At 38.8% G+C, this 481,628-nt stretch overlaps 1 protein-coding gene across 3 annotated transcripts; it reads right to left on the bottom strand.

The window, feature by feature from the left end:
* Positions 1-15,975: 15,975 nt before the first annotated feature.
* jus (julius seizure) lies at positions 15,976-438,323 on the bottom strand. Of its 3 annotated transcripts, none has more exons than XM_071588239.1 (6): positions 438,105-438,323; positions 189,516-189,662; positions 37,298-37,438; positions 25,365-25,479; positions 24,474-24,730; positions 15,976-18,547 (listed from the first exon to the last, which is right to left on the bottom strand). In XM_071588239.1, the coding sequence occupies exons 1-6, from the start codon at positions 438,283-438,285 to the stop codon at positions 18,363-18,365; spliced, it is 1,026 nt and encodes a 341-aa protein (XP_071444340.1). In that variant the 5' UTR covers positions 438,286-438,323; the 3' UTR covers positions 15,976-18,362. The 3 variants fall into 3 exon arrangements, with proteins under 3 accessions (XP_071444340.1, XP_071444341.1, XP_071444342.1); XM_071588240.1 differs by having other exon boundaries at positions 24,532-24,730; XM_071588241.1 differs by having other exon boundaries at positions 24,537-24,730.
* Between the last annotated feature and the right edge of the window lie 43,305 nt (positions 438,324-481,628).

Here is a 481,628-nt window from a genome sequence, read left to right as displayed (position 1 = left end):
TATAATCACTATTTGAATAAACTCTAAGCATAATACTTTTTATTCAAATGTGTTTATTGAAATCATGAGCTTGACTATAATCTCCATGACAAAATCTACCTACTCGCATAATAAAAAGAAAATGAATTTATTAAAGGGCATGTCAAAATAAAAAATATTTTTGAACAATTATGAAAAGTTTTGAAGTGAAAGTTAATCTTCTGAAAGATTTATAATTTAGTCAGTTTTATAATTTTGTTTAGTTTTATACGGAGTCTAGTTACTTCAGTATCCCCTTTTCATTTGTCCCCATGGTAAATTTAATAGTCATCATTAATGATTGCTGAAATTATTGCATCATCATTAATTTCTCCACCACCAATTTTCTTCTGAGCTTTATTAAATGTCATTTGGGTCCTTACATTTAGGCCTGTACCGAAGAGTTGCAATCTTTGGTCAACTTTGCCATTGTTTACCATGAACTACAACTGATGGAATCACCATGTACATCAATGCTATAAAACTTGGCTCTTATCAGATTCAATTGCCTGTTTCTGATGTGCCCAAAAGTATGGTTATTGCTGGCTAATTATTGAAAACATCATCATTGAAGAAACCTTTTATTTTATAAATTAACTTTAAATCACAAATAAATTTCTGTAACTTAATAAAGTAAGACAGTTGTTGACTTACAGCCAAAGTAGTAGTACATGGTAAGCTGAGTAGGGAAGTAGTCGTTGAATGAAGGAAGAATGATACCATTCAGTGTAAAGTAGTCATTTTTTTTAGGTTGGAAAGATGGGTTTAAAAACGTGGTCAGCAAATGTTTAATGTAGGGAATGTGTAATTTATTTGTTCCATGGCGATGACCCTAATGTTCTCAACTATTTAAGTCTGTTATGCACAACCTTCATGCATCAATGGGTTTTACATCCTTTCCTGATCTTGATAGTTGTGGCTGGTAAATTTGACTAAATACTACCTTGATCAAAAATTTCCCGGAATTTATTCAGAAAATTAAAAATACAAGTTTATTCATCTAAATCTATGTTGTCCCCTTCAAAGTAATCCCCATCGACTGCAACACACTTATGCCAGCGCTTGATCCAATCCTCGAAACATTTTTTATATTCGGTTTTCGGTATGTCCATCAGTGCTTCCTGGGATTTTTCCATTACTTCCTCTCGGCTGCTAAAACGCGTTCCCCGTAATGGTTTTTTAACTCGATTGAACAGAAAGAAGTCACAGGGAGCCAAATCAGGTGAATTCGGTGGCTGTTGGATGGTATTTGTTGCATTTTTCGTCAAAAAATTACGAATAATGATAGCACTGTGCGACGGTGCGTTATCATGGTGCAAAATCCACGAGTTTTCTGCCCACATTTCTGGTCTCTTTCGGCGAATTGCTTCACGCAAACGTCTCATAACGCCCAAATAATACTCTTTGTTTACTGTCTGGCCTTCTGGCAAAAATTCATGATGCACTACACAGTTGTAATCCATGAAAACCGTCAGCATTGCCTTCTTTTTTGACTGAAAACGACGTGGTTTTTTTGGTCTCGGCTCATTTGGTGAACGCCATTCACTTGCCTGATGTCTGGATTGCGTGTCGTACTCATAAACCCACGTCTCGTCTCCAGTAATGATCCTTTTGATGAATGTGGGATCGGATTCAGCCTCGCAAATCATGTCTTTTGCGACGTCAACGCGGTCTCTTTTTTGCATGAAATTGAGGTCTTTTGGAACCAACTTTGCTGCTACACGACGGAAACCCAAATCATTAACCACAATGTCTTGGGCGGATCCATAGGCAATGTTCAAGTCCTCCGCTATTTCTCTGATGGTTAATTTGCGGTTATTGACCAACATTTCTTTTACTTTATCAATTTTTTCACCGACTTTCGATGTCGATGGTCTGCCACTGCGTTCATCATCTTCGATTGACTCACGACCACTTCTGAACCGCTCGTGCCACTGGTAAACGACCGTTTTTTTTAGAGAATCGTTGCCGAAACACTTTTCCAACATTTCCAACGTCCGTGCGCCACTAAATCCGTTTTTTACGCAAAATTTAATACAAGTTCGTTGTTGCAAATTTAAATCCATTTCTGCAATTGTAAAAAATCGCCAACACACACAGAGATAGATGTACTCTTGGCTACGTAACTTTGGCAAATGTCAAGTTATGACACTAAGATTTAAAGGGAATATCAACACAGAAGCCTATTTTGAGGACCATCCAAAATCCTAAGTTTTGGCTTAAAAATTTGGCGAACCCCTGGTAAAATTGTATCAAGCTAAAAGGAGGTTTTTGAAAAATAAAAAAAGCTACCAAAATAAGTTGTTTCACTATATTTTCATAAGGACTTATTGGGTGATCCACATATTGAAAGTAAAGCCATTAACTTTTAAAAGAGTAGCTAAAGAACCTTATAAACCATTACAATTAAAAATTATAAAACAAATATTAAATATCAGTAACTTACATTAAGAATAATATATAGAAAACAACACATAATTGTCCATACATTGCAACTTGACTTCCTTGATGATCTAGTAAAAAGATTAAGATGCAAGTGCAGCAAAAATATAATAAACAGGAAAGAGCCTTTTGATTAAAGGTGTAAGATTTCCAGAATAAAGATTGAGCTGGGAAATGCCTCACCAATGAATGTAAACCCTTGATAATATTTTCACACATTATTTTTTTGAACTGTTCCTGAAGTCTTTCTTTTTGAATTCCAACATGTTTGACTGATGTACACTGCATCAATTAAATCAGAAGTGCCCAACCATTGACTATAATGACAGAGTCACACAGCAGTATTTACGGCCAATTGTTGGTTTTTTCAATTAAATAATATTAGAAATCCTACATTGTAATCTTATTTGGCATCATATGGACAAAAAATTTTGCCATTTGAATTCAACTACGATTTGTTTCTTAGATTTCTGTAACCATGTATGTACATAATAATGAAATAAAATAATTGAAATTCATTCAGCAAGTCCAATGAGTTCTCATATACTACCTTGATCAAAAAGTTCCCGGAATAACCACCGTGTGGCGCTCCCATCGTTCCGATTTGAGTTCTGTTTTTTTTGTTAAATTGGTACATCTGTTGTTGATATTCCCTTTAAATCTTAGTGTCATAACTTGACATTTGCCAAAGTTACGTAGCCAAGAGTACATCTATCTCTGTGTGTGTTGGCGATTTTTTACAATTGCAGAAATGGATTTAAATTTGCAACAACGAACTTGTATTAAATTTTGCGTAAAAAACGGATTTAGTGGCGCACGGACGTTGGAAATGTTGGAAAAGTGTTTCGGCAACGATTCTCTAAAAAAAACGGTCGTTTACCAGTGGCACGAGCGGTTCAGAAGTGGTCGTGAGTCAATCGAAGATGATGAACGCAGTGGCAGACCATCGACATCGAAAGTCGGTGAAAAAATTGATAAAGTAAAAGAAATGTTGGTCAATAACCGCAAATTAACCATCAGAGAAATAGCGGAGGACTTGAACATTGCCTATGGATCCGCCCAAGACATTGTGGTTAATGATTTGGGTTTCCGTCGTGTAGCAGCAAAGTTGGTTCCAAAAGACCTCAATTTCATGCAAAAAAGAGACCGCGTTGACGTCGCAAAAGACATGATTTGCGAGGCTGAATCCGATCCCACATTCATCAAAAGGATCATTACTGGAGACGAGACGTGGGTTTATGAGTACGACACGCAATCCAGACATCAGGCAAGTGAATGGCGTTCACCAAATGAGCCGAGACCAAAAAAACCACGTCGTTTTCAGTCAAAAAAGAAGGCAATGCTGACGGTTTTCATGGATTACAACTGTGTAGTGCATCATGAATTTTTGCCAGAAGGCCAGACAGTAAACAAAGAGTATTATTTGGGCGTTATGAGACGTTTGCGTGAAGCAATTCGCCGAAAGAGACCAGAAATGTGGGCAGAAAACTCGTGGATTTTGCACCATGATAACGCACCGTCGCACAGTGCTATCATTATTCGTAATTTTTTGACGAAAAATGCAACAAATACCATCCAACAGCCACCGAATTCACCTGATTTGGCTCCCTGTGACTTCTTTCTGTTCAATCGAGTTAAAAAACCATTACGGGGAACGCGTTTTAGCAGCCGAGAGGAAGTAATGGAAAAATCCCAGGAAGCACTGATGGACATACCGAAAACCGAATATAAAAAATGTTTCGAGGATTGGATCAAGCGCTGGCATAAGTGTGTTGCAGTCGATGGGGATTACTTTGAAGGGGACAACATAGATTTAGATGAATAAACTTGTATTTTTAATTTTCTGAATAAATTCCGGGAAATTTTTGATCAAGGTAGTATTTAGTCAAATTTACCAGCCACAACTATCAAGATCAGGAAAGGATGTAAAACCCATTGATGCATGAAGGTTGTGCATAACAGACTTAAATAGTTGAGAACATTAGGGTCATCGCCATGGAACAAATAAATTACACATTCCCTACATTAAACATTTGCTGACCACGTTTTTAAACCCATCTTTCCAACCTAAAAAAAATGACTACTTTACACTGAATGGTATCATTCTTCCTTCATTCAACGACTACTTCCCTACTCAGCTTACCATGTACTACTACTTTGGCTGTAAGTCAACAACTGTCTTACTTTATTAAGTTACAGAAATTTATTTGTGATTTAAAGTTAATTTATAAAATAAAAGGTTTCTTCAATGATGATGTTTTCAATAATTAGCCAGCAATAACCATACTTTTGGGCACATCAGAAACAGGCAATTGAATCTGATAAGAGCCAAGTTTTATAGCATTGATGTACATGGTGATTCCATCAGTTGTAGTTCATGGTAAACAATGGCAAAGTTGACCAAAGATTGCAACTCTTCGGTACAGGCCTAAATGTAAGGACCCTTGTTCATCTTCAGCTCGTCTTTCGTACTACTTAGTGCCCATTCCTCGATTAGACAATGGAAAAGGCGAGCGACGTGTAGCGTAGAACAAACGTCTTTCGACTAATTTGAATCTTCTTGTGGCACTTAGACTCACAGTACTTACAAAAACGTGCTTGCCAAAGTAGATCTTTATTATGTGAGCATTTTGATAGGGTCGGTTGGTTGTCAACACGCGTTTTTTTTGCAGAAACTCGATGAAGAAAAATAAGCTTCTTAGGCACCGGGCATACTAAAATTGTCCATCCCGAATACTACATATATAATGTTATACTTATCGAACAACATAGACAATTATATTTATTATAATCCTTAAGCGATTTTCCTCTGTATTAAACATCAATAACATACTAAATAGCAAAAAATACTGGACTTGAGTCCCGATAACAGGAAAATATTATAGTATACAGTGAATTCAATGCTCAACATTATTTTTTAATAAAACAACGATTAGGTTGTTTGGCAATGTTTAGTGAATTAATGGACCTCAATAATCAGTTTTGTTGAGTTCTTAAATATGCCTCTACTAGCCGACATGCCCGACTCTGAATGGATAAGATTAACTGTCTCTTTGATTTAAAAAATTGACCATGAAAACCTGGGACCTCATTAGTTGAGGTGGCGATTGCCATTGTGAGCAGTGGAATTCAAATTCTAGCCTTTGGACTTTTTATGTTGAAAAAGTACCTCTTCAGGTAACAAAAACATTTCGTTCCGAAGTTATTTTATAAAGGTGAACAATTTAATTAATTGAAAATACTTAATAATAGCGTGAAAAACTTAACAAATTGGAAAATTGACAAATTCATTCCTGCTCATGTAGTGTCAATAGTTATCTCGTAGTTTGTTGATGAACTTCATCAGAAGAAATCCAGTCTTCATGAAATTTTAATAGATCATTGACAAAGATTATATTTTTTTAATAAGTAATCTACCAGTTGAGGCATGTTTTGGATGGACACAACTACCAAATGAATATGTTGTGACTCCTAACAAGACACAATCCAGCATCCTACTCTATATCAGGTCCCTCTTCATCTCTGTGTACTTCCTTCCTCCCTTCATATCGTCCAAAATCCCTATCCTGTTCCTACCCTTTCCTCGTCTACCTAACATTCTCCCCTCAATCACAGCCTACAACATCCCACTGCCAGTCAATACGCCTTTCATCCATTTTTCCTGCCTCCATATGATTTCTCCCGATAAACCCCTCTCTTCGCCCACCATACCATGTACTTCCTCTGGTTTTTTTCTCGTTCCATTTCACCTTCTCCATTCTTCTCCACACCCACATTTCAAAAGCCTCTAGTCTCCAAGAGTTTTTCCCATTCCCCTCTATCAAACGCCTTTTTGAAATCTACATAATAGGCAAATACGTCCTGATTGTATTCTATGTATATTCCTCTCAATTAGTGATATCATTACTGTAATGGCATCACGCATGCTTCTACCCTTCCCAAAACCAAACTGATCATCCCCTAAGTAATCATTTGCCCCACTGTCTATCATTTTGTTGATGATCCTGAGAACAATTTTAGCTGCGTGGGATATCAAACGTATTGTCCTGTAGTCCTCACATGAGGTATTCTTTACCTTTTTCGGAATAGGAGGTAACACTGATATCACTAAGTCTTCCGTCCAGATTCCTTCCTCATAGAGACTACGGATCAGTCCATATTGAGTCTTTCTCCCACATTTTCCTAAACCTTTTAGTAGTTCCGCAGGAATATTGTGTACCCCAACGGCCTTATTTGATTTCATCTCCCTTAATGCCCTTTCTATCTCTTCGTCGAGTATGACTGAACCAATGCTATCTTCCTCTACGTCATGTTGTTTTTCTATGTCTACCCTTGTTAACCTAAGTTCTTTATCATACAGTGCTTCTATATATTCCTTCCATCTCTCTTGTATCTTTTCTGTGTCATCTATTATCTTACCCGGCTTATCTCTAACTGTTAGCACAGATCTTCTCTTCTTACTTACTGATAGTGACTTAACCTTGCTGTACAGCGCATAAATTTCACCTTTCCTCTGCAAACGTTCTATATCCTCTCGCTGCGTCTTTCACCATGCTTCTTTTACTTTATTTGTTGTCCGTCTCAAATTATTATTAAACTCTTTGTGCTTCCTTTTGGCCAACTCTTCCTGTGTTTAAATTCTTCCATTTTCTTCTCTCACCTAAATTGGTCATCATCTCATCCGTGATCTATGGTTTCCTCGTCCTTTTCCCCCATAACGCTACCTATAGTTTCTTTTGCGGCTTCCGATATCCCTTTCTTGATACATTCCCATCTTTCGTCGATAGTACTCAGCTCTTTACCGTCCTCCATGATTTTCTATACAGCCTGATGGTACTCCTTCCTTGTCAATCCATTTAATGCTTCTTCATTCCATTTTCTAATCCGCCGCCCTTGTCTTATCTTTTTGAAACGGACGCTACATTTCATAACAACTAAATTGTGGTCAGAGCCCGCATCCGCTTCCGGGAAGCTGTGCGAATATATCATACTGTTCCTAAACCTGTGTCTAACCAGAATATAATCTAGCTGATACCTTTCTGAGTCACCTAGCATTTCCCATGTATGCCTGCGTCTTTTGTGGTTTCTAAACCAAGTTTTGGTGATTACTAATCCCTGTCTCTTGCAGAACTCAATTGATTTCTCCACGCGGTCATTCCTCGTACCTAAACTGTAGTCCCCCACCTCATCATCATCTCATCCTTCGCCTTTCGTCGCATTCCAATCCCCCATCACCATCAAATATTTCCCTGCTGGAACACACGCAATAATGCCCTCTAGCTGATCATACAGGGTCCGTACAATAAGTATCGTAGCTGGTGCGCTGTAGCCTCAGCGGAGCGGTGGATCGGGGTCCGACCGGTCGGATCGGTAGAGGGGTCCCCCACCACGCAGGTGCACTTAAGTTCAGTCGCCTCCGGGCATGCGTTGATACAGGAAGTGGATTTTGTGACGTGTGATTGTTTGTGGTGTCATCGCACCAGCATGGAGCGCACCGTCGAGCAACGCTACGCTGTGAAGTTTTGCGTTTTCCTCGGGAAATCCGCGTCGGAGACCCTTGAACTCATTATACACACTTATGGGGATGACGCCTTAAGCCGCACAAGAGTTTTTGAGGGGCACAAAATGTTAAAGGAAGGCCGGGAGCTCGTCGAAGACGAGCACCGCGTCGGACGCCCGAAGACTGCTCGAACCGTCGCTCAGCTGGCCAACGTGAAAAATGTTTTGGTCTCTGACAGGCGTTTAGCCATCGTCCTTATCAGTGAGGAGGCCTGCCTTTCAGTCGGAACCGTCCACACCATTGTAAGATAGGATCTTAAGATGAGGCACGTGTAAGCGAAGCTGGTGCCGAAAGTCTTGAGCGAGGAACAAAAACTATCGTGGGTGGAAATTTCGCAAGAAATTTAGGACTGGTTCCAGGAAGATGAATATTTTCTCGACAAAGATATTACCTCAAAGGATAGCTCAAAAGAAGCTCAAAGGATATCGGTTCGACTCCATCGAGGCGGTCCAAGCGGCGACGACAAAGGCTCTCAACATTTTTCCGGAAACCCACTTCCTGCGGGCTTTTAATGGGTAGCAGACGCGCCGAACTAAGTGTATCGATGCATGAGAAATGTATTTTGAAGAATATTAAGTCATTTTAATGATAACTACAATTAATTTTGATTTTTGGAACCAGTCCCGATACCTATTGTACGGACCCTGTATATCCTACCGACTTCTTCCTCCTTATGATCGCTTGGTGGCATGCATACCTGAACAATGACCAAGTTCGTCGGTTCTGCTTTTATCTCTACTAGTAATATTCTATCCATTGCTTGTTCTATGTTCACTAGGCTTCTTCCTACCTCTTCATTTAATACTATGGCAACCCCTCGTTGGCTCTCATCCCTGCCGCTGTATATTATTTTATAAATATCATTCCAGTAATCCCCGCTATCCTTCCATTTCACTTTTCATAAACCTAAAATATCTGCATATGTTTCCTCTTTCCATTTCTAGCTTAATATTCCCTAATTTTCCTGTCGTCAACATTGCCCTAACATTCCAAGTTCCAATTCTAACTAAATTGGTCTTCTTCTTCCGCGTCCTCTGTTCTGCTGCTGTCGGTTTTCTTTTGCAAGAGTTTCGTGAGATGACCGCGGAAGCCTCGCCTCTCCCGCTGCCGGGAACGACACACGGTCGAATGGGCCGAGTCCCGTAGTTGCCAGGGCTCATATTCTCTACTTTGTCCATCATTGTATTCTTTGGAATAATAATTGTGGTGATTTCCTGTTGCCTTCCTCAACAATGTTTTTAACGTGACACCATCACTCAATGACCGCCCTCTGGGGTCAGACACCTTTGCAGCAGCCTCACTGAGGAACATATGCTATGTGAACTACCTTTCATTTGGCTCCTAACCTTCGAACAATCGGGCATGGGTGACCCAACCAGGAGCAATTATCATTGCTCCCGCCAGCACAGCTCTAGGGGTAATCGGAACGCACAAGCCCTTCCACCATGTCAAGGTTTTAGTCCATTGGCGGGACAAAGAATATATGCGACCAAATCCTATAAGGTATTCAACTGGCGCATATAAAATGAACAGTCATAAAATTCGCCAGCCCCAGTCGTTGATGTGTTCAAATGAATGTCCTTGGATATGTTGACAAGTCGTCGAGAGCGGAGTATAAGTTGAAAATGAGAAGTCTGTTGTTTGTTATGGTTGTTTACAAAGATAAAGGCATCATTGAAAGGCTCCCGATTCGAGTATGGGGAAGAGATAATGAAGAACGCGATGGCAGAGCGGCAGGCCATTCCAAATCATGCCATACAGAGAGGAATGACCAAAGAGGGCCGTGTGAGGAGGCGCAAGGGGTTTACGTTGAAGAAGACTCTGAACTCTGTCAGGCACGTAATATTTTTTCCAGGCCGAAGGCCGGATTCTCTTCAGATGAACCTCGTATTTACCCTTTTCAGTGTATTACTATTGTGAGTACCAAGGCGGTACCTATGCAGTCACTGACCGTCAGTATTTTGTGGTATTATTCTCTGTAGGGTGTCAAGGTACCTGAGAAAGTCGGAAAAATTGATAATTTGGTCGTTCTGGAAAAATCAGTGAATTTGAGGACTTTTGGGTAAAAACCTGGAAAAATGATATTTAGGCCGATGTGTTTGGGCTTGATGAAAAACACTGACGAGACCTCTGTGGTTAGTTTGCGTACTATTCATGACGCGATTATCAATATCTTTTGGTGGGAATTCAGTTCTGGGGGAACGGGGAGAGGGGAGAGGGACTCCGTCGGGAAAATTGGAAAAAAATCTGGAAAAACGCTCGGCTTATGGAGATCATTTGGGAATAATTCGTACAAATCGAAAATGGCCCGAGGGAGAACTATTTTGCGTTTTGATAGCAGTTTTTTGTGAAGACTTTTATAATGTCATCTCATTGTAATAAAAAGCCAAAAAAGTACAATATTTTTAACCCAATACTCGGAGACCATTTGACGGACCATTATCTTGCCGTGATTATCCAGGCCGTAAATTTCCTGAGGAACCCACTCTCACCTTCCCACCAATGACGCAATTCAAGACTCCTAGAGTCAGAATTCCGTATTTTCACCTCTCTGTGTTTCAGGCCGTGTAACACATGAAGCATTGGTGTAAGTATTTGGTTCAATACCGTCTAAGGCAGAGATAAGCAACCTTGTTATATCAAGAGCCGAACGATCAATTTCTGAATTGTTGCCGGACTACAAAACTAATAAGTTATCCTTCCAATGTCATGTCCTTTACTTTAACTCCAAAAACAAATGAAATCGTCCAGCATCCTGCAGAAATAATAACTCTTGGGGAGCGGATTAGATTGACGATCACTACTACTTTAAGGTGTAGTTATTTTACGCTTCCAACAATATTTTATCAAATTTAATGAAGTTTTTTATCCGGTTTATCTTGTTGGACAATTTCAGCATAGATTGACTTAGGATTGAACGGGAAATGGGGCACAAGACAATTCACTTTCCAATTGACCAAGCCTAGTGAATTGCTCCTTGCATGTCGGCAACACGCATATTATAGTGTACATGGTTCCGAGGGAATGCCGAAGCTCACGGGGGCAGATTTTACTTCGCGCTGAATTGCATCTTTTCAAAGCAGACCGTGTATCTTAATTCATAATACGCGAGAAGCCACGGAAGATAATCTCAGGGAAATTGATGTAGGTATAGATAAAGATATTAAAGATATACAGAGAGAAATTCTAAGGAGATCGAGTTTTTTAAACAACCCACTCCACTGAAATCATCGTTAAAGTTGGCAGCGAAACAAAATCCAGCTGGACTCTCTTGCTAGGAGTCTTCGATGGCCATCTCCGCAGTCAATACGTTGTCTTCATGGTCCCTTATTTTTTTAATCATATTATGGAATTAATGGACAGAGAATAAAACAAGTGAGGAAGTACTTGGTATGGTGGGCGAAGAGAGGGGTTTGTTGGGAGAAATCCTATGGAGGCAGGAAAAGTGGATGAAGGGGGTATTGACCGGCAGTGGGATGTTGAAGACTGTAATAGAGGGGAGAATGTTAGGCAAAAGAGGAAAGGGAAGGAACAGGTTAGTGATGTTAGCCGGGTTGAAGGGAGGAAGAAAGTACTCAGAGATGAAGAGGGACCTGATATAGAGTAGAATGCTGGATTTTGTGTTTTGTTAGGAGCCACAAAATATTTATTTAGCAACTGTATCCATCCAAAAAACCTACCTTAACCGGTATATTACCTTATAATAATAATAATTATGAAATTATTGTGCTCACCGGGATCGAACCTGGTTACATACACTGTCCCGATCTCACCGTTTTCCTGCCAGTTTCATTTATATTTATCAAATCGTTTCATTGATGCAAAGGTACTTAAAAGAAAGTCATTTTTTAAGCGCCGTAACTATAGTTTGTGTGCAGTAATTATTTTATATTAATTGTTGCTTAGCAATAATTCAGAGAAATAAATACCGCAATTTTCCGATTGTAATACTCTTCTGTGTTTTTAGGAGCGTGACGACGTGAGAAAAGTTTTATCGTCATGTAAAATACGCATCCCGTTTTCAACCCCTCCGTTACCACGATCTTAAAATCTCCTACTTTACAGAGGTTTGCGGTTGAGGAAACTTTTTCATCTTCCCATTCAAAAATTTCTGTAAATATGTTGTTTGCATCCGATTGAATCATTGCATGATTGGTACCAAGAAAGTGCACCTGTAATCCGCTATTCATACCTTTCGTCGGCGTTACTTTAGAGAGCATATGAGCAGTTCTTGGATAGAGAGTAGATATCTATATATATGGGTATACATTATTTTTTTGTCTGTTCAATTGTCCCCTTGTTTATGCTGTATACACCCAAGCGACATCTCACATGTTTCCATAAAAAGATTGGTTCTGCTAGGAAGGAAATTGATATTCTTGTATTTCTACACGATAGAAAGGATCGAGGGATAAATAGGTGAAGGCCCAATTTGACTAGCAACGCTTCTATTTGCTATTGCTAGTCCTAAAAATGCCTCCGCGTTTTTCTTTTCATCCGCTTATAAATATACTTAAATTCAGCGGGTGGTCTCACCTACTCTGAGGTCGGCCATGACTGAACGTCCGCACTAAGCCCGGCATCAACATGGGTACCTTGGAAGAGTCTGGGGTGGCTAGGTTGTGTGAGGAGAGGCGTATCGGGCCAGGGGGGTAACCCAGCAGCCAAAAGTCTACGTGGCGGGCAGTAGTGGGATCGCGTCCGGGAGTGGGAGCTCAGCGTGGTCAAAATAATCAGACCTCTATACCAAGCCTCCAAGTAGCTGGATTACAGGAGCACGCCACAACTCCCGGCATGTCTGTCTGCCTACCCTATTCTTAACCTCTCGCCTCCCCCTCCTTTTCGCTAACAAGAACGATACCTGGGTAGCCAACCTGAAAAATTGCTGCCACCTGCGGTCTTCTAATAAGAGAAGTTATTCAGGGGATGCATTTGCATACGAGTCTTCGAAACGCATGAAGAAATATGACATCGGGGACACTAATCGCCGGGCAAATTTAACCTTAGGTTGTTCGCGCATGTAGCTAACACACTTATCCCCTGTTTTTAGTTGAATTACTCCTTAGCAGGTTAAACTATGGTCTAATGCCTCACGGAGGTCATTCGTCGTATCTCTCTTAATTCAACCTTCAAGTTTGAGCTAGTTGAGAACATGCTCCTGAAAAAGAAGGTTCTTTGCGTTGCTACTCCAAACTGGGCCTGACAGGCTCAGCGCAACTCAGTAATTTACAATTTTTTTCATGTTGCTTACTCGCACGAATAAAATATAATGCGCCCTATTTTCAACATTTTTTCCTTGAGCCCATATCTTGTAAAAGGTATTTTTTGCATGAATAGTGTGTGGAAGATATTTGATTTTCAACAAGGAAGAGAGACATTGTGATTGCATTGTCTTCTTTGTAATGATGAGCAATGTGATACTCTGCCTATTTGAAGATAAAAATTTGCATGAAGTGTACTCTGGGTCAGAAAACAACATCAACACAATGTCTATAGGTTCAGATAGGTATCACGAAATGTGTGACGAGGAAAGTAAACAGAGACCTGGAGAAACTGGTGAAAGTTATTTTGCTGGTAAGTAAATACATGGGTGTCTAAACATACTTGAGCTTAGGTGTGATTGAGGGAATTTGAGTAATTTGAAAGGAATCCTATTTATTCATCTATATCAATGTTATTCTCTATGAAGTAGTCCCAATTAGATATTATACAATTATGTCAGCAGCTTTTTCCAATCATTGAAAAACTTCAGGGATTATCTTTGGTATAGCATTTACCTCTCAACGATGAGTTTTTAATATCACCTATGCTTGTAAAATGATGGCGCTGTAAGGTTTTCTTTATTTTTGGGAACAGAAAAAAGTGACACAGGGCCCAGGATGGTGAATATGGAGGCTGGGACATCATCGCTATAGGTGCTATTTTTGGCCAAAAATTCACAAACTAGCAGTGAAATGTGATCAGGTGCAATGGCTGTGGATTATTTCGCTAAAAATATGGGCATTTTTTTGTATTGCTTCCCGCAAACGGCATTGAACTTGTAGGAAGCACTCTTTATTGATTGTTTGACCTTGTGGCAAGAACTCATGGTGCACTATTACAAAATTGCCGTCACTTTTTGAGCACACCTCAATGATACGAATGTTGGCATAATGCTTTTAAAATAATTTTGGGTGCTTTTACGTGGCCAAAGAGGGAAACTTGTGGATGAAGTCACTTAAGGAAAATAGCAGAGCCATTTTCTCATAATATAATTTTGAAATTAAGTGATATAATAGGGGCTATTAATGAAGCCAAAACTGATTATGACTTCTGGAAATTCTTAGTGATGATACACTTGATTTGATTGATAAAAACACATTTATATATCTATGCTGCAGAAACAATTTAACCTGATAGAGTTTGCAGGCTGACCAATACAGCTGAAATGAGGGCTTCTTATGGTTATTCCATTTAGCAGGACTTTTTCGAGATGTTCATGATAACACATGACTTTTGGACAGTCTGGTAATTGGTATAGTAATGCAATAGATGTAGTAATTGGATGAGTAATATGTGAAGGAGGAAAATATGTGTTTTAGCAGGAACAAGTTTGATGAACAAAGCAAATACTCTTAGTGGATAAAAATTTAATAACTTTCATAAGCAATGTATTCTATAGTTAAGTAAAAATAAATTTTCAATGATAGACAGTTTTAATTACTGTGCAATTATTTTTATTCTGAAAATTAGAAAAAGGTTATGTAATTATTTTTCTCTAGGTCTTGAAAAAATTAGAAAAATATCTCAAATCATTTACGTGAGCCTACCAGAACCAGTGAGGCTAACACCATCCTAAATTTCCATGTGACTGATGGAGGGTTGACCAATTCTTGCTCCTCTGCCTCTGGGGACTGCTTCAGTGAACCTATGCATCACTTTGATAGTCCGTATTCGTAATTCTTCTCAACTATCAAAGGAACTTATTTTAGAATGTAGAATTCCATTTCTTGGTTTCAATTCAGTCAAACTTAGCATGCACTTGCAAATTCTGCTATTATATGAGTATTTTCAATAGATAAGATTGAGGAATTAATGATTCTATAAAAATAATATAAATTATGAAATTACAATGAAAACTACATTGTCTTTATGCCTGGGGTTCTACAGAATTACTGAGGTTCTAGAGTTTGCCATTGTAATCTTACCAGCTGATCTTCATGATAGCTGTTATGGTGAACATATTTGAGGCACTAGGAATTTTAAGGGAAATGGCTAGTGTACCAAAAGTTTCAAATACTTATTTTGAAAAATTTAAAGGTAAATATGTGCTTATGAGCGACAGGATAATGCCATTGCTTAAAAACAGTATTTTATATATTTAAATTGATACTAAAAATGTGTAATATAATATGCCTGTGGATGGAGACCATTTGAAGAATATTTATTTATTTATTTATTCAGTATTAGTCCGAAAACAGCACATTTTGGCCTTTGCATCAAACTATTAACAACGATAACAATGGTCACATTTACAAACACCCAAGCCCTAGATGGAGGGAAAGTGACCCAGGCGGGAATCGAACCCACGACCCTTGGAATGGCAGACGAGGACATTACCCCACCGCCACCAGGGTCGGCCAATATGCCGAGAATTGTTTATAATTCAGTGAGTTTAAGAAGCAATGCCACATTTTTAATCATTACAGTAATCATTTTTATACATTATAAAAATTTCTAATAAAGGTAAGTTCAATAAAACGACAGGTATGAGTTTAGAGGCTAAAATGTATATCAAGTATCTATTACTACCCTTAGAATACACAATGTGTTTTTTAATGCATACAAGATACATTCTAACTCTTGAAAAATCTTTGTATAAATCATACGTATCATTTTCGAAATATTGAACTTGGTGGGCTTTATTAATGATTTAAGAAAAAGTTGAAATATATGGTAGTTAAGAAAAATTCATATTTGTAATCAGTAATGCAAGTTTTATTAAAAGTAAGTTGAATTGTATGCATCAGAAATAGTACAACATGCAGTTATGAATCCATAATTTCTGAAATGCACAGCAGTTGAATGAGGAAGGACTTAAAAGTGATACAATTTTTGTATGAATTTATCTTCACTCTGTTTTACATGGTTCACAAGAATTGCTATATAAAAAGATTGATCAACTAATGAAAAATAATCAACATTAAATAAGGTATAACTCTTCCCTCCAAATCCTTGTGATCCAGAACAGAGATTTCTCATCGTATTCCACTTGGAAGTCCTTCATATTTTTCATTGACAACTGTGCCTTATAAAAAGAAAGCAAGCACAAGTACATGTACAAAGGGAATGCCATATTTGGCTTCCAAATATAGATTGATAATTGATACTCTAATAAAATGTGAGATAGAAAATGCTACTCACATTCTAGTTTTGTTAGTAATAGATATAATTTTTTTCAAGTTTGTATTTCTAGTAGAAAAAGTTGTGTTGCATCAAAATGTACACCCTCTCACATTTGATAAAGAGCCATAAAAGGCAAGAAAAGTGAAGGCCCTGAAAATTGGCCAATATCATCTGGTATTATAAGAAAACCCCAGACAAAGCCTTCTCTTTGCTTAAAAAAGAATCAGTGGAACTTGGATCTCTTCCCCTTGGATTCAAGTTCCGCTTCTCTTTTTTCTATCATTATGAAATTGCATGATAAATACATAACAGACAAACATTTTACTTCTCTATGCAATGATTAATCCTAGTAAATGTAGCATTATTATTTGTTGAGCGATATAGCAATGTAGAGTAATGAGTTATGACATTAATGTAAACCTGTTATTAAATCACAACATCGATTTTTATACAGGGACTAATTCAATATATGACAATAATTTTCATAGTGAAATTTTATTTGAAAATTTAAATATTTCATATTTGGGCTCATAGCCATTTAAGGCTCTGTTAAGTTAAATTTAATGATATTTTATGTGCAGTACTGATAAAAATGTGCTTTCTTCTGAAATACTTTAATTAGCTGTTGATTATATTTGTCAAGTAATTAGGAATATGGTTTCTTGTACATTACAATGCTTCCTATGTTCATATAATCTAAGTTCTACATACTCATATCTATTATAATAATCTGATATTTGTTTGGATTGAAAAAGAACTAGACAATGTTATCTCTAAAAGCAATTTTTGTTTACTAATTGAGAGCTAATTGTTTTCTTAAAAAGTATTTTCAAAGAGGCACCAATGAGTTAACATTATGCATATTTCATGTAAATTATTAACAGTTCATGTGCAGCTTATATGAAAGGTATGAAATGCTTTAATGTGTCAGCATGTTATTATCAAGTGTTGTTTATGAAAGTTAAAACTAATGATGTTTGTTTTAGATGAAATGAGAGATGAAACCGTTGGGAAGGTCAATTTGCCTCCATAACCTTCGGTGGATGTTAATAGGGATTCTGGAATAGCCTCCAAAGGTGTTTTATTTTGCAAATTTATATTTTTCATGTACTTTTTTCCAGGTCTCAACTTCTACAAGCCAGAAGCTGATTTTCTTCAATATAGAATATGTAAAATATAATAGAATATTAACTTATAAATACATTGACTTTTTGATTTTGAAAGCTACATCTATAAGGTTATCTTTAATGAAATTTTTATTTTACATTATCAAGAAGTGGCATTAAAATTTTATTTAAGCCATTTCTGTTACATGATATGGCACGAGTTAGTAGTTCCTTTTACCCCATGCCTAAGTATAAGAATAAACTTTGAACAAGGAGTTTATGCCTCTATATGTTCACTTGGCTTTACATATTTGTTGTCATAAAATAGCATAGAATAATGTATTCTCAAGCCCAAAGTTTAGTTGGGAAAGCAGTCTGACTTTGCAAAGTGATTTTATTTCTTTTGGAATGTGTTAAGTTCCATCAATCTGTGAGATAGAAAGCATTGTAGAATTTTATTTCCATTGTTTTACAATACTAAATCTACTGCATGTAGATGAAATTCAATAAATTTGAGTAATTCAGGCCTGCCTAATTCAGCTCGCTCGCTCAAATACTTGCTGGTCCCAGTTGATCACACTAATATTTTACCTGAATCTATATCAGGGTTGTTTTTATCATTTTTTTGGAGGGACTTCTGACCATTTCAAGTACAATATATATATATGTATATAGAAGTTTTTGAAATGTGTTTTTTTGTTTGTTGTCAAGTGTAGCATAAACCAAGAGAGAGTATATGTCATGTGATACAGAGAAGGGATAGGTTAATATGGGAAATGAAATGCATAGAAAAGGGGTCAAGTTGCACAATTATACAGTTCGATGACTTCATGCATTGTTTTTGTCAACTGCTACACATTAGGGTCCCTGACTTCAACAATGGTGTTCCCTGAGCCAGTGGCACCTCCATGGGCTCCGGTTCCTGTGCCCCCCTGGCCTGAACTTGCTGGTGGGGGGGATGAGGCAGGAGAGGTTGGTGACTTAGGTGAGGTTGCTGAACCGTTGCTTGTCTTGCTACCTCTTCGAGATCCACCTCCTGGTTTGTTGCAACAAAAAAGTGAAATGGTGTGTATTTTCATGCACTCTTTACATTGTTATAATTATTACATCAAGCAATGGAAACTCTTCCATTTCATTTGATGAATAATATTTCATTATTTCATGGTGTGTGTAAATATATATATATATATATATATATATATATATATATATATATATATATATATATATATATATATATATATATATATATATAATTATATAAATATAATTTTTATATATTTTATTATATTTTTATCACATTTAACATGGAAATAGATCTAAGAAAAAGGGATAGGAACACATATAAAGGATAAACATAGGATAGGTAGGGAAGGCTGAATCAAGCAGATCACAAGTGCAAAAATATTTCCTTGACTGGGACTTGAACATCGGATCTTTTGACATGCTGGGCTGATGCTCTTACCTCTTAAAGTATCGCGGAAATGTAATTTACACTGAGATCTGCAGAGGCTCTATGCAACCAAGTGCCCTGATTCTCTAGCCGAGAGATGGCTAGGGAGCTATTCCACCTTCCAAAGGAGAAATAGACGACAGACAAGAGGAATGTAAAGTAGGTAAGCAATCATACAACATCATAAAGATAAGATATCCATTTCCATGAGAATGAAAATTTGTTCGCCATATGGTGGAATTTTGTGTTTGAATGTGTGTGTACATACATACACACACACACACACACACACACACACACACACACACACACACACACACACACACACACACACATATATATATATATATATATATATATATATATATATATATATATATATATATATATCACGAAATCCCGCCAAATGGCAAACAAATTTCTCCTGTGGTGGGTGAAACAGCTCCCTAACGCCATCTCTTGGCCAAAGAATCGGGACACTTGGTTGCATAAAGCATCGCAGATTTCAGTGTAAATTACGTTTCCTGGGTAGCTCAAGTGGTTGAGAGCATCCACCCGGCAAGTGGAAAGATCTGGAGTTCGTCCTGGTCTAGGAAATATTTTTACACTCGTGATTTTCCTGATTCCGCCTTCCCCACTTCTACTGTGTTCGTCCTTCATATGTGTTCCTATCCTTTTTCCTTATATCTATTTCTATGTGAATGAGTATATATATATATGATGGAATATATATTTAAACTTTATTCACTCAACTTTTACTTGGATATTTTCCACATCCTATAGTGAAAATAATAATTTGCCATTCAAATAAAATCAATGAGATTGTATCCTGGATATAGGATAGAGGTTAAATTATCAGCTCAATGATGGAATTATGAGTAAATCATTCTGAGCGAATCTGAGAAGAATCATTCGAATTAAAATGCTATGCCATTTTGGTGCTGAAGCTTGTACCTGCTCATTTATCTTGTGAAACAAATTTAGGGAACATTAAATTTTGTTATACATATCTTGTTTTCTATACATAATCAATTATGCCATATTGGACTTACTTTATTGGATGATGTCATCATATAAATTATGATTTGGCAACACATTAATAAAAAAGCATACATTATTAGACCTTATAATAAAGCTGACATTATTGCTGATAATTAATTCGATTGAACTTGCACAGCATCAGATCAAATGCTACATGGACACACCATATATCAAGGATATTTTATGTCTCCTTCTCCTCTGTTATGGAGATGTGTGTCGATAGTTCTGATGAAGGGTTGATGGCAAAAAATCAGAGAGGGGAATCAATTTTTGCTTCTGTTTAAAAGATTTTGTGGTTTATTACTCAATATTTTCAATTTTCATGTAACCTTTATGGTGAAATAAAGGTTACACGAATGTGAATTCCTGACCAAATTTTACTAAGTTCAATAATTTTTAAGACTTGCTAAAGTAATTTTTTTCTCATGGCGGATCCATATTGAAGCAAGGAGGAGAATACTGAATGCTCATTCAATGGATTGCGATAAAATGTTTTACAATAGGAATTGGACATGTTTTAGTAATAGTTGGTGAGATTAAAAAATTAAAGTGCAAATGCTATTATAACAATTTTTTCCCAAATAATTTCAACTAATGATGGATTGATTTGACTATTTTCAATTCCTTGCTGGTTCAGTTTTTAGGTTCTGTTCTCAGCTTTGGTTTCTATAGTAGCAGGAAGTGGCTATGGTTCTGGATGGTAGCAACAAAATAAGCTCGATTGCCTTAGTAAAAATGATCATATAATTAAAAGATATAATGATGCATCAATAGTACATTAATGATATTGCACAGTTTTGAATACAAATTTTAAAATTTTTTGTTTCATAATTAAAAGATTATTATAAAAAAATCAGACATACATATGTTCTGTATGATAAATTTGTCATATTATTTCTTTTATAAACAGTTTCCCACAATTTTTACAGCATTATTGTCACGAAAGGCACTTGATTAAATAAATAAATGGTTATTTCCAATATTTTAGATGCAAAGCAAATTGTTTCAAGATATTGCTTTTGCAAAATAAAATGGGAGAGAAACCATTAATGTCAGTTTTTCCTACTTCTATAAAATAAAAGAATGAGTTTTATAAATTGTGGATTCGATTAAATTTTAAATTAGAGATGTAGAGACATAGACAAAAAGTTATCAAGCTTACACTATTACTTTCATCCGTGCCTAACAGCTCTTAAGCAGAATGTAATCATATTTTAAGAAGCCACCAATGCAGCTATGACATAAGCAAGAGCAGAATTATATTTTACTAAATTTGTAAAAATATTTGATAAAAATTGAACTCTCATAGGTTTTTAATAACCATGAAAAATTGCATAGCATATATAAAAAAGAATTTTTTTGACAGCGAGACATAGGTGGAGTATATAACTGATTCTCAATTTGCTGGGATGAAAGAGTAATAGTTATCCCAGGTGGTGTTAATTCCCATTTTCAAGATAAAAACAAGCTATCCATCCCAGTTAAGTGCATATGTGAAGTAACATTCACTACTACTAATGCTGTGATGATCAATGAACCAGAATACAGAAGAATATTCTAAGTATGTCATTACGGTTGGCTTTTGAGCACCATTTTCACCAGCTTCCTTCTATGATTGTAAATTATTTACTATTTAACAAACTATAAGATGTTTTTCATCAAACACATACAGCATTAACATTTATCTTCTTTAAATACAGGGTAAATAAAACTATTCATGCACATTTGGATTTGGTGAATCAGTATTCAGGGACATATTATGATTTTAAATTATTATATATGCTTACAAAATAAGCATTTATGGGGAAGTTAATCAAGAGCCAACTGTATGTTTAATGGGCAACATGGTATAATAATAGCATACTTTCTTAAAGATTTAGAATATTAACATATAAAGGATAATAATATATTTTCATGTATCTAAAATCTTTTCATGGGATCATTGATATTCTGCAATGGATATATCATATGAGGACACATGAAGACAACCTAAATTAGTGGAACTGGGGACCAAAGAACCAAACCAATCCATCAGTAATTACTATAATATACATATGTGTTTGAGCTGCTTTGGAGAAATTAGGGAGCAGTGAGATATACCATAAGTTTCTGAAATGGACTCCCGTGGATCTGCCTTTGTGTTACAAATAAAGTAAACATCAAGCCATAAAATAAATTTAGTAAAGTCTGTAAATAATAAAATATGCATATAGAAAAATATAATAAATATATTTGATATATTAAAATGGTATATGTATTATATAATTAAAATAAAATATATGTTAGTATAATTGATAAAATGGAGGGGGTTGGGTTAGGTGAAAAATATGGCCCCATAAACATGCCTCCATGTATTTTTCATTGCGCAGAAGCAAAAGCAGAAGCAGGAGCAGCTGAAATAAATAAGCTTAAGAAGCTTAGAAAAAATAAGCATGAGCAAATCTTTAAGCAAAGATACCCTTGAAATCATCTAACGCTAATATCGTTTGCCTCTCTTGTGATGAAGTCAATATCCTTTACCTCTCATTTTTTGAGAAATGTATGTATGTTGATTCTCTTTGAAATACTATAATTTACTTTGATAATAGGCGTACGATTGGATGTCTATTACCAATGCATTTAGAGTATCCTTTGGAAGAAAATAATCTAAAAACTTGGTAACAGGTGAGGGTAATAGAGAATTTTAATTACAGCAGCCATGGCTGTGTTAGGTCTTTTCTTGTGAAATTAGTGTATTGATTTATTACAAGATATTCTGATTTTCTAAATGGTATCCTTTTGAAATAGGTCTCTAATTTGTAAAGCTGTTGCAAATAGAATGGTGGCAGAGGAAAATAGATTTGTCTCCAGCCCTGAGTAGACTATCACATGTATGGAGACATAGTTTGGGGTGAGCTCTGCTGATGCAAATCAAAACCAACTTTTTGGTTCTTTACAATGATGCGATGTATTAATTCATGTGACACTGAGCATACTTAGTTTCATATTTTTCTAGTGTGTGGTGGTTGGTTTTAAACATTAAAATTTACCTTGAGAAATTGTTTACTTTCCTTCCCAACACTTCCCACTGGTTGTACCAATAGACATAAGAGCATCACATAACATAGAAAAAATCTGAGACAATTACTTTACATGCATATGAAGCATGTCTATTATGATTAATAAGGTTTTAATTGAGAGCTAAAAATGAATTGTTTAATTATTTTCAGTATTGGAGGTTTTTCATCTCTATTAGAATTTTAGGAATTGTCTTTAGTCGATATTGAGGAGTTTATTCACAAGAATCAAGACAAATAAAGTCATTTTAAATGAATAAAAGCCTTCTTCACCAAACCCTTGGACACACTGGATTTCTATAGCTCTGCCTGAATCTTTGCTTTTTGATTGCTCATACTTTTGCCACAATAAATTACATTTGAATAGGAGCTGATCTGAGTGGGTTTCTTATTTACTTATTGTTCAAGGACATCTGTGAAATAATCACGAACTCAATAATGTGCAGCTAATTTGATGTACAGAACATATGCAAGTATATAATAGTATGATCTAATAGAAGACAGCATCTTTCACCAAAGTAATGATTGTGGAAAGTTGTAAAATATTATTTTACTATTTTTCATTGAATTTGGCCACTCAAGCTTTATTTTGGCTTTGTTCAGCTCATAAATTCATGCTGCTTGATGTAAATAAATGGAATTATGTCATGAATAATTTTAAATTGTTTTGTTAGACGTTTTGTAAAACTAATTTTTCAGACTTGTATTTTCTCTTATAAAAGGTGAGAACTGCCACTAACTCTTATGCTAAAAAGTGCCTATAAAGAAAAAGCCGGACTTCTTTCGTGATCTATTTCTGTTTTTTATTTGAATTCAGAAATATGTACTATCTATGCTTCTGGAACAATATATAATGATGCAATGTCATTTCGTGGCTTCAAAACTTGATCATTTAGGCTGAACATATTAAATGAACTTAAATGCAATATTTATATATTATTTTGATATTATTCATTATGTTGTTTAAAAGCAAATTTTGTTTGGATTATCATAACGCCCCCTCTATTTATTATGTATTTTTTACAAGTTTGAACTCATGACATCCTGAAATCTTCATCATCCAACAAATTACATTCTGCTATCTTCAATTAATGTTCAGGATGGATGGGAACTCTATTACTTCCTTTCCGTAGAATGAATGGAAGGTTTGGCCTTGTTCATCATCCTGCAAGTTATTCAGATTCGAAGTTGGTTAACTTGATTTCAAAAAGGTATCCATTCCACAGGGCTCACTCGGTCAAGGTGTTAATTCAACCCAATTTGAGCGCCTTTGCCTGACAGAATGAAGATGAAACCCACTCGGCTCAGCAGCCAACACCTGCTTTCGGGGGATTTAGCTTTGTTCGAGGGGCTTGGTTTTGGGGAGTGTGTGATGCGAGGTGGTGGTGGTGGTGCTAGGAGGAGGGCATTACCGGCCCATTGCGTGCGAAGTGGCAGCCTTGTGGCGAGCGGGGTTCGGCGGGGGCCCACCTTACCGGCCAGCGAGGCTGCTGGCGACTGCGGCCGAAGGGACGCCATGCTGGGCTGACGACTCGGCGCTCGGATGCTGCCTCGGCTGGCCCGTCTCTCTCCGGCCCCGTGCAGCAGTTTGCTGTCCCGCAGCAGTGAAACGTTCATTAGGCGAGGGTTGGGCGTGTTGAAGATGGTCCTATTCTCCCGCCACCTCGCCCTGCGAAATTTTCGAGGGCATTATGAGGACGTGATCACCAACGGATTGACTTGGATTTATCTGGTGGCGAAAGGCGAGTTAATGGAGAAATATCACTAATGCATAAATTATTTTCTACACTTAATTTTTGATCCCGATCCAGACAGTTTGGCGCTATTTTAAAGAAACGAGTGTAATACATCAACGAGTGTACTAATGCATAAATATAAATAAATAAATAAATAAGTAAATACCTGTAAATAAATAAATAAATAAATAAATATATATATAAATAAATATATAAATATATATATATATATTAGGGATTATGAGTCCACAGGACCTTCCGCTTAGCACGTCTCAACGGCAAGGGAAATCGGATATATATATATATATATATATATATATATATATATATATATATATATATATATATATCCCATTTCCCTTGCCGTTGAAACGTGCTAAGAGGAAGGTCCTGTGGATTCAAAATCCCTTTCCAACCGTCCCCCAACCTGTTTAAATCTGGTTCATATTTCTTTTGGAGATATGGATTTACCCACCGCCGCACGACTTACTAGACAGTGATATACATGGATGTATTAGAGTTTTTTAGGAAAAGTACATTTATACAGTATTCCATGAAAGCACTTACTTGCTGAAAAGCCGGAGTACCACGCAAAGAATTACGAACATGAGCGCTAGGCCGACCAATACTCCAATCATTGCTGGGTCCACAGGCGGAAGAGAAGGTTTTTGTTCTTTGATTGCTAAAGAGGGAAGAGACGAAGAAAGAAACAAATAATTTTGTATTCTTAGATCTCTTGCTACAAGATTTATTTCTTTTCGTGCACAAACAATGAAAAAATAAGAAACATCTCAATAATCAATACCTCACAAAAGTAGTGTATCACCTTCACAAAAAAGGCTAAAAAAAATAAATTACAAAAAAATAGATTGCATGCTTTTACCATGTAAATACACGCCTAAAAAGAAGCAGAAGTAGTCTATAAAATACATTTTTGAATAACATATCAATTAAAACCCCTTATGTCTTTGTCTGAATATTTATAATCATAAGGTGTGAATATTTTCTCCGTGAATGCAGGGATTAATGTTAATTTTTTTGGCGAAAGTGAGTGATAGTCATTTATTACGGCAAAGTTGTGTTGTTTGCTTTCATCTTGTTGTGTAGCTTTCACACTGAATAAGAAATATTAACATCAGTTTTATGTGGTGTATGAGGAGTTAGTAAATTCAGTAATAACCATTTTGCAACATGTTCACGCAACGATCCAAGAACTATCAACAAAAAAATTGAATAGTAGCCATTAAATACTTTAGATTATTTTGCTTTACTTATCTTTTTGAATTGGAATTCCTATTCAAATCGGAAGCAAGCTGAAATCCCGATTACATTTTCATTCTGCTCGTAGTGATACACTCGTGTTCTTTATTTGTTCTTTTTTTTACCCTGCTTTTTTGTTTTGTCATCTCAAGCGGTAGGAGTTTGAATAATTATTTTTAGAAATATCACGCTTCTCATTACTCCGCATGTGTTCTCCAATTCAATTTCAGTAACTTAATAATATGTATACTCTGTAAAAATGATTGTTACAATGTGCATGTATCTTTCCTCTAATTAATAGGGTTTTCGCAGGTTTTTCACACCCCCATTCTCTTCGTGGGTGTTTTTCCTGCGTGGGTTTTTACTAGTTGAGCAATGCCACGCTCTCCCTAGCTTTTCCCACAAACCTCATTCTTTGCTTAGACTTTCCTCATTTAATTGTACTCTATCTTCACTGTCATTTAATTTGAGTATATGTAGGTGTATTCTTAATTTATATGTGTATATGTATGTATGTATGTATGGGTGTGTATGTGCGTACTTATGTATGTATTTATGTATGTTTAGGGTTTATTATTTATTATTTACACAATTACGTTGCAATTAGGCAAATTTCCTGGTGGCAACGGTCAGGTTAGGTCAAAGATAACTACTAACAACGAAAATTACATACGAACACATAAAAACAGATAAGAGACAAAATATTTTTACATAATGACACTTCCACATCACATACAAACAAACTTCCACATCACATACAAAATTTGAAAATGTATCCCCTAATTTTACTTTTTGAGTTCTGCCTCTGAGAAAATTTTTTATCCATTGTTTTACCCTTAAGTCCAATGGTAACGAATCCAACTTCAACAATAATTTATCGTGAGGCACTCGGTCAAAAGCTGCCGAAAAATCAACAATTACTGCATCCACTTCCTTTCCTTCGTCTATTGCGTCGCCGATGTATTGACTTAATCCCAAAAGCTGCGTTTTACACGAGTATCCCGTTCTAAACCCATGTTGGTTGTGAATGTATGTGTATGAATGCATGTATGTATGTTTATGTGTGTATATGTATGTGTGTGTGGATATGTATGTATATGTGTAGGTATGTGTATGAATATAGGTATGTATGTGTGTGTATGTGTATGTATGTGTATGTGTGTGTCTATATATATGTATATACTTTTTTCTTTTCGATGTGCAAATCTGTGTTAATGAATTGATGTCTGTCTATATGTATTTATGTGTACATATTAATGTAACTATAAGTTTGATGGCTAATATAATATGTATACGACGATGGGTTAAATGGAAGAAGGGACCATTTGGTCTCAATTTCGCCCAAATAAAGACCACTATCTATCTATCTATATGGTAACCCTTCAAACATGCTTACGGAAAGATTCGACGTTAGAAATTGAAGTTCCCGTTACCCCGAGTACTTGTATAATTAGAAATTTTAAGGTTTTTAAACATTTTAGGAAGTCAATTTTGATTGAATCATAGTGATATCGCTATCACCAAAAAGGAAAATTTTCGAAATGTTAACTAATACGGCACGTATAACATTTCTTTAAAAAATAACACGAGATTTTTCATTGTATCGTAGCTTTTCTTGGCCGATGGATGTAAGCACTGCTACTGTCTTAACGGATACGTGGATTCGCAATTTTTCGTATATGAGAAGTATGCAGCCACTAAACGTTTATCATTTAGTACTTAAAATCGGGCGTTTTATTTTGGCAAAAAAATAACCTAAGCCATAGCTTCCGCCTAGAAAAATAGAGCTCCTTCTGAGTTATGCTTTTTGAGGATGCGCCGAGATTAGGTCATTTTTATTTTTCACGAGCTTAAATTTACTCTTCCTAAAAATGGACCCACTTTGATAAATGGTACATGCTTTCCAGTGAATCGCCACGTCAGCATCGTAAGATCATTGCTACGGTAAATGCAAGTTCACACGTCTTTAGGGGCGTGTGCGGTATTTTTATCAGGCACTCTATTTTTTACACATGTATTAATGAAAAAGGCTAGCTAAATCTTGCTTCTCAAATGTTGCTGAGAATTTATGTTTCGATGCACATTCCTGTATCTTCTGTGAAAGCGATTACTTTAAAATGCAACATAATGCAAGGAAGATAACATATCTGAGATTTTTCTTGAAAATTTACTGATATTCGTGAATACAAACGATATAAAATTATTACCCAAGTATCTTAATATGAATAACATGATTTATACTTTACCTCTTGTCGCGAATATTTCGCGACGTAATTACAAGAGAGGTTGAGTGTATTTGGTAATGTTACTCGATTGCGATTCATGAAGAAGTAAAATGCTTCCTGAATTTGAAAAACTTTTTTCTGCCTATGTTTATCTTCATAGTGGTGTAGTTACTGATAAACAACAGATAAAAATATTCAAAATAATGCGTAGCTATTCATGTATGATTAAATGAGGATGTAAATTATGACAGTACATCAATAAATCTTTTCTTAAATCAGGTGTTTGGCTGAAAAAGACAAGCTATATCGTGTGGTACTATAGTTTTATATTATTTTGACTATTTTAATTGAATATATTCAACCTCCTATCCTTTTTTCTGTTAATCACGGCTAGTGAATAATAAGTTCATCTATTTTGATGAATTTTCAATTGGATACTCAGTAGTTTAATTGTACACCTGCATAAAATAGACTGGCAAGTCAAAATGGACGCTGAAGGATTTTAAAAATTAAGAAGGATTAAAAATTTCCCAGGAGATCATTTATCGAACGTCGAAAATTAAATTCATTTCGACTTATATATACTTGGTATGTGGTATTTAATTTAACCCTCCAGCTGGCTTCTGGGTCAGTTGTTTTTATAGTACTTGGTGGTTATTCAAGATGATAAATTTAAATAACTGGTGGGGATGCAATATCGATCTTATGTGACTGACTGAACCTGTTTGAAAGTCTCTAAGGTCAAGAGAACAAGACAATCAATTATTTCCACCGTAGGAATGAGGTCCCGTAATGCAACCATTCTCAAGTCAAGTGATTAACCGTCGAGAAAAAGCAAGTGCAGTGTTCAGTCTGTAATTGAATGTGCTGATATGGAGATGTTATGCTATAATTATAGAAGTTTTGGTAATTTTTCAAATAATTAAAAAAAAAAATTTTGACCGTGGTTTAAAAATTGTCTGGATTAACTGTAGGCACCTTTTATTGTTGAAATTTATTTATTTCTGACCTTCATATATCAATCACATGTAATAATATGTATTGAATTAAACATTTCGATTTGGAGAAAAAACTATTTCGAAAGAATAAATTAAGCCATCACTTCATAAATGAGTCCCGTATTTTATCTGTGTGCTAGGCTTGATGCTGGGCTTTATCCAACCGTCTGCAAAGGTTTTATCAAACCGTAATGCCATAAAAGTTTGGTGCCTTTTTATATAATTTAACAAAAACTTTTATCGTCGTCAATACTCCTATGATGTACTGTATCTTTAATTTATTTTTTCATCTTGATTGAATCAAAAATATCAATTATTGACAATCAATTAAGTGGTCTGCGACTGTGAAATACTTCGGTGGGATGGGCGATATTCACAGGTATCGTAAATCCTTGAGGGTGCGGAATAGTCTTTATACGTGTATCCTACGGTTATTAATACTGCATCCGTGGAAAAGTCAGTTCCTATGTTTTCAGCCCTCTCTAATTAGTTTGAAATCGGATGATAAATCCTCCCCGCGAAGTTTCATGCTTTTCATGCGCGACGATCGGATCTTACGAATGGCGTCGTATTGGTAAATTCACTAGCATAAACCGAGCGGGAGAGTTATTTCGGATACCGCCGCCGAATGTTATCGCGTGTCACGCACGCGGGAGTATTCCTGAGCATCGACCCAATATTCCGATTTGTGATGCAGTGCCGATCCAGGTTTGCCGCAGGAATGTCTGACGGGAAAGAAAGGAAGAAAGAGGGGAGGGAGAGGATGTGGTGCGGGAGGAAGGGGGCGAAGGCGACGCGGACCCCGAAACACGCGATCTCCACATCCTCACGAATCCACCTCTCTCCTCCCTCCGACCCGAAGGAATGTCTCCGGCGAGAGGCAGAGAAAGGGGTGGGAATCGCTGAGTGGGAGGTAGAGAGGGGAGTGGGCCAGGGAGGAATTGCCCCTTTCCCGTCCTCTTCGCCAACGGCCATCGGCCAAGCAGCGCTGAATCGCGTCCCTCTGGATGGGTGCTCTCGCTCTTTCCCTGGCCTTGACGATTCACACGGGTTTCGTCACCGAAGACGTCCGAGACATGGTCACGGGCAGAGAGAAAAAAAATGAGCATCGCTTTTGCCACCTGCATTCGGAGCGAAGATTTCCTTATGGTAGGGTAAAAGTTTGTAGCACCAAGGTCCTGTGCATTCATTTTCTCCCTCGGCCCTTGATCTATATAGCTTTCACCCTTTCTCTTCCCGCCCAGTAAAAATTCTCGGTGGACAAGTCTCACCTACCCTGACTGCCCACTTCTGACGCTGCTGGCTACTTATTCTGGTTTCGAAGAAAGTGTTTTTCTAGCGATGAATTTTTTCGTATTAAACTCGCAACTGCTCTGGTTGATAGAAATATAAAAAAAATCAGCAAAAAAGCAACAATCATTTCCGTCGCGTTATGCGACTGTCCCCAAATACGAGTATTTGGGTACATGCATTCCGTCACTGTGATTTGTTATGTGGTGAACTATTAGGTGACAGACGGTGTGAATGGAATTAGGTTTAGAAACCTACCCGAATAAATTGTCTCGGAAGTTTGGATTTAATTTTAACATGCATATGAACGTCATTGAATTTTTGTCATAACGCGGCACTGGGCGGGGGAGGCGGCGGTGTTGAATATTTTTCAGAGGTATCTCGATCCCTACTTAAGGTGCTTTTTGGAGGGCACTTTGTGTGAGTACGCCGTCCGTCGGGTGGTACGTTAAGCTGCGGACCCCTTGGCGCCTTTCGTTAAGAGTAGGCTAATGCAGACGCCGGGTTTCTCTCCACCCTTCATCCTTTCCTGTCCGTCCCCTATGGCGCAAATGACCTCAGCCGTCGGTCGCCTCCCCTACTACTACCGCTACGGTCCTGGGTCCGATAGGATTGAGAAACATTGGTATTGAAGAGCTTCGCGTGACTCATTCAACCTGCTAAAAATTATATAAATGAAACGGTTTCTCTCTTTTTTCAATCTTTTTGTGTTTTTGATAGGTCGTTTTTTCTCAACATATTTATAATAATGGTATTAACTTTAAGTGCTCACGTTTTACGCTTGATACCCAGTTTTTCAATGCATTTTTAGATGGCCAGTGCAAAAAATACCATGTTTCGCAAGTCTCTGTGGGGGCTTCTAGGATAATATACTCGTACGAATTAAGCTGGAGATTACCATTTGCACGCCTATCATTTCGTAAATACTCTATGAAAAGATGATAAAAGTACAGTCGAACACACAAATTTGTTTGCTGTAATTTTTAAGTACTTAATACTAAAATAGTCCTCTCGTTTTGAGTAATTGCAATATTCCATTCCCATCACGTCCGTCTGGAATTAATTATTTAAAGTGGACTGAATTCTTACGTTATACCATGAGAATATGCCCGGCGCTTCGTCCTTTTTTTAAGCGATTTCACAGATGCGCGCTAGCGTCAAATAAAATAAGTTCTCAATTGAATGGGATGAGGTTTGAAACCGCAGGGGTGTGGGCTATAAAAATTTCGATTTACACATGAACCGTGTCAGAAAGGGAATTCGATATACGCGGTCACTTCACAGAAAATAATACAGTTGAGTTGTGGACGAATCTGAATTAAAGCATTTAATTTTCGTTGCCAAGTAAATAATTTCGACACTTAATTAATCCATTTCTTCTCCCAACGTTTGCATTAATTCAACATCAAGTACGGAATTACATTGAATACTGTAACTTATGCTGTTGAATATTTCTGGGGCCATGCACTACCGAAGTGCAATTGAAATTACACGAAGTGCCGGTTGTATCATTGCAGGGACAATTTTAGTGCTTGAACATATAATTATTATTGATTCAATATTTAGGCTTTTAACATTGACAAGCTGATTATTTTGATGAAATTAATCCATATTAAGGGTAACTGATAGCTCGTGTCATAGCCATAATGTCGTGTATAAGATATCAACGGACAAAATGACTAGTACTTTGTGTCAAAAACTTCAACAAAGCGATTTTAATGTGACTTGGATCTTTATCACTTGACAGCATTTAGGATTACGCCCAATCTATTTTTGAAATACTTTTTGACAGACTCTTCACATCTGTCAAAGGAACAGTTACTCGATAGAGGCTTTTTTTGATTCCGTTGGTCAATTCCTTACGAGAAAATAGCCGCTGCCTCTTCTCCCAGGCTTAAGCATGCATCCACCTCTCAAAAGGACTTAGTTCGTGGGAATGATCCTTTAATGACATCCGGGAAGGTGGGAGGGCAATGAGGCGTTGTGGATGGTTCCAGTGCCAAGGAGACTTTGGCCCGTGGGCGGTCCCGGTTCGAGAGTTGGCTCCCGTGACACATGGGCAGTCTCCCTAGAATTGATCTGCGGGAAGTTGGTCGGGGCTCGGACGGCCACCGGGGGCGCGGAGTAGGACGAGGGTGGGGGGAAGAATCCCATTTCATTCGGCGCGAATTATCCGAATCGCCGATCGACTCCCATCTTTCTCCCCTCCTCCCTCCCGGTCGGCCCCACGGCTCGGCGACGCAAGGCGTCCTCCATGGGAATTCAGGCTGTTCGCTGACCGGGAAAACTTGGCGAATTCGGGTCCTTTGGAAATATTGGAATTTCGCCCGGGAATTTTACACGGGGAGCACTCTGGAGAAATCATCTCCCGAAACATTATGGGCAGAAAATTCCCCTCCCCCATGTCCTTTTGAGCCTCACTAATAGTCCTTCAGATGGTTAATATTTACTCTGTCAGCCTCATTGTATTATTTGTCATACATTAACGGTTTTATTTTCTGTTTATATTGATTATGCTACCCGAGTCTTTATGACGAGGAAGTGAATAGTTTTGTACCTAGCTTTTTCTGCAGCTTGGAAGCGATTTTAGGTTTTCAATTGATTGATTCGAGTCAATCGTGCTATTTTTGTCTCGACAGTAGTGTTTAGATATCCTGGACCATTGAAGTCATCCATGGGAACGACCTGGAAAAATCGGGATACTTGTCGGCAGTTGGATAGGGGACATTCTCGAAGTCCGTAAAAGGTGAAGTACGATTTAGAGAAAATGTGCCATTTCCATGCGATATTACACATCGATGTTGAGGATCCGGGCCATTGAGATATGGAATATACGATATTCCATTTCAAAGTAAACCTTAGACATGAAAACATTGAGCTGGTAAAGGGACAGCAGATCGATATTCAACGAACAATATTGATTACATTATCCATGTCGAGCGTAATTTTAAAAGGAGATATGGATATTGTGTAGGAAGACACGAGGTGTGGCGGGGAGAGTCAGATGGCACAGTTTGTATTGTAATTCCTATATCGCAAAAATTGCTTTGTTGAGAAATGGAATTTAGTCCATTTAAACTGCGATCTTAATGAATCGACTTGCATGAGATATTTGATTTTTTACGATCTGTGACACTCGAGGACACTTTGGTGACCGTATGCACGTATCCTAATCGCGAACCTAAGGGCCGCCCGGCATGCACTGAGTAGAGCTCAGTGCATGTGGAATGACATGGTCATCTCTCCACTTGTCTCCACTGATTGATATTTTTAAACATCTGCAAACATGGTACACATTTGGGAAACATTATAAATGACCCTCAATGGACGAGGTGCGATCATTAGTAACGTAATCAGTAGCAATTAGTAGTATCACAAAATAGGGCTGCAGCTGCATTTCCCACTGCCAGATTTGTAATTATAGTTTGTAAATGTTAAAACGAGGAAGACTATTGACCGACGCCCAAGGTGGATGCAATGCTAATACATGAACTTTAAATTGACATGGGTCGCTCTAGAATTTTATATGATTTCATGCAGCAGGCCAACCGTCGGGGCGCTAAGTTATTCATGTACGCACGCGCTTCTCATTTTCAAGGGTAATTATTTATTGGGTATTCTACAGACAACTCGCGACTTGAATATTACTTCACTTTGAGTGTGATGTATCCCAACTTTCTTTTTATGAGCTCGTTAATGTTTTTCTGATGAAATAACAACGAAGTGAACGAAACTCCAAAACAGACTTTTTCGGGCTCGTCTTAATGCTTTATTTTATTTATTTTTTAGCACCCTGCAAGCCACCGTTAGAGTGTCTGGCAGGCGGTGAATACACGGCAGTATAATTTTGACCCTAATATCTTTACCCCTACCGCATTCAGACAACGTTATTCTGATCCCTTATCGTTCATGGAAATAATGGACTCTTACATCTTTCTGTTCTACACTTAATCTTGGTATAATATTTAAATGATCTCTCCTACCATGGTACAATAGGCATAATGATACATCTTCAACATCATTGCTAAAGAGACGTCCTTACCATTTATGCAAGAGATTGAATCAACCTAACCTTTGCTCCTTGAGTAATTCCCAACCAAGCTCCTCTAACAATTTTGTTACGCTACTCAGTCTGTCATAGCGTTTTACTAGTCTAGCTCCTCTACGCTGCACACGATCCTATTTGGCAATCAATCCAACTTCATGAGGATCCCATATACTACCAGCATATTCTAAATGAGGTCTAAAGTAAAAGACAACATTTATCCTAAACCTTTAAATCACATATCCCCTATACTCTAATAAATTCTATTTATTGCTAGCTTGTACACATATTCCCTGTATATATTTCATCCAGGAGAGGTCATGAGTGAAGGTAACGCCTAAGTATTTAATCGGGTCAATACATTCCATTTCAGTGTTCCCGATGCAGTAGGCATTCGGGAGGGGATTGCTATTTTTCCAAAAATTCATCACTAAGCACTCTTTTAATTTTAATTCAAACTGCCAAGTGTCGCATCATCGTGGTACAATTTTAAAATATTTAATTCCGGTCGAAGGAATTTCCTGGATAGCAACATTGTATGTCTCCCTCGATGTTTAGCCTACTTTGCGCCGTTCGATATTTCTCTTATTCAGTCGGTAAGTGACCGACGGTCATTGGAGAGTCGCAATATTCACAGAGAGGTGGAGTCTTATCTTCAATGAAGAGGTAAGAGCGTGTCAGAGTACAGTGCTCTATTCTCAATCGCGTGATGGTGACCTTCTCCCTCCGTGTACTTATGGCAGAAGATGACCACGCTGTGTAGTGAGAGCTGTAATGCCTCTCTAAAACCTTGTCCTCTCATGAAATCAAACTCCCATGCTCAGCTTGGTAAGTGACGTAACTACATCGCCTTAATTCTACCTCTTCGATGATCCTAGAGATTTGAAGCTCGTGCTTTCCTTCCTTTCGACATTTTTGAGCTTCGCGGTGGACAGAAAGAACACGCTCATCACTTACAAAACCGCCCGGGCGATTAGTTATTAATCCTTTCAGAGCACCAGCCGAGGACGATTCCCACGAGGTCGCCACATTAGCTCCTCTCTCTCCATCATCCGGGAGCGCAAATTCATTAAACCGTGATGCCTGCCCCCCCATACTAAGGCTAGAGGGGAAGCTTCTTTGTAGCCTTAAACCCCGCTCTGTGACCTACTTGCCACACCTCATCTTACATCATTATGCATGCAAGCGGTCGGCTATGCCTACCCAAAAAAAATACGATGCATTTCTACGTCAGTGATTTTCGACCTTTGACTGATGTACGCGTACTGCGGTGGTGCTCTTTATTTTTAAAGGGTTGTCAGAATTTTGTGTGTGCGTGAGTATACAAATACGCACTTCCTGGGAGTGTGATTGTATCACACACTCATTACTGCATTGGTATTGGGCGTGCCCCTACACCTTCTGAACCTAAACTGATCACTACTGTTTTTGTAAGCAATCATTTGCTCCCTTTCCCATCCTTCAGTTGATCATTCAAAGCTTCGCGCCTTAGCTGAAATCAAACTCATGGTCCTGAAGTCCCCGAAAACTGCTGCTTTTCTCTTTTTGTAACCTGATATAACTGCCCTCAGGTCAATTTCTTCCCACAGAAATTCTGTAAATGATCACATCAAAACGCTATCTACATACATTCCCAAACTCTTGAGTAGTTCTGCATGGATGTTATCTGCATTATCTTGTACATTTTTAAAAAATGGTAACGTATTCTCTATTTTGGTATCAGGTACGTTGTTAGCATTACAGCAACCACCGATCGAGCCGTGCACTGACCCCGGTAGTAGTAGTTTTTAGGGTAGGCGACCGACAACTGAGGTCATTTGCGCTATAGGGGATGGACAGGAAAGGATGAAGGGTGGAGAGAAACCCAGCGTCGGCATTAGCCTACTCTTTACGAAAGGCGCCAAGGGGTCTGCAGTTTAACGTCCCATCCGACGGACGGCGTACTTACTCAAAGTGCCCTCCACGAAGCACCTCAAGTAGGGATCGAGATACCTCTGAAAAATATCCAACACCGCCGGGATTTGAACCCGCGCCCTCTGGGTGGGAAGCCAGTACGATAGCTACCGCACCATCTCAATCCCCTGACCCAGGTGGCAGAGAATTTATGTCGAGTGCAAACTGATCTCGTGTACCATCGGTTCAAAGATTTTGGGTCCTCGACGGATTTATTGTATTACTCTGGAAACTCACGATCGTAAATAAGCCACCAGAGACTCGTTTATCAAAACCAAAGTAAAGCTATTGATACCTTTAAAAACATCTTTAATAAGGTAAAGACTTCCTAAATCAAATCATGTTGTATTAGTTTCAGGTGATTTATAATTGTATCTAGAAAGCTTCGTGAGAGAAAATTTCAAAGACATCAGTTGAATTTCCAATCGAGACCAGCAGCCGCCTGATTTCCATGAATAATTCCCCTTCCTCCTCGCTCAACCTTTTTGGGTCCAGAAATGAGCAAACGCAAGCGAGAAAGTGCAACATCGAAGTCGTTCGATGTTTCGATCTCACCTCCATCGATACTATCGACAGAGATCGATGTATATCGACCTCTTGTACAACATTAGATTTTTGTGCACTTTCCTGAAGTTTAAATATCTCCCGTCTTCAAACAAATCACTATCCTCACTTTAGACGAAAGTTATTGCTTAGAGGGAGGGGAATATCAATGTGGGGCGTACTTACCGATGCACGTGATGGTGCCGTCGCTGTTGGTGGAGGGCAATCTGTCGAAGCGGCAAGCGCACCTCCCATCGCGGCATTCCGTCTGCACGTTCTCACTCTCACACTGGTCGTGGAAGAAGCAAGACTCGTTGACCATCGCCTCTGCGGAGAGGAAGAAAAAGGCAGGTGAGCAAAACTGTCTCGCACGGAGTTGTGGGGGATGACGGAGGAGGATCGAAAGAGATCACGCTCACACCTGCGAACAAGCGTTTCACAAGCAGGAGCACATTCTTCTCACATGTCTCATTTTGGTAATTTTTGGTGTGGGCCGTCAACTCCCCATTACGCCATCCAGAGGTTAACCCACACCATTTTCTAGCTCCGATGTTGGACGGGCCACTCCACTGATTCGTGTGAGGGGTTTGAAGGTTTAAATCTGTAAAATCCGCCATAAACCTCCGCAACTTCTTGTTTTCGGACTTGAACGTCAGGGCAAAAGCCATTTTGCACATAAATATGAATATGCATTTGGAAATATGGAGAAGAACACATATACTTAAACTCATACATGACTAGTTACATCTTGTAATAACGGGTGTGTTCGACTGAAGCTTTTAATTCAAAATTTTGAATTAAAAATATAAGACTGTTAATATTTGATTTGGTTATGTTTGTGTATCATGCGCGGGAGGAGCGAGTACTGGAATCTGACAATGGTTGTTTGTCTTTAATAATACGAGTATCACGGTGGTGCAATCCGTCAATGAAATGTCAGGGCATAATAATTCCCTTGGTGTAACAAGCAAACTCTAGGTGTTTGTACCTTTCTCAAATTCTTAGTCCTTCGTGAATCAAGAGGCTCTCATCCTAATTCTCTCGGCATGCCCGTCACTTTTACTCTTTCTTTTTCGCGGAAATATGAAAAAATACGATCACATAACATAGGCTCTTGTATGGGTCAGTCGAAGGGTATAGATTCGAATCCCAATTGGACGATGGATAACTCGTCAAGGATCAATAAATACGTGACAAGTTAGGCCCAAAATACCATCAATTACGGGAGGACTAAAATAGCCCCGCGCCACGCTTTAAGTTCCAATAAAATCCAAATTTTATGTCAGAACAAATACTGATATGTTTTCGTTCTGTGTCGAGGCGAGTAATTGGGAAAATGTGGCCTGGTTCGTTTCCATCCGATTGTATTAATGGCATTAAATGGCATTTTCATGCGTTTAATATTCGTGATAACATCCCGGATTCATCCGGAATGATCAACATGATTCAATTCTTTCGTTATTTTGCATGTTTTTGGATGGCGAAGCTGTAGTTGTGTAATGTCCTGCAATAGTGACTCGTTTTTCCCTCGGAAGGTATTGAACGTTCCTGGGAAACGATTTATTCTAGTACTCGAGGAAGAAAATAACGGAATAAATCTTTGAAGCAGTTAACTCTAAAATAAATTGCTTTTAAAACGTCAAGTTCAAAAACTTTTGCCTAGATATTCATTGAAGTTTCTTGCGGAACTTCTTGAACATCACGAAGCTCGCCTCGTTTCATGATAGCTTTTGAATTCCGAGTCCCTCATCTTCGACTTGAAGACGCCGAATACAACTTCGGTGAAACTGTTGTCTGAATCAAACAACGACGCGGTGAAACCCGACAATGCAGAATACTTCATCATGTACGATATTGTTGGATTTGGAGAGAAGCTGCAGTGATGTCAAATGTCATTCCATCTTCTAGTCTGAAGCTTATACGAACGATTTTGTCCATTTGGTCGAGTTAGCTGAAGAATGGAGCGTCTTATTTTATTTCGAATACGTTGACAAATATGTAACACAAATGTTTTCTTTGGTCATTGAAGTGACTAACTCGCAACTTTTGAAAATGAGAAATTGGCATTCATTTCAATAAATGAACGTAAAAGAAGTGAATACTTCTTGACGTTTATACTCTTTCTCGATAGGAGTTAACTAGTCCCTCAGATTATATGATACTATCGACATATCGTTGAGTTCAAACATGTACATTACACCAATAAGTATGTTAGAATAACAATTTTTAAATCATACCTCATCTATTCTCAATGAAACCCCGATGGAAGAACTATTATATAGTATATTTCATCTCAATTAAATTCATTCTGAATTTTTGAAGCATTGCCGAATCAAGAACAGTACTTCTTTTCAATTGACATTACTTTATGCTCTTGAAAATGCTCTTTCTGAATGGTCAATACAGATTTATTTTGTCCTTTCAAAAAAAATTAATTTATAAAATCACAGGGATCAACCTCAAGGTAAACTTGATAGGTGAGAATAGAGCTAACTTAATATGGGGTGTGACATTCTTGCATTAGGATATGGTGACCAGTTCTATTCCCTCGGGTACCTTTGGTTTTCCAGGAAGATCTGGTATAACTGGAAGATCTGTTATACTACATATAACCACATAGAGCTTTTGTGGAGCTGTGGGTGGCCAGAGGCATTCCTCGGGACCTTGAATGGTCAGTTCCCCAGCGCTCTACCAACTGGAATCCTCACCTTTAATTTGTAAGAACTTTTGGAAACCCCGAAGGCGTTCAAATTAAACTTGTTCATCGCTTCGAAACTGAGAACTACACATACACGTCGGTACTTCCGATCCTCTCAAATAGAGGCGGAATGACAAGCATTTTTACAAGCCCTCGTGCATCAATGTAAAGGTGTGAGTAGCTCCCTGGAACCATTCGAAATAGAATTTAATGCAATGAATGCGTTATATTAGTATCAATGAGGAATACTTTAATTAATGCATGTTCGGTTTTGCTCTCGGCAACTCAATAGCCTCAAATTACGAATTGAATAGTGGTAACTCATTCCAATCAGAGGTCTTGAAAATGTTCCCCAAACGGACAACGCGCTCATTACGATTTCACTTAGCTATCCGAAAACAACGAGCACCCAATTGGGGGTTATATACCGGAAAGAGATTTCGCATCCTGTCAGAATGAGCGTGAAAATCCTTCCGTTTGGTGGAAATCCATCGACTCCTTTGGGGTTTGAACTAGTGTCTGTCATGAGGGAATCAAATCGAGGAGAATGGAGTAATTGCGGTGTGGAAGTGGAATCAATCCAGAGGAAATGATATCGCTTCCCTCGTTAATTGATCAAATTCTCAATAATGAGAACATGGTCCCTATTTGGAAAGTTATTTATTCTGATTCTCTCTTGTGATCTCAGCCATAGCCATGCCTGGTGTCACGATTGGAGTCTTTGGTTGGATCTGGATAGGCGCGCAGTCATGCATTTCTGGGAAAAGAATTACTCTGAAGCCATTGCACCTCGTGACTCGGGGGCGTATACATAACGCAGCGGACCAAGTAAAATACTTGGGGAGCCTTGACCTAACATGAGGAAGACACGTCAGAAGTATCTGCGCGTTAGCATTCGTGGAAATGGCGTTCATAAACGGAATAGTGGGGAAATATCAGAATGAAAAATCTAAGGAAAAGTGTCCTTGAATATTGCTTGGATCTATTCCTGAATACGCGTCGGGTATTTGGGATCCTGCGTAGAAGAATCTAATTTATTAATGAAACAAGATACGCAGTAAAGCTGCCCGTTTCATGAATAAGAGTGATGAACGAACCGGAAGCTATGTCGGTAGCCACTGAAATGAGGAAGATTGCACAAAAGCATTAAACAATGTGATAAATAAAAATCCTATCAGCTTAAAATCAGCTATCAGAAATCAGCTAGTTGATAGCTAGCTGATTTCTGATAGCTAATTCAATGCTGGAATATAGGGGATAATTATTGATTTGCATTACATGGGTAAGCCACAAAGATTTGAAAAATTAGCGGGCGGACAGAGGGATTTGAAGAATTATTTTTCCTTTGCTACAGTAGTATCAATTAACAAATGTGAAAATATGAACTGCCCGAAAACGAAATAAAGCCGGGTGTCAATATTTATTCACCAATCAAACTAATGGCTACTAAACTAACACCCCATTCCACACACCTTCGCGGCTGCAGGTTAGGATATAGTGGTGAGCCTCGCAAGGAAAGAGAACACCGAACCCTGAAAATTGCTCTAACCCCGTCAGGGATTATTTACCAGCCTCGTTGTTCTTGTTTATTCGTATCCTCTCTCTCTCCCTCTCTCGCGAACGCATAAATGCACTAATTGCCGTGAGCTCAGACTGTGTTGGCGGGAGGGCCGGTTGCTCCAAGGGGTACGGCCGCCGCCCCGGGGTTGAAAGTGGCTAGCAGACGACGGATCGCGATCCCTAGGGGATGTCTTTTAAGTTGTAGTTGTAGTTTTGAGGGGAGGCGACCGACAGCTAAGGTCATTTGCGCCATAGGGGAAGGACAGGAAAGGATGAAGGGTGGAGAGAAACCCGGCGTCGGCATTAGCCTTCTCTTTACGAAAGGCGCCAAGGGGTCCGCGGCTTAACGTCCCATCCGACGGACGGCGTACTCACTCAAAGTGCCCTCCACAAAGCACCTCAAGTAGGGATCGAGATACCTCTGAAAAATATTCAACACCGCCGGGATTTGAACCCGCGCCCTCAGGGTGGGAAGCCAGTACGTTAGCCCCCGCACCATCTCGATCCCCGATGTCTTTTAATCCTCTTCGCGTGTCGCAGTTGCCACTATATCGGCTCAAGTGTGCCCCTAGGGTAGAATTCGACTCCCTGAGCATTGACGAGATTGCGATCCGCTGAAGAGACCCTAGTCTTTGGGGGAATAAGTCACACGATTTTCCACTCAAGCCATTCGTCCTCCCTTCTAATTAAAGATGGATTGCGAAGGATTCTTGGGATGCCGACACTTTTGCCCACAATGGCGAAGAAGCCTTTGGGACACCTTTGGCTCGAGAATAATTTAACTCATGCGCATTACCGATGGACTGATGGACCTTAACACGAAGCGTATTCATTTAATTGGTAGTTAAACAGACATTTAAATGAATAATTCACTGAAGTACTTGCTTATGTAATTGAAGAATGAAGGAAACACATTAAACCGAACCTCTTTGTACATGATTTTTCTAATAATTACGACGTAGTACTGGCAAAATACTCGGTGAATGAGAGGCCACTGAACCAACAGAGACGCATTGGTCAATTACATATGTTGAACGGAAACGTGTTTGATATCGTGAACGTCAGCAAAGATTAAAATATTTTTGGACGACGTCAAACGGGTACTTGAAGTGACCTGCTAGTCGTCCATGTAGTATATACTTCTATCTTTTTCTCATATGTACTGTAACGATCGTGGACTTAAATCTTACTTGGACAGGGGGGAATTTATCTATTTTGTTAGTTGAACAATACAACTTCTACATCATTTTGCAGTAATAGCCAAGCAAAATTATCTGGGATACTCTATTACTCTTTTGTTCAGCTGATGTGCTCGTTACCTTTAAAATAATTTAACATTAAAAAAAATCCGGCGATCGCAGAGTTATTTTGAGATCATGCAGAGGACTCGTAACAATGTCGGGAAAAATATTGACAGAAATTTAGTTGACGAATATTAGTATTGATTTCTAGAGGTGGTGATTTAAATGGCGTGAGCGAAGGAACTAAATTGGTGAAAGACTCCGGAGATAATTGCCTTGAAAAATTGGAACGCGAGCTCCGCTTCAGCTATGAATAACCAATTACCATTCAATGCGCAAAGGAATTTATAGGGGGATCGAGATGGTGCGGGGGCTAATGTCCTGGCTTCCCACCCAGAAGGCGCGGGTTCAAATCCCGGCGGCGTTGAATATTTTTCAGAGGTATCTCGATCCCTACTTGAGGTCCTTTGTGAAGGGCACTTTGAGTGAGTACGCCGTCCGTCGGATGGGACGTTAAGCCGCGGACCCCTTGGCGCCTTTCGTAAAGAGTAGGCTAATGCCGACCCCTTGGCGCTTCGTAAAGAGTAGGCTAATGCCGACGCCGGGTTTCTCTCCACCATTCATCCTTTCCTGTCCATCCCCTATAGCGCAAATGACCTCAGCAGTCGGTCGCCTCCCCTAAAAACCACTACTACTAGGAATTTATAAACGGGACTGAAAGGCAGCAAGACTAGCGGGAAAATGGGTAAAAGATAAGGCCGTGATGTCGACTAATTCTTCAAAAACCTGTTTCTCGGTAACACATTTTTTTTAAATTCCCCACGGAAATATCAAAAGCAAAGTCGAAAGATGTGTCATTATACGAAAGTTCATATGAATACATGAAAATCGAGGAAGCTTCTTAAGAATTGGATTTAGTATTTGGATTTGAAATGGACAGCTGAAGGAAAATTTTATTTCTGCCCTAATTTTGCATTATATCCTTTCGGATACATAAAATGCAATAGCATTTTGATAGATACATTGGAGATTAATTGAAAGTGAAAAACCAAATATATATGAAAAACAAATACTGCGAACGTATACGAATACTGCAAATGCGTATACGCTGAAAAAATCCGAAGCAAAATCGAGTACGGGTAGCTTGATGGCTTTGATAAAGTTAAGAAAATATTTTAAAAACTACTATGATTGAGAAAGGTTATTTAATTATTGTTTCCCGTAAATGGAAGAACTACATTGTGCTGAAGAACGGAAGAAACTTTCAATAGGTCGGACAAGAATATCCGGGAAGAAAATCGGTCTATATTTATCAAACCAAGTGCCCTTCGGATCGAAATGCACTGTCCCTTATTCCTCTATGTCAGGCTCTTCCCAAGTACCAACATCATTTTCAAATGCATACTACACATTTGCTTCTCGGCCGCCTCATAAGTGCGATGGGTCAGACTTTGTGATTGGTTTTCCTCCCATTGAAAACGGAAACACACCTGGGACGAACCTTCCCACTCCTCAGCGAAGGCCACGGGGGTGAATGCGGGGCACAGTCTCCCACCGCCTTCAATCGCGTGTCACTCCCGATCATTCCTAACCGACGTCACCCTACCATCTTAACTCCTTCCGATTTGACCTCCGGGAAGTTATCTCATTGCTCCAGTTCCTTGACCGGAATTCCAAAAAGTTGGCACAACAGGAGCATCGAAACTCGGCTGTTGGGGGTATTCGCGGAAACTGAATGTCTCTCTTTCCCATTAAATGAATCCCGCCGATACTGTCGGGAAGGGGGGGGGGTGCAGGGAGAGGTGCGGTTGGTGGTGGTCGGGTTTTTTTTAAATTGCTTAAACTAATTCATAATGAGCAACTTAGGAGGCTTGGAGCCGTAGGAATCACTATTTGAATTATTATAATCTCACATGACATTGACCGATAGGAGCACAAGGATAAAATTACAAAATAGATACCAGGAAAGATTCTTTCAAGTACCTCTTCCGCCCTTCACGGTACACAACCATAACAAAACGAAATCACTCCTGCTATCTTAACTCAAAGGGAAATTTCGAAACTTTATAACTTTATTCAAATACACTCATTATTTCATGATGTAGATGGAGTATGTATGTGTTCATATTCTATGTATATATATATATATATACATATATATATATATATATATATATATATATATATATATATATATATATATATATATATATATACGCAGTAGTACTGACTGCTGGAATAGGGGAGGTGAGGGATGCGAGAGAAAGAGAAGGGGGCCAGAGGAAGGGGAGAACGGGAGGCGGGGGAGGGGGGGTGAGAGGAATGGTTGGGGGAGAGGAAAGGGAGAGGAGTGGCTAGAGGGGAGTGGAGATAGGGAAGGAGTGAGAGGGAGGAGGTGGAATTAACACATAATCGGAAAAGAAAACAATTTGCTTACCCACACATATTGTAACGTCCAAGACCCAGGTTTCAACGTGCAAAGTCGTAATCAAGACCCTGCAAGTCGAAACACAAGCAACGTACACCAACATTCATGCGGAAGAACAAAGTATTCTCCTTCCCGATATGAATCGCTTCCACTTAGTGACAATTCGGATGCTGATAGGCCATGCAAGGCCAAATGAATGCCATTTCTAGAGTCTTTAATTCTCTAGGGTAATCGCATGGGGGAAGGGACTCTAGAACGGAAACATTGTAGCACTGGTTGAAGGGGGTGTTATGACGGGAAGAATGTTTAATACCTGTACACACACACACATGTAAATAAGTGACAAATACTTCATGTAAATAAATGAATACATATGTATAAAAGATTGGCGTTCTAACTTCCATCTCCATGCACCCTTTCCACGGCTTTCAGGGCAATGTAGAGCTGTAAACGTACTTGTATCAGGCACGTATTAAAGTTACGAACGTTTTTATTGTAGCCATTTGAACCTTCAAGAGTAATAAAATAGGAGCTTCGGGGTAGCTCGTGAAGTCCTGGATGCAAAATCCGTTTCACTACTCATTAAACTTCTTTTTCTCAGTACCAAACGTTTTGTATTAGTTTAAATATTATATTTCCCTTTTTTTGCTTTCCAAATTTTAACAACCAACAACGCCAGCGAGAGATACGCGCTATCGCGAGTGATCGAAACCTTAAAAATGGAGAAATTTAGTCCAAGGCCAGGCCATTTCAGCTAAAGGCAGACGGCGCCGTCTCTGACTATTTCATATTGCGGAAAAAAAGCCTTTTTCTCTCCGAGTTTGATGTGACTCGTAACATATATGTTTCTATTTATTCTATCACTTCCAAACACAAACCTTCAGTAGACAAAACAAGATATTTAGGAATTCCTCGAATTTGAAGGCAATTAAGACGCGTGGCATATATAGGAGTAGTGTGGTCATACTCTGGACGAGAGAACTTGTAGGGAAAATAACTGAAGACCGATGAATCATTTCAGGGAAGCGCGGGGGTGACGATAAAAGAGTGATGGGGTTGCCAGTCTATTTTTAAACGCTCACGCGGTCATATATTTTCCCAACCCCGCAAAAAACGCGTTATTTTAACGTGCCGTCATAATGTTTCCATCGGCGATTTTTACACAAACTGCAAGCGTGCAATTTTCGTCAGGAATGAATGGCTAGGAGAGCGGGGAGCAAGCTCAGCGGCAATATTTTCGCAGAGGTGGCTTGTCATGCTGTCTCCTCCGCATCGATTTATTCCGCCGCTCCCGCCGACCGGGAAGAAATGAGTCGCGATGGATGGCGAATACTTCCTCCTCCTCGGCGACCGTGGACCGAACTGAGACCATTTTCGGGAAGATAGAGCACTTTCAAGCTCCACCTGCTCGTTTGTTGACTTTCATTTAATTTTTATTTTGAAAGTGTGATCATACAATGCGTCGTGACTCTAATCAAAACTTACGAGGGTCATCCGGAAAGTAGTACCCGTTCGTGAAATAAAGACACAAAAGTAAATATTAACAAACATAAAAAATTTTATTTGAAAGAGGATACTTTAAACTACTTCTCAACATAATCTCCAAGCAAATTAAGGCATTTGTCATAACGTGTGACAAGTTTCTGTATTCCTGCTGCATAGTCCTTCGCCGCCAGCTCATTGAGATACGCGAGGGACCCATCTTGCACAAATTTTTGCATAATGCAGATGGTGTTTAACAATTTCATGAACAATTGTTCGAGAAACATTGGGAAAATGCTCACAGATGTCATCAATTGTGACGCGCCGATCGTTCCTCACGAATTCGTCAACTGAGCTCACCAGTTGGTCTGTAATGACAGACGGTCTCCCCGAACGCTCATCGTCGTGTGTGTTCCCCCTCCCCATGTTGAAGTTGCGACACCACCGCCGAACAGACGACTCGTCCATTACATTGTCTCCATACACCTCCTTTAATTGGCGATGAATATCACATGGGCGAACGTTTCTTGCATTGAGGAATTTAATCACTGCCCTCACTTCACAACTGGCGGCGTTCTCAATTTTTTTAAACATTGTAAACAATCACAGAAACAACACAGGCAATGCTAGCATCACGCAACTTGGCTCAGAGAAGGCAGACAAGCCACTGAAGCTATCTGACCTCGTCCAGCGGCTACTCGCGTCGTCAGCACTTCATGCGGCACGAACGGGTACTACTTTCCGGATGACCCTCGTACATCTCAGTCTGTTTGCGAAGGGTTTTATAGTAAATCCAGGGCTGAGGGGCTACGCACCAACCAGCAACACTTCCCAATCTGAGAACCCGGGTTTGAATCCCAGAGGTCGCCGGACTTTTTTTTTACTGGTATCCCGATCCCTGTTTTGGGGCACCATTAGAAGACCATTTGTAGCAGAGTACGTGGTCCGTCTTTTTTGATCTATCTTGGACAATCCATGAGCAATCTTGGAAACAACTGTGCACAAACACATCCCATTGGTAATTATTTTGTTACCAATGTGTGGATCTCACACAATGAAAATGTCAATATTTCTGATAATGATATTAACACTATTTGATGAGAATCTCTCACGATGTCAGCAGCGCTGTTAAACTTCTTACTTCTTCTTCTTACTTCCGTAAGAGCAGTGACTGGATTTCTGGGCCCACCTTCCTTTTGAACTTCTTATGTATCCCTTCTGTAAGAATTTTCAACCGTCTTCTAACTGTGCCATAGGGAATAACAAATAGGCTTTCAATAAATCTTCTACAGCATTACGGCTGACGATTTGTTCAAGCAAATGCAAAATTTCAATGCAGAATCTGTGGTGTCTTAGCCGTTACAGTAGGCGAGCTAAACATATTTCAACTTGCCCTTGCTACCACCGACGCAATACTGGAGTCGAATCAATGAAATTTCAGCCGATATAAATTAAATGAACAATATAACGTCCATTTTAATGCTCGCAATTTAATTATGGGAATAAAAACTTATGATTGGTCTTTATTGAACTGATCTCGTATTCAATAAGTGTTATTCAATTTTAATGGGGTAAAATATTGTTTATGATTTTCCGATTCCTCTAACGAACAAACGCTACTTATGTTTTTTGTAATCTCATGAGAATGCCTCATTCCATCGCGTTTCAGCGAGCGCGTCCGCATCCTACGGCTCAACAAGGCATGAGTCTACCAGAAAAAAGATTCTCTTCCCCTTAATGCCACTCTGACCCTTCTCGTTCCCTTCCATCTCTTGAGTCGAGGGCCTTAGGAAAGTTTCCCATCCCCTTTACCTTTCTTCATCTCTCTCTCTCTTATTTTACTATCCTCTTTGTTCCAATTCTTTCAACATTATTCTGATCTTATCTCCCTGCAGGAGTCGGTTTTACATTCCTCTTGAGCCTAAAATGACGATTTTATCTTAACTTCCATTTTTTTAACCATACTTAAGTAATCTCCTTTTTTCGGAATACTCAACATTTTTCCTTTTTCTCTTCTGGTTTAGAAGAGGAAGGATAGATCAGCTCAGTGAAGGGAGGTATTTTGGATGAACAGGGCCCCGAGTTCGAACCTGGATATCAAGAAGATATCCTCAGTTAAACCTAAAACTTAGGAATTTCCTTGGTACCAGGAATGATAAAGGGAGTCAAAGAGAAGCAATAGGAAAGGAACTAGCTTACCAGCCCTATATTTGTGAGTTTCTCATCTCATAATAAACCTGCCTACGGGTTGATGATTGTGACTTTGTTTAGGCAGTGAATAAGAGCAGGTGGGCAAGCGAACGAGATCATTCATTTTTACAGGAGTACTCTCTTTTAGCTTTATGAGAAATTCAGGCCGAAGAATGCGACGACGCTTTACCGAGTGCACGCAGCGCATTGAAACCTTCATCTTGAGCACAAAACCTTCAGGTATACAAGTAAAAAAGTTGATCTGTTCGCTCATTCAACATCGATTTTGATCCTATCGTGAATAAATGAGGATTTGAATGTTTGATGAAACGACCTTCGGTCTGGCCTTTGTTTGCCATTGGGTCCGTGATTCGCGAACAATTTAGACACATTTTTGGCAGATGGTGTTCTTTCGTTTGGTCTGCGTGGTGTTTGGTGCTTTTGTATTCACGCGAAACTCATGCTTTACGGCTGGAATTCAGACAGGATGCTCAATTTCGCTTCCGGCAGGGTAACGGAAACCTAGCCCACACTGGGGTGAATATTATTTTCTCTCTATTCAAATGGTGATAAATCTTTCCGAAAAGTAGGAATAAGTTATGCTGGTAGTAATAAAAGAAATAAAGAGGACGAAAAATACCTGTATCTACTCGAGTCATGTGTTTTCCTCTAGACAAGAAATATTTATTCGTGTCACTGCATTGGTATAAAATGATCTTTTCCTTTTCATCATATCCTTGCATTCGATGAGTTTGTATTTGACCTTTTTAGCGAGCAATATAAAAAATCATTAATTCAGGAAAAGAAAATATATCAAAAGTAGATTTTCAAGATAGTTATCTTTAAGTGACTGAAAATTAACTTGAAATAAATTAAAAATTGGAGGAGGGTTTTATTTTCAGTATCCACTAACTATTGAAGTCTGAAATTAAAGTGCACCCGTAAGTTTGGGATGGTCCATGGTAGGCTGTGAAAACCAATGAATAAATAACGAACTCTTATCTTCCGAATTACTGACTTTGAGTATTCACACCCTTCGACCCTTCTACCCTCCTTTTAGGCCAAAATACCCACCCTCTTCATCAATTTTGCCTTCTATCAAACTACCTTAATTAGCTGTGTAATTATAAAACTGTCCTCGATGCACCTCTTCTCATTTCTTCCATTTTCTCAACAGTATTCCTTCAACCTCATCTCTCAAACATCTTCATTTACCTTTATATGTAGCCAAAAGTTTATGATTTGAAAACTGAAAGGTATAAAAAATCTCTTAGTCATAAAAAAACAGTAATCAACTCGAAGGTCGATTCGATAGGTGAGGGTAGAGCTCACCTAGTACTAAGCGCAATGACGTGTGGGTTGACACATCAGGCAAGATCAATTCCTTTCCCTGTGCTGTCTATAGTTTACTAAGAAGATCTGGAACCCAAGCCATCACTAAGCTTAGGTGATGCTGAAGGGGATCCCTGGGAATCGAATCTGATCCCTCAGGTGTGTAACCCAGCGCTCTACCCATTCCTCAACATACTGATTAACCTCGCCCCACTCTTCGTCTAATGTACACAAATATTTTTAAACAGGATTGCGAATTACTCTTATGGGTTTCGAATTACTCTGCTTTAGCCCATCTTGTGAGAGTGAAAAGGGAAGTGAATGTAAACCATTTGATTTTGAAAGTGAAATTTTTCCGGGATATAGTCCATATCAGTCACCGCGCTTGGAGACGTATTAATTAGAAAATAATGTAATGCTTTGCAGTCAGCGAGGGGGAAAATATTTCTAATCGTTCCCTTGGCCTTTCTCAGAAAATCACCTCGAGTGAAGATCGATTGGAATTTAAATATCCCCGCCCCAAGAGAAGGGCAGGCCGCAAGATTCCCGCTTGCACGCGGGCTCTTCATGAACGGCCCCCTAAGTGGCAGTTCCCTCACACAGCCATCGCCCCTTGAGACACGGGTGAGGAGAGTGGTTGCCATCTCCGTCATCTTCGACGCCCTCTCTCCTCTCCTCACGACATCTCCTCCTCTCCGACTCGTCCCTCTCTCACTCGCGGTTTGGTTTCGACTCCGTCCTCTCGTGGATCGCGGTTTTCCTCCCGGCTCCGTTGCGCGCATTAATCCCCTCCTTTCCTCCCATCCCGCTGCCCGCAAACTGCGACGCTTCGTGTGCCCCACCCTCCCTCCCCAACCATGGAGCATACCCTTCCCCGCTAAACCCGTTCCCGCGATGCCCGAAGGATTCCGCCGTCGTCTCCGTCTGATCGCGCCCAGGCGCTCGGCTGATATGCGCAATACGACAAAATGCGTGCCTCAACTCGTGGGTCGAAAGTTCGAATCCATATTCCACGTCGAGGGGCACGGACGTAGCAAATACTACGCCCAGTTTACGGGCGAGCGGAGGGTGAGAAAACTCCCACGCCTATGGGATAATGACGTCGCAAGGAATTCTATTGTGTGGTCGAATGCTTCTTCCATTGTCACCGGTCCCCACGGGATGCCATACGAGGTGATGCCACAAACTCCTCGAAATCGGTGCTATAAACACAAGAACAGGACGTCGTAAGGACAACAAGGCTCGATGCATGTTATCTTTTCATCTATGTGACGTTGCTCGTCCGTGTAGTTGTTCTGTACATATGTACCAACGACATCATATGTATGCTTTTTTGGGAAACATTGTGGTTTGAATAATACCGTTGAATAATGTTGAAATGATATAATTAATTAGTTTTCATCCAGTTTTGTATTAAACTCGCCAAGACTGCGCTGAACACTCATTGTATACCGAAAAACAATTTTTTTGGTTGTTACAGTTATTATTAGTTCAAGGGGGATATTTGGTGCGTGCAATTTCCGGTAATAACCAACGCCGACGAACTACATGTACTTAAAACCTCTCAGGTGCCACTTCGTGGGAGTTGATATTCTTTTTCGAAATAAAAACCGACGAACTGGTCGTTCTTGTATCTATCAGGATAGGCAACCGACAGTCAAGGTCATTTGCGCTATTAAGGATAGTTGGGTCATTCAGTAGCGGGATGTTATTCAGGTAATAGGGGCAGGGTGGAGGTAGAGCCTGCATTGGTATTAATTAGCCCACTGACTAACGATAGGTGCCAAACGGTTCCGCAGTTGAACGTCCCATCCGACGGACGGCACTTGAAGTACTCTCCACACAGCTACCCAAATAGGGGTCGGGATACCCCTGAAAAATCCTGCCACCTCCGGAATTCGAACCTGAGCTTTCAGGGTGGGGTGGGAAGCTAGTAAACATGCATTAGTCACTATCGGTCTTCAAGCAGTACAACTCCAACTTTGAAATATTGGGCGCGACCATCCTTGAAACCCTCAGGAAGACGGTATTTGTGCCAACTCAGGATTAACTTGCGGATCCTGGCAGCGCCTTTTATCTGGCGCCCATGACATGCGTCGTGTCACTTCCGAGTTTACGCAGAGGCTTCATGGCAATAACATCGACAGGGAAACTGCATGGGACTCTAAAAGTTTGCCATCAATAAACTAGTTGTCCCCCTAATGATCCCCATTACTGGTGATGAAGTTTTTGTTTTCGGTTACGATGCGGAGAAAATGCAACAGTCGTCCGAAGGGAAGGGCCTAAATTCACCTCGAAAGAGGAAATGTCGTTCCGCATCACGTCTTGGAATTTATTATTGATTGAATCTATGGAAGTAACTTTGTATTCCTCAAAACATTCTCTGATGCACACTTATCATTCTACTTCATTGCCTCCCGACGTCATTACACGAGAAACACATGATAGGCCATATTATGTCAACACATTTTGACAAATCTTATTAAAGCCCTCATCGATGTCTGTTCGTGCTCGTAGATATTGTTTCGCGTATCTGCAGTTTTTGGAGGGAAGTTTTAGCGATAGCTAAGGAATTTAATGCGCTATAAAAAGAATGAAAAATCATGACATTTTCACTGCCAACTTCTTAAACACTTAATTCATCCTACCATCCTTATTTACCAACAATGCCTGTCTCTCCCCCAGCCTTGAATTTTTTAAGTTTCCATAAAGATCCACTGTCAACTTTTTTCTTCCACCAGCTTCTCTGCCGCCCCTTCATTTTTTTCCTTTTTTGCCTAATAACCAGTCCATCCATCTTGAACTCAAGTCTATACATGTAGGTATGTCTTTTTGTAATATAGCGCGCACTCCCTTCCTCAAACACGACAGGTTTCCGAGACTTATACCTCTACGCACCAAATTTAAGATGTCACTACCCATCTCTTTAACTCTTTGCCTAATGTCCTCGTGCTCTCTTTGCTTCCCTTGTTATGTCAATGCTGCCAGGGGAAAGGGGATGTGAAGTAAAGAGACAGGGTAGCTCCAGCTCTATCTTGTCTCTTTTTTCACAGAGATTTCCTCAGAATATGTAATTCTCTTTATCATATGTTTTCTGTTCATTTCCCTCCAAGGCACTACCCGATTAAGTGCGTTTTCAAAGGCATCAAGTTTTCCTAAAACTGAGATGTTTAACTTTATTTCTCTATTTATTTACATTAGCCATGCCTTAATCTATTCGCGGTATTTCATCATGGTTTTAATTAATCCACCCATCAGTAGCCGCAATCACTTATCTGAATAATTAGGCAAAGCTTGATCACCCGCAAACCTGACTAAGTCGTTCGGAGAGCTTGGTGTCTAATCCCATTCAGGGCCGTCTTATCTCTAGCCCATCCTTTCTCATCCAGCTAGCTCCCATCCTCTCTTGATAATCCCTTCCATAGCCGCTACAATACATTCTGACGAAGTCGTCTATTCAAGCCATCTTGCCTTATCCCTACTCCTTCCTCTCTCCACATTTCTCTCCGCCGACTTCCACCTTGCCTCATCATCCCTTCCACTTTAGCACTGGCAGAGGGATCTCCGGAGTCTGTATATTGGGACAATGGGTTTACAGTCACTGGGCCTTTGCTTTGTCTTCTCTTCCGATGGAAGTTTTTATCTCTAGTTCCAGGTCTGCCCAGGTTCCTATCAACCCAGAACGGATCATCAAGTTTAGAACATCTTATTAAATTTGGCCTGTTCAGTGATTAATTTTTTTGGAGTAAAATGTATTGGAATGTTTTATAGATTTAAATCCTCCTAAGTTAATCTGGTGGTTACATTAATGATACTCTCTAGAGCAAGCCGGTCAGTTTTTAACACAGGTTTTCTCAGCGTTAATGAATGATTTGCGGCGATTTTATTAGCCCATGAGTTGTCATTTGGGAAGCTTTTGCCGATATGCGAAATTCATTACAGAGCGAATCGTCAGGAATACTGAATTGCCTACTTCTCAGCCGCTTATTTGTTGATATGAATAGCCAACGACCCATTTAGTGTTGTAGCCATCGAATAGCCTCTAAGTCATGGGTTTGCACCTTGCCTCTAGCTCGAATGTTGCGGGTCATGCGATAGATTCCATTCACTTAGTTAAGAACTGTATTTTTGTAGGATATAAATACTGAGCATACCTTCGTCCAGTCGCGCCTTCTACTTTTAAAAGTAGCTTTTAAGCAAAGGGTAATGAGTATGATTTTTTAACCCATAATTTTACAGTAGTTTCAGTGGCGATAGTTCGATTCCGTGTCAAAAGTCAGGTTATTTTGAATCAATTAAAGTACTTTCGAGAAATGCTCGACCGAATTAGTTAACGGGTCAAGGATTAGAAACATCATGAGCGTAATATTTATTGATATTTGGTTAATAATGGTAAAATTTCTTTATTCTTCGTGGCCGCTTCATACATAAATTTTGGTCGCAGTTACGACGACGTGAACCTGTTTCGCCTCCTTCTCTTCCTTCCCTTTGCTATGTCTCCACTTTTCTTCAGACTTCCCCGCGCCGTCCTCCTCGAAAGCATTATCTCAGTCCGTCCACTTCCTTGGAAACTTCAAGTGTCTTTAAGAGGGGTCCACGAGAGTAGAAGCAGCCCATTCTGCCTCGAATTTCTTGCCTCAAGTGGAACGTGCCCCCACTCCTGCAGTAATCGTGTTTCTCGGGCCATTCATATTTCAAATCCGCTTTTTGCACCCTCCTCCAAGAACCTTGGATGATGAGGTTTTTTTGTATCGACTGAGACAAAAGAGATTATTTATCAAGGGGAGGGGAATTATTATTAAAGTTGCGATGCCATAGTTTTCGTTCAAAATGCCAGGGAGGATGTCGAATTCGGCGAACTTTTCCTTGAATTCCTAAAATATCGTCTAAAAGCAGGAAGACGCCAACTTATGACTTGAGAGTTCAACGCGGCTCATGTAAGTCTACCAGGAAAAAGTGTAGATACTCGTAACCTTTTATTGCTAGGCGCTCCCTTTATATTTAATGCAAACCTGATTAACCAGAAACTTCCACGAAAACGGAGGGTATACATAAATTAAAAGAAAGGAAATATTTTTCAAGTGAAGATCGTGTTGAAATACGAATACGATCCGCTGCTATTCTTTAAAGAGACCTCATCTATGATGAAAGCAAACGTATACACAAGGAATGTCACTTGAGAGATTTTGAGAAATTAATATCTCACTTACTTTATTAATTTTAATATTGATCATAACAAAATTGCATGAAAACGAATCATTGAGTAGTCACTTTAACAGTTGAACTATGTAAAATATGTATGGTTCCCGAGAAAAGTTTTATGATCTCCACAGTCAATTAGACAGTAGGCTATTATTTAACTTCCAAGAACTGCATAGGTATATTATCAAAACTGAAACTAAATTAAACGAGTTTTAGTAACTCCAACTATATTAGTTCTATCAACTTCTAACTGTTTCGAACTCTCATGCCAGGCTCCATATTTTACTTATGGACCCGTATGCTTATGAATATTGTATGGAAAGCCTTTGACTTGTAACAAGTAACAAAGAACTCTGCGTTCAGAATTATGACCGATTGCTCCTTTAATGTTTCCTCGCTCTTCAAAGCTTTATCAGAAACAATTTACGCACATCGAAAAGAAGGGAAAGAAAAAGATGAAACAAAATAACTGCGGAGAGGATTTGCTGCATTACAAGGTATGTACTTTGCTTGTGATATTTAGGCTTTTTATCGTAATCAAATCACTACTTATATTGTTAATACATCTTATTTTGTTTAAATAAGAATTATTTGTTGTTTTACGAACACTTTTGGTAGGAGTCATTTCTAATGAGACCCGGATAAACTTACTTCAATCTGTCTTTGCCTTGGGAATTGCTGAATTAAACACAAAACCCATATTGAAACGAGTCTCAAGACTTGGGCACTTGATATGCTCTTATTATTGTCGATACGTTACCCACTTGACCAAACGATAGACAACATTAATATTACTCTTTAGTTGTATTCATTAATCAACCTCTTCTTGTGATTTATATGTATTATAGTACTAAATAATTCCTGCCAAGCTTTAGTGTGTCAGTCAGCCAAGGGGTTGCAAGCATTGCTGAATGAATTGAAAATTCAGTGCGATAGATGTGGGGCTAGATAAATATAAATAAAATAAAGGTTTTACGGTTTTCTAGAAAGAGAAAGGCTAAGTTAAACGTTAAAATATGAGGGAAAAAACTATAGCAGGTGGAAAAGTTTACGTCTCTCGGAAGTGTTTTGGAACAAAATGGTCAAAGTAGTAGGGAAATTAGAGATAAATATTGCATTAGGCAAAGAATCTTTCGCAAGGAGGAGAGAATTGATGGTAGGGACGTTGAGTAAGGCTGTTAATAAAAGGCTCGATAAAACTTTGATAATGAGCGTAGATATGTGCGCCGCGGAAACATGGTGTTTTAGGCAAGATGATAGGCGGACATAGGAGGCTTTTGAAATGTAAAAATAATTGTTCTTGACGGCTTGTATGCGTTATCCATTGAAGTAGGACTTCTCCTTAATAATTTTCTTTTTTTTATTTTTGTCCGCAATTTCACTTCAAATATGATCGCTGTGCGATCAATATCTGTAACGTGATAAAATTGAATTTCAGATATATGACTTTTATGCAATATGGGTAAGAGATCAAAATCCTTTATCATGTTAATTTTTGTCACATGGAAACGTTTCCAGAAGGTTCATTCAAATCTAAATTTATATTCAGTTCTTCCTTCATTTTCTGTTACCATGATAAACGTACGTTTTTTCCCGATGTATGCCCTTCAATTGGCTGTGGCGATTGAGTTTCAATCGTAATATCCAATGTTTTACAGTATTTTAGATACATTCAAACAAGCTCGTGAAATTTTATTAGTTAATTTGGCGAAATTAATGTTCGGTAAATGATACTAAATATCGAAGGATATTCCTCAAAAAGTATATGAAAAAGGGATATAGATTTATTGCAATTCCAATGACGTATTCAGAAAGGAATTTTTGCAGAAATATTTGCATTAGTAAATTCCTGGATCCGTATCTATTCAAAATCAGCGCTGACGCGATCTAAATTCTACTTAAGCGTTTGAATAAAAAATGATGGAAACGGGATTAATGATAAATGCTCTTCTGTCCGATACCACCGATTCTGAAATCAACATAGGTAACAAAGAATGAGCGTGCTTTAATACGGCGAATCATTCTCCTAGCAAGCGGATTAGGACTTCCGTTCCGCAAGCGAGGGCGTTTTTTTCAGGCATGATAGTATTTGCGATGGTAATTTATAAGCGGCTGGAATAATCTTTTGATAAAACGTACAACAACGTGCTTTCAAAAGCGTCTATTTGGCTATGGATAACTGCATGTTCCAAAGAGAAAAGACATATTTTTTAAATTTCGTGCCCATGATACCAATAGCCTAAAAAGGATACAAGTAATATTAAAACGTAATTTTTTCGTTTAGAAGTGTTGCCGTTTAAGTAATTTGAAGCAAAAATCTTCAATCACCCAATTGCTATATTTTCCCTTGTAACAATAATAATTTTTTTCGACATATTATTTAGTAGTATGGGAACATCAGAAATTTAAACACTGCTACCTGGTGCAACTAGTAGAATAACGCCTTCCATTTTACGTAAGGAAAAAATGGTTTCATTTATCGTTAATTAGTCGGTACGTTCCTTGAGGTATCGTGCATAAATATAAGCTAAATTAATTTGGGTTTCTGTGGTTTTAGGCAACAAAATTAATCGAAGCCGACGCCTTCACGAGAGCCTCTTGGTCCCGTGGCGTCCCCTGGTGTGAGAAGTGGTGCCGTGATCTGCCCGGAATAGCCCCCCCATTCGTCCCCTCAATGCCCAGTGAATTATGGGGGCGGGTGAATGTATGTGACCCTAACCCATTTATATACATGTTATCCCTAACTAGTTGTCCCCTAAATGAGACACCCGTGCTCGTGGTCTAATTCCAAGGGTCTCGATTTGCCTCGCGTACTCAGAAATTTCGTAGGAGAATTCCTTGAGTTAAAATTTTTGACTGTGGTCTAATTGAGGTTGATTAGAATCGACACTCGAATGAAAACGATTTGAAAACGAGCTTCACATGGAATGCGACCAGTGGCGGGTATCCTCACCCTCCGTTGCGGGATACTTTTATCTTTGGTTAAAATTCAAAATTAATATTAGGTACTCATATGTCCGACTCTGCTATTGAGTACTTACTCTTCCAAGAGTATACAATTATCCGCTGCAGAGTGCGTTGAGGTCTCTAAATTAGTGCGATAAATTTTCAAATAACTCGATTTTTTAACTTTATTTTCAGAAATGCAGTTTTTAAAATGATTTTTGTTCGCATGAGAAAATGTTCACTGCCAGTTTTGTGAGGTTTTTATTGATCCACCGCAAAATACGGTAATGATCCTTATGAAAATTCTTACTTCACGAATAGATTTCACGCATGCCTACGTGATTACTAGTAATCCCTCTCCCACTCGTACAATATCTATTTTCCCACCGTGGGTCGTTGGGTCATCTTCCATCTTCATTCCCGTCGCTTGTATCGTTTTCATCTTTCCCGCCCGGAACTCTTCGCCGACGTCCCCCACAACACGGCGTCCGTCATCCGCGGTCATCTGGTGGTCGGTGAAGTGAGTATGATGGGGAGGAGGGGTCAAAGGGGTTAAAGGGACGCATGATTAGCTTCTCGAAGAGGCATTTGCCGCTCCGATGACCCGCAAGAGCTGTCTTCATGCTGGGGAGAGCGATATTTACAGAGGGTTTATTGAGACACGACGCTCTCCAGGACGCATTCCGTAGTTTTCCCCCGATTCCTTATAAATGGAGAATTCCCCTCGAATAATCTCCACAGTTGGTGGTCAATGCTTCTCAAAAAGCTCCTCTTTCTCCAAAATTTGAAGATAGGATGTAAGTTCATAAAGCTGTTTGGTGCGCTGTCATCCACTGATGTTCATCGAAATGTGGGGATTCCAAATCGTAAAGATAATTCGTGTTGACCGTGATTGAAAACCAACGGCGTAAGGGAACACTTTGATAGGTTTACTGACCACACCATTTTGTTGAATATCGAGGGGTCTTGGTTCGTATCCCTGGGTTAGAGCGAATGGTTTTTAAACTTCCCGAATTTAAAATTGGAGTTGCTATGTTAAAATGAGAAAATTGAAAATTATTAGTAGGATTAAAGATCTTTGGTATATTCCATGTATTCAGGCTTAACTTTGTGGAAATACATTGTCACTGAAGCAAAAATAGAAAACAATGCATCTTTCCACCAAATTTTTTATTAGGTACGGCAAGTTTCAACGCATCGGCGCATCCTCAGGCACAAAGACTTTGCACCTGAGGATGACGCCGATGCGTTGAGACTAGGCGCATCGAATAAAAAATTTGGTGGAAAGATACATTGTTTTGTTTTTTTACTTCACTGAATTATAGGATTGGAATACGATCAATAATTTAGTCAGAGATCAAAGATATAAATAAATTCTGCGCTGAAAAGAGTTGTTCAGAAGATTATCTTTACTTACCTACTCCTATTATATTACCCTAAATGCTTTCCTCTTGGTGACCTAAACTTGCTGTGTAGATCGGATTAAGGAACACTTAAACCGGAATGCCGCGCGTTAATTCATTCTTTGTTGTTGTTGAATTTCATTCAGAGCTTAGGAGCTTGGCCCTTTGTTTAAAAAAATAATATTCAACCTCATTTTAACGTATTTAAGGGCGCTATGCCGAGAAGAATATTTAAGGCCGCGGATAGAGAACTCTCCTAATGTTCACGTGACCGCCACTACACTACCGGCTGTATTATGATTAATTTCATTTGACTAATCCGTGCATTTTCAATGGTTCAGACTCGTCATTACTTAGAGCCATTGGGAAGGCCATGAAATATATTTGATGTCACGTAGGTCCAATTTGAACACAACAGGTGTGTCTACATACGTCATGTAATTATCGTGCCGAGAAGGAAATGGCAACCACACCCTGTACTGAATTAAATGGTACATTTAATTATCACTTATACTACTGAGTCCTTAATATACTTTACCTTTATAATGCATAATTAATATGCCGGCACAAGTTACCCATGATTGTAAATAAAAGTATTTCAATGCACCACCAAAACATCTGAAGATCCATCATTCCTTTTACAAAAAAAAGAATCATACACGTATGCATATGCATACATGTATACCTGTATGAGTAGCTATTTACACTCTGCCCAATCCTCGTTTCTTTATTCAATACCACTACCCAGTGATTCAAGATGTTTACGTAAAATTATTGCGGTTCTTACCTGAAAATTCGGCATTCTTTGGGTATCCAATGTCTCATAAATTCATCAATTTTTCTATGCATATATATTTCTTATTTCCTACTTGAGGAAATCTGCTTTATTTATACAGGTGGTCAGCAGTGGTATGGGGCAGAAAACAGAACTGTAATAATCCGCTCTTAGTTGTCACTATAGTGAAACAACTAATAATATTATTACTAGAACTTAGAGCCACGAAAATAGATAGAAAAACAGTCTACGATAAAACTCTTGAGTGCGGAAGTCAGGTCGTGGGAACCGAAATGAGGTTAAACTCAATGTTTTAGGTGTTGCGGGAATTTTATTTTCTCTGAACTTTCTGATATGATGATTTACGATAGGGTCTCGTTTTTAAACCAATATTTTTGCCGACGCCTGAATTACTGCGACCGTTTTGTTGTAGACTATTTTCTTTACAAAAGGATCAACAAATTGGTAAACGCCGTCAGGTATTCTTAAGACGATTGTGTACTCTAACCGTCTAGGCAATGATTCCTGATGTGATTAAAAATAATGGATAAGGCTTGAATGCATGATATTTTTATTTTATGCGTATTTGTATATTTTTCTTATCTCAAAACTGAGTTACTTGATGATCGAAGAAAACAATGATGAGTTTTGATTCAATTTATGCTTAGAAACGAAATTATTTCACATGCAGGGTTTGCTGAAATCGATTGAAAGGGAGCATCCATGAATGGTTTAGGGTCTCCCAGGAGTGATAAAACTGCATAATTAAAGTTGTGTTCCCAAATTGTAACCTACTAGAACGGATGATATGCCCCGCAAAGATTTTTTTACTGGCCCAAAGGAGAAATATATTTCAATAATGGACATTGGATATTTTCATTCCACGGCGCGTTATTCTATTAAACATGCAAGTATATTGTACATTTTTTCATGTAGATGCATTATCTTGCAATGGACGGCGAGTTTTAGCATGTAAAATGCTATGTAATCTGGCCTCATTAATATATAACTGTAATATGAGGGAAAATATGAGCGAAAGGCGTCAACATAATGAATTAATGTAATCGGACCTCAATGATGCAGACAAAATATTGAATCCCTTGATTTCTCAGGTTTTGATTGGAGAAATCGAAATCTTGGGTTCAATGAAATTAAGAAAAACAATATTAGCATTCGATATTCACGAACAGATTAATTGTGGTAACGTTTTGATAGTCTCGGTTGTGGCGGCGATTTTCCAAGTGTTCCGTTCAACTCATGAATACTATCGAGTAAATTTATTCACCCCGAATGAATACATTTATTTGAAGATTTTTGAGAGCGAGAGTCGATAAATTTCAGAAGTCGGATCCTTTCGTTCTTCTTCCTCTCCCGAAAACATCCCCCCTCATCCCTCAACCCACTCGGGGAGGAGGGAGAATAGGGTGGATAGGAGAGGGTTTGGAGTGGTAGTAGAAGTGAGTGAGTCTCCTTGCTTTCTCCCATCTGGTAGACTATCCGCCCCCTTACCCCAAACTCACCCCCTAACCCGCTTCCCACTCCCCAACACCCCGAAAAGTTCGCACTTAAAGACGAAACTTTTTTTCAATTACCCTCGGGGAATCGACTCCAAATTAGCGCTAATCGCTAGGAAAGTCGAGGGAAGCATTGCTCTCTCTGATTCCCTCATTATTGTTCACTACCCCTATGCACCCTTTCCTTCGCTACTCATTCCGCGCATGTGTTTTCTGTGACTCCAGTTTATCGCCTGAAAATTTAAGAAGCGATTGCAATGAACTTAATTTATGAGAGCATAAGGTTCATCAGCCACATATTGCGGAGTTTCTTTTTATACCACAGCTAGCTAGCCAATCCTTTTTGCCACACGACGACGACTGGAATCGGAATCCAGGACATGCGCGTTACGAATGCTACAATTTAGGAAATATAGTATGGCGGCAATACGGTGACTCAGGATCAGTCAAATGCCCAATGGCAGGCCGTTCATACGATAAATATGACTTAATATAATTCATTCTCTTTTTTCACTTCATTGATTTCGGTCCAAACGGATAATTAAAAAAGATTTCTTCAACAACTCCGAATCCCTTCGCTGAATTCAAATGATTACCAATCTTTTCAATTATCATGCCAAAGCGTCTTTTTAATTTCCTTTCCTGTGACAAAGTTTCGAAATACCTATATATCTTCTCATTTAAACAAACCAGAAGTACCTCTTATTCCTAAAAACAGGAGACATACAGACATATCTATATTGTTCTGGATTTATCCCTCACCATCAAAATCAAGGGTATTCAAAGTGTGTGGTTCAAATTTAATGCATTAATTGGGATAGCACTCTCTTCATTTGAAAAATACTTTCAACATTGTGCAAAATTTAATTTAAGTTTAAGTTGTCAATTTAATATTTAGGGTTCTTTTTTTTCAGAGAGATAAGTGATTTTCATAATTTTATTCCTAAACAACTCTTGGTTTTACAATTAAATCCCAATGTCCAACGTATCAGCATTTTCGAAAAGAGCGTAAATCTAATAGACGGATTATTTATGTATTTGCAATAAATATTAAATTAGTTATATAATAGAAAGGTGAAGTGCAGCGTATGCATCAATGGCTACGCATCGCTTGAGTAATTTCCTGGGGTAAATTGCATTTTCGTTGAAGATGTATTTCTTGAGTACCAAGCCTTTCACCCAAAAATTATCGCGATTTATTTACTTAATGGAAACATATTTTTTAGTCTTTTTACGGGTAAAATGAACTTCCTTGAAATTTTATGCTGATGAATCCTCCATTTTGTCCATCCAGGTGATAAGCACGGGTTCTGGAAAAAAATTCCCCCTAATGATGATTAAACTAGATATGATTGGCCAGTTGATTATGTCCTTTGTCGCGGACGGCGCGGCTGGTTCCCGTCAGACAAGAGCAATTTTAAACCTCTTTTTGCAAGGTGTGTGCGCAAGTGAGAGGCTTAAAAGGGTCGGCGATAATAAGGCCGGCGTCCCATGTCCCGGACACCGCCCTAATTGCCCCCTGCGGCCTATTATTTCCTCTTTAACGAGGGGACTGGGAACCCGTCGGTGGCGGCATAACTCGGCGTTATCTCCCACCACCTTTCCCGCCTGCATGGCGATGAAGTCGCCGACCTCTTTATTCTTTCTCATGCACAAGGATTCTCGCCCATCTCATTTTGTTCCCCCCCCTACCATGGTGATGGATTTTTGTATCCCTAATGATCTTGGCTCGCTACAATGGAGCCATCTTGTCGTCATCATGTGATGACACCAAGCGCTAAACGAGATGCGATGGTGCTCAAGCGGTGTGATTTCGTGCGTAATTAGGGGGAATACCGACCATTATTGTCTGTAGTGGCTTCATCTCGTGGTAGAAAAAATACAGGAGTATTGGTGAATTGAAATTACGCGAAGAGATAGCTGCGAATATTGCATCCATCCCTTGAAATAGTGCTTCTGCAGTTCATATTGTTTAGGCTGGAAACGTCGCGCATTGTTTCATTCATTTTTCTACAGTAAAATACTACGGTTCATTCACTTGTTGCTCAGTGCTCATTGTTTCCCTCTTTTCTCTCTCAATTGACAGAATTTAGCAGTGGTAGATTGCCATAAAAGTTAATGTCATACATTGCTTTTGACTTAATGGTAATCATTGTTTAGTATTATTTTAAATGATATTAGGAACTTTGAATCCGATACTGATATCCAATTTATCCAAGCTCCAAGTGGACCGTTTGGCGAAGTATTGTTTTCGGATATGACTTTATTTATTTTAAGAAATTTCAATCGACGCCATATCAGATCTGTGAGTTGACCGCTTCCCAGCTGGTTGTATCTTAGGTCCAAATCAATTCAGGACGATGCATATGTGTAGGGGATAGGGAAGGAGTGATGGCTAACGTACCGGTCTACCACCTAGGGGGCCCGGGTTCGAATCCTTGCGACGACAGATATTTTTCAGTGGTGCCCCGATCCCTACTTGAGGTGTTTTGTGGAGGGCATTTTGAGTGAGTACACCGTCTATCGGATGAGGCATTGAGCTGACCCTTAGCACCTTTCGCTAAGAGCAGGCTAATGCCGACGCCGTGTTTCTCTCCTCCTTTCATCATTTCCTGTCCATCCCTACGGCGCAAATGCCCTGAGTTGTCGGTCGCCTCCGATAAATACTACGACTACGATGCATGTATATAGTAGTCCATATTGAAACACTGGCTTTGTGACTTCGGGTGGGATCACATTTAAACCAGAAAGCATAGGCGATACAAAGCAAATCCGCACCCCTTTCGGTGAATGCACGATTTTAACACATCTTTGGGCTAACCACCAGTCTCCGAAGTAAACCGAAATTCTTGCTAAAAGGCTTAAAAGCCAGGGGATTCCTTTCGTGCCTTCGGAACTTTCGTATTGACCATTCACACGATTTTATTTTTATTAGAGTATTGTTGGTTCAATATCTCATTTTTTGCCTAAGAATATTCATTCTATTGATTACTTTATTTTATTTTTCACAATCAGAAGTAACAAGTGAGCCGTTTATCTTTTCTACCGACGAACTAAGCTTTCCCATAGTTTCACAAACTCAATTTGCTTGAAGTGGTGGACATATACGAGGGCTGTTCGAAAAGTAAGGTCTCCAATTTTTTTCATAAAAAATTAAATTTATTCTCAACTTTGCGTACATCGTTGGAAAGGTTGAGCATTTAGCTATTTTTCTACATAGTTGCCTTGACGATCAATCACTTTTTCCATCCTTGTAACCAGCTTTTTAATACCGGCGTCCTACCTTTCTCCCGCCGCGTCACGAAGCCAACTGACGACTGCTTCTTGCATTTCATCGTCTGACTTTAATTTCTGTCACGTGAATAAAAATCGTATTAAGGACGACTATAAAAAGAGACATTTCAGGCGTGATATTGTGGAATATCATAATTAATTAAAAATTGGCAATTTTTTCCTCAAAATAAAATTTATTAATGCGACCGGTTTCAATGTAACTACATCATCGTCAGATCAATGTAACTACGTCATCATCACCTGACGATGATGTAATTACATTGAAACCGGTCGCATTAACAAATTTTATTTTGAGGAAAAAATTGCCAATTTTTAATTTAGAACAACTAGTTCTCCCAATAATGTTAAAGTGGAATTACTATCGTATACATTCAAAGTAGTAAAATTTAATTCTTGCACTAATAATGGTATGGACAATGACATGAGTTGATGCTTTCCAAACGCTTTATACTTCATCATTCTACTTATGGGATACCTCAGCGTTGTTTAACCGTGGAATTTCGATGTCATCGAATAATGATGACAGTCGTGATGAAAAGCTTTCCGATGGATTGAACTGCATACTGATACTGTGGAAAAAAGTGTGATCGAGAGCTCACAATAATCGCGAGTGCATTCACATCCATCAGACTTTGAAAGCGTTATTACCGAGACCTTTTTTTTAGAGTTACGATGCGATGGCAAAAAAAACATTTCTTTTTTTCGACGGCCAAGAGACAAAATTTCATACCACCGAACGTTTTGGGTGGTCGATTGAGACCGATTGTCATGCTCATCAACCGAAGAGTCACTCAATTTGCAAGTGTTCGTTTAATGTCCTTTTTACCCATGGGAGGCGATCCAATGACCCTTTCCGCCTACACGGACCTACTACACCTATTATTTATGGAATGAGGTGGATATTGAATGAACTCTCTGTTAAAATGGAATTCGCCTACTCCGATCCCTGATTTCCATGATCGAATCGGGGGTGAGCCTTGATGGGAGCGTTTGTTTCACGGAGGAGGATATATGAGCGGAAGGGTTTTAAAGATCTTCCTCTACTCCGCTTACATAAAGTTCTCCCTTCTATCATGGCATTCAACATCCCAATACCTTTCAATCTTTCGTCCATCCACTTTCCCAGCCTTTTTCGAATTTTTCTTTGTAATTTGCTTACTGCACTCATCTTATTCAAAACCTAAGTGTTTGTCTTCCCCTCTGCCCAAATCATTTTCCCCATTCTCCACCAAAACCATATCTCAAAAATCTCCAATCTACTCGTATGCTTGTCCTTTTGTGTCAAAGAACAGGCCTTACACTCAAAAAGCACTGAACTCCCCACTAAAGCCCTTTCCATTATTTTCTTTAAATTTTTACTTTGTGTACCTGCCATTAATTTTCTTCTTCATGCAAATGCCTCTTTTACTAACGCAATTATTTTCTTGGTGTCCCCACTACTATACCCTTTTACCTCTAAAATTCTGCCGAAATGCATAAACTGCTCCACCTGATCTAGTTTATTTATTCTCTCCTGCTTTGATTTTTATATTAGCTTTCCTACCTCTCAAGAAATCATTACTTTTGTTTGTCTTGTGGTTAATACTAATCCAATACCTCTATCATTATTCCTGTATAGCACTGAATTATAACCGCTGATTCAATATTGATTGATTGTTATCGGTAAAACTGGCTGACTTAATCATCTCGCCACCCACTTAATTTCCCACCTCCAGCCCTTCCCACGCTACCCCTGATAACAGGACACCGTGCCTCACTCCTCTGCAGATCACTGCCCCCGATTTTCCCTCTGTTACCCTTACCTGTGGCATCTGATTCATGCACACGTTTCGAATTAGTCACTAATTTCACTAACTCCTGTATCCTGCAATAACCCTATAAACTTTGGTCTCGCTATGTGCTTAAACGCGTTCTCAAATCTACGAAACACACAAATATATTATAATTACGATGTTTCTTTCTATTAATGCTCTCATCACTTCAATGACGTCACTCGTTTCTCTCTCCTTTATGAAGCCAAACTGATCTACCCATAGGTAGTTGTTTGAATGATTATGTAACCTTCTATTGACGATTCGTATAAATAACTTTCCTGCATGTGGCATTAAACTTACTGTTCCATTTGCCTCACATACTGCTGATTTACGCTCTTCCTTGATCGGGATCAAAATTGATCGAACGAAATCTTCTAGCCATGTACCTTCCTCTTCAATGCAAGCGCATAAGTTCAAAGAATTCCTTCCGTCCATTTGTTCCTAAACTTTTCAGTAAATGATAAGGTGTTATCTATTCCTGCTGCCTTGTTCAACTTCATCATCTTTAATGCTTTGCGTTTTGCAATATAATGTTCTTGGACTCAGACAATCCTAGTCTCCGTCTGATTCTGTTTCTATTTTAAACTATCTTTGCCATTTAGCTCTTGTACCTTTCATTCCCACCTTCATTGATTCTCTTCTGGCTCCTAACTTAGCAAATACTTGTATGTTCATCTTAATTCTTTTACAGTTTTTACACCTAAAAAATCTTACTTTCATGAGTTCCACACATATTTCAGAGACAATACGCAGCCAGCTTTGAAGTATTCAACATGTTCAGTGAGAAAGTGAGTATTTTTCTCCATTTACATATCATAACTGAATGCGGACTGAGGCGCGAACTCATTCTTTACATCGCCCTCCATAATTCCAGCACTTTTCACCAATTGATATAATTTTATTGAAGGTATTCGTCAGTAACATTCTTGGTACGACCCAAGCTGCTGTCTCACCTTCACTGATTTTACAAATTTAAAACTTCGCTTCGATATTTAAGCACGAATTCTGTGGCGAAGACTGCCGCTGGCAAGGCATCGACCGTTGATGGTATAGTGCCGATAGGTCGGTCGGAAGGGTTTCGTTCAAGGACATTGCTGCCGCCCTGCATGGAATGGCAAAAGTTGGCCGTGGAGACCACCGGTGGGTGACGCAGAGGAAATTAGACTGGGAGGGAAAGCGATACCGACGCCATCCATATCGCGGACTGGTGGTGTGCGGATGGCTTCCCAATCACCCCTCCTCCCCTTCCTTCAATTTTCCTGCACGGGGAGAGAAGTTCCGGGGGATGAAGCCGCGTGCAGTCCACCTCTGGTGTTCGAAGGCGCATTTAGAGCGGCGATTGTTCCGTCACCTCCACAGTCGACCCAATGTTCCGCGACTCCCGCGGCCCTAGTTTCCGCCGATTTCCCCTAAACTCGGCACACTCACATCACTGCGTGCTGTGTGGCCCTCCATGCGCCGTGGGTGACTTTTAACGCGAATTGTCAATGCGTATATAAAAATTGTCCACTTGCATTACTCGAATCACAAAAAATCCTCGAGAACAGGTCGAAAGTGCTTTGGTCATGAGTCATGAGTTTTGAATCGGAGAATCCCTTCCGAAATAAAGGCTCAAAATATATAGTCCTGCGATTCTAACTACATTTGGATATCATCCACTTCCCATCACCAACCCCTGCATCCGCTAACGTTCCGTTGTGCGGGACTATAAAGGAAGTTATACAGGGACTCTGGAAATGCCAGATTCAGATATACTTTGGGTATATTTTGAAGATAAACTTACGGGAACAAGTAAGATCTGGTACTTTCCCGGTGTGTTACTTGTAAAAAAACAATACTCACCATCGAAACGAGGTTGAAGGAATATAAGCGACATTTGCGGTTGAGAAAACTCGAAAAATCAGATGCTGCTGGACACTACGTTATAGCGATCATTTCAATCAGTTTTCTCCTCTCTTCCGTTCTTCCCCATTATTCCTGTGCCCGCAAGCCGCTTTATAACAGCCCGCCGCAAAAACGTTAGTAGACTTCCAGTGGTCTGAAGATCGTTCGTGGATTTTTGTGCTTTGCATTATTTAAATTCATCACAAATGGTATTTACTAGCATACAGCATGGGTTCTGTCAGTGCAGTGGCACGTGGTGAGACACCTTGGTGTGCGAGAAACTTTCCACTCCAGTGCATTCCGCAGCGATTTCGTTTTACGCTACCCAAATACGATTCGTAACAACAGCAACTCGCGCAGATGAAGCGAATTTTGCAGGGGGTAACGGAATAGAAGGCTGAGTGGAAGGGCAAAGGTGGATAGAGGGGAAAATGAGGGAGGGAGAAAGGGGTGGGTGTTTAACAATATTTAGTGCAAGGTTGGGAAATAAGCTGTACCATAGAATTATTTTAAAACCTGCATGAAATTTGGAAGAAGCGCCTATTTGCTGTCCATTTCTAAATACCCAAGTTAAACCTTGGGGAAACATATTTAAAAAACCAAATCAATAAAATTAAGTAAGTTCTTTTTTACTGAGCTAAGTTGAAAGGAGACCTATTGTAAAAACTAGCTTTAATAAGTCAGTTTAAAGTCGGAATTAATGTAGAGTTCAGTTGAGAGTTAATTTGAGAAATCAATACCCCATATTACCAATAAAACAACAATCCCATGTATATTATCCTATATATCCCATGTATTCGCCTAACTCTCCCGATTTCCATGGATACAAGTAGTCGAGGACGAAGCAGATCCAATAGGCCTTATTGTCAGCCTGCAGAATGCGGAGATAGCACATCGCTGCTTTGACGATCGCCTTTTGCGAGGTAATCTCACTGTGGCACCGTGTGTGCTCCCCTATCCCTGCATAAGCCATGTTGGAGAGGAGAATTATTAGCAGCACTCGAGAGGAATTTAGATATGTCGACTAAGGGTTCTCAAACTCCAGTACAATGTGAGAAATGAGGACAGGACTTGGTGTGCGGCATTTCACTATGTCCTATTGTTGAGGAACTAGGAGGAAGGAGAAATTCCGACGGTCTAAGGGCTCAAAACGCTTCCAATTTTCCCTCTCTCGCTTTTCCTGCTCCAAAGCCATATATGTCCCGTGACCAATACGACATGCGAGGTCGGTGCATGAAAGCTCCACCGGTACCGGTTGTACAACAACTCTTTAAAACTATTCAAGTAGTTGTAGTATTTGGGGGAGGTGACCGAGAGCTGAGGTCATTTGCGCCATTAGGGATAGACAGAAAAAGAATGAAGGGTGGAGAGAAACCTGGCGTCGGTATTAGCCTACTTATAAAGAAAGGGGTCCTCAGCTTAACGTCCCATCAGACGGACGGCATACTCACTCAAAGTGCCCTCCACAAAGCACCTGGGGAATCCAGTAGGGATCGAGATACCGGGTTTCTACGCCGCTGGGATTCGAACCCGGGCCCTATGGGTGGGAAGCCAGCACAATATCCACCGCACCATCTCGATCCCAAAAACTATTGAAATTAAACCATGGTTGGAGCTTGTTGCTCCACATACTTTCCATCAACACAGCAGAACAAAGATCTAATAATCTTATCTCATGTACGATTTGAATGGGTAGTTTCGTAAGCGGCAGAGTATGGAAAATTGTTGATTTTAATTGGCATATAAAAACGGGGTCACTATTATGTCTCTTAGAGGCGGAAAAACTCTAGGACTACTCTTATCTCATTACTTGTAATACCCGTATGTAACATACGTTGCCATACGATTTGAATTATTTTCCAGCTGCGTCGTAAATGTTTAATACGTTATTTTTTGTTATTTAATTGAAAAGCGAATGTTCTCAATAATTAAAGTAAGCTATTATAAAGAGATTAAAATTATTATGCAATTTTTCTCTCCACAGGTGTCTACAATAAAAATTTAGCGTTACTAATTGCGTGTGATAACAATTATGCCGCGTAAAAATATTTCGTAATCGGCGAGTAATTATTTTATACCCAAGGCTGTTGTTTCATATGCGAACCATTTGTTTTCCTGAAAGAAGATGCAGTCATACTAAAAACATTATTCCGAAATATTAAAAGAAAAGTATAAATGTTTACAAAACAAAACATTTTTCAATTTTTTAATTGAGAAGAAATTCCAAACAAAGGGTAATATTGGAAAATTTCCCTGATTATGTTTTGTTTGAACAAGTAAAAGAAATGGTCGTTATGTATCGTACACAAACTATCTTCACGTATTTCAATCGATAGAAAATTTAAATGGGTATTCACTCTTTAGTTCTAACGTGTCGTTTTTGTGTCTTTCGTGAAATAAACTAATTTTAATGCATCCTTTCAAACGAACGTCGTATCTATGTGTGTCGATAGAAAGGAACAGGAATAATTAATGATGTATATGGGTTGGGCATGGTTTTAGCTTAAATAAATAAAATGATATTCTTTTTGTTAGCCGCCTTTTCTCAAATATTGACCATATTTCTCTCAAAGCTACTATCACAACAGTGTGTAGCCCTTCCATCTGGAAACTTAAGGTAAATGTTTAACAGAGAAAGCAATGGAGTTTCTACATATACATGAAATAATCTCCCGACTTTACGTGAAAAAGAGAAACATTCCTATTCCCAACTCAGTTTGGTGTCAAAGCTTTTAAACTTGGGTCATCCCCTGTCCACTAAAACTGGCGGTCAAATGGCCACCAGCGGAGAATTTCATCCCTCTTCTTTGGACTGCTCCGAATCCTCTTGAATTTCGTATTGATTCGTACTTCATATCTCGCATCGCTACGAAAAATGCGTCATTTACAAACATAGTTAGCGCTTTGAAATGCCAAACGACATTGACAGCCATCCAAGAAATACATTTTTGGAATCCAATATCGACGTCTCACAATGATTGTGAATCGGCAATGATTCATCCCAGCTCAGCCTCCAGCCCTCCCTCCACGAATTTCCAACCCCGAGTTTGGAAACCACCGCTGCTGCTGCTCCATGCTGGGATAGTCTCTTTTTTTTAATCCTCCAATTGAATGCATGACGGTGAGGATCCGCCATCCCAAAGTCCAGCTTTCATTTTTATTCCACAGAAAACGTACGTCAGGACATCCTCCAGGGTTGGATTTTTGTGTTTATATATTCTTTAATCTTGGGTGAAACTGTGAACTTGTCTCTACTCCCCTCCGTTCACGTGCGTATATACCTGTATATGCATATTTGTGTATGTATTTACATATAATGCATTTTCGTCGGGAAGCATTCGACCGGAGCAAGACTCCCCCCATCATTCTGCCGAACCCTCCCCTCATCCCTCAAAACCTCCCATTCGCCTATTCGTACTCAGAAATCCTCGCACGTGACGAGCGTATTTGAGTGGGCTTGTCATTTCCAATGCAAGTCAAGTGGGGTTGTTCTACCCTGTCGCAGTGCCCCGCACGCGAGCATGCCGCGGCTACCCTCATCTCCAGATCCTTGCTCCTTTTCTCCCAGCCCCCGCCCATCCCCTTGGGCTTGTGAATCCACACAATCAGGGCGCGGGCTACTTGCCGAAGCCACCACCTCTCCCTCCACTCCCACGTGAGCTCCATTGTCGATTTAACCTCGTATCGCCACCTAGTGCACGCCACCTATGCTGCCGCCATCGTCCCGGGGTGCTTTTTCAAATAGTGATCTGGCGTTTCATTGACCATTCCGACTCGGTGGTCCGGTTGAACAAAGGTTGGGGGAGGGGATAGTCGTGCGTTGGCGGGAGCGGAAGGGTGAGTGGAATGCTCCTGGTGGGGGCTGACAAGGTGTTCGTGATCAGCCAACGAAGGGGAATTAGGGTGGACGAGAGGGAGGTGGGTATACTGGACTTAAAGAAGGAATTGACACCGCGGAAATTGGTTTTTGCGAGAGTGAATATAGATGCCATTGAAAAAAGATTTTACTTGACGCATGCCATTCAAAGATACAGATTTTTGGGATATAAATCCCATTTTTGAAACAAAATTGATGACGAATGTTTTTTTATTTCTACCATTTTACTCATGGCTTACCTTGTAGATTAAGTTATATGTGCGTATTTGCTGTTGAGTTTTGATCATTTTAAAATTTTGGGAAGTAAAATATTGTAAAAATTGAGATTTGATACTCGGTGTTCATTTAAACTCCATGAAAATTTAAACGCCAGTTCCGTTTTTGGGTCAAATTCTATTTTAAGAGAATGTTTATTTGTTAAATCGAAGGGGAATCCCTGAAGGGCAATGGATTTATAGCATCTTAAGATCCAAAAGTAGTTAATTCAAGGAATGGAAGCAAGAAAAGGAGAAAGGAAAAAAAGCAGCTCAAGGTTGGATAAATCAAGAAGAAAGGAGTTTACTCTTAAATAGGAAATAAATGATTATAAGCGAACACATTTGAAAAGAGAAAGAATTTGAGGAACGTGACTGGAAAGCTTGAGGTTTAAAGCATATGATGGCATTTTGAACCAATATTAAATATTTCAGTGTGAAAATGGTTTTTATATTCAATTTAATATAAATAGATGAGTGATTAAGTTTATTATTGAAGTAACAAGGGGATCGAGATGGTGCGGGGGCTAGCGCACTGGCTTCCCACCCAGAGGGCCCGGGTTCAAATCCCGGCGGTGTTGAATATTTTTCAGAGGTATCTCGATCCCTCCTTGAGGTGCTTTGTGGAGGGCACTTTGAGTGAGTACGCCGTCCGTCGGATGGGACGTTAAACTGCGGACCCCTTGGCGCCTTTCGTAAAGAGAAGGCTAATGCCGACGCCGGGTTTCTCTCCACCCTTCATCCTTTCCTATCCATCCCCTATGGCGCAAATGACCTCAGCTGTCGGTCGCCTCCCCTCAAAACTACTACTACTTGAAGTAACAATCGAGTTGTTGAGCTCCGAAGATCGAGGCCATTCTGCGCCGAAAAATCAATATAAATGGGGCATTAAAGGATAGCATAGCACCACAAAAATGAGGGATTCGAATCTGCGCCCTTTTTGGCGTACCAGCAAGCAAGCTGCGCACCAAAATATCCAGGTCAGCGCCGTAATGTAATCATCTATTCATCAATTCTCGTCTTGATTAGTTATCATATTCATTATCGCGTAGCAGGTATCTGCACAATTTTATTGCAATTCAATGTTTAGTCTCGATTGCTAGCTCGGTGACTGGGCGCAATAGGCATCGCATTTTATGTGTGTATTAATTTAAGTTATAATTGATGCTGAAGGTTTACCGATGACTGGACAATCATTTGGTATGGCGCAGTGTGTGAGGATGGAACACCGTCGGAATGCAAGGGAATTTTGCAAGGATACCTTTGCGGAAAGGAATGGAGATTTGGGTTGGATGGGATTTGAAGAGTCTGGATCGCGTCCGCTCACTTCTTGCTTCATGGATCCATATATCTAATTCGTTGATCATAGATTGAGAGAATCGTTATACGAAGGAACATGAAATTTCGATAGGAGACAAGTTAGGCACATACATCTATATTCTCGATTTCTATCCAATTTAACCTCGAAACTGTATCATTGTCAATATTAAAGCAAATTGTCACGGGGCGTCTTCTTTTTTTTGGAATTTTACCCTCATTTGAAAAATCAATTACCTTCGTCGATATCACAGAAGTTTAAAAAGTCTCTTGCAGCATATTTGGAGATTCATGAGACAAAAACTTTGACCCAACGTTAGCAAAGTAATATCGGGCTAGGTTAGTTGTGGCAAGTTAAGGCTACGTTTCAAGCTTAAGAATTGTAAGTTGAGGACATTTTTTAAATAGATGATGATTCCGTTTCGGTTCTTTGAATGATGGAAGTTAATTGAAAATTAATAGTCGATCGGCTGGGATTTTGGATAGTTCTCGCGCATTCCTGTAGATGTGTTTTCGATAATTTCACTATGCTGAGTAGGGCTGATTGAAGCCATCATCAAATGGTATATGATTGAATAGTGAAATTCTTTTCTGAACAAACAATTACACACCGGACGCGTTGGAAAGGAGGTAATTTTTAATTGGCAACGGTAGTAGATGTGGCAAGTGAAAACGTTCTGTAATATTCCTTGGTGCGAAATTAGTTATTTACAATTACATATTTTTTGTCAATTAAGTTTTTAGTCTTTTCGGAAAACGAGCATTCAACCATTTGTGGGAATCGACGAGCCCCAACTTACACGTATCAAGGGAAATAATCAAACTCAGCAGCAAGTTCAAACATGAGTTTATTGGATTGAAATAAGAGTAATCCACTCCAAAATTGATAAAATGAAAAAAAATCACTTTCATAGCAAGCCCAATTTATGGCCACAACAAAAACAGCGTTGTTTACGTAAAAGCAGCGATATCTGCTGAAATATTTACATACATATATTCGGTTTTTATCGTCCTTTATTCCTTTCGAATATTCAATAAAATTAGTTATTACCATTTAAAAATTGCGCAAACAATGGCTGGTGTCCTAAAACCGCGTGCTCTGGTGGCGGCTGAATGAGACCGATAGAAATCTGCAAAATGAGCGAAATTATGGACGCCCAATATTTAATACACGTGAAAGCAATTTATGAGACTGGAAAAGAGATTCAAATTCAAACGAATAGCAATGAAATAAAACTTTTAAAGAAAAAGAATTGCTGATGGAGTTTTGCCGGTGCTGTTTAGAAGATTTAATTCTGCAAATCACAGCAGCATCCAACCGAAAACAATTTATTTTCGTTTTCATTTTTATTCTTTTATAATATGAAAATGCTGATCAATATGCGCATTTAAGGTTGCGGCAAAATCATTCCGCCAGTCATGGTAAAATGCCTGTTGTGACAGCATATGCAAGATTCAATATCGGCAAACTTCTCCTCACTCTCCACTTAATTACTTACGTACCACTTCATGTTCACTATGTACATGTGTGTGTGTGTATCAATTTTATCTTTTGTATTATTTTAATATACTGTTTAGTGTTGACTTGAAATAAAATATTTTTTAATCACAAAGAACCCCTCTTTTATCTTCTTATTAAATCAGGTAACTTTATCAGACAGCTTATTTTTTCCCCATGATTTTTCTGTACGATCCAGCAGAATAAAGGATGCCAATAACTGAGATGCCCCCACTGACTGAGAGTAATGAAGTTTATGTTTATTGACTTGAGGAAAGCAAATTATAATTTAGTTCATATGTTTGCGATCATTCTCTCTCATTTAGAGATGACATTCAGCCACATTTATGAAACCATAATCTCGGATTACTAGTTATGACGGTATCGGTGACATTTAATATTAATAGTAAAACTTATGTCCATAGTTATTGCCCATTTTCAAGTGAATGCGCTGGTGTTGTCAGTGAAAACAGGTTTATAGTGCTACTAAGCTAATTATTGTGCCAGGAAGAAAAGGCTCCGTTATTTGGAAGAATATTTCAATTAGAGGTAGTCATAACTTGGGAAGCGAGTGTCCTTTTCAAAATTCACCGGCAGTTCTAAAGGAAGTTTATTTACTTGGAACGTTAGGATTTACTATCGAGCTGAAGTTATTTTGTGTCTATGTCATTTTAATTTCCTTCTTTCGAATTGAATACAAGCATAATCGATATTGTTCATCTATATTGAAATTTTATTCTATTTTTTTGAAAAAAGTGCCCACGGGCACTAAAATATCCCCCGCCATCTCCCATCCCTACTGTACCTTCTTTACGGCCGCTGTCCGTTGCGTAAAATTTTTTGTCCTTTTCCTATACATGCCCGGCGCTCCTACCCCTTCCCCCACCAAGCCCAAGCGCCCTTGGCCCTTATCTGGCATTCCCATCCGTCCCTTTTCCTCATCCCTCTTCCCTATCTCTTCCTTTCTCCTCTCCATCCTCCCAACAAACCCATCTCCTGCCATTCCGCTAGCCTTTTCATGTCGTTCTCCTCCGCCTAAAACACACATCTTGCCAGGTCAAAATATTCTGCCTTCGGCAGACTTCCTCTCCTCTCCACAATGCAGAGGTCTGTGGGGGAGGAGTGGGTGTGGCTAGGAATGGAGGGGACTTGTGCGGTGAAGAGGGCACACTGCGGTGTTGCTTTAAGGTTTTTTCCAAATTCCCTTCTCCCAACTATCCGTGTGCTTTTGTATGTAATATTTTGTCACTTTAAACTACAGAAGGATTTTTTTTTAACATTCGGGATGTCTTTCGCTGTCTGTCAACGTTTCCTGAATGCCTGTTTACTTCTTTCAAGTGATGAGGTTATATTTCGAGCACTTATTTATTGGTTTTAACTATTACAAAGACCCAAAGAAAAAACTCAACTCACAACCTGGGTTTCCATGAAAGATCTTCAGGTCTGAAGGTACACCTAAGGACGATGATGTTTACTCACTGAACCCCGGGTCGTGTTGTGTTGTTATGCTAGTTGTGTTTCCTTTTTTTGGTGGCATTGTAATAGCTCATGCCAAAACATTATTGACAGGACTACCGCAAAGCTGCCCAAGGACGAATTTTATTTTTACGAGCGCTGATGATGTCATTCTCTCAGTATAATGGACTTAATTTTGTATCCGAAGCGATTCATTCCCAGGTCATTTTATAACAAAGCATTAGTTTTCCCACAAAAGTGATGGAGAAGGGTGTTTACGCCACAGTTTTTATTTATTGGAGTTTATAAAAATCACGTTTTCTATAAACAGTTGATTTACATTTACAACATGTCAAATGAAATTTTATAATATTGATAAGGCCTTAGCGTATGTTTTGAAACTAAAACTCTGCATTTAATTTTATACTGTGGAAGTTTTCATTTCATCCCAAACATTTCTCTTACAACCTCAAAAAGATTCCTGGAGCAGTTGAAAATTTACATAAGACGTCGAAGAAATGGACTAAAATTTAATTTTGTTTTAATACTGTAATTCGTTTTGACCTTTCAGTTGGCTAGGTGCCACTTAATCATTTAAACTTACCTAGGATATAATGTAGTGCACTGCTATGCTGTAATAAGCTCACATGTGAGTAGAAGTATTGGGAACGAGGGAGGTGAGGTGAGGCGTAGGAAGCTGATTTTACAAGTTTAAAATATTGCCCCTGACCATGACAAAGCAATGGTGATTATATATATATATATATATATATATATATATATATATATATATATACGCTATATGTATGTATATATACGCTAGCGCCATTCTGAAGACGACAGCCGAGTTGTCGAAACGTCAAATAACATATTGTGAGTGTCCTTTCTTTGTGTCTCTATATTCTAAAAATCTACATGTGTTTATATATATATATATATATATATATATATATATATATATATATATATATATATATATATATACATATACATATAATGGTTTAATTGTCTCGTCGAAGTATGCAGAGGAATCTCCTGTATCCCGCGAAAAAAAAGTCTTCCATGATCGGCACTGCTAAAAAAAAGGAATTGGTAGAAAATATTCAATAAAATAATCGACCTCGCGGTTCGAAAGCATAAACTTTAATCTGTAATACTTAATTATACCTCCAAATTGCGTGCGTTCTCAACGAAATGCCTCACGACTGCGTTCATTGGAGTTTCCATAAATTAAAAACACACAGACTTTAAATTACCGAGTTAACGTATCCAGGGAGATTTAAGCTACTTCGCAATTCGCACAATTCTGATAACTGGAATTTGGTAATTCGAATCATATAATCTAATGGCTCTTTCAAATATTTTGACACTATAAATTGCTTTTTCATTCTTAATCAAGGTATATGAATTACTTTTCTCGCTTTTTCAGTCTTCGACTGATGTTCGAGCTTGTAGTTCGATAAATTAAAAAAAACCTTCAACGGAAGTTTATAGAAAGAACACCAGTTATGACGGTAGATGTACCATACTTCAAGTTTTGTCCAGTTATTACTCAACAGTTGACACAGAAATCCGATCGAAAATTCCTCTCCCCAATAATGAAACCTTTTTTTTTGGGAATAGAATGGAGAAAATTATTCAATCATATCCATTTCGTTCTCTGACATTTCCAGATCCTTCGGGTCTGGGATGATAGAATCAGCAGTCAAGAAAATCAGTCGACTGGAATATTTCTTCTCCCCTTTAAAAGTAATTTGCATTTTAAATTACCTGACACGTATTAATTATGTAAAGGAGTAATCCAATGATGTGACGTTGATTTATCTTTATTCAGCTTTAACCCTTAGCAAATACGTTTAATACATTCTAAAAAAATATAAATTGGAGGACTTTTGGCATGTTAGGATAAGGTAAGTCAGACTCTTTAATACGCTTTCCATTCCAGAGGTTTAAACAATGTTTACTAAGCAATTAGAAATTTTTGCATCGTTAAGTCATATCCATGGTCCATTACACGCATCATATCCATGATGCGTGTAATTAAATATAAATACCTGAAATTTGAATATGGATTTCCATCCGTTTCGATGAAACCCCGTAAAAAAACGAGAAAGAGAGCGACAGGAAGTATTACAGAATTAAATTAACCTTGGGGTGGTGTTGGCAGCTTTGTTGTCAACAGAATTAATTACGGTTTACGAACTGATTAAGTTATCTTGACTTTATTTCCAGTGTCTCTTCTGTATGAATGAACATTGACGGGTCGATTCTACACCAATTTGATTCCTTTTCATCCTCCACTCTCTTCTCTGCCATGCCAAATTACTCTGCCACAATTCCACGCGACTGCAATGTGAAACGGTGGCTTAATAATAAGCAAACTAGCAGTGAGGATGTTTTATTTTCTTCTTTAATTTGCGTGCTCTAATCTAATGTGGGGTCCTAATAATTCCCTCGGAGTAACTAGCAAAATGAGGTGCCCTCTTAGAAGAGCCTTAATTCAAATCCTAGGCATGCTCTCATCTTGACTATCGGAGCTACGACATGAAAAATAGTTAAAATACGTCGAATATGGCTAGCTAAAAACTCTTAGCGTCATCAAGGCGGCGGACGAAAGGCCAGCCGAATGATTTCATTATAATAAAAGCACAACTTACATCACTGTGTGTGGCTCGAGACTCATTACAGGTTGGGCACAGTTGTCCTTTCATCTTGTTCAAGGTTGGAGGAACCATAACAAGTTTAATGAATCATTTTTTGTTTCGCCTTGACGTAGTGACTTAGTTTTTTGCGTTTTAATCTTTTATAAAAGCATACGATTGGCCGCCCTGACCACACAGAGCAGGATTAACCAGGGATCACGCCAGTCATCATCTCTCGAAGGAGATCGCGGTCGACATCAATGATGCCGTGGGACCACTTTTTATTCAAAAGTTCACTTTGCCAATTTAACTTTGACCACTCTGAACGAGCTCAAAACTGGTAAAGAATGAGTCAGGGCAACTGCGCTGATGGTTTATCTCCGAGTAGTATTGGTTCCAAACTGTCCGTCCAATGAACAGTGATTTTTTTCCGAGCGCAATATACCGACCTTGGCAAAGCCTCTTGAACTCCCGGCTTCCCAGAGAGGGCCCTATACACTGCTCACCTCCACATTGCTTCTCTCGTCAGTCCAACTCTGAGGTGCAGGGGCATAACTTCTCACGAAAGCAGAGGAGTGCGGACGCTGTGCACAAAATACGTTCGTGCTCCTTGGAGTTAAAGTTAATTTACTGGTGTGTGTTTGTGTGCGTGTTGGTGTGTGTTTGAATTTTTGGTTGTGTGTGTAAAAAAGTGAGACTTCTTCAGTACTTTTTTGTTGCCAGTGCCTTTTTACATCGAGTGCGACTGAAATTTATGGACACATTCAGGATTATTGTGAATACATCGCATGGTGAATTGTGTTGAAGGTGTTTGAAAGCTAGCTCACAGCTAGAGGATTTAGCCCACCAAGGGTGTTCGTGAGAGAGTAAAAAGACAAAAGAATATGAAAAAGATCCAGGAAATCGGTAAATGGGGTGAACAGTCGCTTTGGAAGGCATCCTTCACCTGCTTTGAGGCACTCACCCGGGAGTGGCGCTATATTTAGTCCGAGATAGAGGAGAGACACGGCATTATTTGATTGCGAATTCGGAAAAGCCGTAAGTTACTGCCTTCTATTTTTCTTGTAACTCTTCATCTACATATTTCTGAAGAGCATCGCAAATTTTAGAATGTTTTTTTTATCTTCCAAAATCGCAAATATTCCTGTTCGTAGTTTTCATCGGTCAGCGTTGAAAGACATGAAAATATCAAGAGTATGAACAATGTTTTATTAAACATTTAGGTTACTTCTGTAATATTTCCATCCGTAGAGTAGACTGCATGGAGACGCAAGTTCGTTATTTTTTCCGATTGAACCGTGGTCAGAATAAAACGACAGTGTCGATTTCAGCGAGTGGCGCATGCGTTTATTGTACCGTTACTCTCTCGGACCTATGCACTTATAATGTGGGGAACACCTCCATTCTGATTCTCGTATATCCGGATAATAGGAGTGCCAAATACTGTACGTTCCAATTGGGGCATGAGATAGGTCCTCGTTCAAATCTGAAAGTGTGTACATTTGTTAATTGCTAGCTCGTAGCCTGTAATAATCGGTTCGTGGCATTTTTTGAACGGCGTTGATAAGCCTGATGTTCGATACAGCGTTGTGAAACGGGAACACACAGGTGGGTGTTGGGGTTGATTGCAAGTCTGCTTGGTTGCAGTTCTCTGGGTAGAAAAAGTGCGATGCTATTCCTTGCGGCCGGATAGACGGCGAAATAGCCTGTAGGCAAAATCACGGAATGGCTGCCGTGACGAGAAATGGGTGAGGAGCGGGCAGATGCCAGGACAACTGCGACGCTGTGATGCAACAAACACGTTGGCCACGTCCGTGATGGTCGAACTTGCCCGTCATTGAAATTTATTCATCACAATGATCAAAAACTAACTTAGAAAAATGTTCAACATATTAAATTTCAATAGTAATGCATGTTCCAATATCTGCAGCCAATATCTATCATAGATGAATAGAGTAGATAACATATCGAATACACTACTGAAACTGCATATGCATGTGTCGTTCAATAAATCTTTGGGAAAAGTATAAAAATAAATTATTCCTTGTTAATTGTTTCATTTTGAAACATATTCTAATTTTAACTCGATACTATTTTCCCAGCGATTTCAACTTTTTTAAGCCGTCCAAAAGGTAGAATATCGGAAGAATCTCAAAATAGGCATCTGTGTTGGTGATGACGACCTCCTTCGACGTGAATCGTTTTCCACCGAGCCATTTTTTCAAGCTTGTAAGCAAAGAAGTCTCTGGGGGCCAAATGTGTGAATATAGTGGATGTTTTAATGATAGAAAATTTAATTTCATAAGTTTTGCCATCGAAACTGTGCACCCGTGCATTCTTAATGGAAGAAATTTTTTAAATATGCCAAATGAGGACGTTTTTTCTTGATTTATTCGCTCAACCGGTGCCATAAAGACGCATAATGTTCTCCATTTATTGCTTTTTCTTTTTAAAAGTAATCGAATTTTGCACAAAGAAGTACAAAATAAAATATAGGCACATTTGCTTATTTGAATATATGTAATAAAAGATAAAAAGACACAACTAAAGAAGCTCCTGCAACACAGCATGAATAATCACAGGAAAAGAAAATAATAATAATAAATGAGTAAAAAAATAGCTAATTAGTAAAAATATTCCGAGAAAATTAGTGCATTTCATATCATAAGGCGGATTAGTATAGGTTTTAATAGCCTGATTACAAATGGATTTAATAATCTTGCTTAGAGTAAAGTGCCAACATATATGTTATTGAAACTTCTTGTACCATGGACATATATATGAAAAATTAGAATAAGTTATGTATATGAGCGCATCAGGCTATGTTTTAATTTAAAGATATTTGCCATCTAGGAGTGGTTATGTTTTACACTTGTTTTGATACGATGAAATCAGCCTCTAGATGGACTTGCAATGATTGTTTTAGGATATTTAAAATGCAGAATCTTGAGGAATCTTGCTTAGTGTACTGCTAGAACATTAAATAAATCATTAATGCGAGAATCTTTAATGTTTATCACGCAGCGTAAGTGGCTGTCAATTAGTGCAGAATAAATACTATCAACAAATTGCCTCAACAAAGTTAAATGTACTAAATGAAGTTCCTCTAAGTGTCAAGGGGGTCGTTACACTAAGTTTGTGAGTTGATTTATGAAAAAAAATCGAACTTTACAATTATTAATTGTCATTTATTAGTTATGAACCAGTAGTCATCCAAGATATCCATATAACGTTGCATGCTGTGGTTAAATTTACACTTTTTCCGTTAAACTGACACGGAAAATGTTTGTATCGTCAGCAAAAGGGACGTCATCCCTAATAGTGGCACATGACCTTCCTTGGTATTCACTTGTTACTACCCTGAAAACTGAGTTATCTCACGAATTAAGGGGAGAGAGCAGCTTTTGACATGTTTAGAGTAGAAATAATTCGAAATAGTTAACTGACAAACCATTTTAAAGGTACATTTCTGATTTTAGCTCTTCTAAGTTATACAAGAACAAAAAATGATCTGTTTTATATGATGAAAAATTCAGGAGTTGATCGCCCTAATTCAAGAGAATTTTGAAGACAAATAATAATGTCAAAAGCATAGAAAATTGTGCTAGAATTTTCAATGAAGGCATGCTGATGTTTAAAAAAGTGGTCATATTTGTTGAGAAAGTTTTGAAAGCCTTATACTCTTTGTCAAGAATAAGTTTGTCATAGAGGATATTATAGATATAGGCCGGTAATTACTTAATTCAAACCTAATACCACCTTTAAACAGTGGAGTGAACTCTGGCCTTCTTAAGTTAGCTGGAAAAACACCATTTTTGAATGACAAATTTACGAGCAGTGTAATAACAGTGCTAAGATTTAGTAGATGCTCTGCCTTTTTTCCTAAACATCTTTATTGCTCTTATGTTTTAGGAAAAGGAAATACTTCCTTAGTATTACTTGGATGTAAAGCTAAAGAGTTGTTGGATTTGATCATTGTAACTGTTTTCATGGTTGTGTGAGTGATAAAAAAGGACTAGTTTTGAACCCACTTTTACATAACTCCCATTTAGTTGCTGATTAATTGCCTATCATTTACTTCCAAATCACAAACATTAAGTTGATTTATTGTATTATCACTCCTCATCGAGGAGCCATTTCGTGGTTTTCCATTGAAAATATGTATATTGCTGATATCATTCGGTGCATGTAATTTTTCAGTAAAATAGTTATTTGTTATCCATCTATCTAAACAGGATGCTGCATGGCGAAAACTGAAATATTGCTTTCTTACATAATCATATATAGATGATGAAAAATAGAGTAAAGAATTACCTTTAGCATTTTAAGTTTTGTTTCCTCTTAATTAAATCCAAATACAGGTATTTACTACTTGCCCAGGTGTGCTTACGCTCATTCCCCTTATTCTTTGATACCCTTGTTATAGCATATTAAATACCAGATTTGATACATTCTACAAGGCTCTGAAATCTTTTATCAGTACCAGCATGGTTGGAATCGTACTAGTTTTTAAAAAATATGCTTAATTTTTCAAAGTAATTTAAAGTCAACATTTTCAATTTAAGGATAAAAAATATGGCCACAATTTGGTCCCCGAATTTGACGACGCTGTGAAATGTAGCAAAATCGTGCTTCCGCCTTTCAGTTTCTTATTGCAGCAAAAATAAGACATCGATGAGAAGGATTGCATAGTACCTACCTGACCCCAGAGAGGGACCGGGCGGGGTGGCCTCCACGCGACATGCACTTCCAGCCCCGCCCGAGTCATTTTGTACGACCTACAGACCCCTTCAAACCACACAACCCTGAATTATTTTGAGTACTTGGAAAGGCCGGAATACCCCCCAATAAATCAAAATCGGACGAAAAAAAAATTCGAAACACTATAGTCCCCTGAGCGCGACTCCGGACTTAGCGCGGAAGTGGCGAGCGAAGAGAGAGAGGGAAAGTCTTCAGGAGCTGGGTGTGGGGATTGGGGAGTTGGGCGCATGTGTTTGTGTGTGTCGATGAGAGCTCCTAAGGGTAGCAGGGGTCAGGGGGAGAGCGCGGGAGTTTTTTCATGGGGTGAAGACAGAGGACTGTTCCGCCAAACCGGCGGCGAGCTAGGTAGGGGTTGGGGTAGCGTGTGAAATGGCAGCTGCTCTCGCCGCCCGCCCATCCCCCTCTGCTTCTCTGGGGGACTTCGAAGAGACTCATCGGGGGAGTCTCCACCCACTCCCGCAACCCTTCGTATTCCGCCCCGTCCCGTTCTTTTTGTTCCCTCTCGGCCTGCTCAATTTAATTCCCTCTCGTTTCTGGCATCACCGAGTCGTCATTTCCCCTGGACGACCCTCGACTTGGCTTTCCGATCCATGGCCGCCGCCGAAAGAATGGCGTAGAACGGTGAAATAAAATTTTCCCGACCTGTGTCCAACGCTTTGCGGGAATCTCTCATGGCGGGATCATGCTCTCTCTTTCGCCCGTGCAGATGAGAACCTGACCCCCCGCCCCGAAGGCGGCGGGATTTTTCACTCATTTTTGTTTGATTGTGTTTTAGTTGATGTTTTAGCTGGATTTTTCTCCACTTCAGTCACCACATAGCTCATGAATATTTGTGATCGCCTTAATGATAATTTCTATGCATATCACTGTTATTGATTTGAAGATTATCTCAGTGAAATATATCCATTATTATTTTCATTATGGTCGTATTAATTATGGTACCCATTGGATATCTTTCTCCAGCAATTTTCAATTTCTGGCATTAATTTGTCAATTTCTAGCATCTTACCTTAGAAAAGTCTTGTACGAAATAAAGCAAATCTTCTGAGTCATCTAGTGCTAGTTTTTGGAAATGTTTATCTTGCTATTAGGGGTTTTTAGATACCAACAATTGTTTTATCTCCATATTAGATACAGTTAGTAACCACTTCACATTGATAGATAGTCTGATGCTCGGATATTGGGTTTAGGTAAAGTGGTGAATAATTTATAAGCATCTTTTTAGGATGATGACGGCCGTCGTGACGGATCCCATGAAATCTAAGTTTTAATCGGTTGACATCGCGTGATATGTCATTAGCCAGAGGAAAAAAACTTTGCTGGTTATTATTCCCCATAATCACCTTAGAAAAATATTTATTTCTAATCTTATCTTGGTGTGTGTCCGTGGCGGCAATGATGACGGTAGTTTGTTTATATGTTTAAATCATTATTTTTTCAGATAGGGTAGTTCGTTGTCAAAATCTGTTATGCAAAATCATTTCTGCGTGTACAAGTTAAATACGTACTTGTATTTTGAAGTTCAAGAATTAGAGCTCCTCCTGATAAATGGTAGATAGTGCATCCAACTTCACTTGTTATGACGAAATAAATACTATATATCAGATAATGGGATAGAGTATGGAGACTTTCGTCTCTCATGTGCTATAGCATTTATAACGAAGCGATTCGCTTGGGGCTCTTATTTTACGACATCTGAATTACACCGATTTTTTCATCAATTGTTTCAGGCGTAGATTTTCGGTGGCTCAGTTATTTATATGTGATACTTGAGGAAGGTAATATTGATTGTTGCTTACATTTTTCATTTAGGAGAGGCTACTTAATGCTTCTAGATTCACAATTTTGATGTCAAACATGTACCTACCATTATAAAAGGTTCGTTAAATTTTAGTTGAGGTTGGTAAAGAAATTTCAGATTATTTCTACTTCATTGTACATACTATAACTCTGGGATTAAAATATTTCATATGGGTCTTTGCTGTAATTGTGGGTCATTCATTGTACTTTAGAATCGTACATTTTATGGAGGTTATGGGTCCCGTATCCAGAAATCTTTATTTTCCTTTCCTAAAGTGATTCTATAATGGTTATTTCTCTTGGCGAATGCATATTTACAATTTGTTTGTTGTACTTCAATGAGGTGACTTTTTAATAGCCTTCTATGAAATTATCGCAACAGTTTGCCATCAATTATGCATATTGTACACAACCCCGTATTACACCATGGTGTAAAATAGTATTTTCTTTTCCAAAATTTTATTCGTACAGTTGCCAAAAGGTTCTTAATTTCTTGAAAATACGAAGGATATACCCGAATAAAGAATTTTGGATTCCAAAAGGGGTCCCTGAATAAAAAGAAATAGATTGGAAAGCTTTTCTGATATTCTCCAAGTAGAAACGAACTATGCGCTTTGAGTTGCTTCAATTCTTATTTTTCCTAAATTGTCTTTGCAATGTAATATCTTTGAAAAATGTAATTCAATCTTTCCTCTAATTTTTATCTCATTAAATGATTTCATTTCTCTATTAAATATTGATTATGGAGCTATTAGGACGACGACGCGCAGGATATTTCCATTTCGCTGGTAAAAGGTTTGAGATAACCGAATATTTCATTTTTTCTCGAGGATACTGGACTTCAATAATAATTTTTCAAATTAAATTTCCGAGTGTAGAACTTTAAAGGCTTTGACTAAAAGCCTAAATTAAGGGACACGCCTGGATGAGATTGCAGAGTTACGTTTTGATCTGATATTTGAATTGGCGTCGCAACTTTAATATAGAATGGAGCCGTTGGCGTTTGCCGGTGTGTTTTCGTTGTAATCAGGTCGTCTCATTTGACACCACCACCGATGATGCCATAATTTAATTTCAATTCGGAGACTATTGAGGAAATATCTCTAAAATGCCATTCTATTTGCTGATCCTTCAAAGATTTTTTAGCGTGATATCCTGTGATTCTTCTGTATTTGTATCGAATATAATTGTTTTGGGGTCCCTTTTATGATTTATTATTGATCTTATCGTATTTCATCCTTGAATTTTGCTTCTTAAGTTTTCCACTCCCCAGAAGATTTCGATGACAAAAATTCTTTAGATGTTTCTTTTCATTTAATGCTCTTTCTAAGAGCTAATGCATTGTATTATTTTATTAGTGGTTTTAAAGGAAGTATGTGATGATGTGGTAGATGTAAATAATAACTTGATAATTAGATAATTAAAACAGTCTATTAATAACATTCAGAGAAGTCGGGGAAATGAAAATTGCAAACGCGTTAATTGCTATAATAGCATCATCATTTGCTTTAATGTGAATTATATCAAGATTAACTTAGTACAGTAATGGTTCAAATTGCTGTGAATCAAATAAATGGACAAATCAATAAATGTTATCCAGAAGATTCCTATTGGCAGAGCGAATAATTTTAGACCAACGATGATTTCGAATCGAGTAACGAAAGTTCTTATTCGTATTCCCAATGCCGATGCTCTGTGCGCGAAAGTGTACCCAGGTTTTAACCCTACTCTTTGCTATGCTATTTTTATATCCTTGCGTTAGCTCCCAATTTCCAACCGCTTCCGGCGGCCTCTTAACTCTCCCATTTTCCATGCAGCACGGATTTCCAGCCCGCGTACATGTTTACTTCCACCCGAAGGGGCTTTCCATTGGCTTTCCTTTCCCGATAACCGCCAGGAATGGAACGGAGTGAGAGAGGGCTCACAAGGGACCCCCGGCGGCCCATTTCCCGATGCGGTGCTCCCATGAAAGCCCTGCGTCGGACTCCCCAGCAATGCTGCCAACCCAAATACGGGTTCAAATTTATTTCATTCCACTCTGAAGCCACAAGGTAAGGAGTGCACATTATGGATGGAATATGTCTGCATTTGGCACTATTTTCCCTTTATTCTTCGTGCATTTTAAAATTTTTGAGGGATGAGATCGAACTAGGAAGGTATTTATCTTTTATTTTCAATTTGCATTACGTTGTCCAAATGGTGAGGCAGGGAGGGGGGGAGTCCTCGGTTCCTGAGTTAACAATTTAAATCAGGCAGACAAACTTAACTAAGCCCAATGTTAAAGGGTTTTTTATCGCACCGATTATCTGGGATAAATGTAGTCCAAAGAAACTGCGAGAGACGCCGCAACAGTAACTTTTAACGGAGTCATCCGCTAATGTGCATTTCAATGCAACAATTTCAGTGTAAAAATCATCTTGTTCCTTTAAAAGCCGCCAAAATGTCAGGGTTTAAGAGGACGCCTCGATAGCTTAACTGGCTAAAGCACTCGACCGGATATTGAGGGATCCGGGTTTGGATCCCGGTCAAGGCTAATGATTTTTACATTCTGAAATTGTTGCATATAAAAGTCGTCTTTTATCCGGCACAGAATCTCACATATTATTTCACGACGGAAGCTTCAACATGTGCCTGTACTCTATCATAGCGTTGTGGATGGCTTCGGTCCTAATGCGTAATGACTGTTACCTAACCATAATGAAGTAGCATTAGGGGATCACATCGGTGCGGCGACTAGTGCAGGTGGTTTCCCAACCCCGAGAAATCGGCCCGATTACTGTAAGCAGCTGGATTTTTCAGTGGCGTATCGAACCATTACTAGAGTACCTTATGGAGAACAATCTTCCCTGAGGAAATACCGATGGCCTAAAGCAATATCCGTACACTCTTCACAACACGCAAATACATCTGAAATTTTTCTCCGCTTTTCCCCACCCATCGGTGTATCCACTCTGTACCCCTTAATCACCTGTGTCTTGTGGTGACGCGACTCCTACTACCAACGATCCCGATTCCTATTCATTTAGCACATTACTCGTTAAATTGCTCCTTCACCTTTATCTCAAAAAGTTTCAGATAAGGGTACTAAACATGGCAAATGGGAATGAATCGATCTTTTGACTCGTTCCGCCGATTTCAGAATACAAACGAAATAACTGCGGAGATGTAGAAGAACACCAAGAGTCATAGGGAAGTATAGAGAGACCGGAAGGAGGCGTAAAACCTTTATACATCCCCAACATCCCCGTTCCCAATGAGTGCCGAAGAATTCACCCGAGAGAAGGAATGGCAATGCGGGTGAATTAGCGCCGAGGGAACACGGGGATGAAAGAAATGGGGAGGTACGTAACAGAGTTTGGAGGGTCGGAGGTGAAGTTGGAAGGACGGATGGGGAGGAAATGAGCGAAGCAAGTTGAAAACGATAGTCTGAATCCATTGAATCTCGTAATTTCCTTCTTGCTGTTCCACCCCACTCCCCATTCACTCCATCGTCGTAAAATACTAGCGCATAGTGGAAGAAGGGCTCCACGGCTCTTTTGCGGTTGGCCCGTCAGATAATTCGGGAGTTAGGGTAATTAGGGGAGGAGAGGGAAGAGAAGGGTTTGTGAGAAAGGGAATCGCAGTGTGGGCGCTTACCTACTCCCTAAGAAAGACGTCGAGACGTCTCCTTAGGCCCGTCCGACTGACGACGGCCCGTTTTTCGACTTTTGTATTACAAACAGGATGGCATGGTGATCAGAATAACATATAAAACATCCTTTTATTCCTCGGATTATATAGAGATACCTACATACATCAACCAACCTAATTGGCAAGGCAGGCCTCAAGCGAAGTTCTCTCAAAACTCTAGGGTCTATTTGTCAAGTGAATATCATCCCCATCGCTATTTCCGGACAATGGTGGTAGGTTTTGTCTAATAAGAGCGTGCGTACTACTTCTATTGCCTCCTATTATGGAATCAAAGTTTAGGAAGAATAGAGTAATGACAGCGGCGGTGGATACATTGAAGATCTTCCTACACAAAACAATTCGTCCTGAATATATGTATGTCCACTAGGATGCACTGAGGACGTTTTTACGGAAAGACGTGATCGCCCACGTTTTCCAATATTTAGTGGCCAGAAGGGATAGCAGCCTTCCTGTTTAAGGTTCTGATCCGAACTGAAGTGAATGCATCCAAACTTTGGTTTCTCTCACACTGATTCTGTTATGGCTGCATAGGTGTGTCGAATCTCTTTGTTTTTTTGCAGTAAAATAACCTTTAAAAAAATCCATTTCTCATTAACTCAAGAGTGCCTGGGTGAAAAATTCATCATTTTTCTGTTTTTTTTAACATGATACCGAGAGAAAAGGGATATAATTGCTAATAATTTCGTTACCGGAAAATTAGTGCTCTACCGGTGGCTGAAAATCTTTATGTTGGTTCATATATAATGGTAAATCAAAAATTACGAAAGTTATCTTCGAGTTTTAGTTAGTATCCTACTCTCCAATTGTGAAATAATGTTTCGGGAAATGCATTTCAAGTTGTTAAATTTGTTTTCATTCTAGATTCATTTTCATTCAAAGTCATCAAGTACTCGAATAAGAGGCTACATTTTATTTCCCTCTTACTTCGGTCGTATTTAAGTAATACGATTTTACCGTGACTCAGCATAATTAAAAATACGTGCTTTTGGTGTATGCCGTAACGAATTATTTATAATTATTTTACCTATGAAGCGGTAATCTCCGAGGAACGGTGGTGGAAAAGGTTTACAATTGAAACAGTATCTGAAGGGAGGATTGGTAATTTCTTACGCTTCGTTACAAAGTAGGATTGGTTTTATACCCAATTACAACGAAGAATTAAAAATTGAAATAAAACCGCCTCGTGCTTAGGCGACTTGGGGACGTTGAATGGGAGCGTGAGGTCGGGTTGAAATGAGCCGAGAAGGCAGGTTGAAAAGAAGGAACTTAACAAGGTGCCTTGGGAGTAAAGGCTGATGCTAAAACGGAGAGTAACACAGGAAACTCAAAAAGGGAGAATAAATAGTTGCTAATGGAAATTTAATTGTTTCACATGAAGTCATTATTTTTCGCGAGAAACGACTCCTGAGCGATAAGTTTGCGACACCAGTTTTTGAGCTTATTTTAACTTTATTTAAACTTTTGAGTCATTAGTTATAATACCTCGATCAGAACCTATACGGTAACTTTAACATTCCTATCCCATTCTTTTGTTTTTTTTAGAACCCACGAGATGTGGGTTCCTCATCATATTTAAACAGATCAATTTTTAAACTTATACTCATTCTCGTAATAGAGTAAGAATTATTGTGAAACAATCCATGAGGATTTAAAATCATTACTGCAAAGGAGATAATTGAGCTCGATTAGATTCAACCAGGGCCTTGGAAAGTCGGAGTGATTTGTTCGGCAGTAAATTCCCTCCAAAGCTTCTGGATTCTTGTACCCAATAATTGAAGTGGTTATTCCTTTGGCTCAAGTACACCTTGAAATTTTCGTGTGAAGAAAATCGTCGTTAGCATTCCGACCATGGTACTGGTCGTAAAACGGTATGTCCGCACTTTAACTGTCGTTTGCCATGAACCACCTGCGCTTGGTTACCTTTTATCTGACTCAATGTAGATTGGTTTCTATACAAACTGTCACATAATCCATGGGGAAAAATGAAAACGTTTGGACTTCTATTTACTTTGAGTTTCCGGTTCGTGTACTTTGCCCTAGTTTACTCTGCTCAGCAGTTTTCCTCTCCTATTGTAATCTCTCTCGACTATCAGAAGCTTCCACTGCGACTGTCGAGGGAAATCTCTGTCTCTCTCTCTCTTGTCTCGCTGGAGTTTTCCGTGCTCAGAGGCCTTATTCAATGAAGTGTATCACGAGTCAACCACATCGGGGAAACAAGGAGTCAGTTGACTTCTTGACATTTACCACCGTTGCAACTCTCCTCTTCCGTTTCATATCGATTGCGGAACGCAGTCAGAAACCTACTTCGGTGGTGTTTTTTTTTAATGACGAAGTACGAAATTAAAGACGAAGCCGCCAGAATTTATAATTGAGGAATAATTTCCTGATATTGAACAACATTTTTCTCTTTTAAGTGCAATTCACCCTCGCTCATATCTCGCGTCCTATTGTTTAAATGTTGGATCACCAGAATCTGCCGTTTTTTCATGGTTTTACGTCCAAGGGGTGCTCGGAAAACGTTTCCCACTTTTCTCTTTGCATATTTTTCGGAGATTGTTTTTTAATACGACCCAGCTAAAGTGGAAGTACTTTTGGGCTGCGTATGCTTTTTCCCTTGCATAGTTTTAATATTTTTTCTTTTAAATGGTTCCCTGCGTGCATTGCGCACCGTAGTTGTTTCCAAATTTGTTTGACAATTTTTTTAGTTGTGATCAGGCTAAGTGTGACTTGATACGATAGGGGGCTAAGAGAGAAGGAAAACTGAACTTTAATTGCCACTTGGTCGTCGTACAAAGCCCAATAATGCCTTATTTTTATCTTCGACCATTCCATCCTGAACTGTTTGACCTTATGGAGGTTATCAATGAATCAAGAAGCCATGAAGTCGTATGGAGCCTGGGAATGACCAAACATCAACAATAGAAAATGAGCAGTGAGTGATTTCCTTGGCATTTAAGAATGCATGCTTCGCGTACATTCTCACTCAAAATAATCCTCCGGGCACAACTTCCGCACCTCCTCTCGATGATTAATGTTCCATACGGTACGCACTCCACGTTCGGATACTCGCACCGTCTGCCTCCGATATTCGATCAAATTATGAATGCAATCCAAAGATCTCCCGCGATCATTGCTCTTTCGGTTTCACCGAATTCAAAGCACTGCAGCGACTCCCCTCGGCTCTCCGAAAACTCGTCCAGTTCGATTTTTAAAGGGATGATGTAATCATCTCCTCCGCTACCCCCTCCCTCTGCGCTAACCCGCCCAGCTCTAAAATCTCGGGCAGGCCCGCCCCAGTTCACTGCTCGCGGCTGCCCGGGGAGAGGGGATTTTCCGGGGGTTCAGGACCGGAGATTGGTCAGATGAGGAAAGGAAAGGAAGGGGCTGCAAGCGAGCGACATGGATAACCTCCAGGCGTGACCAGGGTAGCGATGTTTTCCCGTGGCTGACCATAGGAGGGAAGGGGTTTCGGAGGATTGCGAGGATTTTTCGGGGGTGGAGCAGTGCTTTTTCCTCCGTGAGGCAATTGCACGCTCAGAACTTTCTCGAGGGAATTGGAATTATGAAAATAATGCACTTCAGAAGTGCGGTATGATTCCGTAGTTACCTCTTTTTTGTTTTCTCACTGGAGAAAGCTAAATTAATTTCGGTGAAACAACGAAAATTCCAATGCAGGAATCGTTATCATTTTCAAGCCGTTCAAACCGTGGCCATTATTGAAGAACTTGGGACCATTGTGAAGTTTGGGTCCGATTAGGAAATCGAGTGAAAAAATTGTTCCGTCGTAATCACAATCCGAGGATTAGTAACTTGCAACTTTGTACAAATTTCTCCCACCCGATGAACTCTTTCTAGATAGATACTTCCGTAATCTTCCATTACCTATACACAATATTTCATTGCCTACCGCAAAGCTTTCTTTTATTTGATTATTTGTTTGCGCTATTTTGTTAAATATACCTCTTAAATTTACTTCATTCCTAATTTACCTTCGTCGGAGAAAAGAATTTTTTTCTCTTAAATATTTTTCGATATTATATTTACAAATTAATTTCACCTCTTCTTTAACCGTAGACTATTTTTTAGTATTATCGTTATTTGGTTTTCGAATGTTACTTGAAAATTTTGAGACATGAACTTTGAAGTCTACAATGTTATAATATTTTCACGTTGGCGTCCAATGAATGGATTTTCTTGGTATATGTTTTATGTTATGACATTAGGCATTTAAGGGCATGATATTTGGCAGATTGACATCCCTGTTATTGAGATTAGTTTATTGTTTCACCAAGGATAGCGATAAGTAAAATTGAATAAATACTCGTTTTCTCAAGTGTGATCCAATCGCCGTTCATCTTCGCTGGGGTGGAGTTTCAGAGATTCGCTTCGGGTGGTGCTCCGTTGCACTCCAGCACTTTTGAGTGTCGACGATTAGTGAACTCCTGTTGGTGAATTTTGGAGACGAGGGGATTCTCTTATGGTTTACTGGACCTTATTTACGTTTGGCGTTGAATGTATTGTTCTGAGAAACGGCGCATTTTAGGGTGGCGATGAAAAAAATTGCCAACGATGGAATCCACGATATTCGTGACGAAGAGGTAGGGCGGAGGGGAGATTCTCTCCCTATGACGCATAGTTATGTTGCTAATATAGAAATGGAGAAGATATACTGACGAGTGAAATGTGTACTTTCCATGACATTCGAAAATATTTGCTAATGTTTTAGATCAGCGCCAGGTTTTACTAGATTATTGGCGATATTGCACTCTCCTCGAATCCAAGGGATGCACATATTGCATGAGGAATATCAAGGATACGATGATATCGTGTACCCTTACTTCGCGATTAACTTATTATTAATCGAATTTAGCAATAAATATTTTAATAATTTAAATAGTTTAAGGAATGAAAATCAGTCGCAGTTTAAATACCAAAATATTGTAATAAGGCATCGGAAAACAGTTTATTTTGAAAGTAATTTAAAAAGAAAATGTCTTTTTACGACATGTGCTGTTACTTCTCAATATTTCTTGCAAGAAAAAATTATATCCTTGAGATTTATAAATATGGTTTCTTCTAAGCTAGTTCCGCTCAAAAGAAGGATGGTGCGGATAGGCAGAAATATGCGACCGAGTGTGTCACTCTGTTGATAAGAAACGTGACATTTGCACAAAGAAATGAAAAACAAAAACCAGAAGCTTGGAAAACACGGTAATACTAACGGCTCATGTGGAATAACATGTCGAGAAATAGGGAGAAATGCAGAAAAGTAGCAAGGATTGTGACAAGTCAGAATAAAAACAGAAGAAACTGTTTTAACACGACATGAAAAACAACGAAAAATAAATGCGGGGAAAAATGGAATGGGAAAAAACAAGACAAGATATACATACGTATCCTGAAAGCCATGAGTATCATGTATATGTGACGGCGGAAAAGAGTTGGAATCGAGATGGATGTGCTTGAATTTTGATTGGGAGCTTATTGATTTTTCCTATCTGCTATTGCTTATCTAAAAGGGAAGTCACCAAATCAGATTTGTCTAATGAATTCTTTAATATTTATATTACATTACCTGTAGATAAATGAGACAAGCCACATTTATCTTCTTGGAATTGGTAGGTATTGCCAAGATGAATTATTTCCTTCATCCATTTTGCTATGTTTTAACCAGGCCAATCGGAAAATGTAATTATAACTATCGAGAGTTATTTTTACATTTATTGTAGAAATATAATCGGTAGTTTTTAAACATTCAAATTTCGTGCAGCCTATAAATAAATAGAAATGTAAATAAATAAAGGTTTATATAACGTATATATGTGTATATACATAAATTTATCCATATATATATACTACCTTGATCAAATATTTCCCGGAATTTATTCAGAAAATTAAAAATACAACTTTATTCATCTAAATCTATATTGTCCCCTTCAAAGTAATCCCCATCGACTGCAACACACTTATGCCAGCGCTTGATCCAATCCTCGAAACATTTTTTATATTCGGTTTTCGGTATGTCCATCAGTGCTTCCTGGGATTTTTCCATTACTTCCTCTCGGCTGCTAAAACGCGTTCCCCGTAATGGTTTTTTAACTCGATTGAACAGAAAGAAGTCACAGGGAGCCAAATCAGGTGAATTCGGTGGCTGTTGGATGGTATTTGTTGCATTTTTCGTCAAAAAATTACGAATAATGATAGCACTGTGCGACGGTGCGTTATCATGGTGCAAAATCCACGAGTTTTCTGCCCACATTTCTGGTCTCTTTCGGCGAATTGCTTCACGCAAACGTCTCATAACGCCCAAATAATACTCTTTGTTTACTGTCTGGCCTTCTGGCAAAAATTCATGATGCACTACACCGTTGTAATCCATGAAAACCGTCAGCATTGCCTTCTTTTTTGACTGAAAACGACGTGGTTTTTTTGGTCTCGGCTCATTTGGTGAACGCCATTCACTTGCCTGATGTCTGGATTGCGTGTCGTACTCATAAACCCACGTCTCGTCTCCAGTAATGATCCTTTTGATGAATGTGGGATCGGATTCAGCCTCGCAAATCATGTCTTTTGCGACGTCAACACGGTCTCTTTTTTGCATGAAATTGAGGTCTTTTGGCACCAACTTTGCTGCTACACGACGGAAACCCAAATCATTAACCACAATGTCTTGGGCGGATCCATAGGCAATGTTCAAGTCCTCCGCTATTTCTCTGATGGTTAATTTGCGGTTATTGACCAACATTTCTTTTACTTTATCAATTTTTTCACCGACTTTCGATGTCGATGGTCTGCCACTGCGTTCATCATCTTCGATTGACTCACGACCACTTCTGAACCGCTCGTGCCACTGGTAAACGACCGTTTTTTTTAGAGAATCGTTGCCGAAACACTTTTCCAACATTTCCAACGTCCGTAGTAGTTTTGCCACTAAATCCGTTTTTTACGCAAAATTTAATACAAGTTCGTTGTGGCAAATTTAAATCCATTTCTGCAATTGTAAAAAATCGCCAACACACACAGAGATAGATGTACTCTTGGCTACGTAACTTTGGCAAATGTCAAGTTATGACACTAAGATTTAAAGGGAATATCAACAACAGATGTACCAATTTAACAAAAAAAACAGAACTCAAATCGGAACGATGGGAGCGCCACACGGTGGTTATTCCGGGAACTTTTTGATCAAGGTAGTATATGAGAACTCATTGGACTTGCTGAATGAATTTCAATTATTTTATTTCATTATTATGTACATACATGGTTACAGAAATCTAAGAAACAAATCGTAGTTGAATTCAAATGGCAAAATTTTTTGTCCATATGATGCCAAATAAGATTACAATGTAGGATTTCTAATATTATTTAATTGAAAAAACCAACAATTGGCCGTAAATACTGCTGTGTGACTCTGTGTCATTATAGTCAATGGTTGGGCACTTCTGATTTAATTGATGCAGTGTACATCAGTCAAACATGTTGGAATTCAAAAAGCAAGACTTCAGGAACAGTTCAAAAAAATAATGTGTGAAAATATTATCAAGGGTTTACATTCATTGGTGAGGCATTTCCCAGCTCAATCTTTATTCTGGAAATCTTACACCTTTAATCAAAAGGCTCTTTCCTGTTTATTATATTTTTGCTGCACTTGCATCTTAATCTTTTTACTAGATCATCAAGGAAGTCAAGTTGCAATGTATGGACAATTATGTGTTGTTTTCTATATATTATTCTTAATGTAAGTTACTGATATTTAATATTTGTTTTATAATTTTTAATTGTAATGGTTTATAAGGTTCTTTAGCTACTCTTTTAAAAGTTAATGGCTTTACTTTCAATATGTGGATCACCCAATAAGTCCTTATGAAAATATAGTGAAACAACTTATTTTGGTAGCTTTTTTTATTTTTCAAAAACCTCCTTTTAGCTTGATACAATTTTACCAGGGGTTCGCCAAATTTTTAAGCCAAAACTCAGGCAAACAGGCCGAAAGCTCAAACAATCTACAATAGAGTGTCCTTTTAAGTATTACTATTTTATTTGTGTTCTATTGTGCCGTCTAAATATTAGACGGCTCGTGTGAGTGCTTATATATATATTATATATATATATATATCTATATATATATATATATATATATATATATATACATATACTGATCTAGATTTTCAAAAACAAAAGTCCCAATGAAGGTCTGTCATCCAAAGAAATATCCATTCTTTCTCCACCTAATCCTGAGACCCCTCCATTTCTATTTGCTATTCTAAATCCACAAAACCAATAACCCCGGACGCCCCATTGTCTCCAGTATCAACTCACCCACTGAACGAATCTCCGCATTAATAGGCCACCACCTTCAGCCCATAGTTACTTAACTCCCTTCTTACAACAAAGATTCGTACCACTTTCTGGAAAGTTTACACTCAATCTCAATTCCTCATAACTCGACCATTCTCATGGCCACAATAGACGTCACATCCCTCTACACCTCCATTCCCTACAAAGAAGGCCTAGAATCCCTGAAATATTACCTCTCCCTGCGAGCGACACCACACACCCCGTCCACAGATTTCCTCATCTAACTGAACCAACTCGTCCTCACCCAAAAAACTTTCAAATTTAACGATAAAATCTATTAACAGACAAAAGGAACTACACTGGGCACGCGTATGGATCCTGCTAACACCGATATTTTTATGGGGAAATTTGAACATTCCTTTCTCCATCAACAAACCCTTAAACTACTTTTTTGAGCCTGCTACATTGACGACATTTTCCCCATTGGGTCCCACGGGCGCGAAACTTTATCCTCTTCGTTTCCTCTCTCAACTCCTCCTCAGTATCTTTCACTCAATTTATATCCGATTCGAATATTTCGTATGATCCTTGAACTCTTCCCAATTATTAATAAAAATCAGTCCAAATCACTTTTATTCTCACATCATTCCTCCGTTTCGTTCAAACGCCCGTCGAAGTTGCGAGACATATTCAAGTCAACAATACCACCTCCGGGCACTCCTGTCTTTTCTCCGACCTTGTCCGCAATATGAAACCACCCACGCTGCAAATGCTGCGACCTTCTAAGACCCACCACCTTTCTTACCACCAATCCCAAATTCGACTGTACCTCAAAAAACATTATATACCGCCTTTCCTGTAACTTCTACCCTGCCTTCTACGTGGGTGAATGCACCACCACCCTTTCCCTTCGCATGAATAACCACCGCTATTTCACCGAATCTCCCATCTTCCTTAATTATCCCATCCCTACTGACACTGCCTCCCATGACTTATCTTTCGATGACTGATTCTCTGTTTCGGTGATTGAAACCTTTCCCAAATCTGCAAGTAGCATAGTGGTGAGACCCCGCGAGATGGCGCATATCTGGGTGTTCCAGTCATTTAAACCTCCCGGACTGAATCAAGCCCTGTGAATCCATCCTATAGCCGCCTACATATCCCCTTCCACCCCCTTACCCGTTTCCTATTCGTTCCTTACCTCTCCTCCCCTCACCCTTCCCCCACACATATCCTCTCCGTTCTTCCCCGAGAACGATATTCTGATGATGACAGCCGTGCCGTCGAAACATCAAAACTACATATGTGAGTGTCCTTTCTTTGTGTTTTTATGTTTTTAAAAATCTATATCAGTGTTTTTATATATTCGTGTGTCGCCGAAGAGCGTTCTATTTCGAAGATATATACACTCAAACCCAAAAACTTTGACGTTTTATGATTGTTTTTCAAACTATTTTTCCTCTTGTGTCGTCCATTTCTCCTTTGGTGGGTGAAACAGCTCCCTACCGCCATATCCTAGCGAAAGAATTTGGGCACTTGGTTGCATAAACCACCCACAGATTTCACTGGAAATCAACTTTTCTCGATAGCTCAAGTAGTTAGAGTATCGGCCCGGCAAGTCGAAAGATCCGTTGTTCTAATCCCGGCCAAGGAAATATTTTTGCACTTATGATCTACTCGATTCCGCCTTCCCCACCTATCTTGTGTTCATCTTTTGTTAATGTTCCTATCCCTTTTCCTTATATCTAATTCCATGTTGGGTGGCGAAAATCTGGTCATTGGGAGGTGAAGAAATTAGCATGAAATATGAAATGCAGTGAATATTTAGATTTTCAGGATTAGGATGAAAAATTGACGACGTCGGTCTCGAGAACCTGATACACGCAATAAGCATCCCTTTTCTCCTTTATTTTCTCTTAATAAGCATTCTCTCGAGCCAAACTTTCGAGATGAATGAAGTCCTTCCTTGCAAAGGAGAATGCAGGAGGGGTGGGGGTGACAGTGGCGACCTGAAGATGGATGGGGAACGTGCGACTAGGTGGAGCTCGTGGACCTCGGGCGCGTTTTGCGCGTGGGACTCGCGCGGGGCTCTTACATCCGAGCGAGCAAGTGGGACGACGGGAGGGACGGTGAGATTGGAGTCGGAGGGAGGGAGACGCCCCGCTAAGACTTCTTTCCCTTCCCCCTTCAGTCGGATGCGGGATTTATGTATAGCTCTTGCGACACTCCTACCATCCGCAGTGCCGGATGGCTTAGCAGCATCCGTAATATTTACGTGATTTGCGACCCGTTCTCCTGGCGCCATCTCGACCCAGGGTGTCGTAGACGTGAGGGGCCCGCGCCGTATCGACGCGGTTATCAACTCATTTGTTATGCCCCGTCTCGATGCTGACGAAAGGACTTCCATCATTAATCTGCGATGTTTACGGGAGTTGGCCGAATGTTGCTCGTAGTAAAGTGCCCATTTTTGTGGCACGGCCGAGCGTTTGATGCATTCTTGACGTTCAAGGTGCCGCGGCGATGGTTTCGCGTCCTCGTGGCTTTCATTTTACTGCTCTCGCCCATTTTCGCCGCGTCCTATCCCATTATACCCGTCCATCAATCTTTTTAATGGATATTTTAATGAAATAGCCACTTGAATAGTGTGCATAGAATGGTGGAGACAAATACTGCAAAGCTATGGAACGGCTCTTGGCCCGGCGATGCAACCAGATCCATAAACTCATTCATGTCTAAAATTTGTCCATACGCTCAAGATACGAACTTTTTATGAACCCTGAAGGCATTGAAAGTTATGGAAATATTTTAATTTATTTCTGTAGGATAATTATCAAATGTTGATGGTGGCTCAGGCGTAGCATAATGTTGTATCAAAGCACTAAGTTACCATAATAGACCCAATCTTGAAATCACAGTCACGTTGTGGTCCTTTGTAGTTGGCTATTTGGCTTTATTTTCCGCACTAATTTCCTTATATTTATCGTTTTTGAGTTCAATAAATTAAACAAAAACATAATTTTTATGAAAATACGTATTCCTATAATGTATTTCTATAATCCGATATTAAAGGTGAACATTGTTAGATTGATTTGAATTTGTTCAAAGGTTTGGTTTATTCAAAAGGATATAAGATCGTAGGATGCACTTTCTTTAATACGTAATTAATTTATTTCAATCCATAAATCAACACGTGCAAATTAATGTATGTATATATATTATATATAAATATATATGTATATATTGTAGATATTATATATATGCATACATATGTTTAATGCATATATACACACACACATAATACATATATATATATTTTTTAAATATATATAATGTGTAGAAGAGATATTTTTAAGATGTCATTTTTTCCACGAGCATAAAGGGATCAAAATAACATTGTCTGACCGCGATAGGGGTCAAAATTAGTCTGGTGTGTATTCAACCCCTGCCACACACTCTTGCAGTGGCTTGCAGGGTACTGAAATATCTATAGCCAATAAAAACACATACGAATGGCCCTCACACGTATGCCAAATTTTCGGTGGCCAAACCACCTTCCTTTGGGGAAAGAAAGAACTGTGGGTACTTAAAACATTAGGCATATCCCAATTCCTTTTCTTCTTACAAAAATTTTGGGTTTGCTTTAGAGAACGTTTAAAATGTATTGCTATTCTAAAAACGAATTATTCTGAGACTATTACATTATGCGAAAAAATCTGGATCTTCATATATACATACGTTAACGTATATTTAAAAAAATCGTCGAAATGGCTGTAGGCCTTGAAGAAAAAAGAATTACAGTTAATTTAGCCGATATAATTTCTTATGCCCCCATTGTATTCCGTATATCAATGGTTAAAGAGTTATTACAAAGTCAAGTTATAAAAAAAATCTAAAGGAGGTGTCAGTATGGATTAGGATGATTATATTCCCAAACCTTCCCCGATACTTTTTAAAACCTTTTTCCTCTTTACGTCTATTTTCGGTATTCGTGCGACATTTCAATTTCATCGCTCGCCAACGGGCAAACACTTTTTACATTTTTTCCTTAATTTCCCTTCCTTAAATAATCTCCCCAATTGTCTTTGAGCCGTGTTCATAAATCAACTCCTTCCGTCACCCTGGGGCTTCAGATGTGAACTTGTGCGGTGGAAACACGCAAACATACTAGTAGTTCATTAAATGACTCAGGCTAAACCCTTCCTTACGCATATTATTCCTGCAATTCGATGCAGTCGATCCCGAACCCCTCCCTAGTATTTCCACCTTTTCCGCTCTTAATCACAAGTAACCCAGCGCGATTATAATTAATTTGTGTTCGCAACCCGCCAAATACCTTGAACCTTTCCTGTCTTGCGGAAATTATTCCGCCTCAATCATTATCCTCGTGAACCCAGGGATTGCCGTATAGTTTCCAATCATTAATCTCAATTAGGTATAGATGCCCGGTACACGTGGCGTCATCCAGCATAAGTGAGAGGAATGGAAACAGTAACTCGGTTTAACCACCTTGTTGAATTTCTCGCTCGAAGGTAATTCTGTAGTATTGGAAACGTGATGGCGAAAATTTGGGAGATTTCACAGTGGTATTTTCCCAGAATGATTTTTAATGGTTCCGAAAACAGACGCAACAAGGGGTGGGAGGGAGAGAGAGTGGAGGACGAGGAATTGGCTGGGTGCCACTCCTCCCCCCTTCACGCGGAGTCCTGCGGCGGGTAGGAGTGACGCTTACCGGCCTACCCCTCGCTGATCCCATCATTTACCTGTCCCAGGTATCGAGATAAGGGTGGATTAGAGGTTGGACACGTCCAACGAGGGAGTTCTTCCCGGTCAAGTGCGATCATTCTCGACGGGGAAATATTACCCGGATTAAGACCCATGTTTGCCGACCACGAAATAGCAAAGGCCACGCGATCAGGGGAATTTGTGAATCCTTGAAAACCGGATAAAACCGTTAATGAATGAAAAATGTGTGAAAATTCTGGGAAAGATATGGACTGGACTGATGTACCTAGAATTAAGGAGATGTGCTAACGGATAGTAAATAGATTTTCAATTTTTGCTGCTTCAGTATCTTCTGGGAATCGTCCTGCAGTGACTCATAACTCGAATTTATTCGATTCTTAGACACAACACTCGTGGGTTATAAAATTTACAACTATCAATTTTTTTCCTATCTCACGGAATTAACTTTAATGAAGAAAAGTTATTAAGTGAAGATTCATTCAAACATCCTGTCTGTGAAAGGACTTTTAATCTTTTAGAAACGGTTTTTAGTTATTGAAAACTTAAGACTCAGAAAGTATTTCATCTTTTGGCCACCCTGACTAATTTTTTCAAGAGATTTCAGTTCTGTTTTCAAGACTTCATCATAGTTATTTTTCTCTGTTCTCTCTCCTGTTCCAAGTTAGCACCCAGGTACTGGGGGGTTCATGCAATTACATCGCTCATTGGGGCACCGAATATTGCAAGAGATTTAACATTATTAAACTAAAAAGTCGCCTGGTGTGAATTTAATTTTTGATGACATTTTTAATAATTGTGATTACTCAATACAAAAACCGATGTTGATTAATTTATCAACTACACGCTAGGATGAATCTCTCTTGGAAAATTAAAAAAAAATCGAATACTCTGCTTATTGATCGATAAAAACTTTCAAATATTAAGTTTTAATTGCACTCTAATGACCAGATTTTTTACCCAGATATTAATTCTCGTCACCATGCCCAGGGTGCCTTAAGGGTCTATCCTGTCAAAATTTCCCACGTCATTTTTGACGAGAAAGACTCGTGAGGGACTCCCAGCGCTGGCATATTAGAGGGAAATATGGACATATGAGACCCCTTAGAGACCATCGAAATTTAGAGAAGATTATTAATACGGGCTTTCGGCCCGAAATTACGATTTATGATTAAGCTTATGGGTCAAAGGCCCGTAGTGATGCCTTTAAACCTTCCTACACTACATCATCATTTATTATGTTGGCCATAAAAAATATGGCCAAAACTAAATATGTTTACAGTAGGGAAGAATTTTAAATAAATAAATATATGTATATGTGTGTGTAGTTAAAAATGTGACAAAATTATCATAATATTTTCCTTTTTCACTGAGCCTAAAAAAGTAAATAACATTTGTATTTCCATTATTTGTGTTGATTACGGTTCTTATTAAAATGACAAGATACACAATGCAACAAGGAACGCGCACGGTAAAGGAAAGGCTGTGCATTGATAGAGAGAGGTCATTGTTAAAACTTTAGCTCGGGTATTGGGAAGCAGTACGGCAGACATGTTCGCTCGCATGTACATGGAGAGGGGCAAACCATTCACGCGTGACAAACGGGGCTAAATCTTAAAGTTAATATATTAATGATTACATCGTTCAGTGCTTAAAAATCAAGGGATAATATGTGGTACCTGTGGAACAAAAGAATGGCGGCGAGAGCTGGTGAAATAAAAAAAATATAGAGGCTTTCGTGCGTGAATAGTAACAATTTTAGGGCCTCAGACCGACGATCCCATTTTATTTCGTAACCACAATTCAATCAAGCGCATGACATCGGAAAACAGAACACACCCGCGGCCGGAACAGGAATCGCCTCAGCAGCACTCCCGGCACCAAGGGCCGACTGCCGGAGCAACTGGGTCGACGCAGTGAACTCATCAATGCTGCAATACCCCGCGAGACCATGAGAATTATCATGAACAAGCATTGATGATTGCCTGCGTTATCAAAATAAGGGAGGGAAAAAAAGAGAGGGCAATAGTCGCGGAAGTCAGAGAAATGGAGTGGAATAACTTCAATTGGCGTCGATGAACACGAATGGGAAAATTCGAGGGGCATGAATTGCGGGTGGCCACCACAAGTCCCTGACTCGGAGAAAAATTTTCCAAACGCCGATCGTTTTCGAAGAAATAAAGTGAGCAGGAGGGCAAACATCTACATCTGTGTCGGAGCGTGCGATCGAACACGTTGGAACCGGGTGCGGAGGGCGGCCGCATCTGATCATTAATCAACTGGGTGAGGAGAGGAGAGATTTGATTGATCGTCACTCAGATGTGTGATGGGGGGATGTGGGAAAAAGTTTCGGGGCTCGAAACAAACACATTATCCTGCCGATAACATTTAGAATGTCGGGCGACGCTGGTTGGCATCCGCGCTGCTTCGTCTGGTGGGGGGGGGAAGAGGAAGGGGGGGAGAGAGGAGATGAGGATCGCGGAAAAACGGGTGGGAACGGACGGAAGGGGGAAGAGGAAGATCATTCGCAACATTTTAACGGGCGTGGGGGAAGCGCTAATCATTGATTTATGGTAGCTAACAATACGCGCGGTGTCATCCATGCGATTCCCATCTCCACTCCATACCATCAGACGTGGAGGGAGATGTTCGTGGAGCGGTTGAGAGGGGGACAGGAAAGAGGGGTTGTTGGAAGGGGATCCGACGGGACGGAGCCGCTGGGGGAGAGAGGAGGGAAGAAAAGTTGACCGCATCGCGTGCGACATTATGTCTCCATTAAGTATCGCCCTGGCGTTCCAAGTACTTAGCGAAAGGACGGAATCAATGCGGAAATCGGGGTTCGAAAGCGTGACCTCAAGTGGTGGAGATGTGGAACACGGAAAGATGTGGGAGAGCCGTCGTAGGGCGAATGAGGATAATGCGGTGATATCTTTAATGGAGGTGATGCGACACTGAATATCAATTTTTTCCAGCCCTTTGTTAGGTCAACGGTTGTCATAAGGTTAAGACACGTTATGTTTTTTGGAATTTCGATAGTTTACCGTCGAATGAAAATGACTATGGCAGAAAATTGTACCATTACTTTCAATAATATTTCTTCTACTATTTTGGAGGAAGGAATGTGCCGTTATATTGGGTGAGTATTCCTTGCCTAAATTGAAATAATACGTTAACAGCATCGCAGGTCGGTGTAAACCTAAGACGAACATCGATTTCCAATTATAATCTTTTCCGCTGGTCGTCTTTCTACTAATCAATAGTATCCACTTATAATCACGACGAATTGGATGCCTTTTTGGGCTAAAGAACATTTTTTTCGTTTTTAATCAGATGTTTTGAATTCATATTCAATAGAAGAACATTTACCTTCGATTAGTACATTGTTTTGTAATTAAAAAACAGAGCAATTACACGACCCTCACGGATTTTGTATGCGATGGCCATATCCGGGCTGCGGTGATGAAATTTAATCCTCTTATTCAACTATTAATGTGGATTAATATTGAGCTTAAAGCTTAAATTGAATTGCCGGTATCTATACGGGGGAAAGGTAACTTAATTTTCGTATTTTCCTCACAAAGCTTGCTTTATTTATCGTGTAAAAGAAAGCTCATTAGATACGGATGACCTCCTATTTCCAGTATATCATCACTCTCATCCTATTTGATGGACATTTAGAGCCTAATTATTCGAATTTGATGCGTAGTAATATGTTTCGCACAGTTGATTTAGGTTGAGCCTTTTATAATTCGATCAAAAATGAGCGCAAATAATTCTGTATCTCTTGTGATATTGTCATTCACTCTGTAATGATTGCTGTAGATTATGGAGAGACTGTGCTATAAATTATTGTAAAGTGAAATGTAAAACACCTACGGATACAACGCTGTGCTATTGGTAAGATTCGTATTCAAGAGATTTTGCGTAAGTCGGCATACTATGCTATCCAAATCATCTGTTTAAAATATTTTAGTTAAGAAGAAACTTACAAAGAAGTCGAATTTTAGCGTCATATCAATCATGGTGTAACAAAATTGTCCAGACTGATCACAGCCGTTTCACCAAATTTAAACTTTAATTTCTTGTATATCTGATTCATTCATTTTCATATTTCAACTCCACGACTAACGTCGTGACAAATTACAATTTTGATTAAAATAAGCGGCACGCTTCAGCCATTTGTTTATTTATGACGTAAGCAGGGGGCAAGTGATACATTCTCCGCGCGATGGAGGAATCTTCATGGCGAAGGCATTATTCAAAAAGGAGCCGTCACAGCCCCGCTTCCTTCAAATTTTTGAAAAGAGAGTGAGGAAGAGGGAGTCTCTTGGAAGGAGTACTGATGAGTGGGGTGGTGAAGGGAGGAAGGACAACGACCAGAAGAAGAAAAACTGGCTAGCAGCGTATTCGGCATTCACATTCTTAACTTATTTCCCTTTGGGTCCGAGCGGCGTCGCCTCCTCCTCTTCCGCAATGCGATTCTCATCTGTTGGGATCTCTCTTGGCCCGGTCCCGTTTATTTTATTTCTTTTTTCCATCGGAGCAACTCCTTCTGGGAGTGTGGCCCGCGAGGGCGAGTTGAATTCCATGGCCAACGATTGGCCCTCAACTCTCTCCCCACCGCCGGTCACCACCTTTCTTCATCCCATCGCCTTCCTCCCGCGTTGCAAGACGATGATACCCCCTTGGCTCATCGCCCCCGAAAACTATTGCTCCCCTTCACTCCCATCTCCATCTACCCCACTCAAAACTCCTCTTTAAACCGTCGTCGGCGTCGCTCCATACGCGCTGGTGTTTTTTTTGTGCGACAGGCGGTGTTCGGCGGGGAGAGGGAGAAAGTGAAATGTCAGCGGGCAACGGTAGAGTGGTGGTTGGTGTAGGGGGAGTTATTGGAGACGTGTGCCTTGTGTCGTTTTTGTGTTGACGCCGCGGATCCGGGGGTGCTAATGTCGCACGGAGGAGCGGAAGGTCATTGAGGGACGGGGTTCAGGAAAGAACAGAGATTGGTCTGGGATTTGGACAAAATTTAGATTTGGACAACTAATTCCATATGATCGATCGGGGGAGTTGGAAGGAAAGTTAAACGAAACTGGGGAATAGGTCAGTGGAATGCAGAATGATAAGAGCATTGCAATAGTTTATATACTATATACATGTGACTTTGTGTGTGTGTGTATATGGTTGTGCTGAAAAGTTTCCGACTGTGGAAATTTCAGAAAAAATGTCTTTTATCTTTGTTAGGTTTACGACCTAACAAAGATACAAGACATTTTTTTCTGAAATTTTCATAGTCGGAAACGTTTCAGACCACCCATGTTTATGTACACACACCTAAACATACATAAATATATACGCACTCATATATTATACAATACATATTTTAACATAAATAAATAAATAAATAAATAAATAAATATATATATATATATATATATATATATACAGGGTTCGTCCGGAAAATAAGTGTACTGATTTTTTCCCGCCGCTCCAGGCGCGCCCAGCACCGCTCTGACGGGCTGCGATTGGAGGGGGGTATGTTGGCAAGCGACGCTGAAAAAGGCAGTCGGCTCTGAGCTGTGGTGTAGTGAGGAGCTCTGTTAACGCGAACCTCCACGCTCGACCCACGTCACGGAACGCGATGCCGAAGCTTTTGGAGCAGCGTTATTCCATCAAATTTGCGGTAAAGCTTGGGAAATCGTCTACCGAAACTGTCGGTATGATTAACCAGGCTTACGGGGAGTCAGCCATGTCCAGAAACATGATCTTTCGGTGGCACAAGATGTTCGTGGAGGGCAGAGAAGAGGTCGACGACGAACCATGGCCTGGACGCCCATCAACGACACTCACCGACGAAAATGTGCGAAAAGTTCGCGATGTACTGAACTCTGATCGTCGTCTTAGTGTTCGGATGATAGCAGAGCAGTGTAATGTGCCAAAAACAATAGTGCACGAGATTATTAGGGAGCCATTACAGATGCGAAAAATTTGTGTAACGTTGGTGCCGAAAGTGCTCAGTGATGATCAAAGACTCAATCGTTTGGAAGTCGCGACACAACTTGCGGATCACTGCAAAAATGATCCACATTTTTTAGAGGACGTTGTTTTTCTCGAAGATAAAGAGGAGTTTGAAAGGAACGCGATACGGGACTTTGACGCCGTCAAAGAGGCCGTGACGACGTGTCTTCGAGGGGTTCCCGATGATGCCTTCGCGGGAGCGTTCCAGGAATGGGAACGCCGCTGGAACAAGTGTATCGACTCACAAGGGTCCTATTTTGAGGAATATTAGCTTAAGATATGTAAAAGTGTAATAATTTTTTTTTCCTGAGCTCAGTACACTTATTTTCCGGACGAACCCTATATATATATATATATATATATATATATATATATATATATATATATATATATATATATATATATATATAATGGGCTGACACAACATAACACAAATAGAAAAGAATAGACACATATAAAAGAACACTTACACGGTAAATTGTTCGAGCTTTCGGCCCTCTCAGGGGCCTTCTTCAAGAGAGACTGAAAATATGCTATGGATCAGGAGAGGGGAAAGAGTTATGGGCGTGGAGGGGAGGTGTGGAGGGAATGCTGGGAGGGAAATTAAATATGGCGGTTAAGGGTGGGAATTTTAAAGGAACGGAAGGATAGTATGTAGGCGGATTCACGAGTTCTCACCTCTATGTTGGGGATGCTGAGGGAAAAACACTGGTCGAATGAAAGGTTGTGGGAATTGGCGTATGAAGGGATAGGAAGAGAAGAGAGTGAGGCAGAATTACAGGAGTATAAAAAATTTTATTTGAAAGAGGATACTTTAAACTACTTCTCAACATAATCTCCAAGCAAATTAAGGCATTTGTCATAACGTGTGACAAGTTTCTGTATTCCTGCTGCATAGTCCTTCGCCGCCAGCTCATTGAGATACGCGAGGGACCCATCTTGCACAAATTTTTGCATAATGCAGATGGTGTTTAACAATTTCATGAACAATTGTTCGAGAAACATTGGGAAAATGCTCACAGATGTCATCAATTGTGACGCGCCGATCGTTCCTCACGAATTCGTCAACTGAGCTCACCAGTTGGTCTGTAATGACAGACGGTCTCTCCGAACGCTCATCGTCGTGTGTGTTCCCCCTCCCCATGTTGAAGTTGCGACACCACCGCCGAACAGACGACTCGTCCATTACATTGTCTCCATACACCTCCTTTAATTGGCGATGAATATCACATGGGCGAACGTTTCTTGCATTGAGGAATTTAATCACTGCCCTCACTTCACAACTGGCGGCGTTCTCAATTTTTTTAAACATTGTAAACAATCACAGAAACAACACAGGCAATGCTAGCGTCACGCAACTTGGCTCAGAGAAGGCAGACAAGCCACTGAAGCTATCTGACCTCGTCCAGCGGCTACTCGCGTCGTCAGCACTTCATGCGGCACGAACGGGTACTACTTTCCGGATGACCCTCGTGTGTGTGTGTGTGTGTGTGTGTGTGTGTATATATATATATATATATATATATATATATATATATATACACACACACACATACATACATATACACATGTGTGTGTACACTCACTAGTTAGGTGGAATAAAAAAACGGGAGTTAGTGCCCCAATTATACAGTGTAAGGGAAAATGCATAGCAAAGGGAAATATGACATGTAGTCCACTGATCATTGAAATTAGTTTTTGAAATGCGTGTTGAATGATTTTGTCAAGGGAAAATGACATAATTAAATGTAATTATTACAAAATGCTGTTAACACATGTCTCTCCTAACAAGATTAATTTTATTATTCTTGGAAATATTCTAAAAAACGTAACCACATAATTTTCCATGCTGAAAATTTAAAATTATTACATCGCTTAATGTCATCTAAAGATTTCATTCATCCATTGCAGTAATTTCATAGGTCTTATTACAAGTATGCATTATATGTGTTGCCAGATAAAGGTTCATGAAATAAAAATACATTGGTGCCACCAATAATACAAAGTAAAAGTATATTAGTGGGCTTCAGATATTTTATTATTACCATTAAAAGTTTAAATTCTGAAAATGTTTGTGTGTACAGTCTAGAAGACTCTTGAAATATCCTTTAAAGCCATAGTGTTTTAGCAATTCAAAATATTAGATATTATTCTCTTTAATGTGGTGGGTCTCATCTTTTATTTTTATTTCCACATCTTCCACGGTTCTATTTACAAATCAGAAACTTTTGTCAGCTAAAACATCTAGATATTTTTCATCATGGAAGAAATGAGGAAATCAACACAACTATACCACTTTAACCCTCAATTATTAATGACATTTTCTTATCCACTTATCAAGTAAAGTAAATGGCCATTGATATTGCACGTAAAAGTGTATTTTCTGTGTTTATTCACCTTCTTACTCAAATAAATATTACTCCTGCAATACGAAATCGCAATCTCATGATCAGCTCTGCAAAGTGTGACAAAAATTTGGGGTCAAGAAATATTTTAACGACTTACTTTTTCATTTAACCAGTTCATAAATTTTGTTATACACAGGTTAAAGAATCCAAGAAATGAAAAACAGAAAATTTGTGCTTATATTTTTCGTCAATATTTTCCACTTTTTTTAAAACATTTCCTTTAACTTTGATCGTCTTAGAACCATACTGAGTATTATCCCTAGGAGTATTATAAATCTTAGAATGTTTATTGGGTGCCATCTACACTTTTTCCAGATAATATGGTAGTAACTTACAGTTTCTTTTAAGTAATTCCTTAATGAAAGGCATATTTGTGATAAGTATATCATCTTCAAACTTAATATACCTACACTAAACCTTTCAAGTATACATAATAAAAGCAGCATAGTTCAAAACAGGAAGACTATATGAAGTACATAAAAATGCAAGGTATACCTGAAAAATCCCAAGTAGTGAAGAGATAAGGGTTTTACATTTTTGGTGAGGATAAAGGATATTTATACTTATATCGGACTTGCAATAGCCGCTGATTAGAGAGAAGAAGGGGAAAATCAGTACGTGGTGAGTGGAGGGAAGGATGAATAAAAACGGAGGAAAGAAAGGTTTTATTCTCAGCGATAGTGTACATGGGCTTAATTGGGAGCCCTGGGAACCAACCCACCAGGGAGTGCGGAAACAAAGTGGGGGGAACGAGTGAAAGGGGCGGGCGCGAGTAGCAAAGGGGGAAGTGGGCGGTAGGAGGGGATTGGAATGGAACACATCATGGAAGGGGCAAGGGGCGGGACGCAGAGGGGGATAGAGATGGGTATTGGTGGAAGGCTCTCGGGAATCTTGCCGTGAATTGTCCGTGGGTTTCTGGGTGCGAGGCGAACAATGGTGGACACCAGTAGTGCTTTGGCTCCCGTTGGGACCCGGATGATTGGACCCCAAAGCCGTCCCCCGCTCTGTAGCTAGACAGTTGGTCGGGAAGGGCACTCGTAAAAATGAATACTGTGGCAGTTCAAAAGAAAGGGGAAAAAGGGTTCTTTGGGACTGGGCACCTTATTTGCTCCCATCCAGTTGGCGTTTTGACTCCACCCCTAAAATTCATTTCCGGGTTAACTCAGGTTTTCCTCTGCAAGTCATCATGGAAAATACAATTTTACCAGGATTGTGGTCTCAACTTATGAAATATTCAACGAAAATCTGTTGTAAAGTTTACAAGGTGTGATCAAAAGAAGACCGGACTGATTTTATTCTCTGTAGATCGTTCAACGGATCGAAACGAGACACATTGCTTCTCTCTAGCGACACATCTGACGACTAAAACGAGAGGTGTTGCGTTTGTTTACGTCGAGTCCTTACGCAGCAGCAGCGGTATGTGTCTTACCCCGTTCGTCGCCGCGTGAAACGGCAGCGATGAAGGAGCTAGAGGAATAGCGTGTGTGCGTGAAATTTTGTTTCAAACTTGGCAAAAGTGCTAGGGAGACATTTGGAATGATTTAGCAAGCCTTTGTTAATGAAGCTATGAGTCGAAGCCAGTTTTTTGAGTGGTACAGCCGTTGTAAATCGGACAGAACCTCGACAGATGAAGATTCGCGAACGGGGCGGCCTTCCACTTCGAAAGGCCCCAAACATGCCAAATTGGTGAACGATTTGGTGCAGGAAAATCGCCCTTAAACTGTTAGGGAGATGGCCGAGGTAGTGAAAATTAGTTTTGGATCCTGTCAGACAATTTTGACAGACATTTTGGGCATGACGCGCGCCGCATCAAAATTCGTCTCGCGGGAGCTGACTGATGAACAGAGACAAACACGTGTGGACGTTTTTTTAGAAACTCCTGGATCAAGCCAATGCCGACCCAGAGTTTCTTAAAACCTTATTTTTGTTTCCAGAGTTAAAATCAACCTTGAGAGGGCGCCGATTCGACTCTATTGTGGACATTAAAATTAATTATACGGCGGACCTGAAGAAGACCACTAAGGCGGTTTACCAGGCAGGGTTCGAGAACTGGAAGAAACATTGGCAAAGGTGTGTCGTCAGCCAAGGCATGTACTTTGAGGGCGACAAGTTCGATTAAGCTGTATTCGTCGAAATATACAAGTTATAGAATCAGTCTTGTCTTTTTTTGATCACACCTTGTAATTGATACAATTTCCTGATTTTCAGCTAATACTGATTGCGTTTGGTGAAATTTTAGCAGACAAATGATATTTTGTTGAATCAATAAAAAAATAAGATACGTTTCTGAATTTAGATGACGGTTTGAATGCTTCCGAAAAAAGCGATTGCATGGACCGAGTTCCCTAATGGTTTATTTTTACAGAAAGGTTCGCGCTGTAGTGCACGTTCCATTATTCTTAAGCGTTTCCGTTTCATCCAGAGGCATGAATCTAATAAGGAAACGATGTTCATTTGAAAGCTGACCACTGAATAATTTGCTCATTTTTAGTCAACGATTCATGTGTACAAATGTCAATTTTCTTTCATTTTCTACACTGCTTTCACCAATAATTTTAATTTTTCGTTGCTATATCTTCGGTTCACTTCCATTGTGACGGTTAAGCGGAAATGAATGGCGATGGCGCCATTAACGTCGGCGCCTGTCTCTTTCATTTTTATCCATCGTTCACATCTCCGTAGAGGGTACCATAAATAAGTCTACAGTTGCTCGTATTTTATTTTTATTCCCACCGATCGAATGTGGGGCTATTTTTTTGATAGACATATTTTTTCTGTAAGATTATACGTACTTATTTGGAATAAAAAATAATCCTAGGACGCAGTGGGAACCGATTGAAATGTCGTAGCACTTGTGTGAAGACTACCAAATCTTAAGTTAAGCTTGGCGGCATCTCTCATAACCAAGCGAATAAATATTGGTACCCCTACATATTGGAGGCGTGCCCGATTACTTAGTCTGAATTCAAAATTAATTAACAATCTATTTTCCTAGCAATTTGAGAGAATTTCACGTGGTCACTAGCAGTTTAAAAAATATATTTTAGTTTAAATTATTATAATTTCGCCTTAAATTGCATTAATGTATTACCATAAGGTTAGCATTTCTGAGCGTACATTAAAAAAGTCAAAAGCTGGCCGTGTGATACTATTCAGAAATTAACATGCCCCATATCAAATGTCGAGAAATTACCATGCCCTATATTAAACGCTTTATGGTCCTATATTAAACGCTTTCTCCATAGCTCACGATCATTAAAGTCGAAATAACACACTTTCGCTCTTCATCGATGCATAAAATTTATATTATCAGGTATCGCTTTCTGAATAAATACAAATACAATTTATAAATAACTAAGAATGTAAACTAGAATTTTTTAAACATTTCACACTTTGAGTTCATTTAAAATTCCTCATAAATCCGTCGTAAAAATATAATTTTTATGTATTTTAATTTTTGTCAAATAGCAATGAATTCTAAATTACATCACTTCTTGATTCAATAAGCACTTAAAACACTGCAAGCATGGAATTATGCGTAAAACACTGTGATTTACGTATAATTCTCTATCGTATAGACACTTATGTATCAGAGAGCCTTAGCGATCTACATTTTACCTTTCTGAGCTTAAATCATTCATTACCACTAAAATTGTACGAGAATTTATTATGAATGCAGTCCTTCGAAACGTACTTTTTTAAGTTATATAAATAGATTTTTAAGTTGCGCCAAAATGTCTTTACCTGCTACGTGAAATTGATATGAACTCTTATCTCGGCCATCGGGTATTTGGCCTTAACCGATCGAAAACTCTTCTACGGTAGAAATCACGGACGTATGATGATTATGCTATTCTGTGCCCCAAGTATCGCTTTAAGAGATTCTTCTTATAATTACTAACGTTCTGTTATAAATTCCCATTCAATAGTAAATATACGTGATATTTTAGTGAGGTAAGATCACATTTCAGAAAGAGAGGATATGGATGGCTAGCCGAACTACGAAAAGAATTATTTTTCTCTCAAAATTAGAAAACATTAGACGACCATCAACACGATATTTTTGTTTTATCTATTTGGGAAAATGTAACTTTACATTTCCTTCTTCTCCTATTTTTAGATCCGCAGAATAGTTTTTTCCCAAAAAATATAACCTAAATATTTTAAAACCCAAAACGGTATGAAATGATTGCTTACATATTTTTGCTATCAGCTTTTTGTTTTTTATCTTGTTCATCCTAATCCATTTTATTTATGTTTCATTATTGTTTTTATTAAAAGCGTGGTATTCTGATGCGTAGAACCCTCCTATATTGACTTTGAGCACACTGGTATTCAAATGCTGTTTTATATAAGGGTCGTTTTATTCTGAGGGGTTGAGCGTTTGACTGCCGACTGGACGAATCTGGTTCAAATCGGGTTGACAATCGAGACTCTCTTATACTAAAATCAAAAGGTGGTTTTTTCGGTCACTAGATATTCCTGGGAAACTCAAATGGCATAGTAAAAAGAACTGCACCCTTCTAATCTGACGTGAAAATTTCGCAAAACATATGACTTGGTTCGAGACGAGCTCTTCACTACCATTTAAATTCAATCTGTACTTTGAATATTTTAATTTTGAACAATGTTTTTATAATGTTAATTTAAATGAAATTGTTTAAACGCTTAATAATCATAATAATTAATGGCCATAATGAAAGTAAAATTTGAATGTTGATCGTTGCGTTAGGACTTAGTTTACCACTGATAAATACATTTTCTCGACCGCCAGCGCACACTTCTATACTACTTTGCAAATTTACATTGGCGTGTAGTTGTGTACAACATTTTACTGTGGTATTCCTTCAGAGGTGGTCGTATGATTTCATGCTTGGCTCCAAACCCCATCGTTGTCTTCAGAAGAGAGGAAAGTTGCTTTCATGGCAGCCAGTTTTCCGACTGCAGGAAGGAGCTGGGACAAGTGTCCCAGGAGTTTTTAGCTTGAATACGATTCGATTCATGGGGTGAAGGCTCGAATACCAATACAAAGAAGTGAGAAAGTGGAGGACATGACGATGACAGAGCAAAGAGGCGTGATAGACAAATGTAGTCAAGAAGAAATAAAGGGTGACGTTTTCAACGGAGGGAGTCGGGAGGATGGGGGAACGACCCATATTCCCTGGCCCACAGTTTTCCTCCTCTTTCGCTTTACATTCTTTTCCCGTCTTCATCAAATGATCGGAGAGGCCCCTATCTTCCATCCACGCCTTTCCAAATACTATATGTCATAGGGTAGTGATACCGCGTCACGGTTTCATTCTCCCTCTTTATTGCTTTCTTTCCCCCTTCTATCTGCATCTCATATCTCTGATGGAAATTCCTTGTTATCAAGCGTTATTATATTATGTATAATACGAAAAAAAAGAGGCGGAGAAGTTTTATCTTTTATCGCCAGGGTGGCGGGAAATCGCTCCGGGAGTCATGCGGAGTATTTTATGTGCGTGGCTCCTTCCTCGCTGTGCTTGCTCGTTATTCTTCACTTGTTTTTCTGCTCTCGTGGATAAAAATTTTTCTTGTTGTACGTGCCTTCACGAGCGGATGTTTGCAGTCCATGCGAGGTCATTCATCTGCTCTTGTCCAAGTTCTCCTTCTTTGATTCTCCTTTCGGTTTTTATGATTTACCTCTCATTCGTGGTTTTGGTGGTTTCAAATGATAACACAAGAAGAAAGCAAAATTGATGCATGCTGGGATATACAGCAATACTTTCAATATATATATATATATATATATATATATATATATATATATACATACATATTTTTTTTTGATGATTTCGTCGAAGTATCACGGAAGTGTTGAATAAGAAGCTTTGACAGCAACAAACAATATAGACACACAAAAAGATCACTCACACGTTATTTCTTGATCATTTCGACGGAATTCTGCTCCGTCTTCATCAGAAGATATAGATTACTTGTATATCTTCCGATGAAGACGAAGCAGAATTCCGTCGAAATGATCAAGAAATAACGCGTGAGTGATCTTTTTACAGGGTTCGTCCGGAAAATAAGTGTACTGAGCTCAGGAAAAAAAAATTATTATACTTTTACATATCTTGAGCTAATATTCCTCAAAATAGGACCCTTGTTAGTCGATACACTTGTTCCAGCGGCGTTCCCATTCCTGGAACGCTCCCACGAAGGCATCATCGGGAACCTCTCGAAGACTCGTCGTCAACCTCTTCTCTGCCCTCCACGAACATCTTGTGCCACCGAAAGATCATGTTTCTGGACATGGCTGACTCCCCGTAAGCCTGGTTAATCATACCGACAGTTTCGGTAGACGATTTCCCAAGCTTTACCGCAAATTTGATGGAATAACGCTGCTCCAAAAGCTTAGGCATCGCGTTCCGTGACGTGGGTCGAGCGTGGAGGTTCGCGTTAACAGAGCTCCTCACTACACCACAGCTCAGAGCCGACTGCCTTTTTCAGCGTCGCTTGCCAATATACCCCCCTCCAATTGCAGCCCGTCAGAGCGGTGCTGGGCGCGCCTGGAGCGGCGCGCATAGCCCAGGAGTCAGTACACTTATTTTCCGGACGAACCTGTATATGTCTATAGCTCATTTAAATTTACCTTACGTTCTGCTCCTTCGCCTCAATATTTTGATCGTTATCTTTTCTCATCTCTGCCTTCCGTTCCTCATCACAGTCCTCCCACAGTCAAAATTGTTAGAATCTCTAGAATTTTGAATTCCACCTTTCAAACCTTTGTGGAAATGTTGAAATCACAGCTGGTTTGTCTAACGAATTGCACGAGATATTAAAAGGGACGTGAAATTGAAGAGAAATAGACGATCGATCAGTTGAGTGGGGCGGATGAGAGGGTTTGTGCGGGTGCCTACGCGTTAGCTCCGGCGTGAGTCTGCGTTTTGGGAGAAGGGTTTGGGAAGAGAAGACGGGGAAGGAGACAGAAGGAGAGAAAGGGAGAGGATGTAGAGAAAGGGGTGAGAGGGAGTTGAGAAGTAGATGACAAGTGAATGAGGGTGTGAGTTCGGAAAGGAGATCGGCCTGGCGATATGAGTCGGAGGAGGATCCGATGTTTGGCGATGAGGAGGAAAGACTGGGATTGGCAGTGGGTATGGGAGAGGCGAAGGGATTGTGTGCCGATGGACCCTTTCTTAGGGAAGTTTTCTTATGATTGAAGAGGGAATTGAATTCTAGGGAAATTGAATATTGAAATACAAAAAAGGGAAAGAATGAGAGAAAAGAGCGGGAGAAATATGGAGAGGGGAGTGCGAATCAAGTTCTTGTCTTGATTGAAAAGTCATAGTAGTCTAAGTAAACTTTAACAGACGCACCTACTTCATTTAAATTCCGACCAATAATCTATTGGTCGAAATTTATGATTAAAAATAACTGAATGCTTACTTCCAAAACATTTTATTATTTGCGGGATAAGATGTTCTTAAGCAAGTAGTTTCAGCGGATTTTCTGGACTGTCAAAGCATAAGCAAATGTTTCAGTAGTATTTGTTCAATATGTGAATGGGTGCCTTTGTGAAATAATCTATTGCTTGCCAATAATAAACTATTTAGGTTTGTTCTAGCAAATTCAACGCAATCGATTCCTTAGTAGTCGAGATCTAATTAAAATCTATTGATTTAAGCGAAGACAATTTGTTGTGAGACACCGTCACACTCATGGTATCAAACTCGAGTTTGAAACTGAAGAGCTAATTCTGAATTTAATTGATTTAATTCCAAACGAACTAAAATAGAAATGAAACAGTCTTTTATCGGGAGAGGTGACCTACTCTGCTCATTTTTCGAAGTAATCATTCCTTATACGAGGGTCATCCGGAAAGTAGTACCCGTTCGTGAAATAAAGACACAAAAGTAAATATTAACAAACATAAAAAATTTTATTTGAAAGAGGATACTTTAAACTACTTCTCAACATAATCTCCAAGCAAATTAAGGCATTTGTCATAACGTGTGACAAGTTTCTGTATTCCTGCTGCATAGTCCTTCGCCGCCAGCTCATTGAGATACGCGAGGGACCCATCTTGCACAAATTTTTGCATAATGCAGATGGTGTTTAACAATTTCATGAACAATTGTTCGAGAAACATTGGGAAAATGCTCACAGATGTCATCAATTGTGACGCGACGATCGTTCCTCACGAATTCGTCAACTGAGCTCACCAGTTGGTCTGTAATGACAGACGGTCTCTCCGAACGCTCATCGTCGTGTGTGTTCCCCCTCCCCATGTTGAAGTTGCGACACCACCGCCGAACAGACGACTCGTCCATTACATTGTCTCCATACACCTCCTTTAATTGGCGATGAATATCACATGGGCGAACGTTTCTTGCATTGAGGAATTTAATCACTGCCCTCACTTCACAACTGGCGGCGTTCTCAATTTTTTTAAACATTGTAAACAATCACAGAAACAACACAGGCAATGCTAGCGTCACGCAACTTGGCTCAGAGAAGGCAGACAAGCCACTGAAGCTATCTGACCTCGTCCAGCGGCTACTCGCGTCGTCAGCACTTCATGCGGCACGAACGGGTACTACTTTCCGGATGACCCTCGTATCATTCATTTTTGTGTGTGTGTGTGTGTGTATATATATATATACACACACACACACACACACACACACACACACACACACACACACACACACACACACACACACACACACACACACACACACACACACACACACACACACACACACACACACACACACACACACACACACACACACAAATGAATGATATAAGGAATGATTTCTTCGAAAAATGAGCAGAGTAGGCCACCTCTCCCGATAAGACTGTTTCATTTCTATTTTTTAGCTCGTTTGGAATAAGATCAATTAAATTCAGAATTAGCTCTTCAGTTTATATATAATATATAACATAATATATTATAATATAATTATATATATATAAAATATATTATAATATTATAATATAATTATATATATATATATATATATATATATATATATATATATATATATATATATATATATATATATATATATATATATATATATATATATATGCACAAATATACGAGGTGGGGCCCAAAAGTAATAGAAATTGGGCTGCAGTGGGGAGCGAGAGTGGGGGAAGCCTTTGTTCGGCCGGTCGTACGTCAGGCTCACGCCACCTGCGTCAGTTTGCGCAGCGCCGTCGCTGAGGAGGAATCGGTCCGTCCGTGAGAGCTGTTTCAGGGAAAAAAACTTTTTCATTTCGGTGAAAAAGGTGATGGCGGATTATCAGCGGCAACGCGCTGCAGTGGAATTTTGTTCCCTGTTAGGGAAATCGGCCGCGGAAACTGATGTAATGCTCAAGACTGCTTATGAGGAAGGAGCCCTAAGCAAATCCAGAGTCCACAAGTGGTTTACACGTTTAAAAATGGTGAAATGTCAATTGAAGACGAACCCTGTTCAGACTGCCCTTCAACTTAAAGAACTGACGAAAACGTTGACAAAATCAATGCCCTCCTTCGTGAAGATCGTCGCAGAACCATTAGTCAACTCTGTGAGATATCTGGAGTGTCATAGAGTTCAATTCAGAGGATTCTATCTGAGGATTTGCAAATAAAAAGGGTTACAGCCAAATTATTCCCTCGCCATCATAAATGCACTTACACCCAATAATATAGGATTAGGAAGCGAATAAGGAACACATAAACGGGTGAGCATATATACAGAGGGGTAAGTTAGAAGAAAGGCGTTTCCTATCAGAAAAAGGTCCTAAATCGGGAAATTAACCACGGAATCGCCTGCGGTTTACCAGAGAAATGAGCTTACATGTATTACTGCACCAACCAGGCCCTTACTCCATATTATATGTACCCTATCCATTTCCTAATCCTTCATCATTAAGAATAGTTTTTTGCGATTGAGTCATTTTCGTGTATAAATGAGTGTATATGTATTTCTTGAGTTGCCTATTAATTTCTGGGGTTAGCATTTTATCATTTTAATGAAGCAAGGTTCCATTTTTTAAGGGCTTATATTTAACCGACGAGCCAATTGTGGGGTTGTCAGTTGCACTATATTTATATGTTAAAGAATAATAGCCTGGCCAATATTAAGTAGAGATTGGCTGAAAATATATTACTTTGATAGTAGCAACACGTTTTTACAAAATTAAATCTCCTTAAATTGTTACCTTATTTAAGGAAAATAGTCGTCCCCTGAAAATGGTCGCACGTGTAAAAATAATAAATTATTTTAGATCATTTCACATATAATTTAACGATTTCCAAAAAACTGAAGTGATAGCATAAAGTAACAGAGGCAAATAAATAACAAATCTTTTTTTATGTACCTTAATACCTTTTTAATTCCTTTTTATGTACCTTTTGAAAAAAAAACTTTGATTTAATTTATTACCACGTGCAGTAGTGACGTTTTGTTCAACACTTGCCCTTGGCTTTTAAAAATTATCTACCACGAGAGACGTTTTGGAGAAAGTAATTAGATATAGCGCGCACGAATCTCACTGTCAGATAGCATATTTAGTAGGATGTCCGTATCTTATAAGATTGTAGGTGGATATTACCCGAGTTCAGTGGCGTTTATCATTTTTCCACATTAAATGAATATTCGGAATTTGAATCTTTATATCTATAGCGTAATGCCTTGATGTTTTATTATGTGCAATAAAACATGATAGCTTTTTAAGAAGACATTTCCGTAAGCAGTTTGTTTGGAGGTTCTCAGAAGGTTCGACCGATTTTTACACAAAACCCTGAAGGCATTAAAACGCTGAAGTTTCATTCAAAGGCTGTTAAGTCTCTTCCGTTTATTGAATAACTAAATCCTAAAATGAATAGCTGCATTGTTATTTTATGAGAATACTCGACTGGAAGAAGATCGTATTTTTTTGGGGAATAGACAGGAATGAGATGGAGCCCGGAGATGGAAAGAGGTCAATGGTGGATGACCCTTCTTAAAAGAGGCAAAAGGAATTCAAATGGAGAAGTATAATGGGCCAAAAAAGCTGAAAGAGATGGGTGATAATGAAACTGGGGAATTTCTTGAAGGGGTCCATGTATTGAGCCTCCTTGACTGCGAGTATGCGAGTTCCGGTTGTGAGGCAGTTATACGGGCTGAAGAGATGTTTTTATAGTAATGCGGATGATAGAGATCACTCGCTTCCATTAAACAGGCGGGAAAAAAATATTATTAGTTGCAAGTGAAAACCAAGTGATCTAAGGAATAAAATGTATATCCCAACTTATAATTGAAATTTCACTGTCAATGGGTCAATAATTTCGTTATGACAACTATTCTTTTTTTATCGTTTTTATACTCTACGCTTCGGCATTTTATCTCTTTTATTAGTTTCTTCCTCGTTTAGTTATGTAGATAAAAAAAATTGAATCTTCTTTTTACAACGCAAATTTTAGTCGTGGAAGTATCAGCGTAAGATGAGAATAATATATAATCGCAGTATGGTCGAGAATTTCTGATTAGATTTGTTTCCAATAATATGCTTTCGTTTCTATTATATCAAATTCGTCATTCGGGCTTATTCTGCCATGGATTTAGGGTGGTAAACACGAATAATTAAAAATCGGTGACTACAGAGTTTTTTGGAAATCAACAGAGATTTTATTATTTTATTGTTTCTTATTGTTTGTTTTTAATTATAAAATATTCATTTTAACAAAATTTTTCGAGCAAATAACTCATACTGCTGAGTGCACAGTTTTACAGGAGCAACCCGAATATCCTCTCAATTCCGAGTTTCAGGAACAAAATAGAGCACTTTATTTCCCGATAATAAACATTCATTCACTCCTTTTCACTCCGTAGATTACATTTATTTAAGTCAAGAACGCTACGCATATCAATTAGTTAGCTCCCGAGACCATTTTGCATGATGGAATGTTAGAATTTTCGTTTGAGCTGAACCTCTCTGGTACAACCAGGTACGAATATATGCTTAATAATAAATGGATGGATGCATGACAAGGGACTAAATGACTTCACCGAATTCATTCAAGGAGATTCTTTTTTTTTAAACCGCTGAGATAATTTCCCATCATTCTGAATTTTAAGCATGGCACTTAATCATTGATGATAAAACGACAGCTGCGAAAGCTTCAATAGATTCATCATTCTTAATGCATTTTTTAATTTTTCATCGATGACCTTCATTTATGTCCCATCCAGTCTTTCTGTTTGCGTATTTCCCGAGATCTTTTGAAGTTTTCTTTTATTAAGTGAACCAGCTTTACAATTATAAAATATATATTTATACGAGGTGTGTCCGAAAACTATCCGACCTGTGTTCATATCTCCGCATTGGTGCTAAAATTCGTCAGCCGAGCCGTGACATCCATCGAAACAGCCCCCATTTGATTGAAATACACGCTCCCATGCGGTATTTCCACATATTAAAGCAGTCCTCGAAGGCAGATTTTGGAATGACCTTCGGGTCGCGTGTCGCATTACTCTATGTCGTCGAACCGCATTCCTCTGAGCGCCATTTTCAATTTTGAGAACATCCAAAAGTCGCAGGGCGCTATGTTGGGACTGTACGGAGGCTGGCGAAGCTGTGAATACTTGTGTTTTGCCAAAAATTGCTGCACAAAGTTCGATGAATGCCCTGGCACGTTATCGTGGTGAAGAAGCCAGTAACCACTTGACCAGATACACGGTCGTTTGCGTCTCATGGCATCACACAATCTTTTCAGAACTTCAACGTAATATTCTTTGTCGATCGTCTGGCCTCTTGGAGCAAATTCGTTGGGCACAACACCTTCACATTAAAAAAAATTATTTAAAACACAGGTTGGATACTTTACGGACACATCTCGTGTGTGTGTGTGTATTTATTTATTTGCATTCATGTTAATATTTTTAAGGGTAATCTACCGGTTAAAGTAACATTTAGATGGACAACACTACAAAATAATTTTTTTTCTCCTGGCAAAACACGAGTCAATATCCAGCTCTACAGCAGGACCCTCTTTATCACCACAGATTTCCTTCCTCCCTTCATTCCGTCCAATATCCCTATCATATTCCTGCCCTTTCCTCGTTTTCCTATTTTCTATTCTCCCCTCTGTTACAACCCTCAATATCCCATCCTGCTTCAATTACCAAGTTTCTGCCTCGTACATAATAACGCTTAATTTCAAAGCTTTTGTGAGCCCTTTTAAATATCTTACTCAACATCCCTATGATCACTTTCCTCCTCATTCTGAAAGCTTCTTTGCCTACCGCTCTTCTTCGTTTCATGCCCCTACTACTTTGATCATTTTGGTCGAAGACACTTCCAAGATACGTAAACTCTTCCACCTGCACTAATTTTTTCCCTCTTATTTTAATGTTAAGTATAGCCTTTTTCTTTCTGAAAAACGGTATAACCTTTGTTTTATTTAAATTGATAGTCATCCTATATCTGTCGCACTAAATCTCTAATTCGCTAAGAAATGCTTGTAACCCTTTGGCTGACTGACAAACTAAAGCTTGCTCATCAGCAAACTTAACTGATGTTACGAATTCCTTTCTGACTTCCATTCCTAGATACAATTCTTCCCATGCCTCTTTAATCATTTCCTCCACATATGCGTTGAACAGCACTGATGACAATGGACAACCCTGCCTTATACCTCTTTCTTACACTGCCTATCCGGACTCCTTATCCCCCATTCGCACCTGACCAGTCTGAGACAAGGGATCGAATTAGCCTCATGTCCCTCCAATCTTTTCCTATTTTCTGCAAGATTCTCATTTTTGCTCCGAAAACCGTCGCTTTGGACGTTTTCTATCAGAAGATGCCGGCGAGGGTAGCTACGTAGAGGGAGGAGGACAGGGCACTGCGCCGTTACTCTCGCGTATCTCTTAACGAAAGAGAATTTTTTACCGTGGTGTGAGGTGCTCGATTTCCTTCTAACTGTTTACCACTTTTTGATAATATGTAAAAACTACGAGGCAGTACGCGAATCGCTTGGGGACACATTAAATTCATCCTTGGTGATGACCCAGAAGCCATATCAAGGGTGATTTTGTTTTTAAAAAAGGCCCACCTATTCCGGCTTGTTTAATACTTTTTACCGTGTATTTATTTGTAAAATATTAACATGCGAGCGCAAGTACGTAATACGAACGAACGTAAAATATAACGTACTCGTATACTAGACACCATTAAAGAGATCAGTATGATATACACTTTTTCATTTCCTTTATTTTTCTTAATATAAGTGGGATCATTAAGGTGCAAATAACCTTTTTCATTGTGGTATCTAAAAATGAAATGACTATTACGATTTTAAAAAAAATTCTTTGATCTTGTATTTGAAAATTTCAATCCTGGTCTTTGCTGGATGGACTTATTTTAGGTGCTCCTTGATAAAGTTCTTTCCCTATCGATGGGTTAATGTAAATTACATACCTGGATATCATTACTTTTCACAGTATTATCTCATAATTAGAACTAACTTTTATTTTAATTGTCACGTGGAATTGTATGCATAATATATGAACATCAGTAGCATTGTTACGGTAATGATGTACGTCTGGTAATAACAGTCAATATATCTCATAATTATTTCAAACTAATTTTGTTTGTAATGCAGAAGAGAGTGTATCACTTCACATTTTCACTCTATGATATTTTTATTTGCCATTGACAACGTCTAATGATTCAATCAGCAAAATTAATTTCTTGCTGATTCAATAACCTAGCGTATTATTAACCTAGCCTATAGAATTTCTTTCTAGATGAATATGAATCATGGTTTAACCTTTTGAAGTTGGTAGACGTAGTAAAAGTGGCAGTATCTACAATTACATCCTTTGACACAGTCCATGGGAGAGTTAGTCATGAAACTTATGGAAAAATTAGGCATTGTGATATTGGAAGGATATAATAATTCTACTTGATTTCTGCCTCCTAAACTCACTCCATTTTCTTACAAATAAAAAAAGGTTGTTTCGAAATCTAAATTGATCAAGTGTTAAAGTGATTCTTTCTGTAGAAAAATCGTCGGTAGTATGATTGAGCATAGTTGACAAAAAAAAGTAGCGATGGAAATGTGAAAGCAAGGATTTTATATTAAATTACGGACGAAACATTGTTAACTATACGAATTATAATAGGACAACAATTAGAAGTGATTCTTGCACTCATCGACTTTTTACAATAATGTTAAGTTTAAAAGAGAAGTCATCACAAAATATCATTAATTTAAATTCTAAATTTTAGCGGATTGTTAATGTGATGGGCAATTGTTGCTTCGAAATGCAGCAATTGCAGAGTGTAAAAATTATTCACCCCGACCGACACTTGAACGATTGCCTTGAGCACTCGGTCAGACATATAGGGGTTCAGGCTCAAGTCCAGGTCAAGGCGGACGATTTTTACACTCTGAAATTGTCGACACTGAAGAATACAAGCAATTCTAGGCAACTTTAAAATCTTTTAAGAAATACAGTGCAAATCTGGTATTTAACTAATGGATTGATAGATTGCTCATTCTGGTATGAGTTCGTGGACTATCGGATATTTAAAACTTCATAAATGAATATTTGGGCAATTTTGTTTGAAAATATAAAAAATAAAAAAAATTAACAACAAGAAAAGTTACGTTTCCGAGGTGATATTATTTCATACTGAGGCCGGAAGATGATATGCGATGACAAAACCAAAGTAGAGATAACTTCTGAAGGATACATTTTCCAATAACCGCAGGGGAAGATAGAGAGAGAGAGTTAGAGAGGGAGAGAAGCGGCAGGTGAATGACAATGGGCACGCGCATCTTCCTCCCGACGAGACTCCGTGGAGCGTCTTGGGAGATTGCGAGAGGTGCACTTTGGCGCCAATGTCCTTCTAAATTTGGCTACATCCGACAGTGAGGTCGGCTCCGGGAAAGGATGGGGTGAAGGTAATGATACCCCTCTTCACTGAGCGGCAATTAGAGCGCACCGCCACTCATGAGACGGCCACAAGCACTCTTCTCCCGACCATATCGTTCTCCTCTCTCATACGCCCGCATTTCTTATAACCTGGAGTGAAAATTCGGGAGGGGTCCGTGGTTGGGAAGTAAGGACACATTGTCCGTTGAAGAAATGAGAGAAGAGGAATTCGCGCGGCGGGATGGTGGGAGGGGTAGCGTTTGCCTTCCTACTCGAACGTCTCATAGGGAATTCATGCCCTCCCCTTTTGATGGTTCCCGGGGGAGAGCGTGGCGTATACGCGGATCGACGTTTCTCTACAATTAAGTACATGGTGCATGGTTGAGTGTCGAGCTCCAGCGATGGTGTCTGCTGAGAACATTTCCTTTGTCTCAAGGGTAAGTGGCAACATTTCCTAGGTCGGCGTCGAATTAAAGGCGTGCATGAAAACTAACATAATTAAATTTTAATGGTGTGGTCCATTATATTTTCGGCGATTATTTTATTCAAGATATCATGGCTAAGCAGTTAATTACAGCTATTTTTCGCTTGAAGGAAGCGCGATGAAAATTGGCAGATTAAAACATAACGAATGAAATAAACTCCACCCTAAGTGCTGTACAATGGAGTTCATTTACTACCAATGACTTATTCAAAATGCGTTTATTGAGGTAGGGAAACATATGTTAATTTATGTTAATTTTATATTAGAAATTCCCGTTTAATACATTCAATTTAGCTCTGATGATGCGTATTTTAACACAAATTTTCGCATGTAGTAGTACCAAGTAACTTTCACTATAAGTATAATATGACTTTGAGTATACTTAGGGTTATTAGTTGAATACATAGTAGCTTTAGATATTAGTATTTAGTGAATTATAATAAATTCAATTTAAACTTTAAATGTAATGAAATTTTTTATAAGAGATTCAAAGTACTCCTTCAAACATTTTGTTTTATATAATTATTGAATGATATGAGGGGAAATTCTTGGCTTGAAATAAAATTTCTCATTGCATATTAGTTCTAAAAATATTGCTTCCTATATTTCAGTTTTTTCACTTTATTTTAAAAGAAATTAAACGATGCGGAAAATTACATAAATCAATCAGGTAGTTAACAACAAATCAAATTTTTATGTACTCAAGTATGAAATGAAATTTTGAAATGTCAAAAAATGCTATTTGTGTGCTTCTTTTACTGAGAAATTCACGTATGAAATATTTGGAGTTTTCTAATACTTAAATTTTTTTAGTGTTGGTTTTGCCATGATAATATTCACTATCCTAATTTATTCCAAAATTTAGCCTATTTTTTTATGAATTTTAGGGCATTTTTAGAATTTTCAATAATTTAAACTATAAATAGTGTGCAGTAAGAATTTCATATATGTTATCTGTAGTTGATAGATTAAGTATTGTTGTTTCCGTATGGTTTTCTTATCAATTGGCTAATGCTTTACTCCACACCTGACTGAATTAGAGAAAAATTATCTGAAACAGAAATCAGGTTTTTACAGCTTTCCAAAATTTTAAAGCTATATTTTTTATATTTTGACTAAATGGAAGATCCCTTTTGATTTGGAGTTTCTTGGATTACCTTATAGTTTTAGGACTTTATAAAATTCAGGGAAATAAATAAGCTTCCACAGTATTACTTTAACAAATTTGGCATTATTTTTTGATAAAAAATGTATACTATAAAACACGGAAGGAAAATAAATTTTTTCTAATTGGATTCATTAAAACATTAACGGATCAAAGCTTGTTCTAATTTATAGGCGTCAGGTATCGTCATTCTTCATAGATAAATCCATCCACAAACTATTTGAATATTTAATAACAAGGAGTATATTTGCTTTTCTTAAGGTCTTCATAATTTTTATTTAACTAATTTATTACGTACACTAAAATGTGTGAAGCTGATAAAAATAAATAAGTTCCGTCAATCCATGCGACCACCCGAGTATCCTGTAGTATAGTATACAAAACGTGCACATCTGACACGCGCATATGTATATGCTACAGGATGTAACTAGCGGTTTAGTCTTTATTAGATGTCGAGTATTAGGTTATTTTCCCTCCGATGGGTTTCACTGCTTGAAAGCCTAAACCGATACCCCCGAGGAAGAAATTTGTGTCTTTTCATATCACTTCTGTTCGATAGTATCCCTTGTTTGGAAACAGACAGCGTTGGCATTCAATATTCAAACGGTGTCAGAAAGGTAGAAATTCTAATGAATAATAAACTAACTTGGAATGGATAAATACTCCTAATCTTGAACAGGATCAATGAAATATTTTATCATTGTAAAACCCAGAAATATATTTTGTCAGTCTAGAAATGGAAATTGCAATCTACCTAACTAGGTTTCACTCATATAGATTACTGCTTTGATGAAATGACCAAACAAACGATGTACTGAAAAAAGTTTCGGAATTCGTGCCTTATTTTCATTTTCAGCCTCCAGCGAGATAAACATATTTCACCCTTAACGGGAAAAACTTCAGGGTCAGATATTAAGAGTATTCTTGATATGTCTCTTTCTTTAGGCTTTTTCCTCAGTTTCAGAGCCAAAATATCCCGGCGATTTCCTAAGTAATCTATCCTCATATCGAGTTTTGAACTAGAAGTTATTAATTCCACCTCTATTGCCTCACCCATTAAACCAAAAAAATTTCACAGCTATTTTGTAGTTTGAGCCGCAGCGTTGTGGAATATTCTCCCGAAGGTTCTATAAAACCTTCAAAGCGTACCGTCATATAAAAAGCAACTCTGTAATGATTTCCGAAAAGCATAAATTAGTCCATTTCCTGGAACTCATAAGTAGTTGGAGATAAAAGCCATTGATAATTCGTCAAGTATTCTCAGTGTAGGGAAAATGATATTAAAGGAACCGTTTGCGGCATAGCAAGAACATTTGAAAGACGGTTGGATAAGACAGTACGTTTGAACTGTCAAGTGTGTGTCACTCACGTTTAAACGTTGAATTTGTTTGTAAATTCTATTTATTAAGTAAAGGACCGTATTATGTTTTTATTCATTTGTATTATTATTCAACACCAAGAAATGTTTTTGGCGGTTGAGATAGTAATTAACTTCGGGTTTTGTTATCATATAATTCTGAAGTATTCGACTGTATACTGACTGTCGTGGGAATGAAAACCAAAGTTAATATAAAGAAATCATAATAATCAGTGCGAAGATTGTTTTAATAGGCACGAGTTTAGCTCACCTATTACCAAGCCCAACGGTGTGTGAAATACACACATTGCAGGGTATGGATGCCAGTTCAATAATCTGTGCCACCTATGGCTTCCCAGGAAGATCTGGTACCCAAAAAATCATACATCTTGAGTCAGGCCGAGGGTAGTGAACAGCGACTCTGGAAATGGAACCAAGGCTCACTTCACCAATCTAAAGCCACTGGATTACCACGTCCTCTTGTGGGAATGATTCTTATGAAAAATTTTCCCTCGTCTAAAACAACAATATTTTAAATCGATAAACTTCAAACTTGATCAAAAATTGCAAAAATTAAACGCATGAGTATGAGTGAGCACAGATTAAAAGGGCAAATAAATTTACAACGTGGGTGGGAAAACAAAGTGTCTTCTTTCATCGTAAACAAATTTCACCATGCTACGCGTGAAACTGTGTCATTTATTCAGCATATTAATTTGTTCATGTGTTGAATACGCCTGAAAATATTTTTGCTTCGCCATTACGTAAGGCTTTGTCCTTCTGGCGGACCTATATTTTCCTCATCCTTTGTTTAAGCTATAAGAGGATTCTCTGTATCCATAAATAGGTGTGGCCTTCACCCTCACCAAACGCCCTGGTTCGGTCGAACTGGATGAAACCTTGGGCATATCGTGAGGAGAAGGGATTGCATTAAATAGCGATATAAAAGAAATCATGAAGGCTGCTTGCTTCCTTCAAGCTGCTCCCTTGAGACAGCGGTGAAAGGGTAGCACCAAAATCGTAGTTTAAGCTGGAAGTTGAATATTCATGGGAGTCTTGGCGCAAAAAAGGATGCACATGGAGGCAAGTGGAAAAAAGGGAAGCGGAGGGAGAGAGGAGAAGGGAGACGATAGGTCGAGGCGCGCACATGTATGCATGCAGATGGGAGCGATACAGACGGCGTCGTTTCTCCTCCTTTTTGTCAGTGCGATCGACGGACAGTCGCGGAACTCGTCTAAGGAGCGTTAATGACAAACGCCCCGACTAGACCAGTGTTGAAGGAGGAGATGCATGGCAAGAGGAGAGAGGAACTGTGAACCCAAGCGCGGAGAGGAGATTAGGGAGGGATGGAGGAGGATGGATCAAGAGGGGGGAGATTAAGCGGAGCGGAAAAGATTGGAACCGGTCCGGGAGACGGCGCAAAAGATAATCATGGAGAGGAGCGAAGGGATGATTCAAGGAGATAGCTGAGAAGAGTGCCAAGAGAGCACATTTGATATGCAGAGGGGAGGAAGTGTGGTGGGCACGGGGCTCAAAGGGGGTCCAAAGGGGCCGAGGCGAGGATTTTGTCGATCCTTGGAGGTGGAATGCGAACTTGGGAGAGCGGACGAGAGGAGGAAGGGGATGAAGATGAGGCTGGGCTAGATTATCTTGGCTGCCGGCTGAATTTGAACGGGAGCAGTTGTGTGCGTGCACTTACATCGGGGCGAGAGGGGGCTCTACTGGGAGAGTGTAGAAGGGGTGACCGAAAGAGTTGAACGCCGTGGAGTCGAAAGGGAGAAGGTATGAGGCAAAACAGGAGATTGGGGGAGTGGTGGGGGCGAGGAGCGGATTGAGTTGAGGGAGATCTTTAAAGATATCCTACCATTAAAAAATGAGGACCGAGTTGCACATAAATGTTAAGGGCGTAATTATATCCATTAAAAGCTTTGGCTAAGTTGGATTACATTATTTCTAAGGTAATGAGAAGAAGCATTACGAGGATGCCCAAGAGGTAGAACTGGGTGATGTTGAGGATGTGTTTAGAGCTTGTGAAATATTTGTGGCTTCAAAAGAGAGGAAAGAACGAAAAATGGAAGAATTACTTTTTTACATAATTTAATAGCAAATAAATATGCTAACGAGGTAATGAATTTGGAGGAAAGGTTTAGAGGAGAAGGAAAAAGTGATGTAATTGGGATTGGGGTAACGGAATTGATTATCGTTTGGAAGCTGATGGAAAACTCGGCGAAGAGAGAAGTGGACCTGAGCCATCACTGGACGGATTGGTGGAAGCATACTGCAATAAAAAGTGAGACAGACAAAATGAAATATAAATTTAGACGTGGGAAAATTATGATAACATAACGGAAAGAAAAAAAAGAGCTATATTTGGGTGCTCTGCAGTAAGAAATATTGCTGACTGCTTTGAAGGAGACGGTGGGTTAGAGAGTAAAAGAATCGCAAGGGAAGAATGGAAATAAATAGCATAGCGATCAATGTTGGTAATATATTTTTAGCGTTCATATTGTTACAGTTTATGGAGTGGTGGAGGGAAAGTAAGTGAGTATCTGGCATGTCCACATAAACTGCGTTTATTCAGGAGAAAAACTTAACTATGTATACCGTTTTAGTCATGTATTCAGCATCCTTCTTTAGATCAAATGGGGAAATAATTTACTTATTAATGTTGCTGGTTTGATCCTAATTTGATGACAGTACTATATATGGCAACGCAACAGTAATGTTTCAAGTCTTCTTAAAAGACCTTGTTCTTGTCAAAACATTTCAAATAGTTTACCTTTGGCTCAATGCACATCAAGGATATGGACGTAATAAAGTTCGAATTAGCGATTACGTTTGGACAAGAGATTATTTTCTGTTTTTCTGATGTTTCATCCTACTCTTTCACAACAGTTTTTTAGAAAGAATTTCCACGAGCAGTCTTTCTCCCATGATTATCATCACAGATATTTTTCTTCAGAGTCATCCATCTCCGTTTATATCAAATCCTCTCCATCTCTTTCCAAATGCTTCCGAAGCTCTTTTGCCCTTGATTGAATTTCGTCAAATTTAATATCGTACTTCCTTTCATCTATTTTGCAGGACGGCTCCATTTTCAAATCTGCTCTTTAGAGAACTTCCATTTTATTCACTTCCCAGTGAATTCTCTGAAAATTACGAACTGCTGTCATTCTCTTTTTCATTGAAGTTATTCCTCTTTTTGTTGTATTTTCCCATTTCTTTAAGTTCCTCCTCCACTCTCAGAGAAATCTCAACCCTCCCCCGTCGTTTGAATCACTTTAAAAGTTCCTCAATGGTTACATTACCCTTTTCTAGCTTCACTGATCATCTTCTATCTGTATTTATTCTGTCGTAGTAGAATTCACTTTAGACTACACAAAGCTCACATTTTGGAAAGCGGAGAATTAATTTAGCGTTTATCTTTGAAAAAGTTATGGAAACTAAATTTCAGTGAGACAGAACGCTATTTTAGGGATAAGGAATAAGAAGAATAAAGGAAATAATTTTAAATCACTAAAATAAGGCAACTGAGGTAATACCTCTCCTTTTCCGGGCTAAGGTTTCTTTCCTTTTTTTTCTCGTTGGGTCACTCCTTCCTTTCTGACTGGGTCGGAAATGAACAAACTAGGTTTATTTACGATAAATGTGAGGCTTTTGCGCGCCTCTTTTGCCTTAAAGAGGGAATCGGAGGAAGAAAAGGGAAGCATAGGGAACAAGATAGAGAGAGATATGCTCCCGAAAGAAGATGTATGAAAAAGTGTGATTCCAAAATTTTCCCTGAGAGGGCTTCAAATGACGCTTCGACACCGTTTGGATGAAAAAATCGTGTTTTGAAATAATTGCGAACAATCAGGCATGATACGATGGAATTGGAGTATAATACTTCCTGATATTTTAGCATTTGTCCCACCAAGAAGTTTTTATCTCAACCTATCTTCGAAAGTTATCTCTATCTTTCAAAATAACATCATGATGGAGCAATTATTCCAAAATCTATGACAAAATAAATACTTATTTGATGAAAAATTGCGATTTTATTTCACTACTCTGAGCTTTGATGTCAGACTCCCTTGTACTTTTCTACTAAATTGATTTTTTTGGTAACTTTATGTAGGCTCATAGAAATATTTTATAGAAAGTGTCATAATGGAGGAAACTTCACAATCCCGCCGGGGAAATAGAAGATAATATTACTTCCTACTGTCAGCAATCCATTCAGGTACGGACTCGTTACTCACCGTAATAATACCTCCTGTTTGTTTACGTTTGTCTATCGCAGGGCTTTGTTGCAAGAACAATTCAAGACGCGGGCATGGAGTGAACACTTCAAAAGGGCTAACATAATTCATTAACGAAAATTGAACAATATGGTTTCCGGCACAGGTAAATAACGGAGCATTCCCGTGCCCTCGAGGTGAGCGAATCATGCAGACAGTCTGGGGATCACAATTTGGATAGATGGGGGTTGGTGTGGAGGGAAGTGGAGAGTGGGAGAAACCTCGGATGAGGGGGGTCAATAGGGGAGGTGGAACCAGGAAGTTGAGTTTCTGGGAGGAGAGTGAGAGGGGGCGGCGGTTCCGAGTCGTGGAATGGAGGTCCCCCTTTCACTTCAGTCCCACCTCTCTTCTCTCACTCCCCATGTTTCTCTCCCCAATCATCTCTCCTTCTCTTATCTTCCCTTCTTCCTCTTACTCTCTTCTCCCTCCCTCCCTCCCACCACACGGACACACGCGAGTGCCCAGCCCCGAAGGGAGTCTGCTGGACTCGGTGGGGGAGGACGGAGAGAAGCGAAGGAGGGGAGAGGTGGAGGGGAGGAGAAGGGAGTGGCGGTGATATGGAAGGGTGATTTGGGTGTGTGTGTGTTTGGGTGTGTGAATTCACGTTAGTGAGTGTGAGTGCGCTCTTGCTCCGAGCACAATCGATTCCCTCCGAGAGGGGAGAAAGAGAGAGCAAGAGGGGAGGTTCCCCTCCCATCTACCACCCCCTTCCGCCTCCCTCTCCGTTCCGGCGCCAGCCTGCCTCTGAACACACGCTGCTACTGCACTTGCGGTCTTTTGCCGCACCTACTTTCCCTCTCTCTCTTTCTCTCTCTCTCTCTCTCCTCTTCTGCTCTCGTCACAACCGCCGTCACCGCCGTGTGGACTGTATGGAGAAAAAGGTGACCATAGGTCCGGAATATTTTTAAAAAGGCCGTAATTCTTAATTTTGAATGGCTACTTTCCGATGATTGATACATATGGAAGAGGTAATACTAGTGATTTCCTATTATTATCAAGATATAATAACTAAATCTTTTTCATAATTGAAAAAATGATTCTCACTTTCAAATATCTTCAAAAATTCTTGCTCAGTGGAATCCGTTGGAGAAAATCTGTAAAATGGTGATTTATGTCTTCTCGGCCGTCTAATTTGCCTTTTCGTCGATGTAATTAATTCACAGTTTAGTTTTATTTTAAAAATGACAGTCGATAATTTTGGCATCCTTATGTCGAAGGAGGGATTGGATCAGTGTCGAAGCGGTGAAAAGTAGTATAAATTGAAGACTCAGGGTGAACCTCTCAGAAAGTGAGTTTTAAGATAACATTTGCGACCATTTGTGAGACTGGAATCAAATCTGACTGATCAACACGGCGAAAACTAGGAATGAGGTTAGGGATTGACTATAATGATACATGATGTACTCATAAATATAATAAAGGTGCTACTCAAGTTTAATAAACTAAAACGGAAATCCGTGGCATATATTCGCAGGAAATTAAGGGGACATTGTTTCCTAGTAATTTAATCGTGTTTCCGTGAGCACGGAGTTAGAGCGTATTTATTTGATTAATGCTAAAATGACACACTAATATTTAGTACTTTTCTTTACCTTCCGGTAAGTTATATATAGCTTTCGTATGCACCATGCACATACTACTCCAAAAACAGCAGCCTAAACCTATTGTTCTTTAACCAATCCAAAATTACTTTTGCTCCAGAAATATCTTACAATGGCTAGAACATCTGGTTGACTTTCAGAAAAACGTGAAAGCATGCGTTCTTTGAGAAATTCAACCTAATTTATATTTGAAATGTGTGAGATCTAGGCTAGCGATACCATAGATCAGAATCGTTAAGGAGTAAGAATGAATTTATTTAGTTGAAAATCCGAAGATAAACAGTCCGTAACATTATATTCTTCCATAGTCAATACTAACTCTCTCAGGTACTGGGAGATTTTCTCTTTCAGATATCTTTTTATTTAATAACCGCACTAATGCCTTGTATGTATCGTAAAATCTAGTCCTCTTCTTTACCTATTCATATGACGGTGAAAATTCCATTGTTTTCACATGCACATATTTTATCTTATTCTCATTTTTTTCTATGATGTTCTATATGAACCTTTCTCTTATCCACTATTATTTGTTTTTCATTCTTTAGTATATAATCTTCAGTCTTCACAATTAGTGTCATGATTGAAAATATTTCATTTTTCTCTGGTTTAATTTGCAAGTCTCCATATTTTTAACCCACGATGTATCGTATTCTTCATGAATGTTTGCAATCATTTGTTTCCTGTGCAGAGGCGCATATACTGTTAACGCGGCCGTTTTCTGTTCATCAAGAATGTGTTTGAAATATTCTTTGCTTCATGTCCGTTGGGTGTCTTCGTCCCGTGCTGTGATGCATTCGGGGTCGGTATGAAGTGTAACTCGTTCCCCTTCTCCTCTTGGTGCTACGTCTGTCCTTCACGTCTCTGTTCTGCATGGCAAGATTTTTTTTTCTTGATTATGGTGCTATACTCTTAAAGTGGGAAGGTGGTGGCCTTGAACATATGCTTAAGTATTTCTCTCATAAATTAAAGTTCATACGTATATACTGATGAATACTTTAGTCAACTTAAAGTAAAATAATTTCACCATTCTTACATTTGTTGTTAATATCTGATTTGTAGCATTTCATTTTCTTTCTGATTGAGCGATAGATTAGAAACAATTAAATCGCATATGTTTCATTAAAAAAATATGCATATATGTACCTATGATTTTAATTCAACGTGGAATGGATTACTTAGAGTTAATTTAGTTCCATATGTTAATAATTATCCAGAGCTAATCATAAAATATTGATGAGAATAACATTTATGTTTCGAAACTTAGTTATTTGTTACGCTTCTTTCTATGCATATAAATATATGCATAGAAAGATATAACAGGTATAAAATTAAGATATTAACAGGTATAAAATCCCTGTTAATCCTGTAATATGGTCATGAGAATGTAACATACATTAAATATACATATACACATTATACGTGTGCACAGGTATTTCTCCTCATGAATGGATGGACCTGAGTCACCTATTCTTTGAAATGAATGAGCACGTTATTCCTCAGATCGAGGAGCAAGCAAAAAGCCATGATTGCTAAATGATGAAGATTTTGGAGTAGCATTTAATATCAAAATTAGTAAAAACGGTATTGGGTTAACCATTCCTAAAGAATATTTTTGTAAAGTTAGTGAAGAAATCTCGTTTTCCTGGCTTTAACTCAAGTTAGTTTCATCTGTCAACGGTTTTAGCGAATAGGGACCGAGTGATACGCAAACAATGCCGTATTTAGAGTGTTTTATACTTATTCAAACATAGTTTCGTGGCCGCGCACTCAGTTTTTACCCAAAAGATGCGATCCGTCTCCCCTTTGGCTTCATGCTTAATGCACTGGGGCTTGCAGGGATTTGTATTCAGGCTAACTTCGAGGATTATGAGTACGGATTCCAGTAAACGAGAATTGCTTTCATTCTCATTTCCGGCCCAAAATTTCATATGTGCACATGTAGTTGCTTGATATCGAAGGCCATTGCACATGAAAGGCACCGCCCGGAGTCGAATTGTGAGACCGATGCGCAAATTCCACCACCTCTCAATTTATACGATTTGAAAGATATATTTATCGTAAATTTTTACATTCTGTTGCCCATCCTCTTAGTTTTGTGCGATATTTATTCAATTAACATGTGTATAACTTCCGCTACGTAATCAAATTTAATTTTACCGAGGGGTTCGGTGGAAGAAATGACCATTTCAGTCTATCTCAGATGAAATAAGAACAAATTATTATAAATTATAATAATTTAAAAAATATTAAAAATCATATAATAATTAAAAAAATCGAATTATTTTACGTTATTGTATGGAGTCTCAGGTTCAGTTCTGGTGTACAAATGATGGTCCCATATAATTTTTTAAATTTCCAACATCTTCCAACGGTTTTTAAGAATTGGTTAGAAAGAAAAAATTAAGTAGTTCCTCATTTTTTAAGACACAGTTTAAGCATATTTCTTCGTAGCAGTGGGGATAATTTGTTCTTAAACACTTAAGAGTTTTCGATCTTTTAATGAAGTGACCTGAGGATGTAGCCTTGCGGCGAAACCATGATTGTGAAAAATAAAAATTCTGGTGGAATTAGCAAACTTAGTCTTCCTTCATTTACCAAAATTTTTATAATTGATTTTGGTCTATAAATAGTGGTTAAAACTACAATAGGTATCGTTGGGACAATGTATTTTCACAATTATTCTTTTCGTATGAAAGTCCTGTGTATTTATATAATTTCTATTCATGTGTGCAGGATGTTTATATTGAACTGCATCACGTTTGATAGACGTGCTATTATGATTGTTTTATCTTGCTATCTATATATTTCCGTTTTTTTTATCGGTTTTGTGTTCCCTCAAGCTCTTGAACTGCGAATATGGTGAGTGATTTGCCACACCTTTCCCTCCAAACCAGTCCTTTTACAGCTCTGACTCCATTCAAGATTCTTGTATTTAGGTGATGAGGAATCACACAACGGAGTGGAGAGATAACCTATAATGTTTCTTGCAGAGTTGCGGCGGGAGCTTCGTCTTTTCAATATTAATTTTCCTATGAAGGAAAAGAATCTCAACGGAATTGGGGAAACATATTGTATTCCTTAAAGGGTTATAGTAAGATAAACCCTTTAAAATAATTTAATGCTCACTTGACTTAGAAGATTGAATACACTATTAGGACAATATTTCCATAAATGACTTAACAATTTATTTTTCAATTTCGCTCCCAATTTTATAACGCTTTTAAAATATGAGACTCATGCAATTGGTACTTTAAAGGTAGTACTTTTTCATAAAAGGAAGGGATGACTCAAATGGGAACTCCTGTTATAAACTCCTTAATGTGTTAAATATATCTTTTCCTCGGTCGTTTAATGGAAGTGAACAGAAGACGAGGGGAAAATGCGTAGTTAGAAATCTATAGAGATTTCGTAATGATTAGCTCTCGAACGAATCAAATTTTGTCATCTTCCACTTCTCTGTAAGTTAAGGTTAAAATGCCTCTGAAAAAAGGAGTAAGGTTTGCATAAGCCGTGTTCTAGCCTTCCATGGTGAACTTTCCAGCGTGTCTTGAGGCGAAAAGTAGTTTCAATGCAACACTTACGTTTGTTCCTCCCCGAATGGGTGGGTAGGCTTGCAGTATTATCCTCATCCCTTTTATTTCGACCCAACTTACATTGTTCTGTTCCTCAATCTCGGTGCAAAACTTTTTCATCCACCTATCCACTCATAAATGCTGTTTCATAGGGGAAAATGGTAATATTATGAACCTAAATGCTCAACTCTTGTTAAAAGCCCAAGTTTTTGTCATCATATGTATTATCTGCATTGCAGTACCTAAAAAACTTATCAGCGCCGTTCTATTTTTCTGCATTAGTTTTCGGCTGCACTGGATTTGACTTATCTGTCTGATGCAAAAGTGGAGTTCCTAAACTTGAACGCGACTCAATGGGTTTTGAATTCGAGTATTATGCTATCACTGTGTAATTTCTTCCTCTTGTTTCATGAAACGCGATTTTTTGGGCTGTAATTTCATGTTGGGAAAGTGGAAACTTTATTTTTTGCATCAGATAGACATGTAAGGTGAAATATTATTCCGAGAAAAAACTCAACAAATTAACAAAAAATTGTTATAACTCAACTATGCTAATAATAAAATTGAAATAATACAGGAGGAAATATTGATAATAAATCCGTATTGAGAAATCTTAAAAAATCTTGATAAGTCTACGTCTTGCAAGAAATATTTTGCTTTATTTTTCTGACCTGAATTAAAAACCTGTATTCTTGACAATTTCCAAGTAACTGCGGGAGATGCCGCGACTTTTAACGGAGTCATTTGCTAAATTTTGATTTCAGTGCAACAATTTTAGAAGGTTAAAATCATGCCATTTATATGCTAAAAACTGCTCACAATGAAAATGGAGTGCTAGTGCCATGTAGGATTTGGGTGCCTCGAAAATATTTTTCATTAATATGTCTGGGTAATTACGATAATAAATTTCAATAATTTTACTTTCAAAGTATTTCTATTTCTTCATGAGTACTCAGTCATAAGTTTTTATTTTTATTAATTCCGTATGAAAGAAACAACCCGAAAATTTAATGTAATGCCATCTTGGAAAGATTAAACCATTGTAAAAGAGACACAGTTAGTTGAGAGAGGCTATTTAGAGAATGAGTCATTAATTTATTGTTGATTCTGAGAGGAGAAATAAGCACATTAGAGAAATTAGTAGAGAAATTATATCAGAAATAGATATAATCAAATTCAAAATTAATTGATGAAAAATATTGTGCGGAGAAAGGTTATAAATGACTAATGTAGGCCATTTATTAGCAATTTGCCGATTTGTTTTTTCTTTTTTCCAAAATATTAGGTGTTAGGCATAGGCTAGAGTGCGTTCTGAGTATATTTTGTACCAGATCCTCTGGGCTAGTAAATGTAAAATCTAGTGAATATGACTGAATTAACTTTCCACTTTAAGATTATTAAAAAAAACAGATGTAAAATATTTTTAGTTCAGGACGGTTTCTTTAATTATTATTAAAATTGTCATGTAAAAACAAACGGTATAATTGCGGTTGCCTAACGCCAACAAATAAGACCGACACTTTCTTTTCTACGGGTGGTTACTATTACCATTATATGGGTTTGGTTTCCACCAAGTTTGTAGCTAGCGGCTACCCCACTCGGGTAAACCACTAACTGAAAGTTAATTAAGTGTATGTGAGAATTGGGTAAGATAGTCCCTTCCGGAAGACCTATTAGTGTCAACCTCTTTATCAAGTTCCAAAATAACCTTGTTACGGGGTCCACTCACTATTAGGTAAAGTGCTTGAGTTCTAAGGGAGTCTTGGTTAGGAAATCGTGTATTTCCGTAAACATCCGCACAATGTGAGTGTAGAGTATTTGTTTGCTTGCTTGCGTACTATGTTAGATTATGGCTCGGCGTGGGACTGACTTTCAGCACAATCAAGTAATTACGTACGTGCTTGCAGGATTTCGACGATTTGTCTGTTTTTATTTCACCGCGCTGGCGGTATCTTACCAATCAACTACCAGAGATTTTCAACCTTTGCTCCACGTTTTTAAGAGCATTAGATATTTGGTTGGCATAGCTGGTTTTAGATAGATAGTTATTTAATCTCGTTGGTGACTTGATAATAATTGTTGCCCCTGATTCGATTCCCGGTAACTTTGAACACTCCCTCCTTCACAATAAATGTCCCATTTTTTTGGTATTTGATCTTCGTGAGAAATCACTGGCAGTACTGGGAAAGGAAATAACTCTCTTTCCCTGATGTCTAAGTTTCACACGCCATGGGGTTTAGTGCAAGGTGTACTAGATCATCACCTATCAAGCAAGACCTTTGATAACTAGTTGATTGCTGTGGTGCAAACATCAGAATTTTCTTAGTCTCCAAGTTTTTATAGTAATATAAAAACTAACTAAACACAAATGATATTTCATTTTTTTAATTTTATAGTGTTCATCAAAATATGCAACCTAAGCATCATAATTAAGCATCAAGTAATTTGTATTGAATATAAAAAAAATGGAAATTGGAAATTACGTAATCATTTTATATTTGATAGTAAAAAACGTTGGTGATAGTCAACGCTACGCTACTATTTTATTATTATTCTTATATTTAAGTCTGTTGAGGTAGTTGACCAAATATTGAAATATTCTATTATGTCACCATTTTCTTAGAAATTGATATTTTCTGAGATATATATTCGAGCATTTGTTTGATCAATTCTCATAAATCACCTAAAGTAATTCCAACTATATTCAATACCGTAAACTTTCTGCGCACCTCCCACTTAAATACAGGACAATTCCTCTTTTGTAGTTGGCAACCCCAAATGCGTTGGCTTTCCTCCCTAGTCAAGGCAAGTTTCTGAGTTAGCCGGCGGTCACCTTAAAGCATCCAGCGACCGTAATCACTCTTGCTCCCTCAGAATGCGTTCCTTTGATTCACATTGAAATTCTTGCCTCAAACCCATTCTAGCATCCTCATGTTTCCCTTTGGCAGCATCTCAAATGCGTGAAAAACCGTGTTAATGATCCGAAAATGAATGTTCTGCATTTGCATATGACCTAAATGGTCAACCGAGTTACTTCAAGTTATTTAATTCTGGAAAAAAATTATGAAACCTTCAGAATAATAACAGAGTGCCAAAAACGGATGATACATGCAAAATTTCCATTCGATGTACTCATAGATCAAGTACGTTTCCTTTTTTTGCAGATTTTTCATCAATATGCACTGAAAGAAAAAAAACCGCTACCGATGATGAAACACGATTAAACTCTTGCCGTAAATATCACGGGTAAGTTTCAATTAAAAATTGCATTCATAGAAATAAATGAACGTAAGACGTTTTAAGTATTTTCAGTGAGGGGAAATTATCCTCTGTTCAAAATTATCGAAAACACTTGAATACCTAGTCCTAAAATCCTTGAAATATTTAAAAAGAATACAATAAATTTAAAAGACACGAAAACTGTCAACATATATGATAAAACCCAGGGAAAGGAACTGGCCCCCAACCCTGATGTGTGAATTTCACACGCCGTCGGGCTTTGGGTGAACTCTACCATCACCTACCAAACCGACCTTCGGTGTGTCGATTACTGTGTTCATGTTTTATATATATATATATATATATATATATATATATATATATATATATATATATATATGCACTGGGCGCGGCAACATAACTTCGTTTTTGATTGCGTTTTGTGCTTGAAAAAAGGAAGTTATATTGCCGCACCCTATATATATACATACATATATATATATATATATATATATATATGTATGTATATATATGTATGTATATATATGTATGTATATATATGTATGTATATATACGAGGGTCATCCGGAAAGTAGTACCCGTTCGTGCCGCATGAAGTGCTGACGACGCGAGTAGCCGCTGGACGAGGTCAGATAGCTTCAGTGGCTTTTCTGCCTTCTTTGAGCCAAGTTGTGTGACGCTAGCATTGCCTGTGTTGTTTCTGTGATTGTTTACAATGTTTAAAAAAATTGAGAACGCCGCCAGTTGTGAAGTGAGGGCAGTGATTAAATTCCTCAATGCAAGAAACGTTCGCCCATGTGATATTCATCGCCAATTAAAGGAGGTGTATGGAGACAATGTAATGGACGAGTCGTCTGTTCGGCGGTGGTGTCGCAACTTCAACATGGGGAGGGGGAACACACACGACGATGAGCGTTCGGAGAGACCGTCTGTCATTACAGACCAACTGGTGAGCTCAGTTGACGAATTCGTGAGGAACGATCGGCGCGTCACAATTGATGACATCTGTGAGCATTTTCCCAATGTTTCTCGAACAATTGTTCATGAAATTGTTAAACACCATCTGCATTATGCAAAAATTTGTGCAAGATGGGTCCCTCGCGTATCTCAATGAGCTGGCGGCGAAGGACTATGCAGCAGGAATACAGAAACTTGTCACACGTTATGACAAATGCCTTAATTTGCTTGGAGATTATGTTGAGAAGTAGTTTAAAGTATCCTCTTTCAAATAAAATTTTTTATGTTTGTTAATATTTACTTTTGTGTCTTTATTTCACGAACGGGTACTACTTTCCGGATGACCCTCGTATGTATGTATATATATGTATGTATATATATGTATGTATATATATGTATGTATATATATATGTATATACTATATATGTATATACTATATATGTATATATATATGTATATATATATGTATATATATATGTATATATATATGTATATATATGTATATATATATATATATGTATATATATATATATGTATATATATATATGTATATATGTATATGTATATATGTATATATATATGTATATATATATGTATATATATGTATATATATATATGTATATATATATGTATATATATATATGTATATATATGTATATATATGTATATATATATGTATATATATATATGTATATATATGTATATATATGTATGTGTATATATATATGTATGTATGTATATATATGTATGTATATATATATATATATATACATATATTTATGTATATATAACTCTCTGCATAAGATTCTAGAGTGGTTTGGTAAAGTAGGGGGAGATCGGGATTGGTGCCGTGGCTATCGTTCTGGCTTCCCACCCGGGCACGGAGGCTCGGGTTCAAATCCCGGCGGTGTTGAGAATTTTTCAGAGGTATCTCGATTCCTACTTGAGGTGCTTTGTGGAGGGCACTTTGAGTGAGTACGAAGTCCGTCGGATGGAACGTTAAGCTGCGGACCCCTTGGCGCTTTTCGTAAAGTGTAGGCTAATGCCAACGCCGGGTGTCTCTCCACCCTTCATCGTTTCCTGTCCATCCCCTATGGCGCTAATGACCTCAGCAGTCGGTCGCCTCTCCTAAGTACTACTACTTGGTATAGTAGTCGAGCGATTATAATTTCCTTTATCTTGTTCATAAAAGGTTGGATCTCTGTTTTCACAGGCTTTACAAAGATAATATAGCCAATATAACCAATATAATCTTTATCCTAATGAGTGAATACTATTTACACAATACCTTTATACTTTTGATCAATATGAATTGAATTACTGAGTTAATTTTTTCAAGGAAAAACCTCCACTTCCACGGGTTGAGTGTAGAGATGTGGGAAATGGGAATCTCGAGGGATCCTGTAATGGAAGGGAACCCATACTCATCCACGCCGGAATTTCCGAGGAATTATTGAGGCCTTTTTTAAACGCTGTGCCCCAAGTGTTGGAGTGACACCCACTCGCCATTTTCTTTCTGTGTAAACGGCACGGGAAAGGGCGCCGATGTGGAGGGTCGGGACTGGATGAAGACGGCCCCTAATTCGCTTAATGGAGATTCGTCTATCAATCACACCCTCCCATTACGCAGCCTCGACCCATCCCCTCCCCGCCATCTTTCCGCACTCACCAACCTCCTCCTCTCCGGCACGCTTCCTTCCCCTCCCGTCCCTTCTCCTTTCCCGAACCACCACTTCCGGAAGTCCAATTCCATCCCGCTCCACCTTAATTCCCTCCCTCCACGCCCTACATTTCTAAAACCATTACCATGGAAACTGGACGCCTGCTTTAGGATATTCCTGTCCGGGGGGGGGGGGAGGAAGAAGAGCAAACTGGAATGGGAAATGGAATATATGTCGTAATATGGTTTCACATGGGTTACTTTAATGAACCGAGCTGCAAACAAATGAGTGTCGTAAGAGATATGACTCTCGTGAGTCAGTGCTAGAGAGCACACACGTGCTATGGAGCGTTCTTAATTTTCAATTCATGTCAGTACTACGGAAAAAAGCTATAATGTCAGAGGAGATGGTCCCTTTGAGATGAGTGATGAGATTGATCCAACAGGCAGACCATCTCTCGTGAAAAGCACTTGGTGGGTGAAATCGTGCTTTTAGTATGTTAGCGGGGTTATTCTTTTTGGCCGCTTGCGATGTTTGACACTCTCCAAATTGCACGGTTTATTCTTGTAATTAAATAAGTGCTACCGGTCAGAGCTACAAGAATTTACCTCTGGGATCAATCCACGCGACATATTTTCACACGTTAGGCGTCTACCCCTTCTAATTATGTGAAGATGTTCTTGCCGCCCAATTCATTATGATGATATGGAGTCTATCAGATCTCCTTTTCCATTTATAATACCGCGAGTAAATTTTAAAAAGTTATTTGTAAGAGAGAATAATTTAAAATGATGAATAATATGTCAATATTGATAATAAATCTCATCGTATCATGAATCTTAATGTGATAGCATAATGAATTCATAACCTTTGCAAAAGTTATCTTACTATTGAGAAGGGAGATAGAAAAATACGTGAGTGATATTTGTTGATAAATACGAGTAATATGAATCTAGTAAGTATTCATGTTACAGTTATTGACCGAAAAGTTATAAATAGAAAGATGTAACCATGTGGAAAAGGCACATGAATCAAGATATCAAGATTCTGCGAATGGATAAAGAGTCTGAGAAAAAATTTTATTTTTTTAATGAATATTAATTCTTTTCATGTTTTGCTGTTAAGGAAGACCACTATATTTTCATAGATACTTTGAGCGCTGCATTTCTTTCTTTCGAAAAAATTTCAGAATTTGTTCTATCCACGATCACCGATAGGAATAACCAGGAAGATCTCTTGTTAATCTCCATTTATTTGCTTAGTGATATGTACACAGTGCTCATATAGTTGAAGGTTGAAGGAAATGCGAAGTGCGGCCAAGGGAGGAAACCTTCGGAGGCATCACATAGGAGGTGTGGTGGAGGTAGAGAGAAATACAGAAAGGAAGATGAAAGGAATATCAGAAGCAGGGAATGGGATGGAAAAGAGAGAGATAGACAATGAAACAAGTGGAAGTGGAGAGGCAGAATACTCGAAAAGACTATGGAAATTGGAAAATATATACTTTTAAAGACTAAAGCAATGCTTTGCCTCCTTCTAGAATTTTTGCCGCCTTTAAACATGAGCATCCATGTAACGTATTTTAACATATAAGAAAATGCATATTAATTTTAGGTGAAGTGAATGTAAGAAGAGCTGGGAATGTAGGTCCAAAGGAAAACTAGTCAGCTAAAATAAATACTTAAAAGGAGGTATAAACTAGTTAAAGGAAGAAAAACAAATAAAATATAGCTTTAGAAGGGATAATTTGATAATAATCTCATTTTAAAGGACGTACAATTTGAAAATAGTATTTGGATAATCTTAATCAAAATGTATAAATGGTACTTAAGTCTCGAACTTCCTGAGACAGGACATTGAACGACCATGAAGAAAGCTTTTTGGGGTTGTTGGGGAGGGGTCAGAGTAGGGGATCGGTGGAGGGGAAAAATTTCCGGATAATCCCGCGCTCCTCTCTTGTTCTCCCCCAGCCTCTCTCCGAACCCCCTTTGGTCTTCCGCCCCCGGCACTCTTTTCTCCGCTCCTCTGTCCCTCATTCCTCCCACGCTGCCCATCTCCCACATCGCCCCCATCTCTCTGCATCCGTCTGATCCCCTATGACACAAACCGCCCTTCTCTGGCTCTCCTTCCCAAAGAGTCGACTTACGTTTTCATCGCCGTCGTGGAGCTACGAGGAGAAGAGGTGACCGTCGCCCTATATTGATCTGAAGAGAGAGGGCCGAGGCGACAGAAATGGTCCGATGCGGAGGGGTATCCAGGGTACACCTTTTTTAAGTGTGGCGTCAGTACCGGAGCAAGATCGGGGCCTCGCGGAGTGGAGATTATGAGTTGGAATTCTCACTGACAAATAAATAGGTAACAAAAAGAAAACCATCGTCAAGGGTATGATTTTGCGCTCGTAATATATGATATACTTTTGGGACTGCGTTGGAATATGAAGTCATTTTTCCTAAATATATAATTATTAAACTAGCTTCACTCTATGTTTGGGGGGTATTCATGTCATTTTCATGTATTTCTCGTCAATGTTGATATGAAGAGGTAATGGATTCATGAATTTTTCATAAAATTAGATTCATAAATAACTCTTTAAAAGAGATGGGTGCAAAGAAGATGCCGTTGGGAGATTGATGCGGAATGAAAGAAGAAAGGAATTGGAGTGGGTGTGTACTGCAAGGACAGACGGGCAGATTCGGGTGCGTATTTAGGATTGGAAAAATAAATATATTCTATCACTCGTGTACAAGATGCTGTTAAGTTTTAAAGTGACCAGCCTCCGCACAAATATACCATCTTCATTTACTAACCATCGGCACTCCCATTGACGTGTTGGGATATGAACCAAGGAAAGAGGCAGAAAAACGAAAACAGTATGGATAAATATTCTGTAATAAGTTACGTATTATTTATATTGTGTTTAAAAATTCTCAAAATTAGAGCAATTTAGTTGAAATAAGAATTTTTATTTTCTGATCAAAAACTATCATGAAATAAGGTGACTTACTTTATCGAAATACGTACTTTGATTTATTATTGATCAATGGCTATCATCATTCGCCATTATCATTCTTCACTAAAACTTAACGCACAGTGATAACGTGGAGACTTTACACACTGTCATCTTACGCAGGCTTTTGAAATGTAAAAATTAAAATAAGTTTCTTTTAAAGATTCCTTTAAGGGAAATTCTATGGGAAAGAACATATTAGAAAATTTTATCACAGCGTCTTAAATGATATTTCGTAAAAAATAAAGACCAGAATATTAGCAAAGTTGTTGCAAATCCATGAGACCCACGCGAAACATTTTTTTAGGGTAAAATACTCTTCAGTTAAGGTGAAAGAAAATATTCTCGGACAATAGTTTCACCAGTTCAGAGAAAAAAGATATTCGGTGCCCCTTTTTTTGAGGATCTATGGTAAAACAAAGGTTATATTCAGTTCACGACATGATGTCAGTCAAGCGCAATGATACCGCGAAGATACACCCTTAATGCAGCCGGGGTTGACTAGGGTCTCGGGAAAAGGAGAATAGGGTGACACCGTCATCGAAATCCACGGAAGAGTCATGGTGGCTTAGGTGGACCCTTAGGCGAAGCGAGGGGAGGTGGTGGGATGAAGATGGCCGTGGCATCGTTACGGCGTTAGTGGAGGTGAAACTGAGGTGTGGCTTAATCGGAGAGGCATGGCCTGCCGCAGCTCGCCTCTTCCCAGCGGGCACGACGCAAGGGGTTTGCGATGCGTATCGGCTCGGGGGTGATGGGACGTGACGAGGGAGGGAGAGGAGTGAACTTTTTCGGGTGAGGAAGCCACCAGAATACGTGACTTCCTCCTCCGAAACACCCCCCCCTCTCCCACATCAACCCAAAATCGGGGGGGGGGGGGGGTTACTTCCACCCCATCTCACGCCGGGGTTAGAGGAGGACGTTTAAGCTGGCTTATGAATAGGGAACAACCTGTCTCATCGCTTCTGTCTCTCTTGTCCCCTCCCCATCCTCCTTTCATAGCGGATCCTATTCAAGCCGACAGGAAAATGAGCCACTTGCTTAGTATTCAGGATGTCTCGACCAATTATTCATCACATCACGAATTTCTGGAACCGTGTTATAAATATTTCTCCGTGGGACTTTCATTTGGAAGTTTTTGGACAAATCAATGGAATTAATTAAAATGTCACTAGGAGGCGTATTGAATTGATCCTAGTCTACATCTTTCATAAGAAGTCTTGGTAGAGTTTTGAGAAAATAATGGAAAGGTTATAAGGTTATGGCTTTTTTGGAGTTTCCAGGTTTCTAGATAGCTTTAAAGTAATTATTTAGGAATAGGGTTTCATATGGCAATGTATTCCATTTGTTTTCAGCGCATCAACTAAATCTTGTTAACGAAAAACCTTCTTTTTGAGTTTAACGTATTTTTTGGAGGCTTGAATATTTAAATAACTGTGTATTCATACTGAATATTTCCTCATGTGAACTTAAAGAACAACTAATATTACAGCTGAATTTAATTTATCGGTAATCCCATTGGTCGAGAGACTTCTTCACACATGGCACACATGACAGCTGAACTTGACATTTTGGACGTTCTCATATTTATTTAATAATTTATTAATTCTTGTGTTTGGCATAGTTTTCTTTGTTTAAGCTAAGATTTGAGGAAGATACTTAGCATTTTCCGTAATGGTCACAGATTATGTGCCGCAAATATATTTGAAATGGAGCATTGTCAACACGATTGCGAGAAATTACTCGCAATTCTTTTGCCAAACATCTACGTCAGTTAAGACTTTCTGGGGTGAAATTTCCGTTTCATGGAAAGCAATCTCAATAATGCGTTTTCTTATACATAGAACCTACAATAATTAACACGTAGATTTGTTTCATAATTTAGTTTGGATTTTTCTAGTAGTATGTCCTATAAAGTATAAAATGCACACGTTAGGGGTCCAGCTCCTTTCCCTATGCCATCTGTGGATCCAAAATAAGACTTCATACTCCGGAAATCACGCAGTTTGAGATTAGCTGGAAGAGCCGAGAAGCAATCACTTTGATTTGAACCTGGTGCCCTCTGATCCATGGTAGGATGCTTTACCGACCACCCACCATACTGATATCGGTTCTTTTATTTTTTGCTTCTTCTCTATTCTATGGTATGCCATCTTTTTCTATATGTGGAATGATGAAATAGTAACCATAATCACTAGCTCTGAAGATTATTTTGATTAATGGGTCAAGTATTGTATAAATTACAATTTTATTGTACGTTTTGCCATTCACTGAATTCTGAATCCATAAAAACATTACCTGGTATATTACCGCTATGTGACGATAGCGAAAGTTTTATCAATAGTTGATAATGTTGATTCGGGCAATTATAACGACCTACGTCAGTGTCTTTTCCGAAATTAAGAAAATCGTTCAGTTTCTGTTGCTTTTATCTCTTAATCAATGTTTACTTCATTTCATATAAAACTATTTTTTTTTTCTGAAGTTTATCGTTCTATCAATTTGTTCTAGATAGTGTTCAAATAATGTAAGAGTAAAAATGTTGGGAATGAACGAGTGAAAGCAAAAGTTTTAAACTAATATGGAATTACAAATGGACATATTAATCAAGTTCCGTGAACCAGCACTTCTGAAATGGGACAGGAAAAGCTACACACATATTTCCTCATGAATATACCATAATTAGTATGTTGATGATAAAAAATGCACAAAAAATATAGAGCTACTTGGCAAGGAATAACTATGGTATATAATAGTTCCTTTCTCAATTAAACATTCAAACTATGCCAAATAATTCATGTCACATCTTTTTATCGAGTTTTTCGTGCATGCAGTTGGCATAGAATACTTAATAAAAATATGGAAAAAAATTGCACATTCATGTATGAGTTATTACCCATTTATTGCGGCAGTCTTTTTCTCCATACATGGACGTACCAAATTGTCATGAAGAACAAATTAAGCAGTGCGGAAAAATAACATTAATTTTTCTTTCTTTGAAGCAGACGGAAATAGAACTCGACTCCACTCTCATGGCCTCAATTTGAACAGGAAACTGAACGACTTGGAGCCGGAGGCCTTTTTTTTTGTATATTTGCCCCTATCAGGTTCCACTTTTTACCTAACGAGTCTCTACTTCCAACGTTCTGTCTCCATGTAAACGGAGTAAACCTAAAGAGGAGATCAGTTCTTCAATCGATAGTTTATTAAATAATTTAGTCTGCATTGACGCTGTTTGTATTTTGTGTTTTCATAAATTCAGTATTCGTTGAATACCAAAAAACATTAGCAGAGGTAAACCGCATATTACATATTAATACTCACTAACACAGATTAAGTGGAGTTCCTAAATTATACTGGCGATGTTTGTTTTAAAATATTTATAATGCACGCATAAAGCTTTGGATTTTACATCCTTAACTTTTGGATAAATATAATTTAAGCCATATCAAGGGAAATGAAGAAGAAATATAGGGAGTAGGAAACAAGCAATTTGATTTGCGCTTAATATTCATGCGAAACGTGTTTGGCCGTTAATATTAAACAAAGAATTAATGAATTCCTTTTCCGATAGAAATGTGACAGTACATTACCCTAAATATTTTTTTATGAGCAAAACAATATTGGTAAATTTTAACCTTTACGATTAACTACTAATACTTTTATTTTTTAAATAACCATTCGATTATGTTATATGTTCTAAATTTCAAGCACAAGGGGAGTTGTTTCCTGAAGCCAATCATTCCATTTTCCATCTGATGAGTCTACGTAGTGGTATAATAAAAATAATATGAGTTTTAGTTTGGCGCATTCCAAACCTTTGGAATTTACATATACGCGGGTAGAGGACCAATGCTCTTTTATTTATAATATCGGCACTTTCCAGACGTTAACTCGATCAAGGGTTTGATTATTTATAGAAAGTTTAGGGCTATCCCAATATTGGCCAAGATTATCCATACTCAGAGTGAGAAGTACGACTCTGGTGGGATTTCGGTAAAGATTAGAGGGGCCTCATTATCTACACGACTTTCAGTGAATGGTTTCGTTTGTAGTGCGAAGGCGTAATTGGGATGTTTTTGTGTACTATTTCAAAACCAACCGCCGAATAAATGCGGATGAGTTCCAGGGGTCTAGAATTTGGGTCTGAAGTTATGCTAAACTTGTGAACTGAACCGTTTTCTAAACGTTTTGGGTGCAAAGTGTGTTCACTGAGGGCATTTTCCCAGTCCTTGTGAAGTTTCGCCGTCGGTTTCACACACCATTTAGAGCAAAACACCCTCACCCTCCCCCAACATTGATTTTTTAAAGCCCCGCCGAAGGGGAAGAAACCGTTCGCTTTCTTTCATGGGGTAACCTTTCCATCACCGCCCTCGTCTCTCCCCCGTGACTTCTCTTCCCCCCCCCCCCATCACCCAAGCCTTCCTCTTCCTTCCTCCCACTCGCCCACCCTCCAAATGTACTCTACAGGGAGGAGGGACTTAAGAGGTGGTTGAGGTGACCCGCACGGTCCCGAGTGGTTTACGTAAGTGGCACGACACTCTCACCGTGGGGATACTCGGGGTGGGGGGTGGGGAATGACAGAGAGAGAGAGAGGAGGGGGGCTCCATGGTGCAGGTGGAGAGCGGGGTCGTGGTGGAGATTTCTCGGAATACAGATGAGAGTTCTGAATAGAAGATAAGGGTCGGGTTGAAACCTACGAGAGAGGAAGCAGATATTAGATAACTGGAAGGGAAGGGGTTGGGTCTAAAGGTGCATTCTAATGGTGACGGTATTGATTTATGGCGAAATTGGTATTGTATCGTTTAACTATGGCCTCTTATGATAACCTCTGACAAAAAATGCCTGTAAAAATGAATATTTTTACATTTCATAGCACATAGTTGTGGAGACAACTATGTACTGTGCTGTGTAACAACAGGATATAATTAAATTTGGCGTCACAGCCTCTTTTTACCCTAGAGAACTAATTGTAAATTAAGTTGTAAAGTTTCAAGAAAGTAATATGGTGTCATATTAATTTTCTGATAAAAAATGTCCGGTACTAAGTGTGCGTCGAGGTTTATTACGATTGCGACGAGTGAGGAGCGCCAGAAGAAATTTTGAAGGATCTAAATAAATATACTTGTATGCTCACATTATGGTGAGAAGATGAGAGCAATTATGTTTCAGTGCTTTAGAGGTGTTCATGACAAAATTAATAATTCATGTGTGGTATATTTATCTGCAATGCAGCATGTGTGTAGAAAAATATTTAAACTATGTGACTTATCCATTATTAATTCAGTTGTCCTCCTTTTATGGCAGATACATGGGATCCATTCAGGTACTGTATACGCTTGAGCTTTTTACAGATAAAGTACCCGAGTAATGGTTTTTTTTTATCAGCTGAAGGATATTATCTCCAAAAGAGGTCAACATTGTTACGCTGGTAATATTTAACGAGGATTGACTTTGCAGGCTGCACTCATTGCTAAATCATAACCTCTTGTCAAAACGTCCAAGCTCTGGCCGATTTCAGTGCCGACGCTCTCTCTCTCTCCCCCTTGTTCGTCGTGTGTCCTTATCCTATCCCGCCTCCAGCTATGTTCATTCTGTCCCGGTTCGCACTTCTTTCTCTTCCCTTCTTATATATCCAAAATTTTCCGCTCACCTTCACCGTCCCCCATCCCCCTCTCTTCCTGCCCGCTCTCTCTCTCTCTCTCACGAACGCCAAATGCCCAAGGACTTCGTTGCGGAGGTGACGAAGCAGGGAATTCGGAAGGGACCGCCAGATACTGCCGTGATTGTGCGCGCATGAATGAGTACATTAGAGATGTACTGTGTGGAGTAGGTGACCGTTTATAAAGAAGTGGTGAAGGGATGACTCGGATAGTACTTGAATAGTTATCTTTTTCTGTGATGATTACATATCACGTATACCACGTCCAATCAATTTTTTTCGTGAGGAAAATGGATATACCAAAATACTATGCATGCAATGAGCTTCATCGTCAAGAATTTTCCTTTTGGTGGACGTTTTAAAATATCGCAAACACAGAGAAAAAGAAAAAGCGCTTGCCTTTGACGTACATCGTCCATCTGAAAAAATATTATGAATATAATCCACGTTTAATGCAGACGATGGAAAAGATTTTATAGTTAATAGAGCTGAAATGAACAAGAGGACCACTTTCTTAACGCTTCCCCATTCAAAAGGTAAGAGATGAACAAGTGGATCAAATTTACTAAGTTAGAATAGGCCTATTCGGCAAATTCTCGAAGTTGAAAGAAGCACCAGACGCTGCCTGAAATATAAAAGAGATAGCAGGATTCGAAGTGGATGGAACTAAAAGTGAAAAATTCGTCGTTTTTCTGACACCAGAGAGGCAGTAGAATCAGTCATCCTATTTACCTGTGGAAAGTGAAAATGGATGATATAAGTTGTGTAATGACCCTTAAAAAAGGAGAAGCTCGTACATGTATTTTGCGTTTTTTTACTCTTTACTGGAGCGAATTCGTGATACTGAAATACTAAATATTTCCTGTCAGCTATTTTTTAGAGATTACTAGATTATTCTTTTTCTTCTCATTGAGGTACAATTTCATTGAGTAACCTCTTGGAGAGTGAATATATCTCGGTAGTAAAACCGCCCCCAAATGAACACGCTCTTGACTTCTGTATTAATGCACATGGCACCTACTACATTGATGTAGATCGAGAAAGCCCAATTATTCATGTGTGTTGGCCTCATTCAAGCCAGAAGAGAAATACGGCTCCAAACGATAAACCTATGGAGAGGGAGAAAATGATCCAATATGTTGATAAACCATTGAGCAAATGATGAGTGGTTAGAGAACGAAAGCTTTCATGCGAATAGAAAAGTCCTCGAGGTTATATGTATATCCAAGTGACATTGGAGTAGTCGCATCAAAAGACTTCTGATTTGAGCATACCGCTGGGACGTTGCATTGCTGGCCAACAAATTCGGGGACAGCGTTGGCAACGCCTGTTTTCCTCTCTGGCTCTTGTCCTTTAAAATCCTTTCTGTCTCGTTACGTCTCGCCATTCTTCTTACATCTTTCCCGAGGTTTTAATGGATGAACTGTTTCGCCCTCTTCTCTTAACCTGTTTTTTTTCTTTCCACCCTCCACCGTTTTGCCCTTCTTTTCAGGTTTTAACACCACCACCACAGCCCCCATCTTTTATGATATGCCCCACTTTGCCCCCACGTTATTTACACTATGGCTCACGTGTGATGCGCTGCTATGCAAACGACCACTTTCTTTATGCCAGGACGCTCTGATCGCAGAAGCGGGGACGTGTTTGCCCTCACGTCATATTTTTCCCCTTCCGAGTGAACAACATTTCCGCTTCACGTATCGACCCAAGGTCAAATGGAGCCTCGTTATGTTTATGTGTGGAATAAAGAGGAAATGGGGGGGAGGTGGTGGTAAGATGTGAAAGGCTGTTATGATGCCTTATCGAGCGTCTCTCTCTGCCCCTTTCTCCATCTCTTTCCGGCGGATTTCGGTTCCCGGTGCGGTTATAGTCTTCCGAATCGATTTGGCCCTCGAAAAGATCTTTGGGGGCGTAAAATCCCACGGCTCTCAATATTTCAACCTCAACCACGCGGACTCAAAACTTGTCCCGCCCTCATCCTCCTGGTGGCCTCGATCTGTCCTTGCGAGAAGACTATAGTCCTTGGTCGCGTGAGGGAGTCGTTGAGGAGGTCTTGAATTAGGGAACCGCGGCTTGTCTTCTTCCCCTTCCGGCGCGACGGCAGTGAACGTGGATTTGATTTCCCACTTCCGCCAGCTTATCCACTACCGGAATTTCCCGGGAAGTTTTAATGAAAAGAGGAGAATGCAAGCTCCAACACCGGGGTGGCCATAAAATTTTGCGGAAGGAACTCTTTTTAAACTCTTGTTTAGAATGGGTATTTCTTCGCTGGCGGTCTATTTTTGATTCTGCACGACTTATTTAACTTTGGCTTCCTTCAGCATCCCTTTGTGACCCTGGAACTCCGGATTTGAGGGCATATCTCACTCCGTGAATAGCTGTAATACCTTGACCAGGATATATGAGGATGATTCCCCGTTTTCCATGAAAAAAATGTTTTCTGGAGATTTATCGGTCTTGTTTGCTCCAGTTGTTTTTCATGCTTTTAAATATCCAAACAGGCGTGATTTTATGAATTTATTTTTGGTTCAACGATGTTACAGCGTCAATATGTACATTTAAAAGACGAATTATTAATTATAATTTTCTAGATATGTTATTTTATCTGTGACTAATGACAGGTTTTTATTATGGTGCTGTATGTCGTTAATGCATATTAAAGTAAAATTAATCAAGTTCTTGCAAGAAAAGGAAAGGCCATCGGTTTGAAATTGTAACAATTATTCAAGATTTTTTCTGTTCCCAAACTCTCATTGTTGGGCTGTTCACGACAGGTATAACATGGATTAATAATAATTAATTTATCTCCTCACGGACATAGACCCCGGGATATGCCGAGTGAGGGAGTTATGATAATTTATTGATTGACGACTTTTCGTTCTAATTGATTGACTCAAACTTATTTTTAAGAATGTAAGTAAGGCTTAATGTCCTAGCCAGTGTTAATGAAGTCTTTTTAAAATCTGGTGTGGGACAGAAGGTACACAATTTTGAATATAATAGGACTTTAACACGCCAGAGCGAAATTTAATTGCCTTGCTAAAGCTTAGGTATTGCATTGCGGATGAGTGATGGCAGGGGAAAATATGGGATGATATCAATTTCAATTTAGGAAAAGGATGCCATCTTTTGGTAGGTTGCACTTTTGTTAGAGGTGCGATGAGATTGAGGAAAAACATTATAATTGACAGAATAATTAGAAATTTGAGAGGAAGAATAACTTTCAGAACCGAAGAGAGCGTAGGAAATGCAAGAGTTCCGTACTCCAAACAATTTTCGGGTTGAAAGTGAATCAAATTGTACAAATTTTCTAAGGATTTTTAAAATGTTGAGTTTCGTAACATACAGGAAATGACAATATTATCTCCAAGAATGGAATATCCAAAGTATCTTTAATCAATTTTAAGAGCATTCACCGTCAAGCAATATCAATTACAAGTAAAAAATCGAGTACTTTTCCAGATGGTGACAAAAAGAGTAACTCTTTAAATTGATATCCAAATAAGACATGCATTTTAATTTTAATTCAGGCACGTACTCTATTAATTTGTTCGCATATTATTTTGGAAATATATTTTTTACCTCATACGAAATAACACATTCTCAGTTGCCATAAAACTCTGTGTTGGTCCGAAACGTGACTTGAATGACCGACTACTGAGAAAGAAATGCGGCGTAAACAGGTGGCGTTTACCGACAACGAATGCACGTAATTATTAACTTTCATATTAAAAAGAAGCTTTTATCTCAATCATATAGTCATAGTTAAAATTAAGGGCATAAATTTTATTGATTCATCGATGGACTTATTATCCAAGGAGTAATTGAGAAGACGACCTCTTTTGTGACTACATTGAAATTTAATTTTTCCATTCCAAAAACCTTTCCGTGAATATAAGTCATTAAGTGATTATGTACGTAGGGTGTATGTCGTATCTCTGAGTTTTCCATTGAAGTGACAATAACCGAGCGTTCTGGAATTCATTATTCAAGCCGGACTCCTAGCGGTATCGGGGTAATAACCCTCTTTTACGGCTTACTCCTGTACTACATTGAGAATCGAAATCGTGAATTCTAAAAATACAAATTCCAAAGTCCTACCTTGAGAAAATCAAGAGTTGGAGACCATTTTGTAGTACTGTCAGGTACTAACAAACCCTCGCTACTCTAATACCTCAGTTATTTAATTGCATGCTTGAAGATAGAGAAAGAAGAATTTGTTAGGAGTTAAACCTCTTTCGTATCATCAAAAATGGTTATGGAAAGAGAACAGTCCACATTTTTGTGAAGTTTATGTAACCATTTTTATGAAGTCTATGTAAATATTTGTATGCCACAAAGTGTGCTAAATATTGCGTATTTTGGTATACGGTAACGATAATAGCTTTCATGATTTAAAGAGAAGGATTTTTACGGATTTAGAGTATACTGTATCAGATGTTGTACATTTGCAAAAAATAAAATAGGTTAATCTTTGCAAAAGGTTATAACTTTCTGAACCTATGAATTATATTTCTATCAAACATAAATGGAACTGTTGTAAACATTGTATTTCTTGCAAAACGTCGAGGGATGTTTGATGAAGAGTGATCATAACATTTTTATTCGCCTAATTTATTCTACAATTTCACATTATTTTCTTACCCCAATGCGCAATAATAATGTGCTACAAGTTCCATTTTTTAATTCAGTGCTGCATCTAAGGTCGCTCCTGGTCAGGTCGGTCAGGCGTAAGGTCAGTCGCTGCAAGTTGAAACATTGTTACACGTAACGTGTTGCCTCCAACGCTGCTGTAGGTGAACTAAATGTTTCAAATCGCAACGGCTGCATCCGACGCAATACTGGAGTCAAATTAATGAAACCCGAACCGCATGCATGTATACGTTGCACATTATTTTAACAGGTTATATGAAGTTAAATTTTTGAACGATAAATTATGCAAATAAAAATTGTGATGATATTTAATGAAAAGTCCTACTATGTATGCTTCTACGTATTTTTGGTATTGGTAGAACATCGGCCCGTCATGTAGAAAGTCCGCGGTTCAAGTCTCGATTAAGAAAATTTTTTCTGCTTGTAAAATACATCCTTTTACCTGTATATATATGATCAGCGTATGCATAAAGTATTTTAAAATGGGTTGCTTGCCGTAATATCTATTATTACATAGGGATGAGGGGGGAGAGTGGTTTCTGTGGATATTAAGCGGGGTAGTATGCGGAGTAGTGCAAAGTAAGTATGCGGAGTAGGAAGGCGTGGAAGAAGGCGATTGAGGAGAGTGTGTGCATGCGGGGCCACCCGAGGTGTCGCCCCCGGCACTTCCTGGGTTGTGTACCGCCGTTCGCCAGCCGACCACCGATCTCTCACTCAAGTGCTGGCGGTCACCAACCACCTACCCCTCGCCCCCTCCCCTGCCCTTGCAGTCTCTGACCCTAACATGTTCGCACAGCTAGGGAAATCCCTTGGCACCCCTACTCGACCACTTCCTCCCTCGTCATTTGCTCATAATGCCATCTCTCCGTCTCCCTGGTCAACTCTCACTCCTTCCTACCTTCATTTAACTTATGTACGCCATTCGCCCTCGCAAATGAAAAGAGAATTCTTTCGTTAGTGAGAGGGTGTAGGACCGAACTTCGGCCGGGGTCCGTTCTTGTGTCTCTTGCGGCGACATTTTTACAAGATTTAGAAACGATTTCTCCGTTTAAGTCAGTATGGAAAACCATACGGACATGCGATAGGCCTTTCCGTAGTAGTGGCAATTTAGTTAATAGGTGCCTCGACGATTGGATCATAGAAAAAATATTATTTTCTCCATTTCCATATCCATGAGTTTGTGTAATCTGATTCAATCCGCATAACAGACTACGAAATAAGAGTTGAGATAGAGAGTGTTTTTTTCCAGTTTGAGCCCTTGTTTTTAATTTTCACCTCCTCGCGAAAAAGACCCAGGGCTGGCAACTGGAAGCGGGTCGCTGTGGCAAGAGCGATAAATACGGGCTTCTCAACTGGTAGTTCTCCACTCTTCAACAGATCCCACCTATTTTTATTTTCTCTACAGCTGTTTAATGAAAATGGTTTTGCCTAGTAATTCACAGGAACGAGAATTCCAAACGTGCCTTCGTCGTCCACAATCCCTTTCCAAATCTAACTGAAATATTAGAGGAGAAATCCTTTGGTAGGTCTCCATAGATCTAACTGGTTCAATTTGTTTGGAAAAAATAATTCCCAAATTAGCAATACTAAATTACGTTGTTGATCTTTAACGATATTTCACAACAAAGGGTGCTCCTTCTCGACTGTCATTAGGCGGGCAATTCTGCCCTAATGGTGGGTCACGAACGTGAAGAAGAAACTTCATTACACCCATATATGGTGGCTGATAGAGTTTCTCACGTATTATACGAGGTCTGTTCAAAAGGTTCCCTAACTCATTTATTACAAAGTATTATAAAAATACTTCAATAACAAATTATTGGTCAGGGTCCCCTTCAAATTAGTCTCCTTCTCAACGTATTAACTTATTACACTGGTGTTTCCAAGATTTAAAACAATCCTAGAACGCTTCTTCCGGAATGCTCATAAGCTCCTTCATCGAATGTTTCTATATCTCTGGAATAGTGGCATATATTTTTCCTTTGAGAGGGAATTTTAGTTTGGGGAACAGGTAAAAACTACATGGGACCAGGTCTGGTGAGTGGGGTAAGTGGGGAAGCACAGCGATCTTGTTTTTGGCTAAAAACTCACGAGTTCAGGAAGACGAATGAGATGGTGTGTTGTCGTGGTGAAAAAACAACCCGCCGCTCCTTCAAAGTTCGGACCGTTTTCACCTAATTCTCTCTCTTAGACGTTTTATAACCTCCAGAAAGTACTTAGTTGACTGTCTGGCCTTAAAGTAGGTATTCGTGTGGCACAACCTCCTTTGCATTGGAAAAAAGGTCAACATCAGCTTGACATTCGAGCAAACTTGTCGAGCTTTATTTGGGTGGGGTAATGTTTCACCAATCCATTGCGAAGATTAAACTTTTGTTTCGATGTCATATCCAGGACTCATCACCTGTTATGGTCCTGGACAAGAAGGTGTCATCCTCTTCAGCTCGATCCAGCACTGCCTGACAGAAATCTCCATGCTGCATGCTGCTTCCGGAAATCAGCGTCGCGTATGTGTGTTGATGGACAACTGTTTCGCCCCTCAGGCCCGGAGGCGTCTTCAGGTCGAAGTGATCTGCGTCGTCAAGTCAAATAGTGTTTCTTTTTCCAAGTAGTTGTACAAATATTAACAGTTACAAATATATAAAAATAACAATAGTAGCAAGATAACCGTACAACTAACTAGGAAGCCCTGTCATAGTTAACATGTCTCTTCACAGTATAGGGGCCGCTTTGGAAGTTTGACTAGTAAGCGTTCGCAAAAAGATGTGAGTCGCGATTTGGCCGCTATATATAGGAGGCGCTAACTGCCCGGAGCTCTCTGATTGGCTATTCCTCGACAGCGAATAGGAATTACCATTTACTATGTGGAAGTCGGGGTGTAGCCTTCCCTACGGTTTACATTGTAGGGATTCTTTATTAATTCTACCGCTTCTCTTATGAGTATCGGAAAATAATGCCTCTCTCTTGCCATCACATTAGTTTGGTTGAACTTAATCGTTTTTCCGGGTTCCAACCACGCATATTCGATGATTTCCGAGAGCCTGAACTGTTTTTTGTCTATGGCCCTTTGGTGCTCCTTTGTTCTGCATCTGATGGACTTTCCTGTTTGGACGATATAGGACTTCCCACATGTGCACGTATTCTCATGTACGCCATCGCGCATGAAATCGGGGATTCGGTCCTTCGGCTTAGAGATGATGTTGCTAATGATTTTTCTTGCTGTGGAGAACCTAGTTGTTACATTGTGTTTCCGTAGGAACATACTCATCTTTTCAACCGTTCCGGTGACGTACAGCATGGTAACATATGTCGTCGGTTTTTTTCTTTTCTAGGCTTTTCCCCGCTCTGTTTCTTGGCCAGAATCCCATATTCCGTCAACTCCAAGGAGCACCAAAGGGCCACAGACAGAAATCGGTAATCAACTTAAAAGTTTCCGTGAAGGATATGCTGAGTTTTACGTATAATTTAACAGAAGAATTCTGCTCCTTCAAAGGACTCTACCTCGGATCCGATTTTCCTCCGCACCCCACGAACATAAACGGCCGTAACTAATCAACGAAGAGGTTAAAGGCAGTTATTTAGGAAGTTTCCGTGGACGCTAAGTCTTCAAGCGCTTAAAAAAATAATCAACTTGAGGCGTGCTATTAAAAAAGTTGGGGAACCTTTTAAACAGACCTCGTAGCATTCCATTCTTACGTGCTATTTAGATGACGCAAGTTTCCACCATCAGATAGGTATATTCGTACTTGCATCTTATGGATTACAATTGCAGTATCTTAGCAGACGCATGAAATTATGACAAAGCCGGTGAACAAATAGCAAAGTGCCTGAGGTCACATGGAGTTAAATGGAATATCTTCTTTTTAAACGCAATATCCCCTTCTCAAATTCTAATTTTACAACTGTTGGCATCTGTCCAGCGACTACTCGGAATTCCCTCGTTGCATCCTTTGCAACGCATCAGGATTCTCCTCGAACCCTGAATTCTCTTACAGTGCTCTTTTGGGGATACATCGTCAAGGAGTTAAAGAGGACATCAAAGTTGAGATGTATGGCGTAATAAAGCTAATGCCGGCGCGCGAATCAATCCAAGAAGAAGCTCCCAGGTGGGCTCGGAGAGGAGTGTTGGTGGAATTTTCTAGGAAAACGATTAAATCGAGTCAAATATCACGGAAATGAAGGAAAATGATGGCGACCTTAAGTAGGGGAAGATGTGGAGGGGTTTGCCTTCTGGTTTTGGGGGACGTCGAAGGAAGCTAAAACTATCGCCAGGTGGAGAAAGGAGGAACGAGGAGTCGGTAATAATGATTGTTGGATGCTGGACGTCTGGGGCAGTGAATGGAGTGTCATTTTTTTCTTGAGGCCAATCGTTGCTGAGTGCTCCTCTCCATCAAATAAGAGGTACTACTTTAGGCGGGAGGGAGGAGCGTCGGGCGGAGAGGGGGGGGGGGTGGAAGGGCACCGAGAGCCATATGGCGTCATTCAGCGAGAGGTCATCCTCCAAATCCTTTCATGACAAAACTTGTACTTGCGTATAATTTATTTCGGTAACGGTGGAGCTCAAGTGTCTTATCTCCATATTATCTAACCCTCAGGGAAAGGAGGAGGCCCTCAGTACGCCTTCTCATTCGCTCTCCAAGGCACCCTCTTCCGTCTCAAATCTCTTGGGGCTCAATCACAAGAGCTCTCAAACAGACAAGTTTTCATCTCCGTGACATTTTTCTTCGACGGTTCTTTCCTTTTCCCTACCCACCACCCCCTATCGCCTCCTCTTCCACTCCAGTGCCTGCTTTCTCCTCACCATTTTTTTCTCCTTTCACACGGATTAACCTCATGTTTCTCCTGTATTGTCTCAATTCTGCAGGAGTTATTTGGATGGTTACAAGGAGTTCCTTGACGACCTCTCCGAAGAGAACGTTCAAATTGCAAACTACGTAGCTTTTGATCAACATCGATTTCGGTAAATCAGAATTCCTTGCCATCCTCTCCCTCGATTGAAATATGCGAATAGTGTTTTTGGGTAATAATAAAGGAAACTGTAGTTATTCTTCGATTCTCTTTTGTACATGTCTAACGCTAAGCTCAATTCTTTCTTAAATAAGAGGAATCCTAAACTTAAATAAAATAAAATATATATGTATGTTTCCTTTTACCCTCAATTTCGGTACCATCCTGCAATATTTCCAGAATGGTAGGCGTTCATTGCAATAAGTTTATCACTATCATAGTTTTTAGCTGCTTTGAATTCTTTTGTACATGGTCATACCTGAAACTGAATACTTAAGTTTACTTTTGATCATTTGCAGAATTACACAGGCAATGCTTCCAATAGTAATCATCTTTTGGGGTAATTTCATCGGGGTTCATCTATTTCTGTTTTATCTCTACCCCTTCTTCCAGCTCAATCTCTTTTATTTCTCTTCCTCGAAGAAATTCCATTGCAGGGAGCTGAATTGCTGTAGGCATTTCAAAAACCTTGATGGTGTCTCGCTTCGGTCGAGCATACTATTGGAATAACTTCCCCTTCCAAGGAAACCGCGGCCTCTCATTTAAATTCTTCCGCACTCCCAACCTCCATCCCTCATCTCTACCCGTTAACTTTCTTTACTTTCTTTCTTTTCTTTTCTTGGTTCAGCGCGAAAGTTTGTGTATTGTTTTATTATTGAATCTGGAACATAATTTGATATTCCTTCCTCACACTCTTTCACGACTCACGCTCCCACAATGCATTTCTTCTTCCGCTGACCCTCCTTTCTGTTTCATCCAGATATACCACTTATCCCAGCACATAATCATCACGACGTCCGAGGATTTCCCCTTGCAACCTCTTCCTCCTTTACCTCGCTTCATTTCTCTCCTTGTGCTCTCTTTCTTTCACCCTATTCATCTGGTTCCAATCCTCGTGTTTCTCCAAAATTCTAGACATGGGCGGTGGGGTTGGTGGGCGCGGGGAGACGGCTAGTCGGCCTTCAACTCACTACATCCCTGCACGCCTACGGTGGGAATCTTGTCCGGAATGGCCATGCCTCATGATGGGGTAAGGCCGAAAGAATGTTCGCATTTTTCCGCATGCCGGTGCCATCATATGAAATGGGCTGTCATTTTCGTGGCGCGTTTCTTTCTCCGAGTTCTTTCAAATCGAAGGACCCGCTCAAGTTAATTACGGCGACGACGACAGAGACCTTAAATTCTTCATTGCTCGGGTTGGAAAGTGGAATTCGCCTGAGTAAAGGCCCTCATATCTCTAAAAATTATCTCCCCAAAATTGGGACGTAAATCCGCATCCTTCTAAACTCGCATTAATTATATCAACGATACATAGCATTGAATTGACAGCTAATATTACATATCATTATTGGTCATTCAGTTGTTTTACACATTTGACCACTTTTTTCCCTTGAGAGAGAGCCATTAAAATTTTTTCCTGGTTTATTTTGGTAAATAATAGTAATGCTAATTCCCTGTCGACGATCAACTTGGATTTTTGAATTGGATCAACCATAGGTTCAATTTATTTCCTCCTTTCCTCATATATACACTCAGGAGGCTACGTGTACCAAATACTTGGTAAATTTTACGTGTATAAATTTCATCGTATTTTATTTACTTATATAAAAGTGAGAGAAATGATGAAACCGCTATTTTTTCTCCTACTTTTGATTTAGCATGGGAACACGCTTTATACTTGTTTTGGTATTTCTCAGTAGAGATCTTCCATACGGGAGGAATGAACCAATTGCTAACTTTCTGTGAACATCACGAAAAACTTTGTGTTTTGAAATTTTAATACATATTCTCAATGTTTCTTACTACCCGCTAACCGTAGAGTTTTGCTATATTTTGTGATTTGAATTACTTTCGATTAGAGAGCTTTAATTTAACCAAAGTACAGCATTGAATTAATTCCTAAACTTAATGCAACTCGAAACTAACAATGTAGGAGAGCTTGGTGTGATGGTTGCCGGAATGGAAAAGAAGTTCCAATAATTGAGTGATGTTAGGCGTAGAGTGAAATATTCGATAATTAGCGGTATTCGCTGTGAGAAGATAATTTTGGGACAGGGGCAAGGTAGATCTTTTCATTGATAATAACCACCGTGTTTCCTCATTGGTGCATTACATGTTTCCGTAAAAGTTAGGCGGATATTTTCTATTAACTCTTCAAAAACATGCCTTTATTTTTTTCACGTGACATTTATAATTCTACTTTAAAATGATTCAACAAACAATAGTGAAGTGATGTAAAACTATGACTGTCTTCAACACTTGGATAATTTTGTGATGTCATGTCTTTTCGAAATTGCCATGTGCGTCAAAGTTAAAAAAAAATACTCTCTAGGTAACAGCACGGAAAATGAACGATGTGTGAATTAGTATCATTCAAAAAAATAAAAATGATTCTTGGAAAAGAAATTATGCCTCCATTATTGAATTTACTTCGTTTACGCGTCACAGTGCTGCTTTCACTGAAAGAATAATGATTCGCAACAAACGATGGATTTCACTCGGATGAGGTTAATTTTCGAAACCACTCATTGGTTTGCGATGACCAGTATATTTGGTGCTAATGTGCAGCTTGGACATTATAAATGCAAAAACCTGCTCACCGATGGATATCGGTTGGATAGGGAAAAGCCCGCGCTAGACATCCATCAACTCGGATTCGCATTTCGTTGCCCGTGCTCGGATCCGCTGCAACCGCCTTCCCCCTTCTTCCTCCCCTTCCCCCCCGATATCGATCGCCTTTTCCTCGATCCATTCGCCATCATAGCCGCAATTGGAACCTGAACCAGCTCGTTAATAAATGGATTTATTTCCCCCCCGGTGGCAGAATTTTATTCGTGGAAATGTTGAAACTCGTTGATATGGATTCGTTTCCATCATCGCGCTCCTCAGCGCTTGTTTGTGATCGAGCTGTCGGGATTTCTATCTTCGCGGGAAGGGGCGCATTTCATCGACACCGTGGCCAATACGTGTGTACACATCTCCCTCGTCATTCACCTTGCCCCACCCACAACCTTCCCCCCCCCCCCCCACAAGCTCAACTCCCTCCGTAGTCGAATCATTACGCGCCTGTTGTGTGGCGCCAGAGACATGGTTGCTTGGGCGATTCAGATGTCGCCCACCGACGACTCGCATGGACGGGTGAATGAAGTTATGCCGATCGCCCTAATTGCCCTACGTGAGATCAACGCGCGGTGAGCACTGCATTCAATCTTACGACGCGGGCTTATAGTGTCGAGATTTTCATTTTCGCAGGAGTTGCCTGATTCGTCTCTCCTCTACTTTGTGACGATGTTAATTGCAGCCTTAGAGGAAGGAAGAACATGTGTCGATTTATCAAAAGGATTACAGATAATATTAAGCCAAACTTTAAAGAGGCTACTAGAGATTATTTTCGTTGATACTTTCCAAAAATTTTGTTTCTTTAAAAGTTAAGTATGCGGAAGTATTTATTTACATCTCTACACCTACATAATACCCCGCTAGCCGCCGCAAGGGCGTGTGGCGGGGGGTGTTATGTCACAACCCTTTCTTAAGTTAACTTAAAGACCTCTGCCCAAACAAGTCGCCAGATACATCACGAACACAATCATGATCACCTCGGCTTTGAACATCTTAACCAATAAAATTCCCAGATGTTCAAGTACCGTAAGAATATAAGAAAGGCATATTGCGCAGGCAATGAGTGATCTCATCAATTGAAAACGTTGCAGTGAAGATGCTGGAATTAGTGCCCTCATATTTGTAAAGTGGTCCTGTGGTGCGTAAGTGTCTCTTATATACGAGGCAGGTAGAAGGACGGGTGGCGAGGGGTGTTAGGATATCAGCTGATTATGTTTACATTGTTTTATTATCTGGTGATCTGCGGTTTAAGGTAGGTTTTGGATGGACACGCTATTGACATCCCTACATTTCTTATCAGCTCCTAAAAAACAGCTTAACACGCCAGACTATAATAAACCCTTCTTCAATTCCGCATACCATCTACCTCCTGCCATTCCGTCCAACGTGCTTATAATATTTCTACCCCTTCATCGCTTGACTAACGTTTTCCCTTGTCACAGTTTTCACAATCCCATCGTCAGTCAAAATGCTCTGTATTCGCCATTCCTACCTCCATTTGATTTCTCCCCACAATCCCCTCTTCTCCCTGACCGTGCCTAGCACTACCTCATTTGCTTTCCTTTCCCTCGATTCCACCTTTGCCATCCTTCTTCAATCTAACCTCTTGAAAGACTTCAAATTTATTCAACCAAGTTTCCTGGTCGGGCAAAACCACTCTCCATGCCGCTGTACTTACGCATAAATAAAAATAATTTGCATAAAATATAAAAACACCTGGACTAACGCACATATATCTACATCATGTAATAAAGGGTGCATCCGAGTGCGATTTTGACGATAAATGTTCGGTTTAAAAGCTTAGGATTGGTGCGTTTGACTTTATCATGATTATGTATTGCGGAAGGGAATACCGCGTAACATTTACGGAGGCCAGAAAAAAAAGAGATGGGCACAGAGTAAGTAACGACATATTTTCGGTATCGCTAAAGTATGCAAGAGCCGTGCGTATTCATCTGGCGTCATAGAACTCATCCCCCTTCCATATCCCTCTGAGGGCAGCTCCCCTACCTACGGGACCGAATGGCGACGCGGGGGAGGGTGGAGATTGAGAAGACTACCGCAGGGTAGAAGGGTGAGTGAGGGGCAGAAGGAGCACCGACGTCTTTTGTGCTCGCCGGCAGGTGACACATCACACGCACGCTCGAAGGATGTCGAGAGCCCTTACTCGACTTAAGCGTCGTGCCCCTCACGCAGGCGCCCGCGTTCCTTCACCCCTACCCGACCCTTTGTGCGTCCCTCTTGTGCCGCGGTCTTTCTCGTCTCGTTCCTCCCTGCGGGGGTGTATGAGGGGTGGGGCGGGGAAGGACGCTATTGAAATGAGCAATGGAGCTCCTGCTGCCAGCGCGATAGAGACGTGTCCATTAGGAAACGTGGGGGAGGGGAGTTTGATCCCTCACACTCATTTTATGGAGACATGTGTGTTAAGATCGCCTCACATCAATTACCTCACGCGTGGGATCTTGATGACGAGAATAATGAATCACCCCCGAGGAACAGACCTGCTCTCGTCTAGTGAGCGGCAGTGCAAGTGCTGTAATTTACGGATGCAAATTGGAATGACCGCGAGTGGAAGGTCGTTGATGCAACCGGGTCGACTATTACGGTGCTTTCCTTTTAATAACCACGGCTCCAGTGTGAAATAGTGTCCATCGCCGTCATTTTTCTCAGTGAACGCTTATCTACTCATCGACATTCTGTAACGATGGGAGTCGTTTCGCTCGAAATCTATAGACGTTTGCAGAAGATATTCAAGTCTATTTTATTGATACTTTTATGCTGCTAATGGAAACAAATGCGAATACTTGAAATGCGAATTAATCTATGATCTCATATTAAGTATCTTATCTGGCCGTTATATAATTTAATTAATGTCAAGACATTCTAGTAAAGGTTTTGCTAGCACTATTCACACACATAAGTATGGAAAATCACCTAGATTGTATTACGTAACTATTGGTCATTATTTGTGTTGCAGTTCTATCCAAAAGTTACGCATCGTGTATCGTGTTGTTCAAAATTAAGTCCTAATCGCTGAATACCATTCAGTATAAAATGGATTAGGGAAATGCTCGTTAAAGCTTCCGAGCAAGATATTAGAAGCTGAGCTGTCGACGTGGGTATTATTTAGATGGGGTCCTGATCATAACGTCATTTTAATAAACTCTTAATAGTGTTTGTTACACGAGAAGTTTGACCATAGTAAGGCTTTTAAGGAGGACAGTGAAGGGGTTGATATTTTTAACCGTGTTCTTCATCCATTAAACTCTGAGCTTTCCAGTACGGCAATTGCCGTTAATGTGACTTCTGTCGGCCGCTACCGACCCACCAGGGGTTTCACTCAGGCCCGCATTATTTGACTCTTCGAATCGTTTTACAAGCTCGACCGAAATCGCCTCGAACCTGAGTCACCCGAATGTTTCTTTTCGCGGCTTGCGAAACTTATCTACTCCCCTGACAGACCGAAAGGATCGGACCCGTTTAGACACGACGTGACTGCTTCAAGTAAGGCGTCGCTCGCCAGATAGACCAGCGTCGTATGGAGCGTCTGGCCGCTCATCTGTAGGATTATACCTGAGCGTCTGATTTAGGATCGATGGCTGGATGGTCCGTTGCCGTTGGTCGACAGGAAATATCTGTTTTTTGAAAAATCTTTTTTTAAGCGCCATCGTGCTGTATTACATTATATCATTTAAATATAAGCAAGAGGCAGTAAAGATTCAATAAATCTTCGGTCTACCACGAAATATTTATGTTTTCTTTATCATTACCTACGTAAATTTAGTCAAAACAATGTTTCCAAAGTGTTTGATGAAAATAACTCTAAATTACTGAGTAATGTAAACTGAAATAGGTAAAATACTCATCAGAATTTCAGTGCCATTGTTAAATAATCCGATGCTGGGTTGTCGCATTCATTGCCTAATCGTGCTATTAAAATTTTGTCTTAGAATACGAAGATATGACAATATTTCAAATGATTAGGCTGCATAAATTTATCGAATGATCATGTAATTTCGGTGATGAAAAAAATGTGTAGTCATTGAAAATATAAAAAGTACGTACGTTACACAATAAAACTGATAAATATGTTGTTAAATGTATAAATGTGTCTTTGCTTTATGTCTTTCCAAATCGTTGATCGTATCTTTTACCATCTTATATAATTGCAAATCAGCCAGCCACTCAAAAGGTTCGGGGGTTAAAAAAAGTATACAAAGATAAAATAATCGTACCTTTCATTTTCCATTTAATGCGAGAAACTCATTAAGCAAATGCGATGCGGCAAAAAGGGGGAAGAGAAGGTTATAAAGGGACGCGATTAACACGCCTAATTAAACACGATCTTATCCTACCATGCATAAGAAATATCGATGCTATTTTCAGATTCAAAGGCAGGCTTTGAAGGTAAAATCGGCATATTGGCAACTGGCAGCCCTGGATGATAGGAAAAGTTCACTCAATCCTGCCAATTTTACCCTCCAATTGTGATTGCTCATGTGCTACTGGATATAGGCAAACTCAAGGCAAGGGGCTGAATGATGTGTGAAAAAAACTCAGCTACAGTTACTAATAAATTGCAGCTTTAGATGAGCTACGTTACAACTACATCTATGAGATTTTCACCAGAGATCTACGGAGAACGTTCATTAGCTGTAGATGTTTTCAATGAAATAGGGCGTATCTAATACGTAACTGAAGGCTAAACACTTACAACGGAAATCATACTTTGGCATCTCGTCACTCGTCATTGCACGTAACTTAAAACTTTTTACGGACTTATGTTTTCTGCCAACAATTCGAAACTTGACAGGTTATCTTTCTAAAGGATGGCAACAGTTACCGATTCTCCCTCTATATACGACATTTAGGCTAATGCATTATTTTACGGCATCTTAAAAAAGTATTCCGTCTGATATGGTTAATTGGGGTTATTGGAGAAAAAAAGCAGTAAAAATTGCTGCATCTATATTTGGAGTCCATAAAGTAGTTACATTTTTTTTTAAAGCTGAGGGTTGCAAATACTCTATTAAAAGTAGCACTAGTGGGTGGATTTATGAAAGAATTACTCATCAGGGATTATAAAATGGAGTAATATAAGATATTTACAGTTTCTGAAACCTCCAACTTAACATAAAGAATATTTTCGTTGTTATAACATTATAAGAGTCATTATTTAAAGGGACCGTGAAAGGGAAGAGGTACAGTCTTTGACTAAAGACACATCAAATATGCAGAGATAGCTCAATGGTATATTAAAAAATAGAACGAAGATAAACTTCGAAACAATCGCCTTCGAATATAATCAAATGCTTCTCCTTTCAGCAAAACAATATGAACTCACAATTAAACCCTTATTTATTGTAATGATGACAGTATATCGTGGAGATATGCTCGTAGTATATCGTATAGTTAGTATATCGTGGAGATCGTGCGATATATCGTGGAGAACAGTGTGAAAATGTTGCTGTGTTTTACCAAAGGTATTAATTTGGTCTCATAAAGACGTTTAATGGTTGCTAGGTACATAGTAAATGTCATTTCATCAATTATTTTATTATTAGACTTAAATCATTATTTAAAACCAGCGGAAGCTGAAATAGATACTAAATTCAATATTTGTACACCCTTATACGCCATTATCATAAGAAGATGCTCTGGAAAATGGCGAAGTTGGTGTAAAATTCTCATGACATTCGGTCAAGGCGACAGTTGGCCAGATCAAAATGGCAGTTCCAGTGGGTTGGCGAGATGATAAAGGGACTTTGTGAATTGAACGATGATTAATGGAGCACTGCGAGGGAAGGGTGGGCCCCCAAGTTGCGCCTGGGACGAGACGGAATTTTGCGCCGGGTGACATCTCACCTTCTTCGCCAGTGGAAATAAGGTGTAATCTTATTTTAAAAAATAACGTACTCTGGAGATGAGAACTTGTCCTTTCGAAAAAACCTAAGGCATTAACGATTTTCGTCTGGATGGGCGAACGTGTATGATTAATGCAGCTGACCCAGTCGACCAAACGGTAAGTCGAAACCTTGGAATCGCATTGAAATTTCACGTTGAATTGCCTCGAACAGCCCCTTTTGAAGGTTCATGCTCTTGAAATTAATCGATTAACATTTGGCTATACGGCGGGCCTGGTGATGGTGAGTTTGGGAATTGGCCAAGCGCGGAATTTGAGCCGCGTCGACGTGAATTGAGAAGGGGATGGGTGAGGAGGGGAAGGCGGTTACGGGGTAGAAGATGGGAGAGACTGGCCTGGGTAAGGGGAAGAGGGGGAATAGGGAGGGGAAATTGTGGGGAGGGCATATTCAGGGATAACCTGCAACGTGGGGGGATGGGAGAGGATGAAGAAGAAAAGGGAGGGGCTTGGGAAGGATGGGACGGGTATTCGAGGGTTCAGGTCGAGGTCCAGGTCGTTAGTCTTTTTTGCTGCCTTGGTCATTGATGAATGCTGGTCATTAAGGGGAGTTTAGGATGACCCTCGGGGGGGATATTTGAAGCCGTCCTCCCGCTTGCAAAGGATAGGGTAAGCACGAAAATAACGCCTTATGCTGGCCACAGGAGCGCTTTCAGGGATTAGAGTAATTTCGATTATCTTGCCGGCGGCACGGAAAACTTCTGGGCCTCGCAAAATAATAAGTTGTACCCGGCACTTAACGGTGGAATATATTGTCTACCGCGTGGAACTTAAATGCCGAAGGACTTTTTATTATCATGACGTCCAGTATTTTATTTTCCTGTAAGTGTACCACGTCATATGATATGTCTCGTGAAAGGGTTTGTTACTTCTAGCAGTTTTTGCATGACGTAGCGTTGATATTAGCGGAATCTGGAAAACATTCTGCGAGCTTTTAATGTTTCGTCTCCGAATTATTTTTCTCTGAGAGAAAATTGAGAAATTTCTTTAAGAGAAATGCTCCTTCAAAAGTTTGTACGTGACTTTGGACCCTCTTTTAATTTTCCCGGCAGATGTGTGATGTAAAATCTAGATAATGATTTCACAAGTGATATGTGGATTTATAGACCAGAAGATGTATACTACTTCTTTTTACATTAATATCGGTCATTGTGAGGATGATAATGATTTCGCGTAAGCAGAAAGTGACAGTTCGAATGTATTTCAACCTTGGGAGGCTCTTATTTTATGTTCCTTGATAGGATCTCCATTCATTTTATTGATGTTTTTCTTAACTGCGTCCCTATCCTATCCTCCTTTACGTCCTCGCTCGCTTTTTCCGAAATCGTTTACGTCGATTTAATTGCATTTTTATGAGACGCTGTGCCCATCTTTTTCGATCATTTAGAAATTAATCTCCTCGGGTCGTTCGCGAAGAAACGTCGTCAAGTTAATCCCTCGAGGTGGAAAAGAGAGCGCATGGTCTTCCTGAAACTTCTACACAACTCTGGGATGTTCCTTGTTTTTATTAAAACAAAAGCTTTCTCGTAATCCAGTTCCGCTTTGACTCATTCCTTCCCGCTAGCGAAAGAAATTTCGTCGTCCTTTCAGTCAGAAGATAGGAGATGTGAAAAACTCATTTCGATGTCCCACTTTCTCTCTCTCTTCCCGCCATGTTGTTGTTCTTCCACATCGCCTCCTCCGTTTCTCTCTTTCCACTTTCCCCTCCCCTTTTCGCAGCTCCACCTGCTTTGTGGGAGTAAGGGTGGGAGGGGCGGATGAGCATGAAGAGGATGAAGAGAAAGGAAGCTTTTATGTCCCACCCCTTAATGATTTTCGGCGCCGTGAAAGGATGGCCAAATGGACTGTTTAAAGTGTTCACATTTTTTCCTCTTCTGCATTGTTTATTTCCCTTTACTAATGTACTTCCATGCTCTATAAAATGTACCCGAAATTTTTTACTGCCCGTGTCTTCCTTTCTCTTTCACACCTCTTCCGTTTGTCTATGCGTTTAATGGTGGACCGAAGACCATTTGATCCAGTCAAAGGATCTCTTGTTCCATCTAGAATAGTGTGGAAGAGAACTTGTCCCTTTCATAGGTATCGGCGATCCATTCAAGGGGCTAGAAATTTAATCTCATTTTCGTATAAAAATAGGGCGTTACATGGATGTAAAGATCATCGTTGGTATTCTGGAAATGTGGTGCAATGTATATTTCGCAGAAGTACCGAAAATAGAATTCGTTGATCATTCTTATAACTCAAGGTCAAGATACGTTTGGTTTTCACGTGGACAGGTGGCACGCTGAATGGGTAAAATATATTTAAGATTCTATATTCTAATGGTTTTGAGTTTAGAATCCAAAAATAATATTTTCATTTGCTACTCAGTCTTTCAGAAAGCCTGTGATGGTCGGCTATTCTCCTTGGAGTTCGGAATCAATTTAGAATGGAGTGGGCACATTCACATTTGATTCGAAACATGTAAAACGGGGGAGATTTTAAATAGCAAAAGGTGAGTCGGGTTAGCCAGCTTGCTTAAAAGAAAATCATTGAAGCGGACAGCTCAATTTGAAACACTCTTTCATGCGTCAATCGTTGAAAATCTTTGATTGATTGATAAATATAAGTTAATTCTCGCAATGTATAGATATTTTTGAGGTCCCTACCCTATTATATCCTAACCTCTCTCAAGTTCATCGGAGAACCCAGCTATCTACATCTACATAATACTTAGCAAGCCGCCGCAATGGTGGGTGGTAGGGGGGAGGGCATTCCCATTCTAGACAACGAATTCCTAGGTAGACGAACCCAATAACAATGCCGCCCTCTACTGATCAGCACTGGGAATATATTGCGGTCATCTATGCCTTTCACTTTAATCAGTTGAGATTTCTCCGCAGCAAAACCCTATTCGTAAATATAATTAAATACACAAAATCTGGCGACATTTTTAGCCGTTAAATAATGAGAAAGATAAGTAATATCTCAGTGAAGACAGGAAGGACATGGAGTAATATACGGAAGAATAAATGCTTAAAGAGACGATAGTCGTATTATATACAACAGAGTAGTTTTTGGATTATGAGTAGTTTGTCGAGTGCATGAACAAACTAATATTTGTGTATAGGTGACATCATTTGGTTTTGCATGTGGTTTTATTCTAGTTTACGGGTGGTGACCCAGTACCCCCGCAACACGCCCTTGCGACGGCTTGCGAGGTAGTGTGTATATGTAGATGGATAGAATAGGCGGCTTAAGTCACGTGAAGGAGTCTAGAAAATATGTATAATGGGCTGAAAGTGTCGGTATTTCAGCAAAAAGAGTTGATAATTGCAGATTGATGTTTAATGAATAATTCGCATGTATAAAAACTGATTTAAGATAATTTACAGAAAATATGAATACAGTGAGATACGAAATAATTGTTTTATCAGAGGAGGAGGATAAAATTGAAAGGTCAGCAATAAGGGTTCAAAGTTTCCTAGCCTTCAAGCATCGCGGAATATATTTCTTTAGAAGAGCTACATGCTGTGATTACTTGTGAAGGAAAATGGCAGTGCAGCAAATACGTGATGTTAAACCCGTCGAGCGTCGAGTTAATAGTGCATGCTCATGTCCACGTCAAATTTATCACCGGAGTGTTTTGCTTTCGTGGTTTTCTACCAACACTAATCAAGCAAAATTTTGGAATAGCATGATATAAGGTTGGAAATGAGAGTTTATGGAAGATATTTACGTATAATATAGTGTAGGATTGTGCGTTTATCAACTTTTTAATGTCAAATCGTGACTAAGAGAAACGATTAGGAACAAATGTCGTCTTAGACTTTTGGTTTTGTCTCTATGTAGAGATTTTAGCTGAAGTTAATGGCGATTCCTATTGCCATCAGCACTGAATTTTCCATTGAAGTGTAAACAAAAAAGGAATTTTTCAAGTGGAGGGTTCTAAGTTTTGAGACAACGGTGTCATATTCATTTTGTTTTTAAACCGTAAGCAATTAAATAAGCTCTGTTGTAGCAATACCGACATTACATTACAAATGTTAAATGTATAGTGTGGTAGCTACTAATCACCTGTGAATAAAAGACTTCACTTTAGCCATTCTGAATCTTCCCTTTTCATTTATGAACAATATTAATCTAATTTACTTAAGCACTTATTCTGTGGAGTAAATACGAATGCAATCATTTTTTGACTCATATATTGAGTACATTTTTCTTAGGTGCCATTAATTCACTGTGATTCAAAACTTACTGCTTATTTTTATTGCTGCACTTGGACCGCAGTAAGCAGTCGGTGGAATATAGTAAAAACTTTAACCTGATTAATACATTTCCCCGATATTTCAATTTCATTTATTTTAAACTGAAGAAATAATGCGACTCCGAATTTTTTTTACTTATTTCTATATGGATTTACACTTCGTCAGTACTTACATTAAAGCACGTTATATTTTTGCCCTGAATAAATCATTAAAAAATTTTATTCAAAATCTTAATTTTGATTTGAAGTGGTTTTAATTGTTAGAGCAAATTTAAAACTTGATTTTTAGCGAATAAATACTATGGCTACTTTCTGATGAATTGTGGATACCCATGAATCTCCAAAAAAAGTATTCCAATTTCGATTCTATTTAATAGTAACTAAACTTCGCGCACCGTTGAACACTCCCGGATGTGGAAACGTTTCGCACGTCAACTATTTATGCAAAAAAGGACGATACTAGCGTACGAATGATGCAAAAATGTAGAGTCTACACAGAAAAGAATATATATTCCTCAGTTGCGAAAAATATTTTATATTCGTCCGGCGAAACGATGCGAGTTTAAATTTTACAGCGGAACGGGATACCCTTATGAATTGTAACATAGGAACGGAATGCATGACTGCTCCAAATTTCACAGCGCGTGGGAGTGATACCCAAACGAGCGAAATATCGTACCCACCGCCCACCGAAAAATTGTGATCCAATTCACGAAACGTGAACGGGACACACTTTCGTTCGAATGGCGGATCGAGATTTGTGGAAATTTCCCCTACGCACACCCAAACTCTCACGCCCCGTCGCACCTCTCCACTCGCCTATAGGTGGGGGACGGAGCGGGAAGGGAATGAGGAGGGACCCGGCTCCTACCTCACGCCAACTAGTTTCAATATCCCGCGGATTGAGCATCGCATTTAGAAGCGTGCCACGTCCGAAGTATCAACGTTCATTCTTTTTGTTCGAGTGCCACCGCTCGCGCCGTTACCCACCAAAGGGAAAGTGGAGGAAGGAAAAATTAAACTCTGTCGGGGAGAGGCGGCGATGGGAAATAAAATATAAAAGAATTCGCGCGATTCAGAGTGCTCTCCGTGGGATGGGTGGGGGATCGCTGCATAGCGATCGCGGCTCGTTAATGACATTGGATATTCATCGTCTGGCGTTTCATTCTTCCTGTCCCCCGGAGTTTCTCCCCTCCCCATACCGCCGCCTTTCTATCTGTTCTCTCCCAGGACCGACATCCCGAGGCTCTCTCCCACTAATTCACGGGGAGCTTGTTTCGGAACAAAAGGCCTTATCACTTGCTCCTTTTTACTGTGCAAATCGGATTCGCGCATATCGGAGTCGCCGTCGGCGGAGGGCGGTTCACACGTGCGTAATTGCCGCGGCGCCCTTGAGGCAATACCCACCGAAGAATACGAGGGGGTGCGTGAAAATTCGGGTCGGGTGGGGGATATTGTCGGCGCCACGTGGGTGCGTCACGATGTGGAGGATTATGTGGACGAGGGGGTTCCCAAAAGATGGACAGGGAGGTGGACTAAAAGATTGGAGGTAATGGGTGTCTAAGTGAAATGTAAGTGCGGTTGCAGACGAGTGGTTGTTGCGCTATGGCGTGGCGAAGGCGTATGTCTACGTTACTAACAGTGGTAATCAATGTTGTTTCGGATTTCATCAGTTGATTGCTAGCAATCAATATTTTAGGGAGAGGATTTTGGAAAGGTTATGGATCTAATTTGCTTACATCCCTCATCAGCGCTAGTTTTAGTATTTTTGGGTGGCCTCATTTTTAGTGGACTGAAAGTTTCAAATTAAACTTTATTTTGTACGTATTTTTCAGTGCATTAATGAACTCATGGAATGGGAACTTACCACTGACTTTAACACAACAAAATGACATCCTGGATTTACAAATATTACATTTACCGAGTGCGGGTGATGAATTGTGTATTTCCAAGATTTTCTAATATTTACATTTCACCCAGTTATTTAATCGTTTTGGTTTTTTCGATGTTTTGTCACCGTATTGCCATGTCGTGAAGCAAAATACGTTAGTTATATGGCGCCATTCACACTCGCGACGTTACGACTCGCTCATAATATATTTTTCGCTACAGTTCAGTGCTCAAAAGGTTGAAACTGCAAGGAATACCGATTGTGTAATATGCACAACAATACGAAAATAAACTAGCAATAGCAATAAGACAATATAGCTAAGGAAGCGTAGCTCGAAAGGATGAAACTTTGTCAATGTATGTATGTCAACCTTAGGGGGATGCTCATTTATCACTCGCTACCCTCATCTGGGGACTAAGGAGAATTATAACTTGTATTTTGAAGAGCCTTGGACCCATAACTCATTCCTCATTTTCTTATGCCGATCAGATAATATGAATCCAAGGACTCATTAAAACATTACATAATAAACTTATGGTTGTCTATCATAAATAAAAATTTACTTGATTATTTTCTTTCGAATTGAAAAATATCAACATACGAGTATATCTGCTAATCGTTGTCCGAATTTATTTTATGCAACTAATGCAGAAATCTTTGTCGTACTAAATGATTGAATTTCATGATAAATTGCATTTTCTTCATCCTATGTTAGTGCGTAATTGAACATCTGTTCGGCGCACGATGTACGATGTATCACCTCGGGAAAATCTAAATTCACCATATGTATCACCACGTTAAACTAGGGCAATGAAATTATTTTTGTGCTCGCTGTAACATTTTATTTGCTCTAGATGATTAATTTGATGGAGCAGATAATTCTAAGGGACTAAAAAGAATATCTGTTGTAGAAATATATGCTGAAAACGCATGGGATATTTAATAAACTATTCTTGGCCTTCGATGAAAAGGTCCACTCTCTAAACTATCCTTTTTGCTTATTTTTCAAAAGCACTAGTTTCAATCTAAAAAAACGGCAACAAAATAGCTTGCAAGACAGCGCTTTCTGAGTAATTTGTCTTCCTAAATGCAAGGATGAAGTAATGTAAATGGCCAGAGTATTCGAATCATATTCAGTGAACAAGTGAGCATTATAGTGGGCATTTCGAATCCAGCTTAACCAATATCTTTTTTCACTCCGACACGGAGCAAAATGGTCTTTCAGTGAAAACTTAAAAGAGGCAGCAGGAGACATTATATATTAAGTCATATAAATCCATGAAAAGGGTCATATATGAATATCGAATAGCAGCGGAAAGGTTGTGAATATATTATGAACAAGCAAGCGTAAGAAAAAATTATCCGACCCAAAGACGGCGATAAGGAAATGGGCTTCATTTCCGTTTACTCTTTCAATAGGACGACTCTCCCGTTTCATCTACATAATACCCGGTTTATGGTCATCCTCCTCCTGGAAACTCATTCAAACTCAAAAAAGAACCTTATGACCCATGCTATTGCTTCACCGATCCAGTTGGTTCAAATTCTCTTCAAATTTCTTCAGTTGAGTGTTCGTACAGTTTTTTTTCCTCACATTACAGGCATGTTGGGCGTTTAAAATGTCTTTGGGAAATGTTATAATTTTACTTAGAAAATTTGTGATGTATTTACTCTTAATAGAAAGATTCATTATACAGAAAGATAAATCAGAACTCACTGTGAGTAAAAAAGACCACCTGATAACTAAATTAGTTCGTCTTATAAATTATCTTTCCATGCTGGATAAAGACTTCTGAAGTTTTACTGATCGTTGTCACTTTGGCTGGTCGAATCCATGCATTAACACGAGTTCGATTATGAGTTCGATCAGCCAAAATCGAGTGAATGTTCGTTAACTAGTCTTCGGATATTTTGTATTAGCTATGAATAGTAGTTCTGATGTCCACTGGCTCAGGTAATGGACATCGACGGTCAGAAGTGGGCGCTGCAGATGTCACCACACTGAAATTTTTCCTCCTTATTTTACTATTCCTGAAGTAAGTTTCGCTGGCTGAGTCGTTTTTCTGCATACAAACAGCTTTCAGATTTTTGCTACATATTGAAGGTAGAGAAGTTAGTTGCACCCGTACTTTTACAAATATTTCACCTCCTTTATTAGAGTAATGTCGACTTGTACTAAGAGAATGTCAACAGAATTGTTGGAAAGGGGTAAATTAATGGAGAAAAATCAAAATGAAAATAAAAAGGAATTTGTTTTGTTTTGAAGGTTTTTTATTAGAAACTGAAAATAAACAGGAAGTAGGCTTATCAAAGATTAAGCTTGATAAAATCGGAATTCACTGACATTTTTGAAGGAAAAAACTTCACATTAGGCGCTAATAATGAATAGTAACGGGGTTGAAAACTGACCAGAAGAGAGATGGCACCCAAAAGAAGCTGGGTAATTAGCCTAATCACCCTTCGTTTGTGCACTGGAATATTTTCCCTTTCCTTCGATTCAAACGAACGCCATTTCTGCCCAGTCAGGCGAACACTTGTCCCAGGAGCGGACGCTACGATTTGAATGCTCGATGAATATTCATGAGATGGCCGGGAGCTTTCGAGATCGGGCGCGCGAATTTTCTGTTCCGGAGAAAGCTTGACGGGACACCGGCAGAAGAGTCCAACTTGGTCAAATGAAATGATGGAGCATGAAACGGCCAAAAGGGGCCCGAGGATAAAAGGATGCATTGGCCGCCTGGACGCGCGGGCAGTGCGGGGTAGGGGTGTGGGATGAGAGATGCCGAGTGCATTCCGGACTCGGCCGATGGAGAGCAGGATCTCAGCTGCACGGAGAATGCAGTGAAAAAACACCTGCCCCCTTCCATGATCATCTTATCCCTACCCCCCACTTACCCCGAAAAGGCTCCGAACGAGGGCAGGCTCGCTCTCACTTCATTGTCTGATAGGCGAACCTGGTGAGGGGAAGGGGTCGACCAACGCCGCAACTCACTTGAGGCGACTCTGAGGGGGTTCAGAAGATGAAGATCATCCGCATCGTCCCTCGAATGTGATGAGGGAACGACTCTTTCTAGCTAAGGGTGTGCAGAAGGCGGGGCACGTGTACTTGGGGATGTCGCTTACTATCCATGAAACGGGAGAGGACTCGTGTGCCCGTTTTCGCTTCAAGATGACACTTTCACAGAAGTTACCTCGACCAGAAGTTACCTCGACGTTATCTTCGGCCGCATTCTTCATACGACTGTTCTCCGTTGGCCCCGAGCACATTCCAGGGACACGTCATGGCCTACAACATTCTCTTTCTCCGACGAAGAAGTCCTCAAAGAGAGGCTTTATGTAAAGAGTTAATATGATTTCGCACTAGCAGAATAGGAGAGAAAAAATAAGGAATAGAAGTCCAGGAAATTTGATGATATATAGAACATTCCGTGATAACCTCACTTTCACCTGGCGGCGAAGAGCGGGGGATGGAACAAAATATAGCATGTGTGTGTGTTTAGAATTTTAGACAAGGCAGAAATAGGTAGTAGATTTTTACGAATGTTTTTTATAAAAAAACAGGAACCATGGGGGTCTTTCTACATCCATTTTTTCGACACTTATTCCTTACAACTCAACGGACGTCCTGTCATCAATGCGGTTTAGCCTGAATTTGGTGGCTGGAACTCGTTTTAAATTCATTAATACGTTAAGAGGAGAAATTAGATTTCAAAGGTTGGCCAATTATGCTGATTGGGATGACCGTTATGGTAATTGCGTGTGGCGGAGCAGTAAAATCACAGCAACGCTCCAGTTTAAAATTTATATTTCCTGAAAGCTGTGGTCTCAGGACTTGCCGAACACATTTGACAGCATTGAAGCTGTCTTTAGAGTTTGCTTTTGTTTATATGTAATCCCTAAACGCTTTCGTAGTTGCTTTTGAGGAAGGAGTATCTTCTGCGATCTAATACACTGCATAAAATCAATGTCGTCAAATATGTATTAAAACCAAGAGGAGAAAGCGCGCGAGGCACATAATGTGTTTCTGTAAAAGAAAATTTTCAAATGGCGAACATAATTGGGGTTTATTAGCTCCGGAAGACCTTTCTTTTCAGAAAATTTAATAAATTAAGAAGATAAGATATCATAGATGTACTCCTGATATCCATTTATTATTGTTTTACAAGACTTCGCCATTACATTCGATAGTCTTTTACCATCAATCTACTCCCAGGTCTGCTGTTTCTTCTCCCTCCTCCTTAGTCATGTTTTCTCACTTTTTCCGCTATCCCTTGTACCAAAAGCGTAGCCTGACGCAGTATCTAAGTTTTGAATTGCCAATGATTTTTATGTCTTTTGTATTGCTTAAATCAATCAACAGCAGAGTCAACTAGAACAAATTCATAGAAATACATTTTTGTAATGGGATGCTGCGCAATAACACATTGCAATTGGAAAGTTTTAACACGAGAGGCTGGCGTATCATAAAGCGCATTGGGGTGTTTTTTACCCTATCCACGGCCACTCTACAGTAACAGAAACGTGACATGGCAATGGGAAGGGGTGGTCAAAAATGAGAGGCCGGAGCGAGAGCAGGTAGCGATGGGATAGAAAAACTGAGTGCGGGAGGGCGTGCAGCAGCGTGGATGTTAAATTCAACGCTGGGGAGGAAACAGCGTCAGAATGACGTATAGTATAGATGCTAGGAAATGAGATACGGACTTCCAGTTGCGATTCATTTTTTTATACTTCTACTGAAAGACATCGTCATGATAAAGGAATTCTAAAACCCCATTAACAGTAACTTATTTAATTAATTATTAGATCAAAGTACGCAGCACCCTATGAAATTTGACTTTCCCGAGGAGCACGCTAAATCAAATTAACCAGTCCTATATCGCAGCCATTGTGAAAGCGCTCTAAATGGCATCCTATAAAGGGGCACTAAAATGCTTGTAAACATATCTAGAGACATTTTGATTCCGTTCAAAACGTTTTCTGCACCTTATTGGAAAAACAAAGGATTATTTGGGGGCGCCTCGTCGTCGAATAACGTGAATTGAAGAGGGAACGATTTTCTCTGAAACACGATACGATCCGACTTCCCCAGTGAGACTTTAAGTAAGATAGTGCCCATTTGAAATCTCTCTGCTGGTGATTTTTCGTATCAAACCGAAGGTCGGCGGATCGAGTTACGGTCGGTAACACAAATGCAGTGCGCAACGCGCCGAAACAACTAACCGAGAGTGAAGGGAGGTTGCAGTAAGGGGTTGAATAAAGGATAAGGGATGCAAGAACCAACTTGCCCCTTGCCCTGCTCAGAACAGAGAGACAGAAGGAATTCACGGAGGGAGAAAGGAATAGAAAAATGGGCGCGTGGAGGGTTTTCGAAGAGTCGCCGTGGAGCGAGCATCGAGGTTGTACTCGAAAAAGCCGTCCGTCAGATTTAATATGCAGGTTAGTCAGATGGCTTCATGTCCCTGTCGTGCACCCCACCACACCACTACTTCCACTATTTCTTCCCTTTGAAGCTTCTTCTTCCTCCCACCCTTGTTGAATTCCTCCCTTCGCCCTTTCTGCTGAATTCCCGGCTTTGCCCGACGGCTTGGCGCGGTGGATTTTCGTCGAGGAAACGAGTAGAGCGGTGTCGCGGTGGAAATGGGACGGCCCTGGGAGAAGGGCGTGGCGGTGGATCTAGGGATAACGGGGGGGGAGGAGAGAGGAAGGGTCGAAGTGGAAGGAGGGGAGGGGTCCGGGAGCGCGAGTCCGCTGTGGAGGTGCCAGGGGGGGGGTGGGGAGGATTTCGTGGCAGCAAATATAAACGCCGGGGAGTGTTGTCGCCGCAGGCCGCTGCCCGTCAATTCCAGAGCGGGGAAAGTGAGTCGGGAGAGTGAGTGAGAATGTCTGGGGAGGAGGTGGTGGGGATGGGGAGTGAAGGGGGGAGTTTTCAACACCGTTTGAAAAAGCTTTCGCCTGCGTAATAAATGGTGATTACCCTCGTGACCCCACTCCCTCCCCTCCCATCGCGTTCCTTTTAAATACATTGCGATTCTGGGAAAGAGATTCGCGGTTAAATCCCAGACTGCTTTGAAGGTGGCAGTGAAAGTAATCCACGTTATCGGAGAAAGATCTTAAATTTTTTGAAGATTTCCGAAAGAAAAGCCTCCTTGGCTCTGATTGCGGTCTACGTAAATTTCTACCTAGGAAAATCTATAATGAGAATTAAAATATTTCCATTGGGCGTGGATGTAATTTTTTTCGCTCGAAGTCTTATTTGATATTTTAGCACCCTGCAACGTGGCGTTAGGGTTTTGTGACAGGGGTTGGATAAACACCAGACTAATGTTGACCCTAACGTTGTCGGATAATGTTATTCTGATCCCTTATTATTGTTCTTGGGAAAAATTGACATCTTAAATCTATCTTTTCTACGCTTAACAAGTTTTGGGTCAAGTGGCCATTATTACAGGCACCGGTTTTCTATGGTAGATCTGATCACCAACGTAAAATAAGCGAGATTTATTGTAGAACGGATAGATTTAAAATATCGTTGTTTCCTCGTAACTTACGAGATCAAAATAGATACAACAGCAATCGCGTAGGAGATAATTACAATTGTTAGTGTATATATTTGTCGATATCATGCATTTTATTCTTTTAATTTAATAGACCCATCTTTTTAACAGTTCTACAACATTATTTGAACAAATGTATCCTGTTATTGAATAGTGCTGCTGTACTTTCTTTCATGTGATTAAAATTTAATGCTCAAACTAATATTTGTGCAAATAGTTAAACATGATTGCGATTGTGAAAGTATGGCTGGTGACCTAACACCCCCCGCCAAACGCCCTTGTGCCGACTCACGGGGTACTTAGTAGATGTAGACGAGTGGTGCTAGGAGTGAGGGGAAACTTTAATCCATTAATTTAATTTCATTCAACCTCGTGAAAGTGCTGCATTTGATGGAATTTTTTAACCATACGTTGACCATAAAAGCCGCACCAAATAGTTGAAATGCGGTATTAGGCAAAACATTAAGGGAAAATAACATTTGTTGATGAAGTTAAGGACAAAATTACATACTAATGAGTTTTTGATTAGATATATCGAATACTTTTATCTGTCGTTTCCAACTGATGTGATTGCGAATAATGGGTAAATTCAAGGGAGTCTAAATGGTGTTATAAAATCATTCCAATTAATATCGCGGGGACATATATCATTTTAGGTCCATCTAACGATGTAATATTGGTGATGTTTATTCTTTGTGTTAATAAATGGTTTTGTCAGTAGCAAAGAAAAATAATTTTATAATGTCTCGTTCAGCAAAAATAGTTGAAAATTAGGTTAATTAGAAACTCATCTCATTTATTGAAGACCAAAATGCATAAAAAAATAGATATTAAATGCTTTGGGGATTTACATTAAAAATATCAGTGAATATTTCTTGGGCTTTAAGGATTATATCAGGAAAGGGAAAAATCCCTTTTTTCATACTTCAGTTTGGGCAGTTTGAAATTCGTTTACGAGGTAATAAAATCAAGTGATTAATCTTTAGATATGAATAACAATTATCATTTGAATACCTTTAAAGCGTTTCATTACATAAGTCTTGTGTGATTGTGGTACGTTCCGACTGTCGAAAGTAACCTTGCAGAAGGGATCGTATCTCGCCCAGAACTACCTCAGCTTTTCCAACGGATAATAGTGGCTGGATGAAAGGCTCCTCCAGGAAGTTGGCATGGCTGAGCACCGGAAAGAAAGTTAATTATTTATTTACGGCAAGCTTTATCTTCCGCAAATACAGTTTTGGTGAAGTTCTGTTGAACTTGCGGCGTCCGTCATCGTATGAAATAAGTGATTCATTGCCTACAACGGCTACTCACGGTTCGTTTGAAATTTTAATGGATACGGATAAACTTGAAAAAAAATACGAGCAAATTTGAACTTTGTAGTGTAGAGTACATGTAGAAAAAATAATCAATTTTGACGGTTCAACAGTCATGTATATTAAATATTTGTATTTTTATTTAAACTAGTTACTCCTGTCATTCACCTTATTGAATATTTTCACGTGCTGTTACATGTAGAGACATTTTAAGCTCCAAATATTCGGACGGTGGAAGTTTGATCATTTTGGTCAAGTATACTTCACGGGATTGCTCTAGGGGCTATAGTCTATGCTAAAGTCTTAAAAGAGAGACCTGTGGAAACCTAACCTTTATCAGTAGGATGGTTCGAGGCGTTACTTTTTGGAAGCGATTCATATTGGATAAGAAAAACTCGTACTTTGTTCTTCCACATACATTGTATCATGCACGACCTAGGTTTCGAGTTACAGAGTCATCATCATCATCTGATGATGACTTTGTAAGTCGAAACCTGGGCCGTGCATAATAAAATGTATGTGAAGGAACAAAGTATTTTCTTTTCCCCTACAATTCATTATTGCGGTGATTATAGAGTTATTCTGTATTTCAACCAGAAAGTAATCAACAGGAGAAAGTATACGTATTTTTTGTAGCATAAAACCTAAAATGTCTTTATATTTTACTATAAAAAATTTTTTACACGAAAGAAAGGATTTCTATTCTAAAACAGTAGTTCTTTGTCATATAGCTTTTACAGGTGGGAATTTGTCTTACTGTTAAATTTATTGTCGCTGGTGTTAAATCTGAGATATCCAGGTAGTAGATTAATATAAGTTAAATTTTTCTAGTTTAACTTATTTTTAAATATTTCTTGGAGAATCATTACGTACGTTGTTCTGGATAATCATGATAAAAATAAATTTCCAGGTCCTGGGTATGAGCTTCATTCCGTCCGGCAGTTATGTATTACTTATTTTTGTTGAGGTATGTCGAAGGTTGCTTATTCTTTTAACGCCATCGAAACTTTGAGAATGGAAGCTTCGTTTAAAAAAAAGCCATTTCACCACTATGTAGATAAATTACCTCTAAAAAAAACTGTTTATTTGCTTAAAATTATTTTGAAAATTTAAAATTTCTGTAGATTTTTATGTTCATAGAAGAAATAATACATTACACAGAGTATCCAGGAGCATAACACGTTCGTTATTTTGTGAATAATTTGTTATGTCAATGTAACAAAACGCGATAGAGTTTCATATAATACGTTTTACAGTAAAATAATTATGAAGACATATTTGCCCTTACTGAGTCCTTAGTCTAATGTGAAATTACAAAAGTCTTTCAACTACGCGGAATGAAGTGAACTCAAATTTTTTTATCCTTATATACTAAAAAATCCGTAATAACTAATTTTCCTCACTTTTTAATGATATAATTTTATTTATTTGTTAATTTCAGTATTATTAGTAATAATGGCCACTTGTTTTCAATCAGTACCTCTACCAATAACCAATAGATACATTAATTTGTAATAATTTAAATACATGCAGTATATATATTTTAGGTTGATTAAGAATTTTGATAATCCATGACGACCCCTGATAGCTGGCGAGTAAAATCAACATCTGAGTGTAAATGAATTAGTGTAGGTAATCAGGAGATGAAATGCGAGCGATGAAACGCATCCCCAACACGCCGCCCTTATCACAGAGATCTCCTGATAGTCCAGATGGTCCTCAAAGTTTACAGATCGTTTACATGAAGCGTTACCACCTTCATATTCCTCTTCGCGTGAATATTGACGATGAACAAACGAAGGCCATTGTTGTCCTTTCTTCCTAGTCCATCTGAAATCGATGACTCTGATGAGATGGGTTCCCAAGCAGACGTTAATCAATACGAGGTTTCAGATTATTAAATGAGAACATTCAAACAACTGTGAAATAAAACATTTAAAAAAATAACAGTAACTTAAACCGTAACTGCTTCCTTCGTTGATCGCAAAACCGTTCAAAGAACTGCGGGAGATGCCGCAACAGAAATTTCAACGGAGTCATCAGTTAATATACATTGAAATTCAACACTTTTAAAGAGTAAAAAAATTCGCCTTAACCGGATTTCTTACCCGAATCCCTCGGTGTCCGGGTATCGAAGTATCTGGGTTTGAATTCCGGTCAGGTTGAAGCATTTTAACATTTTGAAATGGTTCAATGTCATCGAAAACCGTATTGATGACAGGACGTCCGTTGAGTTGCAAGGAAAACGTGACGAAGATATGAATATGGGAACACCCCCATAATTACAATTTTTTTGATAAAAACAACCGTCAAAATCTACAATCTATTTCTGCCTTGTCTAAAATTTGCTGCGGCATCAAACCTAACATTTATAGTTTCAGCAGTTTAAGTTGATGTGACTAACTACCCTTTTTCGGATAAAAATGGAATACTGAAAATTATAGTGCAGTCATAATAGTAAAATCTAATCAAGCTGGTCTCCTCGAACTATAAAAAGTCACTTAAAGTTCCCATTAATAATGATCGAGGCAGTTTCCTTTGCAGTGTACTTCTCAGCGTCCGCAGCGTTGGATAAATCACCGGCTCCTTCTAAACCCTTCGCTTACGAACTTCCCATCGCCACTCGAAATGCGGTTTGTTCGACTGACAGATCATCTGATTTGGTGGCCGTGGGCTTGTATTCGTGCGGCAAACGAAAGCAAATGGGGTCTGAGCGTTTGTTCAAGTGACGGCCGGTGAGAAAAACGTGTCCTCCGGTATTCTCTCCGGCGGACCGCAGAGAGTGTGTGTGCGTGCGTGGGCACGCGCCGTGTGTATACTCACTCTTGCCGCACTTGTCGATGTGATTGGTGACACTCAGCCCGGGGAGGCATTGGCACACACGCTTCTCGCTGTCACACGTCCCGCCCTCCACGCCGCACTCGCTGCTGTCGCTGCAATCGTCGCCGTACTTCTTCTTCCCCATCTCCTCTGCGGAGGGAAAGAGGAAACGGAAAGAAGGTGTCAATCAGGTTATACACACATTTCAATTTCATACACAATTTTAACCATTACCGAGAAAATAAGTCACCTTTTTTAGGTACCAAGTTTATAAATATATATCGATGATATTGCTGTACCATAAGCATGGATCCAATGAATCAAAAGAAGCTGTACTTAATTTAATGAATTATATGATTTAAGTTATTTACCTGAGGTCAAGATAAGATTAAAATTGTACGCATTAAAAAGTGATAACTTATCATCAATCCGAAGTAAAATAGTCTCTACTATTTTGTATTTACATGCTAAAGGTACTCTTTTATTTCTGTCTGCACATAATTAAGGATTATCAGTTTTAATTTAAATGTGATAAAGATCGATAAACCGATATGTGATATAAATCGATATCATGAGAAATAATTAATACTGGTATTTTCTGTGAAGGGAAGTACCATAATGCTATATTATATAACATGGGGTGAAACTCATTTATATTTCATATGAATTATAATATAACGTTTTCTTACGGTTTCATTTCTTGTTCCGGTTTCGTCGTGTGTTCCAGAAAATAGGTCACCGGAGTGGGAAAATGAAGGTAGTTTGGAGGGAGGGTCAAAAGCTACTTTGCTCTTTCCCATACCCTCTCCCTTCTTCCGCGTCATAAGCCAACGTGGCGGCTTTCGAAGTACCATAGAGAGTCTGAATGTAGTTTTTCATGCGTTTCGCATCATAAAATACTTATCTCATCATTCAAAGGCGTGCTAGACTAGTGGAGAGATAGAGGTCGGCCACTGAACCCTTGGAAAGAGCTCGTTTTAGAGTGCTTCTGTCACCCGTAGCTTTACCGTGTCAATGCGATTTTTCGATCACCCGATCTTCCTGGAAAATTTAAAGTGGAACAAGGAAAGAAACTGACTCCCACTGTGCTGAAGGTGTAAATTCCTCACACTATAGCGTTTATCAAGAGGTAAACAACGTATTCTCATTAATCACACCAACTTTAGGGTATGCTTTCAGTTTTCTCCTCATTTGGAAACCTTTCCCAGCCATTCCAAGAGCGAAATTGAACACTCTCCGGACCCTTCAAGTGAAAATGTTTTAATCGACCGATTGAATTAACATGGTTAGCAGCGATGTAGTCCGCTAACCCAAAATTCGCGGGATCGAGTCCCGCTTCTGGAACGCCTTTTGCAGAGTACTTTTTCGCCCTGTGGGAAATATAGAGACAATCCAATCGCTGAATATGGACATTCTTGCTGGCTAATGTTCCTCCAGAAGTGTTCGGCAGGCACGATCAAAATTATTATCGACACTATCGAGCAATCGTTTATCGTTCTGAGGTTTCTGAGACACGCAGTCGCGGCTGGGGAGAAAGAATTCCGTTTTTGGGTTCGCCCCTCTAGTGCTGACTGAGAGATAAGAAAGTACACCGTTCAAATTGTGTGCAGCGGCAATCTTATCGAGACGGCACGCAAGTAGGAACTGGTGCCTGACCAGATTGAAAGTTCATTCTTCTTGTGCTCGCGGTCACAAAAAAACAAGGAACTCCCCTTCAATAAAAGTGAACACAATGGAAGCTTTCTTACGCCTTCCTTTTCCTATACTTCATAGTCTTACTGCATATTTTTTCTATTGCATTCCTGATTCTGCCGAACTCAAATTTAAAGTATGCTAAGAAATTGGGCAGACTTAAAAAAATATTTATCGCGATGACCTAGAATGAAGTTTTTTCTCTCAAATTGAAATCACTCATAACTCAGTTTCGTGACAGCTCAGATCTTAGAGTTAGCCTCATACCATTTTGAACTACACCGTTTGAGAACTATTTTTCGAGTGAAAATATTAAAACTACGCGTAATAAAAATAAATAAACATTTTCACGCCAGTCTAAATTCTAAAAAATCCATTTTTGAATCATGATAGTTTGTCTCTTTTTTTCATTTTCATCTAGGCCATGCACAAAGCATATTTTGATGGAAAATGTAACGTAGGTCAAATTAAATGTGCAAACTCAATGTTAAGCGCTAATTAGCCTCATGCTAGTATCCTTCTTTGTCATTGATGCATTTACCTCATTAGTTTAAAAGTTAGTTTAAAGAGGAAAAGTTGTCCTTAATACATTCTACACTTTCGAGAGCAATGAAAACAGTATCTCCAAGTGACGCAGAGGCGTGACTTTTGACGCATTTACGGAAAACTCCAAACGCAACCATTAACGCTATGAAATATTCCACGTGAAAAATGGCCCATACAAGTGCCATTTGATTACCTCGCCTTAAGTGCGCCACGCAGTTTCTTCCCTCATCCCTACACAGAGGTTGGGACCCTTTTTAGTTTCGTGGTTGATGTTTAATTCGCCACTAAATCGACGAATATATCACCTTGGCGTCAAATAAATAATTTTTTCGGAAAGGAAAATACCTGTATATTTTGAATGGGTTCAAGAAATGTTGGTGTAATAGAAAATTGCACAAGTAGCTTTCAAAAGTACTCGTTTCCTTACCAGCGACTAACCGCGAATGGAGTATTAAATTTCTCTTTTTAATTTTGATGCCCGAGGCTGAAAGATTACGATTCATAAATTAATGATTCTAATCGTTTCCTTTTCACATTTAAGATTTCATTTTCGGTTTCATTCATGATTGAAGTTCTTACGTCTATTTTGTGGTATTTTTGTCCATATTTAAGAAACAGGGATATAAAAACTTTGACGTGAATTTAGTATTGTTCGCCCAATCCGATCATGGAGTAAATTAGCCGGAATCACTCCAGATGCTGCCGGGAGTAACGATCTTTTACACGCCAGATGACTCAATTCCCTCAGCAGCTGTGAAGCTGGGAAATTCTGAAACACTCACCAGTTTTCCTTCATTGATACGTGCCCGGAATATAAATGTCTTATTTCCCGGTTGAGGTGAATTACTGCTTGCGGAGCCTAAAATTCTAATCAAGAAAAATATGTAGGCGCTACATATTTTGTAATTAACTCAATGGCTAAATTAGCCGAGAAAATGGAAAACTTTGGCCATATTTTTGTCCATAAATAATTTTTAACGGGCATTTCAGTAAAATTTAAAAATTTTAGGGGGCAGGTATACATATGTAATATATTATTTGTTTTAACAATACATTTTCAAAGAATCAGATTACTTAAATACTTTATTACGGCCATAATATTTTCAACGTTTTTATCGCCCATCAAAATACTCGTGAAATGTATAACTTATATAACCGTGTAACGTAAAACGTATAAATTATCACAAACTATTCACAGAGATCTATTGATAAAGATTCTTGCGTGTTCTACGGACGCTCCATAAACTGACTATCATAGACAAATTTTTGGTTAAATCTATCCATGGAAATAGAAATGCAAAGGTTTTCACCAACCTCCACCTACCCCACATACCATTTATACCTCACTCCCTCATTTATCTCTTTCAACGGTGTTAAATATTTTCCCGGAACCAGTGTCAGACATCTTAATCTGATAAGTAACGTGAAGTTGTTAATGATTACTATTTTTCGACTAATTTTTGGCAACATTTTAAGCGATTCTCATTTTGCATCTCTGGGGAAAATGAGCTTTTTTGCGAATCCTTTGAGCCCAATGAGTATGAGTTTACAATTAAGAAAATTATTTACATTTTACTTGCAAAAAAATGCTAATTGCGTACAGGAATGTGGATTTATTTTAATTTCTTATGGTTAATATGGGAGGGAAAATACTCTATTGAAGTCGGGGTGACTAATAATTTAGAACTAAATTAGTCGTTTGAGCGAAAATCTAAAGTTAAAACCATATCTAATGCATTAATAACTGGCGCCTCCATAATTATAATTAATCCTATTTTCTTATACTTGGCACGGGGCGTGGTTGGTTGTGACATTTCTATTTCCAATGCTTCCCTTGAGCATGTATTTAGAAAATAAGGAGAAAATACTTTCAAATTTATTTAATTAACATTTAAGGTAATTAATTGGCCAGAATATTATTTTTTATCGACTAGATGCATGCTTTAAATAAAGTAAGTAGTGTAGTTCTATTAATGGTTTAAAATATATGCTAGGCAATAAAAGGCGACACCGATCGATGAATGGTTCGATAAATTTAAAATTCAACGGTTATGAAGTACTGAGTTATAATTAAATTGAAATTTTTCTCAGTAATTTATTTCATACAGGGTGATTAAACGCCTATGTATCAATGCAAGGCGCAATGAAAATAGGCGCACTACGTTAATACAAACTTGTTTAGTTATTGAACATGCATTGAAACTTTTAATGGACTAATATCCGGAGAAAAATTAAAAAGCTTTAATAAAAAAAGGTTTATTTCAAACAAACGAAATAGAGCCTACCACTACCAAGTGTAAATAATTAGTAATGTAAAAGTGCCTCAGATTTAAACTCGCACCTTTTACTTAACGTGTTAAGATTTAAGTAGCTTAGATATATTTCTGTCTGAAAATAAACGAAATCTAAGTGAATTTGCAAGCTCTTAAGGCGAGTTTCGATTTCTCGGGACAGATGAATAAATATTTGACGTAAACTCTCCTTAATTTCGAGTGTCACGAAATTAATCCCGCTACGATAGGACCTAATTCAATTGGTAGAGGAGGATTTTCCAGATGTTTTTATCGTATCCCCCTCATCGTAGACGCCATTGACTTGAGGCCGTGATCGATCATTCTTCGTCTTCGGGGCGAATATTAACCTCAGAATTTTATGACCCCTTACGCAGCACCAACATACTCGAACACACAAACACGTCCCTCCGATCATTTCCCCGAAGCACATAATTCCCAACTCGCTCTTCTCACACGCGTCTCCCACCTCATTTTCGTCCCCGCTTTTCTCCGCAACCACCCCCCTCCGTCCCCACCACACATGCACATCCCCTTCCCTCTGCCCTCACGTCGTCCGCTCTGGTTGTTCAGCGCGTCGCCCCTGTCGCACCCCCATTTTCCTTTAATCCTCCTCCCGTCCCTCACCACCTTTAATGCCCCGCGTCACCCCTTAACACCGCTGCGGACGTGCGTGCGAGGACACAATCTCTTGGGCACGCCCAACGACGTCGGGCTTTCGTGACTGGTGTGGGGGGGGGGGTGGCTGGCTGGCTACATCCACCGCACTCTCTCTTTCCCCCTCCTATCTCCTTACCCCCATGTACAACTAACCCCTCTCCTTCCTACTCTCTCTCCCACCCCTGAGGCGATCACCATGCGGAAGGGATCGGGTGCTTTCCCCCGCCTCGCGCCCCATCGACTCCTTCCTGTATGGACTCGCTCACAGAGGGGCGCCATGCTCCAAATCTCGCTAGTTTCCTTCCGCAAATGGGGGGAAGACCCCGAATTCCATCCACCTATCCCGGTGGGAGAGGACCTCCTTCACCTCGAGCCCCCTCCCGTATCCCACTTCCGGTTTACGCCACGTCGAAAGAAATCATTCCCCTCCGAATAGCACAGCTGGGATCTCCGGCTCACGCCTACGTGCAGCCTCTTGTGTGTGCAAAGAGGCTTTGGAGTGGCCTTCACGGTGTATTCCATTACCGTATGCGAATGTGGATGCCTGCATAAGGAAAGATCCGGTGTTCGAGTCCCGGTTGAGGAGATATTTTTACTCTTGTGATCCGTTCGATTCCGCCTTCCCCACCTCTATTGTGTTCGTCCTTTATACGTGTTCCTATCCCTTTTCCTTATATATGTTTCTGTATATATGAGTATTTATTCGCCGTTTGGCGGGATTTCGTGTTTGAATGTGTATTTGGCCACTGTGGCTCATCTCTTTCTTCTGGCTATGCGTGCCACGAAACGCACTGTTCTTTTCCTGTTTGATGTTGTATGAATTCTAACCACTGTCCTTTCCTCTTGTGTATTGTCTATTTCTCCTTTGGTGGGTGAAACAGCCCCCTGACGCCATCTCTTGGCTAAAGAATCGGGGCGCTTGGCGACATATAAGACCCACGGATCTCAGGGTAAATTACGTATCCTCGATAGCTCAAGTGGTTAAGAGCATCCGCCCGGCAAGTGGAAAGATCCGGTGTTCGAGTCCCGGTTGAGGAGATATTTTTACTCTTGTGATCCGTTCGATTCCGCCTTCCCCACCTCTATTGTGTTCGTCCTTTATACGTGTTCCTATCCCTTTTCCTTATATATGTTTCTGTATATATGAGTATTTATTCGCCGTTTGGCGGGATTTCGTGTTTGAATGTGTGTATATATATATACATATATATATACATATATATATATATATATATATATATATATATATATATATATATATATATATATATATATATATATACATATATTTTAATGAACAAGCAGGCTTAAATTAAAAATTATCCTCGTAGTTTGTTGGTAGTTTGCCGGTTTCTTCGTTTGATTTCCAAATGATTTCCCCTTCACGTTTATTGTGCAGTATTTCTACTATATAGAAACCGTTGTGATTTGAAAAGAATTTTTATTCTTACTACTCGGTATTATACACAATGCACTCATGCAAAAGACAACCAGGTTTTCGAAAACTCTTCTAGGAGGAATCACGCGTCAACTTTTAACATGCAAAACTACAAGGTACATACCAAAGTAACAAAAAAGTGATTATTAAACATTCATGCGACTTTCATCACAAACGTAACGAGGATTTGGCGTGACTCCTTGGATATTTTCCGAGTTTCCGAGAACTCAAACGAAATTATGCGTGACAAATGTATTTTCAAGATGAATTTTGGTTTGTTGGGTTCTTGAAATATCGAGACCAGGGTCACAGATATTTCCTTCCAACCTTCTCGCATCTTTCCTCCTCGAATTTTTATCGGTCTCTCAGCAGTCGACACCAAAGAGTGCTTGTTCTTAACACCTAACTCTCCCCTCACGCTCTGAAATCCATTTTTCACTGTCATATTAGTCCATTCCTGCTCATCCTATACTTTTTTCAGTTTTCTTGAAATTCAACGCGATTGGATTCCATAGTTACCGGTTATTGCCTACTCTTACATCCACCTCTTTCTTTAAAAAACTTTGCATGAGATGAAATTGTAATCCATGTATTCACAAAAGTAACTCGGAGAAAATTATTTAACTATATCAGTGTAATTTTCCCCCCGTTTGAACGTAAGTACAAAAAATTAATAGAAAACATTTCAATTTCTTTACACGAGGTCATATTGCATGCACAAATTACTTGTGCACTTGTGCCCTAAAAAATTTCTGCGAGTTTTGAAACTATCTCGACAGTATCCAAATCGACTTGCTTATTCTCCGAGCTGATCGACAGTCTGAATTGAATTTCTTCCGGCTTCCTTTTATTGACTTTAGTCTACTTATTTTATGGACCATACTTTTTAAACTCAATTTTACTCTTAACTACTACAGTATGACTTGAATTGTAACTCTTGCTTCCGTAAATCTTACATAGATCGTGGTGCGCGGCTAAAGTCGAGGATATCCATCTCACGAGGTGCAGCGGCCATCACGTAGGTACCAGAAATCTAAATGCTTACGACCGCGCCACTACGCCCCACTCTACCTGCTATTCCTCACGCCAGGCCACCCTTCACCCATTTGCCACACTCTCCCACCTTCCTCTCCTGGCCAACCCTGCCACTCTTTCGCTCTCCCTTCCTCCCCGCTGTTTTTTCACGTCTTCTCCTTCTCCACTTGTATATTTATATTCCTCCCGGTCGCTTTTTTTTCGGCTCGCTGCACACACACAGAAAGAGAGAGAGAGAGGCGTATAAAAGAAAGGGTGGAGAGAGCGAGGAGCTGCTACGGTGGAAGCGGAATGGAAGGAAGGAAATTTCAGCGGGCCACTCTGGGGGTGGCGGGGGACGGTGTACGGGATGGAATATAGAATTAGGGCGTGAGAGAGAGACATAGAGAGATGGAGGATGGGGTGGAATCGCGGAGTAGGAACAATGGATTATTTTTGGCGAGGTAACCGGGGGTGGGAAGTGTTTTATCCTGCTGGTGCGCGTGTGTGACGGGCGGAGTGAAAGGGCGCTGAAGGGGTGCGGGGGGGATTTGCATTGGGCTTGGGGAAGGGGTGAAGGGAGGGGTTGGTGGCAGAGAGTGGGTGGTTGAGTGATGGGCTTGAGATTAGGCGGGAGGGAACCGCGTCATGTTGAGGCGAGGGATCGTCGGGACGAGGTGCAGTGCGAGATTTTTTCACGTGGACATTCCTGCGCATCCCAAATGCCCGTCGTGAGACGTATCTACTGTTTAGACATGGACGGTTGGAGGCGAAGGATATTATTTCGTTAAATTATATGGACGCATTCATTTCACCGACGAGCGGTCAGCGTGTGCCGCATACATTTGTCCGAGCGGGTAGGAACATTTTGGTACACGAGAAATGTAGGAGATGGTCGTCGAAAGAGGCGAATGGGGGAGTACTACTGTGTAATACCCGTGGATGAAACTCGTGGAGCAACCAATGGAAGACGCTGAATAATAAATAATGTATCAACATGGAGATTTAAGCCAAATACTTAACTGTACGGGAAAACTCTTTCGAATTAGATTGAAATGCATGACTGAACATGAAACAGTAATGCTTAAATATTGAGTACCTCGAAATGCTTCAAAAGCGTTACTTCCTCTTGCTACCTCGCTCTCAATTAGTGACGAGTGATTATGATTAAATACTTTTCAATGTGAACCAAAAGGACCGTTCAACATTTCCCTTTCCTTTTGTTTTCACCTGAAAGAGCACCACCTATTCTTGACTATCTCGGTACATTCGAAGAGAACGAATTATTTTACCTGAAAATATTATACTATTTGCAACAAAAAGAGTTACTCCTGAATTCTTTTCGGTCCTTTTCGAAGCAATAAATATCTTCTTAAATAGAAAGTTCATATGTCTTAGAGAGGAGAAAATGGGGCCGTAAATTGGCATGCTTTATTTTGTTTTAAACGTGGTTTAATTCAGTTTTACGGGTGGTATAATAACATCCCCCACCGCACGCCCTTGCGGCGGCTTATGGGGTATTTTGTAGATTTAGATATTCGACGATGTTTGCCTGCTGGTTATATTTCCTTACCATATTCTTTTCCTTAGAGAAAGTGAATATGAACCAGCCCAAGCATACGGAAAAACAAGTGACCGTACAAGCTCAGTAAACTCGGTGGCTGATGGATAAAATCAAAAAGTCTTATTCATTTTGTATTGTATATTTCACTTACTTTTTCGCCATTCTTTAATAAAATTTAAATAAAAAGTTCACTCCGGGAATATAGAATTCAACTAATATATGCGGTTTTTAGAGTTTTCTTTTAAATCTTTCGGAAAATTGTCAGTTTTTTCTCGATGCACTCCTTTTGAAATTATTCACACTTGTTTGGTTGAGTAGTTGAATATTCATGTTCTTACGTCAAACTCCTCTATTGATGCATATAAGAATACTCCTGCTTAGGCTTATAATATATATTTAGAAAATTTATTAAACAATAATAGCGATAGATTGAATTTCGAATCATCGTATTAGACTATACTTTTTATTGGATATTCGAGAGCATACACTACTCGTAACAGAAAATTGTTTTCCCAATTAATAGCCAACTTGGTAATGTATTGGATTCATCTTGGCGGATCATGTTTTATCTAATGTTAATTTACATTCACTTACGCAGCAAAAATTTATAAACTTTTAACTGGTTTCAAATAATGGACTATACCATAAGTGAATCTTCAAACACAGTAATTGACACTTGATCGAGAAATAGCTATTCATCGTTCACACATTGATCATCTGTATTCAGCTCAATTATCGATGAGCTTATTCATGTTTAAGTGGTTCTTAAAGATTGATGGATGATGTAGCCTTATTTGAAACTCGTGAATGGTGGCCTTGTCAAATATTTTGCCTAAAATACGTCCCCAATTAATAGTTTCAGTAGCTGTCGAAGACCTTCCGCTAAAGTTGATTACTTGTCTGTTTCTGCTCCTCCATCATTGACAGTGTCGGTATTTTAAATAAGCGTTCTCGGTTATCCATCATGGTAGCGCTAAGGACAGCGTATGTTTTTCAACGGGGTATTTAATTGTATATGCATATGTAACAACTTCGTATTGGGTCATGAGAGTAATAGAATAACATACGAGGTCTATTCAAAAAGTATCGCGACTTTTCAGATTTTCAAAAATGATTTATTTATTCATGAATATCTATTTTGTCCCCTTCAAAGTAGTCCACATTAGAAATTATAAAGGTGTGCCAATATTTTTTTCCAATCCTCGAAGCACTTCAAAAAATCATTTTTTGTGATGTTGTTCAGCTCCTTCGATGCAGTATTTATCTCGTCAATTGTAGCGTAGCGTCGTCCTTTCATGGGCCTCTTCAGTTTCGGGAACAAGAAAAAGTCACTGGGGGCCAGATCTGGGGAATACGGTGGCTGCGGCATCATTAGTGTGTTCTTTTTGGCCGAAAATTCGCGCACAAGCAACGATGTGTGAGCAGGGGCGTTGTCATGGTGCAAAAGCCAATTTTTGTTCTTCCAAAAATCCGGGCGTTTGTGGAGGATTGATTCGCGCAAATTGCGCATAACTTGCTCGTAATATTCATTATTTACCGTTCTACCCTGTGGCAAGTATTCATGATGCACCACTCTCCTGCAATCGAAGAAAACTGTAAGTAAAACTTTCACATTCGACCGACGCTTTTTTCTGTTTTGGCTCGTGCTGTAGCTTTCATTGGGATAATTGAGCTTTAGTGTCTACGTCATAACTATTAACCGTCAATGGTATTAATGATACATCACCAGTTATGACCCTCTGGAATAAATTTAGATTTTCGCGGACAGAGTCATTAGCAATGTTAATACGTTGCTGTTTTTGGTCGAAATTGAGCAATTTTGGTACGAATTTCGCGGCGACCCGTGTCATGCCCAAATCATTGGTAAAAATCGAATGACACGAGCCAATTGATATGTATTGGTCCTCGGCAACTTCTCTAACGGTGATTCGACAATTGGTCAGTACTATTTTCTTCCTTTCATCAATGGTTTAGCCTGTTGACGTGCTCGGGCGTCCGGCACGCTTTTCGTCGTTCACATCTTCTCGGCCCTCTGAGAACATTTTGTACCACCGATTAACGTTGTTTCGCTCCAAGTTAGCTTCTCCATATTCCACAGTCAATATTTGGAATGCGTCCGCGCACTTAATTACGTTTTTCACACAAAATTTGATACCGATTCTTTGATCCATTTTTTGGAACAGGCAAAAATTGAAGACAAGCCAAAATCCGTCCAAGCAAAACAGCTGTCGACATAACTGTACATTCAAAATGGCCGAGCTCTTCGGAATAAGTGAGATAAATAAGTACCAACATAACGCCACAAAAAATCGAAAATCTAATATATGTAACCCGCGAAAATTAAAAATTCGTGAAACTTTTTGAACAGACCCCGCATGTCAACTTTGTTAATGAAAAACTGTTGAACGGCGTAAAAATCGTAGTTTTCAAAAATTTAATGTGTCAAAAATGGTGAAAAGTATGGGCCACTTCTTTCTTAATTTTGGATATATATTCAAAAATACCCGTGGTAAATAACTGATACTTCGAGTTCGCTTTTTTATTTTAATTTTTAATTAATTAGCTATTTTAATATTTCATTAGACTCAGCCGCCATTAAATCTTAATCTGACGACAAGGTTGCATATCCGTTAAGTTTTGGTTCATTTACCTTCAATCACGAGCCACTTAAGCATGTATTACGTGAGCGACGGAGGAGGGAAAGGAGCAACCGACCCTAGTATTGGAGATACTTTTGGAAAGGAACACGCCGCGGAAGACATGGATTAACCATTGGGGATGAGTTCACGTGAATTCACGGAGCAACAACTCCGAATACCCTAAGTATTAAAACTCGTCATGTAGTCCCTTCTAAGTGATTCAATTATGTCTGGCTTCGCAAATCGGTTCCGGAGGCTCACCGTGACTTAAAGGAAATCGATTTCCGACCCTTTTTGAACTAGAAGCGGACCACTATGCGTCTCATCCCGCATGCCTTGACCTTTCGGACGAGCACAAACGAAATCGGCTGGAGATTCATAATTGATCAGCCGCGAAGGGACCACACTCAAGCAATCGCAAGGAAGGATGTTGACCGAGGCGAAAAGAGGGTAAGGGAGAGAGATCGGGAGAAAAAGAGGGTGATGGAGAGAGAGAGAGAGAGGTAATTGATGATTATTTTATTTAACTAGGGTGGAATAAGACAGAAAATGTTCCTATCTTTTCCCATTTAGGGCTCTCGATTGGCTTATGAAAAGTATTTACCACAAAACTGTACTATAAGTTGAAAAAATAAATTAAAAGTTGTGCTTCTAGATGAATGGTCAAAGTAGCCTTCCTCGCTGCTAGAGGTATATATTTGAATTAAGTAAAGTTAAGCATTTTCATTATTTACTCCAATTATTTGCCCAAAAAGTTTGAATTATATTATTATTTTTTACGGCATTCACTCTTACTGTCACCTCTTTTGAAATAAGCCACTTCAGGTTTAAATGACCCTAAACATGAATCGGCACTCGTCACATAGGTAGGAAAAGAGAGGATAGGTCGGAAAGGGAGCAAAAGGGAAGAGGAGAAGTAAAGAGTGAGAAGGTGAGAGGAGGAGAGAGAATGAGAGAATTGGGGAAGGAAAAGAAAGACTCTTTGATCCTCTCCTAAACAATCTCCCATAAGTCCTCGCGATAAATGGAGGGAGTAGGTGGGAGGACGGAGCTGGAGCGCAGAGGAGAAGAGCAGAGGCCGCTGGAGCGAGGCAGCTTTGAGTGCAGATGCCTAAAGTGGCCGAGGAGGAAGCGTATGCTTTGTGGGGGTGAAGAGAGGCAGTTTGTATCGGGAATGGGAAGAATAGGGAGTGGAAGAGGTTTTTCAGGGATGCCGGGTGAATTGTGGGCTGCATTCGAAATCAGATCGTCCCTTTATCCTCCGCTTCTCCTCTTCTCTTTTCATCATTCTCTCCTCTTTCCTCTTTTTCCCATTCCCCCCATTCGGCCATTCATGTATTTTTTAGGGATACATTGCATTCATTGCTGTTTCATGTAATTTTCCACGAGTGTTTGCTCACCCGTATTGGTGTTGCCACGTTTTAATCCCGAGCCATCTTTAATTCATGTGGTATGCATGCGGAGTGGTTTTATTATTCCGCCTTTATTCGTTCAATATGGCAGGAGTGCGTATGTATGCATACATAGAAATAATTTTACAAATATACGCTCCTACAAATTTATTTCTTTCGCGGGGCGTCTCTGGCGGCCTTCCGGCATTCTCTGCTCTCATTCCCGACAAATTTTCACCGAGGAACCATTGCGCAAGTGTGCCTTGGTATATACTTCTGATATTACACGCGATTTTAATCTATTGTGGATATCTAATCTGGTATAATATTGCTCACAATACATGGTGCATCCAATCTACGAGCATTCCCTTCCAAGAATTGTTTTATTAGTTATGCTTCAATATTTATTCGTTTATACCGTAACTGGTACAATTGGCTGCGTATGATGATGAGGGAACACATTTTTTGGATGAAGCAAGACTATTAGTTATACTTTTTATATGCAGTCTTTGCTCTGGCCACGATAATAACGTATCCCAAAATTGGGAGTATGAAATTTTCCAACAGAGTTCAAAAATTACATTACTGAGTCAAGAGAAATTTACTAGCAAGAAGTTAGAGGAGAAAATGGGGAGAATCTCCGTTTTATCCCCGAAATCCCGGTATTCAAGACACAAGAATTCTTGTTCTTAATTTTATTTCATAATCGGAATGGTATTGCGAATTTTTTGTGCTGCGAGTCTGCGGTCTCATGAATGTGAATTATTTGGAATGTCTCCAAAACTAAAAATGCGTTTTGCGGTTAATAAACGGTGGATAAATTAGTCAATGTTTTTAAAAATATATATACGAGGGTCATCCGGAAAGTAGTACCCGTTCGTGCCGCATGAAGTGCTGACGACGCGAGTAGCCGCTGGACGAGGTCAGATAGCTTCAGTGGCTTGTCTGCCTTCTCTGAGCCAAGTTGCGTGACGCTAGCATTGCCTGTGTTGTTTCTGTGATTGTTTACAATGTTTAAAAAAATTGAGAACGCCGCCAGTTGTGAAGTGAGGGCAGTGATTAAATTCCTCAATGCAAGAAACGTTCGCCCATGTGATATTCATCGCCAATTAAAGGAGGTGTATGGAGACAATGTAATGGACGAGTCGTCTGTTCGGCGGTGGTGTCGCAACTTCAACATGGGGAGGGGGAACACACACGACGATGAGCGTTCGGGGAGACCGTCTGTCATTACAGACCAACTGGTGAGCTCAGTTGACGAATTCGTGAGGAACGATCGGCGCGTCACAATTGATGACATCTGTGAGCATTTTCCCAATGTTTCTCGAACAATTGTTCATGAAATTGTTAAACACCATCTGCATTATGCAAAAATTTGTGCAAGATGGGTCCCTCGCGTATCTCAATGAGCTGGCGGCGAAGGACTATGCAGCAGGAATACAGAAACTTGTCACACGTTATGACAAATGCCTTAATTTGCTTGGAGATTATGTTGAGAAGTAGTTTAAAGTATCCTCTTTCAAATAAAATTTTTTATGTTTGTTAATATTTACTTTTGTGTCTTTATTTCACGAACGGGTACTACTTTCCGGATGACCCTCGTATATCTAATTTTTCCCAACCCAGCCATATGACCCTGGCACCAGACCACAAATTGCTCGATTTTAGCTGTGGATTTAATTACTGCGCCATTGTTAGCTGCCAAGAAGAATATTTTGGCTTGAAGACGTTAAGCATTTAGTAGAGAGTATGGTTGTCCAAGACTAATAGTTGAAGATATTGTGCTTTTCATTATTCAACAGGCACACTTTACATCATGCATAAACGAATGATCTTAGCAGTGGATTAATTCATTTTGCCCAGATTATTTAAAATGGAGCTTTTAAGTCCAGTCTGAAAAAGATTTAAAAATATTCAATGTTGTATGATTGCGAGGCATGTATTCACATACGTTTATACATGCAACGAGATTGAACATTATCGGAAAATACGTTAGTCGAAAAATATATCTGCAATAAGAGCATGAAATGATCAAAATTTAAAATGTTTATTTCAGTAAGCAGTAATAAATTATCACGCACGGTTTAAAAATTCCACGATTTTGTTCTTCTCCTGAATAATCAACCAATATTCAAAGGTATCTGTGAATAATCATATTTGCTTCTTTATTATTCTTCCTGAAAGCTATAGGTTCTTTGTTTAACGTAAAACTCAAAGACATTTTTTTAATTTTCATCTGCATGCTCGACCTCTGAAGTTTAGATACGCATAAATGGTAGTCAAGTTTTGGGTTCTCTGGTGTTATTTCATTATTAGTTTTTCATTTTTCCCGTCCTGTTACCTTTTCATCATCGAATTTATTTTTTTTTAATCTCAAGATATTTTCATGTGAAAAATGGATCAGTCCGGTGAAAAAACCGCTCCACTCGACTGTTACCATTATCGCCCATATCATTCGATCAGAATGACTCAAAACGTTCTAAAGCTGCATTGAACGCTGTTTCCTAAGTAATGGAGAGTGTGTGAGAGAGAGAGGGCGATACGATGGGAAGGTGAAAGACCTGCCCCCCTCCTCTGGTCAATTTCACCCACCCGTGTCATTCACAATAACGTTTCCCTTTCAGCATTTCGGATATGTTCTCTCAAGGAGAAAAAGGATTATGTGGACATGTCCCCATTGCATTATTGCCTCGGTTCAATCTTATAGATCAATATTTTGAAACATTCCTCATACCCCATGCCCACCCTCTTGTGCTGACTCACGTTGTGTGTGTTCTGGCCCGAGGGTCCAACTCGCTATCTCGAACGCTGGCGCCGTGTCTGGGAAGAGCTCGAAGGGGTAAGGAATCTATCGCGCAATACGTGAAATATAATGTATTTTTTGTAGGCATGAACATTGTTTTATGGTACCTTTAGATGAAAAATCACACTGAATATATTTCTTAAAATTTTTTTAAAAGTTGAAACTAGTCATCATTACGAAATTGAGAGAAATTTTTTCATGCGAATAAAGTTGACTGTAGAAGACTTAACTTTTTGAAATTTCATTTTATTGTGGGAGAAATACCAATACTTGGTAAAATGTTTTACCACTAAAAATACACTTACACACATATAGTATATTTTATATAATGTAATTATGATTCTTTATTTAAAAGCACTTAATGTAGACGAGATTTTATACATGTTCATAAATAAATAAATAAATAAATAAATAAATAAATAAATAAATAAATAAATAAATAAATAAATAAATATATATATATATATATATATATATATATAGCAGCTCAAGGAGCATACTTTGAAAATTATTAAGTATATCGTCAATAAAATTCTTGTTATAAAATCAGTCCTACCACTTTTGGGTGCGACCATATATATATATATATATATATATATATATATATATATATATATATATAAAACACAGATGTAGATTTTTAGAATATAGAGACAAAAAGAAAGGACACTCACAATTTGTTATTTTACGTTTCGACAGCACGGCTGTCGTCTTCAGATATATATATATATATATATATATATATATATATATATATATATATATATATATATATATATATATATATATATATATATATATATATATATATATATATATATATATATATATATATATATATATATATATATATATATATATATATATATATATATGGTCGCACCCAAAAGTGGTAGGACTGATTTTTTTACAAGAATTTTATTGACGATATACTTAATAATTTTCAAAGTATGCTCCTTGAGCTGCTACACACTTAGTATAACTTTGCTCCCATTCCCCGTACGCCCGCTGGAAATTTTCTTTGGGGATGCCGTTGATGACCCTCGTCGAAGCCTTTTGAACGGCCTTTATCGAGTCAAAAGGTCGTCCCTTGAGCTGTCTTTTCATCAGGGGGAAGAAGAAGTCCGGTGGTTGCAGATCGGGAGAAAAGGGCGGGTGCGGCAACGTGGCTACGCCGTAATTGGCCAGGAGCTGTCTGACGACGAGCGCACCATGGCAGAATTTTCGGCACCATCTTGGCGCACACCTTGCGCATGGCCAAATCCTGTGAAATAATGCAATGGACGTTGGATGCAGACAGACCCAACTGGTCTGCAATTTCTTCACTGGTTAAGCGTCGGTCTGTGTTCAGCAGTGTCGTCACTCTGTCCACATTCGTGTCGGTTCTTGCCGTCGACGGCCGTGCGGAGCGATGGTCGTCTTCAACGAGCTCCCTACCCTCTTTAAACAACTTGTGCCACTCAAATACTGTGGAACGGCTTAAGGCAGTGTCCCCATAAGCCTGCTTGATCATATCGAGGGTCTCAGTTTCCGTCTTCCCGAGTTTCGCACAAAACTTCACGGAATAACGCTGCTCTAATTTCAGATTCATTTTGTTTTTCGATGCGGACAAAAAACTTGCTTCACTAAAAACGGTGTCCTCACTCAACTTCAGCCCGCAGGCAACTGAGGTTGGTGTTGTTTTGTTGCTAAGAGCCCCCTCCACCTTACCCTGTCAGGCAGACCCCCCTTCACCGCTCCGTTCGCGCCAGAGAAAATCAGTCCTACCACTTTTGGGTGCGACCCTGTATATATATATATATATATATATATATATATATATATATATATATATATATAATACTAATTTCATAATAAATTGCGAAATACTTCTATTTTTATTCCTTTCCACTTTAGGGGCACAAAAGTTTAATGCACAAGGTTAATTGTGATATGGGTGAATTATATTAACAAAAGGTCTGTATTAAAAAATAATTATTTTCAAGTTTGAAATGTAGTGTCTCTTTAATTAAATTGTATTCAACATATATTAAATCTAACACATTCCTGGCAACTTCCCTAATTTAATTGATCACTATAATAACACATCGCTGCAATGTCAATCCGATGTGCTCCGAAAAACAGAGCAACAGATAGACCTAAAATGTTGATTTCTGTCTCATAATCGTATAATTCAGTTCAACGTGTCGGATGTCATCCTTAACTTCTACTGCTCAAGAATTCCGTCGAGCTGTCTTGTATTTCTCCTAGCAACTAGCATTAGCTGCCTTGCCTTCTCCATTTGCCGAGCCATGTTTTCCCCTAACCCTCGCGTTCTCCCCCTAACCCACTCTTTCCTCTCCCTTTTCCTCGCGGTTCTGCTACATCTCTCATATCCCTTCTCGGCCCCCAATTCTCTCAGGGGAGCATTCCTCACCGCCGGCGCACCAAAGCACTTCCATTTGCCGGCCAACCTCCTGGGGCCCTCTTCCGCCACGCTCTCGGCCTTCCACCCCCTCATCCCTCCCCCAATATATTCTTCCGTCTCCTTCCTTCGCTCCCTTTCACCTCCCCTCCCAAAATGACCAGATCTCTCACTACATCCCACCCGCCAACGCCCGTGGAGTTTTCTGGATATTTAACTGCCACTGATTAAACGAGCAATTCTGCTTCCCCAGTAAAAAAAAAGAATCCTTTTTCGTCTGTCTCCTACCTTCCTCGGCTTGAACATAAAACTCTTGAACCCTCGCGAGAGACACCTGTCCATCCTTTAGGGTTAACGGAAAACTCGAAGAAATGGGGTTGCGTTGCTCCTGTCAATACGAACAAGATTCGGTTTGGAGACAGTAGAACCACTTAACAAGGGATTCACCCGTGACTATTTTACGTTATTGGAATATAAAATTAAATTAATATTTCGAAATCTTCTCAACCCAACTCAGAATTTTTTGAACATATTTCGATAATTTCAAAACTGCATTATTATTAACCATCTGAGCCATTAGTGAGATCATGTAAAACGTAAAATAATGATAGAGACTCCAATACAATAACTATAGTGAATGCAAATTCATCGGTACAAGGTACCACATCATTCAATTTTGGGACAACAATTCTATTGATTTTAATAGCTTTTGTAGCCATCACATTTAAAGGTATCTAAATGTCTTCGGATATGGCACCGCATTATGATACGAGAGGCATAAGTGGAAAATAATTTCGATGGAATAGAATTAAGTATGTATTTCTTCCAATTAAATTGCTGGCCTACAATGGTGGCAAGCGAAACTAAGTTCATGTGCTATATTTACCGGTAGCTTTCCATGTACAGTTAGTATTAAATAGAGTATAACTGGACAAACTATGCTGAAGCTTGATGTTATTTTTTCAATCTGAGACACGAGGCAATTTTCAATATCTGAGAGTAATTACATTGGAATAATAAATGTGCAATCATAAATAAATTTTCCGGTATGATGAACAAGTGGAACGTTTTTTTAAAAAAGATCACTTACTATACAGGAGTCCAATAGAAATTAAATTCAGGTAAGTATTTTGGTGAGGAGCATGAAAATACTTTAAAACCGACAGAATAGGTAGCGGCACTTAAAAAATGTATGTGCATAAAAACTTATCCCCATTATTTGCACATATGTATGCTGACATTATGCTGAATAAGACTAAGGTGCTGAAATTATTCTCTGTTAAGTATGTGAACTGTTTCTAATGCTGCATTCAAATCCTATTTGAGGAGAAGTGCATTACAGTTATTAAGTCAAATATAACTGTTTTATTTTATTTGGGAGATGACTTTTTTGCCTAAAGAATCAAAACAATACTTTAACGTAGTACTACATATTTTTTCAGGCGGTAAGAATTGAAAATTGGCTACGAATGATATTGATAGTTCTTTTCCTTTGATTACATATTGGTTAGTGAAATATTTATGATTCTTTGTACTTCATTCCTGTTGTGATGGTGATAAAAATATTCGAAAATGAATGATGCTGAGCATTTATTTGAAAATAGGACACAATCTTCCTGATTGGCAACCTAAGGTTTTTAATGAAACGAAATATGAGTATGTGCTGCATGCTGAAGTTGAAACAAAATTTGTATTGTTATATTCCTTGATCCTCCTTTGAGAAGACATATAATGTTATTTATTTCGTCGTATACTATTTTATAAATCTGACTCATGGCCGTTGCGTAATTGGATATTAAAGGGACTAAATCTTGCAAAAAATTACAATTTTCCGAACTCCTAAATGCTTCATTGAAATTTGGTTTGCTCTTGACTTCTGAGACAGAGTCAATACATCTACATGCTATTTTTCCTCTGTGTTCGTTTCTTCTTCATCGAAGTTTGAATTCCCGGTGATATCATATCGTTTAAGGAAAATAAACGTGCTAAGAATTAAAACCTACGCTCTTTTTTCGGAACAGAATCGCTCCATATCAATTAATGTTTTATATTAATTAAAAAAAGCAAATGGCGCTCATTCTATTTGCTACTAAGAGGCTAAAAAAAATAACTCGAGTACATACCGTAAGGTTTCATTACCCAGGATTAAGGTTATTTGCCTACAATATTGCTGGCTCTAATCCACGTTCTCAAATAAGCTAACCTTTGCAAATCATATGGGCACCAAAGATCCACCTTTCATACAATTTTCTAATTTAATTTATTTTTTAGTCAAAAAGTAGTCATGCATATTTGAAAAATGGATAAAATGTTCCCTTTCAGTCGAGGCTGTTTATTTTCACTCGTCGTTTCTGCCTATCGTCCTCATTTTATTGCCTTTTCTTACTGTCTTGTCTCACTTCTCTCCTACTTTTCATTCAAGGGACGAGACTATTGACGCTTTCCGAGGCATTTTCCCCAGCCAATTGACATTCTTACGCTGACTCCCCTTCTCTTCCCTTCCTTTCTCTGCCCACTTCTGTTTGCCCACACTCCGATGGATATCTTCCTCTCTCATAGCTTTCTTAGAAGTCGCTCGACATCGCATTCATACCAGGAATTTAGGCCGTGGAGAACTTTATGGGAAGTATTCTTCTCTTAAGAGGAATTTATCATCGCCATCGATGTGAGGAAAGGCGAAACTTAACGTTTGAGTGCATCATCGGAGGAGTGCAAATGAGTGGAGCTTGCAAATTTAATGAAAGTATTGAAGGTTACAAGAGTAGAGTGAAGAGATTTAGGACTTCCTTTAAAGCCCTTCACGATCTTGGCTGCTTACGTGTTGCAAATAGAGACATGGATAGTCGGTAATCAACAAGGTTATAAGGCTGATGGATGGCCAAGGATAGGCTGTTAGGTATAGGAAAAGTGCAGGGCTATTTCACGACATGAAGATAGATGAAACGTTCGTGAAGTTGGAGAGTGATTTAATGCAAGGTAAAATGTGTTTTTGTGCACTGTTTTAGATGTGCTTAGTTGGTAGGAGAACACGGCGTTATGGTGGGACAGTTTTCAATGTGGTGTGAGGTTGTAAGCCAAACATATCGCCAATCGCTCGATTACGCGTAATAGTGAAAATCGTTCCGGGGATGCTTTTGCTAGGCAAATAAAAAGAAGACGGCATTATCTACAATATACGGAATTGCCCGCAGTGAATCAAGAGCCATAAATATGACAAAGTGAATAACTGATCAGTCGCTAAATCTCATAGTGAAATGCAAATAAATCCTTTTTAGTCGTAATTCCCCACGCATTCATTTTAGTGCGCCATTTAATTAGTTCCTTGTGAACTAAATATATGCGATGATCTCGGATGCATTTAAAATGGAATAAATGGAATTAAGTGCTCAGCTTTCTTGGCAGGGATAAAGTTTCTCCCTGGGAACACTGCAAATATTTCATTCATTAGTCCGCATTACTCACCGGGGACAGATCTTTAAAATAAACAACTTGCTTTCATATCTTAATTAGCTAATTTTAATTAAATCATTAAAATGTTTAACATTATTATGGCTTATTGACCATTTAGCCATGGAAACATGTCCCAAACGGTTCCATTGTTTCGAGTTTAAGAACGAATTGAAAAAAATGTAACCATCCCTTTCGGATTTTTTTTATTTACTGGCATACAGGTAACGCTAAAGTATGAGCTTCTCATCCTCGTATTTTGCTCTCCGAGAAAAAAAAAATATTCGCATTTTCAGCTCCTTACAATTCCACGTTCATCAAAGCCCACTGCACCTCTGGTTGGATGATTTTGCGCTCGTCCCGGGATTTATAAAGACGGCGAACAAAGCCAATTTCGACCTCATTGTATGCTGCCTTTTCGCTTCTCCCTCACTCGCTTGCCTCCTCCCCCTTTCCTCGTCAAAAGAAAGGGATGGTGGAAGAGATACAGTGAGGAGGAGAGGGGTTGAGGAGGGAGGGGGTGTTAGGATGGGCACAAATAAATGCCAGTGAGCGGAGGAAATGGAGCATTCCAAGTGGCGCATTCTCTCGCCGCTCTTCATTTTTCTCCCTGCCTCGTTTGACTCGCAACTCATCCCACGGCCGCCACCCTTCCTTCACTCCATCCCTTCCCCCTTCCCTTGTCCGTCGGCAGTTGACGGTTGCGTAACACTGTGACGGGGCTCCTTCCGGGGAGGTGACCTGAATTTGGATTTCACGCAATTTTTCCGCTCTGCGATGTTTCCACCACCAATATCACAAGCTGGGAAGGCCAAAGCATCGTTCTATGGTGTATGCCGCGCCGTCGGAAATGAGACGTGAAGTCTCTCCGTGAAAGATTCAGTGCATGAGCAGTCGCGGTGTCACTGCCAGGCTTCCTTCCATTTTATCTCTCCCCTCTCTCGTCTTCATTAATGAATGGCAATCCAGAATCCTCGGAAACTTTTACAGTATCCCCCAGGGAGTCCTCAAGCTAATAAATATTTTACCTATTTGACTCAAAGTTTAGTTCTTTACACCTTAAAAGTGTTCTGCGTTGCTATTCAAACCCTTTATTCTCTTTGCCGAATAAAATGGAATTAGTACATTATGTATTTATAATGGCAAAACATAGTCCGGAGACAGTTAAATATTTTGTGAACATACTTGATGAAGAAAAATAAATGTATCGAAAATGATTTATAAATCCATAATTTTTCCTCTTTTTAATCAATATGTCATTCTCTTTTATGCCTGTATATTATACTTAGGTAGCTACTGCCCCATAGTGTTTCAATAACAAAAATCTGCATTTGAAATAACGGTTTGCAATGTTTAGATCGATCTCCAAATTTCCAACACTACCCCTCGCTTTCCTAAATACAATTTGTAAGGTTTATTTAAATGTACATAGTACGTTAGTTACAAAAGTTATCAGGTACATATAATCGCCATTACCTCATATTCCTTTTATGTAATCATAATTTTCTTTTATGCTTTCATTATCAACAGATTCTGTTATTACTTTTAATTACATAGGATGTACATCAGCATGAAGAGTCAGCGTGTAAATTCTGGAAAAAATTCTATTCTATTTATTTTTGCTCTCATAGATGCGTGTACTGCAGTTTATTCTGTCTTGCACTTGTTTATATCCGTTTTTCTTGCGTTCCCTATCGAGGTTAATTAGTGAGGTGAGGTGATACATAGTTAGTTAAAAGATTCTTAATATTTGTGCATGAAACGAGAGAAAATTTCTCATTATCTGTTCACGTAGTAGTTTTTAGGGAATACGACCGATATCTGAGGTTATTTGCGCCATTAGGAATGAATAGGATGAAGGGTTAAGAGAAACCCGGCGTCGGCATTAGCCTGCTCTTAATGAAAGGCGCCAAGGGGTCCGCAGCTTAACGTCCCATCCGACGCATGGCGTACTCACTCAAAGTGCACTCCACAAATCACCTCAAGTAGGGATCGGGATACCACTGAAAAATATCTGCCACCTCTGGGATTCGAACCCGCGCCCTCTGGGTGGGAAGCAAGTATGTTAGTCACCGCACCATCCCGATCCCGTACTTTCATATCATAGAGACGTAATGTAGGTATGATCGAAATTTTCAAGTGACTTAATGGGAACTATTTGTTTAATCGTGCTAGTTCTGGTGGTTTTATTGGGAAATCGTCTTTGCTGACATCTATCTGAAGCAATGACGTTTAATTATCAATCGGAATGGTATGAAATGGTGGGATCGTTTCATCATTGAACATATATCTACCCCTTTAGGTAAAATTTTGATTATTGGTCCCCATTACGACGTGGCTGGCTACTAAGTAGGGCATCTGCTTATGACTGAAGGGTACAGGTTACAAATTCGGGGGATACCGTTCAACGGTGTGATTTTCTCAGTACCTGTTCCCTATTTAATGCTGGCTCCCTGGAAAGTTCGATTTGAAGGATGTGATATCGGTTTTTGGCAGTAATGTAACAATCTACACCTATACTAAGTTGCGCTCAGTACAAACAGCTATTAAAAGACGTTATTAATAAAATCAGAAACCTCCTAACTGTGGCTCCATAATTTACTGATATCCAACTATATCGAGCAAAAAAAGCCTTAGGTTCTGAAGAAATTTCCACTAGGTTGCTGAGGGAACTAATTGATGACATCACCATTCCATTATGAGAGTTTTTAGGGATTGATAGATGAAGGCTCAGAAATTGGAAACTGGCTGGCATAACCTCCACTCGACGAAGAAGGTGGTAGGGATCATATTACTAATAATAGACAAATGAGTTTAACATCGATACACTGCAAACCTTATAAAACTTCATGAATAGCTAAATATGTATTTATCGACTTAAGGAATACTACCTTGATCAAAAAGTTCCGGGAATAACCACCGTGTGGCGCTCCCATCGTTCCGATTTGAGTTCTGTTTTTTTTGTTAAATTGGTACATCTGTTGTTGATATTCCCTTTAAATCTTAGTGTCATAACTTGACATTTGCAAAAGTTACGTAGCCAAGAGTATATCTATCTCTGTGTGTGTTGGCGATTTTTTACAATTGCAGAAATGGATTTAAATTTGCAACAACGAACTTGTATTAAATTTTGCGTAAAAAACGGATTTAGTGGCGCACGGACGTTGGAAATGTTGGAAAAGTGTTTCGGCAACGATTCTCTAAAAAAAACGGTCGTTTACCAGTGGCACGAGCGGTTCAGAAGTGGTCGTGAGTCAATCGAAGATGATGAACGCAGTGGCAGACCATCGACATCGAAAGTCGGTGAAAAAATTGATAAAGTAAAAGAAATGTTGGTCAATAACCGCAAATTAACCATCAGAGAAATAGCGGAGGACTTGAACATTGCCTATGGATCCGCCCAAGACATTGTGGTTAATGATTTGGGTTTCCGTCGTGTAGCAGCAAAGTTGGTGCCAAAAGACCTCAATTTCATGCAAAAAAGAGACCGCGTTGACGTCGCAAAAGACATGATTTGCGAGGCTGAATCCGATCCCACATTCATCAAAAGAATCATTACTGGAGACGAGACGTGGGTTTATGAGTACGACACGCAATCCAGACATCAGGCAAGTGAATGGCGTTCACCAAATGAGCCGAGACCAAAAAAACCACGTCGTTTTCAGTCAAAAAAGAAGGCAATGCTGACGGTTTTCATGGATTACAACGGTGTAGTGCATCATGAATTTTTGCCAGAAGGCCAGACAGTAAACAAAGAGTATTATTTGGGCGTTATGAGACGTTTGCGTGAAGCAATTCGCCGAAAGAGACCAGAAATGTGGGCAGAAAACTCGTGGATTTTGCACCAATGATAACGCACCGTCGCACAGTGCTATCATTATTCGTAATTTTTTGACGAAAAATGCAACAAATACCATCCAACAGCCACCGAATTCACCTGATTTGGCTCCCTGTGACTTCTTTCTGTTCAATCGAGTTAAAAAACCATTACGGGGAACGCGTTTTAGCAGCCGAGAGGAAGTAATGGAAAAATCGCAGGAAGCACTGATGGACATACCGAAAACCGAATATAAAAAATGTTTCGAGGATTGGATCAAGCGCTGGCATAAGTGTGTTGCAGTCGATGGGGATTACTTTGAAGGGGACAATATAGATTTAGATGAATAAACTTGTATTTTTAATTTTCTGAATAAATTCCGGGAAATTTTTGATCAAGGTAGTATACTCTTCCCTAACCGCCACGGGTTGCGGCAGAGTATAAGTACAAATTTTTTTATTTATGATACTTTAAAATTGGGGAATAGAATACTCTAGAAGGTGCTCTAATTTTAGATTTTAAGATACCTTTCCACAGGTACCTCACGAGGTATTGATACAAATGCAAAGATATCATGGGATTAATAAGAAAATGACAAACTGGATTATGGACTTCTTATTTTTGGTGCTTTTTGTTCTTAGCCACTACTTGAAGTATACTTAGATAGTTGATTGGACTTTGCTTAAAGACACACCTCAGAGCATCCGTAATTTTATAATCTTCAAAAAAATATTTATATTTTTCAAATGAAGGTGACTAATTTAAAAAAAGCATTCTCCTCACGTTGGAATTAATGTTAGATTGAATTTTTACGGCCTAGGTGATTGAAAATGGCACCAATTTGGAAACCAATGATTTATGTTACTTAACTACACTTTAATATTTGAATCTGAGTCCAGGTGTTTGCTTTCAAATGAGAAGACACTAAAAGATCGGTTTTAGTTGCTATTATTTTAAAATATGAAAATGCCAACATCGTTACCTGCCTGCTTACTGCCGTGGGTCCCGTAGACAGTTTGGAATTAGCACTGAATGATACTCTCCAATACGGGAACAGAAGAAGCTGCTAACCCTTCTATTTGCTTCATGAGCTTCAATTTAAACTCTACGCTCCGATTAGTCATTCAAGACTGGAAAAATGTTGTAGCATAGGACGAAAGTTAGGGTGTAGCAAATTAATTTGGATGCAGTCTGAGCTTCCCCGTATTCTCCTCCGACATCACAATGGGAGGTAACTTCAGGATAGTGTTGACAGTGCCATAGCAGATAACGACATCCCAGTTATTGGCTGGAGTTCTTCCCCAACTTCGGGCGCGTCTTGTTCTCTAGAATCCGCCCCGTTCCCGGTTGGAGGCGGGTCCTTCTCATTGGGTTTGACGGGTGGGCGCGCGACCGCCTCCGCCTGGTCCTCCGCTAGGGAACAGGAGGGCGTTGCATAAGATGCACGGCCGAGGGGAACATTGCGGCGATGGATATCGATCACGGCGCCACCCTCTCTTCACTCCTCTCAGTCACTGGGTGGAACTCCGCATTCCATCTCCACCACCACCTCTCCCACCCCCTCCCTCTCATCCCCACGATCCAATCCCCCCGGTCCGGTAATGCGTCCGCCCCACCCGGCCCGTCCCCACACCCACTTCATTTCCTTCTCACGCCAGCATTTTTCTTTTTTAATCCCACCAGCCCTCTTGATCCCCGTTCAGATCCCCAGTATTCCCATTATCTGCGTTCCGTTCTTCTCGTTCAACTCCTTTTTTTTTAATTTGGAAACGTGGGATTTTTTCAAAAATATTTACGGGACGCGTCCCTCCTGGCCAAACGGGCGTCGGGGAGGGGGGTGGGTGTTGCCAATGGGAGTCGTCCGGATACGCAGGGCGTGCCTTGTTTCTGTGAAAATGTCTTCTTCGTTCCTGCTGTGTTTGTTTGGATTTAGTGCGCTGGGAGCAGAGTGTTGAACTTAAAAATATGCGTTGCTGTTTTTATTTTTGCGGCTTAATGTCCGGAGCCGTTTTGGAATACATCCCTGGCCTGGAAGTATATACATGTATGCAAAATAAATTTCGCTCGATGTGCTGCATTGCATCATAAAAAAATTATTTCTTCTAAATTATATGTATGATGTGAAATGTCTTTTTTTTTCGCACGAGATGGATCTAGAGACGATAAAAGATTTGTTCGTCCTCAATTTTGTTTTCATTTCTTTTCCACCACCACCTCTTACCCGTGCATAATATCCTTTCCATTTCCACTCGGCGTGATTCCCCATCCCATCACCCTTATCCCTATCTGTACTTCCCGTTCTTTTTAAGACCATATCATCCACGCTCACCCCTATTATTCTCTCTTCCCTACTCACACGACTCTCCTCGGCTCCTCCTTCATTATCCACCCACTACCGATTGCACGGAGTATACACTCCTCAAAAATCTTCCCTCATCATGGATTAACATCCCCCCATATATTTGGGGGGAAGAGAGGGAGGAGCTCCTCTTCCATGAAATATCCCTCTTCTTTCTCCTCCGCTGAAACAACCCTTTAAGGGACTTGGCCGCCCCCACCGACCCTATTTCTATCTCCTCCTCTCCCCCTAATCCCTTTCCCCCGTGCATCGCTGTTTGCATTTCTTTCTCGATGAGGAGAGGTCTTAATTGGGGTGTGTGCCTGACGTCACCGCAAGGGAGCGCCACGCTAGGGGTCCGAGGCGGATTGGTCTCGAAGGGCGGGAGACTCTCGCCCCGCGGGGAATTCGTACCTTTTCCGTTTTCACAAGGGAACGATTTACGGGCGACGGTGGGAGAGAGGGTAGTCTCTAGCGATCTAATCTCGAATCCAGGGTGGAAGCTTACTTTTCCGATTAACGGTTTCTTCTATATTCAATATTTGTTTTCGTTCCTTATTCAGGCATCAGTCTCTTGATTAGAAATTAATTTCCCAGTGAAATCATAGTCCTTCAAGTAAACATTACCAAGGTGTAGGTACACTTAAAAATTGGTATGAGACCTATTGCACTTTAGCGCAGATCTTTCAACGTTTTAACTCCTATTCTGTTACACTGTTTCTCAAGATAGAATTTTCGGAATAGATACTCGGCAATAAATATGTGCTATATTTATCGACTTAATTGGGCAAGGTTGAGACCTATAGTCCCTTCTTCCACCTAACCCTTACAATACAGACATTATATTGAAGACAAGCACATACAACCAAGCCCTAGATGGAGGAAAATCCACCTAAGTGGGAATCGAACCCGCGACCTCTGAGTTGGTAGGCGAGGACATTACCCCGCCGCCACCGGGGCCGGCATGCCCCGGCATGCACCGGGTAGGCGATAGATTTATGGTGAGTGTTTTAAAAATGAACTATCCGACTGAAGGGATGAATTATTGGAAGATCGCTGAGTCTTCCCATAAATGCTTACGGAGCCGAATGTGCCTCAAGAGAAAAAAAACATGAATTTTATAATGTTCTTCTTTTTTGTATAAAAGCTCATTTTTATTTAGAAATTATCTATGATTAATTGGCAGTCTACCACTTATGGTAGATTTTCTATGGAAACCGAATCAATATCACTATATTTCTTAGCTTCGTCTTACTAGGCTCAAACGGGCACCATGCACTACGTTAAACTGTTCTTCAATTCCGCATGCATCTTACCTCTCCTAATTTTTCCAATATGCCTGTCTTTTTTATTCCTTTTCATGGTTTAACTAACATTCTCCCATCTAACACAGTCTTCGGCATTCCATTGACTAACGAAATACTATGCATCCATCTTTCCTGCCTCCTTGTGATATCTCCCAGCAATCCTCTCTCCTTCCCCACCATGCCTAGGATTTCTTCATTTGCTTTCCTTTCCATTCAGTTCAATTTTTTCCATTCTTCTGCACGCCCATGTATCAAAATCCTCCATCTGCTTCTAACTTCATGCATCAATGGCCATGATTCCGCGCTTTGCAACACCTTGCTCAATATCTTGGCTTTCACGAATATTTTCATAGTGTCGTTACTTTACGTCCATGTCACTACCTTTATCCTCCATGCGAAATCTTCTTTGTCTATCGCAATACTTCTACTGATATCCTTACTACTTTGACCAAACTGGTTCAAACATTTCCAAGATAGATAAACTGTTCTACCTGCCCTAGTTTTTTCCCTCATCTACGGGATACGGTGAGAGTCAAGAAAGATAATTGGAAGCTGATTTGGAAATGATTGACGGAATATTTTCAATTATAAGGAGAAATTTTGAAAGAATTCCATTCCCCACAGTAACGATGGTTGAAAATATAGTTGTCTATTTCCTCAGACATACGACAGGTGAAGTTCACGTAATTATGTGTGGAGGTGGGACTACCTATTCTGCACCATTCCGTGCCTTCACAGTATTTTATAGCTTTCAAGAGACACTATGGACATTTAAAACTAGAATACTCCCACCAATTTTTGAACGCTAGAGCCCATTAAACTGCTCTAAACCGATTATTTATTTCATCGTTCAGCTCCCTTTTTTATCGGCATTTCCTTTGGGATCGCAATTTTTGGAAATTAATATGATTAAATCTTGATTTAAGCTATAAACCCTTATGATTAAATGGTACACCCTTAATTAGTGTTCTTCGAGAGAGAAACTTAATTTTATTTAGCATATTACCTATGTGAATTCATGTATTTGAACTTAATATTTGTGCATTTCATAGATGACTAAAAATTTACACGCAGAGGTAATCATGGGCACGGAATACGAGCGAACTTTGGCACACGGCAAAATACAAATTTTTCTGCTCCAAAAAGTTTTCAATTATAAGGGAGAATTAGATGTGTCGGGATGTGTTAAGATCAAGGACGCATGGCGTCGAGGGAAACTCAAGAACGTGGGATAAATGCTGATACCCATAGGTACCTGGAGCACCCCAGTTCCTCAGTTTTAGCAAAGCACACAAATTCCATACAGTGGAATAATTAGGAATGTAAACGGTGAGAATCGTTCCGGGATACTGCCGATGGCAAACTATTTTATGTGGAAATCTTGGCAAGGTAAAAATGATGTGGGTCTAGGCCACGTCAATTATTTTCCTTTTGCTACGTACTCTAGTTTGCTAGATCGCGTGAGCTTGACTGAAGTGGAAGTCGGCATTCTTGGATGGCCCATTTATAATTTGTCATGGGTTTGACCGAGGACCCGCGCGGGTCAAGGCTGTATATCTTGCGGCTGAGGCGAGAGCGAGAGGGAAAGAGAGCAGTGGGATGGCGTGGCAGGGGAGGGTTGGAGGAGAGCGCGAGAAGGGGTCGCGTCGGAGGGCAGGATTGGCGAGGGGATGAATGAGGGTTTTTAGCTGGGTGCGAGGAGGGGGGATGAGTGGTCGAGGGAGGGTTGAAGTGGCACCTAATTCATGCACGGGGGAGAATTCGACGGAAAATGGACCGGCATTTCGTAGCAGTAGACTGCACGACGAAGCGCGAATAACCGTAGGGTTATGTTAAGATTTGATGTGGATTATATTGATAACGTCTTATTTAAAAATATCAATTCTCTAGCAATAACAACAGCACGAAGCACAGCTCACTGAGCAGGATAGTGGATGTCCACATTAATTCTAAATTCGGAAAAATACCGAAATTAACTCTCCAATTTATTTGCATTTCAAAGCTTAGACATATATCACTGCAAAAAAAATTGATACGCAAGAAGACCTTGGTTTTTTTAGCAGATCAGAAAAGAAGTGTCCATCGTAGACCTATCATCCCGCAGTATTCCGAGGAGATATGACTCTGAATTTATTTTCCAAATGTACAATTCTCAAAAATAAGTAGGAAACCTAGCTTATTCAGAATTTGTTGAAGAAAAAATGATCAGTTTTTAATAAAATCAATAAAAATGATATTGTAGTTACCCACTTTGGCAATTTTAAATTAAATAGAAAATTGAAGAAATATGAAGACCTACGACATGTAATATTCATCTCAAAAAAACCGCAAATGAAAAAGAATATTATATGGTGTATGATTTAACACTTCCATGACAGCGAGTTGTACCTGCTCATTAACTGGGAATTGCTACGACTGATAATTTCTACAAATGCATAGATACAATGGATATGAAACCCACAACTGTGTGCATAGCTCAGCTGTGTCTATTATAATTGGAAGTCATCCGTACTCATACAATAAGAGAATCGATTGACAGAAGGCTTCAGTCTAGACTTCTCTGCGTCAATTTTGATAAGGGCTCTTGGGATATCGCACTTGAGTTAAATTTATTGTACTTAAAACGGTGGTAAAGGAGAAATCAAAATTATATTAATTTTTTACCACATTATATGAGTTGTTTGTCAGAAGAAAGCAGTGGAAATTCTATAATGCCACTAATTTCAATTAATAGAATTCAGAACCGATTTATTTAATTAATTTCTTATTGAAATATGCATAGATAGACTTCAGTTAGCGCGTCGTTTTGGATTGATGTCTGATTAATAAATCTGAATTAAATATAACGTATATTATTGATCGTGCATACCCCTAGTAAAGGGTGAAAAAATATTATTGGACCACTGATAATTTAACAAATATATAATATATAATGATATCGTCTTACGAAAGTGTAATAAGATGAAATTCCTTTACATGTATCAAACGCCATTTTAATCAAATTTTTTTCGAGTATTGGTTCTCACAAATATAAATACATACGTGTATATTATATGCCAAGATACATTATATAATTTTACAGAATTAACAACATTGGTATTGGAGTTGAAATAACACACTTCTATAATTTAGATAACCAATTAAGATAGCTTTTGGGATAAACGTTGAAATGGTTGTTTTTGTTGCCGAAAGGATTTAGTTAGACTTTCTATATTAACATAATTTATTAGATGAAAATTTTATAATTTTCCTACGCAAGTATAATTTGTGCCTTTTACTTACTTGATTCATATACATTTAGGCCAATATCACATATCATTCGATAAACTTACGAATCAAGTTTTTGGCACGACATTTTTTATTAACATGTGATTTGATTGTGTGTATTGCGGTGCTTTAAAATCAAACTGAATATCCAAACAGCATTAATGATTAACTCTCTACAAATTCAGTGAGCTGATCACGTTATTTTAAAATTTAATAGACATTTTAAATTTAATTCTAAACAGAGGTTGGGTAAATCAAAGTTGTCTTCTGATATTCTTTTAAAAGACATCGCGTATGAATATTCATTCAATGTATATCTACTCTTGCCGTGGACTCTATGTAATTTCATTTGATTCATTTCGCCCTTTAACTACCATAAATATTTTCCCACCCATTTTACTTTTCCTGGGGGAAAAATACTTTTTATTTTCAGAATGCGTATTGAACCAGAAAATTCACGTCAGAAGCTCAATGCTGACATTTGGAATAAGAAGACGAGGAACTATTTGCGATTTGACTGGCCAATGCGTGAAAGGAACCTTCGTTGCACTTCGTCCTTGATTCATCAGCCAGTTTTGTACCACGAGAGAACCACGGACACATTCTATTTTTATCGTGATGACGCAGGCTAATTTTATCGCACAAGATGTTATTTGTGAACCGCAGGAGCCAGATGTCAAAAAAATATCAGTGTGAAAAAGTGAGTTTTTTTTAAGAACTCGCAAGGTGTCGTAATTATCTTTCTCTTCTTCCTACTTACATCCTTTTTCTCTAAAATATGCCAACTTTTTTACCCCTCCTCGAGGCTTAACCTCGCCGAGTGAGTCATCGAGCGGACGTGTTCTTCACGCCTCGTTTTTGTAAAAATATTGTCTCATTTAAAAAAATATCTTTTTTGACCTTTGGCTCGAGCCTCTCACCCATCCTTTCCTTGCGAGTGCGACGTCGGATAAACATATCGCCCGCTCGGAGTGACGGGGGGCGGGTCGCAATCCCACCGCCCACTACTCGAGCCACCCTCTCCCCGCCGAGGACATATCGCAGCCTTTTCTACCATCCACTCTTTCGACTTCCTCAGCAACCATCCATTCCTCTCCCCCCCTCCCCCGAGCTCTAATCACACACCCAATCTCCGGGAGCCTCATTTGGACAACATTCTGTGACCTCTTAAATCTTTAAATTCACACGTCATCTATTTCGTAGCCGTCCTATTCGAAATGAACAGCGTAAGGAGATGTGACGCGAGAGACACTGTTTCCGTAATCCGTTGGCTCGTGACAGTGGGTGTATGACCAGATGGTTGATGGTAGTTAAAGACATTTGCTTTGAAAACCTGGTCTTGTAAATCTTTCGAGAAGCTTGTTGAAATGACGGCATCAGATTTTTTCAGAATAGTTTTGTGTATACATTTTTTTCAAGTGAAACTTTTCCATTACAGTTTTGGTTGTTTGGTTAATGTATGACTAATTTCCGAATCAATATTAGTAATGCTGTCCTTGGAAAGACGTTCTACGTCTAAGCCCTGAATAAGGCTAATAAATCATCATTATTATTAAGAATTTCAAATGTTCATTGACGTAATTTCTAGCCTTTGCGTAGTGTTATGTGACTTTTGCAAAAGCTTTGAAACACGTGGTCGACGCTTTATCAAGAAGAACTGAATGAACTTATAAAATCATATTATTGGGATAATTTGGGAAAAAGCGGTTTAGTGTTTATATTGCCTGTTTAGACTTTTTATGAGCTGCATTATTTCCATTATGCATTTGTTGATCGAAAATCGAGTAAATATAATTCAAACTTCTGAACTCTTTAGCAGCAAGAAATGATATATGCCAGGACATATAAATATTTGTATGGACCCATAAGTATTTGTAAATGGACATAAAGTAAATTATAAAGTTTACTTTATACAAGTAATTAATAATTTAAAGTGGAAAAAATGTCAGCATATCTTATGAAATAGAAGACTATTCGAACTAGGGGTATATTAATCATTTAAAAGTATGTCATTAATGCAAATATCCAATTGTTTTAGTTTAGCACAATGGGTGGTGCTAAAGTCCAATAAAGTTGCGGAAATTTCTAAGTTCATCTTTAGATTGGATATAATATATTTCCACGAAATTGCGTATAACTGAAATTATTTGAATACTAAATTGTTCTTATATGGTTTCTTATTTTTGTTCCAAACGTTGCTGATAACATTAGTAGTTTATACATTTCTTCAAAACTCAAAGTAATTTCATATATCCTAAAAGTTGACGAGTTACCTGGAAGGTAATTGTGATAATGATGAAAAGTATACATTGAAGTAAACTTCCGATAGGATGGCTGAAGCATGATCACCAGTCCTCATAATTAGTTGTAGATTAGTCCTGTGACCCTATGAAAATATGAAATAGTGTCTAAAATATTTTTAAAATGTAAGCATTTTGAAATGGTAGCATTTCAATTTATACGAGGGACTCTAGATGAGTTTTCAAACGTGTCGTAAAATAAGAGTGGTTTAAAACTGTAACCGTGGAATTTGATGACATTTAATACAAACGGAAGAAACGCAAGCAAGGGGAATGAAAAAAACAAATTCTTCTCTTCGTCATCCGCGTTAGTCGCAAGCTTAGTATAATTATAGTGGCGCAGTTTTAAGTTTTAATTAGTTCGCCGCGCCACTTTCATTTATAAATTGCGGAAAGAATCACACACGGACTGCGGTGACAGCTGAGATACATGAATGAGACGTGACTCATGAAACACTGCAGAGCTTGGTGGAATGAAAGCGCAGTTGCGATGTGGGTAACGACTGTTTGGAAAGTAATCTCTCACAAACTCAAACCTTGTGGCCATGGGCATTTTAAAAAACCTATAGACCGCCGTCTTTTAAATAGGTCGCCGAAGATTTAATACCGTTAAGAGAAATTTTACGGAGGGTAAAATTTGGTGGGAGGGATGATTCTGTTAATATCGAAGAAACATTAAGGTTCACATACAAGGGACGAACCTTTTCGATTGCTCGTTAATTAAATTTTTCTTCCCAACTTTTGCTGATTTTTTAATTTAATTCCTACCAATGACACATTCAGCACAAAATATACAAGCTAAATTTGTAATTGGTGTGCACCACAGTCTACCGTGCTCACATTAGGCGTTATGTTGATATTTATACAAGAGGAATATCAATTATTGCAAATAGAGGCACCAACTTTTGCTCTTTGTAGCCGTAGAATAAAATTTTGTTACGCTCATTTTGAGCGCTTTGTATTTTTAAGCAGTGTCAAATGGTCACTCATTTTTAGTTCAATACGCTTTTTAAGGGTCAGTAAGTTATTTTTAATTGGAAAGTTGAAAGAAGATAACCGACGCGTAGGAAAGTAAGGGATTACTTTTCAACGCTCTGTATTAAGAATAAAAAAGTTATTAAGAAGTATGATCTTTTCTTATTGTATTAGTAATTCGAATTCAAAACGTACGACAAAACTGAACACCAACTCCTAGTTTCGAAGTGAAAATCATACATTCAGATAAATTTGATACGTCATAGGGTAGTAAAATTATAAAAAAATGCATTCAACATTGATGTGAATCGCGAGAAACCATACTTGAAATTTAAAATGGCTCTTATGTTAGAAAGTTTGAAAAAGCATGTCTCTCATCCTTTCAAAGTGAATTGAGCCATTGGTTCAACTCACGCTACCGTTACTAGGCGCGGTATTCCCATGAAAACGTCCGTTACAGGCACTAAAGAAAGTGAATGCCTATATTGCGTGCGAGGACGTGATGGTTGGATGGAGACGACGAGAAATGGGGAAGAGGATGTAATGAGGAGAAAGAGAGAGGGAGAGACTACGATAAAAGGTGGTGATAGATAGGAATATAGAGTGCGATATGAAGAGAGTGGGGGTGAAGGGGAGATCTGGGTATCCGAGGATATATAAGCAGAGGACGGGAGCGGAAATGGAATCCTGGCATTAGCGAGGAAATCCTTGAAAGCCCCGAGTGACTGGGGTCTTCTAGACTCCCTTTAGAATGGACCACGGGAAGAGTGTGTGTGTGAAAGAGAGAGAGAAAAGGATAGAGGGTGGTAGATGACGCGGTAAGGAGGAAGGAAGGGAATCAAGAGAGTAGGAGGGAAGTTATAATGGAGTCGAAGAGGATGGAGACGAGATAGCCATTGCTTAACACGGAAACTCAAAATTTCGAGGGATTCTGGCCAAGTAACTCCCCTCGGAGAAAAGGAACTCGACGTGCGTGGTTCCGGCCCTATAGCTCGCACCTTTCTGTTGATTCTTGGTCCCATCCCCGCCATTCTCCTCCCTCCATTTCTTCACTCCACCGCTCACCTCCTCGCTCGCCGCTTCTCTCCTTGCGAGGAGGCCATCAACGTCTTGCACACGCGCGCATCGCATCAGCCGCCTGTCTCTCTCCCAACGGTAACGTTTCCCTCGATCAGGTCGACTTCCTCACGCGAGGAAATCCCTGACGAAATAAAACTCCATTTAGAGCTGACGTCGCTGAGCTGCTGGAAGTATTGTCTCCAGGGAATCGATTCTGTGCGTGCAGTGCACCCACGGTGAAAACATTTTGTGCCCAGGAAGATGAAACCCTTCTCTGCGATCCTTGACTCTGACTATAAAACATTTACTAATGGATTTCTGGGATAGTTGATATATAACGGCTTGCGCTCTTTGTTTTTCTTAAGAAAGGTACATCAATCTAATGAGTGACGAAATGGCGCTTACCACTTAGCGTCAGATCTATCATTTATGCTATATATATACATTATATATATATATATATATATATGCATGTATGTACATTTATATATATATATATATATATATATATATATATACATTATATATATGTATGTATGTACATATATATATATATATATATATATACATACACACACACATGCATATGTACATATAGATTCAATGCCAAGGAAGAGTTTTCCTAGTATACCACCGATGTATTATTTTGGTTATTCTAATAATTATTTGGTTCTGGCCATTATTGTTACTCTCGCAACGCGGATTTGGTGAAGTAATACTCTGATCAAAATATACTACGTGGGCACGTGCTCTGCGAAGAAACGTGAACTTTCTGAGTTTTCTATAGAAACTACTGTTTTGTACTCTAGTTTCCTTCTTCCGATGAATGTATCGCACCCTTGTTGCCATAGCAACAGTATAGAACATTTTATTGACTAAATTGTTTAAAAATCCACTTGCCCCAAAAATCGATTTTATTTGATTTAATGCATCGCAATTGGTTGTTTAAATGCTCGCATGAAAAGTAACAGGGTATTCAGGTATACTATCAGAGAACCGTAAGCATCAAGTATCATGTTTATAATAATGAAAAGTAAGAAAGAACTTTCTGGAATTATAATAGGTGTTTTTTATGTAAAAATCATATTACTTAAATCACATTCTCTTTTCTTTTGTACCCATTATATTAAAGTGAACAATTTATTTTGGATAATTATTATAATTTTCAAGTACAGGGTGGCATAAACTCACTCTTCTGTTATTACCCATTCAAAAATAGTCATTTGATAAGCTACACTGATCAAAATTCTTTATCTCTTAGACATTAGTAGATGCGCATGATAATTTGCTCATTGGTTAACTACGCCAAGGTTTAAAATGCCTGGAGAACGGTTTATTGGTTGTTTTTCATTTTTTTATTCATTATTTTATTGAGTTTTTATTACTTTGCGAAATTATCTCAAGGGTAGAATTCATGAAAAAACCTTAATTCAGTTTTGACCCTTCATGTTTTAACATCTTCTAACTCGATGCTTTTTAACCTGACGTAAAAACATCCTTGAAAAGCTGAGGCGAAATGTATTTAAATGAGCAAAGTTTTCCACTATTCTCATGGGCAATTAGACAAACGAAAAGGCAAGCGATGAGTTTGAAGTTTGAAGAGCGGTACTTATCCCGCCGCATGGAATTTCCCTTTCACACGTCACACGTTCAACTGGCACCGCTGCTTGATCCCTTGCTTGTCCCGCGTGAAGACTTGTGCCCTTCTGAAACCTTCCCTTGATTTTAATCGAATCACTCTTGTCAGCGGCCTAATTAATTACTTCCACCCCTCATGGCTCTCTCGGCCGATTCCATTCATCCCTTGATTCTCATCATAATCCGATCTCTGACTGCCCTCCTTATCTTTCCTTCCTCCTCCTCCGTCACCATTGTCCCCCATCTCACGCAATCTTCCCTCTTCCTTATCTGCCCCTATTCACCGAGACCGGTGAAAGCGGGCTGGCAAATGGCGGCAAGGGAATTAGAAGACAGGGAAGAATGGAAGTGTGCTTATAAAATAATAATACTGATAAGGCAACGTTGGGACCACGTCTCCAATTGGTTGCGCCGGTTGCACCGGCGACTCTCTTTCACCAACGGCTTTGGATTACACTTCCATTTTCTCCTAATTCTTCTTTCGACGTTACCAGGTTTCAAGGTTGACCGTTCGGTTAATTTTCTAGCTTTTGGAGTGGAGGAAGTAACCTAGTCTCATTGGTATTCACAAGTAAAATCGTTTTAAAAATGCTGTTTGGAGCTATATACCTACCGTTTCCCCCACCCCCAACAGGGAACCACTTGACTTCGTTTTAAGAGAGCATGCCTTTTAACTTTCTTAGGAAAGATTTTCTATTGCTGCGAATGTTTTCAAGGCACCCAAATGAGTGGCGCGAGTCTATCTCTGTATATCATATTAATGTGCTGCATTATTTATTATGCATACACTATCATTAATTCATTCACAGTTCAATAGATTGTGCATTCGTGGTTCACCGATTCCTATTTGATTGTTTATATTTAAATGTGATCCCCCTCTGTCTTAATTCGGGAAAATACAGTTTGCGGTTGTCATGGAATTACGTGTTATGCCAGTTTTAATAGAATTTGGTATAAATCTACGGATTATGCAGTTTCAAGTGACGGTCAATATTCTGTACTGTAAACAAGAATGAATGTGATAATTTGTGCGGTCGTATTTTTTCTGCTGTTTTTATTTCCTGCTGGAAACCTATTCCCTGGAACAAATATGGGTCATAAATATGGAAAATACTTAATGTAACGCTGTCAGAAAATTATACAATGTCTTCTTTGAAATTCACGAGCATATTTTGAAGTGAACTTCTAACTTTATTTTAGTTAGACTGCACGGATGTTGTTTAAATGTAGTGTTCCGTTATCCGTTATTTCTATAAGCTTTCATATATATGACGCAAAAATATCTTTAAAATAATTCTAAATGGAGAAAGTGTAGAAACGAATGTTTTATTGCTGCAATTTTTAATTAAATGACAAAGGCTTAAAAAAACATAACAGGAATGCAACATGAGTATAAAAATAATGAAGAATTGTTTTTTGGCTAAATTAAGTAAAGCACATTGAATTCATTTTTATTGATAGAAGTTTTGTACTTGGAATAGCTGTATCTTTTTTCGTGATTGTAGAGTTATACAATTGACTCTGTTTCGTACACTTTTCTGACTAAAGAAATACGACCACAAGGTTTGAGTCACTGAGGATGACAATATTACAACTGCTGGCGCATACTACCGCTCTGATTCTTATCCTGTAGCTACATTTGCCTCGGGATTGTTGTTGTGTAAGTCCGGTATTATTTTTCCAGATAAATGAGTCAACTGAGTCTGATGTGTACAATGATATATGATCTAAAATTTCCAGAAAGTCATAAGGAATTGCTTGTAAAAAATTAAAAGATAACTTCTGATTACAAACCCCAAGAAATGTATCCTTGGAATGAACGTAAAGTTCAAAACGTTGATTCTTTCTCGACATGTAAAGGAACTTTATTGATCCTCATGTTTTCCTCCAATATGAAAATATGTAGGTAATGTAATATGGGGCCGTTGAAATAAAGGCTATGAACCATATCCTCTCATGACACTGAAAAGCCAACTCAAAATGTTTCAAAAGAGTTGGAAAGCAGGGTCCCGTTTCTCATAGTAATCAATTTTCTTAACTTCAAAGTATAATCTTCTTCTGTATGGTTTATGAACGCAATATGAATCTTTTTAAATTCCCCTCTGAGTAATAATAGCAAAACAACTCTTATAAGAGTTTCTGTAGCTTTATTTTTTATGAGAAAACTACAAAAACTCTAGATTAAATTTTAGCTTTTAGAAGTGATTCCCAGCTATCATTTCCAGAAAGCCTTTTCTCTTTCGAAGATAAAAATAGTGGTTGTTCCATCATACTTAGGCTTTCGGAGGGCAGGGAGCAACTTCTTGTGCAAAACAATCAAATCTTCAATACAAAATGTCATGTGGTTTTCGAGTGGCCCGTTACGTGGTCATTGAGACGGGACACTCCTTCCAATTGACCGATCACGTGATTGATTAATGGCCGACACCTCTACGAGCGGGGGCTGTTCTGTGCGTGCCGTGCGCGTTTGCACCTGTTCGTGTACGTACAACACATCCGTAACGCTCCGACTTCTCCTGACGAACGCGCACTCCCTCCCTCATCAACCCCATTCCTCAGTTCTCGGCTCTGTTCGACGGCTAGGATATTCAAGAATTCATACGGTATTCAGATTGGCAATGCGGTGGTCTGGTAGCTCAAAGGTCGTGGGTTACAATCCTACCTCGGGGCATGGCTCTGGTGTTTGCGGTGTTGATATTCTGTTGCGGGCCTCTTTACTTAGGTGGTGTGCTGCGATATCACCTTAAGTGTTGCGATCGTTCACCGGAAGCAGAATAGTAGATGACTGATTTTACTTCCTGTACCCTAGATTAAAAACCCACACCCATCAAAAGGATGTATTTTTTGTAAAACAACAGTTTTCTAGAGTAAAATTTCGTTACCGCACAGGACCATATTCGATAAATGTCGTTACGTGATCATTATATTCATCGAAATAGGCCGTTTTTCACATCAAATATTTTCCGAGAGAAATACAGCGGTTTACAAAAAAATATATTAGTTTTTAATGCTATAACACAAATTATATAGGAGTACTCTTTGAATCAAGCTATAGCATGCTTCGTTCAATTAATATAAATCGTGATTATCCTCCACGATTCTTTCTAATTGACTGAATTAATTTCGCGGCAAAAATCTGCTGCTTGGTTCCCATTCCACCGTGTTCGTTAGAGTTTAGATGGAACGACTTCCACTTTTTAGATTTCCTCCCACGAGCTCTTACGTCCCGCGATTGGCTGTTTCCCCTCGGGACAGTTGTCACGGAAAGAATTGTGGGAGAAGGGAAACAGGAGGCTTCGCAATGCAATCATGCCAGGATTGTCCCCTCGAACGTTATCTCCCACATGCACTATATCGGTATATTCTCTTCCCCTCCCCACGCCGGAAGAGTCTCTCAATCTGTATGGGGAACGGAAATATTGAAGGCTCGAGGGCCGAGTTTCCACATCATCTGCACTCCATCGATAGCATCGGCTGGAGGAGTGCAGTTGGCAGACAGCCCCGTCCCCCCTTCTCCCCGTTTGAGTGGCCCTCATGCTCTCGATAAAATGGACTGATCCGCACTCTGGTCTCCGAGCACATAAACTCTTTCAATCTTCGATCATCACGAGGGAGTCGGACGTTTTTCATGGATTTTCCCACCCTCCCCACCAACGCCTTCATCGCCTTCCGCCGCCCTTCAGCCCTCAACCCTCCTCCCCATATCCACCACCAAAGGACCTTGTTTCCTCCTGATCGCCGCCCTCTTTGTTGACTCCTATCCAGTGGCTGACTCGTGAAAGTTTTCGTTTCCCCCTCTTCCTTTCCCTCCTACGTTTCATTTCCTCCCCTTACTCGAAAGCGGACGTCGAAGGCCACCCCTCACCTCCACTTCCATCCATCCCCTACCTCCCTCCTGGTCATTTTTATCCTCTGCTTTAGTGGAAGGGGCGTTGAGTTAACGCTGGCGTGTGAACCCCCACAAAGCGTTCGTCGGCACAGGTTGCGAAGAGTACGCTTGGCTGCCGCATCCTGTTCCCCCGAGCCACACGCGCGTGTGCTGTTATTCTTTTTTGCCAGAAGTTTTTCAGTTTAGCCGGGAAGGCAGCTGCTGTAGTCAATAGTGTACAGCAGCACGTAAACAAGTGCCTCATCTAATTCACGGCAAGTGCTGTACTTTTGGTTTTATATTTCTGAAGTGGAAGAAATATTAATTACTACATATATAATTGGAAGTAATGGACTCTCTTCAACCTACAAGTATACTGTTTAAAAAAAATTTCAACTTGTGAAAATAATTTTACTTGATCGGGACTCGTGCCCGGATCCCCTCAGTTTCCGGTCGAGTGCTTAAGTTAACAACTAAGCTACCTGGAGTTGTCTTACAAAGCGTATTTCTAGGGGCTTTAAAGACTCTAATTCCATGTTTGAATTTGATGTTTTCCTTAGCTTCAGTTTTACTGCGCATCCTGATAGTCAGCCCTTGTGCTCATCTTTGGCTTGCATTAGAAAATTCACATTTCAGAGGACTATCATAAATATTTGTTGAAATTATCAAATCATATTTCTTTGTTATTACTCACATTATAAAGTGTGACCACTATAGTTTCTACAATAAATGCCACCACAAGTAATGACCGCAATGGAGAGAGGAATGCTTCGCAGAGGAGTGTGAGAGATTGCACTAGAGTTAAATGTTTAAGTCGTACATCTATTTTGTGCAAGGAGCAATATGATTTACTGGATGTACGAATTTTTGGACTAGCTGGGATAGGGCTCTCTCGGGTAAACCTGTTAGAGGTGCCCATTTTTTTGTTTTAAAAATAACGCAGGGGGTACTGAAATCAAAGCAAAGAGAATCCTCTACTAGGACTACGGCATCAGCATTTTTTAAATAAAAATAATTTTAATAACTTTAAAATTGCAATACTTTTTTGGGTGGCAAATTTTCACCATTTATAATGAATTAAGTAATGTTTTATGTAAAATGAAGGATTAAGTTCCATGTCCTTCTATCTTATTATTCAATAAAGTTTTAAATAGAAATAATTTGCAAACTATTCCCCAAATGCCCACATTTTTTAACATGATTTTCCTATTTCTGCACTGCCCATTATTCTTTTTTTCCAACCCTATTATTATCTTTTTACAGATAAATTTAAAAACTTCTAGTGAAATAACTTTGTTTGAATCATGAAGCAAATATAAAAAAAATATTACAACTGTAGTCTAGTAATTGAAAAAATTAAAATGCTTAGTAATACCACTATTTGGTGTATTAACCTTTTTCAAAATAGCCTCGGAGGCAAATATGATACTAGGGAGAATATGACTCTGCATCATGTCGTAGAATTTTTTTTTTCATTTCTTCCAGGAGGGTAAACAGTTGAAGAAATGTCCTTAAATATTGAGATTCCAATTTTATAAAAGAGGTCCCAGTTTGAAAGTTATGAGAATTATAGTTAGTCCTCAAAAATTCTCAAAATGTACACTTTCAGTATGCCATGTGATGAGTCGTTGTTTTCCTCTCGATTTGCAAGGTTTTTCTAAAAAGTATCGGGAATAATATTTTCCTGACTAGCACGTAAAGTGCTGAATTCAGATAGTCGGTCAAAGGTGCGATGGTCGTGGAGCGTATTGACATTGATAGGGTGACAAAGGACACCATTATCACTGAAAATTTGGCGATACGAAAGATCTGCGCTAAACTCGTCCCGAAGGTCTTGAAGGGTAATTAAAAACAGAGTGAAGTGGCTGTTTGCGATGACCTTCTGCAACGGCATCGTGACGATCCCCAAACCCTTTTACAGTCCCAACTTGGCACCAGTAGACTATTTCCTATTCCCAAAATCCTACCTCAAAGGACACCATCATGGAACCCTAAGTGCCATCAAAGGAGCTTATACGCGTACCCTTAAGGACCTTCTAGAATTCTTCTACTAGAGAGCCTTTGAGTCGTGGAAAAGCCTTTGGCAAAAGTGTGTCGACGCTCAAGAATGCACTTGGAAGAATTTTTAGGCATTTTAGAAATATCTGAAATAGATCTGTTTTTCCGAAACTTTTCCCGGTACTTTGTATACATACCATGTAGGGCTATCAAAATTCCATGCTCATTTTATCAAAACATAAATATACATGTTCACTCTTTGTTCGTAATACCGTTCTTAATAAATTAAATATTTGGCCAGTTTCCACCATTCATGACCGTATTGAAAAACCCGAATCGGCTGGAAAAATAACGGACGACTGCGTAAATTAAACCCGGTCACTAACTTTCAGAGCATGTACCATAGTACAGAAACCAATACCAAAACAATGGGCCACCTGCCAAATTGCTGTGGCCAATTCGGGGTTCCTTATGGCCATAAGAATGTATTTTACTTCGCCTACACCTGGTGCATTGTCTGCATTCCTTGACTAAGTTTATGATCTTTTCATCCCAGGTGAACCATGTAGAGAGCAAGGGGAGTTTTCTGATGTATTAATAACACAAATAACTAGCTGGAAATCCAAAGCAATATTATTTATATAATTTAATTAAACTTGCTTAAGTATTTCACATTCTTGTATTCATTTATAAAAATACTAGGTTTTAAATAATTCCCCTGTCCTATTTAGATATTATTCCTTTGTCTTGAGTTATAAAGAAACAGATCCAATATTTCAAATTGCAGAAGATGTCAAGCGGTTCGTTCGGCAGAGCGTGTGTAAAAAATAAAATCTACTTTCTGATATTTTCTACATAATTTTATTGCTTAAATTACGGTGCAATGAAGCAGTATATTCTAACATGACTATTTATTCCCATTCTGCCTCGAAACCGTTCTAGGATCGCGAAGCAGCTCGGAAAATAATAATATCATCCGTTTATTAAAATTATTCCACAAATTTCGTCGCAAGCATCGCGTGAGACTTTGTTCCTTCGGTATTTCGCCTAAGTATTATTCCGGATTTTCTCACATCAAAGGGACACCCTAACCAACGATTTCCTTTGCCGGCGTCTCTGAGACTGATTTCACCCCCATCCCCCCTGCCCCACCAATCCTCCTTCTACCGACTCCTCCCCTTCAATTCCCTCGCCCTACCCTTTAACTCCCCCCCCACTTGCTCCTTCGATTTCCCTGCGCACTCCAGCCCTTCCGAAACGATCCTACACCGCGCCATCACCCACCGCCCGCCTTTCCCTCCACCCTCCTGTCCCCCCCCCTATCACCTTGCTCACTGGAGAGATTGAAGGCCGAAAGTCATATCCTCGTTCTTTCAGCCACTGGAACAACAGCTTGTGCGGAATTCACCATGTTTTAGAGGCTCCGTATTCAATTTTTTGCGACGCTGAGCACATAATCCGCACAGGTGCTGTTCTAAGGGTTATAAGATGGCGGGGGAGGTCTTATTAATAACGGGAAATTTTGGGGAAGTTTATGGTATGTTTTTTCTTTAAAAATGGTTGCTAAAATACAACCGTAATCAATCGTCTTCATGTATGTCATGTCGTACTGGCAATGTTATCACATCAAAATTGGAAACGTCGATGTCTAAATTATATTTTAAACTTTACTTATGATAAATACAAGGAATTCATTTAATTAAAATGAATTTCCACAAAGTTGAGCCGGAAACAATTGAACAAGGAATTTATCTTTAGTAATGCAGTTGATAGATATAATTCTATCGAATCTCGCAAAAAATAAGTAAAATCTGGGCTATGCTTGTGCACGCGCTCATCTCACGTCCATTGAGGGCGTTTCCATGTACATCATAAGATAATTACGGATGTATTTGTTTAACCCTTAAAATCTTATTTAAAAATTTAATTGTTGATTAAAGGAAATTGTCAGCAGTCTGGAAAAGTATACGAAAAAGATAATTTATTTCTCGTTGACGCTTATTTATTTATTTTTCTTGCATTGTTGCTTCGTTGATGGCGTGGTATTCCAGTGGATAGAGCGCTGGACCTAATGGAGGAACTGAAGAGGAGTGGCTCCTCTGGTCCTCCTTGGTGTTTCCCCCGCTGTGTTATTTTGCTCTCAGCAGATCTTTTTGGAAAACTACAGGCGGCACCGGGAAACAAGCTTGCCTCCCTCCACACTGAATGGGAAGATTTCACACTCAATATAAGGCCTATGTGGTGAGCTATAACCTCACCTGTCGGGTTGATTTTTGGTTGCTCCCGGAACTTTCGCATATAGCTTGTGTCTTGCTTCTAGGACTTTTCGCGACTGATGGGCCATCTGCGGCATTTTCACCGTATCCAATTCATGAAATAACACTCTTTGAACAAAAGGGAGGGGCTTACCTTACGCTGGGTAAACCTGAACGTAAAAGACAGTTGTGAGCAGTATGTTAATGATAACAGAGACGAAAAATCTTGCAGTTTTCCACTTAATAAAGATTTCTTTTCGGCTGGTTTCGATGTACTACATAGTTCCTAAGTGAAGTTCTCACTGTACAGAGTTCAATATATTCATTAAATATAGGTGAAATGGGTGTCTCAGGCACTTTCTTCCAAGAGTTTTCGTCTCTGTTATTATGGAAAAATTCCACCGCATCACACCTGGATCTTTAATTTAGGGTATTTTAATACCTACTGACTCTGTCAGCCATTGGTAAATTCGTTGGGATGCATTTCCTTCAACAAGTAATCAAGTAACTGATGATACATACTTTCTTCCTCCCTTAACCGAAATAAAAAACGTAGTAAGGCGTTCATATGGAATTTATCTTAAATTATTAAATCCTCGGAAACCACCCGAAATTAATTATTTGCATAGTAACAGTTAGAAATGATTAAACTTACTGAAGAAAAAATGGTTTAATTGCTCGGGAGCGACAAAAGGCTAAGATTCTTTCGTACTCATTATTTCAGCGAGACGCATTCAGTATATTTTGAGAAGAAAGGGATTATTTCTGAAACTGAACCCAAAGAAAAAAAAGTGAAGTTTTCTCTGAAGTGAAAATTTTTGCATATTGGTCTAGGCTACCTGGAAATTTTGTTGATAAACTCATATGCCCACAAAACACGATCCTGCACCGATTAATAGATTTCAATGGCTGAAGATGAAGTCTAAAGCAATCAACTGCAACTTTCTTCAGTATTAACAGGAATTTTCGATGTCATGCGTAAAAGCATCAGGTGTTTTAATGGGCCTGAACGCTCCTGCGTGGTATGGAGATTTTCTTCAGACACATGGGGAAGCAGCTGGTTGCAACTTATGATTACTGCGGTCTTTCGGGGTTCGGCCGAATTTATCTTGGAACATTTATAAGTATAAAGAAAAGGCACTCCTTAAGGTAAGCAAATGTGGGAAGTTACTGGACGGCGTGAACAACTAATGCATAAATGATTAAATAGCGTGAAATTTGGGCTTTAACATAGAAATAAAATAAATTTCTGCACAGCAGTCGATAAACTCATTCCCAGGTTGTTGTTCAAGTGGTAGCCATGATCATCCTTTCTACTGGAATACTTTAGTAGTACGGGAAGGGATTTTGTAAACGCAGGCCTCTACTGAACCATTTTTATGTATGGACTTAGACCTGGTATAAATATGAACTATGAGAGAGTTAGTCTATCTAAAAATGGATATGAAGTAGAAAATGAAAGTCAAAGGCTAAAAGAGTACTATTTGATGAAGAGTTATTATGATACATAAAACGTGGATATATAGATAAGAATAAATCTTTCTTCTTGCTCTAATTTTTAGATGATTGAATAAAAACTCTCCTGAAGTGTGTTTAATTGATACCGGCCCTATGAAATCATATGTTTATGACATGGGAGCATAATCAAATCCTTATGGCGTGGACTTCTATTCAAATTTAATTAATTTGTCTCTTGTATTTCACCTCCTTTCCGATTGCACACGCCTTTGGTAATATGGATTATGACAGATCCTTCGAATTTCTGTGGTCTACTTGTGCAAATGAGTTTCCCTTCATCTTTTCACAAAACGAATACATCTCTAATTTGATTATAATATTAATTTTAATTACAAGTAAATTGATAGTGAGTTGATGTAATTTGCTGGACATTTTTAGTTAAAGTTAATCTGTCAAAATCGATTTATATTAGCATTTTTAATTCTTTCTTCCTATCAATAAAACTATTTTTTTTTACCTTTTCTCCTCTTTTTATTCATGTATTAAGAATGTTGGGAGCATAAAAAGTCGTTTCTATTTTTCCGCTCTTAAAACTTCGAGTAGGTAAAACTCATAATTCATCTCACAAAATAAAATTAGTAGGTAATTCACTTCAAAAATGAAATTTTCAGTTTACATGATCAATAAACATTGCAAAAGATAACGACTCCAGATTCTGTGCCTGATATATACCCCAATTCTCATAAATCCGTAGTTCAAGGGGGCTATGTGGGGAATGATAATGTATTTTCATAATGTTATACAACCTCAATCGTAAATTCTGAAATAAATATCTCGTAGTGCATATTTTTTTGTCTACATAATAAAAAAATAAAATAAAAATTATTTCACAACCCAATTTGCAAAAAAATATATTTGTAAGCATTCAAGAAAACACTTGAAACAATTAATTATATCTTGACAAATTGTTTATTTTCATGAAATATTCTTGAGTAAGGTCAATTGCCGTGGTCAGATGCTACACAAACGAAATTTGTGTTATGAGCATAAAAAAAACTGAAGTGGGCTAGTCGATAAAATACTTTCATGTTTTTTCTCAAAGTTCATATTTTTGCTCAAGCAAAATCATCAGAAGCACTAACACCTTGTGGTTTTTATTTCAGCCCATGCTCCAAGCAATCATACAGTTCAGTTGAAAGGTACAGGAACGGTAGTTGGATTTTGGCCATCTTTTTCCTATTCCATTCCCCTAACCAGTAGCGATGCCCGCATACTCTCGTCGTTACATCTCATCTCGCAGGCGCGGTTGGAGGAGTGCCCATTCCGCCGACTCTTCCCCCCACCTCTCACCCTGGGTCTCACTGACCTTTTTCCCGCTGCCGGCGTCCATCAGCCCTTCATCGCCCCCATCGGATTTCTCGACTTCGAAAGCCTATCCCTTCCGCACGCAAAATAACCCTATTTCATTTCCCAACTCCCGTGTCTCTTGGGTGAACCGGCCCGGCATGTTTTTTGCCCGCTTATCTCATTTACCTGCGTTGTGCGGATTATGTGTGGAGGCGGGGGGGGGGGGTCTGGTGGGAGTGAATTTGGACCGGAAGAATGCCTAGCGTGAGAGCAATTTATCCTCGAAGGGCGGAGACGGGAAGAGAAAAGTGAAACGGAGGGTAAGGCTCAGGTTGGCTCGATTTTTGCGTTTTTGGATTCGTTGCTTCAGAGTTGTTTTGGTGCCTTCGCCGTATCGATTGTTTGTCCGAACCGCTGCCTTCCAAATCAACCATCGACGCTTGCAAAGTAGTCTCGGGCGTGGATGATGCTTTTTGAGACTTTTTTCAATTTCTTGACTCAGTTGCTTGCTGTGAGACGTAACTCGCATACATGCCACTATGCCAATTTATTGTCCCCTGTATTTGCGTAGCCCATTGCTTATTTTTCCCGCGTATGTTTAAATATTGATCTTTTAATAAAATTAAAAAAATAAATAGTACTGACTTAATCACTCCCATGTGCTATTAGGTACTTAACAGAACGGCATTGCTTTATTTGATTACTGTATCACACCTTAGGATGTGATAACCATTGAATCGATTTGTTTGAGAATTATAGCAAATAAGCAGACATTCCTGAAAGGCCATTTTAAATGCTGGCTTTTTTTTGCCTTTTTTTAATTAAATAGAAGTAAAAGATTTACCTAAAGATATGGAAATCAATTGGATTTTATATTGTTTGAAATTTATATTGTGACTTGAAGCTTGGACTGGTGCAATATTAAAATGCAAACACTCATTACGGCACACAGCACATTATTTAAAAAGAGGGTGATGATTCATACGTTTTGTACCACATCTCTATAGATATCTATAAGGCAGAAAATCAAAGGAGGTGTGAGTAGATAATAGGGAGGTCGAGTAGATAATTCGAGCGTACGGATCAACATAAATGAAGTAGTAGTAGTAGTTTTTAGGGGAGGCGACCGACAGCTAAGGCCATTTGCGCCATAGGGGATGGACAGGAAAGGATGAAGGGTGGAGAGAAACCCGGCGTCGGCATTAGCCTACTCTTTACGAAAGGCGCCAAGGGGTCCGCAGTTTAACGTCCCATCCGACGGACGGCGTACTCACGGATCGAGATACCTCTGAAAAATATTCAACACCGCCGGGATTTGAACCCGCGCCCTCAGGGTGGGAAGCCAGTACGTTAGCCCCCGCACCATCTCGATCCCTCAACAACATTAATGAAGCAATATAAAAGGATCATCAGGTTTATTGTCTCCTTCGGAGAAACAAAACCTCTTCAATGTTTCTCGGTGCAAATGGGGATAAGTGACATTAGGAATTCAGGGATTTAAGTCCGATTATTCTTGCTAATCAAACGCGGATCGGGATCGTGGAGGATCGGCTCGCATGGGCGCTGATCCGGCCACGAAACTACTTCGGAGGAAGTTTAGAGCGGAAGAAAGAGTAAGGGCTTGTTCAAAGGAGATGGATCGCCCGAGAAATGGAAACCCAAAGGAGAGAGAGGTCAGAGGCACGGGGGCGGAAAGTGGAGTGGTCACTGGTCAGGCAAGACGGGGAGATGCAGAGCTAGGTTTACGGAGAGTTCGGGGGGCGAGGGGGGGGGGGCGAAGATTGGGAGGAACGGGAGGTGGTGTGGGTGAGAGGAGACGAATTGGGTTGAGACAGAAGGCCGGTGTGCGAGTGAGATACGTTGGGATTGGTGGGCAGTGTATTCGCTGGATCTCAACTTAACCTGGAAGCGATATGCTGCATGGGAGTATATATTAATAGTTTTGGTTATTTTGAGTTGAAATACCAGTTTAGGTAGTAGGTATTTCCCTCATGTGACTTAACCAATAAATGACGGATGTTCGGTGAGAAATGTGGATGCGTAAATGGACCTGGAAGAATATTGCATACGAAGTGTGCTCAAAATGTAAGGTGACTTTACAAATTTCGCGGTGAACATACATTCGATTTTTTTTGTTTTGTTGTGTTGGTACACATGTGGTATTGACCGGCATTGGGATGTTGAAGACTGTAATTGAGGGAAGAATGTTAGGAAAACGAGGAAAGGGAAGGGACAGGATAGGGATGTTGGACGGGATGAATGGAGGAAGAAAGTACTCAGAGATGAAGAGGGACCTGATGTAGAGTAGGATGTTGTGTTTTGCCAGGGGTCATAAATTATTTCATTAGTAATTATGTCCATCCAAAAACCTACCTTCGCCGGTAGATTACCTAATAATAATAATATATATATCTCACTCAGGTACAATCACATCTACACAAATACGCCGTGACCTATAAAAAGGGTGTGTAGCAGGGTGTCTAAGTACTAGGTGGGAACGGTAAGGGATAAGGAATGATATAGGAGAAGAAGGAACAGAGAAAAAATATTCATTAAAAATCCCAAATAACGTTCACATTTATATAAACACTGGAGGAAGACTTGAATCAAAACAAGTGTCAATTTCACACATAAAATATTTTTTTGAAGAATAATCTCTAATATTATCCGAACAGACCACTGTTATATTTGCTTTTTTAGTTTCCCCTGAAAAGTGATGTACTGTTTTGAAGTCAAAAGTATTATTAATGGATAGGGGAATGATTGAATGGAGGGAACTGATGAATCTATTGTGAATATATGAGAGGTCACCTTGATTAACCCGACTGCTAAAGCAGAAATTCCCATAGCACATCTTTATTTTTAGGATATAGGATGGTGGAATAAAGAACCAAAAATCAAATGAAGGAAAACATTAATGATGGTAGATGATGGAAGGTGAAAATCCCTTAGGAGAACAAGGGGTTAAAAACTTCGGAGGAAGTTAGGTGAAGAAAATAAAGTTTGAAAGAGACATTAACCTTTTCCCTTTTTGTCATAGTGAAGTATGAAAAAATTTGAGGGAAGCGTTCCAAATTCTATTAATTATTTTCCTTTCAATGTTAAGAACTCAAGTTCGTGATTAACTAAATTTTTATTGGTTCCTATTTCCAGTTCTTTCTTTGGCCGATTGCGATTTCTTTTCGACCTCAAGGATCAAAATCTAACCCTTAAAGTATCTCAGCCTTTCATGATGGGAATTGACCTTGTGACCTTAGGAAAAGTGAAAAAATTAATGAATTTGGTTCCCCAAAGGAAAAAAATATATACTATATTGAGGGAACGGTCGGAGCAAGATCCGAAGGTTGTGGACAAAAAGAGCTCGAATCGAAGAGGGATGAAAGGAGGGGTATGGAGTGATGGCGTATCATAGATAATAGCCAGGAACTCGAAAAAGAACGAGTGAATGTGGAAAAGACGGGAATGATGACTGGAAGAAGAGTGAATATATTGACGATAAAAAATTCCCTTACCTTCTACCGTAACGCGTTACCCTTCCTTACGAAGTGAAAAAATATTATACCACGCTTTAAAAAAAACTATTTTCAAGCCATTTAGGACTATTCGGATCAAAAACCTATTGACCAAGTTGGTTTACCCCGAAGTCCTTTTTGCGGTGTGTTTGTGTGTGTGTGAATATTTGACTGGTTTTGGTCGCTTTAGAAGAGGAAAACGAAAAGGTGAAAGTGGAGTTGGTAGTAATCGGAGATTAATTAGCGCAAGAGGAGCAACGGGAAATGAATGAGAACACCAGTGGATGGGAAGGCGGACACAGAGAAGAATACGTAGAAATGGGAGAGCACATATGGGATGCTAAAATTTTTTCCCTTAATTACTCCCGCGTGGTTAGCGTTTTACCACTCGACCGTCCTCTTCCTTCCCTGGTATAACCGTCGATTCCCCAGCCCTTGCGTCCCCAAGGTGGGGAGGGACGGGTCGAACAGCGAGATATTACTTGGCTAGACGGTGTACGAGCACGATTGAAAAAAGGAGAGATTTGCAGAGGAAGTGGGTTGGAGGGAAACGATCGGCGTCCAATCCTGCGGGTAAGGTAAACGAAACGGCCGGAGACATACCTGTTCATGGGTCGTAATTGGACGCCGTTAAATCCGGACGAAGTTTATGGAGCAAGTGGCTCTCTCTCGAGTCAGAGGGAATGTGAGACGAATACACGACTCGGCTCGAGCCCGTGTTGAATGACGCTTTGGAATGTTTGAATCCGGTACGTCTGTTCCTTCCTCTCGTTTGTTTGCTCCAGAAATTTGTTTTAACAATCCCCCAGTACGATATCTTGTTCTAGCGTTCACCGGTTTAGTGTGCAAACGGAACAAATTTATCCGTAGTTTGGCCTTCCTCGCCAGATATTCTCATTTTATTCATATTTCAGCCCAGCGCTTGCAATTCCCCCTGGATCGTTGACCCGGAACTCTGGTAATAACGTCCTGGAAGGGAAAGATGAAATTAAGTCCGTTGTTTCTCTTGCAACGAATTTCGTCAGATGCTGAGTGAGTAAGAATGATGTTATTTCAGAAAATATGTCTGTGTAATATACGCCACTTAATTAATCTTCATATGTAATTACTCGATTAGAACAATTTAGGCCATTAGACTGTATGAGCATCTTAAGTCGTTCTGCTTGCAGTGGGGAATAAGATAAATAGCGCCCTTTAACAATACGCAAAGGAAAAAAATCGGATGATTTTTCAGAACGCCGATGATGACGAAAAAAAGGAGAGGGATAGTTGGCCACAAAACAGATATTGAGTTTAGGAAATTTGTATTGAATTGTGCAGAAATATTGGCTACGTTCAAATCTGTAGGTAATATTATTTCATGGTGACTTTTAAAGAAATGAGAGCTCGCATACATATTCTCAAGTTTCAACGAAATGGATTTCGTCCTGCATCAGTCATTTCTCATTCTTCTTTCATCGAATTCATGTGTGCTTATCGCAGTGTCAACCACTTCTCCAGTAGACGTTCTCAGTGGAGGCTAAGCGCATGGCATTCCCTTTTGAATGTGGGGCTTTATGGCTGGCGTCGCACTCACGGATGTAGGGATCCCTCCTTTGATCCCAGGGAAACGCCAGCTGCAGACTGATCGTGAGGATCCGTCGCCTGGAGAGGAAATTCAAAGGGAATCTTTTGCCGCTAGTGAAGGCTTCTCTTCTCACCGTGAAAACCTTTCCCCTACAGGCACTCTCACTCTCTCTCTCTCTCTCTTGCATACAGGCATTTTTTACTTTCCTCACGTTTCCTTACCACTTTCTCCTGTTTCATCATTTCATCACATTTGCATCCGTAATATTCCGGTAATGAATACATTCTGCTACTTGATTAACTGAGAATAATTGAATTGAAAATGTTGACTAAAATCTATTGCTATATGTTTTATTCGATTATTTTTCCATAGCACATATGAAGGAAACCTCAAAAGAAAATTTAAGAAATTCTAAACATTTCATTACATGAATAATTTCGTGCCCATCACCAAAATATCCAGAGTCTCAATTTTCGTTATTGTAATTGAATTATAATTCAATATCCTGATGAAGTTTGCATATGGTGAGTACACTATGCTATAGTATGCATCAAATTGACACTTTTTTAATTTTAATAATCAGGTTTTCAGCTTTTTAATATTTAATTTAAAGAAAGAATCAAAGATAATAACCTAAAGGTACCCTTTTACCATGAAAGTGATACTAATAAATATTTTAAATGAAAATTTGTTCTAAGACCCTAAAATGTCGAAAAGTGGAGTCCTTTTCTATTAAATTTAATGAAAAGTTAAAAATTGTGTTCTCCTCTTTTCCGTAGTTGAAAGGTTTAGGCATTAGAAAATTCTTAAATATAGAAGGGTAATAACAAGTCAGCTTCCTCTGATCGGGTGAACTTGATGGTTAAAAATATGTTTGTTTGTTTTTTAAAAATTTTATCGTCTCTTCTGAACAAAATCAACACATTAATTAATGTATTTAGCGGCTAAATATTTTGCTGAGCCTTTAACACGTTTCTCGATCTAATTCTCACTGCGCAATGACAACGCCTCTGACCTTATCGAAAAGCCGAAGATGGTAGTTCCTCTCACCTAAGACTAAGCGACTCAAGGCATAATTAAAAAATAAATTAAAATTACATGGAAGAAACAGGAAAAAAGAAATTTTTTAGTTTAATTTCATCAAGGTAATATTTGAAATTTCCCCTCGTTGGGAGGTCTCATTATTTTTGGAAAACAAAAATGGATTAAAAAACTGATGTATTCGCCAGCTCAATTGCACAAGGTATGCCCCGCTGCTCATCGTTACTAACAAATTAATCAAGAAAAAGTTTTGAACTTGAATGCGAATGGCAGGTCGAAGATTGTTAAATTTCGCAATTGTAGCCAGGCTTGCTTACACCCCTCACGTTATTTCTGTACGCTCATAATTGAAAAAATGGTAGTATTTTCGATTGAATACGTAAGTAATCGGCGCCTTTCCTCCGAAAATCGCTAAAGCAGCCTCGCAGGGAAAAGAGATGGACGGACGGATGGCATTATTGATGAAACTAGTACTCCCGTCTGGAGACGAAAGTACAAGGTGGAGAAGAAGCCCGTCTCCTTGGATCGCGTCTCTTTCTCTCCCCTTCCCTACCGCATTGACCCCCCCTGCCTTTGAACGGAAGGTCTTGAAGGGGGAAGGTTGAGGAGGGGGTGGGTAGGGAAGGCATTTGTCTCCCCTGTCGATAAATCTTACTATCCCGGTCACATCCTTCCCCTACCCCCAAACCGCCTTCCACCCGTCCCTCTCTTCTCCCCGCTCCCCAATATCGTTCAATAATTAATCCACGGAGTCCTCCTCCTCCACCGTCCCTCCACATTCCACCCCTTACCCACAAACTCCACGGATGGGGATCTCATTCCTTTCGGACGAGGACGTTTAATCCGTACCGGAAGCGGTCCGGAGAGCGACCCCCCCCCCCCCACAACTACCTCCGCCCTCCCCCATTGCTTATTCCTCTTAATGAAATGGCAGAATGGAGAAAGAAGAGAGGCACAGCTCCTGCTTGCGGTCGCTTCCGAATCGGTTCCGTACTCCAGTAGCGGAAGAGAGGATATTGTGTTTTGGGGAGAAGGGACGACTGGGGATGTGCGGTGTGGGAGGGAGGAGGTAGTGCGGTTTGAGAGGAAGGGGTTCCGATGAATGCCGAATGGCTGGCTTCCCGCTGCTCCCGAATTCATTGTCATCAAAGATTAAACGATCCCTTTCGCGAGGCGACGGAAACTATCGGCGCTGATTAAGTAACAACGTGAGGTACGTGACGTGAAGCTCTTAGGACATCGTGCCCATTGCCTCGCTATTCAAGTCCCGACTATGATCAGCACTAGCGGCTTGGAAACGTCCTTTTAATCACAGTTAAGGCTTAGTTTCATTGAATTTCCTCTGTGTACCTACGGTGATGCGCTCGCAAAACTATGTAGACTATGAGTATGCCAGTTGATATTGTTGGTAGAGGCGTCTTCTTTTAAATGGCGGTTATTATATACTAACTAAAATATTTTATCTTTTTTGAAAAGTTTAGGCAATACCCAACCATGAAATTAGTAGGCGTGAATCCAACTTAGTAAATTTTGTTTACCTTGACCATAATTTGAAATAATACTGTCATTAGTGATTCTTAATTATCTCTCATCCAGAATCAGAGATATACGATCATCATGGCGGATAAATTTGTTGATTATATTATACTTATGAAGCAGAATATTTAACAGAGAATAGTTATTAATTTGGTATGATATAATTGTATAAAAATAGATGGAGTAATGATTAATTTTAACCAAATGTTTCTGGAACGAATACCTTATCTCCTTTCAAAGTTTTTCTATATCAATTTCGTTAAAAATCTAAACGAGAATTACCTTTTCGTATGATACAAAAAATAAAATACGTTCATATTTGTCAAAATACTCATCGCTTATATTTATAACAACCAGACTAAAGTATTCTTCCATTATATGACTAGAGGTTTACCGAACGTCGATGTGACTCGTCATCTTATCACATTCTTATGCTCTTTGAATTTATGTCATTCGAATTTTAGTACATAGTACATATTAGTGAGTTTATTGAAAGAAAGCGAAGGACTCAGGCAGACAGGGAATATTAGGAAGTTGTCCATTATATTTAATTAACTTTTTTGTATCGAGGAATCGTGCCAATCAAATTGGCCAAAATCTATTGCGCAGTGTGGCAGTTATAACATGGTTACTATTTTTTGATTATAAATACAATTAGACCATCTTCAACTGAATATGTCATTCACGAATTTTCTTTCATCATCGTCGCCACTGATCGTCAATACTAATATTAATTTAGCGCCGCTATCCAGTTCTTTAATCAGCTAACCTCTTCATCTTAAAGCGTATACTCTCTTTCTTAACGACTCCATGTATCTCTCATGGAGTTATTATCTGTATTTAAGAATTCCCTATCCTTCATCACCAGACTATCGTCTCTCGTAATGTGCCTGCAAGATATTTTTTTAGGCAAAACTATTGTTTAACTATACGCTAGCATTTCATTAGGAGTTATATAGTACTAGTTCTCTCTCAGCGATTCTTCGTCCAATTTGCATGACTTCTCGGACTAATTATATTTTGCGATACCACTTCACAATGACATGACGTTTGAAAAACTAATGAAATAGGAGACAATTTTTCTATGGGATATGTATTTTATGAAGTAGCTCATAGAGTTTGGTTCATCTTGGATATGCCCGAAGTCATACACGTCAAAACATCGATGCCTAAGGAGTGTGAGGAAAAATTCGAAGAGAGAAACGGGAGGGATACAAAATGGAAAAAACATAGAGGCTGGTCGAACCGGAGGAGATGGAGGGACGTGGGCGTGGAGAAAAGAAGAATTTCCGGGGGGACGAGGATGTTTGAAGAGCCGTATCACCCGTGTTTAGGGAATGGGTGGAGAGTGGGAGTGGAGGATGACCCGGGGAGAAGCATTCGCTGCCAGGGCATAATGGGATCCTAGGATGCTTCTTTGGTGAGCGAGGACGGACCCTGGGTCGAATGTAGGATCTGAAGGGGGGGAGGAAGGAGGGGTTCGGAGTAGGGCGGATGAAAGTGTTCGTGAAAGGGTAATGGAGGGTTCGTAGGTCCTCGGAGGGAGGGTGGAGCTCTAGGGTGCCTTGAGCGGGGGAAGGTTTTCGGGAAGAAGAGGGAGAAATGTGGGTATCTAGGGAGGAAACTAGATTGTGCCGTCCGGAATAAACAGGCGAGGTAGGAAAGCCTTTCATGGTACCTTTTAACGAGCTTTTTTTCGTCTCTTTTGGACCACCAAATATTCTGAGCAAGGCAACGACCCAGAAATTATGCAGTTGACTACTTCCGCATGTTTCAAATCTAGGAGGTTAGGTGGAGTACTTAAAATGGCCTAAGTTTCATTTTGGACTAATGTAAAATGCTACCGTTCATGTTTAAATCACAGATTATATCTACACTTAGTGCAATTCCCTATCTTATAACTATTGTAACAATGTGTGCAACCTTCCTGGAATGTTTCAATTTTTTCAGTTTTTCTATATTAATTTCAAATAATTAGGTTTTATTTTTTAAAATAATACTTGAGTAGGAATAAAGAAAACTACGCGTCGATGCGCAGGGCAAAAAACGAAAAAATTGATTACTCATGAAAAAAAAACATTTTATTCTCCTACATATTAAATCATGTTTTTCAAGACTAGCTTTGTGTGAGGAAGAGTGATTTTTGAACTCATAACGCTAGCATTCATTAGATAGGCAAAACATTTGATTTTGTATTTCGTGAAACGTTTGAAATTAGAGGAAGTTCATGGATCCTTTTTTGGATGTATTCCTGTTTGATTATCGCAATTTCATATGGATATTTATTTATAAAGATATAATTTAAAAGCAAAAGAAAATAGTAGGGTAAACCAAGTGAGTAAGGTAGTCTAGGCACTGAGGGAAGGTTTTCTTATTCTTGTTGAGTTACTACTTGGAATGTGGTTGGCAATGTTACCATATCCGAGCCCTTTTTTGCGGTAGAGTAAACCATATAAACTCATGAGCTGTATGCTAAGAGATATTTTTTACCTTACTTTGTGCGTGGTGCACATACCAATAAAAGCAGTGTAGTGGAATTGAAACTAATGAGAAAAATTTGAAAAATGCATTTCTTGTTCCAGAATCTTTTGTGCTCCTATGACGAAAGCACGTATTTTTTTGTTTGTTGAAGTAACGTAAAGCCATATGGAGTGCCTCAGGCACAAATTAATAACCTCATGCTAAAATTTGTATTAATATTATCTGTATAAAATGCAGTTTAAAAAATAATATATGTATGTATGTATAACTAATTCGCACCAGTGAATGCTCGAGATGCAATGTCTTATTTAGCACTCTGTGTTAATGGTAAGTGTAAATCTGGCATATGGGTTTCTTTAACAGGAAAGTCATTAGATAGGATAGAATGATAACTTTAAGCTGAAATTTTGCATAAAATATTATCTTATCACATGTACAAAACTTTTCTCGTAAGGAGGAGCTTTCAAGATAAGGACGATCGGTCGGGATAAATCAGTCACAAAATTCAGCATGATGAACGAAGGAGCTGTTACTAACATTTCATTAGGAACATTTGAAATCTCCACCGTAGATTTCTGACTTAAACTCCAGTGATGTTCATCTTTAAAAAATACTTGTAAAGGAGATAGCTTCAGGCGTCACTCAATCAGACGTAGTTTAGCTACGAATAATCTGATTGTCCAAAAAGCGGATAAGGGCAACGCAGTAGTGGTGATGGAGCAGAATAGCTACAACAGGAAGTGCGAAGAGTTCATCAAGGAAAATAATATCATAGAATTACCTAAGGATCCAACTACCCAATTCCAAAGGTATTGTAGGGACACCATCAAATCCTGCCAGCTTTTGTTTAAACCGAGTGATGTGTATAAATTAGTGCAAATGAATCCCTCTGTTCCCCGGTTCTTCGGACTACCTAAAGTGCATAAACCTGATGTGCCCATAAGGCCAGTAGTTTCAAACGTTACAGCCCCGAACCATCTCCTAGCTAGGAAACTCAATGACATCTTTAGGCAGCACTCCAAATTCTCCCCCAAACATGGGGTAGTCAACTCCTCAGATTTAGCCAACCGTTTATCCTCAGTGGTCCTCCCTCCTAAATGCATCCTGGTTTCCTTTGACGTGGTGAATCTGTTTCCCAGTGTTCCTGTGAAAGAAGCCGTTCAGCTCGCCGAAGACCTCCTCATACAGAAGGCGGTTCCGTTCCCCATTATAAGTGAAGTGTGCTCAGGTCTAAAAACATGCGTTGCGCAAAATTATTTTAAATTCAATGGGAGAATATATGAACAACCAAAAGGGCTGGCGATGGGGTCACCCCTATCTCCATTATTAGCCGATATCTTTATGTGTCAGGTGGAAAGAGACATTTTTGCTCACCACAACTCCTTAGTGAATAACGTCTATCGCTGGTTCCGTTATGTCGACGACGTTTTTTGTATATGGTCAGGATCGGAGAGACAACTTGACAATTTTTTAATGTTCATTAACTCAATCAACAAATCCATTAAATTCACTTTAGAAAAGGAGAGCAATGGCTCTCTTAATTTTCTAGACTTAGTAGTAACTAGAGTCAATCAGAAATTGGAATTTGCAATCTACAGAAAAAAATCTTACACAGATCAAGTAATCCATGCCACATCCAGGCACCACTTTTCTCAAAAACTGTCTTCTTTTCATGCAATGATTAATAGAGTAATTAACGTGCCCATGTCTTCGCGCAATATTGCGAAAGAACTGTCTATTATCAAACAGATAGCGCACAGCAATGGTTACACGCCCCAATTAATTGACCGTTTATACCAGTGTAAAAGAAAAAAACTAAGCACGCTGTTAATATATGGTTTCAATCATAATGTTTTTTCAGAAGCCAAGTGGCGCAGGCTTCCCTTCCTAGGACAGTTGTCTCTCTCGGTCGCTAAAGTGTTACCAAAAAAACGGATAAAGCCAGCCTTTTACAATAGACGCAACTTGCGAAACATCCTCGCAAATAACAAAGACGAAATCCCAAAATCGGAAAGGAGCGGAGTGTACAAGCTAACCTGTGAATGCTCCGCCGTCTACGTAGGCCAGACGGGAAGGAAGTTCCGAGAACGTGTGAAGGAGCACCAGGCCTGCCTGAAGAACGGTAATGGAAAATCTCAATTTGCCAAGCATTTGATTGACCAGAACCATAAGAGTGATTTCAGCGTGGAGTTTCTCCATTTCGAAAGAAAAGGCCCCCGGTTGGACATTTTGGAAAATATGGAGATATTGGAAAGAGCAAATTCTTCCTGTAATATAGTGAACGACGTGCTATGTAACTCCCGGTCACCCCTCCTCAACCTTAAACTCCCAAACTCTTTGTCCCATCTCCACTAACCCCAAGGCGGACCCCCGCCAGGCAACCCTTTCCCTACCATGCTTCCTTAACCTCCCCCCCCCTCCCCCCCCCCGGAGACTAACCTTGACTCCTCCTTCTCAGTAATACCCCAATCCCGCTCCTTTCCCTCCCCCACCATCTCCTCTTCCTTTCTTACATCCATACACCCCCCCCCACCTCCCCATTCCTTCTGTTATATAAAGAAAGATTTTGGCCTGTATTTCACCTGAAGATGACGCTGAGCGTCGAAACCTAGGTCGTGAATAAATATTTTATGTGGAAAAACCAAGTGTTTTTTTTTTGTTTTTTTTTTGCAAATACTTGTAATTTTGGTGACCGACCTTTTGAAAATGATGATATCGTAGGCCGTAGAGTTTACTCGTTAGCAGCGACACAGCAAACAAAATACTTCTATCTATCTATCGGCTATCAAGAACTTATAAAGAAATGGGATGTGCCTGAATTTACAGGATGAATATGTAGAAAAGTGAAATAAAGTTCGGTAAATTAATTCGATTATTTTTGCCTCTATCCAGTTTTGTGAATTATTTATTGACTTGCTCTCGTACTTTCCTCTTTGGTTCTTGCAAGCTTCCTTCGCTTAACCTTTCCCATCATATCCCCTGCCTTTTCTTGATCACCATTTCCCGTTTTTCAGTAAACTTAGTCAATAACGACTGTCCATGATAGTGAATAAACGTATGGACAGATTTCAGAAAAACTTTATCTAGATGTGAGCATTTTTATTGACCACAGAGAGCACGAAAAAATATTGGGGGAATTTATTATTCGCGTTAATGGTCAGGCGATATTTCTTAGAAGTCCTGAGTGACAGTGATACCCTAATAATTTTGATATCACATACTCTTACACGAGATATTAATTATCCTGTCTCGAGCTAGTACTATAAATATTTTTACAGCAATGAGTAAATACTGTACAGCATTTATAAGTCATTGTAATTAATACCTTCGTGCGTATTAAGCATGCGATGTCTTCTTCTCATACGTGTATTTCTGTTTTTTTACCTCACTATAAATGGAAGTGGCGATAACTGCCAGTTTTAATATTATTTTATGATGTGACTCATTCAACCTAAATAGTCATTTTAATAAAGAATTATATTGATTTTCAAATTGCGAATGATATACATTCCCGTTCATTTATTTACTTAAATTTTTGTGCGCGTATTGGCCATCACTTTCATTTAAAAAGTATTGTCTCATTACTAATGACATGAAAATCCTATTATCCAAACCTTTTTAGACCATGATTTTCAGCTTCGGTTTAGATTTACAATGGTAATTCGATTAAAATGGCATCAATGTTTAATAAAAAAATTTATTTAGTTAACAAATTAGTCAAACTAAGCTTATACTCATCATGAATTTTGAGGTGGGAGGCCATTTTCAGGCATTGAGAGAAATCAGCTTACACTGACACGTATTTGGGATTTGACCTGATAATTGAGTATGAACCAACGTCTACATAATTTGTCAAACCAAAACTACCTTTTTTGTTCAAAATAGATCAATACGCAAGGAAATGTCGGGACTCTGCGTCGGAATCGCAGGAATATTTCTACCTGAACAAGTTGACTTGTTTAATCCGAAATACTTCCTCCATTTAATACAATTTAATTTACACGGCATTTTGATGTTGTATACTTAATTATATTAAGCATATTTGCTCTTTTTGTAATAGAAATCAGTTTACGCGCCAATTAATAGCTGATAAATGTACAATTAATTTCGATATTTTAGTATTAAGCAATATCTACAAACTAGGATTATATTTATTTTTAATTGTGATAATTTTGACACTATTTAAGTTTATATTTTTTTAATGAAGTAATTTGCATGCTCAGAAGTTAAATCTGCGTCACATGTAACGGTTAAGCTATATTCGGCGTTTCCTACAGTTTTACAAATAATCGTTTCGAAGTTTTTCAAACAATTTTCGTAATTTATTCAGGTAAATTTTCATTTGTCACTTTGGTATGCAAATTATGTCATGAGGAAATATGTATGAAGTCCATCCGTGTTAGTCAGGAAGTTTGAACTATCTTGAAGTCCACTGCTAAAGATTTCCTTAGCCTCGGTACTAACAAGTCCTTTCATGATTTTCATCTTTTATCCGCTTTGCCCGTGGTGTCCGCATGCTAGTAAGGAGACATTTCTTCTCGCTTAAAAATAGCATACACTCCGAACAATTCTCGCCTATCTCGTGCACCTGATCAAAGTAAATTAATGTTGATACAAGAAATACGCTGCTCATCGCACAAATGTCCCTTTCACACGGATCGCTAATAACGTCACCGGAGGGAGAGAGAGAGAGAGGAGAGCTGGAGTGTGTGCGTGTGTGTTGGGTGGCAATGTGAAGATCTAGGCGCGGTAGAAATCTCTAATATTTTTCTCAAATTCCTCATTTGCCTAAAAAGTTCCCACAGGAAAAAACGAAGCTGTTACCAAGAACCATTATGCATCTGTTAAAGGTGTCTTTCAATGGGAGCGCTCAGTTGCGAATGGAAAAAATGTACCCCATCCCCTAACCTCATTATGAAATGCTCCACACTTTCTCCGCCACCCCCCCTCCCCGTCGCCGTGCATTACCTCGCTCACCCGTCACCCTCCTGCGGCCACCAACCCACCCCCCCTCTCTTGGGTCCTCTGCCATCCCTGGCAACAGTCCAGAATGCTCCCGGTAGCCACGTCTCTCTCTCCTTTGTGGAGGGAGCCTCACCAATTCAATCGACGGAGTGGACCAAAAATAAGCCCCGGCGCAGCCTGAGGCAGGTCTGAGGCGCATGCAGAACTGCAGAACCGAGTTTACATTTCAGATTAGAGCCCTTCTTGTTATTCCTTCCCTCCCCCCCATTACCGTGGAGGGGATGGTTGGTGTACAGATAAGTGCGGTGACTCTGGCCTTAATTTTTATTTCAGATCGTACAATGCTATCGAGAAAGTCAGAGAACCTCGCAGTGGGTGTGCCATCATTCGGCATTCAGAGTGTTACAAATTTACAATAGAGCTCCATCCACGACCACTGAAGAATTACTCTCCTAACGAGATCGATTTTTAAAAGAGTCATCTTGATTAAGCTTTAAGGTCGGTCGACCAGCGGTTGTTCGAACGTTCAACTTTTAACTTTACATGAAGTATTCGACATGGTCATACTATTATGCTGAGAACTGGACCTCAAAGTTGTTGACTCCTACTTGAATCTTTGACCACAACTTGAATTGATAAGGATGGATCATAGCGCCCAAGATAACTTGAGGTTGCGAGTTATATTGTGCATTCGGGAAATTCCCGTTAAGTTTCGAAGGGCTCCTTGTCAATTCTGTCCATCGTACAACTACCAGTTTGAAATTATTTAATCGTCTGATGTGATAAAATAAAATGTTCCTCTTTTATCTTCCTTCTAAGTTGTCTATAGTAACTGACATTGGCTCCTTTCCATCGTCCCCTTATACTCTTATTCTCGTGGTAACTGTCGTGCGTTTGAATGTGCACCCACGCATCAGTATCCTATTTTTGTCTATCCTTATTCAACATATTTGGTGATTTCAGCATCTCACCCAGAAGAACTTAATTCTCTCACCACATGATTGAACCGCATTCCTTGCCCTCTATCAGACATTCTCTGCCATACCCAGATGAGTATCCCGAACAGTAGTGACTTATTAAAAATGTTAATAATTTAATATTGATACTACTTTTATTAAACATGACAAAATCATCGACATACGTTTCACATTAAAGCCGTTAAATGGAGGCTAGACTGAGTGGTTCTCATCAACCAGGGATGAATCTGATAATTTCAATTCGGAATGTAAGAGTCGATTTCGCCGTCGAAGGAAGCTAGCCACGGTTTCCCCTGCGGTGGAAGCGGAGTCTGAGCCCGGGATTACAGCGACCCCTCCGCCTGCTCGCCGTGAGGAGAACATGGCATTTGCATTATTGAGTTCTTCGGGAAGGGACGCCTAGCGACGTGATTCGCCGGTCCCTTTTATAGCGATGGATTGATTCCGAGCTGAGGCGAACTCTCCCATCTCTCTCTCGCCTTCTTCGTCACTCGGTGCATATTTAACCTCTTCCTCCGCCATTCACTCATTTCAAAGCTCCTATCGACTCGACTGATAATTACGGTTCCTCTAGTGGTATATGCACTCCGAGTTAATTAAATGTCCTCATAACTGATATAATGCTAATTGGCATCGTGCACAATCTCTACGAGCAGGTATTAATGAAATTATTTCATCGTATTCGATTAATGGAGTTCCATGGATTCATTACTTGTAATTATCTTTAATTTATTGCCTTTAATAACGTTGAAAACATCTTGAAATCTAATATTTCGAAAATGTATTTCAATTAGTAGAGTGTTGTTTCGTCCCAAAAAGAGGAAATTACTCTCTAACTCTTCGACTTCATGATATTATTGATTTTCAACACCTTATTTACCAATAGCCTGTCTACTTGAAGGTAAAATTTATGTATTACATTTGATAGCATAGTAATGTATCCTCCTGTTTGAAGTGTCTCTGATTTTGAACTTGACAACACAGCTGAAACGATGTCTATATTAATTTTTTTGGTCTAAAAGTTTTTCCTTACTTAAAACTTATTGGAAGATTAGCAAATACACTTTTTGATTTCCCAATGAAAACATTTAGGGTTAAAATGAGAAGAAATTAGTTTTCTAACCCTTCACCTATGCATTAGTCAAATATACTTGCTGAGTATACAGCCAGGAACACTATCCGGAGTCACCCGAGTCGACTGGGTATCTTTTAGATATTCAAACAGCAAATGCCGAAATGTTGCGAAATGCATTCAGGGAATAATTTTATATAAATACCTCTGGTAATGAAGTATCAAGGATCGAGAGGATTCAGTTGGTTGCAGGAGATTTTTCTGCGCATGTTAGCCTTCAGGGTCTCTCGGAAGCTACCAGGATCTTAGCCCCCAACTGAGAACCGAAGACGCTTTGTTCACTGGGATAAGTGTCGGTTTTGAAATTTGCTGAAACTGTCTTGGTGACCGAACATTATTAAAAGCCTTCCGGAGACTTTTTCTGTACCACGACGACTGATATTCCAATTTGCTCAAATAAATAAAATATGCAGGTTTTGTAGTGAGGGTAAGTATTATTTCTTCGGGACCATTTTCCAAGCTGAATGGTTGGCTTGAAGGGCTTAAACATTACGGCGGACCATATACATTGAAATGGTCTTATTGAAAATGATTTAAAAAGGACATTGCGGTAGTAGAGATGACGTAAATGGCATTTAAGAGATTAACTGTCGACCAGCCAGGATTAAATGTCATTTTTCCGCGTGCCAATTGTCGCAAAATGAACCGGAATAGTTGTCGGCGAAGTTATTCAAGAGGGTATTCCCCACATCAGGTAAATAAGTATTTAGCTACTGCATGGCTGGATAAATTGTTGTCCCCAAGAGACACCCTGACGCGCGGTAACGCCCGAAAGCCTTAATCATTGCGGATAAACACTCAGGAAACCTCAGATTTCAACACCACTAGAAGATCAAACAAGTCTAGTGCATAAAACAAAATCCAGAAACTTTTATGCTCTTTTATTTGCAAAGGAACGTTTGAATTATATACATTTGTTATTTGTTCCCTAGTTCTAGCATCATTAGTGATTAGGGTAAGTGACTACCTTCTAAAGTTATTTGTGCCAAATAGGTAAAATGGATTGAGAATAGTGGGAGTAAACTTGATATGGAGGATAATAGGGGAATGGAGGAGGGTGGAGAAAAATCTGGCGACGGCATAAGCTCATTCTTAACAATAATGGCCAAGGGATCACGCATTTTAACGTCCCATTCAACGGACAACGTACCCCACTTGAAGTTCTTTCCTAATAGCATTCCAAGTAGGGATTGAGATATCACTGAAAAATTATAATACCTCCACAATTCGAACGCGGATCCTTGGGAAATCAATATACTGGCCACCGCACTAACCCAATTCTCTCCTTTAATTATATGTAATGCACGAAGACCACGCTGCTGTGATACCACCTCCTGCTAGACCTCATAGTGGTGGCTTTCAGGGTACCATGTACATAGGTTAAAATCATAAACCAAAATCGGTCATTATCAGAGGAGAGGCGGACGCCGTGCCCCATTTATTTCCTCCCCCGAGGATTTCAGCGGACGCGCCCCCCTTTTTCCACATCAAAGCCATCACAATGACCTTCGATGGTGGACGTGTCCCCACGGCTGACTCATTCGGTCGGCGATCCCACTCGCCACTCCGCATTCCACTCCTCTCGCACTTCATCGCTCCCTTAATACTCCGAGCGCCCTCGCACCATTCACGCACCCTCCCTTGCATCCCCATCGCATTTTCTACACCTGATCCTACTTTTATTAAGCTATAAGCCCACGAACGTGGCGAAATGAGGTGATTTTTTTTTGCAGGAATGCTATCAAGTTGAACTCGCGCAACATTGAATGCTGTCATTCATCTGGCCTTTGGGTATTAGGTATTCCGACTACGAATGTTATATCATTACTGGGTTTTCCTCGATAGCAAGACAGAAAGTCAACGGTGCAATCCTATTTCATGAAAGCGTCGAACTCCAAGATTTCTATCTTGCTGTCATTAGCGGACTCAAACCGGTTGAAGAAACATCACTTCTCAACGCAGCAGATGTAAAATCGAAGGCCTTTGTAACTCATTTTACATTGTAGGATTAGTAGTATTTAGAATGATACATCGGAGAAAGTTGTAGCAATTATAATTAATCGTCATGAATTTAAACTGAGAATTGAAATTAGGTGTGTAAATTGATTGGAGCCATTTCATTAATGTTAGATTTTTGGGGCTAATAGATGAGCGATAGCTGAAAAATTAGCATCTCTTAGATTTCCGATTAGCAAAAACTAATCATTTTATTGAATATATTATTTGACAACTTACACCTTTCCCCTCTCTCTCTCTCTCTATGCATATATATATATAATATATATATATATTACTATATATATAAATAATATATTATATTTTTCAATTATATATACATATATATACAGGGTGCGTTGCAAAATTAATGCAATTAAAATTCCCGCGCCGCTCATATTGGTCGGAGTGAGATTGAACCACCTGGAGTAAGTAACGGGGACGCTAAATTTGTCGATTTCAGGGCTCTTAAAGCTGTAGAAGCGGCAAGAAGTCAGTCATTGTACACCTCTGCGCGCCGACCGTGTCACGAAACACCAACCGAGCGGAAATTTCAAGTGAACTTTTGCAACGTATTGAAAATGAACCTGATTATTTGGATAACGTCATCACTGGCGATGAAACCTGTGTTTTTTAATACGATCAAGAAACAAAACAAATCAATAAATTACTTTAAAAAATAAAAGAATTACTTTTGTAATGCACTCTGTATATATATATATATATATATATATATATATATATATATATATATATATATATACATACATATATTCACACACATAAGTGTGTGTGTGCGGATGCGTGTGTGGGTGTGTGTGTGTGAAATTCACACATCAGGGTAGGGGGGACGGTAATGGCTTCCCAGGAAGTTCTAGTACCCGAAAAATCACATAGCTTGGTGGAGCTGCAGGTGCCCGGAGACTTGGCCGGGACCCTCCGGTCAATAGCCCAACGCTCCCACCCTGGACTACTGCGACCCACACACACACACACACACACACACACATATATATATATATATATATATATATATATATATATATATGTATATATATATGTATATAAATTATTTTTCTTTCTATAAATTTTATATATAAATATATATATTTTTTTTTTCTGGATAAATAATTGTCAGAGTGAAAAAAATACTCTCTGAAAATCATCATGTCGTTACATTTGACCTTGAATATAAATAGAAGGAGATTATCTAGGACAAGCGGGTGGAATTCTACGCGAAACTTAATATATAACAGTTGTCAGGGACCATCCCGAACCAACAATGAATAGGCAGATTACAAATAACGGTGATGAAGCTTCAAAAATATGTGCCCCAATTTGTACGTACGTTTTTATGGAATGATCAATAAAGGACCTTGGGTATGTACCGTCTTAGAAGGAACCCGATGATTGCTTTCGAACTCTTGTGTCTTTTCCTCCTCTCCATTCTAAGGTCGTCCTCTGTGAAACATTTCCGCCACCCGCCCGCCAGTTCCCGCCCATTGCCTTCACCTTACGTATCGCGGTACACCATCCCTCCGCCCTTTCACTCCACCTTTCTCTTCCGCCGCCAACCTTCCCCCACACCCTCCACCCCTCCTCGGGGCCCAGTGACTCATCGCTTGGCAACTCTCTGGCGCTGCGGATTGGAAGATGCACTCTGGGAGTTTTATGCGACGCGAACTCCACCAATTGCGTCTCTCAATTGTGCGGCAATCCCTTCTATCGGCTTCGTACGGGGAAATATAGCGTGTGTTGAGGGCTTTGCTATGTGCAGCGCACCCTCTTTTCCTGATAATTCGACGTAAAAGATGAGATTATTGGTTTATTTTCTAGAATTTATGACTTCTATGACCAACTATTTTGATATTTCTCATGGGATCTCTGGGCGCGGATTCGCTTACCAGCTGTTATGGTTTGTGTTCCAAAGTCCTAAATTCATCGCGTGATTCACGGGTTTTACTTCTTTCAACGAGTGAAATCAATACAGCGCGCGGTGTAGTTTCAACTGCGTCGCCGTCCAGTCACCGTTACTCACACTTTGAATTATTTCACAAAACGCAAGCTTCTTGTAATTTTATTCCGCATGACAAAACAACGGTCCCAGGTTCGATTCAGGCTCTTTTAATAGCGTTCATTGCTATCAGGTTTGTAGTTCAAGATAACAGAGGACACTACCGCTGCTTTTTGAACACTATATTTCAGTAATTTGCACAGTAGTTGACAATTCAAAATTAAAACGTAATATTTAGAGAGTCAATTACTTTTGTAAAATGAATTTTTCCTCAATTTACATACATCTTAATGTAGTAAGCAAGTTCCAAAATGTATTTCTTTCGAAATATAATATATCATCAGAACGCACAAGTCCTTCCACCACGTCAAGGTTTTAGTCTGGGGAGGGATATATGTGTATATATATATATATATATATATACATTCAAACACGAAATCCCGCCAAACGGCGAATAAATACTCATATATACAGAAACAGATATAAGGAAAAGGGATATTTTTACTCTTGTGATCCGTTCGATTCCGCCTTCCCCACCTCTATTGTGTTCGTCCTTTATATGTGTTCCTATCCCTTTTCCTTATATCTGTTTCTGTATATATGAGTATATATATATATATACACATACACGTATGTTTAATACTTTTATTGCTTAACTAAAAATGCGAAATTATTCTATTGTCCTGAAAAACTATGCTTTTTAAACTTACGGTGAGTGCTGCCTAATGGCAATGCCGTCTTCAAGAGAGTAACTTGCGAGACATATTTTTTTGTTGAAAAAATAACTCTGTTGAACGTGCTCGTTCTTCACACAAAATTCAATCATCTGTCAATCTTCTCCAAAAGATATTCAACGCTTAGAAATCAGAATTATGCCAGTTAAGTGTAACAAATAGTTAACACTGCGCTTGTACGGTCTCCATTTAGAGATTTTACGTAGACCAAATTCGTTTGATTAAGGAATATTATTAATCATAATTCCCAATAACTAATAAATGTGCAATCTCATTAAAGTTCTTATTGATGACAGAGTAAATTTAATTTTCCGTTCGTGATATTTCTTTATGAACCGATTTTGTTTCACCAAATCATCTTTATGACCAGGTTTAATCTCCGTGACCTGGTTAGAAATAAATTCGCTAACCAGTGATCAATTACATTTATTCGTTGATTGATGTGTACCAATTCCATCAAATCACATTTGAAATCAGACAATTACTTAATTCAAGTTCATTCTAATGCTCCTGGTAAACATCTTTATTTCACTGTATTTCTGGATAATTTTTTTAAAGAATTGAACTAAAGTAATTCAAGCTTTAGAAAGTTTATGCTCATAAAACCGATTAATTTCCCAGTTTGTTTTTCATATTAATTTCGGGTTTGATATTCTGTGTACAAAATAAGTGCATGATGGTGATTCTTGGCGATGATGTCGAAGCAACTTTCTCTCCTTATATCAAACCCGTTCTTTGAACCTTCTTTTCCATTTTCATTCCTGCGCAACGCTGTCTCCGATCGAAGTCACGAATGAGAATTGAGTGACTTTATATTTTGTCGTGTGAGTCGACTGCTCTAAGTATGAATTCCATCTTACTACCTCCCTTTTCTCTCTCTCTCTCTCTCTAGGATCAAGGGTTAGAGTTTCGCAGTCCACTATGTGAACTTTGATTGGATTTACTTGAATTAACGACGATGCACACTTAGGTGAAATTACCTTTCGTCTGGGAAGTCGGCCGGATTAGTCGGCCTGGGAAGACGAACCTTCTTTCAACCTCACCCAGACTCGCCCTTACATAGCCGTCATAACACAATCGTTTTTCCTCCTCCTTCACGGTCGTTCCTTACCCTCCCTCCTCCAACCCTCAGCTTGTTTCCATTACCCGAGGGTCCCTCAACCCTCCTCTCTCCATCTCCATCGCCCTCCCACTTACTCCCTCATCCTCGCCCACTCGACCACACTAATCCCAGGGTTGTAACCATTCCCTAACACGCTTGTCTCCGGTTTGTTCATAATCCGAGGACTTCCAATCTCTGGGTTCTCCCCGCTATTGGCCTCCCTCTCATCGCTCTCTCTCGCTCTTGTCATGCGTTAAGATTTTGCGTGATCGTGACTCAAAATGTAAACGCTTCCTTGATTCATGGGAATGAGTTGAGAAATCCACCATGTGGACTTTACAGGGATTTATGTCCAAATTTTATTCGTCGGGATTAACATCTTCCGCTCCTCGAAATTCAGAGGGCTAAGGACGTCTGCGGACCCATTAAAGACTGAGCCATAACTTAAAAGCTCAAGGTATCTCTTCTTATGACTCCTCTCACACAAAAATCCCTTTTTTGGGTAAAGTTTTGAGTGATTTTTTATGGCTTTGGATTAAGAATAGGGTATGATAGTAAGCGAATTTACTTCTCCATTTAAGACACTATTAAGGCATGGAGTACCATATCAATGTAAGGAAGTTTCTTCAGATTAACAAGCTTCTTTGTGTGCAGCGGATTACGTTGGGCAGAGCATAAACCTTCATTAAGTTGCAATAGACTGCGAAAGAGGCCACTGGCACCTTGATGACAATAAACCTGCTATGCGCCACGCAACGTAAGAAACTTTTGGCCACCAATCAGTTTTCCGTGTAGGTAACTTTGAGTTCATGCATCTCCCGACTTGAATGGAAAAAAGTAAAAATGAGGCTGTGGAATAAGTGAAAGCAAATAGCTAATTAATTTAAAACTTTACCTCTGCAGAGTATGTTTCACTGTGAACTCGGTATTGTTCGAAGAAATCTACATCGTTATTTCTCCCTAATAGGAATTAAGTTAATTGTTTAGTAAGAATATGCACTGATACACTTAATAAAACGTATATATATATATATATATATATTCCCAAAAAGTGTATCTGAATTATCAAACTCCCCGCGTTCATCTGTTTGCAATTCCTTTTTCGAAACCATTCTTTTTTCACATACCTTTAAGTTTCCGTATTCCTTTCCCTGCTGGCATGCTCCCCATTTTAACAAATCCTTGGGTCTCACCCCATCAACTTTTGCGCTTGATATCCCGACCCATCCCCGCTGATGGGAATTATTGGTATTTGCCTCTCATCTTCTCGTCACATCGAATAGATTCACGACGAAAGATTGCCAATGACTGTCTGATTTACTCAAAGGGAATCCATTTACGCGTTATAAATAATTGGTGGATATTTCTTATTTTTTATTTGCCTCTTAAATATTTTTTCCATTAATTCAAAATTGATTTTTTTATCCTGGGTCATGAAAACATGTCAATTTATTTTGTATTGCCAAATCCATAACTGACAGGTTTATTATTCTTGTGCATCATCATTCAGAAAACATCAACTGAAAAGTGGTAGTTGTATATTTTTTGTGCAAAATTGAGGAAGCTTGTTTCACAGTGTTTTCTTAAATGGCAGTAGATCCAAACACGGGAAAATTTGCTTTCTTTAATCTTAACTTGTTATGCCCTGTTCCTATCTCCGAGTTTCCATTCGCGACTCGATAATTTTCGCGTCACTCTCCCTCCGACGAGATCAATCCGATACGACCTCGTGCACGCCTGGGTGAGTCAACAGGGCACGGGGAATGGCGTGGCTTATTTCAAGCCAAGTGATTAGAGGGTGACTTCCTACGGCGCTTAATATTATTCGTCATTACCGAAATCAGGAACGCAATTATGTCTTTCAGTACTTTTTGGCCGGTCCACCAGAGTATTTCATACTGAAATCAATGCTGCAGTTTAATCTTTGATGCTACGTGCTTGGGCGAGTCACGTTTTATTTATCTACCGAGGGGGCAATTGCAAACTCAGAAAAAACAATTTCTTGCAGTGAATAATTTAATTTTTCTTGGAATTTACATTTGATTCGTCTACTATTCTTCATCTTAACTTCATTCAATGTTCAGTTCACCCAGAATTTTACCGAGTTAGGTTTAGAGTTCGGATTTTTAAATTGAAATGTTTAATTTCTTAAACTTAGATATTATTCGCGATTAAAGCACAGAAATTCGATGAAAATCATTCCGTAAGTAGAAGAGTTTTATTGAGATACAAAAACCTTTTCCCTTTTTTAAATTGTTTAAGACTGACACTATGGCTACATTTTTGCCACTGGTTTGGACGGTGATCATAAAACACGAATAACGAGTGGTAAAGTTGAGATGGGAATCAGAAATCAGGATGAAATTATTTAACATTTCATTCGTTATCGCTCGAGATACGTTAATGACAGTAAACTACGTCAAATAGCGAAAGCGTTTTGTTGTTATTTGTCACTTTTTGATTCCGTCATAAAAATTGGCACATAATTATTTGTTGAATCCAGTTCAATAGGTATCTTTAATGACTTCTCCTACTCTTTTGACGCTTCAAATGGTATAATATTTGTCGTAGTTAATTTAGAAAGATAATTTAAAGACCCAGGTTTATTTATCCAATTAGATTAATTGCAGTTAGTGAGTTATTAATATTTTATAACTGTTTGAATCAATCAGTTTCCAATATGCATAATTTTGTAAAAGATTTGAACTTTAAAACTCCACTGCCTCCCCTGTATGTCTATGAGTCAACAGCATGAGATTTTATCGAAGGCTGGCTTCCCGGATCAATTAGTGGGTAGGGCTTCATGCTTATGCACTTCATGGTAAATGGCGTTTGACGTGAGGTGAATTAAGGAGGCTTTTGTCCTTTATCGGGAGAAACGGCTTTCTGTGACCTACATGTAACATGATAAGGAAAATTTCTCGGCTTCCTAACTGTTAAAGCTGTACCACTCATTTATCCTTGGTTTCTTACGCTCTCGTGTGCTAATAGTGTCTAAATCTAGTGGCTGATCTGTATGAGGGATACAAAATTGCTATGATGACTGAGCATGCTGTTGATTAATTACAAATTGGAAGTGGTACTATTTTACTTGGATTTCTTAAAAGGGGTATTATTAACACGAAATATTTCTTTGGATACCATTTATTCTGGCTCATATAAATCATCCACAATAAAGTAGTCATATAGATACCACACTCCTCGCTTATAATTTATATTATAATGGTATATTATGAGTGATTTATTGTACTTTTTCTACATTTAACTATAGAGTATTTGTAATGGAAAGCTCTAAGCGAGAATATTATTTATTTTCAAAATTTACTGTGCTTCTTAAGCTGTATTTTTAAAAATTTTTAAAGAGATGGAGAATATAGGAAATATTACAGCAGTTATCCAAGAAAAAGGGTTATCCCTAACAGGAGGAGTATCATGCCAGAAAAAATTAGGACAATGTGGCTAGCTGTGGGTTAAACAAAAAATAATTAAGTGGAAGTTAGGAGGACGATGATGGGTTGAGAGAGTGTGAGATTTTACTTGGCCTTCGTATGGCAGGCATCAAAGGTATCATAACGTCGCTTTCAATGATCACAGCAGTGAACTCCAATTTTTCTCCACATTGCGTAAAAATGTGGACGTTACGAGGAAGTATTAATCACTTTCGGATATCGATACAGGAGGCCAGAGAAATTCCCACCGCTTCATATCGACTCCTCCTCTCCTGTTTTATTTTTCCGAAGATCGTTTGGATTGAAAAAACGACAGTTTGGACTTCTAATTAACTCCTTACATTTGTATTAACGATAATATTGTAATCGTGGCAATTAGAACTTTTTAAATTTTTTACCACCTAGAATTAAGGAGATGTGTTAACGCATAGTAAAAGGATTTTCGATGTTTGCTGCTTCAGTATCCTTTGGGAATCGTCCTGTAGTAACGAATAACTCTAATTTATTCTATTCTTAGGTAAAAAGTACCCGTGGATTACAAAATTCACAACGACTATAAATGTTTTTCATATCTTACGGAATATATTTTAATGAAGAAAAGTTAATTTAGTGAAGATTCATTCAAACATCCTGTTCGTGAAAAGAGTTTTCTTTCGAAAAATCTTTTGAAAATGGTTTTTAGTTATAAAAAACTTAGGACTTGGAAAGTATTTGAATCTTTTGACCACCCTGACCATTTTTTTCTAGAGGTTTCAGTTCCGTTTTCAAGACTTCATCATGGTTCTTTTTCTCTGCTCTCTGCCGTTTAAAGTGAACTTACTGGTGCTTGGGATGAATGTAATTTAATCGCTCAATAGGGCACCGAACTTCGCAAGAGATTTAACATTATTAAACTAAAAATTCGTATTAACGATGGACAATATTAACCCACTGTCACACAGAGGACTTGACATGGAATTTTGGTTTTCGAACAGGTGGGCTGGACGATGGGTGTTTTGTGACTGAATTCCCACGGATTGAATGAAACCACTTGTCGGCGATCTCATTCCGAAGAATATTTCGAAAACCCTAGGTTAGACAACATCGCCGGGGAGGCATTCCCATAAGGACATCCTGGCGATATGTGGGTGCTTTAAGCGCACTTGTTCATGAGGGCTACCTAGAAAAAATCACTTGCGATTCGGATATTTAAGCCAACAATTTTTCTCTGAAATCATCAACATTTTATCTCCGCGAAATATTCAAGTTGATTTTTTTTCAAAATAGTCTCCTAATTTCTTTACTCATTCTCGATTTCTCCGTTTTACTGGGTGAAATGCTGATTCTTGTCTCCACCGGTGAGCAGAGGAGACTCTAAGTATGTCGCTCTGGTGGAAGGGTAAGAGCACTATATATTGTTCCTCAAGTTTAGAGAAGTTCGAGGTGAGAAAATTTTTTCCAAACCCAGGGGTAGCTATGAGGTCGGTGAGATCAATCAATATCTATCGGAACTCTCCTTCAAATCACACGTCGTGGAGGAAGTGGAAACTATTGTTACTAGAGAAACCACTTAACATTGACGCAGGAAAAATATTTTTCGGGACCCTCTGTAAAGACTCGCTTTCCAGGTACCTTTATTTTTCAACTTTAGTGACACCTATTATCAATTGTTGCTTAACTGTAATATTTATATTATATTTAGATTTTTAATCGTAATTAGTGTAGGGTAAATCAATTCCTTTTTTATTATACATATTGAATTAACTCTCAGAAGCAAGCATAACATGGTGCATATGCCATCGGACATGTTGAAAATCTTTTGGTGGGAAGCCACGGCGCGATGATGAGAGAGAAAAAAACGAGTGATAATGAAGAAAAAATAGATATTAGTTATTTGAAATCAAGCTTTCATCGTTAATAAGTCATGGATTCAAGCAGAAAAAGAATGAATTCGTTATTATTTTTTCTTAATTATCAAATTTGGTTTTATTTGTATATTTAAAGTGATGATGTTTATAAATTAACATCGGCAAACTACTAGAAATGAAAGACGAAAATTAGCTAAATATGGTATGGTGGATTAGAATTGAAATTTTTACCTGGCCATCAAGAGAAAAGTTACTTTCCTAATGATTCCATTAGTAAGAGAAATGAAATATACGTGTTTCGTGTTGCATTTTCGACATCGTTTATGTACGCATATTATTGTTAAAAACACCTTACTTGAAGTATGCACAGAGGTTTTATTCTTGATTATAGCAGATATACATGCGGATACCTTTTATAAAATTTTGCAATTAATCTCAGACTGGAAAATGACTTGGATGAAGAAATAGTTGGGACAGCAATGAAACTATCAATAATATTAAGCTACTATACTAGCGATATTCGATAGCGATAGCGAGATATCCACAAGATAGAAAAGCGTGTTATACGTATTATCAAATATTGTCAGCCAAGTGTCGAAAAATTTCAAATAAGAGTTTTGTAAAACAGGTTGTGATAATTATTATTCTCAACCATTAGGGGGATGGACATTGAGTAAATATAATTTTTTTATTGTATTCATGGCCATTTCAATCGATAAGATTTAAATTTGATCATTATATGTATATAATGATATATATATAGTATATATATATATATATATATATATATATATATATATATATATATATATATATATATATATGTATATGTATATGTATATGTCACAATACCATTCGTTGTTTTTTCGCTCATTTCCTCGCAAAGATGAAGAGTAAAATTGCAGTTTGAGTGGCTGAATAACCGATGGCTCCCATTTTTTTAACTCTCTATTTTCCTTCCCACTTCGTAACTATTTGTTTTCCTTATCCCCCTCGGCATAGCTTTTAATCCCGTCTGTCCTCGAGCCGTCAGGACGGATACTGAAGTTTCCAGCTCACGGCTTGAGCTGGAAAGGCTTTTAAAGTCACCTATCACTCTCACACTCCACGCTCTTGCCGACTCCCCTTTAACCGGTTTTTTTTAGATTTTTTGCTGAATCTCTGTCTCTTCAGTCATTACTCAGACAAGATCCCACTTTTGTCTCGGAGAAAGAAGTAAGTTGTTCCAAAACCGCGGGACCCCATGCTTCCTTGTCTCAGGTTTCATTCACAACGCTTCGTAAAAGTTTATGCCCGGCCTACCTGCCTGCTTATTTTCTTCACCGACCTATCCATTTTATTCAACACGTGAAAAGGGTTAGGCTCCCTATGGCGGCGGATTTTTTGGCCACGCTTATTGAGAAGAATAATTAACATTTTAAGCTTGCTTGGCATCATTTTGTTTTCATCATAATAGTAAGAAGAAGTTTTGGCAAAGGTTTTCATCGAAACTTTCCTTGGGAGTGAATTAGAGGTCTTTTTATCTTACATATTGGATTATAAATAGGTTTTCTTACCTTATCGTGTGGCTTAAATATACTTAGTTTTAAGCACGATTGTTAAATAGATAGCCACAAAGATATTTTTAGCTCAGAAAACAACTAATTACGAATTTAGATTAAATAGTTTCTTGGCAAATTCATCTATACTTCTGGTTCGCGGTTAAAATTCTGTATGAAACACAATTCGTATTGATAACATGATGATAATATATTGAGACCACGCTGAATACATGTATATTCAAATAAAATTCGACTGACCTATGCTTAAAAATTATCAATTCCATATTTATATAAATCATCGAATGATTGTGCGAAATTTTTATGCATTAATTATCAATGCATTAAAATGTGTGTGGATACAGAAATTGTCAGATGGTACACATGTCCCTAGAATCGTGATTGATTTTACACGGAAAATAACAAAAGCGATTAGTATACAGCAATTTTGCACGTGGACCAGCAATACACAACGTCCAAAATCACGCACTTGCCAGCTTCTCACACAGTCTTGAATCACTCACTGTCCAACATCACAGCCCGACCAATATCACTCACCGTGAAACATCACCCTCTATCACAGTCCAACGTCTCACTCTGTCCACTTCACATGCGATACACACCAATTTCGCAAACAGACTTTTCTATATTTCTCCCCGGTATTTTGCCCTATGGTTGCCTTCCACCAGTTCTTAAAACTCCTAATATCTTACGGAAAGTGCTCAAACAACTCTTCAGGTAGCTGGTTTTCAACAATACTTATATTTAAAAATGAAAAATTTTTTCTATTTTTTTATTGTGCTATTATTTTAAATTTTAAACTACGGTTGTTTTACTCCTTGAAATTTTATTTTTTAAATCTATTCTTTAAACCTTTCCACACTTTATCATTGAAAAATATCACATATTACGTCATTATATAAATTATATGTATAGTAAATATGCTCTGTATATGCTGTCTATGCTATATCTATATATATATATATATATATAAATTGCGGGTCGCGGTAGTCAAGGTGGTAGAGCGTTGGGCTACTGACCGGAGGGTTCAATTCCCGCACAAGGCACTCTGGGCACCTGCAGCTCCATCTCCTTCTATGTGATTTTTCGGGTACCAGATCTTCCTGGGAAACCATAACCGGCACAGGGAAAGAAACTTGCCCCCCTACCGTGATGTATGAATTGATGTGTCCATTTCGGGTCCTTACTCTATATCGAAATGAGGTGCAGGACAATTTATTTGGAAATATATTAATGATAATAAATAATTTTAATAATTAAATGAAACCTGAAATGTAATGTCCTGATATTCAATGGACTAATTAATCACATTGTTTTTTTTAAATATTTTTACGATTACCAACGGTTCTGCGATTTAGATGGGAAAAATATATTTTCTGGCAACGGTTTTCTTTCTTTCACAGCACTTGTTTTTGTTATCGTACTCCGCGTGCTGAACGTTTCATACTCTCGACCGTAAATTTTCGACGGATAGCGTTTTACTGAAGAATGCAGTAATTATGTTGCGCGGCGGCGCGATGAATTGTTTCAGGCAGTGAATGCAAAACCTATTGTTACGATTGACCCGGTAGCCATTTTCTTGGAGAAGGAAAGCGTAAGTCGTAGCAAATGCCATTAAGGCGAGAAGTGGTCTGGACGTCTGGGTGGAGTGTCAAGAGTGAATTTAGAGAGGCATGTTTGCTTGCGTGGGAGAAGAGGATGTTTTGTATCAATTGCAGTGGGTGGGTGAGGAGGTGCAAAGGAAGCCGAGCTTGTGGTTTCCGTGGGTGGGGAGCGAGGGAGAGTGAGGGAAGCAGTTTGCAGAAAGCAGGGAACGGGAATGGATCGCGCGCGGGATGTGGAATAAAATGGCGGGAAAGGGTGGAAGGAAGATGCCATGCACTTACTACTTGGTTAATACGCCAGCACGAAAAACGTGAATCAACGGAATGTGAGGGAAAATCATCCTAGAGAATTGGAAAAGGGGTTCAAATTTATCAAACATTTTCCTCAATGATATGAGTAAATTAAATCCACGCATTTTTATTGTAAAGACCTAATTTTAATCTGGTGGAATTTTCAAACTTCAATGTTGTTTCTCTCGTCTTAGGTGCGAGTAATTTTTTCTTTCTCGGTCATAGCCTTGTAGCTCTCGTTTGGTCATTCAATATCTTACGTCAGTCTTCCAGGTGGACGTCCTCGATTTCTTGCTCCGAACGTTGTTGACTCTCGCCCCATTTCCAATCTATTACCATCCTCCATTCTTCTTATGAGTCCTCACGGGTATTTTTTTTGCTTTTCAATACATAGATATCCAGTTTCTTCGTTTTTAATGATTCATTTCCACCGCGTGCGTTCTCTTCCTATTTTCCTTTTTACCCGTTTCATCTTCCACCTTTAATATGCTTTTAATGATAAAAATATCAATTTGGTTTATAATTAGTTTGAATATAATTAGTTGGAATAAAACACGGGTCTAAATGTTTTCGTAGCTTTTAATGAAATATTTAATTATTGATTATACGTAAATACCACTAAATGTATCCAAGTGAACAGTATTGAGCCATTGAGTATTGCCGCATGGAAATATATTTTTCCGCAATCTTCTTACGTCATTAGTTCCTGTTGATTGATACCCTCTGTTCTCCAAATATGCTTGACTGTTAATTTGAAATCTCACTCTTTAATTCAAATTCCACTTTAGTTGTCACCTCTTTCATTATGTCATCAAATCAAGTTTCGAAGATTCTACAAAGTTATCTGTCCAAAAGAATGCAGCCTCCTGCAGAGTGGATTTAGGATTAAAATTAGGCCAAAGAGGAGTCCTAAAATTTTATGAACCCTTTCTGATGGTAGTTCATCGCATGAAAAGATGTGTTCAACACTTATTTCATTTTTCTCGCGTATGATAATTATTAGTTGCTTTCCTAAAAAAATGTTCGGTTTTGGTTTCCGTGAGTGGCTAGGATCATGATACCGTTCCCCCAATTCCTCTTGGTCTATGATCCCCATTCGAAAATTAGGGGTCGTGGTAATCCAGTAGACAGAGTGGTGTTTTTTCTGACAGGGTGGCCGGGATCAATTTCCAGGGATACCTCTGGGTAGCCTCAGCTTCACCCAATCTGTGTGATTTTCGGTTACCATATCTTCCAGGAAAACCGCAAAACAGTGAAAGGAACAGTCCTTGCTGCCCCCTTAGTGTGTGAATTTCACACACCGTTGGGCTTAGTACTGGATGAGATCTATTCTTACCTGTAAAAACCGACCTTAGGGTTTATAACTATGTTTATTCATTAATTCATCGCTCTTAGAGTCATGAGTTAACCTCTTAATTCCTGAATGGAGTTTTTTTTTACTCCATCGACTAAATCTTAGGCCGTGGGGAGGATGAAAATTGAAATGGATTCAACGTTGAAGTTGGTGGAATCATTACGGGTTGGGTACGAGGAACTAGATGGGGGTAGCCAAAGGGAAAGTGGGCTAGATGGAGGCTTTAATGGAGAGAGCATGCGTTGCAAAGAGGGCGTGAAAGCAAACTTGGGAGGAGATGAAGGTTTCGGGCAAGTCGAATACGTGTGTGAGTGTGGGTGAAGATGCGATGGGATGGGAGGGGTGGAGGAGAACGAGGTGGAGAGGGCGGGGGGGGGGGCTGCGGATGTGGGGCGGGAGGCTGCGGCAAGGGACCGTGGCGAAGGGAGCTAAGTGGGACCGTGGAGAGAAATCACAAGAGGGAGGAAGGTAGTAAATGGGGTGAGTGAGGGCGGGACAGTGTGGAGGGTAGGGTTGAGGTCTAAGGAAGGGGACACGGGTGAGAGAGCCTTGGATGTCAAAGCTCCTCTATCCTTCCCCATTCTCTCTCTCTCCATCTCCTTCTTCGGAACGCTTTCAGGGAAGAGAAACTCTGGCGAACCCTTCCCAAACTCAAAAAGGAAGAAACTTTTCAGCTGTGGAATACATTTTTTATTCCGCCACCGAGATTTCACCACGCCGAGAGGAAAACTTTAATTTCCCATCTCGTGGCTTGAAAGACCATGGAAAACCGGAGAGGTGAATAAAATATTTCATCTCGAAATATGCTCCTAGTTTCCTGTAAGTCTCATATGGAGACGGACGCACTCTTGGCTCGGATTGGTTTACGTGCAGGATAAATTGCTGAATTCAATACGGCCACAGGTGAAAAGGTTTAATTATACAGGTTGGTTATTTTTATTTTAGTTACATGAATCAGATATGAATTTAAGCCCCAGAGTTGCAAAACCCGATTAGAGTATCACCAATGAAAAAATCAAGCCAATTAGGGCGTCCCATGAGAACTTGGTGGAACCTGTATGGTTTAAAAAAAAACATGCGATGGATAATGCATCATGCATTTATATTGCTTGCAATTTTTGATTAATAAATTGTTTTATTTCGAGCCTCGTTTTAACGTTTTTTTAATCTACGGTAAATCTTTCATTCTGTTCATTTGCGAAATGCAATAATTTGCTCTTTTTACACTAAATATTTTATGATTCTCTCTGTGGAACTAATTTACAGATTTTTATAGCAGCTCATGACACTGAGAATCAATTCATGAAGTGGATTCACGGTAGACTACGTAGATAACCACAAATCCAAACGATTTAAAAATTTCGTTCCGAAGTGCTGACGGCGAAGTATCAGTAAATGAAAGGGGGACGATAGCCAATACAATTACTCGTATATGTTAAATTAAGAATATATATGCAAACTTGGAGTTTGGAGTCATTTTCAGTCATTTTAATCATTTTAACACAGTCTTTTAAGTAATTTGGAACATTATTTTATTTATTATTTCATTTCTATCCAAATTAATTCTTCTAATACAACGCAATTCTTGGAGTTTTTCTCTGAAAGCACATTTAGTGAAAGTGTTTCTTTTTTGTTTTATTTCTATATATATTTTTACGGGGATAAATTTGCTACCAAACGCCATGTTCTTTACGCTGTTTCTTTAAAAATGTTGTCATTTAGTTTTTTATGAAGGCTAATGTCTTTGTGCTTAAATACATTATTTTTGCTAACAAACATACTCTGTACTTCAAATTAATGACTTGAGTTTGACAATTTTTTATAATTTATTCCTTGCCAGGATCTGGGACTCAATAAAATCTTCGCCGGTGTCAAATTTTGAACGACTCCCGCATCGCCGTCTACTGTCGGGAAGTAAGCTTGAAAGACACCCTCCGGACTACGGATGAAAGCTAGGACATTCGGGGGGAAGAAAGATAGGCCATCATACAGTTTTGATGGGCAGAAGAGAGTAAGAGGGTGAGGTCAAAGAGATAGGAAGGACGGGAGAGGTGACGGATGTAAGTACCGTTTGAGACCTAAGCGAGATGTCTAGGAGGATAGCTTGTACTTCCCGAGAACCTTGGAAGCTACGGTGGCTGTCCGCACGCCTTGCATCACGGACACACACCACGTGGAGAGGGGAGAAGTCCAGAGTATGGGAGTGGGGAACTGTGGGGAGAAGGGTGAGGGATTATATTGAGCTATGGGGAGAGTCATGGCCAGGAACCTTCCTTTCCCTTAAACGAATTGCACATTAGGGGGCGGTGAGGTGCATGGGATTGGGTTTGGTGACTGAGGCGTCATGGATCGTGGCCTAGATCCAATAAAAGGGGTTATGATAAACCGATGCTGTTGAACTCCCTGTTTGACATAGCTGATGCATAAAGAAACAGTGCTGAAGGGGTATTGGAATTTTTCTTTAAAAGCACACTCGAAGGTCGGGACCAGGCTCTCCAAATGGTTTAACCTCGTGCTCCTCCCATTTTTTTGTCTCTGACCTTTCTCATCATTGTTGCATAGTATTTGCGGTGCGTTCTTTTCAGTGCCTCAATTGCACTATCATTCAGCGGTATTATGGGTAGCAAGCAGCTGAGCGCGACTCCCTTTTACTTTAACATCTGAATGGGAACATCTAACCTCAAGCCACTAAGCAAGGTGACGGGAGATAAATTAGAAAAAAATATTTTGGTGAATTAGGGATAACGTGAGATATGAAGGTCGTCAATGAAACGACTGTACCCCTATAGATTCCGCACTTAAGTACGTTTCTTGCTCCGGATAATAATAGTAATAGCTAGGAAATGACAAAAATGGCGTGAAATTTATATCTCTAGAGTTATTACTATAGCTATTCACTAACTATCATTGTATTTGACTTCAACATTCACTTTTGCCAAATAATGAAGATTAATAATAAGTAATCAAACTTCTCGAGACGATCTGGTTAGATGACAGTCCCGACGGCAGATCTGATAGCTGTGAAATGCGCCAGGTAAACGAATAGGCTCGAATTCAATTTAGATCCGGAAGGAACTTTCTGCGTTTATTCCAGTATTGATTTGTGGAATGGAAATAATATTCGTGTAAAGAGCTTTAACCAAGCACAGTTAGAGCCTTCTCAGGCATTATGAGAAATTATCGGAATGAGGGTAACAAATACATGTCCTAAATATGTTTACATTCGGGGGGATCGAGATGGTGCGGGGGCTAACGTACTGGCTTCCCACCGTGAGGGCGCGGGTTCAAATCCCGGCGGTGTTGAATATTTTTCAGAGGTATCTCGATCCCTACTTGAGGTGCTTTGTGGAGGGCACTTTGAGTGAGTACGCCGTCCGTCGGATGGGACGTTAAACTGCGGACCCCTTGGCGCCTTTCGTAAAGAGTAGGCTAATGCCGACGCCGGGTTTCTCTCCACCCTTCATCCTTTCCTATCCATCCCCTATGGCGCAAATGACCTTAGCTGTCGGTCGCCTCCCCTCAAAACTACTACTATGTTTACATTCCGAAAAGAGCTTTTTATTGACATGCTCCTGAATAACCTAAGGACAAATATTTAGAGCTAAATATTTGTTTTCACGATGGCATTTAACATGAGTTTTAAGGTACAGTAAGAATGTAGAAATTTTGATGTGTAAATTCGGGGATATATTGATTTTGGCAAGTTTTACTTATGAAATCAAGTAATGTACAGATCTTTAATTAAAACAAACACTATCTTTCGACGATAAGTCTTTTAATTTCGTAATTGGACTTTCAAAGTAAACACGTCCTTGATGCTCCGTAAAAACTTCCATTTCGAAAACGAATTTGTATTTGAATAATTTGGCATTTCCTTCTGTGATTCTTTTCCTCGAAATATTCTAAAATTTTCATTTCCAGCGTAAATGATTCGTGGGAATATAGTATGTGGGTGGATGAATAAGTGGGAATTTACAGCTCATTTAAACGTTAATAGCTGGTTTCAGATTATGAGGGTCAGGTTAATAATTAGTTTTTGAGTGAAATAAATCTTTGGAATATTTAATGATGTCTCATATACTGTAGTCTTATTTTCAATATAGCTGGCTGATGGCTGACTCTTTTTATTCGACGAATTTATTTCTAATAACTGCCAGCTTCCTGAAAAAATCGCTAATTTAGTTCAATTTATTTAATTTTAACAGGTTTATATTACAATTAATCTATGTGGTTTACTTAATTAACTGTATAGCATTTCAAATTATGAACCGCTCGGTAAAATCAAATTGACATTTTATCCGAACAACCGGCTCTCTAAATACACCGAGTTAATTTTTTGGCTTTATTAAATCCTTTCCTCCTTAGAGTTTATAATTTGTTGACATTGCCTCTAATTTCCCATCTTACTTGATCCTGATAGTGTTAATTTTATTAACTGACTACCAGTCCTTTTCCAATCTGGGATACAATAAATATGATCAATCGGTGTTCCTCCAGTTGGTGTGCGTTAGTTTAGTGTGAGACAAAGATGAGAATATTCCATGAAATTTCCATCATTCCCATTATAATTTCTCATGTTGCAATTTTTCCAAATCCCTCCATCTTGTCACGTAGCGTAATAATTGGGCCTTCTAAATCTGAGCAATTTAGATTGAAGCGTTTGTTAATGCAATTTCTACTCACATGTAGGAGCAAGAGGAACCCATTTATTGATTTTAGCTTCAGGAAAGAATAGTATCTCCAGCGCTTTCCCCAGCGTATTGACGGAAAACGATGTTAAACCATTGCGTTCCATGATCACCTTCATTAAGGTAACACGCCTCAAGGGGGGGGGAGAGGCAAGACTTCTCGTTTCTCAGTGAATAAAGGAGCCCGTCAGAATTAGCCAAGCGAATTACGGCTTTCCAGCAGCATTTTCTCCCTTCCGCCCTGGAGTGAAGTAAATAATTTCTAGAGCGCGAAATCTCTGTTTTACCCTGATAATCCTAGTACACACGCGCATATTTTCTTGATCGGAAAAAAACATTTCCGAGGTCGATGGAGCTGCCTCTTCTTAGGCGGAAACGCGCTGTTAGCGAGAACATTACGGAGGGCATTCATTAGTCCCCTTGAGCAAACTGCTGCAAAGTGTTCCCTGGGCCATCAATAGCGCGGGGACCTCCCTCCTCCTCCTCCCGCGTGCCCCTGCAGACCCTTCGCCTTCTCGCCTACTCCGCGGGGCCTTTAGCCTCGTCATTCCCACTCTTCCCTCCAAGTCCCCTCCCTCACCTCCTTCAACATATTTCTCTCTCTCTCTGTTTGCCGTCCCTATTCATCTCTGGAACCCTCGTCTTACTCGATTCACCCATCGTCAACCGCCCATCTGGGTGTTGCTAAAAATACCCATCCCCGAGGTCCCGAAGACACTAATCGCGGAAGGATGGAGTGGTGAAGAAAGCTATTCGCTGGCACTCATTCGCCAGGAAGGTGTGTTTTATTTATTTCTTCGATGAGTGGCTCTTAGATGCTCGGGTGGGTGCGACCATTCCACTAAGTGAATTATAAATTGAAATATGGCGTTCAGAGCGTAAAAGTCACGAGGGGTATTCGATTCGCACACGGCAATACGTGATGAGCGGCTAATTTAATCAATTCTCCTTCTCTAGTCGGGTGAGTGCGATTTACGATTAACCTTGAAGAGTAATGACATCACGGAGACTGCATTATATTTTATCTTCTACATAAATAACGCTTGAATAACTGAATTGTCATTTTTTGGAAAGGGTTGGGATGATTTTGGCTAAGGTGGACGGCACACCCGATGAAATCAACTTACCCCGTCGCCTTATAGTACCCATTTGCTATAGGCCTTCCCAAGCCAAGGATGGAAATTTGCAATCTCCCTTAAGAGACCACAATCCCTTTTCCTTTCGCGATCCCGCGCTCTCACCGCTCTTTTTCCCTCGTTCCGCGAAATGAATGTATAGCTTTTCTGCAAAAAATTCCAGTTTATTTCTCCAGCATATTTTCAGCACCGCATCATTATTTAATTTCGTTTGCTCCGCTATTATAGATTTATTTCCGAACTTTATCCTATATTTAATGATGATGAGTTACGGTTCAGAGTGGGGCCGTACTTTCTCACTTTGCGGCATTAAATGCCTTTAGTGCCCCTTCCTCCCCCTCTCCCTCCTTCCTCGATCCACCTCACCCGCCTCCACCTTTCTCCTCGGCAATCGTCTCCCAGTAGCACTCCTAAATGCCTGGTGATCCTCATTCTTCTCACTCCTTGTCTCTCTCACTTAACCCTCGAAACGAGCATCCTGCTCTTCTCTGTCATCCCACTGTTCAAAAAGACTAACTTACCTCTGAGTTTTCAATCCAGCTTGATTAGATGTAGGAGATATCTTCCGCAGGTGCGAGCAGTATGGACGACAGTTCCGTTTCGGATGACATATGGATTTAGTCGAACGGGGTTAAGTGAGGGCGATAGAGAGAACAAAGTAGTCTCAAGTGGATAGGGGGAACGGTATGGGAAGATTGAAATTGTGGACGAAAAATTAGTTTTTTATTAAAACAAGAATTATTTTTCTAAAGAATTCTTTTCGGAGCAAACTGCGAGTATATCATAATCAAGTGAATATATTGTTGAAAGCAGGAACATAAATACCACTGAGAATCATTTGGATAGGGGGAAGGTCGGTTATGGATTGTCGTAGACTTCAGGTGGGATGGGTTGTTTGGTGGTGTTTAATTGCTCCTTGATAGACTTAGATAGAATATTTACTTAGTAAGTAGACATACACGTACTTTATATTCACAAATAGTATACAATGGAATAAAAATGGTCAAGGTTGAAAATGAAGCTATAATGGTACGTTAATTCACAATTGATAGGTATTTCCATATTACATAAAAATAAGTAAAAGTATTACGTGTTAAATAATATTTTTGGTGGAAATCTACTCAGATGGTTATTTCATTGGTATGCACATAACTATATTAATCGGAAAAAATTGCTGCCAATTGTTTATCATTATGGCAATTTTGATATATATATATATATATATATATATATATATATATATATATATATATATATATATATATATATACATTAGCCATTTATTCGTGGTACAGATATCGTAGTTTCCCTGAATCGCACCTTGAAAATAATTGTAATTAAACGAAGACTGTCTTCAATGGAAATTATACATGTAATAAAGCCTTTCGATTCCGAATTTTATAATTAGGCTACTGATATCAAATATTAGGAGTGCTATGCAGAATTTTATCAGAGGGATAGAATTGGAATATTAAGTAATATAGCAAACTTAGGAGCCATAGAATATTGTGTAATAATTCCTATTGATTCTAAGAATGCCATCTTCTGTCTCTTCTGCTGCATATAACCATTTATATTCCGTTTCTTCTAATTTATATTATGTTACCATACATTTATCACAACTGTGCATAGAAATTTCAAAACTATAAATAAAGAATGTATGCTGACACTGGAAAGCCAGCAAATAACTCTACTCAATGCCTGAGTAACATTGCAAGGGGCAGGGATTACCTTATTTCCACCTTATCTAACCACAGAGAGAAGGCTCACTGCAGAAAAACCCGGTTGAGCATTGTGTTGGTCAAAATATTATGATGAAAATTTAGAGCTGGAAGGTACGTATATTTTCCACAGCACGATATCATGTTAGATTTCCTGTATCTTTCATGTAACAATGGCTAAAAAAACAAGTGTCCGCGACACCTGAAACGGTTATATACTGCAACGTCTCCCGAGAAATAGGTGGCCAGTTTGGGCAGGGTCCAAAGGTTTAAAGATGAAGGGCCAAAGATGAACGGCCAGGATGGGAGAAAGGTTGAAAAGTGTGCGGGGGGATTGTGTGCGAGAGAGCCGAGGGAGCTGAGTGGAGGCCGAGGGGTGGGCGGGCAAAGGAGCGAGGTGTGCGGAATTGAGGCTGGTTGGCGCTGGGAGCGGAGGGTGCGTGGGCGGGATGGTTTATTGATGCTTGGCGGGTGGGGGATGGAGGGGGAGTGGAGAGGAGGGAATAATTATACTGCCCCCGGCGGGAGCGGAGGAGAGAGCGCGGCGGATGGAAGCGGTGGTGCACGTAAAGTCGTGCGCCGGGGAAAAGACGAGGGCGCCCTCGGTCTGAGGGGAGGGGTATTAGGGTGGAGGAGATGGGGATGAAAGATGTGGACGGAACGGAAGGTGATAGGTGGCGAAGGGGAGGCTGGGTCGTGAACACGGAAAGATTGAGTTATTGTGGAAGCGGGAGAGAGGACACAGAGAGTAGCAGTTCGCAAGACTGTGGACAATCTCCAGTGACGGGAAAATTGGGACATCAGCACGACCTGCGGGAGCCATGCAAGGAAAGGTCGAATCAGGAGTATAAAATGTGCAGTCCCTACATATAGCGCAATGGCACAAATATGACTTTTATTCCCAGCGTTTTATTTTAATTAACTATTCCTTTATGCTTAATCTTCCATTTGCGGTGGCCACTCTGGTATCCACTTGCTGAAAGTCCTAACCTAATGGGCCATTTGATACCTTAAATGTTTCCACTAAGCCGACAGTTCCAAGGAATAGTTAATGCCATAATGATCTTTCATATAGAAAAATAGTTGTATTGCAAAAAAGTTTATAAATTGAGTTAAGAATAGCAAGCTTGTGCTACTCGTATATGTTTGCTTGCGTACATACTTCGTTATATCGATGATTCAATCGATCAGTCTTCTTCCCATCAATCGATCAATAAGAAGGACATATTACTGATCTAACTAATAAATTTACAAATGGCTTCTTAAAGTATTCTTTGAAAGAATGGATGAGTACAAACAATTATTAATGAGTATAGTATTGGTGAAGATGCCGTAACCTATCTAGAAGAATGATATACCACTACCTTGATGCAAGAATACTACAAATTTATAATATAACACTGAAAAAAGTTTCCATTTTACATGAAAGGAAGACGAAATAAATCGATGATTTTGACGAGAAAGAGAGTGCATTAACAGCTACAATGAAATAAGATGCCGTTTTGAGGGGGAAGAGATAGAGAATTGAAGCGAAGAGGCAAAAGAAAATGAGTGCAAATGAAATTACGAAAACCCGAGGTTATCGACGTGCGTGTCTCATTCTTGATATCCGAAGACTCCAAAACTTAGCGGTCGGAATTGTTTGAGTGGTTCAAGGAAGAAGGCCGACGGTAGGAGCGAGCAGAGTGGAGAGACAAATCCACGAGAGCGACGATGGGATGGGTGAGGGTACAGTTTAGGACTCCCATCGAAAGGGGATGAGAGGAAATAGAGAAGTAGCGAGGGGGAGAGAGAGAGAGGGTGAGTTTGGTGGAAGGGAGGGCAGAGCGGATGAGGGAAAGGCAGTACTTGTACATTCCTGGGTGCTCCCCCTCTATCTCCCTGGCTCCTCATTTTCGTCCTCTCGGACAGAGCGTCGAACGAACCAGGGGATCTGTGGGGAGAGAGGGAGAGTGGAGGGACGGTACTGGTGCGTGCGGGATGGATCCCGCCCGACGAGGAGACCCTGATGATTAATACTCCATGAGGTGGCTTTGCCTCCGAAAGGGCGTGGGCCGAAAAGAGAGGAAGTTTGGAGCCCAGGGAGTTTAAGGATGGAGGGCCGCAGGCGTTCTTGAGGGCGATTGGGGAGGAGTGGAGCCCTGGGGGCAGAGAGAGTGGGAGGTAGCTGGGAAGAGAGCAAGGGGGGAGGGGCGGGAGGGAGAGGAGAAAAGAAAGACCGCTTAAATCTGAGGAGGAAAGGAAGATTTATAGGTGGACAGATCTCAAACTCGTATATGTCTGGATTCTGGGTTCCATTTTTCCAAACTACTCGTTGGCTTGCTCCCTTATACGTATTTCCGCTTCTCTTTCACTCGATGCATTTGGGCGAGAGGAATGTGGAATTGTGGAACCGAGAAAGCTCTCTCAGAATCAATGGCGCCTCGTGATAGCGTCCCTATCGTTACCAAAGCAGAATGTGTAATATCTTGGAAGATGGGCGTGAATCATTCCTTGAATGAAGAACGTCATGACTTGACCATTCAATATGTGCTCGGTTAATATTGGCTTTCCCGGAACTCGGTGATTACGTCACCATAAATGTGATGTGGTTCAAGAACTGTATTTTAGTGCGCCGAATTTGAATGAAGGGTTCAGTGTTGACATCATTTAGAAGTTAAACTGTCACAGGATAAACTTATTAAAATTGCATATTGAGGAATCAAGAGAAATTTTGTAGATTCCAACCAACGTTATGGCGGTACGACCGGTTTCATTACAAATCTGACATCTTCGAGTTCCTAAAGATACCTGCAGATACCTGAAGATAGGTACCATCACATTTCTGATGAAACCAGTTTCACCACAATTAAGTTTGGTTAAATCCACTAGGCTTTCTAAGTCCTCATCTTTTAGATGCTTTTTTATAGGATCTTAAAAATCTAATTCTACAAAGGATTCAAAAGAATTCCACAGTCAAAAGTATTTTTAAGAGGTTTGAAAGAGTTGGAGGAGTTTAATTCATGCCAGGGCTAAAAAGCGAACTATTTATGATTAAGTCCTCATTAAACATACTTTTGTGGCGAGAACATGCTCGTGCACTGCTGGAGAGGCAATAGCTTAATTCAAAGGGTGTTAAAAGAGGAATTATGACCTCTTTAGACTGTTTGTTAGGGATCAATATTACAATTTTGGTAAAGGAGGTTATGTGCAGTAAACTTACTTATTACCCGCAACGGTGAAGTACATAATCTCCAACAGTATATTATCTCTGATTCTCCCGATAAGATCACACCAGAAATATTTTGTCTTCCATAAACGCTCCACTTACCTGAAAAAAGGAAAACATAAGAAATTTTAAAAACTATAGGACATAAGAAAGTGTTTATTACTATTAACCTACATTATTTTTCACTAGAACTGCGTTCGTTGGATTTACAAGAAAATTTTATTTCTTCGATTTCAAAATTACGCCGCTTAACAGAATTATTTTCATTTTAAGGTAAATTATTTTACTCTTATCTTCTGAATACTTTGATTAAACCCACAAAGTTAGGAAAGACAATTATTTTTTCATGTAGCTATTATCCATTTGCTCAGATTTGTTAATATTTGATTAGTGAGTTAATTTGTATATTATGGAAATCAATATACATAATGTGAATGTTTGTAAACAATTTGTCGGCAGAATTGATCACAATCTAATTGGCTAGAAATCAAATAAAACTTCATTCCTTAGGAAATGCTTAACACATTTGAAACAACTGCGCCAATTATTTCAATTGAAGCGATTGATTTTAGTCATGGCAACTCAAAGTATGTTCACGTGTAAAAGAAGTATTCTAGTATGTAATTTATGCGGAAGGTCTATGGACAATGTATGCACTATGGACTCTGGATGTACTCAACATGATCTATGCATTCACTCGCAGTAGTAGCCAACTTAAATCTATTGCGCTTTCCGTGCTTTTGTGTCCGCTCTCCTCGATGACTTTGGCGTTCAGGTTTTATAAATCCTCGGAGATCGGCCTCGTCATTCTTAAGCACAGAGTACTGCTCTTTCATGAATCATTGGAAATATTTGCCACGGTGAAACCTTAGCAACGCTGTCGACATATATTCTCTGCCTTTTGCAACAGTTGTACGAATCTCGGTCTTGTCTAACAGTTTGATTGACTTGTTCAAACCCATTAGTTGGGCTTCATAAATCTTACCTCTCGCGTAATGGGTTTCTGCTTAAGCTTCCAAGATACGTGATCTAATTTTGATAGAAATTCAGCCTCCACGACTGTAAATCAGAGGAAAAAATACGAGAAGAAAAATACGTGCTATAAAAGTTTCGCGTAACGGTGTAGTTTGTTTTTGGAAATATAACTTGAAAAAAAAATTCCAATAGTGTTAAAGACGTCTGGAAATAACTCCACTATTTCAGGTGAAAAAAAGAATACACTTCAATGGGAAGTCACAAAGGACAGATATCCTTAAATATATTAACTGACTTCAGTCTTTGGCCTACGATACATTTTCGCGGTGGTTAACATTTGAAATGTCTGGTCGGGATGCAGGTTTGATTTTGACGATTTCGTTACTATTATCCGTTGCATCGATTTGAAAACTTCGCGATAAAAACAGAGCTGCTCCTTAAATTGGAACCAAATATTCAAAATTATCAATAAAAGATAAAGACTAAAATACTTTCGCACATAGCGACCGTTTATAGCGATATTGTAATAAATGAGCTGTGGCGAAATTTTTATTCACTACGTTTCATTCCCAAAATTTTCATTTATTTCTTTCCAAAATGATTTCAATACTACACATCCCACAGTCGGACTCCCTCATTGGACAACGCTAACCAGCATGAATAATCGAAATGGTTTCATATTGTCAATTCATAAAGTCATTGGGGGTCAAATTAATTTTCCCCACCAGCATATCTGAATGATACAAATTACTGCGGGGACAGTCGAGGGAGGTGGAGAGAAGAGAGCGATTTGGGCCCGGGGATGGGGGGGGGGGGCGGTTTATTTTTTTTGACGAGGGCCATCAAATTAGTCATTGAGAGAGCAATCGTCGCAATGACCCCGAGGATGGGGCTTCAATTCACGGCGTATGGGCCATGGGAATTCCAGCGGTTCGTGAATCGCGAGATTAATTGCTTTTCGTCCGTACTTCATCCCCGGGTAGGCGGGGTATGCTGCAAAACGGCCGGGGGGGGGGAGGGCGTGCGTGGCTTAGAACCGTCAAGATAAGATGGGGGCGAGGAGGGAGCGGCCGGGGCGTGTGTGTGGAGCGAAGGAGGGGCAGGGCGAGGAGGGGGAGGAGTTGAGAGGCGGAGGGAACGGGGAGAAGCAACGGGGACGACGGCGCTGAGGCAAAATGCCGCATTCCTCGTTTGCGAGGTTAAGCCTCATTTATTGCCGCTTCCGGAGATGCTGCCCGGGTGAATAAGATGGACTGCTTCGGAGGAGAATGAGACCGTCATTTTCCATTGCGTAAAATGTGTTTATTCCCTGCTGCGAAATATGTTGCCGAGGGAAATTCAGCCAGATTTTTAAGTACCCCAAGTTTTTGGGCTAATCCGATTCAAAAACGGAAAAGTATATCTCAAAGCTTTTCGTGTTTGGAATGAATAAAACACATGTCTTTTTTTAAGCAAAGTGTGTGGATCTATGATTTATGGGTATTAAAAACTGACTGTTCAATCAATAATATCTACGTTAACCTTTTAAATATGCACTTAAGTCCAACCCTAGTTATTGCAAAAGTTGATAGAAAAGTTTTCTGTTCGCTTCATGGATAAATTAAAATTCGCATCCTGCATTCATCTTAAGCGGTTTAATGCTACGCAACTAGAATTTCTCAAACGTAAATGTAAAGCGTCTTCATTTTGTACTTTTTAATGCTAGGACCTATTGATATATACTAAGTAAGATCACATATTTGCCCATCAGATTATTTCTGGGTAAGGGTTTCAATGCAAGACATTCGAAAGAATTTTCTGATTGGCTTGTAATCCGCCTCGCTATTCTCTCAAGAGGGTGACCTAAATAATTGTTTTCAATAGGATGCCTCTTGTAAAGCCTATTTCTCCTTCTGGTTGCGCATGAATTTTTCCCGCAAATTTCCCGATAAAAATCACGGCCGTTTGGATGCACTGCAACTAAACGTGACCGAAATGATGAAGTTTAGATTTTCCTGTATTTTTTATTACTTGTGCATTGGCATATTTGAACGACACAAATATCACGGAAAAATCTATGAGCGCTGTTTGATTTAATTTTCGGCGATGTAACGCATTTAAATAACCCTCGCAAGAATTTTGGGGAATTGCTACGTCTGTTCACCGCGGCTTTACACGGGTGAGCATGATTGTATGTGATTTCCACTGAGTCATTCCTTATTGTGGAGGTGACCACTTCTTCCACAAGACTCTCAAAAATCACTCAAATCGTCGAAATAATATGAATAAGGGGAAGTCGGAATAGTTTTCGTCGCATATTTAAAATGCTGCAGGGCGAATACCCTGTTCGAGATTTGAGTTATCACGGTTGTTCCCTATTCTCTCAGTAATTATGTCTGTTTGGATGATCAACCTCTAACCAATGGAATTCCGTGGTAATATGTGAAGACGTGATCAAATGATACTCAGACTATCCGCCGCCAGAGCATACAGATACACTTACGCATTACAAAACTTATATTTTGTAGGTCTTCATCTCTGTTTAGCAGAGGGAAATCGCGATTGGTATGGCACAGTAACGTGCGAGAATACGGAATACTAGGCTATTATCCGTTCAGTCACGCACTGCAGTGTTTGAGATTTCATGGAGACAGACTAAGAATTTTCATAGAGCAAGCTTACATCCCTTCAGAATTTATATTAGTTCATTCTTATATTGCTCCTATAAAGGAATGTAACCGCTAAAATACAATCTCACATTTTATGGTTTCCGTCTTGCTGCTGTTTATTATTTTCTCCGTTTCTTGCCAAGAACACCATCAATGCCGTATGACAACGCCAATCGATTTGACTTCATTCTTCTACTGGTGACGATTACAACTGAGCCAAGAAAAGACCTATTTCAACTTATTTAATATTGAATTAGGAAATAATAGACATATAGTGTTTCAAAGTGATTTATTAAGTTTCATTCTTTTAAATGCCGAATCATTATCATCAGGCTCCATCAAAGTTTCAAATCCGCTGAGGAAAATTACAATTTTACTGCCCCACGATGTAATTAATTTCTAAAAATTAGAGCTGACTACTAAAACTACGGTTTTACTTTTGGCTATTTCATCCCAAAAATATAAACTTTGCTAGGGTCAGCCTCGATCCATGCGGAGAAGACTAGCCTCCAGTTAAGAACGGAACTCGGTTTCAAGTTTCTCCCCGGGCATTCTGGGAGGAATGGCGCTGAACAAATACCATTGCGCTGTTCTTGTAGCTGGAGAGGTGAATAAAAACAGGAGTTTAGAACGGCTTTGATATTGTACGCATTTCTTCTATGAATACAGCAGGTTGGTCTCTCCGGGGAGAGAGATAGTTGCAGTATATAATGAAAATAATGACAGCGGTCCGAAGACGCTAATGAGAAAATGAAGTACTCGTTTTTGTTCGGGAGTCGGTAGCATTCATCTTGCGCATTGCCGACACAATCAAACTTGCTCCCATCTCGCACGGAAAGGGCGAAGGAGAGAGAGAGAGAGAAGGAGAGAGGGAGAGGATGAGAGAAGGGGGCGGAGAGAGGAGAGGGCATCTCGAAGGGGTCTGAGGTAGTGCATGAGGTTAGGGGTCAGGGTGCTGGCAGTACGGGCCGTAGAGACCCGGGGGACGGAAGGAATTTGAGGCCATTTTATAAAATGAAAAGTAATCGAACGGTCTGAGTATGTGTGGGAAATTCCACACAGGGAGAGGGGCAGCAGTGCAAATGGGGGAGAGCCGATGAACGGGGGCAGAGGGAGTGCGGTGGGACTGGATTGAGGGTTTATGGCTGGCGCTTCCTGCCGTGGGGTGGTGGGTGCGTCTGGGTGAAGAAAGGGGGGCGGGGGGTATTGGATGTGGCGGTTTTTTGCGATTATCGATTAATAGTTGATGGTCTTTTATTGACCTCACTTGAGACCTCTCCTTCCTTCCTGTTTCTCTACCTCCGCCGGAAGGCCGTCCGTGATGAATCGGAAGGCGCTCGGCCGAGGATCGGGCTGTTGGTGAGAAAAGGGAATACGTGGAGTGAGAAGCATCCGGGGTGACCGTGGATAGATAAATTCTTAGAAGCTGTAAACTCGACGCGTGTCAGCCAGTAGGTTGGGTGGTGGAGGTGAGGGAAAGGAGAGGAAGGAGATACAGGAGGGAGAGTCGCTGTGTCCACAACAATGGTTCGGTTGGCGAAATGGATATGGAAAAGGTGAATCAGGGGTGTGCAGATGGGGAGTAGATTGAGGGTAAGAGGGGAAGTGGGGCAAGGATGTGAGAATGTGGAGGAGCGGGAATGGGTGGAAGGGAGTGGTCGAGAAGGTACAGAAGGAAAGAAACATGAGTTAGCGTGAGAAGCAGCACGTTAGACTTATTGGAAATTGGGTGAAGCCCCGCTATCATCATGGGTTATCAATTTGAGATTTATTTTTCATTCCTATGCAGTTTCATGAGCTGAAGTATTTTTGCCTGCTTTTTGTGGCTAAACCTATACCTTCTTCTTTCTCGTTTCCCATCATCCCTTTATTATTGAATTCATAATGATGTTCTCTAAATTATCAAATCTCAGGATGTGCTCGGTAAACGCTCTTTCTCCTCTCCACTCTTCCATAGTCTTTTCTATACTCATACTCTTAAAAGTGCTTCGTCATTTGATACTCGGTCAATTCCATATTTATCATACTTTTGTGGATTCACCTCATTTTTACCACAATTTTGTCTATTTTTTAAAACTTCTTATCCTATCATCTGTGTCACAGCAGTAGATAAGTTGGCGGAGTGTATGATTTAATAAACCGCTTCCTTGTGCCTAGACTAATACTATTTGACGCTAGCAGTTGTTGTGGTAAAGTACTGGAATTTTACCGATAAATGCAAATTGGATCTCGGAGAAAACCAATTTCGCCGCATGATACTTCGAAGTTTTAGCCGTCCAAATTATCTTGGTTCTTTTCAGTTCAAAGTACGACCTAATTTTTGTTTCAGCGGTGGCCTTTTCCAGCATACGAATAATTGCTTCCGACCTCAAGTGAGTTCTGAGATCAAAGAGCCAACACCACTAACGGGGTGAACCATCGAAGGATGCAGCATTGGCTCCCAGGAAAAGCGCTTTGGACAACTCAGCCCTGAAGATTGGGGGCAGCTGAAATTTTCACCGGGGAAAACGATGAGTTTGGGTTGAGAGGAGGGCGTGTGGGTTGCGAAGGGAAGGCGGGTAGTGTGGTTGCCGCTTAAGAGCACGCCGTGTTTTTTTAATGCCGACCACATATCCTGCTTACAGCAGATTGCTCCTCACCTCTACCCACAAAGTGTCTCGTAAGGAACTTAAATTTAGACGCCAATAACGGTGCATTATCCATGTTGGTACCTTCTTAAGCTTGAGGCATCTACTTATCCTCAACTTCCAGATAAAATTACTTGGAAAGGTTCCTATTTGTTTAAATTTTACCTTGTTTTTAAACTCTAGTTTCTAAAATTGATTGATTCTTATTTCTTGGTTGCTTACATCTTTTCCGCATCGTTTGCTCTAAAAGAACCTGGCTAATGTAGTCAGAATTGATTTTCATTTAATTATTTAATTTACTTAATCCTGAAAACCATATACCTGTAAATGAGATAAAAACAAAGAAATTTGGATCATTAGGAACCATCATATATGTATATATACATTTATGATGGTTCCTAATGCTCTAACTTTCTTTGTGCAGTAGATTGATCTAAATGAACATTTTATATATATATATATATATATATATATATATATATATATAATGTTCATTTTCATCAATCTACTGCATATATTCTTTGTTTGTTTAAATGTATAAGCGTGATACTAATTTTAAAATGCCAAAAAAAAATCTGAAACATTTCACAGGAGTTATAATTTTAAACTTAAATGTTATTTTAAAATGTTATCTTAAGTTTTGAAGGTAAACAAATGAAGTACTTGTATTTCTTTACATTCCTAACTATATTCTTGAGCAGAGTTTGCCTCAAGGCGTTGCAGGGGTATGAGGAAAGGGGCTTTCGATCATCAAAGATGAAAATATTGTGATCGAAACCTGTTAAAGGGGTATTTTAAGAAAATTATACTGTTTCACCCTGTTGGTGTTATGGTCGTGAGTATAAAGAAAGAGAAGCGACTCCACAAATCCATCCGTAGATCACTTATCATCACTCTAATTTTGTGATGATAGTTCTACCGTTTTGTCCTGACATTTGATCGGTACTGTGTGTAACATGACACGGTCTATGCTTTCTTAATATATCTAATTAAGCGCTGAGTCCTCGAGTCTTCAACAGGTCTCACCCATAGTTGAGTGATTTTATTCTGTGACGGTTTCTGTTTTTTCGTGACAGTTTCTCATGAAACAGGTACACAGTGTTAGCATTTTGTTCCCAAATCAATTCTTTCAGAGATGAGTCCCAAAGTCTCACTGTAAATTTGATGAGTGACCAAACGAACGATGACTAAAATTAAATGTTACGCTTTATTAACTTCTATATAATATAATAACTAATATATCATATATTAATATAATGTAATGTGTATGTGGTGCAAGTTTCATTGATTTGGCTCCAGTATTGCGTCAGTAGCAACTGTTGCTAGGAGGAGTATGTTCAGTTCACTTTCGGTAGCAATGGTGGTAGCACGCAAGACTACGCTGAACTTCATTTTACCTGAGTAAGCCGACACCCAAGGCATATGGAACGCCACAGGAAGTTAATGAAGAATATATTCTTTCCAATTACATCAATAGAATATGGTTTAATATGCTTAAAGGGTGGAGACAATCTATTTCATTAAAAGGTAAACTATGAGCTTCTGCCATTACTCTTACCTGAGTACACATTAACTCGGCTGCTTTCAGGGTGAAAAAAGATTGTAAAATAGAAGATCATCGTTTGATATGTTAAAAACTTCAATGCATGCTACTCACACGTTGGTGACATAAAAATTACGTATGCTAAGTGTTTTCACGCGGTGGATTTTAATGCCAAATCTACCGCTAACTCACGATTATCTCCAAAACTCAATGTGCTATATATTAAACTTTAAATAAGGGTAGATCCTGCGAAACTCAACTCACACTCTTTGTTCATGATATAATGAACTCCGATAAAAGTAATATTCCAGTTGATGCGATGTTCCTAGATTAAAAAAAAAGCTTTCGATAAACTCCCTCATTGCAAGTTACTCGCGAAGTTGGAGACTAATGGAATACATTAGAGTATTAAATGCTAGATTAGACAATTCTTAAGAGATCGTGTGAAACAGTCGTCCTGGGCAGTGTATCATCCGACACTGTCAAGGTCACGTCGCGTATACCACAAGGAAGTGTCATATGCCCCCTCTTATTCCTTTTTTACATATATGACCTCAGTGCCGTGGTTAATAGCAAGCTTCGTCTTTTCGCCGACGATGCAGTAATTAAGGGGACATTCAAAGCCGTGAAGACAGAGTCACGTTAGCTAACGACCTAGATGCAATTTTAGAATTGCTGCAACGCATGGCAATTGGAATTAAATTTGAAAAAATGCGTAGTAATAATACATTTTTGGGAAAAGAGTTATTCCTTCCCATTTAGTTACAAAGTAAAACAAACCGAAATCGCGAGGGTTGATTACTTTAAATACTTGGGTGTAAGAATTACTCACGATCTGTTCTGGGGAAAGCACATACGAGAAATATACGGTCGTGCTAATAAAAAATTGGGATTTGTAAAAATGGTGCCAGGTAAATGCGTTGAAAAAGTGAAGGAACGATGTTTTCTTGCCCCTGTCAGGTCCCACCTAGAGTACGCTGCCAGTATATGGGATCCTCAAAAAATAAATTTGATTTCGGAATTAGATCGAGTTCAGCGGAGGAGCGCTAGATTTTTCAAGCACTGTTATGACCAACCCAGTAGCGTAACTACTTTGCTAGAAAATTTAGGCAGGGATTTCCTTACACAGCGTCGTTTACAATATAGATTAAACTTATTAAAACATTAAAAGATGGATCCTTTTCCAATGGAATCAAGAACATACTACGAACCCCAACGTATTACGGTCGGAGGGATCACGAGTACTCGTATAAGATTAGAGAGATAGACTGCAAGAATGACAGGTTAAAAATGTAATTTTTTCTAAGAACGATAAGGTACCAGAATGCTTGTATTCAAAATTCACTATGAGTCAGTTCGACACAATAAGTATTAACCCACAAGGTTGGGACTGCGCGTGGTTATATATATTTTTTTGCAGGTTCCCCCACCTTCCCCCACCCATTTGAAAAACCCCAATCACCTCATTCCTTACCCTTTCCTCCTGTACTGCCCCCTACCACATACCTTTTTGTGGCTCGCAGGGCATTGGTATAGATGTAGTAGACGCCATTGATACAAGTGTATTTCTCGGTAAAATTACTCTCTCCTCCATTTCCCGCTCTATCACTGTGTCATTATTAATATTCCAGCCCATAGGAACTACGGTTTTGAAAATACATCCTTCGAAGTAAGTTGAATAAATGTTTTCAGGTTTGAAAACCCAAGACTGAAAGACTACTCTGTTCCAAAAGATTTATTTAATTAAAATCAAAGTAACAAGAATCGTTGTAGCCCTTTGAGTAGAAAGAATTAGCCGACCATCTGGAGTCTCGATTCTTCGGTGTACACCCCTTCGAAAAGAGGTTTTCTAATTTTCTTGTTAGTAGAATTTTGTCGGATCTTTACGCATACACTTTGTATGTAGGCTTGGTTATGTTTGATCTTTGGCTTCAATAAGGAAATCCGACCTTGGGGTTGATTTTATGACTGTAAATTTTTCCATGCAAGTCATCACGAGTACGCGACAAAGGGATTATTGCAGTGGAATTAATGAGCGGGAATAATTAATCCATACCTTTAGTAAATGTGATAATTTTAGTCATCTACATCTCTTTTGTGTAGCTCTTCAATTGAATTTTTGAGGCTCTAGTTAAAAAAAGTTTTTAACATATTTTTAAAATTGAAAAATAATTTTAAGAAATAGTAATCCTCAATTGAGGCATAAATAAATGTCATTTGAGCTTCAAATGTTTATACATTTTTGTTAACTAAATAAATTATAGGATTATGGAAAAATTCTTCGGAGAGTTATCTTCCAGAATGCAATTTTATGGCTAAAATAATTGAGCATTTTACTGGAGGGAGTATTTGTAAAAAAATCTTTGACACAAGAGCCTACGGATTCATTGTCTCTCAGAAGATTTCAAGTCATGGGAAGTCAAGTCATGAAGAAGGAGGGCGCAGAAGTGCATTGGTTTTCCGTCCAAATGACAGAAAACACCATAATATTTGAGAAAAGTTCGCCCGGGGTTGGTTTAAATTTAGGACTCCACTTGGGAATAGAAATAGCGTGAACCGGCAAAAAGAACGATAGCCTCTCGACTTAAGCATCATCTAACCCGCTTACTGAGTCGTAGATTCTTGTCCTATTTTTCCCATTAGAACGCACGTCGGGCTCTCCATCAAGCAGTCACCTCCACTCGAAAGTCTACCCCTCTTTATTTTTCAGCCGTTCGCATTACCAGCGATACTTGCATCATTCCACTCGACTCGGATCCTCTCATCCAGCCGCCCTAGATCACGGCAGAAATATTTATTTGTACTTGTGTGTGTGTGTATATATATATATATATATATATATATATATATTTCTCTTACAACGCTCGGTGGATGTAGTTTCTTGTGACTGTTATTTTTATCATCTCCGCACACATTTATTCCCTCATTCTCCCCTCCTCTTTCACGTCACTCCTTTGCTCTTGCCGAGCCCGAAGACTTCGGGGTGCGCCGCTGCTGCAGCGCTCGGTGTCGTGTCATCCATCGCGGCGGGCGCTCCGGCTGACAACTTCTCCTTCCTTCGCCTCCCTCCCAATCCCCTCGATCCCCCGCCCGACCTTCTCCGGGGGAAAACACACTCCTCTGCCGTCGCGTCGACCCACAATGGGAGGGAGGGGAGGCGTGGTGTGGACGGAGGGTGCGTGGTTGGGTGGGGCCCGGCCTGGGAGGGATGTTAGCAGTTTGGGATTGAAATAAAAGGGCTCCGAAGAGATCCGAGGGAATGATCAAAAGGATGGGAGAGATGAATAGCGGAGGAGGAGGAAGAGTGAGTTCTCCCGTGGAGATAGACGGAAAAGGTTGACGATTTACAGCTTCATTTTGTAGGAGACCCAGGCCATAAAATTTTCGACCGTGCGCGTATTTTATAAACGTTAACGAGAAATGAGGAAGGGAAAATAAGTCTCCAATAGAGAGAAGAGTTCGCTGAGGGGGTGCACCTTAATTAGCAATACGAAGCTCTGTTGTTAAAAAGAACAATTGCGTCAGCTAATGCATAATTTGCTCGAAATAAGTGTTCCTATTAAATCGTCCAACATTTTCTCGTAATTATGAATTAAATACAAATAGGACTGTTGAAAAATGATCCAATCATTCAACCTGTGCTTATCTATGCATAAAACCATTGCGTATAGATTAAAGAGAAATGGAGAATGGAGTCATGAACCATCCAGAAGTCTGCTGTGTAATGCGCTCATTTACATATGTGGATTTTAATCCAACCAAAGTCCAAAGGCTTTGCATTGGCTTCCTGATAGAGAATTTAAGGTATATTTGGCAATTTGGCGTCCTCAAATCGTCAATGTGTGGCGCATACCATTCTAATCCTATATTATTACAAAAGCGTGTATGCAAAAATCAAAATATTATTAAAATATTGGTTTATATTGACAACTGTCGATGCTGAAATTGTAGTTGATTAAATGATATTTATTAAATACATTTATTATGTTCTGCCAGTAGATTATTTTAATGGATAATTATCCTTCTGGATAAATGCATTACTAGTTTCTATAAAAACTTCCCTTAGAAACTCATTTTGCAATCATCAGACATAGTGATGTTTATTACTATAATGTCTGCTATATTTTATTTACATGTTGAAGTCGGTTTTTCTCACACCTACGAGTCATTTTTGCAAATTAAATTTAAAGGTCGCCGAGAAAGCCGGCTGGTCTGTGTTTGAGGTAACTTCGGCTTGTCGCCATATGACATTCGGCCTTTATTGAACTGGCGCACCCACAAACGCACATCAATGCAGTCATAACCCTACTGCCGTATTCATCTTTCAATTGACGATGAGTTTTGATGGATGTTGCAAGTGGAGAAAACGGGCGATTGCACGCTGTTCTTGTACTCTAAACGACGATATTTAAGAACTAAAAACGCTTATCCCTCCTGCGGAAGATATAAAAACCCTGTGTATTGTAGAAATCAACCAAATCTACTCCCATCCCAAAACATTTGATAAACTCATTTTTAAACGCACCTTATATTCAATAACATCTAAAATTCGATTTTTTTTGACATGATTGGTTCATAAGGGCCCAATTTTTTCCTATCATGACCTTAAAATTTCAATCCAAACGTTGGTTACTAACATAAATATCTTCAAGCTATCCTGTCAACTGAGAATCTCTTCAATTGTCCATAGTTCCTTGCGCTGACGTATTACAACATTAGCTTCTCTCAATCCACGCTGGGTCTTTCTCTGTAATTTCTCTCCTCTATGAATGTGGGATTATGAAAAATGTTGTTCAAATAAGTGAAAAGTGGCAGTGTTAGTAGTAACACCAGTCAATATGTCAGCATTTTCCCTATTAGAGTTTAAATATTTCATTCCGCGAAGCGAAGGAGCACTGTTGGAAACGCCAAGTAGCTCTGGGCACTTCAGAGAATAAATAGTGGACGTACAGAGGCCAAAGTAGGCTATTGAATTTAGGTGAAAATGGCATATTACGTCCACACCATGGAAAAATGTGAATTTTACCACCAAAATATGACCATAATCCCGGTGATATTTTTCGCTTAATGATCGAATGTCCGTAAGAGCGGGGATAAGAGCAATTTTTTTACGGAACGAAAGCCGCCATTAGTTTCGGCACATCGTAGGCAGGTGCTGTAACCACAATCATCGTCCCCCAATTCCTCCGTGCACGGTGGAAAATCAAAATATTTACGAGCACGCTCCCAGAACCCTTGGAGAATACGTAGACGGTACATTTTTGCGCGTCTATTTTTTCCTCTAATCTGCCCTGCAAGTGACGGGGGTCGGAAGTAGAACAGGAGGCAATAGGAGGAGGGAAGTGAGTATCACGAGAGGATGGAGTGGAGGAGGGAGAGGAATGGGACCAGCGAGTATGCGAGAGACGGGCGGGCGTCGAGCCGGGCTGTGCCGGAGGAGGTGGGCTTCGTGGAGAGCGAGAGAGAGCGGGGAAGGAAAGGGAGCGGGGAGGAAGAGAAGTTTCAGCGTGGGTGAGGTTAGGGCCAAGTAGTTCGAGGAGCGATGATATGGAGATGAGCGCCGGGACAGAGCCGCTGGGAGAGCGGGGAGGAGAGAAGGCGAGGTGACGATGGAGGTTGACGTGGATGGGAGGATCACGGAAGGGATGGCGAGACGGGGAGAAGTGGGGTAGGGTGGAGTAATATGGGAGACAGTGCGGAAGGGATGGTTTTTTACCCCCGAGCTGTAAAAAAAGCGACAGACAGACAAAAGCCTTCACTTGAAGTGACATTTGTGTCTTTTTATTTCTCCATCTCTAGCCGGTCCCCGGCAACCTGCGACTCTCCGTATCCCCTTTGCAGTTCTTTTTAAAAAGTTTTTGGATGGGGCTCCGCAAAGTAGCGTAGCGAAATTTGATTATCATGAATGGAAGTGAATTGTTAAGCGCTGCGAAATAAATTTGTTGAAACTTCAAGTAGAGTACTGTGATGAATGAGGGGTCAGTGAATGCAAAAATAAAACAAATTATCTAGTGTCGATGATTGAATATTACCTGTACATCCGGTGGAATAATAAGTACTCTTTCTTCTGAGAGATAGCATCAGTTACCTGAAAATATATTACTGCCCAGTATTTTTGTGATAATTAATTTGTCTGTTTTTTATGATACGATTTCTCAAGATTCATCCTGATATAAATGCATTGATATTTACTTTTATTTTATTTTTCTCCCATTCAAGCATTTGCTATTTAAGTATGTAAATTTACATCTCGCAATGGGATAGCAATAACAATCAGCAAGATATAATTATGGGTGTATAGTTTATAAAAGTATACATAGTTAAAACTGAAGTCATGTCCTAACGGAAATTATTGCAAATAGAATCGTTTAGATAAGCGAAAAAGGCAACCCTGAGGACAAAGAAAAGAAAATTGATAGCTAGGTTATCTAGGCTTCACCTTAAGAAGGAAAATGTTGAGTCACCTGTGGTTAAATGCAATGAAAGTTTTCGTTTTTTCATGCCCACCCTTTTTTACAATCAGGAGTTTGTAGATAAATCTTATCTTTGCCAGCTCTTCTGATTGCTTCCATCTCTCTAGTTTCTCTTCTTTGGGTAAATGAGAACTTGGTTCACTCAAAAAAATTAATGCTACCAAGAGGATCAAACGTCATATGCATCACTTACTCATTGAGAATCTTGAATCTTATGCAAAAACTACATCAAGGCTTTGTTTATTTTACATAAGAAATTAGCAACATGCCATTTAGAAGAATACCCATTTAATGTTAATGAATTAATTGCACGAAGATATGCAAACACGCCATATTAAGATAAATGAAACGCCCTGCGAATATAAGCAGATTTTGATCAATTCTGGAACACAACTTTGGGAGGAAAATTACGATATTTGGCTTCGATTGGACATTTCCAACAAGGCGTTTTTTTTAAATCCAATTTACGTTTTAATAGTGAATGACTGAATTCAATCGAATCATTTCAAGGTTGGCCGTCAAATTTCGAGATCATTCGTATAAAATAACATCAAATTTATGCAAATGTATGTAACGGTTTGTCTAGAAGGTTATCGTGTGGTGACATTGTATTCTTAATTTCCCTTTCATCCGGAATCGCTATTAATGTAAACGGGTAGAAAATATCTCAGTCGATATGGGAAGTTCAAGCATTTGGAAATACGAGGGAACCGTAGATTTCGTTTTGGTTTGAGAATTGCCGACTGTTCGGGTGGTATCATGGTATAAATTAATGCCGTCAATTTACCAACACGAGAGGATAGTAAGGCACTCAACGAAATACGTATTCCCTTGGCATCCTGGTTAGCCGAGTGCATGGCTGCTAAACTTGACTATCTGGTAAGACCAGGAATTTCGATTCGGGCTCAAGGCGTGGTGGAGGTGGGATAACGCCCAACTTTGACGTAAGTCAGACTCGCGAATGGGCGGTGAGGACAGGTTAAGGCGTTGAGCACGTCTCGAGTGATCGGGAATCCCACGTCAAAATACTCATCGAGAGCGGTAAATTCTCGCTTTAAAGCCCGAATTCTGCTGTCAATCGCCATCTGGACGTCTCTCCAAGCTGAGCGCATCCATCTTCTTCTCCTACGGAGGGAAACTGAAATCTTTCGCTTAATGTATTCTCTCACTTCCGCAGATTTTCCACCCGATCGAACCGAGCGGTTTACTCCGTTTATTCCACCCCGCGTACTTGACGATGCGTCGTTGAAGAGCCTTAGACGTATGCTAAGTAATCGAGGAGTGTGGCGTCCGCGTGAAGCAATCTCCTTGGCGATTAAAGGAAGTGAAGTGGTGAAGGGGAAGAAGGGAGTAGGAAAGGAGACAGTGAGGAGAGGCTGAGAAGGGTGGGGGTGGAGGGGTGGGAGGGTTTGGAGTAGAAAGGAGAACGGTCGGCATCGGAAAGACAGAAAATTTTCTTCCACGCAGAGACGCGCTTTAAATAAATTTAAATCTGGCAAAGGAGCGAAGCCCGGAGGAGATGAAGAATTCGCTCTGAGAATGAAACATTTCAGGAGGAGGAGGATGATAAGGGAGGAGACTAAGGGAGGGGTGGGAGGAGAGGTGAGGGGGGGCTGACGAATGCTTTAGACGGATGTGGAGTTGAGCCGCGGGCAGATTTGGAACCGGGAGCGGGGGGAGTGTGCTGGAAGGTGGGGATGCGAAAGGGAATTTGGGGCTCGGAGTTGGAGAAAAATATTTCCTAGCATCTCGGCCAAAATATTCTCCTGGTTTGTGTTTGTGGGGGAGGAAGTGAGGAGGTTTAAGATAGTTGGAAAATTCTTTTGCTGGAAAGTCGAGTGAACATATTGTTCCCGAAGAAGTTAGTGAGGATATAGGGAAGGGAAGGAATGAAAACGAGAGAGAGAGGGACGAAATTAATTTCCTGTGACTCAACTTGAAGATCCACGGACACTTAAAGAGAGCTTTTCCTTAATACCTTTGTGAAGGTATCGAAGAGTTCAGGGATGACTTCATTCACCTAAGAATTCCTCAATGATGGTAGTGATAGGCCGAGTGTCTGAATACATTATCATGATATCCAATAAGAATCTCCCATAAAAAGTGGAGTGAGTTAGCTCTAATGTCTCTTTCCTGGTATATTTAATAAAAATCTCACAAAATAGTGAATCCATAAGAATACATTAGAGCTGTATACTCCAAGGTTTATCGAGTGATATGGCTTGTGGTATGTATTTCTCTGTAATAAAAATTCACGTTTGTTGTGATTTTTAATGTTTGCTAAGCCTATAAATTGACCTACGCTCTTCTTCTGTTGCATATATAATAACAATAAATTTTATTTTATTCCTATCGAATTCCTAAGTTGTTTATAATATCCCTATCACAGTTCATAAAATGTTCATAAGTAATCGTGTATAATTTGGAACAGCAGGATGGTAATAAATCTATTTTGAAAGTTAAGGCTCGGCGTATGTACGTATATATTAAATAACCATTTACTCTCACATTTCAACGTGCTACTTCGTATCATATTGAAAACTGAATGAAAGGAATTGTAAAGTTAATAAGAAGCCGTTGTTTTAGCTACTGGGCACCGTTATCCGTGGACAACAGGCATAAGTTCCAAAGATAGCTTTCAGTAACAGAAAACTCAAGTTCATGGTACAATGAAATTATTAGCTGGGGATGTATTGACCATTAGTACGAGATGCGTAAATAAAAAATAACAGCGAGAAAGTAAATATAGTTAATAAAAATAATATACGAGAGATGTGTAATGATACTGAGTTTATACAAATAATATCTACGGTGTATAATAGAAGGTTTTCCTAACGTATTAATATTTTACACTGGTGTGAGAACATAAGCGTATTTCCAAGCGTATTTCGGTGTAGTTGCATAGGGACTCGTCTACTTCAGTAAAAAGATACGTCACTGTTGCAAGGTTTTGCACCTCTGCAGGAATATTGAGATTCCAGAGATAAAAATATTAAATAGTTCGGTACTGTAATGTTGATATCAAAATGTGAGGGATGAGGCGCCATTAATTACGGAAATTCGCTGCAGGGGAACGTGACTGCCAGAGTCGCGTATTCTTGCGGAGGTTTCTGCAGCAATGCGTGCCGTTGAGGGGCAGGATTCCAACTCCGGGGGGTTGGGGGCGGTGGAGGATACCCGCAAGGGGGGGAGGGTAGGGGTTTGAGGCGCGGTTAAGTATGGAAAAAGTCAAGGGGGTGTGGCTGAGGGAGGGGAGAAAGGTGGGATGAGAAGGAGGATTTGAGGCTAAGCGCAGGTGGTGGGCGGGAGTTTGATGGCATGGGCGAAGACAGCTTGACAAATGATAAATTGCGTGATGCGGGGTATGCATCAAAAGGAGATTGGAGCAGGGAAAGTGGGAATTCGGAGGGGGTGGAGAGGGATAGAGAGTTGGTTGTGGTTTCGGGGGCGCGGGAGGGACGGGAGAGGGGAAAGGTGGAAGGGAGAGGAGGAGGATGCGGGGATGTCCGGAAGTTGCGTTTTCGAGGCTGGGCGGGGCGGAGAGAGAGAGGGAAGTGGCCGGCGGCACGTGAAAGGTGAAGGATGGCCGGTCGGAGGGAGGAAACAAGGTAGTGAGGTCCAGGCGTGCACCTTGCTTCCGGTCGACAAGTTGGAGGGCGGCATCGGTGGGCATGTTCCGCATCGGATAACGTTTGTCGTCCGTCACTCCGTGTGGTCGTTGTTCGCCAGGGGGGCGGGAAGGAGAGAAAGTTGGCAGACGCTAAGGGGTCCGGACCACCTCCAGATTCGGGCCAACGGATGTCTGTTTGAGCGGAGTTAACGCACCAAGGATGCCAAGAGAGATTGGAGCCGTGGATAATGGGAGCAGGAAGGAAAGAGAAAAAATGCAACTGAAGAGAGAGAGAGGAGGGAGGAGAGGGAGAGATACGGACAGAAGACTGTCTATAAAAAAGAATTGGTTTGGGGTGTAAGTGTGGTGGAGACGAACCGTGGGGAAGCCGGGGAATGAGATAGAGAGAGAGACAGGGAGGTAAAGGCGGATTAGATGTAGGAAGATGGTAGGGGCCAGGGAGAAGGACAATGTTAAAAGAAACGGGAAACAAAAAAAACAGAAGGAAAGCAAACTTAGTAATACATTCGAGGGTTTGTTGTGATTGGTGAGTTCAGAGCACATCCCCAGCTAAATTCCTTAGGAATGCAGAAAACCTCAGGGGAAATAGTTTTAATGCCGTATTGAGATTTTATTTTACTGCTATTAACTGTGAACGTCACGCAAGTTGAGTAAATAATAGTCCACTAAGGAGGAGGACACGTTAAGGCCACTTAAAGGAGAAGAGACGAGAAAGAAAGATATGGATGGAAGGAATCAAGACGGAAAGAAAAGAATGCGCGCGGAGGGACGGTGGAATGAGAAAGTTAGAAAATGGGATTGCGGAAGATGAAGACATACTCGTAGTGCAGTTCCCCGTATGTGAGGAAGATGAGATGGTGTAAGGTTTTTTTTTCAATGTTGAATGCTTGGTGCCTTACGAAAGGTACTGAAGCTTCCGGAAACCATAAAAAGCCTGGGAGAAAACAAATAACTCTGGCGTGGTGATATTATAATATCCAACAGCAAGTGCGCAGAAAACGTTTTTGTTGAACTCGAGGTTCTGCCGTGAATTTAAAGGGATCGGCTGTTAACCTGCCGCGCACGTTTTACAGGGAAAATGTAAAGATGGGAAAGATATAGCGTGTGAGTATTGGAGTGGATTTTTACAAAAAAAAGGGTTTAAATTTACTATTCGTTTCTGTTCAACATTGGAACGCAGCGGTGAACATTTCCAGGATTGTAGCAGGGAGACAAAATATCCGCTGCAACGATAAAGATCCCTCGGTAAGCTATGGAATGTAAAGCCATCAAATACTCTTCGTTGACACATCCAGGTTTCAGGTAATATTATTTCATCCTCCTTCTGGAATAATCTACGACAGATTTATTTAATGTGAAATTCTCAATCTTATAATTTTCCAAAGAAAGAAATATTTTAAAAACTATTGGTCTTAAAGCAAACGGCGGTACACGAGAAATAAGTTTTAATTGAAGATTTACCATTGAATCACAATGATTGCTCGTCATTTAAAACTGTTGAGATAATTCAATGACTCCTATTTCTATCCGTAGTTGTTGATCACAATGTACATGTATAACTGGAATAGTATTTGCGTATTGAAAGGTTACTTATCGAAATAACTACTCTTTTAATTATTATTAGCTTAGGATGAACTGCTAATCGACTCCGTTTTTATATTTAAATTAACAAATTAATGTATTGTACCGTGAAACAAATATTTATGCACTCATCTCAATTCAACATCATTATAGTAAATATTGCATTAATTTAAAAAAATTCCAATCATGCAAATTTAAAACAGACCCCTAGCGACGTGAACGCGAATGCTTTATATTCAATTATAGTGAAATATTTGACATAGTGGGTGCTTCTACCCAAATTTATGTTCCTTGGACAAACTCTTAGTTTGGATGAAAAGATTTCAAATTGTGGAAATTTAATAATATATTCGTGCTATCATTCATATAAGAGTGCATACTGAAGCATCTGAATTGCCTTTACTTTTTACATGAGTTTAAGTTGAGCTGATTATTTCTATAACATATATTGCCAAGACGTTATGAAGAAACTGTATGAATCATTTATAATTCACCTAATGGTAAAATAACCCTGAAATTGTTATTTATTGTCTCCTGTTCAAAGAGACATAAAAGTTGTGTGGGGAAAAATCAACTGACGTATTTGTATATTTATTCTTAAATACTTGTGTAAAAATATTAGCTCACGGTCGCTCTATTCTTATTCAAAATTTAATTCTTGATTTTTAATTAAATAAATTCAAAATCATCATCAAACACTAAAAGCCTTGTCGGCGATGATCACGCCTCTTTATTCATTTTTGTTTCCTTCAGGCTAACACATGATGTCAAGCTCATCTCATGTTCCGTATTGTTGAAGACATCACCTCTGGGTGGTCCTCTTTGTTTTTTTTCCTTAAAATATGTTTGTAAGGTATCGTTTATGCCGTAGTATCTGTTCAATCAGTTTTTCTCTACTTTTTACTATTTTCTTAACAGCGATCGATTTTGTATCACTTCTTCTAACACTTTTCCGTCATTTTTTCTTTCTACTCAGATTGTTTCGTGAGTTTCCTCCAAATACATATTTCGATCTCCTTAAGCTTTTAATATTCCCTCGGAAGCAAAAATCTTCAACCTGATCCAAGTTTTGTTGTGTAATATTGCCTGTGCAGATGTAGGTCTAGAAATTTTATTTAATTCTTTCCTGTTATCATTTTTTTGGTCTTCATGCTCTTGATTTTCAATTTAAACTCTTCTATATCTTAGGAGAATATTTTGAATATCTTATTCAGGTCATTTTCAGAATTTTTGATTATTGTCAAATGAGCAATGGATGCTGTAAGTACACCTACCATTCACTTCTATGCATTTAGTATTTTCTTTCATCCTTTTGATTGTTTCTTCGATGGACAAATAAAATATAAGGTGATCGGGGAAAACCTTGTCTTATATCTTTATTTTTATAAATTATCTTTTTATTTTTGTTACTTTCCTGCATCCATATCTATTTATAGAAATATCGGTTTTTTTGTGTCTTGTACAATTTGATAATAATCTTTCCAATCTACTTCGATTAACGTCACTGTTTATAATGGTAATCGTCAACTTTGTGAAATGCCTTTTCTAAGTCTATAAAGGGCACATATGTCTTTTTATCAATCTCTATCCTCCACAATAAAATAGGTCGTGGTGCTAACATCGCTTTCCTGGTTCCTCTTTCTGGCCAAAATTCAAAATGATTATTTGCTAAATTTTGGTAAATATTTCCTTTAAGTCTGTTTCATTAGGTTCATTGGATTTAAAAAATTTATTTCAAAGCATGGAAATTCCTTTATGATTAGAACAGTCTGATGTGTTTTCTTTCTTGAGGGTTGTTATTGTTTTATTTATAGTAAAATCGCCAAGTACCTTCTCTATTTCATAGCATTTGTTAATCACTTTGTACAGCAGTTCTTTTGCAATTTCATCTAATTTTTCATTGTTTCTATCGGTATGCTTTCTGAGCCTGTTGCTTTGTTGTCGTTCAAACGTTTCAATGCAAAATTAAATGTTTATTTGGATATCGAAGGAACTAGCTTGTCTTTGTCTACTAAATTTCTAATCCTCTATATAACCTTGATTACTCTGTTCAATCTGTTACTCTGTACTGGTACAGAACTTAAAATTGAAATTTATAATAATTTTAGTTGCCATCGCAACTAGAAAAGTAAGCGAATTAAGAGTTAAAAATTAGTATCAGTCTCCAATGTTTAATTCATCCGCAACCCCCTGGAAATCGATTGATACAGTTATCAACAACCAGAGTTCCAATAATAAATAAGTAAATTGAAATAAATGCAATATCCTTGGGGTATTGATTGACAGCAAAGTTTGAACGACAACAAAGCAACAGGCTCAGAAAGCATACCGATAGAAACAATGCAAAATTGGATGAAATTACAAAAGAACTGCTGTACAAAGTGATTAACAAATGCTATGAAATAGAGAAGGTACTTGACGATTTTACTATAAATAAAACAAATACAACCCTCAAGAAAGAAAACACACCTCTAAAATTGTACGTTGGTACGGTGATTTTTTCCTCCCGTGAGACAAAGGCACCTACTCTCAAATGCAACAGAAGGGAAGGATTCCTCCTTGATGCTTAGCGGCGAGGCACCCAACACGGGATTCCAAAAATTCCACTCGGAACACACCATTTTCTAGGGTGTCAACGAAGTGCAACATCAGCGCACTCAAGAAATTGCCACAGTTTTTGCTGCAAATCCGAAACAATCCCGTGAAGTTCCCTCACACGCAGCTGAGAACTCGAAAGGGCGGGAAGGGGGGAGAGTGATGGCTGACTGGTGTCTGGGGCCGAGAGAAAGGTGGCGTGGGCAAAGGTGGAAGGGAAGAGGCGCGTTGGGGTGGGAGGGTTGGTCGTTCCCCCACGACGGGAAGTTGACCTTGATGGCGGTTACGCTCCTGACGTTAGGGCGAGGGCATCAAGGGGGGAAGGGAGGTTGCGTGGTCAGAGGTGAGGTGGCAAACGGGTGAAGGACCTTTGTGCGCCACGACGGGGAGAGACGTAGGTTGACTTATTGCGGCTAACGGAGAGCGTCGCACGAGTTTGAGCTCGCGGGGGCCTCATTTGCATGGACCCGTTCCTATCCCTCCACCCTCAATGGCCAACTCTCCGCCTTCTTCCATCTTTCCCTCCCTTTCTCCCTCTATATCTCCTCTCGTTTCATTTCCCGACTCCGCAACATTTTTATGGAATTCCCCGAGGATTTTGATCACGAATCCAAAACCTTATCCCCTGCTCCCTCTGCTTTCGAAAACTTTTCCCCTTCCCTCGTTTTTCTCGCTTCGGTTCCCCGAGACCCTTTTCTCACCTTGGTTCTTCTCTCTTCCTTCCATCTCGGCTTCCCCGTTTGCCTCTACTCCCCTGTCTCTCTCTTCCTCTCTCTGCATCTCTGCGCTCTGCAACATTTCAAGCTCGGGGACTATCCATCCCCACCATAAATTACTCTCCCGTTCTCCACTCAGACTTTTTTCTTGCTTGCCGGCCTTTCCTCCAGTTTTACGATTGGCCAGTCTCCTACCATCTTCTCCTACTTCTTCCCTCCAAAGCGTTTTCCATTTCATCTCTAAATGTCTTATGCCTTGTTCATTTGGTGCGTTAGTATTCCTTAATTAGAGCTAAAGAATAATTCTAAGGTGTGGGAATTATTTGACAAAGGCGTAATGATTATTTGCAGGAATCCACCGGTCAGAGAAAGAATTATATTTTATCTAGAAAAATAATTGCACTGTGTTGTTGGTTCTTACGGACCGGGCGTGGCTGAGACTTATACACCCTGCTTAGCACTATTCACTCAACACTAAGAGCCTGTCTAATAATAAACTATTTTTCATTTCCACATACTTAGGAAAGAAGACAGACTTTGTAAATTCACAAAAATGTATTGATATGGTTTCATCACATAGGTTACATTTTTAGATACACATGTTACCTGAAGATGTCACTTTAAAATGCCCCTTTTTTGATGAAATTGGTAGAACCGTGTTATTAATTTTTATTGATTTACAAAGTTTATCTTATTTCTCAAGATGAATGTTCTTGAGGAGGAACCCGAAAACATTGAAAAAATCCACATACTTTATAACTTACTTCAAATTCCGGTTTAAACGCTGAATAATTTTCTATATCCTACTCGCTTACCCAATATTTTCCCTTCTTATTACAGCCTTCAACATTCCACTGCCTCTCAGTATCTTCTGCACCCAATTTTCCAGTCCTCTTCGAAAATCATCTGACAGTCTGCTCTCTTCTTCTACTTTTCCTCACATTCCTTGTTTTACATTCAATTCATTTCATTTTCTTACTACTTTTATATGCTTACATTGTCAATGACTATAACTTACAACTATCCTCTTTACATTACTAACACGTTTTGAAAAAAAATGTTCACATACCAAAGGTGTATTTTCTAGGCATATACCTGTAACATGCACATTTTAAACCTATAAATTTCCTTTATGATTTGATTTTCTTACCACAAATATTCTAAGAAGAGTGTCGGTAACATTTCTGTACTTGTTGAAAAATTACTCATACGCACATTTCTCTCTAAAGAGAAAAAGAAATAATATGGGTGGTTCTTAGCTGGCTGTAAAATCTAAGGAGTGGTATGAGTGTAAGGCAAGTATTGTTGAGGTTACGTTCATCTATTTACATAATTGGATGCATATGGTACAAGATAGAAACGGGAGAAGAGAAAATGAGAGTCGAAAATGGAGAGCATGCTGTAAAAAGTCTACCCGATTGCCTGAGGACTAAACCGCGAGTATCCTCCACACAACAATAAAGTATGGTATAGACCATGGCACCTGAAATAATGTGCCATTTTTAAGAGTAGGTCTCGGATCATGGAAAGCACGAGACACTGCGATTTTACGATCAGAATAACGAATTCACCCCGTTAAAATATCGTGTGGCTTTGTAATTGAAACTGAACAGGGATGTCAGATTTCGCATTATCATACACTATATTTTGGAATATGACAATATTTGCGTAAACTTTTTATTTCTTCTGATTAAAATCATTCAATTATGTTGGAAAATGTCTCATTACTCTCAATGACCCATTAATAGTTTGAACATTCTGCAGGTGCCCTTTTGTTTACACTTTAATGTGACTAGGTAGATTTTCAAATATTTACCATTTTGCAATACTAGTCTGGAAATCCTAGAGTGTTTATTTGTTAAATAAAACTTACTCCATAATGTGGGATGTGTTGAGTAGGGAAGACATAACATTGCTTCATTATAGCAAAGCAATAATTTCTTTGGAGACTCAAGGAGTCTCCATCTTAGATATGCATGATATTCTTCAGTTTGTTGGTTTCTTTTCTCTTTCATTCGCAACCTTACCACTCTTCCCTCTTCATTTATCTTTCTGGCCTCTTCTCATCTCATTTCTTCACTCCCATAGTCTCATTGCCGTTTCTTCCCATCCTCCAACTTTCTCAGCTATGACCTTCCGTTCCACCCTCAATACCCTGGGCGCCACCTCGAGAGCCTCCCCCGTATTTTTCATGAATTTTCGCTCCGGCAAAGAGCTTCTCAAGATTTCCCTCACCCTGTTCGTCCCGCCCCCAAAGAGGTAAGGGGGCGTGTCATTTACCTCCCCACGCGCGTATACACCCAAATGCTCGTACCTCCCCCCCCCCCAAGCCGCTGCCACTGACAAGGAGGGCCACGCAAGCCAGTTTTTGAGAGAGGAGGAGTCGGGGAAGGCGATTAGCCTTGGGAGGAGGATCTTCTTCTTAATTTTATTTCATGCTTCACTGCGGCGTGGCGGAGTATCCCCCTTGGGTGAACGAGTGAGGGAACACATAAGTTGGGGTTATAAATTCCGCGCGGACGCAGGGGCTGGTCGAAAATCCGAGCGTAGGGAAAGTGAAGCAAACACATTTTTTGATTTCATGGTAATGTTGGAATGGTTGAGGGGGGAAGAGGTTGGTATGCTGGATACCTATCATGACACAAGAGGGGTGTGGAGCTCAACTTACTCACTGGCTTCAAAGGGTTTACCCTTTGAATGACCTTCTATAAGTCGGTGAAATAGTCGCTTCCATCCCCATAGGCAAATTGTCCATTCCTTATCTAAGAGAGAAAGCAATGTTAAAGAGAAACCTGCTGATCGCACATTCACAGTTACTATTAAAGCTGGTAACTTAATTGTTCCTCAGGTTTTGTCTCGCCGAAATCATAATAATTGTTTTTTAAATCGTACTATTCTAATTTGGGTAAAATATTTTGTCATTAGCCATTATTATATGAGAATACTTGAGTCTATTTTTTAATCTCGCCGTTTTTCTGTTGGGAGCTGTCGACCTTTCCATTTCTTTCAACTCCTTCCAGTAACCGTTTAGTGTACACGTGTGTATTATCTCTAAGTTTTTATCATAAATTTTTTATAAATTTAATGATAAAATAATACTATTTTTTAGAACGGCTCTAGATTTATGAGTAAGTGTGACAGGTATGTTTGAGGAATTGTCGGATAAGGGTCCCATGAAGTTAAGAAGGGAGGAGACAAGACTGAAAATTTAAGAGAGGCAAAGAGACCATCCGAGTTTGCTTGGGACACCGAGGAGATATTTATAGTTGCACGTTATATTGTAACATTGGAACACTGGTGTAAAATAATAAAGATGTACCCAATACTCCTTCTGCCCTTCCACGTAACATATTCATAACTGAATCAAAATATATTCACTCCCACACTAGCTATTCAAAGAATTACATTTTAAGCTTCAGTCGTTAATGCATATCCTTACATAGATATGTAGTCTATTATGTGTAAGTGCACTTGTGTGTATATATTTGCACGAATATATTTATACATGTAAATATTTTTACATAAAATACTGGTGTTACAAGGTATACACCCCAGCCCCTTTAGCATCCATAGCCAGCATCCTTTAGGCAGCTTGCTTGCATTTAACTTGACTCATTGTAGCGATAAGTTTTTTAGCTTAAACTTAAAAAAAAAGATCTTTTTTTTCAAAATAATATATTCATGATATATGAATATTGAACCCTAAATCTAATTGATGAATGACTTAAAAATTAATGTAATCCCCATGGATAATCTATAATTCTAATATTCATCGCAGCGAACTAAATATGAAACTTTAATTTCATCTGATTCCAATTTACAGAAATTAACGATGATAAACTCAAAAAAATAATAAAAATCCTAAAAATTTCTAAAAACATGACCATAAAACTAAAGAATACACATATACCACTGAAGGATATAATTTTTGTCTTAGTTTTTACGATATTTGGATTTTGTATCGCTTTTTTCTGGCCGTTATCTAAACTCGCTCTTGTTAAATTTGTTATATTGAAGTATTATAAACAGACGATTTTTTATCAACTATGGTATTATTTCCTATATTTATTAAACCAACCCTAAAAAATTTTTTATCACCCAACATGAAATATTACTCGACTTAATATGGCAATAGTCCAATAAATGCAATGTTAGTACTTAATGGGCGAATAAGGGCTTACTATATTCCTTGAATCTAGAATAATATTAGTGGTGTCTTTGCATTATTTCTTTTCTCCATTCTCCAGTCAATCCTGCATCACCTTATTTCATGTATAGGTAGGTGACAAAGGGTGAGTGGGGTGAGTACGATATTGTTATACGAATTTTGCATTTGAAATTTCAATCAATAGCCCCAGAAGTTGCAGCAAATCAGATACCTTTATGAATAAGAAAATTATAGTTTCGTGAAGAACATAGTTGAAGCAACCATTAATATAAATTATTAATATTGATTTTTGTAAGGACATAAATGATTAGAAACCTGCGCAATGATTGGTCGTGAAGTACAATATTAATTAATACGGTATTAGATGTTCTCTTATAATAAATCAATTGCTTTATCAATACTTATTAGATACACAGTCTGTATTGTAATAGCATGCTCAAATTCGAACCTTAGAATCTAGGGAAGAAAGACTTGGTTTAATATGTCATTGTTTAAGATCCTGATGTGTATGCAGCATGCAAAACATACAAACATTATGTGTTGCCTGTACCATTAGGATAGAAATGGCGTAGATATTCTGGCCAACTTTGTAACTGGATGCTTTATGTACGAGAATGTACTTCGTACAATGCAGTCATTGTACTGGGTACGGCATGAATTATGATAATTTCTCGCCCTTTTCGATTTCATATATTCCGTGCTGACACAAGACGGCATTATTGAAGTTCGTATTATATCAAACTTAGGTATAAATATCAATAAAAACGCAGTCAGTTGGTTTACAATTGTCATTCTATTGAAATATTCGCAGAATCTATAGAAGGGGAAGCTACTGTATTTATATGTAGCTAATGATTGAGATCAACTGCTTATTGTGTTATTATACCAAATAATAGAGGAATATGAGCGCTAGTAATTAATAAATCCAGAAAATGGATTATGTTAAAATATAATCAATGGCTTTATTACTCGATTTTTATAAATTTATTTCGAACATACTTTTGAATACAGAACGTCGCCAAGTACAAAAAATGAATAAAACCTTGTACTGAACAGACGCATTAAAACTACCTGACTCACTTTTCCTTCCGGTTCCACTTCCAAGTTTTTTTCCCTTCCGTGAGAAAATCCGACGTTGGTCAGAGGGTAGGCGTGGCATGTGCTCAATTTACGTGCGGCATACATGAGATGGGGAAACTTTACGTTGTGAGAAAATGAGAAAAGGGTGAATATATGTAAAAAGGAAGATTGGATGAAAGTTATTAGCCTCCATCTAACGATTTTTGGGCAGGGAAAGCAGGGAGAGGATAAAAAGAGAGAAGGGAGAATTATTTGTAAAATCCATGGTGAAAGAAAAACGTTCAACCTTTGAGTTCAAACATGTAAACGTACTACTGCTTAGCTACATATTCAAATGGGATTATGTTCTTTTTTTCCCAATCAATTGGTTTTAAACTGGCAAAATACAACTACACGAAAAAAAAATTTAATTGGTAACGTCTTGAGGAGACGAAATTTAAGTAACATCAAGGAAAACTCAAACTTTGAAATTTGTCAGGTACTTATTGTTTTGCAATACTAGTTTACAGAAATTAGATGCTGAAGTATTTCTTTATTTCATCAGAAAATATTTCCAGAAACTTTCATCCCCTGTATTTCTGCCCTTAAGCTCCCCCTCGGTGAATAATATTTCCACACCGCTGAACAAGTTAGAATGATTGGTTGAATCACTGGAATCGTCATGTGACAGAGAAAAGGGAGTCAAAAGAGGAAAACATGAAAACAATAAAGGAGTTAATGGTTAGGTAATGGGAGAGACGAAGGTGTTCAAATGGAAGGAGGAGGAGCGTAATTACGATGCGAACGGGGTGGAGTCGGAACAGTTAGACGGAGAAAGAACGGGGCAGAGATGGGGCGTAATGAGGTCAGTAACCCCTTTCGCGTTGGCGGCCTACCGTTGTTTCCATGGCATGGCATCAACATGGGTCCCATTCAGACGCTTCCATCACGAACACGCAATGAGAAAACAGTCCTTGGACGGAAATGTCTCTCCACAGAATTTTTTTCGTCACTTCAAATCTAACTGTTTGCGACTAGCTTTTGGTATTGACGCAAATTATTGAGTTTGAAAATCTATCTCTTCCAATAAAAAATACTCTCAGCTTTCATTTCAAGCGTGATTGGCATTGTAACAAAACACCTTTGAAATACCAAACACAAATAGCTCTAGATTTCATGGATGAAAACAAAAAAAATATTGACCATAAACTGACCTTTTTCTATTAGAGAAATATCAATAAAGCTGATTTTTTTGTTTGGCATTTTCATAAATATCTCAAATTTAAATTTGGACCATCCTATGTACACACTAGCATATATTCTGATTACCTCTTTTGAGAATCCTCAATATATTTTTAATAGTCGAATGTTTTGTTTGAATTTCCCATATTGGGGTGTTGAAGGTAGTGTATCAATGAATAACTAATGTAAAGTAGGGATGCTTGCTAACATTTATGAATCGGAATCAATAGTCATCCTTAAAATTTCCTTTCAAACTTTTATGCGGGCAGGGCAATGTCATCATTATGTACAGAACATGGTAATTACTTACAACTAATCAGTTCAAAATATCCAAAAACTATTTTGATTTGATATTAATTACTAAGACAATTGAACCAATAACCACCATTGATTAAATTAAAAATTGTAATGCATGTCTCGAAAATTAAAAAAAAAATCTGGCTGTCTCATTGAAAGTCTCAAAAGCGGCAAATTAAATGGTAATGTAGCACGAGTGAAAGTACGTATAGTAGTACGAATTATTCCAATACAGACTGGGTGTCTATAAATAAAAATATTATAAGTTATTGATCAAGATAGGGATTTTGTGTAAAAACATTGCTTGTAGGAATCTTTACTGTGGTAATATAATATCCCCAATACCAAAAAATTAATTTCTTATTTATTTTAATTATGAAATGACTGAAAAATTCACGTTGCGACGAGTGACTATGAATTTAGTTAGGATTTATTATTCACTATTTATAGTGTTAAATTTAAAAAAAATGTTAGTATTGTGCCATTCAATTAATGTATTATGATCTTCAATAATATGGTTTTTATTAAATTGGCCATTTTTTGTATTTACCATTCCATTATTTACCAAGACTTCGGGTAATAAAGTTTTGTAATTATTGCGCGGTTCTTTTTATTATAAGAATCTGTTGAAATATCAGGGAAAATATGCGTGTTTCGTCCAATAATTCCTTAGAAAATAAAAAATTTAGAGATTGTTTAATCGGGAAGAGTTTTTTTAGCAAGCCTCATCTTTCAGCAGACTTCTGTTAAGGTTTCAGCAGTGTCCATTACGTGGTTTTATTTTCATAGTCCATTAAAGTAACAATATTTTGTCTATTTAGAAAAATGGAAAACATAATTTTCTTGTGGTGATTGAACACTCCTATTGAAAAGGTTTTAAACTAAAAGGATCCAAGTCAAGTTGTATGAAGTTCATGGCACATCTGCTCTTGTGTTTGCGACTGTTTATAATTTGGTAAATGATTTTAAACGTCGCCGCGTTCCACAATTATGAACATACGAGTTTGGGACATTCTATGGAAATAACTTCTTCCTAAATGATAGACGAAATTCACAATATGGTTTTGAGTGATTGAAGAATCAAAGTTCGCAAAATAGTTGAGACCACAGACATATTACAAGATAGTGTTTTTCCAATTTTTCTCGAAAAATTGGGTGTGAAAAAAATCTCGGCAATATGGCTGTTGCGTTTGCTGTAACCGGGGAATTCTTACTTTTGAGTGGTGGATTCGGAATCTGGCTTGGTGCTTTTCCGTCATATTCCAGGAGAGTTTCTGCGTCAATTCATAACTCTAGGCAACGTATGGATACGCTACTGCACTCTAAAGACAAAGGAAGAGTGGAAACAGTGGGTTTCTAATGGTGATCCGGCCCTTAAGAAGGGGAAGACACTGAGATCGGCCGACGAAGTGATGGACGCGTTTTTTAGGATGCACCTAAAATCATCTATGTTGAAAACTTTTAAAAAGAACAAATGACAAATGGAAAGTATTATTAACCTTTATTGCACTTTTTGAGCAAATAAATCAAAGTGAAACGTCATTCTGTAAGAAAAAACATTCCTTTCAACAAGATAATGCACGAGTGCACACTTGCTCGGTTTCGATGGGGAAAATTATGGAATTAAAGTTCGAACTGTCAGCATATTTACCGTATTTATCAGATTTGTCTCTTAGTATTATTATCTATTTACAAACTTGAAAAATTGGGCCTGCGGAAAAAGATTCACATCTAAAAAGGATGACATCTCTAACACCTTACCTATCTTAAGGTCTTTCGAAATCTTACTTTTTGGACGACATGCAAATGTAGAGAAAAGCTAAGCAAAATGTGTTAAGATTAAAGAAGATTATTACAAAAAATAAAAAAAATCCACCAAAAATAACTTGTTTTTATATTATTTCCTAAGGACTAATTGAATGACTCCCGTATATAAGTCCAAATTTAAAATGAAGGGTGTCACCTATTCTTTCATTAGTATAATATGGTATGTGTATTTTAATATTATACTATATTGTTAGCTTATTAGTAATGTATATGTAGTACTCGCTTCGTTGATTGGACTACTGTATTGAATTAGGAGTAGCAAGTTAAAACATATTCAGTTCACCTCAGGCAATGACGGAGGTAAAATCCAATGCTTCTTTGAAATGTTACCTGAGCAAATTGAATTCAAGGACTACATCATACTACAGAAGACCACTATTTCTCCTTGGAGTTAAATAGTTGTTTAAAACGTTGAAAGAGGAAAGGAAAGAGAGTCCGGAGCTTTAGTTCCTGCTCTTACGGAAGAAACATGAACACCTCTGCTATAATTGCGGAAGAGGGTATTTGATTAAAAATGACGGCATTGATTCAGAAGTATCGAAAATGTTTTAAATGGGGTCCAAGCAGTGGCGCACACGAGGCGTGCTTGTACGGTGTAGGCTCTGCAAAACTCATAGCTACACTCAGTTAATTTTGCAAAAGTAAACATTACATTTGTTTTTTTCCCTCTCTTTAGTCCAAATCTAGCCCCTTTTTTTAACTATTCTCTATCTCTTAAGTGTTTTTCAATGTCAGAAATAGCTGTAAGCAAACTGAACATGTTTCATCTTGCAACGGCTGTCGCAAGATTGAAGTGAAATCAATGAAACTTGTACCATATATACATTGAATATTACGCTCTCAAGGTGAAATTAAATTACATTCTTACATTATAAATTATGTGAATAAAAAACAGTTTTGAGCGTCTAGTATAATTCGAGAATCGGTACAGAATTTTTAGAGCGCTTAAATGTTTTTATTGTTCATTCATAAAAGGTTTTTTTATTTATAAGGTGTGTTAATATTACAACCATTATTAACCGTATACGTGTTTCTTGGTGACATTAAATGAGAGGGTTCAATCATGTTCATTCAAAGTGCTTACTTTGATCGGCACCCAACGCATTATAAAAATAGGTGTCAGAGTTAAAAAAACGGTCTATTTGGCCTTCAAAGGTAAGGAGCGCAGGTAAACATCATGTTTAATATTTCATTCAAAATTGATATCGTAAATAAGTAGCATAATCTAAGTTACTTATGCTAATTTGACCGATTAACCGTCTGTCTTTTTTCCTAACTTAAAAATCATCCATAATAAATTGTTAAAAAGAAGGTCTTCCAGTGAAAATATTAACCCGCGTATTGTAATGAATTCTATGACTCTTCATATGCTATGAAAACTATAAATAGGTCATCGAAATTGTTTTCTTGAGTTATACTTGAGTTGAGTTCTTTTCTTATATCTTGTGATCCGGGGAACATCGTGTTTGCATGCGTTTAGCTGCTAGAAAATGGATATATGAGTGTAAAGCATTTTTAAAGCGATTAAACGAAATTAGAACACAATCCCTTTATTTTTGCATATGTAATTTTTTATGGCATTAAATATCTGATTCATATAATAATTTTGAACTATAAAAATGAATATATTGGTTGAATAGAGTTGATATCAATTTTGGATAACTTTTGACTTCTAAGATAACTGAAGCAAAGCTGAGAACTGGGTGAAATGAAATGTAAATGGCTGAAAAAGGGAATGATGGCCCCTTCCCTCAACGTTCATGCGAAAAATGTTTCAATTCAAGAAAGGGATGAATGCTTGTAAATGAGGATTGTTTTATAATTTTTTAAACAGTGAATATATTACAAAATCTGGAGTTTTGAGTTTTTTGGGAATAACTCTGAGAAATTATACTAAGGTTTGCAAATATTCTGCTAAAACCGTAGAAAATCTGTGGAATACTCAAAGAATTAGTAAAAAAATGTTTACCTTTTTTACCGATGTGACATCCACTATGAAGAGATCATGTAGTCTATGTTTTCTGGGAACACTAATGAACAGTTGGAGCCTAGGAGGCGAGGAGCCAAGAGTGGGGACGGTGTGCGCTCCGAGAGGGGAGGGTAGGGTAGGTAAGTCGAAAGAATGACCTAGGGGGAAAGAGAGAAGCAGGCAGGCTCCTCCTTCCATGGATACCTCTGCGAAGGCTCGCCTTTGTCCATTTCTCTCCCTCCCGCCCACTCTCCCACCTCCTCTTCGCGTTTGCGCCGTCTCCCAGGCGACAGGGCCTGGAGGGGATGGTAGAGGGACGACAGCATCTTCCTTAAAGAGGGGCGCACCCGCCTTGTTTCACGGCATTTGCTTTTTCTCGCTCGGTACCACTCTCCCGCATTGATCCATCCGCTCCACCTGCACCACCGCCCCCAGCCCGTTCCCCTCCCCAGCCCTGCTCCCCCAACGATCTCTAGCCCCGTCCCTTTCCCTATTCCCCTCTCGCTTCTCCCTGCACCAAACTCCGCCTGAACCCTCCTGAACCCTCACGCTCAACTCTCCTCTTCCTTCTACCCCCAACACTCCTCCCTCCGCACCGCTTATCTCATATTTGTGCATCTGCTCGACTATCTCACCCTCTCTCCGCCGCCACGGTGTCTCCGCGTTTACTTTTGGGGGAAGCATTTTCCCTCAACCGCTTGATTCCCCCTCCCTTCCCGAGTGTATTCCGTGCGATAGTTCTTATTTATTTTGGTAAACTTAATGTTTGTGTTAGAGTAAATGTGTATTACATTTACAATAGACTTTATTAATGAGACTGATACATTTTTAGGTGTATTTAGCACAATGGAAAGAGTGAAAGTTGGTTGGGTGTTTTTATCCAGTTTTCTCAAAGAAGTTCTTCGGGACGACCGAAAAGCTATAAGGAACACCAACGGAACAGGTTGTAGATAATTTCCGCAAAATTACAGTTTTGAGTAATTCATAATATTTCATTATCCCACTTAGTCGGGCGATCTTGTGAATTGTAACAAATACGTTCGCTCTGGAAGGTTTATTCCTATAATATCACAAAATTGTGGTGAGGTAGTCTGATTCACTTAAATATCTATAATATTTTACATGTAGTATTTCTCTATTTTTCTAAATGTTTTAATTTTAATTCAGCAAATTTTTCAATGGCCTGCTTCTTTCTTACTCCTATACCAAAGTCATGGGTGCACCCACATAATTAAGAGTGCAATCATATCAACTCGACAGCTGACGCACGAATATCCCTCAATACGATTGGCATGTAAAGTAAATTCAACAATACAGCAGTGAATTTTATTATTTACAGTGTTGTTGACGCTAAACTCATTAATGATGGAATTTGTAACGATATGCATGCATATATATATATATATATATATATATATATATATATATATATATATATATATATATATAGTATAATTCGTGGAAAAAATGATGAGATGGCCAAAAGCAAACATTTAACAGACGTAGGAGTTAGGTTGATCTTTCTGTCATATTTCCAGCATGACATATATATTTTTTTAGGATATTGATTTTTTACATTGAATTTATTATAAGTATTATATACAAATGTAATAATTTTTGTTATTATCCCGTACAAAGGAGATTTCTTTGAGATAATTTTTCATCCAGTTCATCCCTTTTAAATAATTCCGTTTATTGATAAGCAATATATATATGCTCTCCCTCTTGAAAATAGCAAAAACATTCTTCTCTTGTAAAAAAACACACCTACTAGTATCTCAGAAGTGGTGAAAATATCATGTAAAGTGATAAATTTAAATTCAGTCGACATTTACTTTGGCAGGCGACGCTTATTCGTGACAAATAGAAAGGTCGCACAGTTCAAGAAATGAAGCATATCGTAGGAATACTGAGCGGGTAATTCTTATAAATAACTGTTAAATAGCATCAAATGTTTATTGTATCGAAATAGTTGGAATTTCCACAGATAGGAAATATTAGTCGTTACTGAGAATAATAGATGAGGCAGGAGATATGCCGGAGTGTCCGTGAATGCAGAGAGTCAACTGGGTGGACCATATCATGAGGAGGGACTGCCTGATTATCGAATGGAAGCTCAGTGAAAAGAGGGGAAGAAGGAAATTCGGCATGCTGACAGTTTTGAAAAAGGAAAAAACTGCCCAAAATGAAGCAAAAGGCAAAAAATTGTAGTGCTTTCCGTAAAAAATTCCATTGACAGCCAGCTGTCGGAAGACAGATTCCCCACTTGACGATGATAATCTGCGAAACTTTTGAATATCCGTCAACTACCAACCTATCCCAGGATATATCTAGGAGAGACCTTAGGTCAAACGCATTGAGCTAACGTCCACCAGAGAAAATCACACGGAGTATAAACAATATTTATCAAACTTTTTGTCCGTTACATCTTGTGTTTCAAAACTTACGGATTCAATCCGTACCACTGACATAACTAAACATGTTTTATCTATGGAGCTTCACGCAATTCCTTCAAAGCATTTTCGCCTTCGTCTCTTGAGCTGTATGCTCCGTTTACCTTCGCGCCTACAGAGCAAGTGTAGCCGTCCCTCACCCCCCGCCTCGTTGCCCATTTCGAGCCGGCAAATATTCGCAAGTCACAGATGCTCTAGGTGACCCTCTCGCATGGGTGGAGGGATCAACTGGAAGTGACACACCTGCCCTGTCTATCCAGCTCACTCTGGTGTTGCTCTCTGCCTTTGGCAAATGCCCTGTCCCCTCTACATAGACTCCCTCCTTCAGCCCCACTGCCCATGAAAAGTTCTTCCCACCCGCTTACCTTTTCGTAGCCCTTACCGACCTCTATTACCCTCGCTCAAATACTTTTCATTCGCGCTACTTCTTCTATTCACCGCATACTTATCACCCTACGACGCCAGTCCTTCCGGCAAACGGGTATCGTTTGTAGTATAATGGGGAGTTTTATCTTACATGTGAATCCTGGTTTGAGCATTCAAAGACTCCGGTTTGTCGGCGCTGATGAGAAAATGCGACTTGCGTAGCCCTACGACCTTGTCCCCCGTGGTCTTTATGGGTAAAAATAGACACACAGAAAAGAGAAGTATTTAAGGTTTAAAAGGTAGGTAAGAAAGGATATTCCTGTTTCTTTCCACTCCTTCCACCGTGAAAGCACGCATTGGCCCAGTTGCGTCTTACGCCTACGTCACTTTGTCGGAGTATACCTTATCCTTACGTTTTCATTCAAATTTTAAAACCAAAACACTCTCTTTCAACTCCTCATTTTATTTCTTCTAATCAACGTTTCAAATTCAAAATTATTGAAATGGTTTCAAGAGTTCGAGTAGTAGTTGTAGTAGTTTTTAGGGGAGGCGACCGACAGCTAAGGTCATTTGCGCCATAGGGGATGGACAGGAAAGGATGAAGGGTGGAGAGAAACCCGGCGTCGACACTAGCCTACTCTTTACGAAAGGCGCCAAGGGGTCCGCAGTTTAATGTCCCATCCGACGGACGGCGTACTCACTCAAAGTGCCCTCCACAAAGCACCTCAAGTAGGGATAGAGATACCTCTGAAAAATCAAGAGTTCGAGTATGTGTTGTCTGAATGAACCGCGTGGCTCATTTTGGCCCATAAGGTTTAAGCATTGGATTATAAAATATTCTTGAATAAAGAATTCCGTTTGAGTATCTCATGTTTATTAAGTAAACATTGAGTTCTTTCCAGGTAAAATAAATTTCACGCCATTCTTCTCTTTCCCTTAAGGTGGGATTCACCGCCATTCCACTTCATCACACTTGTCCAATCATTAGGTCCTTCATTGACTATACAGGTGTATGAACTAGCAATAAATAATTTTCAATGTTGCACAATTAATGTTCAGGCAAAAAGGTAAAAAAAACCAGTACGAACATAACATGAATAGCGTTAGGTACGTTAAAAAAATGCGCTTGTCATGGAATTTATTGAAATTCTTGAGTCGTGTGCTTTGTTTAAATACTCCATAAAACAATTTAAAAATTCACTGAATAAACTTAAAGCCAACGAATTCTATTATGGTACTCTCACTGCAAGCCGAGGTGCTTACAAAATAAAATAATTTTCTCGCTAATAAGGAAATATCTCCAATCTTGACTACAGGATTTGACCCAGTTCCGCCATTGTTGGAAGGGTTACTCGGACAGGTCGAGCGACACCCGTCCGATTTCCGCCCTTGGCCCTCAAGACGCCAGTTGCATAACGCAGGAAGAGATTCCCGTGACGTGTAGGAGCGCAGTTCTCGTGGGACGGGCGACAAAGTGTCTACGTGGATGCGACCGTCCCCTTGAAAAGCAGATGGCACGTAACTAGCTTAGGGTACCAGGTTTATCAAAGCTGTTCATGCTAAGTAGAGTATCCCTCAAAACCAATTCGAATGTTTAAAAATATCACCTATTAGAGTGATGGGCAACGTGATATAACAATTATCTAAGTAAATTTTAGTACTAAAACTGTGATTGAATACACCACGTTAGTCTTTAGTTATTTCGTAATTTTCAAAGAGATTCATGTTTTTAATATCTCTAGGAATGGTTTAGCTAGTGAGGTGAAAAAACCTAAATAATCCAAATCTTGCTCCAAACCTGAAGCAAGGAACTACTTAAAACGTCGACGAATTTCGTAGGGAGGAAAAAATTCATTTAATTTTTTATTAAATACGTAATTAAGTCTAAGTCAAAATTTCCGTGTTCAAATTTTCCCCCGCTGGATTTTAAGGCTGACGGCTTTCCCATGACAACAACGGTAGCAATTCAACTCAGAGCAATAATATTCGACCTGAACAGGTTCTGCATATCAATACCAAAAATGGTATATGAAACTGAAGCGACGATAGTCAAACATTGTGTGCGAGTATGATATAAAATCCGATTCATACATGACTATCTTCTTTTATCTTTCGCCTCTCATAAAGGGTTTCAAATTAGAATAATTGATGCGTTCATCATTGGATTGCAGTAGAAAAATTACCATTACTGAGTCCTAGAACTTCAGCACATCATGGAATCACATCCAGAAATGTGTGATTTGAGTCTACTCCAGATTGATCGTAATGGCAGATCGTCAATGTTGGCAATTTGTGCTACCAGTTTGTTTACTTCATATCTTTTATGCCGTACATTTTCCTTACAACATTAGGTCACAAGAGTGATTCACGTTCTTATGATCAACATATATATATATATATATAGCAGATATATATATATATAGCAGATATATACTTATATATATATATATCAGATATATATATATATAGCAGATATATATATATATATATATATATATATATATATATAGCAGATATATACTTATATATATATATCAGATATATATATATATATATATATAGCAGATATATATATATATATATAGCAGATATATATATATATAGCAGATATATATATATATATAGCAGATATATACTTATATATATATCAGATATATATATATATATATATATATATATATATATATAGCAGATATATACTTATATATATATATATCAGATATATATATATATATATATATATATATATATATATATATATATATATATATATATATATATATAGCAGATATGTAGATATATGTATATATTTTTGTAGATATATATATATATATATATATATATATATATATATATATATATACATATACATATCTGTTGAAAAAGCATTTTTAGAATTAACAAAGATGTTATGTTCACTATGATTTGCCAATCTGAAGAAATCAATTTCGAAGAATCATATCTGGAATTTTTGTTAAGGAGCCACTAAGTTGGAATTTAATGCTTTTTTTCTCTAACCTTAAGGGGAAATTCATTTTGAATTTGCAATAATACTTCTGTAAATACTATTCATTTCGATGCAGGTTACATACTATTTTTGTAAATTGTTTGTGTACCAGGGGAGGTGCTGGAGCAAGGGGCACATTGCAATGTTTTTCTCATGTTTAAGACATTTAAGACATATTTATTTTGTTTGACGTGGTTAAGACCAGAAAAGCTACCGAAAAACATTCAACTACTCGGTTCATATAATCTTTTGGTTTCATTTATGAATATAGGTATTTTTATAATTTAAAAGCATGATATACTCCAAATACCCCTATTTATCAAAGTAAAAAACGCATTAATATTAAGGTATTCTGTTGAAAATTCATAATATTTATTTATTATCAACGCAATATTTATTTATTATTGACGCTATTTTTTCAACAAGTTAATTTATAATTATTCTCAAGGATATCCGTGTACAGAGTGCAGAAAAGAATTAAATATTATTCTTTAAATCTTGTTGACGCCAACATAGGGGGTGTTAAAGTATAAGTACTCGCTGCGTTAATAAAATTATAACATGTCACAGATACGTTCCACCTGGCATCCTCAAGGTGATATAGTGCGCCTTGTTTGTCACTAAATCTCAAGCGCTTACAGGCCAGATGGAGGCCAAGGTCGAAGAGGATTGAGGATCTTTAAAATATTTTTAGATTAAGAAACTTTCTATTTTAGCCTTCCCATTTTGTGTTTTCCAAGTATTGAAATCTTAAACTCTGTTTAAATCATTTTCAGAATTTAACCTAATTCCTGTAGACTATATATATATATATATTCAAACAAGAAATCCCGCCATATGGTGAACAAATATTCTTTCACATGGAAATAGATATAAGGAATACGGATAGGCACACACAAAGGACGAACACACACACACACACACACACATATATATATATATATATATATATATATATTAATATTTGTGTGTGTGTGTATAGTCTACAGGAATATATGTATATATGCATAATACACACAATTACATACGCACACTCTTGGAGGAAATACCCAGCAGTGACATTATGCATATTAATATCACTATAACAACATAGACACGAATAAGAAGGACATATTTTACGTTTAGGTGGTCTTTGTCGTGCGAAGAAGAATGATTATCTCGATGCGAAGGCGAGATTTTCCATACCCCAGTTTTAGCGTAATCACACATTATTTTTACGTTGGAAGCAGAGGGTGTGCAACCATGTACTACAGATTAGGATTAAATGTAGTCCCTTTACATAAACGCATACTTTACTGTTAAAATAAGCCAAGGAATGGTCATCAAAGTTTAGTTCTTACATTATTTCACAAATGTTTTACGGGTCATAAAGCAATACGATGTTAACTCAGTATTTATGTACCCTGTAATTATGTATCCCTGTGCACGGAGGATTTATTAGCTAATTGATAATTTGGGGAAATCGCATTGAATTGAGTGGATTCAGCTCTTTAAAGTTTCAATTCCCTTAGAAGAAACATTATTCTAATCGCAACAATTTCAGAGGGTAAAAATCATTCACCTTGACTGGGATACGAACCCAGATCCCTCAATATCCGGTCGAGTGCTTTAGCCACTTAAGCTACCTAGGCGTCCTCTTAAACTCTGAAATTTTGGGGCTTTTAAAGGAACTAGATGTTGTGACGAAATGCCGTACATACAATGTCACAGGCATTCGTATTCGTGCGCGACGCGCCACAGTCCACGAGGTTAAAGCCAACTTTAAACACTTATGGTGTTTATACTTCGACAAATTCCAAAGAAACTGCGGGAGATGCCGCAACAGTAACTTTTTACGGAGTCATCCGCTACACTCTGAAATTGTTGCATTGAAGCTTTTTACACTCTGAAATTGTTGCATTGAAATGCACATTAGCGGATGACTCCGTCAAAAGTTACTGTTGCGGCATCTCCCGCAGTTTCTTTGGAATTATTCTCATTGTTTCAAAATTTACAGAAGCGGATAACTCTTTAAAGAAATTCTACTGTCGTATTTTATTTGATTTAAAGAGTTCTATTTTTACATGCATATCGCGTTGTTATTTTGAAGTAATGCGTTCATAGGGTCCATCGGCCATAAAAGCAAATAAACGCACAGTTTTTCAAAGTTTCAATGGAAAAATCATCTCCGAAAAAGCTAAAATCACGTACGATGACTGTACTGATTAGAAATCTCTGGGGGTCATATTTACAAGGAAATTGTATAAACGGATGATGCGCTGAGATTATTTCTAATCATTTTAATACCCAGAGATAACTCAATAAATTTTATGGGTTTTAAGCAGAAAAATTAAACAAATGAAGTTTGATCGTAAATTTGAAAGATATGAAGGGCATTTCATATTTTTAAATAAAATAATGAAGCCTTATCTGTTCGTTTGGATAAAAAATATTGACGCCCAAGTGTCAGTTCATATTTTATCAGTGCTTATATAAAAAATTTGCTTTGAGTCATGCCTAGTAAATCTCACAGAATTGATTAGACAAAATAGTTTGGGTCGAGATTGGTCGTACATTGGCTGCAGTCACGAAATCCGCTCATTTAACGTTTTAGAAAGAGTTATTGGGCTTACTGTCTTTTTCATTTTATATTATTCCTTCCTTCGCCTTCGTAGAAATGTCTTAAGCGGATAAGTCGGGCTCTCGAAGTTGGGTAATATTCATTTTATAAACACTCAACGGAAGACACCCCTCTGTTCAAGCGATAGGAAACTCAACTTTTTAGGCGTTTCCCCTAGTCAACTCTTGAGGTTTCTCCTAATCGAATTCATGCTTATTAAGTTGAAAATTATTACCTTATGCTTTTGGAAGAATACATGTTTTTATTACTCTTTCGCTATTGTTTGGAAGCCTGGATAGTAGCAAGTAGTGCAGTCTTTTCCATCATATCATTAATGCGCTTTTAAAATGTCAATATCTTCAACTCATGAACATGAACCAAGATTAATAGTTCATGTCTTGATTGAATGAACGCAGTCCAACAATTACAACTATCTGCTGATTAGACCTAGAACACGTACTGTCAATTATAGGCTGAATAATCTGCTGGCTTTCAGGTGGACCCTCTATGGTTTTTCAGTACAGCGAATCCATATTGTCAGAAGAAAACCTTAGATTGTCATTTCTTGACCTAATACCGCAATAATTCTCCTAACTACTGTGTTTCAAAGATTTCAGTTTTCTCAAACTCTATACAAATGTTATTTGTTTGGGTATTATCAACCCAGCTTATGTAAGCCATTCTCTGAACGCATGAAATTAAAAAAAAATTTCAGTTTCTTTAATCGTATGAGTCGTCGACTAAGTTTTACAATCAGCGACCCTAGGCTCGAATCTTAAGGAAGTTTTTCTACAAAGCCATCCCTAACGGTTGCTAATCGGACGCTCCATCTTTCCGAACAGATAGCAGTTTACCGGTTTAATTCAGCAGATTTTTACAATTTTGCGTGTCCCACCCGTGGTTATCCTCAGGTAGCATAATTCGTCTATGCAGGTTAGAAAATTATTTGCTAGTTTAGCTCTTGATGAAACAATTTTGTATACATACCATTACTTAAGTTTTCAATTTATTTAGCATCATATTTATCTATTAATATGACTATTTACTGAATATTTCCATGAGTACTTTCAACATTATCCCAAGTCCTTCTTAACGGCTATCCTTTAGGGTAAATCAGAAAATCTAAGCGCATGAATCATTGATAAACTTTGAACCTCTAATATCTCTTTGAGTTACTCTCTCATCTCGTCATCTTTTCGTTGAATATACATTTTAAAATACGGTTATTTCAAGTGTTCTATAGTACGGTAATTTGTAAGGTTGTTTCACGTGAGAGAAATTCTAAATTTTTAATATGAAAGCTCGGTCAAGAATAAATTTTCCATCACAGATGACCGTATGGGACAGCTTGGAGGTAAGAACATTGAAGATTATTTGAGAAAGAGAGGTGAGGTTTTATCAGGAATTACTTCATTGTTCAAGGTCATACATATCATGGGAGAAAGAACTGGTTAGACAAGAAGATCCCATTAATTGTCTACTCCTGTTTGGGAGGTGTCTATTTGAGAATGTACGTCTTGGCCGGGGTGAACCAACCAGAGCACACGTCACATGACTCCTTCCTCCTGATGTGGACCTACAGTCGACAAGACATGTTGGGTCCAGGTCCTTTACCTCCCAGGATTCATTTTTGGAGGCTAAGAGATCTATGCACGAGAAAAAATGGTTTCTTCATTTCTAACACGAGTACTTATTGAACCGCCCTCGTAAATGTGTTCGGTAATCGATTCCGGAACTGCTTGGTAATACCTCATTATATTTCCAGGAATACTAACTTTCGGCTTCTTTTTTTCCAAATCTCATCTCTAAAGAATATCTCAGTTTTTACTTCGTTCGTCGCTTGTTATAATATCACATTCATCATTTAAATATATCCGGATAACTGCCCAATTTCGATATGAAAATGACAAAAAACCCGAACGGGTGAAACCTGAATTCAACTGGAACTACTGAAAAAAGGGTGAGAGTTGCATGATGTACATGGAAAACAAATGCGCGACGTAAAACTGCGGCTGGGTGAGAGAAGTTAGGGATGAAAATTTGTCCCGAAAAGCATTGTGCGATTCAGGCACACTCCCAATTATTTATGAAAATGATATTTTGCCTCAAACAGTTTTTAATACATGCGATGGATGAAATACAAGAAATAACAATTATATCTCGAGTACTGTCACTTTGGCGCCTTTTTTTTGTTTGGAATACTTTACAATATTAAAATGAAATGATCGACAAATGATGAAGAGTGAGGTTGTATGAATTCTTGATTAATTAAATAGTTTCTAATCCCAAAGGAGATATCGCGGTTTTGTACGTCGAATGCTTAACTACTGACCGCATGGGGATATTAATTATGCCCATTGAAGTTTCTTTAGAGGAGCTTAAGCACGTGGCGTTCGTGAGTTTCTGCTGCAAAACATCGGACCCGTTCGGCATATGATTTTATCGTCATTAATCGAAGAGGTCGATAAAATTACATAAAAGTGCTAAAGTGCCAACCAATGTAGCAATTTTATGCAAATCTTCTCATGTTGCAGTGAAAAAAGAAAAGTGTTTTGTTGACATTTTTTCGACCAAGTTGCTAATGGAATAGTTTTTCTATATTTCTACCAATCCCATGAAGATACTTCATACGAAGAGCTCCTGTTGGATTTATCCTAATATTATACTTTTAACTCCGGCATGATTTGTGATACCCGTGCAAAAAAACAAATTGAGTGAACCAGAAATGTTTTGCGTCATAAGCTCAAGGTTGACTGCGCCATTTTAATGACGTAAACATATTTGCATAAAAAATATAGAATATTTGTTTCTAATCGTTGCAAAACGTTTCCATTAGATAGATTCTTTAAATACTGATAGAAAACAAATCTGGCTTTTCTTTTGCTAAATTTTAAACCAAATTCATGACTACGGACTGGACTAAATGTTTTACTTTTAGCTATGGATGATGGAATTCTCGACGTCGCTCATATATACGTAGATAAGAAAGAGTGGTGGAAAAATGAATTGAATGGACAAAGAGGGTATTGCGGAACTAATATATCTCTCAAATACGAAAATAGGGGATCGTGTGGGAAATAAAAATTCGTTGAAATAATCTAGAATAATTATTGAATATTTAGTTGTTCTAGTGAATTCAGCCCATTTCAAATGATCGAATGATATGTAATGCATATAAGAACTATAAACACAGTAATCGATCCAAAGTTGGGTTTGGTAGGTAATGGTAGAGTTCATCTGATGCTAAGCCCTGCGTCGTGTAAAATCCATACATTAAGGTAGGGGGGCCAGTGCCTTTCCCTCTATAATGTATAAAATCTATTTTGTATATTAATAAATATATATTTACAAAATTACAATATTTAAGAGTTTAATTCAAGAATAAAATTTCTTAAGGTTTTTCAACAGGTAATTTTTAGTTTCAAAGGTCTTACCTAATCGTCAGACTGACACCTTTTCTTTATCTTTCGAGTTGAGCGTGAAATTTGCTTAACTGTGAAATCCTGAATCTTGGATAAGCGATATTTTTTTACAAACTAACCAGACAGTTCCTTTGAGTACTTTTTGAAAAATTACACCATCTGGTTCAATTATAATTTGCAGAAATGGTCTCTTTCAGCAATACAGTGTTGTTCTGTTAGCTATGAGTTTCGCCCTGTGAACAACTTCATAGCCAAGCGTCTAGTATAGTCCTGTAACTAAACAAAATAAAAATTTAACGAAATAGGAATCCAAAGTATGAAATGCGCATATATGCTAGCAAAAATATTGAAATGCTTTTATTTTTTCTTGACTAAGTTCAGATGCATTTAGCAAAGCTCATGTGGAAATAAGTTGAGAAGAGACCTTCGAATTTTCTCCTCGTGAACGTCTTTTGAGATATGAGCTTTAAACTACTCAGGAGGTCACACACTAATTCATTGATTCAGGACCGTATCTATGAAATGTACGCCCCTGCTCCGGACCGTACATATTCCGCTCGAGTTTTCATCTCTCATTTTCAAATCCCCGACGTAAAACCTGGGTAGCACCAACACCTTCGATACTCCACCGTGGGTAAGGGAGGGCTCATCTCCCGAGTCCAACGCCATTTACCAATTGCGATACGATCTCCATTGTGTTCTTTTGTGCGCGAGTTCCAGAGATCAGCGGGGGTAAGGGGTAAAGGAGGGGAATGATGGAAGGGGGAGGGAGGAGAGGTGGCTGGCGGATACGGAGGCCAAGAGGTGGTGTTCGGGGGCGACCGTTTACGGGGGTCAAGGGGAGCTGGCTTGGATGTCAGGGATGAGATTCTGGGAGGCACGGAACGGGAAGGGGAGTTGGGGGCGGGGAGAGGGGTTGGGGAGAAGGTGGTGGGTGGTCAAAAATGCCACGGGCTGGTGACGGGATCGACGGACTGAGAGCGAGATGGAGCAGGAGCGGAGATTTAGGGTGATAGGGAAGATGGAGCGTGAATGAAAAGTACCGAAGAAGAATTGGAGAGATTGATGGGCGTAGGGCATGAATGGGAGGGGAGATGGAAAAAAGGTGTTCGGCGGGAGTATAAAATGATGGACTGGGGAAATCGTTGAGAAGGGATGCCGAGAATGGTCGGGAATGGCCTCCATCGATGAGAATTGCGTTGCAGCTGAAGGATTTTTATAAGGGTGTTGCTCACGAGCGATAACTTCGTTTAAAAGTTCCCTGTACTCATCTTAGAGCACGTAGGTGACATAAACCATTCTATTACTAGTAGTTATTAGGAGAGGCGACCATCGTATGAGGTTGTGCTATTAGGGGTAGGTGGGTAACTTTGTGAAGGCAGGATATTCACGGAAGAGTGGTGGTAAACCTAGCGTCGTCATTAGCCCTCTCTTTACGAAAGGCGTCAAGGAGTTCACATTATAACGCTCCATTTGAGGGACAGAGTGCTATAATTTGGTGCTCTCCACATGGAATCCAAGGAGCGATCGAGATATCTCTAAAAATCCTGCAACGCCGGGACACGAACCCGGCATCTCAAAGTGGAATGCTAGTACAGAGGTCATGTGCGGGCATGGCCCCCTACTCATTCGAAATCCATAAAAATAGCACTCATTGAGAGGCAGTAAATATATCATGTACAACAAGGTTAGAAGATATGGAAAGGGAGATGATTATCAGGAAAGAATTAGATAGAAAAAGGACGAGGAGGGGATATCAAAATAAAACATGCTTATGATTTTAGCCTGCAGGGAACGAAAAACCCGGCGCAAGCTCTAATATTATTAAAATGTTACGTAAGCTTAAGGTCAAAATAGAACAAGAAACTATCGGATGAGGCCAAAAACCCAGTCTTAACAATCAGAAAGCCTTTCCACGCTCCCTGCTAAGCGTCTTCTATAGTGATGAGTGCGAGAGTATGGGCGTGACACCAAAGACACAACGGGAGGCTGAGAGGAATGGTAGGAGTCAACTGTTGAAAACAAGTGTGTTTAAAAGTCGAGAAAGCATTGCTGGGAACATTAATATTGGGGAATCGAAATAAATTAGTAAATAATTCATTTAAAATAGGTATTAGTTTAAAACTACGGTATTATATTGGTAGATAGATTTAAAAATTATCTTTGGTCCACGGAAAGAAAATGATATTTTCATGGGATAGTGTGTATTACCAGAGAACGTTTTTTTAATAATATATCTTCGAAATGTAACGCTCTTCGGCGACGCACAAATATATAAAAACACAGATGTAGATTTTTAAAACATAGAAAAACAAAAAAAGGACACACATCGGCACGCGTATGGCTCCTGCATACGCTAATCTTTTTATGGGTGAACTTGAACATAACTTTCTGCAACAACAAACCCTCAAACCACTATTCTGGGCCCGCTATATTGATGACATTTTTCTCCTTTGGTTCCACGGACGCGTAAATTTAGTCTCCTTTTATTTCCTCTCTCAACTCCTCCTCCTTGCTATCTTTCACTTCTTCTATATCCGACTCGAATATCACTTACCTAGATGTCGACAATCACTTCCGAAATTATACGTTTTACACCTCAGTCCACATTAAACCAACAGTATCTTCAATTCGACAGCTGCTACCCATCTCATACAAAACGCTCCATCCCTTTCTCACTTTCAGGCCGTGACTTCCGTCTCTGCAAAAATACCCCCTTCCAACAGAAATACATGGACCAGCTCCATGACTCTATCAGAAAATGTGGATACCCTTAAAAACTACTAAACAGTAAAATTCTCAAACCGTCAACACAATACACTCCTCTCCCCAAACCAAACCGCCCAAAATGCTCTAATCTCATCACCACTTTCTTCCCCGGAACACACAAAATTAAACATTTAATCCGTGACCTCTTCCCAATTATTAATAACAGCCAGTGCACATCACTTTTATTCCCACACTGTCCCTCCGTTTCACTTAAAAGCCGATCGAACTTGCGAGACATCTTCAAGTCGACAAAACCAACTGCGAGTACTCCCATCTCTTCCCCGTCCCTATCCGCACCATCCAACCGCCCACGCTGCAAATGCTGCCATTTTCTAAGAACCTCCCCCTCCCTTATTACCAACTCCCAACCCGACGCCACCTGAACCTCAAAAAACCTTATATATCGCCTCTCCTGCCTACTTATGCCCTGCCTTCTATGTGGGCGAATGCACGACCGCCTTTTCCCACCATATGAATAACCATCGCTATTCCACCAAAACTCCCACCTCCCTAATTATCCCATCCCTACTCACACTGCTTCCCACAATCAATCTTTTGACGCCGGCTTCTCCGTTTCGGTGATCGAAACCCTTCCCAAAACTGCAAGTATCATAGAGGTGAGAACCCGCGAGGTGGCGCATATCTGGGTGTCATTTAAACCCCGTGGACTGAACCAAGCCCATTGAATGAATCCAATAGCTGCCAACATATCCCCTCCCACCCCCTTGTTCATTTCCTATTGGTCCCTTGCCTCTCCTTCCCCCACCCATCCCCCGCACATGTCCTCTCCACTCTTTCCCGAGAACGTTATTCTGATGACGACGGTCGAGCCGTTGAAACGTCAAAACTACATATGTGAGTGTCCTTTCTTTGAGCTTCTATGTTTTAAAAATCTGCGTGAGTTTTAATAAATAAATATATATATGCATATATAGATGAAGGAATACAAACTAATAGACATATCAAACTATTTAAACAGCTGATTTTTTTAAGATCCACATATTTATTTGGTGTATACCATAGAAGGGTTTTAGATATGATTCCCATTACTCTTCAAATTTTTTCGCACATATTTCCGCATTATTAAAAAAGCATTTTTTTAAATTACTGCATTACTAACTGTATGATGGATGAAAATGGAATTGGATGTGAAAGAAGAATCAAGAGGCGAGATTATCTAATGGAATCCACTCCAGAAATGATGAAAGATATATAGGTTTAACCTCTACATTTGCTTCATTTTAGTTCAGGGCACCATTCCATTAGTGCCCGTAATCAATTTAGTTTACATCCAACATATTTCAATCCTTCCATGTTTGATTACCTTCTTCAATGAATCAATGGCAAAGTTGTTTGCTCATGAAATATAAACGAGCCCTGGTGTGTTTATTAAGTCCTCAACATTTTAATAATTCCTCTTTGAATGACTATCATTATTTCATGACTACAATTTCCAGTTGCCACTTGAAATACACCGAAGTGCTGTACAATAAATAAACTCTTATTTTTTCCAGCAATGTGAGATCCTCAAGGGAACAACAAATCTCAAAAAATAAGTTTTTTTCATTCCCTTAAATAGTATTCTGGATGATATTCTGGAATTGGATATCACCAATATGTTCTGATACGATAGCTAAAATATTTATGTATGTCTTCATCTAGATCAATTATTCTAGTTTTAATCCTCTATCATCTTGGCTTCATCTGAATGGAAATTTTTGTGGACTGGAAAGCAAAGATACCAAATGAACTCAATGTCATAGTATCTCAGGACAATAATATTCTGATGTAGTCGCACTGGCAACAACTAGCCGCTTTCAATTACGCATGCATCACATGAAAGTTTTCTCGCTCCTGTTTTTAGTACTGTCAGAGCATAAGTGAGATTTAGAAGTATAAAGTGGCATAAGAAGGTGAAAGAGGTTGGGCATAAATTTTGTAAAAATGGTAAAATAAAAATAAATGATGGTTTTCACTCAGTCTGAAGTCTCGGAGAGGATTACTCAATTTAAATCAAGCTATTTCCGTAGCGAGAAAAAATAAAATTTCTCTTGAATTAGGTGTACCTCAATTTAAAAGACCTTTCATCTTAACTAGCGTGCGTTTATTTTTTATGTAATTTGATTTTTAAATTTGTTTACAGAATATTAAAGGTTGGATGAGGTTAGAATTTTGATGAGAGCTATCCTGAATTAGATTCCGATTATCGTTGAGGCATTGGCTCAACGCATCAACGTGCTACGTACGTCCCAGGGAAGACCTCAGTCCTGAAAATCAGCCATGCGAGAAACACTCAATTCAACCCAAAGTCGTAAAATCACGGATCCCTGTTTCTGTCTCCGGAAAGAGCAAAGAACTGTGGGATTACGTCGCGAAATTTGCCCTTCCCATTTCATCGCGGCGAACGTATCACTTTTGACGGACCTCGAGGCCACAACCGGCCGTTAAAAGGGAGGGGAGGTCGTCGTTTGGCCTCGGAGGAAATGGACTCTCCGACTCCCACACCCTCGCTGATCCGCTGTTTCGTCACTCCCTCGTCCCCCCTCCCTTAATCCCCCTGCGACCTTCCCCACTCATGACCTCATCCCCCCTTCCCGTCACGCTTTCTTCTCCCTCGACGGTGGGAAAATTTTGCAAATGGTATGGGGGGGTGGGGAGGGGTTGGAGACACGTACGGCAACCATGTTGCGTGTCCCGTGGTGCGTGCTCCGTTGACTCACGTCTACGCTCTAGGTCGGGGGAGTTCACAGTGGGGGATCATTGCGTGGGTGGAAATCACGACAAAAGGGCTTTTTCTGAGTCTGGGGGAACGGAGAGAGTCCAGAGGCTGGTGACTATGAAGCAAGCTGTAAGTCTTCCTGCGAGAGAGAGAGAGAGAGAGAGAGAGAGAGAGAGAGAGAGAGAGAGAGAAGGAGAAAAGGAGAGAGATAATGATATGAAGAGCCGTAGAAGTTTTGGAGATGACAGCAATAAAAAGAGAGAGAAATAGCATGCGTGGAGTATATATGGAGGAAGAGTTTTAATGTCAAAGGAAAAAGACCAGTCGACGAATTATTTCCTACCTCATAGTGGGAAGGTAAATCATCACTCTTTTGTTTTGGGGTTCTCAGACAGCTACAGCGCTGCATGGCCTCCGTCACGGGAGGAAAACACAAAAGAAGAGACTCCGTACAATTGCAATCGAAGGATATGATTCACCACATGCTCCCTTCCGATGGGATCGAAGCACGAACGAACCATGGTGACTGGCCATCCCTCATATATCTAGTAATGCAACAATGATTTCGAAAGTGAGTCTACTATATAAATTGATTGCCTTTGTTTTTTTTTGAGGACATTAATAAAGGAATTTCACTTGCAATTATTATTGCCGAGAGGTGATTTTTTTAGAAATATTTTTCGATATTGGAAACTCTGTATAAATAAACATATATGGACAAGTTGATGAAAAATCTCGATAAACTCGTTGTTTTTTCATTATTTTGTATTTACCTTTCGACAGTTCCCCAAATTTTAAGAAAATACTTATTTCTTATAAATAATTTTCATGTCATCATTTTTAATTCGTTTGAAATCAAAGATTCCTTTTGAACTGGATTCGTAGGCAGAGTGAACGTGGAAAAGATTTATGGAAAATTTTCATAAAAAGTAGTTGGTAGAGATAGTAGCAGTTTTATCGAAGGAAGAATGCTGAGCTTTGATGTGTTTATTTGAACAGAAAGAGTCGGCCATGATGTTGATGCAAAGATTTCAATTTTGATAAAAAGGAGTTGGACATTTATCAAAAAGTTGTATGGAAAACATCCCCGACGGAAGTTCACTCTCGTGTGTGAGCCAGTTCAACAAGTCTTATCTCGTATGTTTGCCCTTTCACCTCCCAGGATATGAAACTCGCGAATCGAGGGAGCTTATACTTTCCACCCGCGTCAATACGTCCTGACTTAGGATTCATTTACTGCTATTATTTACTTTTTTTAGAGATTTTTTTGCCTGTGTGTGCAAATACGTACCAAAAATGGTCGCGTTTACGAAGATAAAATAATGAATTTCACCAGTTAAAGGCTGATTATTGCGTTAAAATAACTCTTGGAAGGAACCCTATTCCGGAAAATATTAGTGAACAATGAGATTTCAACAGTTTTGCCGAATCATTTTTCATAATTTTTCTTTTTTTTTGGTCTAAGTAGCTAAGTATGTTAACTGTAATCTCATCCAGATACCCCCTGCTCATCTCGTGTGCTTAGCGATGTATAGCTTACTTAGAAACCATAGTGAATAAACTTAGAATAATCATTATATACCTAATTTGAATAATTAATATTGTAAGTAAATTAAAAAAAACTAAATTTTTGATGTCACATGCCTAGTTTGTAATCTCCCCCTGCCACAAACCCGTAAGGGTGGTTGTACGGTCCCATTCAGATAGATAAATAGATATTAGTCATCAAGGGATGATCAGTAATATCCACTCTATGGCGGAAATCACACCCACGCCTATTGAATACAGCGGTGACTAAAGTATTTAGTCACCGCTGTATTCAATGAGCGGTGTAGTATTCACGCTAACTGGACAGATGGATGAATATACAGGATATACCTGTATTCCTCCATATTGAGATTAACTGTCATGTGAAGGTAAAGCATACGCAAAGTTCAAGCCAGAAGAAAATACATCTAAATAGTTTTAATAACGATAAAAGACATATTTAAGCGTACGTAAAAGAAAATTAAACTTTGATCAAACAAAAATTTTCTCATGGAGGTCCAGAATCATAGATTTCACATATCATTTTTCCCACGAGCGGTAAGAGATCAGAAATACATTCCGAACGCACAAGGGGGAAGTGTATTTTTATTTCTCTTTCACGGTAGTCTATTGTATTCTCTTTATTAATTATTTATTTAGACTTTTAACACATAATTTTAGTTATTTTCCTTCTTGTTACCTACATCTCCTTTTTTATGTGTACAGACGTGTATCTCATTTACAATATTGTTTCATTACATTTACTTTCATATACCGTAGCGCACGTATGCTTGGTAATTATCTTACTTATTTTAATTATTTAAAATAAATATGTTGTGACTACAAATGAAGGCTACCTTAACTTTTAATGTTTCACCCTTGGTATTTAATCAATCCCTGCCACACACTCTAGGGATGGCTTGCAGGGTACTATGCAGTTTACAATAAATATCCACGAGTGAATGGAGGAAAATCACTGTTCTTTGGTCTTTCAGAAAATTTTAAGAGATCTCCAATAATTTTACTGGGGAAACTTTGTATTAAATCTATAAATTTGATCACCATATATCTGCATTTAGTTTTTATTATATTTATGACCTATGAATAGAGTTTCTAGATTTTCTCTAACATTCATTTTAAAAGGTGTGCATAGTAGTCCGGGATGAAATACCCCGAGACAAAAAAACCCAGCCTAGTTCCTCCACCGACTATGTTTCACGCTACATTGATCTCATTTTTTCACTGATAATTTGTAGATTTCAAGGAAACCGTAAAATGAGAGAGCAGAAAAATAAACCCTGATATACTTATGGAATCCAGTATATTACGCTTAAAGAAAGAATGTAGGCATATGTTATCCAAAATATTAATACCGTTGCTGATATGGTTTTCTTTTATTTTGTTTGCAAATGGCACAGGTTTCCTTTCAAGTTACAAGAAGCGTTCTCAGGAGCGAAGTGCTCAACATGTGGATTTCCCCTTAAGATTGTTCCCTGAAACGTCAGAGAAACGTTGAGTCATAAAAGTCAAACTAGAGAAAATTAGGGCATTTAAGAAAGAAATAGCTTTTGAATGAGAAATTTGAGATTTAGAGCAGTAATTTTACTATCCTACTATTTAAATTAAGTTTTATAACTTAATGCACACATTCCTCTTCCAAAAAATCGGATCTTGACATTCGGACGTGATAACTGCTAACGGTAAAAAATTGATCATGAGGCAAAGAGTTGTTGTATACTCTTAAAAATGTTTATGTTTTGCAAGCGTTTAATTGGAATTTATATTTGAAAGAAAAACTTTGGGTATAAAATAGGTCAAGAGTGATAATGGTGTACGATCTTTTTTTGGATTGTCATTACCTATGTGCAGGGAAAAAAAACTAATGTGAATTCGTAGAATCATAGTGCGTGTTTGTATAAAGGTTAAAATATTTTTGAAAGGCACGCGACGCCGTTTAAGTGTCCAATGATAAATTTCCATGGCTCTCATTATCCATTGAAAGTAGACAAATTAGTCGACAGCAGCAACTCTACGTTCACGGTCTCCACTATCGAATAAAAGAAAAAAATGAGATACCAACGACGCTCGAACGCAAATCCGGCATATTTTCGATGGGAAATCTAGATAGAACTACACATTTCAACTTTTTAGGCACATTTAGACCATTTTTTATATCCCCTGGAAGGCAAGCCTCTCTTCTCTATATCCCCTTTTCTCTTTAGTTTACTTTTTTTATTCTGAGGACGATAGAGAATTACACGGCAGAGACACATAGGATCTGAGTGAAGTGAAACCCCGCTGGTGGTTGAAAGTGGGGTGGGGGAGGTGATTATCGGAGAAGAGGATGATGAGGGAGCGGGGTGGAGATTGACGAGCCGTCTCCGTGCGGCGAAAGTGGAGGAGAGCGATGGAATGGACGGCGGAATGGACTTGGACGCTCACCCATAAGAATGATGGGAATGGGGTAGAGAAAGGACTTCTCTATCACCGAGAACAGACCACTCTAGATTGATAGGTCATTGTGTGGAGTAACATTTCATTGTCGAGCATAGAAATCATATTACTGCTTTTCCATTTCGACACGGATTGCGAAAAAAAATATTTAAAGGATCCCATTGGCGATGAAATCGTGCGCAGGTATTGGTGGTTTTGTTTAGTTTCCCAGGCTCACTACTTTAACTCACCAGTCTCAATAAAACGTAGACAATTCAAGGATATTTTAGGATGGAGGTATTAGATGCGCCAGCATGATGCGCTGTAACTTTGATGAAGCATGCATACAAAAATGAAACATACGAACGAACAATTTCGATGCGTTATTAAATTTTATGACCTCTCTATCAGTGATTGAAGGATTTATATCTTTTTCCGGGTTGAATCATCGCTGTATGGATATGCAATGCGGCTTACAACGGATGTCATTGCCAAAATTTGCGCCGATGTCTCCATGAAAAACAATCACTTTCCTGACATGCATGCCATCGGCCACGCTAAATGAATGTTATTAGTCAATTCACATGACTGAAATTCTGCGATATTTTATTCACCTTGTTTTATTATTTTACTGCTTTTGAATTGGAGAGCCATGTTGAGAAAAAATATAAGCCGAGTAAAATTATAACCGTGAATTTATTCATTATATGAAATTATTTTTACACAAGAGTTTTAATTTATTACCATCGTAATTTGAATCGGCATCCTTATTATGGAATGCAAATGAATACTATATAGTTTTCATTGTCCTATATTGGAAGATAGTTTTACAATGCATACCTGTAGAAAGAATTTAAGAATGGGAAATACTTTCCCTTGTCCCGTCGCAGTGGTTGATGGTTTAGTCCGTCAGTGATTTCTTTAGAGCTAGTGACAAGAACAGCGTATGTTTTGAAACAAATATCATAATGTTATCGTCCGTTACATTTATTTTCGCAAAAGTACAGAGAGAGGAGAGGTAACCTACGCTCAAGTTGATTGGTGGTCAGAGGGATTTAATTATATTTTTACTCAGAGGGATTTGAAACTTTATTATTTCCATTCATACTCATTACTGCCCCTTATTTTTCTCAACCGCTGTTCTCTTTGAACAATAAAAGGAGGAGGAACGTGAGATGAGAGTGTGATATTGAAATTCATGGCAAAGTGATCGCCAAATGGAGTGCCGTGATCTCAATGAAGGCATATTACTTCTAATGAGCATTTAATAGTACTCTTCACTTGCTAAATAATTTGTTTCCGACCACGTATCAATATCCTGCATCATCTTCAGGAAATGTCTCGGCCAATAATAATTTTTCTAACCAGTGGAAAACTGCTATTATTTTCTAATTAATACTTGTATGTTCCAATCCCACCATATCGCCGGAAATATATTAACTGTTTGGCTGGTAAGTTGTCTGGTATAAGAAGATTTATTTTAAAGGTTCGGAATGCGAATGTTTGAGAGAAAATGAGTAGTTAGCCGGAGGCTTTAGAGGCCTCACGGTAACAGAGGAGCGGTGTTGTGTGTGGTTTTCATCCCAACGGAACTATCGGGATTCCGATGTGCCGATCAGAAATGCCCTCGGGATATGGTCATGTCTGCACAAATATATATCCTTTACGTACCCCTAGTCAGTGGGAATCATCAATACCCTCTAATCCTGCCTCTGATTGCTCTCAAAGCAAAACAGAAGACGAAGTGCGAATCACTTCGTAATAATAGTCCAAAACCTGTTTTTAATATCCTCCATTGGTTTCAACGTACAAACGCCATTTTCAAGAGGTTTTTACGCAAGTTAGGGTCAAAAACTTTGAAAATTAACGTTTACGCTTTTAAACTGAAGCATAGTAACCAAAAAGTGGGCTGCGTTGTTTTACAACTTCAGTGATGCAGCTGCAATGTCACAATTCCACAAATTGAACTCGCCGATAATCTCCCTAAGGCGAAGGAGGAGTTGACTAGGGCAAATGATTAACGTGTATGGTTTAAGAATATTTGAATTCTGGATTTTTTACGTGATGATGACCTCAAGGCTTGCCTTATATTTTTTATGTATAAAGAGTAGAATTTGAGATGAAAGAATCATGAAATCACAAATCATCCTAAATGCGTTATTCTAGTTTCGCACGAGAAACACACGATACCAAGTTAGGTTGAATCTTATACCATTTTATATATTCCACGTGAATAAAGGATATTAACATCGAACAAATATTAATACTAAATATTTCATTGTTTTTATTAGGATATAATTTAAGGGCACGCGCAGTACCGAGTTCGTCCGTACCATAGTCGTTCGCAATGTGGCGTTCGCGACTACGAGGTTGATGTTTCAATAATAGTTTTACTATTTGCTAACGTTGCGGCGTTGTAGGTAGGGGAAAACGTAGTTATGATTTCCTCTGAGATAATAGGAGTATTATTCTATCAATGGCCTTTGCTGTGGTGCCCATAAAATACTAAAGCATAGCTCAAGCAATAATGAAAATCAGCTCCATGAATGAGGATTTTGGGAATTCATTTAGAGTGGCACTGCCGTATAGAATCTAGAACAAAGGGCACTTATTTTAGGCCAAAGCTTTTTGGACTGCATTATGTTTCGCCGTGATAATGGATAGTGGTAGTTTGCATGCTCTTTGACAGGTAATGTATCAGCCATCTAACGATGTATACTAATCATTCAACACTCTACAAGACCTGAAAGAGAGTATTTTACAGAATCCCTTTGTTATAATAAACTTTCTGCAGTTTTAGTTTCACCAGCTAGAGCTTACATTTTGCGCACGTGACTGTTCTGTTTACAGCCACATAATCTATCACGAAGACATTTTGCTGAGCATACTGTTTAACGGTTTGGCCATGTAGGTAATGAGCAGCATAGAAAGGCTTTGTTGTGCTTTTCAGTCCCCCCTCCCTCCCCCCCCCCTCTGGTGCACCCAATTACTCTCGCGGCCATTCCATTCCCTTGTGCTCGGACGGATTCTAATTCGGGTGTTTTTCCCCGCCATGGGTCAACATTATCCGTCAGTGCTGCAGAGCACTTGACGCGGCCGCGTTCCACTGTCAACGGCATTCCTTCGGTGCCGATTCAAATCAATGTGATCCACGTGCGCCCACAGCAGGGAAACCGCAGGGAGGAGCAGTAAAACTCCGCCGATGGGCCCGATGTCGATTTGCTTTACGCAGTGCACCAATCGATACGTGTGTTGTCCCATCCCCCCGCCGAAGGCCAATTCGCGGAGGCGGTGGTTCTGCGGAGCGGGCTGGGGAAGGGGGAGGGGGTCGAAGTCTGAGGAATGGTTGGGTCGCGCGCGCGGTTTATCGCGTGTGGTTGGGGATGGGGTTGGCTGGAACGAGGCGGTCGGTCGCGAGGTTGTGAGGGATGTTGAAGTGCGGATATGCGTGGCGGAGAAGAAAGCGTCCGCGGCGGGCGACTGGACCGTCACGACCGGGACCATCACCATCCACTTCCGTCCGCGGACCATCAAACTAACGGGACTCAATTTTGGAATTAATCGACTCGGGAAAATGTTAATTATGACAATTTCACGCCTTCTAAGGTAAAAAAGTTTAGACAAAATAAAAAATTACAGAAACTCCTCTTTCCTTAGAATAATATAACCCAATAAAAATTTCACTACACCTAAGCAAATTCTGGAAATAATTTTACAGTTTAGCAAAACTAGTGAAGTACATTATTCATTATTATGATTTGAAATACGTTATTCACTGGAACTCAAAAGTTGTTGTGGTAAAAATATTGATACTGTTTAAACTTTTATAATTGAAATCCTCTACGTCTCGGGCCCGGCTATATTTCGCACCTTTCATGCTAAAACATATGATTTATGGTCATCATAAAATTACATCAAGAATAACTCATAAAGATATTTTATTAATATGATGAATGGTGTTAATAACGTGTGATGTGTCCCATTATTCGTAAATCTTTCTGCCAGATGATTTGTTGAAGATAATAAACCATTGATATCTTAGGCAAACCTTCCCATCAATATAGAAAACACTTTATTGCCATTAGCTCTAATGAAATGATATTCTCGTAATAAGGAACATAATGCTCCCCGTGGATCATGATGACAAAGTACTCGTAGAAGAAGACCTGCGATACTGAGAGTAAACATTTGCAATCACAGAACCTAAATAAACTGAATTTAAGCAATTGACGTGATGAAGTCCATGTCAAAGTGTGACGTGCTGGGTTGATTAATAATCACTAAAAAATGAATCAGTGAACACAAGTAATTTCAATTTTTTCCCAATTATTTCCTCTGTAAGCACCATAATAATTACGTCTTTCATAATAACCTAGCATGAATTATGTTTACTTTTTAAATGGCAGTTATTTTTTCAACTAAATTTGGCATAAAAAATAATAATTGCAGTCTTTAAGAAGTCATTTTATTATCTGATAATATCTCGAATGAGAAATTTACCATTGGCAGTTATAATCACATGCAACAAAAAGAAATATGTTTCAATTGGAACATGTATGGTCTCCCGACAATATATCATAGACTTTTACCAACGAAATAATCGTATTTGGTTCTGCTATAATCGTAATTAGCCCCTTTTTGCGTGAAACATTCAACTTCCAAATGATCCGAATGTATCAAATTAATCAATTGACACCATAAACGCAAGGAGAATATTCCTTCCAGGAATATTAAATAAAGCATCCAGCTAGTAAGGCTAAACTTCAATCTTGATACCCGCCCGCTTCGAAAAGTACGAAAGATAAAATCGCGAACTTTATTCACTACACTCTTCCGATTATCCTCAATCTTTTCAGGGTATAAGCGGTAATTATTCCGCATAACAGGAAAATGGCTTGAATATTCTCATTAGTCTGAAAATATCAATATTTTTAATCTTAACATCTACGGCAGACATTTAGTAATAACTGGAATACTGTACGGAAAATTTTGAATTTTAATGCATATTTTATCTTTAGGTTTGTGATAATATTTTAGCTGGATGTCAATCCACTGTTATATATAATGTCTATAATCCACTTTTTTCATTACACTTAAGATTTGTCCCTTGCCATCTATCGTCTTAGTATTAAAATGAAAAGGGCTCCATTATTAATCACCTGATATAATTGACGCGCTGGTTATTTTTCCAACTTATAGAAGCGCGATAAATAAGGTACGAGGGGATCGAGATGGTGCGGGGGCTAGCGTACTGGCTTCCCACCCAGAGGGCCCGGGTTCAAATCCCGGCGGTGTTGAATATTTTTCAGAGGTATCTCGATCCCTGCTTGAGGTGCTTTGTGGAGGGCACTTTGAGTGAGTACGCCGTCCGTCGGATGGGACGTTAAGCCGCGGACCCCTTGGCGCCTTTCGTAAAGAGTAGGCTAATGCCGACGCCGGGTTTCTCTCCACCCTTCATCCTTTCCTATCCATCCCCTATGGCGCAAATGACCTCAGCTGTCGGTCGCCTCCCCTCAAAACTACTACAATAAGGTACGAAACGGACGGAAATTAATTGAAGAGTCATTTAAGGAAAAACTTGGATCTACCGTACACTTTACTGTAGTCAATACATTACCATTCATCATTTGATTACGCATTGTTTCGTGAATTTTCCTCTTGCACTGCGCCACCATATCGCATTTCAGTCGCCTTCTGAATATACCCTCATTTTTATTATTCAGCACTCTTTCATTTCCCTCACCGCGTGAAATCTAATAAAGTTAAAAGCCCCACCCGTGTGCACTTCATTTACTCCTCTAGCGAGCTAAGCGGGAGCTACTCCAATTGCTGGCACGAGGACCCGTCGCCTGGACCCCCCCCCAACCCCCGACACCGCCTCTCCATTTGAAACCACACTCTGACAACGCTCTCCCATTTCCCTCCCTCGGCCCCCTCCTCTTCCTCTCCTCAAATGCGACTCCCCCGTTATCCGCAACTCTTACCTCTTCTCTCTCCCTCGCCACGCTCCCCTCGTCCACTACGTAATCATCGCCGGAGCACTATTGCCTGTTTGTTTTGCGAAATAATGTTTCAAAGATCGAAATAGTCCGTGGACCACTCGCCTTCGTGAAAGGCCCGCTTCCGACGGTAATAGGGGGACGATCTTCACTCATCCTACCTCAAAGTAATGGGTGTGTCAATAACGGTTACAGATGTGGATAGTGCTTTGCCAATCAATAGAATTCTCAACCAGAGATTAGAACGTGAACGTCAGCATTAATTTTTTTTATCTGTCAATTTTTCCTGATGTTATTGATTTCATGTCTCATAAATAGTTCATAGCAAGTGAAAATCCCAATGAATTTCAATTATGATTGCCAGAATTTCAAACGCTGTCATGGCTGTACAAATAATGCTGTCAAGGTTGACCGAAAATACAATGGGATTTACATAATGGATGACGCTTGTTATTCGGCAAAATGTGTGGTCGAGCGTTATATTTTTGGTTATTATTGTTTCCATGAACTTTAAGAGCAGTTTTGGTATATTTATTTATTCTATCGTTTTTTTAATTTCAAATTCGTCTTAATCCTTCCCGTTTCCTTCGAATTTTAAATAAATCCGTCGTAACTTCTAAGGGAAGCTCGAGGCGATAGTCGCCTCTCCCTGGATCCAAGCGCTTAAAAAATTTTCTTCTGAAACCACCTTTCATTTGGTCAGTGCGGATAAAGAATAAATTTATTACCAGGCTCTTTGAAGAGATTAAATATGAGGATTATTTAATTGTTCAATCCGTTTAGGAAACGCTTCTTCATCTTTTTCAAGAATAAACAATAAAATATGGAGCAGTGAATAGAGGATAACTATAGTTCCTCTCATGAATTTCCTTTTTTCCACTCAAAATTTTATTGTTCTCGTAGACTCTTGATGATTTTACTGAACCATAGTCGTCTTCTCTAATTTGCGAACCTCGGTTTTGTATTGCATTAATGCCAAATGAATGGGATGTGACTGAAGTGAGTACGTTTGCCAATCTCATGCCTTATTAATTAAATAAGATTTGGTAAATGTTGAAGACATTATGGCTCTTGGAATAAAAAGCTAATTTCACGCTGAGGAAGGATAAAAAGAGGGGTATAAAACTCACCCATGCATAGGTATGTTTAAAATTCTATTATTCATCTGTAATTAATTTGGTTTCATTCATTGAGTAAAGCAGTAATCTTTTTATACACCCAACAGTTTTTTTTGCGGAATTCATGGTTAATTAATATCATTCTGGTAATGTTCTCTCGTCAATCGGTGGGAAGTGATTTTAGGGAAGTTTTATCGGTTGGTAGTGATTGTACCATTATCTAGGAGAATGTGCGCAAAGCCACCTTTCACCGCTAAGAGACCGGATAATGAAGTCGATTTAAGCATGGTAATTTTATAAAGATTTCAAATGTTTCGCACCTAAACATTGAACCCTAACTGACTGGTAAACGAGCCACATGTTGTGGAAATACCGCTCACCATATTGTTTACGTTGCCACCTTATCAATCAAATATATTCGTCAATATAATTTCACGTTCTATGTGAAAATGATGATACCATTTTTTACGTCCTTGGAACAAGCCGAAATTGTAAGAGAGTATTTCTCAAAGTACTAGTTAAAACAACTCCATTTAGAGAGATAGTAATATGCATTGAACACAAATTATTACAATGAAATTTAACAAAGTACATATGGCAAACGAACTCAAGTGTATGCATTATTTATACTGTCTAGAAATAATGTGTATCAATAATTACTGGTGTCGTTTGAAATTAATTTCTTCTTATAATTTAGATCGTATTGATATACGATTTTCGATCGATATTTGAAAGTGTAATATGCTTGGTCTAAAGTAACTTGTAATGAACATTGCAAAGAAAAGGAGAGAGTTTACATTTATCGCGGTTCTTTGAAGACATCAAAGGCAGTACTTTTAAACTGAATCATGGACGACTGTAACCTAATTAGTTTCTTCAGGGCTGCTTTAATCAACTTTTGAGTCATCCAAGTTTGGGATTAATATTAGATGGCCTTGCATGAAAAAAATGTCATTATTTTCTTGGAGGTCGTCCTTAATTACTAGAATGAATGAAACTCTTGCATAATAAATAACCTGATGCACCATTGTGTAGTTGCAGGAGGTGCCCGTGCGGTAAGTCACCTGGCGTTTTTTCATGAATACATACTTCGCCATCCGTTGGCAAAAACAAAGTAGCAATTTGTTGTAGAAAACTCTCATTCTGCTCAACGTTTTTATATGAAATCTTTTTGACAATACCGTCTTCTAAAAACGCAATTGGTGATATCTTCTTATTTTTTCTTTTTGATTTTTGTCGATAAATTACTCTCACTTAATATCCACCAGCTTAGTTTCAATCAAGCGCATTTTTAACTATATTTATAGTTTTTTTATTGTGTATTATTATGTTTATAATTTATTAATTCGCAATATAAGATTCTATATAAAAACATTTGAAAAATCATTTACTTTCTAAAGCGAAAAATTTGGGGGCAAATTTTTGAGCAACGAATTAGGCATTGAAGGAAATGTTATTTACTGCTTCGCGGGTTATATATGTGACCCCGAAAAAAATCTTTCATACCGCCAACATTCAAAATCATTCTATCAGAAACAATATCATTTTAAACAAATCTATAATACTAAGTAATTGTTACCTTCCGAATTTGGTAATGATATATGATATGAGTATTGTGTATATTTTATCTTATCAGAACGATTGTATGGGATGGTTTGGACACATTTTGAAAATTTGATGGGCCAATGAAAGGAAAGTAGCCATCTATGAAAGAGGGAATATCGGACCAGTGTCATCGAATGAGCACCACATTCATTCGACGAGAACTTATTTTTTTTGGAAAGTGTCAAGGCGCGCAGGGATTGAGGTTCAGCGTGAGTTAACCTTGTTTGAAATCTCATGGGTAGTTATTCTGCACCAGTGTGAGGTAACTCGTAAATCATAGCTTGCGCCCAGTTTACCCACACACCATCCGATCCTAAGTATCTAAGGGCTTTCCCGTGCAACCCGTTACACTGGTTTTATGGATTTCAATCATAGAACCATTATAAAGAGTATTTGAGTAATTATAGTCATCATTGATAATTTGATAATAGAGTTGGAAATTCTTGAATCGAATCCATTAATATTATCGTTATTGTGGATAAGAAATGTTGACAAGAATTTAGCATGCGTCCCTAATCTGTGAAATAACCAAGGAAACTTGATGTATGCATTAGGATATCAGACAGCGGTTGGTTAGGAAAAATCCTATACATAAGTGTGTTAATGAATAAGTTTAAGAACCAAATTTATAATGACTTGTTTAAAAAGTGCATGCCACGCCTTTGTCATGTAAGTAGCGTTTGTGTGTGTGTGAGTATATATATATATATATATATATATATATATATATATATATATTATATATATATATATATATATATATATATATATATATATATATATATATATACACACACACACACATGCATGCATATAAAAGCAGATTTAAAATGAAATCCTGAGAAGACGTTGAATGAATAATTAACCCCAGAAATTTGCTCTTTATAATGCAAAAATATTTCTTCTTATTTCTGGTAATAGTTACCTTTTACACTAGGAGTTTACTAGCAAGCTTCATTCAATAGCCAGGAATTACATTCATACCACGGACTAAATCAGATGTACTGTATAACCGATTATCGAATCTGTCACCCTTTGGTGGCCCTAGCTCGTTAATGTTCCATCTGGTTGTGAAAATTGGACTTAGATACACCACCTAGATTACAATTCATCTGTACGGAGCAAATAGGAAAAACACACAAGGAAAGACTAGGAGAAATATTGAAGGAGAGTTTATGTATACGGCTGTGTAGACGAGAAATGTACTGCTTTTATAAAAACATGGTTTAGACTATACAGCTACTTATAATGAACTCTCCACACTCTATGCACGTCGTACGTGCTTTCCATTGGTTTCAACCGTGAGAAATCATATGGTGTTCTCGAAGTAAAACAAACAGTACGGGTCTGAGTAATAAAAACTTTGTGGGATTCTAAATTTCCCATTAAATTCCTGCTGGGAACTACTAATGAAATCGAGGGCTAAGAAAAACTATTCCAAATGAATTGGCAAGGGATTTAAAAGAAGGAAAGATAATATTAAGCTAAACTATACATGAATAAATATAAATTTAGCTTTGAAACCCGGAATAGAAATACAATTTAAAAACGCTTTGTAAAATGTTCAAACATATAAAATAAAATATTAATTATATTATTATATTTTATTGCGATATTTAAATATACTAGTGCATATCTTAATAAACACATTCACTCCCATTCACTGAAAGCAACAAGCTTAAAACGATCTATGAAAATTTAAATTATTATTTTAAGTCATTTAATTAGTTGGAAGGAGAAGAAGGTGTAGAATTTTTAAATAAGGTGTGCCTAGAGAGGAAATTACTTGGGCAAATCTGAAAAAGGCGGAGAAAAAGGATGGAAAATATTGAATGGTAATGGTATGTTGAAGACCATGGCAAAGGGGAATTTTGGGTATGTGGAGTGGAGGAAAGAAGTACCAGAGCACCAGATAGTAGACGGATAGTATTTAGAGAGAATGAAGATAGTTATTAAACGAAATGAGGACAGGTAGAAGTCATGGAGAAATGAGAAAAAATAAATAATTTAGCCCAGAAAAGGGCAGGTTTTTTTCGATACTAAGAATTAAGTGGTCATTAATGACCTCTCAAAACCTATGTTTAAATAGGTAGAGTACCTTGATGAGTTATCAATAGGACATTGCTGAGCGTTTACATATTTTACGTAACTTAAGGGTAGAGAAGGTGTACTTGTGGACAAATCAGACTTTTTAATGTGATGTTATAGCTATATTTGATAGTCTATGCTATTCTTAAGATATTGAAAGAAAATGCAGGAGATACCGTGAAAATAACATTTCACTTTTTGACCCCAGTCAGTGCGAATAATATTTACATTCTGAAATTGTTGAATTGTAATGCTATCCTTGTGTTATTGCCCAAACAAAACGGAACTAACAAAAGCTTTAAAACTCATTCCACATTACAAAAAACACTGTAAAAAGCTATACTAATACAAACTGAAGTACTGTAGAGGGTGCAACATTACATCCTATAATTTAAAAGATACTTCATGACCTGTACAACGACCTAACCGATACTTTTAAAAACTAGACATTTTCACTAACAGGAAGCAATGGCTAGAAAGTGCATAGTAGTTATTTTTCCCCAGTTTACCCTCACTAATTCCAATTTTCAGAGGACGATGCTCTCTGTTTTAGGAGATTAGAACAGTCAACTTCGCGACTTTGACCTTGTCAGCAATTCTATTTACAGCCCTCCTAAAACACTCTCACCTCCGTACGGTTAATATTTACGTCGGGTCTAATATCTCAATTCTCCTCTCCACCTCTTTTTTATACGCTGTCATAATTTACCGTTTTTCAGTCTCCCTTCAACTCTTTACTCTACCTCTTCCTCAGTTTTCTGACGAGGGCTGCTTTGCGGGTGTTTCACTCATGCATATACGATTTTTCTCCTCTGTCACTTTTTTCATGATCCGCCTATGATGAATGATTCAGCGACAAATGTTTAGGTTCGTGCAACAGTGCGTGTGTTGTATTTTTTTCACTCCCAATTTTCGTGTGATTCGTGGTCTCTGCCGGTACCCTGATATTGAATTTGGGACGCTTGCGTTTTGCGGAAACACTCGCAAAGGCCCTTATGGTAAATATGATAGATTCCTCCACACATGTTTTGTGTCCGTATTAGCATTTTTGTACATTGCTTGGGCTATTAAACTTGCTGTTATTTGTCTCGTCATGAAACCAAAGTGAATGGCCTCCGGCACTACCCTTTGAGTTGAAAAACAGAGCTTTTAATCGAGTATTTTTCATGCTTATATCACTTTTAAGTTTTATTGGTGTCCTCCAGCGTGTTCTATTTCTCCCATAAGTCTGTATGTGGGTCAACTTTGTGAGCAATCAAGTCCTCGTGAACTATTACTGTAGATCTGAGCGTGCTCGTACTTTTATTTTATTTTTTACATCCTCCCCAACTTACCCGTTCATGTGCTTGTTTTACTTTTTGCTATTTTCCCCATGATAGTTTTTTGGGCTAATTGAGTGATTGTGCCCCCTGGCCCGATCAAATGTTTCCCAGTCCTGTACGTACTGTATCCTCATTGGAAGGTAACCACAAAGTACTTTTGGAGGAGTAAAATTCATTACGTATGCATGTTTTCATGAATTGTTTACCATTCAAGTGAGAGGGGAATTTAATTATTCATAACCTGCATACGAATTTTTCTTGAAGTAGGAAATAGTAAAATGAAGTTTCACCTGGAGTTTGTGAAATGCATTATACCAATATAACAAAGGATCGCCAAGTGCATAAATGCGCTGTAGCAAATATTAGCATAGGAAATTTCAGTGACTCAGTCTAAGGTTCTCCGAAACTGATATCCATCGCCCCATAGCTGATGTATAACGTTTATTTTCACATTACTCATCGATTTTTCCTCTAAACGCTATTGTTTTACGGAGGAAAACTAAGTAAAAGAGCTTTTTATTTGAAAAGGAGACACCAGAATAATGAATTAAACCAAATTATTTTTTGCATTACATAAATTGTGAATCTTTGCAAGTGTGCGCGTTTATCTACCTTTTTGGAATATTATAGCTATTTTTTGGGTGAAATTCAAATTTTTAAGCACTCAGTGATTATGAAAGTGTTTTTATAGTATTTGAGTATTATACAGTCCATTTAAATGTTTCCCGGTTCCAGTTTTGATTGTCCTACAATGAAAATTTCGGTCCTAAATCTCTGTAGTCCAGTTGACTTCAAAAACCTTTATTTCATTAAACGTTATTATTCATTAATAAAAACGTATTAGACAAAACTGTCACACTCTTAGTGTAAATTATGAGATAAGATGGGAATGATGCTGGAATGCTTTACTCGTTTACATATATATGTGACTGGGCTATTTTAAGACAGTGTAGATATTCGATCATGCTTCCTATTTATTTGATATACGACAAACTCAGGTATTGCTTCTCTAAAAGTCATGAAAATTTTATTGCAGAACACTCTCAGATTGTACAAAAATATATGTATTTAGTTAATATGATATTCTTGTTATTTAATGAAGAATATTTTGAAATTTCTCATGCATGCAATTATAATGAGAAAACACCTACTCGAATATGTTCGAAATAGAATGGATATAATATCAACAGATGCTCCAAAGTTGATACTCGTACAGGTATAGATACTGTATAGATACTTCATTCCTCATTTCAAAATAAAATATTTTCTACTAGTTGTGATGAGCTTTCTTTGGTTGTTAACTTGTTCTGATTAGACTTTTTCATATATGAAATTAGAAATAGTTTAGTTTTATACAATGAAAAGAAAAATGATTTTGCCTTTTTAGCTGAGTTTCTCGTCGATTTTTAAATATGTTTTAAAAATTATAATATCAATTTTCTAACTATTATTACCGCATATGACCAATTTATTCGTACGAAAAATATTTATCCATGTATGTTTAAAGGTTTAGTGATTTTGTTAAAATGTATTGCATAATTATTTAAAATCTTCAATCCGAACGTAATCATGCTTATTTATTGTGAAATTCGCCCATTTACATTGCTGCCACTCACACTTGACTCTTATTTTCTATTAATTTTTACAGGTACTGGTTCGATGGGCAGCCGAAGATCTATTACATTGCACCCGATAATTGAGAAAGAGGCAATTTGACAGACAGAGTAATATATGCGAAGTATATCTAAATCCTAAGTCTGTGATTGCATGTGTTAGATTAGATGAGGGTTAGAGGTATTTATATGAAGTAAAATCATGAAAATAATTACAGTGACAATAAAATATAATACAAAATTGGATTTTATGCATATTTCCTGGTGAAATTTGTGTAAAAATGCTGACGCTATCATTTTATAATTCCATATTATCTCCATAAACATTCCTTTCGCCCCTTGTTATATTTATCCCACCAATTTGATAAAATTGTGTAGATTTGATAAAAAGGTGATTGCCTATATTCTTACGAGGTGCGTATATATTCCATCCCTTCGTAGATTAATAGGGATAGAATAAGTATCAATTTTGGAATCATACGGCTCTTTACTGCATTCCGAAACAGCACCTGTGACGCCACGTGACTTTCATAGTTGGGAATGTGATAACTTCCCCAGATTGGCTAGAGTATGGGAACGGCATCTACGAGCGTCAACTCTGCGGGAGAGAATTCGGTGTAATGAACGAAGAAGACGATGCCGAAATGGGAGAGAGAAATTTCATTGTAGCTTTGATGTTCGTTTTTAATGATCAATTAATGAAGAGGGGCAAAGGAATAATTTCTCAAGGCGAAATTGAAAGCGGTGAAAGTTTTGAAATAACTGTGTTAAAACGTCTCAAATAACGAGCATTTTGTCACACGTACAATTCCCATAACCGTTTTAAAATTTTTCTGAAGCATATACGAGGGTCATCCGGAAAGTAGTACCCGTTCGTGCCGCATGAAGTGCTGACGACGCGAGTAGCCGCTGGACGAGGTCAGATAGCTTCAGTGGCTTGTCTGCCTTCTCTGAGCCAAGTTGCGTGACGCTAGCATTGCCTGTGTTGTTTCTGTGATTGTTTACAATGTTTAAAAAAATTGAGAACGCCGCCAGTTGTGAAGTGAGGGCAGTGATTAAATTCCTCAATGCAAGAAACGTTCGCCCATGTGATATTCATCGCCAATTAAAGGAGGTGTATGGAGACAATGTAATGGACGAGTCGTCTGTTCGGCGGTGGTGTCGCAACTTCAACATGGGGAGGGGGAACACACACGACGATGAGCGTTCGGAGAGACCGTCTGTCATTACAGACCAACTGGTGAGCTCAGTTGACGAATTCGTGAGGAACGATCGGCGCGTCACAATTGATGACATCTGTGAGCATTTTCCCAATGTTTCTCGAACAATTGTTCATGAAATTGTTAAACACCATCTGCATTATGCAAAAATTTGTGCAAGATGGGTCCCTCACGTATCTCAATGAGCTGGCGGCGAAGGACTATGCAGCAGGAATACAGAAACTTGTCACACGTTATGACAAATGCCTTAATTTGCTTGGAGATTATGTTGAGAAGTAGTTTAAAGTATCCTCTTTCAAATAAAATTTTTTATGTTTGTTAATATTTACTTTTGTGTCTTTATTTCACGAACGGGTACTACTTTCCGGATGACCCTCGTATTTCTAGGGAACTGCGGCATCCAGAGCAAAGGAAGGTACATTTTTTAGGAATATGTGGATGATAGACCAGTAATAGGAGCTAGAAAACGGGTCTATTTTGCGACTGATTGTTATAACTTTCTTATATATTTGTGTGAACTAGAGGAAGATGCAGACTTACATAATGCACGCCACCGTCATACTACAAGTTAGCTGTTCACTATGAAATTGGGAGAAATAAATTGAAAAATAATATTGGAGCCATTTCAAATAAACGGAATACTAATAAAAAAGAATTTTTTAATGAAAAAACTATAACGGCGACTTTGTGAAGTCTATTTTAGGTACTGAAAATAGTATGTTTTCTATCTGCCTTGAAATATATTATTTAGCTTTTGAAGTCATTCGCTGTAACAAAAGAGAATCCAAAATGTTCTTAGAAAAGTCCCACATTCAGCCGTGAAGGAATATGTAGGTGTTCCACTGACTTGTGCGAGGTAGTGAAGATGCCCAGAGGGAGGAGGCGTTGAATTAAGGAGAAGGCTGAAAGAGGGAGAGAAAAGAGGAAGTGGTTGCCTTGGGCCAGGACCGCATTATGTAACTGACAGTAGAACAGCCGAGTTGAATCAAAAATGGGATAATTAATATGAATACGGAACTCCAACCGTTATTCCTTACTTATTTTGACTAAGAATAGAATAATTCATGCCGACGTCTCTTGGTATTTTTTGTGACGAACTGTTTTACACGATATGACATTCTGTATTTAAAAAAAATTTAATTACGACTTGGTTTCGACTCGGTCAGCATATTGCCAAAGGAATTAATATATATCATTTAGCAAATTAGGAAAGGTCGGCTACAAGTAGAAATATCCGTACATGGTGGGCACCATAGCCCTCTCTTCTCAGAGTGGCTATGTAAGAGACTGAAGAAGGCGTTCCTTCCTATCTCCCTGAAGTTTTGACTTGGAACAGTGAGCACTCTGGACATATCAGGTCATCTTTAAACTTTCACTATTTTAATTGACGTAAATTTAAATAAACTGAAAGTCCAGTATCAGTAAAATATTGGGGTTACCACCACCATAGCAATCAACCAGAAGATAGGTTTGATACGTGAGGGTAGAGCTCATCTATTACTAACTGTGTTCGAAATTCACGCATCAAGGTAGGGGGGCCAGTTCCTTTCCCTGTGCCATCTGTGCTCCCTTAGAAAACTAAAACAAACTTGGGTGAAGTTGATAGAGCCAGAGCCTAGAGATGTCACCCGCAATCGAACCAATGCCCACTAGACTACCTCGTAATATTGGGGTAAATAAAATAATAAAGCAGTCTTACCGATGCCCTCTTCGTACATTTTTCCTCGTATTATAATATTCGGATGACCATGACAAATTTTATGCCGTCAGCATTAGTAAGTATATTTTTAATGATATGGACAAACGTACCAATTTTCGGAGAAAACTATTTGCTCATGAGTACAGTATTTTACCCTATTTCAGAGCATTGGAGGAACGATTTCGGGCGAAAAATATCTTAGTCATTGTTTTATGTAATTAGTGGGTGATTAAATATCCCTGTACCTATTCTATAACGGGTAGCAACGGCTAAAATGCCTCTAAGTAAAAAGCCAAGGAAATGGTCAATTTATCTGTCAGCAGTCCTGCGGCTAAATGCAAGCTTAAGGTTTAGAAATACCCTTTACCTATGTAGATCTTGTTGTACACAATCATGACAAACATAAAAGAAGAAGAATGGAAGTATACTTTTCACTATCACAACACTGATTATGAGTGATTTCCTAACGAAATTGTGACTGTTATATTTACTTATTCGGAGACTTTATGGTCCTTAATAATGTTGAATGAGGTGTATTTAGGCCTCCAATAACATTTGCCGAATAAAAAATAAACTGGAAAACTAAACAAGTCCGTATATCGTAGTTGATAGCGAACTTTATATATATATATATATATATACATGCATGTATACATATATATATACATATATATATATATACATACACACACTCGTATATATACATGTATGTATATATATATATACATATAGATATATATATATATATACATATATATATACATATATATATACATATATATATACATGTATATGCGCGTAAAAATTATGTTTAGTGAGTATAAAATTACGTCTATAGCGGATGTGTGTGTGTGTGTAAAAATACGTCTATGCTTGGATTTTTTTCAATTTTCACATCGCGCATCGTCATTTTTTCGATCATCTGAACATTATTACAAAGGCAACGCGCGCGTTATAGATGGGAAAATACAGTACTTTTAAAATACTATGATTAGCCGCAAAGTCCTTTCTTATATTTTCTGCAGGTGTCTTTGGTATTTCTTGTATTTTGATAACATCCGGCTCTTTTCAGAAGTAATGTCAACGGGGCAATTGAGGAAATCTATTATTCTTTCCCGAGGACGCCAGTGATCACTTTCGCAAGGTCGGAATTGTTCGGAATTTTAACGTAAATTATTACTTTCGTTGGCGCTCAAAGAGAAAACCCTAACCCATGTGTCATGTGATTTGCCACTTACACATGGCTCCATGTAATCGCAGACCGTGTATCAAACTATCATGAGGCACTTTTCCAAAGAATTTCTTTACGCTTAAGAAAATGGTTTCTACTTGAATTTTCTCTCTCCTCGATTTTAGGATACCGTAAATGAATAATTACTCAAAGTCGTGTGTCCAAATCGTGCATCTACTTATGGATACTGAGTTGCTTGTCTGTGAGAAATATTACTATGTCGCTAGGAATTGCATGATTTTGCTTATAAATTATATACTTCAGAATTTTGCGTGAGGGCTGTATTAATGAAAACATTTGGTATTTTTTCAAGGATCTTGTTTATTTCTTCTTCTATAAAAGGGTATTTTGGATTCTTGCGGCCATTGTCCTTCCAATAGGTACTTATTGAAAATATTTTCTAGGAATTGTGTTTCGGTTGCTAATCATGCTGCCAATCGCGTTGACATTCGTCACGGTTCTGGAGATACGTTATCTTTGATAGATTGAAGTGGTTTAATTTATACTTTATGATTTAAGATTACATCAATCATCAGTTTTTTGGTTTAAAGAATAATTTTGACATTTGTTTAATTATTGGTATTAAAAACGCTTTGAAAATATTTGTGGAGACTTTGCTTCTGGCTACACACGATAAATACTTCACCAGGACTTCTCTCTAAAACTCCCTACAGTCTGTTTAAAATGCCTAAATGTGACGAGAGTAGAATGTAAAATTATGTTTTATATGCTTTGGTTGGATTATTTTCCCTTTACATTCAACTCCAGTTACTTTAATTGAGATTGGGGTCGCTTTTGAAAATAATTAAATTTACCTTGTTTCTTCTTTCTACGTTAAGCTAGCATGAGGTTTCACTTTAATGTTTGACTTTGCAGTATATGGACTTACTGAGCCCATAGCTCACTTACTATTCATATGAAGGATTTCCGCATTTTTCAATGTCTCTTTTATGTGCACTGTCTAAAAATCGATGCAAATATAGCATTGGGAGTTTTGTTTACTTTTATTAAGCCACTCGACAAAATTGATAGTTTTTACTCATCTCAATTCACTTTGAGGAATCCTTTTTCATTATATTTATCGGAGAAAGAATCACTAGAGTATACACGACGCTCATTCGCGAGTTGAAGTTTAAAATCCATCGAATGTTTCATTGTCACTTTTAAAATTAGGCATATAATCCCGTGTCTTTTGTTATTTATAAGCAACAGGGATTACTAAATTACCAAGACTATTTGGGATTGCTAGAGAGCTGTACTCTTGAAGTCCTCCTCGAACAAGACAAAGGGTATGATTTGTGATGGTTGAGCTCCCTTGATTAACGTGCACGTGCCGATTGGTCCATAAAATTAGTGCTCGCATCTCCTTTAGTCAAATTAGATGGATGATTGAGACATAATGCGCAGTCAAAATTGGTCTCTCTCGTGACTCCGTAGCAGTATTTTGTACGCATAGCGGAAGGTCATTTGAACTGAAAAGTCTACAAAAGCCTTTGCTCATTATACAATCCGTCATTTTCTACTCACGATACGGAGAAGGTTTTCCATTCCATTGCCGCTCAACCCACAGGATACGTGCTGTAAGCTCACCTGGCTCCGTGTCGTGTGTTTCTTTGGAATTTGTCAAAGGGAAAACACCATACGTGTTTAAAGTTGGCTTTAACCTCGTGGACAGTGGCGCCTCGCGCACGACTACGAATACATGTGACATTGTATGTACGGTATTTCGTCATAACATCTAGTTCCTTTAAAAGCCCCAAAATTTCAGAGTTTAAGAGGACGCCTCGGTAGCTTAAGTGGCTAAAGCACTCGACCGGATATTGAGGGATCTGGGTTCGAGTCCCAGTCAAGGCGAATGATTTTTACGCTCTGAAATTGTTGCATTGAAATGCACATTAGCGGATGACTCCGTTAAAAGTTACTGTTGCGGCATCTCCCGCAGTTTCTTTGGAATTTGTCAAAGGGAAAACACCATACGTGTTTAAAGTTGGCTTTAACCTCGTGGACAGTGGCGCCTCGCGCACGACTACGAATACATGTGACATTGTATGTACGGTATTTCGTCATAACATCTAGTTCCTTTAAAAGCCCCAAAATTTCAGAGTTTAAGAGGACGCCTCGGTAGCTTAAGTGGCTAAAGCACTCGACCGGATATTGAGGGATCTGGGTTCGAGTCCCAGTCAAGGCGAATGATTTTTACGCTCTGAAATTGTTGCATTGAAATGCACATTAGCGGATGACTCCGTTAAAAGTTACTGTTGCGGCATCTCCCGCAGTTTCTTTGGAATTTAGGCATTTTCTTATTTAAATAGGTCAACATCTTTGGGAACCACTATATTTCCGTACAAAGTCGTGTATTACTGCTTTAAGCAAACAGATGATGGAGAGTTTTGGAAGCTTATCCATAATAATCATTTCTATGTCATCCGATGATATCCTTTACACTGGGCGTAAAAGACCACTTAATTTACTGGAACGGCACCTTGGTGATATGGAAAACATTCACAAGGGCAAACAGGTTGACCATAGATTAATTAAACGGTGGACTTGTTCATTACGCAGGTTTTAACTGCTCACCTTCCGACGAGAGAATGAGGCTTTCGTTCAGAGTCTTCTGTGCCACATAAGTATCATGATCACGCCACGTTTTGAAACGCAGTGCTCAATGCGATACACGTTAAATACGTGCTCATGCACCCGGGTGACTCACTCCCAAGTCCGCTAACCGTCGCCATCTTTTCCGCAAACCTTCGTGTCATGCGAGGACCCCGACGTGTCGTGACTACGCAGGACACGACAAGGGTATCAATAAAGTCACGTGAATATTACTTTATTATTCATACTGGTTTTTAAGTGTAACTAACCTTTTTGAGAAAAAAGACACCTTTGGTGACAGGCGTTTTTTATTTGCCTGCGCGAGATCTATAACAGGGAGTGATCAAATCAATAGGACAGGAAGTGATGTTGGACACGGTTTCTCTTTTACCCATTACTACATAGTCACCTGGTTCGTCCTCCTATTTGCGTGAATTCTTTCGTGAAATTTAACAGAACTCTAATGGGAATCGATCAGTGAAATCGTTTGTGCAACTTTTTCAATTTAACTCAGCCGATTTATGTTGTGAGTGACGCAGACTATCTCTTAATACAGTGAGTTGAACTCAAGTCCCGCTTCCAGCAAGGGTGTGGCTTTAAACTTGATGCTTCAGGTCACCGCAAAACCAGACGTAAGTGAAGCCCCGTCTGGATACCAGAGAGCAGCCGGGACCACTAGTAGAGTGCGAGAAAATAAATTACCTCCATTTGGTTGGTCCCCTACTTTCTAGGGAGGGAGTGAACTTAAAAAACATATATCTTACGTAAAAACCCACCAAAGGCTCTATAATTAACACGGATGGTTCAGCTGAGAATTTTCCAAATTGGAGAATCAAAGAGTTTAGCTAGAAAAGTTATTTATTGGCCGCATTTGAGTTGAGCAGAAGATGGTGCGGATAACCTAACAGGAAGAGGTAGGTAGAGGTTGCAAGCCTGTCTGGAAAAGTTTGATGCGAGAGAGGATAATCAGGAAACGTTTTAGAAATAGGTGACGGCATATAATGCTTTTTAGATGAAATCTTTCGCGCCTAATGCTTTTATTTTCAAATGAATATCATTTCACAAATCCTCTATCTCCATGCTATCCCGGATTTACCGCAATAGGAGTCCCTTAATCTCTTGGTTCTTTTATATATATGCAGTTACTTATGACTCTTTATTTGTGTTCCAATTGGGAAAATAAGCGTAAATGCGGATAGCTGACTAGACATTGGACTCGGAATATTTTTAAAGTTAAAAATAAATATGCAAAGTCAAAAACGTTTTTTCTAACCGTAACCAATACAGATATAAGAGAATTTGTGTTGATGCTTTTCGCCGGGCCAAAACTTTTTTTTTGAACAATTTTGATCCAGTGAGTCTGAAAACTCTTTTTGGTACCAGGAGTAAAGGTTTTTTGAGCTGGATTCCGAATGTGGCTGCGTGCTCTGAATGGTGCCACACAAGACCAATATAAACTTGCTCTTCAATCTTTCAATCTTTTTTCCTTGCATTACGCTCAACATTGTCTGTTTTTAAAATTATAGGATCTATTTGCTTATTTGGGCTTAACTATTTCATTTTTAGTTTTCTCCAAACTCTTCTTTTCTGGTATATTTCCTAACAAAGACAATTTCTACCGAATCCTTTTTCTACATGCATCCGAAAGATGTTTACTATCCGGAATGATTCAAACCTTTATGGAGTTCATGAAAAGTTTGCAATAGTACTACGGATTTCATCACATTGTTGATATCTGTGGGCACGCAGGTACTTTAAGTACTCATAATCATTGATGTAGTGAAACCCTCAAGTGCCTTATAAAATTATTTTCGTGAAATCCTCAAGGTTTTATTCAATTTGTAAACCAATTTTACAAATATGCGTCTACAAACATTGGCGTTCTCTCCAATTATTTGAACAAGTATTGTGCGGTTATTTCCATTATTAATGGAACTACTAACTCTTCTCTTACAAATTAATTTCGGGCATTCTCTTCTGTAGCGCTTCACCGATCTAAGAATTTTCATCATGATGCTTCTCTTACTCATAGATCTTCATGTCTTTGATGATACTCTACAATTTGCTCTTTAACAGTTAAATAATAATTGTTTTGAAGCAACTAGTAACATTGTGAAAGTATCTATTAACCCTACAGAGCACAATAATCACCCAAAAATTTGTCTTTGGTAGGCAAGGGCAGAGATCAACCAACGGCCATACATTACGGCGTGCGAAATTTCCACACCCAGAGTACAGTAGTGAAGAGCAGTTCTTCTAATTGCTCCAACATTCGGATTCGGATACCAATGGTACGAGTAACCTAACAGTAACAAGAAAATTTCACCACTCGGATATTTAGACAGCATAGTCCAAAGTAATTATCCGGGGCCTCCGGTCATCTGATTTGGGGGCAAAGGCCCCTCTGATCTACCTCTGCCCCCACTTTGATTCCCGTCTACCCTCCCCCACCCCTTATCGAGCTTCGCTATTGACCGGAGAGACCTTTTGGGCGGCAGCTCCACCCACCTCCAAACAGTATCGCTATGGCGATACTAAAAGAGTGAATAAGTATGCAAACTTTGAAATGAGGTCGTCTGGAACTTTGAACTTAATTATTTTATATTCCGAGGCCCATTCGTAATTTCAGGTTGTTCCATATGGTTTTTCAAAATAATTGTAACTAACTAAATGCTTCTTTTCCCTTTCCAGGTGAGCACACGGAGCTTACACGACACGGACACGGAGTCATCCGCTAATGTGCATTTCAATGCAACAATTTCAGAGCGTAAAAATCAGGCGAATGTTTTTTACGCTCTGAAATTGTTGCATTGAAATGCACATTAGCGGATGACTCCGTTAAAAGTTACTGTTGCGGCATTTCCCGCAGTTTCTTTGGAATTTGTCAAAGGGAAAACACCATACGTGTTTAAAGTTGGCTTTAACCTCGTGGACAGTGGCGCCTCGCGCACGACTACGAATACATGTGACATTGTATGTACGGTATTTCGTCATAACATCTAGTTCCTTTAAAAGCCCCAAAATTTCAGAGTTTAAGAGGACGCCTCGGTAGCTTAAGTGGCTAAAGCACTCGACCGGATATTGAGGGATCTGGGTTCGAGTCCCAGTCAAGGCGAATGATTTTTACGCTCTGAAATTGTTGCAAGAAAATGCCTTTTTAAATTTTAATTAATTCAACCGAAAAGTAATATTTTCGGTAAAATTATTACAATATTTCAAGGTTTATTTATATTTTACCTTAAAGTTTAAATTTCAACAGAAAGTCGTATTTTGGAACGCGTTTACGGCAACATACATTTTTATTATGCCCGCAGGAATCTTTGAAACGGTAAAAACACATGTTGTTTAACAGGCAGCTAGATAGCTTTATTTGTTGCATTGTGGACTAAAATTATGTCTTTATTACATTTATTTTCCAAATTAAAAATCTTTTTCTTCGGTCACTAAAACTTTTCTTTTCCTCTCCTCGTTGATGGTGCACAAGCTCCCGTGAAAACTATTTGGGTGTTGCCGCATGGAGGGACACTGGTAAGGGGAACAAATTGTGCCTTCCCCCTTTTTCGACCTGAATTCCGCTTTGTAATCCCTCCTCCTTTCCCACTAAGCCATTAAGCAGGCCGCATTCTCTCGTCCTCACCCCTCAAACGCATCTGTGCTGTCCCCTCAACCTAAATCTACCTTTAAGATTTGAGTACATATTCTTGAATTAAGTCCTTCCAGAAATATTTCATTCTAAAAGAGGACTCCACCGTAGACCCTTAGCATCACGTACCCTGGACACTTAGCAGGGTCGCCGCGAAGGAAATTTACGACTGCTGAACTCTTCTCCGGGTTTACCCAACGTATTTCCCGAGGGAGCAATTTGTTGCCTTTTCCTTCTGAGAAACCTGTCTTGATCACAGGCTTAGGGCATCTTGTACCTCTCGGGGTCGGAAACCTAAAACCTGCGGGCCTGAGACCGTCCTCGAAGGGTTCAAATTCGGACCACTCTCCGTGTTGAATGATAACATCCCTAGATTTGGCACTGCGCTGTTTTTTTTGACCGCGATAACTTGGCTAAATAAGAGCCATTCCACTAAAAGTGGCGATGGCCCACGTTAGGGTGAACAGATTAAAAATTTGGATTTGCGATATCATAGGTAGAATTTGGGGTATTCCTTATTGAGCTTTCTTAGGATATGAGTACTATCAAACGTGAACGCTCAATAATTAGAATAAGAATGATGAAGTTTTCTCGGGTCTTCCATCGCGTCAGGGGTTTCATGTTGGCCGACGTTTCGATGCCCGACTCGTGCGTCGTCATCAGGGTGATGAGGAATTTTTGCCCCTTAATGGCAGTGAAGCACCGATTTAAAATTAAACTTTTAATGACTGTTATAAATTTTGTGATAATTGACGAAAATTCTTGCTCCCTTTATATATATATATATATATATATATATATATATATATATATATATATATATATATATATATATATATAAAGATTGTACGGAAAAACTCACACAAGCGGCACAATAATGGGCTGACACAATATAACACAAATAAAAAAGAATAGCAACATTTAAAAGAACGTTCACACGGTAAATTGTTCAAGCTTTCGACCCTCTCAGAGGCCTTCTTCAAGTAAAGGTATACATATATATATATATATATATATATATATATATATATATATATATATATATATATATATATATATATATATATAAGCATTTATATGTATAAAAACATATATATATATATATGCATATGTATATACTTATTTATTTGTTTATAGAAAAAGGTAAAGCATTGAGATCGCATATAAAGCTAATAAATAAAAATTAGGAAGACACACCACAGTTTCGGTTTTCAAATTCACGTATTTCGGTGGTACAACCACCTTCCCCTTCGGAAGGAAGAAAGCCATTTCGAACCAACTTATTTATGATATCGATGATAACTTAAGTGCTATAATTGTCCGTTTAAAATAATTTGAAACTATTATGTGTGCTCATGGATAATATTTTGCCGTTAGGTGGTTTTTAGAATCCCTAATGCCAGATTTGTGGCGCGAAAATGCTTTGTCAATTAATTTTATTCACTTGGATGAACACCAAAAGGATCAAGTGCACAGACCGGTATGACAACGATATTACCAGAATCATTATGGAAAGCCAATAAGTTGAAATAATAGTCGACTCATGCCGCCAAAAGCTGTTAAATTTTGTTTATAACCTAGGAGTTCATAGGCATTGTAATAATATTTTATATGTTTTGGTGCAAGGGAATAAAGGTCAAAATTACTTATCTAAATTGATACTTTTGTTGAAATAACATCAATATATCGCCACTGGCGGAAATACTTGTTGCTGATTCTAAATTCTGTTTTGAATTAAAGTTTTTTAATCTATATTATACGCAAATGTAGGGTAATGTATTTATGTATGCATAAGAGTATGCGTACGGAAGGAATCGTGCGTAGAATAACGACAATTTAACTTGAAAAACAATATTGAATCAAAAATTTGCCACAGCTACAGAATATACTCTATGTTATAAGACTAAAATATTTTTTGGACTTATCTTGTTGGTCTGTTTTATTTGTTGGTTTCGGAAAAGCTGACCCTCAAATCTTTAAGCAATACCCCAAGACGGAGTAGATAGTGGTTCTAGACTATGTCAATACGGAGATTTAATGATTGTAAGTCTCGGCAAAAAGTTGCCAGAATTTTTATCAAGGGTTGTTTGATCACCTTAAATCACATGAAACTACGGGAAGGAAGAGAAGGCCCCAACCCTTGGGATAAATAGACGAGTTTGCTACCGTCCGTGGTACTCTGATCGGCCAAATGACGAAGAAATTGACCAAAAGCAAGAGATTTATAGGACAAACACACTTCAGACCGTCTAAAATCCGATATGATACAGGTGATTAAGCATTTAATGGCAAACGCGAAGATAAAACCCCTCTCTGAGCTCAAATAACCACTTTTACAGCACCTTAAAATAACACCTTTTACAAGCTATATAGGGTTGGAAAGAAAGGAAAATATTCATGAAATTATTATTAAGGATGTGTTCCGTTTACCAATACTCCACCCAAAATGTCGCACAAAAGTCTATAAAGACCGAAGGCAAAGAAAATGTTTATTCGTCCTCCGTCATTAGAGATACGGCTAGAGAGAGACGACGACGACATGCCTTGCCGTTTTTTCAAGCGGCTTTTTTTTCAGAGGTTGCCTAGTTGGGCTTATGCTCTGTGTCACAATATCTCTGTGTTCCTATATCTTCCTGGAGCACCACTAGCGTCGTTGTATTGCCCTCTTTTTATTTATTTAATTATTTTTTCGTATTGTTTAGGAGTGTAACATTATTTGGTCTCTTATATTTTCATAGGGGCCTATTTTATTTTGTTTGGTGTATTTCATAGCCCCTTTGGTGTTTTCTTTTAATTTATCAAAGTATATTTTACACTTTGTCAGTAAGAAGTCTGAAAGTTTTTCTACGTTTGTTTTTTGATATACCATCTCGTTTTCTTCCCTGGAGGGGAGACCCAAAGCCAGCCTCAGCGTCTTCCTTTCTGTACTTTTTAATTTAACCATCAGGGATCTACTGACTAGTCCCAGCCACGCAGGTACTGCGTAGGTCAATATTGATCTTATTACTGTCGAGTATATTAGTATTTTTATATGTCTTGAGGGGTGGCGTTTTGTCTGAGAATCGGTACCAAATGAGAGAGTTTAACGGAAATTTATAATACTATAGCAACGCAATGTTAACGTGTTATTTGCTAAAATTGAAACTACTTGATTCATTGGTGAACATAATGTAAGCTACATCCAGACTAGTTAGGTATTAGGGAGCATACATTTAGGTGCCTAAATGTTAAGCGCCTAATGGGCGCTCCAGTTTGGACACCAAGGCAGCTTGGGTTCGGACGCCATACGCAGTAGCACTGCCATCTGTGTAGCTAAGAATAAGGAATAAACAGATGATGCTCGAATGTAAATATTTAATATTTTTTTAAGATATGATTTCTGTAGTGTGTCGTTCTTTTATATTGTTGCGTGCTTTTTTTGCTTAATGTATGATGTTTTTAAGTCATGCTTAGTATCAATTCAACAATTATTCTACAATTTGTCTTTGTCGGCATTTTTTTCATTTTTGTTGGTTTGATTACTTTACGGGCTTACGTAGTGAAACGGTGACTCCTTTTGCAGAGGTTATGCGAAAGACCCATGATTGATCAGTTAGATTTATTTAGAAAACTATCGTGTAACTAAGAGCATAACTAACTGCTTACACTCTCCAAACACAACATTACGCTTGAATATTATTTTCCGTAATGTTTATAATCCAAAATAAGATTTAACAAGCACACAAACGACGTATTGATACCTCCACGATGACAAACACAATGTTCTTAGCCATGAAATGAAACATCAAACGAAGAAATTTGTTCTTAACTCTAATTTTCAAATATCTCTATCCTATAGCTTGATAAAATAAAGTTATTACTAAGAATTTAACTGTATTCATGCGGAAGTCGTCAAATTTCTCTTTCCCAAGGAAAGCTCCTTCTTTTCTCACCTCGGGTCAAAAAGCCTTAATTTTTTTAATGAGTAAAATTGTACTTTCTCGAGGAAATAACCAATTTTATTGCGACCAACATATATAATACACTCCAACCATGGCGATTTTCCTTCTGTTAATTGTCTTGCTTCTATCACTTGGAATTATGGGCTTGCAATATGGTGGATTTAGGATGCACTTCATTTTTCCTAAAGCCAGGGCAGAAATACGTGCCTAAATTTGCACCCTCTCACTGCCTAACGAGTTTGGACACCCTTCAAGATGATGTCCACCTTTAATCGAGCGATATAGGCGCCGAAATGACTCAGCTATAGACTTTTCAAGGCTATTTGTTTAGGACTATTGACACTTATTGCATTGATTTCAATCTTCTTCTGTCAATATTGGGGAGCATTCAGAATTCTCAAAATAAATTTAATAATAATGGCAAAGAAATTTGCAAAATATTTTAATCGATTGTGTAGATAGTGCACATTACAAAATTAGCGAAATGTTTCTTTGTTATTGTGCTATGTTAATGAAACACTCCTATTCTTAAAACTTCTATTTAAATCATGAACGCAAATTGGCTAAAATATGAATGGGAAGGGAAACCGGCTTTTATAATAATTACCTCTCCTTTCAACCCCATTTCCTTCCAAAATATATTCTTTGCAGGGTTAAATGGAAGCATAGAAAATATGTAGTGGTTCATATGATATTCAGCAAATACCAAATATCTGGTAGGGCTAGCATGACATCCTTCCATTCCGATTACTTCATTTAAAGTAAGAAAAAACGACTAAGCCATCTATAATGTGCTGCTCTTGGTGCTTGAACAAAATTTACTGCTCAGGACTAAAAATGTATTTGAAAAGGATCTTTCCATAATAACCTGCATATTACTCGTACAAGGACTCTGACGCGACATTCAACGAATTTTCAAGACTTTGTAGTATTGAAAGAGTAATTTGGGGAGTGGGGAAGGGAGATGGAGACTCGGGAGGAACACCATGGGAGGTCAATTTGGGGAATGAATAGTGAAGGAGGATGAAGCAGCAGCTGTCGAGTGAGTTGCAAAGTTTTCGTGAGGAAGGTTAAGAGAGGAGGGGAAAGGCAAGCGAAGGAAGGAAGCCAGGAATGCAGAAGGACAAAGAAAGCAAACGAAGGGAAGTAGATGGAAGGCGGTGTGGGGAACATTTAGAGGAGCGAAATCACAGAGGAAGATCGGGATTCGGCAAACGAGTGACTGATGTATATCTCAATTGATCGGAAGTCAGGGAGTGACGTTGGGACTAAGCACACCATACTCGACTTCTGGTCTTTTAATCAAATTATATTAAATCGATTATCGCAGCAAAGGGACGATGTAATGAATAAAGTAGGACCAAATTTAGAAATCAATTACGTCGAAGGGAATAATCTTCCAATAAATAAGAAAACTCCCCTTAGAAGAAATGTCTCAGTCTCAACTTTATTTGCCGAAGTCGATTAGGTAGAGGAAAATAAAAAATATGGTAAAATATAGAAAACGGTAATGGAAAAAGAATTATAGGCTTAGGTATTTGGTATATTTTGAAGGGATTATTTATAAGTTGCCATTCTGAAATTGACTTCAAACAAAATCGTGGACCAAGAATAAACGAAAGTGTTTCGATTTTACGCTCTAGTGTCGTTCATCACACTAAAATGTACTTTTCCACAGCATTAGCTATTATCTCCCGGAAAATCTTCCATTTTTTCCCTTCATCGATTAGATTCACAGCCCATTGGAATCATCATGATATATATGGGTAGTCGCCCTTTAGAATTATATTTTTAATTATCCGAATAAGATATATCACTCCCGTAAACAATTTTCTCACCAGAGCTCTCTGTTTACACCTCACACCTAACTCCAATAACACCAGTGGGCCAGTTAGCATCTAAATACTATCCACTACAAATTCGAACCATGCAATTAAAACAGTTTATTAAAATAAGACCCTAAAGTATCAGACAGCGCAGAAAAGTCAATTAGTTGTCCGTTACTTACCGAATTTTTCCTACCAAAAAATTAATTAAACTTTCATTTTACTCAATACGTATTCCTTTTGTTGTTCTCATTCAATTGGAAATAACTCACAATATTGAAAGTGGTCGAAAAAATATTTGTCCCAACAGGGAGCTTGATTAATGCATGAGATTGAAATCAATCGTTAACCAGAGAACCTTGAAATGTGTCGGTGACCTACCCAGTTGACCGAACGCTGTACTTCTAGATGCTGTGAGTAAACTTTTTAGCATCCTAGTGGTCACTGTGATTGCAAAGTTTATCCCGGAGGATTAGGTGCTGGGTATTTGTCTGTTTATGTGCTCTGTTTAGTTTGGAACTTCATAAACAGGTATACTTTATATTGTTTAAAAATGTTGTACAAAATTAATGTAGTACTCGATTGCCACAAGAATATTACCATCCATTAATTATCTTTTATACGTATTCCCCGAATCACGTACTAAATTAAAATTTTTGACGAATGAACTCTAAATTTTAACACAAATTGCTTTTCCGAATTTTTGAACCATAATTGAGTCTCTTTCCTCTGTTTTTATTTCAACATAGTGGGTTGGTCATTCTACTGCTGATATGAGACGTCTTGGATTCAAATCCAAGAGACTCAAATTCTATGGATAACCGCAAGAACGCGAGTGGGTACAAGAAAGTTGACGTGTTCAAAAGACGAAACCTCGTCCATATCGGACGGCTTTGATGTTACTGAAGATAAAAATAATAATGAAAATGTAATAGAAAAAAGCAGATAGAACAAGAGGAAAATGGAATGATAGTAAAACTATAGAGCGAAATTCGTATCATTAATGGGAAGAAAAAAAATGATGTCTTGTGTGAGACACTGAAGATGATGGAACGGTAGCCGAAGCACTCGAGGTGTGGAAGGAATCGGTGGCAATAGTGATCGAGGTTGTTAAAAAAAATTGTGTACCAAAGTGCAAACAGCTATATTTTTCTCTTTTATTGGCTCCGTTAGCATATTGGGTTACAGCTCATCCCCGATAGTAGGGATAAACCAACGTGGTGGACGCTGGGAGTTTTTTGTTCAATAATTTATTATAAGGGAATAAATAGATACGGAATCTATATTTTTGGCCAAAAAGAATGAAATGGAAGTGGAAGATTCGTGCAGAGCATTGCTGGTCACATTTCAAAATATTTCTCAAAAGATCGCTGAGGAGGAATCTCATAGAGACCCACAGTATTTCCCCATCCTCACCTACGAGAACAAACTGCCCATCATTCCCGAGGCACAGCTGAAATGTTTCTTATCTCTCGTCCACAGCACAATTCTACGGCATACAAATGGTTGTGCGAGAGTTAGACTATTTCCTGATCGTAATATGGCCTCCTATCTTACCCTTCGCGCAATAATAAAAAATCACAATTTTTTTCCGTACGTAATATGATAATAAACTCCTCAAACTGCATCCGCGGACTCAGAACAAACAGCTCCTTCGGATATACCTAGTCACCCCCGAATATGGAAACTTACTTCGAGCGAGCTACTTCTTCTAACCATATGTATTCTTAGATTTAAGTTTTCAACTTCAGGAGTCCCAGAGAGGACCTAATACTGCTGGTTTATGGTCGGAAGTCTCGGAGAATTCAAATGGGAAAAACTAATTTCATCCTTACGAACATGCATACCCATTGTAAGAGTATTTCATTAAGTGGGTGGATTCGTGAACAGTACAGGCACTTGGGAGCAGAGAAGAGAGATGGCGAATAAAGTGGAAGTAATTACTACGATTTGTTCCCAGTGTTAAGTGCATATGAAAATTCACATTTTGATTAGACGAAGTGATCCCAGGAACCTTCATATATCTATGACCAAGTTTGCAGGCCATTCATTGCCTGGTATACTGAATAATCAAACAATAATTAGCTTTAAACTCAAGCCTCTTGTGGTGTAAACGACAAAAGAATTTAAAACCACAGGCATGTGTACTCAATTAATGAGGAATGTCTTTCGCTCATTTCGTCGATTTGTTAAAAAAAATGTTAAACATTAAAAGCTATTAAAAGAACGTAACTCAATTTATTGAAGAAAAGTAGAATAAAGTGCAATAATATACATTTTTCCTGCAGTTTGACTAAAAAATAAGTTTCCGTACTATGATCGTTTGTTCTTCATCACATATCAATATTCAGTCTTATTTGAGTAGATAATTGCTGTTTCAACACATCGCTTAAGATGTTCGTTTTATCACATGGCATGACACATTATTATAACAGCGATGCCGAAAGGGAAACCATATTTATTCACTCTTTGTGTTCTCCATTTACACGTCACTTGAGCTGTGAAATTAATATCACAGAATAAAAAATAAGAATATTTGATGAAATCATCACATTTACGTCTTTTCCAACGCATGAATTTCAAATAATCAAATCGGCAGCTTTTGCAAATTTTTCTATGTTATTGTTAGCTCTCATGTTAGGCAAATGTATTTAAAATTATCCCTTGTTCCAAAGTATAGCCTATACGCGCTGATGAAAAAACACCTTTTGTAACAACCGTTTGAACAATCTTGGTCATTTCGTAACAGTTTGGTTGGAAGTACCCAATGGCATACGAGTCCACAGAATGCAAGAATAGTGAAATGCCAGTAAAAAAAAGATGTGGCCATTAATTAAAGGGTCTGATTTCTACGTTGTCAGCGGAGAGGAAATAAATTCATTTTAATGCCGATTGCTCTAATTTTTAGCTGATGTATCATTGAAACCGTTGATAATGAGATTGATTTAATGCTCACAGTTTGGGTAATTCCGCACGCTCAAATTATCCTCATATCATTCATATTCTCACCGCGCCAAATCGGTCTGCACGACCTCTCACTAATGGCGAAAGGATGAAAATGCCACGGAATTCCCCCTGAATCAGCCAAAACTCCGCAATTGAATATTTCTTTTTCTAGACTATCACTCTCTCTTCTTTGTCAATCTATTCACATGGCGTTTTCATCTCTCCTTTATCTTTCCATGACTCCCATCTCTTCACCCGCTTACAATATTTTCTCTGCATTTCACAACTTTTCTATTGCTGCAAACCCGGTTATATGGCTCTTTCATTCAATTTGCCTATTTAATATCGACTCTCATGCTGTTTTAATCTTACATTCCTGTCTTATATTCATATCCCTTTTTCTGCCTATCAGTCTTTTTGCCTCTTGACTTTCCTTTATGATTTTGTCTCTGTAGTCTTCAGTCTTACTTACGTATATTTGTTATTACTTTTTTGCATCTGTTACGTGTGTATATATATATTATATATGTGTGTGTGTGTGTATGTATTATTTGTAAAGATAATACCTTTATGGCGTTGACCAATGTTTGGTGCACACGCATCATCACTTGTATAATCCATCATTACATTGCATAGCAATAAAGTTTAAGCACATTGCTGTTTAGAGCTCTCTGTCTAATATCCTTTATTTATAATTACTTCTTCTAATTAAGTTACTTGATGATTAATTTTAATGTCTTTTCGTGCATATATGTCTAAATGTATTTTAAATCAGATCAACTTATGCGTGTGAAAAGTTCCCTCTCAATAACAGCCGTAGGAATTGACCAGAATATTGAGCGGCTCACTTTCATTTCCCGGGTATTTGAATTTCTTTCCTTCCGCGACGGAGCGGCGGAGAATTCAGTTTGCGTTGGGGTCTCAGGGGATTTCTCCACGCGAGAAGCCAGGGAGGAACAATAGCCCTACGAAGGGGGGCGAGGATTAACAAAACCACTCCATCCCCGTGCGACCGCGATCCGACCGAGGCATAAATCCCAATCCTCCCTCCCTCTCCCTCCCCCCTCCGCCTAACACCGTCGAGAATTTTTCCTTCCAGCACCAACATAAAACCGCTTCCCCGAGTTCCTAATGAGGAAATCCGCCCTTTCAACTCACGCAACTCCCGAGAAAGGTAATTCGCGGAGGTCTTCCGCGTACGTGCTGTGGGAGTGATGGGACGGGAGGGAATGGGGAAGGAATTGAAATCCAAATGCCCTCCCACCCTCTCTTTCTCGATGCCTCTTCCCTTATCCCACCCTCCATTCTTCCTCACACCCCATCCTCTGAGGATCATTCGTCTCTATCTCTCCATCCTAAACTCTTCCACACTCGACCCCCCATCCCAATATCTCCTCGTTAAAACTCAGTGGAGTTTCCTCTAAATCCCATCCATTCAACGCGCGAAACGGCACGCACTAGGATTCTTAACAACAAAACTTTCATTTTGAAACGCTGACTTTAACTCACCATGTCGTTCCCCCGAAGCCATTTCCTCCCAGCCCTTATTTCAGCCGGTAACTCAAAGAAATTGAAATTTTTGCCGTTCTCCAATCAGAATCATTTTAACAACGATGAAGATTTGAATAATTCTCGCAAAGTATGCGGAGCATCCGTCTTAGAGGAATCTAGATCAACGATACTAGGGTTCAACAGAAACATAGCAGTTTTTTCATTTGTTTCTGTAATTTCTTAATGTCAGTAACATTGAAAAATGGCAAGGAATTTGACCACATTAACTATCAGTCATCAATTTACCTATGGCACGTATACGTTGTGTGTACATAAAGTATATTAAACAATGTTTAATTTTACTGATTATCATATAAAAATATCAATAATAATATTACATGATTGCTCTTTCAATCGCTTCATCTTACGAACATATTTTCCAAATATAACCTTATGGGTGGTTTCAGAATTAAAATTTCAGAGTTTAAGAGGACGCCTCGGTAGCTTAAGTGGCTAAAGCACTCGACCGGATATTGAGGGATCTGGGTTCGAATCCCAGTCAAGGCGAATGATTTTTACACTCTGAAATTGTTGCATTGAAATGCACATTAGCGGATGACTCAGTTAAAAGTTACTGTTGCGGCATCTCCCGCAGTTTCTTTGGAACTTATGGGTGGTTTTCGGTCGATACTATGGTTGATAGATAACAATTACTTCGCAGCAATACTATATCAGGATAAAATTACGCTAAATATAAAATGACAATATTCCTCATTTGTAGACTTACTAAAAAAACTGTAGAATTAATAAAAAAACTAAGTGCTCCTATGTTTTTACGAATATAGGGTAAACATGGGTAATATTTGGAGTATATTCAATTAAGAACTTTAAATGTTCGCAAACATTACGGTATCAAACTGGAGGCCAATTTGTTTGGACAAATTCTTAAGAATAAATTTATTGTTAACTTTGCCATCCTCTGTCGCATAGCTCTCTTTATCAGAAAATAGACTTTTGATACAAATTAAATGTGAATTGAAAGGGTTTCAACCGAAATAATGGTTGTGATCCTGATAATGTGGGTATCTTATCTGAGGAAAATAAATTCAAACACTGCAGGAATGAAACAAAAATTAAAGGGATAACTTCATTCATTTTAAATGAATAACCACACATAAATAAAATTTCAGCTCAATTTATTTTAGGGAATCGACGATTTTTTCGAAAACTCCTTTTGCTGCGGATTTCTTATGTGTGCATCCTAAATGATAGCAGGCACGCTTTTTCATTTTATCGAGGCTGGTTCAATTGTCAAAATGTATTGTCAAAATACACCGTCGGCCTATAAATGCTAACTGGGAAGCTAAGTCAGCACATGTAGTCCACGTGTTTTTTAAATATATCGTTTCATATCCACGTAATTTCGACAGGTCAGCGTTTATTCTCCCCGTAAAATTGTCTCCGTTCAACTTCGGGTCTGATTGTTCAGGTACACTTTCAGTCAGACCTACATGAATATTTTATTAGGAACAGGCATGGAATATCAAATATGGCACTTGGTATGCAAGAGACTAGGACAATGTATGGGATCGATCCTGTGCGGTATCCTGATAGATTCAACACGAGCGCCAATCCAATAATTGCAGGGCCTTTTTTTATTTGCGCCTCTCGGGACCCCTCACACGGGTCCCCACCCTCCCATCGACCAACTCGACATCGCAGTCATCTATTATCGAAGATGCGTAAAAAGGGTTCTGGACCCAAGGCTTCTTCACTTCCCCCTCCTATCCCATCCCTCAGCTCCCGTCGTCCCATTTCCACTTGACCCTGTGTTTCATTTCCAGTCCATTCGATTGCCTCCAACCAGCCGAACCCTCTCCACTCACAACCCTCCCCACTCTGGAGCAGTTCTTCCGGGGATGAAGAGCAGGGAGGAGGCCAGCTAAGGGCGCGGCGATCGCTCATTGTCTCGCCAGCACTCTAAGCAATGACCGCGGATGGATGAGCCCCCCTCCGCACCCAAATGGAGGACGCGGGGAGATAAGTTGGGTAAGCGTTTAAAAGGATCCAGACGCGGCACTCGTTTCATTTGAATTCCGACTGCAGGCGCGTTAGAAGTATCCCCGACTTGATTATGTGCCTGAAATCATCATTATTTTCATCGGGTATAGGAGTGCGGGGGTGATCCCTAGAAGGTCTAAGTGTATAGGAGAAGGGTGAGATTGGAATAGTGCATTTCCGGGATGAACTGGTTATTTGTGTTTATTTCCTGCCAAATATTAGCTCTTCCTGGAAGGATTGTGAGTTTTCAGGTTGATTACGACAGAGAAAATAATAATTAATGTCATAAAAAACAATTGCTATAGCCAAACGCTGTTTTGGCTCTTAAAAAGGAGGAAATTCGACGAAATTTTTCCCATACAAACTGCTAAATTGGCTCTATTTCTGCTATTGCTTGCAAATGATGCTGAAGCCATAAGATCTTAAGTTGATTTTAAAATAATTTATGCATTAATGGCAATGGATGATTTCATTAATCGCTTCCTTCCAGAGAGTTGGGTCTGATAAATTGGAGAAATCAGTTGATCATCTCGGCGACAGGAATTCATTATTATTGTCTTGAATTAGAATTAATCACATCTATATTTAAGAGGAGGAAATTTTTTTATTAGATGAAACTTTCTTTCGATTTTTTGGATTAAGATCATATAGTAAATACTCAAAAATGTGTTATATTTAGAAAAATATAGAGATATCTAATTTACACATTTTTTAAAAGTTAATTTCTACTCCATCTGGGTTTTAAAAATCCTGATCGTGGTTGTGGAAATTCATTGTCAGAATACCAAAATAATACCATTTATAAGGTGTAATTACATTCTGATGAAAAAAAATTCAATACTGAAATTATTGCCCCCTATATTTCCTTTGCGCTAATATGTTTCCTTGCGCACTAACAGATGAAAAATAGATGATTCTCTTATTTCGAACATATCTGGATTCCTTCCCTTTTCCTCATCTCGGAGTGTGTTCTTTTTGTGTATGTATATAACCAATGCTTTCTCGACAATTCCATGGGTAACCGGTCAATGCGCCTTCTTCCTCGGACCCTCGCTGCTCTTGTTTCCCTCCCACCTTGTCATTCTCACCAGAGCCCCCATTTCCCCGAGCTCCTCGGCAAACACTCTCCCGCTCCAACTCCCTTCGAAATGGTTCCGAAGCGAAGAAGGAAAAGGCGTCCGCCGGTATTTCCTTCGCCCCCTCCCCCCGTCCCGATCAGCTTGCCCTCTACCTCCCACCCGGCGCACCTGGACTGCCGTAAGCTAGCCTCCTTGGAGAAGAGTGCTGGGTCGGTAAACCCGGGTTCACCTCCCATAACCTGGCTTCTATAGGAATGAAGTTCGGAAGGAGGGAAAGAATCCTCAGCCTTCAGAGGGCGACGCCCCATTCACCAAGCCAGATATGCGAATGAAATTGCTTGCCGTGATGTGAAATTAAAAATTGCTATCTCCTAAAAGAGTATATGGCTCAAGTTTTTCAATAAAGAACGTAATTCCACGACTCACTTGTTAAAATTAGCTGGGTTTTCAAAATACTCATTTTGCTTGTTATTTCAACTGTATGAAATGAAATTATTCCGAGGAAGCCTTCTATTTGTGTATCTCATTAATAAGAAACTATAGAAAAAATGTAAAAACTTAGGTAAGGATGAACATAAAATTTGTATTCAATACTTTCCAAGGTGTTCCATGACGAAGTTTTAATGGTATAACTTCATTCTTTTAGATAACGCAAACTTAACAAATGCAGAAATCATTGTCAAATATTCTTACAATTTATGTACATACAAAAACATTTTCTAAGAAAATGACAAGTATATAATATAAGGAGCCATAATATGAAATTAGAATATATGATTTATTACACATTGTACTTTAAGTAACGATGACTTCGCAAATAAATTATTTATCACATTGAAATTCAAAAAAATGAAATGGTTATTTTATAGGTAATGGGTTTAATTTTTAAGTAGACATTAACTACCCATAGATGAAAAATTGAAGGAGAAATGAGGAAATAAAATGTTTGTAGGAAACCATTAACAGATGAGCACAAAAGACTATATATATATATATATATATATATATATATATATATATATATAGTATATATATTCTGTGGTAACCGTACATGACTAGTGACGATGAGTTTAACGATGAAGTCCTCAACAGTCATATTTGTAACCAAAGTGATGTTAAATTTGATTCTATGTTATATAATTAATGTACGTCCTAGATGCAGTAACACGTGATGTTTCAATTGAAAGCCAATTCTTTCTTTGTTTAGCTGACAGCTTTCCATCAGAGCCATCAGAGGATATGAGATGTCACCATTCAACCCGTTTGACTTTAACGACGAAGTGGTACAAATGCGCCTCTTGTCCCACCAGCAGAGTCGAAAATATTTTATGGGACATCCGACGCTGAAGTCAATCCTTGATGCCTTTTATCGTAGTTTTTGAAAAATGCATTTCCGCCGCCCTTTGGTTTTTCCCTCACCGGGATAATTTGTCTTCACTCCGTCCTCGCGAAAAACCCCGAAAATCCACTTTGATGTTCATTTGCATGACTGACGCTTTTGTCCTCTTTGACTCCCTCCATGTGTGGACTTGGTGTGATTTTTTGTTTCGGCATCTGCGGAGTGCCTTTAACGGGCGCCTCGCCACTCCCCTCCCATCTTCTTACCTCCCCCCCATCAAAGAAGATGAGCGATTCCATTCTTTTTAAACGCCCTTGGTTTGAAATATTGAGTGTGTGAGAGAGAGAGAGAGAGAGGAGGAGGAGCGTGGAATGTAAGTGGTAAAAGAAGATGAATGAGGTTGTTAGGAGGGGAAATGTAAGGGATAAGTCATGAAGGGAGAGAAGTCATTTTGATTAAAGGAATCGTTTCCTTAAAACGGGTCTAAATCTCATTGTTCATTTATTTTGCACATCTGCATATATTTTAAAAGTTGTTTTGAGTTCCCTATAGCGTATCAATGGTAAACTTATTGGCATACCCGCACATGCGTTCATTATAATAAGATTTTTATGCCTTATATATATTTTTAGATTTTGAATATTGAACGAATATGATTTTTATCTAATATTGACTCGTTTCATATAAAATATAATAGTTTTTTTCGCAGGACACAGAAAAACTTACAGAATGCCATTATGTGCAAATTCAGTATAATAACAAGTTTAAGAATTTATTAGCTATTTCCACTGGTTCTTCTCCCAAGTAGTCTATTCAGTCCTGCATTATTCCTTAACCACATGTGATGAAAGATGGATTTTAGTGACCGTCGCAACAAAAATCTCTTAGAAATCAGAATATTATCAATTTAAAATTAAAAATAAATATTAGGTAACAGAAAAATAAGGCAACAAATAAATATTTTACTTTGCCTGTAAATTTGGTTTTATGAACCGCCTTGAAAGTAGCAAATGGCATAAATATACAGTTGCCATTGCTATCAGATTTGATAGTGAGCTTACAAGAATCATGTATACGAGTGGGTCTTTGTATGAATATATATATATATATATATATATATATATATATATATGTATGTATATGATATGTAGGGAACATTAATAATTCAATTGTCATGTCCTCGATGAGCTTCTATGATGGATTGGAAATACAAAACTGTTAGTAATTTATGAAATATAATTAAATAAAAAAACTTGTATGCATGGGTCTCTCATCACGTCAATTCAAATACACTATTTTGAGTTTTCCTCAAATAAATACGATTAGCTAATTTCTCACAAAATATTTAAGTGCATTGACAAGCACATTCTAATGAATAGACACGTTTAAGCTATCTCTGCTCACCGTTAAAGATTATACGTTAACATTCCCATCTTTTAACAGCATAGCGTTTTTCTATCACTCGTTTTTGAAAGCGGTATCTGTTTTGACTAAGCGACATGTAAGCGTGCGATTTAGGACGTCTATTTATGTCGTGAGAAGAAAACACCTTATTTTTACTGTATGAGTAATGAGATTCATTTTAAAGCGATAAGATTTCGTAGAATGGATACATGAAACAGATTTAACGTGCAACTGAAGATTCTTTTTCCATATAAACGGCAACAAGTGGACGACAATCACAAACTCTTCTTTACTCATAAAAAACGGTGATTTTGAAGTACGTACACCACAGATTTGCCAACATTTTATTATCGGTTCCGAAATTCTATTTATTTCCGTAATATTTCACCTTCCTTGAATATATATGTATCTTTTCTTTTATTTCCTGGAATTTGAATGACTAGCAGAAAGATGAAAGGAAACTAGATCCGAGACGAGGAAATTAAGAATAAACAAAATGAAAAAATGTAACAAGTAACTAAAGGAGTAATTCAGATTCAAAGCCCAATTATTCGTTTTTCTAAGGTGCATTATTCATAATGAATAAATCTCCAGCCCATGGATTGATTCAATCTTCCATTTCACATTTTGTGATGACTGTATTTTAATTATTTAGTTAAATATATATGAAACAATAAGGTAAAATCATTTTGTGGATGAAATTATTCTCTTTATGTCCCGTAGTCATTAAAGTCTCTGTCGAACATTTCTAACAGAGATACGGAAGCAAATACTTGACTCTTGTACCTTCCTTGGGATGCAGGTAGGTTCCCATCGGGTACTATGTATGTTTCTTTAGAGGTACTGTAATTTTTTTAATACGCTTGCCTTAGAAACCAGGACATAATGATTAGCAGGCATGTACGTTTCCAATGGTCTTTCTTACATGGCCGAGCGTGGAGAATTTACTTATCGATTCACTTATTTTGCGCGAAGTGACGTCACAATAATCATGCCCACCAGACCGACAAGGCTGGCAAACAACTCGACTGAGGAGTAAAGTATATGCGATGTTGATGTTTATGCTTGGAGAGAGCAATGCGTTTTTTTATTCTATAGCGATTTTTTAGAAAATGATATGTTAATTCGACGAATATCTGCCGATCGAGATTTCTTCTTGCGATCATATCTATACCTCATCATCAGTGAACCATGATTACATGCATAGTTGGATAAAGAAGATTATGCATTCTTTTAGTGCCAGAAAATCAACTCAGAAAACTCATCTTTTAAGGGAATTTCTGTGTGAACTGGAGCTTATTATATGAGCGAATTTTATGCCTAAGAGACGGGCGCGAGTACGTAAAGACCTTCACCCCAAGAGCCCCGACCAAGATACTCTATTACACTTCTAAACGATGGTAGCAGTTGTGCAAGGAAGCTTCTGCTTCACCTCTTTCTATTGCAAACTCATTTCGGTTTTGGCGTTCCTCAAAGAGCAATTCGTGGCTTGATGAAAGTAATAGTGTTCAAGAATATGATACATGGGGGATAAAAGAAAACTCTGAGAATAAGAAGTCGTAGAGAAAAGGTTATGGGCAGAAGAAGATAAGCTGAAAAACGAATAAAAAAGTTCTTCCGATATTGGGTGAAAGGAGAAGCATGTAAAAGAAAGAGAAAAACTTTTTGGACATATCCTGAGCAACAATAATTTCTCGAAAAACAGAATCGATTATCGAAGATGTCCAATTATATACCCAGTTGAATACATGAACAGCGAATCCGGTAAAAATATATATAATCGGGAGTTGACGATGAGAGGTGACGATATTAAGGTGGATGAATGCTGGTGTGTTTATAAACTCATATGCTCGCAACCACAAATGATTTAGAAAATAAACAAATATAAATGGTGATAATTTTGTAACTTTATTGGCAAGTGCACCAAGGAGCATATATATGCCATTAAGATGAAACTGCAACGTTCTAAGAAACGCTACCAACAAAGTATCTCGAACGATGTTTCGAATTCAAGTTCAAATCCAGAGAGTAAATCATATACAAAAATAAGTGAAGAATGACTTCATCATTCTCCAGAAAGAGTTCGGAAGTCAATATTTCAACACTTTGATATTGGAAAAACAAAACCAGAGGCCATTATTGAAATAGAAAGAAAGACTCGTACTTTTCCACAGATTTTATTATACGGCACAACGCGTTTCACCGACTTGCGGCATCATCAGGTACCTGGTACATCATTGGTACCTGATGATGCCGCAAGTCGGTGAAACGCGTTGTGCCGTATAATAAAATCTGTGGAAAAGTACGAGTCTTTCTTTCTATTTCAATAATGGATATCAATTACGTCCACGAAGTGAAGCCTGAAACAATAGAATATAAAACCAGAGGCGTTTACACGATATTATGGTATTTAATATCTGCTGTTTATGAGCACACCGCCATGCTTGCATTCCACAGTTGAATTAAAACTTTGCCTATACTGCAGAGACTAAAAATATACCGTGAAGAAAGTCAACAGGAATCATCTATTGAATAAATTTCATTTTTAGGTTTTGCTATCTGGATATAAAATCGTTTTTTCAGCAAAATCATAATTTTGAAAGAATTCTTTTGCGTTTTGTTTATCATATAATGCAAAAGAATAATTACGAGGGAAGTTCAATGCAGTTAAAATATTTTTATCCTTAGCTTTATTGCGCAAAAACTTATTTTAACAGATTCTATCCCAATATAATCCATAAGACAAGCATAGTTTCCATTTAGATCCCTTTGAAAGGCATTACGTATAGAGCTTATCGATCCAGCTTATTACTTATGTACATTCTATATGTTTCCTTTCACTGATGACAGACTAGATTTGAACCTTTATTGCCTACCGTTCTGAATTTCGTTGGAAGGTTTGACTTCACAGGAAGCTGCTAGAAAGGGTCAGCTAACGAAGCACACCTGCATTGAGACCTTTGTGGGGAGTGTGGTGACGAAAGCCATTCAAGAAAGGCAATCCGCCCTGGCGTCAGTCGGGGGCAGCGGCCGCTAATGCCCTCCCTCGCCCAACCCCTCGAATCACCCCCTTCCCTTGCTCCTCAGTGGACTCGCCCGCACCCCCTCCACTCTCTCCTCCCGCCTCGGACGCACCCTAGGGGCGTCCCGCTCCCCACTCCTTCGACTGCCGCATCCTTAAATCCGTTCGTCACACAATGCCATCCGTCTTTCGGCCCACGCGTTCTCGAATGACACCCTTCTCCATTATATCCACCGTTGCCTGCCCCGCGGAAAGTGGGATTCCGAGATAGCCTTCTGAAGATTAGCAGCTGACCTCGACAAAATTGCTGTCTAGGTTTGTAATGGCGCATGCCAATTTCGTCGCTAGGCTAACACAATCTTCTCACAAAATCGATTTAATTACTGGAAATACCCACATCTAAGTATGTTGACGCCAAAAATATAACTCTTTTGAATGAGGCATAAATGTGGTCTTGAAAGCTAATCTAATCTAAAAAACCAAGGTAATCTTCTGGCGTTTTTTACGGGTGAGAATTGGACTTACGTCGTAATTCCGACCTGCAAAATTAATGCATTGAAATGGAGGGAAAAGGTTTTTCTATGTACTTGCTGAAGTTTTTGTCGGGAATATCTTAATCGCAATCATTTAATATTCATAACGAGTTCGTCATTGCTACTGATTTGGGAGATAACGAATGTTCTATCAATTTTCTTCAAATGATGCGTTCTGAAATCCAAAATATAACAATTAAGGACACAATTAAGAAAGCGTTTCCATTCCTTCGCAATAGCCACCATCAAAAACTGTGAATGTTCACAAAGGAAGATCCATGATCACTCCCCTGGAACGTAAAAACCATATTGGTTGGGTGAGGTGGATAGTTTCCCTAGTGACCAGGGTTCAAACCCAGGAAGTCTTATCAGAAAGTGAACGCTCTACTCGCTGGTTATTTTTGTTTGTATGTACGCACTCGTAATATCTGTATTATGTCCTCTCTATTAGATCCCTGTGTCGCAGATCAATAATATGCCAACGATAAAGATGAAATAAACCTGTTAAACAAGGGAGACAGAACTTGTATTATTAATAGCAACATTTCTTGTTGTATCTCAAGTTGCAGTTGTATGTAGTTGCTTATGGCACCCACGCAACTATCATTTTTTTACTCTCAAATTAACTGCGGAGTTTGGGAGTTTTTGGGTTGGGGGATCGTGTCGAGTCCGCGTGATCAGTGCGGATTCAAGCGTTCAAACGTCAGGTGCTCAGACCACGTGGAACTAATTAACGGAAATTGGAGGGTAACCCCTAGGGCCCAAAATGCTTGATGTGTGATTCTACCCTTCGCTAACGTTTGGATGGTGAACGAATGTCACCCGGAGAACACCCTGTAGCCATCAGATGACTGCTTTTCCCACCCGAATAGAAACAGAATGCTTTTGTGCGTGCCCTGTTTTGCGGGAACCTCATCGCTCTTGACGTTAATCATAATGTGGTGTGTGATGATACACCGTTTACCAAAAGAGCATGAAACAACATTGCACTGATAGATGATTACAGAGCGTCAACTAATAAAGCCCAACCCGTCCCTTCGTGTGAGCCTCGGCGAGACAGTTAGGTTACTTTGATGTAGGAAAGCTGTTCTGTGTCATAGATAAAAACAGTACACAGTACTTCTTCTGGTCTAAAAAAAATAGAATTGGAATTCTTCTGCGGTACGAAATTATAGCAATTTTCTTATCTCAGTAAGCCTATATGCTAGAGAGATAGAAGCCGTTCTCGCAGTAGGCAAGAGAATAAACAATTATAAAAAAAATGAGCTCTTGTCGTTCGAACTCTGTGATTCCGTTAGCGTGCCGTTTCCTCAATGCCTCGCGAGAAAGTAGTGTGTCTCCGCTGTCATTTTTTACTTCATTAAATGGCGATACGGCTTTCAACCCTCTCGGTCTTCGACAATGTTGGTACCTCTGTTGTAAATTTTCTGTCCAAGGGCACAAAAAGTCAAAGAAGCGACACGATGTACGCACGAAGGAAGTTTCCGCTTTTCCTTCGTAACATATTTCCATTCCACGTACTTTACTTCAAAAGTTCTTTTATTATCTCACTACTCTTTCCAGTATTTAATATTTTTTTGGCCTATCGCGTAACGTTTATCAAACTTTTTATAGTTTATTCGGAATTCATTCAAAAACTTATATCTTAACTCGCATTAGATTCATGAGGATTTATGTGCTTCATTTCCAGCATTGAGCTAATCTAAGAACTAATAATATGATAAAAACCAGTAAACCGGTAATCCAACCTGGATGAAAAACGAGGAAACTATTCCTTCCAGATTAGCATCGCATTTCTGTTATTTGCGACTTTTTTTATGATATTATCCATTTTTTATAATTTGTCAATTTAAATTATTGATTTAGCATTTAAAATTTATATTTTACCTTAAAAATTTATCATATTTTCTAATTTACTGCTTAACATGGAAAATATATCAAATCCATACAAGTTCATTTATTTGATTACTCATTATATTTTTAGTGACTTTATCCACTTGCTTTTTCTGGCCTTTTTTCGATTTTTTGCGTTGGTGAGTTACATCGAGGATTGTATAAAAATGCTCTGTCAATGTACCTAAATTTATAACTTGATTCATATAACCTCAAAAATCTGAACTATTTCCTGAGCCTCGTCCTCGTCAATTTAAGATCTAGACAGTTCATCACTCGAATCCTAAAATTTTATTCCCTTTCCACCTGTGTTGTATTCATGCGAGTATGTCCTAAGCTTCGTTCCCCTTGCCCCTTGGAAAAACCCCTTTTGTAAAGAAATTTCCAAAGCCGTCGCTAATGTAGCCTCTCCCCGCATTCTATACATATGCTTATCAGGTAAGATCATAAAAGTCTCCGCTGTTTATGTTATTGATTTCCATTTGAAAAGCAAACGGTTTTTTTACGCATGAAGAGATAGGTGCAGTATTTAATTACTTATATCGAGCTGAAATACCCATTATTTGACATTTTGTCCTCTTATCTAAGCAGGCATCTCGAGTATCAAGACTTCAAACATACCGTTGAAATTATTGTTAACGTTACTCAGGGTAGCATTGGTGCCACAGTTTCTGGTCGCTCTTTAATAAAAGAATGACGTATTTCTGAAGGGGATAGGGAGGTAATCTGCGTAGTTCATGGCGTTTATCAAGAAAATTAATTGAACGTAACCATACTTGGGTTTCTCTCCCCTCTCCGTCGACACATTACTAGCTTCGGCCTAATTGAATAGACTAGGTTAGTTCTACCGATTTAAATAACTACGCCTTTCACGCTATGAACGGTGGATCTGGTATTGAAGAATATAATTTTTGGAGCCCTTTTAATGTTCCAGGAATATGCCAATATGCATCCCATTTAAGTATGAAAACTTAATGTTTCAACAAGTCTATGATTTCACTGGGATTTCATCAATACTATATTTAAAGAATAATTTCACGTTTATGCTTGAAAAACTGATTTCATATATAAACTCATATTTACTTAGAAGTAATCCATTACATACTTCCGCACGAGAGAAATGAATAATGGTCAATGCGATGATTTATCAATGACGTGCAAAACATTTGAACCTCGTAAACTTTCATATTACTTCATAGAGAAATACTTATTTAGCTTTAAAAAAGTCATGAAATCAGATCAAAATTTATAATAAAATGTAGCTCATTTCTATTCACAAAATTCTTAGCTACCATTTCCTTTTCGTATGAAATACCTCATTTTCTGTCTCCTTGACTTCGTTATATATCATTTAATAATGCATATTCAATTCTAAAATATTTTTCCTGAAGAGGATCTCAAACGTAGATACCATATTTAAAGTGAGTCTAAACTTAAGGAGAATTACATGCTTCATTTGACTGTTCATCAACATGCTTTGCATTAATTTTTATCACTAACTGCCTTATAGTGATTCATATTTATTATTGTTATTGTCATTAGTATCTTTTTTTTTTTAGTATTACAATCCTAGAATTGGTGTACTGCAGCCCTCCATTCCTTCCTATCCCATGCTAGCTCCTTCACTTCCCTATGGCTCTTCTTCCCCGTATCCTTCTTCACTTGCCCCAGATACTTGTCTCTTGGTCTTCCTCGGGGGGCTTTTCCTTCAATTTTTCCTTCCATTATACTTCCCACGTAACTGTTGTGCCTCATTACGTGGCCGACCCACCTTGTTCTTCTTTGGCGTATGGTGTTCCACAGAGTCCTCTCTTCTCCGATTCTTCTGTATACCTCTTCGTTTCTCACCTTTTCCGTCCATTTGATTTTCAACATCCTCCTCCAGCACCAGGTCTCGAAGGCTTCTATTCTTTTCTGATCCGTTTTTCCAATGGTCCATGCTTCTGATCCGTAGAGGGCCATTGCCCATACGAATGTTTTCACGTACTGTTTCCTTGTCTTTAGTCTTATGCTCTTCGAGCAGAGTAGAGGCCTTTTAGCCATGAATGCCGTCTTAGCTTGTGCTATTCGACGCTTGATTCGACGTGCTTCTCCCATCCCAAGTAATGGTACTTCCCAGGTAGGTGAATGATTCCACTTGTTCCAATCTCTCTCCTTTCAGGCGGACGTCGGCCACTGTTTTCTCTCTTCCGCACACTAGCACCTTAGTTTTCTTCTTGTTGATTTTCATGTTGTATTCCAGGAACACTTTTTCAATTTTGTTCAGTGAGTTCTGCAGGTCTGCCTCACCTCCTGCTACGATAGCGATGTCATCAGCAAATCGCAACATGTTGATTTCCTCTCCATTCACTTTGATACCTTTTATTCCTTGTTCTTCTATTTCTTTTATCGCTTCTTCCATGTAACATATTGAAGAGTGCTGGCGACAGGTTACATCCTTGTCGGACCCCTTTGTTAATTTTTGCTTCTATATTTCTTCCTTCTTGCATGCGTATTGTGGCCACCTGATCTTTGTAGAGCCGATATATGATTCTTCTGTCATTGTAGTCCATTCCCAGCTTTTCCATAGTACCGAACATCTTATTCCACTCTACGTTATCGAATGCCTTCTCCAAGTCTACGAAGGCTATGTACAGTGGTTTTCTCACGTGGATCATTTTCTCTATTAGTAGTCTCAGGCATAGTATTGCCTCTCTTGTACCCTTATTCTTCCTAAATCCAAACTGGTTTTCTGACAGGTTTTCTTCGATTTTTCCTTCGATTCTTCTGCCTACTATCCGAGTTAGGACTTTGGAGGCATGTGACACTAGACTCAGTGTTCGGTGCTCCTCACATTTCTCAGCCCTTGCTCTCTTCGGTATGGTCACCATTGAGCTCCTCTTGAAATCTTCTGGCAGCTTTCCGGATTCGTAGCAATCTTGGATTATTCCATATAGAACGTCTTGGGCTTTTTCACCAAGTGCTTTGATTACTTCTCCACTGATTTTATCTTCTCCGGGCGCCTTTCCATTCTTCAGGTCTTTCAATGCTCTCTCGAATACACTTCTTAGTATCCCTGGACCACGGTTGTCTTCCTCCACTTGGTTCTGTTCATCTTTGAATGCTTCTTCTAGAGGTATCGGGTCTCGGTATAGCTCTTCAATGTACTGTTTCCATCTATTGCCGATTTCTCTATCTTCCATCAGCAGTTTTTCATCCGAATCTCTTATGTTTTTACACCTTGGTTTCCTTTCTCCAAAGTGCCTGTTTATTAGGTTGTATGCCGTTGCTGAGTTTCCCCTCATCATATTTTCGTTTATATTCTCACAGCAGCTTTCAATCCAATTCTCTTTGGCCTTTTTCGATTCCCTGATGACTTGATTCCTTAGCTTCTTGTACAGTAATTCTTCTTCTGTTTCATTTCTTGCGTTCTAATACTTTCTTCTTTCTTCTATGAGGGCTATAATTTGCTCCGTTATCCACGGTTTCCTGATTTCGACCGGCTTGCTCATTAGTTGTTCCTCTGCTACTTCTGTGATAGCCTTCTTAAGGCTATTCCATTTCTCCACTCCATTTTGGTTGGAGTCCTTTTCTATTTCCAGCTTCTCATCGATGGCAGCAGCGAATTTTCTTCTCCTTTCTTCCTCTTGAAGTGGTTTTAGGTTCCATCTTGGTTCTCTCTTCGTCTTAGTATCTTATTACTTATTAAATATCACGACTTAAATGATGGAATGGGGGAAAGTTGGAAAATTTTAAGGCTAGAAACTAATGGGATTTATATTATTATATATTATACATATTATTACTTACGATTAATTTGATGTAACCTTAGGTCTTGGATAATTGCATTATTTCTGGGGAAAACTCGAGATGGAATAGAAAATGTTTATGGTTTTAATCGATTTTAAATTTTAAACTGGCATTCCGCGTTACTTTTTGGCTCAACATGGGATGAAATAATTACAATAGCTCACTTTTAAGTTTTAGGAAAACATATTAATCGGGTAATAGCAAAATAATTCACAGTTAGCCGTATTGAAGGGTAATTTTTACACAATTTGGGAAGAATATCAATGAACAAGCAAAAGAGGATTGATATTTGTCTTTGGTCAAGACCCCCATTCATAGTGGTATCTGCTGCCTATAACCGAGACCCACCGAAAAAATTATTTTACTATTCAATTAAATACAAAAAATCCAGCCAGTCCTTGAACAAAAGTCAAGATATAATATAAATCGTCACAAAAGTATCACAGAAATTGATAGGAAAGTCTTTGATAGCACGGACACTTATTGACACATTATACTTTATACAAGGATCGTGTAATTTTATCGGTGCCTTCAAAAAGAAATAATCCAAGATCCACACTTTATCGGCAGGTCAGGAAATGGTCACAATAATTTGTGAGGGATATTCAAAGGTGATAATTCAGATATTTTCTCCTCTAACATAATCAGCAATCATGAAAAAAATAACACCAAATTAAACGGCGCTGGGGAATCAAAATAAATATCAATTTATAATTCGTCTTCTCTTTTTTCGTAGCTGATATCCCAATGCTCCGCCCCACTCCTAATCCTAGCAGATGATCAAGAGGTACCAATCAAGGGATTGCGATAAACCAGGGGAATAAAGCGAACACGCTTTTCTTCGGGAGAATATCTTGTTGTGGCAATTGGAAGAAATGGGCTCGGAAAAATTAAACGCCACGAAGACAACTGCAGATGACAGCAGATGAGAAAAGTGGAGATTTAGTGTTTTTGTAGAATAAACGGATACTGGTTATCTTCAAGGACCACCTTATTCCGTTTTAGAAGATTTAACCGGTAAAATGGGGGGAAATATGGAAAAGGTAAAGGCTGACGTGGCTTACTGTCGGGTGGTTCTGAAGATGAATGCCATTGTTGGCGTCAATTTCAAAGTTAGTTCACTCGCAGACGACCTCGCGAGGAAACTCGCAGAGGCGAAAACCCAAATGCTCAAGATCTGAACGATACCGCGACGGAGAAAGAAATTCCAATGATGAAGATGAGTGGTGATCTTTCAGAAAAAAATATAAGAAATTCAGAAGGGGAATGGGATCCTGGGATTTCCACCAGGTCAGAGGCGCGGGATATTGAATACGAGAATACCACCACACAAAAGGTTATGGTCTGGATGCGTGGAGCTGAGGAATATGGATTCTGGAGGATACTAGCGACGGTGGGATGACGCGGACCAGAAATGTAGACTGAGATAGAGTTAAAGATGTAGATGAAGAGAATGGATAATAAAAGTTGAAGATTGAAGCGGAAATCCTGAAAGGAAATGCACATCACGTCATCATAGAACAGCTTCATTATGCAGGCAAAGAGGTGCATAAAAGCATATCTGGGAGGTCAACGCTCAGGCGAAGCAATGCTCAGTAATGTGGGATGTAGGAGAGCTCCCGGAAAGTGATAGGGCGCTCCAGGTGGGGAGATACGTATTTGTCCACTCCCTCCGAATGTTTTGAGAGTAATCAACAGCTGGACGACGAGATTTAAAGAGAAATGCGTGAGTGAGAATGAGCTTTCCATTTGATTAACCGAGAAAAGTGGAGCGTGGGAAGGCTGTTAGGGTGTGGGACGAGGGTGATCAGGGTTTTCCCCGCATCAATGATGGCGGGGAACAACGCTGAAGGATTTTGCAGGCCGCACTATTCATAGGACAGACCGAAATCTAAGGGAGAAGGAGGGGCGAGATATCAAATAACATGCTTCCTCATTAATCCACACCGTCCCTTTTTAGACTGCTGATATTTTCTTGGAGTACTATTTTTCCATCAAAGGTTTAGACGTCTGGGTAAACAAAACAAATTTTGTCTGTAATACATGAGATAACAGAAGGAATATGGGAGGCATAGCACTTCCACGCCGGTAATGAATACTAAAATGCGTAATTGGGTTACGCTTTACGAGAAAAAACTACTGAAGTTTTTACCGGATCGAACTATATTTTATGGTCGCACTTTCGCATTAAACTGTTTTCACGTTGCATTTTTAACATCGGGTTTTTTTATTAACGGTAGACCATATAACCTTCGCGAAGGAAACCATTTAGCCTTATAGTTATTTTTTTATGCTTTCATGCGCTGTGATCTTTTCCAGGGGTGAAATGATGAGGAAAAAATAGTGCACAGTAATATGATTAAATGTTCTGAAACAATAGACAGATTAATAGATTTTACGCCAACCGTGGGTATTCCTATGAAGTACGCTTATGCCGTGAACAGCATCCGATTCATGAGATCCTCAAAGGAAGTTTTTGCTTATTATATGGATGAATACACTCACGAGTTATAACAATGTAATGACCACAGACAGAGAGCTCTTTGATTTTGAAAATCGCGTTGATAGTAGAAACTGCAACCAATAAAAAGTAACAAATGAACCATTGGCTGAAATGAAAGTCATGTTTCCATATATCCAATCACCTTCATTTATGAATTAATTTCCTCCTGTCTGAAATGGATAATGGATGTTTTTTTTAACTATCTTGTTTTGGTAATCTTGTGTTTAGGGGATATTGTGTATCATTGGGAAACATAACAGCGAACTGGATAAATATTAAGGTCACACCCCAGTCATGACTTGTATTTGTTAGGCTATAGCATTTCACGATTCGAAAACTTAAGTACCAGGGTATGTGATGACTAGGAATGAACTTTGTAGAGATTTTCCATGCACTGAATGAATGCAGCTGTGCTGAGACTTTATTATTTTGTATGTCCTTACTGTTCAATGGCAACTTGAAGGGAAATCTAAAATAGTTTCCTCTATAAGAAAGCCCATGCCTCAATCAAATGAATAGAGTTATATAGAGCTTTCTATTTTTTTGTTAACTTCGCTATCTTGAGGTTGGACAAATTTAGCTAATTTTCAAACATATTTACTCCCGTTTAAACAGCTTTCTTCCCGCAGACATCATTGCTGACCACATACTCTTTTACTCACTTTTGGAAAATGAGAGACATTCAATATTTTGTTTCCATCAAAATAAGGATATTACTGTGAGAGAGATAATTGTAATTTCTTAATCAGGAATGTGATCGTGAATCTTTAGGACCCGCGTGACGCACCTGTTCACAACGCGATAATTAACGAATATTTTGCCACTATTCTCGGAATTCTGTGAAGCAAAACCCAGCGTAAATCCAGTTTCTAGGATTTCCACAAATCATTGGGGCTGTGTGAAAAGATTCATGAGCGCATTACTGTTTCACTGAGGAAAATCGTGCGGTAGAAAGGTCCATGATGCGCAAAAAAATGATCAATGGTCGCGCCCCTGTTGCCTTTCAGATATCGCCGAATATTTTTATTTATTCCCTCTTGATCTCAACCTCAGTTCGTTAAAATTTGTCGTCTTTCCCAAAAACTCGATTTAGAGGAATAAAGTTAGATTTGAAATACGTAAAAGCAATCGTTCTTGATACCTCTGTATTGACCAACTTTCTTTAAAAAATTAAATTATAGAAGCTTTTAGGATAAGATGAAAGGAGTTAATAATGGTGAGGAACATAAAACTTCACATTCAATGGGGAATACTTGGAATCCCAATTTATTAATGGTACAAGAGAACGCATTTCGAATATGTCGTTCCCCTTCGTGTTTCATTGTAGTTACAGGGTTTCACCTACCGCTCACAGCACTCATTTATTAGCCAACGCTCTTAGTTTTCGTACTGCATTTTATAAGCAAATGAAAATATCTTTGTAGTTATCGCTAGATAATGTAAGAATTGTAAAAGGAGGAGATATAGCATAACCCGACCTACAGATTTTGATGTGGAAAATTAGAAGTTAATAATGAATATTTGTGTAAAGGAGAGGGAAATTGAATATTTTTTCCATCCGAACAAAGTTATTTAGGAGGTTTCTTCCTCCGTGGCTTCAAAGATCTTAATTTTTCCAAACCATACGTACTGACTTTTAATTTTTGCCCTTCTCTTGAGAACCATCCTACTGTGCGTCTTTTAATGAGTACCTTTACCAGCAATGAGCCAATATATTCGAGACGTTGGAGGAAGAGGTTTGAGTGAGTCAGTAAGTTCAAGAAACGTATCAAGGACGCACCTATCTGAGTGGTGGAGTTATTCCTCCATGGGGGCGTTGTCCCCCATGGAGGAATAACTTGATTAATTAAATGGACGATTATTCATCCTCTCCATACGTACTAATTAACACCATAAGTTCGGACTGTAATTTTTTCTGTAACTCTCGATTAACATGTAACTTTATTATTATTTTACCAGTACATAAGTACGAGGAAGAATGAGAGTGCGTTTCCACTGCGTAAATATTTTTTATTTTTACTTTCAACCTACTATTCTTTAATGCAGAATCTAAATGTTCTGAAAAGTTATTAACATTGAAAAAACTGAATAATTATGACTCATTTCAGATTATGGCCCCACTGTTCATCTTGCAATTCATTTTGATAGAATGAAAAGTTTCAGGTGAGTGACAACAATGAAAGAGAACAATTTAGAAAATAAAAGATAAAGAATAACATATGAATGCAATCATTCTAGTCAATCAAAATCAACCAAAAGCTAAGAAATAAATAAAAACAAAATGCTATTGAAGAGTAATTCCGAATTTCAACATTATTTCAATGAATTTCCACGAAGTTTGGGCCTTTATATTGAACTATAGAACAGTTTGTAATTGAAAAAAAGATTAAACTAGATATATTATTGAAAAAGAATGAAAGGGAAGAATGACCACCAAACGCTTAATTCACGTATCTATTATAACTTAACATTCCACATCACATTTTTAATAAAGTTCTCATCCTCTTTTGTGCGCTTTCAAATGAATTCAGCAAATTGAAATGCTCTCCTGGAATAAGATAAAATGAGAAATTATGAAAATATATCCTTTGTATCGTTTTTTTTTGTACTTGAATGAAGTTTCCCAAAGAGACTCAATCAATTTTCCCTGCCTGAAAATGACTCCGCATTTACTCCGTCGGGGCTACATGTTTTTCGTATGGAGGGAAGAGGGCGTGCTCGGCACGCATGCCGTCCGCGTCCCTCATCGCAGGCACCCGCCTTCGAATGGGCATGAATGGGTATTTTACTCGCTGCAAAGGGAGGAAGTTTGACGATTTTGTTTTCCTTCCCGAGTCCAAAGAGACCAATTTCCGCGTCCGACTGGCTGCGCTCTCTCTCTCTCTCTCTCTCTCCCCTTGATGCCTCCCCTTTCCTCCACCCCCGCGCTGCGACAAGTGCGAGTTGGCGAGGCGGGGGGTCTCAAACCCCCTCGGCGCGCACACCCTCCTGCCGAACTTCTCTCTCTCTCTCTTTCTCTCTCTCCTCAACCCCCATCACGTTTTTCTCTCGTGCCCACTATCCCCCGCCCACCCTCCCTCCCCCCGACTCTCGACTCCAAGCGAGTGCCGACCGACCCCACACAACCCGCGTTCCTTCCCCTTCACCCGCACCCAACCACTCCCCCAGCCCCCCCATTCCTCTCCCCCCCCTGACGCCGCGCCACGCCGAAAAACCCCGTCGTTTCACCGAAATCGATATCGCACCTACCTGCCTACCTGGAAACCTGCACCACTTTCCACCCCTACCCCCCGTTTCCCACGCCTCCCAATCGTATCCCGTAACAAGGACCAAACACGCTTAACGCCTGCTCTTTCTCAGAAGCGCTCCCACTCTCCCTTTCTCTCCCCTCCCCCTCTTGGCCCACCCCATTTCATTCGCTCAAACCATAAACTATTCCGCTTCCTCCGCATCGTCGTCGGTGCAATCTTCCCTCTCCTCTCTTTTTCCTCATCTTCTTCCTCTTATAACAAGACCGTCGATGTGGAACCCATCTCATTAATTCACGCCAACGCAGCCGCGGTGAGGAGAGGAATACTTTTGATATTTATTGGCAAAGAGGAAAAATGATCTTCAAGAATGTGACTCGGAGCCGGAATCGGCGATTAGGAAACTTATGAATCGTGGAAACGTCTTGCGTAGAGCGTACGATAAGGCAAGTTGCGTATTAATGGTGATGGTGGTAGAGTTTTCTTGTCTTTTCTAATTTCCATAGTCCTGGTCCTGAGACATACGCGTGCCTCGTACCATCGTTGCGGCTTCAGAAAGTAGAATGAACATGTGGTTTTCGATTTTCAGGAGACTAGAAAATGGGAGATAACTGCGCATTATGGATGCGAATCAACCCCAGCGCTCACATCACGGTGCAATACCAGATTCAAATTAATGTTTGAGTTTATGACGCGGGACGTTAGCGTTTATGACGCAGTTTATACTTCCCAACCGAAGTCACAAATTGAGTGATACGAATCTCTATCAATATTACAGACAAAGTACGTTATTTATGGAGTGTTTTAATTGAAAGTGGAATTACATTTATGGCACTACGAAAAGAATTCAGTTAACTACAGGACTGTGTACCGGGGGGAGATTTACTGGCAGGGGTTTAATCAAAGACAAAACGAATAGAACAGTTAAGAATTTAACATGAATCGGTGAATTGAATGTTTACCAAATTGTTACTTGAGGACAGAAGCCAAACTTGAAATTTTTAGTGCAATTTTATTTGGATGCATGGACAAGAGTGGAGAAATTAGAAGGGAAGTAAAGAAGGCAAAGAGGTACTAGGATTGATAGGGGAAAAGTTAAATTTCCGGTATTTATTCCTAAACAATAAACGTGGACAGCAAATTTGAAAGGCAATTGTCTGTTGAAGTGTGTGAAATAAGCATTAGCTTCGGTTAAGCGAGAAAGATGGACGTTAAGAATTAAGATTTTTTACGTTGAATGGAAAATGAGCAAATGCATTTGAAACTTGTTTTAGTGAAGCGCGTGTGGTTTTTTTCATATCTTGAAGTGCTTTTTAACAAGAATGGAATGATTCTCAACGTACATCAAAACCTATCTCTGGATGCTTGAGGCTGACATAAACAATAATGATTACGCTTTACGAGTAATTTCTGTAGTAATAAAAATGGCGAGGTGATGTAGGCAATGATGCGGGTGACTTCGCTAACTCTCGAGCACATCATGCGTGAGGTGCAAACGCGGCCTCCCCTTCCCCAGCAGCAGTTCGCTTTCTTTCACTCCATTTTATATGTTGTGCAGCTCTCTTCTGAATTGATCCTCTCCTTCCAAGCTCCACCCACGCCCGCCACTTACAAGCCATATCCTTCCCGCCTCTTGCTTCCACTCCTCGTCCGCATCCTTTTTCTTCTTATCTCCAAAAACACTTTCTTGCTTCAACCCGTTTACTGCGTTACCCCATTCAGTACTTAGTACTCTCCTGGCACTGAGTTTTACATTTTATACACATCATCTCCAAATAACGGATTCATATTAAAATTAGAATTAGTTAACCTAAAATGATGATGTCATTCCGTGTCATTAAGTTAGTGGAAATTTGTTCATATGCTGGAGGAAGAAGATAATCTATTGCAGACCTGAAAAAAATAGTTTCTCCTTTTCCATGAGGTCTTGGTTTCTTAGTTCACAATGTTAAATTAAGTCGGCATTTTGATAGAATATATCGCAATTCAAAATATTATTCCAATAATTAATTCTCCGATTTTGATATTTTTTAACTCTTCGTGTACAATAGTTTGTTTCCTTACACTACTCAAAAAAACTGGATTTGTTTGGCGTGAACGATTTCATAAAAATAATCATGATGATGGAAGCTTTGCTCATACTTTTTAACTGACACTTCACAAAGCTGTGCACAAAGGAGTTACAGAATTGAAGGAATTCTCCGAGGCCATCAAGCCCTCCTTCCTCCTCAGTCTAACGCTGATCGAGTGCTGTAACGCACGCGCGCAGTTATCACCGCCTCGGGAGCAAGGGCCTTTGGTTGGGCGCCTGGGAGCAACTTCAAGTTCAAGGAATGTGATGCGAGGAACTTCTCTTCGCCTTTTCTTCTCTAAAAGTACCTCCCAGCTCGCGCGCCTGTGCAGCGATGCCTCATTGCTCATCTCCCCTAGCCTCGAACCTCTCTCTCCGTTCCTCAAGCGCCTTCCGAAGTGAATGCTCGGAACGCTTTTTGCTCGTGATGCGGCACGTGACTCTGTGGCATAGATACTTAGGATATTAACATGAACGTTGAATTTTTTACCATGTAAAAAATGAAAAAAAATCCATCCTCTCATAGCAACGGGGGGAAAACGGAGTCAAAACTTAGAAGGGAACCTTTTTTCATTATAGTTTCCTGAAGACAAAAATTCATAAATTCAGGTTTGATAGTAATTGCATAGTTTTCAAGACAAGAAATAAAAAGCAAGGATTTTTAGTTTATCAACGGGAGGGTAACACTCTCTTATTTGGTGGAAGCACCAGAATTAATAAAAAAAATCAGTCGGCCGAAAAAGTGCATTCATTCTAGATTCATGTTCTTCGTGATAGGTCTGTACATGAAATTGCATGTTTACACATTTCACGCAGGATAATGCAGAGTAGTAAGTGAAACGTACTCTAGGATATACACTAGTCTTCAATTGCATGTATCAGAAATTATTTTTATTGGTTTAGTCAACTCCAAAGCGTTATCGCTTTCGGTATTTGGTCTACTTCTCATGGTGTTGTTGGGGAGTTTAGAAGTTGAAATCTTGTAATTTGCGCCATACCTGAGAAAAACTTGGGTGGGTCCACTTAATTCACCTAAAAATCATTAAAAATTCGACTTAGTATTAAGAAGAACCTCGTTTAACCACGACTTAAGATTTAGGTGAAACCTGACGTAAGTAGGTTCAGATAAGAAAATGACGGTCAACATTATAGGTTGAGTAGCAAAAAGCTATAGTTAAAGCTTCGCAATAGAAAAATTTCCCGTGGATGATGAAGTATCCAATCAGATAAAAGGTATTACTTATTCAAACTATTATCGATAAATATATGTGGAATTTCGTAGGAAATTTAAATGTGAACATTATCAGTTTAAATCCTAACTTCTAATATTCTAATATTTCTGGATACAAAATATTCACTTGAACGGAAACTTTCAAAATCCACGGAATATATTAACCTACGTAATTATTAATATACATTTAAGGTAACGAATGGACCGGAAAATGGGGGTTAGTGCTATTTTCGTTTGATTAAGGCATTGATCGCCGGATGCTCGCTTGCGTGACTAGCTGAGTTACAAACAATGTCATTCCTGATAAGAACTCAAGCCTACGGCATTGACTGGTGATGCACTACTCACGGCGCGTGATTTATGATCGTTGAAGGATTCGATAAGGGTTCTATTTAGATGGTAGAGATTGCACGCCTCAAACCATTACTAACAAAAAAGCTAATTCATGATTTCTAATGTTCATCCAAGTCGTCCTACCTTTTAATCTGTTTACCCGTCGGTAGAGACATCTCAAACTAGTCAAACTTCTAATAGGATTGATACTTGATTAAGATTTGTCAGATTTATTTAAACTGGCTCATTTAAATTATTGACAAGAGAATAATTATAAATATCCGTAAAATATATCTCATGAATCTCTTCCGCATTTGTATAGTTCCATGTGACTGGTGCCTGAACCTGTAAATACAATTACCAGTCGCATTTCTCTGGCACACATTTTCAGAAACCCTTTATGAAGCACTGAACAACTTCAACGCCGCAGATTATTGTACAGAAATTATCAACATAGTTTCGAAATCGTCAATAGAATGTTTTGTTGCCACAAAATGATCATAGAAAGTAAAATTGTTTAGGATGAAACGTATTATATTAATTAGAAATAAGTAATTAATAGATACAATTTTATTCGTGGGATTATTATTTATTAATGGTTGGAAAAATAACATCAAAATCCTTCTTTTGATATGAATTTGGGACTGTTTAAAAATGTATTAAAATTTCATTCAGAAATTTTATCATAAATATTTTAAATAAATTAATATTTCAATCTACGACATCTTTACGCCAACGAGGTACCACACAATATATGAATTCACGTAACATTTTAAGCATTTGAGTATTTTTGACCACAATTGGTATACAAGCTTGTATTTATGTGTGATAAATAGTATACTTATACAAGGGTGGTCTGAAAGGTATCCGACCTATGGCTGGGATATTTATATATATATATATATATATATATATACACATAACTTATATGACGGCTTTGAGACGCTAATCCCCTTCAAAGTAGGCTTCTTGCGCACTCCGCACACTTAGTGTTCCAATATGTTTAGAACGGAACTAGGTACTAGAATTTTGGGACAAGCTAAATGAAGTTTAAAGTTGTATGCCAAGCCTTCGTAGTCCATCATATCCATCATTCATGTTGCATCAAAATACAGCTATTTTTCCTTTTATGAAATAGAATGCCAGACAGTTAAGAGTGTATCTGCTTTTCCAAGTGAACTCATGGCAGGTCGTTAAGACATTGTGTCCTGAGCTACAGGAATACAATAAAACTCCCCGTTTTTCTTAAGGGGGAACCTTAAGAGTGTCTGATTACTTTTCCTGAATTTAACATTTTATATTAATTATTTTTTCAGCTATCAAATACTGTGAAAATAATATTTTGTGGTCACCGGCTTTATTACGAAAACCCTGATGGAGAGTCAAAAACGCTTCGCGTCTTCAAGTCACCGTACTGCCATTACGCGATAAATACGTTGGCGTAACCATAAGGAGGAAAACTTCAAGTATTTCAAGTTACTAAGGTAATATGGGGATCGAGATGGTGCGGGGGCTAACGTACTGGCTTCCCACCCTGAGGGGGCGGGTTCAAATCCCGGCGGTGTTGAATATTTTTCAGAGGTATTTCGATCCCTCCTTGAGGTGCTTTGTGGAGGGCACTTTGAGTGAGTACGCCGTCCGTCGGATGGGACGTTAAACTGTGGACCCCTTGGCGCCTTTCGTAAAGAGTAGGCTAATGCCGACGCCGGGTTTCTCTCCACCCTTCATCCTTTCCTGTCCATCCCCTATGGCGCAAATGACCTCAGCTGTCGGTCGCCTCCCCTCAAACTACTACTAAGGTAATATGCGTTTATTTTAATATTTAAATTATTTCCAGGTATTCAACATACAATATTTCGAAATGGACATTTAAACAATATTGCGTACACAAAACAAAAATACATATTGCAATACAACCGCAGTGTAAGGAGATCGCGATGGAATTTCGGTAATTTGCTGATTGTTATTTTCAATGCTATATATAGTTGGACCCCTCCCCGGACTACAACCTTGACGTGGTGGAAGGGCTTGTGCCTTCAGATGACCCCTATAGCTGTGCTAGCGGGAGTAATAATAATTGCTCCTGGCAGGGTCACCCATGACAGATAGGTCGAAGGTTAGGAGTCATACGAAAGGTAGTCCACGCAGCGTCTGTTCCTCAGTGAGGCGGCTGCAATGGCGTCTGATCCCAGTGGGGCGGCCAGTAGGTGATGGTGTCACGTTAAAAACACTTTTGAGGAAGGCAACGGGAAGCCACCTCAATTATTATTCCCAAGATAAATATGATGGTCATTACAGGGATTTTGAGTCCTGGCAACTACGGGACTCGGCCCAATCGGCCATGTGTCGTGCCCGGCAGCCCGGCAAGGGAGGCAAGGCTTCCGCGGTCGTCATCCCACGAAACCCTTGCAAGGGAAAACCGGGATCGGTAGGACGGGAGACGCAGGAGGAGACCAAATTAGTTAGAATAGGAACGTGGAATGTTAGGACAATGATGAGGACAGGGAAACTGGAGAATATTAAGCAAGGGATGGAAAGGGGAAAAATAGATATTTTAGGTCTATGCGAGGTTAGATGGAAAGATAGCGGGGATTACTGGAGTGATAATTATAGGATAATATATAGCGGCGGCGGCGAGAGCCAACGAGGGGTTGCCATAGTATTAAATAAAGAGGTAGGAAGAAGCGCAGTCCACATAGAGCAGATAACGGATAGGTTATTCCTAGTAGAGATAAAAGCAGAACCGACGAACTAGGTTATTATTCAGGTATACATACCACCGAGTAACCATACGGAGGAAGAGGTCGATAGGATATACGATCAATTAGAGGGCATAATCGCGTGTGTTCCTGCCGGGAAACATTCGATAGTTATGAGGGCTTGGAATGCGACGTCAGGCGACACCTAGGTATAATTGCGATGTTTACCAAATGTTTGTATACATAGCATAACATATAAGGAATTTACTGAAATTATTGAGGTAAAGGAACGAGTGAAAAATTTTGAAATTACGAGGGTCATCCGGAAAGTAGTACCCGTTCGTGCCGCATGAAGTGCTGACGACGCGAGTAGCCGCTGGACGAGGTCAGATAGCTTCAGTGGCTTGTCTGCCTTCTCTGAGCCAAGTTGCGTGACGCTAGCATTGCCTGTGTTGTTTCTGTGATTGTTTACAATGTTTAAAAAAATTGAGAACGCCGCCAGTTGTGAAGTGAGGGCAGTGATTAAATTCCTCAATGCAAGAAACGTTCGCCCATGTGATATTCATCGCCAATTAAAGGAGGTGTATGGAGACAATGTAATGGACGAGTCGTCTGTTCGGCGGTGGTGTCGCAACTTCAACATGGGGAGGGGGAACACACACGACGATGAGCGTTCGGGGAGACCGTCTGTCATTACAGACCAACTGGTGAGCTCAGTTGACGAATTCGTGAGGAACGATCGGCGCGTCACAATTGATGACATCTGTGAGCATTTTCCCAATGTTTCTCGAACAATTGTTCATGAAATTGTTAAACACCATCTGCATTATGCAAAAATTTGTGCAAGATGGGTCCCTCGCGTATCTCAATGAGCTGGCGGCGAAGGACTATGCAGCAGGAATACAGAAACTTGTCACACGTTATGACAAATGCCTTAATTTGCTTGGAGATTATGTTGAGAAGTAGTTTAAAGTATCCTCTTTCAAATAAAATTTTTTATGTTTGTTAATATTTACTTTTGTGTCTTTATTTCACGAACGGGTACTACTTTCCGGATGACCCTCGTACTTTGCTACAATTGCTATAAATACGCAGTACAAAAATCTTTTTAAAAACTGGCTGATTTCTTCAAAACTGTTGAATAAATTTGCATGACACCACAGAGCATTATTTTGTTTGTTTCCGCTATAGTATTGCCAAGCTTTGCTAATAACTAAAAACTATAATTCAATTATAAATATAGAACTAGACAATAGATTTTATTTATTTTAAACCTTAAAAAGTAAAAGCTATGTCCCAAAACTTAATATTTCTGCATATTAAATTAAAATAATATGGAAATTAATTCTGTATAATTAATTCGAAACAACTATTACCTAATGAAAAGCACTGTAATTCATATTTACCACATATTTTGAAAATATGTCACTTAAAAGAGTAATTGTAAAGTATTGATTAAATAAAGAAGAAAATAATAAAATTAATAATCCCGTTTCCAACCATATTATTTTTCTTATGAATACAGTACGTCAAATTGTAGGTTTCACTTTGAGCATGAACTATGTCGTAATTGGTGCGACGCCATACTTTTTACTATTGCCAAAATGACTAGCTGTGCAATGTCTGTAAACACGGCCAGAAAGGGAAAATTATCATTATATTCACGAGGTAAATAAGGCTTTTAAAGACGTAAAGTTTGAGAAGAGGACAGTGTCAAGAGGTGAAAGAACATGTGCATGACGGTAAAACGTGGAGAAGGCAACGAGAAAAGCAGACCTAAACGAGAGAAAAACGCCGCGTAGAAGTAGAATAGAAATGAATGCAGGGATGGTAAAAAATGCAGAAATGGTTAATACTAAGACTTTATAATTTTTCTCATGCTTTTAATGGATATTTACTGACAAAAGTAGTTTGAAGTTCCTTCACATAAAAATTGGAGAAAAAATATCCAAGAAGTTTTGAAGTGCAAAGCTGTTTCATTCTGCTGCAGCAGAATAGGATGACCATTATCTCACGTCATGCTACGTCAAAGCGATGACAAGAAAGATCTTTCCAAAGTGCTTACTGAGCAATTTTAAAACTCGGTGATCATTTGAAGGCGGAGTCATTCTTCCGAGATACCGATGCAGGAAAATTCCTCCAATAATCATTCATAAGATAATGGAAGCACCATCACCAGTGAAATTCACTTCGAAAATCTCTTCATCATCATAACCTTGCTAGTTCACGAAATTTTCCTTCCAAGTTAGCGTTGGCGTTTGGGGAGTGATTCATTAATATTCGTTCAAGAGTCTTTTGTAAATAAAAAATGCAAATGCTCACGTATATGCGCTTTTCCTGGGAGACCTTGGGATTTCATAATCACACCTTGTCGTCACACTCTCATAACACGCCATTATATGAATCCAGTGGAGGAAACTTCAAGGCGTTACGTATTGAAAGCCTTATCATATTAATAAGGTACAGTATTGATTTTAGATAAACTTAAATTTAGCACCAAACTACGCAACCTACCAAATTTTTCTCCTCAAGGTAAAAATATTGGTTAGAGAACGTCACATTGCTTAAAAATGAGGCTGGAAGACTTAAGTATAAATTCAAATCTTACTCTACGTTGAAATCTGGGTTGATCGGTAGTATAGATGTAGGCGGTTTATATTTGGTGAGTGAAATATGGTATAGTTCACAATTTCGAGCATTAAAATCCATTCATCTCTAAATTACCTGGAATAAAGCTTAAATATTTCACAAAGATCTGGTACGTGGAAATTGTTACAGTGAATTTTTAAAGAGAGCAAAGACAGACCTTTTATCATTTGTATTTGGATCCGTAAAATTTGCTAATACTTCATCGGATCAATATGATTCCATTGTTTCAAAACTATTTTCAAAGGATTCTTGAGCTTTTGAAATTATTCCAAAATGGTCGTTGAACTGACCGGATTATATCCATCACATTTATAAAAAAATGAATTTTATGAGGCGAATTGCAATGTGTACGCCGTAGCGCTGTTGTTCTGTTATATGTCAGAAGATCTAAGTTATTTAAACTAAGTTGAATACACAATAACTTATATCATTGACGTCTATTCATGACGAGAGTGGAGAAAAATTACACAATGGTTAATTCCGTGCGTCTGAGAATTTTACTTGTATCCAATTAAATCATCAGAAGGATACATGTAAATGTGCAAATAGTCTGTCTTGAACATTTGCAAAAGCATATGGAAATGTATCTTTACGCGGTGGCATTTTTGACAAAAGCACTTCCACGTGAACTTCCACACTGAAACTTCTTGTTCTTCGCCGAAACTTTCCTGCTTGTGAAATTACATGCGGAGAAGCGTTTAAAATTTTAACTTAAATTCCAAAAGTAATATGATGTCTACATACGAGGGTCATCCGGAAAGTAGTACCCGTTCGTGCCGCATGAAGTGCTGACGACGCGAGTAGCCGCTGGACGAGGTCAGATAGCTTCAGTGGCTTGTCTGCCTTCTCTGAGCCAAGTTGCGTGACGCTAGCATTGCCTGTGTTGTTTCTGTGATTGTTTACAATGTTTAAAAAAATTGAGAACGCCGCCAGTTGTGAAGTGAGGGCAGTGATTAAATTCCTCAATGCAAGAAACGTTCGCCCATGTGATATTCATCGCCAATTAAAGGAGGTGTATGGAGACAATGTAATGGACGAGTCGTCTGTTCGGCGGTGGTGTCGCAACTTCAACATGGGGAGGGGGAACACACACGACGATGAGCGTTCGGAGAGACCGTCTGTCATTACAGACCAACTGGTGAGCTCAGTTGACGAATTCGTGAGGAACGATCGGCGCGTCACAATTGATGACATCTGTGAGCATTTTCCCAATGTTTCTCGAACAATTGTTCATGAAATTGTTAAACACCATCTGCATTATGCAAAAATTTGTGCAAGATGGGTCCCTCGCGTATCTCAATGAGCTGGCGGCGAAGGACTATGCAGCAGGAATACAGAAACTTGTCACACGTTATGACAAATGCCTTAATTAGCTTGGAGATTATGTTGAGAAGTAGTTTAAAGTATCCTCTTTCAAATAAAATTTTTTATGTTTGTTAATATTTACTTTTGTGTCTTTATTTCACGAACGGGTACTACTTTCCGGATGACCCTCGTATTATAGCAAATGAATGTCGCGTAGAATAAAAACCATTATGCTTTTATCTTACTTTTTTGGTTGATATTTGCCAACTAACTAGAGGTCGAGCAAAAAACACGAGTGAAGAATATTTTTCTATGGCCTATATAACTGGAAATAAAAGGAATTCCTTAAAGAATATCAAAAATAACAATACTACTGGCTACAATATGATATGCTGGTGTGTATTCGATTGAGTTTATTTCTCTGAAGATAACTTATGTGAAGTATTTCATAAGCATCTAACAAATTATTTTTTACGAAAATTTAATTCTCAAAGATTACTGATAAAGATAGGCAATGTGCTTAAATAAATCCAAAGAAACGTTTCACACGAATTACTTTCATTACTGGCTAGGAGCTATGGCATACTTACGACAGTATTTTCTGTACAAACAAACACCACATTTTGGTGGATTCAATACATTACTCAAGTCCTAGGATGTTTTGAAAAGAAAAAATATTTTTTAAAATTGCCATAGCAGTATACTAGACCGCATGGGACCACTTTTAAATATTTTTGCTAGTTTATTCCGAACGTATGTCAAAGTTATCCATCCCTTTTTAGTCCATTTGACCATCTTGAAGATGAAAAAGAATTTCATTCAATCCCTTTCCTCACTGCTGAGCTCAAAGTTTTGATGCCTGAAGCATTTCTCTGGGCAGTAATCCGCCTTTTCGCGAGGGATACCAGGCCGATTGACCTTTGCGCGCGATCCTCCACCGGGGGTAGTCTAACACCTCCTCCACCCGACTCCGTGGCACTCGTCAATGGCATTTCCATGTTGGAGGAAGGGGCGTGTGTGTGCGTGTATGTGTGCTTTTTGTTTTTTACGTTTTAGGGAGACCGGTTTTTCTGATAGATTGTGCGCATTATGTGAGAGCATTAAGGACGACGAAGACCAAGTATTAGATTAGCGAAAGAATGTCATGCGTTTTGCCACAAGTGGATTCGAACCCAACTTTATTTTGTACCTTGGAAGAGCATTTTGTCTGGCAGAAGTAAGGGATACTAGTTAATTTAACTACATTCCGGGAGGAAAGGAGGCTAAAGAGAAAATAAAACAGGTTTGGCTCTTCTACCACAAAACTAGCATGACTGCTTGGTTGAGAGCTGATATATTGGTATAATGATAGGCTAATACAAAAACCATCTTGTCATTTACTTCCCTACATCCATTTTTTCGAAATCTATATTCATAGTATAGAGAAATTTACTTCCGCGCATTTTCTTAATTAATTCATTATGGATCCTAATTTTATTGACGAAGATGAATCAGAGTGAATCGAAGTTTTTCACTGACATTTAATTAAGCTAATTAGAGTTACTTAATTACACAATGGTGATGAAAACTATGAAATAATAAGCCACTATTTCTTATTGTACAAAAAGACATTTATCTCATCTCTTGTATTGAGCAAGGTACCAAGAGATATATGCGTGTGTGAGTGTGTGTGTATATATATATACATATATATATATATATATATATATACATATACATATATATATATATATATATATATATATATATATATATATATATATATATATATATATATATATATATATCTTCGAAATGGAACGCTCTTCGGCGACGCACAAATATATAAAAACACAGATTAGATTTTTAGACCATAGAGACACAAAGAAAGGACACTCACAATATGTTATTTGACGTTTCAAGGGCTCGACCGTCTTCTTCAGAAGTCTTCAGAAGTCATTCTGAAGACGACGGCCGAGCCGTCGAAACATCAAATAACATATTGTGAGTGTCTTTTCTTTGTGTCTCCATGGTCTAAAAATCTACATCTGTGTTTCTATATATATATATATATATATATATATATATATATATATATATATATATATTTATATATATATATATATGTGTGTGTGTGTATATATATATATATATATTTATATATATATATATATATATGTGTGTGTGTATATATATATATGTGTATGTATGTGTATATATATATAATATATATATATATATATATATATATATATATATATATATATATATATATATATATATATATATATCATAATCTATGCCCTTACTCTACAAACTGACTTGACCTTGGATATTACACACGCACTTTTGGCATTGTTTCTGATTGAGAACTGTCAGAAATCATCTAGGAAAATTTCACAGGGCTTCCCTAAAGTTTACTTCAGTAACTTTGAGCAGATTTAGTCCATTTCTTGTCTTTCCATTACTCATTCTGTCAGTAAATAATCAACGTATAAATCATAACACCTGTAGAATCAATTTCTATTAGAATATAGGGCTCCTAGAATATTTGTCGTACACTGGAACAATCCAAATGTACAGTTCTCTTGAAATTTCTTTCATTTTTCATAAATATTCCCTTCAAATGTTTATGCATAGTATGAAGTGCATCCATCCAATTCGAATCTCCTTTTACCATAGTGGAAAGGTTGTAGCCACTTTGTCTTTAGCGACCGCAAATTTGTCATAAAAATTAAACTCGTAAAAAATAATGAATAAGTAACCAATCTAAATATTAAAATAAATACACTAAAATATTATCTTTGAATTATTTTAATTTAAATGTTATTGCTGAGGCGTGACGAGGAATAATATAATATGGATAATGTACTCATAGAAGTTGACGAAGGAAAAATATACCGAGAGAGAAAAAAGCATTTTGAAGTTGGCGCTTATTGATTTTTCTCAGTATGATGCCTGAGAGTGCATTCACACCACCGCCGCATCCAAAGTAGGCTTTAAACGTTTCTTTTTTCATAATATATTTATTCTCAGTTTACCGTGGCACACAAGTACGTTGGCTTAAAGATATTCTTTTTGATTTTAAAATTATGGACCGGGAAAAAGTTTTCATTTTCTGGAAATTAATTGCATTCAAATGAATGCTTGATCAATGTGAAATTTTAAAAGTAACATACGGCATCTAAGACGGAGAGAAGTAGAAAAAAACATAAAATATTCTCACCTTTTGCGCCAATACATTTAGGGGGACAGGCACAGTCCGATTGGATGCAATTCTATTCACTTTGATTGCTTTCTCCCGTAATTTCATATGCCTCTCTCATGCCTTTCACCTATGTCACATTCAGGGGGGACTTTATACTTGTTCTTCCCTTCCAGAGATTTCTATTAGCTATCCCTTCCCTCAAGAGTTTTGGATCATATTTATCCGTGAAATTCTCGGAGTTTCCCATCATCTCTGGTCAATTACTCTTCTCTCATATACATGGGTCTATTGGGTGAATCGAGTCTCATCCATTCTCTCGACAAACCCGCGTAGCTCACTTCTCTTACACGTCTACCGCATCTACCCTATATGTTTTCAAGAACCACTAATTCCTCACTCAGTTTACTCAATATAATATCTCTAACACTCTTGCACCTCCCATATCCACCGCATTTAGACGGCATTAAATCTGGTAAGCCTACCCATGTTTCAGTCCTATACGGTTATGTGGGGAGGAATTAATATTAAATATAAAACACTGTCATCATTATGCCCTGGAAAAATACTCTGTTAAGTATTTTACTAATTATCAACAACCTTTCTCCCGACGTTCGTCCACTTTTAAATTCTTCATATATATTTCAAGATCTTCCTGAGATACTTTAATTAAAAAATCCTGATTGTTTGAGCATTCCTTCGTTTACTAACGTTATACTTGTATAATACTATCAATCAAAATGTCTTTTGTTTTTAAATAGAAGCAGTAATCGTAGTAATTGCAATATACGCCGTTTTATACATTTTTTCTTTTAGTTCATCAAGTGATTATCATGTCGTTAACTAAGCGGCAGATAAATTAAGTTCTCCCCGTTTGCGTTGGGCAAGAAAGTATTTTACTTTCCCAAACCTTTTCTATGCAATTTTGGAGAACATCATTTTTATGGATGGCATTAAGCTAATATCCACGGTGCTCTCGTGGATTCTTTCATTGGAGAACTACATCAGATTGAAATACTCTCTGTTCAGTGGTTAGTTCACTAGGAATGGAAATATAATCTTCTGGCCCACGATACCGCATGTTTCTAAAATGAATGGAAATATTTTAGATTTCAACTATCTCATCTGCCCGGGTATTGTAAACAGTGGTGCATCAAGCTGAAGAGTTACTCTAGAAGCTATGTGCACAGGAATCTCAATTGGAAAGGGAGAGAGAGAGAAAGCATAAGAAGACTACAATATTTTACTATGTGGAACTTCACAAACTTTGTCCCCTCCATCATAAGTAGACTTGTAATTGATTATTGAATTCGTATGGTGATAGAAAAGACTAATGAAGACAATCAACTTGTATCAGTGTGTAAGCTATTAATGGATACTTTCTTATTTTCTTATCACTACGCATTTTGGCTAGATTTGAAATCTTAATCATTCAACATCTGCATAATAAGTTCAACTTGCGAAATTTAATATTTTGAACTCTTTCAATAAGTAATATATCATCCTGTTTACAGACATAATTTCAAATGCGTGCATAAATTTCATATCAATTATCTCTTCGTACCAATTATCGTTTCTAATCAAAATGAATAGAACTGAATAAATTTATCATGTAGTAATTATTAGAGTTAAAGGTCACTAATGAGCGCCTTCATAATTTTTTAAAGCTCAAAAATCAGTTTTGAAAACAAACAGAAACAAATACATTCATTTTCATTATTTCTGTAAATCTATAATAATATAGAATAAAAAAGGCTTATATATATATATATATATATATTTATTGTGATATTGGTTGGGTTGATAATTTTATCATGCAGGTACATAGGTATTTCAGTTATCTTAAGTTTTAGCGCACTAAATTCCAAGTGATTCGTGATATAGATTATAGATTTGTGAAAAATAGTGTTCAAATAATATCTATATTTTGAAAGCAAAATACCAAATCGGGCTTCAACGTCATCACCTTCATTCAGACTTTCTTGAGCCTAATTAAGCTACGCTCTATGAATTTCATTCCTGTTAATTGCCCACAGCATTGAATGCTTCATGAATTAGCATTTATTAAAACCATTTGATGAACATGCTAAGTGCTATCTGCGAAGGAGAAAATATTCAAAATGGGGACGAAGTGTGGGGAGAAATAACTTTTTTTGTCATTTGAAACAGTTTTCTTCCCTTAGCTATAAGAAAATTCGCCGATAATACAATGGACCTGGAAATGAACGTATGCGAAAGCTCACGAATGCACGAATGTTTCATTAGGGTCGTCGTTTGGGGTGAGGAGAGGAGGGAGAAAGTAACAAATACAATAAAGAGACGAGGAGGAGGAATGCAAGGAGGAAGGAAGAAGCGGGCGTATACGCTCATTATGCCTATTTGCGCGCTCCAGCCGTAAGCCCTTAGAGCTCACGTAAGGCACTTCATTTAACTTCTTCTTTCCTATTCATCGTTGATTGTATCAACGCGACTGTTGTGTGAATAACCTCCGTATTTTCCGCGGACCTTGTTTGCTAAACGGTCGAAAGCCTCTCAGCTCTCCTGGGCCGGAGGCGTGCGCTGCAGTGAAACGGATTTTCTTCCAGCCCCATGAGTTCTACTCTTTATGTGCCGAAAGGAGAATACATCTAGTGCAAACAAGACACGTTAAAGGGATTGCACTGAGCAAGCTAATACCCTTAGAATTCGAGTGCGTGCGGTGGCCTTCCAGGTATAATTTCTCACTTTCTGATCTTTCGTCGGGAAGTTAGCAAATCCACTCTAAACCCTCCGCCAAGGGAATGGATTAGTGAACCGTGTTGCACGAGCGGGTGGTGTGTTTCTTGCGTGGAGTTCGAAAGAGGAATTCATCATTTCGTTTGCTAAAAAGGTAAGTCCCGTGGAATGGCGCAAGATATCTCGAGGCATGCTGCCGAAGCTTTTTGCTATCTATGGCGCAATTTAATGGCGGAAGCTGCGGGGATTTGAGAGTATTCTTCTTTTTTTTTGGATTCCATATCAAGGGACTCAGGCAAATAATTGGTTTCTTGTCTGCAAACGAGCCCATGGCTCCCATTTCACCCATAATGATGCAAACAACCCTTTGTCACTTTGAATGAAAATATTGGCGACGGGGATGGAGATATGCAAATTATTCCAATCTTTGGACGCAAGTGAAGGCACAACCACCCTTTTCATTCTTATCAAAAACCACTATTAATTGTCCAATCCTTCCACATTCTTTCCATTCCAAAACATACTACCCACAGTCAGTTGATAACTGCCCCAAGGCCACAGAAATAGAAGCCCTTCCTCAATCAGCAAGTTGCAGCGAAGGCAGAGCCCGAAATTTGACACATTTTTAGCTGGAGAGAATATTTGAACGACACTGGCTAATCCAGTCTCACTAACCACCAATAGTCACCATTCCCTTTCCACCACCAATGAAATACCCATCAACCTCTGTCCTCATAGCTCCCTACCTTCCAAAACCACTCCCTCCTCCTCTCCTTTCTCATGAACATTGTGAGAATATCACTCTTCACTCACTTTCATGGGAAGATCACTCTTATTAGTTCGACAAAGGCGGCATGACCGCTGAAGCATTATGTGAATCACCTTTTTGTCCACTTTAATTTTTTTCTAGGTTCACTAGTGTTTTTTAGATCCATATTATGTTGTCAAACCTTTGTTTTTCTTCTAATTGTGTGTGTAACTTCGAAAATACATAGTTGAAACATATTACCAGAGATCTTAGACATAGAATAAGAACATGACGTCAATGAGGATTGCTTAGGTTCAGTCACATTGGGAGATGGACATGGCGTTAAGGAAATGGAAATCTAATGAGGCCGTTGGGAGTTAATGGCATTCCCGCGGAACAACTTAAAGGTTTAGAAAAATATGGGAAGAGCATTTTTGATGGACTAATTCATAGCATTCATGAGGGAGGAAAACAACCAGAAGATGTTCTCAAATACATGTTAGTTCCCATTCCATCAAAGGCAAAGGAAGTCGCATGCAAGGATCATGGGACAATAAGTTTGATTTATCGTGCAACTTAGGTGATACAAGTATGATTGTCGGTAAGTGACTGACTAGGAAATGATTATTCAGGAGAGGATCGGTTTAGGTTCAGAATTAGAATGCATTCAAGATGTATTCGTCAGTTTCACAGATTTCGAGAAAACGTTTGATGGAATGAATTGAATAGATTGAATGAATGTGATGAAGAAAACAGGAATAGATTGAAAAGATAGGAGACTTATCTGCAACCTGAACATGCCTCGGACTACATAGATGCTACTGGCGGATAGAGAGTCCGTATGGGTAGTGTTTTAAGAAAGGTAAGAAAGGAGTGTCCATTGTCACCATTACTTTTCAACGTATCCGGTGAGAAAATAGTTAAAGATAGATGGGAAGAAATGGATATAAGTATAACATTTGAAGGAAAATTCATGGCATCAGCTAGGTTTGCGGATGATCAAGACTTAGTTTGACAGTCAGCTAAGGGGGTGCAAGCAACTATGAGATCATTGATAAGTCAGTATCACCGTGTATAAGGGATGAAAAAAAATGTTAACAAACGAAGGTAATGCATTTTCGAGAACAAGAAAAGCTAAGATAAATATTGAAATAGGAGTCAATAAACTTTGGAAGGTGGAAGGCAGGTGGTTTATGTATTTTGAAAGTGTTTTGGGCCAATAGGCCATTAAAATGTGGGTGTGGAAGAAGGTTGATAACAGGTAAATGGCCAAAATTGAAAAAAACCCAGAAAAGTTAAGCATTGGGGATAGGGTAGGGGGAAGTATTGAGAGATATCCTAAGGAGGCAGGAAAGATGGTCACAGTGTTTTGAACGGTGAAGAGATAGTGAAGACGGTGAGACATTAGGAAAGCGACGAAGGGGTAAGAATAGGATGGACATGTTGGACGGAATGAATGAAGAAATATAGTAAGAAGGGCTTACGGCAGTGCCAGATGTCTGGTTGTGTTTATTTGGAAGAGGAAAACAACTGTATCGTTGTATAGTCTGTCCATCAAAAAACATACCTAAAAGGGTTGAATACTCGTAATATTGGTTTCTACACACACACACACCTATACTATATATTATATACATATAAATATATATAAACACACACACACACACACACACACACACACACACACATATATATATATATATATATATATATATATATATATATATATATATATATATATATATATATATATATATATATATATACATACAGGTATATAGGTTGTCCAGGGGTAGCGCATTGGACTGCTGACCGGAGGGTCCAGGGTTCAATTCCCAGGCAAGGCACTCTGGGCACCTGCAGCTCCACTCAAGCTATGTGATTTTTCGGGTACCAGGTCATCCTGGGAAACCATAAACGGCACAGGGAAAGGAACTGGCCCCCCTACCCTGATGTGTGAATTTTCACACGCCGTATAGGGCTTAGTACTCTACCATCACCTACCAAACCGACCCTCGGGTTGATTGCTGTGTTTATTGTCATATATGTGTGTGTGTGTATATATATATATATATATATATATATATATATATATATATATATATATATATATATATATATATATAATTGAAAGAGGGTGGGGTTCCGCGGTGGAGGAAGGTTTGGGAGTGTACGCATGTTTTCGGATTCTTTTGTTGAGGAGGGATTCGGGATAACCTCCTGGAATTGGCGAGGAATCAATATTAGACATTAATTACCCTGCTCCAATTATATTTTCATCCTCCTTCCACCCCCATCACCTTCTACATTTTCCCCACCCTTCTAACGCTGCCCCTCCAAACCCGTCCCTTCGGAATTCTCTCCCCACCTTCTCCTTCCATCCATCGCTCCAGCCATCGTATTCCCTTCAGTTCTGTCCCTCTCTTCCTTGATAAAGGTGGTCATGACCACCGAAAATTCGAAAAATAGTGAGTCTCTTTTTTGTGTGTTTCTGTGTTTTTGTCTGTGTCCACTAGTGCTAAGTGTTATACATTATTATTCACGTCCGTGAGACTTTCAAAAAGTGTTATATATATATATATATATATATATATATATATATATATATATATATCTATATATATAAAGGAGAGTGTTTGTTTGTATGTATGTAATTTGTTTACTTTTTTGCTGTCATAGAAACAGCATTTTTCCAACTATGCCAGCAGGATACTTTTGCAAGAACACTATTGTATTCAGAATTGCCGAGATATTATACGTGGAATACATCAAGGAAAGTCTTTTGTAGAAGAAAAATGGGCAACTTTGATCCTGAGAATAATATTTATTCATGTGACGCATTGGGCCGAGTCTACACAGTCCATCCTAACAACGCCGAATGTTATTTTTTAAGAATGCTTCTACATACCATTAGAGGACCTCGCTCATTTGCAGAATTGAGAACGGTAAACGGAGAAATATGTGAGACATTCAGAGAAGCTTGCCAGAATTTAGGGTTGCTAGGAGATCAACACTGGGATGACTCATTGCGAGAGGCCAGTTTGATTTCTCTTCCAGGACAAATCCGAATTTTGTTTGCCATCATAATAACCTCCTGTAATCCATCTAACCCAAAAACATTATGGGAAATATATAAAGAATCAATGAGTGAGGATATACTGGCTAAAGTTCGAAGTGAAAATCCTACATTGGATATTACGTTTAACTCCGACATTTTTAATAAAACTTTGATTATTTTGGAGGAAAAGTGTATCACCATGGTTAACAAGACTTTAGTGGAACTCGGTCTTTTTGCACCTGTACAAGATCAACAGGATGTATTTTATCCAGATTATATACGTGAAACTAGCTACAATGTCTTAGATTCAGAAGCATACATCGCGGATAAAAAGCCACTTCTTAATGAAGATCAGAAATTCGCGTACGAAACAATAATGGATCAAGTAGATAAACAAGAAGGAGGTATCATTTTTCTTGATGCTGCTGGTGGCACGGGAAAAACATTTTTAATTAATTTAGTTCTCGCTGAAATCAGGGTTCATGGAGAAATTGCTCTAGCCGGTGCATCTTCAGGTATTGCAGCGACATTAATGGAAGGAGGAAGAACAGCCCACTCTGCCCTTAAGTTGCCACTTAATATTTCCCGACAAGAAAATCCCACATGTCATATAAATAAAACAAGCGGCCAGGCACAAGTTCTTATAGAATGTAAATTGATAGTATGGGATGAGTGTACGATGGCTCATAAAAAATCTCTTGAGGCCCTCAACGCAACACTTCAAGATCTTAGAGGAAACTGCAGTTTAATGGGAGGAGCTCTGGTACTCCTGTGTGGAGACTTCCGTCAAACTCTGCCTGTCATTCCAAAATCGACTCCAGCCGATGAAATTTATGCCTGTTTAAAACATTCTGTTCTATGGAATCATGTCCAAGAAATTAGCCTTAAACAAAACATGCGAGTCCTCTTAAGAGATGGGAATGCTCAAAATTTTGCAAATAAACTTTTTGAGATTGGAGAAGATAGATTAGTTATTGAAGCATCTGGTATGATAAAATTGTCATCAGATTTATGTGTATCGGTGAAAACTGTCCGCGATATGATACAAGCAGTCTATACCAACGTTAATCAAAATTATAAACATTTAGAATGGTTGCGAGAAAGAGCCATTCTTGCTCCTAAGAACGATGATGTTAATGAAATTAACAAGGAGATACTAGCCATGCTGCCAGGAGACGTGATTGAATATAAATCGGTTGATACCGTAGTGGATGCTGACGAAGCCGTCAATTATCCAACGGAATTCCTAAATTCACTTGATCCAGCTGGATTGCCACAACATCGCCTTGTACTTAAAGTAGGATCTCCAATCATTTTATTGCGAAATTTAGATCCACCAAAACTCTGCAACGGGACACGATTGTGTGTGACAAAATTAATGAAAAATATAATCCAGGCAGTCATTTTAACTGGAAAAGGAAAAGGTGAAATAATTTTTATTCTACGGATACCTCTAATCCCAACCGATCTTCCCTTCAACTTTAAAAGATTACAGTTTCCAGTCCGGGTAGCTTTTTCAATTACCATTAATAAATCACAGGGACAGTCTTTAAAGTTTTGTGGTGTTGATCTAAGATCGCCATGTTTTAGCCACGGGCAACTTTATGTTGCTTGCTCCAGAGTAGGTTCGCCTAAAAATTTATATGTTCTTTCTCCTGGATATGAAACAAAAAATGTAGTTTATAAACAGGTGTTAAATAAAAAAGATTCTTAAATTTGTATAAAGTAGTGTATTATTGTACTTTATAATTTGTTGTTTTTATTTATGTAGTATATTTCTATTACTATTTCTCCCTAACCCGTGCAAAGCCGGGTATTCAGCTAGTATATATATATATACATATATATATATATATATATATATATATATATATATATATGCGATGCGTACGCATTAAAAAATGTTTTTATAAATATTAATAAAATTAAAAAGGTCACTTACTTCTCGAACTTGTTATTACTCTACTCGTACTTTAAAAAATTTTTATCTTTAAAAATAGCATATCTTTATCTATTTACAGATACATGCGTGTGCATCGAACGTTGGTGAACGTCATTCGAGGTTATCTATTCAGAGTATATGTACGCACACGCAGAAACACATATACATGCACGCGCACGCGAGCATACAACTTTGGAAATCTTAAGCAATAGAAATATTTTATCAAGTCGAAAGTTTTGGCTCGAGGAAGCAATGAAGGAGTACTCCACGAGACGAGTGAGTTTTCCCGCTTTACCTTAGCATAAGCGCTTAAATCCCCAACTGGGGAGGGGCGGTGGTGCCTCGGGCGCATTTGAACCGGGCGACTCGACGAACCCTTTTCACAACCACCCCCCTCCATCAGCTACCCTTCCTCTCCGCCCCCGTTCGTCGATCCAACCCCATCCTCCAGTCTCCTGTGCCAATGCCCTCGTTTCGCCCCGGCGTTCCCGTGTTCCCGACGTCCCAAGCCGCCACCTCCCCGCTTCCCTCGGCGGTCCACGCAGGCGCCATGCCCCGTGCCCGCCATTCCTCACGCAGAAAGGATCCCTTCCCCCTTTATTCCTTGCTCTTCCGGTTTCTCCCTTCCCCGCGACCACTCGAGGCTCTTGCAGGACTTTTTAAAAATATTCTCGTACAAATAACTCTTAACGGTACATGTCAGCCTGTATGGAGAGGGAGGGGAAGGTGATGGGGTCCTTTAATTTAATCCATCTACATCTCAGGGGTCGGCGGAAATGGAATGGAACCGGGTCAGCCGGGAGTGTAGCATTTCATTGTTTCGAATTAACTGGTATCCCCGAAATCTTGGAGCGTGATTGTTGGCCTCTTTAAGAGTCGCTTCTCCAGTTAGGTACGTCTCGACAGAGTGCGAGTGCGAGAGTGCGAGACGTGAAATGCCCACTTTTTATGTGAGGAAACACATTCGTCGGGATACTATTCCTTCTTTGTACGCAATCATTTCAAGTTGGCTTTGATGAAACAGTGAGCGAAATGACATCGCTGATTTACGGTCTTACAATGGAGAGGTATACTCATTATATAATGTAGGTGAATAAGAAATAGATGGGTAAAAGAGAGAACTTAATCAAACTGAAGACCAGTTGCTTAATTAATTAAATATAGTAAAAATATATGTGCTAAATGAAGTACTGATTATTTTTTTTATGCTCGAAAAAAAAATTAGATATTCGGTTGAGGTGCTGAGATTTTCCTCAGTAATCTTTTTATATAGACTGTAAGAAGAATAATGCATAGCAAAAGGTCCTATCCCCTCGTTCTCAAATATGTGCATATTTGAGATGAGGATTTCATCTCATGGTAGATGTAGTTACTTTGCTACGCCCACACTTTTTTAACTCTGTAGGGTATGCTGGCAATTAAACTGACTTAGTTGTATGCATAAATCTTCATGATCAATGCATGTTCATTTGGAGATTGGATTTAATGTATGCAATTATTCATTCAGTAATTCTCAAAATTTTTATTAGGCATTGGTTAAAGATCGATTAATTGAATTCATCAGTTTCGCAGATTTGATCTGTCATTAATCATCTAGAAATTCCTTGCTATAAGATAACCACCGATACCTTCGAAAATCACTTTCTTGGAGTAAACATTTGAATCCAATACCCGTCTAAAATTAAAAAAAAATAGTTTGAACTGTACGCAATGTGGAGAATTCTCACTTCACCTTTTTCACTCGTTAATTTTTAAGAATAAGGAGTGATTTGATCCCATTTTCTTTAACCCATTCGTGGGAGATACCCATATTCTCTAGTCTCGGGAGCCGCTTGAGACATTTAGCATGACTTAAGCCCTCAACTCAAGCATACCGCCACGGGAATCACCCGGAATGACGAAGCACTCACGGAAGGAGTCGGCTGCCACGCACTAAGATTCTGTTTCCCCCGCATCGTCCTCGCGCGCAGAAACACGTCCCCGCGAACCCAGTTGACCGTACGCGTATTGAAAGGGAACACATCGCTTTCTTCCTCACTGGAACTCTTCCCCTCCGATAGACTCACTCCCGTGGGTTCACCTGTGAAGGCGGGACGATGCAAGGTGTGTCCCAAAGGTAATTTCTTTATTTTTTTATCGGATGGAAGGACAGAGGGGCAACGGTTTTTCTCGCTGAGTTCGAGAGAGGGGACTCTCAGGAAAGGCTGGAGGCCAGCGGCAGTTGGTTCTCAGCCTTTGCGGAGTGCGGATTGTTCGTTTGCAAAACCTCTATAACGTGATCTCGTTACGCTCCGTCATGAACCGGTTATTGGAACAGCGCTCGCCATGAAATTTTGCGTGAAACTAAGCAAAACAGGGAAAAGGATTCATGACATGCTCAAGGCAGTTAGTAGTGATAAGCATGGATAAGTCGGGTGTTTTGAGTGGTATAAGTTGTTTCGGGAGGGTAGAGAAGGTGTTGAAGACACCGAACGTTCAGGGCGCCCTGCAATCTCTTAAAGTGACGAAAATCTTGCAAAATTGAATATTTTGTTGGCCTGGGATCACAGATTAAGTGTTCACATGGTTTCTGATGAACTTTGCATCCCTAAAAATGATGTGCATCGACTTGTAACCGAAACCATGAGCATGAGAAAAGTATGTGCGAAGCTGGCACCGCGAGTGCTCTCGGACCAATAAAAGGGAACTCGCACACGGATCTACCAAGAGCTTCTTAACCATGTGAGTGAGGAACTAAATTTTTAAACATTGCCCCAACATACTTCTCCCTCTTCCCCTCCTTAAATCTGTTCTGAAAGGACGGCAATACGGCTCAGTGAAAGGGTTACAATAGGCCATGACGAGGGATCTTAGCGGCATTTCGGGCACCAACTTCCAAAAGGCGTTCGAGGCGTGGAAAACCCAGTGACAGCGGCTTGTGGGCACTCAAGGCTGCTAATTGGAAGACCTTAGAGTGAATGTACCATTTCTGGTAATTAATGTTATGGATTACACTTAGTTCTACTACTTTTGGGACAGAGATTGTAAGGTGGGGGAGATCCTTCACCACACTCAACCTCTTCTCCAACTCTCATTCCTGCGCTCCCCTTGCCATCAGTTTTCCCGATCCACCGCCCTCTTTCCCCGCCAGGGCATCCCTCTCTCTTGCACAGGCATGTAACGCTCCCCCCTCCCGGAACCGAGGTGAACCTCCCAACCCCCCTCCCTCCCACGCACCAACCGCCTGAGGGGAGGGAACTCCGCCTCGGAGCGAAGGGAGAAGGAGATGAAGAAAGGAAGGGAAGAGGGGGTCGAATAAGCATCCGAGGAGGGGCAGAGAAAGGCTGGCTCCGACCGGGGCTTATGGAAGAGCGCGGATCCCAGCGATTAGAGTCGCGAAAAATAGGTGAACGACGATTTCCCTTCCATCGAAAAAAATACACTTTGGAGGCATCGTCTCAGGGCATATATATATATATATATATATATATATATATATATATATATATATATATATATGCTTCGTAGACGTAACACGGAAGTGCCGAATAGTACAATACACAGTAACACACAATATAGAAACACAAAAAAAGAGAACACTCACACGTTATTTCTTGATATTTCGACGGAAACAATCCGTCTTCATCTGATATATATATATATATATATATATATATATATATATATATATATATATATATATATATATATATATATACTATATATATATATATATATATATATATAAATTCAATGGAAGTATACCTCACGTTGAAATTACGTTTTGGCCAGTCCCAAAAAGCCACCTATTGCATGGACGACATCTTGTTGATCCTGCATTACGTCTTCCTTACTTCAGCTCTTTGTTCGTTCTATCTGCCTGGGTTCAACCCAAAAGCCGATTCTGTTCTTTCTTCTTCTCAGCTTACGCAACATTCTTCCTTGTATAACAACATTTTGATAATCTAATGCTTCTCAAAATTTCCCCTCACTTTATCTGCCTTCTTCAGATTTTATCGAGTAACGTCTTCTCTTCTCCCTCCATATTTTAAATTTAGTCTTCCTCCATATTATCCTCGATATCTACTTGCATAGAAATTAAAATATTCCTTAGTATTGATTGGATGCCTGTTTAGTCCGTTTGACGTAATAGTGACCAATTCCGGCATGCTAAGCACGCATGGTGAAATGTTTTATTTTTTAATATTGATTTTACGTTGTTTTATTTTGAAAGCCATTAAATCTCTTTTACTTCAAAAAACGCGATAAGAACTCTGAGGAGAAAGTGGCAGTAGGTCTGGGCGAGCCCACGCATTGCTGCTTGGCCGATTTGCCAACATGAAGCCGAGGAGAGGGGAGAAAAATGGAGAAAAAAAAACAAAGTTAAAAATGGTGAAATGAAATTTTTTGGATAAACGTGAGAGGATATTTACGGTGGATTGGGAGCAAAGGAACTGATTCGGGTGGAAACGATGGTCATTCAAATGCCTTCGTATTTCCTACGGCAACTTTCCTCTATACAACGGCCATTTTCACAATGTACGATTGTAATATCGCTCTCTCAATGTGCTCTAATCGGAGGGCATGAAAAGGGTCAGCATCCAATCAGCCAGCGTACTTGAATGATGAATTCATTGGGCATTTTATCCCAGACTTTCCGGCTGGGAGATTTCAACTCGTTCATTCGTTTGCGTATCCAAACAGTAAATGGCTGTTCGACTTCTCCGAGTTAAATACTCATTTTGAATAATTATTGGCCACCATGATTAAACGTGCATCATATTGAAACGTGGTTATTTACCGGTTATATCCTAATCCACCCTGACCCCTTTGAAAACTTTCCATAAACGTAAAATAAAACAATTTTATCATTTTTCTACATTGCATCTTTGATTTAAAGCCATTACTATCACAATATAGCGTCATTTTTAGCCTCACTTGGTGGTTGGGGATTATAAAAGTACTCATTAGAACTTATTATGATTGGCCAATGATTTTGGTTTCAGAAAATACGGAGGGTGTTTGTAAGTACACATTTTAAATTAATAGAATGCGAAAGGCAGGATGAATTTAATAAGAAAGATTAAGTTAAAGTTAAATAGAGGAGTAATTTAAAAAAATATTTTTCCTTCAAAGGCTAGCCCTTTGGGCTGCATCCAATTCGCAATCATCATAGTCTACCGAATATTGACAGGTTTTGGAATGATACTGTAACAATTAGACTTATTCGTGGACTTGAAAGAAATTTCCTCTTGAGCCAACCACTTACTTCGCTCGTTTCTTTCTTTGGTTCTTCATCTTTCTCACCCCACCTCATATCTTACAAACGGTCTTCTCTCTTCTTGGTTTGTTTCTTTATTCTTTGTTCTATCATAACCTTTCCAACATTTTACTGCCTCTTATTTTCTCCCCAATCCACTTTTTAGGTCTTCGTTGAAGTTCACTTTGCAACTTCTTCTCTTTCCTCATCACATTACTTCTCCTCTCTGTCAAACTTATTTTTTCCATTATATAGTATTACCACCCCTACGTCTAACTAGCCTTTAATGTACCCTCAATCACCTTAATAAACCTGAAAATTTAGCGTGAGAAATTATGGTAAAATTAAAATAGAAATATAATTCAAATGAAATGTATTATAAACTAAATTTACTCCTTAAACTTGAGGGACAAAGATAAGTAAAGGGAAAACTTAGAGAGGATATCTTAACAACTCTGACAAGATGGCTGAAGCTGTAAATGATGAATGAGATACTGCGCTAACGATCGTCGTTGCTAGGAGTGGGAGGAGGGAGATGAAGAAGGTAAACAGACGGAAGGAATAGAGGCAGGGGAGATGAGGGAGAAATGAGGAGAGAGAGAGAAATGGAGGAAGAGACGAAAAAAAACTAACTGGACGGAAATACCGGAGAGAACAAGAATGCTGTAAAGAGAGTAGAAATTCGCAGGTGATGAAACAACGGGCTCACTTAATCTGATGATATAAATGGTTTGTATAAAAAGCATCGGGAAAAGTAACGGAGAAATAGATTTATTTCAAAAAATGCTACAGTGCCTCAACATCTCTAGAGCGTCTCTTGACTTTTGATTTCGGCTATTTGATGACTCCAAGTCTCACTAGCAGAAGTATTCTGGAATGTCCCTAAGGGCACGCGTGCAAACTTCTTTGACAGCTCTTAGGGTCCCATGGTGGTGTTCTTTGAGGGAGAATGTCTCTTTTGGAAACAGGAAATAGTCTGCTAGTGCCAAGCTGGGACTGTATGAGGGTTGGGGAATCGTCGCGATGCCGTTGCAGAAGATATTCGCAACTGGACACTCGATTCTGGTCTTGGTCGTCCGTCAAGACCTTCGGGACGAGTTTAGAGTAGATCTTTCACATCGCCAAGATTTTAGTAATAATGGTATGCCCTGACATCTTATCAATACCAATATGATCTACGATCATACGCACACTTAAACGACGGTTTAAATTCAGTACTTAACGCACATGCCAGGAAAAAATTGTTGCCATTACTTTATAGACAAACCTTGTAGTTTTTCTGAAAAACGTTTCAGCCATTTCTACCGTTTCTACGTTCAACTTAAGAAGTCCAAATACGTAAGAGGCTACCTACGTTACGTGAGAGGCTGCTCTGAGATATCAATGGGAACATTATTTGTTGTCGGCTAATGCTGTGTTGTATTTTTATTCTAATACTATTCCTGTGACAACGGGGACTCTGCCGCATCATTTACGACTGTGGAATTTCGGGCAGCTGAATATAAACGTGGCTTGGCTGATGATGAGCATTCGGGACGGTCAAAAACTGCGGCGACCTCCGATGGTATCGAAATAGTTCGCCGAATGATACTAGAGGTCCGTCGAATTAAGATTGGAGAAATAGCAGGGGCTACGGGTATATGGAAAGGGCGCGTTTGTCATAAATTGACTGAAACATTGGGCATGCGTAAGCTAACCGCGCGTTGGGGTGCCACGTTTGCCCACTTTGTGTCAAAAACACATACGAATGAACACTTCCAAGGCCCTGTAGGAGCTGTTTAGGTTGAGCGAGTCAGATATTTTGCGTCAATCCATGAATGCAAATAACAATTTCATCAACCGCTATTATCCTGAGATGAAAGATCTGTCAAAATATTGGACTGCAAAGACGGTTCTATCGGCCGGGTAGGTGGTGGCGACTGTTTTTTGGGATGGTCACGGAATTGTCATTCGTTTGCGGAATCTCAATAATGACCTCTTTACGCTCCGTCATGAACCGGTTATTGCAACAGCGCTATACCATCAAATGTTGCGTGAAACTGGGAAAACTGGGCAAGAGATACATGAAATGCTCAATGTAGCTTGTGGTGATAACAGAATGAGTAGGTAGAATGTTTTTGAGTGGTACAAGTTGTATTGGGAAGGTAGAGAAGATGTTGAAGATGCTGAACGTTCAGGACACCCTGCGACCTCAAAAAGTGACGAAAATCTTGCAAAAGTGAATATTTTGTTGAACAGTGATCGCAGATTAGGTGTTAACATGTTTTCTGATGAGCTCAGCATCCCTAAAAGTGATGTACATCCATTTGTGACAGGAAAAATGAGCATGAGAAAGGTATGTGCGAAGTTGGTACCCCGAGCACTTTCGGACGAACAAAAGGAGACTCGCACGCGGATCTGCCGATAGCTCCTCGGCCGTGTGAGTGAAGACCTATATTTTTTAGACATTGCCCCACCTTCTTCCACTTCTCCTCCTCCAATCCGTGCTGCAAAGATGTCAACACGGCTCGGTGGAAACATTACAGCAGACCGTGACTAGGGAGCTTAACATTATTCCGGGTACCACCTTCCAGAAGGCGTTCGAGGCGTGGAAAACCCACTGGACGCACAAGGGCATTACTTCGAAGACTTTGTAGTGATTTTAATCAATTCTAGAAATTAATGCTTTTAATTGACTCAGTCTTACTTCTTTTGGGATCGAACATGTATATTTCTGAGCCGAAAATGGAACTACGAACCTTACGTGTAAAAATAATTATAAATATTATAACTCCCGGGTTCGATTCCCGGGCAAGGCACTCTGGGCACCTGCAGCTCCACCCAAGCTTAAGTGATTTTTCGGGTACCAGGTCTTCCTGGGAAACCATAACCGGCACAGGGAAAGGAACTGGCCCCCCTACCCTGATGTGTGAATTTTCACACGCCGTATAGGGCTTAGTGCTGGGTGATCTCTACCATCACCTACTAAACCGACCTTCGGGTTGATTACTGTGTTGATGGTTTTTTTTAAATATAATAACCGAAGCTTAATGGTTCAATTCTTTGCTCAGAAGTTATTTAATTTTACGAGTTTCATAAAAATATATGTATCTTAGGTATTCTAATTTTCTTAATTTGATGAAGATTTGACTAAAAGAGAGCAGAGGAAAACTTAGTCGGTGGGCACGGTGAAGGAAGGAAAAGCTCTGAAACTCGAGAGGAATATACTTTTCCCTTAGACCTTTCGCGGTGTCACTTCAGCTGGGAATCGGATTCATGAATCTTACGAACGGGCGGAACCGTTTTCATATTTCATCGAGTTTCTTTGTCCTTCCTGAATCAAAGTTCATAAATCCTCGGCTCCACAGGAGAGAAACAAAGAAAACCTTAGCAGAATTTATGAACACGGTTGCTTGCTTACTTTTGGATTTGATCTGTTACTGCCTGACTCATTCCAATGATGGAAATCAATTCAAGTTAAAATATTTCCTTCGAGTTATTGGAAATTCTGCTTAGCCGTGTATGATTTAAATTTCATTGTATTCCATTTGGATTTTTACCTTTCCAAATCTTTTTCCGCTTAGTCAAGAAGAACGAAAAACATGGCAGATATTCTGTGCTCATCTTGCCACACATGGTTTACATCCACTTCAGATTTATTTACTGCGAGTAGTTTATTTATATTATTTTTGCGGTTAACGAGACGCGTAATACTTAATGCGCAGTACACCCACTCACAGTCAACATTCTCCGAACAAATTAAAATAATATAAAGGGAAGGAAATGCTCTTTGGGTGTTTCATTGGTGGTGAAGATACAGAACCTCTTAGAATAGGCGTTCTTTGGACTTAGGGTTGGTCTTTGGCGATAAGATATCGAGATAAGAAAAGGCTTACAGAATAACATCTTTCCTTCGCCATTTGACATAAGTAATTCGCAGTGCTGGCAGCAAAAGCATGCTGAATGTGTTTGCTAGTTCTAGGGCAATCATTTGGGTTTTAATTACTCTAAATTGGTATTTCACATTATAATCTTTTAAAATTACTTACAATGGAGTTGAAATAAAAAAAAGTTTTTTTTTCCTGAATCACAATTTTATACAGCCATGGATGCCATTAAAGTGTGATCCATTGCTCCGTCTTGTTGGAACCAAATGCCCCTCCAGTTCAAGTCATTGAAGAAACATTTCTCCAATATGTTTACATACCGGTCTGAATTCACTGTCACTGTGACCTCATTTTATTCCAAAAACCAGGGACCAACAATACCGAATGAGGAAATTACACACCACATTATGACTTAAGGTGAATGCAAAGGCGTTTATTGCAATTCTCTGGGATTGGTGTCAGCCCAGTAAGGTATGTTCTGTTTGTTGACATATCAACTCCCATGAAAATGGGCTTCACCACTGAAAAACACAAATCGTTCTCAGGAACGTTTTCGAGAAGAGCCTTACATGCGTTCCGAGAATTAAAGTCAAGTTCGGAGAGTTCCTGCACAATCGCCAACTTGTAAGGATGGTAACGAAGGTAATCGTGAAAGAATTCGCTTCACGAAACGATAAGAAAGTCCAACGCATGTTTGCGCGCAGAACGCCTCGGGGATTGCAAGATGGCGGCTCTCACTGCCTCAATGTTCTTAGGTGATCTGATGGGCCGAGAGGTGCTTCGTATTGTTGCATTCGCGGTTTGTCGGAACGTAGTGACCCATTTAACAATTGATTTCTGGTCCGGGACAGGGCCCAACGGGGCTTCATTGAAGCGATTTCGGAAGACCCGCTGGGTTGTAATCACTGAACATCCGTTCGAAAAGTAGGCCTCGACGGCAAACGCACGCTCCTCACTGTTCCAACGCATGATGGCAGCTGACCGGGGTTGAGGAAAAACTTAAGAACCCCAGCTGTAGAATGAGACCACTCTTACCTAACTACGACGTCTACATCCTGATTGGCACGTATTTCAAAAAAGGAAGTTATGTTGTCACACCCTGTATATTTGAATGAAACATGCGCGGAGAATGGGATAACAGCGAGAGAAAATATTGTAGATGATGTGTATTTATTAGTAAAAATTAAAGTATTTATAACAATAAAAAGGTTTACTTGTTCTTCCCCATATTGATGCAATTTCAAAACATCGGCAATAGGAGCTGGCAATCTAGAGAAAGAGGTATCTGGCAATCAGCTTAAATTGCGAAAATTAATAATTTGACCGTTTGTCAGAAAACTTTTCAAAGACATTTATCAGGTATGCATTTTTGGCAATAGTAACCACTATCATGATTAATGGTGCTCTAACCTAGATTCTTGTAGGCTAAGTTATGACTATACAAGGTGAAACCAAACTTGGAGTTGTTCGGGCAATATAATAAATAAACTGTAAAGTTAATTAGTAATGAATATCTCTCACTTCAACGAAGTCTTGCCTGAAGGCATTCACTTTGTATCAATAAGCTGCAATATTCGACTATTTACTCTTCATACTCTCAGGGAATACATGAGTGTTCATCAAATAGGCCTTGGTTCAATGAAAGCATAAAAAAGACTCTAATTTGCCAGTGATTGTTTGTTTTGATCTTCCTCGTGAATTCAGGGAAAAGTTCGGCCCCCATTTTCTCACCAAGGGTGAATTGTTAGCTTTGGATTCTTGCTCCATCTTCCTCCCACCTCCTTCCAGTGGGGCTCAACTCTCTTAAATAATGAGCACAACAGAAACTTTCCCTCAAGTCAATAAAATGACATTTGGATATGTGTGCTTTTAGGCAGCAGAAATTGGGAGTAAGAATGATCGATCGATTCCTCTCATAAGTAAAAATCCCAAAAGAAATGCTTCCTCGAAATAATTGTAATAAACACGAAATTCTTATTTTTTTGTCATGTGAACAAAATTCATTTCCAAGGTGAGAGACTACATTATGAGAATTCGTCATTACTCTGGTGGTTGTAATTCGGAAAGAAACCCGACGATCGTTTTAACTTAAGAAGTCACGATTGGAAAAAAACCACCACATCAGTACTAACTGTTAGAAGCAACTTGGAAAAACGCTAAAGTAAAAATTTAATGACCCAAAATCCCCTTTGGAAGTAACCCGTGGGGTAGCAGAGAAAGGAAAAATTTCAGCAGTTTTGATCGAATTTTCGTCCCATACCGAAAAAAATAGTTTTTACCAAAACTAAGAAGCTATACCCACTTATCAGAATTGATTCACAACCATCATGATCATCTGCAGCTCTACAGCCTGGTGTGGTCCTTGGCTTCCTCTATGAAGTGCCTCCATTTCGTTCTTGTTCTTGCTTTTTCCTTCCATATTGTAATTCCCATTGCCGTCAAATTATCCTCCTTATCCTGTAGCTATCTCTTCCTTGGTCTACCTCTTCTTCTGGCCCCTTCCATCTTGCTATTAAGAACCAGTTTGGGCATTCTGTCATTTTCCATCCTTTCTACATGGCCCAACTATGCCAGCCGCAGTGGCTTGGCAAATCTAACTAGTATGTCCTTCCCTTATGGTAGTTCATGTATCTCCATGTTCATTCTAATTCTCCACCTCTCTCCTTCTCTAATTGGACCATAGATTCTCCTTATGATTTTTCATTATAATTTTCTAAGGGTTACTTCATTCTGACTTGTTAATGTCAATATCTCAGCCCCATAAGTTACAACGGGTCTAATAAGTCAGTTTTGTATTCCTTAATAGTAACATTGGTTTGAGGTGTGTTACATTTGCAAATATGCCTTTTTACCTTCCACTGACCTTTGGCTTGTCTCCGTGAATATCTTATTTTCATTGTTAAGTCTGACTCCTAGATAGGTTAACTCCTTGACACCCTCAAACTCATAATTCCCAATTATTATGTTTTGCAGGTCCCGCTTGTTCTGAGAAGCTGACCTTCTCAAGTATTTGGTCTTCTTTTCACAAACCTTCAGCCCCACTTCTTTACCAGTGTTTTCTAAAATGTTAAACATTTCTTTTAGGTCATTCACATTTCGTGCAATTAGTGCAATATCATCTTCATTTGCGAATCCTTGCTGGGAATTATGCACAATGACACACCATGAAAAAATTCAGTCATTTCATTCACTTGATTCAAAACTATTTCTACTAAAAATATATTATACGGTTTAATATACAGCATATTTTTTGTTACGATTAGAAAATTTCAAGCTTCACCTTTTGACTCATCCATTTCTTAGATATCACAAGTGAATGTTGAGTGTATAGAATACAATGGATACCGCGGAAAGCTATTTTAAATGCGAAATTTGTTATACGGATCTTATAATTGTGGGTACAGCTACTTTTTCTTAGCTTATTTTTGTCTTATTTGCCGTGCCCGGACTCACGATTAGTGTCTTGTTTCCCAGTCCGTGAAGTTTTCGTAAAGTAAACGGATAAAAACATATCTTATACCTGTGGTAACCAACTGTGCAAATTTAGGAACACAGTGAAGTGCAGGGTCTGATTTCTCAGGGAAGAAGACAAAAAGGAATGGCTTTTTTCACCAAGGTAAAGATCATAACCTGTTGTTCTCTTTCTTGAGTGTACCACTTAAGCCCTAATAATTTGGACTTGAGCGCGCTCTTGTCTTTTTTGTAGGGATAAGGGACAAAAAACAACAGAAAAAGCTTGCACCATAAAGCTCCAGCGAACACAGCGTACATTCACCTTTGCTTACCATTCATCAAATTACCGCAAACCATTTAGCGCAGAATATAGCATGAACTCCGTTTACTCCCGTGACACTTTTTATGCAACGGCATATACAATTTTGATGGCTAATACGATTGCTTTCCAGCAAAAGAAAATAGACTAAGAAACCAGTCGCATTTCTTACGAGTAAAAAACTTTTTTACTGTTGAAAATGGAAAAGTATTTAAAAAAGAAGTTCTCTTGATGGTACCTACCGACTTACGATCGCCTTATTGAGTGTTATGTCTGTGCTTATTGACTTTTGGATATGAGGTACAATTTCTCGTCGAAAATGATCTTTAATCGGGCTATACGTATCATGCGGTTTTTTATGCTGATAACTTGGTATCTTTCCATAAAAATGAAAGTGCGGGATGGTTACCTACTCTTCCCACAACAAGAGCGAGGATGCCCGGTATAAATCAGAGACAGAGAGTAGTGCTTGGTTTATGGAATTTTACAAGGACATCGAATAGATTCAGAGTCATAACTATTGAGAGAGTAAATAAGGTGGAGAGTGAAGGGAGGGATCGAGATGAAGGGGGTAAATACTTAAGCAAGTCTTTTCCCTTACGTCAGTTTTCTCCCTTTCGAGTGAGCGATGTCGCCAAGCGAAATCGACGGCTGCTTCTTGCTCTAGCTATCACTCTGCATTTTTATGAGCGCTGCTAGGGGTCGTTGCCTCACTTTATGGCTCGTGCGGCTGTCTGCACACTTTTAATTTAGGGGCGTTTGGCACGAGGGAAAGTATGCACGAGGAAAAGGGGATTAAACGATCGCCCCCGTTTCGAGCGAGAGCCACGATGCTCCCTCCCCGGCACACGATAAATTCTCAAAATTTCTCAGCGATTGAACACATCTGCCTCTCTGTGGGTCACCCCGTACTTCCTTCACCGAGGTGTTCTAGTCGAAGCGTAGTATGGGTCTGCCCATGCTGTTCAGGTGAGACACCGTGGAGTCGAATACCTCCTGCGAATTTAGGTGTTTGCGTTAACTGTAGGTCATTTCCATCAAATATTTGTCGATCGAGCAACCGGTAAGATCTCACATTTCAGTGAGTTTGCTATCTACTTCTATCTTTTAAGAGTCTAGGATAAAATATTCAGGATCGCAAGGGGAAAAAATACGAGCATGAACCGGTCACGGTGTGGTAGGAAGAAACCACCTTGGGAAGGGAGTCAATTTTTAAAAGGTCGGTTTTGCTTGGTATAGTTATACTTGAGAGGTGTGTCCATGGAATCTTGAGATTACTATAACTGCACACTAACTATAGTATAATCCAAACAATGAGATAACCATGCCGTCCAAGATACTGCCGAATAATCAGATCAGTGCAATTGTCAGTTAATGGACTTTGTCGGAAATGCCAGGGAAAAGAACTTACTACCTTGATCAAAAGGTTCCCGGAATAACCACCGTGTGGCGCTCCCATCGTTCCGATTTGAGTTCTGTTTTTTTTGTTAAATTGGTACATCTGTTGTTGATATTCCCTTTAAATCTTAGTGTCATAACTTGAAATTTGCAAAAGTTACGTAGCCAAGAGTACATCTATCTCTGTGTGTGTTGGCGATTTTTTACAATTGCAGAAATGGATTTAAATTTGTAACAACGAACTTGTATTAAATTTTGCGTAAAAAACGGATTTAGTGGCGCACGGACGTTGGAAATGTTGGAAAAGTGTTTCGGCAACGATTCTCTAAAAAAAACGGTCGTTTACCAGTGGCACGAGCGGTTCAGAAGTGGTCGTGAGTCAATCGAAGATGATGAACGCAGTGGCAGACCATCGACATCGAAAGTCGGTGAAAAAATTCATAAAGTAAAAGAAATGTTGGTCAATAACCGCAAATTAACCATCAGAGAAATAGCGGAGGACTTGAACATTGCCTATGGATCCGCCCAAGACATTGTGGTTAATGATTTGGGTTTCCGTCGTGTAGCAGCAAAGTTGGTTCCAAAAGACCTCAATTTCATGCAAAAAAGAGACCGTGTTGACGTCGCAAAAGACATGATTTGCGAGGCTGAATCCGATCCCACATTCATCAAAAGGATCATTACTGGAGACGAGACGTGGGTTTATGAGTACGACACGCAATCCAGACATCAGGCAAGTGAATGGCGTTCACCAAATGAGCCGAGACCAAAAAAACCACGTCGTTTTCAGTCAAAAAAGAAGGCAATGCTGACGGTTTTCATGGATTACAACGGTGTAGTGCATCATGAATTTTTGCCAGAAGGCCAGACAGTAAACAAAGAGTATTATTTGGGCGTTACGAGACGTTTGCGTGAAGCAATTCGCCGAAAGAGACCAGAAATGTGGGCAGAAAACTCGTGGATTTTGCACCATGATAACGCACCGTCGCACAGTGCTATCATTATTCGTAATTTTTTGACGAAAAATGCAACAAATACCATCCAACAGCCACCAAATTCACCTGATTTGGCTCCCTGTGACTTCTTTCTGTTCAATCGAGTTAAAAAACCATTACGGGGAACGCGTTTTAGCAGCCGAGAGGAAGTAATGGAAAAATCGCAGGAAGCACTGATGGACATACCGAAAACCGAATATAAAAAATGTTTCGAGGATTGGATCAAGCGCTGGCATAAGTGTGTTGCAGTCGATGGGGATTACTTTGAAGGGGACAATATAGATTTAGATGAATAAACTTGTATTTTTAATTTTCTGAATAAATTCCGGGAAATTTTTGATCAAGGTAGTATGTTAGCATCATTTGGATTTTGCAAAATATAAAATGCACTGATAAGGCTCAATTTTTTATAGCCCAAAAAGGAGTATTATTACCCATTAAATGTGGAGTATTTTAGTTATAGAGTAAGAATACTTGTGTGACCGACCCAGTATCAAAGTAGGAAACTCTAATTCAAACATTTTACGAACACAATATGTTCTTGGGAATCAGGATCCTTTTGACGCTAAAACTTTCACTATCTCTCGACACATTTATGCGTACATAGCGCATAAATAATTAATTGCCTCAGAATTTTCACAAAGACTGACTCTTCCCTTTATTTCACGATCGTTCTTCTTGAAGGAAACTAATCGCTTGTACCTTCGCAGAAAAAAGGTGATTTATATTTTCTTTTCCATGTCAACTCATTACCTCATCTTCATAATGCAAAGCCTCAAATGTTTTGGATGACGAGAGTTGTCAGAGAGGTATTTGAAAAATGTATTGAGTTAAATATGAAAATCAAATGTATAGTAAAAAGGGATATATAGACGTTACATCTAATATCGTTTCAAAGTAAAGTTGATATGATAAGTTTGGGTGCAGTGGAGTTCACCCCTACTAAGTATGCGTATGGCAGGTAAATATCAGAGTGCGATGGACTGGTTTCTTTAACTTTAGTGATACGATTTCCCAGAAGTACTTTTAGTCATAAGAAGGGGCGACCGACAGCTGAGACTGTTGGTTTTCCATGATGTCCTTGTAAATGAAAAAATCACACACCTGTTTTCAGCCGTAAATCACTTGGAGCATTTTGCAGATTGCAACGCAAAACCCTAGGATCGGATGCAAAACGAGTCACCCACCAGACTCTTGTGGTATTCTTAATGTTTACACATTGTTACCAGACGTTTAACAATTGTTGGTCATATTATAATATAATAAACTATCTAATCAAATGAACATGGGTACTGCCAGGTCATTCAAATTCTCATTTCTTTCCAAATTCTTTTAATCACATGGTAATTAAACAGTGCTACGACACAATGCGGAATTTACTGGTGGGAAGAATAATCGGTTGATGTAAGTACATAGACGAAGCCTTCTCAAAATAAACTCCGTATTTCATGTGTAACTAGACCATGCCTTGTATATAACACCATTTGTGTGTAAATTTTCCGTCTCTCACTTAAACAAAATATAATGAATAGCTGTTCTATTCGTTTTAAGCTGTCATTAAGAAACAAAAAGCGTCATATGAATGTTGTGAAACGGGAGAGGTGAGACGCTTGAGGCAAAAAGTACATGCACCAATCATCATTCTGGTTAAATAAAAGTACAAGTTCAATACTTGTACTATGATTGTATGTTTAAAATAGAAACTCAAGTCCTTTTTAAATTGGTAGGCAAGAGCAAAATGATAAGTTTAGTAACTGAGTGTCACACCAACCGACAGACGTAATAATTTTCCCCACGTATATCTTGCGATGAAAAAAATTTTTGACTCCTATGCACACGATTATTCACGTGTGAAAGATATCCGTCATCAGGGACACTCGGATATAATTACACTTGCACAGGTATTATGTGATGCCTATTATAGAGATCCCTATGCTACATTATGTTTATTGAGAAAGGTAACTGTAAAGATGGGGTGGACAAGAGTGTACACATTCGAATTTCATATCCTGATATCTTTTCTAGGAAATATTTCCGACGAAAGAACGCATAAACGAATCAATAATGAAATTTGAATTTCCCTAGGAAGTCATTCTCTCCCGCATCCCTACTACTCCAGAACTGGATCCCGAATGTCCCCAAACAGAATCGAACCCGGTCTCTCGGCATGTGCGACAGTTGCCGAAGATACTGTCTTACCTATATAATCCACCCCCGAATTTGAATCCCAAATATTCGTTTCCCTCGTAAATTTTTATGCAGGAATTCACGAAGTGCTGGAATAAAGAATCGAAGGAGCATATTCCATCGATCTCCTGTGATTTTAAGAACACGCTAAGGCCAGCGGTTTAAGTGAAGGAGAGGGGGAAGGTGGTGGGCGGCTTATGGCATCACGGAAAGATGGGGTCAGGGGTGGGGAAGATGAGGGAAAGGGGGGGGGTAGAGGCAGGGAGAGAGCCACTGGCGGGGTGTGTGTGTCTGGTTTTGCCTACATCCAGGCAGGTCCGTTTTCGGAGGCGTCCACAAAATCGGGTTGAATTAATGGCCGAAGGGCTTTGGGGCACAAAAACGGCAATTTTCCCGATGGCTGGCATGAATTGAGGCAATCACGCTGCGAGGAATGTATCCATTTCGGGGGCATTGTTGCAGTTCTCTGGCGACAAGCTTAAACAAATACCGTTTCAACGGTTGGGGCGGGACAGGAAGAGGGTGGATATGGAGGGAGGGTGAATGGGAGATGGGGGGGTTGGGGTGGAAAGGGCGCACGTGCATTGCATTGCGAGCGTTTTACAGTTCGTCCTTTCTCAAAATAAAAGAAAAATACTGCCGGAACCATTTTTGTGGTGCATGTCCAGTGAAACACAAATTAGTGGATATAGGTAGTGGTGCCTAGATACCATTTATTGTGCGAGAATCGTGTCGGCCGAGTTCATTTTGCGCCAATTGTGACTATTGAATGGCCAATGAACGGGGAGATGGACATTTGGGGATGGGTGGGAGAGTAAGGATAGGCTACAAGGGATGACTATTTTTCGACGGCTCATCCCGACGGCCGATTCAGGTACTCGGGAGGCCTCCCAGCACTCGGCATCTCAGTAGTGAATGACCAGTGGTAAGGAACTACGCAGCCGTCGGGAATGGCAATAACGCGGTTGCCTTCAGGAAACAAGCTCTCCATATGCTTTCTCCATTATTAGTCCTCCATTTCTCCACAAAACGTATGTGTCGAACTACCGTCAGCAGAATCATGCTCACTTAACTCTCATAACATTTCTAATGTCCTCTGCTAGCATTGTAATTATGAAGGATTTCCGTGAGACAAGCGAAGCACGTCTCTACGGAGATAACGATCTAGGAAAGTTGTGACTCACTCCAGAAAATTGCAAGTTCTCAGCCAACGCAGGCTTTCGAAATGCTAACAGCAGTGGTTCTCTTTTTTCAATTACTCATGATACAAAAAAAGAGTTGCCGAGCACTAAAAGCGTGGGGATAATGTTCACAAATTACATCACGTTAGCCTTATCTAATTTTTTTCGTCCAAATGGGCTAAAAGAAACCAGGCTTTTGAAAGCATATTGGTCGTTATAATGTCAAATAATTTGTTTGTGGTTTAATTATGCAACAAAATGTTCTATAACTACTCGTTGATTAATAACGCCGATTTAAATACGATACATTTCTTTGATTATGTGTATGAAAAAATGAATGTCATGAATTCCAAGACAGGAACTTAAACATTTATGTATTGCTAATGAAAACCGATTCATCATACCAATAGGAAACTTTGGTGACCTTGCTGGAATAGAAGACGAATCTGTCCGCATTCGCGGTTTGCTGCCTACAGAAATAAAAGAAATACATCATCTTGGCTGTTGGCACGCATCTAGTAAAATCATTTTATTAATTGCAACATTATAATTTGAATAAGGTTGCCAATCCATATATATACGCCCATGGATTAAGATACTGAACGAGTTATTTGTAGTTTGGATAGAACACGTTTTTCAGCAAATCTATAAGAATAATTAATCAAAAATTCATTTTAAAAGATATCTAATAGCATGCAAGATAGTGAATGCCTAAACGTCGGTCATTTGAAGGCAACTATTTCCAATAATAGGCACACGATACGTAAAATGGAAACAATTTTCACATATATTGATAGCAATTTTGCTAGAAACAAAGATTCGATTGGGATTCGAGATATTAAGCACTCTGAATCAATCAACTAATTCATTGGTTAATTGGATCGAATAATGATTTATTTAAATATGATTAATTATATTTTAACCATAGTTCAGTAAAACTTAGGATTTTTTTAGGCTAATCGATGACGGAGATTGAAAACAGCTGACCTGGGAATTAGGGTCCTCTGATCAGTGACCAATAAATATAAATTAGCTCTTCAGAAATAAATTAGCAAAAATACAAGTACATATTTAATTTTCAATCGCCCTAGTCATTAAGAAGGAATGACGTGCACTATAAAAAAGGTAACAACATTAACTCAAAAAACGTCCTTTTATCTCAAATTGTTTAGGATTAACGCAAATAAAACGATTAAGCATTGATAGCGATATCAATAATTTAATTTAAATCTCTTTTCCATAGAAGGTCAAATTTAATTGGCGATATTAACTGGAAAAATAGGAGTTTCACTCGTTGAACATGTGATTATGCCCTTATTCATCCCACTATGTCCATGCATTTAAAAAAGCTTATTTATGGAACTCCATGTTAGTGAGAAATCAGGGAGTTCTTCATCATTTATGCTATAAATGCTCAGAGAACTCTTGCATTCGATCGTGAAATAAAATCATGATGAAATATATTGGGTTCGTGTTCGGCAAGAATATACCTTTTCCTTCATTCAAATCTGATTTCCCACGCGAGGAGACTCGATTCTTAATAACCAACAAAAGTTTTAACATGTCCATGGACACAACCTGAGGTTAATTTCATCAAACACCGTTCCTGTCATATTCAGTCCTCCTCAGTCAAAGGACCAAAATTCCTCTTCAGGATTGTATTTTTTTAAAGGCTACATCGCATTAAATCAGGTTTATTCTGCCCAACACAACTATAGCCCACACATCCTTTTAGATGTAGGTTGAAATAAAGGCTACATTTACTGCGTAAATTTGAAGAAGGTCATTTATCTGTGGATGTATGTAAAAGACATACTATAGGTCCCGACTTACTGTGGTCGATCAGATAAACTACGTAAAATCACAGAGATAGATCGTCGAACGGATAGATTACAAACGTCGTTTCGGCCTCGAACCACTTGTGATCAAAATATATATGACCGCAAGCACGAAGGAGATAATTAGCATTTGTAGTGTATACATTTTGTCAACATGCTACATGCATTTATAAATAGACCCATCTTTTTAACACTTCTCCCGCATAATTTGAATGTACGTATCCTATAATAGAAAATATTGTAGCACATACGTACCTTCTTTTGTGTGATTTACTTTGTTCCAGTGCATGCTCCAACTAATATTAGTGTAGGAGTGTCATGATTGGGATTATGCATGCACGGCTGGTGATCTGACAACCACCGCCACACGCCCTTGCAGTGGCTTGCAAGGTATTATGCAGATTACGATGCATTGATGATTTATATATTCTCTGAATACTTATTTTTACTTAAATGTCTGAAAATGATGCTAAATAGTTTATTATAGGTTGGATGACGACAACGGTAGAAACATAATCCATTTCAAGGTTTAATGGAAGCCATAACCACAGCTTTATTGACATTTTTTCTCCATAAAGCATAGATAACAAGGATAGAAAACTGGGTTAGGAAATAATTTTCTCAAATAAAAATATAGCGAGATGATTACATGTCACAACTCACTTCGTGACTTGTACAGGGACATGATTTATTACAACCACCGTGGTTAATGTTATCATTGCACTACAATCAATTTTAACAAACAATAAAATTTATCAATGGAAGAGAAAATATTTTTCCATTATACTTTCGCAATAACTTTTAATATAATTTTTAATCTTATAAAAATATTAAGACAGCGGAGTACGTGAAACTGCATGGCAGGACACAAGCCCTTTGCCCGATCAACGAACAGAAACACTGTAAATACAGCAGTTGATTTTCCCACTTAACTCTTACGTCTACAAACGTCAACAAAACATACTGTTATTCCGCTTTGGCGGTAGATCATTCTTGTGCGGGCATTAACCGAAAAGTAATAGTAAAATAAGTCGTGCTAGGCGAGAAATACGAGCATGTAATGTCTTTTCACTTTATGCACATACTACTACGCGACGCCTGGCCACTCTATTCAGGTGCGTACAAAGAATAGCAGACAGCTGAATAATTTATTTGTCCGTTGCTTTATATTTAAGATTTAGGTACGTTGTCTTGTGCCTTGTGCATTTTTTCAGCATTGTGCCATGCAAAATAAGCTGCAAAATGAGGTTCTACACTCCGCGAGACTATATATTCCATTAACCAGTGATATTGCGGTTCGAGATTATGCCGATAAACAAGTCTCTGACGCCAAGTGACTGGGAGGGTGATGAAATATGATAAAAGAAACTCACATCTACAGGAGTCACATTATTGCTTAGATGACCAAACGCTGAACTTCCTGCTTCCCGATGAATTCATGGTAATTTCATCGGAGGCAACGCTTTCTGGGCTCTTATTCTAGACTCTGGGTAAGTGAAATGAGACTTAGTAGGCATTACGTAAATAAAAGCTTTCAATTGTTATCGTGGGTGGCGGTGGCTTGGAACGTGATCGGGTACGCACTAAATGGTATATCACTGGTCTTCTGCCAATATATAGTTAAATAACCTGATAAAATGCAAGAGCAGAACGGATTGCTAAAGAAAATTGAATGGTATGGTGGGCACTATTTGAAGAGATTGTGATCGGTCTATAATGCCGCGAACCCTTAACCAATGCATAATGTTTTATCCTCATCGAAAGGCTTAGCGCAAATGAACAGCAAAATGGATTTTTTTGAAACGTCCTAATGGATGGTATTCATCATGTTAACGTCGAATAAAGACAGGCGACTTCGAATTTCATGTTGACCGTCGCAATAAGTGTTGGGTGTTATAAGTAATCGTATTTGATGAAAACTATTTTACTATTGAATTAACTAGAGCATAGGAGGTGAAAATTTCAAGAAAACTAGTGACCACGCAGGTAAGTGTTTAACTTTGTTAGAGAGGGCAGACGTCATATATTTGAGTGTTATAAATTACAGTGGATGCTTGCATGAATTTAAGGTTTTAAAGTTCATTTTATCGCATTGGCGAGGAAGACGACGCAACATATCATATTTTTGTCGGTTATGCCTCTACTGTAGGGCATAAGTATTCTCAATAATGAAAAAAATTGCAGTTTGGTATGATTTTTACCAGTTATCGCCCCGGTAAACCTTTTGCTCACTCGACCACTAGTGGGTCAATAGACAGTATTGATTCAGTTCAAATAAAAAATTTGAAAACATAACATCAAAGTGAATGTATTGATATAAATGTTATTTTTTTGCTACTGAGTAGGGAAAGTTTTCACCAAAAATATCATAAACTGAAATTCTATCGATATATCACATTTCCATTTACGCTGGAATGCAATCTTTTTCTAACTAGGAAGAGACTTTGAAAACAAAACTATAAAATAAAGCTGTGTATGTGTATGTTAATTATGTGTGCCATGGCACGGACTTAGTTTGTTATAATGATTCGTATTCTCTTGCCTCGTCGTCTTAATATTTCGCTTTCCCATCGACACGAAGTTCTTTATTAGTTAGGAAGAAAACTTATGATAGGAATGTAACCAATGATACGAAGGGTGTAAAATGATTCTCCGGCACCGAAATGGCTTATTTATCATACACAGTGGATCCCGTTCGTGTTAATATTTTCCATTTTTACTGACCTCAAAACTCGGACCCTTTTCACAAAATTCTCCGGCGCTCGCATGCAAATTTTTCCGCACAGGCAAAGTGGTGAGGGCTGGGGGGTGGAGGGTGGAGGACGGGGATAGGGAGGCGGGTGGGGGTAGGAGGAGGTAGAGTGGGGGAAGGTTGCCCCGTCGTCGACGACGACTCACCCGTCGCTATGGTGGTGGTCTCCGGGAACGGCGAATCCGCCGTGGGCCCGCCGGGCGGGCCCTCCTGCGGCCGGCCCTCCGCGACCCCAGCACCGGCCACCAGCAGCAGCAGCAGCAGCGGCTGGGCCGCCGCCGCGAAGGCCGCCCCGGACACCCGCAATGCGCCTGCCCGCCTCTTCATGCTCGAAGCGCGTCAACTGCTCCACCGCGTCGTTTGCCCGCCCTCCCTCGCCCCCCGGGACCCCTCCGTCCCCCTCTCTTATCCCCTCAACCCGCCCACCCCACCCGTGACCTCCCTCCCGCCCTCCTCACTCACTCACTCACGCTCCTGCTCCCACCACCACCCGCTCGCACTGTCGAGCTGCCGCCGTCGTTGCTGGCTGATGTTGCCGCCTCTTTGTACACACACCACGACAACACAACACTCTCTCTCTCTCTCGTGAGGTCCACCAGCGGGGAGGGGGGCGGACGGAGTGCTAAAGCGGAGAGGACGAGAGGAGGAGGTGGAGTGGGGAGGGGGAGACTTAGAGGAGGGCGCGTGAAGGATTGGGCGGTGGAGAGGTTTGGGGGTGTTTCCGGATTACGGGTGAGGGGTAGGTTTTTCTCAAACTAGGAGGGTGGAATGAGGCGGATCAAGAGATGGATTTAACCCTGGGGGAAGTCCCGTTTCCCTCCTCTCTTCCTAAAGCGCCGGGTTTTCCTCCCGGATCCTATCTCCACGTCCACCACCGCGCGAACCCCCCGCTCCCTCTTCTTTCCACCTACCACTCCCCCGCGAGTCCCCCTCTCTCTATCTCTCTCTTTCTCCTCCCCTCGGCCCCTCACATGACTCGGCAGGGCTCCGGGTCCTTCCTGTCCCTCACCAACACGCACACGCGAAAGCACGCACGCGGATGGGGGCTCGCACGCTCCCTTTTATCGGGGGGCGAGAAGGGGTCGGGGTGGGTTGGGAGTGGCGGGTGGGGTCGAGCGGGAGGCCTCTTCCACCACCTCCTCCTCCTCCTGAGAGGCGTAGTCGTGTCAGGGATCCGGGGAGGGCAAAGGGTTCCGTCTCCTCTGGCGGCGGACGCAAGACTGCAAGCACCCTCGCCCTCGACGGCGGGAGCCTTCCCTTCCCGCCGCGATGGGGCCGCCCCCCGCCGCCGGACCACGCGCCGCGCTCTCGCCGAGGAAAGGGTGTCCCCCCCCCCTTCACCACCAATCCCCCAACTCTGAACCCCCCACCCCCTCAGTGCGCCGTCGCCGTAAGCCCGGAGAACTCCCTTCCCCCACTCCAGAACCACCCCCTCTCTCTATCCCTCTCATGCAACCACGCCGTGCGTCCTCCCCCCCGCCTCTCTCCACTATCTCTCCTTCCTCCCTCCACGCGATCGATAGAGAGGGGTGGGGGGTTTATGTGTGTTAGGTTGGGAGGGGTTTGGTGGGTGCATTGGTTGGGTGGTGGTCGGAGGAGGATGGTTAGGGTCGGAGGGGGTTGGTGGACGGGCATTTTTTTCTTTGTTTTTGGAGAAGGTTCGGGGAAGGGGATGGGCGTGGGAGATGGGTAGGGGGGAACCAGGAACGGGGGCTCGGGTGGAGAAGTCGCCGCCGCGGTTTCAAAGCCAGAAACGTTAATGGCACTGCGGACGGAGTGGGGGGAGGGGGGCCGGGAGGTCGCGGGGATCGGCCGAGCGGCCGGTCGCACACGCAGCTGACGGGGATGTGCAGATCGCACAACCCCCGCTCCCTGTGGTCGAGCCGTTTCGAGTGGAGGGAGAAATGGGTGCTGGTCCCGCGCCTCGGTTCAGGAGACGCTCGGGAACTCCGTCCGTTGGTTGTGCATAATGATGGCTAGTTATCGTAGTTTATAATATAAAACATTAAACATACGCATGGTTTTCTTGGACTATAACTTTTTCTCCTACCTATTCCAGACAAGTGTCGAGCTGATTACGTTATTATTCATAAATAACTGATGGCTGGTAATCAAATGGATAAAGACGTACTTTCCGGAGTATCCCGTGTTCAAACTCGAGTGGTATTAGAATGGACATGGGTGCAATCTTCTGTAAAACAGAAGTTCTTGGAAAATGTAGAATGCGCGAAAAACGGACTTTTCTCCAAATTCTGAGAATGCCAATTACACATTCTATAGGGTTAATTTCGAGGTGGAATCTAGCATGGTCAATTTTAAACCAGCTTTCAGGTTGATGAATTTGTTTTCTTGAATTGCTTAACATCGCCTTATTAATAGCGCCTGTGGTTTCTCTGAATGATCTGGCACCCGAAAATCACGCAGGTTGGGCTTAGCGGGAAGATTCCAGAGGCGTCACAGGAATCAAATCCGTGTCCTTGGGACTGTTTGGCGATCATGCACCCCCTAGATGTCGACAACCTGAGACCCGGGAGGTGACGAATACTATCCACAGTCAGGTTTCAGAGTTCCTTTGGAACACTGTCCAGTTGACAATCTTTTTAAGTCCCTTTTCGGCATATACGAGTACTAGTGGTAAAAATTACTAATAAAACTTCAACTACTATCTCGGAAAAATTGATATTTGGAATCAAGAAAACGGGAATTTAAAGCTCCTCCAAATTAACTGAGTAATAAGATACTGCAAAAGAACTTGGAGATATGTAATGGAAAGAAAAAAAATATGTTCATGTCGATTAAAGTGACATTCCTGATAGCGGAATAAAAAAAAGATATTATCTTTAAAAATGCTGATTCAGTGTTATTAAAAAAATAAATCTAGCATTTAAAAATTGAAACAAACATTTTCGATTTGAGTCCTCGGAACCAGCATAATAGTATTTTGACCAACTTGAAAAATACCTAATGCAACATTTGCTTTTTTTAGAAGAATAATAAGAATCTAATTCCAAGGTTTGTTTGCTTTTAATAATGATTTTCACTTTTGGTACCATATATTTTTCATCTCATGTAAAACAATCGTGATGGGAGAGAAACTTGATGTCCCTAGTGATCGAAATCTTAGCAACACATGATGGAGACAAGGCCGTGATAAGGGAGGGCAGCTGACGTTTTCTCTATTTATGGCACGTACAGTACTCCGAAAAAGGGTCATCAGGACGAAAAAAGACATCTCTGATACCTGGAACTGATCAGGACAACGCGCTCCGAGTCCGCGAGTTCCTGGCCAAACATCAGCCAACGCTGCCCTCCCACCCTCTAGTCCTGACGTCGCCCCAGCAGACTTATTTTTTTCCCTCGGATTAAGGTGCCCCTGAAAGGAACCCGTTTTTCGTCCGTAGAAGAGATCCAATCAGCCGTGTTGAAGACCCTGCGAGAGATCCCCGAAGACGCCTTTAGGGCGCGTACCGGCCCTGGCTGAGTCACTGGAAAAATGTGTAGAGGCCCAAAGACAGTGCTTTGAAGAATTTCAAATGTTTGTGCAGATCTGTTCAATAAATTACTTCAAAAAAGGAGTTGGATCACTTTCGGAACACACACTGTTTAAGGGAGATGCCACAATTTTGGTGTTAGGTGTAGCTGTGAGGACAATCAGGGTAATCTCTTGCACGGAAGAGGACCAAGGATACAGGAGCATTAGAACACACCTATAACCACGTAAGGAAATGACTGATATTTGGAAAAAACCTCTTCCCCTTCTCTTTGTCCATTTTAATAGTTTAACATTCAATCATCCCTTGAATTAAATTTGATTATTAATAAACACCTATTTATTGTTATTTGATTAATTATTTCCTTCATATTGATCTATAAACTAAATATTTGAGTTCTGTGAGCAAACTCTCTTGGTAAAAACCAACGGAAATATTCATTGCTGAACATCCATATTCATATTTCAGAATATCTTGAGCATATGAAAGTTTTAAACCCATATCCTCAAGGTTGAGCTTTAAGTGGGTCCACTTGGTTGAAAATGATTGGTCGACCTCTATATGTCGAGGTTTGTTCCGAAATAAACTAGCTGACTAGACGAATTATCATTGCTTGAACGATTATGGAAGGTAAACATTGTTTAAACGGCTATGATAGGCAATGAACGGGAAAACACCTCATTACAGTCACGAGAAGGAGTGGGTCATAAATTTTCTCGTTTTCAACTATTGATTTAAATAACAGACTTGATGGAACCCCCTCGAGTAAAATATTTCGGAGGTTAACTAGTCCCCCATTCGAATCTCCGTATGGGGATTAATCGAGAGAGTATATACATCAGTCACGTACGATGATCAATTTAGGATTGGCATTTGGAATGTGCGGTCACTCAGAGCATATTGGAGGCTGGGTTAAATAATGTAAAGATAGAGGGATGGGGTTAGATAAGTTGTAAGTGAAATGAAACGGTCCAATGAAGGAGAATTTTGGAGCGGTAGCTTCATGATTAAAAATACTGTAGTGAATATTATTATACAGAAGAGTGAAGCAATGAAAATGAAGAGATGTTCATAATCCAATAAAATGAAGAGCATGTTGGAGATAGAAACGAGACCTAAAAATACCATAGTGGCAATCATTTTCTTACCGACAATAGATTCTGAGCATGAAGAATCAGAGATCCGTGACGATATCGTCGTAATAATAAAATAGTATAGTTTTCCATGGATGCGGGACATAGGCGATTGAAGTTGAGGTGAAAGGTAGACCGTAAGTCATGGGAATATGGTATTGCTGGTTAATGATGAATTTAAACAAATTGAGAGAAAAACAAATAAAGAAGTATTTTTGATGTATTCAGGCTTAACTTTGTGGAAATCCATTGTCATTGAAGTAAAAAAAAACAATGCATCTTTCCACCAATTTTTTTATTATGTACGACTAGCTTCAACGCATTGGCGTCGAGGACGCCAATGCGTTGAAACTAGTCGTACCTAAAAAAATATTTAGTGGAAAGATACATTGTCTTGTGTTTTTTTTACTTCAGTGAATATAGAAGTAATTCGGAGAGGGCTTGAAGTGAAAATCCTATGCTGGGCACTAACATGAAAAATTAGAAAACTAACTAGAAATATCCTGAGGCAAGATAGCTCACTATAGACCATAAATGAAGTAAACAGAGGGGAAGAATCACCGAAGAAGGCCAAGGACGACCTACGAGAAGCGAGGAATTGCCAGGGTCAGTGCAAGGAGTTACGACGGAGTGAAGAGAGAGGCAGGGAACAGGATAACTTAGAGAGCTGCTGTATACCATTCTCCGGAATAATAATGCGAGATTATGAAACCCATATTATCATTCAGAATTGTTGTGGCTATAATTTTGAACATTGTCAAAACGTTCTTAGCAAAATATTTTACTCATAAATGAGGGTTTCCAGTTCTTGAAAACATTTTCGAATGTTTTATTTTAATATTCACCTCGAGATAGTGTACAAAATAATTAGACACTATTTTCTTAAGCTTCCAAATAGCCTTCGCTCAAGCACCAAACATTAATCTAATTCATGATTTGCAATTATGTAAGTTTCACGAAAAAGTATTAAATTGGGCCCGCTAGTTTCTCATTAAGATTAAAGAGTTTTATAATTGGTTGAATTGTTTATTTGTGAAAGTAACCCCTGAAGTCCCCTGAAAAAGAATATTCTGGTCCCTCCATATCCCAAGTGTACAAATGGCATAAATTCTAAAAATTCCTGAGTCATAAAATAATTCACAATAAGTACGGTGATTTACCAAGAAGGTAGAATACTTTCTAGCTCTCATAACAACATGTGTGCTTGGTGAATGGAGCTTCCAACTAAATCTGAATAACAACGCACATTTCTGAATTTCTGGTAAAATTTATTCGTCATAATCGCAAAAGACCTCAAGCCTTGTAGCATAAGCATAGGATCAGAATGTTATGAATATCAAGAAGATGCGTGAAATGGCACTAGCATCGGAACTCACATGATAAAAACACTTTCGAAATATCTGCGTAGGTTCTTTGAAGGAACTTGGCTTCGTAACGCAAATACGAGGCATTTTCGAAAAGTAAGGGCCGTTTACTTATTAAAAAATGTATTCATTATAAAAAGTTTTTATTCGCGGTTTTAATTTTCTACAAATCTATTTCACTATATAATCGCTGTTGACTTGTAAGCGCTTTTTGTAATGTTGAACCAGCTTATTTAATCTCTCAGCAGAGAAGTTTGCCGCCTGGGAATTGAACCAATTGACAACAGTGTTCTTGAGTTACTCGTCGTTTTCAAACCGTTGCTCACCAAGCCACTTCTTCAAGCGTAAGAAGGAGAAATATCCGCTGAGTGTAAGGTCAAGTCATCTCCGTCTTGTTCATAGCACTCCAAAAACGCTCTTCCACTCAATATTCTGTACTCTTTGTGTTGGTCGGTACCCATAGAGTTGGGCGTCCAAAAAGAGGAATTACAAGTGCATCTTGTGTAACAGTCAATTGTCGATCAAATCGTAGTCCTTGGTCCACTTGTTGAACTATTTCAATTTTCTGGATACTGGACCTACAGCTCCGATCTGCATCATGAACATTTGCGTGGCCATTTTTTAAGTCACGACACTATTTTCTACCCATCCCTTCATTCATTACGGTAGGTTCCTAAAATAGGCACAAACATTCGGGTAGCTAATGATCATTTTACACACAAAAATCGAGTCAACGCACACACTTCGCAACTGGCGGGAGTAACTATTTGTGCACATATTGTTATTTGCATTCACCGACAAGCAAACGCCTGCTGGATCAAAACAATAATATCATTTGATTTAGAAGAAATCAGTATATGGAGCTGCATACGAAAAACTTTGTTGTGACTCGCCATTATTTAAATATAATAAAACGGCATTTACTTTTCGAATATAACTCTTATTGGAGAAAACTTTGAGTGAAAGTTTTATGGAAAAGTGTTACTTCTCCTCAGTTATTCCTCGCTTTGAGTAAGCATTCGTTACTCGGAAAGCCGTCCAGAAGTCCCAGTCAAGGCGAATAATTTTTACACTCTGAAATTGTTGCATTGAAATGCACAACGCAAGGACGGTCAGAAAGCATCACAAGGTTAATGGAAAGTAAATAATTGCCGCCGATAGTACGTACGCACAACACACTTGATAAGTCCAAACCGCATGGATTTTAAGTTGACCCAAAGGGAACAAATCTAGAAATCACTACGTTGATTAACGAGAATTTTAGGGAAGCTGATTTCCGAGCAGTGTAACTCATTAAAAAAAAACTTTTTTCTTCACACAATCCGTGATTACGGTGTGGAAAGCAAAAAAAAATCATTCCGCACATTCGAAATTGAAATGTAAACTAATATTTCTGCGTAAACCGAACTTCGGGTAATAATGGAAAAAAAAGAATTAACAGTTCTGTCTCAAATGTGTGAAGCTATGAACTTGAAATTTAGAAATAGCGTTGTTGATTTTTTAATTTGATATCAGAATCAGTAATAATGTCAGCAACGAGAAAGAAATAATTACCACAATACCGAAGACGAAGAAGCAGTTACTTTAAGGCAGGGTACTTAAGAAAGATAGTTAAGGTTAGAGAAGCAACTGACAGCCCGTAGCACAAGCTTAGAAGTAAGGGAGCGCATTGTTGACACATGTTTCTGGAGGGTACTTTAGCTTTGACTTTGAGTCATGAGAAATGCATTAAAGAGAAGACTGAAAGCAATGGGGGCATGTGGGGTAACAGAAGAATGATGAATATCGAATGGGTTGGTGAAGTAACTAGTGAAGAGTTTCTTGGAATGAGGAGGGTAGAAAGAATGTTATATGAAGATGCTGGAAAGAAGACAGGATAATATTGTCGAATACGTTTTAAGACATATGGGTCTAATGAAGAGTGCTGCCGCGGGAAAAGCGATCGCTAATAGCTGCACGGGATGACCCCGGATATGAAATAAAAGGAATAAATGCGACAAACGTCAAAGAGAATATTCAGGTAGACATAAAGAGATTAGCTGATTGTAGAGCTGAACAGAGAGCAGTGCCAAACCATTCTCAGGCTTGGTGATCAGTAATGATTTCTATATTGTTCTAACGGAACTCTATATTGTTCCATTTTACTACATACTGCTTAATGCGTGCTTGTTCTATTATTTATCAAAAATAGCATAAAAAACTTGAAATGATGTTTAATTTAGTTAAGTGAAAATCAAAATAAGAAAATTAATCTCATCGTAGCATTCAAGTCATCGATAATAATGTGCAAAGGTGATGCACGAAAATAAGCTCTGGTTAATTTATAGTATTATTGAGATAACACTACTTGAAGAATCAAAGAACTTTATTCTCTAAGTTCACTTGAACCCCAGGACAAATCCGAACTTGCTACTGACACATTATTTATCTAATGCAATTCCATGTAGGGTAAGCGGTAACAAAATATATTAAATCTTCATTTCAGAAATTACAGTACGAGGACTCGTAACAGCTTATCTTCAACAGTTTATTGGTTTTAGATGAATAATTGTTAGCGTTTAAATAATATATGCTTTCTTTTCATCTGGAATAAGTAGGTACGCATTATTTATTTACTCACAAATAAATAATACTCACATTTACATCAAATTATTTATTCACTCACAAAATATTAAGTTTATAAAAAAATTATATTGAATTAATACGAGCCGTCGTGTAAAATAAAGGTAATAATAATGCATTAAGACTATTTGAAAAAAATTTAAATTGTTATTTTTAATAAAGTGTATATTTTTATCCGTGAAAGATACGGTTTTCCGGATGTCACCAAGGGTGCCGTTGTAAGAGAGAAAACTCACTAAATGTTTCACGCAGTTAGCCGCACTCCTGGGATATTTCCTAGCAGAGTGTTAATAAATAACACCAAAAAACCGAGGCGATGAATCCTTGGTTAAAGAGTTGAATATTTTATCGTGAGTGGCATACCTGTTCCGCTCAGTTTTCGAGTTAATTAGTGTTACTGGTGAATGAGAACGCCTGTAGATAGGCCGAAAATCGCGAATTCCATCACAGATTGAAGAGTTCATCAGTCTTCATTTTAATCAAAACCTCGTGTGAAAGTCATGGAATAGTGATAAATGAACAGTGATGAACTTTTACAGGCTTTTATTAATACATTGATCCCAACTGTAGCCCGAAACGTTGTCCATTGACAATGATTTAAAACTGGAAACGGTGCATAGCCTTGCAATGAATCCAATGAATGTCTATCATCCCTGATCGCGTAAACTACTCGTGGTTTTAGTAAAGAGTTGGCGTAAAAACAAACGCTGGCAAAGTAACAGCCACGGCGAATAAGTCAACACGCTCAAATGACTTGCTTATCTCCTATTCTTCTAGCTGCCAAGATAAATTTTAGACCCTAATGCTACCTGTTAAATGAGGCAAAACCGTCCGTCATCCTCCTCTCGACACACGCTAGCATCATCCATCATGGTTTGCTTGAATTACTGGTGACCCCAACGCTCATTATATCTGAAACTCAGCGGAAAATTACCAGCATTTTATTTTTTCCTGTTTGTCTAGTTACCTTTGCAGTTTGTCTTAGTCGTTGTCCGAGACTTATTTTTATTTTGCAGCATATTATTTCTTCGCAAACCGTTTTCATTTTCTGCTACATATAAATAATTAAATAAGAAAATAAACGTTAATTTTGCGGTGACGATTAACAAAGCAACAGGACAGTCTATTTTTAGCATAATAGTCCCGTACCTTGCTGGAATATAATTGTACGGTAATCAAGCAGTGAAGTGTTTATTTAGAAAAGTAGAAAGTTTCATTTTTTATCATGTGGTCATATAACGACTCAAAGTATCGGTCAGTGTATTACCACCTGTTCTCTTCTCCGTCTCTTCTCCGCACCTCTCCGCAACCATGCCACCGCCCACGCTGCAAATGCTGCCATCTTCTCAAACCCACCATCACCCCTTACTATCAAATCCCAACCCAAAAGATATCCTGCTGCCACCTGCACTTCAAAAAAACATTATATAACGCCTCTTATAGTGGGTCGCGGTTGTCCAAGGGGTAGAGCGTTGGACTCTTGACCGAAGGGTCCCGGGTTCGATTTCCGGGCAAGGCACTCTTAGTACCTGCAGCTCCACCCAAGCTATGTAGTTTTTCGGGTGCCATGTCTTCCTGGGAAACCATAACCGGCACAGGGAAAGGAACTGGCCCCACTTCCCTGATGTGTGAATTTCACTCGCCGTCGGGCTTAGTACTGGGTTAACTCCGCCATCACCTACCAAACCGACCTTCGGGCTGTTTACTGTGTTTGTTTTTTTTAACGCCTCTCATGTAACTTCTGCCCTGCCTGCTACGTGGGTGAATGCACCACCCCCATTTTCCTCCGCATTAAAACCACCGCTACTCCACTCCACTAAATGTACAATCTTTCTTAATTATCACATCCCTACCCACACAGCTTCCCACGAACAATATTTTAATGAATGCTTCTCTGTTTCGATGATTGAAACCCTTCCCACATCCGCAAGTAGTATAGAGGTGAGAACCCGCGAGATGGCGCATATCTGGGTGCTCCAGTCATTTAAACCTCCCGGGATGAACTCAGCCCTCTGAATCCAACCAATACCGCCAATACATCCCCTCCCATCCCTTATTCATTTCCCATTCGTCCCTTACCTCTCATCCCCTCACCCCCCCACACATATCCTCTCCGCTCTCCCCCCGAGAACGGCAATCTGATGATGACGGCCGTGTCGTCGAAACGTCAAAACTACATATGTGGGCTTCCTTCCTTTGTGTTTCTATGTTTAAGTGTTTTCATCAATGTGCGAGAAAGCACCAACGAATAAAAATACAGAGAAACACCCACAAATGAAACTCACACGTATTCCGCATTTTCAGTGGCCGAATAACCTTCCTCTGGGGAAAGAAGGAAATCAGTTTTTAGCAGCAATATGCCCACTGCTCCTTATTTTTCATCCCTATCTTTTCTATAACCCGAGAAATATTTCGTATTTCACGGTTTCTTTAGATAATCAGCACTCAGTTCCTATAGTTATATCAGCATCTGCACTTCAAGTGAGTGATGTAATTCAGCTACCTTATTTTTTTAACTACGGCAGTTAACTACTATTACGGAAATCATCTCGTTATCGTTTTTCGAGACATTAATTTTATTATTCCTTCGTGAGTCAAAGCCCAAGGCAAAATTATTGAATTTCTCCAATCATAAGGTATAACTAAAGTTTGCAAATAGATACTTGACTATTCGCATAGACGATCAATAAGTATCTTGCTCCCTTACTCAAACATTTTACTGAATATAGCTTCTAAGCCAGCAGGTCTCACAAACTTAGCAATTCTTACTGCTGTTACAATCTCCTTTTTAACTTGTAGAAACTTCTCAAGGATCGTTCGACCGTCATTTGGCTCTCATATATATTCCACGTTATTATTATACAAATCATCAGAATACTCTCTTCGACAATCTCTTTGTCCGCATACATCCAACACATCACAACCACTCTTATTCTTTGTTACATTCATCCCTTTCCCTTCTCCTTGATATGCACTTTCCGTCCATTTCCAAAGCAGATTAATATTGCTTTTAACCCTTCCACTGGACTATGATCTTGTGGTGTAAGTATTTGCGAGTTTCGTTGATCCACAGAGCTGTACTGGCTGGGTCAACGATGATTGCTCAGGGTAGGGTCAAACCTCGTCAGGTCGAAGGGCAGGGACCAGCCGAAAGGCAGTCCGCACAGTGTCTGTCTCACAATGAGGTGACTGCAAAAGTGTCTGACCCCAATGTTGCAATGGCATCAAGTTAAAAGCAGTATTGAGGAAGGCAACGGGAAACTACCTCAATTATCATTTCCAGAATAATAGTTGGGGAGAATAATGACGTAATCAAAAGAGATATTAGCAAGGAAAATAGAATCGATGACGGGCACATGAAGTAAAGAAAGGATTAGCAAAGACTTAAGTATGAAGCGTTGTGTTTTATCGATGTGTGGCCTGGTCTTAGAGGCAAGAGGATGGACGTAAATTGGAAGCTTTTGATATGTGGGTAAGGAACGGAGGCAATGAGCTACAAAGGTGGGAAGGTAAACGCCAAGGTTTTAAATTGGGTGGGCTAAGAGAGGAAGTCATTGGAAGAAATCCGAGAATGGTAGAGAAAGTGGTTAGAGGATATATTGATAGATAGTAGGATTGAAGGCCGTGAAAGAAACGAGAATATTGAGTATGCGAGGTAGATTCAGGTGTACGGTAGGTTTTTATGGCAGTATAAAGGCAGTCAGCAATTATGAAAAAATGAGGGAATAAATAATGTAAAGAAAAGATAAGGGAAGCTCTCGAAATACTTCTGGTAAATAGTCGTTCGACACCACCGAAAATCTACCTTTAAATACGTGATTTCCCCCAAATTATACCACATTTTTCTGCTACTTCTTCCATTCGAATAATTTCCTCACTTAATGCCATGAACCATTTTGCATTCGTTCCTTTTTTCTCTGGAAACATCATATGTTAGCCTTCGCAAATCCCCACCTTTAGCTGGATCCATCCTGCTATATTCATTTTTCTTCCCTCTCTCAGGAACTTTCCCTTCTTGATTCATGGGCATCAATTTTTACATCCCGACTATACATTTTCCACTTACTCTCTCAGCGCATTCAATTCCATTCAAAATTTCCCATACATCCCTCACGCCTCCGTTTTCGAAATGCCTACTCTTCCATTCTCCCTGATTCGAATTCAGCTTAACCTCAATCACCACTTCATGCTATATTCTAAACGCGTGCCATTCCAGCCTTTCAAACTTTTACTTCGAAGCCATTATGAAAATAAAAACTGAACCCAAAATAAAAACGAACACCCTAAATCCGAACAAAAATTTTTTTAAAAAAAAGCACACAAAAAGCGTAGATTTCCCATTTGATTTTCAGAAGTGGTATATATAATATTTAAGTCCTCAATTAGATTCGGAGAGATAATCCGGATTTTAATTGGCGAAGAGAGAGTTAAGTTTGGAATCCAGCCATACTATAAATAAATCGATATTTGGGCAATTATCTGGAGTCAACCCCAGAAATCCTTAATGGGAAACCATTGTTAGCATTTACAGGAAAGAGGCCACTTGTCTTCTTTCCATCAAAAAACAGGAAATACTCAATACTTGGCATTTTATATTTTTGCTCTCCAACGGTAGAACACAATCCTAGATATTATACCTCTTCCTCAGCTATTTATTCGCTGCTTACGAACAAAGGGAAAGGCTGTCGTACGCGCGGACAACAGAAAAAATTTGATTGTTCGTGCAACCAAAGTGGTGCTTATCATTGTCATTTTTATGCTGGAGAATAGGGTAAATGATTACTTAGGGTATGATTAATTTGCGTCCAGAAAGGCACGCATGGTAATGATAATGCGTGCCTCTCTGAATCCAAATTAGTCACATTTCAGCAGTAATCAGGTCACAAATAGAGAGCAACTAGAATGCAATCAGCGTGTATTTGTCTGTTTCTTTGATTTCGGGAAAACGATCGATAGAGTATATTAGGCTTCACTTAGTTAGACAGCCAATCAGTTACAACCATTGCTGAGCGCATAAAAATGTCTGTGTGATATGTATGGGATTTCAATAAATGTGATCAAGACAAATTGCATGCGGTTTTTGAGAAATATAAAAGTTAAACTAAATATTAAAATGGTCGTTAAGTATTAATTATAAATTAGAGCAAGTAGTAAAGTTTACCAATCTAGGAAAGGTTTTCACCCAAATTGGTCAAAGTATAAGGGATACAAGAAGAATTGCATTTGGCGAAGGAGCGCTCTTAAGTAATGATGGCGGGGACGATGTGTTAGGATATTAAAAAATTTTCGTCAAAACTTTGTTATGGAGGGTGGTTTTGTAGGGGTGAAAACATGACGTATTCGCTTAAGAAAGGTGATAGACATAGATTTCAGGCTTTTTAAAGGTGAGTGTGAAGAAGGATAGAAAACTTCAAATCAATATGAAGGAAAAAAACAAGAAAGTGCTAGGCATGGTGGGTGAGAATATGGGATTTGTTGGGAGAAATCCAAAGGAGGCTGGAATGATGGATTAAGAGCATTTTGATTGGCAATGGAGATGTTGAAGACTGTGATAGAGGGCAGATGCTTGCATATTTGACGGAATGAAGGAAGGAAGGATGAGGAATTGAAAAGAAGTTTATTGTAGTGTCGGATGTCAGGCTGTGTCTTGTTGGGAGATGAAATAACTGTATCGTTCTATAGTCTGTCCATCCAAATCCTACCTTAATCGGGTGCATACAAAATACGCATGTGTACTGTAGCTATTGCCAATATCAAAACGCATGCAGAAAAATTACAGCTGGCTCATTAATCGGTCGAGGTTAGGCCTTCACCAAGGAGTACTGTCTAATGAAACTTTTTTTTTCGTGCATTGGATAAGGGAAGTGATAGTTACTGCCGTCGAGACTCCAAATTATCTTCTATCAAATCAATGATTTTTCTCACTGGTGTCACAAATCTGTCAGTCACCGCCGAAGGTTCCAAAGAAACTCTGGTAATAGGAGGGTTTTGGACGTGGTCGCATTCCCGCTTTTAATACCAAAAGTAAGTTGTCAGTTTTGAGAGAATCCTCGGTACGATTTGCAAAAGAGAATTTATTTAATTATTTTGTTAGGGTTTCAGCAACAATAGCATATCAAAGAGCATTGTGCATAAATATACCCTATAATTCGGTCAAACGAACTCACTTTTCCGGTGTTAACCATCGATTGCAAGTAAATAATTTTCTTTCCAAAGGGAATGGAACATAATTCTCATTTGCTCGCAGCGAGGGGAAACTTCAAAATTCTATGTGAGCCACCTGAAGATTAACACTTTATGATGAGGAATTAATAAAGAGCGTATGTGGCTGTTATGGCAAACTTCATTTGATAATTTTCTAAAATACTGACGTTGGTGTCACTATTTAATCGTAAATTATTGCGTCATTAACGTCAGCGCCGGGCAAGAGATATTGACAATCGATATGCTCGGCGAGAGAACCCTCTGCGTCGGTGGCACTGGATTGGTTCGAGCCGCTTCGGCAGCGTGGGTAGGCAATGGAACAAATGAAAGAAGGACACCATTTTCAATGCGGTCAGTGCACAGGCAAGTCCAATATGAGAAAAAATGGGAGGGATAATGAGATGGGAAGGCTAATCGAAAACTTCAATGTTAATTAGGAGTCAACCCAACCACCTGTCTCATATGGCTTGCGTTTTTGTTTTCAATTGAGAATACTACTCGAAATACTAGAGTTAAGCATGGGGAAAAATTAAATGGAACATCAGCACGTATTTACTTATGTAAGTTTGTAATGAGGGAAAAAATTACGCTTTATTTACTCGGCGTTGAAAACTCGGGGCTAACCCGTTTACTGAGTGCGATTTTGGTTACGAGAATTTTAGATTTTTCGTCAAACGAAAAGTCATAAATTTCACCAGTAAAATTTCGTTTCCTATTTATAGAAATGAAATTTACATGTCTCTGTGCCCTGCTAAATACAGTGGAAAGCGTAGGAGTTTAAATTATATAAATGGATCGTGATGGGACTATACTATTATTAGGTTAGGGGTTAGGTGGCAGAATGGACTATCTAGTTTCTATCTCACCCCAATAAAGAAGTTTTATTATTATTCTTCTTGAGTTCCAAAAGTTAACACGTAGTGGCGTAAGCGCAGCAGAAAGCGTAACCGCTCTGCTTTTGACTGCATGTGGTTTCCATTCGTAACCAGCATATCAAGTAGTAATGGCGCAGTACAAAAACCATGTTAAGCACCAAGTAACGAATCTATGAAGCTCAGTCTCGGAAAGTTCAACTCCGGGACAAACTGAATACAATATTTATGTGCCATAAACGTGCGTGAAGAAGCTACGAATAGTGTAACACTATAGTTAATTTAATTTTTATGTAAAAGTATTAGGATTAGGGATAAATTGTTTTATAACTTTATGTACATGCCTGATAACTTATTTAAGCTTACTTATTTTAATATGCCCTCAGATGTTCATTATAACCAGGAAATAATTGATAAATCAAGAATAAACAAGGATAAGATCATCATGGATGGCCATATTCCGAAGGAAAGGTTTATCAATTAATATCTCGTTTATGAATCTAATATTTTGGAACGAATTAGTCTCAGATCTCCCAACGAATATGAATATAGACCCTTCCATACTAGATTTCATTTGGTACACGATCTTTGCAGTGAATTCCAAATCACATTCTTCGACGGTATTATGCAGCACATATCCGTAGGTATGTGTACTTGTTCTGTGTGATAATAAATTTGGTCGATTTATAAGAGACGCCATTTTCTGAATGAAGTATCAACTGCACATTTAATAGAATTTCGCGTACTGCCCAACCACACATAAAGTGATCATTTACTTCATTGTCAAAACAAGTAATGAAAATAAATGTAAAAAAGGTTTATGAGACTACAGTCATTTACATAAGCTGAAATAGGACCGAATGTAATTCAATTTACCCTTATTCCAAATTGAGATTAATCGCTAAGGACTTAACACTCGACCGTTTTTCTTGGAAATATAGAAATCCGAAAATGAAGACGAAACACTTACCTGTGAAGATGCATTTGCCAAATGATTTACTCGTGTCCTTCTCTTCTGATTCACATTCAAAACATTCAAATTCTGAACAATGTTGATCTTTTGCATCGCAATATTCAGATATTTCAACTCCAGAATCTTCTACAAATGACTAATACATTTATGCATTGAAAAACGCTCTTACCCATGTAAAAAGAATACAAATACCAAATGAACGCGATAGCTTTCTCTCGCTAAAAGATGAGAGAATTCCCCTGCTACGACTACGAAACGCACAATGACACCAAACCTGACCTAAATATAATATGGCATCGAAGCCTGGGTGGTGAAAATGAATCTTTATTGGGTGGAACTTGTAATATTTTTTTTCTTTTCTTCTTCAATGAAAGATAAGTTCCAAAGTGAAGTGTGAAATAGTGCGTTCCGTTCACAATAGCACTCCTGAAAATTCAAAGTTTATTTTTTTATTTTTAAGAGTTTGCCCTCATTATTTGAAGCGTATTGGAAGATTAAAAACTAAAATAATGAATGCAGCAGGCGATTTAAAAAAACTGAGGAGAAAATTTGGCATTCAAGCGGCGAAACTAAATCAATACAGTATCCATAGAAACGAAAAAAGATGAGCCCAAACATATTTTCCCAAATGCAAATTTTGTCTTTCACAATATTTCACATCAATAGTCAGGAAAGATTCTTTTCTATATTTTACTATTTATGAAATATTCTTATTTGTTTTTTTCACAAAATACATCTTTAAAGAAAATATTTATTTTGAATTTTTCCTGTTTTGAATTGAATTTGTACATTAATTTTTCAGACTAATTGGCAAAATGCCATTGTCATAGCAGTTGAGGTTTTCTCTGGTATCAACTTTTACAACCATTAGAACCCCCGGGAAAACAGCATGAAAGAAGCAGTTGTTAAGAATAATTTCAACTCCTTAAAAAAGCCGTCTTAAATAAAATTGCATTGTGATTAAAGCGCCAGTATTCACTTATTCAACATATAAGGATAAACAACAAACTTGTATTAGATATTTTACCTTTTGAAGGTACGAGGGTCATCCGGAAAGTAGTACCCGTTCGTGAAATAAAGACACAAAAGTAAATATTAACAAACATAAAAAATTTTATTTGAAAGAGGATACTTTAAACTACTTCTCAACATAATCTCCAAGCAAATTAAGGCATTTGTCATAACGTGTGACAAGTTTCTGTATTCCTGCTGCATAGTCCTTCGCCGCCAGCTCATTGAGATACGCGAGGGACCCATCTTGCACAAATTTTTGCATAATGCAGATGGTGTTTAACAATTTCATGAACAATTGTTCGAGAAACATTGGGAAAATGCTCACAGATGTCATCAATTGTGACGCGCCGATCGTTCCTCACGAATTCGTCAACTGAGCTCACCAGTTGGTCTGTAATGACAGACGGTCTCCCCCAACGCTCATCGTCGTGTGTGTTCCCCCTCCCCATGTTGAAGTTGCGACACCACCGCCGAACAGACGACTCGTCCATTACATTGTCTCCATACACCTCCTTTAATTGGCGATGAATATCACATGGGCGAACGTTTCTTGCATTGAGGAATTTAATCACTGCCCTCACTTCACAACTGGCGGCGTTCTCAATTTTTTTAAACATTGTAAACAATCACAGAAACAACACAGGCAATGCTAGCGTCACGCAACTTGGCTCAGAGAAGGCAGACAAGCCACTGAAGCTATCTGACCTCGTCCAGCGGCTACTCGCGTCGTCAGCACTTCATGCGGCACGAACGGGTACTACTTTCCGGATGACCCTCGTAGGTTTTGAATAGTTCCTAACGACGCTTATCTTTTACGTATTGCTTGGGCTTCTTTATTTGACCAACATTATTTTCTTCTTCAGATCTTCGTAACACTTATCTACTTGCATGCTGTCTAAAAGGCCTATTGTCTACCTTCCCCTACTCCGCGTGCCTAGCAGTATCCCTTCTACCAAAGCCTTTAGCATTTCACTGCCTTTCAATATTTCCTCAACCAACTTCTCTTGCCTTGCTCGATTGTTCTAAAAAATTGCTCCACTCGCCTACTTTATTTAAAACAACATCGTTTTTCACAGTCTATGACCAGCTTATTTTTTTCCATTCTTAACCACACCCACACTTTAAGAGCCACACTCATGCACATGTCTTGAAAACCAGGTTACAGCTCCATAGTTTTGGCACAAATAAAGTAAATTATATTTATATATCATATTATAAATATAATGGAATAACTATATAAATTTGAACCTATGGTAATTCCACAGATAATATAATTTGATGCATATTTTTAATTACTAAGGTCTAGAAATAGATTATAGATCACTATGTGACTGATATTTTGAGGTGCGTTCAAGTTCCAAGGTTACCCGATTTTTTCTCGAGATTGGGAGAAGATAAAAGACGTGGTTGAGTTCAATGCGCGAGCACCCTTAATAAATACAAGGCTCAAATGGCTGCAGTGTACAGCATAAAGGGTTGGTATAACTACTCTAGGGGTCGGGCATGTTTTCAAAACTTAGAATGAGTCTTTTAGTGTACAAGAACAACGTGTGATCACCCGATTTCTCCACTTGCGTGGTTTTAACAACCGTCAAAATTCATCGTCAATTGAGAGTCACATGCGGTGATAGTCTTATGGACGCTAAAAATGCGCGTACTTGGGTGCGATAATGAAAAGAAGGTCGGAAGTCGTGTGGCAACGGATCCAAAAGTCTCTGACTATCAGCTATTTTCCAGTAGGCAATAGGGACCCCCCACAGAAGCGTTCACGAAGAAATCATGGCGTCAGCGTTGTAAAAACACCAACGAACGCCATTTACGCTACAGGAAGATTATGTTGATAAGTAACAGAAGTTTACACTTTCTCGTGTAATTAACTTGCCAGAAAAAATTAAAAGATCTTAAGACTTTAAACGTACCTCTTATCGGTGTATGATGCAATTTTATTCCGTGGTTTATAATAAATTGCTGAATGATTCTACATAGATAGATTGGATAGCAGTAACTTCTCGACTGTTAGCAGAAATGAGTGCTTCAAAACGCTAGGGCTTTGCATGACATCATGGCATTTTATGTAATGAGAAGCGAAGGACCATGATGAATTTTCATTTTGAAGGCTAAGCTCTATTTTTTTACTTACATAATGCCATGGGCTTAATTTATCCTCAATTATTTTCCCAAAATATACATAGGCCTTTGTAGACGCTTGTTTACCGCAATAGAATGTTTGTCACAGATTACGACCCTTTCGAAGCCTATCGTCAAAATCAGGCGAAAAAATAGTTGGAATGGTAAGCATATGAGAATTATTCGGGAGGGATTGCTTATGGTTGGAAAGTCAAGCGTTCTTTACCCTGACTTCAGAGGGGCCCATCATTATTTGCGTTACGGCTTCTCCCAATTGCTCCCTCTCCCTCGTATCCTCGAAATCCAAAAAGAAATAATTCATCCCTTCTCAGAAACGAGCCACGCCACTCTTAGTAACCCACCATCTACTTTCCACCCATCAACCTCCCCCACCATATCATTCTCCACATAAGTATCAATATATGCTTGCCCTTTCGACATTATTATCATCAGATGGTGTGATAATCGTCAAAAGCTGTCGCATTCTACACTGCAAATGTTTTTATAGAAATATATAAATAAATCGCATTAATACACACACACAACAAAAATTCCACTTCCCGTTTCTCCTAAGCCCCATCCCCCCGCGGAACCATTGTCAGGAATTACTTCACTGAGGAACAATTGGCCGCACCATTCCTCAGTTAAGTGATGTATTTATACGTATGGGGTGTACGCTCAGACCATCCTTCCAGTGGATTTTCCCTGCTCTCTCTTCACGGCGAAGTGGCTTGATGATACACTCGTATTCACCGCTTAATCACCGACCGTATCCCTTGGATACCAGCATCAATGCAGTGATGTTCTCCTCTATACATCTTTTGCGGTGGTATTCCACTAAGTTACGGTCTTCTGCCTAGTTTCATACGTTGTTAAGCATTTGCGTACTACGAGATTCATGCGAATCCAAATGGAATTCTCTAAGCCCTCAAACTATTCGGAAATATGCATACGCAAGAACCCATGCTTGAGTGGGTGGATTCTCTCAGCCGTTGCCTGCATCGTCTTGATATTGCTGAGATCTCCAGTTATCCACAACCACAAGTAAGAAAAAGATTTTGCGAATAAAATTGATTCAGAGCGAACAAATAGGCACGGAGCACTCGACTTCATGCTCTCTAAGCATTATGATTGCCAAAAACTTCGTATGATATGTATTGAACATGAATTGCAGCATGACCCCGAGATTGCTATGCGTGATGTGAAGGTATTTGCGCAATTCGAAGAAGACCTCGAGGCATTCATGTAGATATAAATGAAATCGAGGTGATCGGGTAGAAGTTCTTGAGAAGATGAAGTTGCACGCGCAAATAACCATGGTGGTCATCCATGTTGCTGCTGGTTGTGGGATAATTCCGATCTTGAAACGCTGCCTTATTAGAGTTTAAACAATGAACTCTCTTGTCGAGGCTTTTCAATTGGAAGCTTTGAGGGAGAGTTGCTATGTTCCTACCACGGAAAAGAACCCATAACTCAAATACACAGTAAAAATAGGGATGCTATTTTAAAGATATGATTTTGCAAAAGACAGGTGCTCATCAAAATTTCTGTCCTTCTTTGTATTAGTTATTCTTCGGTTTTAGCTTAGAAAACAGGTTTAGGAAAATTGCTTAACATACCACTTGCCTGTATCAACCGTTCATAGGGGTTATGTACGGATATCAAGAGCCGTTCTCGAAGCAGACTCTGACTTTACTGTTACTCAAGAAACAGTTTCAAAGTTTTAATGCATATGCATACATACTAGGCACAACATCTCATCGGGAATTAACATTCATGGATTTTCAATAGAGAGTGGTTAAAAATGTTTTATACACAAAATTTATTGTGCAAATATTTAATTTTCTGTTTGAATGTTAGCTTCATGTGTAATAAATATGTGTCACAAGTCGCATTGATTTGAACTCGGTGTTGCGTCAGCGAGTTGCAACGGCCGCCGCGGCCGTTACAATTCGTAACATTCACTTGCTCCTACATCTAATGATGAAATACACTTTTCACGGAGGATTTTCATCTCATTGGGCGTGGCTAGGCCTAGACTCCAGAGAGAAAGAGGAATAAACTTCACATTGATTTTCGTGAGCTATTCAGCAACAGCATTTGTGGTGTGCGGTCGTGCATTATTGTGGTGCAGTATCCACCCTATTGCGTTGACTTGCGACATCTAGCGAATGTCTTTGAGAATTTTTCAGCACATTGCTATAGTATGTTGCATTTACAGCTCTGTGTGCTGATATGACATTTCGTTTGGTGTTGGTGATATCGAAGTTTTCCACACATCCTTGCAGCTTGCTCTCAGGTTCATAATGATGCAGCCTTGTTTCTTCTGCAGTGTCCAACTTTGAAAGAAACTTCTTATCTTCCTTTATCATAAACTTCAACTGCGAACAAACTTGTACATGGAGGTCCTGTTACTCGGGTATGAGATGCGCACCAATGCATCTCATGTGCAATTTTCAGTACATCTCGTCTCTGCGCCGCGTTGGTGGTACCAATGAAATTTTCAATATTTCTTACAGTGTTTTTAACGCTATTCGACGCTCTACTCTCACAATGGCAGCATGATTCATGATTAAATTCTGAAAAGCATTGACTGTAGCTCTGGGTCCACCTTTCTGTGAAATTGATTGTCTCCTCTCTTCAAACACTTCAAACCATCTTCTGGATGTACTATAGAGAATTACAGACTCTCCATGAAACTCCTGTGGCATTAAATTGGCCTCGGCTGAGATTTGTTCGGGGAAAAGCAGAAAAGTTCAATATTGCTCGTCTCGTGTCACATCCATCGTTACCATAATGTAACGTAAGATGTTTAAAGTCGCAAAGGCTGTCGTTTACGCATACTGTAGTCAAATAAATGAAAATTTTATCACATATACAGCACACAGTATGCTAACAATATAGTATAAAGTGAAATTTTTGCAATGTAAATGATTATACACATGAAAAATGTTTGATCACTCTTTATTGCACAGACTGTATAATGGGTAGAGTCAATATCCAATGTACTTCTTTCAGTAGCCACCGTAGTTGCTAATAACAAATAAGGGATGAATATGATTACTTTTAGGAGCACAGTGAGGTCTACATTCCTTCAGGCAATGGCGGGTGATGCCATAATTGCCCAGTCGATGGTTACGATAGGGATATGAGGGTGACTGTGTATCTCTGAGATGCATTTCATTTCCTCCATACCTGCAGAGTTAGTCACCGGTAGGTTGATGGCCGCGACCACTTTATCTGGCGTTTCTTCATGGTGCTATTGATGACTTGCCAGGCTTTGTCTCAAACATTTTGAAGGCCAATTTAGAAGGCCCAAGGCCTCCTTATTTCTTCTCCACACCCGCATCTCAAAATCCTCCAATTTTCACTTACTCTCCCTCACCCAGCCTCCGATGGATCTAGAGCATTTTGATTGGCAATGAGATGTTGAAGACTAAGACAGAAAAGAGAATGTTAGGCAAACGAGGAGGGAGTAGGAATAGAATAAGCATGTTGGACGGAATGAGCAGAGGAAGGATGTATGCTCAATTGAAGAGGGGCTTATATTAGTGTTGGATGTCCGGTTGTGTCCTGTGGGAGAGACAAGGAAATTATTGTTGCACCGTTGTGTAACCTGAGTCTATTCAAAACCCACCCTAACCGGTACATTACTTATGTTAATTATAATCCTTTAAAGCTTTATTTTAGGTGACCGTTTTCCTCTTTGTAAAAACTCCTTTACTTGATGCAGCTTTTCTTCTTATGTTTCTATTACTTTGACCATTTTCTTAAACACTTTCCAAATAGGTTAACTGTTCTGCTTGTTCTAAATTCTGTCCCCAGCTTTTATTGTCCATCTCAGCGTTCCCAATTCTTCAGGGCCATATTACCTTTATCTCCTTATGTTACTTTCTCATTTCACTTCTCTCACCGAGTGTTCAATTTGATAAGCAATTATTAGGCTGACTGGATAACCTCTTGATTGATTTGATACCCATCGATATTCATCATCATCAGTATAAAATATGCGTTGAAGTTGGTGCTGATGGCAGAGTATGGGAAAAGGTTGGCAACATGACGCGCGGTTTCGGATAGAGTTCCTCTAGAATCTGTTATATAAGGATTTGTGAAATACTTATGATCTTTACTCCATCTATTATCATTATATCTACTTATTGGTTTATGAACGTAGAAAATTCACGTTCGTGTGCCAGCTCAAAGAAGACCGTAACTTGGAACCCAAGACCGGCCCCGGTCACGGACCAGCAGAACTGGAAACATGATAGCCCGAGCGAAGCAAGTTGTTATGGAGGACCAAATATTAGGTTTGAGTGATATTGCCTCAAAGGTTGGCATGGGATATCTGCCGATCATCCTTCATGAAGACCTCAAAATGTGGACAGTTTCTTCAAGGCGGATACTCCGAAAGCTGATCGACAAACACATAGCTGCGAGGCCTGAAATTTCTCAGGTGATGTAACCCATGATGAAATCATGGTTTTCGTTGTATTTTCATCAGTTGTGGAAATTGTGCCATTTTTAATGGATTAAATGGATGTCGTTTTTCAATCCTGAAACGGAACGCCTGTCTGCACCATGGAAGAACATTGACTCACCGCCAACGAAGAAATTTCTGGTTACCACCGTTTCTGAGAAAACAATGGAGGCCATATTTTGGACCATCGAAGGCGTAATCTGCACTCATTGTTTATGAAATGGAGCTACGTTGATGGCTGTATCCTACGAACATGTTTCTAGAATTCATCTTCTTCCAACATTGCAGAGAAATTACCAGTAAAAACTGCGCATGTACTTTTCCATCAAGGTAACGCTCCTCCTCATCGAGCGATTCTTATTCTGAAGTTTCTTCGTGACAACAATTTTGGAGTGGTGTCTTATGCTCTCTATTCCCTTTACCTTACTTCTAGAGATTATTGGGTTTTTCAAGAGATGAAGAACATTCTCAACGACTGAAAATTTTCCGTTTTCAGAGGCCATTCCGAAATCATGACTCGGCGTTGTGAAAAATGTTTTCGTGACAGGAATATCATATAAAATTGAAGCATTAGTTTCAACTTTATAGAGTATTTTGATCAGAAAAAATAAGTAACTTTAGAATCAGAACAAATGTAGTAATATTAAAAAGTGACCTATGGTTCCTTGTGAGGACCTCTGCGCTGCTATGGCATGATGGATAAACATTCTCTCTCTAACTGATCTTACCCACTCAAACTGATCTTCCCCATAGTAATCAAGTGCCTTCTTAAACCTTTTGTTGATGATCTTCAGTATGAAAGTGGTTGCATGTGAAATCAACCAATGGGGCCAGATAATCCTCATATACTGCTGATTTTCCTTTATATGTGAAGTAAATAAATACTGACTTGGCGAAGTCTTCTCACCAAATTCTGTCACCATAAATACTATGACAAAGTGCTATAAATACACCACTGTTTATCTCTTGTTTGAATTTTTCTAAGATTCCTGACCTCAGCATCATCCTAACATTGCAAGCCCCATTCTAACCGAAGCAGGCCTACCGTTTCTTCTTATATGCTATCATCCACTCATCTATGCAAGGATTTCATGTGATGACCACCATGGAGGCCATGCCTTCCCTATTGCCAGGCACATCATCCAGTTCAGTAGGCCGAATCTGGAGTGCTAGGACTAATTACTTCTATCACTGTTTCTCAGGAAATGTGATTGAGGTGGTTTCCCATTAACTTTCTCAATAGAGTTTTTAATGCAACAATATTACTGAAATGGTCCCCCCATTGTGATCAGATGCCTTTGCAGCCTCCACACTGAGGAATAGGTTCTGTGCAGACTACCCTTCATCTTCCTCTTACTTAGCCTTCAACCTGTCTGGCTGGCATTGACTCTGCCGGGTGAAATAATCATTACTCCTGACAGGACAGCTTAAGGCTGTCACTATCTCTGCAATAAATAGTATACCTCACATGAGAGATAACTTTTGTGTGGATATTATTATTTAGCCAAGATTCAATTCCAAAAATAACATCTGGACTATACGAGTCTACCATGGCAAAAAGGTTTCTTTCTTGTTACAAAGAATATGGCGAATTTGACTTGAAGAAATTTCAATCCCTCACCTTTGATTTTTGCATGTCTTAGCTGTGTCACTCTTTTCCCTGTTCATTAGGGTTATTAGTTAATTTTCCGGCTATGCCCTGGTTTTCTGATTTTGCTATTTGTCCTCTTGTTAAAATAATTTAATTTGTAACTTATCATGTAATCCAAGCCCATTCATTTTCTCACCTCATTATAATTCCCCACTTTTTTAAATTGTTTTCCCAAATTTTGTTATTCATCTCCCAATGGAATTAAATCCACGATTTGCAAAATCACTATTTCAACTGATAGCTTGAGTCAACAAAGAACATACCCTGTTTCTTACATGCAATCAGTGCCCTAATTTACATAGTCAATCACCTCAAAGGGTGCATCTCTTCATTACTCCCCTTAAAATTTCTGATGTCAACTTAAAATTCCTTTTGCCTACACTATGCAAGTCAAATACCTACCCTGCTACAGAATGATGTTCCTTCACCTTCCTAATGTTGATCATCCAAATGTGTGTAAACACCCATTCCTCCCTCCTCTCACAGTTCAACCTCTCTATACTTCCCTCTGAATCATAAATCGAGATTATTCCTGGAAGAAACTCCATGATATACATGTTCCCTTCATTAATGGATGCACAACCCCCTTCTTCTACCCCAGTATGGAATCACTGATAACTCTGACCCACACAAAACACTCCCCTCTGCTCCTTTATGCCCTTCCCACTGTCCACTACTCTCTCCTCTTAGCTGATCATAGCATGCTTCAACAGGTCATTCTCTTCTATGCTGCAGTTCACAGCCATGCTAGTTCCTTTTCTCAGCCATTGCCTTTGACCTATAGACTCCATCTTACCTAGCCCAGTCATTATGTTTGTCCTGTCTGTTTGATGAACTCACTTCATTCTGTTTATAATCCTGATGTGCAAGTGGCTCCCGGCCTTCAAGTAGCATTTATCCTGATATCTTACTCTTTTTTTTAAGTTTATAAATGTACCCAATGCTACTTCCAGCTAAATTATCCCACTTAGCTTATTGATTTTGTTTTTCCTCTTTACTCTCTCAGCTTCTCAATCAGGCATTTATCTATAATCAGGTGCTCCTCCACAGCTTCCTCTCACTCCTTCCAAGTCTGTCACACACTATTGGCTGCAAACCCTCTGCATCACCATCCATCTTCCAAACACTTTTCAGTTTTGCAGCCAATGTAGTTGCAGTGGAACCATGAGTTGCAATCATGACATGTGACTCGGTTCCTTAGTTTTATTTTACATGATCAACATTTTACCTCTTTCGTACTTGTGCCCAGTATCCATCCTTCATATGTCTGGTTCACTATTTACCATTGTTGGAAGCAAGTTCTTTCCTCTAACCAAACAGCTGTAACTATAAATTATTTGGATATGATGTACCATGAGCATTCATTCTATTATTTTCATAATTCCACTGATGTGTGGGATGAATTCAGGTGACTGAGTCTGTCATCTTCAGTTTTCTCCTTATTTTTCCATTATAGGATCTTTTTAGAGTCATAGTTCTCATGTAGTCATTATCCACCAATGCATTGATATTATTTTCTTTTTTTGCAAAAGAAGAGGCTTTGGCACATGAGGTTGACTAAATGTGAGAGTTGGTGTTCAGGTCAGTCTTTGTGGATTGCCTAGTTAAAATTGAGCAGCCTTTGGTCTCCATGAAACAGAAAAGGAATTTGGCTGCTCTTTTCCTTTTCCATGATGACCTTTGAGGAAGTTTGTTGTAAGACATGAACTTCCTCAAGGTCATCTTTTGGAAAAAGTAGCAGTTTTATGAAGATATGGATGGAATGGACTTCTTGAGGCATACTAATAAGGATATCATTAGTTGAAATATATGTCCTTGTTGTAAGATATGAGTTTCAAACTAAACATGAGAATGAGGTGCAATAACAAAATCCTGAGGAAAGAAACCTGTACACACACTTGAGGACTTGGAGGGGTTAAAATAAAATTGTTAGACCAAATAAATTACCCATAAATCACATTATGATAAAATTTAACATGGGGAAAACATGTTCAGAGCATTTGTGCAGAACAGCAATGGAAGCTAGGGCTCATTAAACAAATATTGGAGAAATACTTTTATAAAAAATTCAAGGAGAGGTGTAATTTCATGTTGGTTAGACCTCACCTTTAAAATATCTGCATCAAGTGAGTAAGACCCTTCACAGAAGGACTTAATGATTCAATAAAACAGCACACAAAGAAAAGCTGTCCATTTTGAGAAGAATCAATACAAATAAACCGAAAACTTTAGATTTTAATTGAAAAGTCTTTGTTGAGACACCTGAAGGAACATGAAGATCACAGGTGCTACTTATACGTTAGGAAAAGTGCAAGTCACAGTTTTATGCTGACAGCATCTGAATTTTAATGCTCATACTGAAGGAATAATCCTATTGCCACCTTACTTAGGAATGCAAGATCAAAGTGGTATGAGAAATTGACCGAAAATCTGTTCACTACAATGAATCATTTTTGCCTCACACGATTAATGACAAAAACAAGAGGAAAAATATTTTATGACTCATCGATCAGTAATTACTCTATTTGCTGGTGATCTAACAGTACATGCCGCAGGCCCTCTTACCAACAGGGAAGATGTAAATGTAGAAAACAGTCCTGCACATTTACTACCATGCCACCTAAATTGAGGCAATTTTTTATGAACAGCTAATTTTTCTTTTGTAACTACCATTCATCCACTACGTTGACATCTTCGGCATAAACATTTTCAAAACATAAGAATTTCAAGCCATGTTGAGTAGACAAATGAGTGCCTTTTAAGGTTAAACTTGATATGAATAAGGGAATTATGTCCATTTGAAAAACTAACCTGGATGCAAAAATATTGTAAAATAAGCACATTAATAATAACTTTATTGATCATTAAGTAGGTATAAAATAGACCTCATTAAACAGAACACATCAGACATATCAGCACATTGGACATATAATATATCAGAAATTCATATCTGTTTTTCTTTGAATAAAAAGTTCATTCACAGAGTACAGAGCTTCAGAGGGTAGCATTGAACACAAATTTTCTTGAAATTTGGCAGAGCCAGTTTTTCTAGTAGTCTGTGGCAGTTGGTTAAATAAAATACTAAGGGGAAAAACAAGAAAATAGAAAATGATTTGAAAGTAAATGAGAGATATTTTTGGAGATGCATAAAAAGAGGAAAGGAATGAATGCAGTAAACAATAGGAGTGGTGATATTTTCTGGGATGAATGAAGAATCAATGAATTTTAGAATGAGGGTTTTAATCCTTTATATCATATGTAGTAGCATAGTAATAATTCTAATGAAATTTATGAGATATGGTAGTCCAGGGGGAAAGTGTTGGACTACTGACTGGTGGGTCCAGGTCCAATCCTAGGGAATGCCTAGGCTTCACCCGAGCTGTGTGACTTTTTGGGAACCAGAAACCAACTAACTTTCAGGTTGATTAATGGGTTTATGGTTTACAAAATTTATTTACCTAGATATGAAATTGTGTAAATTATATAAGACAGATCAGTAAAAATAAAAGCATATTAATGGACATCCTAGGTATGGGAGATAAAAGTAAAATGCCGGAATCATTTATTACACAATTAATCATTAATAGAGAGATAAAGCTTCTCATATAATTTTTCAGGCTTTCTTTAAATGCCTTATTTTTGGGGACTTTTTAGTAGTTGGTAGAGCACTAAGCTGCAGACCAGAGGGCCTGGGCTCAATTCCTGGACACGCCTCTGGGCACCCACAGCTTTGCCCAAGCTGCGTGATATTTTACGTAACAGAACTTCCATGGAAAAGAGGCAGCTCAGGGAAATTAACTGGCCTCAATACCCTGATATATGAATTTCACATGCTGTTCAGGTTAGTACACGGTGAGCTCTACCCTCACCTATTATACCAACATTTGGGTTGATTACTGTGGTTTTGTTGTAAAAAAAATAGGCTTTTTAAATTTTACCCAAACACGAAGTCTGTTGAAAATTTCAACACCCCTCTCTTTTGGGCCCAGTTTTGACTTCTTGTTCTCACACTTGCATGATGTAGATGGCTTAAATTCTTACTACCTGCAAATTTTGTCTGTGAAAGTTAGAATTTAATAAAAATTTTCAAATAGGTTTTCTTACAATAAGAGCCCTGGTCAACATATGTTTTCTAAGATAGGGAACAATCTTAAGTGGATTTAGCAGGGGGCTGGAGTGAGCACATAATTTATGATCAATGATTCATGGCCTAGTGACTTATTTTTTTAAATTTTAACTATATTAATGGAATGTGGGAATGTTCTCCAAAATCTGATGTTGTGTGAAATATGGGAATAAAAGAATTCTCATTACTGGGTTAAAGATAAGGCAAAGTTAATTGGCTCATGTAAATATCTAAATACCATACAAGATGATCCATTTCATTGAGCATTTTCATGTGAGAGGAAATTTGAAGCTCCTGAGATATGTTAGCACTGAGTATGGTGCCAAGAAATGTTATTTTGTTGACCTGCTTTATTGATTTTTATCAAATTTTACCAGTTCACTTTAATATTTTTTGTGAGAAAATTGATACACTTAGAATTTATGAACATTTAGATTGAGAAGATTGTCTTTGTACAATTGAATAAACTGGTAATTAATGAAGTTTCAATTATATATTATAGTACTCATGGTTGAAGATGAGTGTGAGTACATCTAAAAATAAATTTGTACCAGTGGTACCTGTAAATGAAATATGAAGGAAAGTCATTTATATATGAGGGTAGGCTGAAAACTAATGCACACATGCTTGTAGACCACAAACAAAATAACCTTCAGAAGCACTCCTGGTGGTATGTGGAAGTAACATTCCCCCTAAACACGCATGCACAGGTTTGAGGTCATTTCATTCATCCAGTGTATTTTGTGAAGCGGAAGTATTGAGACGTGTTCTAGTTCTATGTCAATGTAAGTTAAACAGCATACTGTTGTCGAATTTTTAACTGCTGAAAAAGTGACTACTACTGAGATCCATCATTGTTTAAAGGCTGTTAATGGTGATGATGCTGTTGATAGGTCTACTCTAAATCAATGGGTGGTAAAATTTTGTGGCTGCGAGCCTGCACATTCACTTAAACAAGAATAAACTCATGAACAATTAACCAGGTATCATCAACAGGTATATCACCATGGTTTCGTGAAGCAATGGATGATAAGTCAGGATTTTTCCATGGTCACTGTTTCCGAACACACCCAATCAATAGTGTCACCGAGCGTGAACTTATTTCCATCCCATTCTTTTTATTTTGCATTCCTCTGTGTGATTGACAGCTCACAGGCAAAGGAGAAATACTTGCAAACCTTGAGTACGTGTGTGTGTAGATGCAAAACACACTCACAGTTATTCCTTAACACACCCATGTGATTCAGTGGTTGTGCGTATGCTTCCTTATAATTAGTTTTGCATTGTTTTATGTCTGGTTGAGGTTCATGAGCATTACTGCCTTTTTTTTACCTACACCCTAAAACAAACCCAGTTCCAATCAAGTTTTGTGGCCTTGGCTAGGTCTTTTTTTCGATATATACTCAATGTCTTAGTTTTTTTAACAATGTTGTCAATTTAGATTTTAATCAGTTGAAGGAAGATTAATGCGCTGGTTTATGAGGTATAGCTGTATACTTTACAGAAATGCTTTTGTGTTGGTGTTACCGAAAAATGTATAATTTGTATTGTTGGCACCAACCTAAAGTCATGGGCTTAGTCCAGTTAAGTAAAATCGAGGGACAGGTGCAACTAGTGGGGCGTTTGATACAAATGAAAGTAAAATCTATATTATGCATCAAGACAGGTAATGACTGAAAACTTCTCTATTTTGGCATTATGTTATCTGATTTTTTTGCCAAATTTGATACTTGTATTCCCATAACAAAAGAAGGCAGGTTTCTATAGATCCCATTATCTATGTTCGTAAGTAATTTAATCAAGTATCTAGGGTAGATTATATATCACTCTACCATTTCCTGTATATGACCTGTTCAATTGTACCTCAATGAACTTATATCCTTAAAACTACCGTCATTCACCCTTCATAATTGGATGAACAAATAAGGCTGTCGACACATTTTTAGTGGTGACGCCACAATACGCATGAAGAAAAGAAACGTGGATAGCATGGTGAAGGAAAAATAAATAATATCTTTCTACAGAGATAATAAAGAGCCTTTCTATGCTAAAGGTCTGAAATACTGTAGACTGTGAGGGTACTGAGGGTCGTGTTATCCCAGGGGTAGAGCCTTTGACTACTAGAGGCCCGGGTTTGATTCTCTGGGCACCCTCGGTTTTATCCTCCCAAGCTTTGTGATTTTTTGGGTACCAGGCCTTCCTGGGAAACCGTAGATGGCACAGGGAAAGGAACTGGCCCCCCTACCCTGAGTATGAATTTCACTCGCACACTACTAGGCAAACTGTACCATCACACACCAAATCATCCTTGATTGATTACTATGTTTTTAATTTTTTCAATGAGGATACCGTATTAGAATAACTTGGTGGGAAGTGAATTGAGCATGGAGTATGAGGGCGCCAGGAAAACGCTGAAGGGTATAATAGGAAGCTTAAGTATTCACTCGATAAATACTCTTTTTCATAGTTATAATTATTTTATAATGGCAATGAGTACACGTGGACAATTACTCCAAATGTATTATTCCTTTGTTGTCTATGCGCGCTTTTTCTTGATGTCGATTTACGTATAAAGATGGTCGTTGTTGGGAGCTCTAAGGTAATCTTGAAGAAATTACCCCATTTAAAATGTATTAACAAGAGAGTTACGATCCCATAAGTACATCTTTAGAAGATTAAGGCGCTCTAATAGTGCTCGAGTGACAGAAAGAAATATTGAAGCATGATTTCAACATCCTTTGATCCATGATCATAACTTGAAGTTATTTATTCATGACAATGACACATGTTCATTGTTTTTTGCCTTGATGGTTACTAATATAAAACTGTTCCTACAACACTTTGATCCCTTGTGAGATTATTTTTGAAGTGCGATTCACTAGTGTCACTGAGTAATAAAATATTTGAAAGAAATGCTGTTTTTCAATATAATTTCATTTTTTACTTTTTTGGGTCTTTTCTACGGTAGTTTCAATCTCTTGAACCTTGTTTGTTCTCTTGGCTCAGGAGGGTTCTTATCTAGCGCACAAGTGTGGGAAAGTGGAATTTTCTTGGTTTCTACCTACTTGTTTCTCGTTTATTTTTTTTGAGCCCATCTCATCAAATCCCCAATGGAGTATGGCATTTACAATGCAACATTGTTATTCATTGAATGAGTTTTAGGTGTATGGACCAAAAAAAAAAGAATAACTAAGTGGATTATCAATTTTCCCTTTTAAAAGTAAAGGAGTGGAAAATGAAAATCCACCTATTTAATAATATTCTAATAAAATGTTTGTTTTGTTGGTGATGTGCAAACATTGTTCAAATCCAAGAATCACTTTGATCTATAATTGGTTACTTGTGGAACCTGTGGTTACCATGTTCATTGAGGCCATTCCCAAAGCAGAGTTAAATATATTATGGCATTCAACATTTTTTGTTGGTATTATTAATACATTGCCTAACTGTTTTTATTAATAATTATTCAGAGTTCTATTTGTTATGTTGACTATTTAAGACAGGATTTGGATGAACGTAGACAGAATTTTTAAAAAATCCTCCTCTCCCAATGTTGTTTCAGAGATTTTAAATGTGAACTTGAGTAGACAGCCAATGAAAAACTGTTAAAAAAAGGAAAAACTATTTCTGTTTCATGTTTTTCTGATTTAGTTCTAATTGGGTGTTCAAATTTATATTCTGTGTGATGTGCTCTATAATTACTTAATTTTTTTAGTTTTGTCAATTTTCTTTTCAACTGTTTTTTTCTTTGCAACTAACTACCCCTTATTAATAGTGATAGTTGAAAGATTATGAAGTTTCTTCCAACTACCTAAAGTTAGCCAGCCATTCAGGTTAAAAGTTAGTCAGCTAAAAGGTAAATATCTTTTAAAAATAATTTCACTCTGATATAATCAATATCATATTTTTTGTGAAATACACTTTAAGTTTTTTTCAGGTGGGAATAAAAGTAGCTAGGTTGTGGCCTTTGAAAATGCATCTACCAAATCTTTCTATAATTTTTATTCGTTATAGATTTTTATTTTAGCTGGGAGTACTATTTGAAACAGGAGATGCAATGGACCTCCATCTAATGTTGATTAAATGTTATTGGTACTCTACCAGTTATGGATGGTTTTGGATTAACACAGTCCATTCAATGGTACAATGATAAATATACTTGCCTCCTTGTACTAAAAAAAAACCTGGCAAAGGACAATACAATAAATTCTTCTTGAGTAGTAGTAGTATTTAGGGGAAGCGACCATTTGCTGAGGTCATTTGTGCCAAAGGGGATGGACAGGAAAGGATGAAGGGTGGAGAGAAACCCGGCAACGGCATTATCCTACTCTTAACAAGAGGCGCCAAGGGGTCCGCAGCTTAACGTCCCACCCGCCGGATGGTGTACTCACTCAAAGTGCCCTCCACAAAGCACCTCAAGCAGGGATCGAGATACCTCTGAAAAATTTTCAACACCACCAGGATTTGAACTCGGGCCCTCTGAGTGGGAAGCCAGTACGATAGCCACCGCACCAATCCTGATCTCCTCTTCTTCGATTCCACATACTTTTTCTTCCCCTTATAAAGCCTAACCATTTTATTTTCCTCGCTTGTGTAACATTATCCCCTCTATCACAGTGTTCAATATCCTATCACCAATCAAATTGCTCGCAGGTCTTTCCTGCCATCTTTAGATTCTCCCAACAATCTTTCCCCCAACCATCCCCCCCCCCCTCTCCCCCCCGAACAATCTCTTCCCCCCCCCTACTATACCTAATACTGCTCATTTGTTTTCCTTTCTCCCCAGTTCACCTTTTTTATCCTTCTCCACAATGACATTTCAGAAGTCTCCTATGTACTCCTATTTTCTTGTTTTAGCTACCCTATTTCTGCACCATACAAAACTATGCTCCAGTTAAAGTTTAGGCAATATTTTATTATTCTTAGTCAACATCCATGTCATCCATTCCATCATCCCAATTAAAGCATCTTTGGATAACGAAATTATTTTTAATTCCATTCTAGTTTGACCTTTATTTTACATTTTATATTCCCCTTGGGGTTTCAACCCCCAAGGGCATCTGTCTCTCTAAGATACCAATTAATTTGCTTAATTTATAATGTACTTGAGCATTTAAAACTTTACAAATTTCATTTAATTGAATATGAGTATTGCTGAAGATTAACTTCCATTAGAGAACTTTTTATAAATGCAAAATTGTGTTAACATTGATGTTAATCTTAGATAATATGTCCTAGGTAGGGTTTGTGATTCAGTTACTGTAAGGTGGCCATTCTCTTTGAAAACTAAAGAAAAACTCAGTTTTTACTAGCTCCTTGGTAAATCCTTGAATTTGCTCAATTGCTAGAAATGCAAAATTCTATCTTTCTTTAATTTTTTATTTTTTCGCATCAGGAATCTACAGCCAAAAAAAAATAGTTTTTCAATGAAGAATTATAGGGGGTAATGAGGAAATATGTGTTTGAAAAACCATCTGACAGAACCATAATTTGTGAACTTCTCCCAGCCTGTGAACCTGTACTCTTGACATTCTGAGTTATCAGTATTTTGCTTAATTGTTGCTGTTAAATTGCTTTTGTTTCTTTTGGTTTGGGAAACTGGCACCGTACATACCATGAGGGTTTGAATATTCCATATAGAAATGAAGTCTATATTATTATTAAGCAATCGACCAGTAAATGTAGGTTTTGGATGTACACAACTACCAAATAAATATTTTGTTTCTTCTAACAAAACACTACCCAACATTATACTCTGCAACAGGCCCATCTTCTTATCTGTTTGATTTCTTCATCCTATCCATCCTATTTCCGCCCTTTCCTTGTTTGCCTAGTATTCTCCTCTATATCACAGTCTTCAACATCCCACTGCGGATCAATATACTTTCATCCATTTTTCCTGCCTACGCATGATTTCTCCCAACAGTCTTCTCTCCTCCCCCACCATGCCTAGCACTTTCATTTATTTTCCATTCCTTCCATTTCACCTTCTCCATTCTCCTCTGCACCCACATTTCAAAAGCCTCCAATCTATGCATGTCTATCATCCTGCATCAGTGACCATTCTTCTGCACCATACATAATTGCACTCCATATCAAAGTTTGTGTTCACAATCGTCCTCATTGTAAAAAATCCTGCCAGCCATTTATATCACATTGGAGAATAGGTGGTAGTCAGAGGGGTCCAATCTGGAGAGTACAGAGGATTAGGAATGAGTTTTAATGGCAACTCCATCAATTTTGTGGCTGCAACTTTAGAGGAGTGAGTTGGTGTGTTTCTGGATGGAATAAGATTTTTTGTGGGCCAGTAGTAAATGTTTGTCTTGCCCTCGGGTTTTCAAGCTGACTAATAATGATGTCTAGCATGCACCTGTAATATTTGTTGTGACTCCCATTTATAATTAGTGATATTTAATTTGATTCCCAAAATAACAGCCTCCCATAACTTTCCCAGCCAAAGGAAAGGTCATTGGTCTCAGATCATTCTGGAGTGGCAGCTCATTGCTTAGACTTCTTAGTTTCAGCCATGTAGTTGTGTTATCATATTTCATTCCCAATGATGAAAAGAAATACTTTAAGTCCTGTAGATCTGTTGAATCAGCTGCAAATTCCATCTTCTCTCCTCTATCTTGGAAGAAGGGACCATTTGGTCTCAATTGCACCCAAATAAAGACCTCGATCTATATATCTATCTTCCATTACCATATGATAGATTTTATCAATCATTTTTGGAGTAGTGACCTCAATGTTGCATCCACAATTTTGTGTCATTTTTGTGATATGGTCACTTCAAAAATTGAAAACCACTCATTAACTCTTCTAATCAAATTAATCAACTCCAGTTTTTTAATAAACTTATTTATTCAGAAAATGCTGGGTGGTAAGTAGTAGGATCCTTTGTGTAATCACCCTGTCCTTGAGTGTCTGCTGGTCAATTGTGGAAATGTTTCAAGAGAGGACTTACTATGCAGAGTCGGGCATATTTGTCCACATATATTTAGCTCTTGTTTTTCCTCCACTCTGCTTTTGTTTTCAGATTCACCTTTTAGGTCATAACTAATAATTATCATTCATTATACCTCGTAAAAATTGTCATTCTTTTGGTATATTATTTGCATCTCAGGGTACCAAACCCTTGGCATGATAACCTTTGGTTATAAGAAATTTTCTTGAAGTGGACATACTTTTAATTGGTGAAATAGCCTTTTTATTATTTTTAAGGGCTAAATCTTTATGTATGTATATTCAGGAAGCTGCAGCTCCACCCAAGCTAAGTGATTTTTTGGGGACCAGGTCTTCCAGGGAAACCATAACCTGCACAGGGAAAGGAACTGGCCCCCCTACCCTGATGTATGAATTTTCACATGCCGTATAGGGCTTAGTACTGGGTGATCTCTACCATCACCTACTAAACCGACCTTTGGGTTGATTACTGTGTTTATGGTTTATGGTTATATTCAGGAAGCCAAATATATGGATTGATTTTTTGTTTGAGATAAGTGCATATTATATTTAGATATGAAAAAAGGTTTTTCATAGAATATTCTGGACATGAAAGCCTTGTAAATTATTATAATTCTTTGATAGGGCTTTTATTTCAATTATAAATTGTATAATGGTATCACATGGAAGGGATAGCAAAAAGTAAAACATAGTAGTAGTTATGAGGGGAAGATACTGGCAGCTGAGGTAATCTGTGCCATTCGGAACGGGTGGGTAATATGGTGGAGGTAGGATGTTCAGGAATGGGTAGAGAGAAACATATTACCAGTATTACCCTGTACATAACAAAAGATGCCAAGAGATCTGTAGTTAATTGCATCTGATGGGTGGCATGTTTCACTTGTTCTCTACATGGCACCCGAAGTAGGGATTGAGAGGTCTCTAAAAAATTTGCTACTGCCAGGATACAATGATTGAAACCCAGACCCTCATGGTGGGAAAGCAGTAAACAGACCACTGCACCATCACAATCCCTGATGGCACAATATTTCCTAATTGATAAGCAATTACATCCATTTACCAAGTCCATATCCATATGACATGAAATAAAACTGTAGGAATAAAGTTAATTGTATGTATGACCACACACTCATGAGATTCCTCTTCCCTCAGATAGGTTTTGTTTTACTAAGAGTTATCTGCTGCTTGTAGCTCAGCCTGATCCTGCCTGGTAGGTCAGCAGAGTTGAGACTCGTTTCACAAAGGACTCACTTGTTTCCAACTTGGGGTAAAGTCAATTTTGCTCAAGCCTTGGAGGCATTTTGCTGAACTTGTATTAAAATATCCTCACCTAGTCCATAGTAGTTACATTGATTTGTATTCTGAATTGCACTGGAACATCCATACTAACAAGACATATTCACAAGCCATATAGTATATGTATTGATTGCCAATAGATTGTCACTATTTTGTGTCAAAATAGTCACTAGCTGGTCATTTTTGCCGTAAATGTGTACCACTTAGTTACTTATTGCGTAGTAAAACTCTTTTCAATCTTGCGTCTTTTAAAAAATTTGGGATGATATGCAAAACTGGAAAATGATTGGAAAATCTGGAGTTTCCAATGAAAATCATGTTCAATTTTCTCTGGAGATTAGTTCATGTTTGCTGTAGTAAAATCTTGCAGGCATGACCTGGGCAAAACAAACTTTCAGAGGACTAACTTCTGCGGCTCATAAAGTGATTAGGGATGTTCCTCATGCAAATTCCCAATCGAATTAGTAACACGAAAGTATCAGGAAAGAGTTGGAAATGGGAATGTAAAAAATGGATGATCTCTATGCAGAGGTGTCCTGAATTGAATCAGAGGGATCCCCTTGTCGGTGGAATTAGTTTTACCTATTTAAATATCATGTCAATGTACATTTTTTATGTTTTAATGCAATCTTTCTCTGCAGTCTCCATTCTGATGTTATATTTGATGAAAAATCCAGTAAATCAGTAAGAAAATGAAGGTTATTGTCCTTTAGCATGCAAAGATGAAAAAGAAAATTTATTCTGGATAAGACTGAGAAATCTAACAAGTGCTGTTTGGGCCTGACCAACAAGCCTCTTACAAATCTTACGATTTTACACGGTTAAACCTGGAAAATTATGATAGTATTGAAAGAAATCTTGTTCATAATGAATAACTGATCAAAGCACTTTTCCACTTGGTAATTTTATTTTTATTTTACAACCGAGTTTCAATGTATTACATCATCATCGGGTCTGACCTGATGGTGATGTAACACATCGAAACCTGGTTGTGTATAATTTGTGTATAATAAAAAAAAAATTTATCAAAGGGAAAAGTGATTCGACCAGTTATTCATTATGTTCGACTTCCACCACATCACGCTTGAAGCTACTCAATTTGTTAAATCTTGTTCATATCATGAAATGTTGTATTGGCAATGGAAGAATGGTTCTGTTAGTGGGCTCCTATTGGTTTGAGTGATTTGAAATTGTAATGATTGTTGATAAGTCAGGGGTTACTTTTCATGCTTTATAAATTCATTTGTATGAGTATATAGTAGTTTTGGATATGTATATGAAAGGGAGCATGTACAACATGTAATCCAAAAAGCACTTCAATAAATATTTTGCAGTATCATTTTATACTTTTTCTCAAGGCAGATCCATAGCTTGATTGCTGGTCAAATCAAACTTTTTCTCTTATTTTAACACATTACAGCAAATGGATTTTGCAAACATTCATTATATTATTCAGTAATTGCCATATCAGACCTGTGCTTTGGGGTTAGTGTAAGCACATTATTCTGATATCACCATTTCATTATACATTTATCTCTTATTTTCTATCACAAAATTTCCCTGAATTTCAGCTTTTTTTGAGTGATATTCTATAGTTTGCTCATATCTTTGGTCTTAACATCCCTATAGGCCGCATTCTCTTATCTTTCGGAACATTTGTCAACTCAAGACTGGAGATATAATTATCTGTTACTGTAGTTCCAGCTGAATTTGTCTATTGTTTTAGATGGTTAGATGACATTCTGTATTGGCACTTACAGGTAGCTAGTAGCATATTTTTATTCCCTCAATACATCAAGTTCTATCATCTTTCTCATCCTTTATCCAGGCATAACTTGAATATTTTTTTGCCATACACATGTTTTTTCTGAGGAATGCATTGCTTCAATATTAGATGACCCCTGGAAGATATTAATGTCTCAGCACCCCAAAATATTTCTCTTATGTTAGTTTTTTTACCACTTCCTGGTTAAATTATATATCAGGGGTTCTATTTTAAACCCTCTCTCCCCATCTGAACACACATAACTAAAGTGACATTCTTAGAATTGGTTAAAATATATTGCAACTCATTGCTTTTGGGAGGATGCAAAACCAAAAGTCTCTGTTTGCACCAATAGTATCGAATTGTTGGCATTTGAACAATACCAGTATTGCTGATAATCCAGATAAATCTCTTCAGTTCTTCTTCCATAGTAGGTGCCCACAAGCTTAATCTCGATTGATGTTGGATATTTACAGTATGCATTGAAACTTGTGTTGCAAAAAGATGTTTTCGCTATCAGTACCTTGAGATTTTCATCAAGTAAAAATATGGATAAAAATCAGTCCCTTCATCCGAAGTTTGCATTATTTCTGAGAGAATCCCATGTTTTTTCTCAAATTAAATGCTTGGTGGTTACTTTTAAGGTCACTCCCCTCACTACTGCTGGCCAGGAAATCTTCAGATGTTTCTTTTTGATCATTCATGTTGAATAATGGCTTCAGAATTTTCTCTTTTGCTGTTGCAGGTTTGTTGGGGTTGGGGTTGAGGTCCTGTTGGGGTTTCAAACTTGGAATTATATGATTTGGAAACAGAAAAATAACTCTTTTCTTCTCTTAATTCTTCAGTGAAAATTTAAAAAATTGTCTTAAAGAGAATCTTTGCTTGTTAGTTCATCTACCATATCAGATTCTAAATATGCTACATAAAGACAGTAGATAATGCATCCATAAAAAGAGCGATACCGAATCAAGCAAAACTGTAAAATGATATCTAAATCTATGTGCAAAATAACTACAAAAAACCTCATGTGCCTCCAAAGCCCTGGATACTTCTTCTCTAATTCTACCATTCTTCTTACCTGTTCTCATATTGTGTTGAAAACATGCACCATAGACTATATCTTTATATGGCACTCGAGAAGAGTAAAGATAACCACTTATTCAAGTATTGGTCAATAAAGAAAATGTCCACCAAATGGAAGTGAGGCCAGAAAAATGCCTAGGATTTCTGACTTCTGAAGGCTTCTTTGAAGAAGTAGCAGTTTCTTAAATGTTGCAGGAGAAATATAGTATCCTGCAAAGCTAATAATTAGTAGAAATGAAGAAATCAGTATGCCTATATTTCAGTTACATGCTGAAGTTGTGGCAGTGAAGTGTAATAAGGTAAAAGTAAATGTAGCTCTGAGACCTGAATGAGGGATTTACGGAGGAGTGTTCTGTGAAAAGGAAGAGTGGTGGGTAGTTGAGGGCAGTAATCGCTAACAAATTTTTGTAGAGATGTGAGGACCAGAAATTGTTACAAAACTAGTAATTAGTGAAAAGTTTCCATCACAAGACCAGTACTTGTACTTTGATTGCCATGGCTTTCCCTCAGGAATGCTGAAAAATTATAATGTTTTCTGAAAAAGTGACTACAAACTTAGAAACTTGGGAAAAGAAAAGAATAATTTATATTTGTGTTCATGGTAACTAAATTTAAGAAGAAAATTCTGGCAATGTAACATTTTAGTAAAGTTCATAATGGTGCTTAGCATGCTAAGAACCAGGAATTTTGTTGAAAGGAGGGTTTAAGTAGTGTAAGTTTTTGAACAAGTTATAAAAAAGCATTGTAATTACTCCATATATATTTTGTTCCCATTTTACTGGCAGTGTGTAGTTGAGACTCATTGCCTGATCTTGCTGTGCCTCTGTGCCCGCATTTGGTCACTTTATATCAGAAGATATGATGTATTGGCTACCTTTTTCTTGACAACATCATCAGTGGGGGTATTAATTCTACAAAATTGAGGAGAAAAAAAGCAACAAAGTTCTTTGAAAGAAAGTATGAAATTTCTCCTAAGATCTGGCACGAACCCCAGAAATTCAGAAACCCAGGTGAAGCAGCAGGTTTAGAATTGAGTTGAAATAATAATGAAGAAGATGATAGGGTTTACCTCTACTATTGAACTTCCAGTTTATGGTGTATTCTCAAAAGCTATCAAATACTATTTTCACTTTGTTCATACTTGACCTTTGTTGTTGCAAATTATTATTAGCAAAACATGACTGGGCTTCATAAAAGAAAGGAATATCAAAAGCTGTGAAAGAAACTAGGAACTGTTAATGGGAAAAGGACAAGGAAACCATGAGTCACAGATAAGATGATTAGAAAGATAAATCAGAGAAAGAAATGGAATAATGTAAACACAGAGTTTGGCAGAAGGAAGTACAAAGAGTTGTATAATAAAGTGAGATGGGTAGCAAATAAAGCATGGTGGTAGACGCAGTGTGAGAGCGTGGAAAGTTTGCAGAAGAAGGGTGAAATTGGAGCACTAAACAAGAAGGTTAAAACATTATCATGAAGTAAACAGGGAAGATCTGTGAGACCATTGGAGATAAGTCAGGTGAGATAATAGCTGAAACAGGAAAGATCCAAGAGAGATGGAAGAAATATATAGAAGTTCATGGTAAAGAACTTAGGTGAAGAAGGTTAGACATAGAAAGAGAATATGATATAGATGAAGGTATCTTAGGTGCAGGCATACTCTACAGTGAGATAGAAAGGGCATCAATTGAGTTGAAATCATATAAGGCCATGGGGGTAGGCAAAATTCCTGTGGAAGTACTCATTGAATTAGGATATTTTGGGAGGAAGAGTCCACTGATTCGTAGCATCTAAGAGGAAGGAATCTGGCCAGAAGACATTGTTAGATCATTCATAGTTACCAAACCAAAAAACGTTAAGGCTACATCAAGTGAAGAATACAGAACAAAGATTGATTTCCCAAACAGCTAAAGTTGTTCTTAGGATCATCAACAAAAGAATTGAGAACAGTGCAAATGATTACTTTGGAGCTGATTAGTTAGGTTGTAGGAAGGGGAGAGGTACGTGTGATGCCATTGCAGTAATGAGATCACTAATCGAGAGGAATGAGGAATATAGAATACAATCAAGATGTATTTGCCTGCTTTTTAGATTTTTAACAGGCATTTGATAGAGTGAATTGGGAAAAACTAATGCATATAATGTAGAAAATAGGAATACATTGGAGAGACAGAAGGCTAATCCACAACCTGAACATGCTTCAGACTGCTCAGGTGCAAGTGGAGAATGGAGAGTCAGGATGGGCTGTGATAGGAAGAGGGGTAAGGCAGGGATGTCCATTATCACCAGTGCTGTTCAATATATGTGTAGAGGAAATTGTTAAAAAGGCATGGGAAGAACTGGAGGTAGGAATGAAAGTCAGAGGGGAATTCGTAAAATCATTTAGGTTTGCTGATGACCAAGGTCTAATTTGTCAGTGAGCCAAGGGGTTGCAAGCATTACAGGGTGAATTGGAAATTCAGTGTGATACATACGGGATGAGAATCAATATTAATAAAACAAAGGTTAT

Source organism: Hetaerina americana, unplaced genomic scaffold, assembly GCF_022747635.1.
Source record: "Hetaerina americana unplaced genomic scaffold, ioHetAmer1.1.p SCAF_3, whole genome shotgun sequence".
Taxonomy (NCBI): domain Eukaryota; kingdom Metazoa; phylum Arthropoda; class Insecta; order Odonata; family Calopterygidae; genus Hetaerina; species Hetaerina americana.
The sequence above is the reverse complement of the archived record's forward strand: the minus strand, read 5'-3'. Positions and strand labels throughout refer to the sequence as shown.

Excerpts from the sequence above, each read along its gene's own strand:
- jus (XM_071588239.1), bottom strand. The coding sequence starts at position 438,285 with ATGAAGAGGCGGGCAGGCGCATTGCGGGTGTCCGGGGCGGCCTTCGCG. Across the intron at positions 189,663-438,104 it reads GACCACCACCATAGCGACGG|AGGAGATGGGGAAGAAGAAG; the intron begins GTGAGTCGTCGT and ends TTCCCTCCGCAG. Across the intron at positions 25,480-37,297 it reads CGGCACCATCACGTGCATCG|CAATCAAAGAACAAAAACCT; the intron begins GTAAGTACGCCC and ends TTCCCTCTTTAG.